Source organism: Aquila chrysaetos, chromosome 3 (assembly GCF_900496995.4).
Source record: "Aquila chrysaetos chrysaetos chromosome 3, bAquChr1.4, whole genome shotgun sequence".
NCBI lineage: Eukaryota > Metazoa > Chordata > Aves > Accipitriformes > Accipitridae > Aquila > Aquila chrysaetos.
This window is the reverse complement of record NC_044006.1, coordinates 77,735,257-78,199,736: the sequence shown is the minus strand read 5'-3', so window position 1 is coordinate 78,199,736 and position 464,480 is coordinate 77,735,257. Positions and strand designations below refer to the sequence as shown.

The following is a 464,480-nucleotide window of genomic DNA, read 5'->3' as shown; positions in this document are numbered from 1 at the left end:
GTGCTTTAGGATCACTTGACCCTGCTATATGGGAACATAACCTATGGGTCTCTCTGTGCTGTGAAGGACAGCTCCAAGTCGTGTCTCCAGCCCAGCCTCGCTCAGCAATCTCCCAACTTGCAGGCTCAGGCAGTGCCTCCTGGGCCTGACCCAAGCCCCAGACCATCACAGCCCCAAATTTTCTTTGGTGGGTGAGCCCTGAGCTGCCCGTGTGTGTGGCCCAGGCAGGCAGCCGGATCCTGAGTGTGGTGTGCCGGCGGTGCTTGGGGTGCCCAGCCCGGCAGCCGTGGGGCTAGGAAGCAGCCAGCTCCAGAGCTTACTGTGCCCAAACCCCCGTCCAACCTCCGTGTGGAGGCAGAGCCAGGGACACCGCTATGGTTTGGGGTCCCAAGTGCCCCTGAGCTGTGCGCAGAGTCCCAGGCTCCTTGGGAAGGTTCCTGGTAGCTGATGGTGCTGTGGTACCACTGCTGGTGGGTGCAAAGCACCGTACCCTGCCCTGGCAGAGACAGGCTGGTGACTCTGTCTCCTCCCACATCACACAAACCCTCGGGATGGTTCCTGCTGTGCCCTGGTGGGGTAAAAAAGTGTTTTTCGGCCGTCAGCTGTGCAAGCAGCAGAGCCCAGCGCCGCCGCTGCTGCCGGCCCAGCATGGTGGCAGTGCCCGGGGGCTGATGTGCAGTCACAGTCTGCAAAGGGAGGACAAGATGACCGGTGGGTCTTGGGGAAGGGAGCTGCAGGCACTGTCGCTGCAGGCACTATGGCTGCTTAAAATGCACCTGTAATGGCCATATAATGGTGTGTAATTGAAGTAACGCCTGGATGATTAGCTACCCCTTGGAGAGATCCCAAAACATCCCTGCTCCAAGGCTCTGCCTCTCTCTTCTGAAACCAGCAGGGTGACCGTGTGGCATCGCTGCTGGCTTTTGCCTGGTTTCTTTCTGTGCTCGACTGATGCCTGCATCCAAGCAAGAAACCAGAGGCTGTCCAGGGCTCAGAGTTGGGCTGGGCACCACTCGGGGAGCAGCACCCTGACCCTTGGTGTCCCCATGCAGGGGGATGTTTCTCCAGGATCCAAGGCCCTTCCAAACGAGCCGCTCTTTGCACTGTGCACCGGTGAGGGCTTGGACAGGCAGCATCTGGGAGATGCCTCCTGGAGAAGGGGAGGTGAAACCTGTGGTCGTTCCTGGTTGACGGCAAGGACGAAGCCCAATGTTTCCTCCATCCCTGCCCGATGTCCAGAGGTGGCATCTGCCATCAGGACACGATCACCGGAGGCCAATCTGTCAGCTCTGCTGAGCCAAGGCCACCCGGCGTGGCCATGGCTGAACCAAGACCTTGCTCTGGAGCTGACGCTGCGGGAAGGCAGCGCAGAAAGTGGAGACGAGGAGGGACACGACTGATGGCAGAACGGGGTGACCTTGCGCAGGGTCAGCCAACATCTGCGTGCTCGGGGCCGCTGCTATGCGCAGCGCTCTGTTTGAGAGCCAGAGCTTGTGTAACAACACTGCATCTCGACTGATAAAGCAGGTGGGACTTGGCCCGAGGTCTCCGGTCTTCATTCCCTTAGCCTTGGTGGGAATAGCCTGGGTCCTTGGCCAGGCAGCAACTGGGGAAAGGCCCATCAAGGCTGGGACTGGTGGGGCAGGGGTGCAGGTCCCCTGGGAGAGGGTTGGATGCGATGGTTTGGGGAAGGGCTGCCAGCAGCAGGGACTGTCAGAAAGCGTCGGAACCCGGCAGCTGCAAGAAAGGCCCTGGAAAAGGCTGGTTCGTGGGGGGTGCTCAGCCCCAGGAGACAAACGAGCAGGGGCTGCCTTTACCCTGTCCTATTTCTGCTCCTTTCCTTTGCTCCTTCCCTGCTTCTCGCTCTGGTTTTCCACCAAGACTTGTCTTCTCAGGGCCAGTTTCCCTTCTGACACCTCCTCTTTCCTCACAGGGCTACCCCGGGATTTCAGGAGTGATGCTTGGCAGCTGGCAGCTGTGCCAGGGGTGACTGCCAGGCCAGCAGCACCGGTGTGGGGCTGGCTCGCTGTGGGGCGGTGGTGGCTTGGCTGCCTTCCACTGTTCCCCTCCGTCCCTGCCGGCACCGGAGCTGCTGCATCCTTTCCTGCAGACCTCGGCCTTTTTCCCCATGGCTTCCTCCACACCGGGGGGGAAAAGGCGCTAATGACTTTGCTCCGGTGCCACAGGGTAAGCCCTGACCCCGCGGGCGCCCTGTGCCCAGGCTGTGTGGCATCCCACCCCACGCCAGGGCCGTGCTGGCAGGAACAGCATGGGCGTTTCTGGGGGGGCAAAAAGGAAAAGATCCCTTGGTCTGTGGGTACCACCTGCCCCTTCCCCTCCTTCCAGGGGAGCAGCCCTCCCGACCCAGCCCAAGCCATGTGCCACTGTCCCCTCTGTGCCCAGGGCTCCCGGTGTCCGGCCCGCTCCCGTCCCCCGCAGCTCCGGCCAGCCGAGTCCCCTCTATCCCCTGCACCGAGCTGCCGGTGCAATGTCCACTCTCCCCCCCGACCCCCGACGCTGCCCCAGGGTTCCTGGTGCCCAATCCTCCCCCGCGTCCGCCCTGTGCCGCAGAATTCCCACCGCCTGACCCCCCCCCCTCCCGCCTCAGCCCTGCTATTCCCCGGTGTCACGGTCCGGGTCCGCTCTCTCCTCCCACCCTGAACCCCAGGGCGGCCGGTGCTCGGTCTGTCCCCTCTCCCGCGATCCCCTCTCTGCTCCAGGACCCCCGTCCCCGGCTCCCGGTCTGACACCCCCCCCTCCCCTGTCCCCTCCATTCCCGCTCCACGTGCTCCCGCCGCCACCGAGCCGCTTCCGCCTTCCCACGTGAGCGCCGGCGTGCCCGCCCCGCCGGGGAGGGGGGGCGTGGCCTGACGGTCAAAGGGGGCGTGTCCAAAGCGCTAGGGGAGCGAGCTGGCAAGCGAGGAAGGGGCGTGGTTATATGGGAAAGGGCGTGGTTCTGCGTGCGGAGGGGGGGCGTGGTTAGGAGGGGCGTGACCGCGGCGGCGGCGGGAGGCGTGGCCGGCGTCCGGCGCTGCGCGCGCGCGCGTGGGGCCCGGCGGCGGCGGCAACGGGGGGAGGGCGGGAGGGGGGGGGTTAAACCGGACCGGGAACGACGTGTCGAGCGGCAAGGTTTAGGGTCAGGAAAGCGGGGTGGTGGTGTTTAAAACAAACCCAAAAAAAAAAGACAAAACAAAAAAACCAACCCCCCTAAGGTAAATTTAAAAAAAAAAAAAAACAAACCAACCACAACAAAACGGGCTCACGGCCGCGTAAAAGGTCAAAGGTCGGAGGTTGAGGAGGAGCCGCTTCCCCCGTCGGTAAAGGTGAGAAGCCACCGGCGAACGCGATCGGTCCGCGACGGATACCGAAAAACTCACCCCCCCCCCCCCCCCCCCCGCCCGCCTCAGCGCGGTTCCCGCCGGGCCTGGGCGCGCGCCCTCCCCTCACACACACGCACGCGCGCGGACGCGCGCGTGCGTGTGTGTGAGGGGAGGGCGCGCGCCCCCCCCCCCCCCCCCCCCCCAATTTAACGGCCGTTTAACGGTCATTCCAGCACACACACCCCCTTCCTTTTCCGTCTCCTGAGGGAAACGCGGCCTTTAGGCCTTTCCCCGGTGGGAAGGTCCCTCAGCTGTGGGTGGGGGGCTCCCCGCTCCTTCGTGGGTGTCGTGGAGGGGGGGGGGGGCGGATTTGGGGTGCACAAAGGAGGGCGGTGGGTGGGGAGAGGCCGGCTGGATCCCCCCCCCCCCCCCCCCCCCGCTTTAACTTGTGGTGCTTCAGGTGTCTGTTGGTTTTGGGGATTTGGCTGTGGAGGGTGGTGGGTGTCTTCTCCGGGGGGGGGGGGGGGTTGTTGTGCGGGTTGCGTTTTTATTTTATGAACGTGTTTTTCTAATAATTAGCAGTGGCGTGGGTGTTAGCAAAAAGGACAGAGATTAATTTTCTTGTTTGCGAAGAGCTGTGGTTTCCTGAGATATGCAGAAGAAGGGACCACCCTACCCGCTTGGCAGCTGAGGATGAAGAAGCAAGTGGTGTTTGTGGGAAGGGAGGGAAGATTAGTTGGGTACTTGTGCAGAGGATCTGCTGACGGCCTGGAGTAGCGACTGCTCTGCCTGCAGGAGGATTCGGAAGGAATTGGGATCAAAACAGAGAGCGTTTTCTGCTTAGGAAACTGGGAGTCATCAGCCTGAGGTATTGCTGTGTCTGAAAGGGGGATGTAGAAGGTTTTGGTGGGGCTCGTGGGTCAAAGGTGGTGGGATGGGACTAAATCAGTAAGGAGGGTGAGTTGAAAGAGTTAATCATCTCTGCTGCAGAATCAGGAGAATGTGCTTTGTAGAAAAGAAGCAAAACAACAGCCCGTAAAGGGAATGACTGAAATGTGGAGTAAGATACTCTGCTAGGTTTGCTTGGCACATCGGTAGGTAGTTAACTGACCTCTTCAGAACCACAACTATTCTGCTGCTTTGATTTTATGGGGACTTCGCTCTGTGATGATGGCACGGTGCTGCAAGTATCTTTCACTCTGGGTAATCGCCCTTGTCTTTGGAGTTTGGTCAGTACTTAGGAATCGGCTTCCTTGTATGAGAGCGGGTGAGCATTTCTAGATTATTTTCTAAAAATAATGAGCAAGCAGAGGAGCTGTATGAATCCTGAAGTGGTGTAGCTGTGGGTTTGTATTTGGGAGAATCCTGAGGAAAGGACTACTGCCTTAATGCCAAAATTTCCTGAATGCAATGTCTGCTTATTTTTCAGGATTGTTGAAAGAAAAATTAAGTTTCCTTTCATGAAAGGGGCAAAGATAAGGCATGATCTCACTCTTTGTGAAACCTAGAACTGTTAAGACAGCATACTAGTGTGATAAATTTAGGATTACATGAGCTGTTGTGTAATGCAGAAAGGAGATTAGCTGACTTGAATTCAGAAGAAAGGAAAACACCCTGGGATTTTCATTGAATGTATGACACGTCGAGAGCTGTGCTGTTAGCCACTGAGTCCTTCCACCAAAACAATTCTGCTCAGTATTTTCAGTTATAAAGCTTAACTCGGTACAATGCTGTTTATTTTTCCAAACGTGATTCAAATATAACATCACAAAAGAGCAAAGAAGAATCAGATTTTCTCTCAGGAGCATTAAAATAGTTTTTTAAGTGTCAAAATCTCGGTGATGAATGAATTCGTTAAGCTCTCTCTGAAGACAGCTGTTGAGTTATTCAATGTTACTTTAATTCAGTGGGTTGCTAGGCCTGTCTGTCATCAGAGTTCATATAATTATGCATAGAAAAGTATTTTTTTTTTTTTTTCCCCCTCTCTGATGAGCAAAGAGTTTAAAAAATAGAATAGGTACAGCTTGATGAACAAAAATAGTTTTACCTGTCTATAGCGGAATGTAGTAGGTAATGAGTGAAAGGGGAATAGTACAGCAGTACAGCAATATCAGCAGATGTTGTGACTTGGGAATCCTCCTTCCTATTCTTGCTGCGGCCGATTTTCTGTGCCTCACTTGTGGAACTGACAGACTTCCCTTGACTGTCTGTCCAGGGAGGTTCAGGCAGCTTTCTCCCATTTTACAAAAGACTTCCTACAGCATGCTGTGGCAGTGCGGAGCCCCGCTGATGGGGAGCACACTCCTCTGTGCCGGGTGCTGTACAAGCAAGGAGGAACCGATGGTGCTTGGCCTGAGGAACTCAGTCTTGAGTATAAAACAGGACCGGAAGGTAGATGTAGACTGAGCTTTAGAAGCATTCCTTAGCTGTAATACCTTGTGTTATAATTCCTTCGAAACTTGTACAGTGCATTAAAGAGTGAGAAAGAAAAGTCTTAAGGAACTCTAGGTGGTTCTGTGGTAGTGCAGCCTTTTGTTTCAATGTCTGTAAGCTATTACTTATCACAACCAAAATATCAAAAAGAAGGTGGAGAAACAGGGACTTACAGGTGGTTGTCTTCAAGACAATCTTTTAATTTGTGTCCTCAGATGAAGACACAGTCCCGGTGTTTCAGAATGGCTGATGTCCTTTCTGTGTAACTGGGTTCCCTTGGGAAGAAAATAAAATTCTAAGGCTTCTGCCAGTAAAAGAGTGAGTTTCAGCTGCAATGAGAGAGCAGTGGTGAATGAGGAGAGGAGGAGGGTTGCATTTCTTTGGTAAAAATTGAATTAATCTTGTATGGACCATTGTGATAAAGATGCCATGGGAATAATAGTTGGTTTGTTTTCAAAAGACAATGTCCAAGTCAGACTTTCAGACTTGTTGTCTAACAGTAGTTTTGGGATTGTTTCGCTGTTGGGAGGAAAGAGCTTAGTGATTTGCTAATCCTGGGTTTCTAATTGGTGGTTATTAGAAAGAAAAATATTTAGTTCTGCGTGATGCTAGAGCTGACAAAAGCTCCCTTATTGGATGTTGAGAGTCCTGGTAGTTTGCTTATTCAGGCTTGCCAAATGTTACTTCTGTAACCTAGAACCTGCTGAAAATCAATCCCATGCAAGTGAGTCACCTTACCGATGCTTGTGTTCCCTTGTGCCTTCTGAGGGTGCTTTTCAAGCCTGGAAGATCTTAAAGTGCAGACTTACTTTTTTGTCAAGAAAAGTGTTCTGATTAAAGGCTTGGTGGGTTTTTTTTTTTGAGGGAACAATGCAGGGAAATACAAACTGAAGTTTACGTCTTAACTTTTGCTTTCTGTTTCATGGACTAAGTGGTCAGAATTGTGTTCATTGTCTCCCTTATTTCTGTCAGTGTCAGCATCCTGCCTCTGAGAGGATCTCTGTCAATTAGATGATGGACACAGCCAAAACTTCCAGTGTTCAAGAGTTCAGAGTGAAAATACCACTGAAGCTCTAACATTCAGGAGCCGTAGAGAGGGTCTGTGTGGAACAGGAAGTGCATTTCCCCAGAGAGCCAAAGGTAGACTTCTGTTTTTCTGCCAAACCCAGAAGTTTTGGAAACTCTTCTGTTGACAGCTGTCAGAAGGTACCCAACTGGTACTACAGAAACCAAGTCCTCCTTCTGAAATGGGGAGACTAATGTTTTGGATGTTTCCACAATATATTTTTCAGGAAAATGATAGTGTTTAACACATAAACTTCATTTGATCCAACTCTAATTGCAGTTAGTCAGGAAACTTCTGCCAGTGATAGCTGGACTTTGTTATAGAGGTGTCTTTTTAATGTGACAGAGTGGCTTACTCAAAGCTGTTTCCGTGTTTTCTTGGGGGGGGGGGAATTTTCTTCTAGGAGGCAAATGACCCATTACTTTTGTCTCAAAAAAGCAGTGCTGGAGCTAGGTAGCAATCATATTATTAAAGTACTAACTGCAAATATTGCTTTCATCATGCCTGCAATATGTGGGTTATTCAAACCCAGAGCTGTTTCCGCTCTTCATTTGAAGAGTGGCAAGACCACGTAAGAAGGATTAAGGTAGAAATCAAACCTGACTATCAGGGGCCATCAAGGGATACAAAAATTATTCTGTGGATGTCTGAATAGTAAGAAGATGATGGAGGAAAGAACATAGAGGAAAACTTACTGTCCAGTGTCACTGAAGCTGAAGTGTTCAATATCTTTTGACTCTTACTGAAGACCAAAGTCAGTTGGTGAGCAACTAATGCTAGTGACAGACTAGGAAAGAGAAAGAGCAGGTTTGCAAGCAGTCATTTAAGTGAGATATTTTCGTCTGTGTACTTAAAGTACAAACTAAAAAAAACCCCAAAACTTAAAAGCTTTAGTAGGCGTCTTTTAAGCAATGGAAAACAGGTGATGTTTTGAAAGACTAGAGAGGAGCAAGCAGTTTGTGTAGGTGAAAGAGTGGGAAGAAGAAATGGGGAGTTGTAGTCATCTTAAAATCCTGCAGCAAGTAGTCAAATTATTTGTAAGCACCTGAAAGATTACGGGGAGCATGTAACAGCCAGTGCTGGTTTGCCACAGGTACTTCCTTGGCAAAGCGAGTTTACTTCTTTCTAGGATAAGATGTCAGGTCTGTTTCTGGCTGCAGAAACAAAAGCTTCCGTGTATCTTGAATTCAGTAAGGTTTTGATTTTTGTCCTAATAAGATTCTCAAGTAGGTAAGATTTAAAAAAAACAAAACCCAACACAAAAACCAACCCTAAGAAAGTGCTATATGATGGATACAAATGTGGTTAAATAAACATACTTGGAGTACCAGTAAAGATCTTGTTAAAATGGAAGGCTGTTTTGAGAAGGTTACTGTGGGGGCTATGGGTTTTCATTCGTTAATTCAGTGGTAGAACAGACTATGCATGCTGAAGTTGTAAATGACATAAAGCAGGGAAACATACTAGAAGTATGCTATATGACAGGATTAAAAATTGAGAGGTGGATTTGATGACTTAAATGTTGCCTGAAAATTGGCTACAGGTCAATAAGGACAGCAGTAAGGTTTTGTAATCAAGCAAAAATAACCAGCTGCAGGCATTAGAATAATTGATTAGGTATAATCCGTAGTTAAAGGAACCTTTCACCTGCACTGGTGACCAGTGATCTCCTGTGGTGAAAGGAGGGAGGGGAAGGCAAAAGTTTTGTTTGGGTGTATAAACCGGAGAATAAACTGCAGGTTATGACGTGATCCTTCCGTTCCACCCAGTGCCGGTAAGGCTTTGTTGGGACACCCCGTGACCTGGTTTTGGTATGACACTGGAAAAGTGACATGAACCAAGTGGAGAGACTATGAAGCAGAGCAGTCTGTCTCTGGAAAGCACAATCAGGGGAAGCTGTGTGCCCTGAGAAGACTGAGGGGAGACTCAAGGAATTTACTCTTGCAAGTATTGCTGCTGAGGCTGTCCTGTTCTCCCTGCCCACTGAGAACAGCACAGAAGGAGCGGTTTAAACAGCAGGGAGGGGCACAGGTAAAATGTTAAAAAAACTGTCTAAAGCTTAGTACTGGAGCACATTGCTTGAGGTGGCTGTAGAGTCTCCCACTAAATGCTTAAGAACAAGATGGATAAACTTCTGTTGGGATTAATTTGAGCATAAATCGTAGTGCTTTGAGTGAGGTGCGTGAATTAGAGCCTTCAAAATCCCTTCTAGCCTCGTTTTCTCTCACGCGTGAGCTGTAATTACTAACAAGGTTTGTTCTGTGCTGCGGGTCTCTGACCGTGACTGGGTGAGCGCTGGGGCAGGATGAACGGAGTAGGTGAAGGGCAGCTTGCCTTGCAGTTAGTGCCTTTCACTGCAGACAGCATGAGGCATGAGGCACGTGAACTGGAAGATAAAGATTGTGTCCTGCAGTGCAAAAGTGTGTGTCTGGCATTGTGTGCTTCACAGAAAGCTGTCATGGTTATGTGGAAGTGTTTACCTTGATTTTTTTTCAATTTGCATGCTTCAGTGGGGTGTGATGGCTGCTTTGGGGAGGTTTTGACTCTTTATGGTTAGTCCATAATATATGTAGTACTTGGAAACTTCAGAAATGACACTGAGGCTGGATCTGACAAAGTTACCACTTCATGAATGACATCCAAAAGCATTCTACATATTTCATACCACAAACTAGAGGCATGGGCTAAGATGTTAAACTTGATCTTGCAGAGAGGTTTAGAAAATTGTATTAGTAGAAACAGTAGCTGTAGTAGAAAGACAAGTGTATTGCAGGTCCGTGCTGGGTGAGCTGTTTGTGTACTCCTCTCAGAAGTCTTGCATAAAGAGCTGCAATGATAGGCAGGCTGCAGTGATTGTAACAGAAAGAGCTAAGCGGATGACATTGTGTTCAGGAGGAAGTACAAATGTAGGCACAGCTACTTTGTATTACAGCGATGGAGCTTGATTAAGACCTACAAGAAGGTAAATAAGACCTGCTGAAGACTTGGCGTCCGTATTGTTTTCATGGAAATGAATTTTCTCCATGCTTCAGAAATTTTAAAATGTGTCTGTAAGATGCCTGATCAGTGCATTCATATAGACAAGGTATATCCTAAAAAAGATCAAAGGTGCTCTTTGTTGGTTACTATTTGTATCCTGGAGTTAATTTCTGGAGTCAGGAGCTTCCTGAGCAGCCAGAGAGTGAAAAGTTGATCAAATTCCTCAGTGTTTGTGCCTGGCCACTGAGTTGGGGCATACTGCAACAGGCCAGCAGGCTCTTGTTGAAGTGAGAGGTGGATTTAATGGTAAAGCTCCGATATGTAACTGCATGTGGGTGTTGCATCAGTCTTTTGGTATTTTTAGGAGAAGGTGATTCCCTAGCCATTCGTTGTAAAGCAGCTACATCGATAAACAAAAAGAAGCGGATTATTCCAAAAGTGATCACGTGAGATTCATTGCATAAGGACGGCTGCTGGGTCAGACTGACAGTCTGTTTAGGTTAGTATCTGGTTTCTGAGTGTGGACAGTATTTAGTACAGGGGAAGAGTGTACAAACAAGACAAATATGTTGGATACTGGCAGGCAGTGTGGTGTTTGGGAGAAGTGGCTTGTGGCCGAGGGGCTTCTCGAGCGAGAGGAATGCCTTGGCTTTGTGCTGAATAGTGCTTTACGGCTCGCTCTTCCAAAAATTTGTCTGCTTGCTTTTTTAACCCCTGTGACATAGACAATGTCCTGGGGTAAAGATTTCCACAGCTTAACTGTGTGTTTATTTTGAGCTGCCACTTCGTAGTTTTGTTTGATGCTGAATTATTCCTGTAATGAAAGAGGCAGCCCTCCCCTGTTCAGTTTCCTCAGATCATCTCTGTTAGAGAAGTCCGTTGTATCCATTTGCTGATAAAATCTTTCCCAGATTGAAAAGTCTTCCCATACTTTTTGTTTTATGGAAGCTGCTCCTTATCTTTGGTCGTCCTTGTTGAACTTCTCTCTACCTTTTCTAATTCTCCTGCGTGTCCTTTTCGAGATGAGGAGGAAGAGGAAGAATGACCAGAACTGTGTATAGCGCTTAGTGTGTGCATAGCACAGATTTACATATTAATGTAATTATTTCTATTTGTTCTCCATTCCATTCTTAACAATTCCTAATATACAACTTGATTTTTTTGACTGCATCGAGTTCACGTTTTCAGAGAATTAACGATTAGGACCCCAGGATCTTGTTTGTGAGTGGCAATAGCCAGTTGAGAATGCATTCCTGTGTATGTAACGTTATTTTCCCTACATGCTTCACGTACTGTTCATTGGCATTGAACTTAATCTCTCATTTTGTTGCCCGGTCACTTGGTGTGGAGTTATTTCTGCCAACTCTCCAGTTGGCCTGATCTTTGCCATCATGAATAATAACAGACAACTGAAAGTGTTACTTATATCAAGACTGTACTTTTTTTCCTGGGAAATTGTGAATACGTCAAACAGCACAGTTTCCTATGGGACTGTCTGATTACCTCCCTCTATTAAAAGGAGCAGACATTTGTTATGATCCTCTTTTAAGCTCTCTTATAATCAACTTGTATGCATATGAAGGCCCTCCCCCTTTATTGCATGACAGCTTAGTTTTTTAGAAGTCCCCCCCTAAGGAGTTTTCTTGAACGCATTTTTAGTAGTCTAGGTAGACTTTTTAAATTGGATCTCTGATCTTTGTGCTTGTTTATTCCTCTGGAGGAGTCAGTCCAACAGAATTGTGAAGCTGACTCTTCCTCAATGTGTGGTAACTCTCCTTCCATCAAACAGTTCTGTTTGCTATTTTCTACTGATTTCTTTAGAACATCTGCCTTAGTGATCTGTAGTTTCCCAGATACTCCCTAGTAAAAGTAGGAAAAATACTTCCCACCTTTCAGCAACTGCATCGGCACAAAAGGTTACGTGTTACTTTAGCTGTTTGGTGTTGGAGTTCCTCTGGCTCTCTTGCAATAATACCCTCTGGTCCAGGACTCTGGCTGGTGTAGCGTCTCATTCTGTAACCCCTTCACTGACACACCAATCTGTGATAGAGCCTGATGTCCCTCCTAACAGGATTTCAGCATGGAAGCTCCCTGCCCCCCCCCCCCCCCCCCGCCCCATATCTTCTCTTCTCTGAAGATAAATTCAACTTTTATTTAGCTTTTCTTCTATGGTTTTCTGTTCTTTCTGCGTTCTCCCTTTATATCCTGATCATCTCTTGGCCCTACGGATGCTCCAGAGGACTAGCTGCTCATGGTATCTGAACTAGCATTTATTATTAGCTCTTATGACTCTTCCCAGTAGTTCCTCAGACTTCTTTTTGACCTGCTGTATAATGTTTTCATACATAGTGTGCAAGAACCTCTCTCTGTATTTTCATCATTTGGACATGTCTTCAACTCTTCACTGAATTTTTTGATATGTGACAGGCATTTCTTCTGAGCTTCCCATGTCATATCTCTAAGTATGCTCTGTCACCTCCAAACATTTTCTTTTTCCAATTCCCCTTAAGGTTTTTTTAAACACACTTTTTAATGTAGTGTCTCTCCCCCCCCCCACCCCCCCTTTTTTTTTTCCTTTGCTGTTATGCAAAGCAGTGGCTTTTTATTTGGGACTCTCTTATTCCTGGAAAGATATAATTTCAGTTGTCAAATGAGATTTTCTTGTAAAAGCAGAGCCACTGTCCAAACCTGCTTCAACTGTGCTTTGCTTGTTGGGAGTTTTAAATATAGAGTTAATTCAGATACTGCTTAGGTCTGGTCCCTTTGAGGTGGTGCCACACAGGAAGGAAATCAGACCTAGTGCTCTCTAACCAGATAATAGCTCAAATGTTTGTTCTTTTTATTTCTGTTGAACCTTTTAAGGAATTACACTACAGCCTGGTTCTGTAAGCCCTGCCATGATGATACCAACAGGGAGAAGTGTACTAAAGCCACACCACCTGAGCTGAGCTTGGCTGACAAGGTACTAGCTACAGAACTAACCATACAGCAAAAATAACATTGGAAGAACCTTTAGTGGACTGAATAATAAAGAATTGGTGTTGGTGTTGATCTTATTGACAGAGAAGTTCAGTGTAAAATGTGTTGGATGACAAGTTCCAAACTCAGTAACTCTTTTGATAAAATGAAGGAATTGCCACTTTACAGGTCAGTACAGTCGTTGCTAATCGATGGTGGAGGAGGTTTATGAGGCATTTGAAAAAGTCTTTTTTGAAAGACATTCTAACTACCATTGTTTAAAGTTTGTGTATTGGATGGCATTTGAGAGTTCATATCCTTTCCAAAACTCCTGGTAGTTTTTGATTATAGTGTTATACCTGTGGACTTCTATTTATCTAAGTAAATGTCTATTTTCTATAGTAAAAAATTCAAGAATTAAATTAAAAGCCAAACACTGCAATCTGATTGGTCTCTTTTGCCTTTTTATCTCATTAGAGTAGGAGTTTACTACTCAGTTGCCTAAGGCCTGGAAAAAAATATAACATTGTGGTTGTACTTTTAAAATTCAGTTGCAGGTGATAGATTGGTATTGTGGGAAAAATCCACCTTAGCTAGAAATCCTCTGAATGGTTCACTGACAAACAAAGCAACTGCTTTCTGGAGGGCTTACAGACTTTATCTGGCTGAGAATTGACACCCTGCTTGGCATGCTCATTAGAAGAGCATGTTCTGGTGAAACTGTGAAGAAAGTAAGAGTTTGATGTGTAGCTTCCTAATATTTACAGTAGCAGCTTTTGTTGTGATTCTTAGCTTTATATTTCACAGTATTTTTTAATGGAATTGGTATAATTTACTTTCCTTTTACAGACTAGGGAGAAATGAGTCTAGAAGGGACAAGCCATTGTCCAAAATCTGCTCAGCAGCTTAGTGCCCAAATTGGAAACTAAATTTGGGGATTCCCTCTATGGTGTATATCCTGCATCTTTTCTTCTCTAGATTAACCCGTCCTAATTAATTTTGCAGGTTTGCTACCATGTATCTCCATCACTTGCCCTGCCCCACGTGTATACTAATAATATTTATGAAATTGTAATAGATGGTACTAAAACAGGCTAAGCCCATATTTTAAGGGAGAAGCTGTCTCATATGATCGTGTTTCTTTCTGTGTAGTAAATTGACAGTGAAGACCAGATCATTGCTAACAAGAACTAGGTTGGGCAAGAACTCTGTGGTCAGGAAGAAGAGATTGGGAGATGTTTTCTTGTGTTTGGTAAGCTGTCAGTATACTTAATAGGCGAGTAAGGTTCCTTTGGCTGGATGCAAAAAGAGTAGTAAACTTAAGTTGTGGTTTTTTTCTAAATTTGGATACTTTCTATTTTTGTTACATACCCCAAACTTCTCTGTTTTACAGTTCTTCACGTGGAACATCCTGTCACTTCATCCACACCAATAAGTTGTTGTCTAACGTTGTCAGAAGTATTTTAGGAAGCAAGAAAGGACATTTGACAGAAACTGTGTTCAATGAATTGCTACTCTTAAGCAGGAGTTTAGCTCAGTATCTTCTCTTTTGGCATGAAAGTCCAAAAGATGTCCTGAAAATAGGTTTGGAAACTTATTTTGAATGTCAGTCCCTTCTTTGGTAGCACATAATGTATTGTCTGGGATGTTAAGATTATTTAGGTGCTTTCTTTTTGAATCTTTGTGGCAGTGTTTCTCTGTTGTTGCTACTTAAGCATTTCAAGATGTGATTAGAAGTTTGTAAAATGAGTGAAATACCACTTGTAAAATGGGGTCTATTTCAGATAGCTTCTGGATTTTTAAACTCTTAAAACATAAATGAATATTCTAGGGGGAAGAAAATGGGTGAGAATCAAGTGAGTGGCTACTGTTAATTTGTATAGAATTTTGTATCAAGATGTGTGTAACTCTTTGATCCTTAAACCTCTTAAGTTCCTGGCAAGCATGCTTTTATTTGGTTTTGGTGTTTTATTTTTTTTAGTTGACTGAGGGAAATGAGTTGCCAAGCAAGTTTAGAGCACATGGTCCAAACGTTAGACTGGTGCGAAGAGCTTTGAGGTGTCTTCAGAGAAGAATAAATGAGAAGGGAAGGGTATGTTGGAGATGTTTGATCCTCGCAATGCAATATTATACTATTATTTTGAGAACTCAGAGGTTCAGCTCCTGTCAAAACTAGCTTGTTTCTGACCACATTCTGACCAGAGGAAGGTGAGACTTGCGCTGAGCATGCATGTGCCTGGTTAGGTGCACATTTTGTGTATTGAAATTTGGTTCAAAAACTGTTCAGACTTTAAATACTGTTTTGGCCATATAGCTGGAATGGGGGAATGCAGCCTGCAATCTAATTTATTGAAGGGTTTCTACTTTTTGAATGTGAAAAGTACCCCTCTATGAAGTATAGTCAACTGAGAACATATAGGCTGTTCTGGAGCCTTGTTTCTGAAAGAGCAGTGTCAGGATTAACCCATTCCAGACACCAGTCTCCGGGAGGTTAGTACACTGGTCATGATTTTCCCATAGGAAGTATTCTGTTCCCTCGTGACCTCTGTGTCCTTTCACAGCACAAAGCCCATTATTCTTCCCATGGGAATGCAAGTGGAGAATAGGAACTTGGGGTTAGAGCTGATTGTGTAGCATTTCTGTGAAGGGAGGTTAGTGTTTTGAGCATATTTCTTGTTTTCCTACCTCTGAAGTCTTCAGAAGAATGCTTCATTCCTGGCCCTCATTGGAGAAGAATCCACACTGGGTCAGTCAGACTTGGGGAGTGGGAGAATTGGGTTCCTGAGGGCTGTTCCTCTCTTCCTTCCCCTTCTCCCTTTTGCTGGTGCTGGGATGTGAGAGCTCCTGCAGCAGCTGACACCTGTCATTTTCCTGAGGGGATCACAGTGGTGATAGCTTCTAGCATCTTGAGGATATGAAGCATCTCTACAGTCCAACAAAGGGCAAGAAAATTGCTTTTTTCTTTGCTGGTGTGTGAGTGATCTAACGTTGGGCCGTTTTCTGCATCTGCAGGGAAACTCTTTGATTTCACTTGTTTTCAGGGGGTTGTTTGTGGTGCTGATTTTCTGGCATTGTCATGAAATCATAGCTGTAGTGAGGACTGAAAAGAGGTCAGAGAGACATTTGCAGGTTGAGTGGAGACTGTGAATCGGACAGTAGACTCGGTGTTGGCAATCACTCTTGCTTTTCTGCTTTGTGTGTCCTGGGCTAGGAACGCATGAAATACCTGTAGGTATATGTGTGTCTGTGAATATATCCCCATAGGCTGCGGAAGTGCTGCCACATGGAGGAGGTGGCACATGGATGTGATATTATCCCCTGTGGACCCTCTGTTCTGTGGCTCAAGATCTTAACTGGAGCCCAGATCAAAAATTTTCTCATTTGACAGTACAAATTTGAAGTAGTTGGGCTAGTTTTGTCTCTAGCAGCATCGATCCTGCTGTTTCCACTTGTTTTGTGATAACTTTGAAGGCAGAAGGTTGCTACTCTGATTCTGCTGTCTCCTGGGAGCCTGTGTTGGATTGATGGATACGTTGCAAATGACTGCAGCATTGGGAGGGTGAATTATTGCTAACGGTCCATACGACTGCCTTGCCCTCAGGTGCCGAGAGAACAGCAGTCAAATTGATCTGCTCTGTTGGCAACAGCAGAGAGTGACTTGAGTGACCTTTATAAATCCTAATTTTTAGTAAACTCTTTCTTCTTTCCCCTTCATTCCTCCCCTATCCTTCCCCAGATACACAGCCTTGGCAGGAAAGCTTCTGAAATTCAGCATCTGATCTGGGACTGCTACAGTAATGTGATGTGCTTTTCCCCTCCTAAAGAACAGGTATGTCAGAGAGACAGGTCATGCATTTGAAATGTTAGGTCCCAGGGGGATGCTGCGGCTGGTGGTAAGGGTTTGGGGGGACAGGAGGACCATGTTGGATTTGTTCCTACTTTACCAAGCTTGGTGTTTTAAATGTTAAAATTCACGTTGAAAGTTTACGTATAGGACTTTGCTATAGGCAACAAGATGGAGCAAAGTATTTTATGTATTGAAGTGCAAGAAAAATTACTACAGAACAGTGATATTTTTTTCCTTCTTTTTTTTACCCTTCTTTTTTTACCCCCTCCACTCTTCACTAGCTCAGTCATATGTTTTTATGACATCTGACGCTAAGGCCTGATTCAAGAACATTTTATGGAAAACTGATGTTGAACATACTTTAAAAAAACAAGTTACTGTTTATTATAAAGGGAGAAGTTTTCATACATTCAGTAATTTTGCCTCTAAGCATACAGTGGGCTCATGTTGTCTGAGCTACTGCTATTAGCGGCATTTTCCTGCACTTCAGTGGTAAAGGGAGGCTTTCTGTGAAGGCTGTAAAATGCTTTCAGGCAGAAATGTAAAGAATTTGGAACATGTAGCTATTGTTAAGTGAGATAAAAGCTTTTGTCTTGGGAAAAGTAGTATCGTTCAGCATCTGTTAGTTGGAGTTTATTTTTCCTGCAAGAAATTCTACATTTCTTCCTTTGCTGGTCAGTCTTGGTTTTTGTCAGAATTCGCAGTAGAGCCAGCAAACTAGAGCATAATACTATGGAATAGCCACCTCTTTCTTCTTGCATTTGAGGCACAGTTCAGTATTACTGTGGTTTGGACTCTCTTCGTCATACACTCATTTAGTAAGGAAATGTTAAGAGGCTGTTCTGGTTCTGTGTCTGAGTGTTGCAAACCTCATGTGCCGGTACAGGTGGGGAGGAGGAGGCTGCTGTATGTACGTAGAGATCTTGCACTATATCTCTTAACCTTAGTGAAGCTCGTAGAACCATATAGTGGGCTACCAAAAGTGTTGTGTTAAGACTGATTAGATGTGTGCTTAATGAATAGTGCTGCATGTGTGAAGCAGCAGTGCAAGTCTTTCTGTGTAGAGGCTTTGTACAACATGCTGGGGGATTAACCTCTGGAGAACACTTTGGCATCTGCTCTTTTCCTGTGGTCAAACACTGGAACCATTTGCAGAGAGGCTGTGGAGTCTCCATCGGTGGAGATACTCAAAACCTGACTGGGCATGACCCTGACCAACCTGCCCCAGGTCACCCTGGGTGATCTCCAGAGGTCCCTGCCAGCCTCTGCCGTGCTGCCATGCCTGTGAAGTTGTCTGGGTTCAGCTTCAGTGCAGCTTCGTTACCTGGTGCAGAGTTGGCCGCCACAAGCTCCTCATTAGAGAAAAGCTTTGGAAGTAGAAAGTGAATCATCTGTTCAGCTCTCCGACAGGTGGGAAATAGAAGAGCCTGACATACTGTCAACTAGTGAGAAGTTACAGCGAGCCAGAATTGGTTTTTATGAGGGGTTTGGATGATGAACTGCTGTGCTGGCGTATGCTGAGGCAGCGGCAGGGAGAAGGTGGCATGATGCAGTGCTCTTATGTGCCGATGCTGGTGCTTAATTCCAGCTGAAAAGTTGCTTTGTCTTATGACAGCAGTCGGCATGGAGTATATGAAGTGGTATATAACTTAACACACTTTCTAATCAGCATAAGGATCAGCTTGGCAAAAGGTGGCCTTGGGGCTCTAAGAGTGTTTGTGGGCATTTAATATTTTCTCTGCCTGTCTTGCGTTGTGAATGAATACCAAATAAATGTCTGTGCTTTCTCTTGATGAGATGGTAGAAGCCCTTCTTCCAGAGTTGCAGCATTATGTGTGAGAGGAGTTTTTTGCTACTTGAGAAACTCATCTGCAAGTGTGTGTGTGTGTGTGTCAGAGGGTGTAGTACACCCAAAAAAGTACAAAGATGTGGTGTATGACATGGTGTCAGAAAAAATTTCAGTTTTTAGTCATAGTTCCCTTCCTGTCTGTGGGTGAGGGAAGGGGCTTCAGAGGGAAACAGCATCCCAGCTGGCAAGCACTGTGGTTTCCTGACCTGCATGGTGTAACAGCCAGGCTGTCTGAAAACTCTCCCTGGAGGAGTTAGCAGAACAGCTCCTGTGGGCAGAAGAGCAAGGGACGCTGGGTGGCAGTGGAGGATGCTAGCTCTGGTGTCTCGTCTTCACCTGGCTCATGCTACCACATCAACTAGTCACAGACTATCAAGATTTTCAGGATTTGGTTCAGGACCTTCCTACCAGCTGAGCTGTGGTATGCCTGCATGTCTGAGCTGTGGTATGTGTGCATGCCTGTAGCACCCTGATTGTAAAGTATGCTTAGTGCCTTATACAATATAATCTGCTGTGGTGTGCAGCAAATTACCAATTAGACTATGGCAATCAGATTGTTTCAGCAATTGCTTTTTGTCCTCTGTGTAACAGAAGAATCGGGGAAAAGATTCTGTTCACAAGGTAGATTAATTCACTCTTCTGCAGGTATCCAGGTGTTGTGAATTTGTTATTATCTGAATTCTATTTTCTGTCTGCAGCACTGAATTTCCAGTTTGTGACAAATTTGTGGCCTTAGCATTGTGTTGCATCTCGTGAAACATTTGCAAGGCTGCACTGAAATATCTGTTTCTCGAGGCATGGATGAGTAACCTCGGTGCAGGGTGTCCTTCCCGAACCTATGCTCCCCCCATAAGCCCCCAAACCTAGCTCCCCCAGCCCACCCCGGCCCCAGCCGACCCCCGGGTAATAGTTACTGTGGGAGGTTCTGTGGCTACATGAAATGTTGGAATTGGATGTGTCCGTGTGGGGAAGGCATCTTAACTGAAATCACACTCGTGTATAGCTGAATTTGTGTGATCCTGGCAATAATAATGTTTTACGCTTCTGTAAATGGGAGAAGGGACTAGAGAGCTGAAGCAATTGCTTAATGTGTAGCTTAGTTTGGAAATGAAGAGACTTTAAAAGCCAAACCTTGCTCTTCCAAGCCTGCTGTTTGCTTTTGTTTCCTATGATCTATCTCTGAACTTCATTGTATATCTGTCTCTTGTACCTGAAGTCAACCAGAAATGCAACATACTGTGTTGCAAGGTTAAGGAAACATCCTGATGTCCTCTTGTTTCCAGTCAAACTTTTGTCTTGGATTTGCAGTCATGCAAAAGGAAATAAATACTCTGAATGCATTCTCCTTTCACGGTTGTCCTAAAATCAGAGGGTTTATTTTGAGTTTGCTAATATTTGTTTGCAAAAATGACTTTGAATAGGAACGGTTCCTGCTTTAAACTTATGAGGACTGTTGTAGCATAAAGTTAATAAAGATTTCAGAATTTAATATGCAACCCCAGAAAAACTAATAAGCAAATATTAGCTTTGGAATGCTTAATGTTTTCTTCTTAATGAATGCTGATATTTCACATCAGGTGAAGCAAGTAAATATGAAGTTTTCCTCTTTTGCAATTAGTAGAAACTGTTCCCAGTGCAATGCTAATAACCAAAATTGCTGTTAGAAGGTGAGGCTGGTCAAAGAGCCTGTCATGACATATTTCTGCCACAGAAGTAGAATATCTGTGTTTTTCCCAAGTTACTCATAGAACAGGGATCAGAAGGGATGGTCCAATCCTGACACCCAGCCCTACAGCAAGATCAGATCTGCTCAGTCATTTCTCTCCAGGCTGCAACACCCAGGTTTTTGTGGACACCCAGGTCACCGCTTAGTTACAGGGAGGGGCTGTTGCTCTAGAGACCTGCGTGCATCAGAAATGATGGCTTAGCTGCACTTTAAGGTAAAGGTGGAGAATCAAATGCCATGTACTTGAACGGTGGGAATGAAGCCAGGATGGCATTTGCCCAGCGTGTGAGGAAGTTGGCTCTCAAGGTCTGGCCCAGGCCAAAGATCAGCTGCCCATAGCAGGCAGCAGGGGAAGCAGCAGTGGCCCAGCTTTGCCAGCGCAGTGTCCATCTAAGCCTTCCTTGTTCTAACGCTGCTGCGCGGATGCTGTCTCTTGGGGATGAGAATTTTTCTTCATGTTTGACCTACGCTTTATGTTGTGTATGTTATGTGTATCTGCTTGAATTTTTAAGTAGTCTAAACGTGGGGGGGGTTTTGCCCCCTCCCTCCTCCTTCTGTGACTGGTTAGTGCTTGAAGCTTTTCGCATAATTCCAATTCTTGCACTTGCAGCATTCAAACTTTATTACTGATGTAAATGGGGGTGATATGAAGCATATTCATTTTTTCCCTTCTCTGCTTGCTTAGGTTGGGCAATCAGGTTAGTTTGCACCCTGTCACAAGGGATCAGATCTTCTATTGCAATGGGACAGCCATGGAGTCCAGGTGCTGAAAACCAGTGCTCGGTGTGGGTTTGCTTTTAAGGATTATTTCATGTTTGCTTTTGTCTTCTGCCCTTAGATTAGGGATACAATCTGTCTGTGTGAGCCCCAACATAACGTGCTCTAGCTCTAGCAAGACTCATGCTGAGAAAAATCACCAGTGAGATGAAGCCCTGAATGTTTCAGTTCCAATATACTTGTTTGCAACTTCCTTTCCAATTCTGCTAACACAGATTGTGGATTTTCAGTTCAGTTACTGCCATATATTCAAAACGTATTTTTTGATTATTATTTTCAATGGTCTGTTCTAAGTAGTAGGCTTGTGTATGCAGGAAGTTTCTGCATTATTTCCCATTCTATGAACAGCTCTGGAAGAGGGCTTTGTCACTGAAATTTTAAAATAAAATCTATTTATTTTTCTACTCACTCCTGAGACCTAGAATAGAAAGTCTACGTTTCTGGTGATTTCAGTGCACCTTTAAAAACAATTTTTTAGTGTGTGGGTTTGTTTTTTATTTATTTTTTTTTTTAACATTTGCCTTGGAGTTGATTTGAACAGGTCATATTTGCCACTGGACCAAAACAGCCTAAAGGTTAAAACCCAAGCTTTTTCTGATGTAATCTCTATGACTGCTAAATGTATTCTTATACACCACGTGTCTGTTCCTTTGCATGATACCATATTTTAGGTTCTCTGTGTGACAAAACCTTTCTGTTCTGCATGAATGCCATGTATGTAGTGTTTTGGCTAGCTTGTTGGCCTTACCCCTTGCATTGCAAGGTCTCCAGGCAGCAAGAGCACACTTCTCATCCCTCCCCTCTCCCAAAATCCTGGCATGTTCGCGCTGGTGCTGGACTGCAGGCAAACTGAAATTGCCTATGACTAAGAAAGTTGATATTGATTCTGATGGAAAGATACAGTGCCTTGCTAAAAGGTATGAGCAAAAATATTTATCCAGGTTTTCCACTTGGTCATTAGGCCAATGTATTGGTGCTTCTGTTGCTCAAAATCTGATTATTTTTAGTTGCATTACTGGTGGGAAGAAAATAGGTAGATCATTGTAAAATAGTCCTGTGGGCATTAAATAGAATTTAGTCTGAAATTAAAAGCATGATGGTTGTACTTAGGGTTTGTCTTCCCTCATGTGTTCTCTTCCATATAGCTGAAAGTGGGTGCTTAGGAAAGAATATAAAACCAGACAGCACCTGTGATACCTCCCCCGGTTTCTAAATATTTGAGGCTTGCAGAATTCTGAAGCCAGATATGTATAAAAACCCTTGATGGATTTCTTGCCTGTGTGAACCCATCAGACCTTTTGCTCTAGTATTCTTTACATTCAAGATGGTGAAGGTGAATTGTTCAAAATGTCGAGTGACCAGCTGGTTTTAATGGTAGCCTGGGTTGAGGTCTTGTATTGAATTCTCTGGCGCAACCATTAATGGCATTTTCCTGTGGACAAAATGATTTATTTCATATGCTTTGGGTCTCTTATTGTTGTCCCAGTCTTATTCTGGAGAAGCCAGGAAAAATGTATTTATTTCCTCTCAGATTAAAATATAAAAATCTTGGATAATCATAGCTTTGAACTGTATGGAAAAAATCTGTCTTGCATTCAAGCTTTTCACTTCACAGAACATTGCTGTGAACCACATGCTTTGCATTTAGCCTGAGATTTAAAAAAAAGTTAAAGGGTAGGTTTCCTCTGCTCCATCTTTCCTAGAAATTTGTTTTGTGCTTTATTTTAATGTATTATCTTAACCTTTTCTTAGGGCTTTATATATTGCATTTTTTATACTTTGCAAATCAAATTGCAAGTTTAAGTTGTCCGCTTCTGACATCTGCAATTCAGTTTGCACTTGGTAGATGGCCTGGTCCTAAGTCTGAGAGTCAAATCAAAATACATTTTGACAAGAAGTACCTGCATTAGTTTATTTTACTGTGTAGTGTACTCTGGCTTAGTCTTCTGAACTGTGGCTACTTAGGCTTCCCTCCCTCATTCCCCATGCAAAAATAACTTTCTTTAGGTTGTCTTAGCTGTAAAGCCTATTCTGGTCTCTTCTCTTGTTACTGGTGTGTTACTAATAGTTAAAGCAGTGAAAGCGCTTCAGTCTGTGTCCAAGAGCACTTCCCTTAAGACCACGTTGCTGACAGCTAGCCTCAGTCCTTCTTTTCTAATTGGCATTTTGGCATCTCCTTGGAGTACTGCTTAATTCTTTTACTGCTAAGCTCCTTTTCTTCCTTCCTTTCAGACAGTTTGGTTCCTAGCTCTGTTCCTGCGTGTTCTCTCTGACCAGCAGCTCATGGCAGCAGTGCCTGTTGTCTGTTCAGTTGGTGTTTGTTCTCTGCTTATGTTTTCTGCCCTTCCTTCCCCTAGGCAAAACCCAATAATTTGATCGGATTGCCTGTAGGCTCATAGCAAGTGCTCAGTGTGTGGTGTCTGTTTCTCCCTTTTCTTCTGAGGAGGTACAATGTTGGAAGTCTTTCTAAAACAAGTTGGTAATGTTTATTTTCCTTTTATTTATTTATTTTTCTCATGAACTTGCTTGCTTTCCAACTTCTAGCTGGATACAGTGCCTTTGCTGAAGCATTGCACATGCTGGAATTGCCTGACCCCCTGATGTATTCCGGGATGGCAACTAGGTGACGACAGCTGAGGATGACCCTGACTGAAAAACTGCGCGAGAGGATATCGCGGGCGTTCTACAACCACGGGCTGTTGTGTGCTTCCTACCCCATCCCCATCATCCTCTTCACTGGTCTCTGTATTCTGGCCTGCTGGTAAGTCACGCAAAGTACTTGCTGTCACAGGGTGCTGCTGCTTTGTGGGTTTTCATAGCAACGCCATGAACGTGCTCAGGTTTCCCTGTCTTGTGGGCTATCCCAGCAGCTCTTTTGTTTGTTTTTTTTTTTTTAAACTTAATAGATTTTTATCATCTCTTTTTGTGGGACAAAAGAAAAGACAGGGATGAAGTATCTTCATGTGGCTTAATAAGTAAATAGTAAAAACTAATTGAATAAGTGAAGTAAAGCAATAAATAAAATAAAAGTACACCTGGTGGTGGACTCCAACCATGAATTAATAATGGGGAGAAGGAAAGTTGATCTTTCTCTCTCCATACTTGCCTATTCTGTTCTTCCTTAAGCTTGTACTCTTCTTTTTCAGCCCTTGCCTTGGCACGCGTGTGTTGTGTGTTATTGTAAATTCTCTACTCTCCTTATGGACTCTTAATTTGGGTACGAGTTGCAACTGAATGCAGTTTCACACTCAGAAATGTTACATGGGCCTCTTAATCATTTCCAATGAGGTATTATTATTACTGGAGTTGAGAGAACTTTTGTGCTCAGATTTGTGCAGAGACACATGCATGTGCATATATAGATTGCATCTTCACCTTTTTAATTTGAAGTATATTGTCTCTTTTGGGCAAAATAAAACCTGTGTGGCGATCTACTCTGCCTTGAGAAAAGCTCCACCTGTGTTGATACAGATGTAAACTTTTCTTTGAGCATCGCTGAGGATAAGACAGACTTCTTTCACATCTACAGTTAAAAGATTATCGAAGTGATCATTTTCATGTATTGAAAACCTGTGAGGTTGCTTTTCATGCCTGTGACTCTGTGAGGTTGCTTTTCATGCCTGTGACTCTTCAAGGCTGTGAGCAGCAATTGAGGCGTTGCTTTCCTGACTTTTTTCACTGCTTCATATTAATTCTTGTAACTGGCAGCGATAATAGTTTTGTTTTCAGATCTCTTGTTCTGTAGAAATACGAAGCTTCTACAAGGGCCAAGTAAGCAGATTCTCCGTTCTGTTTATCTTTGTTGATATGGTTGCAAGTAACGTCTCTGTCTTTTGACTTCAGTTTTGCTGGATGCTGCTTTCACGTGTCAGGCCTGCATTAGCCAAAACAGAGTTTCACCATGAGTCCTGAATCGCCATGACACAGCATTCTTGCTTGCTAATTGCTTCATCAGAGCTTTCAGTGGTATTAGGCTCCTATTTTCAGTTATCTTTCAGGTGCTGTTGCCTGGGAGTAAATGCAGGAATGGAAGACAACTGCTTCAGTGTAAAAAATTTATCCACACAAATGTTGCATTTTGGGAGGCATCAAAATGAAAACTGCATGCTTACTCCCTTTACTAAATTTAGGATTTCCCGGACAGGAGGAAATCTGATCTAGGATTACTAGCAGCTGTCCTCATTCTTCTTGGGGACCTTGTGCTCCCTAGGTCAGAACTTGTATCTGTCCTGTCCTTGTAGTCATATGTGTAGAGCAGTGTGAATTACGGTGTCTCGCACTAAGTCCTTGAAGCTTCAAACCAGGTTGTCTTTGGCAGATTAGTTACTTGTGATTGTGTATTTGTGGAAGTATCTGCGTTACTCGGTGCTGGTAATTGAGATTCTGCAGTTATTGGTTACCTTTAGACCGCAGAAACTTGTCCAAGACACCATCAACATAAAGTGAATAATGAGTTTCAGTAACTCATTAGAAAAGCATATAATGGCCCTAGAAGAGGCAGGGTTTTAGAAATACTGTGACGACACCCTTTGAGAGCAAGTGTACCTTGGCAAAAAATTGGGAGTGCAGCATGGGTAAAGTGTTCCCTCTCTGGAAGCAGTTTTTAGGGATGTTTCAGTTCCTGTTCTGAGCTGCTCTGTATTAACTACTGTTAACTAGGTGTTAATTCTGGCTCGAGAAGTGGCATTACTAACAAGGTCAAAACTATTCCAGAGTGCGGCCCTTCTATGCTTGAGTGCATTTCAGTGTGGTAAGACTGAATTCCAACAGGGTATCTGTGCACAGGACACTGAAATACTTACTGGAAGTTTAGTTTTGGGTTGAGGTCTTCAAGTCTTCCTCTTAGTTTGAGCCTGAGGTCTGACTTCTTCATCATTGACCTAGATAATGGGGTGAACTGCACCCTCAGCAAGTTTGCAGATGATACAAACTTCATATGTCATGAACTGGAAAGTGGAAAACTGGATGAAGTGGCTGGATGAAAGCTAGAAAGCGTGGCTGATACACCAGATGGCTGCGTGGGCAGAGAACCTCATGAAGTTCAACACAAGGAAACGTAAAAGGAAGAATAACCCCAGACGTCTGTACAGACTGGGGGTCAGCTCTCTGGAAAGGAGCTTTGCAGAACAGGGGCCAGAGGTCCTGGTGGACACCAAATTGAACTCAAGCTGCCTGTGTGTCCTCGTGGCAAAGGTGGCCTGCAGTATCCTGGGCTGCATTAGGGAGAGGGTTGCCAGCAGGTCGAGGGAGGTGATCCTGCCCCTCTACACAGCACTGGTGAGGCCACACCTGGAATGCTGGGTCCAGTGCTGGGCAGCTCCCCAGTAAAAGAAGGATGTGGAATTAGTGGAGCAAGTCCAGGAAAGGGCCATAAAGAGGGTGAAGGGACTGGAGCATCTCTCTTATGAGGAAAGGCTGAGAGAACTGGGGCTATTCAGCCTTGAGTTGAAAAGGCTCAGGGGATCTTAGCACCATATATAAATATAGGAAGAGAGGGTGTAAAGAAAATGGAGCCAGGCTTGCCACCCAGTGGGTGCCCAGTGACAGGACATGAGGCAATGGGCACAAGCTGAAACACAGAAGGTTCTGCTTTATGTATAAGAAAACAATTTTTTACTTTAAGGTTGTTAAGCATTGGAGCAGGTATCCCAGAGAGGTGGTGGAGGCTCCATCCTTGGAGGTACTCAGTAGCCATCTGGACACAGCCCTGAGCCACCTGCTGTGGCTGACCCTGCTCCGAGCAGGTTTAGCCTAGCCCAGCTCCAGAGCTGCCTTCCAGCCTCAACTGTCTGTCATTCTATCTGTGTGCTTTCTAGTCTGCCTGTGAAGTTTATAAAGGAGCTGTGCGATGCAAAACGATTTAGGAGAATGGTTTTGAAGCCCCCTTTTCAATTTCTCCAGTGTAAGAGTCACATTGATTTATCAAGGTGTTAGGAGTGTCCCCTTCCCTGCCATGCTTCCTTCCTTCCGTCTTCTGTTTTTTCCCCAAGCTGAAAAAGGAAGTGGTGCTGAAAGGAACACACATCCTTGCTATGAAGTGATTTGAGAGTAACACCTGTTTTCTTGGGGCTAGGTAGCTTTGCAGTTGCAGTCCACATATTGTTTATTCATTTAAAACAAGAAATAAAACTTACTATATCCACTACATTACCAAGTATATTGTATTTGAGGTTCCTTGGCTTGTACCCAATAATTTGGGTATTTTCTTGCCAGAGCTCAAATTCAGGGGCTGCTCTCTACAGTGAGCACTTGATAAATATCCTTAGAAGTCTGAGAGGCCTCGTCCTTGTTTGCTCTGTGTGGAATAATCTGATGTTTGTGGTGTGTGGCTGCACACAGTTGTTAGTTCTGTGGCTTGTGCAACTATAGCTGTTGAACGCTAATCCCTTAACAAATGGGTAGGGACTACAACCGTGTAAACCTGGAGCGAGATATTCAGTAGCTTTTCAGACTGTACTGCACTAGAATCCTTCTAAACAAGTGTTTTCATCAGATATGGTAAAGTTTTATTGTTTTTGGGGGGGGGGCAAGGTGCCAAGGCCAACGCAAGGGCTATAATTTGTTTTTTAATCAGGATGCCCAAATATATAAAATGGTGTGAAATAACAGGAAAAAAGAAGTGATCAACAGTCATCTCGGTGACTCCTGGCCATCTGTGGGGTGGGGCTGGAGACTTCAAAAGTATTTTAGCAAGTATTTGGGAAAATGAATTTTTAGTTAATATACTAACTCAGTTTAGGTTGAAGTTAAGTCCTGGAACTGTGTTATCTGGTGGGCACTTCATGCATTATATGCTTGCCCTGTTCTCTTACTCTTTCCTAGGTGTCTGCTATTGGCTGCTGTAAGAAATAGGCTGCTGGGCAGACGGACTCTTGGTCTGACCCAGCACAGCTAGCTTTATGTATATTTGTTTTAGACTACATCCATCTGAATAGCCTTCTGCAACACAAAACTGGCAGCTGTGGGGCATGTTCAGCACGCAGCGTGGGCTGGGTGATGTCTGCAGGAGCCGCAGCAGTCAGTTGCTTACGGGAGCTGTCGGATGGCCACCTCCTGTGGAAGCTTTCTGTTGGCTGGGGTCAGGAACTTGCTGATGGCCACAAAGTGTCACATCCACATTTTTTCATGCAGTCTGATCGTGAGGACTCTGAGTAGTGGTCTTTGGCACCAATTTACTGCTGGAATTTAATTTGTTTGTGCTCTTCAGAAGTGTTCCATTTTCTTAAGACAGATCTCACTGATTCATCTCAGCCACCTCACTGCAAAAATGAGTGAGAAATGTGCTGAACTTTGGAGAAAGAAGCTGGTGGAAAAAAATCGAGGCCCAGCTTCAAGGTAGAAGCTTATTTAGGCAGCGTTTCTGTCCAACATGATTGATAAGAGATCCTCAGCACTGTTTGCATAGTAATGCAGATTAGTGTCTGAAACAAGCATGGATCGATTAAGTAGTAGGAACTACAGGTCCTTCTAATGAGGAAAGAAGATACACAAGTGATCCAGTGGTTCATACTGACTTTTATCAACAGGGAAGGACCTAATAATGTCCTCAGTGTTGCTGAGAAGGAAATTAACTGAGTTGTTCTCATTTTCCTCCCCCACACCTCAGTAAAACTCGACCATCTTTGCATTCAGATAACTTTTTTTAAAAGCTGATGTAAACCATATGATCCATAATTTATTCAGCATCAGTTCTGGTTCTTGATCAATGTGACAACAGTTAATGTGCGGGTGTTTCTCCTGTTCCTAAAAGGTCAGGTGCCAAGGATCAGGTAGTACAGTCACCACAGTGTCTGTTATAGGTTGTTTGAATACATTCTGTCTTTAAAAATAGTGTCTACACAAAATACTTCCAAGGTTAATGTCAGCTATAGACAAGACATAGCATATCTGGTTTTGTTAATAAATGAATATTCAAAGCACAAGCAAAAATGCCTATGACTCTAAAAGTCTGAAAATCCAAATTGTATTAGTTTTTACTTCACAGTGAGTGGTTTCTGCTGAACTAGCTATTGAGAGGTGTAGGGCTTGTTAGTTAACTTTTTGTTTTACTATGTATCCCTTTGGAGGTGACATTAATTTTCATCACCTCACTTAAATGGATCTGCATTTAGAAACATTCCTGCTCTTTACAGGGACAAACTTAGCTGAGTGCATCATTTTATTTCAGCCCCCCCAGCAGAATGAGAATGCCACTTAAGCCTATCTGACTCAAGAGTAGCTCCTCCTCCCCAGCTCAGAGAAGAACAGATGATAACTATAAATCTGGTAATCAGGGTAAATTTGAAATTCCTGTGTAGTTCTGAAGAATACTTTTTAGTTAAAGAAAGAATTTAAAATCAAACAGTTGACTCTGTGAAGCAGGTTTAGGAGAATTAAACAGGGCAAGTCTTTGCAGGGGTTCATTATTTGACTGAAGCACTAGGTTCTGCTAGTTCTACTAAAGAATGGTAGAACTGTCTGGAACCAGAGCCCTTTTGTGTGTGTGTGCATAGATATATTTCTCTCTAAAAGAACATTTCACTTTCTTACAGGTTTGTACTATCTTGTGTGATAACCAGAGGAGGTGAGTCACCGTCAGACTCTTCATATTCCAAATACATAGAGAATACAGTCCCCTGTGGGACTGCACAATGAAACTAGAAGCAAGTTCTATGTGGTGAGACCTCTGTTCTGATTTGCAGAAAAAAGGAAACTGGCAGCATTGAGCAAGGGGAATCTTTTGCAGTGTGGATTTTTGAGGGCCCTGTCAGTGGGAAACAGGGCAAAAGCAAACATAATTTATTCAGAAACAGGTATTGTTTGTGCACATACCAAGGCTAAAAGGGAACTATTGCTGCCAGATATCTGGCCTTCTCTACCCTCTGGCAAGACCCTTTTTATCAAATTTCATATCTCTCATTAGCAATGGGTCAGATTGTTCTATCTGTGCAATAGTTTAGGCTGGAAACAGGCTAAAAGCTGCTTCTACAGTGTGCAAAATGGAGGTGGTAGCTATTTTAAGGCAATATATCACCACCTTCCCTGTTACCTAAGGCTTGGCATCTCTCCATTTTTCTTCATACTCACCAGCCGAAGACTATTCTGGGGTGGTGGAGATCTCCGCTTTGATTCTGAGAAGGAGGAATATGCAGTTGTAGGGTTTGCAGTTCTGTTGAGTTGCCAGCTGCCTTAGGCTGACCTGGCAGTTCTCCATCTTGGCCCTTTAAGCTGTCTTGAAAATATGTAAAGTAGTTGGATGAACATTTTTGCTTGAACCTACCTCATGCTTGGTAACTAAAATGCACTACTGCTTGAATTCAGCAATACCAACTTGTAGGTGATCTCTTTTTCCCTTATTTTGGATTTGCAGAAGGGTGTCAGGGTGCACTGTGATGTGAGCATCTAAAAAGAACCCTTCTCAAAACCAGAACTTCTTTTTGAGCTTTCCTGTCACCTGTTTTAGTTTCTACTTTTCTTCCTTCCTTTCTCTATGCTTCCCATTTGGGTGTTCACCCCTTTCCCTGATGGTCAAAAAAATCTCTAACAAAGAGAAATGTGAAGAGATTCAAACGTGAGTGCTAGAAATCACTGTAACTCACTTGGAGCAGTTTTCGCCTTTGGTAAGAAGTGCACATGGAAATCACCTAGGCCTGTCACATCTCGCAATCCTTGCAGCATTTAGTGACTGTGGGAAGCCAGGATGCTTCTGACAACTCATCAGCAGCTCTTGGTTTGCTTTTTTTTAAGTATCTCTTTACTTAAAAGATGCTCTAACATTGATGTCTGAAGTAGCAGGTCTAGTGAATTTCTCTGTATTGCTGGGTGGTTCTTTCTCACTCTGTCCTTTTTTTATCTCTGCTGTCAGTCTGTCTCAGGTATCACTGACAAGATCAGCTGGTATCGCATGCCTGTATAAGGCTAAATAAATTCTAGAACTAATGTTTTAGCATCTTACTGAAATAACTTACAGTAAGTGTGATCTAGAATGCGTACTTTTCGTGTTCTTCCATCAGATGTTCTCAAAACCTTTCATAAACATGAATCTTCAAATATCACTGTGATATAAGTAAATATATGTCCCTGCTTCCCCTATGGTGATATATATTTATGTTGTAGTTGGCTCAAGATGAGGGACCTTTTGAAAAGAGTCCCAATAGTAGGTCTTGTTCCTGAGCTCTGCTGCCAAACAATACCATGAGCAATCTACACTATCTAGATCATGTTGCAATAAGGACTATAGGAGCTAAACATAGGTGTGTATAGACAACAGGGTCTGTTTTAACCTTTTATTTAAATCTTTTAAACGTGGATTTCCTGTGGGGCCTTTTCTCTGAAGATAGTTGCTGAAAATGGGGATTATAATAAAAAATAGTTCTAGCATTTTTTTTGTGTGCCAGACAATCTGCTAGGAAGTCCTATTCCTGATGGGTACACATCAGTGTCTTCTAATACCGCAGCTGCCACAGCTCTTCTAGTCTCAGTAAAATATGGAATAGAATCCTAGAATGGTTTGGGTTGGAAGGCACCTTAAGGATCATCTAGTTCCAACTCCCCTGCCATGGGCAGGGACACCTTCTACTAGACCAGGTTGCTCAAAGCCCCATCCAACCTGGCCTTGAACACTTCCAGGGATGGGGCATCCACAGCTTCTCTGGGCAACCTGTTCCAGTGCCTCACCACCCTCACAGTGAAGAATCTCTTCCTAATATCTAATCTAAATCAATGCTCTTTCAAAATATGAAGACAATATCACCAAAGACAAAAGCTCTTGCTCCTGATGAAGGTCATAACCAATAAGAGTAGAGCCATGACTGAGAAGTGTTATGCCTCACTGTGTTTAGCAGTGATGAGTATTAGGATTAGGACTCATTCGCTTATAGGGAAATGAAAAGAATTACGTGTTACTTGGCAACATGGCTTTTGTTGACTGAGCAGCCTGGAACTGTAAAGGAAGCTGAAGGAGCCCATCAGTGTGACCTGCAGAAAACTTTAGAATGGATAGAGAAAATCTAACACTGTTTTGTATCACACGAGCAAGAGGCAAACGGTTTGAGTAACTGCAGTGTTAGATGCTGCTTTCCTCTTCCTTGCCTTCTGTAGGGATGGATTAAAAATACGGATTGGAGGGGGCATACAGATCTTTTCCTACAGCATAAATCCTGTTCCATATTCATGATCTAATCAAATTGCAGGTAAATGCTGAAGTTGATTTAGGTATCAACAGATCTGCCCTGACCACAGGCCTGAAGAGGATGGTGGAATATGGGAGTCTCGGTTGCCTTGGTTTGCCGACAGCTGCAGTAGGATAGTCCTCAGCAGCGCACAGACATCTCCAGATTTTATTTTCTTTCTTCCATCAGAAATTTTCCTTTTGTTCTTCCCCTCCTTTTGTTGCCCTTGAGTCTTCCAAGAAATGCCATTTACTCTTTCCTCTATTGCATTTGCATGTACTTTCAAATTTTTTGGACAAGTTTGAAAATCCTAACATAAGAAACAAAAACCAGTGAAACAAAAAGAAAAACCCTTGGTTATTTAAAAATAGCAATTAGGGAGCTGTGAGTTGCTATGTCCTGTATTTTGGGAGGTGGCTTGCGCTTCAGGATGGGAGTGGTTCGCTTCTTCCCCTTGACGGAAAATTAAACTTTTTTTTAACAACAGGAAAAACAAATACTGAATTCTCAGCTAACCTTCCTATTAGCTGCCATCAGGCAGCCTGTCCTGTCTTGCGTCTTTCTCCGAGGCCTTGTGTAACCCTGAGCCAGCTGGAAGCTGTGTACAGATTGCCGTTGTTTAGATGAACTTTCCTCCTTCCCAACTTCTCAGGTAGCTTCCGTAGCTAATCCCAAGGCTGTTGTGAACAGCAGGTACATATGTAGGAGGAAATCGTTCAGTAGTAGAGGAGTTAACACACATCTCCTCTCCATTCTGGCAACAGGCATGTTTCTTGCTGATGAAGTGGTTTTATTCAGATGTAAATATACTAGTGGCTGAGAACCAACATGGTGGGAGCAACTGACAACCATCTCCAGAGGCTAGTTTTTTTAAAACATAGAAATACTTTTTTTTTTCCATGTTTCTGGGGTATGTAAGCTGGCGTGTTAAGGCCTTCCGTTGTGGCCTCGAGCACAGAAAGGGCATAACAGAATCCAGAATTGCTTGATGTGACACACTCAATACTGACAAAACATCTATGGTTATGGCCAGGTTGTTATTTTGCAGACAGCTGTGGAAATTTAGGTCATTCACCTTTCCCAGCTCTTCTCCTGTCCCTCTGCTGCAAGTTGCTGCTCCCACAGCTCTGCCAGCAGTTCATCTTAACCCCCTAATCCACAAACAGGGGTGAGGTCTGCTTAACGTCGCTGTTAATGACCTGGATGAGGGAGCAGAGCGTGCACTCACCAAGTCTGCGGATCATGCCAGCTGGGGGAGAGCAGTCAGTATGGTGGAGAGCACGATTGCCATTCAGAGACACTTTGATGGGTTGGGAAGATGGACTGACAGGAGCCTCGGGAAGCTCAGCAAAGGCAAAAAGGCAAATGCAGAGTCCTGCACCTGGGATGGAGTAAGCTCCTGGAGCAGGACAGGCTGGAAGGCAGCTTTGCAGCAAAGGACAAATTGGACATGAGTCAGGCAGCATGTCCTTGCAGCAGAAAGGCCAACTGCGTCCTGTGCTGCACTAGCAAGGGTAGCCAGCAGGGTTAAGGGGAAGGAAGTCTTTCCTCTGTTTGGCCTTTGTGAAACCACAGTACAGCATCTACTCTGGGGCTCTGCAGTATGAGGAAGGCATTGACGTGCTGGAACACATCGAGCAGAGCTGTCGGAGTGGGCAGCTGTAGACTACCATGGAGGAGGAAAGGCTGAGGAGACTGAGTATCTTCAGCTCTAAGCAGTGATCTTACAGCTGGCCTACAACTACTTATTGGGAGGGTGTAGAGAAGGTGGAGGCAGATTCTTCTCAGGGTACACAGTGGAAGGACAAGAGGTGATGGACAGATAGGAAATTCTGAATAGATCCAAGGAAAAAAGTGTTTGTTATGAGGGTTATCTAATACTAGAATAAGTGCTGAGAGAGGCTGTGGGACCTCAGTCCTTGGAGATATGCAAACCCAGATGGGACATGGCTCTGAGCAACCTGCTCTTGTTGGCCCTGGTTTGAGCAGGAGTTTGCACTGGAGCCCTCCAGAGATCCCTTCCTCATGGGAGGGGTCTGTGATGTCTGGCAGTCACTGCTTGAAGCAGCACCAACCCCAGAGTTAGGCTTGGAGCCCTGTCTGGTTGACTTCTGGATATCTCTCATGATGGAGAGTCCACGGCTACTCTGGTCCCCTTTCCAGTGTTTGACTGCTCTCGTGAAGAATTTTTTCCTTACGTCTGATTGGAATTTCCCTTGCTGCAGCTTGTGTCCTTTCCCTGTGCAACCCTGAAACAAGTCTGGGGTCATCTTCACTATGCTGAAGACTGCATTTTAGATTCCCTCCTCACTCTTCTCCAGGCTGGATGAGTCCAGTTAACCCACTATCTCCTTTTGCACCATGTTCTCCTGCCACATCACCATTTTGGTGGCCTCCACTGGACTAGCTGTGGTAGCACAGGCTGGTCAGGCTGGCAAGCACTTCTGGAGGTCATCTGGTCCAACCCCCCTGCTCATGCTGGATTTAGGGTTGCTATATGGAATGAGCAGGATGAGGAAGGGTGGCTACTTGTTCCGTAGGCTAGATATGGGTGACTGGGACGAAGGGAGGATGCAGTCATCTTCCTGGGGGGTGGCCATTTATTGCTTCTGTAGGCAGAGCTCACTGCACCCACTGAAAGGACTTTCATCTCTGGCTACAGAAAATAGTTTTCCCTATCTAGCAATTAGTAAGAGGGCAAAATCCTTGCATCCCAGCAGGCCTTCAGGAAGTGAAAAATAATCCATTACACCTCTGCCAGGATTTGGGGCATTTTTGCTTTGAAAGACAGCAAGAGTTGAAAGGATTTTCAAGGTAGGATTGTGTGCAGGGCTAGCCGAATCTTGCTAAACTGGGAAAAAGTACTTGTGAAATGTTCAGCATCCAGAAGAGCTCAGTGTTTCCATCACCCTTTACTTGGTGCCATAGCTGTGACCTCTGGCAGTGGTCAGGTCTTCACCACGGACTGTGGAGATCCGACCATCAGCTTCACTGCTCTCAGCATTTCCTGCAGCTTCTGGATATTGAGGCTTCCCGATCAGGTGCAGCAGCAGGCACTGCTTGTTTTGGCGTATCTGACAATAGGCTGGTCCTAGAGATGAACCTTCAACCAGAGAAGCGGCAAGATCACTTCTGAAGCCTGAGCTGCTCCACTGGTGCTGGTGAGGCAAAACCAGCCTCAGGCTGTCCTGTTGTAACTCCTGCAATGCACTGGCTGTTTAGATTCAGCGCCCGTAATTTAAAATGAGTTAAGTTCTAGAAAAGATTATTGTTCTGACTCCTTAAAACTGACAGGTGATTGCACAGGGAAATCCACCTCTGGATAAGCATGTAGCATGAATCTAAAGTGTTTTCCTTCAATTTCTGGACACACGCAGGCATCAACATCAAAATAATTTAGTGAAAAAATCATTCTTACTCGGTCACCTGTTCAACTCATTCTGCTTTGTTTATCACATATAGTTGATTTTATTATTTTAATTTATGTGTATCTCCATCTCAGTCAGACGCAGGATGATTGCTGTATGTATCTCCCACGGGCTTTTGTTTTCAGCAGATCATTTGTGACAAGCAGGTGCTATGTGTCGTTTAGAAGGACTAAAACTGATTGCTGCTTGTGAGAGAAAAGAGGCTGTGCTGGGTCTCCAGATTGTGGCTTTTATTGGGCATTTTTACCTCTCATGTATTATGACCTGATTTTTTTTATTCCTTTTTCTCTTCCCTCCCATTGCACAATGAAATGATAATAATTAGATGTTGTATTTTTGTCAGACTAATAAAATAGCGAATCTGACAAGCTTTGCTTCTGATTTTGTTGTCCTTTTTCAGCCTTTTGTTGTGTTGTTTATTCTGAAGCCTTGTCTTTAGCTGTTGCTTGTCCCCTCCATAGCCTTTGATGATTCAAGCTAATCCCTAACGATGTGGGCAGAGTATTGCATGAAAACAATTCCAAGGCCTTTATATTTATTCTGGCAATATTGCAAGAAAAGTTCAGCTATAAACAGGAAAATATGTCAGAAATTTGAGGCCTGATAGATAGTCATGCATCAGACAACAAAAAGACAGAAGTTATATTCTCTGGTTCATTTTGGTGCTGACAATTGCAGTTTGTTGGTTGGTTATCTCTGTAACAGCAGTCTTGCTTTTTCCACCAGTTCAATTCTGATACGGTTTTAATCACTTCTGAGAACGTCTAGAGCTAAAAACAATATTCTAAACTCTCTGAAACCTCAATACCTCAGCTTTCAAATAGTTTGAAGTGTTTGTTGTGGGGTAGCTGCTACAATCATCTGAAGATTGTAGTAGCAAAGGGGCAAGAATATAAATATTTCATAGCTCTTTTGGTGTCTTATTGCTACTTAAAAGCCCTTTGAGGACCAATGAAATTAATGACAAAAACCAGAAATCGTTTAAATCTTAATGCGGAAAATTAGGTGATTAGTACAGGGTTTGGGTCAGGAAAGCAGCCATCTGAATAAAATGAATGTCTCATTTTTGTGCTGGCTACAGAATAGTTGAGATATGGCTGTACTTAATGTTTTTAGCACTACTAACTTTCAGGTGATGGAGAGTAATTCAGGTGAGGTCCTGCAAGAACTACCCTTCTTTTTCTCCCAGGACTTTTAGTTAGCCCTTTCCAAGGGAAAAAGACCAATTATCTCTTGTGTTGGGGAAACACATCCAACAGTTCCTATGAGAGCTAACGCCCTCTTGTATTGCAGCTGTGTCTCCTGTCCTGCAGAGGTTGGATTTAGCTGAAGCGGGCTCATTTTTCATGACCCGTTCATTTTTTGAGCTCTTCTTGGAGACTGTCTAAAAGCCTAGTTAAAACCAAAGCACAATGTTTCTTGCTTATGTCTTAATCATAGTTACCCGCTGCTGAAGCTGCCACTGCCTGGAACAGGACCTGTGGAGTACAGCACCCCTGTGAAGGATTACTCTCCACCCTCTCCAGACACGGGTCTGCAGCAAGGGGATCTCAGCGAACGTCCCGACTGGGTGAGTCCTGCACCGGGGGTGGCTGGGTGTGCTGAGTGTGTGTGTGGGGTCGATGGGATGATGAAACATCCCTGCTGTGTTACCTACACTTTACTGTAATCAACAGAAAATATTTCTGGAGACGTGTTGCTTTGTGTAACTGCTAAGTTTAGGCTGTATTTGTCTTGTATTAGTCTTGGTCTGTCAGAAAAAACAATGCTAGGCATTTGGAAGAGTTAAAAGCTCTGAAATGCTGTTTAAGAGCCCGTTTTTCAAGGATAACTTTATCTAAGGCAAGTAGTACCCTTTTTAAAGCACTATTAGGTTTTAAATAAGTTTAGTGATGGGTTCTGGAATAACAGGCCCCAATTTCCTAATGTCATATGAAGGCATGCAGTTTCCCTAGAGCAGCAGGACAAGCCTCCTGCTGACACACTGCTTCAAACACCTGCCCTTGGCCTCCTCTGAAGGGTGAGAATAGGATTTAGTCAGCCTTTATTGCTGTAACTGTCTGTGGAGATGCTACCAGTAGTTACGATGGTGGGTTTGGTGTTGTCAACCTCTCTCTGAAGGGATCTGGATTCTGGCTATCAACCAGCTTATCTGTTGAAGATCATTAACTAGCTGTCAGAATGGGAATGTCTGTCTCGCCTGGAGGTGGAAGACAGACTGTCCAGCTCCTCAGCGCTTACAATTTTCTCTCTTTTGGCTTTAAAATATTGCACCTAGTAGGGTTTTTTCTGATGGTGTAGGTAGTCTAGGTTTCACCTCCAAGACATAAGCTTTTTTCTTAAGGTCACAATCAAGAGTTTTTCATTTGAATTAGAATTTAAGCAGCCACAGATTCTGGCTGTGGAGGTAGCTACTACAGTGCGATCTAGGGAGTGTAGGGATGCTTGAAGAACTTGGTGAATTGAGTATAATCTAGAGGTGGGTTTTGGTTTTGTTTTGGGTTTTTTTTTTTTAATTGACTAGTAAGTATCATGCAGGTAAATGAGACTTACGTTAAGGGTAAGGAATTAACTTTTTTTTTTTTTTGCATGAGCAAACTGGAACCCTGATGCTTTCCAAGAAGGCTGATAACCTGGTCCAGGAAATCAGGAAACAATTCTAAAATCAGCCTTTGTAACCGGCATTGTTCTTTTTCATTCCAGGGTCTCTCTTCAGTAGAAGTTACCTGTTGGCTTAATGCTTTTGATGTCTCCAGCTCTCTACTCTCTCCATGTGTGCTTTTCTCGCTGTTATTGAAATAATTTGCTGCCTTCTACACTCCCTGGTGCCACTGAGAGCTTTTTGCCCTATGCTGTTAACTCGGGCTGCTACTGGCTGATTAAATCTTGCCTTCTGCTTTGTTGCCTAGTTCAGCTAATAGAGCACAAAAGTTCTGGCTGCCACAGCATGTCAGCGCTGCAGTCCCCAGAGCAGGGTCAGCAGCCTGGGCACAGCGACCAGGAAGATTTAAATGTCACACAGCAGAATCAGCACAGGTTGGGGGAACCACAGTGTTGTGAGAGGCATCTGTGAGAGGCAGTGAGTCCCTGCTCCTGCCTTTCATTCCAGTACCAAATTCAGCAGGAGCTAGGAGCTTCTGCCTCACAAAGAAGCACAATAGACGGATGCCAAAATGGTCAGTGGCATTTTGCCTCTTTGAGAAACAGACTCTTTTTGTTCTTGCTAGGTTAGTACTGTCATGTTTCACCTCTAATTTGGGAAAGGAAAATATAGTCTGGCAAACTCCTTCCTGAAAAGTTGCCAAGCTCTGGTCTAATTCTGCTAAGCAGCTTCCCACTCACCGTGTGTTTTCATTCTCCCTCTGGTTTTCCCCACAGTATGTTGGTGCTCCTGTGGCCTACATTCAACAGATCTTTGTGAAAGCTACCGTCTCCCCATGGCAGAAGAACTTCCTTGCTGTTGATGTATTTCGTTCACCCCTCTCCCGTGTCTTCCAGCTAGTGGAGGAGATTAGAAACCATGCCCTGAGAGACAGGTAATTACTGTTCATTAAAGTTTGCGTAGAAGGCAGACTGACCCACTGTTGTACACGCTCATCTTCTAAATTACTGCCTCTGATTATTAGCTTTGAATTTGTAAGATTCTCAAAATTAAAAGAAAATGAGACATCACTGCTAACAAGTGACATCATATGCATCCTGCGCGTAGAGCAGTTTAGCTTTTGTGCTAGAGAACTTGCCTGTCCTCTAGTCACAGATAATTGTCAGGAACCTTCCAGTCAGAGTCCTAGGCAGAAAGGTCTGGAGGGGGCCTCCAAGGTTATACCTGTTACAGCAGATAGCAGCATCATATAATCCCTTCCTAAGCATCCAAGCTTCATATTAAAGCATGTTCATCTGACCCCACCATGCCTATTGTGAAGCTCTTCCAGAATTTTATGTGGTCAGGAACCTTCTCCTGACTTGCCACTTCAGCTATATTTAGGACAAGTTGATACCTGCTTGTTTTTGTCCTGACACAGTCTTTGTACAAAAATAGCTTTCCTCTGCTTCCAGATATTTACAGGGAGAACTTGTACTCCCCACCCCAAATCCTTGTTTGTTAAGGTAAACATATGGAACTCTTGGCTTACTCTGGTAAGATGGCTCTGTATTCAGTTTGTCATCCTGGTTGCTCCTCTTGGCATTGTTAGTGTATCATTCCTGAACGTGGGAGATTAGAACTGTACACAGTATTCTCAGAGAAGTCTCATTTGTGTGTTATTTTCCATGGAAATGCCTTTGCTGAAATATAGTGAGGTTGCAGGTCCCTTTTTCATGGCCAGTCACATCAATTTTACACATTATGAAGTGATTGGTTAATGTCTCCATGTCCCTCTCTATCAGTTCCAGCTGATGAGCTCCCACCTTACAGCAGAAACTCTTTTTTGTCCTCAAGTGCATGGTCTTGCCCTTTGTACTGTTAATAGAAAGGGAGTTAAATTTATTCCAAGCCTCACATCATCCATTTCAGATATTCTGTTCCTGTTCTGTATTAACAGTATTTCTTCATTTTGTGTCATTGGCAGATGTCCCTATATCTTATTCCAAGGCTATTAATAAAAGTATATAATAATCCTGAATCTCTGAGCTGTCTGTGAGAAATTCCACTTTGTTTTCCTCAATATTGGTGGTCCCCCTTTCAGCAGCTCCATAACCATTTTCCTGTTAACCTCATTCTTTACTGCATCACAACTTTTGTGCTGATTTTTGTGTCCTTCCTGTGAACTAAATCATTTTCTGTGTGGTGTTGCACCAAAAGCTTTATTGGGGCCCAAGTAGGTGAGATCTGCTGTGCTTTCCCCATCTGAGAAGTGAGGCATTTTAAAGAAAAAACCACTCAGATTAGTTTGGCATATTCTCTCGTTGTAAACTAAGAAGGCATTTTATATACATTAACTTGCCTCTGTTCTTTTTTAAATAAGTTTTCCTTCGGGTTCTAAGTTTTTAACTGTGGTCCAGTTCTTGGCCTTGGCTGGGTTTACTTTCTAAGGACAGAAATGCTTCCCTACTTGTCTGTCTATGTTTAGTGAGAATAATGATGCTGAGAACAAGCCAAGTGTGGTGAAAAATGGTGAGATTAGAGTCTTTGATCATCTCCTAGCTTTTCAGCCAGGAGCCTTCTTCATTCTTTGTCCTCTAACTCACACGGGTAGGGAAGATTTACTGCTTGTTCATACTTCCTTGACAGCATCCTTCATTGCTTCATTTTTGAGAGTGTCCACTTTACTACTCTACCAGATGATTTGTCCTTTTTTTTAAACCATTCCTTGCAAGCTAGCTGCGTGCTCTCTCTGTGGTAATTTTTTAGAAATGCCATTTATGCTGTTAAATATGGAGCTCTTTCCCACCAGCTCACAAAGCCTTGGCACTGACATTCTTTCTATGTTTTTAATTCATCTCCTCCTTTATCATATGTGTAACTTTAGATAGTAATTTGTATATACTTGCCAATTACAAGTTAGAAGCAACTTGCTCCCAGGACGTGTGTTGTCTTCTCATTATCTCACCTTGGTGTTGCCCTTGATGAACAGTGATGCAGAATGGAAGCAAAATTAAACTTAGAAAGTCACCAGAAGAAAAAGACTTAAGCACTTAGACCTAAACCTTGGAATAAGGGCTCCCATTTTGGTGACGGACTCAGATATTTCAGGAAACATCTAACTTTGAGATAAATTCTGAAGTTACCTCAAAAGTCATTATGAAGTTCCTTGTTGTCAGTTGCTTTTGTTAGTATCAAAGTTAAGTGCAGCTGATTTTCTTAATACAAAAAAAGGTATTCTTTTATACTGAAGTACAGAAGGAGCTGAAGATTATTGACAACTGGATAGGAAACACAAGGTGATTATATTTTCATCAGCTGTAAGCTTGCTGAAACTCATCATTTGTAAAAAGTCAGAAGTGACCTGAAATTTGTGGTTTGCTCCAGTGCATGTTTTTTGGTATCACTCTGCCTCCACAGCATACTGGTAGGGACATTAGCTGTGTCCTTTTGCTTCACAGATAAGAATGTACATAGGCTTATCTGCAGTATAAACTGTTATCACTGTTATGTTTCAGAGTTAGCTGAAGCTGAAATACAAAACAATACTGTTCCTGGAGCTATCATCGGAGGCATCACTGCATCAGTTCCTTCAAATTATCTTTCAGAAAGCTTTTGTTCCTATAAACACAGTATTTTCGAGCATATTTTCTAATACTTTCTTTTGATAGCTGTGACTTTTCTGGTTATCTTACCACACAGTGACAGGATATAGATTGTGGAGGGAGTTTTCACAAAGACATAACTGCAGTCATCATTGGTTGGTTTCTGTGTTTGCTCTTTGTAGTCATTACAGAAGAAAACTCCTCTAGAGAAGACATTTTACAATAGGACCCTAACTGATTTGTCTTCTGAAGCTACATTCTCTGTAATCTGTGAGGCTGGAGCCAGGGAAGACTGGTCTCTTGTATCTTAACTTAGCCTTTGTTAAATTTACCCTTCCTGTGCAAATACCACCAGTTGCCCGTAGCATGCTGAGGGAAGTGTTCTCTTTTGGATCAGCAGCTGTTCCTTCTCTAGCCAAATAGTATGCTGACAGGTTTTCTCACTAAACCTTCACAGTCAGATCCTATTGTAAGCCCAAGTTGGTTCTTGCTTGAGTTACTAGTTGATAAGGATTATGTAGTTTTGTTAAAATGAGGTTCAGAAACAAACACAAGTTCCATTTTGTACCAGTTACACCTCTATTAATTCCTGAACCTGTAAGGCATTTTCTTTTCCATACAATGCAGAGGAATTCTGAAAACATTTTGCACAGTTGCGGATACTGAATCCTTTGTACATTTTAGAGCACTCTGTACACCTTAAATAATCCACCTCAGGAAGGCTAATAAAGATTTCTGTAAAATGTCCCATTGCATATGTGGAAAGAAGTATGCAGACAAGTTTAAGGTCTTTGAAGAAGAATTCCAGGGAGACAGTTTCCCTGTAGACTGGAGGTATCTTAAATGTGGAACTGAAAATTGTGGCACCTAGGATGGGTGAAAAGTGAAAGCTGTGTGGCCAGACAGTATGCAGAGAAATGATAATGGGGTTCTGGAGTCTGCACACCAGTTACAGTGAGATCCCGGTCTATGGCCCGAGGCTCTTGATCCCTAATTATGAAGAACAAGAGCAGTAACATGGTGATGCAGGTCCTTGGGGTATTCATCTCGGCAGCTTTGCCTTTGTTTGTGAGAGTTGCAACATGCAACAGCAGTGCCTAACTTTTGTTTGCATTTCAGTTCTGGTGTCAAAAGCTTGGAGGAAGTTTGCCTTCAGGTAACGGATCTTCTGCCTGGCCTCAAGAAGCTGCGGAATCTGCTCCCCGAACATGGCTGTCTGTTACTGTCTCCAGGGAACTTCTGGCAGAATGACCGAGAGCGATTTAATGCTGACCCAGATATCATCAAAACCATCCACCAGCATGAACCAAAGACATTACAAACATCAGCTACTCTCAAAGGTAAGATGCTGAAGTGCCAAAGAAGCTGTGAAAAATGCCTACAGCTTGCATTGCTGTTTTGTCCTTGGTATTCCAACATCTAGATTGCCAATATTACCAAATTGGGTGGCATTTTGTTACTCACAGCATCTGAAACAAAGCTACCAAATATATGTCATCTCTCATTTTATATCTGTATTTGAACTCAGTTCTGTATTTGTGGAAAGTGAATAATTCCACTCAGTCAGACTCTTTTCTGTAGGTGTAAAAATAGCAGGTCACTTGTCCAAGTCTTTTTGTTCCTCTTACTGTACATATGCTCTAGCCTATCTTTTTCCCTCATGCTATTGTCTGTCTTACTCAAAGGCTGCCTCATTGTCACAGATAAATGTACATTCATCCTGCTCCCTCTTGTGTGTTCACTGATAGTTGCTTGCGTATAGCCTGAGTTGACACTGGATATCATAAAAGTATTTTTATCTCTTAATTAAAAAAACCAACCCTCTGACCATGTCTGGGGTCATACTGTTTAGTGGTTTCATAAGGCCAGAGGAAATGCTGTTCCTTTGGTTTTAAAGGGACTTTGTAGATGTCAGGAAGCCTATAATATGACATGTCTGAAAAGGGGTTTTGTAACCCTAAAATAAGTTTGTTTTAAAGGTTATTTTTTGAGCATCCAGCGCGTATGCACACTGTGGTTTGGAGCACGTGGAGCCTCTCTTTGAGAGCTCATTCGCAAATGAGACAGAAGTCCACAATATCCTGGCAATTCCTGAGAACGGTGGCAGTGTTCATCATCATGCATATTTTTTTTTAAGTCTGCATTTTAGCATGCAGGATTAACAGAAGAGACGTAAATAGTCCTTTGCAGTGCAAAGTCTTCCTAGAACCTCTGGTTCAGATCACACACTGACATGCACAAAAACAAGTGTCCAAGGTTTTCTTTGCCTGCATCCTTAAAGATAATGCCTGTCTCCTCTGTTGAAGGACAAATTGGGTGCACACTTGATGTGCCTGTACACTAACACACAGAGCGTGGGGAGCAAACAGGAGGAATTAGAGGTGTGTGCAGTTGGAGGGCTACAACCTCATCCAGCTCACAGAGATAGCGTGGGGTAGCTCGCTGTACTGGAGCGCTGCTGTGGGTGGACACAGGCTCTTCAGGAAGGACGGGCTGGGGGGTGAGGAGTTGTCCTTTGTGTGAGTGAGCGGTGGGAACACTGGGAGCTTTGCTTGGGAATGGGTGATGAGCTAGTTGAGACCTTATGGGTTAGAATTAGAGGGCAGACCTTGTCTGCTATAGACTGCCCGGTCAGGAAGAAGAAGATGAGGACAGACAGCTTCCCCACAGGAAGAAAGGTGTTTAAAGGGAATCTCCCATGTTTTAATTTCTGCCCATTGCCTCTTGTCCTGTCACTGGGCATCACTGAGAAGAGGTGCTCCATCTTCTTTACTCCCCTGCATCAGGTATTTATCCACATTGATAAAGTCTCACCAGAGCACTGAGAAAGTGCTTCCTGTAAGAACAGTAGTTCTCATTCAGCATTCCTCACTATGAACACCTCTTGTATCCCATTTATTTTGTTGTTACCCTAATGCTTCATTTATACTGTGTTTTTGCAGATCTGTTGTTTGGACTCCCTGGGAAGTACAGCGGGGTGAACCTCTATAATAGGAAGCGAGTGGTATCATACACTGTCACACTGGGTCTCCAGCGATATGATTCCAGGTAAGGAGCTTTTAGCTGTGCTGTTTCAATATTAGGGATCCCTTGTTCAATTCTTGGCAAGTTTGCTGTTTTCTCTACTGTGATTGTTGTTACAGTTTTCTTTAATCTCTATTTTCTCGTGTTTTAGAGTATTTTAGGATCTTCTGAACATGCTATAGAAAAACAGGGTGCTGTTTTTGGGAGAAAACTTACTGTGTTTTCAGGAAATAAAATACTATCAGTTCTCGGTTTCTTTTTAAAAAAAGTATATATAATACTCAAAGCTGCCAGTGGGAGTTCCTCTGACAATGGCTTCATCTGCACACAGAGCTGTCATTGTTGCAGCCAAGGCCCAATAGGTCTGTTTTGACCCAGTTCCTTGTACATAGAGTGGTTTGCTTTCCAGTAAGCACTAATTCAGTTGGTACCAACTGTGAAACCCCTTTGGCAGTGTTGGCAAAGCTGGCTTGGATTAAGTGGATCTGAGGACTAAATGCTCTGCTCAGTACTGCACAGAATTCCCCAAGGGATGCCTAGGACAGAATTGGCAGCACCGTAGTTGAAACTTGCTCTGTTGCTGCCCATGCAAGAACCTGTCAGCCTCAAGGACTGTCATGTAGCACCTTTCATCAGCTGTACTTATGTAAATTCAGGGGATGTTTGAGACTGCAGCATATTCTGTTCCCCAGGGCCAAGATTTTGGATGATGAGCCCTTGCTTTAAATAGTTTTGCTGAGTCTTCACAGCTGTCTTTGAATCTTCATAGAAATCAAAGCCAGTGAGATTGCCACAGTACAGATGTGACAAATATAGTTTGGGCCACAGAGGAACGGACTTAGGAGTCAGGCCTAGAGAGAACCGTGCTTTGTAAGTCTGTGTGAATCTATGGAGCTTCTTCCTACTTGTTCTATACCCACCGAGCTCCTCCTTGGAATTGTGTGCTGGTTGTTGGGTACAGTAGAGGTGACATCCTCCTGCTTGCTTTTCACCTCAGGTTCCTCAGCAGCCTCCGCTCTCGCCTCAAGCTGCTGCATCCCAGCCCTAACTGCACGCTGCGAGAGGAGAACATCGTTCACGTCCACTTCAAGGAAGAGATTGGCATTGCTGAGCTGATACCCCTTGTCACCACCTACATTATACTCTTCGCTTACATCTACTTCTCCACACGTAGGTTTGTGGGGTGGAGAGCCGTGAGGGGAGAGCAAGCTAATAAGCCACCTGTACACCTGCTAGCAGAATATAAGTAAGGGATCAGCAGTGCGGTCCCTTTCCCTGGCTACAGATAAGAGAGACCCCTGTCCATAGCCCTGCAGTTCCCTCCTCTTCCAGCAGGAAAGGTGGTACTGAAATTTTACCCTGAACTGTCGTGTAGAGAATTAGTAGTCCTGTTTATCTGATTTCTCCTAATTTGTCCCTTTTAGCCAGTGTGGTGTTATTCCTTGTGATATCTTCTGAGGTGTTTTCTGTCTTCAGCAGCTTTAAATGCCATAGTAATGGCATTTTTTCCAATTTAGAGGGACTAATTTGTTGTCAGACAGATCAAGTACATGTTCTGACCGGGTGGTTTTAGACCTTACTAGCCACATTTAAGTAAGTTCCTTTTTTCATGCCTCAACAGTGCTGTACTGGAACTAGTTTTTGCTGCAAACCATACATTATCCTCCGTCCGAACCTTGTTACAGTACCTCTTACGTACTGGGAGTGTCTGGGAGCTGCATTTCAGACATTGAGACTGAACTACCATTACTTCTGGGTTGCAGGGTATTAAGCTACCTGCTGAAATAAGTCAGGATGAGGATCCCTTCTTGATTTTTTTATTGTCATTTTCTTTTGCTTGGTAACCGAGACTTTGCATTCTGTTTTTCAGGGAAGATTGACATGGTGAAGTCGAAATGGGGTCTGGCACTGGCAGCAGTCGTGACGGTTCTCAGCTCTCTGCTCATGTCCGTTGGGCTGTGCACGCTGTTTGGTTTGACACCTACTCTTAATGGAGGGTATGTTTCCAGCATCAAACCTCTTCCTAAAGAAGGGTAGATGGAGGCGAAATAATTTGAAAACAGCTGTTAAATGCTTAATCTTTAAGATCTAGTATTTTTCAAATAAGCTTATGTGATATTATTTTACACACTGCTCTGCAAAATTATTATCAGATGCTCTCCTGGGCTGAAGGGCTATGTGTTTCTCTGCTGGCCAGCAAATAGACCTGACTGGGTCCCAGTCTTCCTGGAGATGCCTTATTGCTTAGCAGTTGGCTCTTTCTGCCTAAAGCAGAACAAATTGTTGGGACAACATCTTATTCATAACTTGATTTCCTGGCAGCTAGGTAGGCTCTCACATACCTTGCTCCTGCAGTGACTTGTTGTAGCAGCCAGAAGGGCTTGTTACCTTTTCTCCGGCTGGCGGAGGTTCATTACATTTTACTTTAAAAAATCCTTGAAGCTGGCAGAACTGACCCGTGGTATTTGTGCCTGGGAGGCTACCCGGGTGACTTTGCACCCATCACTGATAGTTGTCAGCTCTTCTTTTAACTGGGGTTCCTGTGCACGCTAGAGTTGGCGTTTGGGACTTTTGATGTGGTTACTACCATGCGTTATATTTGTGTCAAGCTGAAAACCCCTGAGAAAGCTCTAACTGGCACCTCACCTACCTGAGTTCTACACACTGTTCATTTCTCATTAATTAAAGTTCAGTTCAGAATCTTTCTTTCAATTTTCAGATACCTTTCCTGAGTAGTTAAGGAAGTATCTGTCATTCTTCTTCCCATCTCCTCTTCGCAGCTGTATGCCACAGGAACAATAAAGAGTCTGACCCGTGAGGGAGACTCCTCAGTGCTGGTGATAGTTTCCCAGGAGCCAGACCTAACTGGAGGAATTCTTCTCCTGGAAGGCTATAAGAGCTATGAGTAATTGACTTCAGAAAATGAAATATTTGTTGTTTCTGGTTTTACTGCTGCGATGCCTTGGAACCTTAATTATTGATCGAGACCACGTTATTCTGTGACCTGTACAAATAAAACAGATAGGATCCACTGGGAGTTTGTAATTTTAATGCAAGAAAAAAGGCAATATTTGAATGCAGATACATGGGAGGAATCCAAGGGAACAGTTTTGGTTATTGCAATGACCAAGGCCTTTGTATACTATCACCCGTACTGTTGTCACACAGAAGGGCTAAACTCATCTAGTTATTCCTCCTAAAGGATGGAAAGGGTTAATTCAGTCCTTATTTCTAAAAATAGTTTTCCAGCAAAATTTCTTTGCCTTAAAATGATTGCATGGACAGTTTCCTTTGGGGTTGAAACTTAATTCTTGCAATACTGTATAAATTATGTCTAATTAGATGGAAGACCCTTGGAGTCTGTGGTGATGGGGTCTGATGACGCTGAGGTTTTTTTTTAATTTTGGTGAGTGACTTTTTCCTGATTCCCCAGCGTCTGCCAGAGCACTTTCCCTCTAGTTACCTGATTCCCCACTGGGGACAGAGTGTTCTTGGTGCGTCACATACCAGTGGCAATGTGCTAGGATTTGGCCAGCTTAGGGTGCAGAATCTGGTTAAACTTTGATCTGACTTTCAGCCTTTTTTTATCTGTTTTGTTTACAGCATAGCCTTCCAGATGTGGGTGTGTTTGTTTTTAATGGTACCTGTATTTATGATAAGCCTTTTTCCCTCACTGGTTTTTGTAAGGTATTAAAATAAAGTTTGTTGCTTAGAGATCAGTTCTTGCTTGCTACAGATATGTTATATAAACTGGACATTAATCATTATCAATCAGCTTTTATAATGAAGTAAAATGATTGTAGGTGAGGTAGGCAATTGTTTATTTGCCAGAAAAGAAAGCTAAGTGGAAATAGGTGACATGATCTATGCAGGATTTAAGAAAGAATAGACAGTGAAGTTGAGGAGAGTGCCTGGAGTTCACTGGAAGTGGGATTCCTGTATGCTGGTGGACTGGGGGAGTCTCTACATGAGTCCAGAGCACAAGCCACCAACCCACCAGTTGGCATCTCAGCTAGGTTAGAGGAATCCCAATCTGAAATGATGAACTACTCCTTGTTCCCTATAAAAAAAAGTCCTAAACTGACTAGCTCGAATGTGAACATTTTCATTTTAGATGAGAGGCTGATGTGATATGTTCTTAAATCTTCCAAATATTTTGGATAAACCAGAGGTTGTGTCTGTTCACAAGTATATATGGAGTCAGAGAAGATCTGTTTTCTTTATGAGTTAACAGTGCTGTTTCTGTGGACTCTCTGGGATGCTTGATCATGCTATAATGCAGCACCTTCTGGCATCAAAGTGATAAGTGAAGTGTAAGTGTTTCAGTAGATGGACATGATACAGCATCTCCCCTTGCTCTTCCTCTTCCTCTTGTAAGCTCTTTCTCAGTGCTTGGCACTGTATGGCAGAAAATATAACGAGGATCTCTTGCCATCTTCCTCACTCTGAGTGGGGACAAATGAACTGAGGTTTTGGAGTTGCAGGGTGTGAACAGCTTGTGTTTGTCCTGCAGAGTCGCATTACTCTTCAAGAAAAGCTAGTATCTCATTGCTTTTGAACTGCTGGTCATTTAACATGAAACTGCTGACTCTTCAAGGACTACTGAAACTCATAACCTGGGACTATTAGTTAATTATCTTCTGCAGTAGAAGCTACAGTTTAAGTAGGACATAGTTGCTGAGAGAATTATGAGTGTTCCCTATTTGTAATGCCTTCTGCAGGCTTACTGCAGCTTATCTGGAAAAGGTGCTGGACCCCCTGCCTATCTTGCAGGACTGTGCATAAGGACAGGACTCTGCAAGAGTGTACCCTAGCAAATAACATGCTCTGCAGGATGGTGCTGTGCTGTGCTGGGCAGCAGAGCTCTTCCTCATGTTTGTTGCATTGTCTTTATTTAGAGATATCCATCCCTAAGGCTTACAAAGAGCTTTTCTCACATCTGTCTCCTGTCCTAAAGTACTGCTTGGAGGAGTGACACAGGTTATGAACTGAAAATGCTTAAATAAAGGCAGGACTGAGTTGTACTTGCTAGATTTTAGATTCTTTGACATTAACAGGAAGTTGCCCATGAGAGGCTTATATGTATTTGTGGTTTTTTCACTCGCTATGGAAATTCACTGCCTGCACAGCTTTTGGACAGGAGGTGAAGGGACCAATGTGTTGCACAATCGTTAGAGCTAAAATTTGGTTAGGTTACCTGGAGAAGGGTGTGTGCAGTTAGTTTTTTGGTTTTGGGGTTTTTTTTGTAATCTGGCTTTCAGTGGAGCTCTTGCTGTTTCAGCTTGCTGTTTGTTCAAGGAATCAATTAGAATGAAGTAGCTGAGTTAGCAGTGGTTCCAGACAGATGTTTTTCCCCAGCTGAGCTTGTAAGGTACAGGCTGCTGACAGCTATATGTCTGCAAACGTTGTTGAAGCCCATGTCAGATGGCCGTAGGCAATCGAAAAGAGCATTTGGGAAGGTGGTCCTTGGGGGTTATGGCAGGTAATGACAGAAAGCAGGAGGTGTTCTTCTGAAACCCTGTTGTTTACCTGCCTTGGCTGTTAGTGATATGCCAAAGGTTGAGCATACATGCATGCACGCACATTCTCCTTTCGGATCCATATGTACTAGCACAGCCCAAATCCATTACCCTCCACAATGAAAGCTTTAGTATTTTTGCTTAAGTATAGCTGGAGGGAAGTGGAGGGATTTACTATCTACCACGTTCTGGCACGGAACAGCTTTTTCTCTCTGATCCGGACTGCAAGTAGTTCAAAAGAGAGAAAAAAATTTAGGGGTGAGAAAAAGAGTTGAATGAATTCATGGTAGTGACCTTGGGTAGTCTTACTTTTCTGCGTGCATATATTCTGAAGGGGAAATCCATTTCAGCGTGTTTTCTTGACTCTTGGGTAGACACTATCCCTGGCAGGATTTAGTTTATTTATGTACAAAGCATATGTACATTTCACATTGTTCTCAGTATTGTGGCTTCTGAGCTACCTGGCATACTGGGGAACAGAGCTCCATGCATGTTAATTTATCTCCTCCCACCAAGAGAAGTCCCTTCAGGTGTCTCCTTCACTGCCCGAGACTGGGTTGCTTACAGCAGTTGCAAGGTGTGAAAGCTTTTGCCCACTGGGTATCTGAACCAGGCACTGCCCATGCTCTTGACTTGAGAATTTTTTTTTTTTAAGTTTTGTTTAATGTAATGCTGAGCTGTGGTTTATCAGGATTTTCACTGCTGGTGGTTGGACATGCTCCCTACCCTCTTGTAATGCTCTCTTGCTGACTAATTATTACTGAGTCTGTTGCAGTGGTGTTAGAAGTCCATCTTTTTGATTTGCACCTCTCCGTACTAGATACTGGAGAGACTCTTTGAGGGGCATTGTCCCAACCCTGGGAAGCATTAAGACTAATTTAGTGGTGGTCTACAACGGCCATTTTCCAGAAAATCACACAGCTTTGCAAAAATGTTAATATCTCTCCAAAGCAGATGAAATACAGAACCTTCACCTCATCACAGACTCATATTGTGTGAGAAGGGATTTGGCTAAGAGCACTGGATAGTGTTTCCTTGCCTTGACTCTAGGATGTGTGTTTGCTGCTTAACTTGCGTTCTTCCCTTCTTTTTCACCAAGGATCTCATTCTCAGTTCTGGTTCTGTTTCCTCTAGAGAAATATTTCCATACTTGGTTGTAGTGATTGGCCTAGAGAACGTGTTGGTTCTCACCAAGTCAGTTGTCTCTACACCCGTTGACCTGGAAGTGAAGCTACGCATTGCCCAAGGTATGCAGCCTGCTCTGGAAAACTGTTAAGAGAGAGAAAATTAGGGTAACCCAAGGACTGGGAGATGGGGAATGATCTTAATTCTGGTCTATGAAGGAAACAAGGACTGTGTTTGTTGAATGTGAATTGTATTCTGTTAGTCTTTTTGTACTGTTCTTGTTAATTCCAAGAACTAATATAAGCCTGTAATTGTGGGCACTGCTCTTTAAGATTGTTGACTGAAGCATTGGCTAAACAAGTTTAAAAAAGTGTTAGTAAGGGAGAGCTGTATCTCCAGGTATAGATATTTAGCACCTTGTTCTCTCATGTCATGAATATCATAAGTGCAGTCCACAGGTCATATGAGGTTCTGCTGAGTCTGTGACAAAATTATCTTCTCTATTATAGATACACTCTGTACCTGCATAAGGATTTGAGTGTGCTCAAACAATGGATAAATGGAGTTTGCAAACTGAAAAGATGTTTCTAAACATCAGGGAAGAGAGATTCTAGAGTGGTGCCTAGAAAAATCTACCTAGTTTTAAAAATACAAGTGGTTTGTATCCTAGATCGAAAACAGGACTCAGTGGTCCTTTACATTTCTGAATCTCAGTATTGCCCTATGCAATACCCTCCATCTGCTGAAATCAGGACAGTTTTATGAGCTGAGAGAGTCATCCTGAGCTCCCTTTGTAGTTAATGATAATCCTGCTAATAAAGACATTGGGCCTCTACAGTCCAATTCTTAGACTTAGATATTCAAAATAGGTCAGATGAATTTTAGTGTGAAAGTAACTTTTTTTGCCTGTTGTCTACAGATGCCTAATTTTAAAGAAGGGAAATTTGCTGTGCTCATGTCTGTCCACTAGTGAACAGTCTCCTTTTACCTGTCTTTGCACATTCTTTCTCCAGGCTTGAGCAATGAAAGCTGGTCAATTATGAAGAATATGGCGACAGAGCTTGGGATCATCTTGATCGGATATTTCACCCTTGTCCCAGCCATCCAGGTGAGTATGGCTGATCAGTTTGAGTTTGAAGGACAGAAGCTTGTAAGCACTGCAGGAATGCAGTGTGCAATATTCCCCTCCCCTCTTTAGCTGACTGGATTAAGAGTCTGTTAGTGGGAAACATATACATCTATACAAAGTGGATCCCTCCAGGAGCTGGCCTTCTGTCCAACAGCTGCCCCTGGATCCCCAGTCTCCCCAGTCGGGATCCTTCCAGTAGCTGGGCTTACACATTCAGTTCATCCAGTAGTTGGCCCTAGATCCTTGCTGTCCCCAGTTGCCTTACACACACACACGTGCAAGTGAGTCTCTCAGTCACCTCCCAGCCCCACAGTCCCTCAGGCAGTTGGCCTGGAGTCACTGGTCCGTCTGGTAACCAGCTCCTCCAACTCTCACTCAGGGACACACACATATCTTGCTCCCAAGCCACTCACCCTGCTCACCAGCTGTCTGGCTCTGTAGTCACTAGTGATGACACACTGACACGCAAATTCTGATGTGCTCCAGTTGCTGGTGACCCAGACACATGGACTCCTATGCCCCGTGGTCCCCGTTCCAGTTGCTGGTGCTTAGACCCTGCTCGTTTCAGTCGCTGGCACCGCAGACACACGGGCTCCTACAGGACCCATGGGTTTGGAGAGCCTCTCTCATTCACTCATCGTGATGGCTGTCACCCCCGGACCATGGGACTGATCGCTTTGCTGTGACAGCCCTGGGAGGAGCTGGAGCAGGGGCTCATTTCCCTCCCAACCGTCTGTCCATGCTCCTTGTGTTTACGGAAGTGAGCTTCCTGTCACAGAACTTAACACTGCCCAGTGCCTTTGCTGTGGGGATGCCTTTATTCCAACTTTAAAGCCTTTTTCTGAGCTGGCTAATCCACCTTCTAAGTGGATGGAAGGGAAAAACAAAACCCTACTGCAGAATATCTGCTTTGAGAATTAGGGTGGACAGTCTGTCTGGGGCTCTTTCACCAGACTGACAAATCTGTAAGTTTTTACAACCACAGATATCACTATCTCTGTGTTACGGGTGGGTAAACTGAAACCTCAAGGTAGAATGCTCTGTCAGGGGTCACGTCATTGGGTCTGTGTTGCACTGAAAATAGCATCAAGGTCTTCTGCCTCGCAGTGCGTTACTTTTTGTGCTGCAAAGTCCCTTTTTCAGGACTGTGCTTGCTGAGTTGTATCAGGAAGCTGACACCATTTGATTTCTGACCCTTGACCAAGCAGGACTCGTTCCTGGTGAACTACATGAACAGAAGTACTGCCTAGAGAAATCCTCATCACCAGTCCTTAGCACCTCTGCAGCCAGACTTCAGGGAGGTGTCAGCCTGTTGTCTCTGGAAATTTTTAGCAGGTGCAGTCTGCAAGCGAAGGCAGGAGCACGGCAGCATCAACATAGTTGGAGGCTACTCTGGGCCCTCGCTAGCTGCTCGCTGGCCACGTGTCACCTGCACGAAGAGGGGTGGGTAGTGTATATCCTTGCTTTATCATCGAGGACTCACCAGTAGAGACTGCAGATTAAAGCGTATTATAATCTAAGAAGATTAAACATTCAGGTTGGACTGGAGCATTGCAGGCTGAACTTCACAGTTCCTGAGCAAGAGAGGAGCTACAGTAGAATTCCCCAGGCTACAGCCAGCCACCTATTGTGGCCTAATTTTTTTTATTTGAAGCTGATTGCAGAGATTGCTCAGCTCAAACGCTGGCATGACCCATCCTTTAGGTCTAAATTGGGCTCATTCATACGGTATATTAGCACCTTTTGGCCTCTGTTTCATTGCTGCACTGCTGGACCTCAGAAAGTGAAGCCTGACAGCATCTGTGAAGCGAGCGTAGTGCCAGCAGCCCTGTCGTGTGGATACCGCCGGGACAGTTCACTTTCTTGTTGCACTCTGCTGTAGAGGAGCTTGCAGGGTGCACTGATTACAGGAGATAAAGGAGTGTGATAAAAGGGATGGGGCAGAGCCATATAACAGTGTCAGTAGAGCCATGGGGAAAAGTAATGCCAAGCCCCCACCCCCATGTTATCTCTGTTAGAGTACTCCTGTTTATTACAGTGTTTTGACATATGTGATGACATCCACTCTCTGCCCTCCATGTGATCCTGTCTTTCCTTGAATGCTTGCTTTCTCCAGAGGAAGAATCTCGCAGGGATGCTGTCTGTTAAAGACTGACGGCTGCTCTGCTGGAATCTGGTGTATGCCCCTTATCTTCATCCCTGAGAGTGAAGGACACTGTACAGATAATGTCCTGTACTCACGTTGCAGAGTCCAAGGAATCTGGCAGAAAGAGAGCCAGGCTGCGTAAATCTGGCAGGGACCTTTGCTCTAGGCTGTCAGAGGGAGCAGTGCAGTGCTGGGGTGCTATCTGGTATAGGGAATAACAGAAGAGGGAGGCATTTCTTTGCTGAAGGCTCTCATCTGCCCCAAGGACTGTAATGGGTCTTGTCATTTTTCTCAGTTACTCCTTGGCAGCGCAACTCATTTAGCAGAAGGGAATTTTCTGTGTTTTCCGTGGCTCTCCTTGTCCTCAAATAGAGTTTGGCTTCAGATGAGAATTGTGCATCCACTTTAAATCCCTCGTAATTGTGAGCAGCAGTGAAATCCTCTTGCCTTGCATTGCAGGTGGGTAGAGACCCCTCTTTTCCTGGCACAGTGTCACTGTTGATGGTCCCAAGATGCTGCAGGGCTGCGTGCTGTGCACTCGTCCTGTGCTTTCCATCTTTTATCCACTACCTTGTACTGAAGTTCACACACCAATAGCTGAATCCTGCACCCACTGAAATCACATTGAGTTTTGCCATAGGGTGTGCAGTATCCAAGTATAAGAAGATTTTAGATTTCCAGGGCTAGAAGCTTCAGATGTCTCTAATCCTGAGTGGAAGTATTAACAGAATTAGTATATCTCTATGCAGAGCTTGCTGTTTGTGGAGCCTATGTTTGCCGAGGTCTGGGTGAAATCCAGATGGACGTTGCTTTCCTTCTGGTTTTCTCCTTGAGAGAGGAACCTATGTTGTGTTTTCATCCCTCTGCTCCCAAAAGCTCCTGTCAGATGTTGGGGAAGGGGCTAAAGAGAAAAACCTGATCAGAACCTGCTTCCTTGTGCTGCTGTTGCTGGGAGGTTTGGGGAAGGGCAGCTGACCTGGTGGGTTATCTTGTTTCATATCACACTGATTTTTAAATAACAACCAGTTGATGGCTTATGTTTTGAGAACAGTTTGGACAGGATGGGGAGGCTTCAAGGTTTGTTTGGAGATTTTGGATAGCCTTTCACGCTATCTCTTTTCATTTCACTGTTCTGATACTGGCCTCCAGCCTTATGCAAGAAGCTGGGGCAGGCGTAGGAAGGAGCGGGACAAAAGAAATTAATGTCTATGCCCTTCCTTCTCCTTAGGTGGAGGTGTCCTGGCTTGGTCTGCAGGTGGTGAGCATGGCACCACACCAGCAGGCAGGCAGTGAATAGCAGTGGGTGTTTGCCAGCTCTGTTCTGCAAGTGAGGGCCAGAATCTCTAATGTGTTGTTTAGCCTAAGGTTTTTACTCCTGCTCACTTTCAGCTTTCTTGATCTCTCCACATTTACTTGATCCTTTTTGGGTCCTGACAGGTCCTGACAGAAATTGGTACCTCCAAGGGAAACAAGATGCCTCTCAAAAAATATTTTAATTCTGTGTTCCTGTGGAGTTTTGAATGTAGTGGGGGAGAGGGGTTGGCACTTAGCACTAATGGGGATTAGGGTAAGAGCGTGCATTTGTTTTATAGGGATGATCTGGGAGTTGACTGCATTTCTGCTGCTGGGCAGAATCTTTTAATCCTTATTTCTGCAATGGCACCTGCTGGAGAAAGTGGAGCATTACAGGAAGTTTAGGAAACACTGGCTTTTGCAAACGCAGTTCCCCATATATTTGTTGTTTAGAGACCTCTGAGACTGGGTATGGGACTTCTCTTCCAGGGGCGTAGGAATGAAATTTGCCCATCAAACATACATTAGCCGCAAGTGTAATTTAAGCAGAAATGGTTTATCTGGGACCCTGGAGAGTGGCTACAAACAAGTACACAGATGTACAGTGACTTCAGTGGTCTGTCTTTGGTTGGAGAGTGATTGATCCAGTTCCTGAGCAACCTGTGTTCCTGGAGGAATTTTAAATCTGAGCTGAGGTTTATTGGTAAAGTGCAGGAAACTGTCACCGTTGGAGGCCGTTTGTGATTTGAACACATGGGCAGGAGGCTGAGAGCTCTGGGTGCCGCCCTGCCACGGCTTTGTGAACTGGGACAACATCCTCTGCCGGTTTTTCCTATGGTGCTTTGATGTTTTATGGCTGAGAAGAACAAAGAATGCGAATCTGAATAAATATGCTCTTGAGTTCTCACATGGACTTTTCTAGCACTAAACTCTCAACTATTACAAAATATCGGTAATAGGATTTGTCAGTAAAACAGACTAAGGCCTGCGCCCTGGGGAAAAGTTTGCTGAATTTCCTTTTTTCTGAAGTCAAAATATTTACCATTGTCTCCGCAGCTACCATAGCTAATCAGTGTGTCCTGTCTGCAGGAGTTCTGCCTCTTTGCTGTGGTCGGCCTGGTGTCTGACTTCTTTCTGCAGATGTTTTTCTTCACTACCGTGCTGTCCATTGACATTCGCCGTATGGAGGTAAGGAAGGGCCAAGAACACGGAGTTTTGCCTTGGGCTTTCCTTCTCTGCAATTGTGGAAGGATTAAAGGAAGCACACCCTGTGATTTCACTCTCTAAGCAGAAAAGATGGAGCTGTAAAAGTTCTGGGGCAGTGCTTGGTTACACATACGCGGGGCTTGGGGACAGGACGCTTGAGGAAGCAAGACACCCTCAGGTATATAAACATGTAGATTTTGGGTAAATGGGCTGGAAGGAGCCACGGTCACAAACACATGACCATGGCTGGGCGAAGAAGAGAGTGTGTGCTGGAGAAAAGCTGGGACAGATTGACTTGAGGGTGAAGGTGGGAACTCAGACGTGGGCATGTATCAAAGATAGCTGTTTCTGCACACATTTCTCTCGAGGGACCTCATCACCATGGCGCTCTCACATTTGCTTTTCTCTCGGCAGCTCGCTGATCTGAACAAACGGTTGCCGGCAGAAGCCTGCATGCCCCCAGCGAAACCTGTCAGCCGCTCTCAGCGCTACGAACGCCAGCCAGCTATGCGACCTGCCACCCCCCACACCATCACCCTGCAGCCATCGTCTTTCAGGAATCTGCGCCTGCCAAAGAGGCTGCGGGTGATTTACTTCTTTGCCAGGACCCGGCTGGCCCAGAGACTCATCATGGTATGCCATGTGGTGTTTGTTATCTGGTCCCCCTTGCTGCTGGACACTAATCAAACCCAAAAAGGCTTCCAGGGCACAAAAAAAAGCCCAACATTTTCATGCATCCTTGTTCCCCTGCAAGACTTACGCTGCCCCATGGTAAATGCAGTTCAAGAAGTACGTCCCTAAGAACATCGCTCTGCATGCATTAACTCCAAGGCTCTGCTGTTTGCATGATGTTTGGGTGGTAGTGGATAATTTTCTGGTATTTGCTTTGAGACAAAAATCTGCTTTTATATAAGCAGGTTTTCAAGGACTGTATGAGTGGAGAGAGAAGATTTTTGCAGAGCAGAAACCATGTTTTGTTCCTGCAGATAATGTGGACTAAAGACCTGGAACTATCTTGCTACATGAAAGACTAAGGCTTTTCCTTTTGCAGGTGTAACTGCAGTGGTTACACCAGTTACTGCTCCTGCTTGTACCCCCCATCTCTATTTTGGATGTCTATAATGGAAGCGGGGAATGTGTGCCCTCCTCGGCTCTACAAACCACAGCCCAGTCTGTTACTGTCAGCTAACACTGATGACAGTTTAAGTTAAATTAATACATCAGTCTGTGAACTGTGGCTGCTGCAGAAGGTCTTGCAGAGTTCATGTACCAGAACCCTGAATTGAGCTTTTCCAGCCCTGTTTGAGGGTAGCAGATGTGCTGGTCCCAGCTGCCAGCAAGGAGTCTCTTCCCTGCTGTGCATTTGTGTGGGAGAAGTGGGGTTCTTACCATCAGGCTGAGTTGGATGGCTCGTGAAAAAGTAGTGTTCAGTTTTTGTGCTTGCTGTGTGACCTCTCACACTCCTCCTGGAGGATAAGTGTCTGTCAGGAGTAAGACCGTAACTGAGTGCAGGGCATATCCTTGGCTGGGATGTTGTTGATCAGCTCAGACAGCTGACGGGGTGTTGGAGGCAGAGTGTGAAAGCCATGTACTAAATGGACTTGTCTCTTTGCTCATCGTGTGTAGGCCGGGACGGTGATCTGGATTGGAATCCTGGTTTACACGGATCCTGCTGGTCTCCGCACCTACCTCACGTCACAGGTCACCGAACAAAGTCCTTTGGGTGAAGCAGGTCTGCCTCCTATGCCTGTTCCTGGAGGGGTCCTACCTGCTGGCGACCCTAAGATTGATCTCTCAGTCTTCCCGTCGGACCCTATCCAGCTGTCAGAAAACCAGACGCAGCCACGTGAGCAGAAGTCAGGGCTGGAGTCCCTGAGCAGGCTGGAGACAAACCAGCACACTTGGGCCCAAGGACCAGAGGGCAAAGGGAATGGACAGACGGAGCTAGGAACTGAAGCGGAGGTTACCTGGGGAGCAGAGGATGAGGAGATTTGGAGGAAGCTTTCCTTCAGACACTGGCCATCCCTCTTCAGCTACTACAATATCACTCTGGCCAAAAGGCAAGTGGGCTGGCATCAAGTGCCGCAGGCACTTTGAATTGGAGGATTGACCTCAGCATTTTTCTTTCTTCTGTTCTTTGTCCTTCTGAGTTAGATAATTTGTGTTCCACGTGGCTTACTCCAAATGTGTCTTCAGGAGGAGACTACTAAACAGGCGCTCCTGTGCGCTGCAGAGGTGCCAAACTCTCCAGGGCTGTTTGAGAATAAGGGTTGTGTTTCTCTCTGTGCTTGTGGGTTGGGTTACTTGCTGCTTGCCTTCCTTCACCCTGGAGGTGATGTTTAGAATTTTGTAAAACAATATATGATCATCTGTAAGTGATGGGGATGGCCCATGTGAGGAATAGAGAGACATCTGAGCTGAAGAAACTTCTTGGTGAGATTTTCTGGCCTGCAGCATACAGGGAACTGGACCAGATCATTATATCCTTACTTAAATCTGTGTGATCCATTTGAACTCATCAGTAGTTCTTTCCACTGTTGGCTCTTAACCTCTCCCACAGAGTTGAGGGTTAAGACCTGGGAAATATCTTTAGAGAAAAATATTTCAAAGGAGGTCTTTAGTTGAGAATACCTAAAACTACTGGACTGAAAGTATGTACTGAGACCTACCTTGGCTCCTAGTGGGAAGATGAGCTATTAGGATTTTCCTGTCTTTTTGTTTGTTGTTCCTAAGCTATTCTCATTTTTCCATTCCTTCAGATACATCAGCATCCTTCCAGCAATCCCTGTCACGCTGTACCTGAACCCACAAGAGGCCTTAGAAGTGCGGCATCCCCAGGAGGCTAACCGCTACCACCCCTTCTTATCTTCAAGCAGTGGGAAGCTGGATACTGAAGCTCAGCCTGACCAAGCCTCATCCAAGCTGCAAGTGCACCAGGATGTCACTCTTTACAAGTAAAAGAGTCCTTGATACAGCCTTCTGACCATGCCTTAACTCCCTTGGAGACACGGGTGGCTCTTTGGCTGTTTGGCTCTTCTCCTGGTGGGAGACCAAAAAATATTTGTAAAGCTTCAGTGCAAAATCCTGTAATGCTCAGGACACTCTAGCTCAGCTAGCGCAGCATTAAATTATCTTTCCTGGCACTGTTTTTCTCAGCAGCTGAGTTCTCTGGCAGGAGGGGGTGTGTGCATCCCAGGTTGTTAGCGCACATGATGCATTACGGGGTTTATCACTGGGTAACAGGGATAGGAGTTCGTCTTTGGGAATAAATGTTGTGATTCAATAATGCTTTATTGGGTGTTAGATCAAACTCTCACACATGCAGGGACCTTCCTTTCCTATTGAGAGGACGGGCACACAGCTTGCTGTCTGAATCTGCAGTTCTCCTTTGGCTGTGTTGAATGCACTTTATTTTATCCCAATCCCCATCTGGTGTTTTTCTTACTGTCTTAATCGGTGTGTACTTTTCTTATTGAAAAGTCTGAAAATCTTGTTGAAATTGACATTTCCCATTAAAGAAAATCCTTACATTTTCCAGAAATCACTATAGCTTGTTGGAAATTTTTCTCAGCTGAAAAGTCTAGACCAGCAACGTGTGTAATACTTTCACAGTATTTTTCAAATTCTATCCATGGACTAGTAGTTGGATCTTTTATCTCACCTTCTTTTTGTCTTTGTGTCTGTTTGTCTTTCCCACCAGGGTGGCTGCTCTGGGTCTGGCCTCGGGCATTATCCTGGTCCTCCTGCTCTTCTGCCTGTACCGGGTGTTCTGCCCCAAGAACTATGGGCAGAATGGGCTCTCGCACAGCAGGAGGAAGAGGGGGGACCTGCCCTGTGATGATTACGGCTACTCCCCACCTGAGACAGAGATCGTCCCCTTGGTTCTCAGGGGTCACCTCATGGTAGGTCAGACAGGTGCAGTCCTTACAAGAAAGGCATTTTACTGACTTGCGCCACACATCTTCCGTTTTCTTTGGTTTATTTAAATACCAGCTGTGCAGCCTTAGCATAATGCAGCCATGGAGGCTAACAGCCGGGGCGAATGCTATATCTTGTAGATATGTAAGACATTGTAGCCTGAAGTTTCCTGTAGGACTTTTCCATTTCTTCCTGAGACTTGCTCTGAGCTTTTTGCAGTTGCGGTTATTTCCTTCTCTGTGTAACCAACTGTTGGCTTTTATTGGCTGGGCTGATCCAGCCTTCTTTGCTGGGGTAGCTCTAGATTCCTGATATGTAATGCCTACTGGATGCTTTTTTCCTGCTTCCCAAAACTTCGTGCATAGGTTTGGGCTGTTAAATATTGTTTCCAGTGCTAAAAGCATCCGTGGGTTTCTACAGAAGTGCGCTGCTGCTCTGTTCACTCATTTTTTCTTGAGGGGAAAGTTGTTTCTTCCCATTCTGAGATGAAACAAAGCACTCGGGCATCCAGTCAGACGGAGTTTGAAATGCTGTGCCATATCTTCCAGAGAAGCTGCACCTCTGTTCCTGATCCTGCCATCTCTTTGGGCCGTACTTTGTCAGGGAAAAGGAAGACAGACTGAGTCCATCTGATTTGCAGCAGTCTAGTGCACATCTAGGGCTCTGGGCAAAGATGTACTCATGTTCTCAGAGTATCTCTAGGTTGCTAAGCCAGCCACGCAGTTTTGACATAAAATTTATCATCTCTATAGTTCCTCAGCCACACGCGAGATTGTCAGAGTCCAGAGACCTTGGTGGTGCTACATGCTCAGCTGTGCTTGTTCTTCCTTCCCAGGACATCGAATGCCTGGCTAGTGATGGGATGCTGCTTGTCAGCTGCTGCCTGGTGGGCCAGATCCGTGTGTGGGATGCTCAGACCGGCGACTGCCTCACCGTTATTCCCAAACCAAGGTATGTGGGGTCTGTATGAAGTCATTCAGCTGTGGGCAGGTCCCTCCACAGTCGCTGCTCAGCAGCTGGTGCAAACCCCTCTGTGAGAAACCAGCCCTCTCTGACAGTAGAGGTGGGAGGACTGACCTTTTATTACTGTGTTTTAGGTTGCGAAGAGACAGCAGTGGCATCTTTGATTACCAGGAAAGCTGGGATCATAGTCCAGATGGCAAGAATGGTCTGGACGACTCTTTTGAGAACAGTCACCAGCTCAAAAGGATGCTCAGCCCCCCGCAGCCTCCGCTTTTCTGCGACCAGCCAGACCTCACGTCTCTCATTGACACGAACTTCTCTGAGCAGGTGAAGGTGGCTGAGTCAGAGACGCGGCTCCGTGCTGTGGGCAGTCGCCAGAAGGAGACCGGGTATGACTTTAGCAGCCTGGTTGGTAAAGTGTACGAAGAGCACGGCACCTCCAACTGTATGAACTTCACTGGCCTCTCAGCCCCACATGGACAGGCTGGCTTCTGTGTGGGGAGCAGCAGTCCCCGCTCCCTGCGCTGCGGGACCGAGGAGGGAGGCTGCAGCAGCCGCAGAAGGAGCCTGGGGGATGAGTCCTTTACAGGATTTGACAAATCGTCACCGCTTCCTTCCTGGGGAGGAGACTTGGAGAGCTCTGTCTGGAGCCTGGACCTGCAAGGGAACCTGATTGTGGCTGGCCGGAGTAATGGGAAGCTGGAGGTGAGGAGCGAGGCTCAGTGCCAGCCTGGGCACTGGGTGAGCTGCCAGCAGCTCTTTAAGACTGAAGAAGCTTAAAGATTGCCATGTCATTAAGTAATGTTGCTGGTCAGTCATGAAATAAGGTAAAATGAATAGGAATTCTACAGGAGTGATACAGGTTTTGAAGCAAATTTTAATTGGAAATTTAAATCTCCTCCAATGAGAAACTTTTAGAATTAGTTTAATTTCATTTTTGGAAATTAAGTTAGAATTTTCCCTTCAAAGTAAATGCAGGGTTTTTTTTAAACAGATACATCCTGAAATAACATTTTGAATGATTTTTGACCTGTGCTGCATGTGAGTGGCTCTCATTCTTCCCAACAAAGACACAGGCAGGCCACTCCATTTTTTTTCTTTGTCCTTTAAGTGTGCTTTTGAGCTCAGATACCTTCTCCTGAGCAGCTACCTTGAGAGACTGACTGAGTTTTGCTGCTGAATCTTGTCTCCAGTCCACATCACAATATTGCTTCAAAATCCAGTACACTTCCAGCTCGGAACAGGGCAGATGTGGGGCTGACCGGGAGCAAAGAGGGGTGCTGCAGAGCTGGGAATGGGGAGCATGCAGCAGGAGCCTGTGCTGTCACAGGGTGTGTGTGTGTGGTGCACCGGGGCTAGTGTTCATTGTGACCCTAATAAGAAAGGCATGCAGGTTTTGAAGTATTAATTAAAATAACATTTATTGGCAGTTAACGCTAGGAGGAAAAAGGATAGTGTGATCTTGGGTCCCTCCCATTGCAGGGAGCCCCACGTTGTGCAGTGGTGGTCAGACCTCCCGTTTGAGCAGGGCACGCCGTGCGGATCATGTCCGTGGAGAGGTCGGCCAGTGCTGCGGTCCTTAGAGCTCTTACGAGATTTTCTTCAAAGAAAAGAATTCTATTTATCATTTCTGCTGTCAAACAAGACGATGTTCACTTGAAAACTTGCTGCTTCACTTCAAGATAGATAGAAGGATATTGATGATTGTAATCACTAGTGCCAAGTGGGAGCTGCCTTCGGGCTCCTTTGTTAAGATCAGACAGCTAAGGGGGCCAGGGGATATATGTGGCACAGCACAGGTTAGCTGTTACATGGATCACCAACTCCTCGATGTACAATGGTCTTCTCGTCGGGATCACAGCAGTAACCCCTTCTTCTAGGTTTGGGATGCGATCGAGGGGACCCTCCGTAGCAGTAATGATGAAGGTCAATCTGGCATCACAGCACTTGTCTTCCTGAACAACAGGTAATGGTGTTTGTGCTTGGTGATCTGGAAGGGGAGGAGAACATGTGGTGTAAGCCAGGACCCCAGCCCTGACCCTCCTGCCGTGGAGGTCAAACAGCTCGAGATGGCAGAGGCTCAGTGGGGAAGTCTCTTCCTTCCCATGCGTCCACCTCTCAAGCTGGGCATGGTGGAGCGAGCTTTCCTGGGTCCAGGTCTGTTCTGGCAGCTGCTTTCTCTTCATACAGATACTCAAGTCTTTCTAGTAGCTGAATATCCAGAATAATTCAGGGCTGGGAGGTGGGGCCTTTGGGTCACTGGTTTGTGTGCTGTTACTCAAGAGGCACTGCCACCTGCCAGTTTATTCTGTGGTCTGAGCTTAATACAATTTTCGAGCCCTCTTCCTTACAATCAGGAGTGCCTCCTCACAGGGGAGCCTGTGTGGTTTGTGCTCTGCCTCGGAAGGTGTCTGGTCTCAGGGCTCCTCACCCTGTGAGAGTGGGGAAGGGCCTCTCCTCATGTGCCTGCGTTTCTCCCTCAGGATTGTCGCTGCCCGGTTGAATGGCTCTCTAGATTTCTTTTCGCTAGAGACACACACGTCCTTGAACCACCTGCAGTTCCGAGGTAAGCAAGCGTCCAAGCATGCTGTGCACTGCTCTGAGCTCCTCTGAGCCTTTTCCTCTTCCCTTGCCTTCTTGCAGCTGACTGTTCCTCACACCCACTTCATAAGCTGTCGTAGTAATGCTCTGTTCCAAAACACCCTGTGCTGCAGGATGCTGAATTAGCTGCTGAGGAGAGGCGAGGAATACTTTGGGAGTTCCCTATGCAGGGAGAGCATCTCGAGTGCTGGTTTTCTCCAGTGCATAGGTCTGGAGGCTGAGACATGCATTCCAGGGTCAGCTCTGCCCTGTACCTCTTTCCCACTTCTCACTTATTTTCTCCTTCAGCAAGGTCTGTTCTCACTCATTTGCACACCATATAGCCCCACACAATCATGATACGGCTCGGGGCCTCGGCACAACCACGACACACACAAAACTAGTCCGTGGCGGTAACTAGTTTGCAGTGCAGTGGCTTCTTTGGTTCTGGAGTGGCCTGGAGGAGAGAGAAACCCTGATTTTACTCCACGAGAATGGTTGCATTCCTGGAGGGATGTCCTGGGGTCTGCAAGCTGTAGATCTGGAAGTGGAGCAGGCTCTGCAGGAAAGGGCTGGCTGTGGAAACGACTTTGCCCCATAGAGTGCAGAGAGTCTTGTGCCCAGCTGTCTGTTCTGCCTCTGACAAGGGTAATCGCAGAGCTCTTGGGCTTCAGGGACCTCAGCCTTGCAGAAGACTTACTGCGTAGGGAGGGAGTTCTGATGCTGAGGACCCTGTCGGAGACCCTCACTCCAGTTGTTCATGAGCGCTGAGCAGCTGTAGCTTCTGTCAGTGTCAGCCAGAGTGCCGAGTGTTTGGCTCATCGGAGGACCAGGTTAAAATTCCTTGAAGTTCAGTGTCCAGGCATCCCTGATACCGCACCATTTCTGGGTGATATTAGTCTTGGAGCGTAAGGCTGTGTCTGGTGCAGCAAGGACTTACCTGCTTGTCTCGCCACAGGAGCCCCAAGCAGAAGCAGCATCCCGTCTTCCCCCGTGTTCAGCAGCAGCGACATCATCATGTGTCAGCTCACCCACACCGTGTCCTGCGCCCACCAGAAGCCGATCACGGCGCTGAAGGCTGCGGCTGGACGGCTGGTCACGGGGAGCCAGGACCACACTCTGAGAGTAAGGCTAAGCAGAGCAGGAGATCCTCTTGCCTTAGGGCTGGGTGACTTGATGAATATCAGGGTCTGGGTTCTGGGCTATCCCTTGTCTTCTCCTTGTCCCTTCCAGCAGCAGCTGTCCCTTTCAGCCATGCATGTTGCTTCCCTGCCCTGTCGCTGCCTGACAGGCATTAATTACCCTTTTCCCCGTCCTTGGCAGCAGCTTCCAGTGCCCTCACTGAATAACTGACAGGCTCTGGCTCTGCTGTGAGCAGCGGGCAGCAGTAAGGAAGTTAGAAACAGGGAGATCTGTTGCTTCGTTAGCAAGAGTGGTAAGGCGCAGGCAGTATCGCTGTGCAGCACGGCTGCCCTGCCGACGCTCACATCTGCCTCTTCTGCCCTGCAGGTGTTTCGGCTAGAAGACTCATGCTGTTTGTTCACGCTGCAGGGTCACTCAGGAGCAATCACAGCTGTGTACATTGATCAGGTAAGGTGCAGCTGGGTCTGCACTGGAAAGAACAGCCTTTATATACGGCTGCTGAGGCGCTGGTTCAGCCGGAGGGACCCAGCTGGGACTCTCTTCTGGTTTGCGCCTGGAGAAGTTGATGTGGGCTTCTCTGAGGACGCAGAGGGTTTGCTGGCCGCTGTGACCCTGTGCTCACCAGAATTGCATTCTGTTCTATTGTATTCTACTTTATTCTATTCTATTCTATTCTATCCTATCCCATGCTATTCTATTCTACTCTATTCTATTCTACTCTATTCTATTCTACTCTATTCTATTCTACTCTATTCTATTCTACTCTATTCTATTCTACTCTATTCTATTCTACTCTATTCTATTCTACTCTATTCTATTCTACTCTACTCTATTCTATTCTACTCTATTCTATTCTACTCTATTCTATTCTACTCTATTCTATTCTACTCTATTCTATTCTACTCTATTCTATTCTATTCTACTCTATTCTATTCTACTCTATTCTATTCTACTCTATTCTATTCTACTCTATTCTATTCTACTCTATTCTATTCTACTCTATTCTATTCTACTCTATTCTATTCTACTCTATTCTATTCTATTCCATTCTATTCTATTCCATTCTATTCTATTCCATTCTATTCTATTCCATTCTATTCTATTCCATTCTATTCTATTCCATTCTATTCTATTCCATTCTATTCTATTCCATTCTATTCTATTCCATTCTATTCTATTCTATCATATTCTATTCTAACTTATTCTATTCTATTTCATTCTATTATATCCTATCCTACCTTATTCTATTCATTCTAACCTATCCTGTTCTATTGCATTCATTTGCATTCTATCCTATTCTATTCTATCATATGCTATTCTAACTTATTCTATTCTATTTCATTCTAGTATATCCTATCCTACCTTATTCTGTTCAGTCTAACCTATCCTGTCCTATTGTATTCTATTCTATTCCATTCTATTCTTTTCTATCCTATTCTGTTCTTTTCTATTCTGTTTTATTAAATTCTGTTCTTTTCTTTTCTACTCTATTCTATTCCATTCCATGCTATTCTAACTTATTCTATTCTATTTCATTCTATTCTATCCTATCTTATTCTATTCAGTCTAACCTATCCTGTTGTATTGCATTCATTTGCATTCTATTCTATCCTGTTCTATTCAATTCTATTCCATTCCATTCTATTATTCTCTATTCCATTCCATTCTATTCTTTTCTGTTCTATTCTGTTCTATCCTATCCTACCTTATTCTATTCAGTCTAATCTATCCTGTTCTATTGCATTCAATTGCATTCTGTTCTATTCTATACTGTTCTATTCCATTCTATTTTGTTCAATTCTCTTCTTTTCTATTCCATTCTATTCTATTCCATTCTATCCTATTCCATTCTGTTTTATTCCATTCTGTTGTATCCTACCTTATTCTATTCAGTCTAACCTATCCTGTTCTATTGTATTCTATTCTATTTTATTCCATTCTATTCTGTTCTGTTCAATTCTGTTCTTTTCTATTATATTCTATTCTTTTGTATTATATTCCATTCTATTCCATTCCATTGTTGTATTCAATTCTGTTCTTTTCTGTTCTATTCTATTCCATTCTATCCTACCTTATTCTATTCAGTCTAACCTATCCTGTTCTTTTGCATTCTATTCGATTCTATTTTATTTTATTCTATTCTATTAAATTCTATTCTATCCTATCCTACCTTATTCTATTCAGTCTAATCTGTCCTGTTCTATTGCATTCATTTGCATGCTATTCAATTCTATTTGATTTTATTCAATTCTATTTGATTTTATTCTATCCTATCCTATTCCATTCTATTCTATCATATGCTATTCTAACTTATTCTATTCTATTCTACCTTATTGTATTGTATTCTATCCTATCCTATTCTACCGTATTCTATCTTATCCTATTCCTTTGCAATACAAGCCGAGCCAGTATTTTCCCATCCAGCTGACTGCAAGCGCAGCAATCCCTTTCCCTGGAGGTGGTTTGTCTCCCTGCCCTGTTTGGAGCAGGAAAGCCCCGTTCCTGCTGTACCCGTCCTGCCGGGACAGCCGTTCTGAACGCAGCTCTGACGCCAGGGAGCCTCTGAAGGCAGAGCCGGGAGCACCAGGCTGAAACTGGCCCAGGAAATGTTCCCTGCCCTGTGAATGTCTGCCCCCCGGGGGACCGGCTGTCTCCTGAGAGAGGGAGCAGAGCCTTAGCTGAGCTGACGCACAGCCTGCACTGCCAGGGCTGGAGAGGTGAGCAAGGCTAACGACAGGGCTCAGCAGAGCCTGCCCTGCTCTGCCGTGAGCCTCCAGGGAGGCTTTGTGTACCAGGTCCCCTTGGAAAGAAGAAGGAGAGCCACACCTGTGTGCTTTACAGCTCTGTTTAAATGAATTTAGGTTTCTCTGCACTTGGGAGTCCTGGTGGGCTTGGGGCCTTGTTACCTCCAGCCTGTTGGAACACATGTACAAAGGCAAGGGAGCCACCGAACTGGCAGCTCCACTTTCCCTCCCTCATTCCTGTGACCTCCCTCCTGGGAGCATGCCCGGAGCACTGGAACTGCTTGTATATGGAACTGGCTCACGTGTTCAGCGGCTTTGCGTGTCCGTGGCACTGCAAAGCCGCGGGGTGCGATGGCAAGGGCGCCGTCCTCCGAGGTTCCTGACCTGGTTCTGTCCGTGTCCTTTCAGACGATGGTGCTAGCGAGCGGAGGCCAGGACGGTGCCATCTGCCTTTGGGACGTGCTGACGGGGAGCAAGGTCAGCCACATGTACGCCCACCGAGGGGACGTCACGTCCCTCACCTGCACAACGTCCTGCGTCATCAGCAGCGGCTTGGACGACGTGATCAGCATCTGGGACCGCAGCTCGGGGATCAAGCTCTATTCCATCCAGCAGGTTGGTAGGTGGGGAGCAGCCAGGGAAAGGTTAAGGGTGCTCCCGTGCTTTCCTGGACCCCACCAAACCCCGCAGACCACCTCTGCTGGGTTTGTAGTGTGAAGGGATCTCTATTTATAAACTCCAGCTGCTTTGGAAAACTTACCCGTTTGTAAACGTAACATGCAAGAGCTTGGAAAAGACTGAATCTGTTGCTTGGCTAGACCGCGCTGTCCCACTGCGAGGCTCAGTGGCCCCATTCCAGCACGTGTGCACCCACGGGGCCGGGCTGGCAGAGGGGCTGCGGCTAAACGGCCTCTTCCCGGCCACGGCAAGCAGCTGCCCTCCCTCGCGGAGGAGTTCCTGCCGGGACGCCTGCCGCGGGCTCGGCTCTCTGACCTGCTCTCGTTCCACGCAGGAGATGGGCTGCGGTGCCAGCCTGGGCGTCATCTCCGACAACCTGTTGGTGACAGGAGGCCAAGGCTGCGTCTCCTTCTGGGACATCGGCTACGGCGACCTGCTCCAGACCGTCTACCTGGGGAAGAGCAACGAGTCGCAGCCCGCGCGGCAGATCCTCGTGCTGGAGAACGCCGCCATCGTCTGCAACTTCGGGAGCGAGCTCAGCCTGGTCTACGTGCCCTCGGTGCTGGAGAAACTGGACTGAGGAAGGAGGGGCAGGCGCCGGAGCCTGGGTGGAGGGAGGCAGGCGGGACGGGGCGCCCGGGCCCCTTCCGTAGTTGAAGGCAGCGTGGGCGGACGAAGGGTGGGCTCTAGGCAGCGCCGCGCTGCTGCCCACAGGCGAGGGGACGGGGACGCCGGCTCCATCGCTCTGTCCGTACCTCTGTTGCCTTTCCTCCTCGTAAACTGGACTCTTGCCACCCAAAGGTCTTCGGGGCCCCAGCCCTCCTCTTCGCCCCTCTCCCCCGTTTCCTGCATCTTCCACGCGGTCGCCGGGGCTCCCCAGGGGTGCGATGCTCCCGGGGCTGTCCCGGCTGGCGCAGAGGGACACGGCGGAGTGAGGGGGGGGTGCCACGCTCCGCTCCAGCACCCTGCTGGGGACAGGACAGGCGACGGGGCTGGCGTGCGGTGGCTCCCCAGAGCTGACCGGCTGTCTGGGGGAGACCGAAGGAGGAGCAGCGCGGGGCTGGGGGAGCCTTGCTGCCTGTTGCCTTGGGGTAGCCGAGCTAAGCTGGGCCCAGCTCTGTCTCGGCAGGTTCCGGCTTAGTCGCAGCGGTGCCGGCAGCGGTGCCCGGCCTGCCTTTGCAGGGCCGTCCCAGCCCAACGCCTGCTCCCGGGGCACAGGGGACAGCCCTGCACACCCGGCCTCCCCCCGCCCCAGGCCAGAGAGGAGCAGCCAGGAGCTGCCAGCTCTTGGTGAACCCCTGGCACCCAGTGCCGCCATCACCGCGGTCTGGCCGTAGCCCCTCGGCTCACAGTGGCAGCGGGTCCACACCGGGAGAAGGATGGGGTTGATCTCACCTGGGCGCTTGGCTTGGCCTCCACATCAGGAGAAGGACGGAGCTGACCTCACCTGGGCACTTGGCTTGGCCTCCATGTGCCTTAGAGCGCGGGCAGGGCCCCCACCTGCCCAGCTCTGGGCCGGCCCTGCCCCATGCGGGGCCTGTGCGGCAGCAGTCCCTGCCCTATTTATTTATATGCTGTATATATTTATTTATTATGGCAGGAAAGCGCGGGACCAACGGCCCGGCAGTACCTGCGCCCATGTGCCCGCCCTCGCTCCACCAAGCTGCCGTGGCAGAGCCGCCCTGGCACTGGACCTGCTCCTGCCTTTCTCCTTCGCCCAGTTTGCAGCAATAGCACCTTCCTCCTCCTCCTCCTCCTCCCGCTGCAGGGCCAGAGGAGGATTTTCTCAGGTTGGGAGCAGGCCGGCAGCCCTTGCCCCCATCCTCCCTGCGGGGAGAAAGCCCCGTGGGGCAGGGGGAGACGGCCCGACTGACACTGGGGGGCCGGGGGATCAGTGGGGACCAAAGGGCCCTGCCACCGGTGGGCAGCCCCCCACCCCGAGACACCGGGCTTCCCCTCTGGCATGTGCCGGGGGGGGGGGGGGGGGGGAGCTCAGCTCCCCTCCCCAGTTGCAGTACAGGCCCCGCTCCAGCCCCAGGCAGCGAGGGGCAGGGGGGCTGAGCCACTGCCCCCCAAAACCCTGCCCTGGCAATGGGGGGGCCACCAGCCTTGAGCAGAGCTGGGGCCGAACCCTTCCTCTACCGCGCTCTTCCCTCCAGTAAATGCCGATGACGTCTGTTAATTGAATCCTGGTGATTGTAGAGGCAGCGCCGTGCTGGCCCCCTGGGCAGGCGGGAAGCCCCCCCTGAGCACGGCCGAAGGGACCCACGGCCTGGGGGCTCCCCTGGGGGGGCCATGGGGCAGCACCCCCCTCCCCGCCCCGGCTTCCCCCTCTGCCTCGGGTGGCCTTAGCCCGGCTGTACGCTTTGTACTGTACAGGGGACGCTTTTTGTACCAGATCCTGTTTTATAACCTGTCCGAGGACACCGCCATTAAACGGAACTAACCCGAGCGTTGCTGTGCCGCTGCTGAACCCCTCCTGACCCCCCCACCCTCCGTCACACTCCCATCCCGTGTCCCCCCCCGGGACCCCCAGGACGGGGCAGGGAGCCCCCACGCCAGCAGCAGCACTGGGGCCTGGGCCCGGCTGCAGATCAAACTCTTCTTTATTTTAGTAGCAAAGAGCTGAAAAAGTCAGTTCTAATTGGAGTCAAATAACGTGGCGAGCGCCAATGTTACACCTGTACAAAGCAGAAGGATGGGGTGGGTAGGGGAAGGCAGACACCCCCCCCCACCCCTCGGGGTACCCCAACCACTGCTGCCCGGGGTCCTCCCATCCCAAACTGGGGGTCCCAGGGGAAGGCAGCACCCGCAGGGCAGGGGCCCAGGGCTGTAGTGCTGGGTGTGGGGGCGGGGGGGGGGGGGGGGGAACAGGACACAAAACACACACGGCCCCCCCCCCGCCCCTCACGTCTTGTTGAGGGTCCAGAGGGGGTCGAGCATGCTGAGGGGGTCGTCACTGGGCCGGGGTCCCCGCAGCCCCTCGCCCGTCTGCGCCTGGAGGAAGTTCTGCTTGTTCATCCGCTGCTTGCCCTTGAGGGAGGCGTCCAGGGTGAAGGCCTCGGGCGTGAGGGAGGCCAACAGCTCCAGCGAGGAGGTGGGGGGGGCGGCGGGGGGGACCACCGGCTCCCCCCCCCGGGACTTCGGGGCTCTCCGCTACGTGGTTGCTGCTCTCGGGGTCACCGGGTGGCTCAGGGAGGGGCGGCCCCGGCGGGGAGGGTTCGGGGAGGGGGGCACCCACGCCATCCAGCACGCCGTCGGGAAGCACCGGCGTCGCCTGGGTGTCCGCGGCATCGGGCGGGGGGACGGGATCCGGCAACCAGACCCCCCCTTGCTCCCCGCCGGCCCCCCCGGGCTTGATGCTCAGCTTGGCGATGGTGGCCTGGATAGAGCTGATGGGCATGTCCCCACCCAGGACCAGGTCCTGGGGGTCCTGGTGGAAGTAGAGCTGCGGGAGAGAGGCCCCGTGAGCCCTGGGGGGCGACAGATTTCCCCCCACACCCCCCCACACACCCCCCGACCCTGTACCCACCTTGGGGGAGGCACTGTTGGTGGCCTTGGGGACGGCGGGGGCTCCCACGCCGTGGCGGTGCAGCACTTGCTCGGCGTGCAGCAGGACGGCCTCGTAGCAAAACTTGAGGTGGAGCTGCGCGGGAGGAGAGCGGCATGGGTCAGTCCCTTGGGGGGGTTCAGTCCCGGGGGGGCTTCAGCTCCTCCTCCCCCCTCCCCGCGGCCCCGCTACCTTCTCCTGCAGCATGTGCTTGCGCTGCTGCCGCATGCGCTTGACCAGCTGGGCCAAGTCGGGGATGCCGTTGCCCGCCTCCACCTCCTGCATGGCGGCATAGAGCAGGCAGAAGGCCCCAGTGCGGCCCACCCCGGAGCTGCGGAGAGACACCCCCCCACCCCAAAAAAAGGCTGTGACAGGCCCCTGGGAGCGGGGGGGACGGCACCCCACGCCCCCACGGGAGCAACCCCCACGCCCCCAGCCCTGCTCACCTGCAGTGCACGACGACGGGGGTGTGGAGCGGGCGCTGGTGCAGGTAGTGGCCGTGCACCTCCTGGATGAAGCGGAGGAGGCTCCCCTTGCTGTCGGGCAGGCCCCTGCGTGGAGGGGGGGGTGGGGGTGGGGGGACGACACACACACTCATTTGGGGTGGGGGTCCCGCTCTCAACACCCCCCCCAGGAGGGGTCAGCGCTGCCCCAAAGACCCTCCCCATGCCGGGGCTGGAGCCCTGAGGTCCCCCACCAGCAGTTCGGGGGGGGTCCTGCGGGCACCCACCCTCCCCAGCTGCTGCAGGACCACCACGCCGTGCCCCCCCCCGCCCCAGCCCGTCCCAGTGCCATACAGCTCCGGCCAGGAGGTGAACTGGAGGTGGATGACGGTGCGCTTGAGGCTCTGGTCCCGGTACTGGAGCGTGATCATCCTCTCCACGTGGGTGGGGGCGACTTTCAGGCTGGTGAGGATGAGGGTGATGGGTCCCTGCACCATGGGCTGGCCCCGCTCGGGGGGGGAAGTACCGCAGCACCTTCTGCTGCGGGGAGGGAAGGGAGCGCGCCGTCAGCCCCCTTAACCACCCCACCCGGGGCGGCCGCGGGACCCTCCCGGTCCCCGTCAGGGCCCGGAGCTGCCGCGCGGTGACACCGGGAGAGCGCGACGGGCGCCAGGAGGGGCGAGGGACGCCGGCTCCGGGAGCCGCGCGCGCCCAGGGAAGGGTCTACCTTGTCCAGCTCCTGCTCCGACACCAGCATGACGACGACGGAGACCTTCTGCTCGTAGATCATCAGCCAAAAGTCGGCGGCGGTGCCCAGCAGCGGGGCCTGGGTAGCGATGATGGTGGGGCAGTAAGGCGAGAGGTCCTCCACCCTGCTGGCGTTGATGTAGTCGTCCTTGCCCGAGCGGAGGATGACGCGGTTCCTGTCGTAGGGCATGATGTCCTGGTGCCGGTTCTTCATGGAGTAGCAGCGGGCGATGGCGATGGAGAGCTGCCGGGCGTCCCGCTCCTGGGCGTCCTGCAGCTCCTTCCAGACGGTGTCCAGCTCGGCAGCGGTGCCGCCGGGCCCCGGTCGCTCCAGCCGTTCCACCAGCCCTCGGAAGCGGTCGAGCTCCGCCAGCAGCCGCAGGACTCGCTCCGGCTTCTCGTAGGGATCGTTCTCGATCAGCTGCACCGCCTTGGGCTTCTGCCCGTCCTTGGCGTCCGCCTTGGTGGGCTGCAGCAGGGGCTGGCCGACAGCCGCCTTGGAGCCGCCGTGCTGGCTCTCGGGGCTGGAGGACAGGAGGTCGTCGGTGGAGGAGCTCTGCCGCTGGAAGGGGGCCTCGCCGGGGCCCTGGGGGAGCGGGGCCGTGCCCGGCGTCAGCGAGGGCGGGGGTCTCTGTGGCAGGCTGCCCGAGCCTGGCACCAGCGCCGGGGGCTGCATGGGCAAGGCCGGCTGTGGGGAGGGAGCCGGAGAGGGGACCAGGGGACCCTGGACCACCGCCGCGCCCGGCATCTGGCTCAGGCCGGGGCTGGGAGAGGGGGCGACGTGGTGGGGGCCGGCCTGGCTGGCGGGGGCGGGCGGGGGGGGGGCCCAGGGCCATGGTCCCGGGGGGCAACTGGCTGCTGGGGGGGGCAGGGCTGGGGCAGAAGGGCAGAGCGGGGGAGCCGGCGGGCACCGGCTGCAGCCCCCCCAGCGCGGCGTGCAGGGGCTGCGCGGGGGGGCCGCTCTGGCTGGGGGCCCTGGGGAAGGGAAGGGCCCCCCCGTGTGGGGCGAGCCCCTGCGGGGGCAGCTTGTCCTGCCCCGGGAGCTGGTAGAGCTGCGGTGGCAGGGGGGGCTGCCCGGGGGCCGGCAGTGGCAGCTGCCCCCCGGGGCCGGCGAAGGGCTGTTGGGCAAACTGGGCCTGGGGGGGCAGCGGGGGCCGGGCGGGCGGCTGGAAGGGCAGCGGGACCTGGGCTCTCCCCGGGGGCAGAAAGGGAGCCGGGGGGAACTGCTGCAGGCCCTGGGCCCGAGCGGGCATCTCCACGCCGGGCTGGAGCTGCGCCGCGGGGGCGAAGGTCTGCGGGTGCTGCCTGGGAGGGAATGGGTGCTGAGCAGGCTGCCCGAAGGGCTGCAGCCCCCCCTGGGCGTAAGGGAAGGCGACAGGGGGGCCCCCCATGCGCTGCGGGGCCAGGAAGGGGACTGGGGGCACGGCCGGCCCCTGGCCGGGGAGCTGCGGGGGAGCGGTGCAGCTGGAGATGGGGGCTTGGACGCTATCCACCGTGGTGGTGGCCGGCCGGGCACCCGGGGCCGGTTCGGGGCCACCGGCCGGCGGCTGGGCACCCATGGGGGCTGGCCCCAGGGTGGGGGGTCTGAGGGGGCCCGGTGCGGGCACCCCCGGCTGGCCCAGGCCGTAGGAGGCAGCGGGAGCGGGAGCAGAGCCGGGCAGGGGACCGTGCTGCGGGGACGAGCGTGGGGGAAGCACGTGGGGCCCCACGAAGCCGGGCTGCGCCGGAGCTGCGCCGGGCTGCACGGGGGCCGTGCCGGGCTGCTCCGGGGTTCGCATCAGCGGGGCGGCCGGGAAAAGCTGGGGGGAAGCGGCCGGGGCAGAACTGGGGGGGGGCCCGGCCGCCTGCGGGGCAGAGGGCTGCAGGAGCTGCACCGGGGTCCCCCCGCCGGGGGGAAAAGGCCCCGGCGCCGAGGTGGGTGCCGCCGGCAGACGGTAGTGCCCGGCGAGGGCGGGGGGTCCCGGGAAGCGGGCAGGGGCGAAGGGCTGCAGCGGGGCGCCGGGCAGCCTGGCCGCGGGGAGGAAGGGCTCGGGGGGTCGCAACCCGGCGGCCAGGGCCGGGTTGAGGGCGAGGGCGGCCAGCGTGGGGGGCGGCAAGTGGGCCAGGTGCCCGGCCAGCACGTCCGGCGGCAGGCTGCGCAGCTCTTCGGGCAGCTCCGACAGCACCAGGGAGCTCAACGGCGGCAGGTCGCCGGCGTCCGGCCCGCCGGTTTCCAGCTCCAGCGGCTTCCTTTGCAGGGCGGGTTTGGGGGCCGTGGGCCGAGGGGGTGGCTGCTTCTTCATCTCCCTGCAGGGGGGGGGGGGGGCAGCGGGGCTCAGCAGGGGGTCGCCGGCCCCCAGCGAGCCCGGGTGCGTGCTGCCCACCGCCCCCTCGGGCACAGGGAGCCACCGCGCCGAAGCCAAACCCTCCAGCCGCAGCCCAGGTCACCCAGCAGCACCCAAAGGTGCTTCCCACCTCCCCGGGCGAGGCGGGGGGCATCACATCAGGGACCCCCAAGCCCGGCTTTACGTCCCCTCCAGCCCACGCGCGTGTCTCGGCGACGGGCACGGCACCACCTACTTCTCCAAGATCTGCTGTCTGTTGGCCTCGGCGGCTTGGCAGGCAGCCCGGGCCTTCTCCAGCAGTTTGGCGGCTTTCCCCTCCAGGTCGGTGTAGAAGTCCTTCCCCTCTTGCGATTTCTTCATCAGATCCTCGTAGGCTTCGTAGGAGGCCACCAAGGTCTGAACGGTGGTGTTCCACCTGGGGAGACGGGGCGGAGGGGCTGAGTGGTGATGTACGCCAAGCCAAAACCAGGTCTCCCCGCTCCTGGGACCTGGGGAGCCCACCAGCACCCACCTGGGACGGACACCGGGTGCAGGACAAACAGCCACCAGTGGCTCCCCAGCAGTGGGACATGAAAAGGGACAGACTAGAGAAGCCGGCAGTGACCCCACACCTCTCCCTTGTGGGGGGTGAAGGCTGTTCCCGTGCACCCAGACCCCACCAGGGAATACCATTCCTCCGTGCCTCAGCCCCGCACACCACTCACTTGTGCTCCACCTCGCCCAGGGCCTTGCGCACAGCCGCGTATTTGACATTGGCGTCCGTCAGGGCTTTCAGGACGTTCTCCTGGGCGGCCAGGTTCTGCTCCAGGTACACCTTGATCTGGTCGTACTTCTTCAGCTGCTCCTCAAAGAGTTTCTGCAGAGGGGAGGGTTTGAGGGGTCGCAGGCGGCTGGGGAGGCTCTGGGGTAGTTTGGGACAGGGCAGAGCTCTTGCTGCAGCCCTGACCGGGACGCGTGACACGCGAAGGGTCTTCCCCAAACACGGCGGCTGGCACCCACCTTCATCTCGGAGCGGTCGGTGGTGACCAGCGAGGTGGTGATATCGTCCTTCTGGATCATCTCACGCAACTGCTGCTCCAGGGACGTCCGCTGGTCCCTCATCTCCTGCACCTTGGCCAGGATTCGCTTCAGGTTCTGCAGCACCTGCTTGTCGTCTGGGGGACAGGGAGGGCTGAGCGGCCGCGCCAGATCGCACCGAGCCCGGCGCAGCCTCCCCGACCCCGCTCACGGTACATGCTGCAGCCGAGGGGAGGGAACCGCGGGGGTAAGGAACCAGCCTGCGGCTTGTCCTGGCACGCCGGTCAGTAAAGGCAGGCATTTGCCGAGACGGTAACCGGGTCTCTGGCCCATCCGTCCCCACACCAGGATCCCATTTTGCAGGTTTTTCAGGGGGACAAGCCGCCACCCCGGCTCGCAACGGACCACGCAGCCCGCCGATGCCAAAGCAGCGCCAAGCTGAGGCAGAAGGCGACACGAGGGGAGCACCGGGGAGGCAGGAGGGAGAAGCGGACCTACTTTCCCCCCCAGCCCCAGCCTGGGGTGCCGTTGGGAAGCCGGGACGGCTGCGAGCACGGGGCGCGGCACCGCTCACCTTCGGTCAAGGCGGGCGAAGGCAGCGCGGCCCGGACCTGCTCCAGCGGCCCGCTGAGCAGGCGGAGGTTGCCGATGTGCAGGTTCATGGCTTTGTGGAGCTCGGTGTTGGTGAAGCTGGCCTTCTCGTGCACCTCCATGTACTTGGAACACTCCTTGCTGACCTCGGCCAGCCCTGGGGACGGCGGCAGGGGGGACCCCTGGGGCGGTGGGACCTTCCCAAGCAGCTCCTGCAGCTTCCGCTCCTGAGCCTCGTCCTCCTCGAGGAGGTCTCGGATCTCCTTCAGGGAAGCCTCCACGTCGGTGAAGACCCCGGAGAGCACTGCAGGGGAGAGAGACCGAGGCTGGCAAAGGGCTGAACCACCACCTGCCACAAGCTCTCCTGGCCCCCGCCTGCTCCGAGCCTGAAGCCAGGCGTCGACAGAGCAGCCCGAGGGATAAATCTGGCTGTGGGCGACCAGAGAAGGCAAGGACATCACAGCCCAGACGCCTGGGTGCTGGGCTCAGGGCCTGCCTGCACTGGGCTCCAGACAGCACCGACCCCCTTGGCTGCAGCCACCAGCGGGGTGACGGCTGGCCTGGCCTGCGAGGAAGCAGCATCCCCCACGACCGGCCAACAGGAAAAATGCTTTGGGGGTTCGGGAATTTGTATCAGCAAAGAATCAGCCATCGGAGCGGCCGTTCCCAACGTCAAAGCCCCCGTCAGGGAGCGGCACGCCTGCCCCCAGGGCCAGCCCAGACATCCCTGGTCCCCGTGTCCTTACCCTGCATGGACTGGACGAGGTTCTTGACGGTGTCGGGGCGCACGCTGAGCGCGGCGCATTTCTCCATCAGGATGGGGGGGATGTGGCTGTACATGTCCAGGTTGTCCACGGTCTCGGGGTCCAGCTGCATGGAGTCCATGAACTGGCTGCAGGCGAGAGAACAAGCCCCTGAGCGGTGGCAGAGCCTCCCCACAGGTCCCCCCATCCCAAATCACGGCCAACTCGGGGCGCAGCACTGCAGCGTCACCCCTGATGGCCTAAGCAAAGCTGCAGGGTGAATTTGGGGACCAGTCACTGGGACCGGAACCTGCTGGGGGACAGGGTCTGCCCCAGAGCTGGGCAAACTGGGACTTGACCATACTCAGCACGAGGGTGACAGATCAGGGATGTCTGTGTTCACGTTGGCGCTAGGGTGGGAAACTCAGCAAGGGGATAATCGGGAGAGCCCTGTGCCAGGCCGCAGGGAGCCCAGAACGCTGCCCTGTGTCTCCAGTGGCGAGAAATCAGCCAGGGTCCTGTTTGGGTATGGCTCACACGTACTCCAGCACTTCGTTCTTGGCTTCGATCTTCGCCATCACATCTCTCAGCAGTTTGGCCTTCTCCTCGCTGCGACGGAGGAGAAAAAAAAAAAAATCCTTTAGTGCTGCGACAGGAGTAGGGAAACCTCCACCATAAGTCACAAGTGCTCTGAGCTCTGCAAGAACTGGCCAGAGCCTCATCCATCCCCGGGCCTGCTGGATACGGCCCTTTGGGGGCGGCAAGGCCAGCTCCAGCTGCCAGGAGAGACACTGGACAGAGGCCAGAACGACTCGGGGACATTAGTAGCTCCCCAAGGAAACCTCCAGCTCCCAGCTCTCTTTAGCTTGCAGAGTTGCTGAGCTAGGGTACGGGCTCCTTGTTGAGATCTGCACCCCGAGCTCCGTGACCAGCTGGCTGTCCTGCTCCGGCCAGAGCCGTGCCCGCCTGTGCCGCAGCCCGGGACACACCTGTACAGGGAAGAGGCCTCGTGGGCAGCCATGGGCACCAGCTTGGCGAATATATCAGGGCCGGTGACGGCTGGATCCGTGGGGTTGACGGGGAGGGCTTTCACCAACGGGGCACCTGGGGGTCAAACACACAACACACGCTTGTCTGAAACCTCCACCGGGAACTGATTATTCCCGAGACAGGTCCTCCCGCTCAAAACCTTCATTCCTGGCAGATCCCTGGAGAGCACGGCATCACAGCATGAAGCCCCACTGGCCCCAAGGGTCCCAGAGCCCCGTGGATTCACCGTGCGTCACTGTGTGTGTCCCCCTTTCCCATCAGGAGCTGGCAGGAGAGGGCACTGCCCATCCTCACCTTTCACGGACTGCAGGGTGTCCAGCGCAGGCACAGCTTCATGGTAGATGAAGTCATTGTCCTTTTTGGCCGAATTGTACCTAGAAACAAGAAGGGATGGCACGTTGGTGAGGAGCAGACAACATCCCTGGCTCCCTGAGCTTGCTCCCAGTGGGGTCAGGCCCTGGGTCTCTTGGGCTCGCTCCAGGGAGAGCAAAGAGCGACTTTCACGGCAGCCGCACATCCCACGAGCCTCAGGCAGCACGGGATGCTTGGCTCTGCGCGTCGGGGAACACCAGGGTCGCTCCCTGGGCTGCTCCGGCCACCGGGCATTTCTGACCCACAGAGAAGCAGGACGGTTACATCCAGGGGAGCCCCGTGCACGGACTCACTTGCCACCGATCACATCCATGGTGAATCTCAGGGCTTCCTGGACGGTTTCTGGCTGGCCCTGCAGAAATGAGAGTGAGTTAGCGCAGGCAGGGAACTGGTATTGCTGTCCCAGTGGCCGATCGCAGCCCTGCGTGCTGTGGCCACGGCTCGAGCGTGCCCAGGAGCCAGCAGCAGCCTCGCCAGCCATCTCTCCTTGTGCCCCATAAAGGAACCGAGACGCCTGGAAGCAGCCCCAAATCTTCCGTGTCCCAGTTTCACATGCAGACCCTGCTACAGGGCTGTCCTCGGTTTCCCGAGCACTGTAGCACCGACACCAGGGGCTCTCTGGGGAGCCCACCAAGGCAGCAGGGCTGAGCGCTGCAGACCCACGGCCCTTCTGGAGCTGCCCACATGCTCCTGAATGATTAAAACCAAACCAAACCCCGCTAAAGCCCTGGTAGACCAAGCATCCAGGAGATACCACAGCCTTGGGCTTGGCTGGATGTCCCAGAGGGAAGCAAATTGAAGCTTTGGGAAGCCAGCACAGGTTTGCTAACCTACTGAACGGCAAGGAAAGCTTTTAAACTGACACCAATCTCATCTTCCCAGTCTGGCATCCCAGTGGCCTGAGCCAGGACCCAGCACAGGAACTTCAAAAACCCAATTACTGCTACCAGATAGAGCAGGAACACACCTTTGCCAGCTTGATCGCTTCGTTGAGTTTATCCAGAGCGCTCTGGAAGTAGATGACCTGCAGAGAGACAGAGAATTAGGGGTGGCACAGAAGTAGATGCCCTTGCTTTGCACAGGAACACGACTACCAGTCCCTGAGGGCCGCAGCTTCCCACAGCTTAATGGGGCTTTCCAAGAACACCCACAAACGCTTGCAGGAGTCAGGACATCATTGGTGACACACTCATGTCCCCAGGGCTGCGGATACCCAGCGTCACCAGCATGACAATCTCTTCCAGGACTCAACCCCCCCAGGGCAGGACCACGATCCAGAGCCTGGACCGGACGAGATGGACCAACACGGCTCTGCTTACCCTTTCCCCAAACTTCTGCTGCTCCTCAGCCTGTTTTCCCATGTGCAGCTGCAAGAAAACACGCATCAGTGGTGTCAGAGCTCCTTAACTCAAGGGAGATCTCTGAAAGGGGCAAGAAAACCCCACAGAGCAGCCAGAGCCCGTTCGTTGGTCATGTTGTTGTGAGCACCACGCCACAGCGGGCACGAGCAGCCCAAGCCGGGATGGGAGCAAAGGGCAGGTCCCCCCAGCGCAGCCAAGCTGCCCCCCAGTTATCTCCCCACTTACATGGGCCACAGCAGCAAAATAATAGATTTTCATTTGAACCAGCTTCTTCCAGTCCTTCTGGATCTTTCCCAGCAGCGAGGCTGTCTCTGAGTTTTCCAGCGCCCGGCAGGCCTCTTTGTAGTAATCCACCACCTGCAGAGAGAAGGACGGATGTTTGGAACCCCCGAGAAAGCCGGATCCCAGGTGGAACCGAGAGCAGCAAGGGAAAGGAGGATTCACCGGCACCAGTGTTTGTGCCCAAGGTCTCAGATCACCCAGCCAGCACAGCAAAATGGTCAGTCGGTGGGGAACTCACAGATGCATTTTGGGTCAGAGCCAGGGACTAGTGACATCACCACAGTAAACCTACCCCACACGGAGGGTTAGAATCCTAGAATGGTTTGGGTTGGAAGGGACCTTAAGGATCATCTAGTTCCAACCCCCCTGCCATGAGCAGGGACACCTTCCACTAGACCAGGTTGCTCAAAGCCCCATCCAGCCTGGCCTTGAACACTTCCAGGGATGGGGCATCCACAGCTTCTCTGGGCAACCTGTTCCAGTGCTTCAGCACCCCTACAGGGAAGAACTTCTTCCTTACATCTAACCTAAATCTACCGTCTTTAAGTTTAAAGCCATTACCCCTCATCCTATCACTACATTCCCTGATAAAAGAGTCCCTCTCCATCTTTCCTGTAGGTCCCCTTTAGGTACTGGAAGGCCGCTATAAGGTCTCCCCGGAGCCTTCTCCAGGCTGAACAACCCCAACTCTCTCAGCCTGTCCTCACAGCAGAGGTGTTCCATCCCCCTGATCATCTTTGTGTCCCCTCTCTGGACCCGCTCCAACAGGTCCATGTCTCTCCTGTGCTGAGGACCCCAGATCTGGATGCAGAACTGCAGGTGGGGTCTCACCAGAGCGGAGCAGAGGGGCACAATCCCCTCCCTCGACCTGCTGGCCACGCTGCTGGTGATGCAGCCCAGGACACGGTTGGCTTTCTGTGCTGCGAGCGCACATTGCCGGCTCATGTCCAGCTTTTCATCCACCGGTACCCCCAAGTCCTTCTCCGCAGGGCTGCTCTCAATCCCTTCATCGCCCAGCCTGCATTGATACTGGGGGTTGCCCCGACCCTGCACTTGGCCTTGTTGAACTCCATGAGGTTCGCACGGGCCCACCTCTCAAGCCTGTCAAGGTCCCTCTGGATGGCATCCCTTCCCTCTAGAGTATCTTACACTCTCCTTTGAGGAGCTGGTGGTTGCACTCACAGCCTGAGGCAACGGCAAGACCCCATACTGCTCTTTGACTGCGCTGACGCTGCGCAGGATCTGGGACACGCTCCCCGAGGTCCCGATCCCGCGTGTTGCTCCGTGCAGTGGGAGCGGGGCTGTGCTGGGAACAGCAAGCGCCGAGGCAGAAGCGGCCGGAGTTCGGCACAGCAGAGATTGCCCAGGAACTCACCTGGGCGCTGATCCGGGCCACGAGGAAACTCTTCCTGTTGTCCAGCATGGACTTCTCCAGGAGACACTCCTGCGCCTGGCCCTGCCGAAGACAAGAGGGGAACACTCAGTTTACCCTACACCTTGGGAGACCCCCTTATATCCAAGCCAACGCCAGGCCCCAACCCCTGGCAGGACCCACCAGCTACAGCCCCTTTCTTCAGGGGTCGGTGGAGCACAGTAAACACCAGCCCCAAGGGATGCCCGAACAGCCTGGGGACGAGCAAAGCGGCACAGAGCCTTCCTTCTTCCCTGCTGCCTCCCCAAATCTCCTTCCCTCCTGCAGGAGGGAGCCCCTCGTGCCTACAGCAGCCCGGACCCCAGAGACAACAGCCCCCGTGGGGCACCGGGGTCCTGTTTCGCCCAGCTCCAAGCGCTTAGACTCCGCAGGGAGCACCCAACCCTAGGAACACCCCTCTCCCGCTCGAGCGGCAGCTGCCCTCGAGGTGCGCAAGAAGCCATCCCAGTGTGACCAGTGCCCCCGCGGAGGCAGAACCCAGTTCCTACCAGCATGAGGTTGATGTTGAGGTTGAGGATCTGGTGGCTCATGTCTACGCTGTAGGAGTGAGGGAAGTGATCCCGCAGGTATGTAAATGCCCCGGCGGCACACTGGAAGTGAGTGCAGGAAACCTTCATGCCCTGAGAAGAGGGGAGAACACGTCAGGAGTGCACAGCCCTCTTGCACGCGTGCCGAGCCAGCCGATGTCCGTAGGCACGTGCTGCCGGACACGAGGAATTTGTGGAGACTTGGCCCGACTGGAAAAGCGGCAACCTCCTTTCACATGGGGGTGTTAGGGTGATAAACCCCAGCTCAGCAGCGGTTAGATGTTCCCCGTGCTGCTCAGCCCTCGTCTGAGACCCCAAAAAGCAGCCGCCACAAGCCTGGAGTGAGTCCCTGCGGCTCACAAGGCTCTAAACAGCTCAGTGCTTTCCCCTGGCCGTGCATGCCCCAAGCTGTGTCAGATTTCTCCCCTCCTGGCCCTAGGTGCTGAGGGTGGAAGGTCAGCCTGGCCAGCAAGCAGGCAGAGCCTTGCTGGAGCAGGGACGGCAACAACGGGGCAGGGAGGGACGCAACCATGAGGGGGGTGGCCCCTCGTAACGCTCTACAGTGATCCTGGGTCACAGCAGACATCCAGAGCTGGTGTCGGACATCGAGATACTTGTAACCACCCAAGTTATGGAGGAGAAGTACTCGGTGCTACCAGCTCGTGGCTGTTAAGCACAAAGGAGAGAAGAGTCGTTGAGGGAGGACCTAGGGGATCGTTACCTCCTCAGACACTCTCTTGTCCATGGCGCCCAGCATGGAGTGCAGCGCACCTGCGGAAAGAGGACACTCTGCCAGCCCCTGCTCACCGCTCCCGGAGACTGCGGGTCTCGTATCAGAGAAGCTTCAATCTGCGGCGAGTCGGCCACAGACACCCAGCAGCACCCAGCTGGCTCTCCGTGCCAGCAGGACGCAAGGAACCGTGGCACTCAGGATGCCCATCTCACAGGCCACCAGTGTGGAAGACTGCACATGCACGTCATTCAGCACAGGAAAGTCCCGGGCTGGAAACAAACCCTCAGTATTGAAAAGCAACTATCTCACACCCTCCTGCTTTAACAGATGTATTTCTTCCAACTTCAGGGAGCAGCCTTAGGCTGGGGTTTAAGCTAAACTACTTTGCTCTGCATGTGGTCCACTGGGAAAATGCAATCAGTTCCTGAACTGCAGCACAAGGGGCAGCTGCGGTGCCAGGGATGGGAGTGTTTCCAGCTGCATTAAGCGGCCAGGGGCCGAGCGTCACCTTCCCTTTGGGGCTACCAAAAAAACCCCACTCTGAGCCGTGATTGTCCACAGCTGGAGAGCAAGGGACAGGGAACAAAAGTTAGATTTGCTGCTTTTACACCTATTTGCTGCTTTTGAGGAGACGGGGCGCTGGATGACCTTGACAAAGCCTGACTGAGGCTGTCACTGGGCCAGGAAGGGCATTTGTAAGGCCACAACCCGATGTCAGGCTCCTCAGTGCAACCTCTGACCGAGATGCAGGGCAGCACACGACCAGGGCGTGCTGAGACCACGAGGAAAGGAGAGGAGGCTTCTGACAAAAGCCAAAGTCAACCTCTTGTGCAGCTCCGACGCTGAGTACCGAGCCCCACAGGCAGCACAGAGGAGGGGAAGAGGCACAACCAGGCTGAGCCACGGCTGCTGGTGGGACCAGGCGGGCTGTGCTGCTGCCTGGCCGCTCCGAGGAAGGCCGGCGTGGAGCATGGAGCAAAGGCTGGGCAGAGAGGGGGGGACATCCCTCGTGCCCAGGGCAGACTAAGAGGACAGCCGGTCTCCCAGGCCCTTACCCAGGTTGTAGAGGATGCACGCCTGCTCGTACTTGATGTCCTCGTGAGTCACCGTCTTGCCTGAGAAGATCTCAGTCCTGCGAGGAGAGAAGCCTGGTTACCAGCTGTAGATGGAGTTACTGGTGTTCCTGGGCACGGGCCACCAGCCAGGAAAAGGATTTGTCGGGAGACGTGCTCCCTCAGAGGTTCGGAGAAGGGGCCCTCCTGCCTGGCATCACCCTGGACATCAAATCAAGGTGCCGGAGGCGGTGGGAGCTGGTGGGACGGTGTGTCTCCACGTGGCGGGCTTGTTTTGGCTTTGTAATCACACAGACACCCCGTTTACACACAGCCGAGCAACTCTGCCACCCCGGGGGATCTCAGCACTGTCACCTTGCACGGTGACGCTGTCCTGGCTCTACATTGTGTCTCCTCAGAGCCAACCGTGCTGCCTTGCAGCTCGGCTTAGACGTCCTGCCAGATCCCCAGGGCAGGACGCCATTTCCCAAGGGGTCTCCAGGACACCCCTGTGCCACCCAGGTACAGCTGCTGGGCTTCGGACAGGGGCATATCGGATGCCGGTGAAGGACGTGCACAGGGAGGAGGGAGCAGTTGCTCTGCTTTGGGTCAGCCTCCGCATTTCAGGAAGCTCCCGTTGGGAGCCGATCCTCCCACCGATAATGCCCACGCTGGAAAGAGCGTACGGGGAAGAAGCTCCTCCTCACCATGCGATGGGGACTGCCGCCTCCTGCTCGGCACCCATAGGGATGCGGCTCTGCAGGTAGTGGAGTTGGCCGAAGTATTTCCGCAGCGTGCTGCAGCCCTCAAAGTCCCTGGGCACGTTGACGGCGCTCTGGAGGGGAGAGAGGAGGAGGAAGAGGCTGCCCTGGGGACAGGACTGCGCTCACGGGTAACGTGCCAGGCAGGAACAAGAGCCTGCCTGATTCGTGGTGAGATCTGCAGGCAGGAGGGGACAGCCAGAGCCGGGCATCAGCCAGCTCCCCCGGGATGAAGCGGCACCACAGGAAGGAGCAAGGCCTTATGGAAAACACCTGTGTAACGCAGCTAGAAAAACAGGTCTGTTCGCCTAAAAACAAGGCTGGAGGGAGCCGCTTTATGGATCCCGAGCAACCGGTTCAGGGAGGAAGAGCCTCTGCTCTCCCCAGCACAGGCTCCTAAGGGCAAAATAAACGGGGGGAAATTTGGGAGCGACTGACAAAGGGGTGTCCTGGACAGGGCACAGGACCTGCTGCTACGGCAAAGCTGTGCTGGGAGAAGGAAGGGAAGAGCAGGAGACCCTGGAAAGGTTTCCCAACCTCCTGCTTCAAGGTTAAGGCCACAGGCAGAGGCAAGAACTCCCCAGATCCCAGGCTGCAGATGTTAGGGCACCCACCCACCACTGTGCTTTGGAGAGGCTGGTGAGATGACCCCAGTGCCAGCACCACGAGTTACCCCAGCTCCACCCTGCGCATCAGGCTTATGGCCCTGCTACAAAACCTACGGCACAGCACAAACCGGCACCGGTCCCAGCTCGGGGCAAGTCTCCGACCGTCTCCAGCTGGTTTTGCCATCCGTGTTTCAGCTACCAGCTGTCCGGGGCCAAGGCCATCTCTAATCTGCTCAGTGGCCCCAAAACTGATGACCCCCGTGACTAACACAAGTATGTGGGCTCCAGAGCTGAGAGCAAAGGGATGATTTATTCCCTGAGAAGACCTCAGGCACCAGCCTGACTAGACCAAGCGATTCCTTCCACCCAACAGGGAACTTGTATTCAACACAAAACCCACCAAATTCAGGGAAGCAGGTATAGCAGAGCCCTAACGCCCAACGCCTGCACGCTCCTTGGGAAACCCAGGATGCAGCCCAGCTGCCAAAAGCCTCATCCATGGGCCACTGGTGGGGGAGAGGAGCAGCCACGGCAGTGCTCTGGCACACCTCCCAGTTCAGGGAGGCAGCGGGAGCCGGCAGACGTGTCCTTGAGCACGGGGTGGGCGATGAACCAGCTCCCCCGGTTCAGCTCTAGCAGGCCTCACCGGGGTTGCGAGTGATTCGGGACGGAGCCCGGCTTACCTGCCGGAGCAGCTCCAGCTTCCGCAGCTCCTCATTGTAGTTCTCTGGATTCTCCCCATAGTTCTTCAGGACAAACTGGAGGGAGAAGAGAGGGGTGAGAGCCTGGCCCTGTCTGACACCCAGAGGCACCTTCCCAGCCTCGTGCCCGAGAAACAACCAGCAGCTCTCCAGGGAAGCCTGGGAGAAGCCCCCACGGCAGGTCTGGCAGTGTGAAGGGGCGCGCGCTGGCTCGGGGCCTTGCATCTCCTGGCTGGGAGCTTGTTTGCCTCCTAAAACCCCCCAGATCTTGTCCCGCTCCTGCTGAACCTCAGCTTAATGCAAAGCCAGGGTGCAGTGTCCCGTGGAGACAATACCCCGGGGAGATGCACGGATCCAGCATACACCAGGAGCTGACGGGGACCTTGGAGCTGGAGCGGAGAAGCCGGAATCAAGTGGCCAGTGAAGGGGACAGACCGAACTGAAGTCACTCCGGATTCACACCCGATATCCCTCTGTGTTTGCATGAAAGCAAAGCCTGTTGGTGACCGTCAGAGGGTGGATGTCACGCTGGCGGTTGGCCAGGAAGGCCGCTCATCGCGGTGAGGGCAGAAAGGGAAACAAAACTGGGTAGCGCATGCTGATACGGAACAGCACAGTGCCACGGGCCCTGCCGGAGGCTCCTCAGTCGCTGTGGAGAGGAGCTGGAGCCAGGGCTTGGCCAAAAACGCTCTGGCATCCCCAAGGAAGGAGCTTGGCGACGAGTTATCTCTCCCCACCACCATGGAGAGAGCTGTGGGGACAGAGCTCCCCAAACCTGCCTCTAGCTCGGGATTCTCCAAGGGTTCGTGCAGGAATTCATCCAACCTTCCTGGCAGCCGGGGACCCGCAGCCCCACTCTGCCCTGGCTCAGGCAGACACTGGGAGCTTGATCCAACCCAGCGGCTGCCAGGTTAAGGGAGGCTGGGGACATTTGAAGGGCTGCCCGCACCCTGTCACTTAAACTCAAGGTTAACGCAGCTCAGCGCTGGAGAAATGAGGGAAGTTTCCTCTCCTCCCTCTCCATTTTGACCAGGGTGCCAGGTTTCTATTCCCTGTCGCTTCTCGCGAGCCAGCAAAACAGAGCAGGTTTCCATCAAATGTGTGTGGGGAAGCCTGATTTACAAAACAGATTTCCACCTGCTGCCATACACAAAAATTCCCTAAACAACTACTTTTCATAAGTCACCATCCCTTGGGACGAGCTTGGACCTGGAGGCCACCATCCCCTCTGCTGCAGCTCTCCGTGGGCTGCCGCCACGAGGCCCACGGCACCGCCGGCTTCCCCGGCACTGGCAGGCAGGCACGGCAGGGCCAGAGCCGCGCCGACGGTCGCCGCACCTTGTCCTGGCCGGCACAGCATGACTCAGCTCAGCGATCCCGCAACACCTTCCTCCTGGCACAAGGACATCCCTGCCACGCTAACACTGCTGCCGGGGTCTGACGGGACACTAGCCCCCCTCAACACGCCAAAATCCAGAGCGGTGGGAAGCAGGTGGTGGCACAAATGCAGGGGAAACGCCCCCATCCTCCTTCCACATCAATAAATCATGCTTTTCATCTGCAGGCGGCACTAGGAAATGCCAGTCATAGGTGGAGCTTGTTTACAGCTGCTTAATTAAGTACTTCACCTCCTTTAAGCCACCAGTTCGGTCCCCGCCAGGGCAGCCAGGATAGATCGTGTCCCCCCGCAGCTCTCGGCGGCCGCTGGGAAGGAAGGAGCCTGTCGTCTTGCACCCACCGTACTCTCAACCTTCGTCCGATAGCACCGCAAAGGGATTGGGGCTTTTGATTGACTGATGATCAGTCAGCCTGGGCTGCTGGCGGCGGGAGAACCAGCTCCCCCCTCCTCAGTTCCCTCTTTTACACGAGCCCGTGAGAGTAGAGGGAAAGGAGACGCAAGGGATCGGCCATCGCTGACCCGGATCTCCTAACGAGGCCTGCCACGGCATTAATAACGACCACTGCCAGGTGGGGAGGCCGGATCCGGCGGCGGCGGGGGTCAGGGAAGGGCGGCTGCGACGTCGGGAGCTGGGAGTCAGCGCAGTCACATGCGGCGGGGACAGACTTGCTAACTCACCGCTCGCCCCCGAGGTGGCTGGGGAAGGCTCTGCCTGGGTTGGGGAGCGCTCCAGGGACTCCCCCCTCCCCAAACTCTGTCCCCTGGCAGCACCGCCTTAGCAGGGACCCGCTGACCCCGGCCACCGAGGAAGGTCCTGCAGCCCCGAGGAAACAGCGAAGCAAGCAGGGCCAAGCCGGGGTGGGCTGACGGGGGCACAAATTCGCTCGCGGCCTTGCTCCCGCCGTGACACGCAGGGCAGAGCCACCCCAGGGTGACGGGCCACCGCAGACCCAGCCGGCGCACCTCACTCCCCTCCCTGCCCCACCACTCCCAGGAGCCCCCCAGGGCCCTGCCTGATGGTGCCCCCAGCAGCCCTGCCCATCTCCGCCCCCCCCCTCCAACACCCAGAGTCACAGCCCCCCCAGATATCCCCAGCTATAACTCCCTGCTTCACCAGGTCCCCCCCCAAAATCCCTAAACCTCCGTACTCCCCTTCCCTGTGCACCCCAAAGACTCCCCCCACCCCCAACACCCCCCACAGAGCCCCCAACCTCCCCCTGTCCCACACCCCAAGCACTCCCCTCCCTCACAGACCCCCCCGACCTGCCTCTGCCCCACACTCCCCTCCCTCACAGACCCCACACACCGCTCACGGAGCCCCCCCGACCCCTCTGCCCCACACCCCAAGCACTCCTCTCCCTCACAGACCCCAAACACCCCCCCCCCCCCCCGAGCCCCTCTTCCCCCCTCAAGCACTCCTCACCCTCACGGACCCCTCACCGCCCCCCCCCCCACGGCCCCCAACCCCCCTCCCCACACGCTCCCCTCCCTCACAGACCCCACACACCCCTCACGGAGCCCCCCCGACCCCTCTGCCCCACACCCCAAGCACTTCCCTTCCTCACAGACCCCAAACACCACCACCCCCAGAGCCCCTCTTCCCCCCTCAAGCACTCCTCACCCTCACGGACCCCCCCAAACCCCCCACCCCCCCTCCCCACATACTCCCCTCCCTCACAGACCCCACACACCCCTCACGGAGCCTCCCCGACCCAAACACTACCCCCCCAGAGCCCCTCTTCCCCCCTCAAGCACTCCTCACCCTCACGGACCCCCCCAAACCCCCCACCCCCCCTCCCTCACAGACCCCACACACCCCTCACGAAGCCCCCCGACGCCCCCCAAGCACTCCCTTCCCTCACAGACCCCCTCCTCTTCCCCCCCTACAAGCACTCCCCTCTCTCACAGGCCCCTCCCGCCCCGCCCCGGGCCCCTCGCAGGCCCCAGCCGTCCCTTTCCCGGTCCCACCTTCTTGACGGCGGCGTTGAAGGCGAACTCCCCGGCCTCCTTCAGGTCGAGCCAGATCATGGGCATGCGGGGCACGGCCTCCATCCCGGCCTGCGCCCGCCGGAACCGCCCGCCCAACCGGAACCGCGACGCGGAGCCTGACGGGAAACCGAGTCCTCCCCGGCGAGCCTCGCCCCGCCCCTTCCGGTACCGCTGCCACGCCCCCAGTGGCGCCGTTACCACGGAGACGCCCCGCCCCTTCTGCGGCTTCTCAACGGCGGGTTGGCGCGGCGGCGCTTCGCCCGCCTCCTGAGGGCGGGGCTGGTCGTAAGGCGGGGCGGGGCAAAGGGGCTGTTCCCATGGCGACGCTCCGCCCACCACCCCCCCGGGGAGGCCACAGGCCGTTCCCATGGCAACGGCCGTTCCCGGTCAGGCCTGGCCCGGTGCAGGCCCGAGGCGACCGGGCCCGGCCCCGGCCTGTCCCGGCCCGGCTCCGGGCTCCCCCCCCCGGCCCGGTAGCCCCCCGCTGGGCCCTGCCCGTAGTGTCCCCGCAGGCCTCGGTCCCACAGCTGGGGACAGGCCTGGCCCCGGGCCTGGCCTAGGCCGGAGCCTGGGGCTCCCCTGGGGCTGGGCCCCGGGGTGGGTGGGGGGCAGCTGGGAGCCATTTGGGACCCCGACCCCCCCCGTCCCCCTCCCCGTACCCAGAGAGGACCCCCGACTAACGCCGTATTGTATTAAACGGTGCAAAAATAAAATATCGCCTGTTCAGTCGCGCGCGAGCCCGACCGGGGCGAGGAGATCGATCCCGTAGTCACGGCAAAGGCTTCCAGGTCCCGAGAGGAATTGGCCAAATCTTCGCCCGTCGAGGGATTAATTGAAAAACGGAAGTGTGAATTCTTTCCGAGCTGCGGCCATAGCAAGGGCTCAGATACTTTTAAGGCGTCTTCCTTTGGATTGGCGTAGGTAATTAGCCCTGTTAATTAGCCCTTGTCCCTTGATTTCCTGTGGTTTCTTCCCCAATATCAGGACATATATTTAAATTTAAGGTTCCAGACCCATACCCCTTCGGTGGTCCCCAGCGATGCCCTGTTCTCCCATACAAGACCACCACCAGGCCTGTTCTAAAACTGTGGTTATTATCAGAAGAATAATGGTGTGGGGTTTTTTCCTATTTTTTTCCCCATTAATTTAATTGTTTGATGAGTTCTGGCAGGGGACAAGCTCTTCGGCTCGTTAGCGGCTTCCCAAATACCAGCGGGACAGGAACCACCTTCTTCCAACCACGAAAAATCCCCCCGTTTTCCCATCCCTCCTTTTCCAGTTCTTCGCTCCCCAGGGCACGGGGACACCGGGTGTTGGGGACATTGGGACACAGGACGTGGGCACAGGCACATCGAGGATATCGGGACACAGGGACCTTGGGACATCAGGATACTGGGTGTCAGGGACACTGGGACCTGGGACACAGGGACATCAGGACATTTGGACCCAGGATACAGTGACATTGGGATGCTGCGTCTCAGCGACACAGGGATCTGGAACACAAGGACATCGGGATTCGGGACACAGGGACATCGGGACAGAGGGTGTCGGGGATATCGGGATCCAGGACATGGGGGCACCAGGACACAGGGACATCAGGGCCAGAAGGACACGGGGGCCATAGGGACATTGGGTGTCAGGGACATTGGGATTCAGGACACGGCACGTCGGGTCCCGGGACACAGGGACAGCGGGACCTGGGGCCCAGGGACACAGGGATCAGGGACACAGGGATGTTGGGACACAGGGTGTCAGGGATATCGAGACCCGGGACGTGAGGGCACAGGACATGGGGACATCGGGACACTGGGTACGGGGGACATCAGGGCACAGGGCCATCGGGACACTGGATGTCAGGGACACAGGGATCTGGGACAGAGGGAATTCGGGACACTGGGTACTGGGGACATCAGGACCGGGCGCACGGGGACCCTGGGAGCCAGGGCCCCGGCACAGGGGGCTGCCTTCCCACCCCATCCCATCGATCCCAGCCCATCCCACCCCATCCCATCCTCCACCACCCCCTTCCCACCCCAGTTCCATCCGTGCCCCCATGCCTGCCCCACCGCAGCCGACCTGGGGACACCCCCCCCGCCAGGCTAGCAGGGACCCAAGCTGTGGGGCAGTTTTGGGGGGGACCCCAGCCCTGTGGTCCTGAGGGTCCCGGCCATGCTTGGCGGGGTGGGGGGGGGGGGCCTGTGGGGGTCCCATCCAGCTCTTTATTCCCAGCACACACAGAGGCTTCGGCAACGTCCTGGGGGGGCCGTGGGGACACGTGGTTGGGGGTCACAGTGGGGCTACGGGGTCCTAAGCAGAGGCCAGTGGGGCAGGGTACGGGCAGGATGCGGCCGGGGGGGGGATGGAGCAGCTGCCCCCCCCCGCCCCACCTCATCTCCCGGGCCAGTAAAGCACGAAGCCGTCGCGGCTCTTGCCGAAATCGGGGGTGACCGCCCCCGGCCGCGTCTCCACCGTCAGCAGCCGCCGGCGCCCACGTAGGCTCAGCTGGATGCAGTCGGAGACCCGGACCTGCAGCTCCCGCTTGGTCCTACGACATGCCGGCATCAGCGGCGTGCGGGGGGGGGAGCTCACGGGGTGCCGGGGACACCCCCCCCCCCCAACCCCTCCAGCCCCGATCCCCCCAACTCACGCTCGGCAGTGCTCCAGGAGGACGCCCACCAGCTCGCCCACCCGGTTGTCCTCCGCCGGTTGCATCTTGTGCAGGCACACGGCCAGGTCGTCCTGGCTCTGGGTGTGGAAGACCACCAGCTGCGCCTGGCAGCTCGTCACGCTCAGCCCCGTCACCTGCGGGGACGTCTGGGTGTCACGGCCGCGTGGTGGCGGGGGGGCTTGGGGCCGCGGCATGGGCAGCGTGGCGTGGCCAAGGCACCATGGCCAGCGTGGTGAGGACAGCTTGGTGGGGACAGCTTGGTGGGGACAGCGTGGTGGGGACAGCGTGGCATGGCCAGCATGGTGGGGACAGCGTCACACCTCTGTCCCAGGGGAGTTCACCGTCCCGATGCGGATGGGGCCATGGGGACCACGGAGGGGTCTCCAACCTCCGGGTGGGAGCGGGACAGCCGGGACACCTGGGTCCCCCTCACCCTGGCTCACCGGGACAGGGTGCAGGGGACACCGGTGGGTTTGGGGACACTCACGGTGCTGAGGGGCAGCGCCCGCATCACCCGGTACTGCTTTCGGGGGTCCAGCTTGTAGAGGTGCTGGTCCGTCACGAGGATGGCCCGGTCCCGGCTCTTACTGAAGCGGTTGATCTGTGGGGACGGGGACAGGCGAGGGGACACGCTGGGGCAGGGCGAGGGGGTGACACCGACGCGGTGGCCGGGCAGGACCACCCGCTCCCCTCACCTTGCGGACGTGGCAGGAGAAGAGGACGGAGCCGAAATGCACCTTGTCCTTGAGGGTCTGGAGGCGGCGGGCGAAGGGCAGCGCCTGCCCCGGGTTCTCGGTGGGCTGCGGGGAGCCGAGGCGTGGGGTGGGGGTGGCACCCCCGGGGTGCGCCGTGGGGCACCCCCAAACCCGCCGGCAGCCCTTACCGAGGAGAGGTAATCCCGCGCCCAGCTGCGCTGGCAGCCCCAGTCCTTCCGCAGCCCCTCCAGTGCCTCCATGGCGGCCACCTTGGCGCGGATCTGCCCCATCTCCGAGGGGGGGATGTTCTTGACGATCTGTCGTGCTCGCCACCTGCGGCGGGGGGGGACGGAGCACGGTCACGTCACCGTCCCACGTCCCTGTCCCATGTCCCTGTCCCACATTCCAGTCCGCATCCCCATCCCACGTCGTCGTCCCACATCCCCATTCCACGTCCCTGTCCCATGTTGTGAAAGACCGAAAGAGTTAATGTCTCAAACATTGTGGTGGGGCAAGTTCTGCTTAAAGACAAACCCCGCGCAGCAAGGAACCAAGGTGGAAAGCCCATCAGCTCAGACATCAGCAACAGGAGGGGAGGGCGTGCTGGAGGGCGCGCAGCTCCCCGTTCTGATAAGCTGTTCTGATACAAAGATCAAACAATGGCCCTGTCTGCAGGGAAGGAGAAGTTACTCCACAAACGACCCCCAAGCCCAAAGGCTCACAAACTGCTCATTAGCCTGACGAGTTCGGGTGCCCGCCCGAAGGAGGGGCAAGGATGATAAGAGGACACAAACTGAAGCCCCGGGTGCGCAAGCCCACCGGGACTGGACCCCTCGGCTGACTGAACCAACGCTGGACCCAGGACCGGTGAAATCTTTCTGTCTTCCTTTCTCTCCCTCTGTCTTCTTCTCTCTTTCCTTTTCCTTTTCCACAATCCCTACACCTCATCCATTTCAAGACATAAACCGTTGACCAAGTCTGAGACTAAGAGTGGATCCAGCCGCCCCTAGACCCTTCTCTGAGGAGGAGTCTGGAAAGCAAGGGGGTCTGCTCTGAACCTCGGGACTCAACGGGAGGGATCTCCGTATTCCCTGAATCGATGTGTATGGTTACCATGGGTTACACGGTTCACAGAAGTAGTCCTATGCCAATTCCTGTTGTGAGAAACCCTGCCACCCACTACCACACCTCCCCAGTTCAGTTTGCTTCTGTCATGAATAAAATCTTTAACTGATCGTTTGGTGTCATTTCACCTTAATTTAGCCCAAGGGAATTTCGAATTAAACGCAAGTCCCTGGTCTGTCCAGTCTGGGTTGTGACACATGTCCCTGTCCCACGTCCCTGTCCCACGTCCCTGTCCCGCCTTCCCATCCCGTGCCCCTGTCCCACATCCACATCCCTGTCCCACATCCATGTCCCCGGTCCACATTCCAGTCCCATGTCCCCATCCCACATCCACGTCCCACATTCCCATCTCACGTCCCCATCCCACGTCTACATCCCATGACCACATCCCTGTCCCACGTCCCCATCCCTGCCCACGTCCCCATCTCGCATCCCTGTCCCCATCCCACATTCCTGTTCTACATCCCTGTCCCATGTCCCCGTCCCGCATTCCCAACCCAAGTCCCCATCCCACGTCCCCATCCCAACGCGGGAGCGGAGCGGGATCCGGGACGGTACCTGCGGAAGAGGCGCTGGCTGGCGTCTTGGAAGCGCGCCAGCACCGCCGGCGGCTCCGGCCAAACCACGCTCTTGCCGAAATCTGGGAGGGCGCGGACGGCCTGGAAGCGCCGCAGCAGCTCCCGCAGGTACGCCTTCACCTTGTGCCGTTTGTAGTAAGCCATGATGGTGTAGGCAGCGCGCAGGTAGCGGCACCGCCGGCGTGCCAGGGCACCGCGCCAGGCCTGCTGAACGCCGACGGTGAGGGCGGCCGCTGCCCCGTGGATCCCCCCCCCCCCGTCAGCAGCCGTGGCACCGGGGGGGGCGGGCGCTCGGCATCGCGACTCCGGGAGGCCCCCAAAATGCTGCTCCCCCCCAAAAAAACCTCCCCGGTGGAGCCCCGTGCCCCGCTCCAAAAAAATGCCCCACGCCGCGCCCCGTGCCGGCGCTGCGTCCTGCCCCACAGCCTGCCCCACACCCTGCCCCACGCCGTCCCCGGCCCCTGCTGCCCCTCTCCAAGCCCACCAAGGCCAGCAGCTCCCCGTGCAGGCAGAGCCCCCGCTCGCCGTGCCAGCACCGTCGTTCCCCGTCCGGCACCCCGGGCGGCCGGGGCGTCCCTTCAAACCCCACGCCGCCCCGGCGGAGCCGAGACCGAGCCGGCTCACGCGGCGCGCGCCCACCTTCTGCAGCAGCAGGACGATGATGGGGATGAGCTGCGCCCGCTCCTGCTCGAGGCAGAAGAGGGTGCGAGGCGTGCGGATGAAGACCTTGGTGTGGCCGTAAGCCACGTCGTCCTGGAAGCCGTGCTGCTCCAGGAGGGCTTGCGTGGCCTCCCGGTCGGTGGCCATCAGGTGGTTGGGCCAGGTGTACTCACAGGTCATCTTGTACCTGGGGGGCAGAGCGAGGTGAGGGGGTGCGGGGGGGGGTTTGCGGGGGTCCCGGGATGGCGGGCGCAGGCCGTACCGCAGGAGGAAGCGGTGGTAGGGCTGGCGGTAGGCGAAGCCGGCGCGGCGCACCCGGACGTTCTCCAGGAGCCCCAAGTAGGAGACCTGGTGCCGGCAGCGCTCCTCGTCGAAGAGCGTCGGCGACTTCTGATCGTTGGGTTTGATGCAACGCACGTAGTAGGGCTCCTGCGGGGACGGGGAGGGGATGGCACCGCGGTGGCACTCGCGAGTGGCACCGAGCCCACGGGCGTCCCGGGCTGGGGGGCTCCAGGCACGCAGGGTGGGATTGCACTGGGCACGGGTGGCTTGGGGACATCTTGGCTGGGTCGGGGAACATGCCTGGCCGGCTTGAGGACATCTTGGCTGGCTTGGAGACATGCCAGGCTGGCTCAGGGACATCTTGGCTGGCTTGGGAACATGCCTGGCTGGCTTAGGAACATGCCAGGCTGGCTCAGGAACATCTTGGCTGGCTTGGGAACATGCCTGGCTGGCTCAGGGACATCTTGGCTGGCTTGGGAACATGCCTGGCTGGCTCAGGAACATGCCAGGCTGGCTCAGGAACATCTTGGCTGGCTTGGGGACATGCCTGGCTGGCTCAGGAACATGCCAGGCTGGCTCAGGAACATCTTGGCTGGCTTGGGGACATGCCTGGCTGGCTCAGGAACATCTTGGCTGGCTTGGGGACATGCCTGGCTGGCTCAGGGACATCTTGGCTGGCTTGGAGACATGCCAGGCTGGCTCAGGGACATCTTGGCTGGCTTGGGAACATGCCTGGCTGGCTTAGGAACTTGCCAGGCTGGCTCAGGAACATCTTGGCTGGCTTGGGAACATGCCTGGCTGGCTCAGGGACATCTTGGCTGGCTTGGGAACATGCCTGGCTGGCTCAGGAACATGCCAGGCTGGCTCAGGAACATCTTGGCTGGCTTGGGGACATGCCTGGCTGGCTCAGGAACATCTTGGCTGGCTTGGGGACATGCCTGGCTGGCTCAGGGACATCTTGGCTGGCTTGGAGACATGCCAGGCTGGCTCAGGGACATCTTGGCTGGCTTGGGAACATGCCTGGCTGGCTTAGGAACTTGCCAGGCTGGCTCAGGAACATCTTGGCTGGCTTGGGAACATGCCTGGCTGGCTCAGGGACATCTTGGCTGGCTTGGGGACATGCCTGGCTGGCTCAGGAACATGCCAGGCTGGCTCAGGAACATCTTGGCTGGCTTGGGGACATGCCAAGCTGGCTCAGGGACATGCCAGGCTGGCTCAGGAACATCTTGGCTGGCTTGGGGACATGCCTGGCTGGCTCAGGGACATCTTGGCTGGCTTGGAGACATGCCAGGCTGGCTCAGGGACATGCTTGGCTGGCTCGGGGACATCTTGGCTGGCTTGGGGGCATGCCTGGCTGGCACAGAGACATGCCTGGCTGGCTTGGGGACATGTTGGCTGGCTCAGGAGCATGCCCGTGCGGCTTGGAGCCATGCATAGCTGCCATGGGGACATACCAAGATGGGCTGGGGACGTGCCCAGCTGGCGTGGGGACACGTCAGATTGGTGCAGGGAGATGCCAGGCTGGCACGGGGACGTGTCTGGCTGTCCCCGGTCCCTTACCTTGGAGGCGAGGTTCTCCACCAGGGCCACCATGGAGTTCTTGAAGAGCGTGCCGGTGGTCAGCGGGCGTTTGGTGACTTCAGTGATGCTCTGCTCACCGTCAGGCCACATGGCACGCAGCACGGGGTCCGCGCTGGGGACAGCGTTCGCGTGGGGCTGGCAGCACCGGGCACCCTGCTCCCGCCCCATGACTGTGCCACCAGCCCCCCCCCGGCTGTGCCCCCCGTGTCCCCAACCTGTTGTAGAAGAGCCGTTTGAAGTCCTGGAAGAGCGTGTCCTTGTTCTTGTCCAGGAAACCCTCCACTGAGTACCTGAGGGAGGGGACACCGTGTTGGGGGGCTCCTCCAGGCGCCCTGGGGTGGTCAGGGGGGGGAGCTGCATCCTACGGGACCCAGGCGTCCGGGCAGTCCTTCCTGCCCGTGGTGGGCCAGGGGCTGCCAGGGGCACCTAGCTCCATGCAGAGGTGACATGTGGCCCTGGGGGTGGCCCTGGGGGCACCCATGGAGGCCAGGGGACTGTGGGGTTCAGTGCTGATGGACACGGAGTCCCCCAACCCTGTCCCCACTGTCCCCAGGGTATGGCACGGCATGTCCTACACGGCCTGTCCTACTGCACATGGTCTCTGGGGACCTCCCAGACCCCACAGACCTCAACGGTCCCCCAAATGGCCTCCCGTGGTCCTAAATGGCTCCGTGCAATTCCCCGGGGGTCCTCAAAGCCCCACGGTCAACCAAGGCCACCCCATAGTCCCCCAGGGGCCCCTATGGCCCTCTATGGTCCCAAGTGGCCCCCCATTGTCCCCCATGCCCTCCCAAGGTTCCTCATAGTCCCAAGGCCACCCATGGTCCCCCATGGTTCTCCATGGCCGCCCACAAACCCATGGCCACTCACGATGTCCATACTCCCCAGTCGTCACCCACACTCCCATGGCCCCAACTGACACCCCCCAGACTCCCACAGTTCCCACGATCCCCGTAGCCTGATGGTCCCTCATGACCCCAAACCACCTCCCACAATCCCTCAAGATCCCCCCCCCCAGTCCCATGTCCCCCATCCATGCTCCCACATGGCCCTCCATGGTTCTCCAAGGCCTCATGGTCAACCACAGACCCCCAAGAGCCCCTCTAGACCCCTGGTCCCAACTGGTCCCCACAGTCCCCCCCCATGCCCTCCCAAGGTCCCTCATGGCCCCAGGGCCACCCATGGTCCCCCACGGCCCCCCACAACTCCACGGCCACTCATGATGTCCATAGTCCCCAATGGCCACCCACGCTCCCATGGCCCCAACTGACCCCCCGCCAGTCCCCGCAGCCTGATGGTCCCCCATGACCCCAAACCACCTCCCACAGCTCCCTCAAGATCCCCCCCACAGCCCCGTGTTCCCCCTCCATGCTCCCACACGGTCCCCCATCGTTCTTCAAGACCCCACGGTCAACTGTAGACCCTCAAGAGCCCCTAGAGCCCCCTGGTCCCAAGCAGGCCCCCCCCCCCCATGGCCCTCACGGCCTCCTAAAGACCTCCACGGTGGCCCACAGCCCCACGGCCACCCGAGGATGCCCACGGCCCTCCTCCGTCCCCCCCCCTCACGTGACATCTCCGGCGTAGTGCTTGATGCGAAAGTCCCGGTTGAACTCCATGGTCTTGTCCGTGGGGCAGAGCTGGGGAGCAGAGGGGGGTTTGTCAGCTCCCTGCCCGCGGACCCCCGGCTCCCCCCGGTTTCCCCCCAGAAGCACCTTACGGCTGGTGTAGTGGGGGTGGCGGCCGAGGCGGGCATCCATGGAGGCGAGGAAGAGGGGGTCGGTGACGGTCCCCGCCGCCAGGCAGGCCTCGTCCAGCAGCGCCAGGATGCCGCGGTGCGGCTGCTCCACCAGCTCCACGATGGGCTCGTTGCTGAAGTACTCGATCTGGGGCGCCAAGGGCGGTGGCACGGGGGTGGGCACCCCGAATTGCCCCCCTCTCCTCCCCCCTAGGTACCCCGATTTGCCCCCAAATCTCACCGTGCCAGGCGACGGCACCCGTGTGTCCCCCCCGCCACGCTCCCCGTGTCCCCGCCGCGCTCTGCCAGGCGATGTCCCCCGTGTCCCCCCCCCGTGCCTCCCTCGGCCCCCTCCGTCCCCTCACGCTCTGCCAGGCGATGCCCTCCCGCTGGTACTCAGCCTGCTCCTGCCGCAGGATCAGTTCGATGAAGAGCTGCTGCAGCTTCTCGTTGCAGTAGTTGATGCAGAACTGCTCGAAGCTGCGGGCAAGGGGGTCAGGACGGTCACTGCCACCCGCTCCCCCCCCCATCCCATTCCCCTGTCCCTCGCGGTCCTGACCCTCCGTGTGTCCCTCCCGGTCCCGGTCCCGTCACCTCCACGTGTCCGTTGCGGTCCCGTCCCCTTCCACGTGTCCCTTGGGCATCCTCCCCCTCCATGTGTCCCCCCCAAGTCCTGTCCCCTCCACGGGTCCCCTCCTAGGTCCCATCCCCATCCTTTGTCCCTCCCAGGTCCTGTTCCGTCCGCGTGTCCCTCGGGCATCCTCTCCTCCCCTGCTATGTGTCCCTCTGGGGTCCCGTCACTTCCACGCATCCTTCTCAAGCCCTGTCCCCTCCGCATGTCCCCGCCGGGTCCTGTCCCCTCCACGTGTCCCCCCCGTCCCCTCCGCACGTCCTTCCCATCCCCAACCCCCTCACCGTGTTCCTCCCTGGTCCCGTCCCCCCAAAGCGTCCCCCCGGACCCCCCCACCCCAGGTCACCTGTTGGTGTCGAAGATCTCGAAGCCGTAGATATCGAGGACGCCGATGACGGTGCTCTTGCCGTGCAGGCGGACGTCGTAGTCGTGCGCGGCGATGCTGGCGTTGATGCGCCCCACGATCCAGCAAAAGAGACGCTCGTAGACGGCCTGGGGACAGGGACAGGGTGGTGGGCACCCAAGGGTGCTGTGGTGGGGGGGGACGGACGGGACACCCATGGCCCTACGTCCCCTCCATACCTTGGCGCAGGCGTCCCGGGCGTAGGCAGCCTCCTTGGGGCTGTGGCCCTTCTCGATCAGCTCCCCGCCGCCGGCCGCCACGGTGCGGGTCAGGAGAGCCTGGCGCAGGCTGCCGGGCGCCGTGGCCGTCAGCTCGGCCAGCGCCGAGAGCCGCGCCGCGTCCTCCACCGCCGCCGTCTCGCCCTCCGCCACGAACCCGACGTTGCCCTGGGGCAGCCCCGTCACGCCACGTTGGAGGACGAAGGTGGGGGGACACCCGGGAGCCCCCCGGGAAGGGGCTGGGGTGTCCCGGCATGAGCCGCTCCCGTACCCCGGGCTGGACTGTGCCGTACAGGGCTGTACTGGTTTGTAGGGGGCTATACTGGTTTGAGTTGGGCTGGACTGGGCTTTTCTGGGCCATGCTGCTTTGCATTGGGCTACACCGGTTTGCATTGGGTTGAGCTGGGCCATACCGGTTTGCACTGGGCCGAACTGGGTTTTACTGGGCTGTGCTGGGCCATACTGGTTTGCATTGGGCTGTGTTGGGCCATGCTGGTTTGCATTGGGCTGTGCTGGGCCATGCTGGTTTGCATTGGGCTGAGCTGGGCCATGCTGGTTTGCATTGAGCTGTGTTGGACTTTGCTGGGCTGTGCTGGGCCATACTGGTTTGCATTGGGCTGTGTTGGGCCATGCTGGTTTGCATTGGGCTGTGCTGGGCCATGCTGGTTTGCATTGGGCTGAGCTGGGCCATGCTGGTTTGCATTGGGCTGAGCTGGGCCATGCTGGTTTGCATTGGGCTGAGCTGGGCCATGCTGGTTTGCATTGGGCTGAACTGGGCTTTACTAGGCTGTGCTGGGCCATACTGGTTTGCATTGGGCTGTGTTGGGCCATGCTGGTTTGCATTGGGCTGTGCTGGGCCATGCTGGTTTGCATTGGGCTGAGCTGGGCCATGCTGGTTTGCATTGGGCTGAACTGGGCTTTACTAGGCTGTGCTGGGCCATACTGGTTTGCATTGGGCTGTGTTGGGCCATGCTGGTTTGCATTGGGCTGTGTTGGGCCATGCTGGTTTGCATTGGGCTGAGCTGGGCCATGCTGGTTTGCATTGGGCTGTGTTGGACTTTGCTGGGCTGTGCTGGGCCATACTGGTTTGCATTGCGCTGTGTTGGGCCATGCTGGTTTGCATTGGGCTGAGCTGGGTCATGCTGGTTTGCGTTGAGCTGTGCTGGGCTTTGCTGGGCTGTGCTGGGCCATACTGGTTTGCATTGCGCTGCGCTGGGCCATACTGGTTTGCATGGGGCTGTCCTGGGCCATACTGGGCCATGCTAGTTTGCATTGGGCTATACTGGTTTGCATTGGGCTGTACTACACTGCGTAGGGGTGCACTGGTTTCTGTGGGACTGTACTGGTTTGAACTGGTCTTTACTTGTTTGCACTGGTCTGTACTGGGTAGTGTGGGGCCATGCTTATTTACACGGGGCTGTACTGGTTTGCCCAGGGCCATACTGGTCTGCTTCAGGCTGTACTGGTGCTCAGAGGCCATAATGGGCAGGGGGATGATACTGGTTTGCCCAGGGCCATACTGGTCTGCCTGGGGCCATACTGGTGTAGGTGGCCCATACTGGTCTGCATGAGCCTGTATTGGTGTCCAGGGCGTCATACTGGTGGGGTGGGGCCACACTGGTGGGGGGTACCCATACTGGTCTGCCCAGGACCGTACTGGTGTGAGGGGCCCATACTGGTGTGTGGGTGCCATACTGGTCTGTCTGGGGCTGTACTGGTGGTGGTGGGGCCATACTGGTCTGCCTGGGGTCATACTGGTATGAGGGGGTTGTATGGGTGTGTGTGGGGGCCATACGGGTATGGGGGGCTGTACTGGTGCACGGGGACCCTACTGGTGTACGGGGGCCGTACTGGTTTGCCCAGCACCATACCGGTGTGTGTTGTGGCCATACCGGTCTGCCCAGGAACATACTGGTGCGCGGGGGGGGGTCCATACTGGTGGGGGTCTCACCAGGTGCAGGATGGTGGCCAGGATGCGGCGCACGGAGCCCATCTCCTCCGGGGAGAAGCCGATGACGGCCATCGCCTCCTCCACCGCCCGGTAGCCGTCCGCGTCGTCCCCGCAGGCCTGGGGTTTGGGGGGGGGGACACACACACGGCGTGAGGGGCCGGGACCCCCCCTGCCCACCCCCTGCCCACCCTGCGCCCGCCCCAGCCCCACTCACGGAGCCCTGGGCACCCTCCCGGGTGTAGCGGTAGGCGCCGGGGTCCCGGCAGAGGTGGAGGGAGGCCAGCAGAGCCGCCGGGGCTCCCAGTAGCAGCTGGGGGGGTAAGGGGGGGGGGCCGTCGGCACGCCGGGGGGTGGAAAGCCCCGGCCCGGCGGCCCCCCTGCCCGGCTGGTGCCGTTCGGTGTCCCCGTACCCTGTCGCAGCCCGTCCCGTCCCATCCCAACGCGTCCTATCTCACCCTGCCCCGTCCGTCGCCGTCCCATTTATCCCATCTGCCCCATCCATCCCACTCCATCCCATCGATCCCATCCATCCCACCGGTCCCATCTGTTCCATCCCAACCTTCTCATCCCATCCCCATCTCATCCTATAGATCCCATCCATCCCATCCCGTAGATCCCATCCATCCCATCCCCATCTCATCCTGTAGATCCCATCCCACCCACCTCATCCATCCCATCCCATTCCATAGATCCCATCCATCCTATCCCATAGATCCCATCCATCCCATCCCGTAGATCCCATCCATCCCATCCCCATCTCATCCTGTAGATCCCATCCCACCCACCTCATCTATCCTATCCCGTCCATAGATCCCATCCATCCTATCCCATAGATCCCATCCCATAGATCCCATCCATCCCATCCCCATGCCATTCCGTAGATCCCATCCATCCCATAGATCCCATCCATCCCATCCCGTAGATCCCATCCATCCCATCCCCGTCTCATCCCGTAGATCCCATCCCACCCACCTCATCCATCCCATCCCCATCCCATCCCACAGATCCCACCTCATCCACCCCACCCCGTCCCCCGGTTCACCTGGTAGAAGGCGTGGAAGTTCCTCTCTCCCGGCTGCTGCTGGAGGATTCGGGACTGGAAGAGGGCGCAGGGGGTGGGTGCCGGGCGGTGTCCGCGTGGGCGCAGCACCCACCCGGCCGTGCCCACCCGCGGCACCCCCGCACCTTCTCCAGGAGGTAGTTGTGGATGTGGCCGCCGGTGGGGTCGCCCTTGAAGTCGAAGTTGATGTCCATGTACTTGCCGAAGCGGCTGGAGTTGTCGTTGCGGTTGGTCTTGGCGTTGCCGAAGGCTTCCAGGACGCAGTTGGACTTCAGCAGCACGTTCTTCACCCTGCGTGGGGCGGCGCGGCACGGCGCGGCATGACGCGGAATGGCGCGGCACGCCACGGTGCGGAATGGCGCGGCGCGGCACAGAACGTGGCGCGGCGCGGCTGCAGCCTCACCGATGGGCGCAGGATGCGGCACCCCTTGGCCCCCCGCACCACCCCTATGGCCATGGGGCCCCCCAGGACCCCCCTACGGGCGTGGGGCACCCCATTTGCCCCCCACAATCCCTACGGGCATGGAGTGCCCACCCCTGGTACCCCCAGACCACCCTTACGAGCGTGGGGCGCCCCAGGACCACCCCACAGGCGTGGGGCACCCCCGTCTCCCCACTCCGACCCCATAGACGAGGCCACCGGGGACCCTCCCACCCTATGGGCCCCCCCCCCCCCCCCATCCCCAGCACCCATCCCTCCCGCCGGCGCCGTGGGGCAGGACCCACCTCTCCACCTCGGCGCGTTGGGTGGGGTTGGTGATGGCGGCGATGTACTGCATGATGTACTTGCTGGCCTCCGTCTTGCCCGCCCCGCTCTCGCCTGGCAAGGAGGGCAGGGACTGGGCGAGGGGAGCCCACCCAAGGGTGCCCCACGCGTGGACCCCCCCCCCCTCGCAACCGCCGCCGTCCGCCTACCCGAAATGACGATGCAGGTGTCCTTGGCGCGGCGCTTCATGGCCTTGTACGCGGCGTCGGCCAGGGCGAAGAGGTGGGGCGGGCGCTCGTAGAGCTCGCGGCCGCGGTAGCGTTCCACCGCCGGCGGGCCGTAGAGCTCCAGCGTTCGGTAAGGGTTCACCGCCACCACCACCTCCCCGATGTAGGTGTAGATGCGGCCCTGCAAGAACCTGCGCGCAGGGGCGGCCGTGGGGCTGGGGCGGCACCCCGCGGGGTGCTGCGCTATGGGGCAGGACGTACGCCCTGTACGGTGCCGTGGGGCAGGATGACACCCTGTGGGGTGCTATGCTATGGGGTAGGGTGTCACCCTGCAGGGTGCTGAGCTAAGGGGTGGGATGGCATCCCGTGGGGTGCTGAGCCATGGGGCAGGGTAGTGGGCTGCAGGGTGGCACCCTGTGCCCGTGGGGCGGGATGGTGCTGTGCCGTGGGGTGGGACGACATCCTGTGGGGTGCTGGGCTGTGTGGCGAGGTGGCATCCTGTAGGGTGCTGTGAGAGGTAGGGTGACATCCTGCGGGGCGCCGTGCCGTGGAGCAGGGTGGTGCCCTGCGGGGTGCTGTGCCGTGGGGCAGGATCCACGGCACGAGGCAGAATACCGGGCGCTGTGGGGCAGGGTGCCTCCCCGTGGGGCCTGGGCAGCGTGCTATGGGGCAAAGCCCCACTCCAGGGGGCTTACGCGCCCCCGCGCCACCCCGAGAACCACGCTATGGGGCAGAACCAGCCACCCCACAGGTGCCACGGGGCAGCGGGAGAGCGGCTCTTCCTGTAGGCAGCGCCTGTGGGCGCGGGAGCAGGCAGGAAACGTGGGGGCCCCCGGGGTGGGACACATGGGTGTGCTCCCCCCCAGCCCCCCCCCCGGGACACACCAGCCCCCCAACTCGCTCTGGGGGGGGGGGGGAAACGGGGACGTGCCTCAGTTTCCCCCCAGGGCCATGGGGCACCGCCCAGATGCTTCTTGCGGAGCCGGGGTTTGGCGCCGGTCGCTTCCGCATCCCCCGGGGGACTCGGGGTCCCCGGTGCCCCCCCATCACCGCGACGCCAAAGCCCCACGTCCCGGCTGCCGGGAGGGCGATGCCGTGGAGTCTCGCGGCGCATCACCCGCGCCGGGAACAGCCGGCGCCCAGCTTAACGCCCCGGCTGTACCGGGACGGCGCCTCGGGGTGCCCCCGGCCTCACCCCCCCACATTCCGCCCCGCCGCGTCCCCCCGCCCCGTACCGCCGGCGCAGGTTCTCCAGGAACTGCTCCATGGTCACCTCGTCCAGGAGGACGAAGTCGGCTTTGCCGAATTCGGGACCCTCCAGCTCCGCCATGCCGCGCCCGTCGCGCACCCACTTCCCCCGCTCGCCCACGCCGGCTTCCTGCGCCGCCAACGACCGCCAAAACCGCAGCGCAGGCGCGGGGGGGACGGGGAGGACCCGGTGTCATCGTCACCTCCCGTGGGGTGACGGTGAGGTGGGGCGGCCGTGGGGCGGCCGTGGGGCTGGGGTCATCACGCCACGGTGATGGTCGCTGGGGGCTGCCGAGTCCCACGGGAGCATCGCGGCGTCCCCAAACCTGTCACCGTGTGTCCCTGCCCCCATCACCACATCACACCAAAAACCCAGCGGGAAATCGATTATTTATTAAAATGCCGGCGCCACCCGTTCTCATCCCAGTATCCCCAGTTAAACCCAGGTAACTGGGAGCTCTGGGGAGGACAAGCCAAGGTGAGGATCATCGGAGAGGGGACCCCCGTGCTGGTATCCAGCTGGAAAAGAAAGGGGGTAATCATTAGAACAATGAGGATTACGGCATTAACGAGGCAGGATATAAATTCCACGGCTCCACTTGCGGTTATCACGGCAAACCAGCACTCACCAGTATTCCCAGTTCCAGTTTTTAAACCGCAAGTTACTCCCAGTAAAGCCCAGGTACCAAAAAACCTCCTTACCGAGCGAGCGAGGAGCATGGCAAGCTTTTCTGGGAGGGTTGCCATCCAGTTTTCCCAGCGGTTGTGCCAAAAACGGGTGATCTAATAGATCTTCACCTAAAATCGAGGGGAAAAAAACAGGTTTGGAGTCACGATGGCGACAAGTTGAGTTAATATTTAAATCTCCTGACGCCGGCGGCTTTTGGCATCGCCGAATCCGCGTCACTCCCCTTACCGCTGGCAGGATTCAGCCGCGCGGCAAAAGCGTCACCGACAGCGGCTTCACGCCGGCTCCTCTTTCCAGCCCTGGCATCGCGGTAGCAGGCAAGAATCGCTGGTTAGAGGCAAACAAACACCCGTGTGGGTGGGCACGGCCGACCCACACTGCCTTCTCCTGTCTGTCCCGGCATGCAGGAGCCGCTCGTTTGCCTGTAGATTTAATTAGCTGGATTAATTAGGAAGGAGGGGGGGGGATGTCTAGAGCCTCAAACCACCCCCAGGCTGCTCCAGCCAGCGCTGCAGGAACCAGGGGGGTCACCCCAGCCCCGCTCCCCCATGGGATTTCGGCCCCGAGAGGCTCTTTTGGTGGCTAATGACGAGACGAGACTGTGGCAGCCGCGTCTGGCAGAGCTAATTAGACAGAATTAGGCTAATTACAATGCCAGAACCCACCTCTGCCGTTCCCGGTGCCTTCCTATGTCCCTCCGCATTGGAGTGGGAACCTGAAACCAAAGAGGGAATGAACGGTGTCAGCGGGGCCGGAGAAGGCGGCAACCGGCACCGCCGCACTTGGCACGGCCAGCCAGGCCCGGCCCGAGGGCCATGGGGCTCCCCCTGGGCACGGGGGTGTCCGGGATTTCTATAACCCCCCCCCGGGGAAGGCAGGGAGAGGCCTCAAACTGTCCCGGGGCTGCTCTGGCAAGCACTGCAGGAATGGCAGGGGCCACACCAGGCCCCCCCACGCTGGTAGGCTTGCGGCAACGCCCATGCTGGCGGCGGTTGCCGAATAAACCCGCAGAGCCGTCAAAGAGATCAGGGTGCGACTTGCGGCGTCACCGCCTTCGAGGCTCTCTGTGCCCAGCCGGACGGCACGGGCAAGCCTCACCGGCTGCGTTCCGGCACGCGGCGTGGTCGCCATCATCACCCCCTCTGCCCCAGGAAGGTCCAACTGGAGCGAGGGGTGACGAGGGACAAGTGGGACCTCGTGGTGTCACCCCAACTTGCCTCGCGTCACCCCAAGTCGCCTCGTGTCAGCAGGAGCACGACCTGGCGTGAGCAGGACCCCACGCTGCAGCTCTGTGGTGAGGTTTCAGCCCTGCCAGACTCTCATTCGGCGGCTGAGGAGGTTCGGCAGAGCTAATTAAGACACAATTACGCTAATTATGATGACGCAACCCACCTCCGCTGTTCCAGGAGCCTTCCTATGTCCCTCCGCATGGTCGGAGTGGGAGCCTGAAACCGAAGAGGGAAAGAACAGCGTCAGCAGGGCCGGAGAAGGCAGCAGGCGGCTGGGCCCTACCCGAGGGTCCCCCAAAATGTCCCGATCTCCCCCCGGGCACGGGGGTGTCCGGGATGTCTATAACCCCCCCCCCGGGGAAAGCGGGGAGAGGCCTCAAACCGTCCCGGGGCTGCTCTGGCAAGCGCTGCAGGAATGGCGGGGGCCACACCAGGCCCCCCCACGCTGGTAGGCTTGCTGGGGCGGGGTGGGGGGCAGGGGGAAGCGGGCAAGGCCGGGCTCCCGGGGACACGCAGCCCGCGGCCCGGTGAGCCCCGCTCCCCCCGGGGAAGGCCCCGGGCGGGCAGACGCGGCCTATGGAGGACTACCCTTCCCAGCATGCACCGCGCCCCACAGCGGCGACATCGGGGCCCGACGGGGGAAAAGAGCCTCACCCCGCGCTGTCCCGGGAAGCCCCCGTTCCTCTCCCGGTCCGTGGGAGCGGGCCCGGCCGCGGATGGCGAAGGATGGCGGCGGATGGTAGCCGGGCCGGACCGCGCCAGCCTCCCCTACCTGCCGCTGCTGCTGCCATGCCTGAGCGCGCGGCTACGCCGGCGCGTGACGTCAGTGCGCGAGGGGGCGGGGCCACGCCGAAGGGGCGAGGCCAGCGGGCGGTGGGCGGAGCCGGCCCTCTGAGTGGGCGTGGTCGGATGGGGCGGGCGTGGCCACCGCTACCGCCGTTCCAGTAGTAGGCGGGGCCGGGCCGTCCCCGCGGGAGGGGAATCAGCGCATGCGCAGTGCGACTCTTTTGCCCCCCCCCCGCCCCGCCCCGCGCGGCCGGGGAGGACTGACGTCAGTCCTCCGGGCGGAGGGCGGGGCGCGGTGCACGCCGGGAAGCCGCCGCCCAAGATGGCGGCAGGATTGAAAAGTTGTTGGTGGTGCTGAGGCGGCTCCGGGCTGGGCCGCGGCCGGGAGCGGGAGCCGGGCGGGCTATGGTCACCACGGGGCAGTGAGACCGGGTTGCTGGGCCCCGCCGAGCACTGAGGCCGGGCGAGCACGGCCGCTGCGGGGATGCCCCGGGGGGGGCCGGGGCCGCCGCCGCCGGAGACATGGAGGAGGAGGGCAAGAAAGGCAAAAAGGTGAGAACCGGCCGCTCTCGGGTCGTCCACCGCTGCTGTGGGGCCGCCCTGGGGGTGGAGGGCTGGCAGCGGGCCCTGCTGTGCCCCCGGGACCGGGGTCTTCCCTCACCCCCGGGCCTGGGGAGCTGCCCCGTCCCGTGGGTCGTGGCTGTCCGGGGCCTCTGTAGCCCACGGGCCGTGCTGCTGAAGCCCTCCCAAGGGTGTCTGGAGCCCCTCTTGGCTTCTCGGGCCTTGTACCCTCGCTGTGGTGGCTTCAGGCTTGACCCTGTCCGAGCTGAGCGTCTCCCTGTTGGTGTGGCTGTGCCGAGGGCTGGGACCTAGCTTCCCCCACCAAAAAACCCGTTCTTTTCTGTGTGAATGTAGGGCTTGTGGGGAGCGCTGCCACGGCCTCGCTGCCTTCCAGGTATCCCCCGCGCTCGGCCATGGTATGGGTCCGCTCCCACTGCTCTGCCTGTGTCCAGACACTGATCAATGGTCAGGGGCTGATTAACTGCTCTGCTTCTCTGCCTAGGCGGGAAACGAGATGGCTGGTTAATGACACAACTTAAAACACGTTCTGTAAGAGCGCTGGATTGTCTTGGCTACTGATTGTGGTGCTAAACTGGGAACGCTATACACTCACGTGTCTCTTTTATGTGTTTCTGTATATATTGAGTCAGCTATAGTCAGGAGTACTGCGCTGTAACCGCCTCAAAGGTCAGCAAGCTTCATCTGCATTGACTGCGAACAGGCTGCTCTAGTTTCTCTTGTTTAAACCTATTTTTATGTCATGTGGGGGAGGCGAAACTCGAGCTGAAGGCTGGGGCTGGGATGCTTGCTGAGAGCAGCGCTCCCTGAGCGGGGAGGGGGTGGGGGTTGGCTCTTTCTTTGCAAAAGAAATCCTTCCCTTGGTTTGATGACATAACTGGGGGGAAACAAGCTATTTTTAGTTGTTTTGGGGGCACCTGCAGTAACGGCGATCTCAGAAGGTGGCAGCAGAGTCTCCTGCTGAAACTTTGGTTTGAAGTGATTGGAATACTTACTGAATTAGAAATATTGAATGATTTTTTTTTTCTGGAGTTACCGTACAGACTTCCCACAGCCAGAAAGTAAAACCACTGACGTCCCCTTGCGATGTCTGGTGACCCGTGTGTGGTGTGGCAGGATCCGCAGCACAGGTGGGAAGAGAAATTATTCATCTGGATATATCATGTTCCTGCTTTCTAGAAGAAACAACTCCAGGCGCTTGCTCCTGGGGCTGCAGATAATTGTAGAGTAACTTTAGATGTAAGTAAATGCCTGTCCTTTGTGGTAGGCAGTGACTGCAGGGCTGGAAGTGGTGCTCAACTGAAGTACAGAGACAAGATGCGATACATTCTGGAAGTGGAATTGGTTCTTGTCTCTGCTGAAAAATGGTTTTTTGCTATTTGGGAAAAATCTGGGGGGGGTTGCCTTAGAAAACAGTTGTCCCCGGACATGCTGCTTGCTTGTGTGGCTGGGTTGGCCACAGAGAGTGCTGTCGTACCGGCCAGTGTAATCTGGGACCTTTGTGCTGCTGTCTGGGGGCTTTTAGTGTGAGAAGAGGCAGTCAGCTCCTGTGGTCGTGGCTCCTCAGGATGACTGAGGCGGCAGGGACCTCTGGAGATGGACTAATCCAGCCTTCTGCTGGGAGCAGACTGTGTTCTGTTGGGTTTTGAGTCTCTCCAAGGATGAAGACACCACAATCTATCTGGGCAACCTGTTCTGTGTTCATTCTCACCCTAAAGAAAGTTGTTGGGGTTTTTTCCTTATGCTTGAACAGGATTTGCTGCGTTCCAGTTCGTGCCCTGTCAGTGGGAAGAGTCTGGATTCTTCTTTCCAACCCCACCAGGTCTTTGTACATGTTGATGTGTACAACCTCCTCTTCTCCGGGCTGGATGATTCCACCTCTCCTTATGTGATAGATGCTCTGATCCCTAAACCCTCCTCACAGCCCTTTCCCTGGGCCTGCTCCCGCCTGTTCCATTCTCTCGTGTACTGGTGTCCCCAGACCTGGCTGCTCCAGTCCCCCCCCTGCTTCCCTGCTGCGTTGTAGGTGATCCCAATGGATGAGGAGCATCCCAAGACCCACAGGAGTTGGGCTGCAGCTGGGGAACTTGGTGTCGCACAGGGGTGGCACCTCCTGGGCCAAGGCATGGGCTTACGGAGCTTCCTTGGTGCGAGTTTCCCATCGTAGTGGTAGTTAATTAACCCTTGGAGCAGGTGCCTGCAGCTCTTTTGAGCTTGGACAGCTATCGAATGTGGTTAATTTCCCTCTGGAGAGGGACATATTCATCCACTGTGCCACAGCAGTTCCTAGCTACAGGGAAAAACTTTTTCCTGTTTGTTTTTTTCACACACTGTGGATCATTCCAGAAGGCAGGTGTCTGGCCCTCAGCCAGCAGCATTACGGGCTGAAACAGGGCAATTGAGTTTCTTTAGCGCTGCTCCAAAGGGTTATTAGGGCAGGTTTGGTCAGGACTAGGCAGAAAATCCCAGCCCTGCTTTGGGGCTAACTCCAGCTTTAGACAAAGCATGTACTTGTTAAACTGGAGCTCTGGAAATCCTGCCAGGAACTTGTGTTCCCCGGCTCTGGCTTTTGGTGGCTCACGCCAACAAGGTTATCCCAACTGGAATGCGGCAGTGGTGGGACGGAGCATGTCCAGCTTGCTTTTGGCTGTGGTCGTGAGAGCTGCGTCTTAAACAGGTTTGGGATAAAACACCCATTTCTCGCTAATATTGTGAGGAAGGATGGATCGATTCGAAGCACGTTGGCTCCTGTTGTGCTGCGAGGCTGCGTGGCTTCCTCGGTGCTTGCCGGTGCAGTCAGCTGGGCCGCGGGAACCTGCCCGGAGCTGGAGAGCAGCTGGTCTCGTGCCCTGCAGCCTCAGGCAAGGCTGGATGTTCCTGGCGCACTCCTTCCTGGAAAGAGAAGGGGCGGAGGGAGGATGAAGGCAGATTTCTTGGCTACCCTGGTTATTATTTGCCTGTAGAGAAGATTCTTCCTGCTGGCCTCTGTTGCAGAGGCTCTTACAACATCGCAAATCTGTAGGATGGCTGCCAGGCTGCTGCAGGTGATCCAGTGCAAAGTGCTTGCATGGTTTTCCCAAAGTAATTCTCTGTGGGTGGCATCAGGTGTTAGCATAAAATTCCTGACTTTTCCAGCTCAGATGTGCCCTAGATCTCTGATGTTGGCTCAGTTTGCCTCTTCCCAGGCCTCTTAACAGCAGCTGCTTTGGCAGTTGCCAGATCTTCCTCGTAAAGCTGATCTTGATCTGTGGCACTGAATTCTTCGTGGTTTTAAATGCTGTTTAATATTGAAGATATTGGCCAGTCCAGCAATTCCTTCTTGCGCAGATCATTGGGAAATGTCTGCCAAAACTGAGCTTGTAACTCCAAAGTGTGCTTTGCTTCACGCCAGAGGACTTGGGCAGCAGGGTCATGTTCTGTGCTGGTGTGTGCAGAGGGGAATGGAAAGCCGAGAAACTTCTGGGGGAACTTGAGGTGGTTATGAAATAGCTGAAATGGAGCTGGTTCCCCTTGAAGCTGGGTGCAGGGCAAGCCCCCTGAGGGTTGCTTGAGGGGCTGAGCTGGAAGTCACAGCTCTGCGGGAGTTTCTGCTTGCAGGACAAGTTGCTTGAGCTTCCTTCATTATCCCACATATCCAGCTTGTTCATGCCGGAATAGCTGCTGGGCTTTGACAAGCCCCTGGCCTGTGTTCCTGTCTGAGACTCTGTTGCTGCAGAAATGGTTCTTCCATGACTTCACTTATTGAGGCCACTTGAGTGAATGCAGTATCTGTATTTTTAGCTTGCTGGGAGGTTTTTAGGCTAACGAAAGCACCCACGTGTACTTGGACCCTACACTGCTTTGCCTATGGAGCCTAGGTCTGTACTTCCAGCTAAAGCAAGCCACGTGAGGATCATTCCTGTAGGCTGCCTGTCACCTGTTGCTCTCTTCTGTTCCAAGACTTGGTGCAGCAGCCCTGACCTGATCCCCAGCCCTTTCAGGATGAGTAAATTTGAAGAGCAGGCTGTGACTCCTTGTGATAAAGCTCCAGCTACTGCTGTCTGGCATGGTGTCTGGTCGCTTCACGCCTTGCTCTGAAGCCGTACTGCAGAAGGTTGCACAGAGGGTACGATGAGGGGTATTTAGCCCCTTTCTCTGATCTCTGCAGTGCGATGAGTGTTGCCGTCTTCTCCTCTCCTCCCGGCATGTCCCTTGTCCTCAGGCTCACACTGCTGCTCATGAGCAGATGTGACTTGTGGTAGAAGTGCAGCAGATGGGCAAATACCTGCTGTGCTCGTGAATGAGGAGGGTTGGTGCACTGCCCCGATGGTGGGGAACCAGTGGAGGGGGGAGGAAATCGGGGTGCTGGGCTTCGATCGCTGGAAGGGCTTGGCAGGGATAAGGCCAGCTACTGTTGTCCCTTGCTGCAGCATCGATGGGTGCTGCAGTTTGGCGTGCTGGCACTGCCGTCTGGGCATTGGGGGACAGCTCAGCATGCTGCAAACGGCTGCCTCTTCCAGCATGGCAGTGGTGTGGGTACCTGCTGCCCTTAAAATAGGAGCCTGGCTTCAGAGCTTCCCTCACTGACAGATCTAGCTTGAAGTGTTTCTGCTGATTAAAATAATGTGGTTTAAAGTACAGCTAGGGTCCAGCTGTGAAAGATCAACTCGAGACCCTTCTCCACTCTTACCAACCTTCAAGGCACATCAGGCTCCCGAGACAGATGGAGATGGGTTGTGAATTGCTGGTCGAGGTGCTGCCCTTCCTGCTCTGTGCTTTAATCCAAATGCCTGGGGACTTCTGCTGCTGTGAAGCTGAACAGCACTTAGGAGGCCGTCCTTGGTTTTCCTGCTTGGAGAGTAGTCTCTGGTCTTCCTCTGTAGCTAGAACATGATTTGCTGTGTACCTTAGCTGACATCTCCAGACAACGGACTTGTCTGAGTGGCTAGTATTTGATCTCTCTTCTGCACTGCTTTATGCAAGCCTAGTTGGGGCTCATGTAGGTAAGAACAACCAAAGATCCATGATATGGCTCTCTGATATCCTCTGGATTTCCATTGCTTATCCCGTTAAACCTTAACGGTTGCGGTTACAAACCCCAGTGCTGTTTCAGACAAAGCTTGGGAAAACCTCCCAAGTGCAACTTGGCGTTTACCTAATCATGCTTAAGATCTCTGCCTACGTTCAGCAGCTCAATAACGAGTAAATTTGGCGTCCCTGCTCCCTCTGAAGGGATGGCCTCTGGGTTGGGAAACGGGCTTTTCATTTTGAGAGCTGTCTCATGATCTAAGTCATCGTGGGGAAGCCAGCAGACCCGCTAGACTGGGTTTTAGCAGCTGTTCTCCTTTGAACTGCCAGTGCTTGGCTTGCTGTGGGACTCAGCGGGACAATCCTGTCCTTGCTGTTCTTGGCTGCTTTTGGCCTCGGCCCAGTTACGAGCAGGGAGTTGCTCTTTTTCTCTTCTCAGTGCTTCCTCCTGGCTCTGGAGGAAGCTGAAAATCTTCTGGAATACGAGGAGCAGAGGCTGAATGGAGGTGGGATCATCTTGGGTTTAGGCTTGAAGTCTGGAGTGGGGGGAAATGTGGGGTAAAAGCTGGCTGGGCAGGGGCAGGAGAGATGGGGCTCTGGTGTGCTGGCCTCAAATAGGGCAAGTCTTGTGTCCTGCTCTGGGTGGTGGGATCTTCCTCTTGCTGCTGCTGAACTTCGGCCACCTGGCACAAAGGTTTGGACGGTTCTGGTGGACCTTGTGGTACCATACAACTGTACTTGTCCAACTTGCAGCAAAGAGTGATTTTGAAACATTTACTTTGAAAAATTAAGCTTAATTGTGCTTCTAGAAGCCTGTGACAGTTGAGACTCGCTCAGCTGAAATTCAGTGTGAGTCTGTCTCCTTGTAGGGTGTGTTTTAGGCTCATCGGTGCCCTACAGAGGAGAGCCTCTGCCTCATCTGGGGCAGAGTGAGGATCTGTGGTATCGGGAAGGACTGGAGGACTCTGGAAAAATGTATTGGTGTCGCCTGGTAGTGTGGAGCTTTGCTCCCACCTCTCCCAGGGGTCTGGGATGCTGTTGGGGTGCTCTCCTTGCCTGGTGGGTGACCTCTTCCAGCTCTAGGGTCTCAGCTGGTAGTGGTGGTGGCAACTGTGGCATGGGACATCTCCAGCAGCCCCTCTCCTGGTCTTAGGTCTACACCTCCTGGCTGGAGGGCCAAGAGTGTCTGTAGATGGGCATGGAGCTGTGGCTGTAGGTGGGTACGGAGCACATCTCACATGGTGCTTGCTCAGGAGCAGCTTACCCTGAGGACCAGGGTTCGAGGGCTTCACGGCAGGGCTGTCCTTACTGCACTGCTCGTGTCCGCGTGGCCTTGGGAGTCTTGTGGTAGGTGAGATCGTTCTGCGTGTTCAATAGTCGTATGGCCACAGTGGTGTACTGCCGCTCCGGGCCTCAGTGGGCTGGGGAGGAAACACAGGCATGTCTCGAACCCAATGTACGTCCCCAAAATAAGGATACTGAAAGTGTGAGAGGCCACTTGAGACCCAGCACTTGACTTGGTTGAACATGGGGCACCTGGCATTTTTGTGGCTGAGGGCGGTGAGGCTGCTGGGAGGGGCAGTCCCGCTTCCCTCCACCTTAGCTCCTGCCCCGTCCTTGGCACTGGCTCCAGGGCTTGTCTTCTGCCTGCCCGGCTTCCTGCACCGCCTGGTGTGTGCTGTGGTGGGAGCAGGACAGCCCTTTCCTCTGGCAGGTGGCCACTAGATAAGAGGGTCTGCTGTCAGGACCGTGGTCTGCCTCAAGACGAGAGAGGCTGTCCCTAAAACCAGCAAGGGCCATCAACAAGCACTGGCATAGTGGCTGGGAACAGGAATACATTCCCAGTTTGCTTCTCTCCTCAGATCGGGGATGTACTGAGCCGGTGCCGTGTCTGTAGCTGACCTTTGAGGTTCACAAGCTGCTCTGCAGACCAGGCTCCCACCCTGTCCCATGGCCTGTTCTCCATGGCGTGCTGTCAGGCGGCAATGTGGTTCCTTCATCCTTGGGCTGACCCCGCTCTGGATAGCGTCGCTTCCCCCATCTTGAACTGGGAGAGGCAGCAAGCAGGTCACCTCTATCAGCGTTATAAATACATCTACAATGCTGACTTGCAGGGGTCTGCACATGGCATCTCCTCGGGGCTGCTGCTTGTCCAGGCTGAAGGAGGCTTGGCCTGAGTTACACAGCTCCTCTGGGCCCGTGGTCACCCCCATCTTGAGCACCTTCCTGGCTTTCCCAGTCTTCCCCCATACCTGTGAGACAGGTGGATCAGAGCTTGGCACTGGGGTGGTGATTCCAAGAAACTTGGTGTCTTCCTGGGTGGAAGCAGGCAAGAGTCTGCCGGGTACCTGAGGTGGCGAGTGTGCTGCCTGCCTTGCTCTGGCAGAGCTCTGCTTCTGCCCAGCTGCTTGGCTGCAGACAAACCTGAAATGTTCTGTTCTTGTCCTCATTTCTACCCTTGCATAACTGATGTTTTCAGTAAATGTTGCCACCTCACCGGTGTCCCTTTTCCAGATGACCAGTGCTGACCAGTGCAGGTTCCTGGGGTCTGATGACCCCACCACCAAAGACAGTCGTCCTGCTCCTGACCGGCTCTGCCTCAGCAGGAGCTCCCAGCTCCTCCTCCCTTTTCTTGTGCATCCTTGTGTCCTCCTTGGTGCCGGCTGGCACCAGAACATGAATAGTAGCTGTGACTGGAGATCAGTTCCCTGAGATGGGAGGCACCGGGGAGGACAAAGCTCTGCTTGAGTCACAGCAGTATCCTGACTTCCAACTGTAGGAAACACCTTCCAGCTGGCCATGACCTGTGTAATCAGATGCTGGGTGTTGGCTGATTTGGCTCCCAGCAGCTACTGGGGATGTGTTTGGTTTGTATTTGCTTTCATGTGCAAGGATGTGCAGAAATACTTGCCCAAATAGAGCACCAGTGTGGTAGTGAGGTATCTCCTCCGAAGCTGGGGAGATGGCTCTTCTGAAAGCTCTGGTTGGTGCTCATGTGCAGCTTAACCATGTTGTCTTCTCCTGGGTGGTCATGGGAAGCAGAGGGAGAGCAACCTGGCTGCTGCTGCTTCTTGCAATCTAGGTATCTCTACCCTGCTATGTTCCACCTCTGTGCATGTCCCGGTTGTGGCTCCTATGGGTTTTGAGTGTGGAGCAGCATGAGGGAGTCAGGCTGGGGGCAAGGGGCATTGCTGGGGGATCGTCTTTTTGGGGAGCTCATCCAGGGCAAGTGATGGCCATGGCCTGGGGGATGAGAGGGGTCACTTATTTGGGGTTAAGGCTTCACAACCGTGGAAGCTAATGGTCTTGCTTTGGATCTTCAGCCTCTGGTAGCCTTCACTGTACACCAAACTGCTGCTTTGCTGCTGAGGCCGGCATGGGAAAGGACAGATCCTGCAGCAGCGCTTAATGTAACACAGATTTTTCCTGGGCTTGCATGCCTATGTCAAAATAGTTTTGCTGTTGTGGGTTTTGCTCGGTACAAAATAACTCTACCATGTAATTGGGTAAATACTTGCTTTGCTGTTTGGTCAGAGAATGGCAGACAAAGCTCAAGCTTCCTAAAACTGCATTGCTCAAGCAAGATGCTGGCTGAAGTAATGATACCAGCTTTCAAAAGTGTAACTTGCACTCTGTAAAACTTTCCATGACAGAAGCCCTGACCCAACACAAGTCTGGTTCCCACCCCAGATAAAAGCTATCTGCAGTCCCCGTTAGTTGTGTTTTGAAGAGCAACACCGAATACTCTGGGTTTAAGCCTCTGTCTCCCTTTTGTATGTGTAACATCCAGAAAGCAGGTAATGTTTTCTGTTTCAGAGGTGCAACCTGTTTCTGTGCTGGTGAAAGCCTGAAGCCACGCAGGAGTAGCGCTCTGGGATGAGATGATGTCTGTTTAGCCCAGAGACCTCCTTGAACATGAGCAGCTTCCATACTTCCAGCATGCTGCTTTGTTGCGCGGGGACTTGGCAGGCTGGCTGAGCCGGCAGACATGAAGCTCTGCCATGTGGGATGTGTTTTGGTCTGAGGCTCATCTCCATGGATCTGTGGCAGGCTGCAGGGCCTGGTTCTGCAGGGATATGACCAGGAAGCCCCCAGGTTTGCTGTGGGACCACCAGGATCACAAGTCTTGAAGTGGTGACTTAGTAAAAAGTTATTGACTCATCTCCTCAGTGGTGGCTCTTCTGCAGAGCCCTAATCCTTTCCCCAGCCTGTGGCATCCTGCTCTCAGGACAGTGTTTCAGTCTTGCACAGGCTTAAACTCTATTTTACTTTTCACAAAGCCATATCAGCTTCTAGTGCTGTTTGATTCTTTCCCCCTAGCATTTAGTTGCAGAAAAAAAGTCAATCAAGGGAGAATGTGCTCTGCAGAACCACAGAGTTTAATGTGCCTCCAGAGCTGTGGGGGGGTATAGGGAGAGGTGACCACAAAAAGCGCTCGCCGCTGACCAAACAGAGAAAATGAGGTATGAACTTGCACTCATCCCAATACTCGATCGGCTCTGTGGCCCAGGGCTAGCTGTGTGCTTTATCTTGACTACCGTAGGGAACAACAGTTGTATGCCACTAAATCTTGGTAGGTAATCGGAACATACTTGTAGGCGACGCAGATGGATTAGCATTGCTGTGAAACTTTGGAAACCTCAAGCCTCGCGTTTGGCAAAGGTCTTTGGGTCTCATTTACGTTCAGCCCGCAGAAGGTGCTAAAAATACAGCAGCAAATGCTGCATTGTAGGAAGGTGCACTGCTCCCTGGGGAGCAGTCTCCAGGACTGGCTCTCAGCTGGAGTTTGCTGGAAGCAAAGCTGTGGCTGGCCAAAACCTGGGAAGTTTTCCTTTGCCCCTTCTAGGTTTGGGTACCAATACTGCAATGGCAGCTACGGTTCACAGTCCCCAACTGCATTCGTACTTGCCTGAGGTCTTGTGTTCTAGTGCTGCTGCTGGCTTCTCTGATGGTATCTCCTGTTAATCATCTCTGGCTTGTGCCCTTACAGACACCTGTAGTAGTTGTCCAACCTGACCCATGCAGGTATTTTCTAGCCAAAGTTAGGGTGGGAACAAGATGCTCTTGTGCAGCAGTAAGTATCCTGAGAGCTCTGTGTGACCAAGATATTAATGAAGCTTCATGAATATAGAGCAGAACAGGAGCAACTTTCTCCCCTGCCAATACACTTGGCAAAGGTGAGCGGGTTAATGTGTTTGAAACTTAACTCTGCATCCATTTGAGTTTGTAAGTCTCCCACTGTTAGAATCATAGAATGGTTTGGGTGGGAAGGGACTTTTAAAGGTCATCTAGTCCAATCCCCCCACCATGAGCAGGGACATCTTCAACTAGATCAGGTTGCTCAGAGCCCCGTCCAACCTGACCTTGAATGTTTCCAGGGATGGGGCATCTACCATCTCTCTGGGCAACCTGTGCCAGGGTTTCACCATCCTTATCAAAAATGTCGTCTTTATGTCTAGTCTGAATCTACCCTTTTTTAGTTTAAAGCCATTACCCCTTGTCCTATCGCTACAGGCCCTGCTAAAAAGTTTCTCCCCATCTTTCTTACAAGCCCCCTTTAAGTACTGAAGGGCTGCAATAAGGTCTCCCCAGAGCCTTTTCTTCTCCAGACTGAACAACCCGAACTCTCTTGGCCTTTCCTCGCAGCAGAGGTGTTCCAGCCCTCTGATCGTTAGGTTTTGGGTGACTTTGTTCCATTTTTCTTCTTTCCAAAGAAGCTTCATGATCCTCACCTCCAAGTCTGAGAATGTTACCTGGTTATTGCACGTCTCCATGCTGTGCTGTACCTGTGTCCAGAGCTGTACCTCCAGTGGAGAAGAACAAGCTTCTGATTGAGGAGGTAGATCGCAGCAAGCAGCTTGGCACTGGCAGCTGTTAGGAGAGAGGTGATGACAGGCTAACAGCATTGCAAGATGTGCTGCAGACACGGTCCGTGCAGCTTGGCAAATCCCCTTGGTGAGTCTGGCAGAGCTTTGGAACCGCTCAATGGGGCGAGCCAGAAATGGGATTGAAATTGGGAGACTCGGATGAAGGAGAAGGAGCTTGAGGGCACTGGGGTGGTCTGGTTGCAGAGCTTGTGTACCTGTTTCTGATGGGAGTTGAAAGGGTGGGAGTCAGACACTCTGCACCTTGCTTTATAAACAGCTTATTTCTCCAGGCTGAAGAGTGTACAGCATGGGGCTGTCCTTTCCTGCTCTCCCCTCTGGGAACTGGGAGACTTGGTGCTGATGGGACCAGTCCAGACACCGGTGAAGGCCTTCACAGGCAGTACGAGGAGCCTGACGTGGATTTTTAACTCGTTTCACGTTCTTGATCTCAAACTACAGCTGCTTCCTGCCTTAATCTTTATTTTGATGCCATGCTTTTAATACACTGAGATTTCCCCAGAGGCAAGGTAGGATAACCAAAGTTCACCGCATCAGCTCTATTGGTATTTCCAAGGGAAGATGAGCTTCTGTAAAATCACTGCAGCAGCACTGGCCATCCTGGTGTCACTGTCTTATGGTGCCTTAAGGGCAGGTAAAAGCAGAACTAGGGGATGAAATAAATGGGATTGATTACGCTCTGTAGCGTAAGGAGAGTTTGTGTGATTTCCTTAATGCAGCGCTCTGTTCTGGATGGCTGAACTGGGCAAAATGGGAGGTCTGGATCTGACCCGTAGCAGGCTGGAGGCAGCTGCTGTCTCAGGTGGGTCAGCCTGCGTATTTACAGGGCAGTGTATTTACACTGTAAATAAAAAAAATCTGAAATAAATGAACTTTGGCAGGAAAGCAGTGAAAGGATTTATGGAAACTGATGAAACTGCCAAGCTAATTGCTGAAGCCAGAGTATGCAGAGCACGAAGGTCAGAGCCTGGCTGACCCGCCTGTGGGCTGTGCGTAACAAGAGCTTGTACTTCCCCCCTCTGCAACTGAATTCCCCTGAGCAGAAATACCAATGGTAAAAGGATTCCCAAATTGCTGGTTTCTTAAAGTCTTGGCATAATTTTAAGTAAATAAATATTCTGGAGTGGTTGGCTCCTAACAGAGGAAATGTCAGGAGCCAGACTGAGCGGTGGTGAAATCGTAGGCTTTGAACTCTGCCCGTGGCCTCCTCAGGAGCTTGCTGTCTTACATGCGTGCCTGAGGTCGGGAAGTCTTGCCCCACCTGAACCATCAGCATCATTCAGGTATCACCTCACCTTGGTCAGAGACAGCTGACTCCTCCTGCTTCTCCGGAGGGGAACTACAACGGATGCACTTGCAGGGAGTTTTTGGGGTCTGCTCTGGCTGCAGCTGAACCAGGCAAAGGCTCTTGCCCTGGCTTCTCACCTCCACCTCCCGCCTTTCCATCTGCCAGCCTGTGTGGGTCTTCACCAAGTCTGTCAAGCTTTCTTTTAGCATAAAAACCTCTTGAGTTTAGGTCTGTGTTGGCTTGCTTTGCTTCCTGACTTGGCTCTGGCCATTATATGTGCAGCTATGCTGCTGTGTTAGAGTGGGGTGAACCCCAGAGGAAGGTGGGTTGGGGCAGTACCTTGCCTTGTCACCTACCCTCCAGAAATGCATGATCATGTCCCTGAGAGCTGTTGTCTTGCAGCGTGGCTTCTCTCTGCTTCATTTCACAACAGCTTTGGGAGTTTGTGCTAGCAGCACTTTCTACGTCTGTGCTCACTGGATGGCTAAACCCATGTGGGGAGTGCACGGGAGCCCAGCCGGGCGAGGATGTAGGGAATATCTGGTAAGCCCACACAGATCTTGAAAAGAGAGATTAGAGACTTCTTGAAATGTCTCTGCAAATTTAGTTTGACTTGTATAAAATTCTGCTCTACTTCATCCTGTTTTACTGGCTTTGATACCATTCAGAAGAGAGACTTAAAAGCGGTGTTTTCCATAAAGTCCTTCAAATTCTCTGCTTAGTCTTGTCTGACTAGTGTGTGTCTGCAGACTTGGCCACCAGCATTTTAATAGGCTTCTCTGTCTCCTGCAGTACCTTTTTGTGTTTACCTAGCCAGAAGCATAATACCAAACCCTTCTAGTGTTGATGCAGTGAAAGTTCACCAAGCAGAATTTTCTTAACCAAAGCAAATATACTAAGCTCTAAAAACCAGCATAGAAAGTGCACTTCATGCTGCCTAGGTGTGGACAGTATGCAAAGTGAACTTCAGGGCTTTCCCGCTTTTGTTTTATAACTTTGTTACGTTAGTGAAATAAAGTAATTTCTTTATTGAAAAGAGGAAATGGCCACCTTTCCTGGTTTAATTTGAGATGTGAAACCTTTTGAGAGCAGCTTGCACAAGAGGCAGGAAATGTGGAAAATCTCCAGAGCCTGGCTGAGCTAATGTGAAGAGCCGGTGGTGGTGGGATGCTGCCTTTGTGACCCACCATCCCAAGCAGCCCACGTCTAAAGAGCCGAAGGGCTGTGTTTCAGTGGGACCATTGGGTTGAGCCTGTCACTGCCTTTTCGGAGGAGGAGCAGGGCTTTGAGGACCTCAGCAGTGGGCTGGAAGGAGATGATCCTCTCCATCCCCTTTCACACCAGGAGGGTAATTGCTGACCTGTTTCTCTCGGATGCTGCTGGCAGGGATTGAAGGGGCCCCACTGCTACAGCAGATCTGGGGCTTTACTTTCCAAAGCACGCTTCCCACAGCCTCTCCTTAGAAGTGTTTTCCAGCTGCCGATTACTCACGTTGCTCTTGGGTGGTAGCTTTTGGGGCTGCACATCCTTTTCTTGCAGGAACCAAGAGCCGAGGCCTCATTAGTGCTGTGCTAGAGAGATTAATTAGTAATGTCATCAGGGTGTCTGCATAGCTCAGGGCTGCCTGCACAGACCAGGAAGGGCTTTAGGGTGACATGGGTTTGTACATGGCCTGGAGAGAGCCAAAGGCTGGTCTTCTGCTGAGATGTCATGAAGACCTGGGTACAGCAGTGGTGAGCTGGGGGAAGGAGACATGCGGCTACTGGGGGTGAGACCCAGTGCTGGAAGGAAGGAGGTGTCTGGGGTGAGGGACACCAGCATGTAGGACATGCCAGGCAGCAGCTGCTGGTGGAGGTCAGGAGCTGAACACAGCTCAACAAATGTGGCTTGTGTTCCTCTATGAAATGCTACTACCATCAGAGACCCTGTTTTTAAGCCTCTGTGTGTGTTGGTAGGTCTAGCTCAGGAAGTGTGGTGTGCCGGGTGAGTGGAGCCCTAGACAGGAGGTGAAACAGGAGGGGGTTGAGGACTTGGTTGCAGTGCTGAGCTTTCAGCCTTGGAAGTCACCTGAGATGACGACCTGGTCTGGCAGCTTGGTGCTGCCCAAAGGGCACACCACACCGGGAGTGACAACACACTGGGCTGTTGGATATGGGTCTGGCAGGTGCATTTCTATGGATCTTGCTGTTAAAGATGATGATGGAGCTGGTGAAGCCAGGAGCTTAAGTGATATGAGTGCGGTGTGTTGGCCAGAAGCTTTGTTTGGTAGAGAGGAACAAGCTCTGGGTGTTGCAGGAGATGTTGGAACAGCTGGGCTAGCGTGGTGGCTATATTCCATATCTCTCTTAAAAATCAGTGCCTCTTTGAGAAGAGTCTGAGAAGTCATTAATCTTGTGATGTAGTGCCTTCAAATACTCTCAGGTTTGGCAGGGTGTGCCTCCCTGGGTGTTCTGGATAGCCTGGCTGTGCAGAAAGAGCTGGTACATATTAAGAGGACAAGGAAGAACTTAACCAGTAAAGGTTGGATTTGCCAAGTCCTCTTCAAAAATGCCATGAAGTCTTGGGGCTCTGGCATGAAAGAAAAAAGGCTGAGGTGTCTCCCTGTGGGTAAAAGCTTTTTGTTGTTTACTGCTGGAAAAAAATGCAACCTGTCTGAACTATGCTTGTTTCCATCCAAGTTAGACAAGCTGTCTGCCTCGGCTCTAATGGGAGTGCCTGGCTGTGTGGGTCCAGACAGGCTGCAAGCTGCTTTTTGGAAGAGCTTAATAAAGCTAGAGTTGCCCTTGAAGCTGGAATAGTGCTGGATTTAGGGGAGCAGCTCTGCCCTCGGGGAGCTGGGTGTCACCTCAGGAGATGTGTCTTGCAGGACCTGCCTGGGGCTGGTGCTTGATTACAATGGGGAAACCAGTGCCACTGCATCTTCAGCTGGCTTTGTTCATGGAAAACACTGACTAAGGGATCTTTGTGCACAGGGGGAGATTGGGTTTGGGAGGAGGTAGCTCTAGGGTGTCTTAAAATAGCTTTGGAAATCATCGTTGAGCTATGTGGACACAAATCCAAGTCACCCCATGCTAGACTCCTCTATTCTCTGTGCTGTAAATCATATGTGATTATCTCAGAGTGGTATTGGGTTTGGGGTCTGCTGAGGCTTTCCAGGGACACTGTGAATTCCCTGCTTCCTCAGTGGGACTAAAGGGACAGATAACCTGAGCAGTGATCTGGAGAACTTGTTCTTGAGTGGGCTGCCCAAAATAGTGATCCTTGGAGAGCTTCTGCTGAAGATGTGCAGGTATTAACTCACCACCCTTTAGCTGCACAGCTTAGCACAGCAGCCAAGCAGGGAGGTGGTACATTGGGCACCTCTACGGGTTTCCCTGAGTAGCTCTGATGTGGAAAGACAGCTCTGGGATCTTCTCCCGCAGCTGGCTCCCTGGCTGCTGGCAGCATCAGTCTACCGGCCTCTGCGCCTGGTACATGCCTGAGCAGCCAGGCAAAGGCTGGCTTGCAGCATCCTTAGAGGTTTCTGACTGCAGAGTGGTCTTTTGCTGCATGGCTGTTGCAAGCCACCTTTTCTCTAAGGACTTGTGAAGGAGCTGGTGCTGCTTTGCACCCTTTGATTTTATGGGAAGAGGAGGAGATTACTTGGTGCCCCCAGCGCTACATGCAGTCTGTGTCCTGAGAAGGAAACAAAAGACTTGAAGGTGCATAAGCTGCAAACACGCATTCTTAATGTAGGGATTTTGGCTCCTTGGACTGGCGAAAATGAATAGTGACACATCCTAGAGAACATGCTAAAACAGACCTTGTTTCCTACTGCTAGAATCCTCCCCACATCCTTTATCTGACAGTCTAGGCTAAAACCTGTTGGGCAGTTTGTCTATGCCAAATCAATGCAAACGGTATTTCCCTGTGAAGTGGTCCTCTCAGCAGCCAGCCATAACTATGTGATTGCAGGTCTGGATGTTTCACCTTTCCTCTTTCAGTATGCAAAGAATGGGAAAAATCTTATGAAAGCTGGAACTAAGGTGGCTGTGCTGGAGGATGGGCCTCCAGCTTGTTTGGGCATGGGGGAGCTTAGACATTCCCATGGCTGCTGCTTCCTTCCCTTCCCCAGCTCCTAGGTTTTTGGGCTTGGAGTGGTTGGTGTTACCAAATGCTTGTTTTGTGCACTGCATCGAGGCTCAGCAGTCTTCTGATCACCTTAATCAAGAGTTGTGTGGCTTTTGTAGTCTGTGCAAGAATAAAGCCTTGTGTCAAATGCTCTTGAGCTTTGAGATAAGCAGGTTACCTGCTTTTAGATGCTGTGACATGAGTATGCTTTGCCAGTGTAGCTCAGGACAGATCTTTGCAGGCTTTGTGTTGATGCGGATGCTGTTTGCAGCCATACAACTTTGACTGTCCTGCCTGATAACATCAGTCCTATGATCCTCAGTCTCAAAGCTTTTTATCCTTGATGGTGGTGACATCTGCTGTCAGATGTCCTTCTTCCCATAAACCTCACTCTGGTGTTCACCTATGCTGCAAACTCTTTTAAGGTGAATCCACCGCCTTGGCTGTCTGTGGAAGATGCCAAAAGGCTGTGTGCTGTTTTTAGGCCAAAAAATTCCTGGATGCTTTCCTCGGTGTATGTGGAACCAAAGCTATAGGCTTTACTGGGGTCTTAGGTGGCCTACAACTGGGAAGAGACCTCAAATGGAAAACACCAGTATACCAGAGCTTAGCCTTATCTGTGGCTGCCTGGTGGTTGTGTCTGTGCCCTGCTGCCTGACCTCCCTGTGGTGGCCATCCACCTTCTGGGCCTGGAGTGTTGATCTCTTCTGCATGGGTGGCCTTTCACATCTGCTTCCAAGGCTTGAAGAGGCACCTGGGCTGGGAAATGTGGTCTTCCCCTCCTTAAAATCATCCCTGCAGCTGGTGGGATCCTGGGAGCACCAGGAAGCAGGATGGCATGCGTGGTCTTGGGGGGGTGGTTGTACCGAAGCGTTGACTGATGCTGACAGATCTCTGCAAGAGTCGTCTACGTGGATGAAGGACCGTGAGTAACAGCACTGCTCTGGCCAGACTCGCTGGGAAGGCCCGTGGATCGCAAACCTGCGTGGTGCTCGTGGGAGCCGGGACGATGCCGGCGCTGAATGCGTGGAGGAGGAGCAGAGGCTCTTTGGGGAGGGATGCACCCAGCTCTGCCTAGGAGTGACCTGCGTGGGGCTGGGAGCTCAGGGGGTTCAGTTCCTTCAGCACCGTTTAATACACTGATTAAAATGGCTGCGTTACTCCTGGCTGCTTCCACAACCACGTTCGCTACATGGCTGCGTGATTGGCTGGATTGGCACAACCAAGAGAGGCACAGAAATGGTGGTAACTGGGAGAGACCTCCTGGAGCTGTTTCTGATGCTGGAAAACCTCAAGTCTTTGGGGGTGGACATATGGCAACCTCATCTTTAGGGATTTGTTTGCATGAAGCTCCAATTTCAGCCAGACTGTAGAAGCTGGACTTAAGAGACGACCCTGCAGGTTTGGTTTTGGACAGAAAAAAACTTAGAGATGTGAAGCAAATCTTTAAACTCAGAAAGAAAGCAAGTGTTTAAATTGTTTAGTTCTGACACCTTGGATGGAAATGTGTCAGGCTAATCAGGGATCACTCCTCTGCACCTTGCTTGTAAATAGGGTACTAGATCTAAAGGTTGACTTCTTGGCACAAATAAATGTTTATCGTGCAAGCAGCTGATGTTAATATTGAGTAGAAGGGGGCTTAATACATGAACCGAAGTAATCTAGTGTCCTGTGTTAAGGGCAGTATGTGCAGCTAAAAAGTGGGAAAATGGGGAAATAGGGAAAGGACAACAAGGCAAGTGAGCTTCCTTCCTCTTCACCTTGCTTTTCCGGACTCACCTGTGTGTAACTGGTACCCCTCTGGGAAAGGGGAGGACATTGCATCCTGAGGAATCAGCTGGAGCCAGGGAGGCTGGTAAGCTCATGTTTCCCTTTCCCAGCCAGCAATGCAAAATACAGTTCCATAAATTAAATGAATGGGCTTGCCTGTGACCAGGCAGCTCCAGCGCTTTCTCACGTTAAAACTCCACTTGGTTTCTGCACTCTGGCACCTTTTTGATCTCTGAATTTTGGCAGGACCCTCTGGAAACTGTGGAAAAACAGCAACTTTCCGTCCAAAGCATGCTCCTGGTGCTGATAAGGGTGCAAATAAACTGGTCTTACCACCTTTTTCCCCTGCAAATACCAGTAAAGGCTAAAGATGAAAGGCTTAGCTGGTACTGACACTGTGCCCTTGGAGACCCTCCTCTGGCTGGCTATTTCTAGGTGCTCCTGGTACCAGCAGAAGTCTGTTTCCCACTGCTAAGACCCCTCAGTGTCAATGTGCATCAGAGGGGGAGAGGCAGCGAGGACGTGCTGGGCCTGGATCACCTGGGCAAGAAGGTATTGGTTTCTCCTCTCTTGTCCACAGGGCTTAAATTTAGCTTAGTCTACCCAGTCCTGCAGACATGGATTCCTGAAATCAGGAAGGGAGGCAGCAAGAGATTAAATCAAGCCCATGAGCTCTTATTTCATGAGATCCTGAGCTGCTCATACTGCAACACTGAACAGCCTGAGCTAAAGCCTAGCTTAGGAAGTACTGCTTTTAGAGGAGAAGGATTTAGTTGGAGGCTGTATTGATGCCTTTCCCTCCTTCTTGCCGAGGGAGCCGCTCCACAAACTGCTAAGCTGAGTCAGGGTGAGCCTCCGGCCTCTTGTTCCAGATGCATCAGCTCAGCCTGGCTCAGCTGCACACCCGGAGATGAAAGCTGTGGGTGGAGGGCTGAGCCGGGCCATAGGAATCTCTTCGGGAGGAGGAACAAGGCTCTGCTAAAAATAGCTGGGGAAAATTCCTTTCTTCTTGCCTTAGAGGAAAATCCTGTCAGGGAGGCTGGAGCCCAGCTTAACTGGCAAGGCGGTCTGAAACGTGAAAACACGGAGCTGAGCCTTGTTTTGGAAGTGGATTTTGTGCAATGGTTGCCTTTAGCCTTGAGTTGCTGCGTTGTTTGTTTTGGTTTTTTTTTTTTTTTTGAGACTGACTTGGGCACCAGCTCACTGTTTTTAGGAAAATTGTGTTTCAACATTACTTAGCACATTATTAAATCTTGTTTGAAGGAGCGGCTTTGAAGTCAAATACAGTGTTTCTTGTTGAAATATGGATTTTTTTTTTTTTTTTATTTCACTCTAATACCATCACTGTCAGCCTCACATCAGCCTGCTGGGAGCAGGGGAGGAGTGAGAGGTCCTGAGGCTAGCAGGGACCCCTTGCTCCTGGTGACCCTGTCTCTAATTCAGCCCAGTGGAGATGAAGCCAGGTCTTGTGGAGCTGTGTGAGGACCTGGAGCAGCTGTCCCACTGGAAAACTGCTCGGCAGGGTGGTAGGATCACCTCCAGAGGCTTCCCTACAAGCTGGTCAAAATGATGTCCGGGAAGATCCATGTGCTGGCTGGGTCTGAGAAAAGTGGTCGGGGTTAGAAGGGAGATAGATGACTAACACGGTGCAAACAGAGCTGGAGAACTGCCCGCAGGGTGGGGTGAGGAGGGACAGTGACCTCGACCAAAACCCTTCCTTCATGCCCTGGTGAGCACAAAGCTATTTTTACCTGGTGCTAAAATGCAAGAGTTGCATGTTGTCTGTTCTGCAGGCAAGACTGCAAGAGGACTGTAGCCTCCTTGTTAAAGGAATTGAGCTTTAACCCTCATCTCCTGACCCCCAGCACATCGGGTTGTGGTCTCAGATGTTCAGCTCCTCGGGGAGAGGAGGGGACACGGCTACAACTGCCCTTTCTGGTGGTCAGCTTGCAGTAACATCTTGCACTGGAGAAGCCATGTGAAACTGAGATGCAATCCCATGCAAAGATGAGCATTGCTGGCTCTGCCAGTCCTAGGAACAGAGTTGTCTAAGCAGCCTCTTCAGCAAGACGTAGAAAGAGCTGCAGGTCCCCAGGTGATCCTTTGCATCCTCCTTGCTTAGATGTTCCTTGGGCTTCAGTATCCGATTCAGGCACAGGCAGATCTCGCCCATGAGGAGGCTGAAGTCTGCAGCAGCAATGGAGACTTTGCTGCCTGGATGACCCTCCTGAAGAGGGAACGTGCTCTGCTCACTCTGGTAATCACCGGAGGAACCTTCCATATGCTGTTTCTCACTCCACATGCAAAGCTGTGGCTAAGCACCTGGGCCGATGCAGATGAATTTTGAAACACTGTTCTGGCCAGCCTGCTGCTGATGGGGGGGCCATGGGTGGGCTTCGAAGGCCTTTTACTCCAGGGACTGTGGATGGGCCACGAAGGTCTCTTACTCCAACCTCAACCTGGCAGGCGTCGGTGAAGCTCCGCGCGGTGAGACGAAACTGAGGACACTTTGCAGTGCCCGTGCGCTGTGTTTGGGTGCAGGCATTGCAGATCTGGCTTCAGTGTCCTCCCAGTGCCAAGAGAGAAGGGTCTGCAGCCGTGACCTTGCAGAGGGACAGGAGCTAGCGGAGGTCAGGAGGATGGGTGGCATCCAGCTCTGCAGTGGCTGCCCTCCTGCTCGCAGCCTTGGCAGCCTGCCTGCAGCTTTGGTCTTGATTAGTTTTTGACTCCGTGCCTGACATCATTATTCCAGAGCCCCCCTCTTAAATCCTTGCTGTAGCATTTTGCTAAAGCTGATAAAAAGCTGAAGCTGTTCTTAGCTCTCAGCTTCAAAAAGGAATCCCTTGAATATTGGTTTGATTTAACATTTTAGCATCCAGATATCTTTGTGGGGAGGAGAGCAGCTCTTCTGCAGCGATGTCAGTGTGCCAAGTTCAGTGTTGAACCCGGAGCTGCCCTGTCTGGAGTTTCTCAAACTGAATGCCGACACACCCTCATCTTGCTGTGCCTCCTGTGTGAATAAGTCCCCCAGTGCCAGTTTACCACTTTATCAAATGCTTCCCGTTGACAAAAATGGGAGGAAAGTGGAATAAAAGGGCTTTGGGAAGGTGTTGCCAGCTGGTGTGCTGTGGTGTTGATGCTCTGAACCCAGCAGCAGGGTGAGGAGGAAGCAGCAAGGGGCATGTAATGGGACCATGTCCCATGGGTGGTTTTCAGTCCAGATCCCACATGGAGCTTTGATGGAGTTCCCAAGCCTGCTCTGTGGCTCCTGTGGAGTTGCTGACCTCTCTGTGTGCAGGGGTGGGGTCTGAATGATGAATTTGGGGCGGTGGGGACCTTCCCATCTTACTCAAAGCTGTTTTCCTACCAAGCATGCCAGTACCAAATAGTGTTCCTCAATGAAACTGCCTCTGCAAAATTAAATGTAGAGAGGGTCCTGCTCCTTAGGCAGCACTGAAATAGCCTGGCATCCCTGCTTTGCAGCTGTGGCTGTTGGCCGTGGGCTGGGTGCTGCTGCTAGTCAAACAACTGGGAAGCTGCTTGGCTTTGCTGTGTGCATTGCTGAGCCGCTTGCAGAGCGTGGATTTTGGCTTGTGCTTAGATGTTTGCATTGTAGAAGACAGTTGAGGGTGGCCTCCTGAGCGGCTCAGTCCTCTGTTGTAGCAAGGGCAGGAGCAATCTCCTTGACCATTTCCCTGCAAGTTCAAATATGTAGGTGGCTTCTTTTGGGGAAGAGCTTGAGTGCTGGCCGAATCAAAATAAACCCAATTACAGGAACAGGATGATCTAGAACAGGTCACATCTACCTGAATACCTGTAGCTGCTCCTGGTACTTGGTTGAGTTCTCTTGCTCTGTCCTGGTCCAGGACCAGAGAAGATCTTGGTGGGCACCAAGGTGAGTGTGAGCCAGGAACATGTTCCTCATGGCAGGGATGGCTACCAGGCTGTCTGGGAGCAGGAGGTGATCCCCTGGAGCACTGGGCTCCCTGTATAAGAGATGGGAATATACTGGAGTGAGTTCAGCAAGCGGTGAAGGGCCTGGAGCATCTCTTGTATGAAGAAAGGCTGAGAGAGCTGGGACTGTTCAGCGTGGAGCAGGGGAGGCTTGTGGGGATTTTATTAACGTAGATAAACCCCTCACAGGGGGAGAGAAGAAAAGAAGTAATATCTGGGCTCTTCCCAGTGTCAGGGCAAGAGGCAACGGGCACAAACTGAAACACAGAGACTTGTATTCAAGCATAATAAACTTTCTTTAGTGTGAGGATCATCAAACACTGGACGGGCTGCTCCAGAGGCCACAGGTTTTCCATCCTTGGAGATGCTCAAAGCCTGACTGCACGTGGTCCTGACCCCCTGCTTCCCACTGGTACTCCTGGCCAAGCCTTGCTGCCCCTAAATGTGTGGTGCTGCTGTACAGACCTGGCTGTTAAGGATGGAGGGATGGGGAAATCTAGCAGTTATGGGCCATGGAAGGTCTGCAGCCTGTTCCTAAGGCAGCAGGGCATTTACTGGGATTTAAAATGGGTTTTCAGTGGCTGCTGCTGTAATCCCAGCACTGCCAGGTCAGGAGGAGAGCTGGCGTTTCATTGTCTGAGCGACTTTGTGTTGTGCTGAAGGGCTGGAGAGAGCCCACCCAGTAATTCACCACCTGGATGGGGACCTGCCTCGGTCAGGCCAGAGCAAAACAAGGCTGTTATGGCTTTCTTCTGCCAACAGACTGAGAAATAGGAAGTCATTTGGAAATAAACCTCCGCTCGGCATCAGGATGTACCTGTGGCAGTTTGCAGCTTTGTGTTTGGAGCTTGTGTTTATGCTGAGGTGGCATGAAGGAATGGCAAATGTGAAGGTTGGTGTAAACCCAGGCTATTTTCTGCTTTCTGCGTGGGTTTCTCGGGGGCTGAGCCCTGAACCAGCCCCCAGTTCCGCTCGTGTTGCAGCACTTCTCTGTGGGGCAAAGAAATATAAATAATAAACCCTTCTTGTGGCAGGGCTGTGGACTTGCAGCTTTACTTTGAGGTTACTGATTATGTACTCATCACGTGTCTGGCTTTCCCAGGTCATAATTCACACACGCTCTTGTCACCCTCGGCTCACGGAGCGCGGTGGCCGGTGCTGTGGAGCCTGGCCCGGGCTTAAGCCGTGCCCAGGCAAAGCCGAACCCACAGAGCCCGTGTTTCTGTGGCATTGCCATGCTGGAGGCTGGTTGGAGTTTATTTCTTAACAGCCAAGTCTTCTCTAAACGTGCTGAACTTGTTTTTTCTTGCTTGGTTTCACATTTTATTATTACAGGCACCTCCCATGACTTCTTGTCCTTCCACGCACGCCACTGTCATCCTTTTCTTCATTTCCTCCGCTGGCAGTAAGCTGACCCAGAGTCCCTTTGGGCTTGGTTAATTATTTCACCCGCTGCTGTATCACGTGCTCCCTTTGTGCAGATACTTCCTCCGCTGAGCCCAGCCTTCGCATCGTCAGTACACTCAAGGTTGGCTTTCTGATCCGCTCAGGAACGTAGCCTGGTCCTGGAGCATTGCCGACAGCTCTCTAGGAGAGTGCTCTGGCTTTACCGTAAGCGAGCATGCCCTGCGTCCCTTTAGGAACAGGATAAGTGGATTTGGGATGCAGGCTGTCCCTCGGGACATGCAGCATTGCTGGCCAGCAGCAGCACTGGGGGGCTGTTCAGAGATTGGGCTCCCTTAATCTCCATGCAGACGTGCTGGGGGAGAATTAGCCTTACAAATTTGCATTTGAGATAATCCACTCGAGGGGATTAAGAAGCTGTTTCTGCTGCTAAGGAGAGGGATGCTCTTTCTCCTTTGTGTTCAGCTCAAAGGGTTGAATGTATTTAAATGGGCTGGCCAAGACATCATTGATTTTTGGCTGGATACAGGCAGCCGGGCCACCAGTAAAAGCAGTCCGAACTCCAGCGCTGGTGGCCAACAAGCACTACACTAGAACCAGCTTCGTTCCCTGTGATATGCAGCCCCCGTGATGTGGAATTGCTCAGCCTCACGGAAGTGGGTTGATATCTTAATGTGAGCCCTGTCCTCCTGTGTGCACTCATGGTCCTAGAGATGTGTTTTCCAGCATCTTCTGTAGCTTCTGAAGCATGGGAGAAGTTCCTGGCCTGCTCTGTGGTCTGGGATTGAGTCGATCAGGATTTAATTCCTGGCTCTGCCACCACCCCTGGTACATGGTGAAGGAAGAAGGGCTGCCAGATGGTCTTCAGCAGCAAATCCCTGCCCAGAAATTTTCCACCCCCCCCCCCCCCCCCCCCCCGTGTGCTCCAGCCGGAGTAATAACGATATAGATGAAGGGTAAACCCTCCCTTTTCCCAGAAATGGCTTTCTTGGGATTTCTGAAGCCAAGTGGGAGCTGGGGACAGGATGTGCTGCTGGCTGGGGGTTGCAGGGGGCATGGGATGGATGAGGAAACCCTGATGAAGTGGGTGCTGCTGATGATCCAGGGGACCCCAATTTTTTTCCCAGCAGCAAGTGGAAGGTGCACATCGTTGGTCATCTTACCTCTAATGGGACTGGGGACTGCTGTGCTTATGCCACAAGAGCCCCGGTCTTGCCATCTGAGGGTGGGGACTGCTTATTTGGGGCACCAAATAAAGTGATTTTTGAAGTCTCTGTGTCGTGAGATGCTGGGGGACTGCAGAGAGCTGCAAGTGCTTTACTGGGGTATTAATGAGGTTGCATACTCTGTTGATTTAACTCCTCATGCCCCCAGTCACCTCGAGAGCTTTTGAGGGGAGGAGGGCATAGAGCCTCCTGCTTGAACAGTGTCTTGAAGGTTTGTTGATGGGTCAGGCTATCTTCCCTGAGATTAGTACTGGCTTAATGACCTCCCCTGGCCTGTCCTGCACCCAGGGCTCTCTGCGGAGCAGGACAGCACCAGGTTCTGCTGCTGTGAACAGTGCCAGCACTTGCAGGGAGCTGCCTCTGCCATCTCAGCCTCATACCTCACCGGTGGCTGGTCCCCAGTGACTGAGAGGTGAATAGTTGCAGACAAGTCCTAACGTAGCTGGTAGGGTTGGTGAAACCCCCGTTATGTGTTTTATTGGCCTCAGACAGGAGAAACAGCATCAGAGGGCTGAATCACCCTGACACAGATGCAAGCTTGGGATGTTGAGGGGTTCTCCGGACTGTGCCGTGTCTGTCTTTCTCTCCTGGCAGCTCCTGGCTGTGTCCAACCTAGGCTGGGGGGCTTAGCCCCAGGCTAAGTCTGGTCTCCTGGGCTTTTTCCTGAAGGTTTTTCCTATTTGCATTGAATTTGCAGCCCCTGGAGCAGCAGCAGCAGGTGGCTTGGCCAAGGGGACCTGTTCCACCTGGGTCACCAAATCCGAGGAAGGGCTGGCCATGGCCAGGAGTGTCCCCAGAGCCTGGTGGCAGCCAGTCCCTGGCACTCGCCAGAGCTGTGTGCCTTGGCAGGTTTTTGGGGGGTGCTGGTGGGGCACGTTCCACCCCAGTGTTCCTTGTTCCTTGTTCAAATGTATGTGAATGTACATCGGATGAGCTGGGTCTCCCTAAAAAATCCGACCAAAGCCATCTGCTCTTCTTTATAGAGCCCCCTCCCCTGCCTCATGGCATGCCTTTCCCTGTCAGTCTGGCCTGGTGGGCTAAACCCAGCTGTGAGATGCTCTCTCTCAATTAGTCAAGTCTTAAATGCCTCACTAAGTAGATGAAATGACTGTTTCCCTCCTGAATTTTGGAGCCATTGACAGCAGAAGGCCCTGAGGAGTGACGATGTTGCCCTGTCCTCTGCTGGGAGCTGCAGCTCTCCATGAAATGCCCAGTTCTGGCTGGCACAAGGCGTTCATGTATCCCTTCCCTGCCTCTTCTCCTGACTTCAAGATGTAAATGCTTTTTGAGAAGCAAACCGTGTGGGAATGAGCTCCTGGCAGCTCTTGCCTGCGCTGTGCTGCCAGTGCCTGGCCGATTCGCCGCTGTGGGGACAGACCCATCCTTTCCAAACAAGCTGCGTTGTTTCGGCTGAGCCCCGCTCCCCATCCCAGTGGCTTTTACAGTGGATTCCCAAGCTGTTCTGCTGCAGGAGATGTCTCCAGACTGGAGAGACCTGCAGGGAGGTGGGCTGGGAAATCACCTTTAGGGATTGCAATAGTGGGCAAGGAGGGGGTCGAGGGGGAAGAAAACAAATTTTTATTTTATGAGTTTTAAAGAGAAATGGGATCCTTCCCTCCCCAGACCTACTAACTAGGCAGCGTGCCAGAGGGGTTCACTTGCATCCCAAGGAGGGAATCTGCTCGGTGCAAGTGCCGAGGGGCTGAGGGTGGCTGGCAGCCTGGCAGATCTTCGGGTGCCTCTTCTCCAACTGACTTTCTTGCATCTGCTCAATGGGTGGATTTCATTGGGGAAATTACCACCTTTGCCTTTTTAATTTGATCCTCCATCTGTGAAATTAGCAACTTATTTTCATTAATCCTGTGAGCCTGACTCTTGGGCTCACGTTTGAGCCCAGCAAGGCTCACTTGAACACTTTGCGCTCTCCCAAAGTGCCTCCTGGGAGGCCTTGGCTCAGGCGGGGAGCTCTTAACCTCGTTTCCAAGCTTTGCTTTTCAAATGTGAAACTTAAGGACTCAGAATATGAACCCTGAAAAAGCTTTACAGCCCTTGGTCTCCATAGATGCTGGAGAGCAAAATAGCTCTGAAACTCGGTGGAGAAACCAGGGTTAAAAAGTCCTGTGGGCTGGGGATATTTCCATTCTGGGTGGGTGCAGCCGGGTGTGAGTCCAGGCTGTAGCAGCAAAGGCTGCTGGGGAGTTTCCAGGGCTTTAGGGGTGCAGGAGTTGGGATGGCATGGCTGGGAGCCGGGAATGGGATCGAGCTTTGCAAAATGGGCTTCTGCGCCTCATCTCGCCTTGCACCCGGCCCCATTGCTGCCAAACCTTGCTTGTTCTTAATCAACAACTTTATTTTGTCGCCGTTGCTGCGTGTAACAGAAGGAAACTGTGGTTATTGCACTTCCTGGCCACGAGCCGGCAGGCGAATGAAAGCTCACGGGTTTGCCAGCCCTTCGGCACGGGCCGTGAGCTTCGGAAGCCCCCGAGACGAGGATAGCAGCTTCTCTCCCTCCGGGAGGTGCTTTCGGTGAGCCACCAAAGACTCTGCGCCGGCACGGGTTGGTTCTGCTCTCTGTAGCTGGGTACTTCAATGGAGAACGAGGTAGGTGCTGGTTTTATATTGGCTCCCAGAAATGCAGAAGCTGTTGTTCCACATTGCGTCACGCAGGGTGACGCCTCTGCTTTGGACGCTCTCCTTCAAGGAGAGCCTGTGGCTCTCCCACGGGTCTCGGGGGTGCAGGATGGTGGGGAATGATGGTCCCGTCGCAGCATCCTCCCAGCTCTACGGAGGCTGCCTGCATCCCCGAGGGAAAAGCGAGAGTTTCTTCTGGTTTGCTCTGTACAGATTGGGCCAGATCCGGCAGCTTTGGCACAGAGAGGCGAACTGAGCTGGAGCCGCTGGACTCCAGCTGGTGGAGGGGGAAGCATCTGGGGGACTGTTGTGGTACATCCCTGACCCCGGCGGCAGATTTCTGCACCTCTCTGCTTTTGATTCCTAAAAGATGTTGGTGGAACGAGATCTTTATGCACCGGCAGCCAAGGTTTGAGGTCAGACACCCTCGTAGTTGGGGTGGCAGAGCCGAAGTCGAGCCCCATGCTCCGGTCTTGGCAAACAGACCTGTTGCATTCAGGATTTTCTTCTTTCTGGAGCCTGGAACAGTCCCAGCTCCTCGGCAGGAGCCAGCTGGGTTGCACAGCGCAGAGTGATGCTCCATTTCGGGAGCCCAGCTGAGGGGAAGGATGCTGTCCCTAAAATCTGCAGTGCTTGGCGGTGCTGGTCCTGCTGCTGTAAAGGCAGAGCCCTTTCACGAGGCCAGCATTGTGTAGCTGTGTTTTCTGTCCCTTTTGTCCTATAAACTCTCTCTATTTTTATCTCCCTGGTCCAAGGGATGTTTTTCAGGGCCGGGCTGTCCCCAATGTCCTTGTGGTGCCTGGCTCGCTCTGGGAGCTTCTAAATACTATCCAACCAGGAGCTTTTCCATCCCACTTTCCCATCCTGGTATGACAGTTTCAAATTCTTTTGGTCTGGCTTTGATCTCTCTTGTTCCTGTAGATCTTTCATGCTCGTCTGCATTTAGAAAAGCAATGAGAGAGGCTGAAGCTGGCCTGATGGGAGCAGGTCCCACGCATGCATCTGAACACGGTGCATCAGCTGCTGTGCGGGGAGGGACACTGCTGGGAGTAGGTGACGTGGTGATGGCACTCCCCTACCAAATATGTCCTATGGCAAGGCTCAAGCAGTTTAGGTTAAGGGTCTGCGGCAGTTCTTCTTGACGGTGGTTTCCAAGGCAAGGTCCTGTGGTGGACGGCAGCAAGAGATGAGCTGAATTTGCCGGAGGCTGCTGCTCTTTGAGCGTGCAAAGTACTCCACACTTTTCTGAGCAGGAGCAGTTGGTTTATATTTAATTAATTTGCCTTTCGAAGTATCTTTTCTGCCTCTGCAGATAGTACAGTCCTTTTTCTTGCCCATGAGAATCAGGAAAGCCAAAGCGTGGTTGCCGTGAGGGGTGGGAAGCAGAGAGCATCACTGCCGTGGGACGGGGCAGCTGGAGCCGAGCTGCAGGGCCAGGCAGCCAGCGAGGCCACCAAGGAGCTCTGCCTTTCCCCTCCGGACTGGCATTTAACACAGCTGTGAATCCCGAGCGTTGAATCTCCCCACTTCAAAACATCCATTTGAGTTGCTAAACTTGGAATTGGAGAAGTTTGTGCACAGTCCCGGTCATTTAGCGGTCAGGCAGGCTGGTGTGGAGCTTGGTGAGGATCTACCACAGGTCGGCTCTGCTGCGACGGCCCCCGGGTGCGCAGCGTTCCCAGGCTGTCCACCCGTGCCGTGGTAGACGGACGGTGGTGATGCTCCCTCTATAGCTGGGAGCCCGTGCGTGCACGCTGCCGCCGGCTGGACTCGTGTTGGCTCGGATATTTTTCCAAACCCAGCACTCAATGGTTTGGGAACCACAAAGACCTATTTTTCGCAGGGGAGGCCGTCTCCTGGGTCGTGTACTCGCGTTTGTGGGTCTCCCCGGAGACCTCAGACCAGTTTGCAGCATCTCTGCCTTTTCCTTTTGCAATCCTTCATTGAATTGCTCAGGGCAAATGCTTGGGTGAAATACAAAATTGCACCGAGGCGAGGAGGAAGCTTGCCCGTTTTGCGTGTGGCCATGGCTTGCTCACTGTTACAGCTCTTAATCTGAATATATATTTGTATTTGTTCTTAACTAAATGGTTGGACATCATGACTTTGGGGGAAAAATCCTGTTTTGGTAAAAGGGTGCTTATCAGCACTTGCGTTCTTGCAACATGTTGCGGAAAGGGGTTTTCAGTGAAAGGTCACGTACTTGTGGATTCGTAGCTCTAAAGCCAGCCTGTCCGTGGGGTGGTTGGGGCTGGTAAAAGGGGCTGGTAAAACCAGGCTGTGAGTATAGATGTATGGGCTGGAGGAGCGCTGGGCGGTGGGTGCTGCTGGTTCCACCCCCCATTTCGGTGCAGAAACTCCCTCTCTCGCCCTTAACCCCAATGCCCCGGCATTTCCCTTTCTCTCCACAGCCTGGAATAGTGTCTCCTTTCAAACGAGTCTTCCTGAAGGGCGAAAAAGGTCGGGATAAAAAAGCCCAGGAGAAGGTTACAGAGAGACGGCCTCTGCATACAGTGGTGGTGTCCCTGCCTGACCGCGTCGAACCAGACGTGCTGCTGAATGACTACATCGAGAAAGAAGTGAAGGTAGTATCTGCCTGGCTGGGGCTGGGGCTTATATATAGTATATATAGCATTAAGATAACTTAAAGGCATGAGAGATCTTCCATACACAAGTGCATTTAGCAGCTTCTAAATAGGGCTCGGGGCACCAGCCCTTTGCTCTATGTTGATGGTGTCTTTCTTGCAGTAGCTGGCATGTTCAGGGGCGTGCTTAGTGTGTATGTGCTGTGGTAACGGTTTGATTCTTCTTTTCCAGTATTTAGGTCAACTCACATCCATCCCAGGGTACCTGAATCCCTCCAGCCGCACGGAAATCTTGCATTTGATCGATAATGCAAAGGTGAGCGCTCAGCCTGTTGAATGACCTGCTCTGCGTAGTCTCTATCTAACATGCAGCATGGGGAAAAAAAAAAAAAAGGCTTGCAGAGCTTCCTCAGGGCTGGGTCCTGGTCTAAGTGGTATCCTCCATCCTGGTGTTACAAATGTGGGAGGGAAGCCCGTTACCAGAGCATTACCAAGGGGGAAGCAGTTCAGCAAATCAATGTAAATATGTTTATTTTAGAGAGCACACCAGCTCCCCGGGCAGCTGACCCAAGAACATGATGCTGTCATCAGTCTCTCTGCCTACAACATCAAGCTGGTGTGGCGGGATGGAGAAGATCTCATCCTCAGGGTCCCCATCCATGACATCGCGTCCGTTTCCTACATCCGAGATGACTCCTCTCACTTGGTTGTGCTGAAAACAGGTAGGTTGTGGCCAGCACGGGCAGGCTGTAGCCTTGTGTGTTGGGGTTGCCGTGTGTGTTGGGGTTGTGGGGCAGAGCCCCACAGCAGCCAGCATTGCCCTTTTGTAGGATGGCAGCTGGCCTGCCCAGAAACAGGACAAAGGCGATGCTGGGTGAGAACAGACCAAAACGATCGGTGTCCTTCACAGAATCATAGAATGATGGAATGGTTTGGGTTGGAAGGGACCTCTAAAGGTCATCTAGTCCAACCCCGCTGCAGGGAGCAGGGACATCTTCAACGAGATCAGGTTGCTCAGAGCCCCGTCCAACCTGACCTTGAATGTTTCCAGGGATGGGGCATCTGCCACCTCTCTGGACAACCTGTGCCAGGGTTTCACCACCCTCAGTGGAAACAATTTTTTCCTTTTATCTAAGCTCCTGCCTTGAGTTGTTTCAGTCCATCCTTTTCTAGCGGGGGAGGAGGAAGGACTGGGGGTATGCATGTCTCCTGAAGGTGCTGTGACTTGCAGAAGGGCAAGCACGCTGGGGCAGATGAAGAATGTTGGAGCTGGGCTGGGTTGTATCTGGAGATGATGTGCAAGCTCACGTACAGCTTAGAAATTCCTCCTGTAGCCTGTCCTCCGGCAACTGCCAGAGGTGTGTGTTGGACCTGCCCTGCTCTTCGCAACCCTTGTGCAGGTTGCTGGGAGGATTTCATCGTGCTGTTGCATGTCTAAATGCCCGTGTGGAATAACCGGGATGATAGCCATCACTTCTGACACACCTCACTTCTTGTAATACCTGGGGAGGGCCTTGAATCCGTCCCCAGCAGCTCTGCATGTGTCAGACCTGCCTGGTTTTGGGCTGGAGTGTTTGGGGAACACTGAGCTACTTAGAAGATGTAATGACAGAGACTTATCGGATTATAAACCCCGTGACAGTAAAGGACAGTCTATAGAATAAATGAGTAAGTGACTTAGAAGGCTGTAATTCTGCTGGTGGATTTCTGAGGCTGGCTAAGCCATGGAAATGAAGCTGGTGATTTACAGAGTTGTCAGAAATCAGCTCTAAAGTTTAGGCTTTTCATTCAAAGACTTTGGCCCTGTGCAGTGATCAGGTGGAGTTCCCGGGCTCCCAAGATCTCCCTCTTCCAGGGCATTTTCTCCCGCCTGTGGAATCCTCTGCTCTCCTGCTTTGGGGGCTTTGCTGTCCACGCAGGCAGCCTGCTCGGATGACAGCTCACTGTGCAAGGACTCCTTGCTGTTCTCTCCCTGCCTCGACCTTTCCATTATGACTTCTCTCTTTCTCAGCTCAGGACCCCGGGATCTCCCCAAGCCAGAGCCTCTGTGCTGAGAGCTCCAAAGCGCTTACTTCGGGCTCGCTGTCTGAGAGCGGGGTGGTTCCCGTTGAAGCTTGTTCCTTGGTGGTCCTGGCTACGGAGAACAAAGTAAGACTCAAAACACTCGATTAAAACTCTGTCCCACGTTGGGGTTGCCTCCAGAGTGACTCTCTCATTGCAGTGCCACAGGGACTGGGATTGCTGGGATTTCTGGCTCTTAGACCAGGGTGGCCTCATCCTGCTCTCACCAAGTGTCCCCTCTGTTACGTGACCAGACGCTTACCTGGCTGTACGTTGTGTGACACACATAGGCCTGGTTTTCAGACTGCAGGGTGTGGGTTGGGCTTTGCTGGTGCACGAGGTGCTACCTGGAGGAGGAAACCTGGTTCCTGCTCCAGGCCCGGGACCTAGTTTGAACACGAGAGGGTATGAGAAGATGGTTTTCCCTTGGTGGTGGTGCCTGCTGCCCAGGGCTTTCTCCAGCAGCAGGAAATCTGTGAAGACAACTGAATCTCTCCCACAATAGGATTTTGCTAACTGGGGCATTTTCCTGATGCTGACCTGGAAATTTGTTTCATCTAGTATCTGGATCCAGAGATTCTGATCTCAGCCTGTGTGCTCCTACTTCTACAGCAGGAACCCTTTGCCTTCAGGGTGGAGTTTTGCTCGCCTTGTTTTCGTCTCTAACACCCTCTGGGGTGCCTGCACCTATTTGGGATGTAGGTTATGTAGCCAAAATCCCAGAGAGCTGAACTGAGGAGTAGGACAGAGCATCAACACAAAATCTGGGTGCTAATTAATAGCTGCGAGTTGGCAATGGAGCATCCGATCTCCTATTGCCTGGTCTGGCCAGTTGAAAAGGGCTGGGATGCTTTTGTGGCAGTATGAGAGGGTGATGAGGGGTGATTTGTCTCAGGAGTTTGTCTCCTCTAGCACCGAGGAAAACCCTGCGGGACAGGAGGAGGTAGCTAACGAGATACAAGGTTTGTCACCTCCAGCCCTGGAGACCCTGTGGGTCGAGCAGTGTCCGGGATCTTGGACGAGTGGGTTCCCTGTCCTCGCTGGGAGGACAACACCCTTACAAATACAGCACACCGATGTCCCGCATGGCATGCCCAACATAGGGAGCCGAAGAGAAAGGCCACCGCAGTACCTTCTGCCTCACACCAGCCCTTCTTTGCTCCTTCCCCAGGTGACTGCCGAGGAGCTGTGCTCGCTTCTCAGCCAAGTCTTCCAGATTGTTTACACTGAGTCCACGATAGACTTCTTGGACAGAGCAATATTTGATGGGGCGTCCACGCCAACACGGCACATGTCCTTACATAGCGGTAAGTCCGTGCTCTCCCCGTTTGCCTGTTTCTTACCGCGCCTGTCTAAGGGTCTCTCCCCATCTTCACCAATATCCATCACGTCTCTTCTGGCACCCTCTGAGGTCAGAGCCAGCCTGGTGGCTTCCCTCCTACAGGGTATCGAAAAAAAACCCTCCTCTGCTTTAATTGTGTGTGAGCTGGATGGGCACAAGGGCTGTCTCCTGCCTGCAGATGTTTCCCCAGCTGGGCTACAGGACATCAGCCACCGTCCTTGTCCCCCATACCCTTTGCCTCTCTATTCGTGTTGGATGGAGGCACTTAATAAAACAATCCCTTTGCGGTTCTGCATCTCTGCTGAGTCTGTATCCAGTCCTGACACAGCACAATCTTGGCCCCAGCCCTGTCTGCCTCTCATCTTCCAGCTCTGAAAGCCAAGTCGGAAATCAGTGTGTTTGTGTAGGTCGTGGGCTGGGAAAAACACTGAATTTCTGCCTCTCAAACTCCATGTCTTGAATGTTTTCCTTGCAGATGACTCTTCTACAAAAGTGGATGTTAAGGAATCTTATGAAACGGAAGCAAGCACTTTGTAAGTTAAATGTGGTACGCTGAGCTCGCTCGGCACTCGGGCTTATTAGTGCAGCCTCGCTGCCGGGTTTAAAGCTCCCAAAGCAGGAACTGCTGTGGTCTGCACATTGAAAAGCTTCTGCTCAGTCTGGCTGAAACATTGGGCGATGTTTTTACTGTCCGTGTGCGGTGCCATGGTCCCTGCCTCCGCAGCATCCATGGCTGGATTGTTCTGCTGCTGCAGGTTTCCAGAGACGGTCACGTACACAGTGTGTGTGCAGTCCCACGCGTCAGCAAAGTGGGGACATGATGCTTGCCCGGCTGCTTTGCCTTGGTGAAGTCCAGCTGGAGTTGGGAGAAAAGGTTTTCCCCAAACCCTTTTATTTTGGAAACTTTTTGCCTCCTGAATCGGTGACCACTGAAAAACATTGATAGTGTTTGTGGGCTGAAAACCTGACACGCAAATCAGTTGTTTAAAATTGACTGATGCTATTTGAAAGTTTCACATTTGATGCCACAATAAGGTAGTTTGAGACTTTTCCCCACACTGTTGCAAAACGAGAAAGCAGTTGGAGGGGATATTTGCCTATGTAGGGCTTCATTTTCGGCAGGTCACCAAACCAATATAGTTAAAGTCCTCTGTGCTGGGTGGGAGCCTTCAGATGCCCACATGCCTCTCCACTCTTCCAGGCTCTCTTGTGCTGCGGCCGCCAGCGACGGTGATGCAGGAGGTGCCCGAGGAGCTCTGGAGGACTCACAATCTGTTTGCATTTCAGTTCCTTTCCAGAAACCTTGGATGCAGGTGACAACTCCCCCTCTTCCTTCTCCACACAACAGTCTCCGCACATTAAGACAGTCAGTGAGAGCGAGCTGAGCACCACGGCGACAGAGCTGCTCCAGGACTATATGATGACGGTAGGGTGTCCTTGGCTTGCAGGGCAGGGTGGAGGGGTTTTCTTCCCTTTAGGGTACTCTTGGGATTTGGGTTCATTGCCTCGGCATGTAGAATGTGAGCCCACGCTGGTGTAGGAACATCTCATCCTCCTCCTTTTCATACAGATTGTGCTTGGAGGCCTCGTGGGACCTGAACGTGGGCTCACATCCTTCTGCAGCAGCATCCCCACCCCCTTGTCCCCTCTCACCATGTAAAGGCATGTCACACCACCCGCGGCGTGCCAGGTCCATCACTTTGCGTGTCACGGTCCCTGTGTACGCTCACAGCTTGTCCCTGTTTGAAAGCTGCCAGCTCAGTAGTGGGTTGCAGCAGCCTGTCCTGCTTTTCCATCAGGATGAGCTGGTTCGTTACTGCAGCTCTTGTCAAGTAGCAATAAATCCAGTAAATGCTGTTCCCAGGCTTCCCATCATCTCTTCCTAAGAAAAAAAATCAGTGACATTTGTGGTGTGCTTCTCTTCCGCAGCTCCGAACGAAACTCTCTTCCCAAGAGATCCAGCAGTTCGCAATGCTCCTGCACGAGTATCGCAATGGGGCTTCGATCCATGAATTCTGCATCAACTTGAAGCAGCTCTACGGGGACAGCAGAAAGTTTCTGCTCTTAGGTGAGTGTCAGCTGCCAGGGATTCATCGTGGAGGGTGAGAGCCGGCGTCGGTCCGCTCCCAAGCCCTCGTGATGTGTCTGGTACCGATCGCTGATGCACGGACCTTCCACGTGGGCAGTCTGATGGGATGCGAAGGGGTAGAGGGGTGGGCGTGGATGGCACAGAGATTCCTTGGGGTGTCACCAAGCAATGAGCAACATCTCAATCCATCTCTCCTTGGCGATACTTGTTTCCTGAGGGCAGCTGGGTCCATCTAATTCAGGCCCCCGGTCTCAGAGGCTTGAGTCACCCTTCCAGATGCTGACCTCTCCTTCTGACTGCAGAGGGAGCCTGGGTACCTCCTCCAGACCGAACACCAGGCATTTCTGTGTCTGCTGGTAGCAAGAAAGAGGGTTCTGGTCCTTGGCCAGCCGTGCGGTGCCCGACACCAGGCGATTCTGGTGTTGGATGTGCCGTTCATCCGGGCGTACTGAACCTGCGTTCCTTGGAGAGGAATTTCACAGTCCTGGGGGGAAGGTGTGCACCCTGGCAGGGGAACAGGACCCTTTCGTTCCCCTTCATTAAAAGGAGGCTGAGAGCCTCCAGGGCTCTTGCAAGTCCTTCCTGCTCAAACTCTCTACTTTGATTTTGGCTTTAATAAGCTGAAAGAGCATCAGTAACAAGAGCCCATGGCTTGGGGCAGGAGGACGTGGGCCTGACCTGATGTCTGCACTGGCCCTGGGGCAGGCAGGTTCTCAGCTGGGCACTCAGCTAGTGCTGGGGGGGCTTTCAAACAGCACAGGGACCAAAATGGAGATGCCTGTTGTCGCTGAAAAGCGACGCCTTGGGTTTTCACCCTCTTATAAAAGCAGATCTGCTGAAAGTGCTGGGGGTTGCTCACCGGAGTCAGCGTGCCGCAGGGAGAAGGGCAGCTCTCTGCGAGTTCTCGCACCAGCCGGCTTCTCTTTCCTTTGTCCTGGGGATCCAGCAGCGCAGCCGGGCGCCTCCGCCAGCACAAAGGCATTTTCTTTCAGTGGTGCGCACACAACCGACTTGCTTTTAACGTCGCCGGTACCAAAGCTGGCACAAAGGCAAGGTCGCTGTGCTGGGAGGCTGACTTTATATTGGCTGCGTGTCACCGAAAAGGAAATCCAACTTGCTTTTCCCAGCCTGGGTGGTCACACTGGTGCCATGCTCTCCCAGGACAGAGCTGGGCTGAGCTCTGGCTGCTCCCCATGGGTTTGACTGGGGTGGGTGATGCGAGATAGAGAGGTGAGGAGCAGCAAACCTTCTGCCCAGGCTCAGACTATGCTGGAAGCCTCCAGTAAAGGTTTTTCTTTCAAATTTTTGAGTGCCCGGAGTTTTCTTCCAAGCAGTTTGGGTAGTGACTGTAGCCCTAAAGCTGTGACCGACTCTGGGACGGGGGGTGGGGGGTATCTTGTTTTTGGCCAGCAAGGACACACAGCATGTAGGGGGTAGGGAGAGGGACAATGCTCGGCAGGACAGCTGCTCTATGATTGCAACTGGAGCAGGATGGGGCCCATCAGGAAAAGCTATTTAAGTAGCCTTAACTTAAACACTTCCTCTTGAGGACTCTCACCCTGCTGCTAATTACAAAGAAAACAGAATTAGTTATTTAAAATCCTCAAAGGATAAGTAGCAGCGTGCCTAACCTGTGTCCCAGTGACCCTCTCTGCTTCGCAGCGGGTGACAGCCACCCTGCCAGGGACACCAGCCCACGGTGGGATGCAGAGAGAGACAGGACAGATGTTCCCGCAGCCGCCCTGCCTGTGCTCCTTCGGGCGCAGGAGTCGTGGGCTGATGCCGTTAGAGCAATAAGCTCAGTAAAGCCAAGCAATATGTTTCGGTGGGGAATTAGCAGACGATCCTTTCAAGCTCGGAAAATCCTGCTTTAGTGGGATTTTGTGCTCGGTGGGCAGTGGCTGCAGTTCTCAGGGGTGTAAGTGTGAGATGTGGCCACAAAAGCTGGAGACTCCAGTGGTCCCTGTCCCCCTGAAATGGGCTCCTCCGCCAAGCCCTGGGCCGTTCCAGGGAGCTGGGGCATGACATTACAGCCAGCCTCAGCAGCTGGGCTCTGCTGGATGGCTCAGAAGCCATGGGGAATTTCAGACAGCTGAGCAAATCCACGTGGAAATCTGTCCTGGATGTCTTCCCTGCACTCCTGTGTACAAAACACACGATGATGCTGTTTCCTCCTTGGGTTTTCTTCCCTGATCCAGGTCTTCGCCCCTTCATCCCCGAGAAGGACAGTCAACACTTTGAGAACTTCCTTGAAACCATCGGGGTGAAGGACGGCCGAGGCATCATCACAGACAGTTTCGGGAGGTACAGACGGACACTGAGCACCACCTCCAATTCCACCACCAACGGCAACGGCGCTGCTGGCAGCTCAGATGACCAGTCCGTCCCTTCGGAGGAGGACGAGTGGGACCGAATGATCTCGCACATCAGCAACGACATTGAAGCCCTGGGGTGCAGCATGGACCGCGATTCCTCCTGAGAGCCAGCGAGGGGGGGAGGACGGCCCCGGCAGCTCCCCGCGCCGGGGCAGGGGCTCACTCCGGCACCTTCCCACCCTCTCGGAGAGACCCCCGCAGCAGTGCCTGTATCCTGACCGTCGTTCTGGAAGAGGTTTTGGGGCTAGATCAGGATGTAATTACTCTCCCGTCCTCGTTAACGGCTCCAAGTGGCCCTCGGCAGGCGGCCAGCACCCTCTCACCGTGCCGGCACGCTGTGGTGGAGGACGCCGGGGCAGGAGCCCGGCCTGCGCCGTCCCTGGTTTGGTTTTGCCGGCACAGCAGGGAGCGAGGCCGGGGAGACAAGTCGGCTACAACCCTCTGCCTGGTTTACAGTTTTGCACATGGTATCCCTGTTGTAACTGCTCTCCTCCTCTTCTTCTTCCTCCCCCTGTTTTTCGAATGAAGTTTACCACAATGTGAATTATTTAAACCTATTGTCGATGTTGTCGAAACATTTCGGCTCCAGACCCGCAGGAGAATCTGCCGATGCCGCTCGCACTGCGAGCTTTGTGCTTGGGCTGCCGCAACCCGGCCTGCAAACGCTGCCGTACCGCCCCCCCCCCGGCCCCGGCTTTGCTCAGGAATAGCGGGAGGACCCCAGGGAGGTGGGGGGGGGGCCACACGGATGCCATTTTACCTGCCAGCGGGCTCGTGTGCGCCCGTGGGCACAGGGCAGGCGCCTGCCAGGGCATCCCCTTCCTGCACGCCAGCCTGCCGAGCACAAGGACTTGCCCCATGCATCCCACCCCCCCGTCCCCCCGGTCTGGGGGACCCCCTGGTCCTCCCCTGCCACCCGTCCTGGGGTTTGGGGTGCTGGCAGGAGGGCATTGGGTGTCTGTTGGGGCTCCTCGGGGACTTTGCTGTCCCCCAGGGACACCACTGGGACAGGAGAGCTGATCCAGGACCCACTCTGGGAAGGTTTTTTTTTGGGGGGGGGGGGGTAGGGGGAGGCTGCAGGGTGTGCTGTACATGTTGTATATATTTTTACATACAGTTATAAATACACACTTATTTTTTTAATCTCTATCCCCTGCCAGAGGAGCACTCCCGTGCAGAGAGAGGTGCTGGCTGGGCCCCACGGGGGAGATGCTGTTTGCTGGGGCAGGGTGGGGGTCACCTAAGAAGGATCAGGGCTTGGGGTGGGGGTCCCCAGTTATCTTAGAGCCACAACCAGGAGGAAGGATGGGGCTGGAGGAGGATTGGGGCAGCACCCCAGGGGTCAGACAGGGTCTCTGGCACCCATGGGTGGCTCTGGCAGCCACCCCGAGCTGGGGCGGGGGCTGGCTGCGGTGGGTGCTTTGCAGCCAGACACTGGCTCAGCAGTTTTTGGGGGGGAGAACCGGCCTCCTCCTGCACATTCCTCTGCTCTTTGTCCCCAAAGCCTTCCCTGCAGCTCCCCACCCAACCATTACCCTTACCGGTGTCCGTCCCAGGCAGGCAGCAGACTTCATCCCTACCATCCTCTCCCTCCCCAACCCCGCTGCTCCGGCCATTTCTTACCTGCCCTTTCCCGGGATCGCAGGCGCCGGCCCTCGGTACGATCCTGCACAGATCCCGCGCTGCTTTAGGCTGGGGTCAGGGTGACCCCCTTCTGCTCCCTGGGGGGTTCCCCATCACCCCAATCCCTCCTTCCCCTGGACTTTAAGGGGTGAAAGCAGCCGAGTCACCCCGGTGTTCGGCTCCCTGGGGAGCCGGGGACAGGTACAGGATCCCTCCATCCTCCGACAGCCCTTTCCTTCCAGTTTTGAGGCTGATATAAACTCCAGAGCAGAGAGGGGGGGGGGGTCTCAAAGAGGGTCCCCCAGCCCCTGGAGGAAAGGGTTTGGCCAGGACACATCCATCCCGGAGCGCATCTTCCCTAGGAACAAGCCTTGATGGAGAAGCTTGAGGTTTCCTCCTCCTGGCAGGTGTTTTTGCCATCAGCCAAGGGAAGGGGAGATAGGGGGTCCCGGCTCCATCCCCTGGGCACCAGCTCCAGGGCCTCAGGATTGGGGAAACCAAGATTTTTCCTCCTTCTTAAGCCCAGGAGGCAGCAACACAGCACAGGGCTGGGAGTACTCAGAGCTGGGGGTAGTTTTAGTGCCTTTTTATGATTTACAGATTAAAAACAAATTGCACATGGGGATGTTCAAGTCCTTAAAGACTTAAGGAAATTTGGAAGAAAAAAAAAAAAAAAAGCCCTATTTTTGACATGATTGTATACGGAGAGCTATAAAACAGAAGCCGTAACAGCTCGCGGTGGTTTTGTTTTGTTTTTTTTTTTTTATACTTTGGTGGGAAACAGGACTTAATTCTGGAAATAACCCCGCGGGGTGTAGCGTTCTGGGAGCGAGTAGATGGCAGCAGCCGGGGGGGTTTCTGCCGCCTCCATTTTCCCATCGCCAGCCCTGGAGCGACCCTGGCACCGGGGGACATGGGATGGGGGGGCCGCGGCGGTCCCAGGGCAGGCTGTGTATGTATGCTTTCTGTACGGAGTATTTGTTACAGGTAAATATAATTCTGCACCCGACGTGGTTTGTCTCATTGCTAAAGCCCTCGCTCACCTCCCTTGGGCTTCGGCAAAGCCCGGCTTCGTTAAGCACCTCCAAATTAGCGACACGGGGTGGGGCAAAGCCCTGGTGCCCGACTGCTTCGGGAGCATCCTGGGACTCTGCCACCCCATCCAGTGCCATGTGCCCCCCAACACCGCAGAGCCGGGGTGGGGTCCCAGCCCTCCCTGTGCCTGCTCCCAGCACCCCGTATCCCACCGCGGTGGCCTCGCCGTAACAGCCACCGCTCGCCCCCACTTCCCTGGGCACCCCACCCCAGTTACAGCCCCTGCACCCTAACCCACTGCTGGAAGGGGGGTGTCCCGAGCTCCCCCCAAACACCCCCCAGAGACAGGACCCCACTAGGATACAGGTCTGGGGAAGCCGTGGGACAGCCCAGACCCCCCCCCCCTCCAGCCCCAAAAATCACCGTGAGCAGAGGCGATGTGCGATCCAAGTGATACATGAGGCCATTTATTGAGCGTTACAGACGCAGAGGAGGAGTATGGGGGGGTCTAGAGGAAGGATGGCGGGGGGGGGGAGTAACTGTGCATCTATACAGGGGGGCCGGGACACCCCCGGCCGCTACATAGTCAGCTCCTGTGGGGGGAGAGAGCAGAGCATCAGGGACCCCCCCACAGCACCCCAGGGAGGGGGGTTGCACCCCCAATTCATGCTGGGAGATGCATGGGGGGGGGGCTATAACCCCGTTTGCAGATTCCCCCCCCACCACCACCACCCACTCACCATGATGGCGTTGACGATGTCGTTGTTGTTGTGCCGAAGCGCCCGCACGGCTTTGGGGCGCGAGACGTTGGCCTGGGCCATCACCAGCTCGATGTCCCTCACCTCCAGCCCCGTCTCGTCCACCTGCGAGGTGGGGGGGGACACACAAAGACACAGGACATCGCTGTCAGCCCAGCCCCCCCCCCCCCAAAAGGGCCCTGACCCATCCCACCCGTATCCCTGGATCCCCTCCGGCACCCACCTCCTCCTCTTCCTCGCTCTCCTCCTTGATGGTGAGGGTGGGGGCCGTCTCCGTGATCAGGGGCGAGTGCTCCATCGGCACCTTGAACTTCTCCGCCGCCGCCTTGTGCACTTGCTGCGACAGGTCCTCGATCTGCGGGGACACGGGGTCGCCCACCAGCCCCAAGGATGGGACACCCCCCCCCCCCCCAGGCCCCCTTCACACACACACACCCCCCCATTCACCTTGGCTTCCCCGAAGACGATGTAGATGTCGGACGCGGGGCTCTTGAAGACGTCGGGTTTGGTGATGACGAAGAGGATGTTCTTGGACTTGCGGATGGTGATGCGGGTGACGCCGTGGATCTGCCGCAGCCCCAGCTTGGACATGGCCTGGGGGGGGGGATGGAAAAAACCAGGACACAGGAGTGACCCCGTGTCCCCCTGTCCAGCATCACAACACCCAGAGCAGCCAAGGAGGGGGGTCTGCAGCCCCCCAGAACCCTGGGACAACGACAGAACCAGGGATGTGGGACAATGTTGTCCCCCAGCATGGCCAGGCTGAGCCCCCCCCCCCCCCCCCCAGGAATGGGGGACCCCACACCACCACCCCAGCCCGGTACTGGGACACCCCGGCATGACCTGGAGACCCTCTCAGAGTGGAGATTTCCCCCCCTGCCACCCCCCATCTTACCCCCCCCACTAACCCTAGGATAGGACAGGGACCCCCACCAGCCCCATGGGGGACCCCCAGCCCCACCTCGGGGTGGGGGGGGGTCCCCATCCCACCTTCCTGGCTTTCTTCTCGCTCCGGCTCTGCTTCGCCTTGCTGACAGTCTCCTCCCCGGTGCCCAGCGAGTGGGTGAGCTGTGCCTGCCAGACATCCGTGGGTGAGGACAGCCCCGGTCCCACCACGCTGGGGAGGGTAAGGGGGTCCCCATCACCCCCTTTCCCCCCCCCCCCCCCAAAAAAACCCCCACCTGGGTCTGCGTCGGCTGCGGCTCCGAGCCTTCGGGCTCCTCCAGCTCAGGGATGGACTCGTCGTTACTCTCCGACTCGTTACACGACCCTGCGGCCAAGCAGAGGGGTGGGATGGAGATGGGTGCTCCTCTGACACCCCACCCCCCCAAAAAATTTGGGGGAGGGGGGGACCCCACAGGGACAACCACCCCCCCCCTCACCTTTATGGTTGGCCTCGCAGCGGCGGGGGGCCGGGGGCTGCTTGTCCTGGCGCAGGGCGATGCCGGCGGCTTCCCGCAGGCGCTGGATTTCGGGGCAGGGGTACGGAGCCTCCGCCTCGCTGGAGGAGCTCGACTCCGACTGCAGGGACCCCCGGGGGGGTCCCCGGCTGCCCGCGCTGCCCGTCCCTGCCTGCCTGCCTCGGGCCTCCTTCTCCTTGCGTGGGGAGGGCTGGGGGGCTGCGGGCGGGGGGGGTGGGGGGCTGAGCTGGCAGTGCCCCCCAAAATCCCTTCCCATGGGGTCAAATCCAGCCTGCTCACCCCCATCGCCCACCCCGGGACCCCCCAAAGGGGACCCCCAGGACCCCACCAGTGGGTGATGCCCACCCTGGTCCCACACAGTACTCCATGGTGGTGGTGGGGTGGCCGTGGGGGCAACGGGGGGGGGGGGGGGGTGGGGGGGTGCTGAGCTGGTCATGCCCCCCAAAATCCCCTCCCATGGTGTCAAACCCAGCCTGCTCACCCCCATCACCTACCCCAGGACCCCCCAAAGGGGACCCCCAGCACCCCACCAGTGGGTGATGCCCACCCCAGTCCCACCCAGTACCCCATGGCGGTGGGGCGGTCGCCGTGGGGGGCTGAGCTGGTGGTGCCCCCAAAATCCCTTCCCATGGTGTCAAACCCAGCCTGCTCACCCCCATCGCCCACCCCGGGACCCCCCAAAGGGGACCCCCAGCACCCCACCAGTGGGTGAAGCCCACCCCAGCCCCACGGCGATGGGTAGGTGGGTTTTGGGGGGGGGGATATCTTACCCTCGAGGTGCTTTCTGGAGGGCGGCAGGACAGACGGACGCTCCTCGCCGGCGGGGAGCCCTGAGGTGTCCTGGGGGCCGCGGGCCGGATCCGGGCACGGCGACGGCGCGACGGCGAGAGGAGGCACTTGGCTGACTTTGGGGAGCGGAGGGCGGGGGGCCGGCGGCGGGCTGGGGGGCTCGGGGGGGGCTCGGGGAGCCGCTTCCCCAACCGGCTCCGGCTGAGCATCCTCCGCTTCGCCGGCACCCGGAGCGGGCTGGGGGCCGGAGGGGGCCCCCGCCGTCGCCTCCTCTTCCTCCTGCTGCCGGGGGGGTGCCGGGGGCTCGCTGGGGGGGCTGGGGGGGCCACTCTCCCCCAGGACTTTGGCATCGGTTTCCCCAGCAGTCTGGCTCAGGGGCTCGTCGCCCGGCCGAGGGGTCGGGGGCTCTTGGGGGGTCGGGGGCTCCTCCGCCCCCCCATCGCCGGGAGGGCTCCGGGGGGGCTCTGCCAGCACCTCGGGGGGCTCCGGGGGCCTGGGGAGGAGGCGGGGGGCCGGCAGATCCCCAAAGGAGCCCCGTAACATGGCGGTGACCCGCTGCCGGTCCTCCCGGCGCTGCCAGGCCGCCCCGCTCTCCGAAAAGGCACCGGGTGGTTGGAGCAGTTCAAGGGGGGCCGGGGGGGCCCCCACGTACACCTCCCGCTCCGAAGCGGTGAAGATCAACGGGGGGATGGCGGGGGGCGAGGCGGGCAGGCAGAGGGCCAGGCAGCGACGGGCGGCATCCTCCTCCTCCTCCTCCTCCTCCTCTTCCTCCTCGTCGGAAGATGGGGGTCTGGGGGGGGGCGGCCGCCTCCCCAGCACTGTCCTCGGGGGCGGTGAAGAAGCTGGAGTCGGTGCGGGAGCGGGAGGTCTCCAGCAGCTCCGGGGACGACTCCTCGGAGGAGGCGGTGGTGGCAGCGTCCCACTCCTCGGGGGCTTCGCCGACATCCCCGGGGGGACGCGCCATCGTCCCCCGCGCCGAGGGACACGCGGTCACCGGTGGCTCCGGGGACTCGCCGGCCGAGGCCGCCCCGTCCGCCGGTTCCTCGTCGGCAGCGCGAGGGGACGCGTCTTGCGGTGGGGGGGACGGTGCTGCGACGCCGTCCGGCCGGCCGGGCGTCACCAATGGTGCCAGGTCGGGGTCGGTGGCCGCGCTGTCCGGCTCATCCGGCGGGCTGGGTGTCACCAACGGTGCCAGGTCGGGGTCGGTGGCCGCGCTCTCCGGCTCATCCGGCGGGCTGGGTGTCACCAACGGTGCCAGGTCGGTGGCCGCGGTGGCCGGCTCATTTGGTGGGCTGGAGGTCACCAATGGTGCCACGTCAGTGGCCACAGTGACCGGCTCATCTGGTGGGCTGGGCGTCACCAGTGGCACCAGGTCGGTGGCCATGGTGTCTGGCTCATCTGGCGGGCTGGGCGTCACCAACGGCACCGCGTCGGTGGCCACAGTGGCCAGCTCATCTGGCAGGACGGGCATCACCAATGGCACTGCGTCGGTGGCCACAGTGGCCGGCTCATCTGGCAGGAGGGGCATCACCAACGGCACCATGTCGGTGGCCACGGTGTCCGGCTCATCCAACCGGCTGGGCATCACCAATGGCACCATGTCTGTGGCCACGGTGTCCGGCTCATCAGGCAACTCTGATGGCACCGGGTCAGCCGCCATGGTGTCCGGCTCATCCAGTGGGCTGGACGTCACCAACGGCACCAGGTCGGTGGCCACGGTGTCCGGCTCATCCGGCGGGCTGGACGTCACCGATGGCACCAGGTCAGGGTCGGCGGCTGCAGTGTCCGGCTCCTCTGACAGGCTGGGCATCACCAATGGCACCGGGTCGGTGGCCACCGTGTCCGGCTCATCCGGCAGGCTGGGCGTCACCAAGGGCACCGGGTCAAGGTCGGTGGCTGCGACATCCGTCTCATCCTTTGGGTTGGGTGTTACCAATGGCGCTGGGTCAGTGGCCACCGTGTCTGGCTCATCTGGTGGGCTGGGTGTCATCGACGGCACCAGGTCGGCGGCTGCCACGTCCGGCTCATTTGGTGGGCTTGGCGTCACCGATGGCACCAGGTCAGGGTCGGTGGCCGCTGTGTCCAGCTCATCCAGCGGGCTGGTTGTCACCGACGGTGCCGGGTTGATGCCCACGGTGTCCGGCTCGTTTGGTGGGCTGGGTGTCACTGATGGTGCCAGGTCAGCGGCCATGACATCCAGCTCATCGGGGCCATCGGTGGCCGCCAGCTCGTTGCTCCCTGCTCTCACGGTGCCAAGCTCATCGTCGCTGTCACCATCATCACCGTCACTCCCAGGGCCACCCTGTGGCTCCCCGTTGGCCGGTGCCATGTCGTCCCTCCCCGGCCCGTCGGTTTGGGGGTCCCTGGGCTCCCCGGAGCAGAGGCCGGGGGGCTGCAGGACGCCGTGGCTCACCGCCGGCTCCGTGCCGGGCCCCTCTTCCAGCACTGCCGTACCGGAATCATCCTTCACCACCGGCTCCTCCTCGGCACCCGGCATCACTGCCGGCTCCTCTGGGAGCTGGGGGGGCTCCGGTGGGGGACAGCCCCCCAGGACAGGGTCCGGCTCCCACAGGACATCAGGCTCCAGGGCTGAGGCCTCCTCCATCTCCGAGGAGGAAGATGAGGAGGTGAGGAAGGTCTCACCGTCTGGCTCCACGCCACCTTCTCCGGAGGGTGCCGGGGGGGCCTCGCCGCCATCCCGCTCCTGCGTCCCCGGCTCCATCTGCTCGGCGCTGAGATCATCCCCGCCGGCGTCCTCCACGCCGGGCACCGCGCTCGCCGGCTCCTCGCCGTGCCGCCGCCGCCGCGGGGACCCCTCCGGTGAGCCGGAGCCGACCGGGTCCGTCCCGGCGTGAAGGTGGAGCTCGATGCCACCATCCCCAGAGGTATCGGTGCCGGGGGGAGCGGTGGCGGTGCCGGGGGACCCCCCCTCAGCCCCCACGGCGTGGCGCTCGGTGCCGTAGAGCCGCTCGTCCTCCTCGCCGTCGTAGGCGGCCGAGTCGGAGGAGGCGGAGGTGTCGTCGCGGAAGGCGAAGGACTCGTCCACCCCCTCGGTGATGGAGGTCTCCGACAGCGAGCGCAGGAAGGAGGCTGAGGTGCTGCCACCCTCCTCCTCCTCCTCTTCTTCTTCTTCCTCCTCCTCTTCTTCGTCCTCCTCCTCCTCCTCGTCCTCCTCCTCACCGGAGAGGGGCAGGGGTGCCGCGCCGTGGGGCAGCGGGGCGATCTCCACCGCCTCGGCCTGGAAGAGCAGGCTGCCGCGGAAGGGCAGCAGCGCCGCCGGGATCAGGCCCGCGCCGGGCAGCCCCTCGCCCCCCGACACGTCCCATTCCTCATCCTCCTCTTCCTCCGGCGTCTGTCCGTCCTCCTCCTCCTCCTCATCCCCCGGCGGAACGAAGGGTCCGTCCTCTTCATCATCCTCCTCCTCCTCCTCGGGAGACGGCGGGGCGAAGGCGGGGGGATCCTCCAGGCCGGCGGGCGACGCCGGCACGGTTTCGACCTCGGCCATGCCTTCGGCCTCGGCCGCCGCCATGGCTTCGGCCTCGGCCGCCAGGTTGGGGGAGCAGGACGGCGAGGTGCTGGCGGTGCCGGAGGAGCCCCAGCTGCCCCCCTCGGCCGTCATGTAGGAGCCGGAGGGGGACGTGGGGGGGGAGCAGAGCCCCTCGCTCTCCCCGTCCGTCTGCTCCTCGGGGGGGGGCGGGCGGCAGCCGGGACCCCCCGACCCGGATCGGGGTGGAGGGAGCCGTGAAGAAGAGGTCGGGGTCCAGGCTGGCGGCTGGGGGGGGGTCTGCCCGGGGCGGGGGGGGGCTCGGCCGCTTGGCGCTGGGGGGGTTCTTTGGCGGGAGCGGGGAAAGGACAAGGCACGGCGGGCGGCGGGGGACCCCCCCGGAGCTCGGGGGCGGCGGGGGAGCGCGTCTCCTCGCCCATGACGATGCGGGTGTCCAGGGGGTCCGCGGGCGGGGGGGGCCGGCAGGCCTCGCCGGGGGGAGCGGCGGCGGGGGGGCCGGGGTCGCAGCTAGCCCCCTCGGGCTGCGGGCGAGCCTCCTCCTTGGCGGGCATCGGCGGGGGGCTCGTGGCCGGCGGGGGGGCTGTGGAGAGAGGGGAGACACCCCCCCCCCCTTCAGTGCCAGGGCCCCCCCAGGGTCACCCCATAATGGGGGGGCCATAGGGAGGGGACAGCCAGGGTGCTGCCATGGGGGGGGGGACACCCAGCCAGGCTGGTATCCCCCACCCCAGGGGTGGGAGAACAGGGTGACCCCCCCACCCAGAGCACCCATGGGGTGACACACACCAGCAGACCCCCCCCCCCAAGGGGCATATGGATGCAGATGCATTAAGGGGGGGACCCCAGACCCAGGTGTCCCCAAGCAAGGGGAACCCCCCCCCCCTTACAACATCCCACCTGGAGGGAGCTTTGTGCCCATCCATGCACGGAGTTTGTGGGTTCTCAGCCCCCCCACTACCCAGCTGGAGGGAGGAGTGGGCTGAGTTCAGCCCCCTCCCCACCTTACAAGCACCCCAAAACCTCCTTGGGGGGGGGTGACCCCCCCCCATTACTCCCCACATTACCTGATGCCCCCAGAGGCAGGTCCATGGGGGACAGAAGCAACCAGGACCCACCAGTAATACCAAACCCAGCACAACCCCCTGGGCCCCCCCCACGGGGGGGGGGCTTTATATAGAGGTGAGGGGGCGGGGCAAGGCTGCAGAGGCTGCTGGGAGGGGGGGGGTGGGGTCTCACCTGGGTATTTAACAGGCAGCTGCTCTGCCCTGGGGCAGATGGGGGGGGGGGGGGGGGGGGGGGAGAAGGGAGAGAGAGACCCTCCCCCAAAAAAGGGGCCTGGGGTGGGTCATTCCTGGGGTCCCCCTGAGAAGTGGGGGGGGCCCTTAAAGGGTTACTTGAGGGGCTATGCCCCCCCCCCCCCCCCCCAATCTCATGTTCTGTCCCATGGGGTGGGGGGTGCTGGGATCCCCTTAGCTCTGCCCTTCCCCACTGCTGCCTGGCTGGGACACCCCCCCCCCCCCCCCCCCCCCCCCGTACTCAGGGGGGTGTTTTGGGGCTCCCCCTGCTCCCACCTGGCACAGGGGCTGTACAAGGCCACCTGCACCCCCCTCTGCTGTCCTGGGGGGGGGAAGCCCTGACAACCCCCCCTACCCCTTGCATAAACCGGACCCTCACCCCACTATTTTTGGGTGAGCCACGGTCCTCCTCCAGACCCGGCTCCTGGGGGGGAAACTGAGGCACATGGGGAGGGTGGCAGTGGGGACATTCCCCCCCCCCCGGTACATCCCAGCTGTCCCCAGCCCCCCCCCGGTGGGTGACGGTGAGCCCACGGGGCCGCCTGTGCCGGGTGACCTTGGGCCACGGCTCCGCACTGCCCGTGCCTCAGTTTCCCCACCCGGTGGTCCCAGGGAGGGGGAATGGAGCTGGGAATTGGGGGGGGAGCTCAGACTCCCCAGGACACCAAGACATCCCCCCCCAGGTTCTGCCAGGGCCTCCCGGTGTAGGGTTGGGGGGGGGAACAACCCGAGGCCGGCCACCCCTGGGGGGTCCTTGGGGCTGAAGGGAGGGGGTGTCCCCAAAGGGGTGTCCCCCAAAATCACCTCCTGCCTCGCATCGGGGGTGTCAGTACCGGACCACCTCGGGGGTGTCAGTACCGGAGCCCCTCGGCGGTGTCGGCTGCCGAGAGCTGCCGCCGCGGCCAGCCCTGCGTCCTCCATCCCTCCCGCTCGCGTCCTCCATCCCGCATCCCTCCATCCCGCATCCCTCCGTCCTCCATCCCGCATCCTTCCGTCCCTTCTCCCCGCGGCCTCCCCTCGGCCTCACCTGCCTCCGATCCCTCCGGCATTCCGTTTTCCTTCTCCAATCCCCCCAACCCTTCGGTTTTCACCGATTCTCCGGGCATGGCGATGCCAGAGCCCGGCCGGCCGGCCTGGGTGGCCGCCTGCCACCCCGCTCGGCCGCCGGCACCTTTGGCTTGGGCTGGACGAAGGCGGCTGTGCTGGGAGAGAAGCGGAGCATTAGTGGGGCTCCGGCGGGGGGGCCGGCAGCGGGATCAGCCCCGTCATCCCAGATGATGTCAGCAGGATTTTTTTTTTTTTTTTTTCCTGGTGGGTTGGTTTTCTTTTTTTTTTTTTTTTTTTTTTTCCTGGTCCCCCCCCCCCTTGCCTTTTCTTTCTCTTCTGATTTTTTTTTTTTTTTTTTTTTTTTATTATCTCTCCGGCAGGGAGAAAGCGGGGTGTGTGCCAGGCACTGCGGCGGTGGGAGGGGTGGGAAGGGCCCACCCCATCGCTGCTTGCATCAGCTCCAAGGCGGGGGGGGGGGGCGCGGTGGGTGGGTTCAGGGGGGTCCCCAGCCTCAGTTTCCCCAGCCAGGATTGACAAAAAGGGGGATGGAGGTGGGATTTTATCCCCCCCCCCCCCCCCCAAAAAAGGAGGCAGAGCATCCAGCGATGTCCTGGGTGTAAGTGGTGGTGGTGGTGGGGTGCTGAGCCCCCCCCACCAAAACACAGCTGCACGCAGGCGGTGATGCCAGACGTATCGGGGGGGGGGACAACGACACCCCATGTGTCCCCCAGGCATCGCCCCGCGCCCGGGTACCGCTGGGGAGGCAGGATGGGTGCCTGCGCGGTCGCCATGGGAACGTCCCTTCTCCTCCTCCTCTCGTCTCCCTGGTGATGGTGAGGAAGATGGGGATGGTTCCCTGGCAACATTGGGGGGGGGGGATGTGGTACCCCCAAAAGGCTGGCGGTGGGGAGAGCCTGGCTGGATGGACAGACAGACAGATGCCTCCTTGGGTGGAGGGAAGGAGATGCCTGGGGGACCGGGCACCCCCAGGACACCCTGTCCCAGCTGGGGGTGGACCAGACCCCCCCCAGGTAACCCCCCCACCCCACGCTGCAGGGAGAGGAAGGCCCCCACCGAAGGATGCCGAGGGGAAACTGAGGCACGGCCCGAGAACAGGGAAGGACGCCGGTGCCTGCCGCCGGGCACGGAGCGAGGCTGGCGCCGATGCTGGTCCCGCCGCGATGCCGGTGCCAGGAGCGGACCCGAGCCGTGACTCAGCACCTCCCGGCCGCCTCCGGTAACTTCGCCGCACCGCTGCGGCCTTCTCCCGGCACCGTATCCCAGGCCGTGGGATGTGGCGGAGCACCGGGAGAAAGGCCGCGGTCCCCCAATGGTGCGGGTTGGGGGAAGGAGATCGGGCTGTGCCCCCCAGCCAGAAAGGGCTGGAAGGGACGTGGCGAGGACCGGGAGCATCCCGGTGGCCAGATGGCGGCTAATCCATCCCCAAAGCCCTTCCTGGCAGCCGGCTCTGGTGCGTCACGGCACCCAGGGTTTTCCTGACCCACCTCGTCCCCCCCAAGCCCGGGTGCACGTGTCCTGCGGGACACGGGGGACGCCTCGCGCGTGTGTCGGGGTGCACGGGATGAGGGGGAAGCTGCGCGGGTATTGGGGGGTGCTCAGGGCTGGCATGACGCGGGGCAGGATCTAACCCTTCCCGGTTAGAGCCCCCCACGTCCCAGGGCTCTCCAGTGCCCGCTCCGGGGGTCCCGCTGCTCCGGGTGGAAGCGGCACGGCACAGGAGCCGGCCCTGCCCGTCCTCCCTCCCCTCTCGCACTGCGCAGCCGCCCGGGGACAAAGCCCCGCTAATAAGACAGGAATAAGAGAGGCTGGGATGGCTCTTAATCCTAAACCCTGGCTTAAGCCGGCTTCCTCCAGAGGCTGTGGTGAAGGGGGTCCTGCCAAGCATCGGCACGGAGCCATCTCCCACCCCAGGGAAAAAAACCGACACTGTGTGCCAACCGGCACAGACATCCCCCGCCACCCCAAACCACGGCACTGTACAGCGGTGGGTTTATTTGAACACGTTTTTAACACAGACAAGCGTTGCCGGAGAGGCCGGGCAGAGCGGCGCGGTTAGCTCGCCATCTCTTTGGCCATGACCTTGTTGAGCTTGTCTCTGAGGTAGGCTGTCCGCTGCCGCTCCAGCTTCAGCTCCAGGAACTCGTAGTGGGGAACCTGCAGCGGGGGGAAGAGGAGATGCCATCAGAGCCCTGAGGCGCACAACAGGGTCTTGCGTTTGGCCGCCGGAGGAGTGTCCGTAACCTATTTTGATCCCCCGATGTCCCACGGCAGGGACGTGGAGCAGAGACATCGCCGTGGCAGCCCTTGGGCCGGTCCCCACCACGGCAGAGGCGGGCACCGAATTTGACGAGGCTGTGGGGATGGGCAAAGGGTACCCTTCGCTCCCGCCTGACGGTGGAATTGGCACCCAGGGGACCGAAATGCAGACAATTCAGGACTGTCCCCAAATTGGCCCGCGTCACCACCACTGAACAACGGGCTTCTGTGAGCAGCCGGGATGGCACAAAGCACTGGGAGCGGTACGGGCCGAGCAGCCAGCCCCGGCACCCACCTTTCCTCGTGGCAGAGGAGGATTCAGGGCAGCACCTCTGCCACGAGAGGCTCGGGGACCTTGCTAAGCACCAAAACCTGCTTAATTTTTCATGTGAGATGCAGAGGACGTGCAGGGCTTCATGGTCCTGCCCTTGGCACACCCCATCCTCCTCCCCGTGCCCTCTCCCAGCAGCCCCCAGCCTGGCAAAAGGCAGATGAAATGTTTATTTGGAGTGAATTTGCAGGCAGGAGGAAGACAGGCAGGCTGGGGAAGAGGTTCAAGAGCCCGGCACCTTCTTTCTGGCCGGCAGCTGACAGCTCCAGCTACGTTAGAACACCGAAGCTGGGATGCTGTTCCTTGGCAGCACCTCCGCCAGCCTGTACGAGGGAGCAGCCTTGTCTGGGGGGATCCCACCACCCACCCCTGCCTCTATATTTAGCAGCCGAGAGGCACGGCTGAAGCTGCGGGAAGCAGCACTTCCCTCCTCCTCCTCCTCTTGTCTCCCCCCCGCCCCGAGCATCCCCAGCCAGCGCGGGGGCTGCAGGGGGGGGAATTACGCAAGCGGCTGGGAAAAACAGCGCTGGTGAACCTCAAACCTCGCTTCGCATCAGCCTCAAAGCGCGGCAGCAGGCGCAGAGAGCTGGGGGGAGGACGCTGGGGAAGGGCTGAAGCTCAGGGTCCTCGTGGGGACAAGCTAGGGAGACCACTGTGGGGTGACAATGACACTGCTCTGGGGTGACACGTGGCCCTCCAGCCCCAAAGGAGCTGCGCAGAGACTACGCGGCTCGGGCAGGATGGGGCTGAGCCCGGGCTCCGCAGGGCAAGGGGCAGAGGGAGGTCTCCCTGCCTGCGAAGGCAGCGCGCCGAGCCACCAACCCTCCTCCCCCAGAGCAGCCCGCGGGAGGGCAGGGCTCGCTGCCTGCCAGGAGAGCTATAATTACCTCCGGGAAGCTAAATAATACATGACCCCGCTGGAGCACAGGGCTCTGGCGCAGGGGATCAGCACCCTAAGACCTTGTCTGCCGTCCTCCTCGATTACCGATCCCCCCCTGCTGCCTGGCACCTTCAGGCTGCCTAACAGGTGGCCGGGAGAGGATCACGGCGGCTAATCCCGGCGCGGGCAGGCAGGCGACCTGCCGAGCTGCCCCGCACAGAGCTGTGGGCACCAAGGAGCGCTCGGGGCTTGACCTGGGACTCTGCCCTGTTGTACAGGATCCAGAGCCACCAGGAAGAAGGTGAGGGGAGCGAGAAGGAAGGTGGAAGACCCCCCTGCCCCCCCTCAAGAAGGGGTCTGCTCCTCCATCTCCATGGAATTAAGAGACCCCTCTCTTCCCTGCAGCTACTCACGTCCACCACGAGGAAGCCGGCCGCCTGGATGTGGCGCCGGGCCATGACGTAGCGGCCCAGCAGGTCCTTGCTTCTGTTGCTGAAGTTGGGGAACTCCCACCGGAGGAAGGCGACCCTGGGAGATGCACGGAGGAACGGGAGGTCATGAGATGTGAGGCTGAGCACGTGCAGCCCAAGCGGAGCTGGCAGCAGCACCCGGATCCCGAAGGGAGCTGCGGCAGAAGGGCCTGCTCCAGCTCTGCCGATCGCCCCGTGCGAGCCGGACACAGATTTGTCCTGCTGGAGACATTATCCTGCCTCTGAGCCATCCGAGAAGCCCCAGGGCAGCAGCTCAAGTGCAATTTATCCACAGCCCAGGCCTGGCAGCAGGCTGAGTGGGGCGATGCTGCCTTTTCTGGGAAGGAAGGAGGCAGCTTTGTCCCCAGGGCCCTGCAGACAGACAGCCTCTGTGGCAGACAGACCTGGCAGAGGCTCTCTTCAGAGAGAAAACCATTGCCATGACCAGCGTCCGGCCCCCTCCCCTGCCGTGCCTCCACCAGGTTGGCTGGCGAGAGCAGCCCCTGGCTCTAAAATGTTATCCCAGTGGGGCTGGCACAGCCCTACCCCAATTTCTGTCCTGTGCCCACCCCCTCCTGCTCCCAAACAAGGGGAGACGCAGCTGGGCACGGCACCCTCAGCACACTGGCAGCCCCTGCGGCGCTGTCGTGAGTCGCCAGCTGCGGTGACCGGGAGGTGTGGAGCCCACGGATCCCCACGAAGGCAGAGCCTTCCCGCTCCTCTCCCGGCGAGCTCCTGCCTGGACAGCAGGGCGCAGCTGAGCCCAGACCCACCTCCTGGCTCCCGGCGGCAGCGGCTTTGTCCCTTCCGAGCGGAGCAGATGGGGAGCAGCAAAGTCCTTCAAGGGGAGAGGTTTATTTTCACTGTTCACCACCATCTCGGCATCTGCACGGAGAGGAGGGAACACGAGGATTCCCGACACCCACCTGGATGCCGCTCACACCGTCTCCGCTGAGGCTGGTGATGCAAAGCACGCGAAATCCTGCCGCTCCCTTCCCAAAAAACCCATCCTTGCTGAAGCCGTGGAGCAGCTTTGCACATGCAGCCAGGGTACAGCACCGTCCTTGCACCACCGAACGGCAGGGTCTGCTTACCAAGCATCTCCTCGGGCAGAAGACGTGTCCGTGGCATGATTTTATCCCCCAGTGTCCCACAGGAAGGGGACGTGGGGCCAACAGACCACAGAAGTTGCTGTGGCAGCCGGTTGGCCGGTCCCCGCCACGGAGGAGGCAGGGACCGAATTTGACAGGGCTGCAGGAGAGCAGGGAGCTGGGGGAGCCTGGGGCGGGCTGTGGGAGCCGGGGGTGCGGCAGGGGAAAGGAGGGCAGAGCCAGAAGCCTTTCACCGGCCTTTGTGCTGCTTGGCTGCAGAAGGGCTTTCCTCCTGCATCTGCTACCCACAACCACGCCCTGGGCTGCGGTTTCTGCTCTGCCTTCAGAGTCAAGTTGCGGGAGGAGATGGGAACAAGACAGGGCAGCTGCGATGAGCAGGCGGAGGGGCGTGAGGCTGAAGAATGAGGGGGGAGATAAAGCCTGGTAGCCGTACCCGAGCCCTCGAGTTCAATTCCCTCCACCGAGCAGAGCCCGATGGGGTCCCGCTGCTGCCCACGGAGGTGGGGAGAGGATGCACTCACCGATCTGCCAGCCATAGATGGTGTGTACGTTGAAGCGCCCGTTGTCCTGGCTCCCCAGCACCCCCGACAATGCCTCCCGCAGGCTGCTCTGCAGCAGGGTGACCTTCTCCCCCACTGGCTGCGTGGCGCTCAGCATCTCCACCGGCAGGAACGGCCCCTGGTAGCTGGGGCTTTCCAGCCTGGCGGCAGCGTTGATGTTGATGAGCCTTAGCCGTAAATTCTGGGCCTTGAAGGACTGGTCGCCTGGCAGGAGGAGAGAAGCAGAGCTAGAGACATGGCCCAAAGCCCCAGCCCGCAGCGGGGTCCAGCTCTTGATCTGGTGGCCTGCCTAGCCTGTCTGACTGGGATTCCTGGTTCTGATCCCCCCGCTATGGGTCCCTGCCTGCTGGCATGGAGATACAGATCACCAAATGCCGGGGTTCCTGGCTTTGCTCCAGCTGTTGGGTGCTCGCAGGAAGCCACCATGAGCTGGCCGAGCCAAACAGGGCCCTTGTTCAGCAGGGACAGCCCCGTCAGAGCCCAGTGTCTGCAGTGTGATTTTATCCCCAGTGTCCCACAGATGACAGAAGTTGCTGGGGCAGCCGGCTGGCCACAGAGGAGAGAGGGACTGAATTTGACGGGGCTGCACCTCCCCAGAAGTCACCATTTTGTTAGAAAATACCAAACCCTCCCGACTCTTCTCGAGGTCTTGGGGAAAGTCAAGTGGGCTTGCCAGAGCAGAGCAGCAAGCTGTGCCTTGGGGCACGCGATTTCCACGACAAGGTTGAGGACAATGCATCATTTAGAAGGACCAGGCTCAGTATCGCTGCTCCCTGCCCCAGGTCTGAGGTTCTCGGTCCCTGTCCCACCAGCAGAGATGCCCACCTCACCTCGGATCTGTGCGTGGAAGGCAGGTGCCAGCACTCGCTGCAGGTAGGGAGCCTTGGCCTGCTGCAGCACACAGAGCGACCACACCAGGTCTGTCAGCAAGTGAGGCTCCAGGCTGTCCAGCTGGCCCTGGAGCACCTCGTGGACCTGCAGAGAGGGAAACAAAACAGCTCAGGTCAGTGCTGCTGATGCTTCGATCTTGCGGTCAACACGCAGGTCTGGCAGCTCGACAAACCCCCGAGGTGTTACGGTGCAGCCGCTGTGCACTGTCTCCTCTACAGCAGTGCTTCTCCCCTGCGTTATTTGCAGAGGGGAGATTTTAACATTGCTGTAACGTGACCCTGCAGCTCATGAGCTGCAGTTCGCTGGCCCGGGATGCTGCGTCGCTGCCAGGGAGGCTCATCAGAAAGCCCAGCAGCAAAGCGCAGCAGCCAGGGGTAACGCACTACTGCAGCCAGCCCTGCCACGAGGGCAGCGTTCAGAAAAGGCAGGGCTGGAGGTGATAACCCCTTCAGGATCTGCAGCTAAAACCTGTGGTAAACAGAGCTGGAGGGGTCTGAGGTTGTATTGGTGGTGTCAGGATGTCTGTCCAGGAATCACAGCAAGAGCCTGGAGCTCTGCACCCTGCAGGGGCTTCTCCTGTTAAACCTGGAGAACTTTTCTGCAACACCTCAAAAATGAGTAGTTTTGCACTTGCTACAAAATCCCCCTTCACGGTGACCACGATTAATGTTGGCAGGGGGAGTCCAGAGCCCTGGATGCTACTTCCACAACTCGCCCTCCTTGCTGTCCCAGGGAGACCCCCTGCTCCCCAGGTTGGCTTGGCCATGGGGGACAGGCTGCCGGGCGGTGGGACACGGGGTGCTGCCGATTAGAAACACCCATATGTGGGTCCTCTTCCTTCTCGGCTGCGTGTCGCAGGTAGGACTGCGCAGGCCACGCTCCCTCTGCTGGGTACTCGGCGAATACCCGCTTACTCAGCGATAATGCAGCTCCTCTCTGGAAATCGTCAGCATAAATCTGTCCCCAAGGAGGTCAAGGTGACTTCCTCCTCCACTTCAGAGGCCAGCCTGGCTGCCTCCATGATCCAGGGAAGGCAGGAGGATGCCAAGGACAGCGCCTGCCCCATGCTCGCCTCCTGCCAAACCACGCAGGAGGCTCTCCCTCCGCTCAGCCGTTCCAGCCCATCACATCTCCTCGCCCTGGGATGCGTCAACCTTCCCCCCAGGCAGGAAGACAGCGAGCACGGCTGCCTGTGGCAGCCTCTATCCTTCTCGACAGCTCCCCAGAGCTGGGGGAGCAGCCTCAGCGCTACCAGACCGAGGGCTTGGCTCAGCTGGGAGAGCCACACAGCTCTGCCAGGAACGGGCGTGCGACCATCAACACCTATGGCCTCCTTATAAAGAGTTAATTACAGCAATTGGAGTTCAGGAGGGCAGTGAACACACACATGCTGCTTGCGTCTGCTAGAAAAGTAAGCCTGCGGGGACTTGAGCCAGTCATGGACTAACTGGTTCAGCTATTGCCCGGCACGCAGCCAGGGGAGCCCAGTGCGAGTTTTTAAGCCTGGCCTGAGCTCTGGGTTCCCCCTTCTCATTTCTCACACCGTTTAAAACTGGCTCGAGCCATCCAACACACACTTTCACACACAGATGTGCTAGAAGGCAATCTGCAGCCTTCCCACGGACTAGGGAGGGAGGAAGGTTGATGAAGAGGGGGAAAGGAGGAAGATTACCATGTTGAAGAAGTCCTCGATTCCGCTGGGCTGGAAGTTCAGGCGAGCAAAAGACAGGATGATACTGCACAGATGGGTGACTGACAGCTGCTTGGTGTTGTCCAGGGCATACTGGAAGATACAGGGGGAAAAAACAGAGGTTTAGGTCTGTCTTACATGAGTATGGACAGAAAAAGATTGAAAGCGTCAGCCAAGGACGCATCCAGCCCTGTGGCAAGATGGGAAAACGTGAGCGAAAAGGTCTTTCAGTGCTTCCCTGGGATTTTATCTTGGCACAAGGGAAAGCTGTGAGTGGAAGCAGAGCTCTCTAATATTCCGGTACAGATGCAAAAGTGCAGGAGCATAAACTGGGGCAGAGCTGGGAAGGCGCCTGGGGAGAGAAGCAGCGCTGGCACTCGGGACTGGAGGCTCAGACAGAGCCGAGACCAGCTCCAGCTCAGCACGGATTCCCAGTGCTGACTTTAGCGGAAGATGAACAGCGAGTCCTGTCAGACTCGATTACAGCCGCCAGCTGGGTAGGGAAAACAGTGACAACATCCCAGAGAGCATCTCTGGAGAGGTAGTGGTGGGGAAACTGCTCCCATCTCCCAAGAACCGGGGTGGATCACAGTCGTACTGGTGCCAGTGGGGACTTCCCTGCCCTCCCAAGCCCCCTCCTCACCTGTGCAATGGCCTCAAACAGCGGCAGGTTGAGCCACTTGAGGAGGGAGAAGGATCTGATGCAGCGCGTCACCTCGACGGGCGTCATCGTGGAAACGTGAGGGTGCAGGTCAGTGGCTATCTTCTGGAAGACCTGGGGCTGGTGGAAATTCAGTTTTCCTTAAAGGAGCAAAGAGAAAGCGGCAGCCACTTACAAGGAGCTGGTACGGGAGCTGTGCCTGGATGGGTGGTGACGGCACAAGGGAAAGCACAGAGCTGTTCGTTAGGAGCAGAGGAGGCTTGGAGACCAGTATTGTCTCCCCCAGTTGCCTTGACCTCAATCTTTCTGGTCAGACCAAGTCCTGCTGCACCCACCAGCTCTCAATCCCAGTGCCAACTCATGGCTCCAGCCTCCACCTAGTGCTGGTAACAGATTTTAGCCCCAGTGACTCCATCTACAGATCCTGGTCTGGCCAGAAGAGCCCTGAACTCACCCAGGCTACCAGGAATCTCAAGCCGGCTGAGGAACAAGCGAGCAATGATCAGCAACCTGCAGCACCAAGCTCCGGAGGTCAGTGCAGACCAGCCAGGAGGGGACAGTCCCCATGAGAGGAGCATAGGCAGGGTCCGAGACTGGCTGCAGTAGCAACAAGTACAAACCATCCTGATGCAACAACAGGGCAGCTACAAGCACTGAAGAGAAACATCAGCGCTGCTTGCTAGCGTCCCAGCCAAGAGCATCCCCGCCGCAGCAGCTACAGCGCTGCTGGAGCCTGCAAGAGCCAGTCTCGCTCCCAAACCATGTCCAGCTGTTGTAGTTGTCCACTTTGTAGGTTATAAGGCTGGGGGACTGCTGGATTACCTGCTCTGATCTCTGCATATGACCCAGGCCCATATATACTGTCCAGCTGCCCTTCCTGAGCTGAAGCACCTCCAGCCCTGCCTCTGAGAAAGGCGCCCAGCACAGATTTGCAGGCTGTGACATGGAGCGTCCACCACTCTCCTTGAAACTTGTTCCAGATTAATCAACTTCATAATAAGTAAGCCAGTAACATCAATGACAGAAGCATGAGCTCTCTCCAAGGCCAGGTCTACTGGGGTTATTTCTTTATCTTGGGAGTAGAGCTAACCTACAAAGACCATCCTGGCCCCAGCTGCTGTCAGAAGAGCTGTTCCCACCACCAGAAGCTGGACAATCAACTGAAGGAACTCCTCCTTGGGTCTCCTGGCTTCCTTTATCCCTGCTTGTCTGGGCTTTCCACTGGCTACCAAGAGTAAGAGGAGAACAAGACCATGTAACATTGCATGGAAGGAGGAGCCAGAGAACCAAGACACTCAGGATCATAAACCAGATTACCACTTAGTGCTACCCTGCTGTTAATAGAGCTGTTTGGCACCAGGTTCTGTCACCATCAAGTATCTGGTGGCTCTGGTCTACCCTCTGGCCAGGAACACCACCAAGGTGGCTGTCACCGCCCTGAGCATCTGCCAGCGCTTGTAGAAGTGCTTGCAGCACCTCACCTGCTGAAGAGTACGAATTCAGCACCCAGCGCTTCTCAAATGATAATTAACTTGTCAGTAGGACATCTTGGGTGGAAAGTCATCAGCTACCTTAGTGCCACTGTCCCCACGTAAACAGTCCAGCTCTCCCCAGGGCTCCTGCTCAGCCCTCCTTTTACTGAGGGCTGTGTTTTGGAAACGAAGAAACAGAGGCAGGGGCTCCCCGAGAAACCCACGGCCACGGGAGGAGGCGAGAGAGGATTTGGGGCCATTTGGGGCATCCTGGCTCACTAGCTGCCTATGCTGCAGGGCAGAGGGGCTCCCTGGCACCCCGACGGCCCTTCCAAAGCGCGCTCTCATCACAAGTCCCCTTCTTCCCACGCATTGGAAGGAAAAGGGCATACCTGTGCCCACTCCGCCTGTGCTCAGAGCTGGAAACTACCCAGCTGCACTGGCTGGTACGCTAGGTCCAGCCTAACGTACCCTGCCAGCCTTTCTCCTTCATGTGGCCTCAATGCCGTGGTAGCAACACTATCAAATCCCTGCTCGAGTGCCCAAAATCAGCTGGACTCTACCACACGTAATGTCCAGCAGGTGCCAATACAACCAAGCCGCTTACCATAGGCAAAAATCAGGTCCAGCAGGACGTTGAGGCTGAGCTCAGAGTGCTTCTGGATCAGGTGGTAGGACAAGGCTCGGAGCAGAGGCACGCAGCGCCGGTTCTGGTAGGCTAGAGCTAGACTTATTTTCCGGATGTCATCGGGGTTGAACTGTTCAGCAAGCTCCAGAGCCTGCCAAGAAATGTTTTGAGCAGGGATGTAAAGGGAAAGCACAAAGCAAGGTGCAGATACAGCCTTTATATGGAGTGGGATGCGCCATCGCTACTGGCTGAGCCTCTCCGAGGGTGACGGGGACTGGAACTAGCGAGTGTTTAGCACATGGTGAGGCTAAGGGGCTGGGAGCAAGCGTAACGGCTCAAGCGGAGGGAGGGCGAGGGGAAGCAGACCCTCGTCCTCTCAGCAGGGCTCAGCCAGGACCTTCTCGCTGCTGGTTCTACCTCCCCCAGCCGGCAGGACCTCAGCATCCACGCTGTTGGGCAAACACCGACAGAGGAAAAGCACCTGCTGCTGGATCAGAGCCCTGTTTTCCACTCTAATTTCCATTTCACTTGCAGGATGCTACCCAACATCGTTAGTTCAGGCTCTGCATAAGCTGACAACCCCGTCAGATCCAGCTACAGCATTCTGCCTCGTCACACACCAGTGTCTGTAGCATTTATTTATCCCCAGGGTCGAGAGGTACAGTGGGGCTCATGAGCTACAGCCATTGCTGTGGCAGCTGTTTGGCCAGTCCCCAGCACGGGTTGGATGAGGACTGAATTTGACACAGCTGCAGTCAGGGCTCCTGCAGTGGCTCTGACTCGAAGGACATCTCCCTGCTCCTGCAAGCAACAGAAATGGGGACCCACTGAGCACCAGAGGGGACAGACCTGCCCCCTTTGGAGATGATGGCTGCCCAGAGGCAGCCAGAAGGCGAGGACAGTATGGTCACTCCTTGTTCCAGCTCTCCTCACAGCTTAGCTTGTGCAGAGAAGCAAAGGACAATGTTTTTGGCAGCTGTGTTATGCTGGCTCTGTAAGTTACCGCTTGCCAGCTGAGCTAAGGAAATCCGAGCCCATCTCTGCTAACCTGCCGCAGCTGCAAAGTAAAACACATCAGCTCAGTCCACTTCCAGCAGTGCAAACCAGTGCGAGTCACCCACTCGCACCAGCATGCATTGTGAAGGGGCTGCCGAGTGCAAGCTCCCCCATCTACATGGCTCCTCGGATGGAAACCCCTCTTAGAAGCACCCATGCACGGGAAGCTGCTTAAACAGCAACCCGTAAGCACACACCAAAGTACTCTGAAGCAGGGAGCGCAGCCTGTGTGGAATTAGTGTTCCCATATAGGGTTGAAGGGGACCGGGCTCTCCCTCCCGCTGTTGTCACCTGCGGGAGGTGGCCCGTCTGAAGGGAACAGAGGCAGAAGGGAGAGCCCAAGCCTGTACCTTGTCCTCCAGCCGGTCCATCAGAGCCGGGGAGATGTGCCCGACCTTGCTTATCAGCGCCACCACAGTCCGAGTGCCCTCAAGCTCCGTCCAACGCAGCTCCAGCTTCTTGATGACTTCGTTCAGCAGCCTGCTCTCCTTCACCTGCTTGGCTGCGAAGAACTCTGCCAGGGAGGCGAGCTGCCTGAAGGTGAGGCGCCGCAGCCGCCACAGCACCTCCTGCTCCACCGACTGCATCTCCCTCTTGTTGCTGTCCACTCCCAGGGAGTAGAGGCTCTTCAGGAGGTTCAACAAGGTGTTATTCCACACCTGAGAAATCTAGCAGCAAAGAGAAATAAGGGAGAGGTGTTGATGAGAAACAGCACGAGAGCATTCAGTTGCCAGTCACGCCAAATGCCAGGCAATGCTCTGTCTCTCCAGAAAAAGCTGCACAGTGTTGAGGAGGAGGCAAGAGAGCCCTCGTCGGTCCGAGGACATCCAGCTGTCCTCCACCACAACACGAGACACCTGCTCCTCCTCACAGGTGTAGCCTGCACAGCCAGATAAAGCCTGGAGCGACCCAGCACCCTGGTGAGGAAGAGGAACCTCAACACCTGTACCACAAGCCGAAGCATGCACTAATCCCAGTGGCACGGCTGAGCCTCGAGAGGTAACCGCACATCGCTTACAGAGCTGCCGTATAGGCGGTGAACTCTCACTGCCTCAGAGAAGGATGCTACGCAAACTGGCTACCAGCTGGGTGAAATATTTAAGTAGACTTTACCCTTCTCTGAAGGCACTTGAGCTTCTCTGTGGTGTGGCTGGGATATGACATGGGTGGCTGGTAAAACAAAAAGCAGTGGGGAAGACTGATAATTCAGGGGCAGAAACTTGAGGGTCTCGGGGGGAATGCCAGGGAACTCCAACTCACCTCAGGTCAGAGGAAACTTATGCTAAAAGCTCTGATTTCTCTCCAGCGTCTCCAAAAGGAGGCTGGGCACAAATCCCACCAGCTGCTGAGAGCACCAGGACTCGCCCAGTCCCACTCTGCCCAGTGAACTTCTCTGCTTGGCCACCAGCAGCTACATTCCCACCAGCAGCCCTGACACGAGGCAGAGCTCGTGGTTTTCCACCAGCAATCAGTCCTCCAGCTTTCATCTCCTTTGGCATCCATCAGGGAATGCCAGGCACCTCTATTTCCAGCCCAAGCTTCCCCAGCTATGCTCAACTGCTGCCACACAGCACTAAAAGGCAATTTCAGTCCGAAAGCTCTCCTGATTTCTATAAAAACAAACCCAACCCTTAGCACAACATCGGTTCTGATGGGCCCTTCAGAAAGCATCACTGTGCCAGCCATGCCAGTACAGAGCACAGTGTCTGCTTGACAGAATATCCCAACACTACAAGATGATTTCAGAAACAAGGAGTTGCTTCTCAGAGTGACCGTGCAGGAGGCAAGTGAGGCAGTGCCGTGAGATGTTGAATTTCAGGCAGGAGGGACCACACGGGTTTTGGCAAACAAAGGCTTTAACTCTCTGGCCTGTTCAAACTCCAGCACTTCCACCAACACAGCAAATTCCTAAAGTGCTGCTCAGAAACAGTTCAGCACCTCAGGCACAAGAACAACCTGATCCCTGCCAGGGTGCTCCGCTCAAATCTGAAAAAAATCACAGACCAGGATGCAGCCAGGAAAAGGAGCAGAGCTCACAATTTGCCCTGGGTTATTCAGAAAGTCACAAGGAGAACCAGATTGCTCCCCTGGCTGATCCCTCACCTTTTTCACCCATTCACACATACAAAACTCACCTCACAGTCTGTTAAGAGCCCTTCCCTCAATGCTGTCCTGGCCCATGCCTCATCTTCTGTTCAAAATCTCTGGCTCGTAGACACAAGGACATTGCAAGCCGATTAATTTTAGTTTCTTTGCATCAGAGCGTCTTTGCATCTACATGATGACCTCTTACATTCAGTTATCTACGACTGTGGCTCCAATAACAGCTCACTAGAGAAGGATAATTGTGTTTGCAGCGAGTTTGCTTGCTTTACATCTCAAAATCCCTAGCCACATCCATCTTGGCAGTTTCCTACACTTGGGCCACACTGCCTTGCTTCTCACAGTGCCCATCCAGCACGTCAGCTTGGCTTTGCCAGCTCTGGAGCATCCCTTCCCCACCGAGTGGCCCCCAGGGACATGGGCATCCCTTTGATCCGTGGTGACAGCGACACAGGACCATGCCGATCAGCAGGAGCAGTACTTTCACTCCAAATACAGCAGCATGGAAGTGTTGCAGCTCAACAGAGCTAACCAGGCAACCTCAGGACAAATCCCACCTCTCTGCTATCCTTAGACAGGTTTTAGGGAGCAGAGATTACGGATCAGGAGAAATATGAAGCGTCTGCAAAACCCTCTACCAGGGCCTCTTCAAGTTCAACACAGCAAGTTCACAGGTCAGGGCAATCCCCGGCACCAGCACAGGCTGGTGGATGAAAAGCTCAACACGATCCGGCAACATGCGCTCACAGCCCAGAAAACCAACTGTATCCTGGGCTGCATCACCAGCAGCATGGCCAGCAGGTCAAGGGAGGGGATTCTGCCCCTCTGCTCTGCACTCTGGAGAAGAGAAGGCTCCGGGGAGACCTTCCTGTAGCCTTTCAATATGTAAGAAAGATGGGGACAGACTTTTTACCAAGGTCTGTAGTGACAGGACAAGGGGTAACTGCTTTAAACCGAAAGAGGGTAAATTTAGATTGGATGCAAGGAAGAAATTCTTCACTATGAGGGTGTACAGGTACTGTACAGGTTGCGCAGAGGCACTGTACAGGTTGCGCAGAGAAGCTGTGGATGCCCCATCCCTGGAAGTGTTCAAGGCCAGGTTGGATGGGGCTTTGAGCAACCTGGTCTAGTGGAAGGTGTCCCTGTCTGTGGCAGCGGGGTTGGAACTGGATGATCTTTAAGATCCCTTCCAACCCAAACCATTCTGTGATCCTATGACATGGGGCCCATGAGCTGCAGGTTACTTCCGTAGCAGGCGGCTGGGCCAGCACCAACCGCAGCGGACAATGCTGAATTTGATGGGGCCGCCAAGGTTCGACTGTACAATGTGCCGAGCACGGTGCACTGCTTCCCTTCAGATGCCCCATCTTACCCGGTGCTTTCTCTGCTGTCCGGCTGTGTGGCTCCGATGTGCCTTTGCCACTAAGTGGCAAAGGTATAGCTTTATCTTACTGAGAAAACTGAAAATTCATGGGAGCAGGAGTAAGGCAGCGTTTAACGAGGATGATCTCTCTGCTACATTTTGTCTCTGGGCCCAAAAGCAGTGCTTTTGGGTAGAAATAATCAGGCATCCTGCCTAGAGCTGATAAATTCACTTCCTGATCCCCTCAACTTCATTTTTTACTTGGAAAGGCAAAGTAAAACCCTGAACAAGCAGCCTGCTCTAGCTGGCCACACCAGTTCAACTGCAGGAGCACCAGCCGCTTTCCGCCTTGTATTCTTTCCCCAAAACTCTTCTGCGGCAAGGAGGGAACTTACCTGGGAATCCATGATGCTGATGACCTGTTGGAAACACTCATCTTGCAGGATGCTCTCCGTTTCCAGGTTTTTTAATGCTGCAAGCCGGGAAAGTTGAATAATTATTAGTGAGGCTTCGTTGCTGTTAAGAGCATGGTGTTTGGTCAACTGGAAGAGTTCCTGAGGACTCGTGGCTGTTTCAATCAGTTCCCTGATCACTTTGTGCTCTGGATTTCCGCTGTCCTCCACCTGCTCTTTGACCGAGAATCCATCTGCCCAGCTGGAAGGGCTCGAAGTATGAAACGAAGCCAAAGGCGCTTGAGGCAGAGCTCTCGCCATCGCCACCTTCCCAGCCGGCACCAGCAGAGAGGCCGGGACCGCCGAAGGAGCAGCGATGAAGGCACCGAAGTGCCGCCAGCAGCAGCGTCGCACCAAGTGGGCAGCCATGGTGGAAGGCGTGGGGGGAAAGGAAGGCCGGGGCGGCCGTAACCAGCTGGAGGTCAACGCCGCATTTCAGGAACGCTACGAAAAGAAAAGAAACCCTTTAGGAGCCGAAGAATTTCAGAGATGAAGAGGAGGAGGCAGCCAGCTTCTGGTAACCGTGGTGAGGATGGTTTTGACCCGCAATATTTGACGCTTTCTGACGATCGATTGATGGGCAAGACACCGCTTTGGATGAGGCTACGCTCTTCCCCGCTGGGGCTTAACCTCTCGTTAGGGGCCGCCCGGCTTTCCCAGGCAGCGGGTCACCAGCACACCGGCCTCCCCCCAGACCTTCAGGGACACAGCCCCGTTCTCCCCAGTTGCTCCCAGTTTCCCCACCGACCCTCCTCCCCGGGTTCCCTCCCGTTCCTGCCCACTCCGCCACCCCTCTCAGCCCCCGGGCCCTCCCGGGGCTGTTCCCCTCAGACTCCCGGTCTCGACCCACGCTTCCCCGCGACATTTCCCCTCAGAAAACCCGCCGGGGCCGGGCCGGGCCCTCCCGCCCTCACCGAGCCTGACCTCGCCCGCCCCAACCTCACCCATGTCGCGCCCGGCGCAGTCCGATAACGTCACAGCTCTACGGCGAGTCTCTATTGGTGGAGAAGCGGCGGGGTTGGGCGGTGCCGTGGCGCTGCGGTGAGCTCTTATTGGCTGGAGGCGGCGGTTCCCTTCTGGTGGGCGGTGACGGGCGGGAGCGGCGCGGTCTGTGAGGGGGAGCGCGGCCGCCATGATGCGCCGTGATCCGCCATCAGCCGCCGTCAGCGGTCGGGGCCCCGCCGCCCCCCTTCAGCCTCCCGCCTCCGGTCCTACCCGAGGCCGCGGGTCAGGGCTGGGCCCGACCTCGCCCGCCAGGCCGCCATTTTGCGGGGCTGAGCCCCCGCGCTGCCATCCCTGCTCTTTCCTCAGCTTCCCCCCCCCCCCCCGCCTTAAAGCCTCTCCGCCGGCCGCTTCGCCTTCTTCGATACTGAAATTCACGGCCTGTAAAGAAATACTCTCCTAAGACTCGTTTTGGAGTTTTAGAAAGCAGGCATTCTTCGTTGCAGCGCTGGGTGCGCGGGGGATAATTCCACCTAGCGTGCGTCCCACAGCTTCAGCACAAACAGGTTATATAGCGTAACTAATTAGATATTAATCAGTTTAGTATACATAAAAATTACGGTAACTGATTATCGTAGTACTGCCTACATCCAATCTTGCACAATGGTTCTTCATTTGAGTCGAAGGGCTGCTTTTGCGACCACCGACCCATTCCAAATTCTGCTGGCTGACCTTCATGTCTTTGTTCGTCGAGCTTGGAGTTTAACATAAGGTTTCAGTCACATATGGTCAGTTTCAATATTATTCTTATCTAATGTACAGGAACATCCGGCAGTAAGAGCAAAGAACTGTAAAACTTAGGAGTAACTACTTGGCTACACTTTTGTCTATTGTTTCAATCATAGTGTTATTATAAGATTTCTAATAATTACCAAATCTCACCTTTACAGTCATCTAGCAGTTTCCACGGCTGGTACAAAATATTAAAACCATAAAAATATTTAGACATACTATACAGAATGTAGGGACATACGCTATCACTTGGGGGAAGGAAAGGATTTCCACCCCCTGCTCCCAGCCCTCTCCGGGGCTGCCGCCCCAGCGCTGACGGACCAGCCGTGTCCTCACTTTACCTGCTGAGGTTCTCACCGGTAAGGTTAGCTGAGTTCTGCCTCACCCGACCCCTGTGTTTTCTTTCCTGCTGTTATTAGAGCATCCAAACAGATCAGGGCCCGGCTGTGGGAACGAATAAAAGACAAATAAATCTGTGGGTTGCCAGGAATGAGGAGGGGCGGCTCGATTTTTGCGGTGGTCAAATAAAGCGAGAGACTCTGATTTATGAGCGGGGTATTTCTCAACGGCTCAAGGCCTTTATGTTTGGTTTTGGGGGTGTTATTTACCACCAACCCCCCTGCCCTGGTCGGCGGTGGGGAGTTGGCTTGTGAAACGCAGCTGTAGCTGCGCGAGTGTGGCATTACCTGACTAAAACTCACCAAATTTTCCCTTTTTGTTACGAAAATGGCCTTGCAGGATATCGTGTCTATTTCGAAAGGGGCAAGCCTGCTCAAGGTTTACACAGGACGCTTAAAAATAATATTTAGAGGTCTCCATACTGGTTTTGGTCGCTGTTAGGTTGTGAGTATGAGCTGCAGGAAAAATGGAGCAAAAAATTTCCTCTGGAGGCCTGGTGCACCCTCCCGTGGGACTCTTGCGTTGGGCGCTGTCTCCCTACAGGACGCGGGTGCTGCTCGGCTGGATGTTCCCTTCTCATATCTGGGAAGATTTTGGCTCCAATAAAAGGCAGACGGCTTTGCTCGCCTTGGCATTGTGCTGCAGAGGGGCAGGAGTCCCAGCAAGGACCGCTGGTGCTGGGTGTCCCACCTGAATCCAATTTTCTGCATAATTGAAGAATTTGGAAGGAATTGAAGAATTTGGAAGGGGTTTGGAAGGAATTGAGGGATTTGGAAGGGATTGAAGAATTTGGAAGGGATTTGTCTTCCTCAAAAGCTTGTCTCAAGTTGAGGAAGCGTGAAAGGGCTGGCAGGGACTCTGCCGAGAGCCGGCTCAGCCACAGCAGGTTGCCCAGGGCCACCTCTGGTTGAGTTTTGGGTATCTCCAAGACAACCCCTCTCACCAACCAGTTCCTGTGTTGGCTCACGGTCACCTTCATGTCCATCAAGACTCCCAAGGCCTTCTCTGATGAGCTGCTGGGTGTCTCCCCAGCAAGTCCTGCTGTCTGGGGTTGTTCTTCCCCTGGTGCAGGACATGGCACTTCTCCTTGTTGAACCCCATGAGGTTCCTGCTGCCCTATCTCTCCACCCAGTTGAGGTCCCTCTGGACAGCAGCACGACCTTCTGGTGCATCCACCACTCCTCCCAGTTGGGTGTCATCTACAAACCTGCTGAGGGTACACCCTGCCCCATCATTCCGATCATTAATGAAGATGTGAAACAAGAGTGGATCCAGTATGGACCTCTGGGGAACACCACCAGTGACCAGCCTCCATCTGGACCTTGTGCTGCTGATCATCACCCGCTGGGTCTGGCCTTTGAGCCCATTTTCAGTCCATGCTGATGGTTCCCAACCGCCTTCTTGTGGGGTACAACCCCTCCTGGTGGGCTTTGGCTTGCTTAAACCCAACCCGGCACCTTGGGCAGTGTCTGCATCTTCCTCCCACATCACCTGTCTGTGCTTCCACCTCTTGTACACGTCCCTCTTGTCCTTGAGCTCAGTCAGGATCTCCTTGCTCATCCGTGCAGACTTTTGGCCACCTCTCTTCATCTCCTGCCTGTCAGGATGGCCCGTTGTTTGGCTTGGAGAAGATGATCCTTGGAAATCAACCAGCTCTTCTGAACCCTTCTTTTCTCCAGGGCTGTATCCCATGGGATTCTTCCAGGCAGGTTCCTGAAAAGGCCAAATTCTGCTCTCTGGAAGTGTCCAGTGTGGTGATCCTGCTTTCTGCCCAGCTTCCCCCTCTCAGGTTCTTGAGCTTCACCATCTCATGGTCACCACAGCCCCCAACCTTCTCATCTCCAGCCAGCTCATCCTTGTTTGTAAGCAGGAGGTCCAGTGGAGCACCTCTCCTCGTTGGCTCCTCAGTCGCCTGGCCCAGGAAGCCGTCCTCCAGGCCACCCCTGGAGTGGCGTGTCCAGTTCTGGTCCCCACGAGTCAAGAAGGATGCAGACAGACTGGAGAGGGTCCCAAGGAGGGCCAGGACAATGGTCAAAGGCCTGGAGAACCCGCTCTAGGAGGAAAGACTGAAGGAGTTGGGTCTCTTCTCTCTGGAGAGGAGAAGGCTCGGGGGGAACCTCATCACAGGTGTCCAGTATTCAAAGGGTGGCAGCTTTTAAGGAGCCATGTGGAGAAGACAAGGGGCATTGGGTACTGGGAGAGGTTTCATCTCAGCTTAGGTTGCACAGTGAGACCAGTTGTTCCCTGGAAGAACCTCCCCAGGGACGCGGTGGAGTCCCCATGGGTGGAGGTTCTCGAGATGAACCTGGATGGGGTGCAAGATAATCCCATCGAGGGTCCTTTCTCCACGGAAGGTTGGACCTGGTTGCACCTGGATCTTTCCAGGGCTGTCCTATGGGTCTGTGATTGACCGCATCTGTCCCTGGGGACTTCCCAGATGCCACCCACCAGCTCTGACCCGGGCACGCTTGTCCTCGCTTGATTTACAAGCCCCTGGGAGAATGTACTTAACAGCCTCCACCAGCCAGGAGCTCTGAACCTGTTGGGTGGCTTTGGGCTTCCCCTCACTGCGCATGGCGGTGCAGACGGAGGTTGAATGGACGGTCATCTTCTGGGCAGGGTTCCTTGACGTCCTGGAGGTTCCTGCTTGGCCTCGGAGAGAGTGACTGCTCCCAGGGCTGGTGTTTGGTCAAACCCACCTTGTTTGCCGTGAGGGACAGATGTCTCCACCGCTCCGCCCAACCATAAAACACCTCGGGGGGCTGGAAAGCCCCGGCCGTGGGGCAGGGTGGCTTCTTCATCCAACGGGAGCAAGAAAACCCAACGTGGTGTCACCCTACGTCCCCATCAAACCCGGGTTGGCTCTTTGGTGGTCACCTTGGGGTGCACCTTGCCCCGGTGGGGTGGCTCGTGGTGCCAGCACCCTCCATGGTCACGTTGTGACTCGATATCACCGCTGTCCTCGCTGTCACCCGTCCCAGGCACGTAGTGCCCTTCCGTGGGGACCCCCATGGCAGGGGGACCCCAAACCCTGTGACCTCTCTTCTGCCGAGCCCCAGAGGAGGCCAGCAGCACCCATCTCCGGTGCTGGGACCCCTTCTCCGGTGGCCTGGGGACCAAAGAGGGACGGACTTGGCTCCCGGCCGGATTTGGCCCACCGGGAATTTCCCGTTGGCACAGGAGCAAGCGTCAACCCACGGGAACGCCCATGACGGCGACGCCGGCACATCGGGGCCAGCTCCCATAAAAGGGCTCCCCGGCACGGCGGGTGGCAGGAGGCAGGATGAGGCCGTGCCGAGCGGTGCCGCTGCTGCTGCTGGTGGGGCTGGCCAGAGCCACCACGCCGGGGCCGGATGGATCCACGCCGGGGCCGCATGGATCCACGCCGGGGCTGGATGGATCCATCGCGCCGTCCCCGCCGGGGCTCTGGGCCGTGAGCTACGGGGACGCCGTCTCGGCGGCCGTGGAGCTGCTCAACATGAGGGCCGTCAGTCCCTACGTCCTGCGGCTCCGGCAGGCCTATCCCCGGCCCGGCTGGGTGAGCGCTGAGCTCCTCCACCCCGAGAGCAGGATCCGACCTTTCTCAGGGCTGAATCTGGCCCGTTTTGGGGCTGGGTCTGACCCCTTGCAGGGATGGAGCCCGGCCAAGTTGGGGGGCTGAGTCTGGCCCAGCTCCGGGCTGGATCCGGTCCGTTTCGGGGCTGGGCGTTGGGGACGGCGGTGCCGTAGGTCCCTGACGTGTCTTGTCCCTTCTCCCAGCCCGGGGACCTGCGGCAGCGGCAGGAGCTGAGCTTCACCGTCGAGGAGACCTCGTGCCGGGCTCCGGGGACGGCCACCGCCACCTGCAAGAGCCGCTGGCTCGGGGTGAGACTTCGTCCCGCGGGGCCGCCCGCTGCCGTCCCCAACGGGGAACCGGGGAGCAGCCGATGGGGAAACTGAGGCACGGGGAGTGGGGAGGTTCAGGGCTCCTCTCGGCCTCGTCTTCCCCGTGTCCCCCCCTCTGCTTCCCCGCAGGCGGTGAGTTGGTGCCAGGGCTTCGTCTTCCTCGAGCAGCAGCAGCCCGTGGTCGAGCTCTCCTGCGACAAGGTGCCCACCACGGTAAGAAGGTGCCCAAAATGGCACCGTCCCCAACGCATCCCCTGGCTTCGTCACCCGCTCCCCTCGCTGGCTGCCGTGGGGCACGTCCCCACGGGGGTCACACCTCCCCCTCCCGCCCCATCTCCCCGAGGTTCGACGCCGCTTCTTCCCCTCCCAGTTCGGCCGTATCCAGACATCCAGGCTCTCGGACTTGTTTGCCAGGATCAAGGAACGTTTCAGGGGCTTCTTCCACTGCACCAAGATCTGGATCCGCGACAAGCTCAACCTCAAAAAAACCAAACCCTGAGCGGGCGATGCTGTGTCCCCCCCACCCTGTGCCCCCCGCCCGGGCGTTCTGCTTGCAATAAACATCCCTGCAACGTTCCCGGTGTCACCCTCGTCCCTGCGGGTCCCTGCGCCGCCCCGTGTGTCCCCCCCCCCCGTGCCCCACCGGGGAGCGGGGACGGTCCCTGGGGGCTTGTGGTCCCACAACCCCCCCCATGCCCAGCCAAGGGGCTCCCAGGGCTGGGGGACACCCCGGGGAGCGGGGCCATGTCCCCGAGGGGAACCAGAGATGCCACCGTCTGCATGCGGGAGATGCTCAGGACCCCCGCCATGCCATGTCCCCCCCAAAAAAAACCTGCCACTCTGTGGGCTGGGGCCAGGCGTTTCTGGAGGGGGGGAGCTGAGCCCCGGGGCGGGTTCCCCAACATCCCGGGGGGGGGGGGGGAATAAAAGGGGACACAGCGGGTGGCCGTGGGGACAAGGATGCCGAGCTGCTGGGTGCTGGTGCTGGCGGTGCTGGGGGGGGCCTGCGCCCTCCCCGCCCCGGCCCCCTTCACCTACACCCAGGCGCTGGCTCAGGCCGTCGACTCCTTCAACCAGCGCCCCGAGGTGCAGAACGCCTTCAGGATGCTGAGCGCCGACCCCGAGCCCACCCCGGTGAGTGCCACTGCCTTGGGGACACCGCCGGGTCACCCGGTGTCCCTATGGGGACCTCGGTGGGGGGAATGCCAGAACCTACGCATGGTGGGGGGGCACGGTTTGGGGTGTAGGGTGGGATGCAGGGGGATGCTCCCCCCCACCCCAGGCTGGCTCTGGGCAGCCGGTGATGGATTCCATCTCTCCCTGGTGGGTGCCACCACCCTGTCCCCATCCCCGTGTCACCGCAGGACGTCCAGCTCAGCTCCCTGCAGCGCCTCAACTTCACCATCATGGAGACGCGATGCCCGGCGCGCTCGGGCGCCCGCCTCGACGCCTGTGAGTTCAAGGAGGACGGGGTGAGAGCCGAGGCGGGGGGTCTCATGGGGGGGGGGGGGTCCCCAGCCTGGGGACGGTCCCACCCGCGTGTCCCCACGCTCAGCCCCCCGCAGGTCATCAAGGTCTGCTCCGTGCCCGTGCTGCAGCGCGGCAGCCACCTCGTGTTCGACGTCGCCTGCGTGGACTCCACCGTCGATGTGAGTTGGGGGGGTCCCAGGGGATGGGGGGACACACGCTGCGGGGTGCAACCCCAGGGTCTGGAGGGGGGAGTTTGGGGGGGGATCCCCATGGTTACCCCCCCCCCTCCATGACACCTCCTCTCCCCGCAGCCCATCCGGGTCAAGCGCTTCTGGCTGCTGCTGAGGGTGGCCGTCAAGATGGTGGCTGCCGGCATCAACCTCTTCAAGGTCATTGTGAGGAAATGAGACCCCCTCAAGGGGCTTCCACCTTGGGGACCCCCCTCTCGACACCCCCCTCCCCAAATAAAGCTGCTTCCCGGCCCAGCTGTTGCCTTCTCCTGCTGCTGTCACCCACCGGGGACTGGGGACGTGGCGGATGGGATGGGGGAGATGCTGATGGAGGAGGGTTCTGGGGTGGGGAGTTCGGGGTCAGCCCCCCGGGTTGGGCACCGCCGGCACCCCGGGGCCTCATCCTGGCAACGGCCTCGTGCGGGGACTCGTGCCCCTGGGACTGGGTCCCTCACTGCTCCCCGAGACACCTTGGGGACCAGAGGGTCCCCCCAGGGCCCGTGCCAGCTGCGGGGTCCCCATGGGGGTGCGTGTGGGGCACAAGCCCGTGGGACCGTTGGCCCGTTGTGGGGGTGGAGGGGACAGGAGGGGACATCCTCAGGGTCCCGCAGGGCCACCGGAGCCGGGGCTGCAGCCACGACCCCGGGCTGGCCACTCTCGGGGCGTGGGGGTCCCCGTGCACCCCATCCCCGTGTCCCAACGTCCCCGTCCCAAACCACTGGTGACGGCCCCGGTGGCACATCTGGGGTTGGTGCCGACTCACTGGCGCAGCCTGGGGATCCCCCCCGGGCAGGGCTGCGTCATGGGGGTCCCTCGGGAGCTGAACCCCCCCTGTCTCTTCTCTTGCAGCTCCCTGGGGGACACACAGCCCTGGTGCCCCCCACTCAGAGGGGGCTCTGCCAACACCACCAGTATGGGGGGACAAAACGCCGTGGGGACAATGACGCCGTGGGGATGATGGGGGGCAGGATGTGAATGACTTCTTTTTTTTTTTTTGGGGGGGGGGATATGCCCTGGGGGCTCCCCAGCGCAAAGCTGGGCCCTGTCCCCAGTGCCGACCCCACGTCCCCTCGGGGCCAAGCCCTTGATCCCCAAGATGGGGGCATTGCTGGTGTGTGGGTGGGTGGGATGTGGAGCCGCAGACGGGCAAATGATGTGGGGAGAGGAGCCCGCCCGGCTCCTGCCTGTGCCCCCTCCCCGTCTGCCTCAGTTTCCCCCCATCCCTGAATGCCGGGAGGCAGCGAGGAGCCCCGCTCACGCACGCCGGCCGCGGAGGGCCCCTTTATTCGTTCAGCCGAAGCGGATGGAGGTCCTGGCCCGGATGTCGATGCTGATCCTGGGCCGAATGTGCCGGATTCTGCTCAGGAAGCGCCCGAACCGGCCCCGCTGGACAAGAACCGGCTGTCGGAGGGACAACGGGGTCACTGGGGTTGGGGGGGGGGGGGGATGCTGCTCGGGACCCCACAACCGGGACCCTACCCAGGACCCCATAGCCGGGATCGTTGCATCTGGGACTCTTGTGGGACCCCCCCACCCAGTACCCTGCACTCAGGAGCCCGTACCAGGGACCCGACACCCAGGATCCTGCACCCAGCTCCCCACACTTGGAACCCCACCAAGGCGAGGAACCCACCCAGGGACCCTGCCAAGGAACCCACCCAGGGACCCCACACCTGGGACCCCACCGAGGAACCCACCCAGGGACCCCACACCCGGGACCCCACCGAGGAACCCACCCAGGGACCCCACACTTGGGACCCCACCGAGGAACCTGCCCAGGGACCCCACACTTGGGACCCCACCGAGGAACCTGCCCAGGGACCCCACACCCAGAACCCCACCAAGGAACCCGCCCAGAGACCCTACACCCGGGACCCCGCCAAGGAACCCACCCAGGGACCCCACACCTGGGACCCTGCACCCAGGACCCTCCACAACCAGGACCCTACACCCAGGACCCCCCCACCCAGAACCCGCACCGGGGACCCCATACCTGGGACCCCACACCGTGGTCCCAGCTCCCGGGACCCTCACAGGACCCCGCACGCAGGACCCCGCACCACCCCCCCTCCCCATCCCACTCTCCACCACCCTCGGGCTGGAGACACCGTGGCAGGATCGAGCCACGGGGGGGTGTCACTTTTGAAGGCAGCGGACCCCAAGACGCGGGGCAGGAGGAAGGACACCAACACCCCACCCGTGGGTGCCCCCATCCACGGTCAGCGGGTGTCACGGGTGGGTGCTGACCCCCCCCCCTTCCCACTCACGTTGGAGGAGGCATCGGTGCAGCGCAGGTCGATCTCGGGGGAGCTCTGCAGGAACAGCACCGGCCCCGTGCACTCCTTGATGACCTGGGAGGGGGGACACGACACCCAGCGTCACCCCGGGTGAGGACACCCGGGGCCCTTGGTGTCTTTTCTTCGCCCCCCCTGCCCCGCTCCATCCTCATCCTCACCCCGTTCTCCTTGAAGTCGCAGTCATCGGGGTTCACCCGGGCGCTCGAGACGCACTCCGTCTCCATCACAGTGAAGTTGAGTCCCCGCAGCGTGCTCATGTCAACACCCTGCGGGATCACGAGTGGGTGGGTGGGGGTCACGAGTGGGGTGGGTGGGGGTCACGGGTGGGCAGCACTCACCGGGGTGGGCTCGGGGTCGGCGCTCAGCATCCTGAAGATGTTCTGCACCTCGGGGCGCTGGTTGAAGGAGTCGACGGCCTGAGCCAGCGCCTGGGTGTAGGTGAAGGGGGCCGGGGCGGGGAGGGCGCAGGCCCCCCCCCAGCACCGCCAGCACCAGCACCCAGCAGCTCGGCATCCTTGTCCCCACGGCCACCCGCCGTGTTCCCTTTTATCCCCCCCCTCCCCGGGATGTTGGGGAACCCGCCCCGGGGCTCAGCTCCCCCCCTCCGGAAACGCCTGGCCCCAGCCCACAGAGTGGCAGTTTTTTTTTGGGGGGGGGACAAGGCATGGCGGGGGTCCTGAGCATCTCCCGCATGCAGACGGTGGCATCTCTGGTTCCCCTCGGGGACACGGCCCCGCTCCCCGGGGTGTCCCCCAGCCCTGGGAGCCCCTTGGCTGGGCATGGGGGGGGTTGTGGGACCGCAAGCCCCCAGGGACCGTCCCCGCTCTCCGGTGGGGCACGGGGGGGGGACACACGGGGCGGCGCAGGGACCCGCAGGGACGAGGGTGACACCGGGAACGTCGCCCGTGTCAGGTTGGTGCCCCCGGGTTTGCGCAACCCCGGGGTTGCCCCATCCCTGTTGCCCAACGCCAGGGGGTGCCCCCCCTGGCCCCCAACCTGTGTCACCCACGCACACGTACGACCCCGAAAATATCTTTATTCCAGCTCTGTTGGGGACAGGGGGCGGCGGGACGTCCCCGGGAGGGACGCGCCGGCGGGGGGCCGAGGACGCGGGGGTGGCCGCGAGGATGATGACGATGATGATGGGTGACCCGGGTTGGTGCCGAAGGCTCGTGGGGTGCTGGGAGAGCGGGACTGGGTGCTGCCGCCGGGCTGCTGGGGGGGAGAAATAAAGGCGGGCTTCACCCTGCGGCCAAAAAAGTCCCCAAAGTGAGCGGGGGGACACACACACACACGTCCCCACCGCCGTCCCCCGCCGAGGGTGGGGGGACGTGGAGCCCTCACCGTCTCCTGGCCGCACTCCACCATCGACAGCGGCACGTCGGGCAGGAAGGCGAAGACGGAGACCTGGGCCGTGCACCGCTGTACCTGGGGGACGTAGCGACCCTGAGCATCTTGGGGACACCTTTCTGTCCCCTTCTGTGTTTTGGGGGGGGACAACCCGGTTCCACGCTTACCCTGCCCGGCCGGGCTCGGCAGTCGGCACCGCGGCGGTCAGGGAGGTTTTTGGGGCAGGCGGGCTGCCGGGCGGTGAAGTTGATGCTGAAATGGGTGCCCCAGTCGAATGTCTGCCGGGGAGGGGGAAAAGGACGGAGCCGTCGGTGGCTTCCCGACGCCGGCGGAGAAAGGGGTCCTCACCGGGACGGGTGCCCGAGCCGGGGACACCCAGCTGCACCCACCGTATCGCCCACCCCTCTCCTACCGTCCTGGTGACTCCCAGCAGCTTGAGCAGCCTCAGGTCCTGCCCGTGGGTCTCCAGCACCGAACGAGCCAGGTCGCGGGGAGCCGGCAGCCCCGGTGGGACCGCGGCGCTCGCCGCCAACAACACGGCTCCCAGCACCAGCGCCATGCGGCCGAGGGAAAAGCGGGAGGACGATGGAATCGGCTGTCGGCTCGGGGCCCCCCGGTTCGGTCGGCTTCGCTTCCAGGATAAACACCGGGCCCCCGCCGCCGTGGGGAAGGGATCGGGTTGCCGGTGTTTTCCTTGGCGCGGTGCCGTGGCGGGCGCTCGCCCGGACCTGGCGGGGATGCGGCGATGTCGGAGCCTCGGCAGGGCCGATCCCCCATCCGCGGCCCCTTCCCTTCGTCCGCTCCCGATTTCGGGACACGGTGGTAAAACTGATGCCCCTGGGATCCATCCAGCCACGCTCGGTGTCCCGCTCCTCCCGAGCTGGGAGCGAGAGCATCCTCCTAGCTCCTATGGAGAGAAAAATCAGGAGCCCCCTCCCCTCTCCCTCTTTCTTTCCAGTTTTTGGCTTTTTTTTTTAAATCCCTCTCGCTCTGCTCAGACTCATCTAAACACCACATCCCCAGAGAGATCAAGCCATCACGCCCAGAAACCCTCCCCACCTCGCCCAAAGACACCACACCAGCCAGCCGGGGGATGAATTTCTCTTTGTTTTAATATAAAAAGGGTTAAGTGACAGTAAAAGTGCCCTTTTGGGGTGGGGAACAGGGGTTGGTGTGTGCAGGGGGGAGAAGCAGTGCAGCAAAAACCCCGGGCACTTCCCCGGTGCGAGGGCAATGGGTGGGGAGCGCAGCATGGTTTGCGGACACAGAAATGTGCCGGTATATTATGAGGATCTTTAATGCATTTTGCAAAATTTTGGGGTTTTCCTTGAATTTGAGGACACAGGATCTACCAAGCATTGCACGGAGCCGATCACGCTCTCCCAAGAGCTTACATTCCCTGGGTGACCAGGGCTTGTTTCCCCAAAATTCATTATTTTTCTGTTGCCTTACGGACACCAGCAGATTGGGGCCCGAGGATGGAGGTGCTGCAGCCTTGCTGAAGGGCCAGGCGCTCCCATTTCTCTTTGGTTCATCCACAAAGTAAAAGCAAAGAAATCCCCAGGGAACGAAACCCAGGGAGCTCCAGCAGTGCGGCTGGGGGACATCTGAGTCCCCTGGGACCACCGTGCTGCTGAGCATCAGCTTGGGAGCCTGGGGGTCATCAACAGCCCCAGCTTTAGCAGGTCTTGGAGCCGCTGCTCTTGCAAGTGTATTTGATCCAATATTCACATTCTTACGGATACGAAGCCCCAGCTGGGAGGGAGAAGGGACACAAGATGGGACAACGGCACGCCGGGAGAGCAGCCCCATGCTGATCAAAGCCTCCTCTGCGCAAGGTGACCATCAGAAGGACATGTCCTGGAGAAGAGAAGATGCTACGGGGTGGGAGATAAGAGTCAGGTCCGAGGCCATGGGAGCGTGAGCTGCAGGATTCCTCCCCAGCAGCACTCGAGCCAGGGGGAAGTCGGGCAGAGAGATGGAAAAATAGGTCATGGTCGTTCCCTTCGAAGGGACGGAGGCTGGTCCTTCTGCAAAGACCCCGCTGCAGCTCCAGCTCAGTTATTTCTGCAATTCACGGCCCGAAAAGCAACTTCATTCTGATTCCAATGTTCGTGGGTGTTTTGTTGTTTTTTTTTTCTCTTTTCCTTTTTAAAGAGTCTTAGCAGCATGGAAACCCCAAATGAATTCCCCCTCCAGTGAACCCAGCAGCTGATATACATATACACGGAGGAAATAGATATATACTGACAAATCACATTTATAGCCAGATATGCTCATTATATATACCTAAAATATACATAGTACCTGAATATATAGACATCCACATATACACCCAAAGTTAAAATCCCAAGTGACGCTGGGATTCAGTTATGAACAAGTGTGGGGGTCTGGGTTTGGGGGCTGGGGTGAACATCCAGCTCCCCCTGGCTCGGTGCAAGGTGGGGGACAGGAGGGGCAGGCTCCGAGCCCCCCGAAACACTGGGATCGGGCAGGACAAAGGGTGAGATCCCCATCCCTTTGTCGCTGCCGGCGGGATTAGTGTCAAGTTCCTCCTGCCTGTGCAGGCAGGGGTGGCAGCAGCCTGTGCCTGCCTGCACCTGCCCGTCCCTGCCTGCCCGCCGGTCGCTTCAACGGCGGTGAAGAGGTATGGCTTTGCCGAAGGGTGGCACGGGAGGACACGGGCATGGAAGAGAGCCCCGGAGGGATGGCGGTTCAAATTCATGCAAGAGAAGTGCTGAAGAGCTGATGCGGGCAAGGGCATCCCAGGCAGGGAGCTGCCGCACTGCCTGCGTACCGCTTCACGGCAGGCAGCTGCTTCAGCCCGGTCACAGAAAGTTTCCCGGCACAAAACCAACCACAAAGACCTTTCCCAGCGTAGCAAACCAGAAAATAACCAAAAGGCGCGGATCTTGCCCGTGCCTCAGCTGTGCTGGCTCCGCCAACGCGCCATTTTCCCCCTGGCCCTTTGCAGGGATGCTCACCCCGCATCCCTGCGTGGGATTTCTCTGCCTGTGCTGCCCAAAACGGCCTCGCTTGGGCAGCTGTCCCTCTCCCCGCCCCCAGGGACAGGGGGTCCCTGCATCAGCACAGCGGTGCGCTTCCAGAGCTGACAAATTCGAGACGTATTTTTCTTGCCTCTCCTGACAAATCCTGGCCATGCTCCGCTCCAGCTGCCTCTTAAACATTGACTTTGAAAATCGATCAATATTTAATTTAAGGGACATCTTTATAAGTAACACCTTGGCCTATTTCCCATTTTGAAATCCTGACTGTTGCTTAGTATCATTTACGTTCAGCCTTCTCCAGAGCTTGCTAAAATGATTCAATGGTTTAACCGACCAGTTTTCCTCTTCCTAGTTTCTCCATCATGTGGCTCTTGTGGAGAAGTTTTCCCCATCAAGCTGAAGAAAGCACAGCTCTGCTTCGAGAAGCCAGCGATGTCTTGTGTAAGAAGAACCTTAAAACGCAGAGCCTGGATGCGGTCCGGGAACCGACACTGGTGGGTTTTTTCCGTTTCAATAAGCCAGGTGAGAGCTGCCCATGCCCAGCAGCAAGCAACCACGACACCCAAACATTGTCACTGACCCAACCCTCTGGGTATCGGGGTCACTTTGCTGCTGATGGAAGGCGCAAATGTATTTTCAAGGTCATTAAAGTGGCCGTTTTTATGTCGCAATTAAACTTGCCCCCCCTCCCCCAGCCTACAACGGCACTTCCCAAAGGTGCAGCCGAGAGCAGACCACAGGGCTATTTGGAAAACCAACGGCGAGAGGAAGGATTCGCTTAGCCACAGCTCCTAGCAAAGGCTAACGGGTGGCGGAGGGAGGCAGGCAGGTTCTTGCTCCACCAGCACGTAGACGCATCGCGTTTCAACATGTTCGATCTTTCAGGAGCCTCAGCCCAAAAAGCCAAGGGTGGGGATTGTTTTGTCAAGTTTTGTGTGTGTGTGTGTGTGTGAATGACACTTGAGCACCTGGAAACGCACCTCTGCGGCTATCACATCATGAAACACTCTTTGAACCGCTCCCCGGATTGTCGTTGAAAAGGCAGCCCCCCAAACGCTTTCTTCTCAGATGGTCAGGAGGGGTATGCAGCCCACGCCAACCCCTCCCTCGTGGCACACCATCGGGGCCATGAACGTCCAGCGGTTTGTCTCCGGGTCATACATTTCCACTGAGCTAAGGTTGGACTGTCCGTCGTAACCCCCCACAGCGTAGAGACGGCCACAGTTTGCAACGAGAGAGACGCGGCTCCTCCGGGTGTTCATAGGGACGATCAGGTACCACTGATCCGCCATGGAGCTGTAGACTTCGGCGATACTGAGGAAGCCCGAACCGTCGTAGCCTCCGCAGACGAACATCTTGCTGCCCAGCGAGGCTGCTCCGTGGCGGCACCGCTTGTTGAGCATGCTGGCGACCGGGTGCCAGGTGGCCGTGTGATGGTTGTAGTACTCCACCTGCAGTCACAGAGAGCACTCGGCGTTAGGGGACCCTCGCTCAGGACCTACCACGCGGCACGGATCACGCAGACTGTTTCAACACGCAACTGGAAGCCGACTGGGGAACTTGGGTTTTGTTTCTTGGTTTCATACCTTCGTATTTTGTATCGTTATTAAGCTTTTCTCACATCCTGGATCCCACCAGCCATTGTGTTTCACCCCACTCCCTCTGACCTCAGCCCAGTAACTCATCAGGTGAATGGGGGAAGAGACCATTCTCCCCACCTGATATGCTGCAGAGACCACAGCAAATGCAGCTTTGAAGATGCTCCCTCTACCTCTCTCCCCTTTCATTAGCTTCTACACAGTACCGGTATCTGAGCCTCAGCACCAAAAGGATTGAGCACCCTTCAATTAAAAGTTTAATTGCCACGGGATTGCGTCTCGATTGCAATATGTTAATTTTCCTCATGCACACGAGATTGTACTGCTGCCCCAAGGCAGAACCAGCCAAAGCTCTGTCAGACCCAAGAGGTGCATGTCCGAGCCGTCCTTAATGATCCCCTAAGTGTTCCCTAACCTTAAGTGAGACTTCCTGCTCTACCCACGCAGCAGATTTCAGCTGTAACAGTTCAAACTCTCCAGTTTCTCATGTTGGACGACCACCACTCCTGACGCAGTTCAAGCCTACATCCCGCACCCTGCGGCAAAGGGTAGGGTTTCTTCCTTCCTCTGCGCAGTAACCTCTGCCGCTTTCGGAAGAGGCTGGCATCTCCTCCCTGTATGTTTGTAGAAGGGCTATCTGGCACCTCGGGGAGAGAAAAAACCCAGACAACCACCATTTTTTATCCCTTGCATTTCTAGGGAGACCAATAGATGGAACCCTTCAGCAAGGGCTCCAGCACTGCTCCAAACTCGTCATGCTCAGGAATGTGCTTAGACAAGCAGATTTGTAGTTCTTGGCTCTGGGGTACTCCAGGCTGCAGACAACAGCCTGCCCCTGATCTGCTGAGCAAGGCAGAAATAGTTATTGCTGCTCCCAACAAACCCTTTATTATAAATTTCTCAGAGTGGTGCATTGGTAACAGATCCAATTCAGGTACAGCTCCCCGCGTTCTTGCTCCTGAGCGGTTCAATGAGCCTTTTCTGTTCCACATCAGGTTTTTCTTTACAGAACAGGCAGAAAACTGAAATGCAGGGCAGGTGGAAGAGCGCAAGCTGGCCTTGTACCACCAACTCCCTCTGCTGCGAAGCTTGTTTCAGAGATAATCCACTTCTGAAACCGAAGCCATCAAACAGGCACAGAAAGCAAAGGTAAAAGCCTGACATCTGGGATACTTCCCAGCTCAAAGGTACAGGGATTGCAATGATAAAATGATTTTAAAAGTGAAGGAAGCGGGGAGACAACAAACTGCAGCAGCTCAATCCTTTTGGTGCCGGGGAACAAGAACAGCAGTTCCAGTCCAGTTCCCAGTGGGTACCTGGCTAGCTCATTTCTTCCTGAGCAAGAAGGGTGGCCCTGGAAATGACAGAATTTGGTGGTGCAAACACTTATGGCACTTTGGGTGCACAGGGAAAGGGCACGGAGCCTTCCCAGCCCCAGCCTGACCTTTTGGCTACCTGCAGTAGATTAATTTCTGCACAAGGCTTGCAGAAACCTGCACCCCGCAGACTTACACTGTTGAAGATCTGGAGACCATCGTGCCCTCCCGATACGTAGATCCGGCCCTCGAAGACGGTGACTCCAGCGGCGCTGCGGTTGGAGCTCATGGGGGTCACCACTGTCCACCTTGCCGGGAGAGGGGAGAGGTTAGCAAGGGTTCTGCAGGCACGGCACACACACAGCCCATAGATTATTTCAACTCTATCAGATTTTCTAGGACTGGGTTCCAGTAATTCTCCTTTCACCGCCTATTTAAACCATGGTTTTGTTCACTTGCATCCAGGTAAACTCTTGCGAGGAGGGATGCTGCTCCATTGTTAGGATATAAAGGCTTTCCCACATCGTTCACTGGGTTCCTTTTACAGCCCAGACGGCCAGCGATGCCACGGCACTGCACTACCCTAGCAGCAAACAGATGGATAAGCTGTAGGGCCTGAAGAGCTCTTACTTGTTTGTTTCTGGAGAATAGGACTCCACGGAGTTGAGGGATGAGTTTCCATCATATCCGCCACATACGTAGATCTGGCCATCCAGCACCACTGTTCCCATGGCACTGCAACGAAGAGCAGGACCCTGTGAGATGGCCGTAGGTGCTTCCACACCATCCATAACACAGTAAATCTGCACAGCCTGCCTTGCCCACTGCCTGCCGTCACCTCCTTTGCCCCACCAAACCTCCTCCTCTTCCCCTGCCTTCACCTCCAGGCTGCTCAACCGCTCAATCCCACCTGAGCACTGGGTCTCACAGGTCACGAAAGATGCTTGCAGCATGAGCACACCCCAGTTTTATGATTAAAGGAACTAAATCAAAGCACACGGAAAAATTTTGACCCAGATCATGGGTCAAAATCCCAGCAATTCTGGCTTCCCATGAAGGACCTGCCCACTGCTGCTGGTCGGAGATAACTCTGGCGAGGGACATCGCTGCACAGCCTCAGGAGATGCACTAGTTGCTGTCAAACGTAAAGCTCGTTAAACCAAGGTGCTCACTGACCCTGTCATTACACCTTGTTAACCATGTATTTGGCTCACAAAGGCTATCAAACGGGATGCTTCAGACAGGAGACTAGAATCCCACCTTGAAAATGTAGGCATCAAAGCTTCTTATAAAAGCTTGGCAACACAACCCTCAGCAATAAAACCCCAGCACTACAGCTGGAGCCAAACAGTTTGTACAATAACTGACATTTTCCTCCACACAAGAGTATCCAACGCCCGTTCTGCTTGGCTTCAAGGCAGAACAACCCAATCATGGAAGAGCAACTGCCTCTCAGTGTAGGAAAAGCTCCCAGAAACCTCATTGCTAGAGAAAAAAATGAGCTTTTCCACTACAAATCGGAGCCTTGTACCCAGGATTTCATGTACTGAGCTGCTTGCAGTGTGCTCTTCCCAACGATCAACGTCTCAGACCACAAAAAAACCAAGTCAAACAAAGCATTATGGTAAAGAAGTGCTGCAAAGCTTGCAGAAAAGTGAACAATTTAACAAGTCTTAGTGACAGGGCATGAGCGCAAAGGAAACTGCAGCAGAAACCCTGGATGCCAGGAAGATGTTTAAACATGGCAGCAGCTACCGCGTTATGGTGGGGAGGACAGGATGACCACACAACTTAATAGGTGGGTTTTCAAAATAATGCAGGGTAAGCTGCCAAACCCAACCACAAAGTGGCCCCTAGGCCGATCAGGAAGCGTGCAGCTCTGCTCATCAAGCACAAACACCTTCTGCTTAGCTGTAAGCTCCTCTCCCTGGACAATAAAAATACTCCTCTCCTTCCTAGCTGTGATTCACTTATGCTTTCTGGTAGGGAAAGAAGATGCCAGCACTGGACAGAGATGGTAAAATGGGTTTATTTGACTCCTAGCAGTACAGGAGTTTCCTACACAGTGCTTGCCAGTGCTTCACCCACCATCTAGCATCACAACATGAAGAAATGGGGCTCTGACCACCTCCTTTGGGACTCCAGTTCAAACTCTCTTTTAGTTAGATTTCACTCCTTGATGCCACCAAAACTGAGAGATCTCTGTAGCTTAGAGCCCACACTGCTGCTCAGCTGCTTTTTACTTACGGAGGTCTTAATAGCTTTCCTTGTAAATCAATGCTGTGTGCACAGGCATAACTCTGTTGAGCTGCTGACAGTTTTCCCCTCTTACCAGTAAGCAGTGCCCGGAATCAGCACAAATTGCCTGCCCCAAATGTGGCCAGGCAAATCCCATCTGCTTCCATACTGCCCCACTCCTCCTTTTTCTTTTGCTCCTTCCCCACGCATGAAATTCTCATTCGGCATCCACCACCACCCAACACCTCTAGCTTTCCTACAACCTCACTTTTTTTTTTCCCATTCCTGCTCCAAAGGTCCCCTTCCCACTGAGCGAGCTGAATGTACCTTCGCTTGCTGTTCATACTTTCTACTTTGGACCAGGAATCCATCTCCGGGTTGTAAACCTCCACAGTGCTCAGCCTCAGCTGACCATCGTAGCCACCAATGGCATAGAGCAGTCCGTTCAAAACTGCGACCCCGACTCGGCTCCGGGCCGTCGTCATCGGCTGGCACTTCTCCCAGCGGTTGGCAATGGGATCAAAGACTTCCACCACATTCAGCGAGTCACCTGCATAAAAATTTGCTACTCAAATTAAAAGAGGGAGATCTGATAAAACACTGTTTTAGCAAGCTTGCCTGTAGCAGAGGCACACAAGGGATAAGTGGTTGCTGCTCTGACCCCAAAGATGGCAAAGGGACTTTGCCTGCTCTTCTCTGGGAAAACGGCCAGGATCTCACACGTCCTATTCTGAGCTCTCACATATCCTAGTCCAGCCTCCCTGCTTCCACATCAGGGTCAAGTCAGAGGCATTTCCCAGCCACATTTCTATTCTAATGAGAGCCTGCTCTGAAAAATTAATATAAACTGCACTCTGCAAAGCAAAAGGATTGTAGCGTTTCAGAGCTTGCCCATGCTCTGTACTAAAAGACTTGAAAAGTCCTTGGCTGTGGAAGTGGGACCTCTTACAACCTCACAGGGGCAGCAGAGACCTGCAAAGTCACATCTGTCGGTGTCGCTGCTTCCAGTGAACGCAGCATCTCTAGAGGATAAATCAGCCGTGTTGTGGAGTGCCTGGGGTGTGAAGCTCAGGAGGCAGTGCCCAGCATACACCCGCTATTCAGACCCTACATCCCAGGTTAACCAGGTTGTTTGAGGCTCCAGCCGATAGTTTTGTGAACACTTTCTGTCCCCTTTTTACGCTGTGGCTAGGCTTATGCAAGCGCTTTGTGTCTGCGCGCGTGATCCCACAACCCCAACAACGTCACCTAGATACCTCCAAGTTTTGCTTATTGCTATCGGCAAGGACACCACCCTCAAAATGCTGATTCTTTAAGATACGCAATAATACTGTCCTAAATAAACCTGACGTAGACAGAGTTTCTAGCTGGAAGATGTTAAACTATGGGCACAGCCACCTTTAGCATTTCAGTGGAAGGGTCAAAGTGCTGCATAGAGGAGGAGAAACTGCTCAACACCTGACATGAGGGAAGATCATGATCCCATCGTCCCACCCAGCTCTCTCCACTGCAGGGAGCGGATATGCAAGGTACCTGCTGAGTTAAGTCCTCCAACAGCATAAATCAATCCTGCGATCGACGTACAGCACCGAGGACGTGTCTTGAACGCTGGGAGGTGTGGCCGGCGCTCTGGCATGAGGTGATAATCTTTTGCCTCATCAACTAGATCCCTGAAATCAAAGCCAAATAATTACAGAGCTTGGCTGATATGATGAAATCTGACTGTCTTAAGTCAGATGAAGATTTAAGCAACTGACTTTCCCCCTCCCATAGCCAATACTTCTAGAAGGCAATGTGGCCCTGCTGCCACATTAAAATTGGGGAAGGTGCTTTGGTTTTTTGCTATGTGAGGTGCTCTGTCCACACAAAGAGAGAATTTCCTTCTCCAAGACTGCTAAACCACATTCCTGCTACCTCCACCCCACTGAGGGCCACCATCCACTGGGTGATTTTCTAACCGCATGTCCAAGCCTCACCTGCATTTGTGGCAGCAGCGCACCAGGTCATCTTGTTGCACGCGGTCAGTGAGAAACTGAGGTCGACAAAGGGGTAGGCGGATTTTGGACAGGAGCTCGGGTAGGAACGACTCTCTCTGGTCTCGGTCATACCGTATCCAAGCTAATGCAGCTTCAAATACCTGCCGGAAGAAAGACATGGGAAGTTGGAGTTTTGGGATTTTTTTTTTTTTTTTTCACGTTCCTATTGCTGCCAGTTGTCCAATGGAAAAGAAACCACATATTGACAACAATCTTCCCCTGGTCTCAGATGACATGGTTTCACGACAGAATGGCAATGATCTACAGCGCACCAGAGGGCTCTCCTGTCGTGTGATGCTCGGGTGGATTGGCTTTGGCATTGCTTTCTCTGCCTCCGACTTAGTCTGCAATAATACTGACCTATTGTCCCATGGGATGATATGTTTAGTATGAACATTTGCAGGGAGATGAGGGAGTGGGGAAGAGAATTTTCTTAGGGGAGGTGGGACAGAATGCAAAACCTTGGTTATGTATTGTCAAAAATCAGCAAACTGGGGAAGAAGAAAAGAGAATGGTCGTGCTCTGTGAAAAACCAGAAGACAGTTTTGATGAGAGGGATCCATCAGTTAACTTTGGATAACTACACAGTAGATGTCTAGAGCTGAGCTGGCCTCTCTAGGCTTCCTTCGCAGACACTAGAGATGCAGACCTCTTCAAAGCACTGTTCACCTGCCCTGTTTTGGATGACTCCAGATTACAAAAGGAGCCTGGTGACTAGTTTAGTTGCAGACACGTACTCCTTGATTCACAGGACTCTCACAGTTAAAGCCTGGGCTGGGCTGTCCTTCTACACTCTTGTGCTTACATCCAGATGACTACATCCAAGTCCTGTCACTGTCACACAAGGCAGAGCTCCCACTGAGCACAGTGTCCCCACCAGTTACACTGATCAGGGGTCGCACTCCAAAACCAACATCACACACTGCAGCCTCATCTCTATTTACAGGTTCAGCTCAGGGAGATCACAAACCCGCAGCAGTCTCCCAGAAGCTGCAGGAGAATTGGTCACTGTGGTCACAGCCACCACCTCACAGGATAGCTGCCCTCTAAACCAGATTACATGCTCTCTTTGGGTGGTCTTTTATTGTAACCTGTGGTGGTGGAGAAAAGTCCAGCAGTACCATTGACCAGAACAAAATTATGAAGTCCTTCTTTTACAGTGGAGATCCGGAGTCTCTCATATCATCTCTCCTGAGGCTTTCAGTGCAAAAGTACCTCTTCCAACAGCACCATGGTGAGCTTAAAAAAAAAACAACACTTACTTCCACTCTACAAGGTGCTTTATGATCAGCAGATATGCTGCACTGCACTAAAATACTGCCATTTCTGAAGAGGGAGCTGGCAGATGCCATGGCATGAGGAAATGTCACCAGGGACAGACTCTTTGGACTCCTACCTGCTCCACAAAAGATCCACTTGGGAAGAACAGCAAGAGACAAATTTGTGGTACGATACAGCAATGTGGCTGGAATGTGAAGCAGGTTGCCCTCGCTCCCCATTTCAGGGGCATTTCAGACAGCCTGATTATCAAAGCACTCTCTTACCCTACATGGAGATAGCTGTAGGTCTGCTTTTCGTTTGTCACCTCCTTAGTAACCTCCTCAGAAAGAGCAGGACAGATTTCCTGGCTCAAGGACAGGTTCTATTTCTCCTGCAGACTGTCAGCCCAGCACTGATAGATTCTCAAGGCTGTTGAAACATCCAAAGGTTGCTCAGCACTGCTTTCTGTTTTTTTCTAGGGACAAGCCAGTCTAAAGGAGCCTCTTGACGGCAAACTCAGTGGAACGTTTGTTATAAAATGCTGCAGCACTCACAGCAAATTCTTTATACCTCAAAAGCACTCCTTTGGACTTGAACATGAGCTCCGTGAGGAAGGGCTCCCTGCCACTGCCCACACCCTCAGCCTCTCTTCCTTAAGACCAGCAACTTACTGACAGTAAGGGGCACAGCTGAAGGTCCTCAGGACCCAACAGGTTCCACCTCTGTCACCAATGAATCGAAACACCTTAAAACAATGTTTTGCTAAATCTACGGTCTGAGAAACTCTACCAGGCATTTCTCAGAGCAAGGTAACATTGGCAGCACAGACAAGAACTGGGGCTCAGGGAGTCATCATAGCTCTGCCTAGCACTGTGCCAGGACATCTCAGCTTCATTCAGAGGAGGAATAGGGTCAGATCCAATTCCACTCTCAAGCAACCAAAAAACCCTCCAAAGGAAAAACTACCTCTGCTGAGACCTACACCAGGTACACACCTGCTCTTCAGACTTCACGTTGAGCTCATCCCTAGAAACAAGCTCCAGGACATCTTCAAAAGGCAGTGCCAGGAACTCTTCAGACATGGATACCTCCACGAAGTGCTGATGAATGAAGCTGTTGGCAGCATCATAAAGCACCGCACACATCATCGTCTCTGCAAACTGCCGCACTCCCAGACAGTTCTTTGGGTGAAGCCTGGGAAAGAGGGGAAGAGGAGAGCAAAAGTAATGTCAGTTTAATGAAAGGATAGAAAGAATTACAAACAGGTTCAGTGAAGCAATACAAGCCTCAGAGGATATGTGATGCAGTGAAAGCCATAGCTGTGTCCTCTTCAACAATGGCAGGTTCCAGCTCACTGATGAACATATCTACATAGAGATCTGAAGCTGAACCCACAGCAGAGCCAGAGGATGGAAACCACGACTTAAAACTCTCCCCTCTGACCTGCTGAGGAGCCACTGGACAGACTCAGCTGGCTCTGCGTGAAGGCTGCAGGCTGTCAGTTGAGGGGAAGCGAGAGGCTCTGCACAGCAATCCCTCCCTCCCACATCTCGGGGTGCCTGGGCTGTGCATCTAGCACCTTTTTTTTTTTTTTTTTTTTTATCTCCAGTATTGGACAAAGCTGGATTGAAGCGCATTGTGCAAATACCAACCATCAGTCACTGTTCTTCATCTTATGTGTTTTCTAAGTACAACAGAACAGCAACTATTATGGCTTCATAAAGCCATTTCCTGTGATTAAGGAGGCTTTATCACCAAAGATGCTTTTGTAGTTGGAAGTTAGACAGTGAGAAGTACCTCTGCAGATCCAAGCCTCTCTCCAGAACAGCCAAACAGCCACTGCATAAAGCTGCTCAGTGGCATGGAGAAGCTGGAGAAGATGGTATTTGCCACAACCATGTGCCCTACAGAAAAAGGTAAGTGTCCTGGACACTCCTGACCAAACAAGAAGCCCTGCCCAATACAGGCATGTCACCATTGAACACGAGCTGATAGTTGTGTTTTGTGGCATTAATCATCAGATACTAAATTAAATGCTACCTACATGGGGAAAATACCTTGGACTCTGATGGTGTCAGTATCTAATGGTCTGCAAAAACCAGGCCCAGCTGTTGACAGTGGTGTCTGGATGCACGTAAGGATGTGACATCGCTTGTGTCCACTTTGGGGAAAGCAGCCTCAGCTACTGCTCTATGCTGTGCTAAGAGCAAATACGTAGCATTAATCGGGGGGGACTTACACACAAGGATGACTCTCAGGGCTCGCACTGGGCTTGGTTACAGCACTATGGACCTGTCTGTGCACAGGGGCCTAAAAATATCCCAAATCTTAATTCCATTCAAGAATGAGAGCTCAGCGTGCATGTTCCAGCTCTTCAGGATGGTCAGAGTCCACTAATTTTCTGGTTATTAACCAAAGTGACAGCTGCACACTCAAATCCAGACTTAACTTGGGACACCTAGTTGCTCCTGGTAGATTTGGGAGAACTGTGGCAGCTAAATCTCAGAAATCAAATCACCTCGCTTAATCTATAGATACAACCATCTAAAGCTAGCAGGCACTCAAAAACCAATGCAACCCATCTCTTTCCAGCTTGGTGTCATATCCAGTACCTCAAATAAAATGTTTTTGCAAGAAAAATGAATACTCTGCAATCTTATAAAACCTAATTTTAAACAAACTGCAGAAACTCAGGATGCACAGGGGACTGAAAATTGAGACATCTTAAACACAGAGGAAAAACATTTTTTCTCCCCAACCCATGGTTTTAGGATACCTCTATTTAGAGGTAAAGAAAAATAACTTGCCGAGATGTTCCATTTATTTGGAAGGTATGTTTAATATCACGCCATGGAATACACTGAACAGCTGCAGAGAAATCAAGCTGGGGAAGGGAGGGAGAATTCAACACGTAAGACTCCCTGGCACAATCTGAAGATGCGTGTGGTACGTTTCCAAAGAACAGCCCAGCTTTTCCGCTTCCAGATCATGCTGCTGGAACAATCTTACAGCCAAACACCAGCGAGGGAATTGAAAAACCTGGGACCAATTTAGGGTTCTGCCACAGCTTCCTGTCCAGCTCCTTGGCTAAGTCCCTTTGTTCCTCCCCTCTTACACATGCAGCAGCAGAAAGGGTAATTACTGCAAGGATGGGTTTGTTAGCGGTAGAGGCTGTCACGCAATAGTTATGGGTAACCAGCTAGCTAACTCTGAAAAAGGGAAATGTTCACTCAGTTTTGCTCTAGCTATTAATTCCCATGGCTGGCCAAGGCCTTTTATCGTGCGCCAGCTGTAGCATCTCACAAACCAGATAAGTCCTTTTATAGGCAACGAGAATGGCGAGTCTTGGGAGATGCAGACCTCCTTATCATGCTGGCAGGAGACATCCCACTTCCTCCCAAGCCAGGCACAGATGAATAAAACCTTGCTGCTGTTAGGGAGCACTAAGCATAGCTGAAAGACAACCCCTTACCTCTCTCTGAGGAAAGTGCAGCAAGCGTCTTTGATGTTCTGCAGCTGAAGGAAACTTGCCCCCATCAGCAGAGACTGGACATTCTGCTGATCTATTGCCAGGTGACCGTTGTAAGCAAAGTTGATCAGAGCCTCAAGTGCACTAAACAAGGGGGAGAAAGGGCAAAATTTATTAACAATTAACCTAGCAGGGGACACTACTAAAAGAAAAACCTTTTCTAGCACCATTCACACAGAGGGTAGGCTTTCAAGCCTTGCACACACAATGGCAAGGCCCGCAGAGCACTCGCTGTCCCTCTGGATATCCTCACTTGCGTGCCTTGGGACACTACCTGGGATCCATCCCCTGCATGACAATCTCATCCTGCTTGCACTCCATCATGTCGTTGGTGAACATGGCGTGGAAATACGGGATAGAAGCTGCCAGCACGATCCGGTGAGCACTGAATTTATGGTCCCCTACCTAAAGAGAGAAAAGGGGAAGGAGGGGAGATCAGCACCATCCACTACCAACCGCACAGTCCAGATGATTCACTGTAGCATGGCTTCGCCAGCCCAGCAGTAACCGAGGGCCAAAAGTTGGACAATTTCCATTTGCAAACAGGACAGCAGCCTGTCTTTTAAATTCAAACTTTTGAATCCAGTTTTCCAGCCTCGTAAGCCGCCATGAGTGGTCAACCAGCCAAAGACAAAGCAGTATTACAGCCCAAGAGTGGGTGGTCTCCAGACTGCTAACAGAGAACGGCCAGCTCCGCAGAACCAGATGTTTAGATGAATCAATTCGGTATTCAACTGCATGCACATGTTTCAAACCCAGATCTGCTTCCCCCAGCTGCTCGGGGCAGAAAATGCTCACCCATGGCCCCATTTCAGGTAACACACTGCCCCTAACAGCTGGCAATCACTGATCCCACATCACCCATCTGATCTTGGGACACCCTAAGCACAGCCGCGAAGGCTCAACCTGAGTTCTGGACCACAATTATTCTGCAGAACTAAAAGCTGGGTGATGCGGCTGCCTGTTTCCTTTTCCTTAGCTCTTCCTCTGAACCGATGACGAGCTTACAGGTTAAATCCCACGCACTTTTCTTCTCGGGCACCCATCACGTATCTTCAGCTTATGCTCAGAGCCATTCACCTTCACTATAACCTAGAGGCTCATATGGGCTCATCTTCTTTAAATCTCTGCAGGTTCACTTTCACCAGCTCTGCTATACCTGCTCACATTTATATCCTCTGAAGAGCCTTCCTGATCCATACGGAGCGAGGCTTGGAAGGGGTTTCTTGCATCTCTGATTCCACTTCTGACTCCTGCAGATGCTATACAATATTTTACCTTCTTCTGAATTACACAGATCTTTGCTCTAATTACTTCTCTCTGTTGGTTCAGAGCTTTTTTTCCCTAATTTCCAGGCTAACCTGACTCACACCAGCCTCTGCCAATCTGAGCTTGTGCAGAACTGCCCTTTTTCCCCACTTAAGCAAGATTTTCCCATTTGAGCTTTGTTTTGCTGGGACAAACAAGCTGGCACAGCAGGTCCTCTACTCTCCAGGTCATCCCAGAAGCCCTTCTCTTCTCCTCTGCACTCCTCTACAAAAAGCTTCATCACCCTTTCATGTCTAGGCAGCTTATTAACAAAAATGTTGTTTGCATTCAGGGTTTTCATGGTTCCCAACAGTGCCTTGCCTCTCCTTCTAGGCCCAGAGCTCTCACACCCAGTAAATACAACTTGCTGGGAGTTTAGAGAGCAAAATCCCTGACACATGAAAAAAAGAGAGGAATTGGGCTCTACACAAGATGCATAAGCAAGCGGGATTTTTTTTTTTTTCCTTTTTAAACAAAAGCGTACTCAACTGCCACAAATGCTGTTACAAGATTTTTTTAAAACCAGCTTGACCACCCAGCTGCTCGCTGTGCGTGCCTGCCTGCACGACGACTGGGAATCACAAACATTTAGCGTGTGGTCAGCTCACGGCACTGTGTGCCTCAGGTGCAGGGGCAAGTCTGTTTTGCCTGAGCTTCCCAATTTAAAATAGTGCTGCAAACATCCAGTCGAACTGCTTCCAAGACTTGCTCCAGCCTGGCAATGGCAGGACTACTTTTGGAGAGCCTCTGTCCTGGTCAGCTTAGGTGTGCCTGAAGCCCTGCCCATGCTGTCCACTGTGCCTGGACAAACCCCGCTGTCCTGGATTTTGCAGAGTTCCCAATGCCCAGAGCAAGAGCAGCAAGTGAAATGGTATGGACTATTACAGCTCACGGAAAAAAAACCTCATATATATACTTGTACAGTGACTTGTTAGCTCAAGATGGGTAAAGGTCAGTATCAATCTCTTCTACTAACCCAAATCCACATATAAAACATCCCAGAGGCTCTAAGACTTGAGAGCTGTGCCACAAATACCAGCAAATACTCTGCTGCTCTGTTCCCTTCTCTGCTAACTCAGTCATTAATTTATCTCATGCTTTAACTCCACCTCCTGTGCCGGCATCGAGCAGAAGGAGATGAGCACCTGAGACAGCCGAGCAGGAGCCAGACTGTGGTGGGGATAGAGGCAGGAATAAGAGGGCTTGCTTGGCAGATGAGGGCTAAGATGATGTTCCAAGAGAGAGAGAGGGAAGAAGCAGAAACGAATAAGGTAATCAAAGCAAGAGGATGGATGTTTTATAGCAGCAAGCTGGTAAGGACAAGCACAGAACTTAACAGCTCTACCGGTGCTACAGCAGCAAGTGCTGGACCACAGTACGGGCACAGCCCATGCTCCCTCAACAGGCAAAATCATCAGCAGCTTCCTTGTGGGCATGCAGTAGGACGGGGTGTATCTGGCAAAAGGAGTCGAGACTGCTAGGACTCACAAAGGAGCCCATGGTCAAAGAGGGGACTGAGCTCAAGGCCACAAGTGCTAGTCCTGTTTAAGTAACTAACATTTGCGGAGCAGGGTTCCCCACCCTGGCTTTACACAGCCTCTTGCAAGCGAGCGCAAACTCTGGCCTGGCCTCTCTAACGCAAGAGGTTTAAAAATACTTATAAAGTACACCAAGTTTAATGAGAAAAGCCCATAAGAGGAAGGAAGCGATTCAAGAACCTGTGCACCCCTGAAAGCTGACAAAACCTCACTGTGTCCATGGCTGTGGGGTTTTAATTTCCTCACTCCGCATGGCTAACCGCCAGGTCGAGCACGTGCACACACGAACAACTTTGCTTCTGTTCGTGTCTCCATGTAAGCCAGTGACCAAGGTGCTGCTCGTGAGAGAAGCAAAAGAGGTACAGGATTAAGATGGGTAAATAAGGAGCCTTGGGAGCTGAAGCTCTTTGTTTGGGACTTCTCGCTGGGGAAAGGTTTATGTATGACCAGCCGCAACCTGGTTGACCGCGATGACTAACTCGCTGCTCAGCCTGTCCACATTCCAGCCCCAAGGCTCAGAAACACCGGACCTGCTCGGCAAGCTCCGGCGCTTCCCGGCCCATTCCTACCCTGTGGATGAAGCCACTCCATCAGCCATGCCTGCAGCAGCTGCTCCTGACCCAGCCCACTGACGGGAGGAATAAACACCAGCGAAGCTAACGAAACAGGTCTCATTATTGCCATACCTTAATGCTGTATCTCTCGTGCAGTGCACGCCAGCCTAGGACGTCTGGCACAGACCTGGCAGAAGCTGCAGGAGGACTCTGGTAGCTCAGCGGCAGGACCTGGCCTGTCCTTGTTACTTCCCCAGCTCCTTGCTGCCATATGCGGAGCGAGGTCGAAGTGTTACCAGTGTCGTTTCGGAGCTGGGGGACAGACACTGCTGCTAAAGCAAGAGATACATGCCCATAGATGAAGCCTGCAGCACAAGACAGATCTGTTCCTTGGTCAAGGGCAAAGGGCTGATTAAAAACTCCAGGCTATTTTCTTTCATGCAAGATGCAATTCTTCAAAAAAAATTTTTTTTTTTTTTTTTTTTCCTGGAAATGTTTTCAACTACAGGGCAGAGGACTGCAGTGCTGGGAGTCACTGACCAGGAGCTGGTCTGGAGTACCCAGCTTCTGCAGGGAAACCCCTTCCCAGGTGTCTCAAATGTCCCAAAACACAGGAAAGCCCCATTTTTGCTTTTCACGTTTCTCTGGCTTGAAACAAGGTGAAAGAACAAGGCCTCCTATCTCTGAAATTTTGAAAGACATTGTGGTGCCTGGAAGGAAGTCAGTCCAACTGCAATACTTACTTTGGTTTAATATATCTCTTAACTACAAGACGTGTTTGGAAGAGCACTCCCATCCAGGCAGTGCAGAATGTGGTTGAGTGTGCAAGAAAAACATTTTCGTTTAATTTCATTTCCACCCAAACACAATTTGCCAAAAATCACAGCTATTCAAATGTCATTTCACCTTTTTAAAAGTAAAAAGTAGTACTAAAATTGAATAGGCACCTATTAAAATGATACACCTTCAAATGCATACAGCGATCCTCTAGTTATAACCAAAGTTAACCTTATAACTAAAGCTAATACCAATTTCAACAGCAAGGCTCTATTTACTCAAAACAAACAAGCCTACAGTGTTACCCAACATTGAGAAAAAGCCCTCTGTTTCAGAAAATAACTGTAAAGTACAAAAGCAACACTTGCTTGAAATTAATTTTTAAAATAGATTTAGCTTTAAAATGGATCTGTGTGTTGGATAGCCATCTACGCCATGGTTAAATTCACTGATTTCAGTCGCTGGGATTTATCCAGTCTGCGGTGCCCCAGGATTTCCCAAGCCTCGAAGAGCTCACCAGCACAGCTCATGATTCCCTCTCCCTGTCTGTCAAGCACAAGGTCAATCGGCGCTTCCCATGTCTTTTGCCAGTGCTGCATTTCTCCACGTGCCATCATGCTGTCACTCTGGGCAGCGATGAAGGACCATGGCATATAGACAGCCACCGGTAATGTCACCACTGAACCAGACAAATACCATCTGCAACAACCTGCCCTTATTCTTCCTAGGAGTTCAACGCTGCAGCTCCAGACTTCTGCGTCCTGCTCACAGCACGAGCCTGTTTGGGCTTTTTTTGACCTTGCCTCTCTGACAGATGCGTATATTAAACTGCATCTCCACTGCCTGCATTTCTCCCTAGGAAAGGCAGAAAGGGATCAAACCACAAGAGATCCTTTAGGCTCCAAGTCCAAATACAACAGATTTTAGCACTGTCCAACAGTCCATGCAGAACTGAAGCTTTCCACTGTGCTCCAGTTTCAGGGATGCATCACCGTGATCTCACCCCACAATGGGCTGTCACCAAATGACCTTATTATAAATAATATGCCTGCTTATTGCAAAAGCAATCTTTTATAGTCATTCAGCAAGATTCCTGCCAGGTTAATGAGAGCTGTATCATCACAGGGATGAAATACCTTGTGTCTGGGTAGCACCACCCTTCCGGCTCCAAGCCGCTCAGCAACTCCAAGGGACAGGATTGTTCCCCTGGTGCGGTACTCACCCTTCGTTAAGGAAAGGGTTTCACCTTGGGGAATGCCCCATTTAACAGATTAACTGCACCATGGATACCCTGCACAGGTAAGGCAGGGTTTGAACTAACCTGAGTTCATTTTGGTTACCTGCAGGGAGAAACCTCAGCTCCCCACGCAGGGCTGGACCTCCTGCCCGGCTCGGTCCCCATCTATGCGCAGGGTACAGCTGGACGGCGCAGATGGAGCCACGTAGTTCACAACTGCTTCCCTTGCACTGGTGCTAACGCTCGCCTGACCTCGCCGTTCAGGGAAATAAAACAGAAATAAGCTGTACAAAAACTGGGAATAATTTTCTGCTGTCATAGCAGGGGAAGGGGGAGGACTGGGACTGGCCCCTGTCAGCAGCAAGATCCACGGAGCTGTATCAGCAAAGAGCTGATCCACGCTGCGATTGCCACCAGTTGAACGGAAACTATTTCCTGGTACCGGACAAGACAAAACTTGCGGTTCCTTTTTTTTTTTTTTAAAACTTGCTCCTGTAATGATAGAGGGCCCTCAGGGAGATTTATAAATTGGGATCTCTGGTCTAGAAGCTATCATAATGTTCATACCATCAGTGCTTAACAGCAAGTCCCGAAGGAACAACTGAATTTCTTGCTGCAGGCGAAGGACAATACCTGTTTTTCCTGTAGAAATGAAAAATACTTCTGAGGATGAGCACACAGCACATGTCCCCTCAATTCATCCTTGCGTCTTCTGTTTCAAAAAGTGCTCCCTATCCCCACAGCCAAATGATCTCCCTTTCTTATGACCAAATAAATATGCTTTCCTATGCCTGATGGACTCACGCTACAGTCACGTAAGTCTAACAAGAAAGTGAAAAAGAGCTCATGCTATTCTTGCTACCATTGACAAGTTTCCCCTTGCTCAAAATCTATCACAGCCCTGCCCACTAATTCCAGAAGTACCAGCAGAACATAAAAAAAATACAGAAAAATCTTTGTCTGGTTGCGAAAAAAACCATTTTGTCCTCACTAAGTGTGGCTGGCAGGGACGGACTGCTCAGTTCCTGTTTTGATTCTACAGAGCAGCTCATACTTGGCCACGCAGCCTTTGGAACTGGCTGCCCTTTCCATCCGTATTCAAGAGTTGTCTCAAATCTTCCTTTTTATTTTATTTTTATATTCATATACTGCTGCATACACCCCAGGACTGAGGTGTCCAGAGGGCAGGATGCCACCAACCCAGAGAGCTGGCATCTCCGACAGCGGCAGCTCCCTGCTGGCAGCAGGATTTTATTGCCTACCTAGTGTCATGGGGCAAACTGCCCAGAAATGTCTGTAAGCTGGGATGTCACTCAGTATTTGGACTCCCTTGCTCTGTGTCATCACGAGACGTGCGTCTAAACCAGTCTCGGTTGAGGATTTCAGCTTTCAGCTGAAGGTGAAAGCCCTCATTTGCAAGAATAGACTGTTTAGGAGCAATACCCACGATGTTAGAGAAATCAGGTGCTCCTGTTGAGTTAAAGACAAATCAGTGCATTTATCTTTTGCTTTCTGAGCCTGGAGTTCAGGACTATTCTCCAGGCACAAATGAAATCACTACAAACTTAATCATATCCACATCACCAAGCCAGAATTAGCTATTTATACAAGCACCAAAAAGAGAAATACCCCAGGAACTCCACATCAGTAAGCTCACTGGGAAGAGGCTTGAGGATAAGCCCTTCAGGTAGGACTGTCATCCCTTTCATAGTCTGAGCAAAACACCTTGCCTTTCAGAAGATTTCCACCTTTATGCAAGGATGCGCTATTTTACAATATGTAATTTTAGGTGCCTTTATTTTAAGGCAAAAAAAATACTGTTTAGCAGAAACAAGAACAGAACCGCTGCTTGCAAAGCATCCTTTCTGACCACAAATATCACAGAACTCCCTTTCAACATGTTCTCTAACTGGGTAATAAGAGACATGCTCTCCCTTACACTCCCACGTCCACAAAATGTTAACAAGTTCCAGAGTACAATGAAGCTTTCTCCATAGAAAAATGGTGTAGGTGTAATAAAGGCATCTATTGTTTTCACGACATCATACCCTGCATAGCTGAGAAGTCTCTCGAGTTCTCTGCTGCAAGGATCTTCTCAACCCCCCCCCCCATCTTTCCTGACATGACATTGGCATTCAAGTCACAGAGAGGCCATAGTAGAAATTAAGTTAGTGTCCAAGCCATCGTAGCAAAGTTTTGCTAGGCAGAAGATAATGGAACAGCAAAGTTTAAGAAATCTTGTATCAAAATTCAGGCATTGAAATAAATACCCTTCCTCCCCACCCACCCCTTCCCACCCAAATAGTAGCTGGATGAGACGTGAAAGAGTTTTGATCAAACTCGGCATGTGCAAAACCAAGAGATTGATGCCGTTAAGTCAGGCATCCTTGTAGTCTAGGCTAACTAGAGTCCTGCTGGTATAATGGTAACTAATTGCTTTGAACGAGAAAAGACATCCCTTTTGCATGTACAACAAACACACGTTCCCAGATAATTCACTTCCAGCTCAGAGGAGCTGAATAGCTTTGCTGGACCCCAGTCCCTCCACTTCCCATGGGGACAGGGGAAAGGAAGCATCCCAGGGAATCACCTCCTGCTCCTAACTGGACAAGAAATACCTGCCAGTGCCCCTGCCAGGCACCAGGTTAAATACCCAGGTTGCTGAAGCCCACCTGAAACTGTGGGACAACTTTTGCTTTAAGGAAAGCAAATAAAAACCAGTGCAAGTGGGTTTGGAAGTCAGACAGTAAGGCCTTTTTGCCATGCTCAAAGAAACAGACTAAAAAGCTTAGTGCAGAAATGTGCGGTTTCTCCTAACGCTTCAGGTTTAATGTCTTCATAAAGCACTAAAAATACTCGTCTTTTACATAAGGGGAACAGCAGTGACGCTAGCTGAGACCTCGGGTGAAAACCCAAGTCCAATCGTAATCCAAAGTAGCTCGCTACTGCTGTATGACAAGATTTAAATAAGGTCCTTAACCTAAAGGTCTCACATGCATAACAGATTATCTGTTTTCTAAATCCATCGGCTCCTCAAATAAAAAGATATTCCCTCTCCCACCAAGCTCATTCTCCTTAAAGATCTCACAAACATGCTCACACATCTGCAGAGCAGCCAGGCACAGGGTTTTCAAGGACCTTGCTGAAATTACGCACGCAGCCTAAGCTGTCTGGAATTCCACTTATCTGCCATGGCGGGACAAAGGGAGGCTCCTCCACCTCTGCGTCTGCTTGGCAGCAGCAGCTCTCTCGGGTGCATCTGCCTGAGTCTGGGGGGTTTCGAGTTAACAGTCTGCTTTGGAAAAACTGTGATTAGAAGGGGAGAAAAGCCAACAGGACTATCACCTGTCAGTCCAATTCGGATTGTACATGAAACAAATAATATAACCTCTCCACAGCTTGGAAGTATTTTAACTTGCTTGGAAGTATTTTAACTTGCCAGGCTTGCATTATTTTTTAAAGAGACTTTTCTAATTAGTCTTGGAGTTAGTCATGGAAATATGGCATTCGAGCGATTCAAAACCAAACAAGGAGCAGCAACAATAAGAAGAGCTCACATTAACTTCGCTCTTTGAGGATTCAGAAAGGCACAAACCTTCTCTCTTTTGACTGAGGTTTAGCCAAGATTGCTGGAGGTGCCAGCCTGGCACTCGGTTCTCTGGCTCCGACTGCAGCAAGCAGGAGCTATAAACCCCCCAAATTTATCAATGAAGAAATAGGACAAGTATTGCTTCCCTGTTTTATGGAGCGGTGCAGTCCACAGGCTTCCAGCAAGCTGCTGATGTGTCCCCAGAGAGCACTTGTACCGTGGCCTAAAGCAGAGATGCAAACTCCAGAAAACAAAGCTACCCAAGCAGCTTTCACCTCAAGAGGATATTTGTCTTCAAAACACAATGCTCAGGAAGAACACAAACACGGAGTAGCTTCTTTTCTACAATTAAAAAGCAGATCAGGATCTCCAGATCAGGGAATAACACCCCCAAATACGTGCACTCGTCAGTGAACTGACATTTTTCACATTTTTGCAGCATTTATTTGTGAGCTCTAAAATGCTTTGAGAACACAGACACATAGAAAAAAAGACTGCAAATCCACTGTAAAATAAGTGGGAAGGGTTCTGCTGTGCTATTGTGCACAGGAAACCAAAGCAATGAGGGCCCAAATCTTTAATGCAGAGCTTTTCTCATCCAGTGAGCTTAGTAAGAAGCTAATGAATTTCTACCAATAAGGTAAAATCAACGGCAGTGCTGATAGTAGAAATAACTGAAGACTCCCAGCTCATTTTTAGACAGAAAGCGATGCTAAGGGTGAAATGCTCTTGGGAAGAAAGAGCTCCGGGGAGAAGCGGAGTAGTGCCTGGACTGGAGGATGACAGCACTGCAAACGAGGAAGCCAGAAAACAACCCAAAAGTCTCCTAATATGAAGACAGCCTGAAAGAAAAGGCTTTATATCCAGTTTCTGGGGGAAAACAGGTGGACGCAGAAATCAAACCTCACTGATTTAATCTGAAAAACCCAGCTGTCAGTAACTGCAAAAACATCTGACCCATAGTAGGTGGCACCCAGAGGAGATCTCCTTACACCAGGTTCTGCTCCATAGCCAGAGATGCTAAGCTCATTAAATTTGAACCCATCCCTCGCACGTATATAAATTTTGCCACTCACAGCCCATTTCAAGCCTGAGGAATCTGGACAATTCAAACTTCAGTCCATCACTGGAAACCCCAGTTTGGTTCCAGATGCAGGGTATGGAGAGGTGCATGGAGAACAGCTGCTTCTCTGCTGGTTTTGCAGGACGCCCTGATTTCAGGGTCTACTATCACACCTCAAAGTGTAGAGTCCAAAACTGAAAACTGGTCAGGTTAAACTGGCAAACAGGTTTTGTTGTTTTTGTTTTTTTTTTAACCAGACAAGGCCACGCTGAGACACAACCTAGCAATCCGGAGAGAAGAAAGCAGTAGCATAAATTTGGCTTTAGTAAGCAAAAATCCTACTTTCACCAAAGGAAAATGAACTAACCACAGAATAAGGTGTGCCTCCTTGCTACCCTCCTCCCTCCAGTTTATTCACATTTGTTTCTACCAAACCATCCTAAAATTACTCTTTAAGTAAACACTTCAGAGTCGCTAAAGGGAGATTGAAAGGACAGATGCCTGTGATGGAACATCTTCAAGAGGAGCTCTGACCTGCAGCTATTTAAGAGACAGGAATAGAAAAGGACTTTTCAAATCTGTAGGCTCGACCATCCGTGCAGGAAAGGAGCTTTGGCTCTCGATGAACACATCCTAAGCTGCTGGAAAGACACGCAGCTCACTTACTGCCCCGTGAAACTTCGTTTTCACATGGACAATCAGGAGAAGCAGTGACAGGTTTCCCTAAGCTGAGTTTGAATAATCGGAGCTCCAAGGGAGCCAGTCAAATCAGCACTTCTTGCTTTTAATCGCATCTAAACCCAGCTGCTGTACGCTGCTGAGGCAGCACCGTCTCCCGCAGAGCAGCATGAACTGCAGCAAGACAGTTTCTGAGAAAGGAGAACAAATTCTGCCCCTCCTATTTACTGAATGAATGCTTGCCTGGCTTTACGAGGGGAATAATTAAAACAAACAAACGAGAGTACCGACACTTCCTAACAATTTTAGGCCTGTTTGTACAGCAAACATTTCTGTGGGCCAGGAGAATCATTTACAGCCATTGACCCCAACCACGATATCGGTAAAGAGGCCACTAAAAACCTGAACTGCGCTGCAACAACGCTGCTTGCTCCTGTTTCAGCCATGAGCCTGAATGCTGGTCATATCAGGAGGAATCCAACTTCTGGCCCAAAGTGGTGTTTGGCAGCTTTTTTTCTTTATAGATGTGACAGCCTAAAAGCACTAGGATTGAAAAAAAGGGCAACAAACTCACTTCAGTGATGCGACACACATCAGGACACACTATGGTTTCCTTTGGGTATGGACTTTCAATGCTTCTCGGTGCTTTTGCTACCTTCATTTTGGTTAAGAAGTATTCAAACGCCATCCCTGCTAAACAACTCACTTCGCAGGCTTCTTCTGCATGGCACTGGATTTACAGCTTCACCAATGCATGCGGAAAGTGTTCCTGAGCAAGGTCAAGGAAGAGCATGTTTTGCGTCAGCTGTGTTCAAGGTGGCTAACTGATTCAAAGCCACCTCCAAAGTCCAGCTAAGAAAAATTACTTCTTAAACATTCAGCAGCTGGAGAAGACACCCTGTACTGAACAACGGGGAGGAAAGGTTTGGCTTGGATTCAGCAGGCTGCATTAATTCAATCGCCATGGGACACATGGGCACTGAGAAATCTGATGTCAAGAGGCAGAAGCGGCAAACAGGTGGGATATTTTGACATGGTGACTCAATACAACAAGAGGAATCAAAGAACGAAGCACTTTGGGTACTGAGGCTGCGTGTCTACGAGGGAAAGCTGGACTGTTTGAACTAACATGGAAACACACTGTCAGCCCTCTGCCAAATGAATTGGTCGTTGCTGGGATCTCTCTTCAGTATAATAAAGAATTAACCAGGCAGCGGAGAAAGTTAAGACTCATTTTAAGAATGACAGAGACATCTTTCTTAATATATTTTCAACCTTTGTAGGGATGAAAGGCTCTGCACTCTCCCCACATAGCAACAGTCCCTGGAAGAGAAAATAATAAAAGGAAAAAAGAAAGCAGGGCCAACATGGTACCCTCATCCATAAAGCTGCCCAGCATCGTCAGGGCACTCATTCTGACGGCTGGACTGGAGAGCTCCTTCAGCCCTCAAGACTTTAAAAGTTTTCCCACTCTGCCACAGAAGATGTACAAAGTGAGATAAGCAAGATGTAAAAAGCACTTTGCTTGCTGTGGTAAATCTACAGGGATGGAAACTTATTCAGAAGAGTTTTGCAGAACAATGGTCAGGCATTTATTCGAGATAAGGCCGGGGTCATATACCTCGTCGCTATTGTCTCCCTCCAGACCGTGCAGAGCAGCCCAACTCCAGCAACAGGACCCACAGCTGGTTCACTACCGTGATTCCAGAGCTGTGGGACTCGCAGGACCTGAGAATCTTCTTCTGCAACACGAAGCCACCTCAATAATACAAAATTTAATTCTAATAAAACGGTGCTCTCCATCACAAACCAGTTTTGTCACAGAATTCCCCCAGGGATACGTTACAGACTATCGCAAATTCCACGTCTTAGAAGGTACAACCTCCGCCAAGGAGGATCAGTGCACAGCCATGCTCTTCACAATGAGCATTTCACCCTGCGAAGCAGTCCCTCTTTCTGGGAGGCTACAGCTGATCTACAGGGATGAAGCAGCCCTGCATAGCCCAGGGGTGCACCCCAATCACGCGTCCTGCGGTCTCCACAACAGGCACAACCCTTGCCAGCTCCCTCTTCGGCAGCGGGAGGTAGGTGAAAAGTTTCAGCATGAGTAGGCTGGGAAACACCTTCACGTTTAATTAAACTTCAGTGTTAATTCTGGAATGACTCAACCGATCCTAGGAGTTGCATGTCGCACCCACCCCACAACAAACTCCTCTGCCCGTGAGCTCCCGGTCTGAAGGACTCCAGCATCTCCTGCCTGGCGCTAGCCACGGGCCACCCTCAAAGCCTTCCAGCCAACCCCCCAGACCCAGGCACACAATCCTGAGGATTTACCAAGGTTATAGATTATTTCTTTGATGTAAGAAAGTGGATGTTTGTAAAAGATAGAGGTTTCTTAGGGAAAAGGACTCTTCTCCCATGGGTTGGAGCAGAGGTTGGTCCATAAACCTGCACCAACCCCATCCACAGCGTCACCTCCCAAACCACTCCTCAGTGCCGGGACCAGCACTGAAATGTGGCAGGGGGTCTGGGGTGCCCCGTTTTCTCCCAAAACAAGACATTTTATTGAATCACCCTGCCTGGCTGCTGGAAAAACCACAACGGTCCCAAGGGAGATGGAGGCTCCATCTCCCACCCCGTTCCCCGGGCTGAGGCACAGCGTCGGGGTGTCACCGGCACGTCCCTGCGCCCACCCTGGCCTGGAGGTGCTCGGCACCCCCCTCACCCCCAAGGGACCCTCACAGAGCCCCCCCACCCCACCCCCCAGGGCTGGGGAGGCCCAACACCCCCTTACACCCCACTGAGGGGGCTGGGGGGGGGGGTGTCTTAACACCGCCCTTCTCCACTGCCAAAAACCATGGGGAGGGGGGACCCTCAGCTCCCCCGTCTCCCCAGCAAAGGGGCTGGGGGGGCCCTCAGCTCCTCCCTTATCCCCCACCAAAGGGGCCCCCCAGTCCCCCCCCCCCCCCAAAGGGACCCTCACCTCCCTGCCTTGTCCCCTCACCAAAGGCACCCGAGGGGACCCCAGCTCCCTCCTTCTCCCAGGCAAAGGGACCGGAGGGTCCCTCACCATCCCCTCAGGGATCGGGGGGTCCCTCAGCCTCCCCCCCCCCCCCCCCCCCGGGGCCGGGCCGGGCCGCACCTTGAGGGTCACATCGCAGAGCTTGCCCTGCCGCCGGATCTCGCCCATCACGCCGTAGCCGCGGCTGGGCAAATCGCCCACCGAGAAATGAACCAAGTCCTCAGGGTCCAGCTCCGGCTCGGCCACCGCCGCCGCCGCCGTCGTCGTCGTCTCCAGCATCTTCCCGACCGCTCCCGCCGCTCCCCGCCTCGCTTCGCCTCCCCCGCGCCTTGTCCCCGCCCGGCCACCGTAACGCGGCCCTCACACACACACACCCCCCACTTCCGCCTCCCTCCGCTTCCGGGAGAGACCGGAAGAGGTGGGTGCCATGGCAACGGCGTACACAGCCCCCGCCGGCCGCCGCGGCTTCTCCTCGCCCGGGCCCGGTTGAGGAGGGGACGCAGGTAGGTGAGGGGTGGGGGCTGCTCCCGGGGGTCGACCCCTCCTCAGGGCCTTGTCGTCAGCCGTCTCCTCGGGCCGTGGTGTCCCCACAGGCCGCATCAGCCCCGCAGGCTTAGTGCCCCTCCTCCAGGTCTCGTCCCCCCCCCCCCCGGCAAAGCCTCGCCTCCTGCCCCCCAGGCTTTGTCCCCCTCCTCCACGCTTCGTCGTCCCCCCCCCGGCAAGGCCTCGCCTTCTGCCCCCCAGGCTTTGTCCCCCTCACTCAGGCGATGTCTCCGTTGGCCTTGCTCTCCCTCTCGCCATCCCCCAGCCTCTCCTCCTCAAGACCTTGTGTCCCCACCATCTCCACCCCCCTACCCCCCCAGGTCTAATAAAACATGGATGTCCTTGTCCCCACAGCCCCCGCCTCGGCCCCAGCTCCCTCTCAAGTCACCTCCTTTGCCCTCCTCTCCAGCAAGCAGGGCTGTGGGCATGGCTGTCCACGGCACTCCCTCTGTTGCCTGTTATCTCAGCCATCTTCATGCCCTCATCCCACCTCTACTGTCATCTCTCCTAGGCCCCCGTTATTGGTGCAGCCGTGTCACCAGCCGCCTCGCATCCCACACTGTCTGGCTGGTTTGCAGTCAGCTGGGAAGGCAGAAGGTAATTTGGGGCTCTTCTCTCTCCCGTTCTCCTTGGGGCAGAGGTGGCCCCAGGCGTGCAGATGGCCTGGGTGCTGAGGCAGAACTGGGCTTTTGATGTTGAACTGGCTGGATTCAATGCTGAAAGCATCACTGGAGTTTTAATTCTAGGGACAGCCTCATGGTCACCACCTCAAAAGCAGCTTTGCCTCTCCAGTGTTTAGATTTGGCCCAGGCTTTTGTCCATCTGTGGTGGATAAGCTTAGGTCTCTCAGAAAACTGCACTTCACTGCTCTGGGTACACATTTCTGTGCCAATCAGCCCCAAAATCCCCATCTAAAATTTCCCTTTGGCATTAATCTTTGTGTAGGCACGTTGGTGTCTGCCTCCATTGCAGAGATAACTGTGTTTCCATTAATTCTGAGCGTAAATAGTCTGTTAGTCTTGAGACTAACTAATCAGGGAGTCCTGCTGGCTTCAGCTGCTGTGTAAGGAGGGACCAAGGAACATGGGTTTGGCACCTTGTCATAAAGAGCTTCAAAACCAACGGCCCAAGTTGTGAATTGTGATTTGCTTTGCTTGCTTGGTTTATGTTACGGGTGCTGAATGATGAGCAAAGGTAACAGCAAGTCTCACTCTTGTCCTTTCAACATTTCCTGTTTGAACCAGGGGCGGATGATTTAGCGGTGAAACAGCCAGAAACGTTTTTGGTTAGCTGACCAGTAAACGTGTAGGTTTTTTCATAGTGCTTCAATAAAAATTCCACTGCAGACAAAAAAACCCTACAATTACTAATCAGATTGGTTGGATGCTTGGGGTATTGCTAATGAGCTGGAGAGCTTTTGGTCTCTACGCTGTTGGTTAAGAGTCTGCCAGAGAGGTGTTTCCCGGTTTCCTTCCCGTCTTCTAACGTTAGTAAATACGCCCAGGACTAATTTGCTTTTGTCCTAACATCGAACAATGGGCATTGTTGCAGTGAGGAAAATTCCACTCATTTGGAATTTGTTCTGTCTCTCTCTGATTCATATTAGAGTTTTTGCCTAAAATTTTCCCCTGCTCCTTCTTCCTGCTGTGCTTCTTGCTGTAGCTTTGAAGAAATAAGGCACATGCCCCTCCAGCACCGGGTTGTATTTGCGTAGCAGAGTTTTGTGATCTCTAACAATCCCAATAACCAGATAAGTAGCATTTTCACGCTGGTTACCAACTTTAAAACTCCATGTCTGTTTCCATTTCGCTTGTACCTGTGCTGCTCCTGCCTTTATTTACGCAGCGCTGGCAAATATTTTGGCAGCTTTTTGTGTGTGTCACTTAGAGCCGATCCTTATGGTGACGTCTGTGCACTTCTTTATCACCGTGCTTTTTCACAGATCATTTATTTGAAGACAGTTGCCGATGCTGAAGAGATTATGGTCGCGGTAACCTAGCTCTATTTTGGATTCTACAGTGGGCATTGTGTTGGCATCGCTGCGGTAGTCAAGGAAAAGGACACGGCGCCCACGGTACCTTTACCAGGTAGTCATTCAAATGGTCACCTCTGTTTTAAATAAAGAGAAGTCTTGGTTCAACTCACATGTCTATGTTTCTTTTTAAAGGAGTCACAGCAGATAAGGTGAATAAAAATACTTAGTATACAAGGGATACAAAGATCTAGTCCGAAATTAGAAGTTGTCACTAGATATTACACAACTATTGGGCACAGGCTGTCTGTAGGAAACAGCCGAGAGAAAACACAGGATCTGCATGTTCCAGGGATTTAAAAATACTCAGTCCATGTTTCTTAGATGGGGCTTTAGCAGCTGGATGTATCCTCTGAGCCCTCCTCTGGTGGATTTTAGCCAGCAAATCCTCTAGCTTTGCCAGATATTGACAGCCGCTTACTGAACTTGCATTGACCAGAAGAGCAACACAAGAATTTCACCAGGAGTTGTCAGGCACGTGACTTTTTTTCTTCTGGAAACTTTAAGATCAGGTGTTCATTAGGAAGTTTAAAATATTTTTGCGTATCAGTATAAAGAAGAGGTTACAAAGATATGAGAAATGCATATTCAATACAGACTGTAAACAAGGTAATTGCTGCTCAGAGCATTGGAAATGTTGGCATACCAATGGGCTGCACGGTCCTTTGCAGTGCTGTTGAGTTCCTTCAGGCTTGGTTTCACCTATACCACGTCTTACTCAAAGCCTCAGAAGCTTGAAACACAGTTCTGGATGAGCTGACCTTACAAAATGAGTCTGTGTGTGCCTTCACACACAGAAAACACTAGACAAAGGAAAATCCATCTCGTATTCCTGCAATTGTTTTGCTTTGCAAGGCTAAGAGGAAGAAAAGCTTGTGGTGTCAAACACTAATGTGCCTGATACACAAGAGGAAATCATGATCGGTAAGACCCTTCTCTTTTTACATGCTCAGTTTTCTGAGCAGAACAACGCTGCAAAGAATTTTCAGCAACTGTTTGCCCACAGTTGCTTTTAATAAAGAGTAGAAAGTGCAGCTGAACATTTGTCAACGCTGTATTTTTAAACTTGACTACTCTGTAGCTTGCCTTTTCATGACAAATAACATTTAATTTCATTTTAGGGAGTGCAACATTGTTGATTTTTCCCTTTTTTCCCTCTCTAGTTAGAATGGATGCAGTAGAAAAGAGAGTCCATACATTTGTGCGAGTCAAGCCAACAGCTAATTTTGCTCAAGATATGATCAAGTTTGGGCCAGACAACAAGGTAGGAAAAAAGAGATTGCAAGTGTGAAAGATTTGGAATTTGATTTCATTTTTGCCCACAGAAATGCAGAATTCTTCCATTCCTTAAGGCCATGCATAACTTTTTGGTGCATGTTGATTCATGTGTTCCTGCATGCTGTGCTTCTCTGTGCTGACAGTAGCTCGTGGTTTTGTATCAGCAAGCATGACTATGGAAAACATACTTCTTGTGGTACAGTCACTGGAGAAGATCCTCAAAAGGACTGGGACTCTGACTGTTCCTTGAGGAGTTCCTAGTGGTAACCACCATTTCAGCCTAAGAGGTCTCCCTGTGGTACAGTCTATTTCTATCCCCCCTTATGAAATCAGGCACGTCACTGAAAGGTAAACAGATGAGCTTAGCCACATTTCCTTTTTTAAAAGTATCTATTACCAGAAAATACCATCAAGATCAGTAAACCAATATTATTATTTGTGCTCTGTTTTCTACTTACCTCCAGGTCTTCAGTGGGTATTTTTTTTCAGACAATAACTGCTGAAACTCTTAATGGCTATCAAAGTTATCTTCGTCTCTTTTTGGGTTTCAGACCATAGATATATACATCAAAAAAGATGCCAAGAAAGGAGTTGTGAATAACAGGCAGACTGACTGGTCCTTTAGACTGGATGGCGTCCTTCACAATACCTCCCAGGAACTGGCTTATGAGACTGTGGCTAAGAAATTGGTGTCTGAAGCTTTAATTGGCTATAATGGTAATTTGTTGCTATTTTTATTATTTTGACAATAAGTGTAGATTCGATCTGAGGGAGAGATCCTTTTGATGTTCCATCTGAGAAATGCAGACGGTCCCTCCTAAGTTTATTCTTTTGCTTTTGAATCTTTTCTAGGCACGATAATGTGCTATGGGCAAACGGGGGCTGGTAAAACTTACACGATGACGGGAGCAACTGCCGAGTACAAGCATCGAGGAATCATACCCCGAGCTATACAGCAGGTACTGGATTTGAGTGGGAAAAGAGGCTGGAAGAAATCACAAGGTCATCTCTTGTACCAGCTCTTGCTGATACTCATAAAAGTGTTTTAAGACAGTGAATGTGTTTTATGTTTATCTCCACTGGTCCTTTTTTTTTGCTTCATTTTATCTAAGTAATGATCATTAAAGAAGTAAAGGAGGCTGTAAAACATAGTTACTTTGTACCTTCGTTTTACTACACCGTGACCTTGTGCACTGATAATGGCGACATTTCAGAGCATTGGGATGGTGTTGGCTTGAAACATGCTGATTTGTCGGTCCCGTTGCTGCATAGACACGTCCCTGTCCAGAGGCACAAGTCTACCACTGCTCTGAGGGGGCAGGTCTGTTTATCTTTAGGCAGCGATACTGCAGAATGCTCTCCACTCCCACAAAGACAACTGACATGCTCGGTGTGCGGCTGACACAACACATACAACCTGAAACAAAGATGGGAGGAATTCTGTAGTTCTGCTTTACTGTCAATTGCAGAGGTTGTTCCTGTTTAATCTTACCAGCTCACATAAAGTACATGCTGCTTCCCAAATGTAAGCAGGCCTTCAAAATTGTTGTTTTCAAAGCTATCATTTTGCAAAATCATTAAAACCGTTGACTTAGCCCTGTCAGCCCTCAGACAACCACAGTTCAGAATTAGCTACGTGTACACAGATGCACTTGTAGCTGCACAGAAAGTTATAAATAGCTTCTCTGGAAAGCCATAAATAGCTAATAATTCTGTTTGTGAGCTAGCACTGCCACTGAAAAACTCTTTGTCTTTGTATAGGTCTTCAAAGCAACTGCACATTCTGTTGATCCGTTCATCACTGTCCGAATATCCTACCTGGAAATCTACAATGAGACCTTGTTTGACCTTCTGTCCACCATGACCAGCAATGGGACCAGTGACATGCAGATGGCTGTAGTGGATTGCCCACAGGGTGTTTATGTGAAGGGCTTATCTATACATTCAGTTAGTCACGAGGAAGATGCTCTAAATCTCCTTTTTGAGGCAAGAAAAAACAAATATTACACTTCATCTGATTGTTATATTTATTGGCTTAGCTGAGGGAGGAGGCGGTAAAGCAGGAGGTTTGTGTCCAGGATGGCTGCAGGGAGGTTCAGGCCTCTTTGTTCTCTTTATTGTGGATAAAAGACCTGGTAACTCTTTGTAGTCCTGTTCTTGCAAGGAAAATGTCCCTGGCACAGAGATTCTGGAAGATCTCTGTGGAGAAACCCTGTTTTTAGTGTACACCAGAGCAAGTCAAGCAGTGGAGGAAATATGTTGAGGTGAGACCACAGAACATAGTAGTGTTGGAGATTCCAGGCAGCACCAAAATAGCGAAGGCAGCTGGAGAATCTACCTTCATTTCAAAAGCCTTGTCTGAAATACCAGCCACCTCACCGACCCCTTCAGCCGACTGAGATCCCAGACAGCCAAAAAGACTTGTTTTCATTACCCTGGTTATCACATAAGGGTGTCAGTGAGTGACTTAGTACAAAGTGTAGAATATTTGGGGATCCTTTTAGACGCAACAGCTGACCGACACTGGAATTTCTTCCTGAAAAACACGCCTGCCTGTCCTAGCTATGTCAATGCTCCAAGAAAAAAGAGTCTTACCAGCAACATCTTTGGCAGATAGGTTGGGATGGTCATGGCATAGGTACCGTTAGTCAGATTTTATGGCAGGGACTTTCACACAGTGGGTTGGATTTGTGAAGGGAGTTTGCTTACTTATGTCTGCATCTTTCTTTTACTTGTGTGTACTTTAGTTCATAAGGAAAACATGAATAAATAATTGGTTCTGTATGCAGGAAGTGTATTCTTACCAGGAGCCATCTGGTGTCCTTAAAATCTTTCACTTGCCATTTTAATAATGGGACTGTGTTGTCCTAAGCTAGCCTCTGTGATTTGCAGGAGCTCCCATTTTCTTTTTAACGAGTAGAAGGATGATGATAATGCAGCTTAACTTGAGATCTGTTGACAGAAGAAGTACAAGGGATGCCTGGGGATCCATTCAGGTCCTTAGATGAGTTCTGCCTGTGGTTCTAGGTTCACAGAGAAAGCTCCAGGATTTGAGGAGGCTGCCCACTATGCTGTGACTCTTCATCTGTGGAGTGGGGCTGATAGTATTTACCTAGAGATCTTCACCTTCATCCTTGCTCTAAGATTTATACTCCCTAGTGTGGAGCCAGTCACTGACCTTCCAGCTCTCAAAGGTCATTGTCCTTTGAGACCCAGGCAGACCAGTCAGCTGTGAAACCTGTTGACAAGTGCACTTTATGCTGTAGAGCCTTCCATTTCCTTTTCTGCCTTGCCAGCCTGGCAGCACAGCTCTATGATAGACTGGTGCTCCTAACAAGCAGTTGCAACATCATTTTCGATGTTGCTTTCTTTTCCTGTAAGTAGGCATTACAAATTTGTGGCTATCATTTCTGTGTGAGTTTTCTATGACATTTAAAGCTTGGGGAGCTCTTTGGTTTTCTAGTCATCAAGAAACTGAAACAGCTGGGGAGGTATTGCCTCTGAACAAGGCTTGCCTGACTGTTCCTCAAAAAGCCACAGTTCTGTGACCTGAGCCTTGAAAGTGGAAATGCAGATAATGTGGTCTCTGGTAAAAGGCATTATTACAGTAAACAGTGACCTTTACCAACTGCACCATGAAATGCTTTGAGGGGTCTTTGAGTAAGAAAGCAAGGCAAATACGGTGAGCTCCTTCTCTGACTGCTCTAACCAAGTGGTTGGTGTTACGGGCTCTGCAGAGTGAGGATTGAACCACTGTTTATTTAGAATCATAGAATTACAGAATCATAGAATCATTTAAGTTGGAAAAGACCTTCAAGATCATTGAGTCCAACCATCAACCATGCCCACTAAACCATGTCCTGAAGTACCCTGTCTACTCGCTTTTTGAATACCTCCAGGGATGGTGACTCAACCACTTCCCTGGGCAGCCTATTCCAATGTCTGACAACCCTCTCAGTAAAAAAATTTTTCCTAACATCTAACCTAAATCTCCCTTGCCTCAACTTGAGGCCATTTCCTGTCATCCCATCTCCAGCCACCTGACAGAAGAGACCAGCACCCACAACTAACTGTGTGGATTTCTGATTTCCCTTTATTCTACAAATGCAAAAGTTTAAAAACACTGTCCTGAATTTTGACTTCATTTGCAGGGTGAGACCAACAGAATGATAGCAGAGCACACACTGAATAAAAATTCATCCAGATCCCATTGCATCTTTACTATTTATATTGAGGTAAGAGCTCCAGCAGTTTTTCTAGGGACTCAGATGGCTGATGATCTTTACATGTCTGTTTTTTACTGTATTTCAGTTTTGTCTACCGTTAAGTACAGTTTATATTCTTTTCTCCCTCAGTCTCGTTTCAGAGTTTTCTCAGATGTCAAATGCATTAACTCTAAAATCAACTTAATAGATCTGGCAGGCTCAGAGAGACTGAGCAAGACCGGAGTAAGTAATGGAGGAAATATTTCAGTGAAGAGTCTAGTAATCAACATGGTGGAGGTGAAATTCTGGGTTTTCCCCACAACAGAATTCAACCTGTGATAAGTAGGAGGGACTGTGACAAATTGTAAGTCACATTAACACATCAGAGGGTGCTCAGTTGTTTGCAGCTGCTGTGTATCGTTTCTAAGTCCACATGTATATGACTCCCACCCTGGATGTGCCTTCCAACCTAACCCACATTCAGTTAGTTAATTTGAGTTAATTTCTCCATGAAAGAAAGGGCTAGAGCCATCAACTATTAAGACAAAGGACCTCTGATTTTCCTCTTCATTCTCTGAGTGACAGTGCAAATCCCCCACTCCTGGTCACAGCAGGCAAACCCTTGAAACTTTCTTAGAGCATTAGGGCTCAACAGCTGAAAGCTCCTCAGGTCCCATGTGACATTCTGTATTGATCAGAATAGAAATCGCATCAGCCCGGTGACAAATATATAATTTACCCTTTGGGAAGGAAAGCCAGTGGTCCTTGTAGACTTGTAATGAAAACCTGACGTCTCTAAAAACTTGTTTTCTGACTGAAGAAAGCTCTAGATCACAAATTTATTGGGTCTGAATTAGATCCTTACCCTCACAGTCAAGTGGAGATGTACCCTCAGTAAGGAATATGCTCTCTTCTGCGGTTTGGCCAGAAACATGTGTTGTGGAAGCTTTGCCTTTTGATCTTCATTACAGTCTGAAGGACAGGTTCTGAAAGAAGCCACGTACATCAACAAGTCTCTGTCATTCCTTGAGCAAATCATCATTGCCTTGGCCGATCCTAAGAGGGACCACATCCCCTTCCGTCAGAGCAAGCTCACTCACGTTCTCAAGGACTCACTAGGTAAGAGCTGTGCATTACAACAGCCCCAAATAGTTCCTAGAAAACAATGTTGTTTCAGTGAGCATATTAAGTCCTAAGGCCATAACATACAAACACATGGAACTCATCATCGTTCTCAGGATGTCTGTTTTTCCTCATCAAATAAAACAGCAGGCGCAGGAGACAGTACAAAGCCCACACTGATCAAGCCAGTAGAAATTAACGAAACCTTTGTTAGAATACTTTAAAAAACTACCACCAAAAAAAACCCCAACCCAGCATGTTACAAGCCTTTTTAGATGCTCCTGCTTTAGGATCAGACTACAGATGATAAACACAAAGCCGTGGTGCATTGTGAATCCACAGGAAAGGCTTATGCTCTTGGAATACAGGCTGGAGACATGGGAGGAGAAAGCAGCTGAAAACAGGCTGTAGACATTTGTGTGGAGTAACCGAAGTCATCAGAAATAAGAGTGATGTTTGAGGCATTCCAAGCACAAGTCTTGCGTTGCTTTTAGGAAAGGCAGTGACTATGTCCTGCCAGGTTCCCCACTATTAGATTTAGGCCAAGGGCTTTTAAAATCCTCTGCTCCAGTTTTCCTGATTTCAGGCTTTCACAGTTTGTATTCCCATCCATCTTACTGCATCATTGCCACATGAGAAACACATTTTACCTTTATTCTTAAGTCATTCTGTGCCACTGTGTTTCTGTACCCATGGGAACTTTAGAAGGACAGTTAGAAACTGGCTGTGTTCTTTGTTGCTTCTTTTTCTCTATTTTAGTCAGCACATAATATAATACATTCCAGAAAAGGAAACAATAAAAACCCCCAAATTATATTCTTTGCTTTTTTTTTCTTTTAAAATTTTCCCAGGGGGAAACTGTAATACTGTCCTAGTGGCAAATATCTGTGGGGAAGCTGTGCATGTGGAAGAGACTGTAAGTTGAACTGATTTCTGCAGAATTAAAGTCTTGTTCCTGCTACTGTTGCGATTGGCCATAGCTCGGTTTCAAGAATAGTCTCTGGAGGGCCATGGCAGAAGTCCCAGAGAAACATCCTGCCTAATTCATCAGAAACATTGGATAGCTCATCTTATCTCAAAGGCTCAGAAAACAGATTGCTCTGCCAATCTGCTTTGTGATGCAAACAGACGAGTGGTAACTGGCCCGGGGGAAAATGAGAGCCTGAAATAGAGCAGGCACAAGCAGCTAAAATCTGAGCACACTGGATAGTGTTAATTATTACTGTTGGTTCAACTCTATGAATGTGTTTGAATGGTACATTCAAAGAAGAAGGCAAAATGAGGTCAATGGAATCGCACCAGTTCACATCAGAGCCGAGCTGGCTTTCTGCTGGTTCAGGAATCAGGAGTAACCTCCTAACAGTAAGGTTTCTTAACCTGTGAAATAATGAAATTGTTGAAAGTCTCACTGTGTGAACTGGATCAACTTAACTACATCTGTAACACAGAGAACAGAATCACTCTCCTCTTTGCCAAGAAAGTTTTAGGTAGCAAAAAAATGTAAACACAGACACCTGTAAGGCAGTTGTCTTCAAGGCAGTGTTGTTTTTATCATCTCCTCCTTGTGTTCTGATAGCATCTAGAAACTTGTAATATTACTGAGAAGACAGCTGCTATACCTTGCATCAAGAAAAGGATTTTCAGGCTGCAGGGGCTTACTCTCAAGATACCGCAGTTGCAGGAATTAAGGTTGAAGGCCATTGATGTGTGATTTGGAGTTTTTAGGGTCTAAGTGTTATTTTGATTAGAAATGGGAGTGGGTATTTTTGAGGTCGCAGCTCTGGTACAAAGAGCTGTCCGCCTGCAGAACAGAGAAGACAAAGACATCCTCTGAAGCTGGCTAATTACATAGAAGCCAGTGAGCACTAGAGGATACGCTCTTGGGATGAGATATTCTATACTGCTCCCTGCAGTTAAATAGCTGTTGTATTTCTGTGTTCTGGGATCCCATATGATTAAGTAGTAACAGATTCTGAAAATTATATCCTTGCCAATATCTCTTTCAGTTACTTAAGCTCATGTTTTTCAGTTGTCTTCTCTTCGTTTTGCTACCAGAATGAAATGGATCACAACAGAGCCAGTCCTTAATGAGACATATGACCGAGAGGTATGTAGAGAAGGGGAATGGAAGAAGGCATATTTTCTCAGGTTCATTAATATTTAGGGTAATGACCTTAAAAAACAGAGGGAAATTCGGTAGCTTAATGAATTACCACTCATCAGCCAAGCTGACACTTGCTAAATTTAGGTATATGATAAAATGGATTAGTAAGAAACTTTTTTTCATTGGTATTTAATTACAGTTTCCTTGAATATGCTAGAGGGTACAGTCATGCACATGGTCACATCTTCCCTGACACGTGGTAATTCTTTCAACTGCATGCATATGAGCCCTTAATTTTTCTGATAAGATTCACCTCTTAACAGAGATATTATGTTGTGGACTGCTCCCCTGGTATGTGGGGAAATCATCTCCAGTCCTACCTGCAGCTTTAGACAGCATTATCCCTGTTGCTGCTGGTAACATAACATTTTTGCCACAATTACAAAACTTGTTTAAACAAGGAAATAATTTAAAGGAAGCGATCATAGTATTTTAGATGTCCCGAGTGCACTTTCACAGCTGAAACAGAGCTGGCAGCAGTAAATGCTCTATGAATTACTGATAGCTCAGAGAACAAGTTTAGAGTTATCTGATCTGTAACACATGTGGTGTGTGTGAGAGCCCTGCTGTATTTCATGGTCCGATCTCATTGGCAAGCAGAGATGTTTCTCTGGGGAGTTTCCTCCAACAGCTTCCAGAAGAAGCTGTACAACAGACTGTCTTTTCCTCTTCAGTCCCTTCCATTTTTGTTGAGATGTGTGGAGTAGAAAAGCGTAGCCGAAAAAGTAACGTTTAAGGAAGCTACTGTGCTTTGATGCTCAAGAAGTCGCTTGAAAAGCAGCTCAGTAGCCAATTCTCACTCAATCCCAAGGAGATTTGTGTACCCACACCTTTCTGGAAAGATATTCTAAATAGTGAATGCTTGAAGATATTCCACGTTATGGAGAAATTCAATCAAATACACCACAGGAGACTCCCTCCTCTATTAAAGTTAATGTCAGAACTCAATAAGGGTCAGAGTGGAAACCTGCATACTTTTTTGCTTTCAAGATAATATCTCATAGTCCGGAACCTGATGACCCCTACAGTATCAGATCAGGAAAGCATCAAATTAAAAAACAGGTGGCCCTTCTTTTATGGCTTAGGCTGACTCTGCAGGCAGTACACCCAGGACACAACAGAAGCTGTCCTGTTGGAAGTTAATCAAAGACAAAGTGATTTCCAGACCCACTACTTCACTGATGCAAACCTGACAGCAAACCCTGGGGGAGCTGGTACACAGCTGTGATGTTCTCTGGCAGCCAGTTTAATGCTGCTTTTCAGCATTTTTTTCTCCAATAGCATTTAGTCATTTGCTCACCCTTTTGTTTTCTGGCTAGGGGACAGTGAAGGCTTTGGAGAAGGAGATTATTCTTCTGAAGCAGGAACTGGCCATGCATGACAGCTTGGTAAGGAATAGGCTGCAACGTCTTACACGGGACCTAGTTAAGGCTTTGTCATGATCTTTGTTTTGCAGTGGGATCAGTTAACTCAGTGTCCAGTGTGATCGTATTCTTCCTTCTGCTTTCAGCACTGTCTTTGGGGTTTAGGCAAAGTTCTGAAGATCCCATGCAGTGAGACTGTGTTGTAGCTTCAGTCCCCAACCACTGTAGATGCTTTTTTCAGAATCTTGAAGGCCTCCTCTTGTTTGATTGAAATGTGAAGAGGAATGCATTGCTTTCAGTCTGCTCCCAAGTCCCATGTCCTGTCAACTCAGATGATGAGAAGTCGCAGTCAGAAGTTAAACATAAGGCTTCCTTGGGCACAGTAGAGCAATGTCAAGTGTTCGCCACACTAGTACTTGCTCAGCTTTTTGTAATTCATGGATACTCAGTTGTTCACCTTTTTTCTTAGGTAAATCGTTCTTTCGTGACTTATGACCCTCTGACTGACATCCAGATAGCAGGGATTAAGTCTCAAGTCCATAAATACCTAAAAGGAGCCATTGATGAAATTGATGTAAGTAGCTTTCTAGTGGAGAAGGACTTAAATACTGATTCCATCCCATTTTACTCCAAGACGGAAGTAATGAAAATGTCTTCTGAAGAGGCTGTCTTTAACCCCCAAAGCGCTACAGAATTGTAATTTAATTTTTTTTGCATGTTAAGGACTGTCTCCTTGTTTTTATTCCATTTTTGCTTTTTTGGAAGCTTGAGACTTCTCCTCAGTCCCGAAACCCTTTGAATTGGTTTATTTGGAACTTCTTTAAAGAATTAATGTCAAAATTTTGCCCTGCCAAAATCAGACTAAATCTTTGCAAGGTGTGTTGCCAAAATATGTCCAGTCTCTTACAGACAGGTTTATTAGGGCAGGGTCTCTCAACTTGAAACTACCTGTTGACTGCAAAATGATTGCAAAACAAAACAGCAAAAGTCCTGCGTACAGAAATATTCTTGTGTGGACAAACTGGAAAACAAACAAAATATAAGGAAATGGAAGTCATAAATTCACAGTCAGAGTTACTATAACGTTTTGTTTGGTTCTGAACGGAAGCCAGTGTGACAACAGTGCAGAAGTTGCTGGAAGACTGTTTTCCAAACAGTTAGATAACCCTTTAGTTTAAACAAAACACTTGAGACACTCCCTCTCATTTAATGTAATCATTATCTTCTCTCAGAGTCCCTGTTCTCTCCCTCCAGCAGGCAGGAGTGGAGCAGAATAAAGGCTTACGTGAAGGTGTGTTTTACCTGGCCTGCAAAATGTGATGTGGGTGGGTGTGGAGCAGGGAAGGTAGAGAAGGACTAAGGAGTTTCACACAGGGAAGGATGGCACTGAAGAATCTTTTAGAGAGAGGGTTGAGAACAGAGATAGTGCATTTCATCGCTTGGTCCAGTCTTCTGGACTACGGGAGAGCTGAGTGCAGATTCCTGCTCAGCTGCAGACTGCCCATTACTTATCTGTCCGTGCCTCTGCTCATCATCTCCTAAACAGCGACAGTAGTATGGCTCGACTGCACTGATTTGTTATCATGGGTAAGAGGGCTAAAGATAGTGCTCTGGCAGTTCCAAGTACTCGGGCAGTCTTGGGCAGCAGTGAAAAGAGAAGTAGCATCATAATCCACAAAGTCAGTAGTTTCCATCTATGTCGTTTGCAAAATTATTGTAAATAATTCATTAATTTGATGGCTGTGCGCTCCATGGAATTTACCACAGTCTTTCCTTTTGCTTTAAAAATTGCCTCAGAGCGAGCAATGTATCCACCTCCAGGCTGACTCTCAAGTGCAGGATAAAGGTAACTCTCCTTGAGTGTGGATACCTAGCAAGTGGAAAGCAGAGCTCTCACAATCTGAAATATTTCAATTGGTACAGCTGACCACAGCATAGAAATGCTTATCTGTATCTTCACTGCATACATCTTTTCCTCAGATAGTGAACATCAGGCAAGTCCGGGAGGTATTTAAGCAGTTCAAACTGATTGTAAGGTAAGATATCCAAGGTCAATGCATTTCACAGTAAGGTTTAGAAATTTGACCAAGCTTTTGTCTGTGATATCACACACTGAGACATCGGTGAAGAATCATTATGAAGTACAGGGAATAACTTGTAACTGAAAACACAATTTTGGACAAATTCTGCTGGCTTTTGCACAAGAAGACTATTGCCTCTAACCTTCCAGTGCTCGTAAGTCACATGCAAAGGCCCTTGATGGTAAACTTCACTGGTTAAAGTCTGCTTGGCAAACATACCATCACCAAGCATAAACTGTGCAGGATCCCTAGTCATGGAGTGTACCTCCATAGTGCGAGGCAGTCTGCAAACAGATCAAAAGAAAAATGAAACTCTGTAGGATGAGATGATATGAACTGGTGTAACCACACCAGCATCTAAAAGTCATCAGATTTACTTTTTCTTTTTAGAGATCATGGCAAAGGAAGGTCATAAAGCAACTTGGAGGAACATGATAAGAGGGCTCTGTGGCTATTTCCAAGGAGGTGCTCTCTGATGTGTGGTGTGGGATGGGAGACAGCGTGAAAGTGGCTATTCGAAAATGTCAGCAATGGATGATGAAAGTTGTTTTTTAGGCTGAAGGAGGGAAGGTAAATGACAGGCTGGAAAAAAATCCTAAAAATGCGGACAAGCAGCTTCCATGTCATGAAATAGAAAACAAAGAAGAATAAGAGTATTAGGGCAACCGACCCACTCCCTGCCCCACCAACCTTTGCAGCAATGGTCTGGCTAGGCAGTAGAGGTTGCTACTCACAAGAGTGACATTGGGATATTGCTGTAGAAAATCTGCCTGCCCTTGAGAAACTTGTGTGAAGACAAGTGTCTGTGGTACATCATCAGACTGGGCAGTCAGGCATTGCTGGGACCCAAGACCAAAATGGGTTTCATGGTAAAATTTTGCCTGATTTTTTTTTTAACTTGGGACTCCTTTTATTGTTCTGAAACAGTGGGCTTTACTCTTTTTTAACTTGCAGGTTCTCTAACAATTTTCATTCTCATATAGTGTATTTAAGCCTACTGACAATGCTTTACTCCTTCCCTTTCAGTGAAAAAATCACTCAGTTTGAAAATCACTAGGTTAAAGTAAGGTGATGGAACTGGACAAAGGTAATATTATTTGATCTGGACCATTAAAAGGTTATGTAAAAATAGCCATCAAAAAGCTTCCATGTCTAAGACGCCTAAGGGGACATCATAGAAAAAGAAAGGAAGAGGAGAATGGAAAAAGGTTGCAATGGTTATGGGGAAGAAAAGGAGCAGCAAGGTGGGGTGTTTGGGAATAAGATCATGGGTAAAAGATGGGTTTCTTTGGAAATCTGATATTGGCAGATATTACAGGTTTTGACATACAAATAGTCCTCCTTGAACACAATGGTAAGGGGCTGTTTTCTACCCTAGTCAACAGGAGCGTGAAGTGGAGGCCAGATTACGAAGCAAGTATGCTCTGATAGACAAAAATGACTTTGCTGCTGTTGCTGCTGTTCAGAAGGTAATGCCTGGTGCTTCAGCCTGGCCCAGAATCTATCTTAGAATTGGCTTCTCTGCTGCTGAACCTTGAATCGCCTCAAGTTCTCAACTTTTCCCCACTGAAATCTGAAGCTCAGAAATGTTAATGGGATGAGTGGGTCATAAAACATGCACAGAGCAGAGGTGCACCGGTTAACAAAGTGGCATTCATATCAGCAGAGCATTAGACCCATTATCTGAACAGAATAATTTATTAAATGGGAATGAAGAAAATATAAACTAGAAGGTGACCTGTCTGTCAATCAGTTGCAGAAGGCAGGGTCAGATTGCCTGCCTCTGCTGAGATACCTCTTTTAAGCCTTATAATTTCTAGAGCAAAGTAAATGTATCATATGTGAACCATAACTCCAGATGTGGACTCTATCTTATAGTTTATAATCTATTTTTCATTACTTATTTCCATCTGTGAAATATTTTCTCTCTGAAGTGGTTATTTCCTTGCCTTGGTTTTACCCGGTAAAGTGGATAAAATAATCATTATCTGTTATGCAGAGTCATATACTTGTCCTGTGGCTTAACTGAAGATGCTTTGAATTTTTTTGGAAGAAAGGCAGAAGGGAAAATGCAAAGTATTTGTATAACAGAAGCACATAGTCTCTAACAGGCCTATTCAAGTCTTTACTTTAAGAAGTGGAAATCAAAACTGAAACCTGATTTAGGTAGATTTTAGTGCTTAATGGCGCCTCTGTTTTATGGTTGAGGCAATATGAGAAATAGTATAAGAAATGTAGTTATAATATGTATCTTCACTAAATGAAGACTTTTGAGGGTGCTTTTATTTCTGTGAGACTAGACCCAAGTTATTCTCCCCCTAAGTGGCTGAAACATTTGACATATGAATTTGAGGATAATTTTGGCCCTATTTTAGTTTTCACTTCATTCTTACAGATGTGTTTCCCCAAAATACTTGGTAGTACCTACAGATTTCCAGATTAGAGCATACCACAGGACGGAATAGCTGCTGGGCAAGGGCTGTATAGCTTTTGTGGTCTAGACAGCTACAGATCTAATGCTTCCTGGTCCATGTTTTATTTCTTCCTGTTTCCAGGCAGGTGTGGTTGATGTGGATGGCCATTTGGTGCTGGAAGAGGATGGACAGCCTTCTGGGACTAGACCTACTCCTTTTTCATCCAGACGTGGTGGGAAGAAGAAATCCAGGAAAAGCAATGAGCAGCCCAAGTGAGTTTAGTAGCCAGGCAGCTCTCCCCTTTCTCTGATAATGTGTCACCACAGTGACCGGTTCTGGTCAAGGTGTGATGAGCAGCCCACGGAGGAAGGCAGAGATGAAGCTGGCTTAACGGGTGTGTGGAAGTTCTGTGTTTCTTCAAGGATGACATTCCAGCATAGTGCTGGAAGGGTTTGTGGTGTCCTTATGGCCACCAGCCACACCATCAGGAGGGTGTTAGGGGAACGTCTGTGGCCGGCAGGCACAGCCTGTGGTAGGGTAGACCTCTATTATGGGGAAGATTTACTGCGAACAGTTTGTGTGTCTGTTACGGATGAACCAAGACCACAGAGCGCTGCGCAGGGTGTGAGCTGTGGACACAGAGGGTGGACAGGCTTTGAGCTGAAGAGCTTGCAGCCAGCACAGACAGGGTTAGCCTGTGACAAGAGAGGTGGAGAGTTGAACACGCAGGCGGGGTGAGAGTCCTGTGGTGGTGTCAGAAGACATGTTAAACCTTCAGTTTTTCTTTGAAGTGTTAGGTAGAAGGAGATCTGCTAAGTGGAAAGGGAGGAAGGGACAGTGGACAAAGGAGCAGATAAGGAGAAGAGATTTTGAGAGGGAAGGGGGAACTAGCAATCAGTACTGAGCAGAGCAAGATCCTCCAATTTATAGAAGTGAGGTCCCTGCATTGGCAGTTTCTAGAACTACTTCTGTGGCTGAGAGCATCTGCTTGGTTCCTCCCTGACATTTTCCCAAAGTCCTCGTGTTAGAGAGGAGAGGAACCACCAAGGCTTTAGTATCCACATGACACAGTGGACTCCTCTGTGCAGTCCTGTTTTTTAGGTAGATGGAAGGAGATTTGGCAAGCACTTTTCTGTATCTCTTTGAAGTCACACTGTCCCCTGCAGACAAGGCTGGGTGTTGTTTGTGGAGGTTAGCTGAGGGAGAAGAACAGAGAGATGGGCTTCATTTAGATGTGGGGTTAGATCAAATCCTGGGGGATTCAGTTTGTAGGTTCTTCTGAAGGTAAAGAGGGTTATCCTGTCTGCAGGTGTGCCTCAATCCAGACAGGGTGGGACTGTTGTCCTTGTGATCCTTCTCAAGAGAGCTAGTCCAGCCTGGGCTGTGTTCTACAGTATTTGCAGTATTTTCCAGTTTCCTATTATGAAGAAATTAATTAATCTGGTTCATCTTTTTCCCCTTGTCAGGAAGGACAGAATCGGGAGCTCTCTTTCTGGGAGAGATCTGGATGGTTTTTTACCATCAAAAAGTCGGGTAATAATTTCCACCAAGGATCTGGATGTGAAAGAGGGAGTAAGGAGCCAGGATACCGCAAATATTGATGCAGAGCTGTCAAAGCCAGCTCCCGTGGAGGATTCCCAGCGGCCCAGGTAAGCTTTCCCTGTAAGGGAGTATATCCCCTTTGCCAGAGGGTGGTTTACAGTCGAGCGATTGCATTGTGTTGCCCTAGTACAACTACCTGCTTCAAAGTAAAGAGGAGAGATTCAGAGATCTTCGTTGCTTGGATGCAAAAATACATTGTAGGACAGCAGTGGTTGTATGGACACCCTGTGTACCAAAGTATGTTGGTGGCGGTCATCTCCTCCATCTGCTTTGAGCTCTGTCCTGATCAGTTGCTCTATTAAGTGTGAAGTCTCTGAAAATCACAGCACTCTTCACCCTTTGGTTAGTAGTAAAAGTGCACAGAGACTTCATGTCCAGCCACAAAACCCCACACAGTCATGAAAATGGGTCAACAGCTGCACAAGATCACGGCAGGAGGTGCCATATCAAGACAGAATAGTGGAGAATGGCCAAAAATGCAGCAATGTGCAAGTTGTCTGCTTGTACCACGACAAAGAATTTAGCATGCAAGGGCAGCACTGAATTGCATTTCATTCTGGATGGACTTGATGGGGTGAAAAATGCTAAGGGTACCGAGATGAAGGAGTCTTTCCAGGAGGATGTGCTCAACAACATGTGGCTGTTCAACTCACAGGAGCTCAGCCAGGACCCCACACAAACCAGTCTGGACACCACTTTTCCCATCACCAGCCATCTTTTCTTGCTGAGTGCTCTCAAGCTACTAGCGATGCAGCTCTGAAGTATTGCGAGCACCTCCATTGCCTGTGCTGTAGATGACCAGTCCTTGCTTGTTCCTGCCACCCAGGGAGAGCATCGCAGTGAAGCTGTCCCAGGAGAATTTACTCCTGAAGCACCTTAACATGTTATCGTGTTCCTCCATGCCCTCTGCATGCGCTTTAGTATTCTTCTGAAAGTCCTGTGGCTGGCAGGGAAGGCTGCTGCTGCAGCTGCATAAGGCACAACCCAGAGTTCTTAAAGTAGCTCGGTCGCTGGCTGTCAAAACTGTAGCTGTGGCAGTCTGCCCAGTGGCTGTTGTTTACAGCGCTTTGCCAGCAGTTTGGCACAGAAAGCAGTCTCACGTAGCCTTTGAGGAGTTTGAAAAATGCCCTTAAGAGGTCAATCAGAGGAAGGCAGTAGTTAGAGTTTTGCTTTAACCAGTCTGGTCTGAGGAATGTGGAGACTTCTAGCTACCTTCTGCTACCAGATCTAGCCTGCTCACCACGAACAACCTCACACAGCACAGAGCAGCATCCATGAGAGTGTGACGTTCTCCTGAGGGACTCTCCTTTTGCCCAGTGTGATTTGTGTTGAAGCAAGAACTGGTGTTCCTGGGGGCACGTTTGCATCAAAGCCATTTCATAGGAAAGTCAGGATTGATGCATACCACTTTGAATTCAGTCTTTCTAAACAGGCAAGACTTAAAAGCCATAGGCGGCAGCATTGTAGAGCTGGCCAACGCACGCAGCTATGGGATTTGGTTGGCAGAGTTGACTGGTCTGTGCTGAGAATCCAGCGAGGAAAGAGCAAAGGCGTTTCTGTTGAACAATAGGGATGAACAGTATTCATTATTTTTCTGAAAATTCAGACCATTAAAGGTCCACTTTCCAGGGAAGACTCAATGCTGAGGCATCCCTGAGGAATGTAGTTTCTGTGTAAATAACTCTTTCTTCTGGGAGTGGTAGTGGGGGTAAGCGGGTATGAAGGTTGGCACAGAGACGGTACCAGGGTGCAGCTAGCACAGCGAGATCCTCAAAGGGCCCATTGAAATACCATCCACAAACCTCAGCTATGGCAACTCCCATGAACTGTGTCGTGCTGCAGGGCAGAACAAACTGACCGCCCCATGTCTGCGTGTGTTTTCTTTGAATTCTGTTGCAGCTCCCCTCCATCCAAGCCCGTGGCATTTGAGCAGTTTAAGGAGGAGTGTGGAAGTGAGATCAGCCGGATCTTTAAAGAGAACAAAAGCATCCTCCTTGCCAGGAAGAAGAGAAGCAGTACAGTAGCGCAGAGGATCAACTTCATCAAGCGTGAGATGGAGGGCATCAAAAAGGCTCTGGAGGCTCAGAAGCAGGAGCGGTGGCAGCAGGGTAAGCCACTGTGTGGAGACAGGCCAGCCAGAATCTGACAGAAGAGGGAAGCTGCTGGTTTCAAAGCGGTTCTGGTGGTGAGACCACTAGACCACCACTGCTGCTGGCCAGGGCAGCGGGGCAGGCTGGGCTTTATGGCCTAGCTCTGCAGCTGGCCTTGTGGTTTGCCACCTGATTCCTCCACCTGAGTCCTCCTCACTTCAGCCTCATCGAGTCGTGCTACTCAGGCTTTACGCTAGTGAGGTGATCTGCAGTCAGGTTGATTCCTCACCCCACGCTTTGATGGATTAGGCAGTGTACTGCTGACAAATGCAGGTCAGTACAGTGTAGAAATCATGGGTAGCAGGCTTGCCCTTACTGTGGTGGAGACGTACTGCATCTCCTACAGCTTGATTTCATCTAGATTAGGGTCTGGTTTATGAAAGTCAAAATCCCAAACTGCAAGGTGCTAGAGGAAAAAATGGGGTAAGTGCCTTCCTGCTTTGCTGCGGCAGATATTTGTTAGGTGGAATACACCTGGATGAGACTAAGAAGTGTGTCAGGTTTCATGGTCCCTGCAGCAGGGCTCCCAAGAGTCAGTGCTGTTACATTCTGCAGAGGAGTGGAGAAGAAATGCCTCTGGGCGAGGAGAGAAATCTGAAACAAACGGCTTTAACAGCAGAGTGGTCTAGAGTCCTCTGCGGGTGATGGTGAGGAAGTAGCAGTGGTGTTCCTTGCATGCAAGGAGGACAGCAAAACAACTCAGTTCTGTGAAACTACAGCCTTAACTACTGCCAGGCAATTAGCGGGAAATAAGAGGGAATGAGAGAGAAAGAGAATGGTCACCAGCAAGCAGGCCCTGACTAGAGAATGAGGACCAGAGAGTCAGACCCAGAGTGAATGCTGCTCTACTAGTTTCTGTTTCTCTTCCTATAGAGAGACTTTCAAGTGCCCTTTTCCCATAGGGTCTGATCCTGCAAGATGCAAAGCTCTTTTGGCTAAACAATGAACAAATCGGCTTGAATCCATATCGAAGTAAGGGTCTGTCTTTTAATGGACTCATTGCTTCTTTTGGGCCTTTGCTTTTTATGATGACATCTACCAGCTGGTGGTTTATTGTGGATGCTGGAAACCACAGGAATAAACTGATTTGAAGGAAACCAAGAACAAGAGATGTTTGTCATAGGGAAGTAGCACTGGCTTAACTGTGCCCAAATGGGTGACGAGCCCTTTGTCTCAAAAACCCTTACCCTGGCTGCCCAGGGAGTTTTTCAGCAGGAGCCATAAAAGCCCTAGGTGATACCCTCCAGCAGGCTGTCATGTGGGTGTCTTTCTGCGGAGCCTGGTCCCTCCCCTTCATCTGCACATGTCCCAGTTTGGGGAGGACTGATGTCTGAGTGGGTTCAGGAGTTCATCAGTGATTTCTGCCACACGCCACTCCAACACTGTATTTGTAGAAAGCATGTCTAAGGAAATGTCAATTGTGTGGTTAACCTCAGTATAACTGGGTAACTACCGTGTGGTTCAAAGTATAATGACTGTTCTTTGTCCCTCTCCACCCTCATGAGAAACCTTCGTTTCCTTTTCTTACCCTCCAGGAGAGTATGTTGATGAGAAAGGACAGATCATAATTGATGAGCAGGAGTTTTTACTCATCATGAAGCTGAAAGACCTGAAGGAAGAGTACAGGTCTGGTTATGCTGAACTGCAGGACCTGAAGGCAGAAATCCAGTACTGCCAGCATCTGGTGGACCAGTGCCGGAACAAACTCATCTCAGGTGCTGGCTTGCCAGGGCAGTTTCTGAGCAGCCTCCAGTTTAGCTGGGCTGCTTGATAGCAGCTCAGTACTGAAGCACTTCACAGACATGTTGCATATAAGCCAAGCCCATGTCATCCTCTGTTGTCATTTTTCTTGTTGCCTTCCAGACTTGTTTTTTATTGATGTTTGGGTGGGTTTTTTTGACATTACACTGAATTGCTGCAGATTCTCTCTCACAGATAATGACATACTGCTCCTTGGTCACGCCACTAGATGCAATGCTGTGGGTAAGAGCTTTTCACAATGAGGTTGACAATAATGCTCCCACTGATGGCCCTGGTTCTCACCCTTGATTTCATTTAATAGGGATGGTGGCTAAGGAATTGCACTGGGCCAGGGCTTTGGCTCTGGACTACAGATGTCTCCTCTGTAGCCCTGTGAGATTCAGGTTCCAGCGTTGCAGCACCAGCGCCTTGGCAGGAAGCAGAGCTTGGTCATTCTAGTTCTTCACGAGCACCTCCCTCATGGTGATGAGTCACATCTCTGCTCAGGATGATCCATGCAAATTCATGGTGTGCTCCGCTGCAGGCTGCTCAGTTTGAGTCTGTGGTAACAGGAGTGCAGTCCTGCTGTACCCCCGGATTTCTCCCATGTGATGGAAGACAGTAGGTGTACGAATGCCAGAGTCCCAAACATTTGGATGCTGTGCACATGGCAACACTTTATTTTCTACACACTTGCCAGAGCACAACTTGTATCTATCAGTGCATCCCATGCTGAAAAAAATGCACGGCTTGTTCCAGGAGATAGACAGGGCCAAATCGTAACTGGGCAGAAACTTTGCCACTGGTTTGCGTTGGATCCGGGTTTGGCATTTTTTGGGTGCTCCAGATGTTTGCTGTTTGTTTAAACATACAGGCATGGACTTATTCAACATCTGTGCCATCCCAGAGTGAAGAGATCATCTGAGCGCTAAAACCGGGGTAAAAAGTCAGCGGTGTTGCATCATGTCCACAGTGCCTAGCAAGATCAGGGCTCTGCGTTTAACCTTGTTTGTCCTTCATGACTCCCACGACAGAAAGCAGCTCCATTCCTGGTGTCCCTCCTGGGCAACACAGCCTTCTTCAGGGGCTGTGGGCTCTCCCGCTCCGTGGGGACACGTGCCAGAGGAATGGAGCAGAGCACAGATGTCTGCTGCTGCTTGCAGCGGGTGTCCGGGAAATGGCCAGTATTAATAAGGACAGAATTCCTGCTGCATCGCAGCACCTGCTGTGTGTTATCACTGGCTGTTAGGGGGTGGAAAGCGGCTGTGCTTCTGTAGCATTTGGGATTGAAATCTGAACCCCAAGTGTGCTGACCTCTCAAAATGGCTAGCTCCAGGCTGGATGGCTCCCTGTCTCCGGGATGCAGGAGCAGTGCCATCTCGCGGCCAGCCGCCTCCCGGGCTGCCCAGGTCCCGGGGACTGTCCCCAGGGCCAGCCACCGCGTCCCAGCCACCTCGCAGGCAGCAAGGACAGGCGGCAGCCTGCCTCAGCGCAGCCGATGCCAGCTGACAGCGCCCTGTCCTTTTTAACCAACTTTTCTAACGGTTTGGAATTCAAGAGCTTGGAGTTCTGAGGTCCCATCTGAGAGTTTAGGAGCACCGAGGTCCCGTCTGATCCACAGGCAGGGAGCCAGAAGCAATCCACCCTTGTCTCTTTGGTCATTACAGCCCGGTTTAATGCCCCCTGCTTTGCTTTGCAGAGTTTGAGATCTGGTACAGCGAGTCTTTCCTTATCCCCAAGGATGTGCGGGAAGCTCTGAAGCCCGGTGGCAACATCAGACCTGGAATGATTCCCATAAACAGAGTCATGTGCCTGGTGAGTTGTCCTGGCAGCTCTGCTCATTCTCCTTGATAGCCACACGTGGCATGGTAATAAGGGCACAACTAAGCCTGTGGGAGGAGGAGGTCATGGCAACTCTGCCCCTTTCTCTAAGCAGAGTGGCTGGCACTGAAATGCCATCTGCTATGATGCAGAGAGCAACTATCTGGAGATACATCTTGCTTTCACATTAGCTTTACCATTAAGAGGCTAAAATAGGACAGAGTGATTGAAGTACCCAGTCATCTGCTGACTATCAGTAATCAGGCAAACCGCCCAGAGGTGCGAGGGGTAGTTGTGAGGCTTCCTTCCAGTCTGTATGATCTGTAATGTTTACAGCTAAGCTATTGTGTTTCGTCTTGTGGCAACTGGTACTTAGCCAGCCCTCTGTTTAGAAACCACCACTTTGGGGTACCCGGGGTCTTTTGTCATTCCTGACAAAGCACAGTTCTCTTAAGCTTCTCATTTACCAGACTGCTTCTTTGCATTATTCTCCTCTGAAGTCATTCCAGGTTTTGTCCTTCATTGTTAAATATCAGACTCAAAACCTTCAGACTGTTTGATAGGAACGTGGCGGCAGTGCTTCCACTCCGTCTGACATGACGAAGTGATGCACAGCAGGGAGGGAGATCCCACCCTGGCTGTGAGGGGGAACCAGCCCTTTGTTTGTAGGTATAACACATCTCCATTATTGCTGCTTAACCTCAGCAGATCACAGAGAACAGCTGGTAGGGACAAGTCCTAGGTCCATCTCTCCCAGGAGCCCGTCCCCACCAGGAGCAGGGGGCACCCACAGGTCTTTGGGAAAGAGTGTAAGCAGGGCGTGAGCTGTGTGACCCCTTTCCTAAATGCACAGCCCCATTTCTAGCCAACGTGTAGTGGGGGACAGGATGGCTTTGGCTTTTTAGAATAAAAACAGAAAAGGAACTCTTTTGTCTCCAGGTGTCTGATTATTTTGACTGCAAATCTCAGTGAAGCATTTTCTTTACTCCCTTCTAGAAAGGCATGTGAAGAGCTTTAAAGCTGATCAGAGACAGGTTCTTCCCATCCTACTGAATTAGTTCCCTTGAGGGTATGAGTAACAAACATGATGTGAGGAAAAAAAAATGTAGCGAGTTTACTTTTAAAGAGAGTGTTGTGATCTACCAGACTGTGGAAGATTTCAGATACAGATGCAGACCTGTATAGGAAAGAGCAAGAAAACCCAACCCAACCCAACCCCCGTTTGGGGTTGACCCCAAAGCCTAATGAGGTCAACAGGAAAACCCTGACTGACTGCATGGGCCCAGGATGTCACTCTTTGGGGAAAAGAGGAAATCCATCACTAGTCACTTTTACTAACCCAAGTTACTCAATGTATTCATAGAAACTCCCTTAATGGTTTCCAGCCCGGGATTTCTTGTCATCACATCAATTATAGCCCCAAAGATGAATGAAGCATGCCTTTTAGCAATGCTTTGCAGCTGTGTCAAGTTGTTGATGTTACAGGCAGAAATCTCCAGGCGGAGGATAAACAGTGTCCCTGGTGATGTTGCTCAGTGCTGGTTTCTCCTCTTGTTCCTTTTACTGGGCAGTTCACTGCAGCTTCCCAGTCTGTGTCACTGGCCTTGCTGAGGCCCGTACCTGTCTGGGAAGCAACCACCTGCTTTTTCTCTGGGGGTTTGTCTCCTCCTTAGAACCATTTTCCCTTTTCCAGACTGGCTCTTCATTTACTGTTCTAACCCATTTCTCCACGGTGTGCATCTTTTGCTCTTGGCTTGATTCAGTTTGGCCCACCTGCCTTTTATCACACCAGAATTTCACTGTCACCTTCTCCAAGCTACTCATGAACCACCACAGAGGTGACCTAAGAATCTGCTAGAGCTATCCTCAAATCTGAAAACATCATAGACAAGCTGGTATCTTAAAAAATTGTGCTTCATTCAATCCATATTCCTCTTCAGTGCACTCACGCCTTCCAGATGGTTCCTTGGAGAAGCGTGGGTGTGGACATCAGCAAGCTGGGCTCAGGGGGGACCACACTGAAGCTCAGACTTCCTTCACGCTGTGAGATTATCTTGCAGTGGAAGGAAGATTGTCCTGTGTGTAGTTATAGGCAGACCACGGCTGTGAGAAGATGGCTGAGGGAACTCCTTTTGGGGCTTTACACTTGCAGGTGGATTTTGCCCAAAGTCCTGCCCAAATCTGCTCACCTAAAGCGTGGGAATGGGGGACCTCCCACTTCTGAGGCTTCAGAGATTGTCGAATCAGCGTGCAAGGTGGCAAACAGGATCTGTTGACCTATATGTCTCCAGATGTGTGTTTTTCACATGGAGCGGGGTCTGTCTTTCTGCTGGCAGGAGGAAGACGAGCAGGACAGGTTTGAGCGGATGCAGGAGACAACGCTGCCAGCCTGCCCAGCTTCGGTCTCATTCTACAAGGCGAAAATGAAGACTGATCAAAAGGTAATCTCAGCTGGGCCCTGAGATTTCCACATAGCCCTGCCGATGCGCGTTGGGAGAGCGATTCTGCGCCTCCCTGCCAGGTGGGGTGTAGGGCTCTTCCGGAATGGATGCCATTTTGGCTGTAGCCTTTTGAAAGCTGCTGGTTTGGTTCTGTAGCACAACTAAGGTCTTTGAAATGTTCTTTGTCTCTGGCTGATGTAAAGGCCCCATCCTGTGCTGGTCTCCTGCTAAAAAAGAATCTCAGCCCTTCTCACTTTCTGGTTCCTTCCTGGCAAGGGGTCACCATAAGATACCACTGAGGCCCTGAGCTTAGCAGGACTTTCAAAAAGATTGGGTGCTTATGAGTAACAGGGCTGCACAACTACATCAGTAAGCATTTTTAAGGAAAACATCTCAAAACCAGCTTTTCAGTGCCCAGGAGGAGAATTTCCCAGGGCTTCTTATGCCCTCCTTTGAGCCTGGTGGGATCTGCCACTGGTAGAGCAATGCTGGTGTGATGGGGCTTATTTGGGCAGCTTTTTTCCAGCACCACTTGGGAAGGTTGGGAAAGTGTTTGGTTTTTTTTTCACGAAAAAAGCTTTTACAGGTGAGAATTCTGCTCTGAAAACTGACCTCACGTTAATGATCCTTTTTTGTTTTCTGTTGCCAGCACGCGTACACCAGAACCATGTCATCCCTCGAGCAAATGCGCAAGAAACCTGGGCTCATCACAGCAGCTGGGAAGAATAAACCCCTGTCGTTTCTGCATGTCATGTAGCAGATTTAGGCTCAGCCTGGAACCCAGCATTCAGTAAGCAATGTCACCTCAGAAAGTGCCTTGTGTTCATGTCCACAATAGATTTGTCAACAATAAACAGTAGGGGAAAAAAAACCCCAACCCACCCAACTTTTGTGCAGCTAGACTGACAGTTATTGGTAACCAAACCCGCTGTTTAGACAGGAAGCAAGCCAGGGACTTCAAATAGCAACGCTTGTTTTTCTGAGTGTCTCTGGAAAATGCAGCGTCACGACAGAGAGGTGTGTTGCGGACAACCTGGGCTGCTTCTGCCTCCCTTCTTCCCGGTGCCAGAGGCAAGGGCCTCCTGGGGTTGTTCTTGACAGAGTCTCAAGTCACATCTTTGCTAGTTTGATGCTCTCAAGGTGGATCCTGAGAAGCCAAGTCTGGGTGAGAGCGAGTCCTCCCTTGGATCGAAGGGACCCCAGGGTGTTTGTCCTCCTGGACAGAGGAAGAGGCTGGAGAGGCACACACGACAGAGAAGCGTTTCCACCAGCTGCCTGGCGTTAGTGCGGCAGCATTGATTTATGGTAGCCTCGCCACCCCAACGCAGCAGGAATAGGGCAGTGTTTGCCTGCTTCTTTCCGGGAAGGTGATTCAGATCCAGGGTGAGATCACGGTGCCCAGCAACTGGAAAGCTCCAGAGGATACCGTGCTACTTTGCCAGGCTGCTCTTATCTTTGCCTGCTGAGCAGAGCGTGCTGAAGGCCTGCTGGAAGTCCTCCTCCTCTAGCACCAGTGGAGGTGGGAGGCTGACTCCAGCTCGGCACGTGCCAGGGATGTTTGTATACCAAATATCCAGCCAAGAGAGTCCCATCTCCTCCTACTGCTGCAAATGCTTCACGACTGCATCAGTCTTGCCGAGGCAGAGATGGGCTGTTCCTGCGATTCACCCAAAATGATGAGAGATGCAAGATCTCACAGGGCTCCCTCCAACACCCAGCTCACCCAGGGTGCAGGGCAAGTCGTGCATGCGGGCTAGCTGTGATGTCTGGGTGTATGGATCTGCCTGAGGAAGGTAATGAAATAACAAAAATTAATTTAATACCCGCCTGGGCAGTGACAGCAGCATGAGCCCTCTCGGACAGCTCTGGTGATGGCAGGCGTTTCCTCAAGCCTAACCTGCCGTCAGTGTTGGCTCCCCCGTCACTCCTCTCCACCTGTACCACAGCCGTGGCTCCGAGGAGCCGCATATGGACGTGGGCCCATATATATGTACATACATACGTGCTGGTCAAGCTGCAGGCTTGGCTTAAAGGACCTCTGGGGTCCAGCTCCTCCTTGGAGTTTCCGCTTCTTGTCTCTGCAAGGAATAAAAGTGTCAGCCACGATTTTTGCATCTACTATGCGTTTCGGGTGGCCCTCGGTGTTTACCCTCTGTTGCTCCAGCTGGTGGGTGCCGCTTGCTCCTTTATCCCTCCGGGAGGTTGTGGAGCCCTGAGAGCTCTGAAATTATTTGGAGAGCTGGAAGAATAATACTGAAAGCCCCAAAATGTGGTGCCCATGCTCCGCGGCCATTAGGAACACCCTGGCCAAAGCCTGGCAAATCACTGGGATTACTGGAAAACCCACTGGCAAATCACTGGGGTTACTGGAAAACCCGCTGGTACTTGGCTGGAGCTTTACGGGGTGATGGTGGCTGGGCCCCACCGAGTGATGTGACAAGGACAAACAGCCCCTGCTGCCAAAACCAGCACCAGCTATGGCGGGAGCATCCCTGAATTCAAGCATCCAGGGTGGGAGGTTTTCCACACGCTGCCCCCCGTTTACATGGAACGCTGGGAAAATTAATTAGTCTAAGCTGTTCAGTTTGGTTTAATATGTTGCAGCTCACTTCTGTTACTGTAATGGCACCTGGTCCCCAGAAGTGCTGTGGATAACAGCCTAGAAATCTCCTTTTCTTTGTAATTATCGATTTCTAAAGGCTTATAAAGCTGCTGGAAATTCAATCCAGGCTGAATTTCCCAGGAAAATGCATCCACGTGAACTGAGCTAAGCCTTCCGTCGACCTTCTCCTCCACCCACCCGCCCCTCCTTTGCTTCCCCCTTGTGCTTCCGTGTGGGTGCTGCTCGGTGCCACCCACCCCGTCCCCGTGGGTCCCTGTGCTGCTGCTGCTGCTTCCCACGCTGTGGTCCCAAATCTGGAAAAAAAGCAAGAAGTCTGAAATTTGGATGCTGCAAATGTAGTTTTGAGGCTCCTGCGTGAGCAGGAAGGTCCTACTGCACCCCGAAAGCAGGCAGGTATCCTGGGGTGCTCCGGCACTGCCTCACTGGAGGAACTCTCCCCCGAGTTTGGGAAGCCGGTGAAATAAAATAACCTGTGAAAGGACAAGAGCGGTTTTTAGTGATTTTGTGGCATTTCTCTCTGAAACGTGTCCTGGGTGCTGGCAGGGCCTGGGGACGGGCACTGCCCTGGGGTGCGGAGACCTGGGTGTCTCCTCAGAGCAGGGGATCGGGGTGGGCACGGGGGAGCGGGTCTGGGTGGCTGGCGGGGGCCCGGGGGGTGCCAGTGTCTGGGCTGTGATCCCAGGGCTGTCCCGGCTGTGATCCTGGGCGAGATCCTGGGGTTGTCCCAGGGTGCCAGTGACCTGGGAGTGATCCCGGGGTGCTGGGAATCCCAGAGGTGTTGGTGTCCTGGGGTGCCAGCATCCAGGGGTGTGTGTGATCCCGGGGGTGCTGGCGATCCTGGGGGTGGTCCCAGGAGTGTTGGTGATCCTGGGGGTGATCTGGCAGTGCCAGTGATCCCAGGGGTGATCCCAGGAGTGCCAGTGACCCCGGGGGTGCTAATGTCCAGGGCTGCAAGTGATCCTGGGGTGCTGGTGCCCCAGGGTATGGGAGATCCCAGGGGTACTGGTGATCCCAGATTCCTGGGGTGCTGGTGTCATAGGGTTGAGCCTGGTGTGTTGTGGGTGATCTGGGGTGCTGGTGATCCCAGTGAGATCCTGTTGTGGTCCCAGTGATCCTAGGGAGATCCTGGTGATCCCACGGTTGATCCCGGTGTGGTCCCGCTGATCCCAGGGAGATCCTGGTGACCCTGTGGCTGATCCCGGTGTTGTCCCAATGATCCCGGGAAGATCCTGGTGTGGTCCCACTGATGCTGGGGAGATTCCAGTTGTCCTGTGGCTGATCCCAGTGTGGTCCCGGTGATGGCAAGGAGATCTTGGTGATCCCATGGCTGATCCTGGCATGGTCCCAGTGATGGCAAGGAGATCTTGGTAATCCTGCAGCTGATCCCGGTGTGGTCCCGGTGATCCCGTGGCAGATCCCGGTGATGCCGTGGCTGATCCCGGTGATCCCGGGGAGATCCCAGTGGCGATCCTGCGGCTGATCCCGGCATGGTCCTGGTGATGGCAAGGACATCCTGGTGATCCCGCAGCTGATCCTGGTGTGGTCCCGGTGATCCCGTGGCTGATCCCAGTGATCCCGTGGCTGATCCTGGTGATCCCGGGGAGATCCCGGTGATCCTGGGGAGATCCCGGTGTGGTCCCGGTGATGGCAAGGAGATCCCGGTGATCCTGTAGCTGATCTTGGTGTGGTCCCAGTGATGCCAAGGGGATCTTGGTGATCCCATGGCTGATCCCAGTGTGGTCCTGGTGATGCCGGGGAGATCCTGGTGATCCTGTGGCTGATCCTGGTGATCCTGGGGAGGTCCTGGTGGTGATCCTGTGGCTGATCCTGGCTTGGTCCTGGTGATGGCAAGGAGATCCTGGTGATCCCGCAGCTGATCCCGGTGTGGTCCTGTGATGGCAAGGAGATCCTGGTGATCCCGCAGCTGATCCCGGTGTAGTCCCAGTGATCCCGTGGCAGATCCCGGTGATCCGGGGGAGATCCCGGTGGCGATCCTGCGGCCGATCCCGGCGCGGTCCCGGTGAGGCCGGGGGCGACCCCGATGACCCCCGCGGCCGATCCCGCGGCCGATGCCGGCGGTCCCGCGGCGGACGCCGGTGCCGATCCCGCCGCCGGTGCCGATCCCGCCGCCGGTGCCGGTGCCGGTGCCGGTGCCGCCGCCGCCCCGAGGAGCTGCCGTCGGTGCGGGGGCCGACCCCGCCGCGGCACCGCGGCGATCCCCTTGCCGACGCCGGTGAGATTCCCGGCCTCGTCCCCCGGCGGCGGTGCCGTTGCCCGCCCGGGGGGGAGCGGCAGCGGCAGCGGCGCGGCGGCGCGGCGGGGAGGAGGAGCCGGGCGGCCGGGGCGGACTCGGCGGCGGGCGGCGGGCAGGGCAGGGGCAGGGCACGGCGCGGATGGCGGGGCCCCGCCGGCGGCCGCTGCAGCGCGGGGCCCGCCGGAGGATGTGAGGCGGCGGCGGCGGAGCCGAGCCCCCGCCGGGCTCGGAGGGCGGAGAGGGGCCTTCCCCCCCCCCCCCCCCTCGCCCGCCCGCCCCGCGGCGCGGCCCTGCCCGCCCCAGGGGCCGCGCCTGCCCCCGACGGCGGCCGCCCGACCATGGGGGACTTCTACGACCCGGAGCACCCCACCCCGGAGTAAGCGCGGGCCGCGCCGGCGGCCGCCCCCGCCGTTACCCCCCCCCCCCCCCCCCGCCGCCGCTGCCGCCGCCGCCGCCGCGGCCTAAGGCCTTGCCGGGCCCGGCCGAGGCGCGCCGGGCCGCCCTCCCCTGCGGGGAGCCGCCGGGACCGGGGGAAGGGCGGTGGTGGTGGTGGTGATGGTGGTGGCGGTGGGGGGGGCCGGGGCGCCGCCGCCGCTGCCCCTTCCCTCCCTTCTCCGGGGCCCGGCGCGGCGCGGCGGCCGGCTGGGGTAGGCCGCGCATCCCCGGCCTTGCGTGAGCGCCGCGGCCGGACGCCGGCGGGCGGAGGCCGGGCGGCGCGGGGGTGGGGGGGGGGCGGGCGCTGCCGGCGGCCCGGGCCGGGGGTGGCGGGGGCCTTAACCCTACCCTGGGGGCGGCGGGGCCCGGGCCCCCGGCCCGGCGGGGCTGCGCGGTACCGCCCGCCCCGCGGAGGGAGGCCGGGCGGCGAGTGCGGACGTGTCCCGGCCTCCCCGGGGGGCCATTTTTCCGCACCTTATTTACTATGTTATTTTATTTATTTTTTTTTTTTTTTCTCCCGGTGTGCGGAGGAGTTACGGAGTGCCGGCTTTATTTCGCCCCTTCCATCCTCCCTCCAGCAGCCCCCGGGTCGGCCCCTGCCCTGACCCCATTTTCTGACAGGAGGAAGGAACCAGGCAAAAGGGGGGGAGAGCAGCCTAATGGCCGGTGAACTCTGGTTCTCCTCTCCGCTGGGGATTTTCACTAACCCCCCCCGCGACATCACGCCAGGGCCGCTGGCTTTATTGCTTCTTCTAAGCAAGGCATTCAGTTCCTGGTGGTAGCCGTGGGGTTTCTCTCCCCGCCCCTTTCTTGTTGGTTCTGAACGCTATTTTTACATTTTTAGACTTCCTTCGCGAAGGATTCGGGTGCTTCCTAAACTTTGCGCGTGCGGCATCCCCGACGTGCGTCCGGCTCTGGGGTGGAAGGAGGCAGACACCTGGCGTGTAGAACACCTCTGGGCAATGGTTGGATTGGAGGCAAAGCTAAAAATGGCATGTTTTGAGCAAGGACAACAGAGCAAACCTTTTTGAGCGAATGCTGCGAGTTCTGTCTGTGCCCACCTGGAGCAGCTGAGGATCCGTTTCAGCTGAAACAATGCCTGCGGCCGAACCTTCTAAAATTAGTGAGAGACGGAGGATTTAATTTTGAATCCGGTTGTTTTTTGCTAGATGTGGCTCCTGCCTTTCTCCCAGGACTGGGGAGCCTGGATCAAGCCCTGCACCTGATTTATGTGAGCTTAACCCTGGGGGGGAGCGACGGTCCCATCCTGAGCAACCCTCTGGGTTCAAATGACTCCACTATCCATCCAAAAAGTTTTAGCCTAATTTAGGTATTTCACCTTTTTAGTTTAGAGCGCAAGGGATCCTGTCACCGGGGGCTGGGGTGGTGCGTGGCATTTGGTGTCAAACCAGGCGTCGCACCGAGCTTGGCGGTTAAAAGCGTACGGGTTATATCATGCTGCCGCTTGTTGTCTGAAACAATCTCGAGTGTTGCAAACCTGGGCTCTTGAAAGAAGCCAGAGTGGTTTCTGTAATGACTTTTAAAAAGAAACACTAATTTATTGCTCTGACTTTGGGGTTTTCTTGGGGAGTGCGTTCCTGGTTGGGACTCTGAAAGCTGTCAGGAGGTGTTCAGATGTTTTTGGGAGCCTTGTTTCCCCGTGCCTGCCTTGAAGCCTGACGTCTGAGTCGTGTTCGCTGCTTTGTTAGTGGCGTGTCTTATTTAGGATGTGTTCTTCCCAACGCATGTGCTTTTAACTTGAGAAAATGATTATTTGCAGTAGCTCAGCGATGGTTTTCTTCAGAGGCGAGGGTACCTCGTGGTTTGTTGTCTCCTTCCCCGTTCTTGAATGTCGCGATATTAGAAATGCACTGTACGGCAGGTCCCAGGAACTGCTTGGGTATTTCCAAAGTGTGGTTGGCTGCTGCAGTGGAGAGCGCAATTAAAAACAAACCGTGATGGCTGCAGGATGTTTGCTGCTGCCGGAGACGGTGGCTTTCCCCTGTCCCGTACCCGCTGCGGGGTGCGATGAAGAGGGATGTGCACGGTTTGTTTTTTGGAGGAGTTGCTTTTGTAGCATGTAGCATTGGAGTTGTGCTGCTGCGAGACGTGGGGGCTTGGGAGAGCGCTGGTTGCAGCCCGGTGATGCAAGCGGAGCCTGGTAAATAGGCCTTATTTTTCATGGGAATTATTCACAGAATGGTTTGGGTTGGAAGGGACCTTTAAAGATCATCCAGTCCAACCCATGGGCAGGGACGTCTTCCACTAGATGAGGTTGCTCAAAGCCCCATCCAGCTTGACCTTGAACACTTCCAACGATGGGGCGTCGTTGTTGCTGAGATGGAGCTCTGCGCTGGCTGTAGGAGATGGGATGTTGAGTCGGGGAGCTGAACTACCGGTGACCTGAGTACGTGCTGATGGCGTTTACCAGAGTTTTCCTATTAGCAGAGAAACTCCGGCTGGCTTTTGCCTGGTCGGTCGCTCTCTGTGTCCCACTCGGCAGCCAGAGCTCAGATTCTTGACAACTTCAGCGTCCAGCAAAACCAGCTTGCCTCACCTCTTCGGGTGCTGAAATTGGGGTCAGCCTGAGGCCCTGAGCTCGGAGCCGCTGCCAAGCTCCGTGTGAGGTCTGCAGCTTCTCTGCAGAGCTGCCCGACACTGAACTGGACCTACTTGATGGATGTTTGTATCGTAGGCTGCGAGCAGAAGAAATTTCATCTCTTTGTGCCGCTACTAGAGCTGTAGTGGTGCAGCTGATAGAGCCAAACCTGGGATGAGCGAGCGCTTCCTTCGAGAAGACACCGAGATCGTCCCCGGCTGCTGCATATTGAGGGTGGAGGACCCTCTAAAACAAGTGACGCGTTGGTGGGATCGTTGCACGGGGCGTGATGGATCAGTTTGAGAGTCCCGAGGATTTCTTTAGCTCACGTCTGCGCATTATGATGGAGACCGAAGGTGCTGCAGCAGGTTCCCTTGGACACCCTATGGCTGAAATATATTTATCCGCTGTTTCTTCTGCGCTCTGCTGAAGGAGGACCTCCCCAACTTGAATTTAGCTCCATTTTGGGGGAAGGTGGTCTTCCTACTGTCCCGCATCTCCACAGGCTGGGGATGCTGGTGGGGCTTGGTGGTGTGCGTGGGTGGTTTGGTGGGGTCCGGGTTTAGGGCTGGTGCATTTGAACACCCTGTTGATTTTGTAATGTGACTTGATACGGATTCAAACAGTCTAAAACTTCAGGTTTTTGGTTGTGGCTATTACTATGGGTTTTTTTTAATGTGCATTGCAGCTGTGGAGACTCATGGGCCGTTCAGTGTTCATGTCACTTTCAGACTTGATTATTTTTTGCTTCCCGTGGGCAGCTGGATTCTATTTTCTGCTTTTCTCTGGGGAAAACGATTGGTAACGTCGGTGCCCTTGGCACAAGGCAGAAGCTCCTGGCCAACGCGCTGTGGTTAAATACCCAAATTCGAGTCCTCGAGTATGTTGTTCTGATCTATCGGGGAGATGCTAATGGAAGGGAAAGGCTTGGTTTTACACATGCGTTTCCCTTTGAACACTTCTCCTCTTTATTGAGACTAATGATGGTCCCATGGGGTGCAAAATCGTGAGTGGTAAGGGAGAAGCTTGGCTCTCGCTGCCTGAGTGTACCTGAGGGTTTTTCAGCTCCATGCTTAAGCCTTAATGTCTCTGAAAAGTCAGTTTATTTAAAGAAAATTCTCTTTATATGTCCAAATTTGTCTTGGTCGTGGGAGGAGACCTTCACCTGCTCACCTGGCTGGCCCGTAAGCTATCAGACAAATTTCTCACTTGGGTTTATTATTTTCGATGTTGTCTTAGGACAATTCCCAGCTGGATCCAAACTTTCTGAGGCTGGTTGCTTGCAGCGGAGCTGAATTAAATGAGGTCGTTTATCTCCAGGAAGAAGATGTGGATGCCATGCAGCGCTGCCCTTTCCACTCTTCTCTTGCATTTTCCTGCTCCATCCCCAGCACGTTTTCGGTACCGTCGCCCAGTTCTCTTAAAAACAAAGCCTGAGGTTTGTAGCTTTGCTCTTGGAGAAGTCTTCTTCTCCCTGGTTTTTTGGTACCCAAGTTTGGGTCTTCTTACCATTGTTGGGTTTTGAGGGAGGAGGACCTCTTGGCTTGTCCTTCTGCCCTGGATTCTTGTGCAGCCTCCACCCACCGCTCTGTCATTCCTCTTTTTCCATCTGCTTGTGGTCCAGAAACGCGGCGTGCAGCAAAGGCAGGGTAGATCTGCAGTGTTTAGCTTCAGAGGAGATTAAAAAAGTGTGGGGGGGAAAAGGTCCACATTTTGGCTTTGAGCAGTTGAGGTGCCTGTGGTTTCTGCCTACTGAGATGCCTATAAATAGGAAAACGGTGCATTTTTCCAGGAGCTGGCTGTGTGTGAGTGTTCTGGGAACACTTTTCTCCTTTGGTTTTCAGTGTTTTAGGTCTGTGGATCGGTGGTGGAGTGATTAAAGACGGAATGATGTGTGTGAACGGGACAGGGAAAATCGCGGCCTCGGGATGCCTCCCTGGGAGGGTGTGCTTGAGCAGTTGGGTTTCTCAAAAATGAGGAAATTTAGCAGCTGTAGGCTACCCAGGCTATATATTTTGAGTTCCAAGTCATTCCACGTACCTTTAGTCACCTGGACACGTGCACAGATAATTACACACTCCACACTTAATATTCAAGAGCAGCTAATATATAAACTCAGCTCTCCTAAATACTACGGTTTGTTGATCGCTCGGAAAAGAGGCAGAGAAATCCCTGGTTTTTGAAAGGAGAAGGCTTTCAGATGGTTCTCTTGTCTTAATTGTTTCTAATTTCCCCTCTGCAGTTTAATATTTTTCTTGCAATGGCTCAAAGTGGGTTTAAAGTGGATAGGTGACAGCCTTCCTTCGAGGTCCTGTGTTAGAGATCTGTTGACGTAATTCTAAATATAATTTGTTTGTGTGTATATTTAGACAGGGAGAGAGGATTTATAAACACCTATTTTTGTGTCTGTAATAGACACAGAAACTTAAAGAAAAATTAATATGTTTGCCATATGTATTTGACCTTCGTCCCAATTAATAGACTGGCTGCATTTTATTATTTAGGTGATTATTTAGATTTGTTAATGAGATGAGCCATGGTGTACCAGTAGAGCTGTGCAAGCTGCTTTGGTGCAACTTCCTCGGTGCCACAGGAAGCGATTAGGAGCTGAAATGCTGCTGTCCAAAGGCTCCGATCATTGTTGGTGGTTCGACACCTGCGTCGGCACAGCCACGTAACCCCGCAGGCAGGGCCATCAGGAGCAGTGATGCTTTTTCCATTTTACATCATCCCAGGCTACACTTTGTTTTCATTTTTCCTTGCCAGAACTGGTAGGATTCATTGAGAAAAAGTCTTGAGAAAGTCAAAGTGTGGCTCTGTTTTTTGTAGGGTTGGTAGGACACTTGCTGAAAAAGGTGGGGTTTTTTTTCCCTTGGCTTTTTTCCTGAATTTTCTCTTTTTTTTTTTTTTTTTTTTTGGTAAACTTCCATAAAAATGATCCATCCCTGCAGCTGCCCCTTTCCAGTGAGCTTCAGCCTTTTGGGATCCATCCCAGAGGCTATCATCCGCCAGAGCATCTCCCTGAGAACCTGGGGGCTGATGTAGAGCAGAATCTGAAACTCAAGAGAAACAAGGGCCAGGAGTCAAAATTTGACCTGAGATACTGATGTGGGAGGAAGAGGTGTCGGGCTGGGTCTGGAGAATGAGCTGGAGCCTGAGCAATACTCTATCTGAAGCACTGTTTTCAGGACCAAATGCGGATTCCTGCTGGCTTTACCCACCGTTGCTCAAAGATTTTACAGTTTCCACAGCATCATGTTGTAATTGCATTATTGCCTTCCTATTTGAAATGCATCAGCGGAGGTTTTGCAGCTAGAAATAAAAAGCGTGTCATTCTGAGTTAGCAGAAAACAATTATTTTTATCATTTGCAGCCTTCTGTAGCATCGATGTCCAACAGAAAAAAAACTCGAGAGCCTAGTGCTTGGAGTTTGTTTGCACAGCCCATTCCCAACTTGCACTTTTATTGCAAATTTCTGGTATAAAGGAGGATGAAGGGGGTTGAATTTATCTGCTCCTACACTAATTTCCCTGCCTGGTATCACCTTGTGTTTAGCATTGCCACAGCAACCGGCTGTGATGTTGCAGAGTGATAGCAGGGTGCAGGTTTTCACTCATTAGCTCTCATTTCTTCTTGCTGTGTTAGGCTGGGTTTAATCTCACTAAAATAGTTTGATTTAAAGCACTCGATTCTCCAGGAGTTGGTGTTGCAGGGAGCTTGGGTTTATTTTCTTTTATTGAATTGAGAGCGGCTCCCAAGATGTCTCCCACTGCTGACTTAACCTGCCCGGCAGGTTTTGTAATAGAAGATTAAACTTCATCTATAATTGCGTAAGAAATAAATACGTTAAGGATTTTATGTTAAAGCAGCAACCTTAAGCTTGGCTGGGGTGTTGCAGCGTTTTATTTACCGCACTGAGACAAAGTTTTTCAGGGTGCATGGTGCAGGTTGCAGTTTCTATCCTTTGAAGTCTGAATTTAGGGACACCTGATTATTGGAAAGTGTCTTCTTGTTAAACTTGGGGTGAGTTTGGGGTAAGGATGGGACATTTTGTGAATGGAGACTTCAGTATGGTGAATTATGGGAGTGTTTGGTGTTATATGCATGTCTATGAATTGTAAGGTAACCTTGCTATGATGACTCAAGGTGAAAAAGTACACGAAAATTTAATGTTTTTATCTGCGTGTGAAGCTTGTGGGATATGTTTTTGAGAATCTCTCCTGCTCGGGATGCAGGGGACAGGACTGCTCCTGCCTGCCTTCTGTTTTGGGGAGAAGGGGATGCTGGGGACCGCTAAGGTGTCACATTTCCACGCCAGGCGTTGCGGGTGGCACACATCCGACTGCGTCCTAGCGTGGGCAATGCGGATGTGTCCACCTCACCCAGTTGACACCAGGCTCTTGGGATGGTGGGAGACCTCCCCGCCTCCCATCAGCGGGGCCACCGGTGTGGTTAGCCTTCTGCTGAAGCAAGTAGGCTTCTGCAAGCCCAACCTGCAGTCTGAAACAGAGAGAAATCTGTATTTGCAAGGCATTTTAGGAGACAAAGGTGACCTGCAGTGCCAGGGCAGGTATTTGTCGTGCAGGCTTGGTGATGCCTTGATAAGGTCAGGTTAGGAATTTGCTCGCTCATGCAAGGGATGATGATACCTGCTGAAGATCTGTTCCCACTGATGGGCCAGGGAGGCGAAGGAGGGGTAGAAACCCCCCTGGTTTTACCCAGTCTGGAAATGCAGAAGATGTGGTGTAGCCTGAGGGTTGCCTGGGAGCCAGGGGGCTGCCCGGGGAGGGGGGGATCCTTCCCTGCCTTGTGCCTGCCCCCCGAGGGAGGGGCATTGCCTTTCTGCCTTGTGGGTTTGTTGGTTCCCCCCCCCCCCCCCCCCCCCCCCCCCGTTTAGCACACAGACCTAATTCCCCAGAGCCATTGCTCAGGTCAGATGAAGCCTCAAAGTCTGCGTAGCCAGCAGATATGCGGTGGACTTCTCTGCCAAGAGTGAAGCCCTGTGCTGGTCGCTGGTCGTAATGATCGTAAGTCAGCTTAGATATTTCTGACTATTATTTTTTTTAAAAAATTCAGGTTCCTCGCCTTCCTCTGCCTCCCCTGTCGCTGCAGAGGAGCGCTTTAGAGAAGTGTTGGTATTGCTTGGAAGCTGGGTGTAGCCACTTGCTTTTCAGCAGGATTTAAATACTGAAACTATTTTCCTTGTATCAAACATCTTTTAACTTAATTAGAGCAGTTTAGTTCAGCACATGCTGAACTTTTTCTGTGCAGCCTGGTGAGCGCATGGGGTGGGATTTTAGCAAAATTAAAAAACCAAACTGTTTCTTTTTACTAATTCCAGTAATTCCTTTTCCCTCTGAGCCTAGAAATGTTACCAGCATCTAACCTGGCAGTGCCTGCACATGCTGTGCCACGGCAGTTGAGTCAAACGTGACCATTCCCGCTGGGTTACGAAGGCAGACGCCGTACGTGAGAGGGAATTTTGCAGAAGGCTGGCAATTGCTTTCTCTCCTTTTGTTAATGAACTCAGAGGGTATAAATCTGCAGCAGAGCGTTAGAAGATATTTGCTGCTTCTCATGGTGGCAAGCAATTTTGGCTTGCAGGGTCGGTATCCGCCAGGATGTGCGGTGGGGGTAGCCGGGATGTGTAGCACCAGTTTAGTCCTAAAAGCGGTTTTGTGCTGGTAGGAGAAATGCCTTGTTGTATGGTTGTACTATGGTGATGCCTCTGCTTAAACCAGTGTTACAGCCTTGCTGCTGCAAACGCTGTATGTAGATCTGTGAAAATGTCTGTAGCCTGAAGAACCTGGAAATAATTAAAGGTGGGATGGGGGGGGCAGATAAAAAAAAAGTTGGGCATGGGGATAACCACCTTAGTGACTTGTTCGGGGTCACACACGGGCTGTTGGAGAGCCAGGAACCAACCCCAAGCTTTTAAGCCTGGCTGAACCCTGGCTGTAGGAAGGAGGTTTTAATTTCAGCCTTTTCAATTGTTAGAAATTGTTGAATGAAGTGGTGAAAATGATTAGTGAAATAATGACCTTGCCTTGCACGCTGCAAGCAGCGGTGTGCTCTGAGGCCAGGAGTGCCCTGCGCCTGTTTGTAAAGCTGCCTTGGACTGTTGCTTTTAATGTGGATTTTGGGGTTCTTTGTGCAACTCCCGTCCGTCCATCCTGCGGGTGGTACCCCACGGGGGGAGGGCGATGTGAAACTATCCTACATCTTCCCCTGCCTGTGTGCTGGAGGTGAAAAGTCGGAGGTGATAAACTGCGTTTGTGTTAGATCCAGCCTCATCCTTCCCCAGGGGCAACTGCAGCCCTGGACAGACAGATGGCTCAGGGGTGTGCATGCATTTTAGGAGTTAATTGCATCAGGTAGGGAAAATGCAGTTTGTATATGTGAAACATTTTTTTTTGTGCTGTTTGAGCCTGATCCTGTCAAAAGGAGGTGATTTTGAGGCAGGGATTACCTGAAAAGTGATCCCATTTAAATTTTGTTGGTGGGAGGATGCTAACTCTAAAAGCTGCTGATGAAATCTCTCCTTCCCTGCTCCGAGAGGAGGAGGAAGCTTTCCAAGGACCGATGCTCCCATGGTACTGAGCCAGAAGCCGTGGTTTTGAGTTAAGCTGTGGATTTATGCCCTCTCTTTTTGGCACCGTTGCTCTTCCGTCCCGTCCCAGCCCCCAAGTCTGTCCACGTCCTTTCCCTCTCTGTGTTGGTGCTCTGTTGGTAAATCCCTTGCCCGGCTGCCATGGGAACAGTATTGCTTATGATTATTGCTGTCACGATTTCAAACTTAATTTCTTCTTTAGACGTGCCCTGGCACTGAGCAGAAAGGGGAGAGCAGGAGCTGTGTGCGTGGTGGTGAGTTTGGGAATTCCCGGGCAGTGTTGGAGAAGGAGCAGGATCCTGTGATGCTTTTATTGGAGCAAAAGACTGGAGACCACTGGAAATTGTTTTCTTCTTAACCAGGTCTTCTTCCTGAAGCAGAAGATCCTAGCTTCTCTAAAACGCTAATATTATTAACACACAGATAGCTAAATAGTTAGTAAATGAAGCTTTGGCCAAAAAAACCCCCCAAACCCTCAACCTGTGGCTTTTTACATGCTCCTACCAACGTCTGTTTTCTCTGACCCATTTTCCTTTGCAAGAGGAGCAGCAGCAGAAAAAGCAGATTGTTTTCAGAAATCATCCCTTTCCCCCTTTATTTCTTCCCCTTCTCTTTAGGGTTTGATCGCTGCCGGGTGGACCTGCCCCTGGAAGGGTCTGCACAGGCTCCGCCAGACACAGGGCTTAATTCATAGCTTGGGCAGAAGCTGGCAGAGAACAGGCATTTTACCTCATGCCATTTTTTTTTTTTTTTTTTAGCCTATATTTTCCCCAGCTGTGGAGAACAGAGTGTAAATGCTGGTAGTAAAAATTTATAGCGCTATAAGTTTTCCATATTGTGCTGTAATGCCTCTTGAATCTGTTCTCAGTGGCTCTCCTCCAGCCTGATGAGAAATGGGAGCCTGGGCTGGCCTGAATTAGAAGCTACAGCAGTTGAGTTTCTTAATCTTCTTCATGCCTGCTGTTGAAATGGCTCGTGTCTGGGGTGTTTCTTGATTTATAAAGTTCATTTCAGGGGGGGCGTATTCGGAGGGAGGGGTCACCAATGATTACAGGTGACTCCATACACCAATAACCCATAATCTATGTTAAAAGAAAAATCCGTTTCTGGCATACTTGTGACTATGCAGGATGCCACTCACTCAGCCCTTATCATTTTTGTAAATGAAAGAAGAAGTATTTATTTTTGGTATATTCAGCTACTTGTTTTCCTGGTGTCTTCAGTCCTCTCTGGTCTTTCATAGTTCAGCACAGGAGAAATGGTGTCTCTTCCCCTGCTCCAAACTTACAACTCCAAACCCAGAGAAAATGTTGTATAAGCCAGCAAATGCTGATTTAGGAAGGCAGGGGATGGGAGAGCTGGATCTGGGGGATGTGCTGCAGGGACAGGTATATGCTTACAGCTACCTTGACCTCATTTTCTGGAGAGCTTGGCTTGGTTTCAAGCTTCTGTTTAAATAAGATGTTTGATACTGTTAGTGATTTTTTTTTTTTCCTCCCTCTTGGGTGTGCTTTAGCCTTTCCTCTGTCTAGCTTTTTGGGGGAAGGAGCAGGATTGTCTATTAACTTCCCTGCTTTTTTTTCTGGTTGTACATTATCCGGTTGTTGTGCAGTATTTTTGGGAGCAGGGACACATTTGGGTGTTAAAAGCACAGTGCTCTGTACAAAAGATTTTGCAGCAATTTAGCACCATATTTCAGTTAATCATAGGGACAGCTGCACGCTTATCCATGTTTTTTATCTCTAGCCGGCCACATTAGAGACTAATAAACCAAGCAGGCGATAGCACTTCAGACCTGTAAGTATTTAATCAAATCATTCTGTTTTGAGGATGGCAGGAGCTGAATGAGAGCAGCAGCGAGTGAACTTCACCCGCAGTGTCGTGGTGCACGGCGGCGGCAGAAGCCCAGAGGTGCAGCCCTCCATCACTGCCTAGCCGGCGATGAAATCTGCCTAGATAGTTCCTTTTTGGCTTTAGGATCGTGCAGGAACTGCAAGTTTCCACCCGAGGTCTTTGTATTTCCTTCTGGTTTGCTTAGCCCTGGTGTTGTGTTTGAAGGTCGTGGTGTTAGGTGCTGGTTGGATCCATGAGCAGCTGTGGAACTCCATCTGCATCCCCCCGCTGGCAGGACATTTCTGGTTAACCTGGCCTAAGCAAAACAGTCTGGAGGTTGGGATTTCCTCCTGTAGAGTGCTGAGGTTTTGCATTTTGTTTCCTTTCTTCAGAAAGAAAGGTAATTGCTGAGGTAGGTGGGCTTTCAGATGGAACTGTGCTAATGCCTGCACAATACCCTGTTGTCAGCTTAAAGCAAGGTGAGCTGAGTGCCTGCTCAGGATGGGGCTTTTTAGGCTTGCAGGGTTGTTAGTCTTGCAGATGTTTAGATAAGAAGAGCTTTAGGCTTCCAGGTTTTTCTCTCTTAAGAAGAAGAAAATGAAAAAAAAAAAAAAAAAAAGAGGAGGACATACGGGAGATGAGACTCTTCAAGTTTTGTCTTAATGCAGACCAGCATTTGTCATTTAGACTTCAGAAGCCTGAGGCTTCCTTTTTTTTTTTTGTTTGCTTTTTTAGCATAAGCAAAACCTGCATATAGTTCAGATTACGGTGTGGATTATATCTTAAAAAGGAGAGAAGTCTCATTCGAGTCAAGCTGTTTAAGCATCTCAGAAATGCTGGAGCTGCTGAACCTCAGAATTAAAATACAACCTTATTTTTTATTGACATGGCTGTAACTAACCTGGGGTGTTTCCAGGAGTAGGAAAGCTTTTAATTTAAATTTTAAATATAAAGGATTTTGGTAGAAATGTGGGTCCATAGCCTTAAAAAAGCCTTTCCTGCAAATACAAACTCCTCTGTATGGTGTGGGGATTTCAGATTTACTTGCTGCTGTGGTTGCTGTTGGGTGCAGTCGTGCGTTTGTGGGGTGTGTGCATGCACATCTTGCTCTCACCTGACCTATATTTGTCATTAGTTAATCAGATCTAACTGGCAGAGAGGCAAAATTGTTCTTTAAATTTTATTTAAAGGGGCAGACTGACTCTTTTTTTTTTTTTTTTAAATACTAATACACAGGGCTGCCATAGACAAATAAAAGATGGTACAGTTCCCTGGGTTTTGTTGTTGTTGTTGTTTTTTAATTTATTAACCACTTTTTTGTAGATGTCTTCAGTTTTGCTTTGAGTTTTATTTTGGGTTTTAACAAACCCTTTCTCTTGACATTCACAGAAATGAGCCATCAAGTGCATTAATTCAATGCTAATTTTAATAACAGTCTTCCTTTTATGTACCTGTAGATAGCAAGGTGCAGCTGGAGGGAAACAAGTGGGATTGCTCTAAACCTCTGGGGCTGGAAACCTGCTGGTAAACCTACAGGTTGTGTAGTTGGATGGATCCCCAGCTCGTGTACGCTCTTGTTGTGCTGAGTCTCCTGCGTGCCAGCTCTTTCCTCAGACTTGTAATGTGGGGATTTTATGTAACTTCAAACCCAGTGTGGGAGGAATTTGGCAAAAGGTTTTCGAGCGAATAGCAACGCGTTCACTAATTTTGGAAATCTATTTATATTTTTTTGATCTGGGGCGAAGGAAAAAGCTGTAAATGGAAATGGGATCCATAACCCAAGCCAGCTACCTCCTTCATTAAGGCTAACCTGTGCGAGGGCACCTGTAACAAGGTGGGATGACTTTGTGCTGCCGACGGAGGGGTAATTCAGGAGGGAAAAGCGCTTGGCCGTAACTGGCTGAAATACCGCTGCAGAGAGAGAATACTACTATTCCCTCTCTGAGAAGAAACACTTTTCTGTCCAGTAGAAATTAAATTGTTCATATAGGCATCTAGGACTATACAAGGTACATTACCAGTAATGTCATATCTGCTTCATTCTTACATATTTTATTTTAAATAACCAGTTTAATTCATGCAAGTCTTCTATTTTGTGCCGCCTTAACTGTTTTCTCCTTTAATATTTTGATTTCTCACTTGCAACCCTTTAAGCTGCTCAAATTCTAGCAATTTCCCCCTCCAAGGGCAGACGAGTCTCACTACCGAGTGGCTTTAGAGCAGCAAGATCACCCATTTCGTAAAGCAGCTCAATATCTCCTGCAAGATTTTCTCTGGGTTTTGAAGGATCTCAACTAGCTTTTTTCCCCCGTCAGTGTATTGTAGTTTTCTTGCTTGCTTTGATCCCCCGTATGGAAGCTGGTGCTCTGCTGTCTGCCTTCGTGGAGCAGCTCTTTCGAGGTGGCAGATGCTGAGGCTGGTCTACCAACCTGGCGTCGTGTCCGGGAAATCTGCTGCTGTGGCTGCGAGCTTGGAGCAGGACTTGAACTTAGATCTGGCCTGGATTGTGCTATGATTCCTGCTGTTATGTGGGCATGCCCTCTTGGAAGGGAAGATTTCATTCTTAGCTTTTGGTTTTTGGAGACCTCTACTTTGTGTATTTGCCAGCATTTTAGCTTAATACTGGTTTTATGCAGTGTTTCAGCAACAAGAGCAAAAATGGATTGTTAAGAGGAATTACTTACTTTACTCTTGCAGCAGGCTATTAATTATAAATACTAAACTTCATTACCTGTCTCCCAATATATAGCTACTTAAACCTGTGTTCTTATGTATAGGGAGACAGTTATTTCTTTTTGGTTTAGGACCACCAGCTTTCATCTGTTGGTTCTTATTCTGTGCTGTATCACAACACGTCTGGTTATGGATGTCTTGAAAATCTTCATAGAACCACAGAATCATGTAGATTGGAAAAGACCCTTGAGCTCATCGAGTTCTATGCTCATGTTGAGTCTTGGCTGCACTAGACCTCAGTACTGTTCTCACCCCTTGTAAACACTTGCACTTAACACTCAAAATCTGTGACTGGCAACAATGGTGTTGTCCTGGAAGTCTAAAACTCCACTTTCTGTAATCCTAAAAATGAAACCTCCTTTTAGTCACTAATTTGTGTCAAAGTGCTGTTCTTAGCGGGCTTCTGACCTCCTCTGCATCAGCAGTATTTTGAATTCATGTCGTGCTTAAGCCCATTAAATCACATATGTGCCCTCGTGTACTCCACAGCTTGCTTAAAATCATGGCTTCTGCTTCCTCAATGAAAACAAACTGTTTTTGCTGCTCTAAGAATGATTTGTAGCCTACTAATAAGCTTTATCAATTGGATGTGAGCCTTAGTAGAGGCAGGAGTGTATTACTGCTGGTGATAGGTCTTTCTAGCAGGTTGCTCCTAATTCTCTGTTGACGATGGTTTAAATGGAGAAATAGGTGGTTACTGCTGTGCTCTCAGTGCCTCGGGTCCCTGCCTGGGTTATGCAGAAACCGAGAGCTTTGGGTTTCTTTTCCAGAAACTGATACTTCTCGATTAGCTGAGGCTTGAAGTGAAATCTGTGAAGCTTGTCTGCAAGAAATCTTTCGCTGTGTCACCACAACAGCACTGAACTATGGCTCAAAAGCTGATAAAATTTAGGAAAACTCCAGCTGAAAACTTCTCCTGTATCTATAAGGTAGACGGGGAGCAGGCTGTCTGCGTGCAAACATCAAGGTTAGAGCACTGGAGAGTGCTTTTGTACTTTTAGTAGAGGAAATAACAGATAAAGACAGATGAGCTGTTGACATCTTGGTTGAGGCATATTGGTAACAGTAGTTGTGTTCTTGAAACTACTTTTTTCGTGGTATTGGAGTGAAGAACTTAGGGAAGCAGAGAAAAGCTGGGCTTTCCTGTTGGCTCAGCATTGGCAGGTTTGGTTGGGATCAAGGTAATGCTCCAAATTAATTCATTGTTGAGCGGCTAGCTGCCAAAGTACTGATTAATTAAGTTTAAGCATCGTGGCAAATAGCCAGGGCTGCAGATCCATAGCAGGACATACAGCAGTAAAGCGTTTGTAAGTATCTTTCATTTCTGTCGATGAGAGAAACAGATACTTTTCACTGTTTCTGGGCTGCTAAGGAAAATACTAAAATTGAAAGAAAACCAAATTCAGCTTCCTACGTCTCATTTTCGAGATTTTTTTATAGCTGCGTTACCTCTGCAGTGTCTGTTGAAATAAGGTTCTTGCTGGTTTGCAAACCCTCAGAAGATAACACCAAGCCAGCAGTTTGCTCAAAAAAGGTTTGCTCTGTCAAAGTCTGTGCAGAATTTTCAGCGTTGAAATTCTTGAGCTTCAAAACTATGCCGTGTTCCCCTTCAGAGGTGGTTGGTATGTCTGCTTGACCATTGGGTGACGTTGGTAGGGGCATCTCTTGCAGCAGGATTATTTGTGGGGTTGTTGTTACCCTCACTCTGTGTCCCCGGGTCCGACCCGTTTGCAGTGCCAGACTTCTGATGTTAATGTTTCTTGTTTCTGCCTGATGTTTACACGTTCTTCTTATGTTTTCTTTTGCATGTTTTCTCGGCTGGATTGCAACAGAGAAGAAGAAAATGAGGTGAGTAAAACTGATTCCTTTCTTGATGTAGCTCCTGAGACATGCATTAGCCAACCTGGTTAGTTTGACCTATAGATTTCATGAGGCAAGAGTGACTGAGCGTCCAGATAAAGCAAACTGATGTTATTCTGGGGTGCCTCCAGTTCAGTGGTTAAATCCAGGAAAGAAGGGAAACGCCTTCAATACCACTTCAGCCATCTACACACAAGGATGCGATAGCAGAGCGCAGTGGTGCCCTTGAGTCATTCGGTGTAGGTAGATGGTTCTTTCTGCACTGTGAGAAGATGATTATCTAAGGACTTCGTCTGTAAAAAAAATTAGTTTTGCTGTGCGTGACTAAATGAATTTAAGGGCAAAGGAGAAAACTTGGAGGAACAGGAACAGTTTATAATATCCCAGCATAGGAACCACTGCTGCTAATAATTTTTGATGCTGTAAGACCATATCTGCTCTGGTTGTGCTGGTGAACATACTGTCCTCCCTATGTTCCCAGTGAATTGAGAACTGCAGGAGCAGTGCTGCTTCAGTCATTGAGTATCTCTGCTGAATATGCAGAGTGAGTTTCTTATCGCCTTTTTCTTTCTGTAAAATACCCACAGCAATGTTTTGCGGAACGTTGCCTTTCTGTAAAACATTAAAGGAAGGAGAACTCCTGTTCTAGAGAGCTTTTGCCAGTAATTGCTACCTATTAAATTTCAAAAGCTACCTGTGGAATATGTTTAAAATTCTGTAAGTCATGTTTTGTCAAACTTGGTGTTATTTAAGAAAAAAATATCCCTGGAAGGGTGAGCACATGAAGGTGAAACATTTGTTCTGAAATGTATGATCTCTGCTGAACAGACTTTGAAAAGGGGAGGAATAGAAGCTTAGCAGGTCCTTTTTTTGCCTTCAGGTCCTGTGTTTTGTGTAAAGGTGGATGTATCCAAACCCTGTTATTGATGTGTGAGCTGGGATTTCAGATCTGTTGTGCCTGAAGTTAAAAAGATTTTGATCAAAACATTGGCACATTTCCATAGCTGTGAATTTTGCACATAAAATAATTTCACAAAAGTTCTAGCAAGAAAGAAAACTTTTGAATGCTGATGCACTATATTTACTGTATTTTAAAATACACATTTATTATTTTTTTATATATAATTGGTATAATAGGTGAATCCAGTCTCTGATAAGAATTTGGATTCAGATTTGTGGAGACTCCTTCCATTAGATATCAGGGTATGGTTGAAGATAGGAACTTGCTCTCTTACTCACCCATTGTCCCAAGACATATGCACAGATTGGGGTAAAAATTTCTGGTCATGTAGGGATAATAATTGACCCAGCAACCCCAAAAAATGATGTTCCCTTGCTCTTTGGGAGGCTGAGCCCAGAGTCCTACGGGAGAGTGGTCTCGGTAGCGTTCAGACATGTAGAAACTCCTATCAAATGGGCTGGACACTTGATTTTGTCCTTTATTCTTCTATGAATTAGTTTGTATACACTTGTGTATTAGTCTCTGGGTCACTTCTGATGTGTGGATTCTTTTGAAAATGGGTAGCATTTTCAGCATGACTTTCTGGAGATGGTTGTGAGACAGTCCTGGAGAGAGGAGTGTATTTCAGAGCTCCTGGGCAAGTGTGTGGACATGCGCTTTTTTTCAAGGTTGCTGTTTGGGTGCCCTTTTAGCCATGGCACTTATTTAAAAGCACCCATATAAATAACACCCATTTAAAAGGACTGCTTTTTATTTTTTGCACCCATTTTTTCCAGAATGCAGCTTATCATCTGCTGGCAAAGATCAAATGTATACATGGTGGTGGGTTGGGTAGCCAAGACTAGTCATGTGGAGACCGTGACATGGTTTTCACAATTCAAATAAAACCCCATGTGTTTCATCAAAAATGAGGATATTTTTGTATATATGATGTCCAAGGGTGCAAATAGGATGGGATGGGGTTTCCATTCCGCCAACGTCTTATTTAATAATTTACTATGGTGCCTTTAGCCTGAGCAACTATGCATTGTTTTACAAAAGTTAAAGGATAACAAAGTACGTAATAATTCACAGTGGGTTGCAGGAAACCGCTGCTGCTGCCAAAGATGTGTTCATGCAACAGTTATGGGAGTAAAACCCAGCTCTGAACAATTTTTATACTGCTACAACTGTTTCCATCGGAATTCTGCTTCTCCCACAAAATGTAATTACACTAATGCAATTTGGATTTATGGGGATAAAGACTATTGACAAGAACACCCTTTTACCACGGTGCCACAATATTTATCTTTAGGGATTGCACTCCTGTGACACAGCTTTTGCACAGATGAGCCCTCAGCTTTAAAATAGTTGGAAAAGTGCCAAGATGGGTAAACATACAGTGCTTTATGCTCTGAAAATTGCTAATCTCGGGCTTGGATAAATGCATCCTGTAAGGTAAGAGGTTCCCATGTGGAAGGAGCTTTGTTGCTCTAGACTTGCTCCATTTCCAAAGCCAGGGTTTGGTTGCGAGTGCTGGCACAGCAGCTTTCTTGGTGGAGATCCTGAGCTCTTAATGTCCTAGAGAAGATGACTTTCAGCTCATTAGTATCGAAAACAAATGGGCTTTGCTGTAGCACGGTCCTCACTGCAAGGTGGCGAGTGAGATCCTGGGCAGGAGACAGCAGATAGCTTCTGGTGAGATGTGCATGGAGCGTATTAGAGTCAGTTGGCATGGAGGTGACAGAGTCATCACACATGAGTGGGTCCTGATGGGAATTCTTGGAGGTTGTTATATTAATACTGATGTACCCCTGAGCCTGGAAACTTACTAGGAATTACTAATGATTGAGATAAGGCTGTTGGCAGGAGGTGGGAAAGGACAGGACTTAAAACTGCTGCTGTAATTCTGGGTAGTCTCATTCATGCTGAAGCTAAATGCATCCAGGTGCAGTCTCCTGGGACATGAAAACAAATGCACTTAAAGCTTAAAAATGCAGGACATTTTGTAGCGTGGGACCACAGAAAGAGCACAAATAAAGGGGTGCTATCTCTTCAATTAACTTCATATGTTGAACACTATCTCTTTTTAAAAAACCTAAGAATTAAATCAAAAAAGGACTTTCAGTTTGGTCATTAATAAGTCCGTTAAAAAGCCTCAGTCCAAGCCCCAAAGGAGGTTTTGCTCCAAACTGGAAATGACTGGGTAATTGATTCTGTTCAAGAGAGAGCCAGGCGCAGAAGGCAGTGCGGCTATGCTATCCCAGACTCCATCCCAGGGTATCAATTTCTATTTTCTCGTCATGAAAAATTCACCAGGTAAAAGAAAATTGTTCAGTGTGCCTCTAGAACAGAGTTAGAACTCCAAAAAACAGTTCCTCTAATGCATCTTGTTTTTCTTTTGCAGGGCAAGCCTGAAACTGTGCAGAAAGCTGGCTTTATCAAAGGCCCTGTGTTCAAAGGTGTTGCTTCGAGTCGCTTTTTGCCCAAAGGCACCAAAACAAAGGTTAACCTTGAGGAGCAAGGAAGACAAAAGGTCTCTTTCAGCTTTAGTTTAACCAAGAAAACCTTACCGAATAGATTTCTGACCGGTCTCGGAAACGAGAAACAAAATGAAACTCAGAACTCCCCAGCAGTACCCCTTCAGACTGACTTTAACCCCAAAAGTAAAATGGACCTGGGGGATGCTGCTGGTTCAGCTGAGGAGTCTTCACCTCCGAAACCGAAGGTAGAATTAGGGAAGATCCATTTTAAAAAACATTTACTTAATGTCACAGCAAAACCTCCACCAGCTACAGCAGCAACGCTACCGCCACCGCCGCCGGCTGTGGCACCAGTAACGGAACCGGTGGCACTGGCCGCGGACTTTCCCTCAACGCCACCGCCTCCCCCGCCTCCCCCTCTGCCGACGGTGTCGCCAGCAGCATCAATGCCCGTTCCTACAGCAGCAGCCTTGCCACAACTGCCGGTAACGCTGATGTCGACACTGTTGCTGTCGCCGCCCGTGGAAGTTGAAGTCCCTGCTTTGAAGGAGCCATGCCACACAGTACCTAAGGAGGCTTTGGAGCCGGACGTCAAGCAGGATGTGGTATCGCGCGGTTCGGAAGAACGTGTAGCTCCAAACATGCCCGAGCAGACGGAAATAACTCCACAGAAGGAAGATTCCCATATTGGGAAAGAGGATGAGGTTTCCGATGGCTCGAAGGGTGCTCCCCTCTGCTCCCGGAGGCAGGGGTCAAAGAGGAAGTTCTCCCAGTCCGACGGCACGCTGCTGGGCTCCGAGTCCGATGAAGATTCGGTGAGGACCTCCTCCAGCCAGCGGTCACATGAGCTGAAGATATCCAGTACGGAAAAAGAGAGAGATCCCAGACGAAGCTCCGCATCCCTCAGAGGTGACGACTTGGGGAAGTCCTCCTCACGCTCCAAGTCGGACAGGGATGAGAAGTACTCGAGTTATTCAAAATCAGAAAGAGATTCGCGGTATGCATCCTCCCGCTCTCGATCAGACAGAGAGAGAAGGCGAAGCCGGTCTCATTCCCGTTCCCGATCTGATCGGGGCTCCCGAACCAGCTCTTCCTACTCGAGGTCAGAGCGTTCGCATTACTATGAATCCGACCGCAGATACCATCGGAGCTCCCCGTACAGGGAAAGGTCGAGATATTCCCGTTCGTACGCTGACAACAGGGCGCGAGAGAGCTCGGACTCGGAGGATGAGTACAGGAGGACACATTCCAGATCGAGCGACTCGAGGCGTACGTCGTCCCACTCCTCCTCCTCCTACAGAGACTCGAGGACTTCTTACTCTAAGTCGGACAGGGACAGCAAAGTAGAGTCGTCTCATGCCGATGTGGAGAGGAGAGGAAGGTCTTCTTCGAAAGCAGATAGAGATTCAAAAAGGACTTCAGAAAGTGAAGTAACCAAAAGGTGCTCTCCCCTTGATGAGCTAGGCTATCGAAAGGGGACATCCCATTCTAAGCCTGACAGTAATGTGAATTCCTCCCGTTATAAGTCCACCCCTTCAAAGACCCCTGCACCAAAGCCTGATAAATTTAAGAGTTCTTTCTGTTGTACAGAATCGATTGAAGAAATAAAACAGCAGTCTAATTCTCTAGATTTAGAGACCTCTTGTCTAAAAAGCAATGAGATCAGGGTGTCCATTGCGAAAAAATTTGAAAGGGAAAAGACACTTTCTCCATTAAATCAGTTAAACGATTCGCCGGCTTTTAAAAAGGCAGACGAATTGAAAGTGGGTTTTCCTAACCCAAAGTCCGAGGAACTTACAGGAAACGAATGCCATGACAGTGTTAAGGAACAAGAAACTTTATTAAAGATAAAGCATGATCAGTTAAGAACATGTTTCCCCATGGAGCTGAGTGTAAATGGGTCCCCAGAGGGTAGGGCTGATGGTTTGGCAACTTCCAGTGCCTCCAAAACAGAGGATGTCGCCATGTCTTCTGACAATAGCCTGTGTCGGTCAGAAGCGTTGCCTGTTGTGAAGATGAGTCCGTCATATCCATTACCATCTAATGGGTTTGAGAGCACGTATGCGTCTCAAGAGCAAGAGCCAGACGATTCTCGGGTCCAGTCCAGTGAGTGCAACAGTCTGTTTAGGCAAGCGGAGGCTCCAGTCCCGCAGCAGCAAGGGGAAGCCATCCCTTTGCCTGTTGTGAATGTAGATCATACTAAAACTGTACTTAAGAAGCTGGATGATCAGGTGACTCCGTGTGATAAAACCAAAGAACCAGTTTTTTGCTACATTTCAGACGATGCCACCCCTGCTTTATATCATTCGGAAGTTGAAATCGAAGCAGAACCAGCAGATTTAAAAGTTGCATCCGAGACTTTTCTGGACGTGCAGGTAGAGCCGCAGACGGTTACGTGCGATTACGAGAGCATGGAGGATCACCACTTAAAGTCTGCCTGTGATGATGAGCACGGTCACCCTTCCCATAAAATTAGCCTGGCTGTGGAGAGCTCGAGCAGGGATCCCTCCCAGGATGGCTGTTTGCCAAGGCTCAGGTCAGACCATCCCGTGCCAGAGGAAAGCGTCTCTTCCAAATGGGATGTGCCACCACCAGATGGATACCAGGAGCTGCTCCAGCATTCAGAAGCCGAAGAGGTGCTCGAGTTGGATACTCAGCACGTCGATCTTGGTTTGGCAAAAGGCAAGCCATCATTCAAAGATGAACATTCGTACTATTCGGAAGTGCCGCTGGAGCACCGCAGCAGAAAGGTTGTAGAAGAAAGTGCTGTTTCCACCGAGGGAGTTGGGCCAGATGATTTCAGAGTTCGGTGTCCCAGCATATTGGCTGAGAAGGACGAGGGAAATGAGCCCTTGGTGGCTTCAGCTTTTCCAGACGCCTTGTTTCCGTCTTGTGATGTTGTTGTCACTGCAGAAGAAATGGAGACAGTAACTCAAGCCCCGACGTGCGACAGCAGTGGCAACGCTGCTGAATTTGTTCCTGCTGGCCACGACGATTACTCTGATACAGGAGAGAGCGACAGCGAGGGGGGCAGTGAAGACAGTGACACGGAAGACTCGGATTCTGATGACGGCATGCCACGGAAACGGCTGCAGTCTGTTGTGGTTGTACCGAAGAACTCAACCATTGCGATGGAGGAGAGCAGCCCTGGCTCCTCGCGGAGCAGCCAGGGCAACAGGCGCTTCTCCGACCACTGGGACGATGAGCGACCCGAGCCCAGTAGACCCTACTACGAAGAGAGATCAGAGAGTATGGTGAGTAAAGGTGGTCCACAAGTAGAGAGCAGATGTTCTCCTAGAGGGATGGAGAAGAGTCCAGCAACTTCTACCGAGCTCAGCAGGAAGGAGATGGAGGAGCTGCGGCCGGATCCGTGCCAGCCTCAGAGTGACGGCGTTGACAGTACGAGTCAGGCAGACCTAATGGCAGACTCCCATGGCAGACCCAACCCAGATGAGAGGATAATGTTGAAGGAGCTGATGTCCATTGGTAGGCCGGTCGGCCGACAAGACGAGCAGCCGTTTTGCCTGCCCGAATGTTTTGAAAGCACCGATAAATCCCGACACCAGATGAGCTCTTCCAAGCCAGACAGTAGGCAGGGGAAGGGTGGGCTTAACCAGTCTGGCCTCGGAGACTTCTCCAGGCTGGATGGTTTTCATACAACAGAGGATCTGGGTGGTTTGGGCTGGGACTTTTCCCAGCCGGAGAAGCCCAGTAGCACCTACCAGCAGCCAGATAGCAGCTTCGGGGTCTACGCGGGCTACGTTTACCAGCCGGGTTCAGGAGTGTACGGCGGCTCTCAGAGTTACTGGCAAGGCAATGGTTATTGGGACGTGAGGTCTGCTAGCAGACCTTCTGCAGTTAATTATGAACGAATCCAAGGGCAAGTACCGGATTCTCTAACGGAGGATCATGAGGAGTACGAAGAGGATGACCGTTGGGATGATGACTGCAAGCCTCGTTTTCCCAGCCCCTCGAGTAAATGCCAGATGCCCGGGCAGAAAGAAAAAGGCTCAGTGCAGGCACACGAGATCAGCAGCAATTCAACCAAGGAGCCGGTGCCTGGTGGGGAGAAGAAGGAGGAGGTGAAGGTTTTGGAAAAAAACGATGCGAAAGAACGAGGTCCACCAAAAAAAAGACGCCCGGAGTTGGAGAGCGACTCTGAAAGCGACGTGGAGTCGAGGGAGAAGAAGAAGGTGAAACTGGAGGGGGAGCAAGTGGAGTCGGCACCGCAGGACTCCTCCATGGTCGGTCGGTTGTGTATCATGGATGACTTCAGAGACCCCCAACGCTGGAAGGAGTTTGCCAAGCAAGGAAAGATGCCCTGTTACTTTGACCTTATTGAGGAGAATGTGTACTTGACAGAAAGGTAACTGATTTTTTACCTTTTTTTTTTTTTTCTTGCCTATAGCAATTTTAGATTTTAACTTACATCTGGTTCTGTGATAGCTTTTTTTTTTTTATGGCCAAATTGGTGTAATTTGCAGGGAGGGGGAGGGATGTCACATTCCCTACATCTGGTAAAGCTGCTTGTAAAGGAGACAACTCTGGGCAAGTGTTTAACCCTCCCTGGGTCTCTTCTCCTAAACAGAAAACCCCGATTGGGCCCAGACAGGCCCTGGTGATGAGAAGAGGTGGAAGATGGGAGGGTATGGGGGAGGGTGATTTATTTATACCCTCTTCTCAGTCATCTTGCAGCATCCCCTTTGTCTAGTGTTGATTTGGGTATCAGGCAGGACTTGCACACAAAAGATTACGGGCATCAGCGCCAAGTAAACATGTTATTCTTGTACCCCTGGTAGTTTGTAAGAGTAACTAAATCTTTTTCCAAGCTTTTTGCTTTATTCTCTATTGTCCACCCTTCATCTGAACTTGGTGCAGCTACGTTAGAGCTCAGAGCGGTATAGCAGCATCACCTTTGGGCTTGCCAGATCTTGTCTGTTTAGGGTCCTCAAATGCCACCTTGCTCCCTCTCTGAAGACACAGGGAAATCTGCCTGGGTGTGGGAAAGGTTTTAGACAAACAATGTGTGTTTCCAGAGGCTTTGGTTACTTGCGTGTAATTATTTGTCCTCTCAGATGAGTTATTTTAGATCTTACAGACTGTAATTTGAAGTATCAGAGGGTACTGTTGGCTGCAGATTATCCTTTTCCCTTTTGCATGGGAATGTTGCACAGGATATGATCCCTGGAAAATAAAATCATCTATTTCTGAGCTTTAGGGATAATTAGTAAGTGTATTGCTTCAGGGCTCAACTACTTTTGTTGTTGTGAAAAAAATACTCGTTCTGGCTTTAACACGTAGGTGAGAGCTCCTTACGAGCTTGTAACCATTTCCTATTCCTGGCACAGACTATGGCAAGGCCTTCTGATGATTGATGCCTAATTAAAATCTTGCCATTTCTTTTAACTTCACGGTCCTTTTTCATCTCATGATTCCTCAAGGGTGGTTGAGTAACGGCATTCCTGCCATCTGGTACCAAGCGCCGGTGCTCACCAGCAGCGATAGCACCCAGCGCAGCAGAAGCTCGCGGGGGACGCCTTGCATGGGCCAATTTAAACGCGTGTTGGGCTTCATGTGTTGGGGTCTTAACACTCAAGGTTTTGCCACATCTTCTTTTCACTAAAATGGCTTTTTCTTTTTTTTTTTTAAATGTGTTTTAAAAGATATTCTTGATTCAGAGTCTGAATATCAACCACTTACATGCAGATAAAACCTGCTATTTATTTAAATCCAGTTTTTTTTTTCTTATGCCTTTTTTTGTCTTGCTGGGATCCACGCTCCAAAGCATTTCCCTAATCATCTCATAGCAACTAAAATACCAATTAGTAGATGCCTTTGATGCCCTGCCTTTTCTGGAACTGCAGTTTTCTTGTTTTCTTTTTCATCATCTTATTTGACAGTAAAGCAGAGGTTTAAATAGCTAAACCCTCCAATTTGCTTTATTAAAAGAAAGCTATTTTAAAATGGTACGTGCACTTAACTAATGGTTTATATGTTAATATTTTAGAATATAGTATTTTTCCTGGCCTTTGGATCAGTGAAACCAAGTGGACTATTACAGAACAGCTGAGGTTGGAAGGGAACTCTGGAGATTGTCTCCATAGTATTATATGTGAATACAGAATATAGTATTTCATGAGAGGCTAATCAAAGTTTACCCTTTTAGTTTAAACCTTAGAACTTGTGCTATATAGTGAGAAATCCTCTGTCTAGAAAAATCAGGACTGAATTTTCTGAAAATTGGTTTCTTTACTTGTACAACAAAATGAAGGGATTTTAGCCCTTCCTCTGGGTGTAGGTGTATGCGCATGTGTTCATCTACATTGCAAGTAAAATTGGACTGTGGACATTGAGGAGAAGGAAAAAAGTTAAATATCCTGGGATGTCTTTCTGAGGAATCACCTTTTGTGATCAGAAGGTCATCACCTCCTGCTCAAAACAAACTGAGTGTCCTTGGTTACCTCTGTACCTTCTTGTGGTTGTCCAAAGGTTATCAATCCATATGGCCAGTTTCTAGAGAATAAATTATTTTCCTCCAGTAACAACTGGTAAAGATTGAGGAGTAATTTCTCTATGCAGGTGCTGCCTAACCTGTATTTCAATGACTTGTCTTCAATAGGAAGAAGAACAAATCTCACCGGGATATTAAGCGAATGCTGTGCGAATGCCCTCCTCTCTCCAAAGAAGAGCGAGCTCAGGGGGAGGTTGCTTGTGGAGAAGACTGTCTCAATCGCCTGCTCATGATAGAGTGGTAAGTAGCATTTCATGAGTTGCCAGAGTTGGGCGGTGTTGTCCATGAGATGACTTGGGAGCCCCTAAAGGAATCCAGACTTTCCTGGGTGGTGACAACAAGCTGTCTGTGCACTCTCATTTTCACTGGCTGGTGTGGAGTGATCTTCAGAGCCTACACATCAGCATTTAAATCTGACCTTAGATCTTCTGCAGGAAGCTAGACCTGAGCAACCTCCTGTTAAAACCTGCTACAAAGGCCTGGAATCTTCTGCTCCTCAGCCTTAACTCTAGTCCATCGCAAGCATGGTTGGAGAGAGTCAGAAATGCAAATTAGCTCTACTTGAGATCCTTATTTCCTCTCATTTCTCCTTTTGCATCTCTCTCCACTCCCCAGAGCCTCACCAGGCTGTTGTCTCCTTTTCCCTCCTGGAAGAGGCTAGGAGAAGGGGGAGCTCCGTTGTGAGTGGGAGGCAGGGGACGGGGCGCTTAGTGGGATTCACCCCCTGGCACAAGGATTGTCACGAGCTGGGGTGGAAGGAGAGAAATTAACTGGCAGAAGCCCTGCCCTTTGTTTTTAATTTAATAGTCCAGGCAGTAGATGTAGGGGAAGGGGGATATCTTGGGGGAAGAACTTGTAAAAACGTGGGGAGAAGAGGCCAGTTCATCCCATTTTGATTGTACGACTTAGAAGTACAGTGGCATTCACATTCCAAATGTTTTTATCTTCCTTCCAGAAATAAGTTGTCTGCATTTGCATGTTGACAGTCAGATGGTTATGCTTTTTATAGCAAAACATGTTTGAAGGTTTTACACTGAATTTATTATGGTTCCTTGGTATCTATTTCCCATCTGAGCCATTTCTGTTATTGCTGTTGTCCTGCTGGGAATTGATTTGTTCTGTTTCCTTCCCTTAGTTCTTCCAGGTGCCCAAACGGCGACTACTGCTCCAACAGGCGCTTCCAGAAGAAACAGCATGCAGATGTTGAAGTGATCCTCACTGAGAAGAAAGGCTGGGGGCTGAGAGCTGCCAAAGATCTGCCATCGTAAGCCTTTGCTCTTCGAATGACGTCCTTGTGCTATTTTACTCCCTTGTGAAGGGAAAATAAGTTACTTGCATTTTCTTAGTTTCACTGACATTAGTAGATTTGCTGAGGTTCTTCCAGCTTTATATACTGTCCTTGTCTTCTGTCAGGTGTCCCTCTTAGTTATCGGCACCTACATATCGGCTAATTGCATGTTAGATCTCCCACTCTGGTTTTGCTCTCTTCTCATTAGGGTTTCTGACAGTCATACAATGTCTTCCTCTTGTGTTCAGTCTGTCTTCCCTTCTTTTTCTGTCCCCACTACATGGTGTCAGAGGAGCACACGCTCCAGTTGTCTCCTCTTCTTCTCTTCCCACCTCTGCAAGACCCTTCTCTTCCCACCTTCTTCTTGAGTCCTCCCCCTCCTCCCCTTTGGACTACATGAAGATCCCATGGAGATCTTTCCTCCCTTGTTAGCCTGTTGTTAGTTAATGGCTGTACTTCTGAGTGCTGATTTGACATCATCCATGCTTACAGATCCGAGTCTGTCTTTGACTTGTCTCTGTTTCACTCAGGCCAGATGATATTTGCCTGTTGTGCCTGGATCAGTGCCTTTATCGACACTATCTGGCACAAAGAAGCTGGTGGGACTGGAACACAAGGGTTGCGCGGTGCTTGAACCCGTTGGCAGCAGGATGGATGCTGATATTTTTGGAATTACGATCCTGTTTGGAAACCGTTGTACTCAAAAAGTGAACGTGGCTGGGAAGAAAAATAGTGCTGTGTACGTTTTGCTCTGTAGGTGTGTGTGCAAGGAGCAGGTCTGAGATGGGACTGCCTTTTCACTAGGTAGGGTAAGTCAAGGAGTTGCCTTCTGCCTTGCTGAGCCAGTGCTTTCTCACTGTGCCAGTGCTTTCCCAGTAGCAAAAAGAGCTTTAGATGAGGCCAGGAGAGAGGAGTGAGGACTTTCAAAGAGCTGCTGGGGCCTGAAGCACAAGGTGCAGTGGAAGGAGCAGGATAGGCAGGAGACAAAGATGGGCTTTGCTGGGAGAAGGGAGCAAGGCAGGAGGTGTCTCCAGGTGAGAGTGGCTGCGGTGAACTGCCACGCTCCTACGGCTAGAAAGACCTGGGTGGATTTTTCTCCCCCAGGTTCAGACCTCGCCATTTGTGTGCAGGTTGTGCGGGTGTGGGTGTCCTCTCAGATCCACGCAGGGCGAGCAGAAGTTGGTTGTGCTGCTCTGCAGATGAACAACAGACTTTGTAGAAGAAATTGCTGGAGTGTCTTGCCGTGGGGAAGCAGTGCTGTGTGCTGAGAGTTTCACCAGGCTCTGATTTTCAGCTCAAAAGGCTGTGGGATGGGCATGGTGAGTCTGTTCAGCCTCAAGCACACCAGAGACTGAGCTTCAAGACAATCTGGCTAGAACTTAATTGTGCAAAGATTTTCTGTGACTCTGGATATTTTAGTGAGTTTCCGTGGAAACTCTGATTTTTTTATTTTTTTTTTTAATTTTTTTTTTAATGCTTCTGTTGAAGACAAAGAGTTCTGCTGAGGAATCCAGCAGTGTTTCTGACACTTAAGAAAGCTATAGGTCTTACAGCAGAGTTTTTTTGCTGCTATATTGAATGTATGAGACTAATTCACAGGAGGATGTGGGGAAGAGTTTTGATTGCTTTAGAGAGGTATGCCAAGTTATCTAAAATGCAGTGAAAACAATTCTGCGTTTTCAACCCAATATGTTTAACTGAGAGTGCCTTCACACTGTGTTTATGTAAAAGATAACAGCTTTAAGTGATAAAATGAGTGAGTGCTCTCCATCACTGTTCTGTTGCACAGCAACTGTATCTAAGAAGAGGGTGAGCATTGTGGCCTTTTCTGGCTCCTGATTTTCCAGATTCACCAGATAACCTGGGGAGTCCCTGGTGCTGCTGGACCTAACCTTTGCAAGAGCAGGGTCCTGTTGTTTTTGGAATAACATGTGCACATGGAAGTGGTAGTGATGGGGATCGAAGCAGTGCTGCTGCCCTCTGTGGAAATACCAGGTCCAGTTTTATTTAAAGTTTTAGGAATTTCTTTTGAAGACAAGGTCTGGAGGTTGTAGTAAAGTTATGGATGGTAGTGAACAGCTCCCCATAGCAAGCATCGTGTCTGCTAGGTGGCCTGGGATCAGGAATGTTGAGAAAGATGGGAAGGAGATAACTGTGTGAAGAGCATCTTGGGTAAGAGAGTAAAAAATCAGCAGGAGCAGCAAAAGTATCTGCTGCAATTGGCCTGTGCATATCAAGGGATTTGGATACAGTTCCTCAACACTTGATAGGGTGACTTGAGTCTGGGGCTGGCTGGAATATTGCTTTTGTTTCTGTGTGTGCTATTCTGAAAAGCTGTTGTTTGGAGAGAGATTTGCAGGCTGGCAGAACATTGCTGCAGAGCTAAACCTTGTCTTAGGAGAAGAAAACTTTCTCTTGACAGTCATCCCAGCAGAAGACAGTTTGTGGATGTTCACAAATCCAGCAAAGGGTGGATAGGTTGTACACCCAGAAGGAGACCTGTCCCACTTGATGTGGGTTTGTTCAAAGGTATTTCTAGCTCAGCTCTCCTTGCTGTCCTGCCACTGCACCTCTGTTGCCCAGCCTTGGAGTTTTGCGGTCGGGAATTTGAGGGGAGCTAACCCAACTAAGCAGCAGGTCATCAGAAGACTGTTGCTGACATCTTCATGTTGGTATCTGCTAAACGCAGGCTGGGGAGGCATCTAGGAGAAAGATACGGCTGAGTTATAGGCTGAAAGAGCAGATTAGTGTACCAGAACCTTTTTTTTTGGGTGGACAAGGAGATGGGGAAAGATGGACGTTGTTTATACACGTGGGCTGGAAGGCCACTACGGTACTGTGCGAGGGGCTGGGATTAACGATGGGAAGGAAGTGGGGTGAGTGATACTTGCCCAAAACACTGAATGCTTGGTCTGGGTGGAGCTGGGCAGGAGCTTTTGCTTTCCTGGTGCTCTCCTGGTTAAGCACAAGGAAAAAGTTGAAGGGTTCAGGGTGATATTAAGCAAGGGAGAACTTAGGACAGATATCAAGAAAGCTTTATCGCAATGTGTCTTAGTAGACTGGAGGGTTTAAAGCCCGGCTGCGCTGCAGAATACAATTTGTGAGGTTTGTGTCTGAGTGTAGGGGTAACTCTTTCATCTCTGCTTTTAAATTCAGCTTTCCTACAGTTAAAAAGGATATTTTATTGACCCCTCATTTCCCCTACCAGACCAGCAAGGTGCAGACGGGCTTTCCATTTCAATTGAGGAAAACCACCTGCCAGTACCTTCTCTTAATACTCCTTATTTTCCTCTTCACATCACCCCCAAGGTCTTGTTCTTTTATAGAATAAACCCTGCTTGAAGGGGAGCTTTATTCTTGTGTCTGCGCTTTTCACTGTGATGTACCTGCCCATGTGATAGCATAAAAAAATACATTAATCAGAATTGCCTGAGATTAAGGCATATACTAATCATAGCTACACCACCAGGATGACCAGGCTGCAAGTTGTATTTAGAGAGCCTGTCTTGGCAGTGGTTATTTTCTGTTCCTTGGTGTTTATTGCTTGTGGCTAAGCAGAGTGATGCTTTTTTCTTCTTGGATTTTGCAGCAATACTTTTGTCTTGGAGTACTGTGGAGAAGTGCTGGATCACAAAGAGTTCAAGGCTCGTGTGAAGGAATATGCCCGGAACAAGAACATTCACTATTATTTCATGGCCCTGAAGAATGACGAGGTGAGCAGCGTGATTGCTGTGCTTGGCTTTGAGGGAGGCCCTGCTTATGTACAGTGCCAACTCCCTGTAAACCCACTAAGCAACGTCCTGAATCTATTAGAAATGTTTTCCTAAGGAAAGGAAACTTTGGCTGGCTTTGTGTTCTCATACCTTACTTTTTTTTTTTTTAACCCATTGCTCAGTTTCAACCTGGTTTAACAGAAGTCCGGTAGCTTAACTCTATCCCAGTGTCCTTGGAGAGGAGAAATTGTCCTCCCAAGGGAACGGATGGAGTATGGCCCATCCCTTCCACATGAGCAAACCTCTGTGGGAGAGAAACTGTGTCTGTGTCCCAGCTTGGGGAGATGCTTCAAGCCAAACTCAACCTTTTTGGATGCCCAAGTAAACCAGTCTAGAAGACATACCGATAAACCATGTTTCCCTTCTTCCCTTGCTCACAGAACTACATTAAATTGGGACACTTTTAACTGGTGGAATCCCTATGTGCAGAATTACTGTCATTGAAATATTTATATACCAGAAGTACTTAATTATTTATCTTTGCTTCAGCTCTATGGGATTGTGGAGCTGCGACGCAGAGAGCACAGCCTTGCTTACCTTGGGCGATGGGCTCTCCCTCGCTGAGAACAAAGTGTATAAATAGAAATTTAATATCATATTCTGCTTGTCTCTTCTGTCAAGACTTTTTGCATAGCTTTACAGTAAATGAGCTAAAAATACTCAGAATGCTTTTTTCCTCTTTTTTTCCCCCAAAGTATGCAATTTTTGTAGCTGCTGTGGGGTTGTTACGTGATCACAAGGGGGCACAGAGAAGTGTTTCCAGTTATAAAAGGGAGAACGCACTGGTCCAGGAGACGACCTTTCTATTTGAGTACGATGCATGTGGCAGAGATGTTCGGCTTCCCCAGCCCTCATGGTCATTGTACCATGTCAGAAAGAGATACTAAAAATTCAGGATCCCCGCCCAACTGAAGAACTCTGTATTAACCTGCAATGAAAACTAGGAACCATGTACCAGTTGCTTTGTGCTCTTCTGTTTTGGGGGCACTTAATATCATTATAAAACCCATTCTCCAAACCAAATAAGGTTGATAGCTGGAGCAGGAAAGGGTGATGACTTCTGCATGGGTTGTGTTCAAACATGTGGTGTTCGTAGCTATACTGCTTCATATTTCTGCCTGGTGCAGCGAGAGGGAGGCTGTTTCGCTGTAGTTGTTTCTTTTCTTTTCAGATAATCGATGCTACCCAGAAAGGAAACTGCTCTCGTTTTATGAACCACAGCTGTGAACCAAACTGCGAGACACAAAAGGTAAACTGCTGGATCAAAGCTGCTGGCTTCTCACTTCCACTGCCTTGCGACTTAGCAAGCTCAGAGGGAAAAGCATTTCTCCTTTATGTCTGTTTGTTTTGGTTTTTTTTGTTGTTGTTTTTGTTGCAACTTAGTGAAATGGAAACAGCTACCTTTGAAATGGGCAAGTACTTCTGAGCCAGTTAACAAATTTTAAATTTATTGGTGATGCTGTTTGAAGGATTAGTCTTGTTAATTTAAAGCAAAACCAGAGTCAGACCTGGCTTTTGTAATAACTGTTGTCATCTTGTTTTTTCCTTGCCTTAGTGGACTGTGAATGGGCAGCTCAGAGTTGGATTTTTCACCACCAAACTAGTCCCATCGGGCTCAGAGCTGACATTTGATTACCAGTTCCAGAGATACGGGTACGTTTCAGCTCCCTCTGCTTAAGCTGCTGGAAGTGGGGTTTTGTGAGCGTTGGTGCAATGAAAAAATCCTGCTCCGAAACAATCCATTGCAAAGCCTTGTCTAACAGAGCAGTTGTAAATGCACTGGAATTCAACTATATAAAAAGCTACCTGGATAAAGTTTCTTCCATTTCTAACACAAGAGATTGGGAGAGGAATTGCCTGTTGATTTAATATGTCTTTTCCAGTGTCACTTTATTGCCTTTTTGTTCCACTTCATACCATCTCTCCCCAGTGGAAATTTCCCAGATAATTATCTTGACTGGTTTTTTTCCTCTGTCTAATTATTAATTACCCAAGCTCCAGACTTTGCAATACCCTTAAATAATGCCTCTTCTTCCCCACCCACCCCTGTTTTACGACTTTGCAAATACTTGCAGAGCTGTAAAACCCCAACAGATAGCATGTTCCCTCTTCCTGTCCGACTCCAGAAGTGCAGGTGTGCGAGCTGCAGCGTGGGCTTTGGCTCCCTTCTCTAAACCTGAGCCTAATATTTTTATATTACTGCTTGTCCAGGTGTATGGCAAAGTATTTCACTCTCTTTATTGTGATGAGCACTAAATAGCGTCTGACATGCTTGAAGCAACATGTAATTATAAGATTAATTTTAGATCCGTTTTATAATCCCTAAGCTTTTTTTACTGAATACAGTTGTTTAAGGAGTGCCTCTTCCTTCTGGATCCTGCATTCTGCAACTCTATGGCTCTTTCTATAAGGAGGAGAATCAGAGATTAATTTTTAGTTGCATTATAAAATTATTTGTGCTAGAGTATCAGATGCTGTCATGTAGTTTTCTGTTCCTGGTGCAAACTCGCAGGAAGGCAGGCAAACTTAGCCTCAGCCCTTCTGGTTGCTCTTGGAGCAAGGCCTGTTTGACTTCTAGGCTCGTGGGAATATCTCTGAAGCTGGGGAATGTCATGTAATATGCAGTCTATACACCCATAATTTTATTTTTATCTGTATATGGCTTAGTCAAAATTATTAGGGTTTCATATTATGGCTCTGTTAGGGCCTCTCTGATGGAGAATCATTTTGCTGTGTTGGTTCACTTTGATATCTCGCATATTTGAGTTCAGCATATCTAGTCTCGTCTCACTGGAGTTTTCCAGCTCTGATCTCTTGGTTGTCCTTTCTGTGCTCACATTCTGCTTCGTAGAAGATCCTGCAGATGAGCTTCCCTGTTTCTTGCTGTTAGTACTGCAGAGCCACGTTCCTCCAGTGGATTATGCACATTTCCAACCCCCCCCCATTCTCCGAAGCAATTTTGGCACATAGGTTAAAATTTATAGTATGTCAAGTAGAAAATACAGAGGCTTTGTAGAAATATTGCCTGAATATAATATAATTTAGATCTCTTCTGCTCTCTATGGCTGTATATCTGTGCAAAAAACCATCTTCTGCCTGAATCTTACTGCTTCCATGAATCCTCAGCCTGTTCTTTATTCTGTTTTGAGCTGTAAAATGCAAGCCTTTTTTCTAATGGATATATAATCCTGATTATATATTCATTAGGAAATATATTGATTGCAATGTGTGGTAAGAAGTTAGCAGTCCTAACAGCCCCACCTTTTCCTTTCTGGTTCTTGGTTCTTGACCTACAAAGAGCCTGGAAGTGAAGCAGACTTTGGTGTCTTGCTGAGACAACATGGGATCACAGTAGCTATGTAAAAGAAATAAAGACTTTGTTTGAATTTTTAGTGGCCAGAAAGGCCTTGCCATGCAGAAAAGTTGCTGTCCCTTTCTTCTGAGGATGCACTTAAGAGTAAGGTAAAATAACTTGCTGCGGATGCAGTTGATCTGTTATTAAACTGCTCTGTTGCTTATGCCCACCAACAGCAAAGAGGCTCAGAAATGTTTCTGCGGCTCGGCCAACTGCCGGGGTTACCTGGGAGGGGAGAACAGGGTCAGCATCCGAGCCGCCGGAGGAAAAATGAAAAAGGAGCGCTCCCGTAAGAAGGACTCGGTGAGTCTGATTCCCCCTTCTATGTGTGTTTTTATTTATTTCTAAGAGTAGCAGCAACCAAGGGCTGACCCTGGGCTTGATCCTCTCTATGTGAGTCTTCAGGTCACTTCTCTAGTCTTCTTCTGTGATCAGTGACTCATGATGACCTCAAGGTTCATCTTTTCTATGGATGTATTTGTATAATTTTCTTTCACAGGGACCCTCAATACTTGTGTTTTCTTGGGGGTTTAGTTAAATCTGTATTTCCTTTTTCTGGGTTACTTAGCACAAAGTCCCACTGGAGAGGGACTTTCACAGGTAAAATACCTGGTCATCAATACTGCATGCTACTAAAAAGCATACTAAATTCTATGTGGTTTTAAAAATTTGGTTTGTGTTGCATGATTTTTAAATGTCAGTGAACGATAGGCAATACCGGCTTCTCCATTTACAACATTACCTGAAATTTGACAGCTGAAAGGGCACAGATGTTTGCCATCTCCAGGCTGGGATGTGAAATTTGAATCTCTTAATTGCTTTGGCCTAGAGGCAAGTCAGCTTCCAGGAGGAACTTGTATGAACATGTGTCGTATTTGCGCTGACTTCAGTTACAGTTGTGTTTGCAGATGGACGTGAATGAAATATGTAACTTAAATCCAGACTTTTTTTTTTAGTCTTTTTACAGCTTTTCATGCATGTAATCCTCCTCAAGTGGTTCTATGAACCTACTCCCCACACTGAATTGCAGGGATGGGTTCACATGGTAGATGTAGGAAACTGTGCAGAGAAATCTGAGCAAAGCAGTCAAAAGGAGTTTTGCTTGGGTGCAGACCGCGGCAAGAAACTGCATGGGTTCCTTTTGCTTCCTACAAGGTGTAATTGTTCTGTCCTTGAAGATATAAGCCTCTATTCCTACAGATAAGACTTGTTACCTGCTCTTTTGGGAGAACTACCTTTAAAAATGCCAGCTTCATTTTTATTTACTGTATCGGAGAGTCAGGAAGCCAAGAAATTATTTATAAGTTATTTATAAGGTGTTTTAAAATGCTAATTGGTGGCACTGAGCAATAGGCTGAATTGTGAACGTTGATGTTTTGGTGTCTGCGTGGAGAGGAATCCACCTTTTGTTGTAAAGATTATAAATACCCGTTGGGTATTTAAAGAAGTAAACCTATCTGCAATTAAAGATAATATCTTAGTGCACATCTGTTTTCCTGTGTGAAAAGATAAACTTGCGACTGGGAGTATTTTGGTGTACACACCTGGAATTTCCTTCACGCAGCATTAGATGTATACATCTAAAACGTGCCACTCATTAGGGGAAATGGATGGTGGAGTCAGGGGATTCCTGCCTGTTGCATGTGTGCCAGCCAGAAGTGCAACTGGCTGCCCTCTGTCCCCAGTATAAACAGAACTGGTGGGAACAGTGTGCTCTTCTATGGGATTTGAGGTCTAAAAAAACCCCCATAATAGGCCAGATAAAAGAAACCCAACCACACTGAGTCAAATTAAAGCCAGGCTTCTTTTCCATATGGGCAAATTGCTTGGAAGAGGCTTCTCCTGGCTCTCAAAGCCAAGGGAGCAGATTATCTCTGCCATCACATAGGGTGACATGAGCCTGGCACAACCTGAGAGTTGTTTTTCTTTGGCCGTGGTAGGTGGATGGGGAGCTGGAAGCACTGCTGGAGAACGGAGAGGGTCTCTCCGATAAGAACCAAGTTCTCAGCTTATCCCGGCTGATGGTTCGGATCGAAACGCTGGAGCAGAAGCTCACCTGCCTCAAACTCATACAGGTGAGGAGGACCCAGCTGAAGGGGAGGGATCCACGTCCTGTTAAAGCAATGTCCTTGGAGCTCTTGTTAAGAGGAAGAGGGAGGAGGTGGGAGAACGGTCTTGCGCTTGTGCCAGCATCCCAAGCGTGAGCCAAGCAGTTCTGCTCGCTTTATACATCACGTGTTATCTCCACCCTTTGCTCGTTTTATATCGGTGGTACTTGGCCTGGGTGGTGATGCAAAATGCCCGTTTCTAGAAGCAAATACATTCCTCGTACATAAGGGTTTAGAGAGTAAATGAGTAGTTTGTCAGGATAAAATCATAGCTGTCTTATCTCCAAGATTATCCTGCATTTTTAGCTCTGAGTGCAGATGAGTTGCAGCCAGTTTTCTGTGCAACCCATTATCTTGTTAAGTTTTATTCCGCAATGCGGGCTGTCCACCAGGTAACAGTTATAATGGTTCCGCTGCATACATTATTGCTCCAAACCCAGCAGTTATAGCCACTTAAATTACGTTAGACGTGCGCTGATCTTGGCAAATGCCTAGTTCTGGCTTCTGCAATGAGTTTGACAGGTAACATAAGCCCAGTTGAGCAGTTAGCCATGTTAGCATGTGGAAATCAAAGGGTTTTTTGCCTGTAAGTCTCTGACCATTCCCATGGACTGTCTCTAACTTTGGCTCATCCAGAACACGCACTCACAGTCCTGCCTGAAGTCCTTCCTGGAGTGTCACGGCTTATCTCTCCTCTGGATTTGGATGACAGAGCTGGGCGATGGGAGAGGAAGCACTGCTAACAACCTGAAGTTGCAGCTGGAGGTCAGTAATTGCCTTGGGTTTGAAGCTTTCCTAGCAGCATTGCTAATTGCTCAGAAGCATGGTGATTTTCTTTTTTCTTTTTAATATACGTATTATATGCCAAGTGTTCATGGAAACAAACTCAGGTATCCTCAGAACTACAGCCTTAAAACTTCTGCTTTAAGGGAGATCCTTAATATATGGAAAGAATTTGCTCTTGTGGTTTTTCTTAGATTTCTGAGTTAGCAACACAAGCCAGACTTAAATAAAGATCATTGCCATTGCTGTTTATTCCATACTGAACCACGCAGGGAATTTGAGGTATTGATGGTCTGAAGTGGAACTTGAATATTTCTGTTTTCTGTATGTGCCTCGGCATTGCATGCAAAAAGACATCTGGAAGTTCCTTTATTAAAGACGCTTCTACAAGAAGGTTGCTGTGCATTTTGGAGAGGCACACCCAGTCCTGCATCCCAAGCAAGAAAGCACAAGCCATGTGAGCTCTAGAGCTCAGGGTACCTCTTCTCCTGCTGACTTCTTTCTTTTTCAGAAGTGGTGACAATCCTACCCAACCCTTCTTCCTTAGCTCAGCATGATTTTTCTCCAAGCTGGTACTTTGTGTTTCCAAATGATTCGTGTCCTACTCATGCCTTTCTCCTCTTTAACACCGTGGGTTCAGGTGTTCCCTCTGAGAAATGGGCGCTGTCAGTATCAGAAGATGAAGACCTGCCTATGTGTGCTTTTGTGAGCCTTCAGCTCTTGGGGTGGGATGAGGATACCTGAAGGTTTTTGGAGCCTAGCTTGATATCAGGTCTAACAAGATGCCTTCTGCACTTCTCTTGAAGTGCCTGCATGCTGGTGGTGAGAGGGACAGCACGTCTGTCTGCTCAGCAACGTGTTCCGTGGGAAAGCCACTGTTTCCACTGCCTAGTCTTCATCCATCCTTAGACAAAGTTTTGACTGTAAATAACTGGAAAACTTCCGTGCTGTCGGTTTAGGGGTCTCTGACATTAAGTTAGAGGTTGCTGACTTGTAGGGTTTGAGTAGACCTGCCTGTACTTCATCTGCCTTGCACTGTGCAGAGCGTGTTGTTGCTGATGGGCCATGCATGTCGTGTACAGGGCATGGATTCAGCCCGTGCCTCAAGTTTTCTCTCCTGCTGATGTGATGTGGCTTTTCAGTACTTCTAGCCAAAGCAGAAGTGCTTGACAGCTGCTGAGTCAACGTTCCTCTCCCCCGTATGGGGAGGCACTGTTCACAAGGCTGCAGAAAGATCTTTTGAGACCAAATCTACAGGGACTGAGTTAATGTGTTGCAGTAACTGCTCTTAGGAGGGAGCTGAGCTATTCCCCTTTGGGACTGCAGTATTTTCTTCTTTGAGGTAGGTAGGATCCATCCCACTTTATGCATGTTGAAACTGTTGCTCCAAGGGAGTCTCAAGTCTGGATTTTTGTACATATAGTGCCTACCCTCCTTGCTCCCTGACATACAGGTGCCATGGCATTGCAGAGCTGCTAGGTAGCTTGCCTCTGACTCATCTTTGACCTCTAGCTTTGGAGAAATGAACGGTCAGGTTAAGGTTAGACTCTGGTTTTTCCCTGGAATAGGTTCAGGCACTCACCCTTGTTGATCTCAAACCCAGAGCTGCTCCCCCCAAGCTTCAAGAGGGAAACTGAATCACGGTAGTGGTGGCTTCGTCTCCACTCTCGGTGCATCTGGTCACAATACACTGTCAACTTTGCTGAGGTTTTGTGGATTGGATATATTCTTTTAAAATCCAGGTAATTCTTTACTGAGTTGCAAGTGGGGCTTGGGATAGGGGCCAGATCACACTTTGCTTTTTTTTTTTTTTTTTTCCTCTTTTTTAAAAAACTGTCATTGTTTTAAGAGAAATGGTCTTTTGGCCATCGGGTGCCCATGGCAGAAATTAGCGTAATACCGTAAAACCGTCTTCTGTCCTTAACTCCTGGAGGGCCGGTTTTGAAAGCAAGCAAGTTGAAAAGTCCTGTATAAGCACTGGCTGTCTCTTGCTTCAAAAACAGGGATTTGGGATCTAGTCTTGGGAGAGAATTTGCTGAAGTCACTTGCTGGATCCTGGAAAGGTTGTGCTTATTTAACGTCTGGTGCTTCTTTCTGTGCCTGCCCATGATGCCTCTTCCTACTGACAGGTTTTGTAAAAGGATTTTGAAGATCTTTTCAATAACTTGTTTCTCATGCAGGCTTTGGACACAACCCAGTTGAGGCCAAGTTTTTTGGCTGGTCCCCAGGGGAAAGCACTATAGCATGAGCTGTGCTGTGTGCTCTGGTACCGTGTTTGTCTCATCACCTGGTACCTCCGGGTGTTTGCCAGTGTCTAAAGGAGGACACTTGTTCCTGGGACTGCCTTGTTGGGTGCTGGAAGCGTGTTGTGGTACTGGGAGTGCAGGTGCTAGCAGCAGCCTCATTTTCTGGCAAAATTAAATCAGCTGGAAGTGCCATCAGTATCAGAGATGCTCGCCTTGTCTTGTGGTTTGGAGTTCCCCAGTTGTCCGTATCTCTTTGTGCTTAAGGTTTAGCTCCATGAGCAGCAGACTGTCTCCTTCCCGCTGATGCCGGTAACACTCCAGCTTCTGCTGCAGCACACAGCACCTCTGTCAAGCAATGAAGAAGTTTTCCTGATATTAGTTTGCAAACTCTTTTGGGTCAGTCTCTTCTGTTTTGACTGCTGATAAATCTTGACGTTTCTGATCAGGTTTTCTTTCATGTAGTGTATCTAACTGCTGTATTGTTGTATTGATTGTCCTAGGAATGGGTATGGCCAACTGTGTCTGAGCTCTTTGAAATCGGTTTAATTGCAACTAATTGCTAAATTATTTTAATTGCTAAATACTCGTGCTCTCTGTTTTCCACCCACTCACGGTTTATTTGCTCTCAGCAGAAGTTCACCACTGCAGTTCAGCCTTAAGAAAGGACGCTGCTATCCCTGACCCGTGACCTCTCACCATCATATCGATATTTCAGAGTTACTTCTTGTTGAGAAAAGGAAATTGTTCCAGGTTGGAGACGGCTTTAAATTCTAATGGCTCTAACAATGTGATTTTTGTCTTTGCAATTAGATCATGAAGACACTAGAGCTCCTGCCTATACCTACCAAGAACATGCTGGAGGAGAGCAAAGTGCTTCCCATTATTCAGCGCTGGGCTCAGACCAAGACTGCTGTCCCGCAGCTCAGTGAAGGGGACGGCTACTCCAGCGAGAACACCTCGCGGGCTCACACGCCGCTCAACACGCCAGATCTTTCCACCAAGCAGAGCGTGGAAGGTGATACGGACACCCCCAAGAAGCTGGTATTTCGAAGGCTGAAAATCATAAGTGAAAACAGCATGGACAGTGCCATCTCAGATACAACCAGTGAGCTGGAAGGGAAGGAGGGCAAAGAGGACCTGGACCAGCTGGAGGGTGCCCCGATGGAGGTGTCAGAGGAGCAGCAGCAGCAGGAGATGAAAGCCACCGTCGACATGCCAGTGGAGAGCAGCAAACCCCAAGCGGCGGAGCTGGAGGCTGAGCCTGAAGCGGAGGTCAAAGAGAGCAATGGTGCAAAGCTGGAAGAGCCCATTACAATGGAAACGCCATCTCAAGACGAAGAGGAAGGCGTATCCGATGTTGAGAGTGAGAGAAGCCAAGAACAAACAGACAAAATTGTGGATGTGAGCGATTTGGCTACCAGGCTGCTCGACAGCTGGAAAGAGCTCAAGGTAAGAGGCACCTACCTGAAGCTACAGCACCTCTGCTCTTGCTAAGGAAAATGCAGAGTTGTTTGCGGTTCAGTGCAAACAGGGCTAAATTGTTGTCATGTTGGTAAATGTTTGACAGCTAAGATTGCCTTTTCTACGCAAAAGGGCTTCTCTGGGTGCTTTCTATATATATCCTTTCATTGCAAACTGCCCTGTACGTGACTTACAGTAGATTTCCAGGCGTCGGTGTGTTGCACACTGGAAACAGCAGATAATTCCATTTGGGCACCACAAAGACACCTTAGTCATCCAGTTATTTTTTAGGCTGTTCATGGGGAGGGCAGCTGTAAGGGGATTGAGATTCCCTTCTCAACCGATCACAAAAAGAGGCCAGCAACAGTGCCACGAGCATTTTTGGTTGAAATGGCCCAGTACCCGTCAACGTTGAAACAATTGACAGACCGTCTACTCTTAAATTCGGTTATTGCAAGATCATCAGTGTTTCCTGTCCTGTTAACATCTGCTTTTCAGCTGCAATGCATAGAGCCTCCAGAAACCGGTCTGTTGACCATATTGCTTTCTCTTGTTTGTAGTTTTAGTGCTGGGTTAGTCTCTGGGTGTTTGTGGTTGGTGTTTAGATCAGGTAAATACTCAGATTTGTGGGTACTATTTGAGCCTTTAAAGACCGCTAGAGTATGCGGCTGCTCACTGTTTCGCTCCTATCAAGGTCTTCCTCGAGCAGATAACCTCTTTAAGAGAAGGGCTTGGTGGCTGCAGGCTGCCTTCTCTCCCCCAGAATCAGGCCCCTGCCCCCGTGCAGTGTTAGGGGGCCAATTTGGCTGCTCGATCTTCAGCCGAAGCTTTTTTTTTTTGGTGGGACACAGGATGACGTTCCAGTAACTCGCCTGTCAATGCTTCAGGCATTTCCTGGGGTTTCTTTATGTCTTTGGAAACTCCTTGCCCTTCTGCTGCTTCTGTAGGATTATATTATTTATATTATATTTGAGAGCAAGAGGGGTGGGAGCCTATAATAGTGGGAGCCACTTTAATAAGTGTAAAAGCAGCATTTGCTGAGGATCCAGCAAAGGAATTGAAGGTGCTGCCATTCTCCTGGCCTGGTGTGGGCTTGGTGGAAAAGGTTGTGGAGGGTCTTCTGCCCTTCTCTTAATCAAGTGTCCGCCCAGTTTTAATTATTGGAAGTAGTCTTTAAGCAAATTTATGTTTTACGATGCATCATGTAGCTAAAGAGTTTATTTACCCATTGAATTTGATAATGAGTAATGATTTAGAAGAGGCTAATAAAAATAATGGGAGTTACACATACTGCAGCACCACGCGCAGGTGGAGGAGACTGCAGCAAGCTTTGAGTCCGTGAACCTTTGCCTGTACCATTCAGCAACCATAGCTACAAACATTAGCATTTATAAAACGTATCTAGAGATTTACATAAGACTAAAGAGAAATCTTACCTTAATCTCTGAATTTTTCAGAAAAATCAGATACTCTTGAACATTTGCAGAATTTGATATATCATTTGTGCCATAAATCTTAGTGGGAGAAGAGGTGAGACTTTACTGTACAAACAACTAAAGTATGTTTCTATAGAGAAGTTAGGTTGTGTTTGGTTTTGTTCCCCCCCCCCCCCCCCCCCCCCCCCCTTTATCAAGTGGATCTGATCGTTTGCTAGATTTTAAATTGCAGACTCTTAAAATCTGTGTGGGCATCACGATTTTCTATACTGAAGTGACACTGTCATGTTGAATTTATGGTTAAATTGAAACAAAGTCCTTTTCCATCTATTGCTAATACCTGGGATTGTTTAATCTGAAAGCTAAGTCAAGTCTTAGTCCTACACTGCTTTGGAGATAGACTTGCTTTGGACTACCCATATCCAGTCTTCTGTTTGCAGCCAGACGTGTTCACTTCCAGGATCACGTGCTGCAGTGTTTAAACTTGAAAGAGCACAGAAAAAATGTTGACAAACAGTAATGAAAAGTGTGAAAGTTTTACAAAACCCATGACTCCTCCAAAATGTTGGTTTGAGAGCAAATTTGATCTGACAGTGTCATTTTATCACCAAGGCTTGTGTTTTCTTTTGAGCTTGGAGGAGCTCAGCCTTGGGTATCTAGAGACCTTTGCTGAAGCCCATGGTCGGGCTGTGGAGTCACGACCCGTCACAGTTGCCATTTAAGATGTGGAGTCACATCCTCTCTGTGTACTTACTAATTAAACTCAGGTCGTTGCAAGGATGCTAATAGCCTGATGCAGTGCGTGTGTCTGGTTGGAGGAATGGGGTTGTATCTCATAAGCCCTAGCTTTGTAGTAATCCCAGAAAATCCAACCCAAAAAAGCAGAATCATGCCATGGGGCTGTGAAAACTCATTTCTCTCCTGTAAAGCATTTGTGGGGAAACTGTGACCGGGGGGTTCATTCTGTCCTGGACTTTATCATGGCACTAAGAGTTAACTGCTTCTGTCCGACTCTCACCTGTTAAGATGCCAGGTGCCACCATAGCCCAGCCTGGAGGTGGCTGGTGTCTAAAAGGAAAGACTAAGGTGGCAGGGCAATGGTTTAGCTGGAAGGGGATGGTTAGTCACCTTGGAAAACTCAGTCACCCCAGAAGCAAGAGAGCCAGGTGCCTTCTCCAGCACATCCAAGCTTTTTAAAAGCTGGTTTTGTTTTGAGTGGTGGAACATCTGCAATAACTGGCCTTGGATGGGGGGGTGGGAGGGTCTGAAACCTCGTAACTTAAGCTATGTCCTCTCCAGTCTTGCTGATGACCCCCTTGTAATTTCAACCATTTCCATCTAGCTTCTCAGGGCAGCAAGGAGCTGACCATGTGTCTCCTTTTCTCAACTCCATTTTCAACTCCGTGCTGAAGAAGGGAGAGGACATAGCGTGCATACGGTGAAGAAACGGGAAGATGGTTGGGAAGCTGGATGATGCATGAGCAATATAATAGGTGAAAAGAGGACAGAGGTGGTTAACTCATTGATGCCGACGTTATTTTGGTGCGTCCATTGCCGGCAATGGACGTCGCTCCGGGAAAATCCCAACTCCTGGCATGAAAGGATTAAGTGAGCTATCTTTTTCTATACCTCTATACACAGGACTTGTAAGTCCTCGGCTTACAGGGCTCACACACTCCCAACTCCTTAACCCACAAGGAGTGTTGGCCACTGCTACATACCCATTGCAACACACACTCACACTCCCCAGCGGGGTAAGTTTTCAGCCTGGGCTTGTGCACGCCATTCCCGCTCTCCGAGGAAGCGGTGCATATCTTCTCCCATGCTGAAAACTTACTCTGTGTGGCAAAGGCTGGTTGGTGGACACCCAGCAGGGCACAGGTGGTGGTTCAATGTGGTTCTTCCAGGCGCCTTAGCCCGCTCCAGCCGGAGGATTGCACTCAGGTAAGGTTCTGTGGACTGATTCATACAACCAAACCCATAATGGAGGCGACACGCGGCGTGATGGCCAACAGACCCGGTGCTTTACCCTCTTGGCATCACAGGAACAAGCGGTAGGGTCAGCACCACCAAGCATGTCAAGCTTTTCTCAGCATCCTTTTGATGGCTTACATTTCAGTAGCTAAGGCTGAGGGACAGGAAAGCGTGTTTGGCTTCAAGTGTAGCATGTGCTTCAGTAGTGTTGGTGTTTCAGGGTGGACTGGCCATTGGGGTTTCCTCACGGTTTATGCTGAAGCAGGGTCTTGAGGTCCTGCAGCTCCACTACCCAAGTTGTAAGCTTCCTGCGATGACCCATTACACATCTAAAATTTGTCCTTTAGTGAACCTGCGTGCTCTGCCAACTGACTAATGCCGCATGAGCACAGCTGGCATGGCAGCGCTGGCTGCTGCAGACTGTCCCACCGTGCTAGCATGGTTTGGGTGCTGCTCTGCTGCAGGTGGGACTGAGCTTTTGGCATCTTCCTCCACCCCTGGGTGGGCAGAGGGTGCCCTCACCTTCTGGGGAGGGGACAGGTAGGAGTTGTAGCTGAGAGGAGTCCCAGACCTTGCCCTCTTGAGTTGGAGAAGATCTTTTTGTAAGAAAAAGCCTTTTGAAAGAGCCAAGTGTCTTGGGTTTAAAAGGTTTTAGTTGGACACTGCTAGCCTCACAAAGTATTTAGTAGTGACTTGGAATTCAAGGCTGAGGTGTTATCCCAACTTTAGCCAAGGTGGACTTTCTCTTTTGCAATGAAAACACCCGTTCTGTGAGCTTAATTATCAGCCTGAACAGGGATAGCAGAGCATGGGTGACCCAGGCAAACTGAGCTTTCATCTTCCCCTGAGATGGTCTTTCCAAATCACGTCTGATGTGTCTTAGTAGGACAGCCCTGTGAAGCTGCTCTTGCCTGTCCTGTTCCCAGACAAGCTGTCCTGGAGCGACTAGCTGTTGTTCCGGCACGCACGTCGCATGCTTTAGTTAGGAGGCTTATAATTTGTTATAACTTACAGCAAGAAATAGTTTGCGAAAACAATAGGCACTGGTGAGCATCCAGGCTGTTGTTTGTGGTGAGTTTTTTTGGCCTTCAAGCAGGGATGTTGTGGCACTAGTCCTTTCTCTTGCTCTCCTTCACCCCTTGGCATTGTGCTGGAGCTTCATGCTTGTGCAGAGGGGATGGGGAGCTGCAGAGGGAAGAGAGGAAAGGAGCATTGCAGGAGGGAGGAAAGCAAGGAGGAGGAGATCCAGCCCTGGCTGGTGGAGCACTGAGTATCCAGCCTGGTAGGGGACAGATTCGGTTGCGTGGTGTTTCTTCAATAAATTGACAACATAAGTTCAGAGTACTCCAAAGCAGAGTTAGGTGGGACAACACGGTCTGCAGGTCATCTTGGCTTTGAGCGTGTAAGCCCTGGCAAATGTGGCGAGCTCTGGCGGGCTGCAGGTGGCTTTCCAGCTCTATGTCCAGGGGTGGGATTCATCCCCTCAGCCCCAGGAGAAATGTGCCTGGTCTCTGGTTAGGCGGCAGAGGTTTTGAAGCACAGGTGCCTGGCTGGGTTGGCATAGGTCAGCGTAGAAGAGCGGTCACCCCTTTGCTAGCTGTGCTTGCCTTGGCACGAACACAGGACAAGCCTCTACCCGCTTGCGCTTTTGTTTCCCTACACCCATCATTGGTACCCATTGGTTTTCTCCAGTTTAGTCCCATTAAATCAGAAATAATTGGCAGCTAAGGGGCAGATATCTGGAGAGGGTTTCCTTAGGCATAGTCTTCCCTTCCTACCACTGCGTCCTTTGAGTCTTGAGATCGTTCTGCAGCTCTCTTGCCTCTCCCAAGCCAAGGATGGTTTTGTGTCTGCAGCTGGACAGCCTGAATCCTGTTTTGTGGTTTTTTTTTTTTCCTTTTCTTTTTTTTGTAACAGACTTGTATCACTTTTCTTTCTGTATTTAATTTTCTGTGCAATTCATTAAAAATTGTTCTGGAAGGTAGAGAGCCATTTGGACTCTGTTAGCGGCGGTTGCATTGATTTAGCAGTTATGCATACTCAAAGCCAGCAGCTTCCGTTTCCAAAAATAAAATAGGCTTTTCTTCGGAGTTCCCCCTGGCTTGCGTCTGGTTTGACCACCATCTGGTTTTCATGGAGCAATTTTGACATATTCCTTCGTTTGTTGCTGGTTCAAAGACTCTTGCTGCCTCCATCTTCACCAGCCTGATGCTGGAGGCTTCGCAGCCTGTTGGGTAGATCCGTAGCTGCTCTGCAGCAAGACATAGCTTGCTCCCTGGTTCTTAATTATCTTGTATTTTGAGCCTCCTCGACCTTCGTTAGGGCAATCCAATTTGATGGGACAGATCCTGCCATGGGTTCACCCATTTTCCCCCTCCAGTGCCTCCTGTCGCTGTGGTCACAGCCGTGTCTTTCAGAGGAAGATGCTTTCTCCTACCTAAGGAGGGCAGATGCTTTCTTGCCCCTTGCATGTTCAACCATCTTTGACCTCAAAGCTTAGACTCAGTTACCTCTGTTGAGTTGAAATCGCTGTATTTCTTAGCTTCAGCAGCTGCGCTTTCACTGTCATGGTGAACCTAAAGCAACGCATGGCGGGAGCAGGTAGTGCCATGTTTGCCAAGTCCACTTACTCAAGGTGGCCCCTGTCCTCCTTCTATTCCCATTGACCCTTTTTTCCAGTAGTTTCCCATTGTACGTCCTGCTCTTTAACGGGACAAATCTTTTTAGGAGCTGGGAAGGCTGGTCTAGCTTATCTCTTCCCTCCACTTGCCTGCTACATTGTCCTTGAGCTGTCCTGGCTGGTTCATCCATCATCTCATGGCTTGGTGGCTTCTCATCACACCTTCTCGTCTGCTGATGGGAACACCACTCGGCCCAGACGTGGGGTGATTTTTTTTGAATGTGCTGCTCTGCGGTGTGTCTGAGAATGAACTTGGCAGGGGAGGGCTGACATGGGAGAGAGAAAATAAATAGAGAAAACCTGTTGCTGGTGGTTGCTTTTTGTTCTGCAGAAGCTGCGCTCATGGTCAGCTCCTTCCCACAAGAGGCAGTAAGAGGCAAAATCGTCCCTGCCGCTGGACGGCGAGTAAATAGCATTATATAGGCTTTATTATCCCAGCTGGCTCCTTCTGTATCCCTCCCCACCCCAAACAGTAAGCTGCTGCCTTGTTTCTTTGCATTTAGTTAAAAGCAAAACAGATATGTAAAAGAATAAAAATCTTGGCCAAAATCACTTTTTTTTTTTTTTTTTTTTTTTAACCTTCAGCAGCACTTTTGAAGTGGTTTTGTCTTGTGAACAGACCACAACAGGGTTTCTTGTACTTTCATTTATTTCACCAAAGGAGAATATATTTTCTTAGCCCACGGGCACAGGTTATTTTTCCTAACACAGTAAAAGTGGGATTCTCAAACCTGGGCGCTCTTGTTAAATCCAGTGCTGGAGGTGGGCACATTGCTAACGAGTGATGCAATCAGGTGCAACCAGGCAGCCCAGCAGAGACGGCGGTTGATTAATTTCCAACCAGCTTTAAAAAAATCAAGTGGGATTTTATTTAGAAAGTGAACACTATATAAGGTTGAGAGTCAAGTCAAGGTAAAGCTTCGTATTTCTGAGCGTAGGGAAGCTTTAAATACCTAACTAGAAGCAGCCTTCACTCCTCCAGTAACAGTTTAACACATCTTTTTCTCCCCTCTGCCTCATCCATGCCCTCAATTAAAGGATATTTTAGTGCTGTAGGAAAGGTCCCTGGTGTTTTTGCCCCCAGGGCATCAAGGTATGATCAGTGCATGTGGCATCGTATCGAGTATGAAGAATTAACACCATTTGGAGGCTCTGATGGTCGTGGACTTGGGGAGGTGGCTTCACTGAGGTTTTGGCTTTGCTCCATCTCCTGTTGTAGGAAGTCACAAATCCTGCCATGGGAAAGCCGGGTTCTCAGCACACTGCACCAGAACAGCTTCTTTGTATAGCACTGAGTATATCTTTTATGAATTAATGGTCTTTTTTGGGGATGCAGCTGCCGCCTCTATCAGGGATGTCCCACATTTTCCCTCTCTGATTTTTCATAGTTGGTTTCTTTGGTCTTGTTTCCTTTTGCCTGACCATACTGGTCGTATTCAGCCAGAAAATAGCTGGTTCATCACATTCTGCTTCATATAACTGGGTGTTCTTGTGAACTACTATATTACTTCAGGAAGGGAACAGCGCAAGGGCTTGATGCAAACTGGAATTAAAAAAACCAAGCTTCTTCTTCCAAGCTACCAGCACTTGGACAGTCAGTAGTGCTGTAAAACCTCTCTATACATTCTACGCACCGTAGGATCATTAGCGTCACTAATATGATAACACGTCATTTACACTTTGAGTGTCAGAATATTGCAACTAAAAATACAATTGAAAACACAGTGGTGCTAATAAAACTTGTTTTGTAATCTGTAGTGATATGTGGTTGCTTAACATGACATTGCAATAATTGTTGCTGCGTCATCCAGTGGCATTTAACAAGGATGCTGCGCGAAGCTGTGGCCATCCCAGTCCCAGCATTTGCGAGACCAGGACCATAGGTCCAGGAGTCTTCATTCTCAAGTCCTGTCCCATTTTATTAAGTTAACGGGACGGTATTGATGAGTTATTCCTGCTCACGTGGCTTTTGGCGTTCAGCAACATGTAGTGTGCCATCCATATATATGTGAGAAATGGTTTCTGGCTCAACTAACTCGAAGTTGCAAAGGATTACCCATCGCCTTAGCAAAATGCATTAGCAAAATACCCTCTTTGGCTCTTGCTTTCTTTGAGGCTCCTCTTCTCCCCTTTCTTCCTGCGGTGCCGTCTCTGCCTGGAGTTGCAGACGGGATGGAGCAAGAGGCATAACCCCAGGGCTGCTGGCGGGTCAGAAAAGCAATAAATAATCAAAAGTGCTATGACATGTCTTGTAATTTCCTGTTGCAAAGCAGCACCTTTTCTTCAGCTCAATCTCTGACATTGCTGTGGCTGCAACCCCCCCCCATCATCCTGGGCTAAAGGCTCGGTTTCTTCCAGGAGGCCGGCGCAGGTGACTGAGTCGGTGGCATTTGGGGACCGACCCAGCGTGGGCAGAAATCTTTGGGGACAGTGGTGCGGGCAAGGGGCTGTGCGGGTGCAGCTGAGAGGTTGTTACTGCAAATAATAATGATGGAAAGTAGACACAGCGGGGTTTAATGCAGTACACTTAAAGCTTAGACAGGATAGTTAAAGGAGGCGGTCAGAGGACGCCCTAAAGACCCTTGGAAGGCACACAAAACCTAGTTAAAAAAACAGCTGCGTAACATAAGCCCCACAGGTCAGCAGAAATCTCCTCTCCCCAGTTTATTCTGCCAGCAGGCTTGGAGCTAAGCTGGGTGCTGCTCAGGCTTCTGAACCATGACCTGCCTTGAAACACAGACAGAAGAAACATGGGTTTGTTTGAAATGCGTGACTTAGTACCAGGAATTCTGCTAGCATTCAGATATTAGAAGGTCAAAAATGCTACAAGCAATGAGCAACAGCCTGAGCGTGTTTCATGGAGAATTCCCTCGGTGCTGCGAGTGGCGTGGGGTATGAAGGGGACCAAAACCAGGCTGGAGCTTGGTGGCACGGCAAGGGCTGGGCTTGGGGGTCTTGAAGATGCAGAAGGTGCATTGGATGTGCATCATAACCTGCTTTGCTTTGAGCCCTTGGTGCCCTACAGCATTAAGAGCATGTAGGCAGTGGCTATGGGCTCAACAAGTCTTCCTCTCTGCCCCGGTCCCCATGGATCTGCTGCCTCATGGTCAGGGGGGTTCCCCGGCTTGGCATGGCTTGGGGTGAGCCGCATGGGCATGGGTAGCATGCCTGGGCTGCAGAAAGAAAAGGGTTTACAGGGAAAGGGGAGCACTAGCGATGCTTCTGCATCCTGCCTCTATGCTCTGGACTGTCCTGATCTGGTTTTCCTGCTCCTGCCTCTTTTGATCCATAGCAAACGTGTAAATAAATAAGAAAAATTTAAAAAGGGCGTGTTTACAGACTCCTAGTGCCTCTTAGCATTGGAAGAGGTCACAGCACACATGATAGCGTATTTGCAGATGCTTCAAACTGTGTGTGTTTGCTGTGTTGTGTTCAGGCTCCACGAAGAAGCAAAAATATTTAAAAAAAACCCCAAATCTTGGCCCAAATCACTTTTTTTTAACCTTTAGTAGTGCTTTTGAAGTGGTTGTGTCTTGTGAACAGATCACAACAGGGTTTCTTATACTTTCATTTATTTGACCAAAGGAAAATATATTTTGTTAGGCTGAAACACGGGACTCGTAATATATTTTTCTTATATATATGTAATGTAAATATATTTTTCTTGGCCAAAATGTGGATATAAAAAGCCATTGGGCACAGGTGGGCTGCTTAATGCATGGGAAAGGTGAGTTTCTTTGGTAGTTGTAGGTTATCTGGGACGTGATGCTTCTTCCAAGGGCTAGTGCCTGGTGCTCAGCTTGGTGATATGGCTTGATATAAAAAAGAATCATAGAATCAAAGCATGGTTTGGGTTGGAAGGGACCTTTAAAGGTCATTTAGTCCGACCCCCCTGCCATGAGCAGGGACATCTTCAACTAGATCAGGTTGCTCAGAGCCCCGTCCAACCTGACCTTGAATGTTTCCAGGGATGGGGCATCTGCCACCTCTCTGGGCAACCTGTGCCAGTGTTTTATCACCCTCATTATCAAAAATTTCTTCCTTATATCTAGTCTGAATCTACTCCCTTTTAGTTTAAAACCGTTACCCCTTGTCCTATCACAACAGGCCCTGCTAAAAAGTCTGTCCCCATCTTTCTTACAAGCCCCCTTTAAGTACTGAAGGGCTGCTCTAAGGTCTCCCCAGAACCTTCTCTTCTCCAGGCTGAACAACCCCAACTCTCTCAGCCTGTCCTCACAGCAGAGGTGCTCCAGCCCTCTGATCATCTTTGTGTCCCCTCTCTGGACCTGCTCCAACAGGTCCATGTCTCTCCTGTGCTGAGGACCCCAGAGCTGGATAAGCAGCGGGGTGCGGAGTTGTCTGCTGTAGAAGAAGGGGTGGTGGGCCTCGGTAGCTGATCTCAGCAGCCTTTGATAGGTGCTTGGTCAAAGGGGTTTACTCAGACCTGGGAGATGGCCTCCTGCTCATTTCCCTCGGGATGCTCCAACATCAAGCATCAGATCTGGGGAACATCATGGGAAACACGGTGGACCCTGTCTCTATTTTCTCCAATGTGGTGAAACTGCGGCTGTCGTAAGAATCATAGAATATCTCAAGTTGGAAGGGACCCATAAGGATCATCATGTCCAACTCCCTGCTCTGTGCAGGACTAACTGAAACTGCCTTGAAGACCAGGACGGGTACAACGAGAGGTCTTCAGGCGCTGGTGGTAGACAGGCACATCGCTGCAGTGTCGTTAGAGGACAGGTCAGGTGCCTGTGTTCAGCTGTGTTTGCCAGGGCAGGGATCAGTGGCCTTAGACACCCCGACAAACCGAGACTCGACTGGGATCTGTGCTGGCTGTGGTCACTGTGGGAACACCAGGGCTGACAAAATAAAGAGGTAGAAAAGCACAATTTTGCACCTGGAAGGCAGCTTGTTCAATTGCAAAAATCGTTTGCTTGCTATTCTGGCAGAGCTGCAAGTTCAGGTACTCGTAGCGTGTGGGTGGGAGGGCCAGCTTACATCCCGCAGCACTGCTTGTAGCACTTGGCCCAAAAAGCCACCCAAACTCATCAAACGTGAAATGCTGATCAGAGGCAATATATAGAAAGCACTGCAATAATTTGCCTAAAAACAGAACTTTGCTTATAGAGACCCTTTTTTTTGGTTTCTTCTAAAATTGTGATTGAATTGCTAAATTATTAGTGCCGTGTTATGATTCTTGCAGCCCCATAGTTATTGGGGTTGTTCTTGTGAGCGGCTGAAACTCTGACCCTGCTTCTGGCTTGCTTTGCAGGAGGTGTACCGGATCCCGAAGAAGAGTCAAGCAGAAAAGGAGAACAGTGGTATGTACTCACGTTTTCCCGTGTATCGCTCTGCTTCTATGAAACCACTTAATTTTCCCAGTCTGGGTTGTCAAGAGATGTTCTGCCTTCATAGCTTGGCATTCCTACTCCTTGAAAACAGCTCCTGTAAATACGGAAGATAATCTAAGCAGTGGGTGATGGGAAATGTAGTCCTGAGAAGATGCTGTTGACTGACAGAAGCTACTGAAACTGCAGGAGAGGGGAGCTAGAAATACTCTGAATTATGAAAGTTCTCTCCCTTTTACCTGTTTTCCCCAACAGCTGACCGTGGGAGAGAGACAGCCAGCCACAGGGATCAGACTCCTACTCCGAAGAACCCCATCCTGAGCAGAGAGCGGGATCCCGAGAGGCAGAGCCAGAGTAAAGAGAAGAAGAGACGGAGAGACTCGTTGTCCCCTCCATCTTCGGCGTATGAGCGAGGAACGAAGAGACCAGAGGACAGGCAAGTTGTCTGGTGGCAGTGGTGGCAGGGCTGAGGATCTGACCTCTGGGCTGGGAGTGTCGGATCTGCAGTAGTCCTGGGTAAAAACTCTGGGAAAAATGGTTCTGGTGATCTTTGAAAACACCCAGGGATGGGGAAGGAAATTTTTTTGTCGAGGAATCCCATGTGTGTGGTGAGATGCATTCCCTGGCTGGAGCTGGGTGGCTCCTTGGTGTTAGGTGGCCTCTCCTCTTGGATAACCTTTGTCTTCAGATAACCTACACCTTTGTCTTGAGGCACTTTTTGGGAATTAGATGGGTGACAAGGGAAGCTATGTCCAGCTCTCGCACAGAAATGAGGGATATAGCCCTCCTAATGCAGAGACGTCTTCTGAGTCCTTCAAAACCCATTCTCTTCTTGTAATCCACCTCTCCCCAGTGCACTTGGGGATTATTCTAAACTTAAACTTAGAGCAAGCCTGTACCTGTACAAGAGCTAGCAGTACCCAAGCCAAACAGGATTTTGAACACAAAACGACTTCCTTGACTGAGTGAATATTCCCCCAAACCATTGAGCTCAAGGAAAGCGGTCCAGGTAGGTATGACCCCACCAAGCTGATGCCGTGTCTCCTGTCTTCCCTGGGAATGGCGGCATCGTGCTGCCTCGGCTGAGAAAGCATCTCTTAAGCTTTAAAGACCTTGTGGTGGTTTTACTTTGTGTTTCTTTTTTGTGGCTGCTCTGTTGCCCGATGGAGTCCCACCTACCCTGCATATGTTTTGCAAGTAATGGATACAAGGGAGAGCGGGGACATCAAATTTACTTACATCTTATAAAAAAAAAGATTTTTAAATGCAGGTTGTCTAGGGAAGCAAGGCGTGAAGTCTATAAAATCCAGTGAAAGTACAAAATACTTTAAATTACAGTGTGCACAGATGCTGAAAATAAAGTAGAAAACGAAAGCAACCCATTTGTGTTGCTCACTAGCGTGAGTTGTGCCCTTCCACGTGAAATACTTCTGCTGACAAGGTCTGGTGGGATGGGTGTTCGGAAGAGTAAGGATAAGGGCTAGATAACTGAAATGTAGGCGTCTTTTGTCTCAATGAGTTGGCCAGTTCAAGGAACAAGCAGAAAGAAAAAATATTTTTAATTATTAGCTGTTCTTCCAGATTTTAAGTGAGAATTGGATCGGTGCAACAGCCCTGGCAGCCACTGAAAGCTGCCTTTTCCTTTTCCTATAGATTCAGCGCTTTTAGAGCGCCCGAGCCTGCGCTGGCTCCCAGGGTTATTCCCCAGCGCCCCGCGAGCATGTGACCGGGCACAGCCAAACCTTCCCAGGGGCCGGAGGAGCGATAGAGGTGATGGTGGTGGCAGGGCTGGTCCGACGCAGTGCGTGAATCAGCGGCTGCTTGCTACCAGATGCTCGTTTTCCTCCCTCGAAAGTTGCTTCTTAATTAAGAGAAGGAAAATATTCCACGTCTTGCATTCAGGGAGACTTCAGCTCATGTTAAAGGCAGTAAGAATACTGAGGAATTTCCTTTAAAGAAGTCAGTTTTCTGTTGTCCCTTTTAAATAGGATCTAAAGCCACTTAGTAATTAGGGAACAATGGGTAGTGAGTCAGCCAGACGAGGAAGGTTTTGTCCTCGTATTGAGTTGTGCTGGGAAACTTTAAAACATCTGGATAAAAAATAAGATGTAAATCTATAATACTGTAATGTAAATCTATACTACTGTAATTAGCCATTTGGGGGATGGAAGCATCACTGAGGTCTGGGGCTAGAAGTGGAGCTGAGTAACGGCGGTGTGTCAAGAGATACGAAGAAGGATGGAATAAATAGCATATTTTTTGTGTTATTTTAAATAGAACAAGCTCTTTTGTGGGCAAGGAGTCGCCTGCTCTGGCTCTTCCCTCCTGCAGCCATGTCCTCATCAGTGAGTGGTGTTCACCAGGAGAAGGACTGGGGTGCTGGCATCCTTCCCTGAGGATGCTCTTCCCACTCTGGCTGTCCCCCTTGGTTATATGAAGGATTTAATAAGACAAAATAATAAAATAGGTGGAAAGAGGAGCAGAGCAAACAGAAGAGCATTGCTGGCTTGCTTGATGCTAAACCCTCGGTTTTCTTCTGCCTGTCCCTTCACGCCGGCTGCCTCTCGTGTAAACTCTCCAGGCAGTGCCAGGAAAGACTTTAATTATTGAAATCGAACTCTTCACGTCAATAAGGTTCACATTAACAGATCCTTGCAGCTACTCTGGGAACGCGAGGGAACATCTTAAGTGTATCTGTTGGTAGCAATGTGCTTTTGATATGTAAATGGAACACATGAACATAAAGCGAGTATATAGAGAATATACTGGATGCTTTGTAGAATCCATTATATTAGGGCTGCAAAGCATTTTTGCTTGTAATCCCTGTTTTACCACACTCATAACTTCTCAAAATATCCACCTTTGATCTGAAATTTTCCATGGTTGAGGTTTGATCAAAGTCCTTAGGCTTTTTTTTTTTTTTTTTTCTTCTTTAACTCCTTGGAAAAATCCCTCCAGCTGCTCTGCGTCTTGGGATGAAAATTCTTATTCGTAAAAAAGAATTTAAAAAATCCATCCACACTCTATTATTTTTTAAGCTGAATCTGTGGTCTAGTAAATAGCATAACTCTAAACAGAGACGTGCTGTTTGTAATTCCCTTGTTCTTTGTCATGTCTGCAAACACACAGTGTCTAAGGTGGGGTCCTTAGATGAGAAAGATGGGGTGCTTTCCCCATCGCTGAGCTGCCCTGGTCTTTGGGGGTGAAGCTGCTGTGGTGAGAGCTGTGCTTTCTGTTTGGAGAGCCTCTTCCAAAACCCTTCTTCAGTGGTCCTGCTTTGGGAAACCGTGACAGAGGGTCTCCAGCATGGGTACTCAGCCTGTTTGGGGGGCACCCTGCTTATTCTGCCCTCTCCTTGGGTTCCCTGTTGGTCCTGGAGATGTTGCTTCGCCTCTCTGGGTATCTCGGTGCTGCCTAGCAGGTCCTCCAGACTACCTCTGCTGCATCTTTGCATCTCCATTAGCTTCAGCACCGAACCGAAGTGTGTAAATCCAGTGGCACCACTTAGCTCATCCTCTGCCCTGGCTCCTTGCTCATGGATGAGCAGGACCAGTGGGTGTTTCTCCTCTCTATGTGTTGCCACGGTTGGTCAAGCAGCTGAAAACGAATGAATGTTTTTAGGAGTTGATGCTGCTGTTGGGCATTTGGGTCCCCCCAGGTCTGCCACCGTCAGTGATGGCCTGCTGGAGCCCTGGACCTGCAGGTTTCTGAGGTCTCACAAAGCCTTTTCTTTTCTTTCTCTCCCAGGTATGACACACCAGCATCTTCGAAGAAGAAAGTCCGTCTTAAGGATCGCAACAAGCTGTCCACGGAGGAGCGCAGGAAGCTGTTCGAGCAGGAGGTCGCCCAGCGGGAAGCCCAGAAACAGCAACAGCAACTGCAAAACCTGGGGATGACGTCCCCCCTGCCCTACGACTCCATGGGCTACGGCACACCCCACCACAGCTTTATCGGCTACCCGCCTGGCTACCCCATGCAAGCCTACGTAGACCCCAGCAACCCCAACGCTGGCAAGGTGCTGCTGCCCACGCCCACCATGGATTCGATGTGCTCGCCGGCGGCGTACGAGCACCCGCAGACTTTGGTTGGGCACACGGTGGAACCAACCCTAACTACTCCTCAGCCGGTACCAGTAGTCCAACATGTAGCAACAACGATGGAGGTTACAACTCCGCAGTATGTAGCACAAAGCGATACCGTGGTCCATCAAGAACCCAACGTGGCCGTCCTGCCTGTGGCTGCACCGGGACCGGTGCAGAGCCAGAGCTATGGAGTCTGGGATTCCAGCCAGCAGACTGTAGCTGTACAACAGCAGTACTCACCAGCCCAGTCCCAACCAGCCATATATTACCAAGGACAGACCTGTCAGACCGTTTACGGTGTGACATCCCCCTACTCACAGACGACCCCACCGATTGTACAGGTAATTTCCATTTCAGACACAGTGTGGCACAAAACACCCACAAAATGAAGAGTACTAGCCTGGTACAATTTATTTGCTCAGTCTTTTCTAGTGTTCTTAATATGAGAGCATCCCACTTTGCTCTAATATTAAGCTGAAGTAGCACTTCTCAGATAACTTCCTATCCAAGAGTCTGACAAAAGCACATTTAGGCAGGGTATTTTCCGTGTACAAATGCATATGTCATAATTGGTGGGGCCAAGCAGGAGTTCACAGCTTGCAGAGACTTTTTTTAACCTGTTTATAAAAGTTATTTTTGATTGTTTTCTTGATTGTTGATTCTGGTGAACGGATATTTCTGTGTAAGAGCTTCCACTGTCACTGACCAAGTAAGCAGTAAAATGTGGAGGTGTGAGCTTGCCTTCCGTTGACCTTTGGAAGCAGGGTCTGGAGCTACCAGCTCATGTATGACTTAAACCAAACATAAAACCCAACAGATCAACCTTTTTTATCTGTTTTCTCTGAATTACATGTCCCTTTCCATCAGGCTCAGCCTTGAGCTCCGAATGACCATGCTGAAGTTCTGTCTCCTTTTACTTTGTCTTCCTTAACAAGGGTATTGGCATTCAGCAATGCCTAGTTCTTCCTAAAAGCAAGACGTAGGCAATCATACAACTCCTGGGATAGCAAATAGGCCAATTGTATATGAAGATCGTTTGCTTGAACCCTGCCGCAGTCACTGGTTATTGCTGTTTGGTTTGGATGTTATCTTCCACTAGTCCTCAAGGACTATTATCCTCTTCTTGCCTCTGCTGTTTGATTCCCAGTAAGGGAAGCTGTACCATGTCTTCCAGTGAAGGGTTTTTTGGTAAAGCAAGCTGACTTGTGGTTCCCTGTGCTCTGTTTCAGAGTTATGCCCAGCCAGGTCTCCAGTACATCCAGGGCCAGCAGATTTACACGGCTCATCCGCAGGGAGTCATAGTGCAGCCACCGACAGCAGTAACTACGATCGTCGCAGCTGGGCAGCCTCAGCCCATCCAGCAGGTAAGGCTTGGTGGCTCAGAAGAGATGGGGAGTGTTCGTCTACTACATCTGCTTTGGGTTTCCGTGATTCGCCATGGCTTCTGGATGCTGTGAAAGCGTTGGTGGTACCAGCCGGAGGAGTTTCCCGTGTGGCAGCATGCTGGCAGCCTTTGGGATGCTGCTGCCCAGGCTGGATGTGGGCAGCAGACATATTTTTGGGGGTTTTGAACCCAGATCGTGTTGTGTTCGGGCTTTCTGCCAGCACATCTGAAGAGGCTGTGTACGGGTGGGCGCATGGGAGCTCCATGTCCTGCTTTCACTTCTGAAGCCCATCTATCAGAAATGGTGGTTATGGCATCCACCACGGAGGATTTAAGAGCACGGGTAGCAAAATGGCTGTATTACAAGCTCAGGGTGTGGTCGAGTGGGTGCTTGGGATGTTTGATGAAGAACTAGAGAAAGATACTGTCCTCGCTACTTCCTGGGCCAACACTAATGTCGTTTTTAAGTTTTACCTTCAACAAAGTCATTGTCGTGGGGGAAAGAGCTGTCAGGGCTGCTCTGACCACCCGCACAGCCACTCACGTCTTTCTCTTCATCCCTTTTGTGCTATTTTCAGCCAGAGCTTGTGGTGACCAATAACCTCCTGGACTTGCCTCCACCATCCCCTCCAAAACCCAAAACAATCGTCCTCCCACCCAACTGGAAAACAGCCCGAGATCCAGAGGGGAAGATCTACTACTACCATGTGGTAACAAGGTGAGTGTGATAACAAGGTAAGCGTGATGGCTGCTTCGGGCTTGGAGTTTGATGGCTCAGGCAAAGGGATTGGGTGTAAGAGAAATGGTTGGTCAGCCCTTGGTGTCTCGTTAGGCAGCTGGCGGGATGCTGCTCGTTAGCTGGGTGGGTGGGAGGCTGAGATTGCTCAAAACCTTTCCTTCATCTCCATAAATGTGGCCTGGGGATAGAGCCCCGTTTTGTGCAAGTGGAAGTGTGATGATGGCAAACGATTTCCTTACAAATGATGACTCCAGCTGTGCATTGAGTTGTAACCCGGGGTGATAACCCGGTGAGGAGCTCCACTTCTGACATCGCATTGCAAAAAAAAAATCCCATCAAAGCAACATCTTTCTCCCCAGCATCTCGGTCAAGTTGGATTTAGTTTTTTTGACATCATCTTTGGTTCCCATCGCTCTGCCAGAACACGCCATGCCCCGCATGGTGCTGAAATGGCAGCAGAATTAACAGGCGGAGAGAGACCTTGTCTTCCCCTCGCGCTCTGAAACGCCCATGCGGCTCTGGCAGCGGTGCCAGGCAAATAACACCCGTCTGTGGAGGCTTTAAGATGCGTGTGAGCGTTGCGGTGGGCACGCCGTATGAACAGGAGGTCTTCGGTGGCTCAGGGATCAGCCATGATCCGTGGTGTGCGGCATCAAAGGGTTTGTTTTCTCACCCTCATTTTTTTCCATCTTCAAACCTCTGGTCTGTTCTGGAGCAAGAAATAGTTTCCCAGTGTTTTTCCCACACCTTTGTGATCAGTTTTGGAAGGCACCAGGTTTTTTGGATCAATACCTGTGAACTTATCTAAAATGAGTATCATGAATTTTAGACTTCTGAAAAGGACTTTTTTTTCTGTATGGGGATCCATCTCTCTAGAGGGTTAAGCCTGAGTATTTTCTTCCATGTCTTGACTGTCTTGATGTCAGTTTTTGTTACTTGTGCACATATCTCTGCTTCGATTGATCTTTTCAGTCTCCTGTTTGGACTCCTTCCTGCTACCTTACACATCAAGAGTTGCACCAAGGGCAGAGCAGAAGACCTTCAAACTCCAGGAAGAAAAAGAAAACAGTCGAGCAGGAATTTGTGATTTGTGCCGTGGTTTGGAAGTCTTGCAAGGAGATGAGGAGACCCAACTGAGCCTTCCCCCTTGGCGAGGAATGCCTCCTCCGTGCATCTTCTGCAGCTACACGAGAAGCCACTAATTGAATATAATTAATCTTGAACTTCTTTGAGGAACACATGCTGGAAGATTTCTTTCAATCCCTCTTTTAACTGTATATTTTCCAAAAGGATGAGGCCAGTAGAGGAGAGCAAATCTTGCTTGTTGATATGCTGTCTTGTTTTAATATTTCATTCTACTTGGCAATCAAATTAATAGTGGTCCAAGGTCAGGGATATTCAGCAGTATCTGGAGAATTAAGTAGCAGGATGAAGCACATGGGGGCTCATTGAAATAAGACTTTCGTTCTTCCCCCCAGCACATCCTGAAAAGTAAAAAGCCCTGAAGTGGGACAGGGTTTCTGATACAGGTCAGAAACCTCGAGAAACTCAAACTGGCGGCTTCTTTTGATGCAGGCTTTCAGGATTTCTTTGTATAGAGCTGAAGAGTGCACATCGGGGCTTCACACAGAGTCTAGAGGTGGAAAATAGTTGCCGAGTTAGGTGACCTCCAAACCTAACGAGGTCTGGAGATCTGTCCTTTGCATCTCTCTTGTTTAGTCTGTTTGTGAGTGAGTCCTCTCACCTGATCGAGAGTCCCATACTCGCCCTAGTCCTGCAAAGACAGCGGTCTGTCCTGCTGGCCCCGATTTCTCCTGGTTGTGTTCCTGCCCTGGTCTGTGGTTTTCCTCCCCGGCACCATCCTGTATTTGCTCTCGGATGCCAATGGCTGCCCGCTCCCCTCTTCCCCACCTTGAGGAAATCCAGACCAGTTCTCCCCATCCTTCCCTGGTTTGAGCATGGTGGGGCTCTTCCCTGCTTGTTGGCCAGCCAAACCCAAGCAGGCTCTGATGGCTTTTCCCATCTCAGCCGAGATGTTTCTGCAGAAATGGTGCTTCCCGCGTGCAGTGAGCCAAGAAGAGCTCTAGCCCTGCGTTTAGCCTCTTCTAGCATATGGATGAGCTTCATGTCATCTGCCCATCCATCCTTTCAAGGTCCTGCTCATTCCTGTGGTCTTTCTCAAGATCTGTGGTCTGTGTCCTCTCCACGATGAGATACCTGTGGCTGAACGCTTAGCTCAAGGTACCAACGGCTGCCCCTTGCTCTGCAGGAAGCAGTACCTTTCCCAAGGTCTCTGCTGTGATGTCTCCCATCTTTCCATGCCAGAATCACTGACCTTCTTTGTTTACTGCCTTTACTTATTTATTTCATGCCTGTGACGAACTTCCCTTGATCCCACATTGAGTGTCATCAGTGCTAGAAAATCATGCAAATTCCGTTTTTTAAGTTCTTCTTGCTCTGCTTTAGCCTCCTCCACCTTGGAAGCCTACTCAACCTCATCATTAATAGCAAGATAGGGCCATGCGTTACAACCCTGTTAAGAGTTTCGATGATTGATGGAGACACGATGTCCCAGTTGATGGAGCAATTGATAAGCAGGTACCGGTTACTTTTAAGAGTGACAATGGTCTGTCTGTCTTCCTCCAGGCAAACCCAGTGGGACCCTCCTACCTGGGACAGCCCAGGGGATGACGCCAGCCTTGAACACGAAGCTGAAATGGACCTCGGGACCCCAACGTACGATGAAAACCCCATGAAGGTAAGCGCGGGGGTCAGCGAGAGAAACTCAGCGTTAACGTCTCTTGGACAGACCGTGGGGATAATCCTGTCCTGCAGAGTAGGAGCAGTGAACGCCGGGGCTGTTGTTGGGGTTGGTATTGACTTGAGAGGGTGGTGGAGGGACAGCAGTGACCTGAGATAAGCTGTAGTGGCTATATTGACCATGGGGCCACCATTTTTTTGTGCTTTAAAATAGTGGTAGAGAATTAACGGAGTTAAGTTGTTCTTCTCTTGCCACTTTGAAATACCTGATGAAATACGCTGTGCTGCCTGGTAGCCGCTGAAGAGCAGCTTCCTTTTGTTGCTGCCAGGTTTTGCCCTGGTGACAAATAGTCAAGCAGAGATTTTCGTTGTGCTCTCACCTCCTCATCCTTTTGGGTGCTGGCTTGGTAAAGACCCCGCTGCTCCTTTGCTCACCTCTCGGGCTGTGCTGACCGCAGCTTGGGTGAACGCAGGACTTACCTGGGGGGCAGCTGATGTTCTGCCCTGGATGCCAAGCATCACTGCAACCTCATGTGCGGAGGTGACCTTATAACTCGCCAAAAAAAGGGGCATGAGGTGGGATAACATTGAAAAAGGAAAAACTAATGGTGCAGCAGCAGAAGCAGAGGAGCTGGGAGCTCTGTGTTGGCTTCCACCACCAGCTGCCTTTCTGCTTTCCTGGTGAGTGCTGCAGCATCTCCATTGCTCCTGCTGCCAAAGGTAACGCCTGTGAGGACGGAGCTGCTTTCCGAATGGGGCTTGATTTCCAGTTAGGTCCCTCTGTGGCCACATCTACCCTGGCACTTGGCAGGAGGGGACTTGGCTGAGCCTCCTTGGAGGACACGTCTGCCATCAGCGCAGGTTTCCAGCTCTGCCAGCCCTTGCAAAGCAGGGAGGGCAGAGTCTGAGCAGCGGTTGCTGAGCCCCTATACATAAATTACCCTATATACCTTTCTGATTCCCTAAAAAGAAGACAGAAGAGCTGTGGAAAGAAAGGTTTGTCAGGTTATAAACTGTCGGAGAGCAACTCTGTTGAAGCTTGGGTGATACCCACCTAACCAGGACTGATTTTGCTGTGGGTACTGAAGGCATTGTCTGTCCTACAATGCCCAGGAACGTCCCGCTCTGCTGCCATCACCTTTCCCATGTGCTGCCAGGATCCTAAGGGTTAACCCAATCCCTGTAACGCCTCCAAGTACTTCAGCCAGGATTCCTGGCGACTTCACTTAAACTATATTATTGACAAATATTTATGTCCCTGTAAAAAAGTTAATTAGAAAATGAACTAGGAGTTGGCACACGGCGCTCGGCTGAGGAGCCTTTACTTCTGCAGAGAAATCCAGAAAAGCCTTTTAAATGATTTTTGTCCCTGGGTCTGCATCACACGTACCCTGCTGGCATCCCCTGCAGTTCTGGAATCCTCGGCAGGCAAAGGGGCAAATATGTCACGGCACTGGGAGGATTCATAAACACGCGAGTGTCCTGGGATCGCTGGGGCTTGCTGGATCCCTTCGGTGAGCTTCGGGTTCAGTAGCGTGCAGCAACCTTGCGCTGCCCTGCTCTGGCTGATACCTCACTTTATTGTGCTCAGCAAAAGCATTAAAAACTGACCCCATGCAGCTTTCTGAACACTCCAGATGACTCAGGCAGAGAGAACAACAAATATTCCTAATTTGCCTGTTTTCTACAGTGTGTTTTGCTTCGATGGGAAGGGTTTGCCGTGTGCTTGCCTTGGTTCGATCCTAGTTTATCTGCACTTGCCTGTTGCTTCTGGGTTCGGGTTGCAAATTGTTGTTGAAGGATATCGGCGTGCGGAGCGAGACACGAGAACCTATTTAGCAAACAGACCTTCATTTTAGGCTTTAAGGCGAGGTTTTATTAATGTGGAATAGCAGTGAAGTGCATCCCCATGGAGGGATTTGCTACTGTAGCTGTACGAGCTAAAGCTTAGTGGTGTGGACCAGCCTGGAGATACTGGGGAAAATCCCTTTGATGAGAACAAAGTGGTGAGAAGAAGGTTGGGCTCTTCTGAGTGAGAAAATGTAGTGCTGGTGCTTTGCAGCTTGGAAGTCTTTTTTCTATGGACTTTTAAGGGTCTCGGCGGTGCCTGTGACTGCAAAGGGAGCAGCAAGGAAAGATGCTTCTGTAAATGCGGGCAGGCGTTTACATGCCAGAGTCAAAACGTTTGGGATAAAAAAGGTGCTGAGGACTGGGGTGATGCTCAAAGGGCTTTGCCTTGGGGCAGACGTGAGCCAGCTACTTCTGCCAGGAGTTTTCGCTGCTCACTCAAACCCCCAAATCCCTATTTTCAGGTGCAAAACTTCTCTGAAGCCATCAATACCTCTTTCCTAAATTACCACCGGCCGCACAGCTTTGGCTGACCTTACGGTGATATGGTTCTTACTCGCTTTAGAGCTCTAAATCTTATTCTTCTTGGCCAGAATTGCCTGAAGGTTGGGTTTTTCCTGGTCATGGAAATCATGTTGAATTCCCCCGTGGTCATAGTTCGCTCACCGCCTCCGTAACGATGCTTCCACCCTGAAATTGCAACCACATTCCTTGGATTTTTTTACCATCCTCCTCCCCACCCTGCACCTTTTCCAAGACAGATTAAACCCACCAGCATCGCAGCTCCGGCCATCCGACAGCTGCTGCTGCTATTCCTGGTGTCTCCCAGCTGCGGGGCACCACTTGTCCTGGCGAAACGCGTGTGCCGGCGGCAACCGGGGTATTTTATTTCCTCCAGAGTGTGTTCAACGCGTTTCCAAGCATCGTCTGCTCCCTTCTTGATACCCTCAAAGCCCCGGCGTGGCCGGCATCATCGCGGCTGGTGTCAGCGGGGGGTGAGCTCGCCTGGGGCTTGCACGCCGGTATAGTGATTTTGATGGAAAGGCACAAGAGGCGCGCAAAGCCACGCTTGCTATTTCCCCTTAAAGCACATTTCAAAACCTGCTTTTTCCCTTGGAAAAGGGATTTCTTGAGGGGTGGCCTGGCAGAGTGCTGGCAATGACACAGGGCTGGATGCCGAAGTTTGTGCATCCTTTTAAGACGGAAAAAGCCCGGATTTATTGCATGGATGTGTTTGTGTCTGCTTGATTGTACCTCCCGAAGAGCACGGAGGGGTTGGCATCAGCAGATTCCAGCAGCCTTATCCCATGCTGCTGGAGAAGAACATTATGCAAAGGCTCCTCCGAATTTCCCAGCACATTTGGCTTCTTGCTCCCCTCCCACTGTCACCCCATCCCAGGCTGGTTTTCCCCTAACAGCGAAGATTAATTTTAGCATAAAGAGAAATTAGCACCTTTGCACAAGTAGTAGCTTAGAAATATGGTTCCTATTTCTCCTCTGCATGCCCCCCAAAATTTTGGCACTGATTTTTCCCCCATCCCTCGTGCTCCGGCCAAGGGGAGCAGAATTCTGCATGAGCTGCCAGACTCTGCTGGCTGCCGGGGCAGCGACTGCAGCCATGCATTGGCTCTCGGCTTTCCCATCCGTCAGGCTTGGTGGTCAGCCGGGGTTTGGCTTCTCCTCCCTGCTCTGGTCCCCCAAAATTGCCATTTTCCTCTTCCAGGTCACCCCCGCAGCCCGGGTGGCTCCTGCGGTGGTGGTGGGAAGCAATGGAGCTCGAAATCCTAGGAGCATTTAGTCCCAGGCTTAATCCAACCAGGCCAGGCTTTATTTTTGCATTTACCATTTTACGCATTTATTTACACGCCTCTTTATTTGGCATTTGCAGCGCTTCCCTGCAAGCTCCTCCAAACCCATCCTCCAGCTCTACTTAAGCCAGCTAATTAGCGCTGATAATTTATAACATCCTTCGAGGGCTAAATTAAAATCCAATTGTTACCAAACTGACCTACGTAGAAAATAACTCCTTCCTTGCGCTGGCTTGGGGAATTAAGAGAAATTGGGGTGTGCTGGAGATGCCGGGGCGATGGTGGCGGAGAAGGGCTTGGTGATGGAAGGTGGCAGGGCTTGGTGACGCCACCGCGCCGGGAGCCGGCAGGGAGCCATCTGCTCCCCATCACCAGCCTTTTGATGTCGGTACCCGAGCCGCGGGCAGGGAGCGGCGAGCTTTGATGTGCAGCCAGCCCAGAGACGCACCAGCGCTCGCTCGGGACAGCCCTTGGCAGTAAAACTTCCCTGTCAAGGGTTGATTTAAGCCCCACGTCGGTTTGCTCTTGGGACTTTGCAGCTCTGCCCTCCAGCCTCAGCCAGGCGCGTCTTTGGGGTTTGAAAGGGATGGGATGGCTCCTGCTTTTTTCAGCATTAAATACTTTAAAAAATTGGGTTCTTTTTAATTAAAAGAAATAGCAGGACACCTTCAAAGAGCAGAAGGCGGCAAATCTCCCCTGGCTTTGCAAGCCTTTAAACAAGCCCTTTTGCTCTCTCCGTCCTTAAAACCCGAGTCGTGGTAACCCGTGGTACCCAAACCTCTGCCGAAAACCAGTGCCGGAGAAGAGATGCTGCTTCTCGCTATCTATCGTAGACTCTGAGGAGGTCATGGGGCTCGAAGGCAGAGCCCACAGGGATGGCCGTGCGTGGGGAGGGGGGTGTTAAGCTGGCGGCGAAGGGGTGCAGCGGGTGAAGTTTCTACTCCATTAATACAGGCAGCAAATTAAATCAGCCAGTGCTTGTGCTCTGTGGGATTAGTACTCGGGGGAACAGCCAGAAATTCCTATAAAATTCACTTTATCCTTCCACAATCGTCTATAGCTAAAGATAATCTTCTGTAAATGCTTGCCGGTGGAGTCCCAGCCCTCGCAGCCCTTTCGACACGAGGGCTGATGGTGTGCCGGCGTGCCAGGCACACCTCTCCGGCAGGGATGGTTCTGCCACGGCTGATAGCTGCCACCGAGCGCCTGGCTTTAATTAATGGGCTGAATAAACGAATGTTGCTCAAACAGTCCCAGGAGCGAGGTTAGGACAGTGTCTCTGTGGCTTGGGTGTCTGTCCATGCTGGATTAATCCCTGCAAATCATCGTTGTGCCGGTAATTAGGCTTTAACATGTGTGAAATAAATGGGGAGGGGGATGCTGCTTTCCTTCTCCCTCGCCTCCAGCTAAAGACGATACCCCCCACCACAGCCCTTGCCCCCCCCCCAAACCAGCCTGACTCCCCCAGGACCAGCTTGTGCCCTTTTTCCAGTTTTTTTTTCCAAAAACAAGAGCGAGGATTGGTCCCTGTGCCTCCCTGGAGGCTGTGCTCCCAGCTCAGCAGCGTGGCTGAAGCGTGCTGGGACTGGGCTGGGGAGTGTGCCGGGACCGGGCTGGAGATTGTGGCAGGATCAGGCTGGGAAGCGCGCTGGGATCGGGCTGGGGAGCGCACCAGGAGTGGGCTAGGAAGCGTGCCAGGATCAGGGTGGGGAGCGTGCCAGCACTGGGCTGGGAAGCTCACCGGGAGCAGGCTGGGAAGCGCGCCTGGATTGGGGTAAGGAGCAAGCCGGCATAGGGCTGGGAAGCTCACTGGGACTGGGCTGGGAAGGGTGTTGGGAGTGGGTTGGGGAGCACGCCGGAACCGGGAAGCTCACCAAGACTGCCAGGATTGGGCTGGGAAGCTCACCGGGACCAGGCTGGGAAGCACGCCTGGATTGGGCTGGAGAGCATGCCGGCATCGGGCTGGGAAGCTCGCCAGGACTGGGCTGGGAAGGGTGTTGGGAATGGGTTGGGGAGTGCAGCAAGACTGCCAGGATTGAGCTGGGAAGCTCACCGGGACCACGCTGGGAAGCGTGCCTGGATTGGGCTGGAGAACATGCCGGCATCGGGCTGGGAAGCTCGCTTGGACTGGGCTGGAGAGCGTGCCAGCATCGAGCTGGGAAGTGTGCCGGGAATGGGCTGGGAATTGTGCCAGCACCGGGCCGGGAAGCTCACCGGGAGCCGGCTGGGAAGCGCGCGCTGCCCACCTGGCCGTGGGGCAGGGGTGGGTGGGCAGGAGTGCTGTCCCCACGGTGGGGATGGGGGAGATCCCTGCTCGCCCCGGGCGGCATCTAATACCCTTTTATTTCCCCCTCTCCAGTCTTCCAAGAAGCCCAAGACGGCGGAAGCGGACACGTCGAGCGAGCTAGCCAAGAAGAGCAAGGAGGTGTTCAGGAAAGAAGTGAGTTTCCCCAGCGCCCCGGGGGGGGGGTTTGTCACCGTCCCACCCCGGTGACGTGACCCAGGGGATGCCGGAGGGGAACGTCGGGGTTCACCGTCCCCGTACAGGCGACACGATGCTGGAGTGGAGGACCCCACCGCTGGGGACGTGGCCCCGCGGAGGGTTGGGGCTGGGTGGGGGGGTCAGCATCACCCCGGGGCTGGGGGCGGCGGGGCCGGTGAGCGAGGGCAAGGTCGGATCCGGATCTCCTCTGGCGCAGATGTCGCAGTTCATCGTGCAGTGCCTGAACCCCTACCGCAAACCCGACTGCAAGGTGGGACGCATCACCACCACCGAGGACTTCAAACACCTGGCGCGCAAGGTGACATCCCCTCTGTCCCCGGGGGGGGGGAGAGTTTTGGGGGGATTGCATCGCCCCTTCTGCTGGCTCATCTTGTAGGATAAGGGAAGGAAAAGAGCAATACGGGGGGGGAATAGTTGGGGAATAATTGTAAATATTGGGGGGATGATAGCAAAATAGCTTAGGGAATGTTTGGGGAATGATAGCAAATATGTGGGGAATAATAGAAAATACGTGGGGGATTGCAGCAAAATAGCTTGGGGAATATTTGGGGAATAGTAGCAGATATGTGGGGAATCCTTGGGGAATAATAGGAAATAGTGGGAGAATATTTGGGGAATAATAGGAAATATTTGGGGTAATATTTGGGGAATAATAGCAAATGTGTGGGGAATAGTAGAAAATATTTGGGGTATAACAGCAAAATAGTTTGAGAAATATTTGGGGAAAATTTGAGGAATAATAGCAAAGATTTGGGGAACATTTAGGGAATAATAGCAAAATAAGTTTGGGGAATAATAGCCAATATTTGGGGAATGATAGCCAATATTTGGGGAATGTTTGGGGAATAACAGCAAATATTTGGGGAATATTTGGCAATAATAGGAAAAAGGCTTAGGGAATATTTGGGGAAATAGAGCAAATACTTGGGAAATAATAGCAAAATGGCTTGGGGAATGTTTGGGGAGTAATAGCAAATGTTTGGGGAATAATAGTGAATATTGGGGGAATAATAGCAAATAGTTGGGGAATATTTGGGGAATAATAGCAAAATAGCTTGGGGAATCCCCAAGACTTGAATTATTGGGAATAACGGTGGGTATTCCCGGCCCCTCCTCTCCCCCGCAGCTGACTCACGGCGTCATGAACAAGGAACTGAAATACTGCAAGAATCCGGAGGATCTGGAGTGCAACGAGAACGTGAAACACAAGACAAAGGAATATATCAAGAAATACATGCAGAAATTCGGGGCCATCTACAAACCCAAAGAGGACACGGACCTGGAGTAACCACCTCCACCACCTCCACCCCCGCAGCGATGCCAGACGCAGCCAAACCTCGGAATACTCTATTCTGCCAGGATTCGCGGTTTTAAACCACCAACCTGTGAATTTATTATTATTTTTTTTTAAAAAAAAAAAGGAAAAAAAAAAGAAAATAAACTTCGTTCCCTACGGCGTGAGGCGGTTTGTGCTGCCGGGGCGACGCGGAGGAAAAGCCGGGCTTCGCTAAGCCGGGCTTTGCCGGCTCCCCTACCCCGGCGGTGCTGTCGGACGCACGCACCCTGTGCGTCACCAAGCTCTGTATTATATTTTAACGTATATGTGAATATATTGATAATTTTTGTTTTTGTTTTTTTTTTTTTGCTTTTAGCCCAAGATGTGCCGATACCATGGGAACACTTTGTAAGGATAGTTTCGGGGTTGGTTTTTTTTTTTTTTTTGGTTGTTTCCTTGGTTTTATTTTTGGTTCTGCGAGGTTTAATCTGTTTTCATGTAAATATTGCAGAGCGGGGCTGCCCCTGGATTTCTGGCAGGCCTCGTGCTATGTTGATAAGATTGATTTTACTGCTTAAATCATTTTACTTTATCCAATTTTTACGGAACTTTTTATGTAAAAAAAAAAAAAAAAGAGAGAGAAAAAAAAAAAAATAAAAAGACAAATGACAAAAAAATCAACACCAGACCCGGCCCCGAAAGAGGTTTGGCACGGCCGGGGGTGGGGGTGGCCGGGGGGACCTGGCGGTGGCACCGGTGGGGACATGGTGGCCTGGCTCGGTGGTCCGTCCCCTCTCGCTTGGGGACCCCCCCCTTGTCACCCTTAACATCCCCACGAGCCCCGAACCCCTGTGGGGGGGGGAACGGGACGGGGTTTTGGGGTGACCTAGCTCGGGGCAGGGGCACCCGTGCACATTTTGGGGTTAAAATGGCTCTTTTCTGTCACGCCGCGTCCCCCGGTGCCACCTGCTTTGGGGTCTTTGGGGGTGTTTCCCCCCCCCCCCCCCCCCCCCCCCAGGGCCACCCACCCCCCTGCTGTCCTTAATGGGGACGGGCACGGGACACGCGCGTGGGCTGGGGACCCGCGGACGCCCGAGGACAAACGGACGCTTGAGGACACGCGTCCCGGTGACGCGCTGGTGGGGACACACGGACACCCGTGGGGGACACATCGCGGTGAGAAGGGACAAACACGGACAGACACCCGAGGGGACGCGTCCTGGGGACACACGGACGCTTGGGGGGACACGCGGACGCCTGGGGACACGCGGACACCCGAAGACGCGCATCCCGGGGGACACGCGCGCGTGGGGACACACGGACACCCGAGGCATCGTGGGGACACACGAGTGACATTTAATACACCCACCCGGGGACCAGCCGCGTCCCCGAGTCTCCCACCCTCCGTCGCCAACTCCCCACCCCTGACACCCCCTAAAAAAAAAAAAATAAAAGTACAAAACCCCCCCTCAAAAAAAAACACCCCAAAGAACTATCTGAAAGGAAAAAAAACCAAAAAAACCGGGGAGCACCCGCCGAGCCCACCCGGTGTCCCCCGCGTCCCGGCGGGTTTCGGGGACCCCCGGTCGGTCACACGGCGGACGTGGCGTCCCCCGGTCCCGCCAAGCGCCGGGCCGCATCCTGCCGTCCGATGGCCACCAGGGCCTGGCAGAGGGTCTCCAACGTGGCCCCCTCGGCGCCGGCCCAGGCGCTGAGCAGGGTGCGAGCGGGTGCTCGGCCCCGGCCGAAGGTGCCGATGGCGTCGGGGCCGAAACCCAGGCGGGTGGCCAGGCTGCGCCAGTCCCCCCCGGGACCCCCGCTCTCCAGCAGCCGCTCCAGTTCCTCTTGCCGCTGCGCTGGTACCGTGCTGAATGGGTGCCCTTCGGGACGGGGGGCTGCGGGGTGGGGAGGGTGTCGGTGTCGGCACCCCCGAATCTCCGCCCGGCGGGATTTCTGTGCCGGAGGTGTTGCCGGCTCCCGGGAGTGAGACGCTTACCGGGGTATGGGTGCTCCTCAACCCTCTTTGGGTGCTATCTGGGGTATGGGTGCTCCCTGACCCCCATTTGGGTGCTATCTGGGGTATGGGTGCTCCCCAAGCCCACCCAGGTGCTCCATGACCCCTGTTTGGGTGCTATCTGGGGTATGGGTGCTCCCTGTCCCCCCATTTGGGTGCTATCTGGCATATGGGTGCTCCCCAAGCCCACCCAGGTGCTCCATGACCCCCATTTGGGTGCTATCTGGGGTATGGGTGCTCCCTGTCCCCCCATTTGGGTGCTATCTGGGGTATGAGTGCTCCCTGACGCCCCGTCTGGGTGCTATCTGGGGTATGGGGGCTCCCCAAGCCCACCCAGGTGCTCCATGACCCCCATTTGGGTGCTATCTGGCGTATGGGTGCTCCCCAAGCCCACCCAGGTGCTCCATGACCCCCGTTTGGGTGCTATCTGGGGTATGGGTGCTCCCTGTCCCCCCATTTGGGTGCTATCTGGGGTATGGGTGCTCCCCAAGCCCACCCAGGTTCTCCATGACCCCCCATTTGGGTGCTATCTGGCATATGGGTGCTCCCCAAGCCCACCCAGGTGCTCCATGACCCCTGTTTGGGTGCTATCTGGGGTATGGGTGCTCCCTGTCCCCCCATTTGGGTGCTATCTGGGGTATGGGTGCTCCCTGTCCCCCCATTTGGGTGCTATCTGGGGTATGGGTGCTCCCTGTCCCCCCATTTGGGTGCTATCTGGGGTATGGGTGCTCCCCAAGCCCACCCAGGTTCTCCATGACCCCTGTTTGGGTGCTATCTGGGGTATGGGTGCTCCCCAAGCCCACCCAGGTGCTTCCTGACCCCCCATTTGGGTGCTACCCAGGGCATGGGTGCTTCCTGACCCCATCAAGGTGCTCCCCATTTAGATGCTCCCCAACCCCATTTGGGTGCCACCCAAGCCCATATGGGTGGTCCCTGGGTCATGGGTGCTCACCGACTCCATTTGGGGCCTCCTCGGGGCATGGGTGCTCCTCAACCCCATCCAGGTGCTCCCCAGCCCTATCTGGGTGCTCCCTGAGCCCCTTGTTCGGGTGCTCCCCGTGGCATGAGTGACCCCCCAACCCCATCTGGGTGCTCCCCAACCCCACCCAGGTGAACCCCAAGGTAGGGATGCTGCCCAACCCATCTGGATGCTCCCTGGGGCGTAGGTGCACCCCAACCCCATGTGGGTGCTCCACAGGCCATGGGGGCACCCCAAACCCATGTGGGTGGTCCCTAGAGCACCCCAACCCCATCCAGATGCTCCCCACAGTACGGATGAACCCCAGGGACAGAAGCACCCTGAACCCCCCCCCACCCATGAACACAAGTGCTCCCCAACCCCATCCCGATGACATCGGGGGGACAAATCCGCCCCAGACCCCACCTCGCGATGGGTCCACCCCCTCCAAAAAAAAAACCAAACAAAAAACCCATGGCTGGGTGGTGGGTGCTCACCCTTGCCGGGCTGGTGGGGCTCCTGCAGGCTGTGGGTGTCGAGGAAGACCCCGCTGTCACTGTGCAGCTTCTCCCCCTCGGGTGACGTCCCCAAGTCCCCTGCCCGCGCCTTGGCCAGCTGCTGCTTCTGCCTGCACGTGTGCCAGCTGCCCGCGGTGGGCGACCGGGTGTCACCCAGGACCTTCGGGGTCCCATACGTGCCCCCCCCCCCCCCCAAAAAAAACCAAAACCAACCCCTTACCACTTGAAGGCCACGTAGGCGAGGAGTCCCACCACCACGGCGGCCAGGAGGGAGCAGTAGACGGGGATGATGTCCTTGCCGGTGGCCTCGGGCGGTGGTGGCACGAACTCGGGGGTGACGGGAGAGGGGTCCCCCGTCACCGGCTCGCCGCCCGTGCGCTCCAGGTCCTCGTCTATGGGGATTGGGGGGGGGGGGGGGTGTCCCCCCCAAAGTTTAGGGGAGCCCTGGGGTGGTGGGTGTGTCCTCCACCCCTGCCTCAGTTTCCCCTTGCAGGGCAACCGGCACCCATGGGGTGGAGGGTGGGGTGGGGGGGACCCCCCCCAAATACGTTGGGGTGCCGCAGTGGGGCGCGTGTCCCCAATTCACCCCAATTTTCCGTGCCCCCCCCCCCCCCCCGCCCTGTGATGCGCAGCACCTCAGATCCACACATGGGGAAACTGAGGCACGGCTACCACCCCCGCTAAGGACACCCCCCGCTTCCAATCCCCGGGTGGGGGGGGGGGGGTGACACCAGTGTGTGTGTGTGTGTGTGTGTGTGTCCCCCCCCCGGGTGCCACTCACGGGTGCAGAGGGTGTCGCGGGCAGGGGTGCAGGGCCGGGCAGGCAGGAGCGGGCAGGGGGTGCAGGGCTGGCAGGGCTCCACCGCGCTGCTCACCGCCGAGAAGGTCCGGTCTGGGGGGGGGGGTACAGGGTGCTGGGGGGGGTGCTGGGGGGGTGCACGGGGGGGTTTGGGGGGTGTGGGGGGGTACTCACTGTGGGTGCAGGGCTGGCAGCGGGTGTCGGTGTGGCCGCAGGGTTCGGTGACGCCGAATCCGGGGGGACAGGGGGTGCAGCACCCCCCCGCCGCCGTCGTCCGCCCGCTCCCGCACCCCCCGCCCCGCCCGGGCACCTGCGGGCATGAGGTTGGGGGGGGGGGGTCCTGCCTCAGTTTCCCCTTGGTTCTGCTCTGGACCCCCCCCCCAAGTGCTTCCCCCCCCCAAACCCCCCTCTGTGTCTTCCCCCCCCCCCCAAACCCATGGGGGGGGCTGGTTTGGGGTCCCGGGGCTGGGGGGGGGGGGGGGGAGGGTTGGGGGGGGTGTGAGTGGGTGGGGGGGCATGGGGGGGTGCTCGGCCTCAGTTGGGTGGGTGATGGCAGGACAGTGCTGTGCCCGGGGGTTGGGTGTGGATAAAAATAGAATAGAGTGGGATGAAAGATTAATGAATAAAAAAAATACAATTACCCCCCCCAAACCTAAAAGAAATAAAATTGAAAAAAATCAAATAAAAATAATGAAAGTAAATAATCAAATCGAAAATAAAAACAGACATGAAATAAAAAGGATTGAAATGAAATGCAAAGAAATAAAGGGAAATACAAAGAAATTAAATGAAACGAAGTGAAATAAAGTGAAAAAAATATGAAGTGAAATAAAGCTAAAGGGGAATAAAGTAAAAGAAAATAAAAAATAAAATAGAATGAAAGAAAAGGGAAGGAAATAAAATAAATCAAAATAAAATAAGGCGAAATAAAATAAATCAAAATAAACCAAGGTAGAATAAAAGAAAACAAGATAAGATCAAATACAATAAACCAAAATAAGATAAAATGCAATAAAACAAAATAAGATGAAATAAGATAAACCAAACCAAACTAAAATAAGAAAAGAAGGGAAAAGAAAAGAAGGGGAAAGAAAAGAAAAAAGAAGGGAAAAGAAAAGAAAAAAAGAAAAAGAAAAGAAAGAAAAGAAAAGAAAAGAAAGAAAAGAAAAGAAAAGAAAAGAAAAGAAAAGAAAAGAAAAGAAAAGAAAAGAAAAGAAAAGAAAAGAAAAAAAGAGAAAAGAAAAAAAAAAAAGAAAAACTCAATACAACAAAAAGACGTGAGGTGAAGCGGACCCCCCCCGGGCGATCGGGGCCGGCCCGGCGGGTCCCGGGGCGGCAGCGGGGAGCCCCGTCCCGGTTCCCCATCCCGGTCCCCATCCCGATCCCGATCCCGGTCCCCGTCCCGGTCCCTCCCGCTCCTGTGCCCATCCCCGATCCCGGCCCCGATCCCGGTCCCGGTCCCGGTCCCGGTCCCGGTCCCGCACCGGGCAGAGCAGCAGCAGCACCGGCAGCACCGGCAGCACCGCGCGGCCCCGCCGCATCGCGGAGACCCGGGCCCGGCCCCGGGACCCGCTCCGAGCCGCCCCGCTCCCGCTCGGCTCCGCTCGGCTCGGTCCGGCTCCGCTCGGCTCCGCTCGGCTCCGTTCGGTCCGGCCCGGCTCCGCTCGGCTCCGCTCCGCTCCGCCTACGGCCGGGCTGGGCTGGGCGCGGTCCCGCAGCTCAGGAGGGCGCGGCGAGCCCCCGGGACGGGCAGGGCGGGGCGCTCCGCCATTGGCTGAGAGCGCCGGGGCTGGGCGGGGCTCCGTACGGAGCTCCGCCCCTCTCGGCTCGGCTGGGCTGGGGTCCGCTCCGGACTGGGGGACGCCGGTTCGGGTCCCGCTCCCGGCCAGGGACAGGACTGGTCCAAACTGGGACCCGTCACGCTGGGACCGGGGCTAGCGGGGGGACGGTGTTCCCCCCCCCCCCCCCCTCCCCACGGTCTGTCCCCTCCCTTCCCAGGGGGCAGAAGTGTCTGGAAATGGGAGAAGCAGCTTTATTGACCCCGGTATGGGGGGGCCGGGGGGCAGCACCCCGGCGTGGGTGCAGGACCCTGGTACGGGCGCATGGCTTCACCGTGGGTGTGGGACCCCAGCGTGGGTGCAGGGTCTCGGCGTGAGTTCAGGGTCCCCAAGTGGGCGCAGGACCCCGTCGTGGGCGCAGGGTCCCGTCGTGGGCGCAGGGTCCCGTCGTGGGCGCAGGGTCTCGGCGTGGGCGCAGCACCCCGGCGGTTCCCCGCTCTCCTCCCTACCAGCCGCGGACGGGGTGCCAGAGCTCCACCACCTTCCCCCCGGCGTGGACGTAGTAGACGGGGTGCATGGCGGCGGTCGCGCAGGCCTGCGGTGGGTAGGGATGCTGAGCCGGGCGTGGCGGGGCGCGGCGGGGCGCGGCGGGGCGCGGCGGGGCCGGTACTCACATGGAAGGGGATGAGAGCCAGGATGCTGCCCAACGGGAAGCGCTCGAAATCCAACCGTCCGTCGATGGCTTCCACCTGCCCGTGCTCCTGCGTCAGCCCCACCAGCCTGCGGGGACACGCCGTCACCCCTCTGTCGTCGCCGTCGTCGTCGTCCCCCCACCCCAAAAGCCACCCCCCCCACCCCTCCCCGGTGCTCACCGAAGCTGGGGGTGCCCCTCGATGGCGGCGCAGCCCACGGGTGCCTGATCGCGGCCGTGGAGGCTGAGGGCAGCCCACCCGCAGTCCACCAGCAGCTGGTTGCGGTGGGGGTAGTGACCGATGACCCTGGTGAGGACACGGATGGCCACCTCCTCCGGGTGACAGGAACCCAGGAGGGTCTGCTGAAGGTCTGGGAGAAGAGGGTGACCAGCTCAGGTTGGGGTGCATCCCACCCTGGGGGGGGGGTCACAAGCAGGTTTGGGGGTGGGAGTGGGGTCCCCCCCGGACCCGCTCACCGTAGAAGAGGTAGTTGCCTGGATGGAGCTCGGTGAGCTGGGCCATCTCCGGCACCGGGTGGCTGCAGGACGGCGTGGAGCCGATGCTGGCCTGGGGACACGGCACCCCTGCCCGCCGCAGCCTGCCGGCACACGGGGACCCTCTGAGCGGTCGGGGCATGGCCGAGGGGGGGGGCATCACCCCCAGGCACCATGGGGAACAAAGCCAGCGGTGGGTCCATCACCCCTGGGTGCCACAGGAGTGGGACCGGAGATGGGTCCATCACCCCTGGGAACCACGGGGAGCAGGACTGGAGGTGGGTCCGTCACCCGTGGGTGCCACAGGAGAGGAATCGGAGGTGGTGATGATTCAGGGAGTCCCAGATGTGCCAGAAAGCACCCCCCACAAATGTTCAAGGAAGCCATCCAGTTGTGGCAGAGCCCCCCCCGCCCCCCCGCCTCACTGTGCCAGGAAGACCCCAAGATGTGCTGGGGAGACAGACAGATGTGCCTGGATGTCATCCAGATGTGCCAGAGAGCCCCCAGATGCAATAGAGAGCCCCCTCAAACACTCAAGGCAGGTCATGCCCCCCCCCCAATATGCCAGAGCACCCTGCCCGATGTGCCTGGGACCACCCCCAGATGTGCCCCGGTGTCCCCAGATGTGCCAGAGATCCACCCGTATGAGCTGAAGATCCCCCTCAATGTTTTAAAGCATTCCCAGATGTGTCTGGGAGCCCACAGACGTGACACAGCACCCCCCAGATGTGCTAGAGGCCCCCCCCAATGGTTTTGGGAGCCCACAGATGTTTCTGGGAGCCCCCAGATGAGTGACAGAGCCCCCCCAGGTATGCTGGAGACCCCCCAAGATGTGTCAGGGTGCCACCAGATGTACCCAGGAGGACCCAGATGTGCCGGAGATCCATCCAGATATGCCTGGGGCCCCTCCAGACCTGCCAGAGCACTCCCCAGATGCGCCTGCCCCCCCCCAGTTATGCCATAGCACCCCCCAGATATGCCTGGGGCCCCTCCAGACCTGCCAGAGCACTCCCCAGATGCGCCTGCCCCCCCCCAGTTATGCCATAGCACCCCCCAGATGTGCCTGGGACCCCCCCTCAGATGTACCAGGACATCCCCAGATGTGCCAGAGATCCCCCCAGATGGGCCTGGGATCCCTCCCAGGTATGCCAGAGCCCCCCACATGTACCAGGGCACCCCCAGATGTGCTCATGAACCCCCAGATGTGCCTGAGATCCACCCATATGAGCTGGGGATCTCCCCAGATGTGTTAAAACACCCCCAGATGTTCTGGGGACCCCTCCAATGTGTCAGAGCACCCACAGATGTGCACAGGAGCTCCCAGATGTGCTCGAGCACCCCCCAAATATGCCAGAGCACCCCCAGATATGCCTGGGACCCCTCCTAGATGTGCCAGAGCACCTACCAGATGTGTTTGGGACCACCCCCAGCTGTGCCAGAGCACCCCTAGCTCTGCTGGGGACCCCCCCGAGATGTTCCAGGGCACCCCAAGATGTGCCCGAGATCTTCCCAGATGTGTCCGGGCAGCCCAGATGTGTTGCACACCCTCCCCTATTCAAAGTCCACATGGCAAGGGAGTGCCATGTCCCCCCCCCCACCGGGGTGGCAGCCGGGAATGGTGCCCCCCCCTCCCCTGCTCTCCCTGGGCCCTCTGAGACCGTGGGGCACATTGCAGGAGGGGTGGGTGGCAGAGCAGCCCCCTGACTTTTGGGGGGGGAAGCAGCATTTTCACCTTGTGCCTCAGTTTCCCCACTGCAAAACGGTGCCACAACCAGCTGGGGTGGGACTAGAGACCCCGGGATGGGTCCCCAGGGAAGCACGTCCCTGTGGGTGGGGGGATGAGGGTCCCAAGGGACCCCACTGACCCCCCCCCCCCCCGGTCCCTCCTTTAGCAGGAACCATCCGGCAGCAATTCCCTCCAGGATGTAAAACCCCGCTGGGACAAAAGGGTGACAAGGGGGGGGGGACACAATGACACAGGTCACAACCCACCACCAAAGCCACATCAAAGGTGACCGGAGCTGCCAGCATCCTCCTCCGGCTCCCCGGGGGGGCTTTGTAGGGCCCCCTTTTATGGGGGTGATTTGCATTTACGACCAGCTGCTGGGCTTTTATGGAGAGGGGAATGACACCCATGGTGGCCAGCTTGGACCCCCCAACCCCGGGCCAAAAAAAAAAAAAAAAAAAAAAAAAAAAATCCCCTTAACTCTGCCCATCCCCTGGATGTGGGACACTCACGCGGTGACGAAGTCAAGCACGGCGGCGGTGGTGGCCCGGGCGATGGCTTGGATGGCCGGGACGTCGCGGCAGCCGTAGGTGTCCCCGCAGTGAGCGTAGACCCCCACCAGTGTCACCTCCTCCGGTGCCTCCTCGGCGATGGCCCGGGCCAGGGACACGGCTCCGGGGTCCGTGGGCCGAACGCCGGCTGCCGGCCAGGAGGAGGGTCCAGGCACGGCTCGGGGGGGGGGGGGTGGGGGGGTTTGGGGGGGTTGATGCTCCATGGTGGGTGTGATGGTGGGGATCGGGGTTTGGGGGGGACGACGACTTAAATATCCCATCCTGGGGGGGGCTTATGGGGCACCTCTGCCCCATGGAGCATCCGTGAAGAATGACCTGGGGGGGGCTTAAATGCCCCATCCTGGTGAGGCTGGGGGCTTGGGGTTGGGGGGGGGTATGGGGCAGCTCATCCTCATCAAATATCATGCAATGGGTGGATGAAAATGGGGTTTGGGGGGAGTAAATGCCCCACCATGGGGGTTGGGGGGCATATGGGGCACTTCTGCCCCATGGAGCATCCTTGAAGAATGATTTTTTTTTTTTTTTTTTCTTTGGGGGGGCTTAAATAACCCTCTCCTGGATGAGATGGTGGTTCTGGGGGCTTGAGGTTGGTGGGGCATGGAGCATCCTTCCCCAACGGAGCACCCATGAAGAATGACTCCTTTTTTTGGGGGTGGGGGGTGTCTTTAATGCTCCATTCGGGTTGAGACGGTGGGGCTGGGGGGGGACACGGAGCATTGAGCATCCTGGGCTGGGGCAGGGGGGTGGCTGGAGGAAAACACCCTCGGAGAGGATGTGTGATGCCCCATCTCTGCATCCCCTTGCCCCAGCAACCCGGGCGCTGGTGGGATTTAAGGGGGGGTTACTTTTTTTTTTTTTTTTTGGGGGGGGGGGGGGATATCACCTACCCCTGCCATTGCCGCAGTCGAGCTTGAGCCAGACGAGCCAGCGCTTGCCGGCGGGCAGCGGGCGCTGGCGCAGGAGGGCCAAAGCCTGGGGGCTGTCGAGGAGGAGCTGGAAGGCTTGGAGGTGCTGGGCCAGGGTGGCACATTCCTCCAGCCGCCCCCCCGGCAGCGGGTAGGCGTAGAGGATGTCATCGAAGCCCCCCGCCGCGAAGAACCGAGCTTCGGCCAAGGTGGAGACCACGATACCCCGGCGGGTGCCGCCCGTCGCCAGTTCGGCGCCTTCTCTGGGGTGGGGGGGGTGGTGGGTGGTGAGGGGGTGGCGGGAGGGGGATGTTGGGGGGATGCTGGGGAGGAGAGTGGGAGAATGGGGGGTGCTGGGGAGGATGCTGGGGGGATACTGGGGAGGAGAGTGGGAGAATGGGGGGTGCTGGGGAGGATGCTGGGGGGATACTGGGGAGAGAGTGGGAGAATGGGGGGTGCTGGGGAGGATGCTGGGGGGATACTGGGGAGGAGAGTGGGAGAATGGGGGGTGCTGGGGAGGATGCTGGGGGGATACTGGGGAGGAGAGTGGGTGAATGGGGAGTGCTGGGGGATACTGGGGAGGAGAATGGGAGAATGGGGGATGCTGGGGAGGAGAGTGGGAGAGTGGGGAGTGCTGGGGGATACTGGGGGGATACTGGGGAGGAGAGTGGGAGAGTGGGGAGTGCTGGGGGGTACTGGGGAGGAGAGTGGGAGAATGGGGAGTGCTGGGGAGGATGCTGGGGGGATACTGGGGAGGAGAGTGGGAGAATGGGGAGTGCTGGGGGATGCTGGGGAGGAGAGTGGGAGAGTGGGGAGTGCTGGGGGATACCGGGGAGGAGAGTGGGAGAATGGGGGTGCTGGGGAGGATGCTGGGGGATACTGGGGAAGGAGGGAGGAAGGATGCTAGGTGGGAAGGTGGGGGGGACGCTGGGAAGGAGACTGGGAGGATGCTGGAGGGATGATGTGGGAGATGCTGGGGAGATGCTGATGGGGAAGGTGGGGAGCTGCTGGGGGGGATGCTGGGGGGGGAAGGTTGGGGGATGGGGGGGATGCCGGGGGCAAGTTGAGGGGTGCTGAGGAAGAGGATGGGGCTAGGAGGGATATTAGAAGGATGCTGGGGGATTGCTGGGGAGGACGGGGGGCTGCTGGGGGGTTGCTGGAAGGATTCTGGGGGGATGCTGGGGATTCTGGGGGCCACACTTACAGCGTCTTGTGGGTTTTGACGTGGGGGCGCAGGCGGAGGCCGAGGGCCCGGCAGCGCTCCCGCATGCGCTCCGCGTTACGCCGCACCGTCGCCTGGTCCAGGGTCAGCGCCGGGGTGGGCAACTGCTCCAGGGGGGCTCCCAGCCACACGCTGCTGCTGCTGCGGGGAGGGCGCAGGGAGCGGGGGGGGGACGACACCTGCCCACCCCCCAGCTCCGCACCCCCAAACCTGCGCCCAGCCCCACACCCCACGCATGCACCCAAACCTGCACCCACCGTACCCCCCAAACCTGTACCTACCATGGTCCCCCCCCCCCCGAAATACCTGCACCCACCCCTGTGGGCTGGCGTGGGTCCCTGCTCCCTGGGGGGGGGGACTGGGGGCTGGTGGGCTGAGCCCCCCCCCCCGTGGGACCCAGCACCGAGGGGTGGTTTGGGTGAGGACGGTGCTGGGGCAGCTCGGGGGGGGGGGTCCCCCCCACTGGGCACAAACCCAGGAGGGGTGTCCCTCGGTCTCAGCTGGATACTGGGACAGGGATATGTGGGACTGGGAAACTGGGGAGTGGGACACCTGGGTCACCTCAGACTGGGACACTGGGAACAGGGACGAGTGGGACTGGGAAACCTGGGACTGGCACATATGGGGCTGGGTCACCTCAGACTGGGACACTGGGAACAGGGACAAGTGGGACTGGGAAACCTGGGACTGGCACATATGGGACTGGGTCACCTCAGACTGGGACACTGGGAACAGGGACGAGTGGGACTGGGAAACCTGGGACTGGGACATATGGGGCTGGGTCACCTCAGACTGGGACACTGGGAACAGGGACGAGTGGGACTGGGAAACCTGGGACTGGGACATATGGGACTGGGTCACCTCAGACTGGGACACTGGGAACAGGGACGAGTGGGACTGGGAAACCTGGGACTGGGACATATGGGGCTGGGTCACCTCAGACTGGGACACTGGGAACAGGGACGAGTGGGACTGGGAAACCTGGGACTGGGACATATGGGACTGGGTCACCTCAGACTGGGACACTGGGAACAGGGACGAGTGGGACTGGGAAACCTGGGACTGGGACATATGGGACTGGGTCACCTCAGACTGGGACACTGGGAACAGGGACAAGTGGGACTGGGAAACCTGGGACTGGGACATATGGGGCTGGGAAACCTGGGACTGGGACACTGGGAACAGGGACAAGTGGGACTGGGAAACCTGGGACTGGGACATATGGGACTGGGTCACCTCAGACTGGGACACTGGGAACAGGGACAAGTGGGACTGGGAAACCTGGGACTGGGACATATGGGGCTGGGAAACCTGGGACTGGGACATCTGGGACTGAGACACCTGGGATAGGGACCTGTGGGTCACCTGGGACTGGGACATATGGGATTGGGAAACCTGGGAGTGGACACTTGGGAGAGGGACATATGGAACTGAGATATATGGGACAGGGACACCTGGGATTGGAACATATGGGACAGGGACACTTAGGACTAGGATCTATGGGAATGGGAAAGCTGGGACTGGGATCTATGGGAATGGGAAACCTGGGACACCTGGGGTAGGGACACACACACCGGGAACAGGGACTCCTGGGACAGGGATCCCTGGGACAGGGACACTGGAAACTGGGACACGCGGGACTGGGCGACCCGGGCCCAGGGACACCCCTGCCCAGCCCCAGGTGGGACGGGGACACCCAGTCTCTCCGGCAGCGGGACCTCGGTGTCCCCACCACCACCCGGGACGGCCACCGCAAGGCTGTCCGGGGTGAAATTCCCGGTGGCACCCCGAGCACCCAGCCTTTCCCCCCCCCCCCCCTCCCTGCCCACCTGTCCATCCGTCCGTCCATCCCTCCGTCCGGCTCTCCGGCTCTTCCCGGCTCGGCTCTCCGGTGGTGCCCGTTCCACGTGATGCCGTGGGCACCCGCAGCCAGCCTTGGCCGGGGACGGAGGTCACTGCCGGCCGTGGGGCCTCCCCGGGGGTGGCAGGAGCAAGGGAGGACACGGACACCGCGGCCGGGGACGCTCAGCCTCCCCGGGACAGACTGCCAGCTCCCCGGGAACGGCGGCCGGCTCCGGAGCCGCGTGCCCGTGGAGGGACAAGGAAGGAGGGCTGAGACCTTGCATGCTCATGCTATGTGTGGATGGGGCTGCTGAGACACCCCCCCCCCCCCCCCCCCAAAATCCATGCTGGCGACACACGGGGGTGCGTGGCTGCTGAGACCTGGCACGTTCAGGACACGTGGGCACAGGGTTGCTGAGGGCTGAGGCCGCACGTGCTCGTGACACGTGCGTAACGCGGCCGGTGAGAGCCCGGCTGCCCCGAGTTTGTGACATGGGGCGGGGGGGGGGGTGCACGGCTGCTGAGACCCCCCCTGCGCTTCTGACGTGGGTAGACGGCTGCTGAGACACCCCCCCCCCCCCCGCCCCATGCTCGTGGATGTGGGTGCACGGCTGCTGAGACCCCCCACGCTCGTGACATGCCGGTGCGCTGCTGCTGAGACCCCCCGACGCTCGTGACACGGGTGCGCAGCTCCTGAGCCATCCCACCCTCATGAGATGTGAGTACACGGCTACTGAGACCCCCCCCCCCCCCCGTGCTCATGACACGTGGGTATACGTCTGCTGAGACCCCCCCGTGCTCATGACACGTGGGTATACGTCTGCTGAGACCCCCCCGTGCTCATGACACGTGGGTATACGTCTGCTGAGACCCTCACGCTCGTGACATGCAGGTAGACAACGGCTGAGACCCCCCCCCCCGTGGCTCGTGACACGTGGGTGCACGGCCGCCGAGACCTCCACGCTCACGCCACATGGTTGTATTGTTGCTGAGACCCCCCCCCCCATGCTCGTAACGCATGGGTACGTGGCTGCTGAGACCCCCCACGCTCATCACACGTGCATACAGCTACCGAGACCCTCCACGCTCACGACACGTGGCTACAAGGCTGCTGAGACCCCCCACGCTCATGACACACGGGGACACAGCTGCTGAGACCCCCCCCCCCGCCCCGGCCCCGCATTCGTGACACGTGTGTCCCCCTGTCCCAGGCTGGCCGTGTCTCGCTGCCGGGGGGGCCCCGCTGGCCCCCAGCCCGGAGCAGAGCCTGTACTGGGATGGCCCCGCTATGTAGGGCAGGCAGAAAGGGGGGGACACACACACTGGAGAGGGGGGACACACGGGAGAGGGGGTGTCACCCCCCCCCCATCTGGCGCGGGGCAGACAAGGGCCTTGCACACATTTATTTCCCATAGATATATTAATTTTTTCTTTTTTTTTTTCTGTAAAAGATCTAAAAATGGATAGAAAAAAAAAAAAAAGTGGGGGGGGACACACCGGCCGGCTCCTGGCCAGCGGGTATGGTGGAGTGGGGGGGGGGGGGCAATGGACGTGGCACCCCCCTTCCCAGCGAGGGGTCCCCCGCCTCCTCCTCCCCCCCGTCCCTCCGCGGGAAGGGGGGACGCATCCCCCTAAAATTTGGGGGGGGGGGTGGTGGTGCGTGTGTGGCAATTCTGTGCCCCCCACCCCACCGGGGGCTGGATAAGGCCACGGGCGATGGGCTGAGCAGGCAGCACGGGGCTCTCCGACCCCCCCCGGGCTTTGCGGGGCGCAGGGGTCCCCCCCCTCTCTCTGTGCCGGGCAGGGTCGGGGGGGGGGGGGGCGCACGGGGCACCCTGGGTGGGTGGTGGGTGCCAGCCTAGGACTTGCCCTCGGCGGGGTTGTACTCCGTCTCGCCGGCCGAGACCTGGGAGATGCGCCGCGTGGAACGCCACAGCCGCCGGTGGAACTGGCCCGGCCGCACCTGGGATGGGGGGGGCGGGATGAGCACCCACCCGATGCCCCTGGCCCCTTCCCCGCCTCCCACATTCACTTCTGAATCCCCATTCTCTTTATCCATCTCCATCCTCATCCCCTTCTCCATCCCCATCGCCCTCCCAAATGTCCGTCTGCTTCTCCATCCCCATTCTCATCAACTTCTCCATCCCCATTCCCTTCCAAATCCCCGTCCTCATCCCCTTCTCCCACCCGATCCTCTTCCAAACACCCATCACCCCCAGCCCCTTCCCCATCACACAACCCCTTCCAAACCCCATCCTTTGCTCCACCCACACTCATCCCTTTCCCCTTCCAAATCCTTATCTCCATCCCTTCTCCCATCCCCTTCCCCATCCGCACCCCCAACCCTTTCCCAACCCCTTCCTCATCGCCATACACCCACCATCCCCTTCCCTATCTCCATCTCCTCATCCCCTTCCCCATCTCCTCATCCCTTTCCCCTTCCCTATCTCCTCCTCCCCATCCATCTCCATCTCCATCTCCTCCTCCCCATCCATCTCCATCTCCATCTCCTCCTCTCCATCCATCTCCATCTCCATCTCCTCCTCCCCATCCATCTCCATCTCCATCTCCTCCTCCCCATCCATCTCCATCTCCATCTCCTCCTCCCCATCCATCTCCATCTCCTCCTCTCCATCCATCTCCATCTCCATCTCCTCCTCCCCATCCATCTCCATCTCCACCTCCATCTCCACCTCCATCTCCACCTCCATCTCCACCTCCATCTCCACCTCCATCTCCACCTCCATCTCCACCTCCATCTCCACCTCCATCTCCACCTCCATCTCCACCTCCACCTCCATCTCCTCCTCCCCATCCATCTCCACCTCCATCTCCATCTCCACCTCCATCTCCATCTCCATCTCCATCCCTTCCGTCTCCTCCATCCCCACCTCCACCCCTTCCCATATCTCCTTCCCAAAATCTCCCCCGTGCCACCCCACCCCACCTCTGTCCCATTGCTCTGGAGACCAAGGAGGACAAGCAGAGGTCCCCAAGCCCAGCAGCACCCAGTGGACACCAAGGCATGACCCCCCCCCAGCCCACACATCACCGCCTGGGGTGGGGATCCACGCTCACCTCAGCGGGCTGCCCGGCTCCCACCACGATGAGCTTGCCATCCTCCAACCCCACCAAGATGTGACTCTTCTCCTTGGTGACGGACACGCTGTGGACGGGCACCCGCATGGGCACGGGGGGCATGGCCGCCCTGAGGCTGTGAGAAGACGAGCGGTGGGATGGGACCCCTCGAGCCCCCCCCCAGGGCACCCCACGGGGGTGGTTGGGGTGGGACAAGGTGGGTGGTAGCCCTCACCTCTGGAGGTCACGGATCTCCAGCCCGCACTGCATGGTTCCCAGCACCACAAACTCCTCCGTCAGACACATGGCGGTCACCTCCTCGTCCAGCGGGACGGAGGAGAGGTGCTTCCCGTTCACCGAGTAGAGGTGCAGCGCAAACCTGTCCTGAAAGACAGAGCGAAGACGGGGGGGAACACACGCGCTGACGGTGACGAGGGGGAGGACACAGGGACACCCGGCCATACCTTCAAGCAGGCTCGTTGACCCACGGCGGTTTGGGCGACCACCTGCCCCTCCGGCCCCACGGCCAGGTGGGAGAGGACGGCGGGTGGTGAGGTCTCGCCGGGCGGCCGCAGGGACCGAATGAAGAGACCCCGGCGGATGGTGTGGATGATGATGGTGCCATCCTACAGGAGGAAGAAGACACGAGGCGATGATGGTGGCACTTCCCACCCTGCCGCCCACCCTGCCACCCCAGCTCGCTCACCTTGGAGCCCGAGACCGCCATGTCCAGCTCGGTGCTGATGGCCACGCATGTCACCTCAGCGTCGTGGCCGTACAGGACCTGGACGGGTTTGGGAGCCAAGCCGCTGGAAAACCCACCCTGGTGTTGGGGGACATGGGGACCTCAGTGACCTGGTGGCAGTGCCCACCGTGAGCTCCCCCCTGGCTGGAGCGTGGGGTAAGGGTCAACCCCCTACCTGCTGTAGGACCTGCCACACCATGCAGGTGGTGTCCCGGGACCCAGAAATGAGGTAGATGCCGCAGAGGTCAAGCGCCAGGCAGGTGACAACATCTGTGACACCCAGAGGGACACCGTGAGGTGCTGGTCCCATCCCACCATGCTCGGCACCCCGACCCCGTGGGACGGCACCAAGATGTGTTTTGGAGTGTGGAGATGCTGCTAACCCAACCCCACTACGGCTCTGAGATGGAGCCTGGACTGTCCCCAGAAGATGGGAGACACTGGGAGATGTCCCCTGCCCGCTCACGTGTCCCCTGCCTCCCCTCATGGCCCTACAAACCCACTGGGGCATCACCGGACCTTCATCGTCGGAGGAGGACGTACCTATGTGCCGGGTGATGTGCCCAACCACCTTCCCTTTGGCCAGCAAGGTGACGCGGAGGCTGTTGTCCCAATGTCCCCCACTGAAGAGCAGCTTCCCGTCGGGAGACACGGCCAGCGTGCGGGAGCAGAGGTCTGCGCCGGGGGCGAAGGGGCCCTGCAGGAAGCGCTGGGTCCTGGTGGGGAAGGACACGGGACGGTGGGAGAGCCACGGGTGGGCTGGTGGCACCTCCGGGGACCATCCCTGGGGACCACGTGCCCAACTCACTTTGCGTTGGAGACGGTGGGGTCTTTGGTGAAGCTGAAGTAGTTGGAGATGTTCTTGTCGTAGGGTAACCAGTTATGGGTCCCCAACAAGCCATTGGCACTCACGGTGACCTGGGCAGAGATGGAGATGGAGGTGACACAGCTCCCACCACTGAAGCCCTCCTGGGGTTTGGTCCCGGTCCCCCTGGGCTAGCAGCATGCGCCCGTGCCTCAGTTTCCCTGCGCTCACCAGGACGTCGGGCGATCCCTGAGTGATGAAGGAGTGCGCCTGGTTCTTGGGGACCACGGCTTGCACCAGGGCCACCCCATCGCTGATGCCCTGTGGGGAGACAGCAACCAGTGGGCACCCTCCTGGCCACCACCAAAACCCCCCAGTCCTGGCCAGGGACCCCGCCCGGAGTTGTCCTCACCTCCACAAAGAAAGACTTGAGTTGGTCCAGGTTCTCGAAGACGTTGGGCGACCGGGTGTCGAGGCGGGCCAGCCTCCGGGCAGCGCTCTCTGCTGACAGCCGGGCAGGATGAGGTTCCTGGGGGTGGGGGGGACGAGGGAACCCATGAGAAGGGGGGTGGCCCCCCCTCCCAAAAGGGGCTATTTTCTGGGGGTGGGGGTAAGAGCTACCTTGAGCAGCTGGCAGGGCGTCTGCCCAAAGTTGCTGATGATGCCCTCCAGAGCCTTCCTCTGCGTCTCGTCGGCGATGGCGTCCAGGTCCACGGCCCCTGGGGATGGGGATGGTCATGGGGGGCCACCTGGCAGGCACCCCCCCACTTCCCTGCCCCACGGCTCACCCTCATAGGTGCAGTAGTAGAAGACGTTGAGGGCCTCCACGGCGGCCGGGCCCCGTTGCTTGTACCCGAAAATGAGGTCGATCCACTCGTGGAGGTGGGCTGAGACATACTCTGACTCCTATCCAAGGATGGGGCATCAGGGTGGGCCGGGAATGCCCACCCCCCCCGTAACGACCCCACCAGGGGTAGGAGTAGAGGAGGGGTTGGGGTGAGCTCCACCGTCTCACCAGGGCTTTGCGGTGCTGGTAGATGAAGTCCTCGCGGGAGCGTGCCCACCGGGGCAGCACCACGTCGCCCACCTTCTCGTTGGAGAGCTGCAGGCAGCCCAGGTCGAAGCCTGCAGGCAGAGCAGGCAGGGGGTGAAGGACACCGACCCCCGCCGTGCTCCCGTGGGTGCTGTCCCCACGGTGGGGATGATGGGTGCCCCTTACCGTTCTGGTTCTCCAGGAACTCAGGGAAGTAGAAGAACTCAGGGATGAGCTCCTTGACGTCCACGGGGTTCTCCATGCGGGCTTGCCACGCCGCCGGCACCGAGTGGAACTGCCGGTCCGAGCAGTCAAACCTGGTGGCAGAGGACACCCGGTTGGAGCCCACTCATCCCCCCCTTGATGTCCCCTCCCTGGGGTTCACCCACTGGGTGCCCACCTGCCGCTCTGCAGCTGGATGTGGAGGGTGGTGAAGGGCTCGGTGCGGATCAGGTAGTGCATGACGCCTGCCGCGTTGGAGTAGTGTGTGCCGTAGTGGAACTTGTCCACGGTGCCCGTGGGGTCCTCGAAGCTCTCGTACCTGGGGGCGAGGTGGCGGGGGGTCCACCGGGAGCCAGCCAGGCGCTCCCCGCATCCCCCGTCCCCCTTTTTAGGGGTACTCACTTCTCCTTCACGTCCCGGGCGTGCCGCTCGTTGGCCACCCCGATGGGCTTCGACAGGTCCCGAAAGACGGCCGGGTCGGTGAGGTCGAGGGTCTCTGAGACATAATCCCGCAGGATCCAGGGGAACTGGGTGGGGGCGGGAGGTGGGTGAGGCTGGGGGGGACACGGGCTCACTGGAGGGATGGTGGGGGGGGCACGGGGCTCACCACAGGGTACTGGGAGAGGTCGTTGTAGGTGCGCCCCGCGATCGTGTTCAGCTGCATGAGATACTCGAAGTTGGAGATCTCCCGCAGGACCCATTTCTGGAGCGAAGGGAGGGTGGTTGAGATCAGCTGGGGGGGGAGGAGACGGGGCAGACACCCCACCCCAAGGCTGTGCCTGTCCCATGGCCATCCCTGGTCCCACGGCTGTCCCTGGTCCCACAGCCATCCCCATTCCGTGGCCATCCCTGGTCCCACAGCCATCCCCCATCCCATAGCCATCCCTGGTCCCATGGCCATCTCCAACCCATGACCATCCCTGGTCCCACGGCCATCTCCAACCTGTGGCCATCCCTGGTCCCACGGCCATCTCCATCCCATGACCACCCCTGGTCCCACAGCCATCTCCAACCCATGACCATCCCTGGTCCCACGGCCACCCCTGGTCCCACGGCCATCTCCAACCCATGACCATCCCTGGTCCCACGGCCATCTCCAACCTATGACCATCCCTGGTCCCACGGCCATCTCCAACCTGTGGCCATCCCTGGTCCCACGGCCATCTCCATCCCATGACCATCCCTGGTCCCACAGCCATCTCCAACCCATGACCATCCCTGGTCCCACGGCCATCTCCAACCCATGACCATCCCTGGTCCCACGGCCATCTCCAACCTATGACCATCCCTGGTCCCACGGCCATCTCCATCCCATGACCATCCCTGGTCCCACAGCCATCTCCAACCCATGACCATCCCTGGTCCCACAGCCATCTCCAACCCATGACCATCCCTGGTCCCACGGCCACCCCTGGTCCCACGGCCATCTCCAACCCATGACCATCCCTGGTCCCACGGCCATCTCCAACACATGACCAGCCCTGGTCCCACGGCCATCTCCAACCCGTGGCCATCCCCAGTCCCATGGGCATCCCCATCCCATGCTGGTACACTCCCCTTTTTGCCATCTGGGAAGGGGAGATATGGGGTGGGGGTGGGCAAGGAGGGGGCAGTACCTGGGTGAGCCCCGAGGCTTTCAGCAGTTCCTGGGGCGACCGGCTGCCGAAGTAGATCTGGTTGGGGGGACGCAGGCCAAGGATGCAGGAGTACACCTTGTTCCTCACCTGGGGGGACGGGGGGGAGGACGTGGAGTGGCTGGAGCCTGGGCAGTACCGTGGCCCCGGGAGGGGTTTGGCGGGGCAGGGGGAAGGGTGCCACCACCTTTTTTTTGAAGTTGAGGAAATAGTTGGCCTGGTCGATGAAAAAGAGCTCGAGCGCGGAGCGGCGCAGGTTGTAGCGGCGCAGGTGGACCTCGCGCAGGTGGGACAAGGGGCGCTTGAAGTCGTAGCCAATCCCTGCCGAGATGGGGGGGGGGGGGGGCACAGAGCCCCGTGGGTGTCACCATCCACCCGGACCCCCATTCCCGAGGCAGGGATGGAGGTCAGCGTCAACCTGGGGCTGGGAGGACCCTACCCCCAAAACAACCAGCACCCGTCATGATGGGCTTCTTGGGGAGATGGGATGGGATGGGTGGGGGGGTTCCTCACCCCGCCTTGCTGCAGGGACCCCCTGAGGAGCACACGCCGTTACCTCCCTCCGTCTCCTCCTTCTCGCTGCTGCCGTCATAGAAGTAGACGTGCTGGGTCGTCACCTCCAGGCGGCCGGGGACGACGGCCACCGTCGTGATGAGCTCGCAGTCCTCTGAGACCACCAGCTTCTCCCGCTGGTTCTGCTCCTTGGGCTCAGCCCTGGGTGACACAGGAGGGTGAGGAGACCCCGGTGACACCCCCAGCCTGGGCAAGCCAACACCATGGCAGGGGATGGGGACACTCACTGGTTGTCCAGGACCGGGAGGTCCTCTTCGGCCAGTTGGTCATCCTCCAGCTCGCTGACCTTGGCCTCCTTGGCCATGGCGAGCGGGAGGGACTCGGCGGGGTTGTGGAGGTGGTCGGCTCCTGAAACGAGGAGGGGGTCAGCAGGCTCCCCTGGTCCCCCACAGCTGGGGCACAAGCCCTGCGAAGGGCCCCCATCCCACCCCCCAACCCCAACGGGGTCCCTGACAGCTCCCAGCTCAACCCCACCACGTGCATCCAACCGGTGGCATCCCCTCGCCCACGGCACGGAGGGACCCCCGGGTGTCCCACTCCCATCAGCCTCACCCAAGTTGTCCCGTAGGGCGCTGGCCTCCAAGTGTTGGTCAAAATTCAGGTTGGGCACCAGCTTCAGCCTCATCCGGGAGTAGGTCTCGGCGCTCGACAGCTTCCAGCGAACCTCTGGTGGGTTCCTGGGGGGCAGGCGGGGGTGAGGCACGCCGGGGACCCCCAGCCGTGCCACCCCTCCCTGGGGACCAAAGCGGGGGGCTCACCGGTCTGCCCAGGCGGAGCGGGGCGAGGTGAGGAGGCGGCACAGGGACCGCCACTGCTTCAGCACGGTGCTGTGGTGGTTGTTGGCTTGCTTCAGCACGTTGGCGTGCCGGGTGTTTTCCGCCTTGGAGCGCTTCGCCGCCGGCTCCAGCACCAGCTCCTGCCGAGGGAGCAGGAGATTGAAGCGGAAGCACGGCTGGGGCTTGGGGACATCCCCGAGGTGAGGAGCACGTCCGTGGGGTGACATCCCCAGGGCAAGGAGAATATCCCCAGGACGATGTACTTGGGGTGAGGAGCATATTCCCGGGATGATGTCCCCAGGGTGATGAGCACAGCCCTGGGATAATGTTCCTGGGATGAGGAGCACATCCCTGGGATAATGTCCTCAGGATGAGGAGAACTTCCTGTGGGCAATGTCCCCAGGGTAAGGAGCATGTCCCCAGGATGACATCCCTGGGATGAAGAGCATGTCTCCAGGATTAAAGTCCCCAGGGTGAGGAGCATGTCCCTGGGATGACATCCCCAGAGCAAGGAGCACGTCCCCAGGGTGACGTCCCAGGGGCGAGGAGCAGGCAGTACCTGGAACATCTTGCAGCTGGCCGCCTTCTCCTGCTCCCGCCGCTGGGAACTGCTCATCATGGCATCGTAGCAGGCGTTCCAGAAATTGGACATGTGGTCGTGGCTCTTGGCAAAGGTGTCCATCTCAAACTGGGCCATGGTGGGCTGCACCTACCGAGAGAACCGGGATGAAAGGGGAGGCGTTTGCAGGGCTTGGCACCCACCAACCATCATCCAGGCTATGAGCATCCCTGCCCTGGAGGTCACCCTTGCAGGCTGTCCCAACCCGGTGGTGACCTGGGCACCCCACCGCAGTACGGGCCCATCTCTAAGCCTGTGAAGGTGTTCCCCATCAGCGATGCCACCCCACGCCCCACGGCACCCACGTGCTTCTCGATGAAGCCCCTCCACTCCGGGGTGGTGCAGAAGAGCTGGAAGTCCTCGTAGAACGTGGGGCTGCCGTTGGTGGGGGGCAACGAGGGCAGGAAGAGCTGCAGCTGCAGGGTCTCATAGCACTGGTCCATGAGCGTACGGACGATGGGCACCAGCCAGGAGAAGGTCTCTGACCTGGCGTCCAGTGAGCGTCGCAGCGGGGTCTCCAGCTTGCCCAGCAGGTAGCAAGCCTCGTCCTTTTTGGGGGCCGAGGCGGTCTGCAGCAGGCTGTGCAACTTCACGTACGCCAGCGAGTGCAGCTGCGGGGGGGACATGGGACATCAGATGGGGCCACCAGCCCTGCCCCAAGGGCTGGGGTCTCACCCAGAGCCCCAGGAAAGGGTGACCCACCTGGGGGTCCTGCAGCATGATGTAGCCCACGAGGATGCGTAGACCCGTCTGGGCCATCTCCTTGAGGTCGGAGGTGCCGTTGGCCAGGTGGTACCAGACGCCCAGCTTGTCCAGCAGACTGCTCACCCCCTCGTAGATCTGGGGGGGGGGCACAGTGAGCCCCCCGCCCGGCCACGCACCCTCCAATTCTCCAGCCGGGTGGGTGCAAAGCCACCAGGTCTGCGTCCCCATCACCCAGCCACCCTCGGTTTTGCTTGACATGGGTTTGGATTATGGGTAGGGGTTAGGATTAGGGTTTCGGGGTAGGGTAGAGCCCCAACTCATAACTTTAATGACAAACTAGTTAGGGTTTGGCATGATGGTTATGGGTTGGGGCGTAGGGTATGGGTTTACGGTAAGGGTGTAGGGTTAGGGTTAAGGGTTAGGGTTGGGGTTAGGGTTGAGGTTTATGGCAAGGATGTAGGGTTAAGGTTTAGGATTAGGATTTAGGACGTACGGTTAGGTTACACGTTATGAATTAAGGTTAGTGTTTCGGTTACAGTAAGGATGTAGGGTTAAGGGTTAAGATTAGGGTTAAGGGTTGGGGTTTACAACAAGGATGTAGGATTAAGGTTTAGGATTAGGATTTAGGAGGTACGGTTAGACTTACAGTTTATGAGTTAGGGTCATGGGTTAGGGTTAGGGCTTAGGGTATAGGGATAGAGGGTTGGATTTATGGTAAGGGTGTAGGGTTAAGGTTAAAGTTTAGGATTAGGGGTTAGGGTTTAGGGTTAGATTTTAGCATATAGGATTAGAGTATCGGATTTGGGTTTATGGTAAATTTGTAGGATTGGGGTTAAGGGTTAGAATTAGGGGTCAGGGCTAGGGTACAGGATTGGGCTTCACAGCAAGGGTGCAGGGTTAGGGTTAAAGGCTTAGGGTTAGAGTTGGGGTTTATGGCAAGGGCATAGGGCTAGGGCTAAGGTTTGGGTTTAGGGGTTAGGGTTTGATTTACCGGTTATGGGTTAGGGTTATGGTTTAGGATTAAGACACAGGTTATTTTCTAAGATTAGGTTCAAAGGCTGCAGGTAGGGGCAGGGTTTAGGGTTAGGGCTAACATCAGGGGTTAGGGGTTAGCATTAGGGTTCAGAGCTTGGGTTTGGTATCAGGAAGCCCTGCTCATGCCCATCCACCTTCTCGCTCCACAGGGCCTGGTTGTTGTGTCCCTCGGAGAACAAGAAGTCCTGGAGCAGCCGCAGCAGCTTGAGGGCATTGTGGGTGAGACCGGGCAGGGCGGCCGGCCCTGACTCCTTCAGGTCCGTCAGCGCCGACTCCAGCATCATCTCCAGCAGGCTGCGGGAGAGCAGGCACCTCAGTAGGGTGGTCTCCCCTTGGGACGCATCCCCCCAGACCTGGGCAGGACTCACCTGCGCTTGATCTCATCGGGGGGCCGCACCAGCTCGCACGCCGTCCCCAGCTTGGTAAGGACGGAGAAGACCTGCCCGCGCTCCCTCCACGCCGCGTCATCCCAGCCCTCTACCCCGCGCCAGGTCACCGAGAAGACGATGTTGGTCAAGAGGTTGCACAGCTCCTCCTCGGGCGTTTGCTGCCAAAGGAGAGGAAGGGTGAGAGGTCCGGTGTCCAGCGTAGCCCAGGGTGGTGGGCACGATGGTTTGGGGCTCACCTGGGGGTTGCTGGTGTTGGAAATGTTGTCACTGGGCAGCGCGTCCTGGTAGCTGCTCTCATCCAGGACGTTTGAGAGGCTGGAGCTCTTGCGTGCTCGCATCCCCGGGAAGGGCTTGAAGCTCTCCAGGGGCGAGGGGGTGCCAGGGCCGCTGGCGGGCGTCTGCGTGCCGCTCTCGGCCGTGGCGATGGAGCTGGTGCTGGCCAGGTCGAGCCCCAGGTCAAAGGGTGAGGTGGAGAAGGGTGAGAGCGGGTGGTAGACACCATCAAAGGGAGGACCATCACCGGGGTTGGAGGACGAGCGGCTGGCCCGGTCGGAGGAGTCGAAAGACTTGAAGTTGTAGGAGTGGAAGGACTTGGTGCGGCCGCTTGGGGAGATGGAGTGGTCGGAGAAGCCTTCAGAGAGCTCCTGGTCCGAGGCCTCGTAGCCCAGCGGCAGGAAGACGTCCAGCTCCTGCAGTTCGGCCGGCGGTGGGCTCACCCCCTCCTTGCTGGAGGGGTCGGAGAGGCGGAGGAGCTCCAGGCAGCCCCCGTTGCCCCCATTGCTCAGGCTGTGCTGGCGGGACTCATAGGATTCCTTGACGTAGAGCTTGGTGAGCGTGTCCTGCCAGCCAGCCAACCTTGCCAGCTGCTTCACCATGTCCTGCTGTGCGTAGATCAAGTGGAAGAGCTGCAAGGGAAAGCGAGGGGGGAGACCCGATGATGTTGCCTCAGCTCCTGGCAGGAGCTCCTGGGGGGCTGGCCCCTCCAAGGGGCAGGATGCTTGGTCCCGAGCACCCCAGACCCTCCATAACCATCATGGGGTGCTGGGGCCGCACCACCTCCATGCTGGCACGTTCACGTGCTGGCAACCCCGTGCATGGGGTGTTACCACCATCCCCACGGCCCCTGCGTTCAGGCAGGACTGGGTGCCCAGGGAGCTCAGCCCCAGCGCGACAACTCGGTCACAGCCTGTTGCATCCATGGCCCTGCTCACCTTGCGGCAGATATCGAGCCGGACGGTCAGCTCAGCCCGGTGGGACAGGTAAACCACGGCCACCAGGTCCTTGTAGTTGGGAGGGTCTACGGACAAGGAGAGACAGTACGGTGGTGGGACACCTCCTTCTGTCCCCAAAAGCCACCAAAGCCCCCCAGCCCCAAGACCAGCTGAGCCTCGTGGGAAGCCACCAGTGATGACCCCATGGCACGTGTTTGGGATGGGTGGCCAGGGCCAGCCTGCTTTCGGCAGGGTACATGGTACCTGCCCCGAGGACCTGCTCTGAGAGGCAGCGGAAGAGCAGCATGGAGCTGGGGATGTCACTGAGGCAGGCGATGAGCCCCTGGTACCCGATATCCTTCAGCTTCAAGCGGTTCTTGCTGCGCTCAGGTACCTTCTCGTACTTCAGCATCTTGTAGAGGACCTGGCGAGACAGAGAGAGGTGGCCGCTCCGCTACGGCAAAGCCCCTGGTCGCTGGGGATGGCAAGAGGTTGGTGCTGGGGACCCGCCTTACTTTGAAGACTCTCTCCCGCACTTCATCCGAAAACTTCTTCTGCACCAGCAGTGAGAAGAGGACCTCCACGTGGCCCGGCTCAAAGAGAAAGGCAAAGAGCTGCTCCTGGGCAGGCGAGCCCTTCAGCAAGCTGTGGATCACCTCCAGCGCCCCACAGACCTGCAGGACATGGGGACGGTTGTCCACTGCCCTCCATGTGCCCCACCGGGATCTCGGCGGCTTCTCCCCACCTGGTGCCGAGTGCCGGGCCAGCCCGTGGCACACTGAGGTGTTTGGGGACCAGGGTGGCTCGGTGCCGTACCTGCTGCTCGTCCTGCACCCCGGCCACGTAGCTCAGCAAGCTCTGCATCTCCTCCCCGGAGAAGCTCCTGCAGAAGAAATCCTTCACCAAGCTGAAGAGGGACGTCTGCACTGTCTTGATGTCGTCGGTGGCTGTGGTCTTCTCCCTGGAGGTGCTGATGGACGGACATGCATGGGCATTCCCTCTGGGGACATGCAGAGCCACCTTCTTGCCCCTTGTCACCCACCACTGGCACGATCCCAAATCCCACCGTGAAGCCTGAGGAGCTCCAAGACAGCCCAGCGTGGACATCCCTTCTGGCCAGCCCTGCCCACTGGGAAATGTCCACCCCACGCATTTGGGTCTCTGCAGGGTGTGAGCAGCCCCAATATCATGGGCGTGTGGAAACGCATCGGGTCGGACAAGAACAGTGGATCAGCTTGTTGCAGAAACCACCATGAGCCGAGATGCTGCTGGAGAGGTGCTGGAGGTGGATTTTGGGGCTGACTGGTCACAGATATGGCTGGAGGCTTGGGGATGGGGCATGGCCATGGGGAGGGGAAGGTCCTGCACCCACCACCATGCTCCCACACTGGGAGATTTTCCCAGGAGGTGCTTGCAAGGGGGATATTGCCCCAAGCAAAGGGTGTCTACCCCAAACCGCAGCTCCACGGGGTGAAGCCCACCCCCACGTCAACATTAGGGGGTCCAGGCTACAAGCAGCAGCTCACCCGTAGTATGACCGGATAGAGTCCAGGATGTACTGCACCCCGTACTTCTTGCGGATGCGCTGCTTGTGGTCCTTGACGACGTTGGCCAGATACTGGATGTGACCTGCAGGGAGAAGGTGTGAGTAGCCGTAGAGGCCGGTTGGGATGGAAAACACCCCCAGCACCCCCAGTTCCCACCTAAGCGGACGGCAAAGTCGCTGTTGCTCCAGATACGGAAATCGAAGAGGAGATGCTGGTAGAGGAGGTGGAGCAGGAGCCCGCTGCCCTCAGAGGCTACCTGTTCCATCAGGATCTGCGAGGCCATCAACGTGCTCATGTCCAGCAGCGAGCCGGAGACCTGCCACGGGTGAGAGGGAAGGCTTGCAGCCCCGGCGTCCTCCTTGGGGAACGGCCCCGAAGACTGCGGGATGGAGCCTTTGGTAGCAGAGCCCCCACCTTCTGCAGCAGTGCCCCGACGATGGCCGGCCCGTGGCACTGCACCAGGCTCTCCTGGTTCACCGGGTGGTGCTGGATGAAGTTCTTCACCAGCAGCAGGAAGGCGGCCACGCTGTTCCTCTCCAGCCTGCTCTCTGCAAGGCACAGGGCAGAGCCCCACCGGTAGCTGTGAGCCCTGTGCCCACCCCAACACCTTCCTACGGGGCTGCCTGCCTCTGGATGCAAAGGGCATCCTGGAGACCCCACCGCCAACTTTTCTCTGCAAACTTTTCAGCCTGTTCTCCTATCTCCTCCAAATTTATGTGAGTGGAAACCTCCGTTTGCTCTGAGCTTGGAAATAAGCAGCTGGGTATCGGGAGAAAGCCTGTTTCGCCTACGCAGGAAAAGGCTCCCGCGTGAACCCAGTCCTGCTACAAGACATCAGAGACTCCAGGCAAAGGCAAGCCCGAGGTAAGCAGGCTGGAGCCACCCTCGTCTTCCCAGAACTGCTTGTTTATGACTAATCGGGTCATAAAAAGACGCCAAAGGTTTCTCCATTACCCCGTAACTCTTGGTGCCTCAGGCAAGACCTCTCCTGCCCGTGGTAGACACCAGCCTGGTCCAGGCAGCGGGGTTACCTCCAGCCACCCGAGGCTCCTGCTACACGTCCCCCGAGGTCCTCACCTGAGGACCTGCCCAGCGGGATGAGCATGCCCTGGGCGTTCCTGGAGGACGTCAGCTCTGGCCCCACCAGGTCGTTGGTCTCCTGCTCATCCTCGGGCTCCTCCTTGTTGGACACCACTTGCTCGAGCAGGGGCAGCAGCACGCCCATCCCACCCACGCAGTTGACCACGTCCTGCCGGAGGGAGGCGAGAGGCTTTGCCGGGTGCCGCGTGGCGACGGCAGCGTAGAGGACGAGGCCGCACGTGCACCGGGGGTCCGTCCTGCTCGCTCATGGGCTCAGCCCAAGCCGGGGAGATCGATCTAGCAACGATCGGGGTGTGCCCAAACCCACCCTACAGCGCAAACCTAAAACAGGTCCCCAAAAAGCACCTGTTCCCCTGAACCACCCACGGTGCCCACCCTGGACGTTGAGGACCTATGGGGCAGACAGGTCCTTAGGGGACCCATGGGTCAACGCAGGTCCTTGGTGGACCCCATACCACGTAGCAGAGTCCCTGCAGGGTCCAGGGGAACCACCGTGGCCATCCAACACCCTGTGGGGGTCCTGCCCTGGCCTCGTACCCAAGGAGAGACCCAGCTGCCTCCACGCCATGGGGTGGTCGGGCCAGGACACCCAGCATACCTTGATATCCCAGTTGACCACCTTGTGCCCCGTCAGCCTCCCGTCCAAGCCGTGGCTGGGAGAGAGGTCCAGGCAGATGTTGTTCCTGCAGGCCTAGAAGAGAGCACCATGGGAGCATCCTCATGCTCCTGGAGATGTCACTTATGGCAGAGGGTCTACCAGTGCTGTCCCCATCCCCGGGGGGGCGGCTCTCCTCACCTGTGGGGTGTAGTACAGCAAGAGCTTGCTGCTGAGCTCCACCATGTCACCTTCCAGTGTAAACGGTGATGTGACGTTTGGTCCTGGCGGAAGAAGACTGGAGTGAGCTGGGGCATGGTGGAGGAGACCCCGGTTGCCACCAGCAGCCCTGCAGACATCCCCTGCATCCCACCCTGACGTACCGGCGCAGAAGAGCGCCTTGACCTGGGCTTGCTGCAGAGCCTCGCAGAAGATGGCCACGGAGCCGAGGTGACCCTCCAGGGACGTAGGGCTACCCCACTCGGTGTCCTGGCTGCCGGCTGCTGTGGTGGCCACCACCCCCTCCGTGGGGGGCTGAGTGGGGGTCCAAGCATGGGGGCCCAGGGCGGCAGGGACGGACTGGGAACGGCCGAGCGTGGGGTGCGGGGGGAAGACCAGCTCCGGCCCATGGGATGCCAGCGGGTGGCTGGCGGCAGCGGTGGCCGCGGTGGTGGTGGTCCGGTGGCCCGCGGAGCCGATGCAGCAGGAGGTGAAGGACTGGAAGGGAGAAGGAATCGGGCTTAGCCCCCAGCCCCATGCCACGGGGAAGGGTCTGGCTGGGCGCCGGGGGTGTCCCCCACCTCGTGGAGGGAGGGGAAGCGGAGCTGCGCCGTCTTCCGCAGGTGCCCGTCGGCGTAGATGCTGACGATGTTCTGACCGAAGGGCCGGCGGCCGGCGACGTGGACGATGTCAACGCAGTGCTGGGGGGACAGAGAGAGGGCGTCAGGCATCCCGGTGTCCTTGTTGCCCCCCCCCCCCCCAGTGGGGATGGGGACAGGGGTGGGGATGATGCTCACCCAAGCAGAGTCATTGAAAGCAAACTCCGGCAATGCCACCGTCATGTAGTCCTTCTTGGTGCAGACAGCCACCACCAACACACCGCCGGCGGTGAAGAACGCCTCAAAGCCCGTCCCACCGGCCGTGAAGAAGCTGGTGGAGGAGAAGCGCGGTGGGGATGGTGGTGCTGCCCCTCCTCATCCTCACCTCAGCCCCCCCCGCCCAGTCCCTTCATTGAGCATCACCTGTAGAGCTGCCTCCTCTTCGGCCTTGCTGGCGGCTCGGGCTCCTCCTCGCTCAGGCACAACCACGCATGGAAGGCGAAGGCGCTGCCGGGCCACTTCTGGACGGTGGGCACCATGATCCCCGCCATACCGGGTGTCAGGTCGAAGCACTGCAGTGCCCGGGGGGGTCCCTCGACCCGCGCCATCCCCGAGAGCGCCCGGATGACGGGCGCCACGTAGGGATGCGGTCCCCGACCCCGCTCGCGCCGCAGCAGCCGCAGCAGCTGCCGCAGCTCCCCGGGGCGGATGGAGAGGCTGCCCAGCGCCCGCAGCAGCTCCAGTAAATTTTCGGAGCAGGCAGCCGGCAGTGCCGGCTCAGTGGCCAGGGCACCCAGCAGGCACCCCACCATGCCCGCCTTGACGCAGGTGAGGCGGCTGGGCAGGGAGGCTTCACAGAGCCGCCGCAGCCAGCCCGAGAGGAAGATCTGCAGCTCCCGGCACGCCAGCGCCGGCAGCCAGGCCAGCAGGATGAGCAGGGGTTGCTCGTTGCGGATGGGGCGCACCGGGAAGGAGCTGTGGTCGCCCTCCACTGCCTGCCGAAACACAAGAGCTGGTTGGTGTAGCCCCGACCCCGTGGAGAGGGACGGATCCTCCCCCCGGCCATCCTGGGCTGGCAGCAGAGACTTTGTGCATCAAGCATCTTGGAGACCCCCGTGCATCAAGCCTATCAGAGAGCCCCGCGCGTCAAGAGTTTTGGAGACCCGCCGCGCGTCAAGAGTTTTGGAGACCCTGCGCATCAAGAGTTTTGGAGACCCTGCGCATCAAGCATATAAGAGACCCCATGCATCAAGAATCTTGGAGACCCTTGTGCATCAAGCATTTTGAAGACCCTTGTGCATCAAGCGTCTCGGAGACTCCCATGCATCAAGCATTTCAGAGACCGCTGTCCATCAAGCGCCCTGGAGAGCCCCATTCATCAAGCATTTTGGAAACCCCCGTGCATCAAGCGTGTCGGAGATCCCCGTGCATTAAGCACCTTGGAGACCCTGCTGCATCCAGCAGTACCAGAGCGAGCAGCACCACATCAGAAAGGGCTCAAAACTCGAAGCTGAGCATGACTCCAAGCTAAAGATGGTCCCAGGACCCCTCAAGGAGGAAGCTGATGGGAAACTAGCAGGGTGGAGAGGACTGGGGAGCAAGGAACGGGGCTGTGGGGGGCCAAGTTCTACCATGAACCTCCAGCACCGAGGGCTTTGCTTGGTGTGGAGGAGAAGCGGGCATGCTCACCATGTTGAGGAGCTCCTGGAGCAGGCGTTGGGTGGGCTGGCCTTGGCTCCTCAACACCTCGTAGAGGTGGGCATAGCCGATGCGTTCCTTGAACACCTCCTGCAAGCACCCGAGCATGTGGGACCCCATGCTGAGCCCCACCACGTGCCGCTTTCACCCCAGCCCACCTCGCAAGGTGAAAATGCCCAAACCCATCCGCTTTTGGGGTGTTCTCCCCGCCTCTGGTCCGCTGCTCACCTTGGCCGAGGGCGAGTTGCGCATGATGGCGGTGAGCACCCCGACAGCGTGGACCGCGATGGCGTCGGAGCTGCTGTTGAAGACCTACGGGGACACGGGGAGCGGTGGGTCTGCTGAGCCGTGGGGTTGATGGGACACAGCCCACCACGCCTGGTGGTTTGGTTATGGGGTGGCCCCGCCTGGTTATGGGGTGGCTCCACGTCATACCTGCTGGAGCCCGTCCCTGTCCGGCGGCTGCACGGGGACCTCGTCCTGGGCTTCACCCACCTCCCGTGAGCTGCTGAGGTAGAGCTGTGGGACACGGGGTGGGCATCAGCCCCCGGGGAACGGCAGCCGGTACGGGGTGGGGGGAAGAGGGAAGGGGGTTATGGAGGGTCCCCATCGCACGGATGCTGCTGCAGCGCAGCCAACCTGGCCCGGCATCGTTTAGAGCCAGGAAGGGTGAGGATGGAGATGCGGGTGCCCAACCCCGTTGTCACCAAGGAGGGACACCGACGCGGCCACGCCGGTACCTTGCTGTTTTGGAGGAGCCGGATGATGTGCTCGAAGCAGTTGTTGCTGAGAAAGATGGCTTGGAGGACCGGCCGGTCCTCGCAGCTCAGCATGGCTGGGATGGCATCTACAACGAGGTGGAGACAGCTCAGCACCCATCCCGCGTCCCCGTCCCCGTCCCCGTCCCCAGCCACCTACCCAGCATGAGCACGCGGAGAGCGATGAGGCCGCCGGCCGCCTCCGGCGCCAAGGAAGCGACGGGCAGGTCCGAATTGAGCACCCTGAAGTAACCATCCAGGAGGACGCGCAACGGCACGGGGCCGGCGCCGGGACTGCTGCCGTGCAGCACGTGGACCACGGCCACCACGCCACGTAACGCCAGCTCCAGCAACCCGGGGACCGGGGGGGTCCCCCCGCCTCCCCGCTGCAGAACCCCCAGCAGCACCTCCACCGCCGCCGGCGTGATGGCCCGCAGCGCGTTGGGCTGTCGGGATGACGGGGGGAGATGGGCCTTTATGTCGTCTACCGCGATATAAAATCCTTTGTTTAAGCTATTAATGCTGAGCCCAACGTCGCCAGCGCTGCAGGTTTTGCCCCCGTCGCGCTGCACCCTGCTCCCGGGTGCGTGCAAATTAATTTAAAGCAAATTTCAGAGCTATTAATTAAATGCTGACTTTCAAGCACTGGGCTAATTAAAACCTATTTCTGCCCAAATTTATTCGGCCAAGAAGTTCTCATCTGCCATCCCAGAGCCGAACTGGTGGTGAACCAGCAGCTTCAACTCAAACCCCTCTTTAATTTAATATTTTTTAAGGTAAACCCACTGAATTTAGGGCTGGAATTTTAAATATAACTTTCAAAGGCTTTTGAAAATTAAGCGGTTTAATTCCAGCGTTTATCTCGCTTGCAATAAATAACACGTTGGGGTTTATCACTTGGATGATGATCCCAAGTCCTCCCCATCCGCTTCCCAATGATACCTTGGATCCGGAGAGGATGGCCCCGAAAAGATGGATAAGCCGGAGCTGGAGTGTTTCAGGGAGCTGCCCTCCGGCTTGGAAACTCTCTGCAAGGATGAGGAGGGACAGATTTACTTTGGGGAGTAAGCAGCAAAAAAAAAACAACACAGGGGAAAAAAAAATTCATTTTCCCACCCAAATCCACCCCAAAAGGCAGCTCATGCGGGTGCTAGATCCTGTTGATGATGGAGGGCATGAGGACGCTCAAATATTTTGCAGCTCTGGTTATGCTGGGGGAGGCTTTTTTGTACTAAAAAAACCGGGGTTTTGTTCAAAAATAGGGTTCAGTTTGGGGATTTACCGGCGGTTGGGCGCATTGGGAGCTTTAGGTGATTTTTTGCAACGCCTTTGTCTCCGAGGGGGATTTTTGGGGGGCTTCCCCAGAAAAAAATCCCCTTTGCATTGATTTTTTCAGGCTCCACAGGTCGTGCAGGACTTAATCCCTGCTTCAGGATTCTATACCTGGCCCCGAGACCCCATACGTGCCCATACTGGGTCCCAGGGACAGGTATAGGCTCCTATATTTGCAGGGGCAGGTATAGGATAATCTGGGGCAGGTATAGGATCCTATATTTGCCCTCCCCTATGGGCACATATGGGGTCCTGGAGCAGGTATAGGATCCTGTATTTGTCCTTGAATCAATAGTAATCCCGGGGCAGGTATAGGCTCCTATATTTGCAGGGGCAGGTAGAAGATGTCCTGGGGCAGGTATAGGCTCCTATATTTGCAGGGGCAGGTAGAAGATGTCCTGGGGCAGGTATAGGCTCCTATATTTGCAGGGGCAGGTAGAAGATGTCCTGGGGCAGGTATAGGCTCCTATATTTGCAGGCACAGGTACAGGACAACCAGAGGCAGGTATAGAATCCTATATTTGCCCTCAAATCATATACCTTCCCCGGCATACTAGATGCCCCCACAGATCCTATATGTGCTCCTGGATCCCATCCCCACCCCAGCACCCTCTATCTGCCCCCGGATGCTCTACGCACCCATGGATCCCATACTGACCCTCTACGTGCCCCCGGATCCCATTGCCGGCGCCCAAGCCCGGCTGCAGCGGGCGATGGGGGGTCCGGGACCCCCCTTTTACCTTGGAAGAAGGCACCGAACTCGGGGGGCAAAGGGGCCGGGGCGAACTTGTATTTACTCTTCTCCTTCGCGCTGATGACTTCCCTGGAAAGAGAAGGGTGAAGTGGAGGGGACGCGAGGCGGGTGGGGGATTTTGGGGTGCAAGGCGGGGGGGTCCCCGCTCACCCGCTCAGCTGCCGCCGCCAGGTCTGGTAGGGGTCGAAGAGGCACTCGCAGAGATGCAGGGCGTAGAGCATCCCGCTCTCCAGCTGCATCCCGCTCCGCTCATCCTCCCCGATGCTCTTCAGCTGCCGGAAAACCAGAGCAGGATTTAACTGTGCCCCCGCCCCACAACCCCCCACCAAAAAATTCCACCTCTGGCTGAGCTCACCTTGCTTGCGCAGACCCGCAGCAGCTTCAGCACCTCCGGGATGAAGCCGGGGGTTTTGTCCGCTTGGATGTTTTCCAGGTTCCTGCGAGGAGGGGGATAACGCATTGGGGGGTTAATGCATCGTGGGGGGGGGGCTGGGGGTGACAACGCGGCAGCCGGCGCAAGCCAGGGCGCATCCTCAGCCGAATCCTGTCGGTGGCTGGGAAGCAGGGGATGACACGGGGGGGATGCTGTACTTCAGGGGGGGATGCTGTGCTTCGGGGGGGGATGCTGTGCTTCGGGGGGGGGATGCTGTGCTTTGGGGAGGGGATGCTGTGCTTCGGGGGGGGATGCTGTGCTTTGGGGGGGGATGCTGTGCTTCGGGGGGGGGGATGCTGTGCTTCGGGGGGGGATGCTGTCCTTCGGGGGGGGGGTAAATACTGTTTTGGGGTGATGTGATGCACTTCGGGGGGGTGATGATGCACTTTTTTGAGGGGGATGCTACACTTGGAGGTGATGGGGGGATGCTGCACTTCATGCAGAGCTGGGCTGCGTTTGGGGCTGATCCTGCAGCGCCGGGACGACCGAAACCAAGAACCCCGATGGTGGGGTGGAAGCCAGGACCAACCCCCCCACCCCACGGTGGTGATGGTGGGTTGTCACCCACCTGCAGATGATGATGAAGAACTTGAGGAGGAGCAGTGCCTGCCCCAGGCTGGCCCCGCCGCCCTCCTCCCGCGGGACCTGGGCCACGCACTGCCCCAGCCGCTGGCTCAGCACCTGCAGCACCTCCCGCGGCAGCACCGGGATCTCCGACACCGACTCCTCCGGCCTGCGACGGGGAAAACGGGGGTGGCAGGATGCGACCCCCCCCCACCCCAAAAACCCATCAACCCCCCCCCCCCCCCCCCTCAAGCTTCAGACCGGATGGTTTAAAACCACCGAGAGCGGACGAGCTGACGCGGCAAACCCCAAATTTAGCTGTGGCTGTCGCCTCCCCCCCCCCCCCCCCCCCCCCCCCCCCCCCCCCCCGCCGCAGGGTGTCACCCTCGCAGCACCCAAGGGTGCCGGGGTGCTCCTCACCTCCTGGGCTCCAGCGAGGGCAGGGCGATGATCTTCTCGAAGTTCATGACGAAGGCTTCCAGCCACTGCTGCAGGTAGGAGAGGTCCTTCTGCAAGGGCGAGGGGGGGGGGGCTGGAGTCGCTGGCCAATCAGATCCCACAGGGACCACCGCCCCGGTTGTATCAGCCAATCAGCAGCCAGAGCGGTCAACCCCCCCCCCCCCCCCCCCGCTGGCCCCACCCTCAGGAGCCACCAGCCAATTGGCACTGGGGGTGTGAGCACACCCCGGGGAGCCGCTGACCAATGGGCAATCAGAGCAGCGCAACCTGTGGAGCTTGCTGACCAATCAGCACACAGAGCAGCGCAACCTGTGGAGCCGCTGACCAATCAGCACACAGAGCAGCACAACCTGTGGAGCCGCTGACCAATCAGCACACAGAGCAGCGCAACCTGTGGAGCCGCTGACCAATCAGCACACAGAGCAGCGCAACCTCTGGGCTTGCGGACCAGTCAGCACAGCCCATAGAGCTCCTGACCAATCAGCATCCGCAGCCACACAACCCGTAGAACTGCTGATCAATCAGCAGCCAGGACGCCTGCCCCCTACAGCCAACTGCTGGCCAATCAGCAGCAAGACCCTCCGCCCCCGAAAGACAAACTGCTGGCCAATCCCTTACAGATACCAACTCACCCCCCCGGGACCTGCCAACCAATCAGCACCCGGACCACCTGCCCCTACAGGCAGCTGCCAGCCAATCAGCAGGCAGAGCCGGGCGCGGGCAGCGGCACCGCCTGGCACAGCCCGTTCCCCCCCGGCCGCACCGCGCCACGGCGGCGGGGGGGGGACGACGGGGACCCCCATCGCTCCTCGGGGTCACCCACGGCCCCGAGCACCCGACGCAGCACCCGGGGTCACCCCTGTCCCCCTGCACCCCAACACAGCACCGCGGGGTCACCCACATCCCTGAGCACCCCAGTACAGCACTTTGGGGTCACCCCTGTCCCCCTGCACCCCAACACAGCACCGCGGGGTCACCCGTGTCCCTGTGCACCCAACACAGCACCCTGGGGTCACCCGTCCCCGAGCACCCCAGTACAGCACTTTGGGGTCACCCATACCCCTGTGCACCCCAACACAGCACCCTGGGGTGACCCCTGTCCCTGAGCACCCCAGTACAGCACCTTGGGGTCACCCATGTCCCCAAGCACCCCAATGCAGCACCTTGGGGTCACCCAGGTCCCCGAGCACCCCAGTACAGCACCTGGGGGTCACCCATACCCTGTGCACCCCAACACAGCACCCCGGGGTGACCCATGTCCCCAAGCACTGCAGTGCAGCACCTTGGGGTCACCCACATCCCTGAGCACCCCAGTACAGCACCTTGGGGTCACCCATATCCCTGTGCACCCCAACACAGCACCTTGGGGTCACCCATATCCCTGAGCACCCCAGTACAGCACCTTGGGGTCACCCAGGTCCCCAAGCACCCCAGTACAGCACCTTGGGGTCACCCACACCCCTGTGCACCCCAATGCAGCACCTCGGGGTGACCCACATCCCCGAGCACCCCAACGCAGCACCCTGGGGTCACCCACATTTCTGTGCACCCCAGTGCAGCACCTCGGGGTCACCTCTGTCCCCCTGCACCCCAGTACAGCACTTTGGGGTCACCCATACCCCTGTGCACCCCAACACAGCACCCCGGGGTGACCCCTGTCCCTGAGCACCCCAGTACAGCACCTTGGGGTCACCCACATTTCTCTGCACCCCAGTGTGGCACCTCGGGGTGACCCACATCCCCGAGCACCCCAATGCAGCACCCTGGGGTGTCCCCAGCCCAGGCAGGTCCCGTCCCCGTCCCCGTTGTCCCCCCCCCCGGGGACTTCCCGCTCCCCTGGGGGACGCACCCCCCCATCCCCAACTCCCCGGGGACACGGGGTGCCCGATCACCCCCCCAGGCACCCACAGCACCGCCGCGGCGGAGGGGACACGGAGGGGACCTCGGGCCCCTCCCAGCACCATCCCCCCAAAACCCACCCCCCCACCACCCCAGTCCCCCCCCAGGACCCCCCAACCCCCCCACGTCACCCATTTCCCCCCCAAAACCCGCCTTCACCCCCCCCCGCCCCCATTTTACTGCCGGGTACTGCTCAACCACAAGCACCAGCATCCGGTGGGGCGAGCCGGGGGGGGGATGTCCCCGTCCCCCCCACAGCCACGTCCCCCCCACCCAGACCCCCCGTTACCTGGCCGGCGGGGTGACCGTGGCCGTCCATGACCCCGGTACACGGCGAGCCGCGCCGGCACAGCCGGGACGGGATGGGGGGGGGGAGGCGGTTGGGGGTTTGGGGGGGGTTGTTGTTGTTATTTTATGTCCCCCCCCCCTTTTCTCGCCACCGCCGCCTCGCTTTGCTCTTGTGCAAAGCGACCAAAAAAGAAACACCAGAGCATCAGGAAATGCCAAGTCACCCGCCGCCCCAACGGCGCTTCCTCCCACCGCACCCGGCTGCCCGGCATCGTTTTGGGGTACCGGGGTGTCACTGGTTGCCCCCAGTCCCGCGCGCCCACCCAGCAGCTCCGGGATGGGCCAGGGATGCGGCCGAGGTCACGGAGGTGGCGGCGATGGGACACGCGGGACGATGGGCATCACCGTTGGAGCCGGCACGCGGCACGAAGTTCCAGCCCCGGTTGGTTTCAAACACCACGGATAACCGGATCGTGGCGAAAACACGAGCCAAATCCTGCCGTCACCCCCCGCGTCGGTGCAACCGAAGCCAGGGTGTGTTGAGTTCGCCAGTCCTCAGCCCCAGTATCGCCCCTTGCACCCACCCGGAGCCGGCGTCCCATCCCGGCGCGGTGCTCACCGGCCCGGTGCCGGCGGCCGCCCCCGCCGGTGCCCGTCCCAGCCGGTTGCCGGCTGGCAGAGCCTGTTGGGTGGCTTCTGGGCTCGGCCGGCGCGGTGCCGCCTGGGAACGTCGTCGTGCCGGCACCTCCGTCTCTCGCCGGCGCTGCCGAGAGCTCTGGACCCCCCCCCCCCCCAAAAAAAAGTGACGGTGGCAAAGCCACCAGGTCGTCACCTCCCTGCCATTGAGTCCCAGGGGGTGACACCGGGGGTGACGGCGGTGGGAGCCCACTGAGGTCCCGGCCCCCCTGCCGGCCCCCCCCGGATGGCGTGGGACAACACAGCCGGCACCATCCCCGCCACGGCACGGCCACCCTGCGGGACAGCCCCGGGGACATCCCTGTCCCCTGCCAGCGCCGACGGCGCGGTGACGTGAGCTCTGCCCCATTTTAAAGCCACCAGAGATAACGCACCCGCTCCCGGGGTGCAGCCCTCATCCGATGTCACCAGCCGGGGAAGGGGACGACGGTGGGGGACGCTGCCATCGAGGTGACGCTCGGACCGGTGCCGTCACCCGCTGCCCTGGGTTCGAGACTCAAAACAAGCCCGGTAGCGGGACGGTAAAAGCTTGACGCAGGCCAGGGACGCGTCCCGGCGGCCTCGTCCTCGCCGGGTGCTTGGGGATGTCACCGTGGCGAAGGCCAGCACGGTTTTGCAGCGTGACCCGGCTGGGGAGGTGACACCGAGGTCCCGGCCCCGGTGCCTCTCAGGGGTGGCACGGCCACCTCGTCGGTGCGGCACGGTGAGCGGGCACGCCCCGACAGCGTGGCACGCTCGCCGTGCAAGGGTGCGCGCCCCGACAGCGTGGCACGTGTCCCCGAGGGACCGCGCACACGCCGACGGCATGGGACGCGTCCCCGTGCGAGCGCGCGCTCCCCGATGGCGATGCATCCGTCCCCGTGCGAGCTTGCACACCCGACGGCGTGGCACGTGTCCCGCTACGACCACGCACGCCCCGACGGCGCAGCACCTGCGCCTGTGCGAGTGGGAACACCCCAGCGGCGTGGCGCGTGTCCCTGGACGAGGACGCACGCCCGATGGCGTGGCACGTGTCCCCCATACGAACATGTACGTCCGCGTGCCCCGTGTGACCGTGCACACCCGACGGCATGGCATACGTCCCCGTACGACCACGCGCACCTCGGTGACGCGGCACGTGTCCCTGTGCGGGTGTGAACACCACAAAGGGGTGGCACCTGTCCACGTATGACCACGCACACCCGATGGCACGGCACGCGTCCACCGTATGACCACGCACACCCCCGACAGAATGGCACGCGTCCCTGTACAACTGTGTACAACCCAACAGCGCGGCACATGTGCCCCTACAACCACGGACACCTCTACAGCACAGCATGCGTCCCCATACAGCTATGGACACCACGGCATGGCATGTGTCCCCATACAACCACAGACACCTCCACGGCATGGCATGTGTCCCCACACAACCACGAACACCTCCATGGCATGGCATGTGTCCCCACACAACCACGAACACCTCCATGGCATGGCATGAGTCCCCATACAACCACGAACACCTCCATGGCATGGCACACGTCCCCATACAGACACGGACACCATGGCATGGCATGTGTCCCCATACAACCACAGACACCTCCATGGCATGACATGAGTCCCCATGCAACCATGGACACCATGACATGGCACGTGTCCCCATACAACCACGGACACCTCCATGGCATGACATGAGTCCCCATGCAACCATGGACACCATGACATGGCACGTGTCCCCATACAACCACGGACACCTCCATGGCATGACATGAGTCCCCATGCAACCATGGACACCACAACATGGCACGTGTCCCCATACAACCACAAACACCTCCATGGCACGCGTCCCCATACAGCCACGGACACCTCCATGGCATGTGTCCCCATACAGCCATGAACTCCATGACATGGCACGTGTCCCCATACAACCACAAACACCTCCACAGCATGACATGTGTCCCCATACAGCCTGGACACCACAGCATGGCACGTGACCCCATACAACCACGAACACCTCCATGGCACGTGTCCCCATACAACCACGAACACCTCCATGGCATGACATGTGTCCCCATACAGCCATGGACACCACGGCACGGCACGCGTCCCCATACAGCCACGGACACCTCCATGGCACGTGTCCCCATACAACCGTGGACACCACGGCACGCGTCCCTTGTAGGAGCCCCCCCGGACCTGTCCCACCAAAGCCATTTCTCCCCAGCACCCCGCAGCGAGGATTTAGGGGTTCCCCCCCCCCACTCCCACCCCCGGTGCCGAGTAACCCCGACCCCAACCGCGGTGCTGGCACCGCCGGGCTCCGGCACGCTCCGGTCCGATTCCCCATCCTCCCCTTCGATCCGGGCTTGTCTCCCACCACCCGCTTCCACAATTTAATGATTTATTTTGTTTTTACCCCAAAACGGGTCTGGGATCATTAGGGGGGCGGCAGCATCCGTCACCGAGGGGACCCTCAAGAGGCGTCAGCCCCTTTTCCCAGCGCTGAGCAAAAAAGGGGGGGGGGTGTGCACGCACGGTGTCTTTGTTTTGGGGTGCAGAAGAGCCGGTGGGTGCCGGGGGACGTGGCGGGATGAGGTGACACCCAACGGTTGGGACCGGGGTCCTCGTCCCTCCCGGCGTCCCCGGGGCACGTGCCGGGGACGCGGCGGGGTTTTGGGGTAGAAATAACCCCCTTCGCCCCCAAACCCCGGCTGGTCACCCCAGAACCCCAGGCACAGGAGCTGGGGGTGACATTTTGGGGGTGGATGGGGGGGGGGGGGTCTCCTCTTCTCCAGGATCTGCCCCTCCCCCCGCCCCCCGCAACCTGGGAATGGGGATAATTAAGGAGAAAACGAAGCGCAGGGAAACTCTCGGGGGTGGGACGGGGGGGGGGGGTCCCCGCACGCTGCCGGCTGGGGACCCCCCCGGCCATGGGACCTGCCCGAGCAGAGGGAAATACAACGGAGGGGGGCGGCAAGGGGGGGGGGGGGGGGACCTGGGGGGGGGTCCCCCCTGAGCATGACAACCCCCCCCCCCCAAAAAAAAGGCAGGACACACATTCCCCCCCCCCCCCCCCCCCCGCCGCCGCTGCCGTGGCTCCAATGTCACCGCGGCCGCACCTGCTGCCGGGCGGGGGCGCAGGGACCCGGGGGGGGGGACACACACAGGGGGGACACACACAGCAAACATTCCCCCCCCCCCCCAAAAAAAAAAACCAACCCCCCCCGGCAGGGGGTAAGGGAGGTATGGACCACCCCCCCCCCCAAGTCTCCCTAGGAGAGGTGGGAAGGGATGCGGCGGGGGGTCCAGGGGGGATGCAGGGGGGGGGGGGGGCCGAGGGGATACGGTGCCCCCTCCCCCGGGGGGGGGGGGGAAGCCGAGAGGGGGGGGGGACACACACACACAGATCTCCGGTGCCGACCTTACCTTAGCGAAGTAGAGCATCCAAAGCTCGTAGAGCCGCTCCCGGGAAGCCATGCCGGGCCGGCACGGCTCGGTACGGCACGGCACGGCGGGCAGCTCCGCCCCCCCCCAATCTCCGGGCCCTCCCCCAGGTACGGGGCGGGGGGGGGGGGGGCGGTGACAGGGCCCCCCCCCCCCCCCAATACCGGGTACCTGCTGCTGGAGAGGGGGGGTATCCTCCCCACCCCTCTTTTTGCCTTCCCCCCCCCCCCGGCAGCCCTTTGGGCTGCCGGGGGGGGGGGAAGGCAAAAAGAGGGGTGGGAAAGGTAAAATGACCCCCCCCCGCAAATAATTACCCCCCCCGCAATTAAATCAGCCTTGGGAGGGCGGGGGAATAAGCCTAGCCGGGTGAAGGAGTAGGATTTGGTGTTATTTTACCCTTTAATTTTTTTTTAAATTTATTTTTAATTTTTTTTTTTTTTCATGCCCCCCCCCCCCTCCCCTCCTCCGCCCCGCCGACTGCGCCCCCCGGCCGCGCTTTAGCCCATCGATGCGCTCGGCTCTCGATGGGGGTTGCACCCGTCGCGCATGCGCGCTGCGGGTTGTACGGAGTAAAAGGGAGGAGGTGAGGCGGGGGGAGAAGGGAGCAAGATGGCGGCGCCCGGTGGTGGTGTGGAGGCGGAGGAGGTGGCGGCGGGCCCGGCCTTGGGGAGGCTGGAGGAGGAGGCGAGGCGGCGGCGGGAGAGGTTGAGGGCCCTGCGGCAGCGCACGCTTCAGGTGGGTAGGGGAATGGCGGTGTTTGGGGTGTCTGGGGTGGGCGGTAGAAGGGGTGTGAGGGTCTGGAGTGGGCCTGGGGATGTGGGGAGCTGAGGGTTTCGGGGGGGGTCTACAGAGGGTCTGGAGTGGGCCTGGGGGTGTTGGGGGGCCACAGAGGGTCTGGGGGGTGTGTGTGGGGGGGGCAGAAGGCCTGGAGGAGGGGTTATAGGTGTAGGAGAGATGGGGGAGCGGGTGGGTTGGGAGGGACTGGGGATACTGGGGGGCTGTGGATGAGGGGGGGTTTAGGAGAGGTTGGGGGAGAGGAGTGTGGGGTGGGGGCTGTGGGGTAGAAGGGCAAGGGGCAGCAGATAGGCCTGGAGACAGAGAGGGAGGCTGGAGGGGGGGTCCTGGGGGTAGGGAGGGGTCTGGGGCAGAGAGTAGGGGGTAAAGGGGGAGCTTGGGGGGACTGGGAGGGAGAGGAGGGCCTGAGGGCAGGGAGGGGGTGGTGGGGGTGATGGTGGGGGTTCAGGGGTGCTTGGGGAAGGCTGTGAGGGGTCTGGGGCCACCAGGCTGGCGGGGCTGGGCATAGCGAGGGGTTCAGGTGATGGGGGTGCTGGGGACAAGGGGGATGGCTGGCTGGTGTCTGGTGGGGTGGGAGAGGGGGAAAAGCAGAGAGCAGTGGGGCAGAGGGGGTCCCCCGGTGTGGGGAGGGGGATGTGGGGTAAGAGGGATGCAAGACAAGGGAGGGGTGCAGGCGTAGGAGGAGGGGGCTTGGGGATTTGGGGGATGCCCTGGTGATGGTACTGGGTCTCTTTGGTCCCATCTGCAGGGTCTGTGCTGGCTCCGTAAGACCCCGTGGCCCGTCTGGCCTCGGGCTTCCTCTTGCTTTTCTGTTCTGCCTTTGCCGTGCTGCCCCTGGTCTTTGCTAAATGCCCCCCTCGTGCGATTAAGTCTCTTGATTTTTCCACCTTATCTCCCCAGTTCGTTTTGTATGCATCACATTTGAAATCCAGGCTGCGACCTGGGTTTGGTAGCGAGGATGAAAACAGAGGTTCACCCCGGGGTTAATTAACAACACGTTATGTTTCTCTGGTGCTTTCTGGGCCTTAAACTTCTCTTCCATAGAGATGTCGAGACCTGACTGCCTTTAGTGCAGGCTTGAGGATACTGAGGAACCGGTTGTGTTGCCTGATCAAAGCCAGGGCCAAGCGGGTCTGTAAATTGGGATTTTTCTTCTTGTGTATGTGCCCTGTGGATGGTGCGGCAGGCTGTTTGCTTAGCCTTGGAGGAATTCGCTGTGGTTATTGTAAATCTTGTGTCTTGGAAGGTGCAGCTGCCAGCAAAATATCCAGGATCAATTCTTAGGGAGCTTATCTGAAAAGTCTTGTGATGGGTTGAATCCTCACCAAAAAACCTCCATTATTTTACCTGGCTGTCCTTGTTGCCCCCACAAATGCTGAGCTCAGAATATTAAAATAGAGTGGTTTTTTAAAATTTTTTTTAATTGAGGGTGAAAGGAGGATGGATTAAACTTGAGAAGCTTGGCAATTAATAACTCGGCAGTGCCTACTGAGGAAGGCGGCCACGTTCCAGTGTGTCTTGGCATGTCCTGGCATTGCTTAATTGTCCTCTTTTGGGCTAGTAAGTCAGTGCTAGAGCTGCTCCCCTCTGCCATGTCATCCTGAATTTGTTGATCCGGGTTAGTATGGTCCAGCAATGTGGGAAGATGTCTTGTCCCTCCACTGAAGGACCTTCGCTTGGGGTTATTGATAGGAGCTGTGACTTTGGTGGGCAGGCCAAGCATGTTCTGCTGTGTCTCTTCCCTTGAGATGTTTGTTATTATTGGAGAGCTGAGCTTTCTGAAAGGGGAAGGTGGGATACAGCCCTGTGCCCAGCCTTACCAAAAAGAAGAGCTCCTTTCAAAGGAAAAGCTCTTTCCTTTCTTTTCTGTCCTGTCTGGCAAATTTAGAGGGAGTAAGATGGAGCATTTGTGGAGGGCGTAGCACACGGGGTGTTGTTCTCATCTGCTTTACTGCTGTGTTTTTTTAAATTTTGGGGTGAGGTTTTCTGACTTGGTCCCTGTGAGGACTCAAGCTGTTCTTACTTCTTTCCCACAAGTACTTTCCCACAAGTAGTATCTCATGCTCAGTACCAGCTTATTGCACCTTTGAGGGTAATGCTCAGTAGCTCATGATGGCTCCTGGTAGACCTGTCCTGCTGAGTCTGTCCAAGCCTTTCTAAATCTGGTTTTACTCTTTGCTTTTGCAACATCCTGAGACAGAGTTCTACTGCTGAATGACAAAACTACCTCTTTTTGTTTTAAACCCATTAAATGAAAGTTGCCTTGGGTGCTCTCTCACACAGCCCTTGTGAGAAACACAAAATAATCGTTCTGTTTTCATGTTTATGATTTTATAGCACTCTTGATATCTCTTCAAGCTGTGGTCCGTGAAGCCTATCTTTGTATACAAATCTCTCTGAATCATCTCAGTGACTTTCCCTGGTACTTCCTTGAGTGCTGGGATGCCCTTTTGCCGAGAGGGGATCCGGGACTGCATGCCTGGCTCGGGGTGTGGGGCACTTGTGGGCTTACAGCGCTGGCACACGATTTCCTCTTGCATTTTTTCTTCTGTATTCTCACTGGCCACACAAGCCTGTCTTCAACTGTCAAAGCTCATCTACTCTTTCCAGTCCTATCACTCTCAGCTGAGACCTTTCCACAGCAGCAGAGCTCATTGGAAGCCCTTTCCCACCTGCCCCCCCCCCCCATCCCCCCATATGTGTTGCTTTACATCAGGCTCTGAATTTCACCTGTTGTGTGATTTTATAACCCTTCTGCCAGCCGTTGTTGGATTTCCTTGTGAGTGATCTCACCTGCAAATGCTGTCATCTAACTAGTCAGGTCTTTCCCAAGTCTTCTGTGGTGCTTGTGACACCCCAAACTCTGGCAGAGGGTGTGTGGGGGATAGAGAAGAAGAGGGGCCCTGCCGATCCTCACCTGCTGCTGTGAAAAGCTGCTACTGGGGTTTGCAGGAGAGAAGGTGCTGCGCTTTCTGCTGCATTTCTGTACGCTTAGGGAACGGCTACTTAAGATCCAACAAGGAACCTCCTTCAGTTCAGTGCTTCTCAGCAAATTGCACCATGCGCTCAATTTTCATGGGAAGGTGATGCTCATCTTTTCCCAATCAGGGAGGAAACGAGTGAGGTAATACCCAGGTGTACAAAAACTCAACAGATGATGTTGTGCTTTCTGCCATGCTTACCTGACCTGTTGCATCACCTTTTACTGATCACCAGCAAATGGGGTTTTTACTCAATAAAAAGTGTGTGTGTTTGAGTTCTGGGCATAATTTACATTTGAAAAATGTCAGTCATCACTTGCTTATACAAATATGTTTAAAATAGTATGCAAGCTGATGTTGGATTCCTAATCTCAATGTATGGCCTTGGCATCAGCAGAATTTGCAATGTAGAGGATCAGGTATGGTATCAAAGAGGCCACTTCCCTCCTAAAGTTAAATAAAATTGTCTTTCAGCAGCAAGCAATCAAATTGTGGACTGACTTGTTGGCATACTGAATATTGCTTCCTGTTCTGGGAAAAAAAAAAAATAGTTTTGAATTGTGTAACTGTAATCTTGGTTTGCAAGCTTTCCTCTCTCCCCCCCCCCCCCCAAAAAAAAAAAAATCAAAATATCTTGCAGCAATTGCTTACTAAGCTTACAAGCCCTGAGGTCTGTGGCTGGAGAGCTAAAGGGCTGCTCACCTTTGAATTGCCAGCATGTAGCTGAAACGTCCAAACCCCATCTTTTAGTCTGACCTGCTAAGGCTGTGCTTGGTGGTTCTGAGCAACAAGGGCATCAGGTTATTATTCGAGACTGTTTTTACATCCTTGGGATAGGTCTGATGTGTGCAGGTCCGATCAGGATGGGTAGCAGAGCCTTTTTTTGCTTTGTATGAGCATTGTTACTGTTTGTGAGTCCTGCAAATTGAAAGATCATCTCTTCCTCTTTTATACCCCCCAAAAAATTTCAAACCAAGGAAAGTGAATCCCCCAAAACACCCACAGTATCCTGTTATCTAGAAGCCATTGGAGAGTCAAGTGAAGAAGTGGTGGGAACAGCCTTGAAGGTAAGCTTTCTGCTGTGCTGGAGGAGAGGAAACGCACAGGGAAGTACTGTAGTCTTTAACAGGGCTGTGCACATTTTCTGCCAGCTTATGACATTTAGAAAAAGTCTTTCTAAAGCTGGTCGCTTATATAACTGGCACTTAGCTCATGTTTTCACTGCCATGTTCAATTAACAGGAAAACCCCACCAAGTTTTTGCAGGGAGCCTTGTGAAAGGTCACGCAGTGACGTAGGTCTTTTCAAGTTTAAAGTTATGGGTGGTTTTTTTTTTTTGTTAAGTAGCAAACTAGGTTCCAGCTCCTGAGGTCCTGCAGCAGGGGAAAGCTTTTCCTAAATACACTGTACCATGTATTGCAGACCTCTCCTAAAGGAAGGCGTTTGTGGGGTTAAGAGCTGAAGAACAGGATTCTTCGTATGGCTTTTATTTTTCAAATGACTGAGTACGGGCAGTAAAAGCTGCATGAGTGTTGAATGGATTCATAACACTCTCTTTGCCCAAGGCTTGTTGTGCTGATGCTAATGATGGTGCTGAGGCTTTATCCTTACAGTATCGCCCCGATTATCTGCTATGTCTCTTTTTTTTTTTTTCCCCTTCCCTAATGGCTGAAAATCAGATTAAAATGTTCTGTTTGCATTTCTCAGGAAGACTTTTTTTTTTAGCTGAAGAAAAACTTTTGCCCAGTTTAAGCTTTAGCTTAGCATGATTGTATTTAGCGTCTTTAGTTTAACTGTTCCTGACTGTCACCTAACTATACGTTTTGAAGTGAAATGGGAGAGCAAGGTCTCCTGAATCTGCTTAAAGCTACCTGGCTGGAGGTGACTCCATGTTTGCACACACTGAGGTCCTGCAAACGCTTGCTGGAGCAAGCTGGAGCAGTTTGACCAGCAGTGAGATATGCAAAACTACGGTTGTTTTCAGGATGGAAACCTTATGGGCTGAGTTTCAATAGCACTTTGCAATTTTCTAGATTAAAAAAAAAGGAGTGCAGCGGCATGGCGCTTCCCATGAAAAGCTGAAAGCACTTGCACCACCTCGACTATAAAATCATTGTGCTATAGATCGGGCTGAAGCTTTTGGGGAGCTTTGCTTAATGGAGGCTTCATTCCAAAATGGTGTTTGGAGCAGAAAGCAAGTCCTTGTCCTAGATAAGAAGTCATGAGATAGCTCTGTTGATCACCGCTGGCCGGTCTAAGGGAAGCCGTTGTCCCTGCCTGAAACTCAAAATTTTGTTGAAAACTGAAAACTCAAATTTTGTTGCAAGTCCTCTCCTTCATACACAAGAAGCCATATTTCCATAACCACAGCTTTCTGCTGAGCAAGTTGATAATTAACTGTAGTTACTTGTATTTATGAAATACTTGTCTGTAGGTTGCCCTTGAAACCGGTTCTCTGATGCATTCACATTTGCCCGGTTTGGAGTTAGACGAAGTCTTTGCTTGGGTGCATCATGCACTGAAGTTTACCTTCGAACCCCATTAAAATCACCATGTAGTGTCAGTTCTTCCAGCAGGCATGTCCTGCGATGTGTCTGTAAGCACCTTGTAAATTGGAGCTTGCATCTTAAAAAATATTGAGGTCTCTGCAAAGCTAAGCTGATTTGGGGATCCATCCGTGATGAGGAAAACTGTGCTGGTAAAAAAGGGTGGGAAAGGGGAAGGTCACAGGCCCTTTAGTTGGTTTAGGTATCTCAATATAGCGCGTGTGTCATCCACAAATGCTTTTGGCTTAGGGAGGAATTTTATTTTAGTTAAAAATATGTGTACGTATATTTAGTAAAGGATTTGATAGGCTTTTCCTCTGGCTAGCACCAGAGAAGCAAAGAAGTAGTGAAATAAAGAAGCACGTACATTATCTTTCTTGCAAGGAGCTAAGTACTTTTCCCACAGCTACTTATTTTTAGCAATAGATATCCGAGTAGAGGAACTGTCGTCTCGGACGCTGCTTGTAACCTGGGTCTGCTCCTTTGATCCAGCTGTTGAAATAATCTTGTGTGTGGCTGCTATTGAAATGAGAGGAAATACTTTATGGCTGCCAGTGGCGTGACAGGGCTGTGGCATGTTGCTGCTGGGTTAATTTGGACAACAGGGGAGAAGAGGGCGTTCAGAGGAAACTTCCCAAATTCGGCTTTGTGAGACTGCAAGCAGAGAGGTTTAAGGCGTGCTGGGCCAGGCTGTCATACGCTGAATGCAGTTAAAGTGGTGAGAGGAACTTTGGATCCACCTCTGCCCTTTCCCTGCCAGTTTCTACGGTTTCAGAGTGATTCCGCCCCCCCCCCCCCCCCCCCCCCCCCCCCCCCCCCCCCCCCCCCCCCCCCCCCCCCGTTTCTAAAATACAGCTTGTGGCCCCTGTAAAGACAAAGAGGCAGCAAAGTCCACCGCGTGTGGGGAGGATTTGGATGGCGGTAGGTTGGAGATGGAAGGGCAGCCAGCAGCACTGGGCTCATTCGATAGAGCAGCTCTGTGCTAGGAAGACAGGTGTAGCAATCCTCTTCTGTTCCGTTTGGCTTGTGGATGGGCTGTTGTGTCCTGCCTGAGGCTCAGCAGTTCAGGAAGGATGGGCCAGCATGCTTGAAGTGACAAGGAGACATGGCAGAGTGGGAAAGGATGACCAGTGGGGAGAGATGTAAAGCAAATCGGACTGACTAAATGGAAGGGAGAGAAGCTTGTGGTGCAATATGGGCACGATAAGGACCAGAAGTCCTCAATGCCGGTCCCATTTGAGCCCTGACATCCTTTTGTCTCCAGCACAGCTAGCACCTCCCTGTCCCTCACCCACCACACGTGCTTCTGAACTCTCAGGGCAGCTCCCGGCATGTTTGGGATGCTGTTCCTTAGGCCAAGGCCAGTACAAGCAGATGCTTCAGGCAGAACCAGCTTGACTTAGACCCTGTCTTTCATACTGCTTTTTGCCATCACCAGCAGGCACCGTTGCCACCTTGTCAGACTGCCAGCGGAGTAGCCCCGCAGAAGTTGGCACTTGGAGGCAAAATCTCTGAAAAGAGCATGCAGGATGTTTTCCTTCTTTTTTTAGTATGAAACCGCTGTGATCTAATAAAACTTTGGGAGCCCCATGTGTATCTGGTAACTGGAGGGTTAACTTTCCTAGGAGAAACCAGCAGAAAGTTCATAAGATCTGATTTTCCTGATGCTCATTAATCTTGGCTTACTTTTGCATTGCCATGGTAAGGGACAGAGGGTTTTTACATAATTTTTCTCTTTTCATCTGTACCCATAAAAAAAGATTAAGCACTCCTTTTGAACCCAAACTAGACAGTGCTAAAACCTTGTCTCCTTTAATCTACTGCTCAGTAGTCCCAGCTGTGCTGTCTAGGTTGCCTTTTTGCTGGAGCTTTTAAATGGACTCCATGGAAATAACTGCCACGAAGCCTCTTTTCATCTGTCGCTGACAGCACGCTCGTGCCGAATGAGTAGGAGCTCCAAAGGGTAATGCAGAGCCAGAGGGATGAGTTGTGGTAGTGATGGGAGATATGGATGGTGTGTAAGCTCTCCGTTGGGGAAATCTCATTTAGCCTTCAAATGGATAAACTTGTCTCTATAACTACTTGTACTTTAGGTTATTTAAATTGTGGGCAGCTTTTTATTTTTTAACAAAGAAACCCTGTTTTCCCAAGGAGGGAAGGCTGGTGGGATTGTGTCTCTCCTCCCTAGCTGCTGGCCCCTACAAGCTTCAGGAAAAGAGGTTGGATATAGAAGGAGGCTTTTTTTTTTTTTACCACCCTCCTAAAAGATTCACTGTGAGCTCAGCTATTGCCATCTATCAGGGAACTGATTTGGGAGATTTGTTGTGAAGTTTAACTGTGGAAAATGTTTTGGTTGGAGCTCCTGCTTTATTAAACCTTGAAGAACATACCCAGGAGTCAAATCCGTAGGAAAGCAGGCCTGAATCTACAACAGTTCCTGCAGGAATTTCACTTGGCATCTCTTATTGAAGGAAATGCATGATGGTTTTTACTGGGAAGGCAACATCAGCATGGTCCTGAGCTGTTTGGCTTTGTAAATTGTGGTAAAATTCAAGAAGATGTTTGTTGAACAAGAGCAATGTAGTTAAAGGTCAGTTTGAAGATTTTCCTCCCATGTGTTTGATTCCCTTTCAGATTCTGTTTTTGAAGCTTTTCCTTTATTCAGATTTGGTTGTATTTCCTTTGACAACTCACAGCATCTTTTGGGTTTTTTTGTTATTTTTTTTTTAACGAGGGCTCCACATTTGTTTTCCTGATGCCCTTAGTTACATGAATACAGCAAATGCAAATCATCCCGCTCCTCAGATCGTGTAGTGTAAAGCAGGAACATTTCAAGGGTAATGTATTTTCATCTGGAAGAAAGTAATTTGAAATACAAATGCCGACAGGGAAAAGTAGTGTATATGTGAACTTTCAGACACACTCCTTAAGCTGCAAATGTGGTGCAGAAATGGGGATCCAAAGCTGATCTAAGCAGCAAACGCATTCCTGAGTGGATTTAGGAGAGCTGCAAAGGACATCGTTAATAAACAAAAATCAAGTGACCTTTAGTAGCTTGAACTTGGGAGGCAGTGAAGGGCAGCAAAGCGCTTGAAGGCGTAGTCCAGGCTGGTGGTGAAGACTATGTGAATCATCTAAGGCTGAAGATTGTTTTCCAAAAATTAGGGACAAGCTGAAATAAAATCTACTCCGTAAATATCCAGAGTTCACCCGTTTCTTGCAGCTAACACAGATTGTTTGAGCTTGTGCAGCTTGTCCTGTGTCTCTTGGAACGTAGATGGCTTTGTGCCTGAAATGTGGCAGCTTCAGGTTATTCCCATTGTTTCATGCGAAACAAGGCACAGAGGTAAACAACAGGAATGCTTGTGTGGGTCTGTGGAGAAACTGGTCTTTGGCCCTGGGCTATATCCTCACCTGTGCTGTAAAAATCCAGGTTGCTTGGGACTGCTGGGGATTTTGTGCCAGGGTAAGTGTAGGTGGCACTGAAAAGAGGCAAAAAGTGGATTCCTTGTTTCTGCTTGCTCAGGTTCTCTGTCAGATCATCTTTAGGAGAGCTCTCCAAAAATATTTAGTTGTACCTAGGTGTAAAAAATAATGAGAGAATAATAAATAAACCAATGAGATCTCTGCTTTGAAATACCATGAAACTGGCATGGCAAAGTATAAAGCTGCTTAATAAGCATCCTTTGTCTGTAGTGTTTGAATTTCCAAGGGAGTAGAGCAGATGGTTGTGCTGTTGGCTTCTGTAGAAATGCTTGTTGTAGACATGTATTTCAGTATTATGCATATAATATAACTCTGTGTGTGTGTGTGTGTATGAGTTCCTGTATTCAGATTCCACCTTCTCCTTCCTTGTAGCCTTCCCTCGGTTTCTTCACTTGTAAGGTGGGTGGTATAGTACTTTTTCTGTAACTTAGGGAGGAATGGTTGTATGGAAAAAAGTCCTTGCTGTGGAAGTAGTATTTAGCATTTACAATCATAGACAGTCTTACTGTGCAGGCATGCTCTGGATGTGCAGGCTTGCTTTTTCCTTTTGCGCTTGGCTTTGCCACTATTAAATTCTGGGACAGTGTTTGATTGCTGTAGCTAAATAACAGGATCCAATACTAGGTAATTTCCCAGTAAAAGGCCTAGGTATTCCTCTCCTTTTATAACAGAATATCTGGTGGCTCAGGGGGATGCTGCTCATTTTCCAAAAGTATCCATCAGCAAAACCAAGGTGGAAATAATCGTGCGGGAGGTGGGGGAGATGCTGGAGCGGCATGGCTCAGCCCCTGCTCGGCTGCTGTGCTGATGTGCAGGCTCACCTGAGCCGGGGAGATGTCTTTCTCCGCACCGAGCCCTCGTAATGCAATAATATTAACAAGCATAATAGCCGTGTAGCTGTTTGTCCTGCTCTTTTGGCCAAAAAGCCTCGAATGAGGCAAAAAAGCAGGAGCCTTCCCTCCGAGGCTGTACGACCTTTAGTTGTGTTTGTGCGGGGAGGAAGGGTCTCACACCTGCTCCTTCGCTTTGCGTCCCTGCGCCGGCACTTTCGTGGCTGTGTCGTGCATCACGTCGGAAAAAATTGCTTTGGCCGCAGCCCAACCTTTTGTTTAACATTGCTTTCGCTTTGCAGCCAGATCGCTTCCCTGCTCCTCCACGCCTGCCCGTGCTGGCAAGAGAGGTCGGAGGGGGAGGAAGGCCACGGTGCTGCTCGTTTCCTTTGCAGCGTAGCTCTGTGCCGTGTTTTCCTGCTATCGCCGTGGATGAGGAACCTTTCCGTCTGTTTTCCTGGCTGTCCCGAAGAATCGGTTAATCTGCAAAAGCTGGTGGGCTCCGACCGAAGCAACTGAACCATCTCTCTGGCGGAAGACCGGTGTGTGGCCCTGCAGCTTGGCTCGCTGCCGTCCTCAAATGTGTGTTTTCTGCTTAGTTTTTATTTTGGTGGAGCAAGGCAGCCTTGCGTTCTTGAAAGCAAAGTACCAAGCGGCTGAGAAAACAGTTGCTGTGGAAACAGAGCCTAGTAAAGTTATTACAGCGAGAATAAAATGCACACTTAGGGCTACAAAGGCTTCATTTCTATTCGAGCTTTATTAGGAAAGTAATAAACTATCGCAGCGGTGCTCAGATGGCTGGAGATGGAAGCCTGCAGACAAAATGATTGTGCTTCCACCAGCGACATACAAATACACGCGCAGTGGGTGACCAGGAGCGGTTGGTCATCTAACCTTGGGAGATGTTCCTTGAGGCGCTTCTCTACAATGCCACCCCAAGAACGTTGTTGTCTGAGACAAGAGGGTTTTCCAGAGCTGTGTTGGTGTACCCCAGGGTCTGGGGTGATGGGGCTTGGGCATCCCTGGAGTGATGTGGCTTGGGCGTCCCTGGAGCGATGGGGAAGATGGGGTCAACGGGGCTTGGGTGTTAATTCGCATCAGGAGTTTGCTGGAGGTCTCGGCTGTTTCTTGGTGCCTGCGGCGAGGTCCTTGGCCGGGCAGGCTCTGGCGTTGTGTTGCTTGATTAGTATCCGCAGGGAAAACTGTCGATAGTAAAACCTGAAAAGCAATATATTCTTGAACACTCATTTTGTTTGTCTTGCGGCCAGTGTGAAATACAGTTTGGTTTTGTTTTGTTTTTTTTCTTAAACTCTGGAAACCTTTTGTGACTGTGTGGTTAGGAGAGGCTGGGAAATAAGGTCTGGGAGTAAAGGAGTGCCAATATATAATTACTTAAAAGGGTGCTGTACACAACACAAAGGTGGGAAGTAAAAGCTTGCAGGTGAATAGTGTTTTGTCTGTGCATAGCTGATGACAGTCCTGTGAAATAAGGAGCTATGCTTGTTTTTGTAGGAAGGTGGGTCTCTGTTTCTCTTAAGGATGTGCAAAGTTGGTGGTTATAGTCAAGACTCAAATTCATGTCTGCTTATTCACAGCTCCTTGCCATAATCACTGGAAACAGTGACAGTCACAGCTGTCTCCTTCATGCACTGTTTGACAGGTTTTATGCAAGCGAGCCAAATAAATACAAGTATTTTGCTTTGGCTGTAGTTCCCAAGATGCTGCCATGCAGACATAAGCCAATGCTACTGGGGAAGAAAGTGGCCTGGCTTTTGCTGCTCTCTCTGCCCTCCCTCCGGTGAGCTGAGGTTAAAACAAACTGAGTCAGGTTAAAACTAACCCAGCAGGAAAAAGGAAACGCTTGGTTTCTGTCTGCTTTGATTCCTGGATCTGGTTCACAGGGAGACCTTGCGAACAGGAGGGGTGGGGAGGAGGATGGATGGACCTTTGTTTAAGCGCTGGCTTTTGTGCATTTGTGAAACTGTGGCTGTAGGCTGGAGCTTAACAAACTTTTACACCCGTCCAAGTGGATCCTACTGTGGCCGCATCCTGCCTGTAGCTGCCTGTTCTGGCATGTGTTTGACCCCGCTGTGAACTGGTTCAGGAAGCTAACTGGCTTTTATTTTTATTTTTTTTTCCCCCCTTTTGGTTGGTTGGTTTGGTTTAATTTTTGTGGGAGGGTAAGTCCTTTAAGCGGTTTCCCATGGGGCGAGGTGAGCACCGGCAATGGGAAGGTGTGGCTGGTGGGGATGGATGGAGGATAGGGATGCAGGGGGGCTCTGGCATGGCCACCTTGGATGGGACAGGGGACAGGCTGCAGGATGGCAGTGCCAGAGAGGCCAACCTAAAAGGCTTCTCACTGAGCCAGGGCTGGGGCTGACAGGTTGGGAAGCTAGGCGAGATATATTTATTTTTAAGCCTGTGACAGCCAGCGCCTAGGTATAAATAATGGAGTGTGGTGGGATTATTTTGACTAACAACACACAGAGCTGGCACAGAGGCATCTGGGATAATTGATTTAATGAATTTGAAAGGCACTCAAGACAGGTTTTCCAGCAAGTGCTCTCTGCGGTGCAGTGCTCCGGCTCATCCTTGGGAGATGCTGGACTCCCCCAAACTTGTTTTTCTTCAGTGCACCTGCCTGCGTTGCTCTGACATGGCTCTGGACCCCCAGCTCTCGAGGGACAGCCGGTCTCGCCATCGGTTGCAGATGGATAAGGAGCAGCACAGAGGCTGACAACCTGCTATGAGTCTGTCAGGGATCTGCAGAGCTGCTGAGACCTGGGGAAGCTGGGGGAGTCCCTCCTGTTCTGAAACCAGCAGCAATTAGTAATAGTGACACAAAAGCTTTTCAATCTCTGCCTCTCGCCTCTCCGAAAGACAGCGGTGAGAGAATGACATAATTGATCTCGTCGGCAAAATGCATCAAGTGTTGTGTGGTCAGGATTACTCAGCACAGTTGTAGAGCAGATGGATGGGTAAAACATTTTGTTCCACACGATTTGAGTGTTAATCGGGCTGTGCTTGGTTTTGGGAATCCCTGTGTGCTTATTCCCTCCTGCAGTCTCACACTTTGATGCAGGTGGAAGAGGAGCATTTCTCCCTTCCCATCTAACTTCTGGTTGGTTGTGGCTGTGTGAGGAATTTGGAGACAAGGCCGGCAAAAGCTGCATTTTTTCCTTTTTTTGAGGGAACGTGCAGGGCTTGTTTTTTCCCTCTGACCCAAAACAATGTTATTCTCCTTCCTGCCTTAGAGCTGTTGCAGAGAGTTGGAAAGAAGACACAACTACAGGAAAACTTGCTTATTGGGGCTGCGGTGTGCATCCTTGTGGATATACCTGAGCTCATCCCACTCCATGCAGTGAGGCACTGCTGCTTCCCTTCCTGATGGGGACATCACCATGTGAGCATTCAGACCATGATGATCTTCCCTGGAGGCACCTGCCGCAGTTTTCCAATGAGACAAGTAGTTGAGGTTCTTGCTGACCTCTTGTTGAAGAGCCCTTAATGTTCTGTCCCGTGTTAGCCGTCTGCTTTGTTTTGCCCATTTTCCACATCGGGTACTTCTGCTAAATTTCCATGCTGTTTGCTTGGGGCCATATTCGCTGCTGGCTCCATCATCTGAATTGTTGGTGTGCTGCTACTATACTGCAGGGGTTTTGGCATCTCATGTGATGTCTAAAGGAACAATTAAACTTTCATAAAGGCTGTCACACTCTTAAAAAAAAAAAAATTAAAAAACAGAGATACACAAATATAGGGGGCCACTCATATTTTGTGCTTTTTGAAAAAAAGAATGCAAAGCTTGGCTTTTGAGTACTTTATACCGTCATCTTCTGTATGTTTCAGTCTCTTTGCAAAAGTGAGTATTATGCTGTTCTGCTGTAAAACAAGTCTGAAGGAGGTCAGGACTTGGGGTATCAGCACTGTGCAGAGACCTTGGTTATTGCCTAGTTCAATGAGCTAAAGAGACAAAGTTTGAGTGAAAATATTCGTTCCTTATCCAAAAAACATGGGTCCCTGAACTGAGTTTTCAACCCAATCCTGAAATGTTAGCTGAGGCTCAGCAGATGCTTTGCGGTGGCTGTAGGTGGCTCGGCATTGCCCCTCTCCTGCCATCAGAAGGAGAGAAATAGTTTTGTGTGGGAAATCGTGTGGCCAGCAGGACTAGGGCAGTGATCGTCCCCCTGTACTCGGCACTAGTGAGGCTGCACCTTGAATACTGTGTTCAGTTTTGGGCCCATCAAAGACATTAAGGTGCTGGAGCATGTCCAGAGAAGGGCAGTGAAGCTGGTGAAGGGTCTAGAGCACAAGTCTTATGAGGAGCGGCTGAGGGAACTGGGGTTGTTTAGCCTGGAGAAAAGGAGGCTGAGGGGAGTCCTTATTGCTCTCTACAGCTACCTGAAAGGAGGTTGTAGTGAGGTGGGGGTCGGTCTCTTCTCCCAAGTAACAAGTGATAGGATGACAGAAAATGGCCTCAACTTGCGCCCAGGGAGGTTTAGATTGGATGTTAGGAAAAACTTCTTCACCGAAAGGGCTGTCAAGCACTGGAACAGGCTGCCCAGGGAAGGGGTTGAGTCACCATCCCTGGGGGTATATTTAAAAGACATGTAGATGTGGCGCTTAGGGACATGGTTTAGTGGTGGATCTGGCAGTGCTAGGTTAACGGTTGGACTCGATGATCCTAAAGGTCTTTTCCAACCTAAATGATTCTATGATCCACCTCAGCCCAGTGGAGGATTGCGACGTATGGAGAAGGAAGGGTTCAAAGGAGGCTTTGTGTCTGTATTTCTGCAAGGAGCTATTTTGTTTTTCAGTTAAGCATTTTGTTCTCGGCCAGTTTGGTGTGTGTCTTGAGAGTCCCCTTTGGCTGTGACCTTGTGTGAATCACAGAAAAGAGAAACTGCAGTTATTAATGCTGTGTCTCCCTGCAACGCCCAATTGCTTCGGTGCTGGACTGTAAATACCTGGGTTGCACCGTCTATGAAATTGTTGAGTTATTTGCCGAGCCTGTGTGTTCATTTAGCCTCACAGCATCCCTCTTGGGTGGTTTTGATCCATCCCAATTTCACAGATGGGGAAATTAAAATCTCGTTGCTGAAATAATGTGTGTTGTAAAAAGCCTGAATGAATGGTGGTCTGTTGCTGGGCCATCCTCTTGCTACACAAACATAAGGTTGCTGTTGGTTATAGAGGAATTTTTTTTTCAAGTTTAGTTCTGTCATAGGGTCCAAGCAAATAATTTATAATACTAACGAAGACGGGATGGTCCTGGTGATCTCCGTTGGTATGCAAGTTTCCCCAGCATCCTCTGCCTGGGAGAACAAGGTCAAATGCAAAAAAGCAAAGGAAAATACATGGCAGGGTAGCTTGGGAGCGATGACCGTGTTGCTGCATCGCTGGCTGGCATTGCTTTTCAACGGCCTTTTTTGTTTAATTTATGAAGAGGAAAAAGAGACCTCCAGAAAATAGGTTAATCATCAGCTCCAAAAATGCAGAGTTAGGTTTGTCTTGTGCCCAAGTGGCACCGCTTAATTAGCGTGTGCAAAGCTGTGATTTACATTTGTGAAACTCTCAGTAGTTGGTCTAACTTTTTTTTTTGAATAAATATGGGATTGGGAGGATTCATGCGTGGAGCTTCTTGGCTGCAGCAAACCTTTAACCTTTCAACAAGGTCTTGGTGTGTAAACACAAACCTGGTTGTAGTCTTTTCTTGTCCCCACCCCGTCCCTTCCTCCCCCCTTTTTTTGCTTCCTTGGAGAAATGAAACTGGCCATGTGTAGCATTTGGTTTTGTTTCTGCTTTTATCCGAGAGCAACAGAAGTGACACATTAACGCACTGAAATGCCTCTAAAATCCAACCAAGCCAGCCTGGCCCTCTCTTCCCTCCCACCCCAGAGGAGAACAAGAAGATATCTGGAACAGTGTCCCTGTCTGCAGTGGTGGCTTCTTGGCTTGAATATGACTAACAGGTGGCTTTTTTAAAGTTGGGGTTTTTTGTTGTTGTTGTTTTTTTTTTTTTTTTTTTTTTCCTGGATGGTAGAGAAGAATTATGTGACTTAGTGAAGATGTGATGGGGGTTAAAACAGGCACGCTGTTTCTCTGGTACAAACAGAATTAATTCTCAAGTTAAAACCCCTTTTTTGGTAGAGATGTAGCTGATTCCTGAGTGTTGTGTCCTGTAAATCAACAGCTTTTATTGGAGGATGGGATGACTCTTGCAAGCACATTAACCTGTCAGATTCAAATAAAGAAGTTTTGTCATTGGTAGAACAAGCTGTAATGGTCTGCTCTGCCTGCTGCCAGCACCGCTTTTCAGAAGGGCTGGCTGTATCTTCTCAAACGTGTCGGTGCTCTGAATGCAGCCTACAAAACCTGTAAAACTTTCCATTGCTGATACCAGTACTTGTATTAGTGGGTGTTTTGGAGCGATGCTTTTTCCTGCCCATCTTCAAACACATTTGCCCTGCCATTTCAAGGATGGATGGTCCTCCTGCATCTTTGCAGACTGGGAGTTAAGTAGTCCCTAATGGGCATTTGCTCCATTTAAGGCAGCGGGTCTGGTTGTGCAAATTTCCTTTGGGGAAAGGATGTTAGACTTAGACCTCAGAAAAGCACCACTTTACCTCTCAAATGTTAATTATCGGATGCTTTCGCAAATTGGCAGCTCCATCCCTTCTCCCTCAATGTGCAAGCCTTTCTCTGCCAGCGCGGATGGGTTGCAGCCTTATCTCTCTTAGCAGCATGCTGTGTCTCGCCAGCCAGGGCTGTGGCTTGACTGCGGAGGGTGAGTTCACGTGAAGGAAAGCCTCACATTAGCATTTTGCATTAATAGGGAGGATTACGGGAGATGCTTGGCACGGGGATTGGGAGAGGACTCGTCATTCACACCAGATTTGAGGGCAGTGGCAGAGCATGTCTAATAACCACCCAATGCAGGCAACGCCAATGTATGTGCATGTCCATCGTTAACAAAATTGGTAACGATGTTGGAGCAGCATCTTGTGCTGATGTGAACGGCACTGACCTGATTGGATTGGTGTAGTGAGAAATCCTGGGCTGAGGATGGAGGATGAAATGTACTCTTAAACTTATTCAGCGGCCAGAGAAGAATGGTAAGAATTGGTCCAAAATGGGTGATGCCAAGGAAATTTGGTGTGGAATGGTGTTCTTCGGTAGTCTGTTGTGCAAAACTATGAGAGGGAACTGGTGGACTATGTGTGCGCAGGGGTTCAGACAGCTTCCCCTAATGCTCTTGTTCTACATAGCTTAGATTTTTGCTTTGACAATGTCCTACATGGAAAGGAGTTAGTGACATTTCTACTGTATTGGGATGGAGAAGCTTATTCATGGCTTTTCTAGCTCTTCATTACCTGAAAAAGCATTTTGGCTTTGAAATGTCTTGTTCTTCCCGCTCAGAAATGCCTACTTCTTCCCCCTCAAGCTTTCTCCATCTAATTGAAGCTTATGTGTTTTCACATATGCAGTCTCTTCAATAAAAAGTTTGTAGTTCTGATCTCAGGGGAATATTTGTGTCACTAATTTCACCAGGTGACAGCAACTTGCTGCCAGAAACATTCTCCAGTCTTTGCTGTTTAACAGCGGTGTTTGCGACACAAACATGCAGGTTCTGAAATCGTGATAATAGATATATTTAAATCTGCAAACCACAGCCACTTAGGGGTTATTTTGGGTTATTTGAAGGGAAGAAATATTTTTGCTTGTTTACTATATAAAAAAAGGGGTCTTAAAAATACCTTTCCTTTTGGAAATGTGAGGTGTGTGTTTGTTTTTTTTTTTTTGGAGGCATGGACATAAACCAAGGTGTTTAATTTTCAGAGGCAGTTTTTGTTCCTTGTGTTTGTTTCTTATGGGAAGTCATGCTGTTAGGGCTCTGATTTAACCATTTCCATAGTAACCAGCTATGACTGAACCAGGATTAGGACTTCAATAAGGAATAAGCAGCAGGGACACAGAAGCTCTGGCTCTTAAAAATCATGTTTTTATACAATTACCGCAAGGGTTGCTACGAGCAAATGGATTCCAAACAGCTTTTGAAAAATATCAGTGGATCTCGGGTACTGAGTATACTTTAATGACGTTTTTATGTTCAGAACTTTTTGCTGTAAAATTTTATTATGAGATCCTTTTTTAGGCTACTTAGAGAATTGAAACTCTATTGGTTTTAAAACATGCTTTATTGCTAATAAAAACCTTCAGCTACTCGGTGACATTTCATGACTTAGCTTTTTGCATTCTGGCATTAAACGTCTTGAAAGAGCAGCGAGGTGGGAGCAGGGCTGCACAGCGGTGCCTTGCCAGACTTCAAGGACATATAAGCTTAAATCTTGGCCAAGCGGGAAGCAAAAAGTGCTAGTACGTGCCATGCTCAGACCAAGGCACTGTAACTCTGTCCTCACCTCGTAGCTGACCTGACCGCCGCGTATGCTTCAGTACAAAGAAATACCAAGGAAAATGGTGAACGTAACCACCAAACAGGATGAATGCTCGTTACCTGGATGAAGTTGTCCACTTGTGTCATGCAGAAAATCAGACTGTATGACCTGGCAGCTTCCCAATTGTCAGAGATATGAGGACGGGTTGTCGTATGGGCTGCTTTTCTTGCTGATTCCAATGCTAGCAGTTTGCCTTGCACGGGCACCCTGGGGCTGGCTCGCGGCAGCCAGTAAGTGGGAGTAGGAGCAGCTACAGCTCAGCTGGCAGCGAATAGCTCGAGAGATCAAACTTGCTTTGTTCCAGCACTGACCTCTTTTTAACTCCTCAAAAAGAGACAGTTATTTGTGCCAAAGAAGCACTTGACTGGTAACGTGACCATCCTCTAAGCCTTAAATGAAAGATAAGGAGATCTTTAGTATTCTGGTCAATCCCCAAGGAAAATAAGTCGGTATTAGTTCCCAGGAAGAGGAGAAGCTGTTGGGTCATTTTGTTGACTTTTAAGGGTTGCCAGGGGATGGCTAGCTGTGGCTGGGTTGCGTTTAATATGGGCACATAGGGCCAGCTAAAGCCCGGGGGATTTGGAAGAGCAGCTCTGCTAAAGCTGGGGAGAAACGGAAATGCGAGTTGGAAGATTTAGGCAGATATCAAAACTTGGCGATTTGATTATTGTAACTTTGGGTAAAGGCCAACCCTGATTAGAGGGCGAAGCAGTTCTTCAGGCAGAAATTTTTAAAGGACGGTAGAGAAAAGAGAAGGACACAAATATAAGCATCAGTTTTATGAAGTGTATTTGGGAAGGAGTTAAGTGACACATTTGTGTCATATGGGAATGATGAGCTGCTTTCCAGCCCAATGGTGATGAGAGAATATTAGATATCTAGCAAAAACACTTAAAATCAGCAGTTGTAGGTAATTTGCACCTAGGAATCCTAAAATAATCAGCTGAAGAGATTGTTAGCCTGCTGTGTTTTGATTTAAATCTTTTCTGAATACTGGATAAATTCCAAAGGACTGGAAAAGTGCTAATAAAACACCACTATTTAAAAATAAAGGCAAGAGGGGTAACTTGGGTGAAGCCAGTTTGACTGCTGTTGGTGTTGAGCAGAATGATGAAAAGCCTGATTTGTGATTCTTTTAACTAAGACTGAGCAAAAGGGAGTGTAATTTTTTTGTCATGTAAATTTGATTTAGTGAAGGGTTAGTATTGCACAACACACTGGTTAAAAATTACAGCTCTGAAATGGCTAACTGATAGCTTAATAGCTGTCAATGAGGAATCATCATCTGGCAGAAGTGTTGCTTTTGCGGCCTGTGCACCCAGTATTTCCATTAGTCATTTGGAAATATGTATGAATTTTCTGCTGGCTTGATGACAGCTGACTCAAAGTCTGAAGGCTGGTGAGGTCCGAGTAGCGATTGTCATCTGTTTGTATTAAGTATGAGCCCTTCTGAGCAAAGAGGGGTTGCAGAGTATGCGGATGTGTGCTCCGTACATCTGCGTGGGGAAAATACAGGGTTTATCCATAAAATGGGTTTATCTCCGGGAAACCAGCAGCATTTAGAAGGATGCTGGTTCTTGGACTCGTGTGTCAGGTGAGGGATGGGGGTCCCCTCCGTGTTGCCCTGGTTCACCTGGTCCAGTGTGGGCATTTGGAAACATCTTAAAGTCACTGATGGGGTGGGGGTAGGAAGAGTGTGCCACATTAACCTGGTGGTTTATCAAAAAGATTTGAGAAGTGTCCTCGATTGTAGGACACAAGTGTTTGCACCCTTTAAATGTATTGGGTACAAAATGTTCTTTGGAAGTGAGTGATGGCAGGAAACAACAACTGGAAATAAACTATAGCATCGTATGGGCTTCAAGAGAAGCTGCCAGAGAAAGGAGTGGCTCTTCCACCTGCCACCTTCAGGACAAGGTTGTGTCCTTTCCCTTTTCTTGGAAAAGATGCTTTACTTGAATGTGGATTGCCACAGTGTAGGGATAACTGGCTGAGACTTCCCAGATCAGAGGTATTTTAAAAGTCAGGCAAGGTGATTTAAACATCGCTTTTGGCCTTAAATCTTTGAACGCCATGCAAAGTGAGCTGCTTCCCTTGTTATTACAGTGGAAGGCACCAAATAGCTGGGCAGGCTCCTACCAGCAAGAAAGAGTCATGATAACATGCTGAAGCCCAGGGGAAAGTTTCATATTCCTCAAAATGTTATATTGCCCAGAGCAGATGTTCTCGCAGGTAGCCAAGACCTGCTTCGCGTGCAGGGAAGCACATGATGGGTGGGAGAGTTTGCTTTACTGCAGGTAAAATAAGTCTCATGTTTTCTAATTTCATATGCAAAGTTTGGTTGTATGCCGGGAGAGGAGATGATAGAAATGCCTTCCTTGACTGCATTTCTCTCTGCTGATTATCAAGGCTTACCTCCTGCTTTGTGATACGACGTGCCTGAAGTCTGGGAAGTGGTAGAACATGAAATCTGGTGCTTTCCCCAAAATGCTGGAGGAGCCTGATATTTTGCAATGGGAGCTTAATAAAATCCAGTTGTTCTTCAGCAGGCAAATAAAGCTTCTGCCTGGCAGGACTGTGGGTTGTGGGTGGTGACATGAGATGGACTCATCTCCCTACTAATGACCCAGAAGTTGTCGTCTTCACTGCCCTCCTGTACATGTAAGCCGTAGCTTTTAGCTACATGTCGACTGCTTACAAATTGTTTTTACCAAATTGTCACTGTCCATCTCTGAATATTGAAATGTTAGATGTATTCTCTCTGCCTGGTGCTGGCTAGGAGGGAACTAATGCAATTAATGCTGACCAAATAACATGGTTTACAGGCCAGGTTTGCAGGACCCAGGTTCTGAACCTTGCAGCATCATCCCATTCCAACACATCCAATGTGTTCAGCTAGGAGCACAAGCTATTAACTGATCCCATGTAAAGCTTGCTATGGGCCTTGCGGGTGTCGCAAAGAGGCAGCTGACACCCTTCTTTGAACAACCTGATGCAAATCTTCTTGGATTTATGCCTTGAACAGGCAGTGGATTAGACTCTTTTCATCTCAGACCTCTTTGTGAAGAGTGGGAGTCTGTGGAGCAGAAGTCTTCATGTTGGTAGCTACAAGCCAAGCGTTGCCAGTTGCGACGTCTGTGAATTAAAATAGGTAGGAGACTACAAACGAGCAAGCTTTTTAATGGTGGGGGTTTATCTTTGGAGTGTCTCCTTCCAGAGACTGAAGGATGGAAATGATTTTATTTGCAGGTAGTTGGTGAACAGTCTTGTAGACTTCTGCGTGTGTCTCCAATCTTATGACTTACAGCTAATAATAAACACCTCGCTACAGGGTGCCTTGAAAAGAGGAATCGCTAGAGCGAGAGTGGAATGGCAGAGGGGTTATTTTCGGCTTCCTTTGTGGCATTAAGCTTTGAAATGTGAGAAAATGAAGTTGAACCGAAAAGTAGTGAGAGTTGAATTGCTGCTGTGCACCTGTGGGAAGTGACCACCAGCCAGCAAAGGGAAATGCATTAAAACACTTGAAGGACAAACCGGTAATTAGGGCAAATGCTGTTTTGGGGAGGAATATTTCTTTTCCTGCGTTAAGAAATGAAAATTGTGACACAACTGTTGAACAGAAATAGTTGAAGAGGATGATGAAGGGGCAGATCTCAAGACAAAAATTTGGAGCAAAGTGGAGAATCCCAAGACATCGCTGCTGTGTCAAAGTCCTGAGGGATCGGATAAATCCAGTATGGGCAGAGAAGAAAGAGGAGAGATGGGGCAGCAGTGAAACATGGAGCCGTAAGATAAGTTGCATGTTTGAAAGGCTGTCTCTGTATCAATAAATGATCACGGTAATAGGATCTGCCTTTCTACAGCCCTTTGCTCCCGAGGAGGCACAGCATCCTCGCCGCAGGCTCTGTATCTTGCATGTGGTTTCAGGTTCTGCACCTGCAGGAGTGGCTGGAGAGGGAAGCTCCCCCATGTTCGTGCAGCTGTTGCCTGCATGGCTGGTTGTGCATGGGAGGAAGGAGGTGTTGGTTGCAAACCCTCATTTTTTGTCTTTGCAAAGGCAGTTAGTCATCCACTTCTGCACTAAGCAGAATGTCAAGGGAATGTTATTTCCTCCCTTTCTGTCTACTTATTAATGTCTCTCAATACCACTATCTCTCAGCTATGTTCAGGCAAGGTGACATGAGCAAGGAGGCTTCGTATCTTAGCCAGGTTAATTTATAGCACTGATGGATGCAGTGTGAGCTGCTCCAGCTGTCTTTGCACTGAAGCGGATGAGTGCGCACGCAATCCTTCTGCAGAGGATGCAGTGCCTGCATGTGAGGACAGTAGTGTCGTACGGCATTTCAGCTCTGCCCTGGCTCTTTGTTGATACTCCAGGGATTTCTGGGAGGTATTCCCTGAAGAATTTGGTTGTATTATTTCAGACTAAAGTGAAGCATGTTTGTTTTGAATATAATTTCAGGGCACGTTCCGAGTAGCTACCTGGAGAGTGCAGGGGATGCAGGTAAAGCTTGCTATGGTAAAGCTTTTTCTATTGCTAGCCAAAGCTACAGGCATTGCCAACCAATGGGGTGCATCTCTGGTTTTCGTGGAGGAGTAATGATCTCTAAGGGGTTCTAACAGAATTTTTTTCTAGGAATATCACCATGACTTGAGAAAATATTACAGTGGTATTGGGGAATAAATTAAATTAAATCTGTGAGCGGATCTAATGGATCAAGCTGCTGTGAGCACCAGATCAATCCTTTCCTTTCTGTGTCCTGCTGCCATTGTGCACAGTCAGTCTCTAAGGCTGGAGACGCTTTAATTGCCACTTTCTGCTGAAGTAATTGAAAGTTCAGCTTTCTTGTACAGCAGGAAACCCCAGCATTTTGGGTGAGGAAGTGTGGAAAGCAGAGGAGGGATTTTCTCCAAAGACTGGCTGGCTGGGTGCTGCTAGCCGTGCACCCTGCTTGCTTCCTGCTCCAGCCTAAAACCATCGAAAAGCGGTTTGAATCAGCTGCAATTTATATGTATATTTAGAAACCTGTGACAGCTCCCTCTACGCGGTGTCTAGAGTAAGCTGCTGTCGGTTTATAACTTTGCCTTTTTTCAGCTGGTGTGAATTCAAGTGCTTGAAGGCAGCAGAGGAAGCCCTCGTGGTAAGCTGTGGGTAGGGAGTGTGTGCAGGGGGAAGGCAGCACAGCCTGGCTGGAATTGTAAGCAAAAAGCTTGGCAATTGGAAGAGGAGCAGTGATCTTCATCTGCTGCATCCATCAAATATTGCTTTAGACCCTCCTGCTTTTTTTTTTTTTGTAGAGTCGGTGATGAGCTTCCTCTTTGCAGAGCAGTGACCGTTTCTGATGCTGCGGGAGGTTTATGGCCTCTTTGCCATGTGTCACCTCTGCCCTGTGGCTGGGGGTTTTCGTCACTCTGCTAATGAAACCGAAATCTTGTTTACAGACCGTTTTGCAAACAGGGAACCAGCATTAATTTCTCTTGCTGGGAGCGGGTGGGGGGAAGCCTGACTTCAGATGTCCATTTCAGACCTTGTTTGCGTTCCACTTGCATGCTGATCTGTCTGGTGGATCCTGATTAGCGGTGGATGATGGCAGGGAGTAGAATTTAGAGGGCATTTGCGGCAGTGATGAGCAGGCTGGAAATGGTTACATGCAGTTATGCTGTCTCCTTGAACTGTGCTGCGATCCTCATTATCCTGTGTTCCCCTCTGCTGAAGTACAGGAGGGACCGTATCTCCTTCTTCCCAGCTCAGGACATCCCCAGGGAGATTCCCACACCCATTCTCATGCTGCTGAAGGGCAGTGTGCCTGCTCCGTGCTGTCCAAGAAGGTGCTACGAGGAGAGCTATAGCAGTGGAAAAGTCCCTGGTTGAAGGCACTACAGGACTTGTTGCATGAAGTTGCGTTTGCTGGTGGTGTGCTTGATTTTTCTAGGAATATCACCATGTGGGTAGGGAGCTGCTCTGTGCTGGCTTCCCCCAGCACATGCTCCCTACCCACAGGAAAATATTTGGGTGGTAATGGGGAATAAATTGGAATTGGGGATTTTGGGCAAGCTCTAGAAGGGTGGTGGGATTTCAATATGAAATTATTTCAGCATACAGGGAGAAGAAAGATTTGCAGCACTGCAAAGAGTGCAGGCTTGTGGTGGGAAGAACCGCCACGGCTTGATGTGAATATTTTTGCCAAATATCTGTTTAGGATTTCAGAACCTGCTTATAACCCTCCTGGATAAAATTCTAGCAAGAATGAGGGGAATGCAGGCTCTATGTGTGTGCACTACAAGTATGAAGAGATGTAAGGAATGAGAAAGGACTTAAGAGCGCAGGAAAGTACTTCCCACAAATTTAAATAATGTGGACTGAAGGGTGTCTAAATATTACCTAGCACTAAGCTCACAGCAGAAAGTTACAGCAGGCTGTGCGTGCTCTTATCCAGCCAAGCTCATGGTCTTTATCGAAGAAGAAATGTCTGTGCAAGTACCACAAGGTTACAATGGACTGAAAAATAAAATTGTAAACAGGCAGTTAAAGCTGAACTAAACATTGGTTTTAGGAATGATTATTTTTTTTGTTTTTTTCTTTCTAAAAAGACAGGACCATTTTTCTTGCCCTTTGATCAGGAGCTGAACTTGAACAACTCCAGTCGCTGATGAGCCTGAACCAGAACTGAGCTATTTCCTGGCTCGTCTCCCTGTTTGCACGTAATCTAATTTTTAACCCAGGTCACAGAATACAGTTTTAAAGTTCATATAGTCAAGATGCATGTGATAAGTAAGCTGCTCACTAGAGAAACCTTTCTGGTCCTTTCAGAGGTTGGGAATAAGTTTAGCAGGTGAATAATTTTGGTATCCTGAAGTTGGCTATTAGATGTCTGAACTCTCCAGTGAAGCTTTTAACAGAGCAAGGAACTAATCAAAGTAATTTCTGATCTGAAAGTGATGTTGGTCATGTTCTGGTTATAACGAATTTTTGCTTGCAATTTTCCAAAGAGAGATGAGAACCTATTTCAGGGTTGAAAAAAAGACTTTGAACAGACTGACCTGGAGGGCTTAATCTCTTTGAACTGGGTGAAAAGGACTGCTAACCTTTGCGATGTGATGAAAGACTTTTCTTGAAAATGGTTTCTTTGGTCTCTGAGCTGTTCCTATTGAAAGGTAGATGAATGTTGGCACAACAGCCCCCATATGTTTGTGGCAATGTGAATTGTAGCCAGGTACTACAAATGCTGTGTATTTATTACCAGGTAACTTGGGTAATACTTCTCCTGGAGCTGGTCACGCTCAAGGAAATAAAGACTTAATCTGCTATCTGCTAGAGCTGCGACATTTTCCTTTTCATTTGGAGGATGATGGGGGAGTTAAATCACAAAAGCAACAGCTTCCAGGGAAGTTGTTCATTCATCGTGTTTGCTATAACAATATACTCTGCAAAATGAGGGCAGATGTGGTTGTCACGGAGCATACTTTGTTCAGTGGTTGAATGAAATTAGTTAATCAGTGTGAGAACCAAACAAAACCCTTTCCAGCTCATTATTGTTAACGCTCAATATCTGTGCCTGTCTGGATAATAAATATAATTGGTAACTTGACTAATAAGCTGTTAGTGCCAGTGTATGGATGATGCAAAATGAGCCTCTTTACAGTATTGTAACACCCTGTTAAAGAGAAATTTGATTTATGTTACAGCACGGTGTTTCTGGAGCTGAAATTAGACCCTTTGTTGTGCTGATCGCTGTTTGATTCCTGCTGTCTTGTTTTGCAACCTCTTAAAATGTCCAGAATGATTACTCGGGAGAAAGATAAGGGACCTGTGCAAAGCCTGCTGGCGTGTGCTCCCTGGACTTTTGCAGGTGATCTGCTGCGTCGTGAGCCAGCCGAGTGTGGGCTTGCTCACTTCCTAAACTTTTATTAACTCTTCTGTCTGCCTATAGTTCCCTTCAATCAATGCAATAATACCCGTCCTTTCTTCTGGATCCTGGAGTGTGGGATTTAACTTCAGGTCCCTGCCACAGCAACATGGTGAAGGCGTACATGGCTGCTGGCTGTCCTCTGTTTTGCTCAGTGCCCTGATCTCCTTTTTCTCTGCCATTTAATGCGAGGTGGTAATTCAAACACGGGATGAGGCTTCTGAGCTCTGTTATTGATTGCAACTTGCTGTTTGCTCTCTGAATTGATGCAGTTACCAGCAATAAAAGGGGATATCAGCGCTGAGTGGTGTGATTGCCTCCGAGAGGAAAATTAAATTTTCCTTGCCCGTTCTTACATTTGTTTATCGTGCTATCTGTACAAGCAGAATACTAAAGGGAGAAAAAGGAAAACAGGCTTAATTTAAAGGTGTCATAATTTAAAAGTCATTTCAAACTGCGCATTGCTGTTTGCCCTGTGCCCTCCGGGAGGGTTTCTGGGCTGCTGTTTGCTCTCTGTCATTTCCAGAGAGGCCAAGGCCTGACAGACCAACTTCTTCTTTCAGAATAAGGACAGCGGCGAACGTGAGAACAAGCAGCTCAGAGAAGATGACGAAGAGGAGACCGTCAAGCACAAGTAATTATTTATTTATTCCCACTTGTCTCTCTTGTATGTATTGTTCAGGTGCTGCTCTTGTGTTTGCTAATTAGGATCTTTCCTTGGCTTCTAATATGCAATTTTTTTTTTTTTAGTGTGAATTTGATCTCATGGTGTAAGTGATCTGAGATGGGGGAATAAAGAGGAAAAGCCTGGGGGTGACTTGCAGCGTTTCTGGGGGTAGTAGGGGGAAGGTGCTGCCATCAGAGACGTCAGGAGCATTTAGGCTGCCTTGCTTTAGGCTCCCTTGAATTCAACAGCCATTGCTGCATCTCTGTGCCCTGCATGTGTGTCACTTTAAGTGTGGATATTTTTTTTTTCCATGAACGGAGGCCCACAGGGTACATGTGGCTGTTTAACTGTGGCCCACCGCTGTTCTCTCTTGTCACCGGAAAATGTGAGCACAAAACTAACCGAGGCGGGGTGTCACTCCTGGCAGGACCAGCTGACTGTGCAGTTGGTTTCCTGCCGGTAAAAATGCCGTCAGGTCTCCTTTGGAGACAACGGGGGGTGAAGCTTGGTTTGAAGATGCAGGACGTAACCTTTTCTCATCACTTTACTGGCTAGAAACCTCCTCTGTGGCAGGTGTGCATCAGAGATGCTGCTGCAGATGAGCACGTGTGCTCTGCTGAGAAAGAGTAAAATCCTCGCTGCTTTTTGGGAATAACTCCCAGCAGAAAATGCATCCCTTCTTGAGAACAGCCTGCCTGGATTTGGGGCTGGGAGTGCTTCTTGAGAACCATCACCGAGACTGAACTTTGTAGGCGCTGTGGTTGGGTTTCATGCCGGAAGAGGCACGAGGTCTGGGCTGAAGCTGAAACAGGAGCTAGAGATCTTGGAAATGATGATGAATAATGAATAAACAGCTCTTGAGCCCTGCCACTCGATACGCAGCGTGGTGAGGTGATGCAGTGTGCGGTGGTCCGCTGACAAGCAGCACCGGGCCTTGGCTGTCTCTACCACGCAATGAGCTGGCATCGTTGGGCTAACAGTGATGTGCTCCTGCTCCCAAACTGGAATTATGTATTGGTCCACTAAATCTCTGAAAAAAATCTTTTTTTTTTTTTTCTACTCCAACTGACTTTCAGGCTGGGGATTGCTGCTTTTTAGCCACTGCTGAGCAGCCTGGAGTGTTTCAGAGGTGATGCAGTTTCATACCAAGTCTCTGGTGTCACTGCTGTCAAGTTGGTAAATCACTTTTTCTGAAAGTGCTTGTTCGTGACCTCTCATGGCAGGTTCTGCAAAAAGCCTTCCCCTGCTTGTGGGTGATGCCCTTGAAACTTCACTGAGGTTATATGTAGAGAGCAAAGGTGTTGAGTAGGAACTCCCATCTCCAGCCAGCTTTGTACTGATGCATGAAACTCCCTGCAGATGTGGGCACAAGGCTTCTCCTGAAACACGTGGGAGCGATGCCCTTGGGGAGGCAGCTTTTGGGGTGAAAAATTTGCTTTCCAGATCGATTTTCCTGCGGGAGTCTGTAGCTCTTTGTCCGCCTATCCAAGTACAGCATGTTTTGTCGGGATCCAAATGTAACTTTGCAAGGCAAATTAGAGCAAGATCTGCTCTGCAGGAAATGTTTGAATCACAAATTTGGCTGAGATGATTCTTAGCTTTTGCTTTACTTGTTGAATGTCCTTTTTCTGTTGCCGGAATTGGATGTGTGTTTTTAACAAGATCTAGAAGGCCGGCAGGCCGATAACTTGATTTCATCTTAGATTTTTATTTCCCAATAGTGTAGCTGAACTTTCTCAGCCCTTTGAAAAAGGGAACTGCTGTGCACTAATGCCCTGTTGGCTGGTGGCAAAAGGTAAGCTGAGATAATCTGCTGGCGTTTACCCTAAATTTAAGAAACAAGGGGTCCTGGTAACTGAAATCTGCCTTCCCTGTGAACCACTTCCTTGCCCCAAACAAGCATCTCAATAGCTGTGCTGCTTTCTCAAGCTGAAAACCACCAAGAGCACACATGGGGAGGGGAAATCTAGTGGTTCAATAAATAATCCTGTGGCCTGTACACAGGGTTTAGGTGCAGTGACCACCCTGAAAAGCTGGCAGCACCCTGGGCTTTTGCTGCAGGCTGGTTCCTTCTCCATCCCTGCAGCTGCACCTTCTGTGCCAGCCTGCGCCCGAGACCATCCTTTATACCCTATAAAAAGGACAGAACTGCCAGGCGCTGGCTTTACTAATATTTTCGTGCTGCCTATGTGACGACACACTTTTTGGCAGCTTCCTGTTTTTTTCCGATCGACTCAAATCTCCTCCCCCCCCTTTTTTTCTTTTCTTTTTTTTTTTTTTGTTCCTTGTTTTTATCTTTCACGCTGCAAGCTACCACCGCAGGAACAAGTGCTGACGAAGCCCTCTGTGAAAACCCTGATACACTCACAGCAATTTCAGCTCAGGCTATCTCTGATCTGCGCTCTCAGGGGAGTTTGTATCTGTAATTGCAAAGAGCTCAGGTTATTTTTTTTTTTTTAACCAGTTATGCTTAGCCCACTGACCAGGAAACACCTTCCGCCATGGTGCAGCCTGCGATCTGCCTTTGCAAGGAACAGGGTGTGGGTGGACTTTGGCCCTTCCGCCCCGTTCCTGTGGGGAAAAGCAGTCGTTTTGGGGTTTGGGGATCTGCAAGGCGAGCGCTGTGTAAAGCCATGGCTGGCTGGAGACTGGCATTGCCGCCCCGCAGGGAGCAGAGAGGCGTTGAGCTTTGAAGTTGCGCTGCAGTTCTGCAAGCATAGCTCGTTGGGGATGTTAAAAGTGTAAATAAAAATCCGAAGTAGGGCTTGGAGAGGGAGGGGGAAAAAAAAAAATTCTTCAACTCTTCACCTTAACTAGAAATTAAGCTCCAGTGAGCTGCTGTTAATCAGCTGCTGGTGTTTCAACACTTAGTCATCCTTTAAAATTACAGCTCTGTGCTGTGCCGCTTGCAGAGATGAATTTCTGGGAGGAGCTGGGGGAGGTAGGGGTTGGGAAATGCAATCTCTCCCCTCGCTGTGGGAAGAATGTCACAGGGCAGGTCAAAACCACTGTCGGACTTTTTTTTTTTTTTTTTAATCTCTGCACAAAAAAATGCACCAGTGAGTCTGCTCAGCGTTGGCTTTAGCTTGGCAGGACAGCCAAGGCAGTAGCAAGGATAGCTGCTGTGCAGACGTGCTTCCTTACATCTTGGAGCGTGGAGACCTTAATGGAGAGCTTAAAAAGAATAAAAAAAAAATATAATCAAATACGGGCGACAGCAGTGTTTGCTTGTAGGCTGAGCTCGGTACATGTGGTGTGTTTGATCGACATCTGCGTGGACAGCTGAACCTGTTACCACTGATGTCTTGTCCCGATGGACGCAGTGCAGTGAGTCAGGCTCCATCACCACCCCACATCTCCCACGTTGGGGAGCTGCTTGGCCCACGGCAGGAGGAGGTGGGCATGGGCAAGGCTGTGTAGTGTCGCACCTTTTGCTCAGTGCCGGAGAAGGGAGAACAGGAATTTAGATGGCTGCATCTACCTGGGTAGTAACCAGTGGGGGTACTGGGTGAGGAGATTCCGGAGCCAGCAGGACCTAGGCTCCCTTCTGAAGATGCTTGTCCCCATTTTGATGCAGTGCAGAGCCCTTCTCCCCTCCAGAGCTGTGAGGATGCTGTGGACCTTTCCTCTGGCTAGAGCTGTGCCTGTCTCGCTCTGGAGGAGATAGCAGGGAGATGATCTGCTTTCACAGGGAGGGCCCCATGGAGCTTCAGCTGGTCCGAAGCCTGGCTGCGCCCTCCTAACAGAGGCTGCCGATGTGTTCAACGGGTGCCTGGTGACCCTGGCTTTGCCTTGGACAGGCTGGGTGTCCCTCTGCCCACCCCATCAGCAAGGGTGATGCAGCCAAAGGTCCATCCTACCCAAACCTACCCCAAACGCTGGTCCCTCCTGCCCAACCCTTGGCTATTGAGTTCCCAGCACCTTCCCAGCAGTCCACTCTTTTTCAGTAGTCATTGCTGGGAACGCATCCCCGCTGTAACCAAACCACAGCATTTTGGGTGTTGATCTGTAGGTGTGTAGACAGACCTCCGTCTGACCTGCCCGTAGGAGAGCTCTTGGTGTGGTGTGGGGGCAAGGCTGTACATAGCCCTGAGCTTATCTGGAGTGCCTTTTTGCTCACAGACCTTATGCTGGCTATGTGCTGAGACGGTGGATCCGAACCTGGTTATTGAAGTGCAGAGTGCAGCAGAGTCGTGCTTGGCACTGTTTTGAGGCTGGCTAGGAAGATGTTGAGGTCCTGTGGCCATCCGAATGCTACCAAAGTACCTTCAGGGCCTCATTTTGGCTTGAGCCTCACGGGTAGCAGGTAGTTTCTGACCCACTGCCAGCTGAAGAAGTTGGAGAAACCCCATCAGAGCATGGGCGAAGCATGCTCTTGCACCAGCATGCAGAGGAGGGTAGCTGGGTGCTGCAGGCAGGGTCAGGGTTTGCACATCAGCCAGCTCCTGGTGCTGTATCACCAGCCTGGGTCCTGCGCTGCAGATTGAGTGTGGGTTTTGTCCCGGTTGTATTTACTGTTCTTGAAGTTGCTTGTGCCTGCCTGGAAAGCACTCAGCTGCCTGGTAGAGCAGTGTGGGAGGCCAGATGGCTTCGTGGCACCTGACTGCATTTGAAGAGCTGCTCTTGCAGCTCTCCTGCAACACCTGGGAATACATCTCTCCCCATCTGTGCTCCCCCAAGAAGCATGTCCTGAGAAATCAGCTGCCTCGGCAAGTTTTGGGGGCTTGTGGTGTTAATAGAGGCATTTGTTTTTTTGGCATTCCCTGAGTGCCTTTTGGCAGCCCTTTGGGGAGGAGGATGTGCTCCGACACGCTCAGCTATTTGAGCATGAGCAGCCCTCTTCCAGCAAAAAGAGATTGCTCCTCAGAGGGTGGGTGCTGATGGGTCTCTGCCTCTGCTTGTTGCTTGCTCCTTTTCTGCCTTAGGCGAGGAATCCAGGAACAAAGGCAACAACTTTGTCCTCTTGATCAAACAACAGCTCTGGACCTCTGCGTTAGAGATGTGTCTGTCCTCCTGCAAGAGAAGGTGCGAGGAGAGCCTTGACTAACATGGTGTGCGTTTGGGACGTAAAAGTAATTTCTTGGTTTCTAAGTTGGAGCAGATGCAGATTGTCTTGGTGTGTATCTTGGTTGCTGGAAAGGTCACTGTGTGCAGCGAGGCAGCCTGGAGATGTATGGACCATGCTTTTGATCCAGCCCAACTGTAGGGAAGCCTCTAGGAAGGTTGCAGCAGGAGGTGGTGCACCCAGATGTCACAGCTGTCTGCAAGGGAAAAAGCTGGGTAGGAAAGAAGCGCAAAAAAAAAAAAAAAGGGGGGGGGGGGGGGGTTTGTGAAATTAAGTCCATGCCAGGATTGATGGGTGTTGTATAGCAAGGCTTGCAGTGCCCCCGAAGGGTGATGATGCTGTCGAGTTCCCTCAGCACCCATGGGTGATCACGCAATGCCCTGTATGTGCTAAGTGACTTTGTAGAGAAGTGCAGCAGGTCGGTGGGGGGGTGAACAAGGGGAGCAAAGAGGGTATAAGGGTCCAAGCCTGAAACCTCTGCCCAAATGCTCTTAATCTGGTTCTTTCCATGGGGTCTGCAGATGGTAGGAAAGCAAATAAGCTTGTCAGTCAGTTAAACTCGCTATACGGTGAATTTTCTCTGGCAAAAAAATCAGGGGAGCTGTAGAAAAAGCTTGAAAATGACTTCTGCTATGTGGTTTGCAACTGGAAACAGAAGAGGGAAGTGTTTGCTGCCACTGAAGAGGATCTGAGTGCTGCCCCAGGGGACACCTTCACTGCATGGCCCCGCAGGTACCCCAGCGTCCCTGTTCCTTTCAGGTTCTTCAGCAGCTCGGCCAGAGCCCAGCGTGGGCTCCCTCCAACTTGGGCCCCAGACCTCCTGGATTGCTGCTTAAGTTGCCTGCTTTGCTGTTCTTGGTTGTCTGGCTGTCTTGTCGGTGCTTCTTCAAACCTTCTTGCCATCATGGGGCACATGATGAAGCAGAGGAGGGTCCACCAAACCACCGCTCCTTCAAGGATTTCAGACCTCCCTCGTATCTTTTGTTGCAGTAGTTTCTTTATATGTTTGAGTGTGGCTTCCCAGGACCACCCAGGAGTAAGTGAATTTTGGAGATGCAGAGAAATAAAATTAAATTATTGTGCTGGTTCCTCTTTAAAGGACAATGTGGAAATGGTTGCCCAGGACAGCAAGTTGGAGTGGCTCTTGCAAAAATGGAAGGCTCTGAAAATGGGGGCTCTGGACCAGCTTGGGAAGGTCAAAGGGCAGCAAATTCTCAAACCAGATGGTATTTCTTCAGGGCTTTGGAAAGGAAATAGCCTGAAATGGCTGAGATATGATTTAGAGCACCCAGGACTGCCCTAAACTGCTTCCAAAGAATGGAAAGGCTCTACCATGGCACTTCAAAAGTAGTCATCTGGGATCTGGGTGTTTAAAACCACCTTGTTTTGATGATGCAGCAGAGGAAGCATCTTTTTTTATTTCTAGCTGGTGGTTTTTTTTTTTTTTTTTTTCCCCTAGCTTCATCAGGTGCCTAGAGCCGACACTGAGGAGCACAAGAGACATGTAAGCAGGGTGATGTGAAGGGCTTAAGGGAGACTGAGAGATAAAGAGCTGTGGAGGACACCCGCTTCTGATCCTGGGCAGAGTAAGCAGGGACTGCGAACACTGCTGGACTCCTGCATTCTCCTGCTAGTATCTCTCCTGCTGAGGTCTGCTTGCCTCTTTCACCTCCAGAAGCACTAAGAAAACTGTACTGAGATGTCTTAGCCAGCTTTCCTCGGCCCCTAACCTTGTCCTCAGAGAGGTGAAAATAGGAAGGTGGTCTTGAAGCAGTCTAGTCGGTGCAGCTTCAAGTGACTGTGATAGTGACTATGGGAGCAAGGATGCTGTGACATCTAAAGAAATCGCCGTTACAGGGTTTCTTGGCAAACCCATTCCCCATGCTCCTGATGCAAGGACATCAGCAAGCGGGTGCTTCACCAGAAGGCTTGGAAAGATCCATTCATCAGTTGAAAACTGGTGTTTGCTCCATAAAGCCCGTGGGACTGGAGGAGTAAAGCAAAAAACAACCTTGCAGACAGCTTTGAGTGTCCTGTGTTTTGCATTGAGATAGCTCTTTGCATTCTGCGCATACCCTGCATGCCGTGCCGTTTCCAACCCGCCTGCTTCAAAGAAAAGCTGACTCTCTTCTTCCCCAGCAAGGAGCTCTGGGCTGGAGCGGAAAGTGGATTTGAGGCATTCCTGACCCAAAACAGGGAACCTGCCACCCCTGACGGGCTTTCAGGAGATGCTGGGAGGCTGTGTGCACTGCTTTCCTATGTAATCACTGCAGCTACCCAAATCCTCTTGCATTCCTAGGAGCTTCCAGCACAGACCTGCACCCACTGCTGGCCGTAAGGTTATAGCTACCTCCGTCCTTAGCAGTCCTGGCTGGTTTGGGCTGAAATGGGCTGGGAAACACTGCACAAGGTGCTCAAGTTGCAGGAGATCTTCTGGGTTGGGCACATGCATCACTTCTAAGGAGATGCTGATAAAATCTGCTAGTGACTGTGCACAAGCTTGACCCCACCCTAAAGCCAAATGGTTCAAACCCAGTTCTTGTCCGGGTGCTCAGTCCTTCCCAGAAGCATTAAGCACTCACATTAGTGCTGGTGCATTGCCTTGAGGTGCCCTCCACCCCTGGGAGCTGCACTCCCTAACCTGGCTCCTACGTGCCCGTTCTGCTATGGAGCTTGTTGTCAGCTCTGGGTTTTGTTTTTTTTGGTTTGTGTTTTTTTTTTTTTTTTTTTTTTTTGTGGGAACTTGGATAATTCATCACTTGTAAAGCATCTGGGGCTGTCTTTCTGGAACGCAGTGCTAGAGGAACCACTGGCACCTGAACTTTATTTAACCCACCTCTGTGGAAGACCAGCAACTTCTTCTAAATATATATATTTTTAACCCTTGCCTGCCTTCAAGTTACTTGGGGTAGCACTGCCCTGCTGCTCATCTCTCTGTTTTTACAGACATACTTGTGCACAGAAGAAGGGGGAGATAAGTGTTGTGCTTGTGCTGGTGCGTCGTGAAATCCCTGAGCCCCCTGAGGAGGCACCCGTGGGGACCGTTGGGCACCGAGAATTACCAGAGGCAGGTGCGAAAGCTGCTCTCGCCTTGCACAGTTAATTAAAGGGATCAATTTTTGTTTGTTTTCTCCTGCCGCTTGTGGTTGTGCATGGGTTTAATAAGGATCTGAAAGCGCCGGTGCCAGGTGCAGGGGGGATCTTCTGGGCACAGCCTCGCAGCCCGTCTCCTCTTCGCCCCTACACGTCGGCTGCTTCCCCTTCTGCCAGACCTGCGCCGCTGCTCGTCCCATCTGCGGCAGAACCTGCCAAGTTGTGCCTTATGGTTTTCTTTTTTTAAGCTTGTGGATAAACCTCCAGCGAGCATGAGCAGTGCTGGACTGCAAGGCTTTTGTTTGCAAGCTGAGGTGGGGCTTTCTGGGTGGGAAGAGTGTCACGGAGCAGGTTTAAACTCCAGTTCCTTTTCCTTGTGTGTTCCCCAAGTGGTGCTGAAGCCCTGCAGCAATGTAATGAAGGGCTGGACACTGTTCTTGTAGCAGGAACCAGACTTCCAGACTGTGTGTCCCTTGAAATGTGGGATCTGGGAGCTTCTGCTGTGAACAGAAGACCTCTCAGCTGGTTTAGCTGTGGCCGAACAGCCGCAGCTCCCATTGCATATGCAAAACGATGATTTTAAAATATTGCTTGTCAAGGTGTAATGGTAACATCTCTCTGGACCGAAAGAAGCAGCTTGCTTAGCTCGTAGCCCTCTTGTTTTAGGCTATCTGACTGTAGGGAGTCCGGGTTTGGATCCCTTTCAGCTGCAAGTAAATACTTCTAAACATGAGCTAAAGAGACCAGAAAGTCTGGGAGATACTGAAAGTTCACATTCTGCAGGCTCTGCCACTTTGTCGGATAAATCCTCTCCGGTGAGTGTGAGTCAGCCTGTGGCCAGATGTCTAATATCGCAGCCTGAGGTCCTGTTCCCTCCTGGATGAATTAGCGGCTCCTCTTCCTCCCCTGGCCTCCCAGGTTAGCAACAAAATCCTGCTAAGGGGAGATTGTCTGTAAAATCATGGAATAACGGTTATTTCTGTATGCCTGGAGATGGTATCTCCTTCTGCAAAAAAATTATCACTTGATCCTCCAGGATCAGCCTTCCTGAAAAGAACTGCCTTTCTGGCTGGGGATTGATGGTGATCAGTTCAGGTTAATTGAATAAATCCCTCTTCCCAGGACATGCGTGCGTAAAAAATACACATAAAACTCTGCACAGCAGCCTGTGTTTGTGTGGTGAAGGTGCTCTTGGCCTGGGGGAGGTATTGCAGCTACATGCTAATCTCTCCTGTGTTTCTTTTAAGCATTCTTTCTCCCAGCGCTGGGGAAGTTGTTCCTGTTTCACGGTGTTGCAGTGATGTAAGGGCTCGCGGGACTTGGGCTTGATTACACAAGAAATGTCTGCAAGTCTCCTAATCTGCCTGGCCCCTGGTTTCCAGTCTGCTGGTTGCATTTATCTCAGGTCTTGCTGAGCTCCAACCATGTGCTCCCACCACCTCTGTGGCACCAGCCGTGGTGTGGGTCAGACTCTTCAGAAGTAGATTCACCTGCCGGAGAGGGGATGGGATGGCATGGGAAGGGTAGGACCTTCCTGCTGTGCTCCAGGGACGTCTGAGGTTGGGGTTTTTTGTGCTTCCCAGATAAGTGTGGCCATCTGATTGCTGACTACCTTCTTATCACCTCTTCTGGGCTGTAGCTTCTTCACCCTTTATTTTGCCATTCCTTGCTTTGACTGTAAGCCCTTGGGATGGATTGTATCTCACTTGCTTCTCCATCAGTAAAGTCTAGCAGGGAAGTGGCCCCAGGTCTCAGCTATGTGCTGGGAAGAAGAATGGTAATATTCAACCGTTGATTTTCCTGCCTGATAAAAGTGCTCTCTCCTGTGTTTGCATCCGGGCTCTCTGTGTCCTCTGCAGCGGCACAGCCACCCTCATCGCTGCCAAAGGCTTTGCTGACAGCTGGGGCAGGAGCACTGCTGGGCAGCAAGTGCCTTAGTTTCTATTTAAACTGATTAAACCCATCGATAGTGTTAAATGAGTTTAAGCTACTTAATTTGCCCTGTGGGCTAGTGTACGGTTACATAGATCCAGCAGCCTGCAGAGCACGTTGTAGGTATGTGTAAGCAGCTGGAGGTGGGCTGGGGTCTTGCGAGCTTGATTTTTCAGGGCTGTGGTTTTGGAAATGCCTCTGCTTGAAGCTTGCAGGGTTTGACCTCGTTGGGAATCACCCTGGAGGTGCACGTGACTGAGGTTGTCTAATGGTTGTCCATTTGAGGCCCAAATTATTTGGGAGAGGTGTAAACAGAACAGCCTTGAAATGGGGGAGAACTAGCATCCGAGTATTGGGGAGGTGTGTGCACTGGAGAGAGGGCTGACTGCTGACTCTTGAGCTCTCCTGGAGAGAAGTGGAAGGATGGGTGAACTTCTGGGTGTCATTTGGATATCATTGTCCCTGTCGCCACCAGCTCCACCACCCATTTGCTCAGGAACCTGAATTTGCTCCCCTTATTTGCACCATGTAGCTGACCTGCACCCCTGTTGGTAGCACTTCCAGAAGCATCCCTGGTGACTGGGTAACCACCTTGTACCCTAAATAGTCTTTTTTCCCTGTCCTTCCTGTGTACCCTCCCGGGATCATTTTTTTCCCTAATTGTGGATCTTCTCTGGTGTTGTCATCCTGAGTCTTATCACTGGGTTGAGACCTAAAAGGGAGCTGGGCTGAAGTTCAGAGCTTTGCAAGGCAGCTTGGGTCTAGCTGCCTCTGCTTGGCTTGCCAAGACATTGCCTTTATTCTGCTGAGCTCCAGGTTGACCCTGCCTTTTCTGACTTGTGTGGGTCACTGCCGGCCCTTGGCCGCTGCCTGCAGCTGCCGATGCAGACGTGCCCCTCGCTAGCGAGAGCCTGTGGTCCAGGGCAACATGGATGTGTCTCACTGCTCTCTGCTCTTCCCTTTCCTCCCCAGGGAGCTCAAACTGCGGAACTACGAGCCCGAAGATGAGGAGCTGAAGAAGAGGAAGGTGCCCCAGGCCAAGCCGGCCTCAGGTGGGTGCAAGTGGGAGAGTGGGAGGTGAAAGGAGGGAGCACGAACGCAGAAGCATTGCCAGTGGTGTTGCTGGTGCCTGCGGTGAGGCCCCTGCTGCTTTGCTCTGGTCCAGAGGCTTGCAGGCAAGGCAGATCACGCAGAGCCCTTTGCAGGGATTCACTGACTGCTGTAATGAGCCTCTCTCTAACAGCACATCCTACCTCTTCCAGCTGGTGAGCCTCCCTCCCCAGTGGTGTTCCTGGAGAGAATGAGGCAGCACTTGTGGTTGTGAGGACAAATAAAACAGCACGGGACTGTGCATCCAGCCAGCATGCTGCAAAGTGGATGGTTTTTACCTTTCCTTTCCAAAAATCAGGTGGCTTGGAAACCTCTGTGTTCCTGCTCGCTCCAACCCAAGGTGGAAAAGCCACTGGGATGTATTCTGGTAGAAGCTTGCTTGTGTGAGGGTGGTAGGTCCTAGGAGACGAGTGTCTGCAGCCCTTGAGGGTGCTGGCGTGTCTGAGCAGCTATGGTGGGAGCACTGGAGCTCTCCCGCTGCTGCTGGGCAAGCGTGATGCTTGCGGCCCCTGTTGCTTCATCATCCCTTCTCGCCCGTGGGGACTGCACACCCGGTATTGCACAAGTGGGGTGTGTGTCTGAGCACACCGAGTCCAGCCCCAAACCAAAGGGTTGATACTCAGAGGAGCTGAGCTCTCTCTGGAGGATTCTCAAGGAGATTCAGGCTGTTTTTTTTGTTTGAGTTACCTTTAAACAAATATTAGTCATGAGTCCAGGGCGTTCAGTCTGCTATTTCCTAGCACTGAACCTCTGTGCAGCTCTTCAGAGCGAGGCGAAGGGTAGAAGTTCCCTTGATCTTGAAATATTGAGTCTTGCTGGAATAGATCTCTTTAAAAACACCCTAAATAAAAAGGCTGCCTTTGGGAGCACGACAGAGATCTGGTAGGTAGGAATGCTGACACTGCGCTTTCTTTATCCTTTTGTAAAAGTTTAAAACTTCCCCTGACTCTTCCCTGGCGTGTGGTTTGGAATTGGGAACAGCAATTTTGACCATTTCCAGTAAAACTCGTGCTGCCTGCCAGCCCTTCTTTGGAGCTGCAGTGCCCATCGGCTGCGGTTCCTGTGTCTGGAGTAACCAGCGTGTCTGTCCTCAGCCACTTTGTGCAGGGGCTGGGGAGGAAGGAGGATGGAGGAGCTGGGACTCAGTGTGGATTCATCTTAAATGTGCCTTAAGCATATCTGTTCACCGGAGCAGGATTTGCCCCTCCTTGCACAGACGTCTGAGTTGAAGGATGGAGGGCTGTTTTCCAGGTGTGCATTGCCATTATCCCCAGTATCTGCAGACTTTTATGTAAGGTCTGGGCTGGAGCTTGATTCCTCCAAGATGTCTCAGGCGGTGGCCTTGTAAATGAGTCACGGTGAGTCAAATTCCAGTTTGAACACCTGTGGAGCAGCTGATCCCTGCAGGTCTTACGAAAAGAGGACTTGAACCCGGCAGACTTCTTGCTGCCATTGCTGTTTGTGGCCTTTAATGGTTGTTGGGTTTGCATCATTTTCAGATGATTTTTAGGAGTCTCTGACAGGGTTTGGGTGGTGGAGGGATGTGTGTGCCCACGTGTACTCACTCGTACGTACCATGCTGTTAAGGCAAAGATATTCAAATGGGCTTTTATAAAAGCTTTTTGTGAACCAAGCCCAGAGCTCTGGTGGGTTTCCCTGTACCTTGTCCCCTTGGTGTCCTGCCGCTGTGCCCTGCGCTGATGCTGGTCCTGTTCCCCCATCTAGTGGAAGACAAGGTGAAGGACCAGCTGGAGGCTGCCAAGCCAGAGCCCATCATCGACGAGGTGGTATGTATACTCAGAGCTGCTCTGTGCCGGGTGCATCTGTCTGTGTCCAGGCTTGAATTTTGCCTGCAGCTCTCACTGGGTGTCTCCTCTTCCTCCCTAGGATCTGGCAAACCTGGCCCCCAGGAAGCCAGACTGGTGAGTGTCTGCAAAGCCCTGCTCCTGGGGAAAGGGTGTTTGCATCAGTGGTGGGTTACAGTCACCTTGAGGTTGTCCGGGTTGGGTTAAAAGTGCTAGAAATGGGAAACCTAGCCCTGCTGTTGAGGAAGACGCAAGGCACGGGGCTGTCTTCCCTTTTCCTGCTTACACCAAGTGACTCCACTGATCCCTTTGGGATGCTTGTCACCATGGTGGCCTCAGTGACAAGGGATGCTCTGGACATTGGGTTGGTTTGCCCATGAGCTGCCCTGGTGGCAGACACACACTCTGCTCCGTGGTGCTCATAGGAGAGAGAAGGAGTTTCTCTTCCTTTGGGAAAGGTGTAACGTGGCCCCTGTCTTCACATCTGCCTGGGGCGAGGATTTGTTCTGACATTGTCACTCTCCTGCCCAGGGATTTGAAGCGAGATGTAGCCAAGAAACTGGAGAAGCTGGAGAAGAGGACGCAGAGAGCCATCGCTGAATTGATACGTGCGTTATCCTGCCGCAGGGATGGTGTATGGGGTCACCAGTTGTTCCAGAGGGATTACACGATCCTTATTGGGAGCTCGGTGCTTTGCTGTTGGGCCAGGGAGGGACTGGTGGAGCTTGATCCCCTTCCCAAAAGGGTCTGTGAAGCTGTCCGTCCCAGATAGCTTCCCCAAGGCCGCACGCATGCTTGGCTTGCGCAGCAGGGAAGGATGGTTTGTGGGCTCAGGGGTGGCAGTTCAAGTCCTCCGCTGTGTAGGTTCCCCGGTACAGCTGCTTTATCGCTAAGCCACTGCTGTTTCTCGTTTGCAGGAGAGCGGTTGAAAGGGCAGGAGGAGGAGCTGGCGTCCGCTGTCGGGTCAGCAAAGCAGGAGGGAAGCGACTCCGACTGAGGAGGTCCATCCGGCAGCCTCGGGCCAGGGCTCTGCGGGTTTGCTTCTGCCAGCAACGCCGATCCCGTTGCTCTCAGGTAGAGGCACCTTGTTGGGACACGCTGCTCACCAGCGCTTCGCCAGAAGCCCACAAATCCTACCGTGCCTGAAGGAGAGGGGCAGATCCAAGGAGCCTTGCTGTCCCCTTTTGGACTATGGCTGGCTGTTGAGGAACACTTCATAGATAGCTTTTGGGGACCACGGCGGGTCTGATGTGAGCAGGACAGACACCCACATTAGCTTGAACCTAGGCTGCCAGGACTCAGAGCAAGGAAGATGTGGGCAAAAGGGCTAGTGCCAGAGAAGGTAAATTCAAGGTAACTCTCTTGTCGCTTGCTGGGTAAGCAAGAAGATGCCCACACATTCAACAGCCTTTGGAGAGGCACGACCATTTCCCAGGGGACTGATGCTCCCGTTCCTGCACAGAGATGCCTTTTTCAAGGTGCTCCTTTTTGCAGAAGACCTGGCGTAGCTGCCACATGGGGAACAACGAGGTCTCTTGCTGTAGAGAACTGGCTGTGAGTATTTGGGAACATCCATGGTCAGACCCAGCACATGCAGAATAGCTCTGCTGGAAGGGGCTGTGCAGCTCGGGACTCTGTTGGCTCTGCGTCCAGCTGAGGTTAATGTGGGGTTTGTTCTGTTCTCTGAAGTTTCCTGACTCTCCAGGCTGTGCAGCATGTACCACTCCTCTATATGTTTTATAATTGACAAAGTTTGTTGTTAAATCTTTTCATAATAAAACAGTCCCGCAGCGGAAGAAGTTGTCACTTGTTCTGCAGAGGTCTGGGTGGAGGCAGCTCACTTCATCTCCCTTATGTCTGTGGGGATTTCGGACCACAGTGCACTGGTCCCTGTCCCCTTCACTTCCCCAGGACGGGGAGCAGCGGGCTTCAGTTCATGTAAGTTTGAGGTGGCCGAGCTGTAGCTACAGCAGGTCAAGCACAACTCCTGGGCCGGAGCTGTGCCATGGATGGGGCAACCTGGGGTGATGCCAACCCCATGCTGCTGGAAGAAGTGAGTGGGTGGGATGCTGCAGAGCTGACCCTGCATCTTCCCTGGGAACCTTTGCTGTGGCTCTTGGAGATCTTGCAGGATGGCTGCCTTGGTCAGGCCTGATTTTATGGGCTCCCGAATCCTCTGTGTTTGATTCAAAAGTGTTTTTGTCCCAAGGTAAAACATCTGGTGTGTGCAGCTTTGACAGTGGTATTTACAGAAGAGTTCACTTGTGATAAAAATAGCTGTTCCTGTTAATGCACGCATCCTGCTGCTTTTAAAAGCCTATTGAAAGGAGCTGCTGGCAGGGAGAGGTCCTTCACGCAGCGGCAGCCTGCCTTGGAGGGGAGTAGTATTTCTGCTCTTGTGCCTCCTGAAGCTTTGGTGGCTGGAGCTGCCATCTCGGATTGTCACCAGCTAGACCAGGTCCTCATGCAGGAAAAGATCAGTCCCAGCCATGCTATATATAGACTGATTGACGTTTGTCCCTCTGCCAGGATCTGCTGCTACTGCCCACTGCTCCATAGTTGCATGTGGTGAGGACACCCGAGGGGCTTTCCACCTGCAAGAGCCCCATTCCTGCTTCCAGACGATGGGCTAGGAGCAAAGATCTCCTGAAACATCCTCTTGTTCCTCCAGCTTCCATGCAAACACGGCTGCTTAAAGCCCTCCATCCCCAGCTGCCTCCCCTCTCCCTTGGCTTGCCTGTTCCTGGTATTTGCAGCCATCCCTGCTCCATCCTCCCCTCGGGCTGGTGCTTGTCACCCCTTGGAGGGGCTCTTTCCCAGGTACATGGGGCCAACAAGGAGACAGATGTCTCATGGAGTGAGGGGAGACCTGTACCCACCTGGGCCAGCGAGTATCCAGCACCAGACTCTAATGTTGGCGTGTGGTTGTGGAGTCCCTCCGGGCTGCCTAGTGGAAAAGCACCTGGGATGAAAGCCGAACCATCTTCCTGGGGGTCATTTTTGGGCTATTTTTATCGTTTTGCCCTATTCTTCCCTGAGCAGGAGGCAGCTTAGTGCCCCTCACCCTTGTCCTGCCTCAGACTGTTTCTGGGCAAGAAAACCAAGATCTGTCACCAGCGTGAAGGTGCCAGCCAGGCACCCTGTGCTGCAGGGGCAGGTGGGTGCTGCTTGTCCTGGGTGCTCTTGGCCATCAGGTAATGAACGTTGTTCTGTGGGCCCATCATGAAAAAGGGGGGGTGGATCTGCTGTATGGGGGGGACATCCCTGGCACTGGGCAGAGCATGTGGTGATGCTTCAAGGATGCTTAAAAATGAAAAGGACCCTCCAACTCATGACAGCGATGGCTTCTCCACCACCAAAGCGGAGCTGCCAACGATTGAGTGTTCAGTGATCACTCCACCACGTTGGGTATATTTGTGGTTGGTTATTAATGACCTGGGCTGTCACACACCTTAATGAGCGTTTCTTCATTGGGAAGGGAATTAGGGAGTGTGAACACGTGTTCCCCCCCGGCCTTGTCTCTGTGAAATGCCCTGTAGATGTCAGCAAATCTCCGTGCACAAAACCACGCCATGTCCGGCTGGTCCCAGCAGCTGGACTCTGTACAAAGCTGAGCTTTGCATCCCCAGCAGCCGCTCCGGCTGGGATGCTGCCGCGCTCCTCCATCCCTCTGGCTGTGTGGTACCCACGGTGCCCTTCCCTCCCCGGCTGGAGCTGGACCGGTGGCCTCTGCTTTGCAATGTGTCAAATATAAATATGAACACACCATGCGGAGGACAGTCCTCTGTAATGGTGGGAAAACAGAAGAGTTTTCTCTCCTTGACTTTAAAGGGACATAAACTGCCTTTAAACCGCTTCTGGTTGCAAGCACAGCTCTTCCCAGAGCAAACCTTTGCTCCACCTGGCAGCAGAAGCACCCTTCTCACCGGCCCCCTGGCAGAGCTGTCTGCCCTGTATGGGCTGACTTTTTTTTGTGCTCATTTGCAGTAGTGTTTCCCCCCTGCTAAAAAAATTTAAACAATTAAAACCTGCTTTTCTCATGCAAAGAAAAGTTCTCGAAAGAATCGTTTTCACTTTCAGCTCTCTGTGAAAATGTCATTTGGAAATGAAAAATGAAAACACTTTCTTTTAGGACAAGCCAAAATGAAACATGCTGACTTTTCCCTTTCCCACTGCTTTCCACCTTTATTCCAGCCTGAAATTAAGCCGGCATCAGCCCCAGACCCTGGGCTTGGAGGCCCAGCTGGGAAGGGGGAGAAACCCATTCCCAGCCGGATGATGGGATCCAGACCCTAAACTGGTGTGTGGGAGCTGGGACCTGCTGCTGGAGCCTCCCATCCTCGCAACTTTTGGGAGCATCCCTACAGCCGTGCTGCCGGCTCGGAGGCACTGACCCAGCTGCAGTCTCTTCTGGCTGGAAAATACCTGCCCTGAGTCTTATTTCTTTTGCTTTGCTGAGGAGACAGATTCTTCTCCCTCTTCCTAATATATACATTATTTTCTTTAAACCTTAACAGTACTGTTTCCCAGCCCTGCAGGATGCCCTGCTGCTTTGGTCCCGATGGGGAGCACACCTGTAAATAGTGACCCGTCTCCAAAACTGGCTGTGAACATACTCTTCCCCATGGGCAGTGGCTGCATCACCTGGAGCAGAGCCATCCTTGCAGGACACGAGGGGCTGGGCTTGTACCTGGAGTAGAGTGGTGGGGAGGAAAAGCAGGATCAGGCTCATTTCCCTCTCCAATGGAGCCTCACAGCGAAACATCGCTTATCCTGGCACAGGACTGGGACCCTATCGTGAGATGTGGGTCCCAGCATGGGACTGGTGTCCTGGCATGGGACTGGGATTCCTGCATGGGACAGGGATCCTGGCATGGTACAAGGATCCCAGTGTGGGACTGGTGTCCATCCATGGGATGGGAATCCCAGGACGAGACTGGGGTCCTGGCATGGGCTGGCGCTGGGGCTGGTGTGGAGATGCCAGGGGACTAATCCCCCCCCATCCCTGGGGCATTCCCTTCCCCAGCCTGGGGGAAAGAGGAGTGTGTGGGGAAGGGTTGGGAGAACAGGACCATTTTGGATGTAACACCAAACTGCATCCCATGAGTTTTGTTTATTCCCTGGCTGTGTGGGCAGATGGTGAGGGGTTTTCTCCCTTTCAGAGGTTGTGCCCCAAGCCTGTGTTTGTCCTCTAGACCTTGTAATATCCCAAACAGTGCTTCTCATGGCCCAGAAGCAGTTTTCACTTAACCACGGGGTTATTTTTTTTTGCTTTGCAGGTGTCCCAGGGACCCACCTGAAGCCCCCTCAGAGAGCGCAGTGCTCTGTGCTTATCCTGTGCCTGTATCCTTGGGATGTTACTGGGGCAGAAACGTTTGGAGAAACAGCCCTGGTTTGCTTTGCCCCGATTTCCCTGGATGAGGGGAGCTCCTCTGAGATCCAGGCTGGAAGAGTAGGATGAGACACAGGAGAGCCCCAGGGATGGGGAGGTAATTTGGCTCAAGGTCATTTGCAAAGTGGACAATGAGACCAGAATTAACAATTTCTCAGGCAAAGCAGATCAGAAAGTCCAGGGGAGAACGGTAAATAAATAACCCAGCAAGGTAATCCCTTCAGCTTCAGGGAAATCAAAGGCTTAAAATTCACCCTGTGCCTCTTGGGGGATTTCTCCAGATCACTGAGTTGATGTTCCATGCACACCACCAGACACCAGAGGAGGCACCTCATCGTTGAGCTCCTTTGGACAGGGATGCTTTTCATGCCCTGCTTTTTGAAATGGGGAAAGCGGTGGCCCATGCGGGTCTGCAGGAGTGAGCCGGTCCTTCTGGAAACCTCAGGGTGCTTTGGGGTGGATGTGGGGAATTTTCTCTGTTGCGTCTTCTCCTTCTGCCTCCCCAGCAGCAGTGAGAGCAGGTCCCAACTCTTTGCAACTGCACAGCCCTGCCTCTCCATTTTACAGGCTCTGGTGGTGAACAACAGCACGACGTCTGTCCTCCATCTGTCCCTCCCAAAGGCTTTGGATCTGCTGTCCTCTCAAGAGACCTTGACACAGCCATTGTCTCCTTTGGGTTGAGTGTGCTGCAACCTGCAGTGATTCCCCCAAACCAAGACCAATTTCTGGCAGACACCCGCATCTAGTAGAGCTAATAATAATTCAGAACTCTGAACTCATGCCAATGTGGTGGTTATGTGGGCAGATGCAAGGAAAAATGAAGCTAGAAGTCCACAGCACCTTAGCTGGGTCTGATGGTGTGGCCTGTTGTCCCATGTGTTGTCCACAGAGGTTGGAGGCACCTCTGGAGATGCTCTAGTCCAACCCCTGCTCAAGCAGGATCAGCTGGAGCAGGTTGCCCAGGACTGTGTCGAGCTGGGTTTTGAATAAATTCACGTGTCTGTTGAGGAAGCAAAGTGCTGGAGAATGGAGCTGCTGCTCCCAGGGCCAGACCTAGGAAGCTTAGCTGTTACCTAACCCAGAGTGAGACCACCATGGCTTTGGCAGAACGAGCTGGAACCGTGGTTTGCCACAAAATACCCTGAAAATGTCATTAGGGACCAAGGATAGCTCAAGCTGGTCTGCACCTGGGACATGGCTTTGTCCTTCACTGAGATCTCAGGTCTGTAGAGGGGATGAAAGACACAGGTGAGGACACAGGCTGGTTGGGACAATGCCAGGGGCTGTGCAATGCTTCCTTGAAGCTTAACTGTGCCAAAAATGTCTTTTTCTTGGGGGTGGGGAGGCATCAAAAAGACCCACCCATAGGTTGGGGGTGTTTCGCAGACCAAAGGGTCTAAGTGGGGCTTGAGAAAGCTTCAACTCAAGCGACAGAGCTGGGGCAGAGCCCTGAGACTGACAGCACAGAGCTAGTTGATGAAGAAAGGTCTTGACATGGTCTCCAAAGGATGACCATCTTGGCTTTCCAAGGTGCTCTCACCTTTCCTTTCCATCGGATACAGGACTGGGCATCCACCCCACGAGGTGTGGGTTGAACATCTCGTGCTCCTCTTTCCCCCCTACCGTTGGCTGGAAAGTGTCAGCCTGAAGCTCACGATAGCAGCTGGAATATCTCTTGAAGTCAATGGGAGTCAATCAGGCACACAAACATCAATCTCAGCATCTGGCTGTGAATAGCCTGGAGGAAAATTGAATTTCTGAGCTAGGGATGCTGAAAGAGAAAGAAAAATAGACTTCCTAGCATCCCAGATCTGGAACCGAACACATCTGTTAATGCAATGAAATTCAGCCGCCCAGGCTTTTTCTGCTAGCAGGCTATCTTGATTAGGACTTAATATTTTATAGGCCACATTTATCTATGTATATATTCATGAAAAACAAATGAACAAGCCCTGAATACAGATGTAGTTGGGGACAAGCATCCTGAGCTCCACGCTGGCAGCTCTGGAGCATGGGGCTGTTCAGAGGCCATTCCTTGCACGCTGTTGCTGAGCTGAGCCTTGGCAGCACGAAATGGTTGTGTGCTCCACTAGCACAAAGCCAACGCAAAGAACCCTTTGTGGGTGTCCAACTTGGTGGTATCCTAATTCTCCCCAGGTTTTACCCCTCCTTGCAGGGAACTGTTTTTTTTTTTCCCCAGCATGGATTTTTTGGCCACCCAAGTTCACTACACTCAAATATTCCTCAATGTTTATCTTCTAGTTGTTGGTGTTTTGTGTTAAATATGTATTTGTGTGTGTTTGTATGTATATGTGCGCACACATATATATAAGTTATCTTATTTGCAAAGATTTTATTAACTATAACAGCAGGCACAGGTCTCAGGGCAAGACCTAGCTCTTGGGTCTGGAGAGGCTTGTGTTTGTCTTGGTTGTGCTCATCTCTTCTTGACAACATGTTGAATTTCCCCCGGGAAATCCAGCCCTTCTCTCTCCGGTTCCACTCCTTGTACCTGCTATGGTTTTGGGTTACGTCTGTCCCTGTTATCTGCTCCTAGCCCCTTCTCATGATCTTAGTGGACCCTTGAGGACTCAGTGTTTGCTGCCTGGCACCTTTGGTAGTGCCCAGTGGAGTGTTTGGAGACAGATGGAGTCCCACTCTGTGCAGCTCAGCAAAGCCACTGCTTGGTTAGCTTCTTTGGTAACCTGTTCCCATGAACACGATCTCACCATGTTGCTCTTGCCCACTGGTGAGACGCTTGGATGCAAACTCTGGCTAGAGGTTGAGCAAGATACAAGTGGAACTGGGACAGAAGGGGAGAGCACGTGGGGAAAGATCCATGTTTTAAGGCTGCTCCACCTCCAGGCTCTTGGGCTTACATGGCATTAAATGCCCCAGATACCTTTGGAGCTATCTGGGCAACCATCAACTGATGTGATGTCCCATGCCACCGCGAGCATGCAGCCTCATCTCTCATCCTTCCCATCCTGGTGGCTGCTAGCTCCAACCTTGCTCTGTGGTGTGGCAAATGCAAGGTCTTGGTGATTAAATTTTAACACAAGAGGGTGAAAAGCCTGATTTTGAGAAATAAGAGGGAAGTGTGCCTCTTCCTGAGCAGTGGGAATGAGTTTCCAAGCTGCTCATGGACCTGTCCTCTGGTACAGCCAAGGAGAAGGACCTGGGGGTACCGGTGGATGAAAAGCTGGACATGAGCCGGCAATGTGCGCTCGCAGCCCAGAAAGCCAACCGTGTCCTGGGCTGCATCACCAGCAGCGTGGCCAGCAGGTCGAGGGAGGGGATTGTGCCCCTCTGCTCCGCTCTGGTGAGACCCCACCTGCAGTTCTGCGCGCAGCTCTGGGGTCCTCAGCACAGGAGAGACATGGACCTGTTGGAGCGGGTCCAGAGGAGGGACATGAAGATGATCAGGGGGTGGAGCACCTCTGCTGTGAGGAAAGGCTGAGTGAGTGGGGGCTGTTCAGCCTGGAGAAGAGAAGGCTCTGGGGAGACCTTAGAGCAGCCTGCCAGTACCTAAAGGGGGACTACAGGAAAGATGGGGAGGGACTCTTTTATCAGGGAATGTAGTGATAGGATGAGGGGTAACGGTTTTAAACTGAAAGAGGGTAGATTTAGATTAGATATAAGGAAGAAATTTTTTACAATGAGGGTGGTAAGACACTGGAACAGGTTGCCCAGAGAAGTTGTGGATGCCCCATCCCTGGCAGTGTTCAAGGCCAGGCTGGATGGGGCTTTGAGCAACCTGGTCTAGTGGAAGGTGTCCCTGCCCATGGCAGGGGGGTTGAAGACTAGATGGTCTTTGAAGACTAGGTGGTCTTTAAAGGTTCCTTCCAACCCAAACTGTTCTATGATTCTATAAATAGAAGCATTGCCCATGGAAAGCAGACCAGTGGCCTGGGTCTAGAGACTGGCACGTACACTGAGACCAAACACCTTGCACCTCCTCTAACAGCATATGCCAAACTGTGCAAAACCCTTTAATATTGACATAATGTTTTCATAGGGTGACCATGCTGTGGAAACTGTCCTTTTCCACAGAGGATGACCTTTCTGGAGGACCTTGCTCTGGCCATGGGACAGTGTTTGGCATCCCATGCGCCCACAGTGCAGAACTGTGGGTTTGGTGTGAATATTTACCCGTAAGTGCTTGTGGCTTGTAGGCTGTTTCGGATGTCACATTTCTGCCCTATTCTTTCAGTAAGAGCCTGTTTTCAAATAAACTGTGAATATTTTATGGGCAAATTTTCAAGCAAGCCTGGGATCCTTCAAAAGCAGTCTTTCATTGCTACATAATAGAAGTGGGCAGGAAACAGATTTATTTTTTTCTGTTTTGTGGGAAATTTCATGATTTCGGATTCTTTTCTCCAAACCAAACCAAATTCAAAGCTCTCCACAGGATGAAATAGAATTGAAAAATCATGTTGGGCCAATCAAAATGCCATTTTGAAGCTAAGATGCACCCTCTGTGATTTGCTAATGCTATAAGTCATCTCTATTAAAACGATTCTTTCAGTTTTTGTTTTTTTTTTTTTTCCAGAAGCCATTCAGGGTATTCTGAGATACCCTTTTCCCATATCTGGGAGTAAACTGGTCTGTGGTGGAGTCACCCCCTTTGGCTTCTGCTGAAAGGACTCTGCGTGGTATTGCTGATGCACCTGGGAGAATTAGCACATCCATCCCTGCCTTGTGCTCCCAGCTGCCTTCAATCTTCACGCTGTTGTATTGGAGGGCAAATCCAAGACCACAAATCCTCTGCAGATGGTTTAAGCAAACCTGGCTTTGCTTGGGTTAGACAAAACCCCGAGGAACTGGCATGAATCCCAGTGTCCCAGTCGCACCAGCACTGGGCATCTTGGTGCATCTGTTTGAACCTGAGAATGTTGGAGGGACATGGGTTCAGGAAAGTGGAGAGTCATTTAAAAGGCAGTTGACATGATGCATCCTTCTCCCACCTGCCATGAGAAGATGAAGGCTATTTCTTACAGCAGTCTGTGTCCAGCACATGTTCATGAATATTTTAAGTGCCTGATTTGCCGTTTCTTTTGAAAACCCTCAGTGAACGTCATCGCATGTGCTCTAGCAGTGCTCCAACAAGGATGCGAATGCCAACATCAAAGAGGAGAGAGGATTATGGGTTAGAAACTTGAGATAATGATATTTTTTCAAGGTGCAATCCAAACAACGCTCTTTGCACAGCCAATATGCAACGACAGGAGAATTAAGTGTGAATTATGTTTATGCAGTGTCCGGCCTGAGCCAAGGTGGCAAACTCATTTTAGAGCAGGATGTTCATGGGAGATCAGCCAGATGCTTGCCCTGGATGACCACCAGCTTCTGCTGTGAGCTGAGGGAGACTTTATTTCAGGTTGTGCATGTGGGTACTTGCAAATTTGGGGTCCAATGCTGATTCTGGTGGGCGTGTGGCTGCATGTCCTCCAGCCCCGATGGGTGACCATGCCAGAGGGGCCAGCTGGCCGAGGCCCCAGGGTGATTTCCAGTGTTGTCCTACTGATGTCCAGGGGCTGTGATGGGGTCCTGGATGCTAAGCGACTTTGTGAAATGCCTAGTCCATGGTGATGGGGAGATCACCTGACAAGCGGGTACTTGTTTTATGGGGGGTCATTTTAGCAGAAGCAGAAGAGCATCAACGCTTCCCTGGTGCTGGCTGGTTCATTGCCCTTGTCGCTTGCTTTCTGTTCCACTTGCAGAGGGCTTTTCATCTTTACAGTTCATGAAATAACAGAAAAGAATATATTAATGTTTTTCAAAGTCTGCTTTTTTGTCTTGGAAGTAATATTTCTGTTTTCTCTATTGCTGAGGAGCTGTATACCCCTCTGATTAAGGGTACTTTGTCTATCAAGTGTTACTCTCCCAAATGGAGCATTTTTTCTTAAATAATTAAGCAGTTCTTGACTGATTTACTGTGTCATGACTTGCTAGGTACCATGTATTTTTTTTTTCCCTACCAGGTTACAGTCTCTACCTGAAAATCATTATATAAATAGCTGCAGATCCTCCCTATGACTGGGAAAACTCAGTTCTTACTCCTCTACATCCGAAGAAACAGGTGATGGACTCTGCTGTCCCATTCTCCATGTCTCATGTGCAGAGGTATGTCCAGGTCCCAGCCTTGGGCTGTGTTGCAGGTAAAATGGGACTGGGGTTATGAATCAGGGAAGATCAGCCACATGGATGAAGTCTCGTTGATCACCAGTGCCCCTTCCCCTGCTTCTCCGTTTGTGGCAGGCGCTTGTGTTATTTATTAAAGGGTTTTTTTGTGCATCTGTCTGCGGGCTGTCTTTGTTTTTGTAAACCCACTTTGCTCTGTGGTTTCATTTGGGGACTTGTCTATCTTTGAAAGCTGTATTTGAACTCAAGTTGTGTTCATGGTGCCCAGGGCCTGGGAGAGCTTCGGCATTTCAAAGGCAGTCCAGGGTGACGGAGACATGAAGGAAGGGAGAGGGATCCTATGGCTCATGCTCAACTGAAGATAATCCTGCACGTTTGTACCTTGTGGTATGAAGGACACTGGAGAACATCCTTCCCACGTATTGGGGGCTTCCTCACTTTGCAGACTGTCTTGGCCAAGGGCTGTGTTTGAGAAGCAAAGGAGTTTTTCCAGGCTTGGCATTAGCCACCTTGACCAGCTCAGGATTGCACGCAGGGTGCAAAGAGACGGATGCCCTGAGCCTCAGGACAGCAAGGATGAACCACCAAGGGAGCTGCTGTCACTGTCTTCCCTATGGCATGAAGGAGCCAGAGTTCAACTCGTGGCCTTTTGGGGGCAATTGCACCCTGCCCACCTCGAGGATAAGACCCCAGCAGTGAGGTCTCCTCTGGGGAAGGAGGAGCTGCTGCAGGACTTTCCCCGAGTGGAGCAGGAGGACAGAAAAGACCTGCTGAGCTCCTCTCCAGTGGTGATGGGCTGCTGTTCCCGGTAGGAGGAGGATGCTTCCAGCTGGTGGTGGGGAGTGCAGCTGCCTGCTTGGTGGGGGACCGCTCTTTGATTTCCCGGGGTATTTACTGCATTCGCTCTGCCTCATCTCTGTGATTTATTTGGGGACATCTTGTTTTGGTTAAGGCTCTTGAGCTCCAGGCCGTGCAGAGATGATTGCATAGTCCTCCGAGGGCATTGCAGCTTGCCGGGACTGAGAACTGCTGGCTGGCAAGGCACCCGAGTTATCTGTAATTTTATCTCACACCTTGGCTGCTTGCAGGACCTGAGAAATGACCTTTCGTTGGACGGTGGACTGCATCAGCTTACCTCCCCGCACACCTTAGCAGCATCACTAGTGAGCCATACCAGCCCGCTATGCACAATTAAGTTCATCTTGATTTACCGCCCATGCAATTGTTACAGGCTTTGGAAGTGAATTTAGCTAAATCAAATTAAGCCACTTTAGTTCTGAATAAGAATGTCCTCACAGGGTTTTAATGCAGTTTAACTAATCCACTGCGGACCTTAACTTAGATTAATTTTCCCCAGTGTCTCTGGGTAGATGAGCCCTCAGAATCAGAGAGGTCTGAATTTGTTTTAGGTTGATTTATTTTAGATGTGAATTTTGTAAATCAAATTACAGCCCCTTGGACTTATGGGTAGGAGTAGGGGGTTAACGTAATTTAGACTGTATCGCCTCGATGCACACCTTGAGCTGATTTGCATCAATCTCTCGTGAGCATAGGTGTCCCTGGGGTCAAGTTTCTACTCCAACCTTGCTTTGTTGAGCCAAGTGCTGGGACTAAAGACTTGCTCCATTTCAGCGGGAAGAGCTGAAGGTCTCCATGCAAGGTGGGATGGGGCCCAGGAGAAGTTGGGAAAGCTCTCCTGGCTGCTGGTGCAAGTCAAATGGACCTGTGACACCTGCAAATCTGCAGGCACTGGCTTGAAAAATGGAAACCACGGGCTTTGCGGGAGGTGCCCTGTGTAAATACGAGCAGTGGGTTGGTGGGGTGGAGTGGCAGAGATGGGAATTGCTGGGGAGTGTTGGGGTGTTTTGAGGATGCAAAAAGGAGGGATCAGGAAATGGCAGAGACTACAGGATAGTCAAGGAAAATGCCTGTGGTGGCCTGTAAATATCTTGAAAGAGGCTATGCTGGAGTGGTACCACCCAGAGAGCAGCTACAGAGGTGAAGAGCAGGGGAGGAGCAAGGATGGGCTGGGCAGGCTCAGGGGAAGGAAGCAGCCTAAAAAGACCTGGTCTTGAGCAAGACCAAGGCTGGACTGAATGTTCCAGAATGACACCTAGGGGCTCTGCCCTTGCTGATGTCTCGTAAGACCAATAATAATAAAAATAATGCTGTACCTTTGGGTCATGGTCTTCTGAGAAGACTGAATGGCTCCTCCAGGGCCGTCCTCTTGTCTCATCCACAGCCTGGCCATAAAACCTTGGCTTTTCCCCTTCTCACCACTAGTCAGAGGTGACCCCAGTTTAGGAAGCTGCACAGTGTCACGACCCGGGCTGGGCAGACCAGGGAGTTGTGTTGAGTTTGGAATTCCCTTGGGCTAAATTAAGGTGAAACAACACCAAACGATCACTTAAACATTTTATTCATGACAGAAGCAAACTGAACTTGGGAGGCATAACAGTAGGTGGTGGGTTTCTCACAACAGGAATTTGCATGAGACTACCTCAGTAAACCGTGTAACCCAGGGTAACCATATACATGGATTCAGGGAATAAGGAGATCCCTCCTGTTGGGTCCCAAGGTTCAGAGCAGACCCCCTTGCTTTCCAGACTCCTTCTCAGAGAAGGGCCCAGGGGCGGCTGGATCCACTCTTGGTCTCAGACTTGGTCAACGGTTTTATGTCTTAAAGGGATGAGGTGTAGGGATTGTGGAAAAGGAAAGAAAAAGAGTGAGCAAGACAGAGGGAGAAAAAGGAAAAGGAAAGAGAAAGATTTCACCAGTCCTGGGTCCAGTGTTTGTCCAGCCAGCCAAGGGGTCCAGTTCCAGTGGGTGCGCGCACATGGGGCTTTGGTTCCTGTCCTTTTATCATCTTTGCTCCTCCTTCAGGTGGACACTTGAACTCATTAGGCTAATTAGGTGTCATGCTCGGTTTGTGCTTTCAGAACCTTCGGGAAGTGGGTCGGTGGGCTTGGGAGTCATTTGTGGGGTAACTTCTCCTTCCCTGCAGACATGACCATTGTTTGATCTTTGGCCATGCATGGTGAGCTGCCCTGCTCAGCACATCAGAACACGGAGCTGGGCACCCTCTTGTTGCTGATGTCCTGTGCTGATCGCTTCTTTTCACCTGTGGTTCCTTGCTGTGCAGGGTTTGTTGTTATGCAGAGTTCGCCAGTTAAGCAGAACTTGCCCCACCACAATGTTTGGGACATTAACTCTTTCAGTCTCTCACACACAGCCAATACTAAATTGAACAGGGATGGCCCCAAGCTCAGTTAGATGATGGCCCAGACAACTTCATGGCTAGCACGCAGCTGCTGTAGTTTTGGGCTATGAGAAGTAATAGTCCCAAACAATGTCCTGGCAAAGTTCAGGGGTGGCACAGGCCAAGGGCCAGACCCAATTTGCCCGTTTATTTTGTGGGGGAATGGTTGTAAGCATGTGGACACCAGCTATGAGGTACAGCCTGGCTTTGGGTCAGGGAACAAGCACCTTGGTTCGCCATGGATGATGAAATGCTTGTCCCTTGTAAGATGAGGCTGTGAAAACCACTGGTCTTATCAAGTGCCTCTAAAGAGCTATGTGAATTTTGATGCATACCACTGTCATGTTGGCTAGCATGGAGTGGCTCTCACTTCATGTTGGACATCTTCAGGGTGGGTATCCTCAGCCCAATAAACCACCTTGGGCTCCCTCTACATGTTGAAGGACAGAAACAAGAACTTTTAGGGCATGAGACCTCTGGCTTACTCAGAATATCTATTTTAGCATGAGCTGGGCAAAAGGAGGAACTAGATTGACTGGATCTCCACTGACTATCAAAGGACTTCAAAAGTAATTGGTTCAGCTGGAGATGTGTTGGGCACATCTGCATGTATTCAGATGGGCTTCATGGTCCTGGGAGACTGTGAAGCTCAGCTCCACGGCCCAGGCCATCATCTGCTAATTAACTGAAATGTGATTAGAGAGAAATGTCGGTCAAGTGATTAATGAGATGGAGTAGACTGGATTCAGGATTGTGTATCTTAGCTGCTGAGATATAAAGTGGGATTTTGCCAACAGCTTGCTCATATGTGCATGGAAATCCAGTAAAATGCAGTAGGATTTGAAAAAACACATTTTAAACTTTCCTATTTCTGTTCATGTTTTGCTTGGATGTTATTCCATCCTGGTGAGTAGCCGGTTAGTAGCACGGCTTGCTTTCCAGTTCTGCAAGCAGCTGGAAGTGGTATGAGAACCAAGCAGAGAAGGAGTGGCAAGTTTGGTGGCATCTGCTGGGAACATCCTTAGGATAGTCCTAATTGATGTGGAAGAGGTCTCTGCTGCCGTGAAGACCATGCACTGGGAAATTGTTCTTGTGCGTGGATGAGAAGTCCTCCTCCTTTTGGATCTGGCTGAGTAGTACCCTTAGCATTTATTATTCGTGTTAATATGATGAGGAATAAAGGGTGCAAGTCTTACTTGGGCTGAATTTCTTTTCTACACGTTTTTGTGAACCAAGGGCAACGTGTGGAGCTGCCTATCTATTTCCAACCCACCTGTCTGTAGATAAATATATGGAGTGAGTGCTTTGAGGTTACAGGAGTGGTTGTATTCAAGCTGCCTTTGGGCTGAAATCTGCTCTGTTGCTGCAGTCTGGAATAGGATTCAGGTAACTTGTAGGGGCTGAGGTGGTGCTGGGTCATCCACCTCCTTCCTTGCTTAGAGGGGAGATGAAGAGTAGATAAATGTTTATTTATTGGGTATGAACCATTTTGTGCTTTGAATTGTTGCTGGGCTTTTTGCAAACACGTAGTGGGATACTGCATATTTACTCATTAAAAAATGAAATAAAGCCCAACCAGCCCTTGCCTTGTCCTATTCCTGCTGTCTCCATGTTCTCCACCCTTTTTCTGCCTTGTGTCGGGCAAGTCTGGCTCCTTCTTTGCAAATACCAGCTGCTGTTGCTGCTGTTCTCCCAACCTTTCTCGTTAATAACTTGCATCTGTAGGACAGTCTGTTTTTCTTTGGTTGATTTGGAGCCTGATCACTTCACTGCCTTTTATCAGCAAGTGTAGAAAGCCATGATATGCTACAAAATTGACAACGATGTCAAATACATCTCTGCAGGACTCTCCTGGTCACTTGATCTGGTTTATCCTCAGCCAATGTAATGGCCTTTTAAAAATTATGATGTTTCTTTCTCCTCTCGTTAGAAATGCCACCTCCTGCATCTTTTAATTGGATTCCCTTCTGTGCTCTTTGCGCTCCGGCATTGCAGAGTGCCTTAGCAGACAGTTGTCTTGACACCCCTCTGTTTGTCTTATGAAAAACTGGGCATAACATGCACTCGGTCGGAGTGAAAGACAGCAGGGTGGGCCAGATTTTGAAGGAGCCTTTGACGGCTGCATGACACGAAGCAGGAGTGACCCTGGTGTGCCGGAGCAATTGCGCTGGTGTGGGATTCTCAAGCCAGCAGATGCCAGGGTCCTACCTGCTGGGATGATGGAGGGGAGGCTTCATCCCAAGTCCTCAGCCCTTCGGGCCACGTTTCTGCAGTGGTCCACACCCACGGACTAGGTCAGGCTTTCAAGTGTCCGGCTGCTGCCGAAACATGAAAGGAAATGCCCATTTTTTGACAGCTGCTGAAAAATCCTTTTTTGATGTCCCTGGCCAGACTTCTCCCAAGTGGAGAGCTTCTGCTGCCTGTCCCACAGGCTGAACTCACTGGAGAATTAGGACCATTGTTGCTTCTGGTAAAGAAAGGACACAAACCCCTCTGTTTCTGGGCTGCTGTCATGACTCAACAGGTCTCCAAGCCTCCAACGCAAGTTTCTGCAAAATTTTCTCCTGCAATGTCATCTTACAAAACTGAGCAGAAACAGTAGGACAGAATTTTGTTTCTTAAACACTTGAGATAGATACTTAGGAAATGCTTGGTTGTTTCCTAGGGCTGTCTGAGATGCTCTGGACATGGCTTATGGATGGGGCTTGAGACCTCTGGGAGACCTGTGGCAATGGTAGGTGACCCTCTGCAGTGGCAGGTGGAGGTGTGGAGGGATCCCACAAGGTATTTTGTACGGTACAGGATACTTGGGTGTGGGCAACTGAATTGGGTATCTGCACATGGCACCTACATTTGAGATGACCTGTGGCGGGGGTCTTATGACTCTTCAGTACCTTCAAAAGGGATGAGCTGGCAAAGCTGGGGCTGATGTTTTCAAGAGTGCCTAAAGCCCATGGTTTTAGGAGTGTTTCAGCACCTACTTCTGGCCTCTGGCCACATTTCTGTGGGTATAAGCATCAGCCAGGGGAGCTGAAGCCCTCTGCAAAACCACAAGCTCTGTCCTCGTATGAGGGCCGGGTGCTGGGCCACATTAACATGGACGTGGCAGGTCCTACAGATTTCAGCCCACATTAATGCTGTTGTGCTGAAATGGGCTCAGGTGCCCAGATGCCTTCGAGGAACAGGGCCAAAGCGATCAAGGGTCATTGACTTTTTGATCTGATTTCATTTTTTTTGGCAAGACTTAGGACAAGCATGTTCAAAAATGAGAAGGAGACTCCCTTGGCTGCTAAAATCATGACTTCTCCATGGTGTGAACATTCTGTCCTAGGAGATGCTGGGAGCTGGTTCCCACCATCTTGTGCCCAGCAGCTCGAGGGAAGTGATTCTGTGCCTCTACTCTCCTCTGGTTAGACCCCCCCCTGCGGTACTGTGTCCAGCTCTGGGGTGCGCAGTACAAGACAGACACGGACCTGTTGCAGCAGGTCCGGAGGAGGGACGTGAAAATGATCAGAGGCCTGGAACACTTCTCCTGTGAGGAAAGGCTGAGAGAGTTGGGATTGTTCAGTCTGGAGAAGAGAAGGCTCCGGGGAGACCTTGTTGTGACTTTTCAATACTTAAAGGGGGCTTATAAGAAAGATGGGGACAGACTTTTTAATAGGGCCTGTTGCGATAGCACAAGGCATAATGGTTTTAAACTAAAAGAGGGTAGATTTAGACTAGCTCTAAGGAAGACATTTTTGATGATGAGGGTGGTGAAACCCTGGCACAGGTTGCCCAGAGAGGTGGCAGATGCCCCATCCCTGGAAACATTCCAGGTCAGGTTGGACGGGGCTCTGAGCAACCTGATCTAGTAGAAGATGTCCCTGCTCATGGCAGGGGGGTTGGACTAGATGACCTTTAAAAGTCCCTTCCAACCCAAACCATTCCATGATTCTATTCTATGATTCTATGATCTTACAATGGCTAAAGGGACATGAGCCCCACACTCATTGACCATTAATTACAACCATAGCATGAGCAGAAAAGAGGACACCTGGCCCGATTGCCCCAGCTCTAACTAATGGCTTTCTCTGGGACTTTAATGGGGTGACGAGATGCAGAAAAGCAGCTGGGGGGGGGAGATGGGCAGCGGGAAGCAGCTCTGCATCCAGGACTTGCCTTTTTATGCTACAGCCTCTGATCTCAGCAGGACTATGTCCTCCCCTGCCCGGGGCTCGTTGCCATGTCTGGGAATTTGGAGCAGGTGCCGGGGAAAATCCCATGGGCTGTGCACAGCAAAGACTGCAATGTGATGCTCCACCGCCACAATTTTCCATTTCCTACTGGCACAGGCATGCAAAAACTTCCCAAGGCAATTCCTGCAATGTTGGCTGGAAGAGGTGAACAATAAAAGAATGGGGCAGGAGAAAAAAAGGACAGCAAAATCCCAATATAATTTTTCTGTCTGGAAGTTCGTTAGCATCTGTTAGCTGGCTGCAGCTGCTGGATTTATTTCCATCACACCCCGCTGAGGTGCCAGCCATGTGCTGAAGGTGTTTCAGGCACAACGGGACCACGATCAGAGCTTTGCAGGAGAGCTCTGGCTGGGACGTGCTGGGAGTCACTGTGGGTGCAGGGCTGGGGCTGGATGGGGAAGGTCACAGCTCAGGACCGAGGTGCGTTGGCCGAGACTGAGCTTTGCTTTTACAGCTGGCATTAATTTTTCTCCCCCCGCCTTCTCTAACCCATCCCTCTCCATGGGTAATGCAGCCTGGAGAAAGGAGGACAGAGAAAATTCCAAGTACTGGTTCTTTCTCTCACCAACCCTCATGAGTTTTTGTCAGTGGTCTTAGGGATAAGGGGGGGGGGGGTTGCTCCAAGCTGCCCTTTCTGCAGTCACACAAAAAACTTGACCATCACTCGGAAAACTGAGGGAGAAAAACTCTGCCCTTGTGGAGACTTCAGAGACTCACAAATACAAATCCAGAAGGCCTCCAAACCCCACAAAGTAGATGCAAAGCTTAGAAAAAAAAGGCCAAACAAACCAGATCATATTGGTTTAGGAGTCACGAGTCTGAAAAGGGGCCACGTGATGTGTTCGGGGGTGGCTCAGGACCTCCTCATGGTGGTTGGGGAAGGTGGCCAGCCTGCTCTCCACCCCAGCAGGACTTATGAGAGCACCACCAGATTTTGGGGTGTTTTCCAGCCCTGGCAATCCATGAGTGACCATATCTAAGTTGCAGGGTAATTTAGTGCCCTAAATTACCAGCAGACGTGGTGCAGGGTCACTGCTCAGTCCCTTAAGGAGGTGGCTGGCAGCTGTGCTGAGCACTGGGAGAGAGGAGGCTCCTCCTGGGGCTGCCCATGATTTCCCTGGCTGCCTCTGGAGCTGCCGACTCAATCTTAAGGGCTAGAGAGAGCACATGGAGCAAAACCACTTAAAAAGGAGCTCACCTGATCCATTGGTTTATTTTGGTTCCTGTTTCCCCAGCTTCCTCGTGAGCGATGCTTGGGAAGGAGGTTATGGTGTGAGCCAGGAGGTAATAGCAGACAGAGGTTGAGTTATGCTTGTTTTGCAGTACAAATGACATGGGATGGGCACATCACGTTTTGAACAATAAGTATGCATGTGCCCTTATTTTCTTCCTGGCTTTTAAGCCTCCCCCCCCCCAAACCTTGAGAGCTGGAACTACACTTAAAGAAAAACAGAAATTTTTCATGTATCCACATGATTATAAGGATGGACCTTTTAGAAAAAAGTGAAATATGTTGAAACTTGGAACAGCATAACGTAAGACATTGCCACTTTGGGTGGTGCTTAGACTCCCCCGGATGGTGGCTGAGCCATCAATTTTTAACTTGCCTGTTTGATCAAGGAATAATGAAAAGCTTATCACCCACCCATCCATCCATGGGTTGTCCATCGTTCCCATTCTCTGGATCAAAGGCCACAGGGTTGCTGGAAGGTGAGAATGACCTGGTCTCCCCCTTTCTTCCCTCCTTGGCCTTTCCACATATTGCATTTCCATCCCTTGGGTTGGGAGCAGATATGGAGCCTTTCCAGCAATAAAGTCTGCAAGGGCCAAAGGATTCCCTGAATCTTCAATATTTTGCCGCCTTGCAGTGAAGTCAAAAGTACTGCAGCATGGAAGATTTTTGCATGTGATCTGCAGATGCTGCCAAGTACAGAAATTTCTTTCTATGTTGTAGAAATTGTGTAAATTTATTTGTGCATCTATTTACATTTCCTCCCACTAATTTAGAGGTAAGATGAAATTCAGAACCAGGCCCAGGAGGCATCAACTGGTCAGGGATTTGCTCTGGTAAATGTGTGTCCTGGAGAGAAATTTTTCTGTAGTTCTTCAACAGCAAATGTCACTGACTTTGGCAAAAAGAGCAATCCAGGGCTTCCAAACAGTTAAAGAAGTTCTCAGCTCATTTTCTGGGGGAAAAATGACATCCAACTGGAGGAGCTTCAGTTCAGAAGACTTATTTAGTGTGCACTCTGCCCCAGATCCATATGTGGTACCAGACAGCCTTGGTCTACTGAAAGGGCGCTGTGTTGATTTGCGCCAGCTGGGTCTCTGTCTCTAACTGCTCCAGTCTTTGACATATGATTTAAGATAAGAAAGAAAAAATTGAAGTGACTGGAGGAGACTGGGTTACTCCATGCTCTTGGTCACTCTCTCATGTGTGGTGACTCATGTCCAACTGCTGGTGGTCAGTTGGGGATGGCTGAGATGGGACCTGGACGTTGCCTTTTTCTGGTTCCATTGAAGCCAGAGGTGAAATGATTGAAAAGATGATTTCCCTCTTCCTTGGAGTGTTCCACACCAGTATAATTGCAAAATATAACTACATCCTGCTCCTCTTTGGTAGGACTCTTACACATTTGCCTGCTGCACCATGAACCATGCAGATGAGTAGGGACTTTTAAAGAGGATTAATGAATTGCAATGCTTACAGGATGGTGATGTTTTTGTGACTTCAGAGTTTCCCAGCGCTGGCTGATGCATCTGAGAGTGGTTCCTCAGAGCTTCCTGAATGTCTGGAGGACTTAAGAACATAAAAATGTCCCCATTCAGTCAGAAAACCAGATTTTCCAGCCAACTGTCCTATTTTAACCAATGGCAAGTTGCTGATATTCAAGGATAAGCACAGCATGGGCAAATGTAAGGTAAACCTCTACCCTCATAGTTTTTTGTGGTCAGTAAGTGAAGACATACCTGGATCTGAAGTTGTATCTGGGCCACTGTGTTTAGAGACGTTGTTCATGTCTCCTCCATGAACGTATCTCATCCGTATACTCCTGTGACTGCATTTCTTCAGTCTTCTGTGGCTTGGTTAGTTATGGATCAGGTGGACAACAGTGGTGCTTTGTTTTAAAGTCTTGGTACAAAAATAACAGTAACCCCCACTCAGTGAAGTGCTGCAGCATCTCCATGCTGCAGGAGGGAGGGAGAAGGAAGCTCCATTTCTTCTGTGAGCTCTCCAGGTCCACGAGGACAGCATTTTCAGTGTGAGCAGTATGGAAATCAGCCTTCTGTGACAATTTCTTGAGTGCAGTGTAGAGTCAACACTGCCTCCCCATTCAGATTCTTTGGACCTCCAAGACCTCATTTTTGCCTGTATTTTACCAAGCTCATTTTTAATTACTCGGATCATTACCTAGAAATATGTCCCACAAAACTGGGCAATGCAGAGTAAAATCCTGGAAATACATGTGCGAAGGAAATAATGGAATGGTTTGAGTGGGATGGGACCTTTAAAGGTCATCTAGTCCAACCCCCCTGCCATGAGCAGGGACATCTTCAACTAGATCAGGTTGCTCAGAGCCCCGTCCAACTTGACCTGGAATGTTTCCAGGGATGGGGCATCTACCACCTCTCTGGGCAACCTGTGCCAGTGTTTTATTACCCTCATTATCAAAAATTTCTTCCTTATATCTAGTCCGAATCTACTCTCTTTTAGTTTAAAACCATTACCCCTTGTCCTATCGCAACAGGCCCTGCTAAAAAGTCTGTCCCCATCATCTTTCTTATAAGCCCCCTTTAAGTATTGAAAAGTCACAACAAGGTCTCCCTGGAGCCTTCTCTTCTCCAGACTGAACAATCCCAACTCTCTCAGCGTTTCCTCACAGCAGAGGTGATCATCTTTGTGGCCTCCTCTGGACCTGCTGCAACAGGTCCATGTCCTTCTTATGTTGGGTACCCCAGAGCTGGACGCAGAACTGCAGGTGGGGTGTCACCAGAGCGGAGCAGAGGGGCACAATCCCCTCCCTTGATACCCCTCTCCAGCTGAAGATTGCAACTTTACTACAGAAAATCAAACCCGTTTCACTTGGCCCAGCGAGACCGTTCCTAAACAGTGCTTGTCATCTTGTCGTTTCTGAACGGCTCTCCCTTTCAAAAACTGTGTTAAAACAAGACAGCCAGGAATTGCTTCAAGCTTTGTATGATTTTTTTTCCTTCATGTTACGATATTTGAAAGAAAAATACCCCAAGAGTTCTAATAAAACTCCTGCTGAATTTATTACGTGATTGTTAGAGAGCAGAAAATGTCCAGTAAAAAGCAGTTTTCAACAACAGACTAACCTACCACAGCTCTTCATAGACTCTATCTGTGGTAGATGAAGCTGTATTAAATAAAACAACGTCTTGCAGGCATTTGGATATTGTAAATGTAGTTAATAATAACAAGGCCATGCTGTTATTAATGACTTTTTCCTCTGGGGTATCTAAAGGACTGAGGAAAACCAAAGGTCAGATCAGATCATTCCACCTAGGTACCACCAGGAAAGGTTTGACATAGTTTTTCCTGCGAGTGTTTCATTTGCAACTGCCTGGCTGCAGGCTTTTGACCTATTGTTCACTAAAATAATGACAAAGAAAAAGAAGAGAGAAGGACTTACTGTTCATCTGTATTTAATGGAGAATTATGGCATGTTTGTAAAGCTGAGGGTGGTTCATGTCCTGGGAGTGCTTGGCAGAAGTTATCATGGCTTGATGTTTTGCAAAATGGTTGCTTGAGGCATTGGTGCTACTGGGACTTTGTCCTTCAGAAAACTGAAGAACAGCTAATGTGCAGAATTTCTTAAGGACCTGTCTGTCTCTCTGCATGAAGCATAACTCTCTGGAGTGCCAAAAAACTTTTGGCAAACCTTCGGAGATGTAAGGATAAGGGTCTTCCCATGCCTGTCAACACTTTGGTTTAAGAAAGAGAAAAGCTTTTCAGTTGGTCTCCATTGGAGTTGTGATTGAATCATGCCAAATAAAAAGGCAGTCCAGAAAGTTTATTAATGGAAATGCATGAAAGTCTCAGGGAGGCCTGAAATAGTACTAAATGCTTTTCTTTCTATGTTAACCCGGGACGTCTGGGGGTGCATCTACTCACAACTGGAAGAAGCGGGGCAGATATTTGGGCATCAGGCCCATGTTAAAGTAATCTGGATGGTTCCTCTGAATGCTATGCAGGTCATTCTGGAAGGTAGTTTCATACTTAAACCCCATGAAAATGCTGCTTTCCTTTATTCGTATGCTGGCTAAGTCTTGCCGAAGTCAGTAGGAGTTTGGCTGATGAAGGACCTTCAAGTTTGGCAGGAGGCGGTGTTTGAACATTCATATGCCCCAATGTTCAAATGTGGATGGCTTTATTGCCTCCAGTGAGGATAGGAATCTGTTTTCATTCTGTGGGAATAATAAAAGCAGAAGGAATATTAACCTTCTCGCAGCTTTTTTAATTGCTATTGGCATTTTGGAGACGGAGACTGCGGCCAGGCATCTTGCTGCAAAATGATAAAGAGGCCAGAGCCAGAGCCTTTTGAAATTCATGGAAAAAAAACTTCCACTGACTTTAATGAGTTTGAATTAAACTCTGAAATGTTGTCCATCTGGATCCCATTTCCAAGCAGAGCGAGAACTGGGGTGGAAGGTAAATTAACCTAATAGCAAACTGACTTTAAAATACAGCTTAATCAATATGAAAGTAGTAAGGGGAAAGCTCCATTTTTAACAAATGGGTATTACTACCTTCTTACATGATTGAGCAGCCAAGAATGGGGGAAATTATAGAATTGCTGGAGCCTTCATAAACTCCAGTTACAGAAGTCTGATGCTTTTAGACTGTGCAGGTATTTAGTTTATGACTGAGTGTGATCTTTGAGCATGATGAAGCCCATGGCTCTATTAAAATGGCCTCTTAAAGGCACTTTCAAACATATTAACAAGTGAGCCACCATAAGCTTGGGGCATCTAACCCTAACCTCTGCTTGATAAGAAAGCAGAAGTCCATCCCTTGTCAAGTTCCAAGTTCGTGTTCTAGTCTCTATCTTAGAGTTATTCTGACATTTTTTACATGAGTATTTTGTTTCTGGTCTTTTCCTCAAAAATCAGCCCAGATAAACATCAATGGAAGCTGAGATTCTGGGGGACCTGATAGTACTTTCGTGCCATGATTGCTCAGGGGATAGACGTCCACCAAACTTCACAAAACAGAACTGCTTTCAGAAAGACGAGGCCTCCAACGCTCCAGAAGTGGTGGACACTGAGGTCAGTGGACTTACTACCAATTCATGTGAGTGTATAAAGTGAAAGCAGAACCCAAAGCTTTGATTTTATTTTATACCATTTTAAAATAAATCAGTATCACAGCTAATGGAATCACGGGAAGTCCTTCTTGGTGACTGATGGCATTTATGCTGGGCTTGGGTCAAGTAGGTGCAGATTTCCTTTACTTTAATCCAGCAGAGAGCATAACAGTGTTTTGAACCTCATTAAGGTTTGCAGAGGAGGAAAATAAAAAAATGACAGAGTAAAAAAGAGAAGTTTTACTTATGCAGATAACAAAAGAATGTAGTGAAAAATTTAAGTTTCCCAAGCAAAAGCCATTTTTCTTCTATAACCAGCATTTGAAAAACATTGATGCTTTTGCAGTGCTGCAATTAAAATGCTGCAATAAGAAAGGCCCTCATACAGCATAACCATCAGCAGCACTGGAGATGAACCCCAGATGCAGGGTGTGTAACTTCAGGGCCACTGAAGCCAAAATGCAGTGGCTACAAACCATTTTTGGTTTTGTCTGTCCACCATGGGGACAGACTTTTTAGTAGGGCCTGTTGCAACAGGACAAGGGGTAATGGTTTTAAACTAAAAGAGGGTAGATTTAGACTAGCTCTAAGGAAGACATTTTTGATGATGAGGTTGGTAAAACCCTGGCACAGGTTGCCCAGAGAGGTGGTAGATGCCCCATCCCTGGAAACATTCCAGGTCAGGTTGGACGGGGCTCTGAGCAACCTGATCTCGTTGAAGATGTCCCTGCTCGTGGCAGGGGGGTTGGACTAGATGACCTTTAAAGGTCCCTTCCAACCCAAGCCATTCCATCATTCTACGATTCTGTGATTCTATGATTTTGGCTCCAGGCTGCTGCTTGCAATAGGTGTTATGGACCATCTCTGTGTTTTCCAGGATGAGTTTTTTATGGTCTTTGGCTAAAGACTAATTCTAAAGATGATATTCATTGTTGTCTTGGGCTCTACTGCTGTCATTTCAGATTGTTTTGCTTTCCCAAACACCTCATCCTTTCTTCCAGAGAAGCCATTCTGTCCTGGGGAGTCACATTTCCCAACATTCCTCTCTACAGAAGAAAAATGTCACTCCAGTTCAATACATGGCAATACAAAGAGGTCGGTGACTTGTCCTTCTCTCTCCCCCAATGCTCCCCCCCCGGCATGTCAGACAGAGCCCAGGAGTCCTGGCTTTTAAGTGTCTGCGTCAAGATTCTCCCCTTCCTGTTATAACTTCTTTAAACAAGCTCTAGATAATAAATAAAACAAATCCCAAGTCCTCCATGCAGGCGTGCACATACGCACACATACTCTCAGTCGCCAGCCAAAAAGAGCCAGCTCCACTAATGTCATAACTGCTAATTTATGCAAAGTGCCTTGTTTTGCCGTCGAAGGCTTTTCATTCTTGACTATATTCCAAGCAAAATCCCATTAGGTCCTAAAAATTAATTTAAGGCACATTTCCCCAGTTGTTTACAATTACCCTCCACACTAATACAAGCAGCATGCCGATCCCCTCCTGCTGGCTTTAATTTATTTATTTCAGCCTAATTTCCCGCCTCCCCACAGTCACTTTGTGTATACTGGAAAAGCGGAAGATTCCAGAGCTAGCTGCATTGCAATGGACAGAGACTTTATGCTTGGATTCCCCAAAGAGCTGCAAGGCAGTGTGGGATGCGGCTCCTGAGAGACGTGCTCAGCTCTTTGCTGTAGCTTAATTTTTGCACAATGAGAAGTTGAGAGTTAGGGAAGTCCTGGAGCAAGTCCTGTTTCACTTTGGTCCTGGGTACAATGCAAGCACAAGGCACAGAGTCCTCTTCCATGCCAGAATAATCTCCCTCTGTGCTGAGCCCATCACTCACCTTTGGGGCCAGAAGGTACCAGTGGGAAGGGGCTGGTTTGCAGGACAAGTGTGTGGTGAGAAGAGGTGAGGGAACCTGCTGGGCTTGGAGGATCACTGAGGGTGAGGTGGGAAGGAGACAACATCTTCATTGTCATCCTTGTTAAGTCTCAGGGCTGGTGCAGAATGAAAGGCTGCTAAGCATCCTGGTCTAGTGGAAGGTGTCCCTGCCCATGGTAGGTGGGGGTGGAAATAGATGATCCTTAAGGTCCCTTCCAACCCAAACCATTCCAGGATTCTATGAGTCTACGATTCAGTGGATAAGGTCTTGGCCTGGGTGCCAGCCACTGACCCCAATCACTGGGGTACAGATCTACTGACATGCTGAGATGTCTGAAGTGAGGACGTGGGTGGAATATGCTTGAGCTCCAGCTTTGCAAAAAAAGCTCCAGCTCACTGGTAGCCTGCAGCACTGCCTGGGTCCTGCCAGATCTTGGCCCTTCATTAGTGACCTCTAATGAGGAATGGGACCCTCCCAGTGGCATTTCTCAGCCTGAGCAGCCCCATTCCCTTGGCATGACCAGAGTTCCTAACACACCTCCCTCGTTCTGTACAGCTGACCTGCCATGAAAAAGCATTTGCATGCAAAATCACAGCAGGGAAACCCAGCCTACAGCAGGGGCTGTTTGCTGAGGGGTGCTGGGGATGGAGAGTCAATTCATGTCTGCACTGGAGCTTCTCCCTTCCCCATGGAGCTAAATCACCAGTTTGTGAGCTACTGAGTGAGCTGGAAATGTTCTTGGACTTGGTGCACTGTCTCGTCCCTGGTATAACCTCCTCTGCATTGCTCAGCTGAAGTCACTCCAATAGGAGATGCTGTCACTCTGCCCTACCTTGCTCCTGGTGACACTTGGTTGTGGGCATCCACCTGGCCCTGTAGAAGACCACACTCAGCCTCACTGTTTCATCATCCCTCTTGGTCAGCCAGCTGCTACCTTTAGAAGGTCTCTATGCCCCCAAGTTACTGCAGTTTTTCTCTCACATTAATTTAAGCACAGGATGAGTTTTCAGGTCTTCCTGCTGCCAGCTGGGTGTTGTAGCTGCTCAGCTGCAGAGTTGTCATCTGCTACTCCAGCCAAATCAATCCCAAATGCTTTTCTGCACAATCAAGCCCAAAGCTTTCTAAGAACAGCTTCACCATGAGAGCAGGGGACTACTTTTCACTCCAGAGAGCCCTAAAAGCTGATGTACAGTGAGTGGGAGGTCTTGGTCAATAACAAGGTCCTGATGTTCATGGGGACTTTAAGTGCCACTGGTAGAAATCAAGCTAGACCACCTGAGTCCTCGTCTGGTGTCCATCTCCCACGTGTTGTAAGGTTTTTAGAAGTGGTCGCTTTTCTGTGGTTTGCCTTTTCAGCCAAAATGGCATCCCACAGGGTGGGGTGTACTCAGGCTGTACCCAGACTTTAGCAAAACCCTCTCCAATATTCTGGATATCTATTTAGCTCTCTCCTCAAGGAAGTCTGTTATTTTTGCCACTCGTGTCTTCTTTCCTGCCATCATCACCCCAATAAACACGTGGCTAGAGTATCTTTTCTTCCCGGCCACCAAATTCTCCTCACTGCTCCAGTCTTCTCCATGATCCCCTCCGTACCTCTCCCAGGTCTTTCTTTCTGCTCCATGCCTACCAAAACCCAGGGCGTCCTGGATTTCCTGCTCTCAGTGGCACATATTCAGTGATAGAGCGAGTCCCTTGAGAAGTGCCCCAAGACTTGAGATAGTTGGGGTGGGGGACAGTGGCTGCTGCTCCAGAAAGGCATAGGTCTCCTGCAGGGTCTGTGTCATACCTGCCATCCACCCCTGCAGAAATGTCTTCAAGTCCCTATGGTGTAAGTATATGACAAATTTGAGCCAGAGATGTGGGGCATGATTCAGATGCCCACACATAGACACTCGGTGCCATTTGAGATGCTTGACAGTATCTGAGACTTCCAGACGATGTGATGACACGGGACCCAGGACCTCTGGAGACTCCCTGGCCTCTGGATGGTGCTTGTAAGCCAGGTGGGATAGAGTTGGAGAATAATTTAGATTGAAAGGGACCTCTTTAGGTCATCTAATCCAGCCCCAGCTATCCTCAAATGGTGCCAGGCAATTTTAAAGGTGACTCTAAAAAGTCTCGAGTGGTGTCCCCCAATGCTTGTTAGTCTGCCTGTTTTTCTGCTCCGAGTCATGACCACCGTGAGTTCCTCAGCCGCAGCTCGCCTTTGTTGTCAGTGTAGAGCTCAGCAGCCTCCTGCAGAGGATACCCAGGGGGCCTGATCCCACTCTTGTGCCTACTGGTTTTTATTCAGGGCAGGGTTGGGCCATGCTTTGCCAGGTGTGACCCCCAGCATCCCCCCACCTTCCCTGCTGCCCACGCTGGTGGTTCCTCCTCTCTCTGGTTTGTCTTTAGCAGCTCCTGGTCTCCAGCTGGAGCTGTCAGCTTGACTTGGGACACAAGCCGGCCTCTGGGATGCCACTGAAGCCATTTGAATGGCACAATTTATCTTGTTCCAGCTCCCTTTTGACTACGGTTGGCCGTGCAGCGAGGAAGCGTGGTTCCCGCTGGCTCTACCATGTGCCTGCCGAGCCAGCAGCAGAGCCGCAGAGGGTTGGTCGGTGCTAACAGGGGGGAGCTCCCATTGAATGGGCTGTTCCCTGCCTGTCCTCGCTTTCCAGCAGCAAGTGTCCCTGCGGAGCTACCCAGCCAGGAGCCAGCCCTTTGAAGTCTTTAAAGGCTGGCTTTTCAGCAGCAAGGCTTGAACTAATTTGTCTGTGAGGCTCTCCGGAGACATCATCTCACCCGCTGAGGTAAGTGGTAGCAATTTAAACACCTACAGGTTGTCCTGGGTTTTTTTGCCCCTCAAAACATTGCACTGTTTTCCTTTGGAGAAGGTAGTGTGCTGCACAAAGAGGCTTTAATTAAACTGAAGCATACATAATCTCCTTCTCCTGTTTTAATTGAGTTTCCACTGATGGAAGCCAAGAGTATTTGGCAAAACAAGGCCTGGATCTGCCTTGGGCATCTTCAGATATGAGGGACATCCCTGTATGGGGGACTAAGCCCTTGCAAACCTGCAATTAATGGGAAGAGGAGGGGAAGAGGCTTATCTGAGATCTCTGTTTCCCCTTGAGACACCTTTCTCTCTCCATTGAGAAACTCTCAGCGCCTTCACAGCCCGAGCCTGGTGCAGGTTAGGTCTTATTTTAAGGATCTATGTGATCTGCATAAAATTACAGGATTCCTGCGTGTGGGGTAGGGTGGGTGCACAGCTCACTGCCCCCCCCCCCCCCGCTTCCTCAGCACCCAGCCGAGGATCGTCCCGGGGGGGTTTTGCTCGGAGCTGCCGGCGGAGCCGCAGAGCCCCCGGCATTTCAGCACCCTGGACGGCACCGCGGGGCGTGGCGAAGGGCGTGGCGAAGGGCGTGGCAAAGGGCGTGGCAAAGGGCGGGGCTATATGCAATGCATTGGGCTGCGCGCCGTGCACCGGGTTGTGCGCTGAGCTGTGCACCGAGGTGTGCGGGAGGCACCGAGCTGTGCGTGATGCGTGGGGCTGTGCACGGCGCATTGGGCTGTTAGCTTGGATATTAGGAAAAATTCTTCACCGAAAGGGCTGTCAAGCACTGGAACAGGGTGCCCAGGGAAGGGGTTGAATCACCATCCCTGGAGGTATTTAAAAGGCGTGTAGATGTGGCGCTTAGGGACATGGTTTAGTGGTGGACTTGGCAGTGTTAGGTTAACGGTTGGACTCGATGATCTTAAAGGTCTTTTCCAAGCTAAACGATTCTATGATTCTATGTGCAACTTGCCAGGCTGTGTGTGATGCAGTGGACTGTGCGTGACGCACTGAGCTGTGTGTAATGTGCTGAGCTGTGCATGATGCACCAAGCTATGTGTAACGTACCAAGCTGTGAGTGATGCAAGATGGGGATCCTCTTCCCCTCCCCTTACCCTCCCCTGTCGCAGGGCAGGAGAAGGTCATAGAAGAGGTCCTGAGGTGCAGCAGAGAGGAAGAAAGTCCATGAGCAGCATGAGGAGGGAACAAAGCTGGAACATCTCCAGTTTTCTCATGTGAAATGAAATCAAGACCCACTCCTCCTGCCAGCACCTCTGAGCTGTGTCCCAACAAGTCCTTCTTCTTCTTTCCTCTTCTGTTGCAAATCTGCCCCACGAATCTTCTTCTTTTGTGCAATATGAAGTCTCCATGTGGCATGACAATTCCCTGGTGGAAGGCATGTGGGCTGCCGAGCTGATTTGATTTGTTTCCTATTTTTTCTACCCAACTTTAAAGATTCTAGTTCTAAGCAACCCCTGTGCTCTCCCCATCAGCCTTTTGGATAACCCTTCTTAATTGGGGTGGCAACACTGAGACTCCTACCAAATCAATATGAGTGCATTAAAAATGATCTTCAGTGAGAACACATTAGCCAAGTGTAAAGTGCTCAGTAGGAGTGTAATGTCATTTTTTACAGTGGTATAAAGCACTATATAAAGAAAATTTCAAGTGCCCTTGAATTTTTCTTGTAGTCGGCTGAGAATTATATTTGCATGTTGCTAATCGAATTGCGAGCGTAGTGAGCTAGCTACAGAAGCCTATGTAATGGTGGATTTTGGGCAAGGAGGGCAGTATTTTAGGGTGAATGTTCTGCTGATTCTTTCTTCTGGGCTTTATCTGGGCTTTATAAGTTTCAGCCGTTCTTCACTCTGCTGAATGCTTTGGCAGGAGGAGACAGACTTAATCTCTAGTTATTATTAATACAATGTAATGGGAGAATTCTACTAACAAGGGTCAAACTGTAGAATCCTCCCTTTGAAATTAATTCCTTGTAAATCCCCGCAGAACATATCAGGCACTCATAGGCGTATTAAACAATCAAGAGGCATGCCCTATACTCAAGATCTTGTCTGCTGAAGAGTGGCTGACCTAACAAAGTAACTGAAGTTCTCGTTCCGCTTCTGTCATTTTATTAAACATCAGTGGAAATAATCTTAATGAACACAGCTATTAATCTTTTCTACCTGGCCCCAGGCTCTTTGCTATTAATCAGCTCTGTACTAATTGTTAAGTTACCATTCCCAGTGTGTCAGACTAGAGATAACTTGCTCTCCTTTTCCGTAGGAGTGGAGGTCATTGGTGACAAGTCCTGTGAACCCTTGAGCAAACATCTCAAATCCTACCTGCAAACCCATCCCCACTGGGAAAATGTTGCAGACCTTCACTTCTCTGAAAGCTCAAACCCTTCTCTTCCTCTCCACCCTAAAGATTTCCATTGCTGATTGGTGTCCACTTCTTCCCCCACCTTGGGACAACCTTTTGGGATAACCTTTTGGGACAACCTTCCCATATTCCCTCCCAGTATCCATATAAAGTCCCAGAGACCCACGTGGGCACTCAGCTTGGGGAAGTTCTCACAGATGGCTGGGACATGGCCAGAGGGGCCAGGAACAGCAGCAGCCCCTGATCTTTTTTTCCTCTATGGGAAAGAAGCTTGTGAAGAAGCCGAGACAAGGTACACTCTGTTTAAGGCTCTCTCTCAAAAGTCCCTATTATTCATACAAAAGCTTGTACTTCAAAATGGAAATTTCCATGGCGTGCTTTTTCTTTACAAGGGAGATTTTTTTAAGCTGGCTAATTTTTTTTTTTGGTTTTCTCAGCTGACTGAAATCAAAAGAAATGAGCTGAAACTTGTGTTTTTAATCTTATTTTCAACCATCCAAAGAAAAAGGAAAAACCAGAGAATAGTCAGTCTGATCCATCGACTCACACATGGTTTTTGCAATCAATTTCTCTGATAAAATTCAGAAATTAAATGAAAATTAAAACACTTTCACTTTTTTCCCTTCAGTTTTTCATAGGATCAAAAGACAGTCAGCCAGACTTTCTGCTTAGCAAATCTTCCAGACTGAAAGCCTCCTCTCTTATTATAAAGCATCTGGTTGGAGCTGTAGGGACAGCTGAGAAGACAGTAGGGGAGGGAAAGCAATCTTTTAAAAAGTCTGATATAAATAACAGTCTTTTAGCTTTCCTGTGCTCAGTAGCAGTGGTGAGACTCACAGGCCTTGATGTGTCAGAAATTATGCTGGTACAGAGAAGAAATGGGGTTTGATGAACTTCCTGCCTTTAATATGTTCCTACAGAGCTTCTGTGTTCAGTTGTTCCTGGGTTTGGGGTTTCATTTGAACCCTTGGTGCAATTAAACCTCTAAACAGTGATTATGCCACAGTCAGAAGATGAAAGAGTTCACCTACTGATCTGCTTCTAACTTGGAAATTAGGCCCACTCTGTCATTCTTCACCCCAGGTATGAGCAACAAACACCAGTCTACAACTACTGAAGACTGGATGCATCTAGAAATACATTCACAATGCCCCAGCAACAAAAAAAGGAGCAAAATTATCCATGTGCCCTTGCAGAAATCCTCCAGCTGCTCCGCTATCTATATTGTCTCCCTACTGAATGGGGGCTCCTGGTCAGGGTCTCATCTCCAATATGTAAAAGCCCTCTGTGTTGTTGGTGTGAAATAACTCTCCCACCACAAGCTCTCAGAGCAACTACAACAGTCCACCGGCACCAAGGAGTGGAAAGACTGGGAGGCAGAGTGTGATGGGGACCTTAATGCTCTCCTTCTCCTTCTCCTTCTCCTTCTCCTTCTCCTTCTCCTTCTCCTCCTTCTCCTCCTTGTCCTTCTCTTCCCTACATGCATGATCTTTCATGCATTTTCTTACTGCCCCAAGGGGACCTGCTGTGCCTTTGACCCATGGGAGGAGCTCAGAGGCTGCCTTTGAAGCTCAGGTTCCTGCATAAAGCAAGCGCTGCTGAGAAAGTGGCATGTTCTTGAAAATCCATGCTGTAAAAAGCGAGCATGCCTCATTTATCCCCAGGGCTGCACCTTCTCTCAGGTGGACCTCCAGTGGCAAGACACACCTGCCAGCAAGTTCTGGTCCATATCTCTCTCTCACACAGCTCAGTCTGTCCCACTTGGCTCCAACCTGAAGACAACACCTCCTTCAGTTCCCTGGACACTTTCTTTCCAGGATGCAGCTTGTATTTCCTGGCTGGCTCATGCTTCGATGTGCCTGAATTGTCCTTCTTCACTAAAACTGGCAGTGTGAAAAAGCTGAGCATGAGCCCCATGTTTTAATTAGATATGTGCCAAGCTATCAGAGAAATGGATCAGAAACAGCGGTTCCAGTAATTGCAGCCAACTTTTATCCATATCCAAGAGGAGGGAGCCATGAACTGCAGAAGAAACTGCTTTCTGGGTAGCTTGCTGACCCCTGTGGTTGTTTCTCCACCAGCTTGTGTACCATATCCCATCCCAAGGCTTAATGCTTTGACCTAGAGGTGCCTCTTCCAAGTCAAGGTGTTGTCTGACCTCCTTTTTGGAGAGGGTGAGTTGGCAGGGGGAGCTAGGCCAGCTCAGGCATCCTGGGGCCCAATTTCTGTGGGCTTTAGTGGGAGGTTGGCACCCCCTTATCTCCCAGGATCCATCTTGTCACATGAGAAGGTTAGTGGCGGAGCGGTGAATCCAAAGGAAGTCTCCAGAGTCCCATCTTAACATCCTGAACACCAGCTCATCCTGCCTCTGGGTCATACCTCCTCCCACAGCCTGGGTTGGCAGTGGCTATATCTTCCCCCACTCATTCCTGTGGCTTGTTTGAAGTCAGTGGCTTGACCTCAGTCTGATGAATGAGAAGCCACACTGCTGGACCACAGTCAGCTACATAAGCATCTCCTACCACATCAAGACCTTTCATGGAGTCAGTACAATGCAGCTCAGCCACTCTTTGTCTATCTGTGAGAGCTACATCCCTCAGGGACCGGCAAGAGGACTGAAGGACTGGTGTGGGGGACATCTGAGCTTGCTGCACACAGCAGAATGGCTCTGCATCATGTATTCCCCTGGGGATGACCAGCACTTTGGGTGGGGAGAGCAAAGAGCAATGGGATGAAAGGATGAAGGAGGGGTTTCAATGTCTGGCCGGTTTAGGATCTCTGCAGCACATCAAAGGCAGTGACGGAGGATGGAATCACATCACCACCTTGTGATCACCACCCTGCTCCATGGTAGCGGGCACAAATCCAGACCCTCCCCTTCATGCTCTCTCTCAAAGAGAGGGGCCCCAGGGTGAGGTTGGAGTTATGATTTGCACGGAGCTGCCCAACCTCAAGGCAAAGGCTGGGACCAAGGTGCAGGAGGAGGTCTCCAGTAACCTGGCAGGGGAGGTGACCCAGCAAGCAGGTGAGGAGAGGGACCATCCCATGCTTTTGTCTAGCACCGTCCATCTAATGCTAGCTGATGTTTTGGGAAGGGCTGAGCTGTCAAGACCACATGTCCCTTGGCGCATCCTGAGAGGCTTTGGTCCATAGCTCTCTAAGCACTGGGAGATGGGGCAGATTGTGTGGGGTCACCCAACACCCCAGTATGGGGATGGGGTGCAGCATGTTCCCACCACATCTCCCTTCAGACTCCAAAGACCTCTCCTTTTACCTCACCTGCGTTTCCCCCATGGCCTCTACCACCTCTGCATTGATTGTCCCCAGATGGTCCCCACCACAAACCCCTCTTACTACCAGCCTGCACCGCCCCATGCTAAGTGATCCAGCTCCAACTCATAACAAACACCATGTTTGTCGTTTCTCATTAGCTGCGGGACAACTCAATTTACAGTCAATTGAATTGTATAATTAACTGATTAGCAGGTGCGGTAATTCAAGTAGATCCGGATAAAGGGTTTATTAAGAATTAGCACTTTAATGGAGGGCAAAAGGCTGCATTTCTTTGCTTCCATGGTCGCAGCTGCTGTGAAATGCCGATCTTTGCACCCGTCCCATTGCTACTGGGGATTGAAGCAGCAAATGCCGTGAACAGAATGGGGTCTTCCCCATTCTCCTGGTGCCTGATCCCTCCCCGGCTGCGGAACCGCGGCCATCCTTGGGGTGGAGCAGGGCTGCCTGTGGCAAAGCGCACGGACAGGTCACCCTGACGGTGCGGGAGTAGCTGGGGGACGTGATATATCTAATTAAAATGGCAGGGAGAACAGAAGGGCAGGGTGTAAGAGAAACTCCACCAAATGCTGGTGCATCCTAAGGCCAAATTAGGAGAAACCTCAGGAAACCCTAGGGCTGGACTTAGTCCCTTCTCTTCCCCTCTTGCTCCTAAGGTGTGGTCTTGTAAGGTCTCTCCTGCTCAGCAAGAGCAGTAAAAGGGCCAGAGAAAGGAGAAATCTTGTGCCCCGAATAAAACAAGGCTTGCAAACTTGTACGTGAAGGCTGACCTGGCCATGGGCATGTCTGATCTCTGCGTCCCGGTGTCCGACTGCGCTGCCTTGCCGGCTGCCCTGGAGATTTTGGCTGCAGGAGGAAAACAGCTTGCTGGCAGCCGAGGGAAATATTTCATGTGAGTAAATGAATTTAGCCAACAATCTGTAGAGGGCTGTCTCCACACGCCAACTGAGTGACTAGCTATACTAAGCAACGCTGGACTTAGTCCCAGGAATTCAGCAGGGTAAAATAACGGAGGCTGGGGCCGCGATCAGCAGCTGGGGTTTTATGATCACGGGGTAATAAAATTTGAGGCATTAATATGCAAGCGAAACATTAGCACTAAATATTGGAGTATGCTTTAAAAGTGGCCAAGAAAGATGTGCTGAGGCTCAGACGTTAGTGATGAGCTGCCTGGGAGAAGGCAAGGTTAGTTCCCCTGGCTTGTGCTAGTCCGGGGATGAGATGATTGAAGTACTTGGGGCTGGCCTTGGGAAAAAAAATCCATGGCTATAGCAAGATGAAATTTCTTAGAAAAATTGATTTGTCTAGGAGGAAAATTAATTTCTCTATAGTGATAAAGGCTGCTTAACACTAGCCCATGTGCTTCTGTTAGGTGACTCCATACTTGTCAAGTCCACCAGTGAAACCAGCCATCAGTCATTGCCCCACATGTAATTGTGGTGGGCTGAGATGGAGAGAAATGGTTCTGGTTTGATTTCTGCTTCTCTATGGAAAGAGTTTTTTTCTCTCCTATGGTTGCCTCCTAGAGTGACAAATCCCCAATGCAAGGCAAGTCTTGCTGGTTTGCGCCCACACAAAGTGTAAAGAGGAAATAAATGGCATAAGTGAAGAAAAGCAGATTGTGTTTTGGTATATATTACAGCTGAGGTATTGCCAAGCTTGGGAGACAAAAATCGTAAGCCTGGAACTACAAACGTTTATATATTTAGTAAATAATTGCTGTAGGGATTTTTTAAGTTTGCATTTTAGCATTAGTATCTTTTGGACACGTCTTCTCACTCATTTAGAGACCATGACAGCTGGTAGTGTTTGCTGTAGATCTACACATAAGGTTTCCACCACCAGGGATAAAGTCCCTGGTGCTGATTGATAGCATCGTCCCATCCTTATTCTTTATGTGTTTGGACGTTAGTCCCAAAGTGCTAGGTGAGCGGATTCCCATGCTCTTTGAAGCAACAAAAGCAATGGGAAAGCAACCTCTTCCATGATGATCAGTTTGATAAAGCTCCAGAATACCTTCACACAGAGGAGAGTGAAGACAGAGGCAAAACTTTGGATGAAATGCAATAAAAACAGAGACAAACATTGGGTCCCCCTCTTTGCAATGCTGAGGGAATTAGTGGAAAATATATCAGTCATTTGCGTTTGCTGTGGTAAAGACATTATTAGGAAGTCTGTGCAGCCCCTTGTCCAGTGACCCAGGCGCAGGCACGCTCCAGCTAGTCCAAGCCTTGCAGAGCTTCAAACAGCCTTTGTATAAGCCATCGGCTCTGAACAACTTTGGTATCAATGAAGAGAAATAACAATTGGCCATCTAAGATGAAAGCCAGCTGCTTTCAGTGAATGACTGAACTTCACTCTGAACAGGTTAGCAACAGAAAGCCAAGCAAGCATCAAATGCCCAGCTAAAGGGAAGAGTTTAAAAGTCCAGGGATTTTATTTTTTGATCTGGTGAAGCTTTCTATATTTCTTTTTTGTCCAATTTTTTTTTTTTTTTTCCAGGAAGAAGGGAAGAAAAAAGGGTTTCTCTTTCATGTTTTCTGGCCTGGGAAAGGATCCGTCCTTCAGGGAACTGCAGTTTTGCAGATCCTGCTTGATGGCAGAGCCATCCATGCCAAGAAAGTCTGCCCTGTGCATGGCAAAGCCTGCTGAAAACATGCAAAAAAAAGATGAAAAAAGCTTCAGAAAACCAAAACAACCCCAATTCCCAACATTTATCACAACTATAAAAAGAGGATGAAATGGGCAGACCTCGGGTGCACCAACTGTGCTGCCTTTGGCGACAGGGATGAATCCGCCCTTAGATTTAGTGCAGGGGCACGCTGGGATATGGCAATTCTTTTATCCTCTCGACTCATTTTTTAATAAATAAAAATAATCTCTGATTAGATTATCCGTCAAATCAATTCTGGCTATCGGATCCCTGTAGACAGAGCTGTTTTGGTTGCAGAGGGGTAATGGGATGAACTGGAGCTAAGCTGAAGGGAGGGAAAGAGGGAAAGAAGGAGAGGAGAGGGCGGAGGCGGGAGGCAGGGAGCTTTCCTCCCTGCGGCTGGAATGTGGAATATGTTTAGCTGAATTTACAGCACGCAGAAGTTATTGAATTTTCCATCTTCACCGTGGAATTAGCATCAGAGAGAATATTAAACGCTGCACTTTTCAATCTGTGGTTGGTGGAGGTTCGGAGGGGAGGGGGGAAATGCCCACAAAAGTTTTATGGCTGAAATATAAATCTGCTGTGAGTGCGGCAATACTGCACGTCCCGAGAAGCAGTGAGCTGTGCCGGCAGAGCCGGGGCCGGCTGAGCTCACGGATACATTGCAACCCGTCAGCCCTGAGCTGGTCTGATAAAAAGACCCTTGAGGAGTCAGGAGAGGAGCTGCCAAGTGCCCATAATCACATTTCTGTAACATGCAGGAACCTGGAGGGAGAGGGAAGGGCTGTTCTGCCAGACGCTGTGCGTGCCGATGGTGAGACACCCCGCTGGGGACACACGGTCTGTCCAGGCAGGGCTGGTAAGGCGCACGAAAGGGAGACTAAAACCATGAAATAGGATCAGATCAGACCTTCATCTGCATGAAGACACCCCAGAAAAAAACCCAGTAAAATAGTCCTGCTTCCAGACAGTTTTCAGTGCACTGAGGTCCCACCAGCCTCTGCCATGGGATGACTTGAGCATCCTTTGCATTAGGCTGCGACTAGATCTGCGGCGATAACAGACCCTGATAAACCACTGAGGGTTGAAAAGGCTGAATCTTTTTTTTTTTTTTCCAGGCTCAGAGCCCACTGTGAGCACTTCGGCGCTTGAACCGTTCTGTAGGGAGTCTGCCATGCCCATGGGGTTAAGGAAACTTGTCCAACCTCATGCCTCAGTCCTAAGGGAAAGGCAATGTTCAGGTATATTTTTATGAAATTTGGTATCGGTGGTGGGTTACAAAACTCCTCGGTGTCCTGAGGTAGTGCAAGCTTTGGGGCAAAACAGAAATTTCCTTTGATTCTTAAAAGCAGAGACCAGGCAAGCAATAAATATACCTGGTGCTTCATGCTTCCTCTTGCCCTCTGATTCAGTCACTTGCTGTACTTTGACTTTCAGTTTCTGAAGCACACTAGCTCCTCTTGGATTTCTCTTCTTCCTAACGTCTTGATAACATGCATACATATATATAAATACAGTGCATTCAATAATAATCCAAATGCCTTTGGCTCCCGATTGTGCACTGACTCTAATTGAGAGGAAGTGTTTGAAATACTTTTAGTGGATATGGAAATGAAGCCTCCTGTCCTGTCTCTGTGAAATATCCCATTGATATTTCCTTGCAAGTGTTGAAAGGAGCTGCCAAAGGATGGAGATAGATGGTTCCTAAGTGAGGAGCCTTGGAAGATGCATCTTTTCTGACACTGTGCCTTCTTAGAATCATAGAATGGTTTGAGTTGGAAGGGACCTTTAAAAGTCATCTAGGCCAACGTCCCTGCAATAAGCAGGGACATCTTCAACTAGATCAGGTGGCTCAGAGCCCCATCCAACTTGACCTTGAATGTTTCCAGGGATGGGGCATCTACCACCTCTCTCCTAGGAGCCTCACATGGTTTTGGTGGCCTCCTCCTTGGCTGAACTGGCTCTCTCATCTCCTTTGATGCCCTATGGTTCCCTTAGCCCTCCTCTTCCTCCAGACATGGGTCAGTTCTTGCTCTTGCTTGAAGAGCTGCCTCCTCCACCTGGTGTCCACTGGATCTTGACCACTTCCCCTTGCCATTGAATCTCCAATGTCTTCTCCTCCTTCACTCTGTGACCTGCAGTCTGATGCAGAGCCTGTCTGCTCAGGGATGCTCAGGAAAGCTGGTGAAAATTCATGGCAGGCATGAAAGTAAAGTGAATTTTTTAAGCTAGATCAGATCAGCCTGGATGGTCCAGTTTAGAGTCAAAGCCCACTTAATCTAGTTTAGCTTAATTTCACATCAGAAGTTAATTGGATTCAAATTGCTTTTGATTCTCAGAAAATGCCCTTTCACAGGCTGAGTGCCCCATAGTCAGTCTGCTGTAGGAACTCACTTTCTTGGGTGTCTCTGGTAACGAGACCCACATCCAACATCTTTCCTACCAAACTACACAGTTGTCCCTGCTATGAGTGCATGGGGTTGCTGCAGTGATGGAGAAGATGAAGAAGAGTGCTCCTGTGGTCTACCTGTGAGGCCACAGGCCAGTGGCCCCAGAAGAAACAAGAAGGTCTCTGTCCTAGCCACTTCTTTCCTGGATTTTCCAAATGCATAAAACTGTTAGGGGGTGGGTTCAATTTAGGAGGCTTTCCGAACTCCCGAAAGCTTCCAGAGGATGACTGACACCATTCTGGGAGATGGAGATGCTGACATATGTGAAGATGAAGTGATTTCTGCTCCCTGCTCACCAGAACAAGCCCTGAACAGGAATTTTGGTTGCCACAGTCTTTATGAGAGGGAAGTAAAAATTCCCTCTTCAGCCCCACCATTTTGAAGTAAGATATTTTGACATTTTCAGGGTTCTGTGCACTGTTTTTTAAGCTAAAGCACTCAAAAATTCAAGCCAGTCCACCAGAGTTTCCCCATTTTGGGCAAATTTAGGACTCTCTGGAAAATATCACCCATGTCTCTTTGAAAAGAGCCTGGGAAGGCTGCAGAAGCAGCTACTTCAGTGTAAGCTGGTCTTGCCACCCGTGGGATAATAGTTCCCTCAGCCATGCCAAGGGAGACTCCCACCCATGCTTTCTGTTGTAGCCCAGCAGAAGAAACTAGGTAGCCCAGCAGAAGAATCTAGATAGCCCAATGCAGTGAACCGGCTCTCTTTGGGGTCAAGCATCAACTCCCTGTGGCTGGTTTAGAGGAAAAACCTCCTGTACCCATGCAAGCGTGGCCAGTTCCTCCTCAGGCATGCTCTACTCATGTCCTGCATCAGAAATCAAGCCTGGTCCTGGGATCTGCAGAAGGTGTGGGAGGAAGCCAGATGCTTTCCTGAGTCCTTATGGTCCCATTGCCTTGTTACACCTTTTTTTGGAAAAGCTTGCATAGGTAGAAAGCTGAGATTTTTGTGGGATACATGAAAGCCACCTGAAGCCAAGAGAGGGCAGCAAGCAACCTCTCCCTGCCCGAGCCCAGCCAGCAAAGGAGAGAAGCCTCCTGGTACTTTTTAGGCTGGCTCTGTGCTCCTTACAATCAGGTATTGTCCCTCGGGAGAGGGATTCGCGTGCAGTGAGTAATTTCACGTTTGGAAAGAGTGATTTTTCCTAGAGAAGGAGACTATCTGAGAGGTGCATCATGTTCATTTGTACAGCCAGGAGCTGGAACCCAGGAGATAACGCTGTTCTGTTTCTGGCTGGTTTTTTTTTCCCTATCTCCCTCGTCACATTGGAGAGGGGCTGATGGAGAGAAGTGTCGCAGCAAACGGAGCTGCTGGAGGAGCTGGTTTCTTGTGTTACTCCCAGTTTTGGGGCTAGGACAGGGTGCGAGGTCACAGCAGCCAGAACCCAGTGCTGCTTTCTGATGGCGTGAGGCAGGTGGGGATGGTGCAGAAAAACCCAAGGCAAAGTGGTTAAAGCCTTTGCTGGTTTTGCAGCCGGCTCTTGGTTATATGTAGGCAGCTCATCCAGACTGCGGGTCATCAGGTTTCCAGAAGTGACTGGAAATTGGATATCCCACTCCCACAGGTGACTCTGCAGTCGGAGGCATTAAGAGTACATTAGGAGCAGCACGGTGAGAGACAGCCTAATGATGTCTTTGCAGTCATCATGGCATCCTTCCACATGCTGCCTCGCTGTAAGGATCTGCCATCCCCAAGGTGTGGGTGAAAAACAGCATCAGCAAATGTCCATCTTTATTATCTTAATGTGCTGGAAAGGAGTAGCTCATGCATGAGGACATCACGGCGTGCAGGACAGAAGAGAAGCATCACTGCTGCTTGGACTGACCCTGCATCAAACAGAGCTGGAAAACAGTTTTTGAAGATGTATAATCCTGACTCTAATAATCCCGTCAGTAGAGCTCCGGTCTCCAAAATGCCTCACTTTTTATCGTCCCACATTACAAGATTATCACAGTCAAATGGAGTATTATTAAAGGCTGGATTTCTTCTTTCTCTTTGCTCTGCTGCTCAAACTACTGCAAGCATCTTGTTAAACCGAAATATTGTGGGCAATAGTTCAATGCTGAATTGTACCTTTGGGCATTTGGCAAATAAATCCCATGTTCCTCTTGGAGTAGAAATATATTTTCCAGGAATGCAGAAGAGCTTGATTAAAATGGAAACCTGAGAACCCTTCAACACAGAGTCTAGGTCTGGTGCTGCCACTTAAAAAGTGTGAGGTCTTGTGTGTGGAGAAATGTGAAATTTCAGATACTGTCGTCCATGGCAAGTGGTCCTGTGGAGGGGGAAGACCAGACTCATCACAGGCACAAACCAGCTACGGCGCTGGGCATCGTCAGGGTTTTTCTGTTCTCCAGATCAGCTCAGGGCTTTCAACATGAAGAACTTTGATTTACCTGGGATGAGAGAGGAACAAACACAGTCTATCTGACGTGTGTTTTTATGTCTCTGACAGGACATGAGGCATTGGAAGAAAAGCAGCAAAATAATTTGCATCTTGGATTTAATCTCATCCTGGTTTCCAAAAGTCAAAGGCTGACGCAAGCTCTGAAGCACAAAGTATAATATCTCTTCCAGCATGCTCACCATTAATTGGTGTGCCTCAGTCTAGTATGGAAAAAAAAATAAAAATATGGTTCTTCTGAAGGAAATGGCTTGTGTAAATCTTGTGTGACAGTCTGTGTGCAATCCACATCAGTCTCTGGAGATGTCCACAGGCAGATATGTCCAGCTGAGCTGTCACTCTGGGCTCTGTTTATACTCCACAAAGAAAAACAAGCAATTTGAAGATGTGATTCATCTGACCTATTTTAGACATTAGTTTAAAGAGGGATGAATTATTTCAGGAATCCTGCTGACTTTACTTTCTACCTCTCTATTGGCTGTAGAGAAGGTCCAGAGTATTGGCAGGTGTTGGAGATGTCTAACAATGCTAAATCCCACCTTAATCATCAAAATGAGCCTAGATTAGGCCAACACAGCAGCTAGTGAGGGCAGATGACCTGGGTGGACAATCTCCCCCTTCCCTCCCTTTCAGCAACAGAGAGCTGTAAAGGAGGACTCTGATATGAAACCCATGACAGCCTTAAGGGCATCCCCCTACTCCCAGGGCAAAACTGATTTTGTCTTGTCTGTGCCTACATGTTTCCGATCCTGCTGTTGCTTGAATGTCATTATAGTTCAGTGCCTGCAGCTGGGTCCAGGCAGGCTTGGGCAGAACTGGTCACTGCAGTGCTCAAGGTTGTCAGCAATCTGTCCCTCTTGTAGGTATTGTGGGTGGTCACGTCACGGTGAGAACTTTGCTGCAGGAAAGGGGAAGAAGATCTTATTTTTGCCAGTGTGTTGCAATCATCCTGCCATAACAAGACCCTGACAGCAGGTGAGTCTTGGCAAAGCCACTGAAAAAACAAAGGACGAAGGCATTGGCATGACCTGTTTACTAAATGGAGTTCCAAATATAGATTTTCTTTTTATGAGAAAGCCACTCAGTTGGTCCTCTTTGTGCAAAGACTCTGATCTACCTGTCCTGAACTTCAGTGCTACTATACCAATATTGCTTGGTATGGGACTACAGGAAACCTTAGACAAGAAATCATGGATTGAATTGTTCTTGGGAAGCTACTGATAACAGTGGTGCAAAACATAGACTCAGTGCTAGGTGGATTTATCCTGCATCATAAATGGGTAACCCGTTTGGCCTTCCCCACCGAAACTTTTCTTTTCTTTGTCAGGAGAAAATGAATCTGTATCGATAGCAATGATGACTATGGCGGTTTATCCCCAGTTTAATCTCAATTTTTCTCTTAATTGGGATAAATATAATCCCTTTGGTCCAGACACGAGACCCTTGGGACCATGCCCTACTAAATTACCTGCAGCCCCTTCTCTCTCATAACAACCTTGAGACATCAGAGTCCTCCCCTGACAATCTTGGAGCATCCTGTATCTATGTTTTAAGTTATTCTCAGCCAGCCTTGGAGCTTTCCTTATCTGCACATGAAACAGTACCAGTGCAGCTTGGATTCCAGCAATTTGTTGATGACAAAAGTCAATCATCACCTGAACCTATAAATGGCGGTACTAAGTGAGGCCCTTTGAGCTCTTCTGGACCACAGCAGGCTGGGACCAGTATCTCCTTCTGAGCGGGATGTCTCTCAGAGCTTGCAAACTTTTCTATTTGTGAAAATTGGAGATCTGTCACCGAAAGCCAACACGACCTGGGCTGGTACCCTCCGCTCCTTGAGGCTTGACCCTTCGCCTGTTGAGAAAGATGGTGAAGCATTCAAAGTGAACCTTTTCACTGACCTCAAGGGGAATTTTTAACAGGTATACCTCTTTTACTCTCTTATATCTATATCTCTTAGTGTCTTTATGCATGTGCATGTACTAACATGAATAGTCTATAATAAGTAAGTTATAGCAAGCATATTATATTAAGTATGTTATAGCAAGTATATTTTATTATAAGTTATTACTTTCAAATTTATACTTAAATTACTGTCGTAATTTTTATTTAGCTGTGAATGAATTTTAGGCTGCTATTACACTCATAATCCCTTTAGATACAAACTGTTGCCCAAGTCTGAGACTAGGATTTGATCCAGCTGCACCTGGACTCCAAAAGGAGTTTAGAAAGCAAGGGGGGTCTTCTCTGAACCTCGTGACTCAATGGGACGATCTCCCCTACTTTTCCACATTCCTGATCTTTGCACAAATCACAAGAAATTAATTCTAACTCGTTTTTTCTTTGTAATATTCCTCTTTTTAACTTATTGCATTTGGGGTCTCTATATACATAAGTTTAGTCTAATTCTAACTTAACTTTCCTGAGTGCATTTCATCCATGTACTAAGTAGCAGAGTGAACCTTGCCATCAAATTCTGTGAAGTAGCACTGTTATATAAATTTCTATTAAATAATTTTTCTATTGCTAATACAATTGGAGGTGATTCTTTAAGCAAACCGAACCCCACTTCTCTCTCTCATCCCCCCCCAACAGGAGTACAGGGTTCCCAGACTACCCTACCAGCAGCGAGGTGGGATAGGTGTCCCGGGGCTGTGAGAAGCATCAGACCACCACGGTCAACAGCCATGGATGGTTCTGTCCTTTGTCTGCACTGTGGAGAGCTTCACCATGAAACCACAATGTTTCTGGAGATCATCAGTCCTTGAGTCAAGGAGTGGCTCCTTGGCCATGAGTGAAGGGAAAGGTTTAGGTTTGCTAATGCTGCAGTCTGCAGTATAAGCATGCTCAATGTAATATTGCAGCTCCCAATGGTATTTGTTTGCACACTTTATTTAGCCAGAGACTGGACAAATACCAGTTTAGTCCATCTTTTCCCCCATCATACGCATCCTGTCCTTGTGGAAATCCTCTCAGGCTTTTAGAGCACTAAGAAATGTGTTAGGAGGTGCAGCTGGACCCCTGAAGCACTTTAGCGATGTTTTGACACTAATTGAATTTTAATGAGCCTGTTGCAAGGGACACGAGTCTTAGATTACTCTTTTCTTCCCACTCCTCTGTCAGTGATAAGTCTGTGCAAACCTGCTGTATATTTAAATGGCTGAATCCCGTTTCTGACTGTGTCAGCATAAGTCCAGGTAGAACTATTCTGTATATTATGTTGGGCTAAGCAAGGGAAAAATACATATGTTTAAGCACTCATCTCCAAAGTCAGAACTTCACTTTCATCCATGTTGCAGCTGACAGGTTGGCAGGATCTCTGTTGTGCTACAACAGCACTGAAAATCAGTCCCAGAGATCACTACAGATACACAACCGAGATATCTGCAAATCAAAGAATGCACGTGCTGGTATGTGACTACAGACACAGAGATGGGACTAAAATAACCTGACCTTCCCTTGTGCTTGCAATGGACTGGTGACTCCAAGATAAAGCTGTCGGCTCCTCTTTCTATTTGGAGTGGGTCTTTATGACTGACAAGTCTGGAGTTGGAAAATGCAAGAAAATACTCACTCTCCCCTGTCATGTGAAGGTTTTAAATAGCTCCTGTAAGGTATTTTGCTCTCTCTAATCTTGTCAATGGGAGTGAATGACTGTGGCTACTCTTGGTGGATGGGAAGTTGCAGCAACACCCAGAGAAGTTTTCCTTTTCCATCCACGGGCTTGCTAAAGTTGTTCATGGGAGTTTTTCTGTGGCTTTTACTGCCTTTTGGATCAGGTCCTAAATCATGCACTGAACTATATGTTGGAAACCACATCCACCAAATAATATCCTTCAAGTAGCAGAGGAGACTGTAGATTAAGTTTCACTTGGAAAAACAGAAAAGGCAAAGCAAAGCTTAAGCACAAACCTTTGCCAGGAACAGCTCCCTGTGCTAAGACTCAGTTATGCTTCAGGACAAAAGGATGTTGAGCTCAGAACATTGTGACAGCTCTACTTAGCAAGTGAGAAGACGACAATGCGCACTAATAGTGCAATTTGCTTTAGCTGAAATACCAGTGTGACTCAGTGTGTCATTAAAATACTGTGGGAAACCCAAAAGCCAGCATTTTGGCACAGTGCTGCATGCCTTGTGCAGTATATGATTATTTTTAGAATAATGGTATAATATATAATGATGTATTACGTTATATGATATTATTGTAAGGATATATATACCTCATTAGAATTACAACTGGCACGAGGGATATCCAAACAAGAAGAGGGGCTGTTGTTACTATAATGCAACAGCCTAAAGTGGCATACAAACTGAGCAGGAAAAAGGGACTAAAGGCAGGGAACAAAACTGAAGCACAGACAATTGACCTGAGCTTTTGTGAGGATGCGACAAGCAAGTGTTAGAAACCCTGGGTCTCTCAGAGACCTGACTTCTGGACCAGATTTCTTGCTTGGTTTATATTATTAAATCCACAAGTGGCCAAACTGTCTATGTTCTGAAGTCTTTCCCCCCCTCAATTCCTTCTTAAACCCAGGACCAAGGACCAGTAGGACATGCTGCTTTCAGCGTAGAGGTGCTCACCTGAACCAAGCCACGGTCCTCTCAGCCTGCCCTGTCTGCTGCCTCAACAATGTCCGTGTAACAGATGTTGAAAGTTAGATGAGCTCAAACCCATAGCTTTTTAACCATCTGTGGCAGTAACTGCTCCTTCGTTCCCAGCAGTAACTCACCCAAATCCATGTGTTTCAGAGAAAAGCTGGCTCTGCAGCATTGATAGGTAGGAAAGCCTGGTAGTGCTGAGACATGCTTGGGCACCTGGACACAGTCCTCCCATGTGCCGTGTCTTCATGCTCTTGCTCAGTCTCGGGGCTAAGGCAGCTATCGGGGTGGATGGTAATACACGCAAATTCCTAGAGTGCTAACTAACTCTGGACGCCAATTCTTAGGCTTCCTAGGGACAACTGCATGTATCTTAGCTAGGATCCTGCCCTGATCATCATCAATACCAGCTATTCAGAAAGCATAGCAGCACGGGGAGTAATTTTCTGCCGCTGTTTATCTCACCGTGCTCAGCTTTGGCAGGAAAGGAAGGCAAAATGTCTCTCAGCAGCCTTATCAGCAGCTGTACTGCCATCATTTAGATGTATGGCCTGTGGTATCGGCACTCAGATACTTAATTTACTTGTAGAGCAACAGCAGCGCTCCTGGACTGAGCTGCAGTGGCCCGTTGGGTGGGATCCCTCTTTCCTTTCATCGCCATGGCTTGCTGCATGGGCTGGGATCCTCTGCTGCTCACCGGCAGGTCTGATCACTGTGCGGAGGAGGGTGATGAGAATGAAGCAGCTGGTGGGAAATTCACGGCCGGTGGGGAAGGAGGTCCTTGCAGAGGACATCCAGAGGACAAGTGGCAGCTGAGTGGATGGGGTTCTTCTCCTTTCTTAGGCCATTCTTTAACATGGCTCAGTTTATTGACTCTGAAAAGCTTGTGTACAAGTAGAAGCTTCAGCAAATGCTCATTTTAAGTCAGTGATTACCAACAATTAAAAAATTTAATATTTTAAATCAGCCCTACCTAAGTCTCTGGATACACAGCAGGTTTTGCAAGTGATCTAACCACTGTCAAGAGATCTGGGAGAGGAGGCAACGATGCTTCGCACCTCTGCTGTCCTGGCTTCAAACGTCTGTGTGTAGATGCTGTGTGGAGCAGTCCTGTGCTCTGCAGTTGGAGCTGGGCTTATTTCACAGGTCATCTGCTTTTCAAGCATAAATAGGACGTGTTTTTTCAGTTCTGTGACATTTGTTGTTGCCTATAACACACAGGATCACTTGTGAGTATTAGCAGGAGGGTTTCAGTTGCTGGAGTCAATCCATCAAATTATTGGTGAGTTAACTTCTCTGCATGGTTCTTATGAAATTTTTTTTGATCACTCAGTTTTGATGCCTCCAGATAAGCCTGTTTCAGGTCTGAACTGATTTAGGAACTGTGGAGAGTTGCCTGTACAAGTATTCTCCTTTACACCAATCGAGACATCTTTACAGGCAATGTGGAGGGAGCGTTGTTTCACACTAAGGCAGGCATTTAAAATAAGTCATGTGAAACATACCATAGCAGAATCTGTCTTTTTTTCCAGTGACTATAAAGGGAGTCACAAACCAGTGCAGACACAGAGGTCTGCCCTATAAGAAGTCTAAATTTGGACAGGAAAATCCTGTTTGGTATGTTGAAGAATAACTCTCTCATCTCAGACCACTACAGATGTTGCACAGACTAAAATGCATACTGCAAACAATAGGTCAATAGAGACACACGAAATATTTGTAAGTTGTAAGAGAATATATTTCACACCTCTCTCCTAACGTGACTTATGCCAAGCTTTGAAAGCCCCGTACCTATTGAGATACCATGGAAAAATCAGAGTGTTGAACAGTTGTATCAATGAACATGAATCTTCCACAGTACATACCACAAATCTTACTAGTGTGACTTAAAATGTTTTGAATTTTAACGACTGCAAAGTCAAGCTTCCTTCCTTGTCTTCAGATGAATCTTCATCTGCACGCAGGATTGGGCAAGGCATCACAGCCTGCACTCACCAAGGCAGGCTTGAGGCAAATCTGGTGATGCGGCAGAGCAGAGGACTAATTGTCCTGTTTTGAGTCCCGCTCATAATTTTAACCAAGAACAGTCTTGGGGTCTCTCTGTAATCCATGGAGAGGTTCATCTTGTAAGAAATTCATACTTTATTGGGTTGGATCATCTTTTGAATCTGTCTATTGACTAGATGGTGAGACATCTGGCTATAGCTGGTTCTTCACTTTGCACCAGCAATTTTAAGTGGCCAGGCAGTAATAAGCAAGACCCCAGACCATTCCCGTCCTGTAGGATACATGAATTTATTGCCACATTAAATAAAACCAAGTAATGAAATAATATATGTCACACAGGGAATGAGCAGTTTCTTGTTCATGACCTTGCTGGCCAGACTCCAGCTGCAAGACAAGGGGGACTATTGTAACTGGCTTAAAGGTTATTCAGTCTCCAGTTCCCACCTTGCTTGTTCTCAGCTTCTCTTTTTATTGAGTTTTTGCTTCCAGATTGCAATATTAACATCCAACTGACTCTATTTAAATGTCCTTGTTGCTGGAGAATCCAACAGAAGATGGGTTTTGTTCACTTCTTTCCTGCGAGATTCTGCACAGGCGATGCCTGTCTTTTGGGCACTGTGGTATCACTCATGGCTTTGTTTCACACTGATGTAAAATCACAGACTAACTGGGATTGGGAGGCACCTCTGGACATCATTAGGTCCAGCTCCCTACTTGTCTCACACTTCTTTGCTTACAGTATCCCCTTCAGGGTAATTAGGGGTCTGACTGAATTTGCATATCTTTGTAGGGTTATGTGAGTGCTAAGAAAGAGAGAGACTGCAGAATATGACTTGCCCATTGAAGCAAAACAAACTCTCTATACACGAGATGATATGACCTTGACTATATTCAGGCTGAAAGAAATTATGCCTTTATATTAGCAATACAGCGTATGAAAGAAAAGGGAAATTGAAATAGCAAGTAGCTGAGTTTGGTCTATGTATTCTCTCCTCTCCAACCTCTTAGCAAAGCCAACGTGTCAAGGTTTGCCTGAAATTTCTGGAGAGCAGGCTGCACCTGGGGGTCTCTGGCATTAGCAAAATTCCTGCTTCACCCTGCTTGTGACGTGACTTTCCATGCAGATTCCCCACCAGCCCTACCCATACAGCCTGGCACACAGTGGGAAGGCACCTGCTCTTGAGATCCCCTGGAGCACCAGGACACTGCTCTTACTCAAAATGACATCCTTGCTACAAGAGGTGGTGTTACACGGTCACTCACAAATACCTGTGCCATAAAAGCAACCCTGAGCAGACAGCTGCTGGATGACTTCAAGGAAAGCTGGAGCTTGCAAACCTATATCTTGAAAAGAGGAAAATATCTAGTCCAGCTATTCAGCATAAATCAGTGCGTTTTGAGCGTGCAATCCCAAACATCTTCACCCTCTCGTACTGGGACTTCTGATTTCTCATTTTAACTGCTGTATTCTTGTGCATACATACACGCATGTTTATATGTGCACGCACACACACACACAGAGGCTGATGGATGACATTAGGTGCATAAGCTTCCTGAAAGCAGAGGACCTGCTTCAAATGTCATTTATACTGCTGTAAATCAGGAATAATTCCCCTGAAATTGGTAGCGCTGCACCACTCTAAGAAAAACCAAAATCAGGGCTCCTTGCCTGCATTTGTGTGGAGGGTTTCTCCAGCCAGCCTCCTTCAATGCTCTCTTGTCCACTTCCCATTTCAATTTATCCCCCAAATCCTCATTTCCTTACACTCCTTTCCCTTCGGGCAGCCCGTCATTCCCATGGGCAGGGTCTGCTACGAGCTCTGCAGCAAGAGCTGGAGGATTAACCCACTCTGGGTTGGACACTGGACAAAGAGTCGACACAAGCTCCAGGAAAGCCTGGGACAGAGATAGAGGATTAAAAGCATTCCCCAGCTCCCTTCTTTGACACCAGGAGGGTCTTCTCTGTCGAAGAGACTTTCCCTGTGGCTTCTAGCACACACATAATTTTTGACGAACGAGGCCCAAGGGCACTGGCTGCAGACGGAGGGCTGTTTTGATTGTAACAGGCTTTGATTCAGAGCAGCCAGAAATTATTTATTTTCATTCAGCTTCCCTCCTCCCCTTCATTCCGAGTGGGGATTGAGAAACTCTGTTTGCAAGGCTCGGGGGCTCCAGCCGCCTTGCTACCTGCGTCGCTGATGGCCTCGGACGGGCGGTGAGGTCCTGGTGGAGCAGGGCACCAAACGCTTGGACTGCAAATGCTCTGAAATTTGCCCCTTCTCCTATTCCCCTGCAATTTGTGCAGAGCGGCAGGAAAGGGCAGCCCTGGTGAGCTGGTCCCTTTGCAAGAAATCTCCTTGCCAGGAGTGATTCCCTTTGCATTCTCTGCAGGAAGGACATACAAGAGGAGTTGCACGTGGTCCCTCTCTTCTTGCCATAAGTAGGTGGAAGATGAGTAAAGCTCTTGCCCCTCTCTCAGCGTCCAGAGCGTTTTAAGCCAAATCAGGCAGGGGAGATTCCCAGATGGTTTCATGGCTGGAAGGACTGCCTGCATCATCCCAGCTTTTGGGCTTGGATCATGTTCATTTAAGTCACACTGCTGTGACCTCTCCCTTGCTGGAGGACCCCTGGGCCCCTGCATGAAGTTGTGTATAATTAGGTCCAGTGGTCTCTGCGTGCTATTGGTAACTACTGAAGACAGGACACTCGGCTTGGCAGGCTTTTGGAGCTATGCAGTATGACTGCTCGTTGTTTTAATACTCTGAAAAGTTTGTAGGTGGATCCAGATGTTATCGAAAGCACTTTTAGATCAATGGTTAGAAACCACTACCCAACTGAACCATTAAATCATCTGATTACCCCAGGGTGTCGTTCTAATGGCAGTTAGACAAGAAACTTAGCCCTGGGTCCCTTCTATGGTATTAACAGTAATATTTCTCGCCTGCTCAGAGATGCACAGATAACATACAGTGCAGATAGGTCAGTCCTTTGCTTCTCAGGTGTAACAGATGCACAACTGCGCTGGACAAGTCACTCGGCAGCCGCTGCTTAGCTGTAGTCAGTGGTTTATGTGTATGACCATCATCTGAGCTTCTGCTGTTTGTGACTGTTGATCGCTCAAGCTGCTGCTGAGCTATCTTCTCTGCTTCTCCCCGTTCTGTGCTTTGACCTGAAAGGCTAATGCAATAACTGGTTTGACTCCGTTTGGGCTTAGCAAAACTCTGTCTCATAATTTTGGCTTTCATTACAGTTGATAGCTGAAGACGGACCTTTGGCATCCCACAGAGAGGATTTCAGGCAGGCTCAAAAGCTGTGGGGTTTGTTGGTGCAGGAGGTGGCCTCTGTAGTGACACTCTTTACCCACAAAACTCCATCAAAAAGGACATTCTTGCTCCCGTGACTCATTGGATCAGACTCATGTCTCCTTGAGTGAAGATACAGTGACATGCACTTGGTCAGAGATCAGCCAGGAAACCTCTGGCAGAGCTGGGATCTGGACTAGCACCCTGGACTATCCCTCTCTTGTAATTAATCCAAATTGTCAGTGCTCCAGACTTGTACAAAGACAGGAGGAATGTGCACCTTCCATTCAACCCAATGCAAACCAATTTCCTTCTCAGGTGAGATTCACTGCACAAGGGCCAAAGCGCAGTCTCTTCTCCCATGGAGAAGACATTTTTCATACATGGGTCTTGGCAGAGTTATTGAGGAAGTTACTTTGCAGCGCCCTTACTGCAGAGGTATCTAAATTTTCCTTTTCTGTGCTAGAATACAAAAGCATAGGGACAAGCTTTCAGGGTGGTGAACAAGGAAGGAACTACTCAGTTTACACCAGACAAGTCAGAGGAAAGTGGTGGAGTGGGCTGTTACATCGAGGAAAATGTGAACTCTGTCTCCTGAACAGGTCAACTGGGATGATGATCTCCAGATTTGAACCATAATGCAATTTATTGTTTGTCAGTTGTTGGTCCTGATTTGACCCTGGAAAGTGCTGTGGTTTGGGGAGATGTGTGGGCATCTCTCCTAAGTGTAGAGATCTGTTTAGTTATCTGTTTGTGTTTCCATGAAGTTAGCCTCTGCCTCTCCTCATGCTCCCTTTTTTTTTTAATTCAGTGAAGAGGAATAGGGACTCTAAAGAGCTATTCACTTGACCTAACTTGAGGCTTAGTTTAGATAAAATGAGTTGTACTGGGGACTTCATAATCGGTGAGCAACCTGCTTAGGTGAAGACATCTACCTTTTACCTGAGGAACTCCATCCTCTCTCCAGGCTCATCCAGGCTCGTGCCTGGTGTTCTTCTTCTGTGAAGTCCAAACAACAGAAAGCAGTGAGGGCTGGACGCAAGCAGCATGATTGCACCTGCATGTTACCTGCTTTCACTGCTGTCCAGGGCTCTGCTCTCCTCCAGGGCTGCAGCTGGGACCCCACCACCTCCTTGACTTGATGCTCCAGGCTAGATGGAGCTCTGGAAGACTTCTAGACATCAACATGGAGATTCAGATCACTCAGAAGGTTGGACAGAAGAAGGAAGGGGGTGTCTGGGGATAGCATGGTTGGTTTGCACAAGTCTGGTTTCCTGGATTGATTTTCTCATCCAAAAACCCAAACACATGAGAAAAAGTTCTTCCTGCTTGGTACTAAATTTCTGGCTACTTTTTACATGACCACAGCATAATGAGGGTGACCAGGGCTTTTTTTGACTGTTGGCCCATATTTTTGGAACATTAGAACTGAAGCTCTGGACCTTCATTTTAATTGGCCTTCAGGAGGCAGTGACAAGCATTTCATCCCAACACTGGGACAAGTGTCTGCATGGATATTGCCCATTATACACAAACACTGGGTATTTTCTATCAAAACATATTTTGATGAAACACTGTTTTCACCAAATCCCCTTGCCCTTTCCAAATTGCCTCTGGGAAGCAAAGTGATACATTTTTGGGTCAATCTGCATTGATACTTCTTGGAGCTGTCACTTCCATGGCTCATCCCCTGTTCTCTTGGATGGGCCCTGACTAGACTACATCATCTGTGATGTACTGCGGTCTCTTCTCTGGCTGAGATGCTGTAATTCACAACTGGAATGACAATGACAAAAAGCCAAGCCAACTCAACCTGAACTCCTTCATCCTTGAGGGAGAAGACAGACCCCAGGATCTGTGAAGTACAAGACCCATCCTTTACACCAGGAGTTCAAGCTGATCCAGATAATTATGGTTTTCCCCTTAAAACAACACTGCTCATATGTCTCAGCAGAGGATTTTGACCTCTTCAGGAATGGAAAACTCCAACATTTCAACTCTTCCTCCTGCTGAGACAGGAACAAACACCGTAAGAACTGAATTTGGCCATTCTGATTTCCACAGCCATCACTCAACAGCTCAGGGAGACCAGTCTGGGAGGCGCCATGCAACCGTCCCTAGCCCCAGTTTGCCAGCTGGGTGAGGACTTGGAGGGGGTCCTGGGAAGGCAGCTTTAGGTCTGCATCCTTCAGGGTCTGTGTGGAGACAGCACGCACTGAAATCTCTCAGCAACTCATCGCCACGTCACCCTCATCCTCGGTATTAAGGGACTAAGGAGTAGGTGATGATCCACAGTGTTACTACCTCCCACACCTCCCATCAGCTATACACTCATAAAAATTGTAAAATCTCATTGGTGAGTGCTTTTTTTCACTTTGCAAAGTGGGCTTCATTCCAGCACATTGTAAATGCCTCACATTTTGAGATCCTTTCAAATTCAGTCTGTATTCAGGTTTTGCATGATGTTTTCATGATTGTCAGTGATTTTTAATGGTAAATGGTTAATTTAATGGTAAATTAACAAGGTTACAAAGAAAAACAAAACCCCATCTGAATTTTGGTAACTGGAAAAGGAAGAATATATTTATTTAGCTGTCAGGACAGTGGGTTTTTTGGCTACTCATCATCTCACCGGATCTCAGAACTCATCGATGAAAAAATATTGTGGATTCATTTCTCTTTCCATTGAGACTGTGGCTGGAGTTCCTGAATGATTTATCTGCCCAGTTTTATAGATCATGCATTGTGAGTTAATTTGGGATTGTGACAGCTACTTAAAAATCATCCATTTGGAAAACATTACTTGCTGTCACATGAATAAAAATAAGATGATCTCTGTTTCTTGTATACATTCGGGATGACAAGGACTGTCGTAAGCTTCAAATGTTTTTTCTGACTCTGATCCATCTTTTGGGTCATTTTTCTTCTCCACATTCACTAGTGGAGACTCAGATGCAGTAAAGGAAAAGTGTTTAACTGGTGGTCCTGAGTTGGATGCTTTGCGTTTACATGACTGACAGTAGGATGGTCCATGTATAGGGGCTTGGGTTGCCATCACTGCTTGTCTGCAGGTTCACTGCTAGCCCAGCCCAGCTCTGCAGGTGCCTCTTGGCCATACAAGGATATTTGTGCAGGGCTGAGGAGGTGGCCACTCATGGTACAAGCTCCGAGACCTTCCACAGAACTTCTCTGGTGAGAGCAGACCTACTGATAGTAAAGCAGCGTGAGCTGCCTTTGCACCCTGGCTTGCGTGATGTGGCTTGTGCTCAACTGTGGGCCATGGTGTTGCCTTTGTTGCCTCTCAGAACCTCTTCCCCATCATCAACAGAGCTGCACCCAGTGCCACCCCTGGAGGATCAGTCCACTCTGACATCTGCCCATGGGCCCTCTGAGGCAGAGCACACCCTGGTCTGCTAATGCAAACACTCACTGAGATATTATAGTTCTGGTGATTTTGTGAAGTTTCTCTTCTTTTTCTCTTCCAATCTGTTGGTTTCCCTCTTGTGATATGCACCTTTTTTTTGCCAGTTGCCTTCATGCCTTGGCTGTTCTTTAAATTTCCCCTGCAGCCTGTTTTCATGTGATGCCTTATCAACTTTCTGTTGATGTTGCTTGGCTAACATGCACGGTCTAAGGATAGTCCTTTGGCTTGAATGAAGACTCTGGATATGCCATTTAAATAGTCTGCTTATGTATTTATTTGCCTTTTAGCTTTCTTTTTGTTCAGGGCTCTACAAATCTTCAATGACAGTAGTTTTGGCTGTACTTTAACAACATCCACACAGGGGCTAAAGGAATGCTTTTTGTTACTATTATTTTTTACTGCTATCCTCTTTCCAGCCTTTTTTTTTTCATTTGGGATTCTCTGAGGATCAGGATCATCCTGGATTCCTCTCCTTCTCTTGCTCAGACTTTGCTTCTTTCAATCGGTGGCTTTGGGTGTTACAGATCTGGAGGACCAACCGTGAAGCTGACGTGCTCTGAGTCCCAGCTGCCTCACGTGTACCATGAAGGCTGGAGGGGGTGCATGGCTAACATCTGGGCAGGGCATCACTGTCATCACCTCTGGCTTTGAGCAGGACACTGAGGCAGGAATCAGCTTTGGAGCAACATGTTGAACGCTGCTGCCTACCAAATGTCTGCATCAAAACGTGGTCTGTGGACAGGAGATCTCTGATTATGGCTATGGTGATGCTTATGGGCCATGCCCAATATGCAGAGCTTGTCTCTGAACACCAGGTGGGAGCTACATCTCTCACCTTTTGCTTTGAGCTGTTTCGATTCTTGTTAATGCAACTACTGTGTATTCTCAGCCTACGTCTGTGCTGTGGGAAGGACAGTCCAGATGTACATTCCTGTGGTATCTCGTCTCTGTCAGGACAGGAGATTCCCCAGACAACTTGCTCTCCATGAGCCTGTTTGGACAATTTGGGAACCACCTGTGGGGCTCAGGCTCTAAGCGGTCCTGTCAGCATCTTTTCAGATCCTGCTGAGCCACCATTCTTGGTCCCCAGAGTTGTGAAGCACTCTAGAAAGCAGAAATACCAGATGAGGTGATGTGTGATTTATTAGATCCAATACTACAATACCATGTAAGCCATAAAATTCAGGGGAATTTTGGAGTTCATATACATATCAACACTGTGGAGCAAGGAGTCTCACCAGGCAGATCCACGGTAGGAAAAAAGGCATCTGAACGTCTTGATACCAGCAAAGTGTCAGAAATTTGGAAGGAAATCACGGAAAAAGCACTGGAGAAATTGCTGAAAGGGCTGCCTCGGCCTTTAGGAAAAATAAAAATAACAAAGCCTGTTCAGTTTATTAAACAACACTGTGGATGTTTTCTTGCAATTTTTCATAGCCATATGAAATATATTAAGAGGAAAATATACGTCAAGAAAGTTTGTAATCAGTATCAAGTAGCAGATGACATTTCAATTTCTGATCTTACTTTCATGAGCATGCAACTAATAAAAATAGCCCAGATATCTGACATGGAACATGCCAGCACATGCAAATTAGTTCTCAAGTGATACTGGAAATGCGTCTGCTTGTCTGAAACACATGGATCATTTAAGTTGCTCATAAACCTTAAGCAAGATATGAGTGGTACCTGGATCTTATGAGAAGCCTCCGGTCCAGCATTGAAAGAACAGACTTTAAACAACCAGACCTCATTCCTAATGTCATCATTTTATATGATTTTATATTCTGGAAATGGGAAAATTTTCTGTGGTTAGATAATCTCTCTCCCTGCTCCAATGTGGGCTGGATCCTGAAAGAAGAGTCACTAACGTTTGGTTGGAAATCTGTCTGAAATAGCCCAAGCAATCTGGCTTTTATCTCCTGATCCTACATTGGTCTTTGGGTAAGAGGGATAATAACATCTGGGCTCTGTGTTGGGTCAAATTCCCAGCTGGTGCTGACTGATGGGACTCCAGTAACTCTGCTGGAACTAAAAATTGCAGCACACGGCAGTATGGCCCAATGCTTTTCTTGAGCTCCCCCTTTGGTTTTATTTCTGGTTATTTTTCTGAACCCTGCTGTATAGATAGAGATCCAGTTTCTTTCTAGTTTGTCCACACTTCAAGCAATCTGAAAAAATTCATGGCACCATTTGTGACAATAGGAAGTCGCAGCCTTCCTTGCAACGATGGACTTCAAGTCTACCACTGAGAACTCCATCCTAAAGTGGTTTTTTTGTCCTAAAAATAGTGAAGCACTGGGGTAGATGGCTTGTTCTGGAAGAGATAAAGAACAGACACAGACACACTTTCTGCAACACTGTGATTTTGTAGACACCTTTATGTCTCCCGTAAATCATCACCTTCACGGGCTGAAGAGTGCCAGCTTGTGCAGTCGTTCCCCATCTGGGATCTGCTTCACACCACTGACCATCCTCATGTCCCTGCTCTGAACTTCAGAGCTTGGCTCTTCTGAAAGCAGGATTGGGTACTTACAGAATAGGTGATAGCAGGACAAATTTTGCTGTTCTCACAACAAAAACTGGAGATTGTAATTTGATTTAGCTAGCAGCATGGTGATAATAGATGCTTGCAGGTGATGAAGCATTTCTCAGACCTGTGGGCAGCTTCAGTGAGAAGAAACGGAAGGGAAAACCCTACTGCTAACAGTGGGGTGTGAAATCTACTGCCTGGTGTTATATGGGAGTCTTTACTGAAAAGTTCCTTCTTGCTTTCTTTTTGCTTTTACTCTTCTAAATCCATACCTGGATTTCAAACCAAGCGGTCAGAGGATAGAAAAAACACTTTTCTGTATCACCAGTTTTGTCCCAACATTACTAGAGTCTTTGAAACTACCACAGAAAGGACTGGGTGTAGGATGTTTTCATGCCTACAGGTTTAGCAATCCAAGTTCCCTTGAATTTTTTCAGCAACGTCCCTTATGGGACGTTGTTATGCTGGTTAATAGGGATTTTGCTGTGGGTGGCAGATGCTGCTGTTGAACTTGAAGGTGCAAATATTCTGTCTATATGAGAAAAACCTCTTGAGAAGGGAAGACTGCTTTCAGACTTCCTACAAGTCATGAAAAATGGCTCAAGCATCTCACTGACAGATAACTTGTATCTTCAAATGTGTTGCACAGGCTTTTAAGCTTGATGAGGAAAGAGAGGGATGAGGTGGTGACGTGGCTGGTCCACTAACTTGGAGAGCCACTGGGAAGAGGAGCCAGGTCTCTGAGGTCCCAGGCTCAGGCTTGCTGGGACAGGCTGTCTTTCTCAGCTCAAGTTTTGCTGCCTCCTATGATTCCTGTAACTACTGAACTGAAACCACCAACTTTTTTCGGGATCATTTCTCCACTGTGAGCTGAACTTTAACCTTTGCTCATGACAGAAACCATCAGACACCCCAGCACTTGGACGATGAATGGAGCAGAGTTGCAGAGTGGTTATTACCACTTAGGTGGCTCTGAGAAACATTTTGGAAATAGGGACCAGCACCCGAAACTCTTCTCAGACAAGTGCTGTAACCAGGGGGTTTATGTTCACACTCTTTGTTGCATGAAGGCACCATTTCAGCACACAGGGGTAGAAACTTCTAATTTGCTTCTCTGTGACCTCTTGCAAAGTGGGCTGGACTGAGGATAAAATTTAGATTATTTAGACCTTAACTTTAGGCAGCTTTAGTAGAGGGGTGACAGATTTTACCTCTCTAAAGCCTTGGATGTGTTACCCAGCCCTGGGTCTCCTGGGTGCCCTTGTTGCTATACTTGTAGTGCTAATAATATTTGCATGTCTGAAAATGTAACTGAGACATTTAGGGGGATGCCTCGTGCATTCCTGCCCTGTGTCACAGAGACGCTTTCAGCTATTCAAGCAGAAACATAAGCCTCACTATTGTGGACTGTGGGGCGTGCACTGGCGTTTTTGCTTAGCTATGTTATTGGCCATTAAATCCTCCGCTCCCTTTCTAAATCTGGCCACAGGACTCGACTTTGCAGACTTTGGCAGGGGTGAATTCCACAGGATGTGGGTCCATTTCCTCTAATTTCTTTTAAATATGTCCACTAGTTAACTTTTACTGACTGTTTTCCTGTTCTCATTTCAGGGAGTGGGGGTGAAGCACAGGCAAATGGTCCAGCTGACACCGTGGCATGGTCGGTCCCTCCTGCTGCAGCTGGATGTTCACCTCCTGGTTTTCTTATTGGTGGTAGCCACTTAATGGAGATGCCCAAGTCAGAAACCTCCTTAAACCAAGCTCCTTCTGCTGTCGTGACAGAGGATCCAGCTCCTCCAAAAAGGGTGATTCCCCTCATCCGAAGGTCTGATTCACCCCCAGGTCTGTGTCTCTGCATAGACCATAGGGATGTACTGGAGGGGGCTGAGGCTTTGGTGTCCTCTGCTGTCCTCCTCCCTTGACCCAGTCCCTGCGCAGCACTGGGGTTGATGCATTCCCAGTTCAGGACCATGTTTTTCTCTGCAACTCTTCAATTTTGTGCTCCAGGGTTTTGGACATGGAGGGAAGATGCCACGATGGGCAGAGCTGGAGAACTGTCACTTCTTCTACCCCTTCGCCCATTGTTGGGTCTGGATCTGGGTCTGGGTCTGCCCTTCCCATGGGGCTGACCCCACTGTGGGTAGGGCAGGGGAAGGGGAGTGGAAGCCCCCAGCACAGGGGCTCCTTTCCTATCCCTGCAGAGACCTGAATCCAGCTATGTCCCAAACTTAACGTTCCAAACTGGTATTTTAGTGGGCGTGGATGATTATAGGTCTTCCCAGGGCCCTTAAAAACCTGCAAGTAGGATGGGGCTCAACTCTTATTGACTGCAACAGTTCTTAACTATTTCTTGTATTTCAGATATTAATGAGAACTGAGACCATTATGGCAGATGTCTTACTTCCTTTTTTCCCCCCATCTGCAGTATTGCGAATTGCCTTATATTCCCCCAAATTGCCATTAGTTACTTACTAGCCCTAAGTGAGAAAGAGAATTTTGTATTTATTGGGTATTTAAACATTTTTACCACTGGTTTGTATTCCAAAGAGGAACATTTCTTACAGGAAAGAAAATACAAAATGCTGATCTCCAAGAGTATCTAAGTATTTCATTTTGATAATGCTGACCTAGTCTGCTATGATAATGTTGAATTACTTTGCTTTGGCAATACAAAATGGTTTTGTTTTGAAAGTGCCACAGCAACATAATTTGTGATAAAGTGAAATATAAGAAATATAACATGATTTTGAAAGTAGCAGCTTGTAAAATTCAAGTCAAAGCTGAGTGACTCGCAATGATAAATGGGATAGATGCGTTTTCTTTATCAAAGGAAGTATTTAAGCACCATTGAAACAAAATGGGAGAATAGAAGCAATCTGTTTCAGCATTTTCTCAGTGATATTTTCCAGCATTGCGGCAATATGTTGTGATTTCAATAAAACGTCTGCTCCAGCTGTAAAACTGTTATCTCCAACTTCCTTACTGCTCAGATCTAACATTTTTCTTGGGGAATGTGGCACACTGTAAGAATGTCCCATTATTTATTTAAGTTGGGATTTCATCTTACTTTCATTGTCTAAAACATAGATTTCTTTTCCAAAGGAATGGTCTGAGCGCCTTCAGTCATCATGAGAAAAAGACAGGACCCTCCACTGATTCATCTCATCCTAAGATGGTGTTTGGATATCTGGGATGAATCACCTGATACAGGGTCTTTCTTTTCTACAGCTGCCTCAGTTTGCCTGGTTGACCATGTCTTTCTGATGTTAGTGGATTAGGTCCCCTGAAGATGATCATGTTTTACGGACTGGACCAGAGTGATTCTCTCCTCTGACTTTTGAACAACAACAGGACACAGCAAGGCTGCAGCAGGACTAACACCTCCCGCTTGAACTACAGCACAGCTAGGACACACACATCTGAACCCACCAACAGTCTCCCTGGGATGGTTTATACACAATGTCCCACCATGCACTGTCCTACAGATCGAGTGCTTTCACCAGTAGGTTTGGTGTTGAAGGAGTCACTGGGTGGAAGCCTAAAACTTCCACGAGCTCAGACTGGACCATCTTCCCCCCTTCCAGTAATCTGTGAACGTCACCGAGACAACTACTTCCATGACCCTCAGAGGAACCTGAGCAAGCTAGCTGGAGTAAGAAATACTCAGGGTTTCTTCACCAAGCACAAGGCAGTCTTGAGACGTGACATAGGTATTGAGGTGTTGCCGTAGTAGAAGATAGCAACAGTGGCCCATAAAGACTTTGGAAGAACATCAACATAATAGTTGAAATTGTAAATGTCCATTTTTACTCTGTGATTTTTTTCTTTATTTCTTTTTCTTGCAAGAAAGAATCCCTTGAACACCAGCTCCCCATCAGTGGAACGAGTGACAGATCTTTAGCAACGGCAGTACTACGAATTAACAGTCTTCATAAAATTCAGAGGTTGGAAAGGAACTGAAGGAAAAACACTCTGCAAAGGTTACCAGGCCAAAGCCCTGGGGCAACTGAAAGCTAAATTAAAAGGGGAAAAAAAATGAATATCCCATACTAAACCAAAAACCAAAACCCTAATGAAAACACTAAAAGCAATGATTAATATGACAACTGGGCAGCTTTCCCTGAAGACATGAATTCCCACCAGGGTAATCAAATTTGTCTTAAAAATGATAAATAGCACTACCACTAACCTAAAAATGTACCTTGATCCCACCAAGCTCAATCTCTTCAAACACTAGCTGCTTCATTTGAAAAAAAAAGTATTTAAATAAACAAATAATATAAAACAAAACCCACAGTCCCAACACGGATTTTTTCAAAGTTACCTCAGTCTTTTTTGGCTGTTCAGTCCACTCCCTGGTGTCCAGGTGTAAACAATTCCCAAAAAGAGTCGTCTGTATCCCTGAATTCCAGAAAAGGTAGCGCTTTGTCTTTCTTTCCCAAAAAGGCTGTCTTTATGCTGAGTTTCTCAACCAAACCGGGGATGTTTAGGCCTTTTGATTATTTTTCCCCTCCTTTTTTTTTTTTTTTTTAAACTTTCCCCTCTACTTGCATTGGTGGCCCTTTATTTCTTAATGATATTCTTATTCCTCTTGCGCAAGGCTATCTCATCTTCTTTTCCACTGCCTGCTCCCCACAAATCCCACACTCCTTGGCAAACCTTTGTGCTTCATACCAGCGCTCGCTGCCCACCATGGCCCCTTGGAGATGGACTGGGTCTACCACGGCTTTCCAGACCAGGATGAAAAGGGATATTTATGAGCATGGTCATGCAAGACGGGTCAAACACCACGTACGTCCTTGAGAGAAAGCTGTGCTCTGAGCTTTCAGTCATCAGTCCTTTCTCTTGCTCTTCATCTGGAATCTTCTTCCCTGCAGCTCCCTCCTTGTAGCAGCTTGTGGCTTTTGGAGGAGCAAGTGGGGCTGGGTGAAGACTATGGAGAAAAGGAGCATTTACCTCCTGGCAGGACCTCCTGACTACCCAGCAAGCCAAGTTCATGGCTTCATCTTTGCTATGACTTCGCGTTGGTTAACCAATTGAGAGCAAAACAAGGCAATGCTAGCTTTGCTCTCAAAATTGCTTGTATTTAGGCTGATGTTCAAGCCTTTTCTTTCTGTGTTTCTCCCTTTTCCACTTTGTTTCTTTATCAGCCAGGAGCCATAATCCTGACACTAATGAGCTTTCTGTTTATGTCGTAAAGTGCTGCAAAGAAGACAGCTGGGCCTATAGACTTTTAAGCATAGTTTCTCACCAGTCCTCTCTTTTATTTAGCTAGACAGCTACTGAAACCTTCCCTACACTTGAGAAACACCTTTATAGCAGAGATGACAATAATTTACCCTTCTCAGGCAGGATATGGTGCCTTTGCCACTAAAGAAAATCAGTCCCAGATGAATCAGACTGCAATCTGTCAATTCAAAATAGAAGTTGCTTTTGTGTTTTTTTACCTCCGCATTTCATCACTGATTCTGAGTGGCAAAACTAAATGCGTTGTCCCTCATTATCCCAATAAGCTTCCAATCATTTCAAAATTTGTATGTGGCATGTTTTCCCTTTTCTTGCTAAAAATGAATAACAGTTTGTCATTTAAAATCTGTCATGGTAGCAGCAGGGAACAAGTGAGTAGGTGCCATCCTTCAGCCTCAGCCCTGGGATCTTAATGAGGGTCTGATGCCACTGAAAGAAATCTTTAAGCAGAGTGCATTTTAATCGGAGTGCTGCTGGGTTTAATCAACAGAGAAAGGCAGGTCTAGCTGACTGAGAATCATCCTTTGGACACTGGATTCAGACGAGACTGCCCAAGAGTTTGGACCTCTTTGTGCCATTCTCTCATTTTCTTTGCTTTTGAGGCAAGCAGAAATGTTACAGCATTAGTTTTCCTTGTATTCATCCCCCCTGCTGGGATCTGAAGATCTGCTTTATTGTTCAATTTTGAAGCTTTTAAATATCTCCTCCACCTGCAAGGTCTACAAAGCGCTCACAATTTGCTGGCTAGGCAGGTTAGCCAGCCATCATTTGACTGTCATCTTCTCTCAAACTGGGACAAGGATAATATTTAAAGAGATGGAGCTGTGGCCCATGACTGGTGCTTCAGATTGCTGTGATATTAGTATTACTA

General features: G+C 51.8%; 18 protein-coding genes, 4 long non-coding RNA genes and 6 other non-coding genes across 57 annotated transcripts; 8 read left to right on the top strand and 20 right to left on the bottom strand.

The window, feature by feature from the left end:
- Positions 1 to 3,081: 3,081 nt before the first annotated feature.
- On the top strand, positions 3,082 to 71,638 carry LOC115338950 (SREBF chaperone). Of its 7 annotated transcripts, none has more exons than XM_041122371.1 (24): positions 3,083 to 3,323; positions 6,726 to 6,893; positions 23,500 to 23,716; positions 36,974 to 37,103; positions 38,912 to 39,069; positions 42,839 to 43,059; positions 44,662 to 44,767; positions 45,741 to 45,913; positions 46,614 to 46,740; positions 51,397 to 51,509; positions 52,401 to 52,495; positions 57,045 to 57,143; positions 57,576 to 57,794; positions 58,788 to 59,221; positions 59,921 to 60,115; positions 60,862 to 61,063; positions 61,915 to 62,030; positions 62,177 to 62,747; positions 63,923 to 64,008; positions 64,526 to 64,608; positions 65,581 to 65,747; positions 66,132 to 66,212; positions 68,918 to 69,124; positions 69,522 to 71,638. In XM_041122371.1, the coding sequence occupies exons 3-24, from the start codon at positions 23,595 to 23,597 to the stop codon at positions 69,765 to 69,767; spliced, it is 3,951 nt and encodes a 1,316-aa protein (XP_040978305.1). In that variant the 5' UTR covers positions 3,083 to 3,323; positions 6,726 to 6,893; positions 23,500 to 23,594; the 3' UTR covers positions 69,768 to 71,638. The 7 variants fall into 7 exon arrangements, with proteins under 7 accessions (XP_040978307.1, XP_040978305.1, XP_029863944.1 ...); XM_030008083.2 differs by lacking the exon at positions 6,726 to 6,893 and adding an exon at positions 16,493 to 16,585 and having other exon boundaries at positions 3,084 to 3,323; XM_030008085.2 differs by lacking the exons at positions 3,083 to 3,323; positions 6,726 to 6,893 and adding exons at positions 3,876 to 4,188; positions 16,493 to 16,585.
- Positions 66,894 to 68,920, bottom strand: LOC121233180. Of its 2 annotated transcripts, none has more exons than XR_005932058.1 (3): positions 67,665 to 67,710; positions 67,252 to 67,520; positions 66,894 to 67,172 (listed from the first exon to the last, which is right to left on the bottom strand). It is a non-coding gene; the product is annotated as an uncharacterized LOC121233180 (long non-coding RNA). The 2 variants fall into 2 exon arrangements; XR_005932059.1 differs by lacking the exon at positions 67,665 to 67,710 and adding an exon at positions 68,076 to 68,920 and having other exon boundaries at positions 66,909 to 67,172; positions 67,252 to 67,406.
- A 137-nt stretch (positions 71,639 to 71,775) lies between the features above and the next one.
- Positions 71,776 to 91,025, bottom strand: PTPN23 (protein tyrosine phosphatase non-receptor type 23). The gene is given in 28 exon segments (XM_041122370.1): positions 71,776 to 72,323; positions 72,325 to 72,635; positions 72,720 to 72,833; positions 72,930 to 73,068; positions 73,184 to 73,288; positions 73,535 to 73,698; positions 73,700 to 73,720; positions 73,908 to 74,789; positions 74,791 to 76,213; positions 76,487 to 76,666; positions 76,956 to 77,107; positions 77,251 to 77,405; positions 77,843 to 78,163; positions 78,606 to 78,751; positions 79,146 to 79,211; positions 79,592 to 79,706; positions 79,947 to 80,026; positions 80,318 to 80,376; positions 80,992 to 81,048; positions 81,344 to 81,391; positions 81,611 to 81,742; positions 83,043 to 83,123; positions 83,588 to 83,719; positions 84,348 to 84,397; positions 85,415 to 85,491; positions 86,119 to 86,246; positions 87,464 to 87,538; positions 90,849 to 91,025. Coding segments are annotated over 28 exon segments (5,526 nt in total). The 5' UTR covers positions 90,933 to 91,025; the 3' UTR covers positions 71,776 to 72,094.
- Positions 91,026 to 91,540: 515 nt separating this feature from the next.
- MYO1G (myosin IG) lies at positions 91,541 to 106,764 on the bottom strand. Of its 2 annotated transcripts, none has more exons than XM_041122374.1 (23): positions 106,625 to 106,764; positions 105,372 to 105,580; positions 105,183 to 105,276; positions 104,582 to 104,747; positions 104,439 to 104,492; positions 103,611 to 103,706; positions 103,397 to 103,513; positions 101,407 to 101,613; positions 101,171 to 101,316; positions 100,559 to 100,673; positions 100,171 to 100,341; positions 100,025 to 100,095; positions 98,674 to 98,748; positions 98,438 to 98,570; positions 96,858 to 97,024; positions 96,575 to 96,782; positions 95,916 to 96,139; positions 94,421 to 94,565; positions 94,233 to 94,337; positions 94,025 to 94,138; positions 93,517 to 93,671; positions 93,257 to 93,414; positions 91,541 to 91,838 (listed from the first exon to the last, which is right to left on the bottom strand). In XM_041122374.1, the coding sequence occupies exons 1-22, from the start codon at positions 106,717 to 106,719 to the stop codon at positions 93,258 to 93,260; spliced, it is 3,024 nt and encodes a 1,007-aa protein (XP_040978308.1). In that variant the 5' UTR covers positions 106,720 to 106,764; the 3' UTR covers positions 91,541 to 91,838; position 93,257. The 2 variants fall into 2 exon arrangements, with proteins under 2 accessions (XP_040978308.1, XP_029863967.1); XM_030008107.2 differs by lacking the exon at positions 91,541 to 91,838 and adding an exon at positions 91,852 to 91,948.
- Positions 106,765 to 107,010: 246 nt separating this feature from the next.
- Positions 107,011 to 109,381, bottom strand: LOC115338991. 2 transcript variants are annotated; one of them, XR_003922592.2, is made up of 6 exons: positions 109,327 to 109,381; positions 108,718 to 108,770; positions 107,991 to 108,040; positions 107,554 to 107,747; positions 107,340 to 107,435; positions 107,011 to 107,156 (listed from the first exon to the last, which is right to left on the bottom strand). It is a non-coding gene; the product is annotated as an uncharacterized LOC115338991 (long non-coding RNA). The 2 variants fall into 2 exon arrangements; XR_003922591.2 differs by having other exon boundaries at positions 109,209 to 109,373.
- On the bottom strand, positions 108,163 to 108,296 carry LOC115340009. The gene has a single exon (XR_003922890.1). It is a non-coding gene; the product is annotated as a small nucleolar RNA SNORA9 (small nucleolar RNA).
- On the bottom strand, positions 108,880 to 109,014 carry LOC115340010. Its single transcript, XR_003922891.1, has one exon. It is a non-coding gene; the product is annotated as a small nucleolar RNA SNORA9 (small nucleolar RNA).
- A 245-nt stretch (positions 109,382 to 109,626) lies between the features above and the next one.
- On the top strand, positions 109,627 to 150,278 carry CCM2 (CCM2 scaffold protein). 4 transcript variants are annotated; one of them, XM_041122389.1, is made up of 11 exons: positions 137,040 to 137,164; positions 137,408 to 137,610; positions 139,606 to 139,779; positions 140,012 to 140,095; positions 140,318 to 140,501; positions 141,791 to 141,927; positions 143,012 to 143,147; positions 143,658 to 143,715; positions 144,470 to 144,608; positions 145,112 to 145,250; positions 147,470 to 150,278. In XM_041122389.1, the coding sequence occupies exons 2-11, from the start codon at positions 137,587 to 137,589 to the stop codon at positions 147,748 to 147,750; spliced, it is 1,356 nt and encodes a 451-aa protein (XP_040978323.1). In that variant the 5' UTR covers positions 137,040 to 137,164; positions 137,408 to 137,586; the 3' UTR covers positions 147,751 to 150,278. The 4 variants fall into 4 exon arrangements, with proteins under 4 accessions (XP_029864032.1, XP_029864033.1, XP_040978323.1 ...); XM_030008172.2 differs by lacking the exons at positions 137,040 to 137,164; positions 137,408 to 137,610 and adding an exon at positions 109,627 to 109,892; XM_030008173.2 differs by lacking the exon at positions 137,408 to 137,610 and having other exon boundaries at positions 136,953 to 137,164.
- A 466-nt stretch (positions 150,279 to 150,744) lies between these two features.
- Positions 150,745 to 159,392, bottom strand: NACAD (NAC alpha domain containing). Its single transcript, XM_030008192.2, is given in 12 exon segments — positions 150,745 to 150,897; positions 151,045 to 151,167; positions 151,286 to 151,417; positions 151,510 to 151,656; positions 152,053 to 152,136; positions 152,244 to 152,332; positions 152,445 to 152,681; positions 153,254 to 154,031; positions 154,075 to 156,972; positions 156,974 to 157,076; positions 157,144 to 157,357; positions 159,097 to 159,392. Coding segments are annotated over 12 exon segments (4,899 nt in total). The 5' UTR covers positions 159,176 to 159,392; the 3' UTR covers positions 150,745 to 150,882.
- Positions 159,393 to 161,109: 1,717 nt separating this feature from the next.
- On the bottom strand, positions 161,110 to 176,071 carry TBRG4 (transforming growth factor beta regulator 4). 5 transcript variants are annotated; one of them, XM_030009730.2, is made up of 11 exons: positions 175,987 to 176,068; positions 175,006 to 175,506; positions 171,495 to 171,812; positions 170,068 to 170,239; positions 167,971 to 168,128; positions 167,310 to 167,420; positions 165,577 to 165,721; positions 164,708 to 164,950; positions 163,848 to 163,959; positions 163,018 to 163,132; positions 161,110 to 161,291 (listed from the first exon to the last, which is right to left on the bottom strand). In XM_030009730.2, the coding sequence occupies exons 2-11, from the start codon at positions 175,429 to 175,431 to the stop codon at positions 161,190 to 161,192; spliced, it is 1,902 nt and encodes a 633-aa protein (XP_029865590.1). In that variant the 5' UTR covers positions 175,432 to 175,506; positions 175,987 to 176,068; the 3' UTR covers positions 161,110 to 161,189. The 5 variants fall into 5 exon arrangements, with proteins under 5 accessions (XP_029865590.1, XP_040978595.1, XP_040978597.1 ...); XM_041122661.1 differs by lacking the exons at positions 161,110 to 161,291; positions 163,018 to 163,132; positions 163,848 to 163,959 and adding an exon at positions 164,191 to 164,580 and having other exon boundaries at positions 175,987 to 176,071; XM_041122663.1 differs by lacking the exons at positions 161,110 to 161,291; positions 163,018 to 163,132; positions 163,848 to 163,959 and adding an exon at positions 164,191 to 164,580 and having other exon boundaries at positions 175,977 to 176,034.
- LOC115340007 lies at positions 161,366 to 161,494 on the bottom strand. Its single transcript, XR_003922888.1, has one exon. It is a non-coding gene; the product is annotated as a small nucleolar RNA SNORA5 (small nucleolar RNA).
- On the bottom strand, positions 164,191 to 164,330 carry LOC115340018. The gene has a single exon (XR_003922899.1). It is a non-coding gene; the product is annotated as a small nucleolar RNA SNORA5 (small nucleolar RNA).
- On the bottom strand, positions 170,709 to 170,842 carry LOC115340017. Its single transcript, XR_003922898.1, has one exon. It is a non-coding gene; the product is annotated as a small nucleolar RNA SNORA5 (small nucleolar RNA).
- Positions 174,428 to 174,556, bottom strand: LOC115340008. The gene has a single exon (XR_003922889.1). It is a non-coding gene; the product is annotated as a small nucleolar RNA SNORA5 (small nucleolar RNA).
- A 4,407-nt stretch (positions 176,072 to 180,478) lies between the features above and the next one.
- Positions 180,479 to 181,579, top strand: LOC115339286 (cathelicidin-B1-like). Its single transcript, XM_030009007.1, has 4 exons — positions 180,479 to 180,733; positions 180,955 to 181,059; positions 181,210 to 181,293; positions 181,424 to 181,579. The coding sequence occupies exons 1-4, from the start codon at positions 180,479 to 180,481 to the stop codon at positions 181,577 to 181,579; spliced, it is 600 nt and encodes a 199-aa protein (XP_029864867.1).
- Positions 181,580 to 182,026: 447 nt separating this feature from the next.
- On the top strand, positions 182,027 to 182,957 carry LOC115339285 (cathelicidin-3-like). The gene is made up of 4 exons (XM_041122576.1): positions 182,027 to 182,214; positions 182,445 to 182,552; positions 182,646 to 182,729; positions 182,862 to 182,957. Exons 1-4 carry the CDS (start codon positions 182,041 to 182,043, stop codon positions 182,955 to 182,957), a joined length of 462 nt encoding a protein of 153 aa, XP_040978510.1. The 5' UTR covers positions 182,027 to 182,040.
- Positions 182,958 to 184,034: 1,077 nt separating this feature from the next.
- On the bottom strand, positions 184,035 to 185,605 carry LOC115339568 (cathelicidin antimicrobial peptide). The gene is given in 5 exon segments (XM_030009733.1): positions 184,035 to 184,181; positions 185,048 to 185,131; positions 185,236 to 185,343; positions 185,416 to 185,553; positions 185,555 to 185,605. Coding segments are annotated over 5 exon segments (477 nt in total). The 5' UTR covers positions 185,591 to 185,605; the 3' UTR covers positions 184,035 to 184,070.
- Positions 185,606 to 187,521: 1,916 nt separating this feature from the next.
- KLHL18 (kelch like family member 18) lies at positions 187,522 to 215,531 on the bottom strand. 2 transcript variants are annotated; one of them, XM_030010044.1, is made up of 10 exons: positions 215,299 to 215,531; positions 201,687 to 201,817; positions 201,356 to 201,496; positions 198,879 to 199,077; positions 196,564 to 196,724; positions 196,121 to 196,257; positions 194,915 to 195,152; positions 192,980 to 193,084; positions 192,546 to 192,657; positions 187,522 to 190,886 (listed from the first exon to the last, which is right to left on the bottom strand). In XM_030010044.1, exons 1-10 carry the CDS (start codon positions 215,455 to 215,457, stop codon positions 190,500 to 190,502), a joined length of 1,770 nt encoding a protein of 589 aa, XP_029865904.1. In that variant the 5' UTR covers positions 215,458 to 215,531; the 3' UTR covers positions 187,522 to 190,499. The 2 variants fall into 2 exon arrangements, with proteins under 2 accessions (XP_029865904.1, XP_029865905.1); XM_030010045.2 differs by having other exon boundaries at positions 194,915 to 195,137; positions 215,299 to 215,499.
- Positions 215,532 to 215,571: 40 nt separating this feature from the next.
- KIF9 (kinesin family member 9) lies at positions 215,572 to 243,714 on the top strand. Of its 8 annotated transcripts, XM_030007620.2 has the most exons (23): positions 215,572 to 215,681; positions 216,233 to 216,318; positions 217,664 to 217,808; positions 218,917 to 219,017; positions 219,583 to 219,748; positions 219,884 to 219,990; positions 220,793 to 221,017; positions 223,183 to 223,266; positions 223,387 to 223,479; positions 224,208 to 224,355; positions 225,210 to 225,274; positions 226,388 to 226,465; positions 227,842 to 227,910; positions 228,356 to 228,460; positions 229,867 to 229,922; positions 231,346 to 231,436; positions 232,523 to 232,653; positions 233,848 to 234,030; positions 235,883 to 236,091; positions 237,669 to 237,848; positions 239,573 to 239,688; positions 242,031 to 242,135; positions 242,785 to 243,714. In XM_030007620.2, exons 4-23 carry the CDS (start codon positions 218,922 to 218,924, stop codon positions 242,890 to 242,892), a joined length of 2,415 nt encoding a protein of 804 aa, XP_029863480.1. In that variant the 5' UTR covers positions 215,572 to 215,681; positions 216,233 to 216,318; positions 217,664 to 217,808; positions 218,917 to 218,921; the 3' UTR covers positions 242,893 to 243,714. The 8 variants fall into 8 exon arrangements, 5 of the variants coding, with proteins under 5 accessions (XP_029863480.1, XP_040978024.1, XP_029863482.1 ...); XR_003922527.2 differs by lacking the exon at positions 239,573 to 239,688; XM_030007622.2 differs by lacking the exon at positions 216,233 to 216,318 and having other exon boundaries at positions 215,589 to 215,681; positions 217,741 to 217,808.
- Positions 243,715 to 243,833: 119 nt separating this feature from the next.
- LOC121233160 lies at positions 243,834 to 244,633 on the bottom strand. Its single transcript, XR_005931988.1, has 3 exons — positions 244,503 to 244,633; positions 244,138 to 244,469; positions 243,834 to 243,919 (listed from the first exon to the last, which is right to left on the bottom strand). It is a non-coding gene; the product is annotated as an uncharacterized LOC121233160 (long non-coding RNA).
- An 851-nt stretch (positions 244,634 to 245,484) lies between these two features.
- LOC121233187 (translation initiation factor IF-2-like) lies at positions 245,485 to 247,352 on the bottom strand. The gene is made up of 3 exons (XM_041122455.1): positions 247,311 to 247,352; positions 245,988 to 247,005; positions 245,485 to 245,883 (listed from the first exon to the last, which is right to left on the bottom strand). The coding sequence occupies exons 1-3, from the start codon at positions 247,350 to 247,352 to the stop codon at positions 245,873 to 245,875; spliced, it is 1,071 nt and encodes a 356-aa protein (XP_040978389.1). The 3' UTR covers positions 245,485 to 245,872.
- On the top strand, positions 246,869 to 316,222 carry SETD2 (SET domain containing 2, histone lysine methyltransferase). Of its 2 annotated transcripts, none has more exons than XM_030007619.2 (21): positions 246,869 to 247,388; positions 263,055 to 263,070; positions 266,430 to 270,871; positions 273,125 to 273,256; positions 274,152 to 274,280; positions 277,894 to 278,017; positions 279,249 to 279,326; positions 279,633 to 279,730; positions 281,609 to 281,735; positions 283,373 to 283,507; positions 284,177 to 284,305; positions 287,380 to 288,018; positions 299,399 to 299,447; positions 299,730 to 299,910; positions 303,222 to 303,897; positions 304,786 to 304,920; positions 305,519 to 305,658; positions 308,326 to 308,437; positions 314,455 to 314,535; positions 314,795 to 314,896; positions 315,725 to 316,222. In XM_030007619.2, the coding sequence occupies exons 1-21, from the start codon at positions 247,351 to 247,353 to the stop codon at positions 315,884 to 315,886; spliced, it is 7,725 nt and encodes a 2,574-aa protein (XP_029863479.1). In that variant the 5' UTR covers positions 246,869 to 247,350; the 3' UTR covers positions 315,887 to 316,222. The 2 variants fall into 2 exon arrangements, with proteins under 2 accessions (XP_029863479.1, XP_040978023.1); XM_041122089.1 differs by lacking the exon at positions 246,869 to 247,388 and adding an exon at positions 260,024 to 260,055.
- Positions 316,223 to 317,302: 1,080 nt separating this feature from the next.
- LOC115339857 (tumor necrosis factor receptor superfamily member 16-like) lies at positions 317,303 to 321,816 on the bottom strand. 2 transcript variants are annotated; one of them, XM_030010412.2, is made up of 6 exons: positions 321,648 to 321,788; positions 320,338 to 320,473; positions 320,146 to 320,256; positions 319,585 to 319,756; positions 319,344 to 319,489; positions 317,303 to 317,769 (listed from the first exon to the last, which is right to left on the bottom strand). In XM_030010412.2, the coding sequence occupies exons 1-6, from the start codon at positions 321,702 to 321,704 to the stop codon at positions 317,465 to 317,467; spliced, it is 927 nt and encodes a 308-aa protein (XP_029866272.1). In that variant the 5' UTR covers positions 321,705 to 321,788; the 3' UTR covers positions 317,303 to 317,464. The 2 variants fall into 2 exon arrangements, with proteins under 2 accessions (XP_029866272.1, XP_029866271.1); XM_030010411.2 differs by lacking the exon at positions 320,146 to 320,256 and having other exon boundaries at positions 321,648 to 321,816.
- A 365-nt stretch (positions 321,817 to 322,181) lies between these two features.
- Positions 322,182 to 329,673, bottom strand: LOC115339856 (D-threo-3-hydroxyaspartate dehydratase-like). Of its 3 annotated transcripts, XR_003922851.2 has the most exons (9): positions 329,382 to 329,673; positions 327,535 to 327,693; positions 326,313 to 326,593; positions 325,366 to 325,552; positions 323,110 to 323,231; positions 322,814 to 323,003; positions 322,616 to 322,721; positions 322,371 to 322,536; positions 322,182 to 322,256 (listed from the first exon to the last, which is right to left on the bottom strand). XR_003922851.2 is itself a non-coding variant. In XM_030010409.2 (8 exons), the coding sequence occupies exons 1-8, from the start codon at positions 329,399 to 329,401 to the stop codon at positions 322,447 to 322,449; spliced, it is 1,155 nt and encodes a 384-aa protein (XP_029866269.1). In that variant the 5' UTR covers positions 329,402 to 329,672; the 3' UTR covers positions 322,182 to 322,446. The 3 variants fall into 3 exon arrangements, 2 of the variants coding, with proteins under 2 accessions (XP_029866269.1, XP_029866270.1); XM_030010409.2 differs by having other exon boundaries at positions 322,182 to 322,536; positions 329,382 to 329,672; XM_030010410.2 differs by having other exon boundaries at positions 322,182 to 322,536; positions 327,535 to 327,690; positions 329,382 to 329,672.
- On the bottom strand, positions 327,864 to 329,364 carry LOC115339858. Its single transcript, XM_030010415.2, has 2 exons — positions 328,202 to 329,364; positions 327,864 to 328,127 (listed from the first exon to the last, which is right to left on the bottom strand). Exons 1-2 carry the CDS (start codon positions 328,930 to 328,932, stop codon positions 328,115 to 328,117), a joined length of 744 nt encoding a protein of 247 aa, XP_029866275.1. The 5' UTR covers positions 328,933 to 329,364; the 3' UTR covers positions 327,864 to 328,114.
- Positions 329,674 to 330,856: 1,183 nt separating the features above from the next.
- NBEAL2 (neurobeachin like 2) lies at positions 330,857 to 355,475 on the bottom strand. Its single transcript, XM_041122626.1, is given in 55 exon segments — positions 330,857 to 331,357; positions 332,473 to 332,608; positions 332,708 to 332,856; positions 332,937 to 333,098; positions 333,179 to 333,295; positions 333,393 to 333,487; positions 333,761 to 333,933; positions 334,026 to 334,135; positions 334,254 to 334,343; positions 334,435 to 334,551; positions 334,644 to 334,741; positions 334,811 to 334,928; positions 335,038 to 335,147; positions 335,242 to 335,372; positions 335,456 to 335,596; positions 335,680 to 335,804; positions 335,885 to 335,980; positions 336,894 to 337,062; positions 337,064 to 337,232; positions 337,468 to 337,625; positions 337,712 to 337,832; positions 338,037 to 338,161; positions 338,243 to 338,400; positions 338,820 to 338,969; positions 339,185 to 339,490; positions 339,582 to 339,719; positions 340,754 to 340,913; positions 340,988 to 341,166; positions 341,245 to 341,913; positions 342,220 to 342,305; positions 342,484 to 342,643; positions 342,735 to 342,893; positions 343,036 to 343,189; positions 343,746 to 343,848; positions 343,923 to 344,082; positions 344,181 to 344,314; positions 344,844 to 345,015; positions 345,466 to 345,558; positions 345,664 to 345,746; positions 345,846 to 346,179; positions 346,263 to 346,382; positions 346,479 to 346,611; positions 346,704 to 347,275; positions 347,970 to 348,068; positions 348,207 to 348,290; positions 348,414 to 348,497; positions 348,719 to 348,825; positions 348,897 to 349,182; positions 349,679 to 349,764; positions 350,809 to 350,891; positions 350,973 to 351,094; positions 351,178 to 351,259; positions 351,824 to 351,988; positions 352,240 to 352,328; positions 355,050 to 355,475. Coding segments are annotated over 55 exon segments (8,736 nt in total). The 5' UTR covers positions 355,461 to 355,475; the 3' UTR covers positions 330,857 to 331,252.
- A 3,663-nt stretch (positions 355,476 to 359,138) lies between these two features.
- On the top strand, positions 359,139 to 401,049 carry CCDC12 (coiled-coil domain containing 12). Of its 2 annotated transcripts, XM_030009947.2 has the most exons (8): positions 359,154 to 359,316; positions 363,335 to 363,424; positions 386,145 to 386,215; positions 397,311 to 397,390; positions 399,174 to 399,235; positions 399,336 to 399,370; positions 399,785 to 399,861; positions 400,171 to 401,049. In XM_030009947.2, exons 1-8 carry the CDS (start codon positions 359,191 to 359,193, stop codon positions 400,248 to 400,250), a joined length of 621 nt encoding a protein of 206 aa, XP_029865807.1. In that variant the 5' UTR covers positions 359,154 to 359,190; the 3' UTR covers positions 400,251 to 401,049. The 2 variants fall into 2 exon arrangements, with proteins under 2 accessions (XP_029865809.1, XP_029865807.1); XM_030009949.2 differs by lacking the exon at positions 363,335 to 363,424 and having other exon boundaries at positions 359,139 to 359,316.
- Positions 401,050 to 433,485: 32,436 nt separating this feature from the next.
- Positions 433,486 to 442,498, top strand: LOC121233221. Its single transcript, XR_005932144.1, has 5 exons — positions 433,486 to 434,717; positions 435,748 to 435,875; positions 438,758 to 438,880; positions 439,996 to 440,472; positions 441,658 to 442,498. It is a non-coding gene; the product is annotated as an uncharacterized LOC121233221 (long non-coding RNA).
- The last annotated feature ends 21,982 nt before the right edge of the window (positions 442,499 to 464,480 follow it).

Excerpts from the sequence above, each read along its gene's own strand:
- LOC115338950 (XM_030008084.2), top strand. The coding sequence starts at position 23,595 with ATGACCCTGACTGAAAAACTGCGCGAGAGGATATCGCGGGCGTTCTAC. Across the intron at positions 45,914-46,613 it reads TTACATCTACTTCTCCACAC|GGAAGATTGACATGGTGAAG; the intron begins GTAGGTTTGTGG and ends TCTGTTTTTCAG. Across the intron at positions 61,064-61,914 it reads TTCTCAGGGGTCACCTCATG|GACATCGAATGCCTGGCTAG; the intron begins GTAGGTCAGACA and ends CTTCCTTCCCAG.
- MYO1G (XM_041122374.1), bottom strand. The coding sequence starts at position 106,719 with ATGGCGGAGCTGGAGGGTCCCGAATTCGGCAAAGCCGACTTCGTCCTC. Across the intron at positions 101,317-101,406 it reads CCCGGGACGCCTGCGCCAAG|GCCGTCTACGAGCGTCTCTT; the intron begins GTATGGAGGGGA and ends CCCTGTCCCCAG. Across the intron at positions 94,139-94,232 it reads TCTCCTGCCACGTCCGCAAG|ATCAACCGCTTCAGTAAGAG; the intron begins GTGAGGGGAGCG and ends CCGTCCCCACAG.
- CCM2 (XM_041122388.1), top strand. The coding sequence starts at position 137,314 with ATGATGGTCCCGTCGCAGCATCCTCCCAGCTCTACGGAGGCTGCCTGC. Across the intron at positions 140,096-140,317 it reads ATTTGATCGATAATGCAAAG|AGAGCACACCAGCTCCCCGG; the intron begins GTGAGCGCTCAG and ends TGTTTATTTTAG. Across the intron at positions 140,502-141,790 it reads CTTGGTTGTGCTGAAAACAG|CTCAGGACCCCGGGATCTCC; the intron begins GTAGGTTGTGGC and ends TCTCTTTCTCAG.
- TBRG4 (XM_041122661.1), bottom strand. The coding sequence starts at position 175,431 with ATGGCTGCCCACTTGGTGCGACGCTGCTGCTGGCGGCACTTCGGTGCC. Across the intron at positions 168,129-170,067 it reads GGACCTGATTTTTGCCTATG|GAAAACTGAATTTCCACCAG; the intron begins GTAAGCGGCTTG and ends TGCTCCTTTAAG. Across the intron at positions 165,722-167,309 it reads TCGAGGACTTCTTCAACATG|GTCCACGAGGTGCTCCAGGG; the intron begins GTAATCTTCCTC and ends CCCTCTCTGCAG.
- LOC115339286 (XM_030009007.1), top strand. The coding sequence starts at position 180,479 with ATGAGGCCGTGCCGAGCGGTGCCGCTGCTGCTGCTGGTGGGGCTGGCC. Across the intron at positions 181,060-181,209 it reads GCAAGAGCCGCTGGCTCGGG|GCGGTGAGTTGGTGCCAGGG; the intron begins GTGAGACTTCGT and ends GCTTCCCCGCAG. Across the intron at positions 181,294-181,423 it reads GCGACAAGGTGCCCACCACG|GTTCGACGCCGCTTCTTCCC; the intron begins GTAAGAAGGTGC and ends CATCTCCCCGAG.
- LOC115339285 (XM_041122576.1), top strand. The coding sequence starts at position 182,041 with ATGCCGAGCTGCTGGGTGCTGGTGCTGGCGGTGCTGGGGGGGGCCTGC. Across the intron at positions 182,553-182,645 it reads GTGAGTTCAAGGAGGACGGG|GTCATCAAGGTCTGCTCCGT; the intron begins GTGAGAGCCGAG and ends AGCCCCCCGCAG. Across the intron at positions 182,730-182,861 it reads GCGTGGACTCCACCGTCGAT|CCCATCCGGGTCAAGCGCTT; the intron begins GTGAGTTGGGGG and ends CTCTCCCCGCAG.
- KLHL18 (XM_030010044.1), bottom strand. The coding sequence starts at position 215,457 with ATGCTGGAGACGACGACGACGGCGGCGGCGGCGGTGGCCGAGCCGGAG. Across the intron at positions 201,818-215,298 it reads TCTGCGATGTGACCCTCAAG|GTAGGGGACCATAAATTCAG; the intron begins GTGCGGCCCGGC and ends TTCTCTCTTTAG. Across the intron at positions 201,497-201,686 it reads ATGCAGGGGATGGATCCCAG|TGCACTTGAGGCTCTGATCA; the intron begins GTAGTGTCCCAA and ends CCCCTTGTTTAG.
- KIF9 (XM_030007620.2), top strand. The coding sequence starts at position 218,922 with ATGGATGCAGTAGAAAAGAGAGTCCATACATTTGTGCGAGTCAAGCCA. Across the intron at positions 231,437-232,522 it reads CTGTTGCTGCTGTTCAGAAG|GCAGGTGTGGTTGATGTGGA; the intron begins GTAATGCCTGGT and ends TCCTGTTTCCAG. Across the intron at positions 234,031-235,882 it reads GAGGATTCCCAGCGGCCCAG|CTCCCCTCCATCCAAGCCCG; the intron begins GTAAGCTTTCCC and ends ATTCTGTTGCAG.
- SETD2 (XM_030007619.2), top strand. The coding sequence starts at position 247,351 with ATGGGGGACTTCTACGACCCGGAGCACCCCACCCCGGA. Across the intron at positions 274,281-277,893 it reads GCTGCCAAAGATCTGCCATC|CAATACTTTTGTCTTGGAGT; the intron begins GTAAGCCTTTGC and ends TGGATTTTGCAG. Across the intron at positions 279,731-281,608 it reads TACCAGTTCCAGAGATACGG|CAAAGAGGCTCAGAAATGTT; the intron begins GTACGTTTCAGC and ends GCCCACCAACAG.
- LOC121233187 (XM_041122455.1), bottom strand. The coding sequence starts at position 247,352 with ATGGTCGGGCGGCCGCCGTCGGGGGCAGGCGCGGCCCCTGGG. Across the intron at positions 247,006-247,310 it reads GGGCAGGCGCGGCCCCTGGG|GCCGGGAATCTCACCGGCGT; the intron begins GCGGGCAGGGCC and ends CCGGGGGACGAG.
- LOC115339857 (XM_030010412.2), bottom strand. The coding sequence starts at position 321,704 with ATGCGGCGGGGCCGCGCGGTGCTGCCGGTGCTGCCGGTGCTGCTGCTG. Across the intron at positions 319,490-319,584 it reads GCCTACGTGGCCTTCAAGTG|CTGGCACACGTGCAGGCAGA; the intron begins GTAAGGGGTTGG and ends CACCGCGGGCAG. Across the intron at positions 317,770-319,343 it reads GCCCCACCAGCCCGGCAAGG|CCCCCCGTCCCGAAGGGCAC; the intron begins GTGAGCACCCAC and ends CCCACCCCGCAG.
- LOC115339858 (XM_030010415.2), bottom strand. The coding sequence starts at position 328,932 with ATGTCCCAGTCCCAGGTGACCCACAGGTCCCTATCCCAGGTGTCTCAG.
- LOC115339856 (XM_030010409.2), bottom strand. The coding sequence starts at position 329,401 with ATGGACGGACGGATGGACAG. Across the intron at positions 326,594-327,534 it reads GTCAAAACCCACAAGACGCT|AGAAGGCGCCGAACTGGCGA; the intron begins GTAAGTGTGGCC and ends CCCCCACCCCAG. Across the intron at positions 323,004-323,109 it reads AGGCAACTACCTCTTCTACG|ACCTTCAGCAGACCCTCCTG; the intron begins GTGAGCGGGTCC and ends CTCTTCTCCCAG.
- CCDC12 (XM_030009947.2), top strand. The coding sequence starts at position 359,191 with ATGGCGGCGCCCGGTGGTGGTGTGGAGGCGGAGGAGGTGGCGGCGGGC. Across the intron at positions 386,216-397,310 it reads GAGGAGACCGTCAAGCACAA|GGAGCTCAAACTGCGGAACT; the intron begins GTAATTATTTAT and ends TTTCCTCCCCAG. Across the intron at positions 399,862-400,170 it reads AGCCATCGCTGAATTGATAC|GAGAGCGGTTGAAAGGGCAG; the intron begins GTGCGTTATCCT and ends TCTCGTTTGCAG.